The sequence below is a fragment of the Oncorhynchus mykiss genome, chromosome 7 (genome assembly GCF_057628025.1).
Source record: "Oncorhynchus mykiss isolate SJ-2025 chromosome 7, ASM5762802v1, whole genome shotgun sequence".
Taxonomy (NCBI): Eukaryota; Metazoa; Chordata; class Actinopteri; order Salmoniformes; family Salmonidae; genus Oncorhynchus; species Oncorhynchus mykiss.
Window position 1 is genome coordinate 29,572,306 of NC_143028.1, and position 576,716 is coordinate 30,149,021.

The window sequence follows — 576,716 nt, forward strand, 5'->3', positions numbered from 1 at the left end:
AAGCATATTTTGAAAATCTGAGATGACAGTGTTGTTTACAAAAGGCTAAGCTTGAGAGATGGCATATTTATTTCATTTCATTTGCGATTTTCATGAATAGTTAACGTTGCGTTATGGTAATGAGCTTGAGTCTGTATTCCTGATACCGGATCCGGGATGGGGAGATCAGAGAGGTTAAGTTAAGAATTGACTGATCTACACAGGGTTGAATGCAGTGATTTTCATAATGACATTTTATGCGTTTCAAAACACTTTCAGGGTGAATTTAACCACTTCCTGTTGGTCCAGGAAGCTTAGAATCGACACAGGTAGACCTCATAGTGGCCTGATGGACTGTCATCGATGACAGGTTCATACGGCATTCATAACCCACATAGGCTTCAGGTTGAATTTCGGGGTGCAGGCAATGTATTCCTATGGGGAGAGAAGTCATTGTAATCTGTGAGATCAAAAAACCCTGTTTTACTGTTAAGGGTTAATGCAACACGGTCAAGGTTAGGCTTACACGGATCAGGAGGACCTTAGGAACGTACCTGAGGTCGAATTGTGCTTCTCACCCTAACGGTTCTCTCACTGTCACCCAAAAGCAAATGACGTTGTGGGGCAGGCTTCATTTTGGGCCTACTTTTCTAATGGTCGCTGCGCTTAGACCGAGCGAGCTACGGTCAAGCGGGATATCTCGATGAACTCTGCACGGCCTAGGGATTATGGTAATGCCATTGCCTGCTCTCTGTGTCTTTAAGCACCACACTTTTTCACTCCATCCTTGCTGTGTGTGTGTGAGAGAGCTTTTCTTTGACATCTGTTGGGAGAAATGACTGATTTACAGTTCAGGAGGGTTACCTAGTCACACATATGAAGTTTTGGAGAGATGTGACTTTTTAACCCTTCAAAACAGACAGTGTGACCCAATTAAAGGCACTTCCGGTTGGCACAGGAAGCTATAAGTAAACACATGTCTTGACTGAGGTAGCCTCTTACAGAATCCTGAGTTTTAAGTCTTTAAGTTAAGAATTGACTGATCTACACAGGGTTGAATGCAGTGATTTTCATAATGACAGGTTATGTGTTTCAAAACACTTTTAGGGTGAATTTAACCACTTCCGGTTGGTCCAGGAAGCTTAGAATCGACACAGGTAGACCTCATAGTGGCCTGATGGACTGTCATCGATGACAGGTTCATACAGCATTCATAACCCACATAGGCTTCCGGTTGAATTTAGGGGTGCAGGCAATGTATTCCTATGGGGAGAGAAGTCAATGCAAACTGTTTAGGGTTAATTTTAAAAAATGACGTTGCGTTTTGGAACGGAGCTTTTCCTGAACCAGACAGGCTATACAAATGGATATTTTGGGCATACATGGACGGATTTAATCGGGAAAAAGACCCAATTGTGATGTTTATGGAACATATAGGAGTGCCAACAAAGAATATCATCAAAGGTAATTAATGTTTTATAGTTTATTTCTGCGTTTTGTGTAGCGCCGGCTACGCTAATTCTTTTGTTTACGTCCCCTTCAGGTATTTTGGGGTGTTGCATGCTATCAGATAATAGCTTCTCATGCTTTCGCCGAAAATCATTTTTAAAATCTGACTTGTTGGCTAGATTCACAACGAGTGTAGCTTTAATTCAATACCCTGCATGTGTGTTTTAATGAACGTTTGAGTTTTAACGAGTACATTTAGCATTTAGCGTAGCGCATTTGCATTTCCAGGTGTCTAGATGAGACATCTGCGTCTCAGGTAGGAGCAAGAAGTTTAAGCACCGCACTTTTTCACTCCATCCTTGCTGTGTGTGTGTGAGAGAGCTTTTCTTTGACATCTGTTGGGAGAAATGACTGATTTACAGTTCAGGAGGGTTACCTAGTCACACATATGAAGTTTTGGAGAGATGTGACTTTTTTAACCCTACAAAACAGACAGTGTGACCCAATTAAAGGCACTTCCGGTTGGCACAGGAAGCTATAAGTAAACACATGTCTTGACTGAGGTAGCCTCTTACAGAATCCTGAGTTTTAAGTCTTTAAGTTAAGAATTGACTGATCTACACAGGGTTGAATGCAGTGATTTTCATAATGACAGGTTATGTGTTTCAAAACACTTTTAGGGTGAATTTAACCACTTCCGGTTGGTCCAGGAAGCTTAGAATCGACACAGGTAGACCTCATAGTGGCCTGATGGACTGTCATCGATGACAGGTTCATACAGCATTCATAACCCACATAGGCTTCCGGTTGAATTTAGGGGTGCAGGCAATGTATTCCTATGGGGAGAGAAGTCAATGCAAACTGTTTAGGGTTAATTTTAAAAAATGACGTTGCGTTTTGGAACGGAGCTTTTCCTGAACCAGACAGGCTATACAAATGGATATTTTGGGCATACATGGACGGATTTAATCGGGAAAAAGACCCAATTGTGATGTTTATGGAACATATAGGAGTGCCAACAAAGAATATCATCAAAGGTAATTAATGTTTTATAGTTTATTTCTGCGTTTTGTGTAGCGCCGGCTACGCTAATTCTTTTGTTTACGTCCCCTTCAGGTATTTTGGGGTGTTGCATGCTATCAGATAATAGCTTCTCATGCTTTCGCCGAAAATCATTTTTAAAATCTGACTTGTTGGCTAGATTCACAACGAGTGTAGCTTTAATTCAATACCCTGCATGTGTGTTTTAATGAACGTTTGAGTTTTAACGAGTACATTTAGCATTTAGCGTAGCGCATTTGCATTTCCAGGTGTCTAGATGAGACATCTGCGTCTCAGGTAGGAGCAAGAAGTTTAAGCACCGCACTTTTTCACTCCATCCTTGCTGTGTGTGTGTGAGAGAGCTTTTCTTTGACATCTGTTGGGAGAAATGACTGATTTACAGTTCAGGAGGGTTACCTAGTCACACATATGAAGTTTTGGAGAGATGTGACTTTTTTAACCCTACAAAACAGACAGTGTGACCCAATTAAAGGCACTTCCGGTTGGCACAGGAAGCTATAAGTAAACACATGTCTTGACTGAGGTAGCCTCTTACAGAATCCTGAGTTTTAAGTCTTTAAGTTAAGAATTGACTGATCTACACAGGGTTGAATGCAGTGATTTTCATAATGACAGGTTATGTGTTTCAAAACACTTTTAGGGTGAATTTAACCACTTCCGGTTGGTCCAGGAAGCTTAGAATCGACACAGGTAGACCTCATAGTGGCCTGATGGACTGTCATCGATGACAGGTTCATACAGCATTCATAACCCACATAGGCTTCCGGTTGAATTTAGGGGTGCAGGCAATGTATTCCTATGGGGAGAGAAGTCAATGCAAACTGAATTTTCGTTTTTTTTTGGTAGCCGAATGTGATGTATAAAACGGAGCTATTTCTAATACACAAAGAATCTTTTTGGAAAAACTGAGCATCTGCTATCTAACTGAGAGTATCCTCATTGAAAACATCAGAAGTTCTTCAAAGGTAAATGATTTTATTTGAAGGCTTTTATATTTTTGTTGAAATGTTGCGTGCTGGATGCTAACGCTAATGCTAACGCTAAATGCTACGCTAGCTAGCTTCTTTTACACAAATTATTGTTTTCCTATGGTTGAGAAGCATATTTTGAAAATCTGAGATGACAGTGTTGTTTACAAAAGGCTAAGCTTGAGAGATGGCATATTTATTTCATTTCATTTGCGATTTTCATGAATAGTTAACGTTGCGTTATGGTAATGAGCTTGAGTCTGTATTCCTGATACCGGATCCGGGATGGGGAGATCAGAGAGGTTAAGTTAAGAATTGACTGATCTACACAGGGTTGAATGCAGTGATTTTCATAATGACATTTTATGCGTTTCAAAACACTTTCAGGGTGAATTTAACCACTTCCTGTTGGTCCAGGAAGCTTAGAATCGACACAGGTAGACCTCATAGTGGCCTGATGGACTGTCATCGATGACAGGTTCATACGGCATTCATAACCCACATAGGCTTCAGGTTGAATTTCGGGGTGCAGGCAATGTATTCCTATGGGGAGAGAAGTCATTGTAATCTGTGAGATCAAAAAACCCTGTTTTACTGTTAAGGGTTAATGCAACACGGTCAAGGTTAGGCTTACACGGATCAGGAGGACCTTAGGAACGTACCTGAGGTCGAATTGTGCTTCTCACCCTAACGGTTCTCTCACTGTCACCCAAAAGCAAATGACGTTGTGGGGCAGGCTTCATTTTGGGCCTACTTTTCTAATGGTCGCTGCGCTTAGACCGAGCGAGCTACGGTCAAGCGGGATATCTCGATGAACTCTGCACGGCCTAGGGATTATGGTAATGCCATTGCCTGCTCTCTGTGTCTTTAAGCACCACACTTTTTCACTCCATCCTTGCTGTGTGTGTGTGAGAGAGCTTTTCTTTGACATCTGTTGGGAGAAATGACTGATTTACAGTTCAGGAGGGTTACCTAGTCACACATATGAAGTTTTGGAGAGATGTGACTTTTTTAACCCTACAAAACAGACAGTGTGACCCAATTAAAGGCACTTCCGGTTGGCACAGGAAGCTATAAGTAAACACATGTCTTGACTGAGGTAGCCTCTTACAGAATCCTGAGTTTTAAGTCTTTAAGTTAAGAATTGACTGATCTACACAGGGTTGAATGCAGTGATTTTCATAATGACAGGTTATGTGTTTCAAAACACTTTTAGGGTGAATTTAACCACTTCCGGTTGGTCCAGGAAGCTTAGAATCGACACAGGTAGACCTCATAGTGGCCTGATGGACTGTCATCGATGACAGGTTCATACAGCATTCATAACCCACATAGGCTTCCGGTTGAATTTAGGGGTGCAGGCAATGTATTCCTATGGGGAGAGAAGTCAATGCAAACTGAATTTTCGGTTTTTTTTGGTAGCCGAATGTGATGTATAAAACGGAGCTATTTCTAATACACAAAGAATCTTTTTGGAAAAACTGAGCATCTGCTATCTAACTGAGAGTATCCTCATTGAAAACATCAGAAGTTCTTCAAAGGTAAATGATTTTATTTGAAGGCTTTTATATTTTTGTTGAAATGTTGCGTGCTGGATGCTAACGCTAATGCTAACGCTAAATGCTACGCTAGCTAGCTTCTTTTACACAAATTATTGTTTTCCTATGGTTGAGAAGCATATTTTGAAAATCTGAGATGACAGTGTTGTTTACAAAAGGCTAAGCTTGAGAGATGGCATATTTATTTCATTTCATTTGCGATTTTCATGAATAGTTAACGTTGCGTTATGGTAATGAGCTTGAGTCTGTATTCCTGATACCGGATCCGGGATGGGGAGATCAGAGAGGTTAAGTTAAGAATTGACTGATCTACACAGGGTTGAATGCAGTGATTTTCATAATGACATTTTATGCGTTTCAAAACACTTTCAGGGTGAATTTAACCACTTCCTGTTGGTCCAGGAAGCTTAGAATCGACACAGGTAGACCTCATAGTGGCCTGATGGACTGTCATCGATGACAGGTTCATACGGCATTCATAACCCACATAGGCTTCAGGTTGAATTTCGGGGTGCAGGCAATGTATTCCTATGGGGAGAGAAGTCATTGTAATCTGTGAGATCAAAAAACCCTGTTTTACTGTTAAGGGTTAATGCAACACGGTCAAGGTTAGGCTTACACGGATCAGGAGGACCTTAGGAACGTACCTGAGGTCGAATTGTGCTTCTCACCCTAACGGTTCTCTCACTGTCACCCAAAAGCAAATGACGTTGTGGGGCAGGCTTCATTTTGGGCCTACTTTTCTAATGGTCGCTGCGCTTAGACCGAGCGAGCTACGGTCAAGCGGGATATCTCGATGAACTCTGCACGGCCTAGGGATTATGGTAATGCCATTGCCTGCTCTCTGTGTCTTTAAGCACCACACTTTTTCACTCCATCCTTGCTGTGTGTGTGTGAGAGAGCTTTTCTTTGACATCTGTTGGGAGAAATGACTGATTTACAGTTCAGGAGGGTTACCTAGTCACACATATGAAGTTTTGGAGAGATGTGACTTTTTAACCCTTCAAAACAGACAGTGTGACCCAATTAAAGGCACTTCCGGTTGGCACAGGAAGCTATAAGTAAACACATGTCTTGACTGAGGTAGCCTCTTACAGAATCCTGAGTTTTAAGTCTTTAAGTTAAGAATTGACTGATCTACACAGGGTTGAATGCAGTGATTTTCATAATGACAGGTTATGTGTTTCAAAACACTTTTAGGGTGAATTTAACCACTTCCGGTTGGTCCAGGAAGCTTAGAATCGACACAGGTAGACCTCATAGTGGCCTGATGGACTGTCATCGATGACAGGTTCATACAGCATTCATAACCCACATAGGCTTCCGGTTGAATTTAGGGGTGCAGGCAATGTATTCCTATGGGGAGAGAAGTCAATGCAAACTGTTTGAAGTAAACACCTACTTTTAACTGTTAAGGGTTAATGCCACACGGTCAAGGTTAGGCTTACACGGATCAGGAGGACCTTAGGAACGTACCTGAGGTCAAATTGTGCTTCTCACCCTAACGGTTCTCTCACTGTCACCCAAAAGCAAATGACGTTGTGGGGCAGGCTTCATTTTGGGCCTACTTTTCTAATGGTCGCTGCGCTTAGACCGAGCGAGCTACGGTCAAGCGGGATAGCTCGGTGAACTCTGCACGGCCTAGGGATTATGGTAATGCCATTGCCTGCTCTCTGTGTCTTTAAGCACCGCACTTTTTCACTCCATCCTTGCTGTGTGTGTGTGAGAGAGCTTTTCTTTGACATCTGTTGGGAGAAATGACTGATTTACAGTTCAGAAGGGTTACCTAGTCACACATATGAAGTTTTGGAGAGATGTGACTTTTTTAACCCTACAAAACAGACAGTATGACCCAATTAAAGGCACTTCCGGTTGGCACAGGAAGCTATAAGTAAACACATGTCTTGACTGAGGTAGCCTCTTACAGAATCCTGAGTTTTAAGTCTTTAAGTTAAGAATTGACTGATCTACACAGGGTTGAATGCAGTGATTTTCATAATGACAGGTTATGTGTTTCAAAACACTTTTAGGGTGAATTTAACCACTTCCGGTTGGTCCAGGAAGCTTAGAATCGACACAGGTAGACCTCATAGTGGCCTGATGGACTGTCATCGATGACAGGTTCATACAGCATTCATAACCCACATAGGCTTCCGGTTGAATTTAGGGGTGCAGGCAATGTATTCCTATGGGGAGAGAAGTCAATGCAAACTGAATTTTCGGTTTTTTTTGGTAGCCGAATGTGATGTATAAAACGGAGCTATTTCTAATACACAAAGAATCTTTTTGGAAAAACTGAGCATCTGCTATCTAACTGAGAGTATCCTCATTGAAAACATCAGAAGTTCTTCAAAGGTAAATGATTTTATTTGAAGGCTTTTATATTTTTGTTGAAATGTTGCGTGCTGGATGCTAACGCTAATGCTAACGCTAAATGCTACGCTAGCTAGCTTCTTTTACACAAATTATTGTTTTCCTATGGTTGAGAAGCATATTTTGAAAATCTGAGATGACAGTGTTGTTTACAAAAGGCTAAGCTTGAGAGATGGCATATTTATTTCATTTCATTTGCGATTTTCATGAATAGTTAACGTTGCGTTATGGTAATGAGCTTGAGTCTGTATTCCTGATACCGGATCCGGGATGGGGAGATCAGAGAGGTTAAGTTAAGAATTGACTGATCTACACAGGGTTGAATGCAGTGATTTTCATAATGACATTTTATGCGTTTCAAAACACTTTCAGGGTGAATTGAACCACTTCCTGTTGGTCCAGGAAGCTTAGAATCGACACAGGTAGACCTCATAGTGGCCTGATGGACTGTCATCGATGACAGGTTCATACAGCATTCATAACCCACATAGGCTTCCGGTTGAATTTAGGGGTGCAGGCAATGTATTCCTATGGGGAGAGAAGTCAATGCAAACTGAATTTTCGGTTTTTTTTGGTAGATGAATGTGATGTATAAAACGGAGCTATTTCTAATACACAAAGAATCTTTTTGGAAAAACTGAGCATCTGCTATCTAACTGAGAGTATCCTCATTGAAAACATCAGAAGTTCTTCAAAGGTAAATGATTTTATTTGAAGGCTTTTATATTTTTGTTGAAATGTTGCGTGCTGGATGCTAACGCTAATGCTAACGCTAAATGCTACGCTAGCTAGCTTCTTTTACACAAATTATTGTTTTCCTATGGTTGAGAAGCATATTTTGAAAATCTGAGATGACAGTGTTGTTTACAAAAGGCTAAGCTTGAGAGATGGCATATTTATTTCATTTCATTTGCGATTTTCATGAATAGTTAACGTTGCGTTATGGTAATGAGCTTGAGTCTGTATTCCTGATACCGGATCCGGGATGGGGAGATCAGAGAGGTTAAGTTAAGAATTGACTGATCTACACAGGGTTGAATGCAGTGATTTTCATAATGACATTTTATGCGTTTCAAAACAATTTCAGGGTGAATTGAACCACTTCCTGTTGGTCCAGGAAGCTTAGAATCGACACAGGTAGACCTCATAGTGGCCTGATGGACTGTCATCGATGACAGGTTCATACGGCATTCATAACCCACATAGGCTTCAGGTTGAATTTCGGGGTGCAGGCAATGTATTCCTATGGGGAGAGAAGTCATTGTAATCTGTGAGATCAAAAAACCCTGTTTTACTGTTAAGGGTTAATGCAACACGGTCAAGGTTAGGCTTACACGGATCAGGAGGACCTTAGGAACGTACCTGAGGTCGAATTGTGCTTCTCACCCTAACGGTTCTCTCACTGTCACCCAAAAGCAAATGACGTTGTGGGGCAGGCTTCATTTTGGGCCTACTTTTCTAATGGTCGCTGCGCTTAGACCGAGCGAGCTACGGTCAAGCGGGATATCTCGATGAACTCTGCACGGCCTAGGGATTATGGTAATGCCATTGCCTGCTCTCTGTGTCTTTAAGCACCACACTTTTTCACTCCATCCTTGCTGTGTGTGTGTGAGAGAGCTTTTCTTTGACATCTGTTGGGAGAAATGACTGATTTACAGTTCAGGAGGGTTACCTAGTCACACATATGAAGTTTTGGAGAGATGTGACTTTTTAACCCTTCAAAACAGACAGTGTGACCCAATTAAAGGCACTTCCGGTTGGCACAGGAAGCTATAAGTAAACACATGTCTTGACTGAGGTAGCCTCTTACAGAATCCTGAGTTTTAAGTCTTTAAGTTAAGAATTGACTGATCTACACAGGGTTGAATGCAGTGATTTTCATAATGACAGGTTATGTGTTTCAAAACACTTTTAGGGTGAATTTAACCACTTCCGGTTGGTCCAGGAAGCTTAGAATCGACACAGGTAGACCTCATAGTGGCCTGATGGACTGTCATCGATGACAGGTTCATACAGCATTCATAACCCACATAGGCTTCCGGTTGAATTTAGGGGTGCAGGCAATGTATTCCTATGGGGAGAGAAGTCAATGCAAACTGTTTGAAGTAAACACCTACTTTTAACTGTTAAGGGTTAATGCCACACGGTCAAGGTTAGGCTTACACGGATCAGGAGGACCTTAGGAACGTACCTGAGGTCAAATTGTGCTTCTCACCCTAACGGTTCTCTCACTGTCACCCAAAAGCAAATGACGTTGTGGGGCAGGCTTCATTTTGGGCCTACTTTTCTAATGGTTGCTGCGCTTAGACCGAGCGAGCTACGGTCAAGCGGGATAGCTCGGTGAACTCTGCACGGCCTAGGGATTATGGTAATGCCATTGCCTGCTCTCTGTGTCTTTAAGCACCGCACTTTTTCACTCCATCCTTGCTGTGTGTGTGTGAGAGAGCTTTTCTTTGACATCTGTTGGGAGAAATGACTGATTTACAGTTCAGAAGGGTTACCTAGTCACACATATGAAGTTTTGGAGAGATGTGACTTTTTTAACCCTACAAAACAGACAGTATGACCCAATTAAAGGCACTTCCGGTTGGCACAGGAAGCTATAAGTAAACACATGTCTTGACTGAGGTAGCCTCTTACAGAATCCTGAGTTTTAAGTCTTTAACCTCTTTGATCTCTAGGGGCGCTATTTCATTTTTGGATAAAAAACGTTCCCGTTTTAAGCGCAATATTTTGTCACGAAAAGATGCTCGACTATGCATATTCTTGACAGTTTTTGAAAGAAAACACTCTGAAGTTTCAGAATCTGCAAAGATATTGTCTGTAAGTGCCCCAGAACTCATTCTACAGGCGAAACCAAGATGATGCGTCAACCAGGAAATGAGCAGATTTCTGAAGCTCTGTTTTCCATTGTCTCCTTATATGGCTGTGATTGCGCAAGGAATGAGCCTACACTTTCTGTCGTTCCCCCAAAGTGTTAGCAGCATTGTGACGTATTTGTAGGCATATCATTGGAAGATTGACCATAAGAGACTACATTTTCCAAGTGTCCGCCTGGTGTCCTGCGTGGAATTCGGTGCGCAATTGCCAACTGCTTGTACTTTTCCATTTGATTGAGGGGAGAAACCATGCTTCCAAGAACGATATATCAATGAAGAGATATGTGAAAAACACCTTGAGGATTGATTCTAAACAACGTTTGCCATGTTTTCAGTCGATATTATGGAGTTAATTTGGAAAAAAGTTTGCGTTTTGAGGACTGAATTTTCGTTTTTTTTTGGTAGCCGAATGTGATGTATAAAACGGAGCTATTTCTAATACACAAAGAATCTTTTTGGAAAAACGGAGCATCTGCTATCTAACTGAGAGTATCCTCATTGAAAACATCAGAAGTTCTTCAAAGGTAAATGATTTTATTTGAAGGCTTGTATGTTTTTGTTGAAATGTTGCGTGCTAATGCTAACGCAAAATGCTACGCTAGCTAGCTACTTTTACACAAATTATTGTTTTCCTATGGTTGAGAAGCATATTTTGAAAATCTGAGATGACAGTGTTGTTTACAAAAGGCTAAGCTTGAGAGATGGCATATTTATTTCATTTCATTTGCGATTTTCATGAATAGTTAACGTTGCGTTATGGTTATGAGCTTGAGTCTGTATTCCTGATACCGGATCCGGGATGGGGAGATCAGAGAGGTTAAGTTAAGAATTGACTGATCTACACAGGGTTGAATGCAGTGATTTTCATAATGACATTTTATGCGTTTCAAAACACTTTTAGGGTGAATTTAACCACTTCCGGTTGGTCCAGGAAGCTTAGAATCGACACAGGTAGACCTCATAGTGGCCTGATGGACTGTCATCGATGACAGGTTCATACGGCATTCATAACCCACATAGGCTTCAGGTTGAATTTCGGGTGCAGGCAATGTATTCCTATGGGGAGAGAAGTCATTGTAATCTGTGAGATCAAAAAACCCTGTTTTACTGTTAAGGGTTAATGCAACACGGTCAAGGTTAGGCTTACACGGATCAGGAGGACCTTGGGAACGTACCTGAGGTCGAATTGTGCTTCTCACCCTAACGGTTCTCTCACTGTCACCCAAAAGCAAATGACGTTGTGGGGCAGGCTTCATTTTGGGCCTACTTTTCTAATGGTCGCTGCGCTTAGACCGAGCGAGCTACGGTCAAGCGGGATATCTCGATGAACTCTGCACGGCCTAGGGATTATGGTAATGCCATTGCCTGCTCTCTGTGTATTTAAGTACCGCACTTTTTCACTCCATCCTTGCTATGTGTGTGTGAGAGAGCTTTTCTTTGACATCTGTTGGGAGAAATTACTGATTTACAGTTAAGGAGGGTTACCTAGTCACACATATGAAGTTTTGGAGAGATGTGACGTTTTTAACCCTTCAAAACAGACAGTGTGACCCAATTAAAGGCACTTCCGGTTGGCACAGGAAGCTTAGAATCGACACAGGTAGACCTCATAGTGGCCTGATGGACTGTCATCGATGACAGGTTCATACAGCATTCATAACCCACATAGGCTTCCGGTTGAATTTAGGGGTGCAGGCAATGTATTCCTATGGGGAGAGAAGTCAATGCAAACTGTTTGAAGTAAACACCTACTTTTAACTGTTAAGGGTTAATGCCACACGGTCGAGGTTAGGCTTGCACGGATCGGGAGGACCTTAGGAACGTACCTGAGGTCGAATTGTGCTTCTCACCCTAACGGTTCTCTCACTGTCACCCAAAAGCAGAAGGTGAACAGCAAGCGAAATCCCAAGAAAAACCTGGTCACAAAAACCACAGAAAAGTATTAATCCGCCAGTCTCTGAGTTGTTTATTGCAAGCAAAAATATATAGCAGGGAGCTTGCAGTTCCTACCACTTCCACACGATGTCGCCAAAAACGTCATTTTCATTGACAAAAAATCCTTTGTGTAATGACAAATAGATCCTTCATTTCGTCCAGCATACATTAATCGATTTTTGAAGAGACAAAGGAGAGAGCTTTTCTTTGACATCTGTTGGGATGAGAAATGACTGATTTACAGTTCAGGAGGGTTACCTAGTCACACATATGAAGTTTTGGAGAGATGTGACTTTTTTAACCCTACAAAACAGACAGTGTGACCCAATTAAAGGCACTTCCGGTTGGCACAGGAAGCTATAAGTAAACACATGTCTTGACTGAGGTAGCCTCTTACAGAATCCTGAGTTTTAAGTCTTTAAGTTAAGAATTGACTGATCTACACAGGGTTGAATGCAGTGATTTTCATAATGACAGGTTATGTGTTTCAAAACACTTTTAGGGTGAATTTAACCACTTCCGGTTGGTCCAGGAAGCTTAGAATCGACACAGGTAGACCTCATAGTGGCCTGATGGACTGTCATCGATGACAGGTTCATACAGCATTCATAACTCACATAGGCTTCCGGTTGAATTTCGGGGTGCAGGCAATGTATTCCTATGGGGAGAGAAGTCAATGCAAACTGTTTAGGGTTAATTTTAAAAAATGACGTTGCGTTTTGGAACGGAGCTTTTCCTGAACCAGACAGGCTATACAAATGGATATTTTGGGCATACATGGACGGATTTAATCGGGAAAAAGACCCAATTGTGATGTTTATGGAACATATAGGAGTGCCAACAAAGAATATCATCAAAGGTAATGAATGTTTTTATAGTTTATTTCTGCGTTTTGTGTAGCGCCGGCTACGCTAATTATTTTGTTTACGTCCCCTTCAGGTATTTTGGGGTGTTGCATGCTATCAGATAATAGCTTCTCATGCTTTCGCCGAAAATCATTTTTAAAATCTGACTTGTTGGCTAGATTCACAACGAGTGTAGCTTTAATTCAATACCCTGCATGTGTGTTTTAATGAACGTTTGAGTTTTAACGAGTACATTTAGCATTTAGCGTAGCGCATTTGCATTTCCAGGTGTCTAGATGAGACATCTGCGTCTCAGGTAGGAGCAAGAAGTTTAAGCACCGCACTTTTTCACTCCATCCTTGCTGTGTGTGTGAGAGAGCTTTTCTTTGACATCTGTTGGGAGAAATGACTGATTTACAGTTCAGGAGGGTTACCTAGTCACACATATGAAGTTTTGGAGAGATGTGACTTTTTTAACCCTACAAAACAGACAGTGTGACCCAATTAAAGGCACTTCCGGTTGGCACAGGAAGCTATAAGTAAACACATGTTTTGACTGAGGTAGCCTCTTACAGAATCCTGAGTTTTAAGTCTTTAAGTTAAGAATTGACTGATCTACACAGGGTTGAATGCAGTGATTTTCATAATGACAGGTTATGTGTTTCAAAACACTTTTAGGGTGAATTGAACCACTTCCGGTTGGTCCAGGAAGCTTAGAATCGACACAGGTAGACCTCATAGTGGCCTGATGGACTGTCATCGATGACAGGTTCATACAGCATTCATAACCCACATAGGCTTCCGGTTGAATTTAGGGGTGCAGGCAATGTATTCCTATGGGGAGAGAAGTCAATGCAAACTGTTTAGGGTTAATTTTAAAAAATGACGTTGCGTTTTGGAACGGAGCTTTTCCTGAACCAGACAGGCTATACAAATGGATATTTTGGGCATACATGGACGGATTTAATCGGGAAAAAGACCCAATTGTGATGTTTATGGAACATATAGGAGTGCCAACAAAGAATATCATCAAAGGTAATTAATGTTTTATAGTTTATTTCTGCGTTTTGTGTAGCGCCGGCTACGCTAATTCTTTTGTTTACGTCCCCTTCAGGTATTTTGGGGTGTTGCATGCTATCAGATAATAGCTTCTCATGCTTTCGCCGAAAATCATTTTTAAAATCTGACTTGTTGGCTAGATTCACAACGAGTGTAGCTTTAATTCAATACCCTGCATGTGTGTTTTAATGAACGTTTGAGTTTTAACGAGTACATTTAGCATTTAGCGTAGCGCATTTGCATTTCCAGGTGTCTAGATGAGACATCTGCGTCTCAGGTAGGAGCAAGAAGTTTAAGCACCGCACTTTTTCACTCCATCCTTGCTGTGTGTGTGTGAGAGAGCTTTTCTTTGACATCTGTTGGGAGAAATGACTGATTTACAGTTCAGGAGGGTTACCTAGTCACACATATGAAGTTTTGGAGAGATGTGACTTTTTTAACCCTACAAAACAGACAGTGTGACCCAATTAAAGGCACTTCCGGTTGGCACAGGAAGCTATAAGTAAACACATGTCTTGACTGAGGTAGCCTCTTACAGAATCCTGAGTTTTAAGTCTTTAAGTTAAGAATTGACTGATCTACACAGGGTTGAATGCAGTGATTTTCATAATGACAGGTTATGTGTTTCAAAACACTTTTAGGGTGAATTGAACCACTTCCGGTTGGTCCAGGAAGCTTAGAATCGACACAGGTAGACCTCATAGTGGCCTGATGGACTGTCATCGATGACAGGTTCATACAGCATTCATAACCCACATAGGCTTCCGGTTGAATTTAGGGGTGCAGGCAATGTATTCCTATGGGGAGAGAAGTCAATGCAAACTGTTTAGGGTTAATTTTTAAAAATGACGTTGCGTTTTGGAACGGAGCTTTTCCTGAACCAGACAGGCTATACAAATGGATATTTTGGGCATACATGGACGGATTTAATCGGGAAAAAGACCCAATTGTGATGTTTATGGAACATATAGGAGTGCCAACAAAGAATATCATCAAAGGTAATTAATGTTTTATAGTTTATTTCTGCATTTTGTGTAGCGCCGGCTACGCTAATTCTTTTGTTTACGTCCCCTTCAGGTATTTTGGGGTGTTGCATGCTATCAGATAATAGCTTCTCATGCTTTCGCCGAAAATCATTTTTAAAATCTGACTTGTTGGCTAGATTCACAACGAGTGTAGCTTTAATTCAATACCCTGCATGTGTGTTTTAATGAACGTTTGAGTTTTAACGAGTACATTTAGCATTTAGCGTAGCGCATTTGCATTTCCAGGTGTCTAGATGAGACATCTGCGTCTCAGGTAGGAGCAAGAATTTTAAGCACCGCACTTTTTCACTCCATCCTTGCTGTGTGTGTGTGTGAGAGAGCTTTTCTTTGCCATCTGTTGGGAGAAATGACTGATTTACAGTTCAGGAGGGTTACCTAGTCACACATATGAAGTTTTGGAGAGATGTGACTTTTTTAACCCTACAAAACAGACAGTGTGACCCAATTAAAGGCACTTCCGGTTGGCACAGGAAGCTATAAGTAAACACATGTCTTGACTGAGGTAGCCTCTTACAGAATCCTGAGTTTTAAGTCTTTAAGTTAAGAATTGACTGATCTACACAGGGTTGAATGCAGTGATTTTCATAATGACAGGTTATGTGTTTCAAAACACTTTTAGGGTGAATTTAACCACTTCCGGTTGGTCCAGGAAGCTTAGAATCGACACAGGTAGACCTCATAGTGGCCTGATGGACTGTCATTGATGACAGGTTCATACAGCATTCATAACCCACATAGGCTTCCGGTTGAATTTAGGGGTGCAGGCAATGTATTCCTATGGGGAGAGAAGTCAATGCAAACTGTTTAGGGTTAGTTTTAAAAAATGACGTTGCGTTTTGGAACGGAGCTTTTCCTCAACCAGACAGGCTATACAAATGGATATTTTGGGCATACATGGACGGATTTAATCGGGAAAAAGACCCAATTGTGATGTTTATGGAACATATAGGAGTGCCAACAAAGAATATCATCAAAGGTAATTAATGTTTTATAGTTTATTTCTGCGTTTTGTGTAGCGCCGGCTACGCTAATTATTTTGTTTACGTCCCCTTCAGGTATTTTGGGGTGTTGCATGCTATCAGATAATAGCTTCTCATGCTTTCGCCGAAAATCATTTTTAAAATCTGACTTGTTGGCTAGATTCACAACGAGTGTAGCTTTAATTCAATACCCTGCATGTGTGTTTTAATGAACGTTTGAGTTTTAACGAGTACATTTAGCATTTAGCGTAGCGCATTTGCATTTCCAGTTGTCTAGATGAGACAACTGCGTCTCAGGTAGGAGCAAGAAGTTTAAGCACCGCACTTTTTCACTCCATCCTTGCTGTGTGTGTGTGAGAGAGCTTTTCTTTGACATCTGTTGGGAGAAATGACTGATTTACAGTTCAGGAGGGTTACCTAGTCAACTAGCAAGTCAGTGTCCATCAGTCAATTAGATGTCATTCTGACACCAAACTGATATCAATTGACACCAAACCCACTTTTTCCAACTCATTTAGAAGCCAACTATCACATATGTCAGAGCAGGCCCATAATTCACAGCGCCTTCAGTTTAAAACATAATAAAAACGTAAAACACATAGTTACGTTCTAGCTGCGGGTCCAGTTCGAACATTATGTGTAGGCCTATGTGAGGCGACCCCGAATCCCGAGGTTTGGCTCGATAGGTCCTTCGGTGCCCGAGCAAAACCCTAATTGGTGCTGAAAATCCACTTTTTTCCATGCCTTGCTATGGGGTCCTTGAATGAGCTATCGGACAGAAAGGTTGGTGCCGAGCCGGTTTCAATGCACCTAGTCTTGCGTCTCTGAGACTTTTCTAAATGTCGTCATTTTCGTAATGGTCAAAATGAATTGAAGTCATTGCAAATGTACGAGGCTGTTTCTCGGTCCGAGAACCTTCTAGAGCCACGTAACTCACCACGCACTATCGACCTGAGGTCTAGAACAGGTTTCTAACGTTTCAGAACTCTAGGTCGGACGGTTCTTTTTTAGCTCGAACAAAGCTAACTATTGCAGGCACTGTCTGTCTCTACGCACCCCAATACGTCCCTCCTTCCAAGTTGTGTGTCTGTGTGATTTAGTTTTCCTTTGAAATTTTATGGGAAAAAATGACTGATTTACAGTTCATGGGGGTTGCCTAATCACACATATGAAGTTTTGGAAAGATGTGACTTTTTTAACCCTTCGAAACAGCCCCTGTGACACCAATTATGGCACTTCCGGTTGGCACAGGAAGCTATAAGTCAACACATATCCTCATTGGGGTATGCTTTTACAGAATCCTGAGTTTTAAGTCCTTACGTTAAGAACTGACTGATTTACACAGGGTTGAATGCACTATGTCTATCAAACTGCAGGCATTGTATGGATATACACTTTTAGGGTGATTTTAACCACTTCCGGTTGGTCCAGGAAGCTTAGAATCGACACAGGTAGACCTCATAGTGGCCTGATGGACTGTCATCGATGACAGGTTCATACGGCATTCATAACCCACATAGGCCTCAGGTTGAATTTCGGGGTGCAGGCAATGTATTCCTATGGGGAGAGAAGTCATTGTAATCTGTGAGATCAAAAAACCCTGTTTTACTGTTAAGGGTTAATGCAACACGGTCAAGGTTAGGCTTACACGGATCAGGAGGACCTTGGGAACGTACCTGAGGTCGAATTGTGCTTCTCACCCTAACGGTTCTCTCACTGTCACCCAAAAGCAAATGACGTTGTGGGGCAGGCTTCATTTTGGGCCTACTTTTCTAATGGTCGCTGCGCTTAGACCGAGCGAGCTACGGTCAAGCGGGATATCTCGATGAACTCTGCACGGCCTAGGGATTATGGTAATGCCATTGCCTGCTCTCTGTGTCTTTAAGCACCGCACTTTTTCACTCCATCCTTGCTGTGTGTGTGTGAGAGAGCTTTTCTTTGACATCTGTTGGGAGAAATGACTGATTTACAGTTCAGGAGGGTTACCTAGTCACACATATGAAGTTTTGGAGAGATGTGACTTTTTTAACCCTACAAAACAGACAGTGTGACCCAATTAAAGGCACTTCCGGTTGGCACAGGAAGCTATAAGTAAACACATGTCTTGACTGAGGTAGCCTCTTACAGAATCCTGAGTTTTAAGTCTTTAAGTTAAGAATTGACTGATCTACACAGGGTTGAATGCAGTGATTTTCATAATGACAGGTTATGTGTTTCAAAACACTTTTAGGGTGAATTTAACCACTTCCGGTTGGTCCGGAAGTAACCTCTTTGATCTCTAGGGGCGCTATTTCATTTTTGGATAAAAAACGTTCCCGTTTTAAGCGCGATATTTTGTCACGAAAAGATGCTCGACTATGCATATTCTTGACAGTTTTTGAAAGAAAACACTCTGAAGTTTCAGAATCTGCAAAGATATTGTCTGTAAGTGCCCCAGAACTCATTCTACAGGCGAAACCAAGATGATGCGTCAACCAGGAAATGAGCAGATTTCTGAAGCTCTGTTTTCCATTGTCTCCTTATATGGCTGTGATTGCGCAAGGAATGAGCCTACACTTTCTGTCGTTCCCCAAAGTGTTAGCAGCATTGTGACGTATTTGTAGGCATATCATTGGAAGATTGACCATAAGAGACTACATTTTCCAAGTGTCCGCCTGGTGTCCTGCGTGGAATTCGGTGCGCAATTGCCAGCTGCTTGTACTTTTCCATTTGATTGAGGGGAGAAACCATGCTTCCAAGAACGATATATCAATGAAGAGATATGTGAAAAACACCTTGAGGATTGATTCTAAACAACGTTTGCCATGTTTTCAGTCGATATTATGGAGTTAATTTGGAAAAAAGTTTGCGTTTTGAGGACTGAATTTTCGTTTTTTTTTGGTAGCCAAATGTGATGTATAAAACGAAGCTATTTCTAATACACAAAGAATCTTTTTGGAAAAACTGAGCATCTGCTATCTAACTGAGAGTATCCTCATTGAAAACATCAGAAGTTCTTCAAAGGTAAATGATTTTATTTGAAGGCTTTTATGTTTTTGTTGAAATGTTGCGTGCTGGATGCTAACACTAATGCTAACGCTAAATGCTACGCTAGCTATTTACTTTTACACAAATTATTGTTTTCCTATGGTTGAGAAGCATATTTTGAAAATCTGAGATGACAGTGTTGTTTACAAAAGGCTAAGCTTGAGAGATGGCATATTTATTTCATTTCATTTGCGATTTTCATGAATAGTTAACGTTGCGTTATGGTAATGAGCTTGAGTCTGTATTCCTGATACCGGATCCGGGATGGGGAGATCAGAGAGGTTAAGTTAAGAATTGACTGATCTACACAGGGTTGAATGCAGTGATTTTCATAATGACATTTTATGCGTTTCAAAACACTTTTAGGGTGAATTTAACCACTTCCGGTTGGTCCAGGAGGCTTAGAATCGACACAGGTAGACCGTCATCGATGACAGGTTCATACGGCATTCATAACCCACATAGGCTTCAGGTTGAATTTCGGGGTGCAGGCAATGTATTCCTATGGGGAGAGAAGTCATTGTAATCTGTGAGATCAAAAAACCCTGTTTTACTGTTAAGGGTTAATGCAACACGGTCAAGGTTAGGCTTACACGGATCAGGAGGACCTTAGGAACGTACCTGAGGTCGAATTGTGCTTCTCACCCTAACGGTTCTCTCACTGTCACCCAAAAGCAAATGACGTTGTGGGGCAGGCTTCATTTTGGGCCTACTTTTCTAATGGTCGCTGCGCTTAGACCGAGCGAGCTACGGTCAAGCGGGATATCTCGATGAACTCTGCACGGCCTAGGGATTATGGTAATGCCATTGCCTGCTCTCTGTGTCTTTAAGCACCGCACTTTTTCACTCCATCCTTGCTGTGTGTGTGTGAGAGAGCTTTTCTTTGACATCTGTTGGGAGAAATGACTGATTTACAGTTCAGGAGGGTTACCTAGTCACACATATGAAGTTTTGGAGAGATGTGACTTTTTTAACCCTACAAAACAGACAGTATGACCCAATTAAAGGCACTTCCGGTTGGCACAGGAAGCTATAAGTAAACACATGTCTTGACTGAGGTAGCCTCTTACAGAATCCTGAGTTTTAAGTCTTTAAGTTAAGAATTGACTGATCTACACAGGGTTGAAGGCAGTGATTTTCATAATGACATTTCATGCGTTTCAAAACACTTTTAGGGTGAATTTAACCACTTCCGGTTGGTCCAGGAAGCTTAGAATCGACACAGGTAGACCTCATAGTGGCCTGATGGACTGTCATCGATGACAGGTTCATACGGCATTCATAACCCACATAGGCTTCAGGTTGAATTTCGGGGTGCAGGCAATGTATTCCTATGGTGAGAGAAGTCATTGTAATCTGTGAGATCAAAAAACCCTGTTTTACTGTTAAGGGTTAATGCCACACGGTCGAGGTTAGGCTTGCACGGATCGGGAGGACCTTAGGAACGTACCTGAGGTCGAATTGTGCTTCTCACCCTAACGGTTCTCTCACTGTCACCCAAAAGCAGAAGGTGAACAGCAAGCGAAATCCCAAGAAAAACCTGGTCACAAAAACCACAGAAAAGTATTAATCCGCCAGTCTCTGAGTTGTTTATTGCAAGCAAAAATATATAGCAGGGAGCTTGCAGTTCCTACAACTTCCACACGATGTCGCCAAAACCGTCATTTTCATTGACAAAAATCCTTTGTGTAATGACAAATAGATCCTTCATTTCGTCCAGCATACATGAATCGATTTTTGAAGAGACAAAGGACAACGTTTTCTTGAGTAGCTGCTATTGAATACAGATCGCCCAGTGATCAATTTGATCGATTATTAACGTTTACAAATACCTAAAGTTGGGTTACAAAAGTAGGTTGAAGTGTTTTGTCAAAGAATATAGGCAACTTATATAATTTTAAAAAATGACGTTGCGTTTTGGAACGGAGCTTTTCCTGAACCAGACAGGCTATACAAATGGATATTTTGGGCATACATGGACGGATTTAATCGGGAAAAAGACCCAATTGTGATGTTTATGGAACATATAGGAGTGCCAACAAAGAATATCATCAAAGGTAATGAATGTTTTATATTTTATTTCTGCGTTTTGTGTAGCGCCGGCTACGCTTATTCTTTTGTTTACGTCCCCTTCAGGTATTTTGGGGTGTTGCATGCTATCAGATAATAGCTTCTCATGCTTTCGCCGAAAATCATTTTTAAAATCTGACTTGTTGGCTAGATTCACAACGAGTGTAGCTTTAATTCAATACCCTGCATGTGTGTTTTAATGAACGTTTGAGTTTTAACGAGTACATTTAGCATTTAGCGTAGCGCATTTGCATTTCCAGGTGTCTAGATGAGACATCTGCGTCTCAGGTAGGAGCAAGAAGTTTAAGCACCGCACTTTTTCACTCCATCCTTGCTGTGTGTGTGTGAGAGAGCTTTTCTTTGACATCTGTTGGGAGAAATGACTGATTTACAGTTCAGGAGGGTTACCTAGTCAACTAGCAAGTCAGTGTCCAACAGTCAATTAGATGTCATTCAGACACCAAACTGATATCAATTGACACCAAACCCACTTTTTCCAACTCATTTAGAAGCCAACTATCACATATGTCAGAGCAGGCCCATAATTCACAGCGCCTTCAGTTTAAAACATAATAAAAACGTAAAACACATAGTTACGTTCTAGCTGCGGGTCCAGTTCGAACATTATGTGTAGGCCTATGTGAGGCGACCCCGAATCCCGAGTTTTGGCTCGATAGGTCCTTCGGTGCCCGAGCAAAACCCTAATTGGTGCTGAAAATCCACTTTTTTCCATGCCTTGCTATGGGGTCCTTGAATGAGCTATCGGACAGAAACGTTGGGGTTCGTCTCTATGGGCCGAGCCGGTTTCAATGCACCTAGTCTTGCGTCTCTGAGACTTTTCTAAATGTCGTAATTTTCGTAATGGTCAAAATGAATTGAAGTCATTGCAAATGTACAAGGCTGTTTCTCGGTCCGAGAACCTTCTAGAGCCACGTAACTCACCACGCACTATCGACCTGAGGTCTAGAACAGGTTTCTAACGTTTCAGAACTCCAGGTCGGACGGTTCTTTTTTAGCTCGAACAAAGCTAACTATTGCAGGCACTGTCTGTCTCTACGCACCCCAATACGTCCCTCCTTCCAAGTTGTGTGTCTGTGTGATTTAGTGTTCCTTAGAAATTTTATGGGAAAAATGACTGATTTACAGTTCATGGGGGTTGCCTAATCACACATATGAAGTTTTGGAAAGATGTGACTTTTTTAACCCTTCGAAACAGCCCCTGTGACACCAATTATGGCACTTCCGGTTGGCACAGGAAGCTATAAGTCAACACATATCCTCATTGGGGTATGCTTTTACAGAATCCTGAGTTTTAAGTCCTTATGTTAAGAACTGACTGATTTACACAGGGTTGAATGCACTATGTCTATCAAACTGCAGGCATTGTATGGATATACACTTTTAGGGTGATTTTAACCACTTCCGGTTGGTCCAGGAAGCTTAGAATCGACACAGGTAGACCGTCATCGATGACAGGTTCATACGGCATTCATAACCCACATAGGCTTCAGGTTGAATTTCGGGGTGCAGGCAATGTATTCCTATGGGGAGAGAAGTCATTGTAATCTGTGAGATCAAAAAACCCTGTTTTACTGTTAAGGGTTAATGCAACACGGTCAAGGTTAGGCTTACACGGATCAGGAGGACCTTGGGAACGTACCTGAGGTCGAATTGTGCTTCTCACCCTAACGGTTCTCTCACTGTCACCCAAAAGCAAATGACGTTGTGGGGCAGGCTTCATTTTGGGCCTACTTTTCTAATGGTCGCTGCGCTTAGACCGAGCGAGCTACGGTCAAGCGGGATATCTCGATGAACTCTGCACGGCCTAGGGATTATGGTAATGCCATTGCCTGCTCTCTGTGTCTTTAAGCACCGCACTTTTTCACTCCATCCTTGCTGTGTGTGTGTGAGAGAGCTTTTCTTTGACATCTGTTGGGAGAAATGACTGATTTACAGTTCAGGAGGGTTACCTAGTCACACATATGAAGTTTTGGAGAGATGTGACTTTTTAACCCTACAAAACAGACAGTGTGACCCAATTAAAGGCACTTCCGGTTGGCACAGGAAGCTATAAGTAAACACATGTCTTGACTGAGGTAGCCTCTTACAGAATCCTGAGTTTTAAGTCTTTAAGTTAAGAATTGACTGATCTACACAGGGTTGAATGCAGTGATTTTCATAATGACAGGTTATGTGTTTCAAAACACTTTTAGGGTGAATTTAACCACTTCCGGTTGGTCCAGGAAGCTTAGAATCGACACAGGTAGACCTCATAGTGGCCTGATGGACTGTCATCGATGACAGGTTCATACAGCATTCATAACCCACATAGGCTTCCGGTTGAATTTAGGGGTGCAGGCAATGTATTCCTATGGGGAGAGAAGTCAATGCAAACTGTTTAGGGTTAATTTTAAAAAATGACGTTGCGTTTTGGAACGGAGCTTTTCCTCAACCAGACAGGCTATACAAATGGATATTTTGGGCATACATGGACGGATTTAATCGGGAAAAAGACCCAATTGTGATGTTTATGGAACATATAGGAGTGCCAACAAAGAATATCATCAAAGGTAATTCATGTTTTCTAGTTTATTTCTGCGTTTTGTGTAGCGCCGGCTACGCTAATTCTTTTGTTTACGTCCCCTTCAGGTATTTTGGGGTGTTGCATGCTATCAGATAATAGCTTCTCATGCTTTCGCCGAAAATCATTTTTAAAATCTGACTTGTTGGCTAGATTCACAACGAGTGTAGCTTTAATTCAATACCCTGCATGTGTGTTTTAATGAACGTTTGAGTTTTAACGAGTACATTTAGCATTTAGCGTAGCGCATTTGCTTTTCCAGGTGTCTAGATGAGACAACTGCGTCTCAGGTAGGAGCAAGAAGTTTAAGCACCGCACTTTTTCACTCCATCATTGCTGTGTGTGTGTGAGAGAGCTTTTCTTTGACATCTGTTGGGAGAAATGACTGATTTACAGTTCAGGAGGGTTACCTAGTCACACATATGAAGTTTTGGAGAGATGTGACTTATATTTAACCCTACAAAACAGACAGTATGACCCAATTAAAGGCACTTCCGGTTGGCACAGGAAGCTATAAGTAAACACATGTCTTGACTGAGGTAGCCTCTTACAGAATCCTGAGTTTTAAGTCTTTAAGTTAAGAATTGACTGATCTACACAGGGTTGAATGCAGTGATTTTCATAATGACAGGTTATGTGTTTCAAAACACTTTTAGGGTGAATTTAACCACTTCCGGTTGGTCCAGGAAGCTTAGAATCGACACAGGTAGACCTCATAGTGGCCTGATGGACTGTCATCGATGACAGGTTCATACAGCATTCATAACCCACATAGGCTTCCGGTTGAATTTAGGGGTGCAGGCAATGTATTCCTATGGGGAGAGAAGTCAATGCAAACTGTTTAGGGTTAATTTTAAAAAGTGACGTTGCGTTTTGGAACGGAGCTTTTCCTGAACCAGACAGGCTATACAAATGGATATTTTGGGCATACATGGACGGATTTAATCGGGAAAAAGACCCAATTGTGATGTTTATGGAACATATAGGAGTGCCAACAAAGAATATCATCAAAGGTAATTAATGTTTTATAGTTTATTTCTGCGTTTTGTGTAGCGCCGGCTACGCTAATTCTTTTGTTTACGTCCCCTTCAGGTATTTTGGGGTGTTGCATGCTATCAGATAATAGCTTCTCATGCTTTCGCCGAAAATCATTTTTAAAATCTGACTTGTTGGCTAGATTCACAACGAGTGTAGCTTTAATTCAATACCCTGCATGTGTGTTTTAATGAACGTTTGAGTTTTAACGAGTACATTTAGCATTTAGCGTAGCGCATTTGCATTTCCAGGTGTCTAGATGAGACATCTGCGTCTCAGGTAGGAGCAAGAAGTTTAAGCACCGCACTTTTTCACTCCATCCTTGCTGTGTGTGTGTGAGAGAGCTTTTCTTTGACATCTGTTGGGAGAAATGACTGATTTACAGTTCAGGAGGGTTACCTAGTCACACATATGAAGTTTTGGAGAGATGTGACTTTTTTAACCCTACAAAACAGACAGTGTGACCCAATTAAAGGCACTTCCGGTTGGCACAGGAAGCTATAAGTAAACACATGTCTTGACTGAGGTAGCCTCTTACAGAATCCTGAGTTTTAAGTCTTTAAGTTAAGAATTGACTGATCTACACAGGGTTGAATGCAGTGATTTTCATAATGACAGGTTATGTGTTTCAAAACACTTTTAGGGTGAATTTAACCACTTCCGGTTGGTCCAGGAAGCTTAGAATCGACACAGGTAGACCTCATAGTGGCCTGATGGACTGTCATCGATGACAGGTTCATACAGCATTCATAACCCACATAGGCTTCCGGTTGAATTTAGGGGTGCAGGCAATGTATTCCTATGGGGAGAGAAGTCAATGCAAACTGAATTTTCGGTTTTTTTTGGTAGCCGAATGTGATGTATAAAACGGAGCTATTTCTAATACACAAAGAATCTTTTTGGAAAAACTGAGCATCTGCTATCTAACTGAGAGTATCCTCATTGAAAACATCAGAAGTTCTTCAAAGGTAAATGATTTTATTTGAAGGCTTTTATATTTTTGTTGAAATGTTGCGTGCTGGATGCTAACGCTAATGCTAACGCTAAATGCTACGCTAGCTAGCTTCTTTTACACAAATTATTGTTTTCCTATGGTTGAGAAGCATATTTTGAAAATCTGAGATGACAGTGTTGTTTACAAAAGGCTAAGCTTGAGAGATGGCATATTTATTTCATTTCATTTGCGATTTTCATGAATAGTTAACGTTGCGTTATGGTAATGAGCTTGAGTCTGTATTCCTGATACCGGATCCGGGATGGGGAGATCAGAGAGGTTAAGTTAAGAATTGACTGATCTACACAGGGTTGAATGCAGTGATTTTCATAATGACATTTTATGCGTTTCAAAACACTTTCAGGGTGAATTGAACCACTTCCTGTTGGTCCAGGAAGCTTAGAATCGACACAGGTAGACCTCATAGTGGCCTGATGGACTGTCATCGATGACAGGTTCATACGGCATTCATAACCCACATAGGCTTCAGGTTGAATTTCGGGGTGCAGGCAATGTATTCCTATGGGGAGAGAAGTCATTGTAATCTGTGAGATCAAAAAACCCTGTTTTACTGTTAAGGGTTAATGCAACACGGTCAAGGTTAGGCTTACACGGATCAGGAGGACCTTAGGAACGTACCTGAGGTCGAATTGTGCTTCTCACCCTAACGGTTCTCTCACTGTCACCCAAAAGCAAATGACGTTGTGGGGCAGGCTTCATTTTGGGCCTACTTTTCTAATGGTCGCTGCGCTTAGACCGAGCGAGCTACGGTCAAGCGGGATATCTCGATGAACTCTGCACGGCCTAGGGATTATGGTAATGCCATTGCCTGCTCTCTGTGTCTTTAAGCACCACACTTTTTCACTCCATCCTTGCTGTGTGTGTGTGAGAGAGCTTTTCTTTGACATCTGTTGGGAGAAATGACTGATTTACAGTTCAGGAGGGTTACCTAGTCACACATATGAAGTTTTGGAGAGATGTGACTTTTTAACCCTTCAAAACAGACAGTGTGACCCAATTAAAGGCACTTCCGGTTGGCACAGGAAGCTATAAGTAAACACATGTCTTGACTGAGGTAGCCTCTTACAGAATCCTGAGTTTTAAGTCTTTAAGTTAAGAATTGACTGATCTACACAGGGTTGAATGCAGTGATTTTCATAATGACAGGTTATGTGTTTCAAAACACTTTTAGGGTGAATTTAACCACTTCCGGTTGGTCCAGGAAGCTTAGAATCGACACAGGTAGACCTCATAGTGGCCTGATGGACTGTCATCGATGACAGGTTCATACAGCATTCATAACCCACATAGGCTTCCGGTTGAATTTAGGGGTGCAGGCAATGTATTCCTATGGGGAGAGAAGTCAATGCAAACTGTTTAGGGTTAATTTTAAAAAATGACGTTGCGTTTTGGAACGGAGCTTTTCCTCAACCAGACAGGCTATACAAATGGATATTTTGGGCATACATGGACGGATTTAATCGGGAAAAAGACCCAATTGTGATGTTTATGGAACATATAGGAGTGCCAACAAAGAATATCATCAAAGGTAATTAATGTTTTATAGTTTATTTCTGCGTTTTGTGTAGCGCCGGCTACGCTAATTCTTTTGTTTACGTCCCCTTCAGGTATTTTGGGGTGTTGCATGCTATCAGATAATAGCTTCTCATGCTTTCGCCGAAAATAATTTTTAAAATCTGACTTGTTGGCTAGATTCACAACGAGTGTAGCTTTAATTCAATACCCTGCATGTGTGTTTTAATGAACGTTTGAGTTTTAACGAGTACATTTAGCATTTAGCGTAGCGCATTTGCATTTCCAGGTGTCTAGATGAGACATCTGCGTCTCAGGTAGGAGCAAGAAGTTTAAGCACCGCACTTTTTCACTCCATCCTTGCTGTGTGTGTGTGAGAGAGCTTTTCTTTGACATCTGTTGGGAGAAATGACTGATTTACAGTTCAGGAGGGTTACCTAGTCACACATATGAAGTTTTGGAGAGATGTGACTTTTTTAACCCTACAAAACAGACAGTGTGACCCAATTAAAGGCACTTCCGGTTGGCACAGGAAGCTATAAGTAAACACATGTCTTGACTGAGGTAGCCTCTTACAGAATCCTGAGTTTTAAGTCTTTAAGTTAAGAATTGACTGATCTACACAGGGTTGAATGCAGTGATTTTCATAATGACAGGTTATGTGTTTCAAAACACTTTTAGGGTGAATTTAACCACTTCCGGTTGGTCCAGGAAGCTTAGAATCGACACAGGTAGACCTCATAGTGGCCTGATGGACTGTCATCGATGACAGGTTCATACAGCATTCATAACCCACATAGGCTTCCGGTTGAATTTAGGGGTGCAGGCAATGTATTCCTATGGGGAGAGAAGTCAATGCAAACTGAATTTTCGGTTTTTTTTGGTAGCCGAATGTGATGTATAAAACGGAGCTATTTCTAATACACAAAGAATCTTTTTGGAAAAACTGAGCATCTGCTATCTAACTGAGAGTATCCTCATTGAAAACATCAGAAGTTCTTCAAAGGTAAATGATTTTATTTGAAGGCTTTTATATTTTTGTTGAAATGTTGCGTGCTGGATGCTAACGCTAATGCTAACGCTAAATGCTACGCTAGCTAGCTTCTTTTACACAAATTATTGTTTTCCTATGGTTGAGAAGCATATTTTGAAAATCTGAGATGACAGTGTTGTTTACAAAAGGCTAAGCTTGAGAGATGGCATATTTATTTCATTTCATTTGCGATTTTCATGAATAGTTAACGTTGCGTTATGGTAATGAGCTTGAGTCTGTATTCCTGATACCGGATCCGGGATGGGGAGATCAGAGAGGTTAAGTTAAGAATTGACTGATCTACACAGGGTTGAATGCAGTGATTTTCATAATGACATTTTATGCGTTTCAAAACACTTTCAGGGTGAATTTAACCACTTCCTGTTGGTCCAGGAAGCTTAGAATCGACACAGGTAGACCTCATAGTGGCCTGATGGACTGTCATCGATGACAGGTTCATACGGCATTCATAACCCACATAGGCTTCAGGTTGAATTTCGGGGTGCAGGCAATGTATTCCTATGGGGAGAGAAGTCATTGTAATCTGTGAGATCAAAAAACCCTGTTTTACTGTTAAGGGTTAATGCAACACGGTCAAGGTTAGGCTTACACGGATCAGGAGGACCTTAGGAACGTACCTGAGGTCGAATTGTGCTTCTCACCCTAACGGTTCTCTCACTGTCACCCAAAAGCAAATGACGTTGTGGGGCAGGCTTCATTTTGGGCCTACTTTTCTAATGGTCGCTGCGCTTAGACCGAGCGAGCTACGGTCAAGCGGGATATCTCGATGAACTCTGCACGGCCTAGGGATTATGGTAATGCCATTGCCTGCTCTCTGTGTCTTTAAGCACCACACTTTTTCACTCCATCCTTGCTGTGTGTGTGTGAGAGAGCTTTTCTTTGACATCTGTTGGGAGAAATGACTGATTTACAGTTCAGGAGGGTTACCTAGTCACACATATGAAGTTTTGGAGAGATGTGACTTTTTTAACCCTACAAAACAGACAGTGTGACCCAATTAAAGGCACTTCCGGTTGGCACAGGAAGCTATAAGTAAACACATGTCTTGACTGAGGTAGCCTCTTACAGAATCCTGAGTTTTAAGTCTTTAAGTTAAGAATTGACTGATCTACACAGGGTTGAATGCAGTGATTTTCATAATGACAGGTTATGTGTTTCAAAACACTTTTAGGGTGAATTGAACCACTTCCGGTTGGTCCAGGAAGCTTAGAATCGACACAGGTAGACCTCATAGTGGCCTGATGGACTGTCATCGATGACAGGTTCATACAGCATTCATAACCCACATAGGCTTCCTGTTGAATTTAGGGGTGCAGGCAATGTATTCCTATGGGGAGAGAAGTCAATGCAAACTGAATTTTCGGTTTTTTTTGGTAGCCGAATGTGATGTATAAAACGGAGCTATTTCTAATACACAAAGAATCTTTTTGGAAAAACTGAGCATCTGCTATCTAACTGAGAGTATCCTCATTGAAAACATCAGAAGTTCTTCAAAGGTAAATGATTTTATTTGAAGGCTTTTATATTTTTGTTGAAATGTTGCGTGCTGGATGCTAACGCTAATGCTAACGCTAAATGCTACGCTAGCTAGCTTCTTTTACACAAATTATTGTTTTCCTATGGTTGAGAAGCATATTTTGAAAATCTGAGATGACAGTGTTGTTTACAAAAGGCTAAGCTTGAGAGATGGCATATTTATTTCATTTCATTTGCGATTTTCATGAATAGTTAACGTTGCGTTATGGTAATGAGCTTGAGTCTGTATTCCTGATACCGGATCCGGGATGGGGAGATCAGAGAGGTTAAGTTAAGAATTGACTGATCTACACAGGGTTGAATGCAGTGATTTTCATAATGACATTTTATGCGTTTCAAAACACTTTCAGGGTGAATTTAACCACTTCCTGTTGGTCCAGGAAGCTTAGAATCGACACAGGTAGACCTCATAGTGGCCTGATGGACTGTCATCGATGACAGGTTCATACGGCATTCATAACCCACATAGGCTTCAGGTTGAATTTCGGGGTGCAGGCAATGTATTCCTATGGGGAGAGAAGTCATTGTAATCTGTGAGATCAAAAAACCCTGTTTTACTGTTAAGGGTTAATGCAACACGGTCAAGGTTAGGCTTACACGGATCAGGAGGACCTTAGGAACGTACCTGAGGTCGAATTGTGCTTCTCACCCTAACGGTTCTCTCACTGTCACCCAAAAGCAAATGACGTTGTGGGGCAGGCTTCATTTTGGGCCTACTTTTCTAATGGTCGCTGCGCTTAGACCGAGCGAGCTACGGTCAAGCGGGATATCTCGATGAACTCTGCACGGCCTAGGGATTATGGTAATGCCATTGCCTGCTCTCTGTGTCTTTAAGCACCACACTTTTTCACTCCATCCTTGCTGTGTGTGTGTGAGAGAGCTTTTCTTTGACATCTGTTGGGAGAAATGACTGATTTACAGTTCAGGAGGGTTACCTAGTCACACATATGAAGTTTTGGAGAGATGTGACTTTTTAACCCTTCAAAACAGACAGTGTGACCCAATTAAAGGCACTTCCGGTTGGCACAGGAAGCTATAAGTAAACACATGTCTTGACTGAGGTAGCCTCTTACAGAATCCTGAGTTTTAAGTCTTTAAGTTAAGAATTGACTGATCTACACAGGGTTGAATGCAGTGATTTTCATAATGACAGGTTATGTGTTTCAAAACACTTTTAGGGTGAATTTAACCACTTCCGGTTGGTCCAGGAAGCTTAGAATCGACACAGGTAGACCTCATAGTGGCCTGATGGACTGTCATCGATGACAGGTTCATACAGCATTCATAACCCACATAGGCTTCCGGTTGAATTTAGGGGTGCAGGCAATGTATTCCTATGGGGAGAGAAGTCAATGCAAACTGTTTAGGGTTAATTTTAAAAAATGACGTTGCGTTTTGGAACGGAGCTTTTCCTGAACCAGACAGGCTATACAAATGGATATTTTGGGCATACATGGACGGATTTAATCGGGAAAAAGACCCAATTGTGATGTTTATGGAACATATAGGAGTGCCAACAAAGAATATCATCAAAGGTAATTAATGTTTTATAGTTTATTTCTGCGTTTTGTGTAGCGCCGGCTACGCTAATTCTTTTGTTTACGTCCCCTTCAGGTATTTTGGGGTGTTGCATGCTATCAGATAATAGCTTCTCATGCTTTCGCCGAAAATCATTTTTAAAATCTGACTTGTTGGCTAGATTCACAACGAGTGTAGCTTTAATTCAATACCCTGCATGTGTGTTTTAATGAACGTTTGAGTTTTAACGAGTACATTTAGCATTTAGCGTAGCGCATTTGCATTTCCAGGTGTCTAGATGAGACATCTGCGTCTCAGGTAGGAGCAAGAAGTTTAAGCACCGCACTTTTTCACTCCATCCTTGCTGTGTGTGTGTGAGAGAGCTTTTCTTTGACATCTGTTGGGAGAAATGACTGATTTACAGTTCAGGAGGGTTACCTAGTCACACATATGAAGTTTTGGAGAGATGTGACTTTTTTAACCCTACAAAACAGACAGTGTGACCCAATTAAAGGCACTTCCGGTTGGCACAGGAAGCTATAAGTAAACACATGTCTTGACTGAGGTAGCCTCTTACAGAATCCTGAGTTTTAAGTCTTTAAGTTAAGAATTGACTGATCTACACAGGGTTGAATGCAGTGATTTTCATAATGACAGGTTATGTGTTTTAAAACACTTTTAGGGTGAATTTAACCACTTCCGGTTGGTCCAGGAAGCTTAGAATCGACACAGGTAGACCTCATAGTGGCCTGATGGACTGTCATCGATGACAGGTTCATACAGCATTCATAACCCACATAGGCTTCCGGTTGAATTTAGGGGTGCAGGCAATGTATTCCTATGGGGAGAGAAGTCAATGCAAACTGAATTTTCGGTTTTTTTTGGTAGCCGAATGTGATGTATAAAACTGAGCTATTTCTAATACACAAAGAATCTTTTTGGAAAAACTGAGCATCTGCTATCTAACTGAGAGTATCCTCATTGAAAACATCAGAAGTTCTTCAAAGGTAAATGATTTTATTTGAAGGCTTTTATATTTTTGTTGAAATGTTGCGTGCTGGATGCTAACGCTAATGCTAACGCTAAATGCTACGCTAGCTAGCTTCTTTTACACAAATTATTGTTTTCCTATGGTTGAGAAGCATATTTTGAAAATCTGAGATGACAGTGTTGTTTACAAAAGGCTAAGCTTGAGAGATGGCATATTTATTTCATTTCATTTGCGATTTTCATGAATAGTTAACGTTGCGTTATGGTAATGAGCTTGAGTCTGTATTCCTGATACCGGATCTGGGATGGGGAGATCAGAGAGGTTAAGTTAAGAATTGACTGATCTACACAGGGTTGAATGCAGTGATTTTCATAATGACATTTTATGCGTTTCAAAACACTTTCAGGGTGAATTTAACCACTTCCTGTTGGTCCAGGAAGCTTAGAATCGACACAGGTAGACCTCATAGTGGCCTGATGGACTGTCATCGATGACAGGTTCATACGGCATTCATAACCCACATAGGCTTCAGGTTGAATTTCGGGGTGCAGGCAATGTATTCCTATGGGGAGAGAAGTCATTGTAATCTGTGAGATCAAAAAAAACTGTTTTACTGTTAAGGGTTAATGCAACACGGTCAAGGTTAGGCTTACACGGATCAGGAGGACCTTAGGAACGTACCTGAGGTCGAATTGTGCTTCTCACCCTAACGGTTCTCTCACTGTCACCCAAAAGCAAATGACGTTGTGGGGCAGGCTTCATTTTGGGCCTACTTTTCTAATGGTCGCTGCGCTTAGACCGAGCGAGCTACGGTCAAGCGGGATATCTCGATGAACTCTGCACGGCCTAGGGATTATGGTAATGCCATTGCCTGCTCTCTGTGTCTTTAAGCACCACACTTTTTCACTCCATCCTTGCTGTGTGTGTGTGAGAGAGCTTTTCTTTGACATCTGTTGGGAGAAATGACTGATTTACAGTTCAGGAGGGTTACCTAGTCACACATATGAAGTTTTGGAGAGATGTGACTTTTTAACCCTTCAAAACAGACAGTGTGACCCAATTAAAGGCACTTCCGGTTGGCACAGGAAGCTATAAGTAAACACATGTCTTGACTGAGGTAGCCTCTTACAGAATCCTGAGTTTTAAGTCTTTAAGTTAAGAATTGACTGATCTACACAGGGTTGAATGCAGTGATTTTCATAATGACAGGTTATGTGTTTCAAAACACTTTTAGGGTGAATTTAACCACTTCCGGTTGGTCCAGGAAGCTTAGAATCGACACAGGTAGACCTCATAGTGGCCTGATGGACTGTCATCGATGACAGGTTCATACAGCATTCATAACCCACATAGGCTTCCGGTTGAATTTAGGGGTGCAGGCAATGTATTCCTATGGGGAGAGAAGTCAATGCAAACTGTTTAGGGTTAATTTTAAAAAATGACGTTGCGTTTTGGAACGGAGCTTTTCCTGAACCAGACAGGCTATACAAATGGATATTTTGGGCATACATGGACGGATTTAATCGGGAAAAAGACCCAATTGTGATGTTTATGGAACATATATAGGAGTGCCAAGAAAGAATATCATCAAAGGTAATTAATGTTTTATAGTTTATTTCTGCGTTTTGTGTAGCGCCGGCTACGCTAATTCTTTTGTTTACGTCCCCTTCAGGTATTTTGGGGTGTTGCATGCTATCAGATAATAGCTTCTCATGCTTTCGCCGAAAATCATTTTTAAAATCTGACTTGTTGGCTAGATTCACAACGAGTGTAGCTTTAATTCAATACCCTGCATGTGTGTTTTAATGAACGTTTGAGTTTTAACGAGTACATTTAGCATTTAGCGTAGCGCATTTGCATTTCCAGGTGTCTAGATGAGACATCTGCGTCTCAGGTAGGAGCAAGAAGTTTAAGCACCGCACTTTTTCACTCCATCCTTGCTGTGTGTGTGTGAGAGAGCTTTTCTTTGACATCTGTTGGGAGAAATGACTGATTTACAGTTCAGGAGGGTTACCTAGTCACACATATGAAGTTTTGGAGAGATGTGACTTTTTTAACCCTACAAAACAGACAGTGTGACCCAATTAAAGGCACTTCCGGTTGGCACAGGAAGCTATAAGTAAACACATGTCTTGACTGAGGTAGCCTCTTACAGAATCCTGAGTTTTAAGTCTTTAAGTTAAGAATTGACTGATCTACACAGGGTTGAATGCAGTGATTTTCATAATGACAGGTTATGTGTTTCAAAACACTTTTAGGGTGAATTTAACCACTTCCGGTTGGTCCAGGAAGCTTAGAATCGACACAGGTAGACCTCATAGTGGCCTGATGGACTGTCATCGATGACAGGTTCATACAGCATTCATAACCCACATAGGCTTCCGGTTGAATTTAGGGGTGCAGGCAATGTATTCCTATGGGGAGAGAAGTCAATGCAAACTGAATTTTCGGTTTTTTTTGGTAGCCGAATGTGATGTATAAAACGGAGCTATTTCTAATACACAAAGAATCTTTTTGGAAAAACTGAGCATCTGCTATCTAACTGAGAGTATCCTCATTGAAAACATCAGAAGTTCTTCAAAGGTAAATGATTTTATTTGAAGGCTTTTATATTTTTGTTGAAATGTTGCGTGCTGGATGCTAACGCTAATGCTAACGCTAAATGCTACGCTAGCTAGCTTCTTTTACACAAATTATTGTTTTCCTATGGTTGAGAAGCATATTTTGAAAATCTGAGATGACAGTGTTGTTTACAAAAGGCTAAGCTTGAGAGATGGCATATTTATTTCATTTCATTTGCGATTTTCATGAATAGTTAACGTTGCGTTATGGTAATGAGCTTGAGTCTGTATTCCTGATACCGGATCTGGGATGGGGAGATCAGAGAGGTTAAGTTAAGAATTGACTGATCTACACAGGGTTGAATGCAGTGATTTTCATAATGACATTTTATGCGTTTCAAAACACTTTCAGGGTGAATTTAACCACTTCCTGTTGGTCCAGGAAGCTTAGAATCGACACAGGTAGACCTCATAGTGGCCTGATGGACTGTCATCGATGACAGGTTCATACGGCATTCATAACCCACATAGGCTTCAGGTTGAATTTCGGGGTGCAGGCAATGTATTCCTATGGGGAGAGAAGTCATTGTAATCTGTGAGATCAAAAAAAACTGTTTTACTGTTAAGGGTTAATGCAACACGGTCAAGGTTAGGCTTACACGGATCAGGAGGACCTTAGGAACGTACCTGAGGTCGAATTGTGCTTCTCACCCTAACGGTTCTCTCACTGTCACCCAAAAGCAAATGACGTTGTGGGGCAGGCTTCATTTTGGGCCTACTTTTCTAATGGTCGCTGCGCTTAGACCGAGCGAGCTACGGTCAAGCGGGATATCTCGATGAACTCTGCACGGCCTAGGGATTATGGTAATGCCATTGCCTGCTCTCTGTGTCTTTAAGCACCACACTTTTTCACTCCATCCTTGCTGTGTGTGTGTGAGAGAGCTTTTCTTTGACATCTGTTGGGAGAAATGACTGATTTACAGTTCAGGAGGGTTACCTAGTCACACATATGAAGTTTTGGAGAGATGTGACTTTTTTAACCCTACAAAACAGACAGTGTGACCCAATTAAAGGCACTTCCGGTTGGCACAGGAAGCTATAAGTAAACACATGTCTTGACTGAGGTAGCCTCTTACAGAATCCTGAGTTTTAAGTCTTTAAGTTAAGAATTGACTGATCTACACAGGGTTGAATGCAGTGATTTTCATAATGACAGGTTATGTGTTTCAAAACACTTTTAGGGTGAATTTAACCACTTCCGGTTGGTCCAGGAAGCTTAGAATCGACACAGGTAGACCTCATAGTGGCCTGATGGACTGTCATCGATGACAGGTTCATACAGCATTCATAACCCACATAGGCTTCCGGTTGAATTTAGGGGTGCAGGCAATGTATTCCTATGGGGAGAGAAGTCAATGCAAACTGAATTTTCGGTTTTTTTTGGTAGCCGAATGTGATGTATAAAACGGAGCTATTTCTAATACACAAAGAATCTTTTTGGAAAAACTGAGCATCTGCTATCTAACTGAGAGTATCCTCATTGAAAACATCAGAAGTTCTTCAAAGGTAAATGATTTTATTTGAAGGCTTTTATATTTTTGTTGAAATGTTGCGTGCTGGATGCTAACGCTAATGCTAACGCTAAATGCTACGCTAGCTAGCTTCTTTTACACAAATTATTGTTTTCCTATGGTTGAGAAGCATATTTTGAAAATCTGAGATGACAGTGTTGTTTACAAAAGGCTAAGCTTGAGAGATGGCATATTTATTTCATTTCATTTGCGATTTTCATGAATAGTTAACGTTGCGTTATGGTAATGAGCTTGAGTCTGTATTCCTGATACCGGATCTGGGATGGGGAGATCAGAGAGGTTAAGTTAAGAATTGACTGATCTACACAGGGTTGAATGCAGTGATTTTCATAATGACATTTTATGCGTTTCAAAACACTTTCAGGGTGAATTTAACCACTTCCTGTTGGTCCAGGAAGCTTAGAATCGACACAGGTAGACCTCATAGTGGCCTGATGGACTGTCATCGATGACAGGTTCATACGGCATTCATAACCCACATAGGCTTCAGGTTGAATTTCGGGGTGCAGGCAATGTATTCCTATGGGGAGAGAAGTCATTGTAATCTGTGAGATCAAAAAAAACTGTTTTACTGTTAAGGGTTAATGCAACACGGTCAAGGTTAGGCTTACACGGATCAGGAGGACCTTAGGAACGTACCTGAGGTCGAATTGTGCTTCTCACCCTAACGGTTCTCTCACTGTCACCCAAAAGCAAATGACGTTGTGGGGCAGGCTTCATTTTGGGCCTACTTTTCTAATGGTCGCTGCGCTTAGACCGAGCGAGCTACGGTCAAGCGGGATATCTCGATGAACTCTGCACGGCCTAGGGATTATGGTAATGCCATTGCCTGCTCTCTGTGTCTTTAAGCACCACACTTTTTCACTCCATCCTTGCTGTGTGTGTGTGAGAGAGCTTTTCTTTGACATCTGTTGGGAGAAATGACTGATTTACAGTTCAGGAGGGTTACCTAGTCACACATATGAAGTTTTGGAGAGATGTGACTTTTTTAACCCTACAAAACAGACAGTGTGACCCAATTAAAGGCACTTCCGGTTGGCACAGGAAGCTATAAGTAAACACATGTCTTGACTGAGGTAGCCTCTTACAGAATCCTGAGTTTTAAGTCTTTAAGTTAAGAATTGACTGATCTACACAGGGTTGAATGCAGTGATTTTCATAATGACAGGTTATGTGTTTCAAAACACTTTTAGGGTGAATTGAACCACTTCCGGTTGGTCCAGGAAGCTTAGAACCACCTCATAGTGGCCTGATGGACTGTCATCGATGACAGGTTCATACAGCATTCATAACCCACATAGGCTTCCGGTTGAATTTAGGGGTGCAGGCAATGTATTCCTATGGGGAGAGAAGTCAATGCAAACTGTTTAGGGTTAATTTAAAAAAATGACGTTGCGTTTTGGAACGGAGCTTTTCCTCAACCAGACAGGCTATACAAATGGATATTTTGGGCATACATGGACGGATTTAATCGGGAAAAAGACCCAATTGTGATGTTTATGGAACATATAGGAGTGCCAAGAAAGAATATCATCAAAGGTAATTAATGTTTTATAGTTTATTTCTGCGTTTTGTGTAGCGCCGGCTACGCTAATTCTTTTGTTTACGTCCCCTTCAGGTATTTTGGGGTGTTGCATGCTATCAGATAATAGCTTCTCATGCTTTCGCCGAAAATCATTTTAAAAATCTGACTTGTTGGCTAGATTCACAACGAGTGTAGCTTTAATTCAATACCCTGCATGTGTGTTTTAATGAACGTTTGAGTTTTAACGAGTACATTTAGCATTTAGCGTAGCGCATTTGCATTTCCAGGTGTCTAGATGAGACATCTGCGTCTCAGGTAGGAGCAAGAAGTTTAAGCACCGCACTTTTTCACTCCATCCTTGCTGTGTGTGTGTGAGAGAGCTTTTCTTTGACATCTGTTGGGAGAAATGACTGATTTACAGTTCAGGAGGGTTACCTAGTCACACATATGAAGTTTTGGAGAGATGTGACTTTTTTAACCCTACAAAACAGACAGTGTGACCCAATTAAAGGCACTTCCGGTTGGCACAGGAAGCTATAAGTAAACACATGTCTTGACTGAGGTAGCCTCTTACAGAATCCTGAGTTTTAAGTCTTTAAGTTAAGAATTGACTGATCTACACAGGGTTGAATGCAGTGATTTTCATAATGACAGGTTATGTGTTTCAAAACACTTTTAGGGTGAATTTAACCACTTCCGGTTGGTCCAGGAAGCTTAGAATCGACACAGGTAGACCTCATAGTGGCCTGATGGACTGTCATCGATGACAGGTTCATACAGCATTCATAACCCACATAGGCTTCCGGTTGAATTTAGGGGTGCAGGCAATGTATTCCTATGGGGAGAGAAGTCAATGCAAACTGAATTTTCGTTTTTTTTTGGTAGCCGAATGTGATGTATAAAACGGAGCTATTTCTAATACACAAAGAATCTTTTTGGAAAAACTGAGCATCTGCTATCTAACTGAGAGTATCCTCATTGAAAACATCAGAAGTTCTTCAAAGGTAAATGATTTTATTTGAAGGCTTTTATATTTTTGTTGAAATGTTGCGTGCTGGATGCTAACGCTAATGCTAACGCTAAATGCTACGCTAGCTAGCTTCTTTTACACAAATTATTGTTTTCCTATGGTTGAGAAGCATATTTTGAAAATCTGAGATGACAGTGTTGTTTACAAAAGGCTAAGCTTGAGAGATGGCATATTTATTTCATTTCATTTGCGATTTTCATGAATAGTTAACGTTGCGTTATGGTAATGAGCTTGAGTCTGTATTCCTGATACCGGATCTGGGATGGGGAGATCAGAGAGGTTAAGTTAAGAATTGACTGATCTACACAGGGTTGAATGCAGTGATTTTCATAATGACATTTTATGCGTTTCAAAACACTTTCAGGGTGAATTTAACCACTTCCTGTTGGTCCAGGAAGCTTAGAATCGACACAGGTAGACCTCATAGTGGCCTGATGGACTGTCATCGATGACAGGTTCATACGGCATTCATAACCCACATAGGCTTCAGGTTGAATTTCGGGGTGCAGGCAATGTATTCCTATGGGGAGAGAAGTCATTGTAATCTGTGAGATCAAAAAACCCTGTTTTACTGTTAAGGGTTAATGCAACACGGTCAAGGTTAGGCTTACACGGATCAGGAGGACCTTAGGAACGTACCTGAGGTCGAATTGTGCTTCTCACCCTAACGGTTCTCTCACTGTCACCCAAAAGCAAATGACGTTGTGGGGCAGGCTTCATTTTGGGCCTACTTTTCTAATGGTCGCTGCGCTTAGACCGAGCGAGCTACGGTCAAGCGGGATATCTCGATGAACTCTGCACGGCCTAGGGATTATGGTAATGCCATTGCCTGCTCTCTGTGTCTTTAAGCACCACACTTTTTCACTCCATCCTTGCTGTGTGTGTGTGAGAGAGCTTTTCTTTGACATCTGTTGGGAGAAATGACTGATTTACAGTTCAGGAGGGTTACCTAGTCACACATATGAAGTTTTGGAGAGATGTGACTTTTTTAACCCTACAAAACAGACAGTGTGACCCAATTAAAGGCACTTCCGGTTGGCACAGGAAGCTATAAGTAAACACATGTCTTGACTGAGGTAGCCTCTTACAGAATCCTGAGTTTTAAGTCTTTAAGTTAAGAATTGACTGATCTACACAGGGTTGAATGCAGTGATTTTCATAATGACAGGTTATGTGTTTCAAAACACTTTTAGGGTGAATTTAACCACTTCCGGTTGGTCCAGGAAGCTTAGAATCGACACAGGTAGACCTCATAGTGGCCTGATGGACTGTCATCGATGACAGGTTCATACAGCATTCATAACCCACATAGGCTTCCGGTTGAATTTAGGGGTGCAGGCAATGTATTCCTATGGGGAGAGAAGTCAATGCAAACTGTTTAGGGTTAATTTTAAAAAATGACGTTGCGTTTTGGAACGGAGCTTTTCCTCAACCAGACAGGCTATACAAATGGATATTTTGGGCATACATGGACGGATTTAATCGGGAAAAAGACCCAATTGTGATGTTTATGGAACATATAGGAGTGCCAAGAAAGAATATCATCAAAGGTAATTAATGTTTTATAGTTTATTTCTGCGTTTTGTGTAGCGCCGGCTACGCTAATTCTTTTGTTTACGTCCCCTTCAGGTATTTTGGGGTGTTGCATGCTATCAGATAATAGCTTCTCATGCTTTCGCCGAAAATCATTTTTAAAATCTGACTTGTTGGCTAGATTCACAACGAGTGTAGCTTTAATTCAATACCCTGCATGTGTGTTTTAATGAACGTTTGAGTTTTAACGAGTACATTTAGCATTTAGCGTAGCGCATTTGCATTTCCAGGTGTCTAGATGAGACATCTGCGTCTCAGGTAGGAGCAAGAAGTTTAAGCACCGCACTTTTTCACTCCATCCTTGCTGTGTGTGTGTGAGAGAGCTTTTCTTTGACATCTGTTGGGAGAAATGACTGATTTACAGTTCAGGAGGGTTACCTAGTCACACATATGAAGTTTTGGAGAGATGTGACTTTTTTAACCCTACAAAACAGACAGTGTGACCCAATTAAAGGCACTTCCGGTTGGCACAGGAAGCTATAAGTAAACACATGTCTTGACTGAGGTAGCCTCTTACAGAATCCTGAGTTTTAAGTCTTTAAGTTAAGAATTGACTGATCTACACAGGGTTGAATGCAGTGATTTTCATAATGACAGGTTATGTGTTTCAAAACACTTTTAGGGTGAATTTAACCACTTCCGGTTGGTCCAGGAAGCTTAGAATCGACACAGGTAGACCTCATAGTGGCCTGATGGACTGTCATCGATGACAGGTTCATACAGCATTCATAACCCACATAGGCTTCCGGTTGAATTTAGGGGTGCAGGCAATGTATTCCTATGGGGAGAGAAGTCAATGCAAACTGAATTTTCGGTTTTTTTTGGTAGCCGAATGTGATGTATAAAACGGAGCTATTTCTAATACACAAAGAATCTTTTTGGAAAAACTGAGCATCTGCTATCTAACTGAGAGTATCCTCATTGAAAACATCAGAAGTTCTTCAAAGGTAAATGATTTTATTTGAAGGCTTTTATATTTTTGTTGAAATGTTGCGTGCTGGATGCTAACGCTAATGCTAACGCTAAATGCTACGCTAGCTAGCTTCTTTTACACAAATTATTGTTTTCCTATGGTTGAGAAGCATATTTTGAAAATCTGAGATGACAGTGTTGTTTACAAAAGGCTAAGCTTGAGAGATGGCATATTTATTTCATTTCATTTGCGATTTTCATGAATAGTTAACGTTGCGTTATGGTAATGAGCTTGAGTCTGTATTCCTGATACCGGATCTGGGATGGGGAGATCAGAGAGGTTAAGTTAAGAATTGACTGATCTACACAGGGTTGAATGCAGTGATTTTCATAATGACATTTTATGCGTTTCAAAACACTTTCAGGGTGAATTTAACCACTTCCTGTTGGTCCAGGAAGCTTAGAATCGACACAGGTAGACCTCATAGTGGCCTGATGGACTGTCATCGATGACAGGTTCATACGGCATTCATAACCCACATAGGCTTCAGGTTGAATTTCGGGGTGCAGGCAATGTATTCCTATGGGGAGAGAAGTCATTGTAATCTGTGAGATCAAAAAACCCTGTTTTACTGTTAAGGGTTAATGCAACACGGTCAAGGTTAGGCTTACACGGATCAGGAGGACCTTAGGAACGTACCTGAGGTCGAATTGTGCTTCTCACCCTAACGGTTCTCTCACTGTCACCCAAAAGCAAATGACGTTGTGGGGCAGGCTTCATTTTGGGCCTACTTTTCTAATGGTCGCTGCGCTTAGACCGAGCGAGCTACGGTCAAGCGGGATATCTCGATGAACTCTGCACGGCCTAGGGATTATGGTAATGCCATTGCCTGCTCTCTGTGTCTTTAAGCACCACACTTTTTCACTCCATCCTTGCTGTGTGTGTGTGAGAGAGCTTTTCTTTGACATCTGTTGGGAGAAATGACTGATTTACAGTTCAGGAGGGTTACCTAGTCACACATATGAAGTTTTGGAGAGATGTGACTTTTTAACCCTTCAAAACAGACAGTGTGACCCAATTAAAGGCACTTCCGGTTGGCACAGGAAGCTATAAGTAAACACATGTCTTGACTGAGGTAGCCTCTTACAGAATCCTGAGTTTTAAGTCTTTAAGTTAAGAATTGACTGATCTACACAGGGTTGAATGCAGTGATTTTCATAATGACAGGTTATGTGTTTCAAAACACTTTTAGGGTGAATTTAACCACTTCCGGTTGGTCCAGGAAGCTTAGAATCGACACAGGTAGACCTCATAGTGGCCTGATGGACTGTCATCGATGACAGGTTCATACAGCATTCATAACCCACATAGGCTTCCGGTTGAATTTAGGGGTGCAGGCAATGTATTCCTATGGGGAGAGAAGTCAATGCAAACTGTTTAGGGTTAATTTTAAAAAATGACGTTGCGTTTTGGAACGGAGCTTTTCCTCAACCAGACAGGCTATACAAATGGATATTTTGGGCATACATGGACGGATTTAATCGGGAAAAAGACCCAATTGTGATGTTTATGGAACATATAGGAGTGCCAACAAAGAATATCATCAAAGGTAATTAATGTTTTATAGTTTATTTCTGCGTTTTGTGTAGCGCCGGCTACGCTAATTCTTTTGTTTACGTCCCCTTCAGGTATTTTGGGGTGTTGCATGCTATCAGATAATAGCTTCTCATGCTTTCGCCGAAAATCATTTTTAAAATCTGACTTGTTGGCTAGATTCACAACGAGTGTAGCTTTAATTCAATACCCTGCATGTGTGTTTTAATGAACGTTTGAGTTTTAACGAGTACATTTAGCATTTAGCGTAGCGCATTTGCATTTCCAGGTGTCTAGATGAGACATCTGCGTCTCAGGTAGGAGCAAGAAGTTTAAGCACCGCACTTTTTCACTCCATCCTTGCTGTGTGTGTGTGAGAGAGCTTTTCTTTGACATCTGTTGGGAGAAATGACTGATTTACAGTTCAGGAGGGTTACCTAGTCACACATATGAAGTTTTGGAGAGATGTGACTTTTTTAACCCTACAAAACAGACAGTGTGACCCAATTAAAGGCACTTCCGGTTGGCACAGGAAGCTATAAGTAAACACATGTCTTGACTGAGGTAGCCTCTTACAGAATCCTGAGTTTTAAGTCTTTAAGTTAAGAATTGACTGATCTACACAGGGTTGAATGCAGTGATTTTCATAATGACAGGTTATGTGTTTCAAAACACTTTTAGGGTGAATTTAACCACTTCCGGTTGGTCCAGGAAGCTTAGAATCGACACAGGTAGACCTCATAGTGGCCTGATGGACTGTCATCGATGACAGGTTCATACAGCATTCATAACCCACATAGGCTTCCGGTTGAATTTAGGGGTGCAGGCAATGTATTCCTATGGGGAGAGAAGTCAATGCAAACTGAATTTTCGGTTTTTTTTGGTAGCCGAATGTGATGTATAAAACGGAGCTATTTCTAATACACAAAGAATCTTTTTGGAAAAACTGAGCATCTGCTATCTAACTGAGAGTATCCTCATTGAAAACATCAGAAGTTCTTCAAAGGTAAATGATTTTATTTGAAGGCTTTTATATTTTTGTTGAAATGTTGCGTGCTGGATGCTAACGCTAATGCTAACGCTAAATGCTACGCTAGCTAGCTTCTTTTACACAAATTATTGTTTTCCTATGGTTGAGAAGCATATTTTGAAAATCTGAGATGACAGTGTTGTTTACAAAAGGCTAAGCTTGAGAGATGGCATATTTATTTCATTTCATTTGCGATTTTCATGAATAGTTAATGTTGCGTTATGGTAATGAGCTTGAGTCTGTATTCCTGATACCGGATCTGGGATGGGGAGATCAGAGAGGTTAAGTTAAGAATTGACTGATCTACACAGGGTTGAATGCAGTGATTTTCATAATGACATTTTATGCGTTTCAAAACACTTTCAGGGTGAATTTAACCACTTCCTGTTGGTCCAGGAAGCTTAGAATCGACACAGGTAGACCTCATAGTGGCCTGATGGACTGTCATCGATGACAGGTTCATACGGCATTCATAACCCACATAGGCTTCAGGTTGAATTTCGGGGTGCAGGCAATGTATTCCTATGGGGAGAGAAGTCATTGTAATCTGTGAGATCAAAAAACCCTGTTTTACTGTTAAGGGTTAATGCAACACGGTCAAGGTTAGGCTTACACGGATCAGGAGGACCTTAGGAACGTACCTGAGGTCGAATTGTGCTTCTCACCCTAACGGTTCTCTCACTGTCACCCAAAAGCAAATGACGTTGTGGGGCAGGCTTCATTTTGGGCCTACTTTTCTAATGGTCGCTGCGCTTAGACCGAGCGAGCTACGGTCAAGCGGGATATCTCGATGAACTCTGCACGGCCTAGGGATTATGGTAATGCCATTGCCTGCTCTCTGTGTCTTTAAGCACCACACTTTTTCACTCCATCCTTGCTGTGTGTGTGTGAGAGAGCTTTTCTTTGACATCTGTTGGGAGAAATGACTGATTTACAGTTCAGGAGGGTTACCTAGTCACACATATGAAGTTTTGGAGAGATGTGACTTTTTTAACCCTACAAAACAGACAGTGTGACCCAATTAAAGGCACTTCCGGTTGGCACAGGAAGCTATAAGTAAACACATGTCTTGACTGAGGTAGCCTCTTACAGAATCCTGAGTTTTAAGTCTTTAAGTTAAGAATTGACTGATCTACACAGGGTTGAATGCAGTGATTTTCATAATGACAGGTTATGTGTTTCAAAACACTTTTAGGGTGAATTTAACCACTTCCGGTTGGTCCAGGAAGCTTAGAATCGACACAGGTAGACCTCATAGTGGCCTGATGGACTGTCATCGATGACAGGTTCATACAGCATTCATAACCCACATAGGCTTCCGGTTGAATTTAGGGGTGCAGGCAATGTATTCCTATGGGGAGAGAAGTCAATGCAAACTGTTTAGGGTTAATTTTAAAAAATGACGTTGCGTTTTGGAACGGAGCTTTTCCTCAACCAGACAGGCTATACAAATGGATATTTTGGGCATACATGGACGGATTTAATCGGGAAAAAGACCCAATTGTGATGTTTATGGAACATATAGGAGTGCCAACAAAGAATATCATCAAAGGTAATTAATGTTTTATAGTTTATTTCTGCGTTTTGTGTAGCGCCGGCTACGCTAATTCTTTTGTTTACGTCCCCTTCAGGTATTTTGGGGTGTTGCATGCTATCAGATAATAGCTTCTCATGCTTTCGCCGAAAATCATTTTTAAAATCTGACTTGTTGGCTAGATTCACAACGAGTGTAGCTTTAATTCAATACCCTGCATGTGTGTTTTAATGAACGTTTGAGTTTTAACGAGTACATTTAGCATTTAGCGTAGCGCATTTGCATTTCCAGGTGTCTAGATGAGACATCTGCGTCTCAGGTAGGAGCAAGAAGTTTAAGCACCGCACTTTTTCACTCCATCCTTGCTGTGTGTGTGTGAGAGAGCTTTTCTTTGACATCTGTTGGGAGAAATGACTGATTTACAGTTCAGGAGGGTTACCTAGTCACACATATGAAGTTTTGGAGAGATGTGACTTTTTTAACCCTACAAAACAGACAGTGTGACCCAATTAAAGGCACTTCCGGTTGGCACAGGAAGCTATAAGTAAACACATGTCTTGACTGAGGTAGCCTCTTACAGAATCCTGAGTTTTAAGTCTTTAAGTTAAGAATTGACTGATCTACACAGGGTTGAATGCAGTGATTTTCATAATGACAGGTTATGTGTTTCAAAACACTTTTAGGGTGAATTTAACCACTTCCGGTTGGTCCAGGAAGCTTAGAATCGACACAGGTAGACCTCATAGTGGCCTGATGGACTGTCATCGATGACAGGTTCATACAGCATTCATAACCCACATAGGCTTCCGGTTGAATTTAGGGGTGCAGGCAATGTATTCCTATGGGGAGAGAAGTCAATGCAAACTGTTTAGGGTTAATTTTAAAAAATGACGTTGCGTTTTGGAACGGAGCTTTTCCTCAACCAGACAGGCTATACAAATGGATATTTTGGGCATACATGGACGGATTTAATCGGGAAAAAGACCCAATTGTGATGTTTATGGAACATATAGGAGTGCCAACAAAGAATATCATCAAAGGTAATTAATGTTTTATAGTTTATTTCTGCGTTTTGTGTAGCGCCGGCTACGCTAATTCTTTTGTTTACGTCCCCTTCAGGTATTTTGGGGTGTTGCATGCTATCAGATAATAGCTTCTCATGCTTTCGCCGAAAATAATTTTTAAAATCTGACTTGTTGGCTAGATTCACAACGAGTGTAGCTTTAATTCAATACCCTGCATGTGTGTTTTAATGAACGTTTGAGTTTTAACGAGTACATTTAGCATTTAGCGTAGCGCATTTGCATTTCCAGGTGTCTAGATGAGACATCTGCGTCTCAGGTAGGAGCAAGAAGTTTAAGCACCGCACTTTTTCACTCCATCCTTGCTGTGTGTGTGTGAGAGAGCTTTTCTTTGACATCTGTTGGGAGAAATGACTGATTTACAGTTCAGGAGGGTTACCTAGTCACACATATGAAGTTTTGGAGAGATGTGACTTTTTTAACCCTACAAAACAGACAGTGTGACCCAATTAAAGGCACTTCCGGTTGGCACAGGAAGCTATAAGTAAACACATGTCTTGACTGAGGTAGCCTCTTACAGAATCCTGAGTTTTAAGTCTTTAAGTTAAGAATTGACTGATCTACACAGGGTTGAATGCAGTGATTTTCATAATGACAGGTTATGTGTTTCAAAACACTTTTAGGGTGAATTGAACCACTTCCGGTTGGTCCAGGAAGCTTAGAATCGACACAGGTAGACCTCATAGTGGCCTGATGGACTGTCATCGATGACAGGTTCATACAGCATTCATAACCCACATAGGCTTCCGGTTGAATTTAGGGGTGCAGGCAATGTATTCCTATGGGGAGAGAAGTCAATGCAAACTGAATTTTCAGTTTTTTTTGGTAGCCGAATGTGATGTATAAAACTGAGCTATTTCTAATACACAAAGAATCTTTTTGGAAAAACTGAGCATCTGCTATCTAACTGAGAGTATCCTCATTGAAAACATCAGAAGTTCTTCAAAGGTAAATGATTTTATTTGAAGGCTTTTATATTTTTGTTGAAATGTTGCGTGCTGGATGCTAACGCTAATGCTAACGCTAAATGCTACGCTAGCTAGCTTCTTTTACACAAATTATTGTTTTCCTATGGTTGAGAAGCATATTTTGAAAATCTGAGATGACAGTGTTGTTTACAAAAGGCTAAGCTTGAGAGATGGCATATTTATTTCATTTCATTTGCGATTTTCATGAATAGTTAACGTTGCGTTATGGTAATGAGCTTGAGTCTGTATTCCTGATACCGGATCCGGGATGGGGAGATCAGAGAGGTTAAGTTAAGAATTGACTGATCTACACAGGGTTGAATGCAGTGATTTTCATAATGACATTTTATGCGTTTCAAAACACTTTCAGGGTGAATTTAACCACTTCCTGTTGGTCCAGGAAGCTTAGAATCGACACAGGTAGACCTCATAGTGGCCTGATGGACTGTCATCGATGACAGGTTCATACGGCATTCATAACCCACATAGGCTTCAGGTTGAATTTCGGGGTGCAGGCAATGTATTCCTATGGGGAGAGAAGTCATTGTAATCTGTGAGATCAAAAAACCCTGTTTTACTGTTAAGGGTTAATGCAACACGGTCAAGGTTAGGCTTACACGGATCAGGAGGACCTTAGGAACGTACCTGAGGTCGAATTGTGCTTCTCACCCTAACGGTTCTCTCACTGTCACCCAAAAGCAAATGACGTTGTGGGGCAGGCTTCATTTTGGGCCTACTTTTCTAATGGTCGCTGCGCTTAGACCGAGCGAGCTACGGTCAAGCGGGATATCTCGATGAACTCTGCACGGCCTAGGGATTATGGTAATGCCATTGCCTGCTCTCTGTGTCTTTAAGCACCACACTTTTTCACTCCATCCTTGCTGTGTGTGTGTGAGAGAGCTTTTCTTTGACATCTGTTGGGAGAAATGACTGATTTACAGTTCAGGAGGGTTACCTAGTCACACATATGAAGTTTTGGAGAGATGTGACTTTTTTAACCCTACAAAACAGACAGTGTGACCCAATTAAAGGCACTTCCGGTTGGCACAGGAAGCTATAAGTAAACACATGTCTTGACTGAGGTAGCCTCTTACAGAATCCTGAGTTTTAAGTCTTTAAGTTAAGAATTGACTGATCTACACAGGGTTGAATGCAGTGATTTTCATAATGACAGGTTATGTGTTTCAAAACACTTTTAGGGTGAATTTAACCACTTCCGGTTGGTCCAGGAAGCTTAGAATCGACACAGGTAGACCTCATAGTGGCCTGATGGACTGTCATCGATGACAGGTTCATACAGCATTCATAACCCACATAGGCTTCCGGTTGAATTTAGGGGTGCAGGCAATGTATTCCTATGGGGAGAGAAGTCAATGCAAACTGTTTAGGGTTAATTTTAAAAAATGACGTTGCGTTTTGGAACGGAGCTTTTCCTCAACCAGACAGGCTATACAAATGGATATTTTGGGCATACATGGACGGATTTAATCGGGAAAAAGACCCAATTGTGATGTTTATGGAACATATAGGAGTGCCAACAAAGAATATCATCAAAGGTAATTAATGTTTTATAGTTTATTTCTGCGTTTTGTGTAGCGCCGGCTACGCTAATTCTTTTGTTTACGTCCCCTTCAGGTATTTTGGGGTGTTGCATGCTATCAGATAATAGCTTCTCATGCTTTCGCCGAAAATAATTTTTAAAATCTGACTTGTTGGCTAGATTCACAACGAGTGTAGCTTTAATTCAATACCCTGCATGTGTGTTTTAATGAACGTTTGAGTTTTAACGAGTACATTTAGCATTTAGCGTAGCGCATTTGCATTTCCAGGTGTCTAGATGAGACATCTGCGTCTCAGGTAGGAGCAAGAAGTTTAAGCACCGCACTTTTTCACTCCATCCTTGCTGTGTGTGTGTGAGAGAGCTTTTCTTTGACATCTGTTGGGAGAAATGACTGATTTACAGTTCAGGAGGGTTACCTAGTCACACATATGAAGTTTTGGAGAGATGTGACTTTTTTAACCCTACAAAACAGACAGTGTGACCCAATTAAAGGCACTTCCGGTTGGCACAGGAAGCTATAAGTAAACACATGTCTTGACTGAGGTAGCCTCTTACAGAATCCTGAGTTTTAAGTCTTTAAGTTAAGAATTGACTGATCTACACAGGGTTGAATGCAGTGATTTTCATAATGACAGGTTATGTGTTTCAAAACACTTTTAGGGTGAATTTAACCACTTCCGGTTGGTCCAGGAAGCTTAGAATCGACACAGGTAGACCTCATAGTGGCCTGATGGACTGTCATCGATGACAGGTTCATACAGCATTCATAACCCACATAGGCTTCCGGTTGAATTTAGGGGTGCAGGCAATGTATTCCTATGGGGAGAGAAGTCAATGCAAACTGTTTAGGGTTAATTTTAAAAAATGACGTTGCGTTTTGGAACGGAGCTTTTCCTCAACCAGACAGGCTATACAAATGGATATTTTGGGCATACATGGACGGATTTAATCGGGAAAAAGACCCAATTGTGATGTTTATGGAACATATAGGAGTGCCAACAAAGAATATCATCAAAGGTAATTAATGTTTTATAGTTTATTTCTGCGTTTTGTGTAGCGCCGGCTACGCTAATTCTTTTGTTTACGTCCCCTTCAGGTATTTTGGGGTGTTGCATGCTATCAGATAATAGCTTCTCATGCTTTCGCCGAAAATAATTTTTAAAATCTGACTTGTTGGCTAGATTCACAACGAGTGTAGCTTTAATTCAATACCCTGCATGTGTGTTTTAATGAACGTTTGAGTTTTAACGAGTACATTTAGCATTTAGCGTAGCGCATTTGCATTTCCAGGTGTCTAGATGAGACATCTGCGTCTCAGGTAGGAGCAAGAAGTTTAAGCACCGCACTTTTTCACTCCATCCTTGCTGTGTGTGTGTGAGAGAGCTTTTCTTTGACATCTGTTGGGAGAAATGACTGATTTACAGTTCAGGAGGGTTACCTAGTCACACATATGAAGTTTTGGAGAGATGTGACTTTTTTAACCCTACAAAACAGACAGTGTGACCCAATTAAAGGCACTTCCGGTTGGCACAGGAAGCTATAAGTAAACACATGTCTTGACTGAGGTAGCCTCTTACAGAATCCTGAGTTTTAAGTCTTTAAGTTAAGAATTGACTGATCTACACAGGGTTGAATGCAGTGATTTTCATAATGACAGGTTATGTGTTTCAAAACACTTTTAGGGTGAATTTAACCACTTCCGGTTGGTCCAGGAAGCTTAGAATCGACACAGGTAGACCTCATAGTGGCCTGATGGACTGTCATCGATGACAGGTTCATACAGCATTCATAACCCACATAGGCTTCCGGTTGAATTTAGGGGTGCAGGCAATGTATTCCTATGGGGAGAGAAGTCAATGCAAACTGTTTAGGGTTAATTTTAAAAAATGACGTTGCGTTTTGGAACGGAGCTTTTCCTCAACCAGACAGGCTATACAAATGGATATTTTGGGCATACATGGACGGATTTAATCGGGAAAAAGACCCAATTGTGATGTTTATGGAACATATAGGAGTGCCAACAAAGAATATCATCAAAGGTAATTAATGTTTTATAGTTTATTTCTGCGTTTTGTGTAGCGCCGGCTACGCTAATTATTTTGTTTACGTCCCCTTCAGGTATTTTGGGGTGTTGCATGCTATCAGATAATAGCTTCTCATGCTTTCGCCAAAAATAATTTTTAAAATCTGACTTGTTGGCTAGATTCACAACGAGTGTAGCTTTAATTCAATACCCTGCATGTGTGTTTTAATGAACGTTTGAGTTTTAACGAGTACATTTAGCATTTAGCGTAGCGCATTTGCATTTCCAGGTGTCTAGATGAGACATCTGCGTCTCAGGTAGGAGCAAGAAGTTTAAGCACCGCACTTTTTCACTCCATCCTTGCTGTGTGTGTGTGAGAGAGCTTTTCTTTGACATCTGTTGGGAGAAATGACTGATTTACAGTTCAGGAGGGTTACCTAGTCACACATATGAAGTTTTGGAGAGATGTGACTTTTTTAACCCTACAAAACAGACAGTGTGACCCAATTAAAGGCACTTCCGGTTGGCACAGGAAGCTATAAGTAAACACATGTCTTGACTGAGGTAGCCTCTTACAGAATCCTGAGTTTTAAGTCTTTAAGTTAAGAATTGACTGATCTACACAGGGTTGAATGCAGTGATTTTCATAATGACAGGTTATGTGTTTCAAAACACTTTTAGGGTGAATTTAACCACTTCCGGTTGGTCCAGGAAGCTTAGAATCGACACAGGTAGACCTCATAGTGGCCTGATGGACTGTCATCGATGACAGGTTCATACAGCATTCATAACCCACATAGGCTTCCGGTTGAATTTAGGGGTGCAGGCAATGTATTCCTATGGGGAGAGAAGTCAATGCAAACTGTTTAGGGTTAATTTTAAAAAATGACGTTGCGTTTTGGAACGGAGCTTTTCCTCAACCAGACAGGCTATACAAATGGATATTTTGGGCATACATGGACGGATTTAATCGGGAAAAAGACCCAATTGTGATGTTTATGGAACATATAGGAGTGCCAACAAAGAATATCATCAAAGGTAATTAATGTTTTATAGTTTATTTCTGCGTTTTGTGTAGCGCCGGCTACGCTAATTATTTTGTTTACGTCCCCTTCAGGTATTTTGGGGTGTTGCATGCTATCAGATAATAGCTTCTCATGCTTTCGGCAAAAATAATTTTTAAAATCTGACTTGTTGGCTAGATTCACAACGAGTGTAGCTTTAATTCAATACCCTGCATGTGTGTTTTAATGAACGTTTGAGTTTTAACGAGTACATTTAGCATTTAGCGTAGCGCATTTGCATTTCCAGGTGTCTAGATGAGACATCTGCGTCTCAGGTAGGAGCAAGAAGTTTAAGCACCGCACTTTTTCACTCCATCCTTGCTGTGTGTGTGTGAGAGAGCTTTTCTTTGACATCTGTTGGGAGAAATGACTGATTTACAGTTCAGGAGGGTTACCTAGTCACACATATGAAGTTTTGGAGAGATGTGACTTTTTTAACCCTACAAAACAGACAGTGTGACCCAATTAAAGGCACTTCCGGTTGGCACAGGAAGCTATAAGTAAACACATGTCTTGACTGAGGTAGCCTCTTACAGAATCCTGAGTTTTAAGTCTTTAAGTTAAGAATTGACTGATCTACACAGGGTTGAATGCAGTGATTTTCATAATGACAGGTTATGTGTTTCAAAACACTTTTAGGGTGAATTTAACCACTTCCGGTTGGTCCAGGAAGCTTAGAATCGACACAGGTAGACCTCATAGTGGCCTGATGGACTGTCATCGATGACAGGTTCATACAGCATTCATAACCCACATAGGCTTCCGGTTGAATTTAGGGGTGCAGGCAATGTATTCCTATGGGGAGAGAAGTCAATGCAAACTGTTTAGGGTTAATTTTAAAAAATGACGTTGCGTTTTGGAACGGAGCTTTTCCTCAACCAGACAGGCTATACAAATGGATATTTTGGGCATACATGGACGGATTTAATCGGGAAAAAGACCCAATTGTGATGTTTATGGAACATATAGGAGTGCCAACAAAGAATATCATCAAAGGTAATTAATGTTTTATAGTTTATTTCTGCGTTTTGTGTAGCGCCGGCTACGCTAATTCTTTTGTTTACGTCCCCTTCAGGTATTTTGGGGTGTTGCATGCTATCAGATAATAGCTTCTCATGCTTTCGCCGAAAATCATTTTTAAAATCTGACTTGTTGGCTAGATTCACAACGAGTGTAGCTTTAATTCAATACCCTGCATGTGTGTTTTAATGAACGTTTGAGTTTTAACGAGTACATTTAGCATTTAGCGTAGCGCATTTGCATTTCCAGGTGTCTAGATGAGACATCTGCGTCTCAGGTAGGAGCAAGAAGTTTAAGCACCGCACTTTTTCACTCCATCCTTGCTGTGTGTGTGTGAGAGAGCTTTTCTTTGACATCTGTTGGGAGAAATGACTGATTTACAGTTCAGGAGGGTTACCTAGTCACACATATGAAGTTTTGGAGAGATGTGACTTTTTTAACCCTACAAAACAGACAGTGTGACCCAATTAAAGGCACTTCCGGTTGGCACAGGAAGCTATAAGTAAACACATGTCTTGACTGAGGTAGCCTCTTACAGAATCCTGAGTTTTAAGTCTTTAAGTTAAGAATTGACTGATCTACACAGGGTTGAATGCAGTGATTTTCATAATGACAGGTTATGTGTTTCAAAACACTTTTAGGGTGAATTTAACCACTTCCGGTTGGTCCAGGAAGCTTAGAATCGACACAGGTAGACCTCATAGTGGCCTGATGGACTGTCATCGATGACAGGTTCATACAGCATTCATAACCCACATAGGCTTCCGGTTGAATTTAGGGGTGCAGGCAATGTATTCCTATGGGGAGAGAAGTCAATGCAAACTGTTTAGGGTTAATTTAAAAAAATGACGTTGCGTTTTGGAACGGAGCTTTTCCTGAACCAGACAGGCTATACAAATGGATATTTTGGGCATACATGGACGGATTTAATCGGGAAAAAGACCCAATTGTGATGTTTATGGAACATATAGGAGTGCCAACAAAGAATATCATCAAAGGTAATTAATGTTTTATAGTTTATTTCTGCGTTTTGTGTAGCGCCGGCTACGCTAATTCTTTTGTTTACGTCCCCTTCAGGTATTTTGGGGTGTTGCATGCTATCAGATAATAGCTTCTCATGCTTTCGCCGAAAATCATTTTTAAAATCTGACTTGTTGGCTAGATTCACAACGAGTGTAGCTTTAATTCAATACCCTGCATGTGTGTTTTAATGAACGTTTGAGTTTTAACGAGTACATTTAGCATTTAGCGTAGCGCATTTGCATTTCCAGGTGTCTAGATGAGACATCTGCGTCTCAGGTAGGAGCAAGAAGTTTAAGCACCGCACTTTTTCACTCCATCCTTGCTGTGTGTGTGTGAGAGAGCTTTTCTTTGACATCTGTTGGGAGAAATGACTGATTTACAGTTCAGGAGGGTTACCTAGTCACACATATGAAGTTTTGGAGAGATGTGACTTTTTTAACCCTACAAAACAGACAGTGTGACCCAATTAAAGGCACTTCCGGTTGGCACAGGAAGCTATAAGTAAACACATGTCTTGACTGAGGTAGCCTCTTACAGAATCCTGAGTTTTAAGTCTTTAAGTTAAGAATTGACTGATCTACACAGGGTTGAATGCAGTGATTTTCATAATGACAGGTTATGTGTTTCAAAACACTTTTAGGGTGAATTTAACCACTTCCGGTTGGTCCAGGAAGCTTAGAATCGACACAGGTAGACCTCATAGTGGCCTGATGGACTGTCATCGATGACAGGTTCATACAGCATTCATAACCCACATAGGCTTCCGGTTGAATTTAGGGGTGCAGGCAATGTATTCCTATGGGGAGAGAAGTCAATGCAAACTGTTTAGGGTTAATTTTAAAAAATGACGTTGCGTTTTGGAACGGAGCTTTTCCTCAACCAGACAGGCTATACAAATGGATATTTTGGGCATACATGGACGGATTTAATCGGGAAAAAGACCCAATTGTGATGTTTATGGAACATATAGGAGTGCCAACAAAGAATATCATCAAAGGTAATTAATGTTTTATAGTTTATTTCTGCGTTTTGTGTAGCGCCGGCTACGCTAATTATTTTGTTTACGTCCCCTTCAGGTATTTTGGGGTGTTGCATGCTATCAGATAATAGCTTCTCATGCTTTTGCCGAAAATCATTTTTAAAATCTGACTCGTTGGCTAGATTCACAACGAGTGTAGCTTAAATTCAATACCCTGCATGTGTGTTTTAATGAACGTTTGAGTTTTAACGAGTACATTTAGCATTTAGCGTAGCGCATTTGCATTTCCAGGTGTCTAGATGAGACATCTGCGTCTCAGGTAGGAGCAAGAAGTTTAAGCACCGCACTTTTTCACTCCATCCTTGCTGTGTGTGTGTGAGAGAGCTTTTCTTTGACATCTGTTGGGAGAAATGACTGATTTACAGTTCAGGAGGGTTACCTAGTCACACATATGAAGTTTTGGAGAGATGTGACTTTTTTAACCCTACAAAACAGACAGTGTGACCCAATTAAAGGCACTTCCGGTTGGCACAGGAAGCTATAAGTAAACACATGTCTTGACTGAGGTAGCCTCTTACAGAATCCTGAGTTTTAAGTCTTTAAGTTAAGAATTGACTGATCTACACAGGGTTGAATGCAGTGATTTTCATAATGACAGGTTATGTGTTTCAAAACACTTTTAGGGTGAATTTAACCACTTCCGGTTGGTCCAGGAAGCTTAGAATCGACACAGGTAGACCTCATAGTGGCCTGATGGACTGTCATCGATGACAGGTTCATACAGCATTCATAACCCACATAGGCTTCCGGTTGAATTTAGGGGTGCAGGCAATGTATTCCTATGGGGAGAGAAGTCAATGCAAACTGTTTAGGGTTAATTTTAAAAAATGACGTTGCGTTTTGGAACGGAGCTTTTCCTCAACCAGACAGGCTATACAAATGGATATTTTGGGCATACATGGATGGATTTAATCGGGAAAAAGACCCAATTGTGATGTTTATGGAACATATAGGAGTGCCAACAAAGAATATCATCAAAGGTAATTAATGTTTTATAGTTTATTTCTGCGTTTTGTGTAGCGCCGGCTACGCTAATTATTTTGTTTACGTCCCCTTCAGGTATTTTGGGGTGTTGCATGCTATCAGATAATAGCTTCTCATGCTTTTGCCGAAAATCATTTTTAAAATCTGACTCGTTGGCTAGATTCACAACGAGTGTAGCTTTAATTCAATACCCTGCATGTGTGTTTTAATGAACGTTTGAGTTTTAACTAGTACATTTAGCATTTAGCGTAGCGCATTTGCATTTCCAGGTGTCTAGATGAGACATCTGCGTCTCAGGTAGGAGCAAGAAGTTTAAGCACCGCACTTTTTCACTCCATCCTTGCTGTGTGTGTGTGAGAGAGCTTTTCTTTGACATCTGTTGGGAGAAATGACTGATTTACAGTTCAGGAGGGTTACCTAGTCACACATATGAAGTTTTGGAGAGATGTGACTTTTTTAACCCTACAAAACAGACAGTGTGACCCAATTAAAGGCACTTCCGGTTGGCACAGGAAGCTATAAGTAAACACATGTCTTGACTGAGGTAGCCTCTTACAGAATCCTGAGTTTTAAGTCTTTAAGTTAAGAATTGACTGATCTACACAGGGTTGAATGCAGTGATTTTCATAATGACAGGTTATGTGTTTCAAAACACTTTTAGGGTGAATTTAACCACTTCCGGTTGGTCCAGGAAGCTTAGAATCGACACAGGTAGACCTCATAGTGGCCTGATGGACTGTCATCGATGACAGGTTCATACAGCATTCATAACCCACATAGGCTTCCGGTTGAATTTAGGGGTGCAGGCAATGTATTCCTATGGGGAGAGAAGTCAATGCAAACTGTTTAGGGTTAATTTTAAAAAATGACGTTGCGTTTTGGAACGGAGCTTTTCCTCAACCAGACAGGCTATACAAATGGATATTTTGGGCATACATGGACGGATTTAATCGGGAAAAAGACCCAATTGTGATGTTTATGGAACATATAGGAGTGCCAACAAAGAATATCATCAAAGGTAATTAATGTTTTATAGTTTATTTCTGCGTTTTGTGTAGCGCCGGCTACGCTAATTCTTTTGTTTACGTCCCCTTCAGGTATTTTGGGGTGTTGCATGCTATCAGATAATAGCTTCTCATGCTTTCGCCGAAAATAATTTTTAAAATCTGACTTGTTGGCTAGATTCACAACGAGTGTAGCTTTAATTCAATACCCTGCATGTGTGTTTTAATGAACGTTTGAGTTTTAACGAGTACATTTAGCATTTAGCGTAGCGCATTTGCATTTCCAGGTGTCTAGATGAGACATCTGCGTCTCAGGTAGGAGCAAGAAGTTTAAGCACCGCACTTTTTCACTCCATCCTTGCTGTGTGTGTGTGAGAGAGCTTTTCTTTGACATCTGTTGGGAGAAATGACTGATTTACAGTTCAGGAGGGTTACCTAGTCACACATATGAAGTTTTGGAGAGATGTGACTTTTTTAACCCTACAAAACAGACAGTGTGACCCAATTAAAGGCACTTCCGGTTGGCACAGGAAGCTATAAGTAAACACATGTCTTGACTGAGGTAGCCTCTTACAGAATCCTGAGTTTTAAGTCTTTAAGTTAAGAATTGACTGATCTACACAGGGTTGAATGCAGTGATTTTCATAATGACAGGTTATGTGTTTCAAAACACTTTTAGGGTGAATTTAACCACTTCCGGTTGGTCCAGGAAGCTTAGAATCGACACAGGTAGACCTCATAGTGGCCTGATGGACTGTCATCGATGACAGGTTCATACAGCATTCATAACCCACATAGGCTTCCGGTTGAATTTAGGGGTGCAGGCAATGTATTCCTATGGGGAGAGAAGTCAATGCAAACTGTTTAGGGTTAATTTAAAAAAATGACGTTGCGTTTTGGAACGGAGCTTTTCCTGAACCAGACAGGCTATACAAATGGATATTTTGGGCATACATGGACGGATTTAATCGGGAAAAAGACCCAATTGTGATGTTTATGGAACATATAGGAGTGCCAACAAAGAATATCATCAAAGGTAATTAATGTTTTATAGTTTATTTCTGCGTTTTGTGTAGCGCCGGCTACGCTAATTCTTTTGTTTACGTCCCCTTCAGGTATTTTGGGGTGTTGCATGCTATCAGATAATAGCTTCTCATGCTTTCGCCGAAAATAATTTTTAAAATCTGACTTGTTGGCTAGATTCACAACGAGTGTAGCTTTAATTCAATACCCTGCATGTGTGTTTTAATGAACGTTTGAGTTTTAACGAGTACATTTAGCATTTAGCGTAGCGCATTTGCATTTCCAGGTGTCTAGATGAGACATCTGCGTCTCAGGTAGGAGCAAGAAGTTTAAGCACCGCACTTTTTCACTCCATCCTTGCTGTGTGTGTGTGAGAGAGCTTTTCTTTGACATCTGTTGGGAGAAATGACTGATTTACAGTTCAGGAGGGTTACCTAGTCACACATATGAAGTTTTGGAGAGATGTGACTTTTTTAACCCTACAAAACAGACAGTGTGACCCAATTAAAGGCACTTCCGGTTGGCACAGGAAGCTATAAGTAAACACATGTCTTGACTGAGGTAGCCTCTTACAGAATCCTGAGTTTTAAGTCTTTAAGTTAAGAATTGACTGATCTACACAGGGTTGAATGCAGTGATTTTCATAATGACAGGTTATGTGTTTCAAAACACTTTTAGGGTGAATTTAACCACTTCCGGTTGGTCCAGGAAGCTTAGAATCGACACAGGTAGACCTCATAGTGGCCTGATGGACTGTCATCGATGACAGGTTCATACAGCATTCATAACCCACATAGGCTTCCGGTTGAATTTAGGGGTGCAGGCAATGTATTCCTATGGGGAGAGAAGTCAATGCAAACTGAATTTTCAGTTTTTTTTGGTAGCCGAATGTGATGTATAAAACTGAGCTATTTCTAATACACAAAGAATCTTTTTGGAAAAACTGAGCATCTGCTATCTAACTGAGAGTATCCTCATTGAAAACATCAGAAGTTCTTCAAAGGTAAATGATTTTATTTGAAGGCTTTTATATTTTTGTTGAAATGTTGCGTGCTGGATGCTAACGCTAATGCTAACGCTAAATGCTACGCTAGCTAGCTTCTTTTACACAAATTATTGTTTTCCTATGGTTGAGAAGCATATTTTGAAAATCTGAGATGACAGTGTTGTTTACAAAAGGCTAAGCTTGAGAGATGGCATATTTATTTCATTTCATTTGCGATTTTCATGAATAGTTAACGTTGCGTTATGGTAATGAGCTTGAGTCTGTATTCCTGATACCGGATCCGGGATGGGGAGATCAGAGAGGTTAAGTTAAGAATTGACTGATCTACACAGGGTTGAATGCAGTGATTTTCATAATGACATTTTATGCGTTTCAAAACACTTTCAGGGTGAATTTAACCACTTCCTGTTGGTCCAGGAAGCTTAGAATCGACACAGGTAGACCTCATAGTGGCCTGATGGACTGTCATCGATGACAGGTTCATACGGCATTCATAACCCACATAGGCTTCAGGTTGAATTTCGGGGTGCAGGCAATGTATTCCTATGGGGAGAGAAGTCATTGTAATCTGTGAGATCAAAAAACCCTGTTTTACTGTTAAGGGTTAATGCAACACGGTCAAGGTTAGGCTTACACGGATCAGGAGGACCTTAGGAACGTACCTGAGGTCGAATTGTGCTTCTCACCCTAACGGTTCTCTCACTGTCACCCAAAAGCAAATGACGTTGTGGGGCAGGCTTCATTTTGGGCCTACTTTTCTAATGGTCGCTGCGCTTAGACCGAGCGAGCTACGGTCAAGCGGGATATCTCGATGAACTCTGCACGGCCTAGGGATTATGGTAATGCCATTGCCTGCTCTCTGTGTCTTTAAGCACCACACTTTTTCACTCCATCCTTGCTGTGTGTGTGTGAGAGAGCTTTTCTTTGACATCTGTTGGGAGAAATGACTGATTTACAGTTCAGGAGGGTTACCTAGTCACACATATGAAGTTTTGGAGAGATGTGACTTTTTAACCCTTCAAAACAGACAGTGTGACCCAATTAAAGGCACTTCCGGTTGGCACAGGAAGCTATAAGTAAACACATGTCTTGACTGAGGTAGCCTCTTACAGAATCCTGAGTTTTAAGTCTTTAAGTTAAGAATTGACTGATCTACACAGGGTTGAATGCAGTGATTTTCATAATGACAGGTTATGTGTTTCAAAACACTTTTAGGGTGAATTTAACCACTTCCGGTTGGTCCAGGAAGCTTAGAATCGACACAGGTAGACCTCATAGTGGCCTGATGGACTGTCATCGATGACAGGTTCATACAGCATTCATAACCCACATAGGCTTCCGGTTGAATTTAGGGGTGCAGGCAATGTATTCCTATGGGGAGAGAAGTCACTGCAAACTGTTTAGGGTTAATTTTAAAAAATGACGTTGCGTTTTGGAACGGAGCTTTTCCTGAACCAGACAGGCTATACAAATGGATATTTTGGGCATACATGGACGGATTTAATCGGGAAAAAGACCCAATTGTGATGTTTATGGAACATATAGGAGTGCCAACAAAGAATATCATCAAAGGTAATTAATGTTTTATAGTTTATTTCTGCGTTTTGTGTAGCGCCGGCTACGCTAATTCTTTTGTTTACGTCCCCTTCAGGTATTTTGGGGTGTTGCATGCTATCAGATAATAGCTTCTCATGCTTTCGCCAAAAATAATTTTTAAAATCTGACTTGTTGGCTAGATTCACAACGAGTGTAGCTTTAATTCAATACCCTGCATGTGTGTTTTAATGAACGTTTGAGTTTTAACGAGTACATTTAGCATTTAGCGTAGCGCATTTGCATTTCCAGGTGTCTAGATGAGACATCTGCGTCTCAGGTAGGAGCAAGAAGTTTAAGCACCGCACTTTTTCACTCCATCCTTGCTGTGTGTGTGTGAGAGAGCTTTTCTTTGACATCTGTTGGGAGAAATGACTGATTTACAGTTCAGGAGGGTTACCTAGTCACACATATGAAGTTTTGGAGAGATGTGACTTTTTTAACCCTACAAAACAGACAGTGTGACCCAATTAAAGGCACTTCCGGTTGGCACAGGAAGCTATAAGTAAACACATGTCTTGACTGAGGTAGCCTCTTACAGAATCCTGAGTTTTAAGTCTTTAAGTTAAGAATTGACTGATCTACACAGGGTTGAATGCAGTGATTTTCATAATGACAGGTTATGTGTTTCAAAACACTTTTAGGGTGAATTTAACCACTTCCGGTTGGTCCAGGAAGCTTAGAATCGACACAGGTAGACCTCATAGTGGCCTGATGGACTGTCATCGATGACAGGTTCATACAGCATTCATAACCCACATAGGCTTCCGGTTGAATTTAGGGGTGCAGGCAATGTATTCCTATGGGGAGAGAAGTCAATGCAAACTGAATTTTCAGTTTTTTTTGGTAGCCGAATGTGATGTATAAAACTGAGCTATTTCTAATACACAAAGAATCTTTTTGGAAAAACTGAGCATCTGCTATCTAACTGAGAGTATCCTCATTGAAAACATCAGAAGTTCTTCAAAGGTAAATGATTTTATTTGAAGGCTTTTATATTTTTGTTGAAATGTTGCGTGCTGGATGCTAACGCTAATGCTAACGCTAAATGCTACGCTAGCTAGCTTCTTTTACACAAATTATTGTTTTCCTATGGTTGAGAAGCATATTTTGAAAATCTGAGATGACAGTGTTGTTTACAAAAGGCTAAGCTTGAGAGATGGCATATTTATTTCATTTCATTTGCGATTTTCATGAATAGTTAACGTTGCGTTATGGTAATGAGCTTGAGTCTGTATTCCTGATACCGGATCCGGGATGGGGAGATCAGAGAGGTTAAGTTAAGAATTGACTGATCTACACAGGGTTGAATGCAGTGATTTTCATAATGACATTTTATGCGTTTCAAAACACTTTCAGGGTGAATTTAACCACTTCCTGTTGGTCCAGGAAGCTTAGAATCGACACAGGTAGACCTCATAGTGGCCTGATGGACTGTCATCGATGACAGGTTCATACGGCATTCATAACCCACATAGGCTTCAGGTTGAATTTCGGGGTGCAGGCAATGTATTCCTATGGGGAGAGAAGTCATTGTAATCTGTGAGATCAAAAAACCCTGTTTTACTGTTAAGGGTTAATGCAACACGGTCAAGGTTAGGCTTACACGGATCAGGAGGACCTTAGGAACGTACCTGAGGTCGAATTGTGCTTCTCACCCTAACGGTTCTCTCACTGTCACCCAAAAGCAAATGACGTTGTGGGGCAGGCTTCATTTTGGGCCTACTTTTCTAATGGTCGCTGCGCTTAGACCGAGCGAGCTACGGTCAAGCGGGATATCTCGATGAACTCTGCACGGCCTAGGGATTATGGTAATGCCATTGCCTGCTCTCTGTGTCTTTAAGCACCACACTTTTTCACTCCATCCTTGCTGTGTGTGTGTGAGAGAGCTTTTCTTTGACATCTGTTGGGAGAAATGACTGATTTACAGTTCAGGAGGGTTACCTAGTCACACATATGAAGTTTTGGAGAGATGTGACTTTTTAACCCTTCAAAACAGACAGTGTGACCCAATTAAAGGCACTTCCGGTTGGCACAGGAAGCTATAAGTAAACACATGTCTTGACTGAGGTAGCCTCTTACAGAATCCTGAGTTTTATGTCTTTAAGTTAAGAATTGACTGATCTACACAGGGTTGAATGCAGTGATTTTCATAATGACAGGTTATGTGTTTCAAAACACTTTTAGGGTGAATTTAACCACTTCCGGTTGGTCCAGGAAGCTTAGAATCGACACAGGTAGACCTCATAGTGGCCTGATGGACTGTCATCGATGACAGGTTCATACAGCATTCATAACCCACATAGGCTTCCGGTTGAATTTAGGGGTGCAGGCAATGTATTCCTATGGGGAGAGAAGTCAATGCAAACTGTTTAGGGTTAATTTTAAAAAATGACGTTGCGTTTTGGAACGGAGCTTTTCCTCAACCAGACAGGCTATACAAATGGATATTTTGGGCATACATGGACGGATTTAATCGGGAAAAAGACCCAATTGTGATGTTTATGGAACATATAGGAGTGCCAACAAAGAATATCATCAAAGGTAATTAATGTTTTATAGTTTATTTCTGCGTTTTGTGTAGCGCCGGCTACGCTAATTCTTTTGTTTACGTCCCCTTCAGGTATTTTGGGGTGTTGCATGCTATCAGATAATAGCTTCTCATGCTTTCGCCAAAAATAATTTTTAAAATCTGACTTGTTGGCTAGATTCACAACGAGTGTAGCTTTAATTCAATACCCTGCATGTGTGTTTTAATGAACGTTTGAGTTTTAACGAGTACATTTAGCATTTAGCGTAGCGCATTTGCATTTCCAGGTGTCTAGATGAGACATCTGCGTCTCAGGTAGGAGCAAGACGTTTAAGCACCGCACTTTTTCACTCCATCCTTGCTGTGTGTGTGTGAGAGAGCTTTTCTTTGACATCTGTTGGGAGAAATGACTGATTTACAGTTCAGGAGGGTTACCTAGTCACACATATGAAGTTTTGGAGAGATGTGACTTTTTTAACCCTACAAAACAGACAGTGTGACCCAATTAAAGGCACTTCCGGTTGGCACAGGAAGCTATAAGTAAACACATGTCTTGACTGAGGTAGCCTCTTACAGAATCCTGAGTTTTAAGTCTTTAAGTTAAGAATTGACTGATCTACACAGGGTTGAATGCAGTGATTTTCATAATGACAGGTTATGTGTTTCAAAACACTTTTAGGGTGAATTTAACCACTTCCGGTTGGTCCAGGAAGCTTAGAATCGACACAGGTAGACCTCATAGTGGCCTGATGGACTGTCATCGATGACAGGTTCATACAGCATTCATAACCCACATAGGCTTCCGGTTGAATTTAGGGGTGCAGGCAATGTATTCCTATGGGGAGAGAAGTCAATGCAAACTGAATTTTCAGTTTTTTTTGGTAGCCGAATGTGATGTATAAAACTGAGCTATTTCTAATACACAAAGAATCTTTTTGGAAAAACTGAGCATCTGCTATCTAACTGAGAGTATCCTCATTGAAAACATCAGAAGTTCTTCAAAGGTAAATGATTTTATTTGAAGGCTTTTATATTTTTGTTGAAATGTTGCGTGCTGGATGCTAACGCTAATGCTAACGCTAAATGCTACGCTAGCTAGCTTCTTTTACACAAATTATTGTTTTCCTATGGTTGAGAAGCATATTTTGAAAATCTGAGATGACAGTGTTGTTTACAAAAGGCTAAGCTTGAGAGATGGCATATTTATTTCATTTCATTTGCGATTTTCATGAATAGTTAACGTTGCGTTATGGTAATGAGCTTGAGTCTGTATTCCTGATACCGGATCCGGGATGGGGAGATCAGAGAGGTTAAGTTAAGAATTGACTGATCTACACAGGGTTGAATGCAGTGATTTTCATAATGACATTTTATGCGTTTCAAAACACTTTCAGGGTGAATTTAACCACTTCCTGTTGGTCCAGGAAGCTTAGAATCGACACAGGTAGACCTCATAGTGGCCTGATGGACTGTCATCGATGACAGGTTCATACGGCATTCATAACCCACATAGGCTTCAGGTTGAATTTCGGGGTGCAGGCAATGTATTCCTATGGGGAGAGAAGTCATTGTAATCTGTGAGATCAAAAAACCCTGTTTTACTGTTAAGGGTTAATGCAACACGGTCAAGGTTAGGCTTACACGGATCAGGAGGACCTTAGGAACGTACCTGAGGTCGAATTGTGCTTCTCACCCTAACGGTTCTCTCACTGTCACCCAAAAGCAAATGACGTTGTGGGGCAGGCTTCATTTTGGGCCTACTTTTCTAATGGTCGCTGCGCTTAGACCGAGCGAGCTACGGTCAAGCGGGATATCTCGATGAACTCTGCACGGCCTAGGGATTATGGTAATGCCATTGCCTGCTCTCTGTGTCTTTAAGCACCACACTTTTTCACTCCATCCTTGCTGTGTGTGTGTGAGAGAGCTTTTCTTTGACATCTGTTGGGAGAAATGACTGATTTACAGTTCAGGAGGGTTACCTAGTCACACATATGAAGTTTTGGAGAGATGTGACTTTTTAACCCTTCAAAACAGACAGTGTGACCCAATTAAAGGCACTTCCGGTTGGCACAGGAAGCTATAAGTAAACACATGTCTTGACTGAGGTAGCCTCTTACAGAATCCTGAGTTTTAAGTCTTTAAGTTAAGAATTGACTGATCTACACAGGGTTGAATGCAGTGATTTTCATAATGACAGGTTATGTGTTTCAAAACACTTTTAGGGTGAATTTAACCACTTCCGGTTGGTCCAGGAAGCTTAGAATCGACACAGGTAGACCTCATAGTGGCCTGATGGACTGTCATCGATGACAGGTTCATACAGCATTCATAACCCACATAGGCTTCCGGTTGAATTTAGGGGTGCAGGCAATGTATTCCTATGGGGAGAGAAGTCAATGCAAACTGTTTAGGGTTAATTTTAAAAAATGACGTTGCGTTTTGGAACGGAGCTTTTCCTGAACCAGACAGGCTATACAAATGGATATTTTGGGCATACATGGACGGATTTAATCGGGAAAAAGACCCAATTGTGATGTTTATGGAACATATAGGAGTGCCAACAAAGAATATCATCAAAGGTAATTAATGTTTTATAGTTTATTTCTGCGTTTTGTGTAGCGCCGGCTACGCTAATTCTTTTGTTTACGTCCCCTTCAGGTATTTTGGGGTGTTGCATGCTATCAGATAATAGCTTCTCATGCTTTCGCCAAAAATAATTTTTAAAATCTGACTTGTTGGCTAGATTCACAACGAGTGTAGCTTTAATTCAATACCCTGCATGTGTGTTTTAATGAACGTTTGAGTTTTAACGAGTACATTTAGCATTTAGCGTAGCGCATTTGCATTTCCAGGTGTCTAGATGAGACATCTGCGTCTCAGGTAGGAGCAAGAAGTTTAAGCACCGCACTTTTTCACTCCATCCTTGCTGTGTGTGTGTGAGAGAGCTTTTCTTTGACATCTGTTGGGAGAAATGACTGATTTACAGTTCAGGAGGGTTACCTAGTCACACATATGAAGTTTTGGAGAGATGTGACTTTTTTAACCCTACAAAACAGACAGTGTGACCCAATTAAAGGCACTTCCGGTTGGCACAGGAAGCTATAAGTAAACACATGTCTTGACTGAGGTAGCCTCTTACAGAATCCTGAGTTTTAAGTCTTTAAGTTAAGAATTGACTGATCTACACAGGGTTGAATGCAGTGATTTTCATAATGACAGGTTATGTGTTTCAAAACACTTTTAGGGTGAATTTAACCACTTCCGGTTGGTCCAGGAAGCTTAGAATCGACACAGGTAGACCTCATAGTGGCCTGATGGACTGTCATCGATGACAGGTTCATACAGCATTCATAACCCACATAGGCTTCCGGTTGAATTTAGGGGTGCAGGCAATGTATTCCTATGGGGAGAGAAGTCAATGCAAACTGAATTTTCAGTTTTTTTTGGTAGCCGAATGTGATGTATAAAACTGAGCTATTTCTAATACACAAAGAATCTTTTTGGAAAAACTGAGCATCTGCTATCTAACTGAGAGTATCCTCATTGAAAACATCAGAAGTTCTTCAAAGGTAAATGATTTTATTTGAAGGCTTTTATATTTTTGTTGAAATGTTGCGTGCTGGATGCTAACGCTAATGCTAACGCTAAATGCTACGCTAGCTAGCTTCTTTTACACAAATTATTGTTTTCCTATGGTTGAGAAGCATATTTTGAAAATCTGAGATGACAGTGTTGTTTACAAAAGGCTAAGCTTGAGAGATGGCATATTTATTTCATTTCATTTGCGATTTTCATGAATAGTTAACGTTGCGTTATGGTAATGAGCTTGAGTCTGTATTCCTGATACCGGATCCGGGATGGGGAGATCAGAGAGGTTAAGTTAAGAATTGACTGATCTACACAGGGTTGAATGCAGTGATTTTCATAATGACATTTTATGCGTTTCAAAACACTTTCAGGGTGAATTTAACCACTTCCTGTTGGTCCAGGAAGCTTAGAATCGACACAGGTAGACCTCATAGTGGCCTGATGGACTGTCATCGATGACAGGTTCATACGGCATTCATAACCCACATAGGCTTCAGGTTGAATTTCGGGGTGCAGGCAATGTATTCCTATGGGGAGAGAAGTCATTGTAATCTGTGAGATCAAAAAACCCTGTTTTACTGTTAAGGGTTAATGCAACACGGTCAAGGTTAGGCTTACACGGATCAGGAGGACCTTAGGAACGTACCTGAGGTCGAATTGTGCTTCTCACCCTAACGGTTCTCTCACTGTCACCCAAAAGCAAATGACGTTGTGGGGCAGGCTTCATTTTGGGCCTACTTTTCTAATGGTCGCTGCGCTTAGACCGAGCGAGCTACGGTCAAGCGGGATATCTCGATGAACTCTGCACGGCCTAGGGATTATGGTAATGCCATTGCCTGCTCTCTGTGTCTTTAAGCACCACACTTTTTCACTCCATCCTTGCTGTGTGTGTGTGAGAGAGCTTTTCTTTGACATCTGTTGGGAGAAATGACTGATTTACAGTTCAGGAGGGTTACCTAGTCACACATATGAAGTTTTGGAGAGATGTGACTTTTTAACCCTTCAAAACAGACAGTGTGACCCAATTAAAGGCACTTCCGGTTGGCACAGGAAGCTATAAGTAAACACATGTCTTGACTGAGGTAGCCTCTTACAGAATCCTGAGTTTTAAGTCTTTAAGTTAAGAATTGACTGATCTACACAGGGTTGAATGCAGTGATTTTCATAATGACAGGTTATGTGTTTCAAAACACTTTTAGGGTGAATTTAACCACTTCCGGTTGGTCCAGGAAGCTTAGAATCGACACAGGTAGACCTCATAGTGGCCTGATGGACTGTCATCGATGACAGGTTCATACAGCATTCATAACCCACATAGGCTTCCGGTTGAATTTAGGGGTGCAGGCAATGTATTCCTATGGGGAGAGAAGTCAATGCAAACTGTTTAGGGTTAATTTTTAAAAATGACGTTGCGTTTTGGAACGGAGCTTTTCCTGAACCAGACAGGCTATACAAATGGATATTTTGGGCATACATGGACGGATTTAATCGGGAAAAAGACCCAATTGTGATGTTTATGGAACATATAGGAGTGCCAACAAAGAATATCATCAAAGGTAATTAATGTTTTATAGTTTATTTCTGCGTTTTGTGTAGCGCCGGCTACGCTAATTCTTTTGTTTACGTCCCCTTCAGGTATTTTGGGGTGTTGCATGCTATCAGATAATAGCTTCTCATGCTTTCGCCAAAAATAATTTTTAAAATCTGACTTGTTGGCTAGATTCACAACGAGTGTAGCTTTAATTCAATACCCTGCATGTGTGTTTTAATGAACGTTTGAGTTTTAACGAGTACATTTAGCATTTAGCGTAGCGCATTTGCATTTCCAGGTGTCTAGATGAGACATCTGCGTCTCAGGTAGGAGCAAGAAGTTTAAGCACCGCACTTTTTCACTCCATCCTTGCTGTGTGTGTGTGAGAGAGCTTTTCTTTGACATCTGTTGGGAGAAATGACTGATTTACAGTTCAGGAGGGTTACCTAGTCACACATATGAAGTTTTGGAGAGATGTGACTTTTTTAACCCTACAAAACAGACAGTGTGACCCAATTAAAGGCACTTCCGGTTGGCACAGGAAGCTATAAGTAAACACATGTCTTGACTGAGGTAGCCTCTTACAGAATCCTGAGTTTTAAGTCTTTAAGTTAAGAATTGACTGATCTACACAGGGTTGAATGCAGTGATTTTCATAATGACAGGTTATGTGTTTCAAAACACTTTTAGGGTGAATTTAACCACTTCCGGTTGGTCCAGGAAGCTTAGAATCGACACAGGTAGACCTCATAGTGGCCTGATGGACTGTCATCGATGACAGGTTCATACAGCATTCATAACCCACATAGGCTTCCGGTTGAATTTAGGGGTGCAGGCAATGTATTCCTATGGGGAGAGAAGTCAATGCAAACTGAATTTTCAGTTTTTTTTGGTAGCCGAATGTGATGTATAAAACTGAGCTATTTCTAATACACAAAGAATCTTTTTGGAAAAACTGAGCATCTGCTATCTAACTGAGAGTATCCTCATTGAAAACATCAGAAGTTCTTCAAAGGTAAATGATTTTATTTGAAGGCTTTTATATTTTTGTTGAAATGTTGCGTGCTGGATGCTAACGCTAATGCTAACGCTAAATGCTACGCTAGCTAGCTTCTTTTACACAAATTATTGTTTTCCTATGGTTGAGAAGCATATTTTGAAAATCTGAGATGACAGTGTTGTTTACAAAAGGCTAAGCTTGAGAGATGGCATATTTATTTCATTTCATTTGCGATTTTCATGAATAGTTAACGTTGCGTTATGGTAATGAGCTTGAGTCTGTATTCCTGATACCGGATCCGGGATGGGGAGATCAGAGAGGTTAAGTTAAGAATTGACTGATCTACACAGGGTTGAATGCAGTGATTTTCATAATGACATTTTATGCGTTTCAAAACACTTTCAGGGTGAATTTAACCACTTCCTGTTGGTCCAGGAAGCTTAGAATCGACACAGGTAGACCTCATAGTGGCCTGATGGACTGTCATCGATGACAGGTTCATACGGCATTCATAACCCACATAGGCTTCAGGTTGAATTTCGGGGTGCAGGCAATGTATTCCTATGGGGAGAGAAGTCATTGTAATCTGTGAGATCAAAAAACCCTGTTTTACTGTTAAGGGTTAATGCAACACGGTCAAGGTTAGGCTTACACGGATCAGGAGGACCTTAGGAACGTACCTGAGGTCGAATTGTGCTTCTCACCCTAACGGTTCTCTCACTGTCACCCAAAAGCAAATGACGTTGTGGGGCAGGCTTCATTTTGGGCCTACTTTTCTAATGGTCGCTGCGCTTAGACCGAGCGAGCTACGGTCAAGCGGGATATCTCGATGAACTCTGCACGGCCTAGGGATTATGGTAATGCCATTGCCTGCTCTCTGTGTCTTTAAGCACCACACTTTTTCACTCCATCCTTGCTGTGTGTGTGTGAGAGAGCTTTTCTTTGACATCTGTTGGGAGAAATGACTGATTTACAGTTCAGGAGGGTTACCTAGTCACACATATGAAGTTTTGGAGAGATGTGACTTTTTAACCCTTCAAAACAGACAGTGTGACCCAATTAAAGGCACTTCCGGTTGGCACAGGAAGCTATAAGTAAACACATGTCTTGACTGAGGTAGCCTCTTACAGAATCCTGAGTTTTAAGTCTTTAAGTTAAGAATTGACTGATCTACACAGGGTTGAATGCAGTGATTTTCATAATGACAGGTTATGTGTTTCAAAACACTTTTAGGGTGAATTTAACCACTTCCGGTTGGTCCAGGAAGCTTAGAATCGACACAGGTAGACCTCATAGTGGCCTGATGGACTGTCATCGATGACAGGTTCATACAGCATTCATAACCCACATAGGCTTCCGGTTGAATTTAGGGGTGCAGGCAATGTATTCCTATGGGGAGAGAAGTCAATGCAAACTGTTTAGGGTTAATTTTAAAAAATGACGTTGCGTTTTGGAACGGAGCTTTTCCTGAACCAGACAGGCTATACAAATGGATATTTTGGGCATACATGGACGGATTTAATCGGGAAAAAGACCCAATTGTGATGTTTATGGAACATATAGGAGTGCCAACAAAGAATATCATCAAAGGTAATTAATGTTTTATAGTTTATTTCTGCGTTTTGTGTAGCGCCGGCTACGCTAATTCTTTTGTTTACGTCCCCTTCAGGTATTTTGGGGTGTTGCATGCTATCAGATAATAGCTTCTCATGCTTTCGCCAAAAATAATTTTTAAAATCTGACTTGTTGGCTAGATTCACAACGAGTGTAGCTTTAATTCAATACCCTGCATGTGTGTTTTAATGAACGTTTGAGTTTTAACGAGTACATTTAGCATTTAGCATAGCGCATTTGCATTTCCAGGTGTCTAGATGAGACATCTGCGTCTCAGGTAGGAGCAAGAAGTTTAAGCACCGCACTTTTTCACTCCATCCTTGCTGTGTGTGTGTGAGAGAGCTTTTCTTTGACATCTGTTGGGAGAAATGACTGATTTACAGTTCAGGAGGGTTACCTAGTCACACATATGAAGTTTTGGAGAGATGTTACTTTTTTAACCCTACAAAACAGACAGTGTGACCCAATTAAAGGCACTTCCGGTTGGCACAGGAAGCTATAAGTAAACACATGTCTTGACTGAGGTAGCCTCTTACAGAATCCTGAGTTTTAAGTCTTTAAGTTAAGAATTGACTGATCTACACAGGGTTGAATGCAGTGATTTTCATAATGACAGGTTATGTGTTTCAAAACACTTTTAGGGTGAATTTAACCACTTCCGGTTGGTCCAGGAAGCTTAGAATCGACACAGGTAGACCTCATAGTGGCCTGATGGACTGTCATCGATGACAGGTTCATACAGCATTCATAACCCACATAGGCTTCCGGTTGAATTTAGGGGTGCAGGCAATGTATTCCTATGGGGAGAGAAGTCAATGCAAACTGAATTTTCGGTTTTTTTTGGTAGCCGAATGTGATCTATAAAACGGAGCTATTTCTAATACACAAAGAATCTTTTTGGAAAAACTGAGCATCTGCTATCTAACTGAGAGTATCCTCATTGAAAACATCAGAAGTTCTTCAAAGGTAAATGATTTTATTTGAAGGCTTTTATATTTTTGTTGAAATGTTGCGTGCTGGATGCTAACGCTAATGCTAACGCTAAATGCTACGCTAGCTAGCTTCTTTTACACAAATTATTGTTTTCCTATGGTTGAGAAGCATATTTTGAAAATCTGAGATGACAGTGTTGTTTACAAAAGGCTAAGCTTGAGAGATGGCATATTTATTTCATTTCATTTGCGATTTTCATGAATAGTTAACGTTGCGTTATGGTAATGAGCTTGAGTCTGTATTCCTGATACCGGATCCGGGATGGGGAGATCAGAGAGGTTAAGTTAAGAATTGACTGATCTACACAGGGTTGAATGCAGTGATTTTCATAATGACATTTTATGCGTTTCAAAACACTTTCAGGGTGAATTTAACCACTTCCTGTTGGTCCAGGAAGCTTAGAATCGACACAGGTAGACCTCATAGTGGCCTGATGGACTGTCATCGATGACAGGTTCATACGGCATTCATAACCCACATAGGCTTCAGGTTGAATTTCGGGGTGCAGGCAATGTATTCCTATGGGGAGAGAAGTCATTGTAATCTGTGAGATCAAAAAACCCTGTTTTACTGTTAAGGGTTAATGCAACACGGTCAAGGTTAGGCTTACACGGATCAGGAGGACCTTGGGAACGTACCTGAGGTCGAATTGTGCTTCTCACCCTAACGGTTCTCTCACTGTCACCCAAAAGCAAATGACGTTGTGGGGCAGGCTTCAATTTGGGCCTACTTTTCTAATGGTCGCTGCGCTTAGACCGAGCGAGCTACGGTCAAGCGGGATATCTCGATGAACTCTGCACGGCCTAGGGATTATGGTAATGCCATTGCCTGCTCTCTGTGTCTTTAAGCACCACACTTTTTCACTCCATCCTTGCTGTGTGTGTGTGAGAGAGCTTTTCTTTGACATCTGTTGGGAGAAATGACTGATTTACAGTTCAGGAGGGTTACCTAGTCACACATATGAAGTTTTGGAGAGATGTGACTTTTTAACCCTTCAAAACAGACAGTGTGACCCAATTAAAGGCACTTCCGGTTGGCACAGGAAGCTATAAGTAAACACATGTCTTGACTGAGGTAGCCTCTTACAGAATCCTGAGTTTTAAGTCTTTAAGTTAAGAATTGACTGATCTACACAGGGTTGAATGCAGTGATTTTCATAATGACAGGTTATGTGTTTCAAAACACTTTTAGGGTGAATTTAACCACTTCCGGTTGGTCCAGGAAGCTTAGAATCGACACAGGTAGACCTCATAGTGGCCTGATGGACTGTCATCGATGACAGGTTCATACAGCATTCATAACCCACATAGGCTTCCGGTTGAATTTAGGGGTGCAGGCAATGTATTCCTATGGGGAGAGAAGTCAATGCAAACTGTTTAGGGTTAATTTTAAAAAATGACGTTGCGTTTTGGAACGGAGCTTTTCCTCAACCAGACAGGCTATACAAATGGATATTTTGGGCATACATGGACGGATTTAATCGGGAAAAAGACCCAATTGTGATGTTTATGGAACATATAGGAGTGCCAACAAAGAATATCATCAAAGGTAATTAATGTTTTATAGTTTATTTCTGCGTTTTGTGTAGCGCCGGCTACGCTAATTCTTTTGTTTACGTCCCCTTCAGGTATTTTGGGGTGTTGCATGCTATCAGATAATAGCTTCTCATGCTTTCGCCGAAAATCATTTTTAAAATCTGACTTGTTGGCTAGATTCACAACGAGTGTAGCTTTAATTCAATACCCTGCATGTGTGTTTTAATGAACGTTTGAGTTTTAACGAGTACATTTAGCATTTAGCGTAGCGCATTTGCATTTCCAGGTGTCTAGATGAGACATCTGCGTCTCAGGTAGGAGCAAGAAGTTTAAGCACCGCACTTTTTCACTCCATCCTTGCTGTGTGTGTGTGAGAGAGCTTTTCTTTGACATCTGTTGGGAGAAATGACTGATTTACAGTTCAGGAGGGTTACCTAGTCACACATATGAATTTTTGGAGAGATGTGACTTTTTTAACCCTACAAAACAGACAGTGTGACCCAATTAAAGGCACTTCCGGTTGGCACAGGAAGCTATAAGTAAACACATGTCTTGACTGAGGTAGCCTCTTACAGAATCCTGAGTTTTAAGTCTTTAAGTTAAGAATTGACTGATCTACACAGGGTTGAATGCAGTGATTTTCATAATGACAGGTTATGTGTTTCAAAACACTTTTAGGGTGAATTTAACCACTTCCGGTTGGTCCAGGAAGCTTAGAATCGACACAGGTAGACCTCATAGTGGCCTGATGGACTGTCATCGATGACAGGTTCATACAGCATTCATAACCCACATAGGCTTCCGGTTGAATTTAGGGGTGCAGGCAATGTATTCCTATGGGGAGAGAAGTCAATGCAAACTGTTTAGGGTTAATTTTAAAAAATGACGTTGCGTTTTGGAACGGAGCTTTTCCTCAACCAGACAGGCTATACAAATGGATATTTTGGGCATACATGGACGGATTTAATCGGGAAAAAGACCCAATTGTGATGTTTATGGAACATATAGGAGTGCCAACAAAGAATATCATCAAAGGTAATTAATGTTTTATAGTTTATTTCTGCGTTTTGTGTAGCGCCGGCTACGCTAATTATTTTGTTTACGTCCCCTTCAGGTATTTTGGGGTGTTGCATGCTATCAGATAATAGCTTCTCATGCTTTTGCCGAAAATCATTTTTAAAATCGGACTCGTTGGCTAGATTCACAACGAGTGTAGCTTTAATTCAATACCCTGCATGTGTGTTTTAATGAACGTTTGAGTTTTAACGAGTACATTTAGCATTTAGCGTAGCGCATTTGCATTTCCAGGTGTCTAGATGAGACATCTGCGTCTCAGGTAGGAGCAAGAAGTTTAAGCACCGCACTTTTTCACTCCATCCTTGCTGTGTGTGTGTGAGAGAGCTTTTCTTTGACATCTGTTGGGAGAAATGACTGATTTACAGTTCAGGAGGGTTACCTAGTCACACATATGAAGTTTTGGAGAGATGTGACTTTTTTAACCCTACAAAACAGACAGTGTGACCCAATTAAAGGCACTTCCGGTTGGCACAGGAAGCTATAAGTAAACACATGTCTTGACTGAGGTAGCCTCTTACAGAATCCTGAGTTTTAAGTCTTTAAGTTAAGAATTGACTGATCTACACAGGGTTGAATGCAGTGATTTTCATAATGACAGGTTATGTGTTTCAAAACACTTTTAGGGTGAATTTAACCACTTCCGGTTGGTCCAGGAAGCTTAGAATCGACACAGGTAGACCTCATAGTGGCCTGATGGACTGTCATCGATGACAGGTTCATACAGCATTCATAACCCACATAGGCTTCCGGTTGAATTTAGGGGTGCAGGCAATGTATTCCTATGGGGAGAGAAGTCAATGCAAACTGTTTAGGGTTAATTTTAAAAAATGACGTTGCGTTTTGGAACGGAGCTTTTCCTCAACCAGACAGGCTATACAAATGGATATTTTGGGCATACATGGACGGATTTAATCGGGAAAAAGACCCAATTGTGATGTTTATGGAACATATAGGAGTGCCAACAAAGAATATCATCAAAGGTAATTAATGTTTTATAGTTTATTTCTGCGTTTTGTGTAGCGCCGGCTACGCTAATTATTTTGTTTACGTCCCCTTCAGGTATTTTGGGGTGTTGCATGCTATCAGATAATAGCTTCTCATGCTTTTGCCGAAAATCATTTTTAAAATCTGACTCGTTGGCTAGATTCACAACGAGTGTAGCTTTAATTCAATACCCTGCATGTGTGTTTTAATGAACGTTTGAGTTTTAACGAGTACATTTAGCATTTAGCGTAGCGCATTTGCATTTCCAGGTGTCTAGATGAGACATCTGCGTCTCAGGTAGGAGCAAGAAGTTTAAGCACCGCACTTTTTCACTCCATCCTTGCTGTGTGTGTGTGAGAGAGCTTTTCTTTGACATCTGTTGGGAGAAATGACTGATTTACAGTTCAGGAGGGTTACCTAGTCACACATATGAAGTTTTGGAGAGATGTGACTTTTTTAACCCTACAAAACAGACAGTGTGACCCAATTAAAGGCACTTCCGGTTGGCACAGGAAGCTATAAGTAAACACATGTCTTGACTGAGGTAGCCTCTTACAGAATCCTGAGTTTTAAGTCTTTAAGTTAAGAATTGACTGATCTACACAGGGTTGAATGCAGTGATTTTCATAATGACAGGTTATGTGTTTCAAAACACTTTTAGGGTGAATTTAACCACTTCCGGTTGGTCCAGGAAGCTTAGAATCGACACAGGTAGACCTCATAGTGGCCTGATGGACTGTCATCGATGACAGGTTCATACAGCATTCATAACCCACATAGGCTTCCGGTTGAATTTAGGGGTGCAGGCAATGTATTCCTATGGGGAGAGAAGTCAATGCAAACTGTTTGAAGTAAACACCTACTTTTAACTGTTAAGGGTTAATGCCACACGGTCAAGGTTAGGCTTACACGGATCAGGAGGACCTTAGGAACGTACCTGAGGTCAAATTGTGCTTCTCACCCTAACGGTTCTCTCACTGTCACCCAAAAGCAAATGACGTTGTGGGGCAGGCTTCATTTTGGGCCTACTTTTCTAATGGTCGCTGCGCTTAGACCGAGCGAGCTACGGTCAAGCGGGATAGCTCGGTGAACTCTGCACGGCCTAGGGATTATGGTAATGCCATTGCCTGCTCTCTGTGTCTTTAAGCACCGCACTTTTTCACTCCATCCTTGCTGTGTGTGTGTGAGAGAGCTTTTCTTTGACATCTGTTGGGAGAAATGACTGATTTACAGTTCAGAAGGGTTACCTAGTCACACATATGAAGTTTTGGAGAGATGTGACTTTTTTAACCCTACAAAACAGACAGTATGACCCAATTAAAGGCACTTCCGGTTGGCACAGGAAGCTATAAGTAAACACATGTCTTGACTGAGGTAGCCTCTTACAGAATCCTGAGTTTTAAGTCTTTAAGTTAAGAATTGACTGATCTACACAGGGTTGAATGCAGTGATTTTCATAATGACATTTTATGCGTTTCAAAACACTTTTAGGGTGAATTTAACCACTTCCGGTTGGTCCAGGAAGCTTAGAATCGACACAGGTAGACCTCATAGTGGCCTGATGGACTGTCATCGATGACAGGTTCATACGGCATTCATAACCCACATAGGCTTCAGGTTGAATTTCGGGGTGCAGGCAATGTATTCCTATGGGGAGAGAAGTCATTGTAATCTGTGAGATCAAAAAACCCTGTTTTACTGTTAAGGGTTAATGCCACACGGTCAAGGTTAGGCTTGCACGGATCAGGAGGACCTTAGGAACGTACCTGAGGTCGAATTGTGCTTCTCACCCTAACGGTTCTCTCACTGTCACCCAAAAGCAAATGACGTTGTGGGGCAGGCTTCATTTTGGGCCTACTTTTCTAATGGTCGCTGCGCTTAGACCGAGCGAGCTACGGTCAAGCGGGATATCTCGATGAACTCTGCACGGCCTAGGGATTATGGTAATGCCATTGCCTGCTCTCTGTGTCTTTAAGCACCGCACTTTTTCACTCCATCCTTGCTGTGTGTGTGTGAGAGAGCTTTTCTTTGACATCTGTTGGGAGAAATGACTGATTTACAGTTCAGGAGGGTTACCTAGTCACACATATGAAGTTTTGGAGAGATGTGACGTTTTTAACCCTTCAAAACAGACAGTGTGACCCAATTAAAGGCACTTCCGGTTGGCACAGGAAGCTTAGAATCGACACAGGTAGACCTCATAGTGGCCTGATGGACTGTCATCGATGACAGGTTCATACAGCATTCATAACCCACATAGGCTTCCGGTTGAATTTAGGGGTGCAGGCAATGTATTCCTATGGGCAGAGAAGTCAATGCAAACTGTTTGAAGTAAACACCTACTTTTAACTGTTAAGGGTTAATGCCACACGGTCGAGGTTAGGCTTGCACGGATCGGGAGGACCTTAGGAACGTACCTGAGGTCGACTTGTGCTTCTCACCCTAACGGTTCTCTCACTGTTACCCCAAAAGCAGAAGGTGAACAGCAAGCGAAATCCCAAGAAAAACCTGGTCACAAAAACCACAGAAAAGTATTAATCCGCCAGTCTCTGAGTTGTTTATTGCAAGCAAAAATATATAGCAGGGAGCTTGCAGTTCCTACAACTTCCACACGATGTCGCCAAAAACGTCATTTTCATTGACAAAAATCCTTTGTGTAATGACAAATAGATCCTTCATTTCGTCCAGCATACAGGAATCGATTTTTGAAGAGACAAAGGACAACGTTTTCTTGAGTAGCTGCTATTGAATACAGATCGACCAGTGATCAATTTGCTCGATTATTAACGTTTACAAATACCTAAAGTTGGGTTACAAAAGTAGGTTGAAGTGTTTTGTCAAAGAATATAGGCAACTTATATAATTTTAAAAAATGACGTTGCGTTTTGGAACGGAGCTTTTCCTGAACCAGACAGGCTATACAAATGGATATTTTGGGCATACATGGACGGATTTAATCGGGAAAAAGACCCAATTGTGATGTTTATGGAACATATAGGAGTGCCAACAAAGAATATCATCAAAGGTAATTAATGTTTTATAGTTTATTTCTGCGTTTTGTGTAGCGCCGGCTACGCTAATTCTTTTGTTTACGTCCCTTCAGGTATTTTGGGGTGTTGCATGCTATCAGATAATAGCTTCTCATGCTTTCGCCGAAAATCATTTTTAAAATCTGACTTGTTGGCTAGATTCACAACGAGTGTAGCTTTAATTCAATACCCTGCATGTGTGTTTTAATGAACGTTTGAGTTTTAACGAGTACATTTAGCATTTAGCGTAGCGCATTTGCATTTCCAGGTGTCTAGATGAGACATCTGCGTCTCAGGTAGGAGCAAGAAGTTTAAGCACCGCACTTTTTCACTCCATCCTTGCTGTGTGTGTGTGAGAGAGCTTTTCTTTGACATCTGTTGGGAGAAATGACTGATTTACAGTTCAGGAGGGTTACCTAGTCACACATATGAAGTTTTGGAGAGATGTGACTTTTTTAACCGTACAAAACAGACAGTGTGACCCAATTAAAGGCACTTCCGGTTGGCACAGGAAGCTATAAGTAAACACATGTATTGACTGAGGTAGCCTCTTACAGAATCCTGAGTTTTAAGTCTTTAAGTTAAGAATTGACTGATCTACACAGGGTTGAATGCAGTGATTTTCATAATGACAGGTTATGTGTTTCAAAACACTTTTAGGGTGAATTTAACCACTTCCGGTTGGTCCAGGAAGCTTAGAATCGACACAGGTAGACCTCATAGTGGCCTGATGGACTGTCATCGATGACAGGTTCATACAGCATTCATAACCCACATAGGCTTCCGGTTGAATTTAGGGGTGCAGGCAATGTATTCCTATGGGGAGAGAAGTCAATGCAAACTGTTTAGGGTTAATTTTAAAAAATGACGTTGCGTTTTGGAACGGAGCTTTTCCTCAACCAGACAGGCTATACAAATGGATATTTTGGGCATACATGGACGGATTTAATCGGGAAAAAGACCCAATTGTGATGTTTATGGAACATATAGGAGTGCCAACAAAGAATATCATCAAAGGTAATTAATGTTTTATATTTTATTTCTGCGTTTTGTGTAGCGCCGGCTACGCTAATTCTTTTGTTTACGTCCCCTTCAGGTATTTTGGGGTGTTGCATGCTATCAGATAATAGCTTCTCATGCTTTCACCGAAAATCGTTTTTAAAATCTGACTTGTTGGCTAGATTCACAACGAGTGTAGCTTTAATTCAATACCCTGCATGTGTGTTTTAATGAACGCTTGAGTTTTAACGAGTACATTTAGCATTTAGCGTAGCGCATTTGCATTTCCAGGTGTCTAGATGAGACATCTGCGTCTCAGGTAGGAGCAAGAAGTTTAAGCACCGCACTTTTTCACTCCATCCTTGCTGTGTGTGTGTGAGAGAGCTTTTCTTTGACATCTGTTGGGAGGAATGACTGATTTACAGTTCAGGAGGGTTACCTAGTCACACATATGAAGTTTTGGAGAGATGTGACGTTTTTAACCCTTCAAAACAGAGAGTGTGACCCAATTAAAGGCACTTCCGGTTGGCACAGGAAGCTATAAGTAAACACATGTCTTGACTGAGGTAGCCTCTTACAGAATCCTGAGTTTTAAGTCTTTAAGTTAAGAATTGACTGATCTACACAGGGTTGAATGCAGTGATTTTCATAATGACAGGTTATGTGTTTCAAAACACTTTTAGGGTGAATTTAACCACTTCCGGTTGGTCCAGGAAGCTTAGAATCGACACAGGTAGACCTCATAGTGGCCTGATGGACTGTCATCGATGACAGGTTCATACAGCATTCATAACCCACATAGTCTTCCGTTTGAATTTAGGGGTGCAGGCAATGTATTCCTATGGGGAGAGAAGTCAATGCAAACTGTTTAGGGTTAATTTTAAAAAATGACGTTGCGTTTTGGAACGGAGCTTTTCCTCAACCAGACAGGCTATACAAATGGATATTTTGGGCATACATGGACGGATTTAATCGGGAAAAAGACCCAATTGTGATGTTTATGGAACATATAGGAGTGCCAACAAAGAATATCATCAAAGGTAATTAATGTTTTATATTTTATTTCTGCGTTTTGTGTAGCGCCGGCTACGCTAATTCTTTTGTTTTACGTCCCCTTCAGGTATTTTGGGGTGTTGCATGCTATCAGATAATAGCTTCTCATGCTTTCACCGAAAATCGTTTTTAAAATCTGACTTGTTGGCTAGATTCACAACGAGTGTAGCTTTAATTCAATACCCTGCATGTGTGTTTTAATGAACGTTTGAGTTTTAACGAGTACATTTAGCATTTAGCGTAGCGCATTTGCATTTCCAGGTGTCTAGATGAGACATCTGCGTCTCAGGTAGGAGCAAGAAGTTTAAGCACCGCACTTTTTCACTCCATCCTTGCTGTGTGTGTGTGAGAGAGCTTTTCTTTGACATCTGTTGGGAGGAATGACTGATTTACAGTTCAGGAGGGTTACCTAGTCACACATATGAAGTTTTGGAGAGATGTGACGTTTTTAACCCTTCAAAACAGAGAGTGTGACCCAATTAAAGGCACTTCCGGTTGGCACAGGAAGCTATAAGTAAACACATGTCTTGACTGAGGTAGCCTCTTACAGAATCCTGAGTTTTAAGTCTTTAAGTTAAGAATTGACTGATCTACACAGGGTTGAATGCAGTGATTTTCATAATGACAGGTTATGTGTTTCAAAACACTTTTAGGGTGAATTTAACCACTTCCGGTTGGTCCAGGAAGCTTAGAATCGACACAGGTAGACCTCATAGTGGCCTGATGGACTGTCATCGATGACAGGTTCATACAGCATTCATAACCCACATAGTCTTCCGTTTGAATTTAGGGGTGCAGGCAATGTATTCCTATGGGGAGAGAAGTCAATGCAAACTGTTTAGGGTTAATTTTAAAAAATGACGTTGCGTTTTGGAACGGAGCTTTTCCTCAACCAGACAGGCTATACAAATGGATATTTTGGGCATACATGGACGGATTTAATCGGGAAAAAGACCCAATTGTGATGTTTATGGAACATATAGGAGTGCCAACAAAGAATATCATCAAAGGTAATTAATGTTTTATATTTTATTTCTGCGTTTTGTGTAGCGCCGGCTACGCTAATTCTTTTGTTTACGTCCCCTTCAGGTATTTTGGGGTGTTGCATGCTATCAGATAATAGCTTCTCATGCTTTCACCGAAAATCGTTTTTAAAATCTGACTTGTTGGCTAGATTCACAACGAGTGTAGCTTTAATTCAATACCCTGCATGTGTGTTTTAATGAACGTTTGAGTTTTAACGAGTACATTTAGCATTTAGCGTAGCGCATTTGCATTTCCAGGTGTCTAGATGAGACATCTGCGTCTCAGGTAGGAGCAAGAAGTTTAAGCACCGCACTTTTTCACTCCATCCTTGCTGTGTGTGTGTGAGAGAGCTTTTCTTTGACATCTGTTGGGAGGAATGACTGATTTACAGTTCAGGAGGGTTACCTAGTCACACATATGAAGTTTTGGAGAGATGTGACGTTTTTAACCCTTCAAAACAGAGAGTGTGACCCAATTAAAGGCACTTCCGGTTGGCACAGGAAGCTATAAGTAAACACATGTCTTGACTGAGGTAGCCTCTTACAGAATCCTGAGTTTTAAGTCTTTAAGTTAAGAATTGACTGATCTACACAGGGTTGAATGCAGTGATTTTCATAATGACAGGTTATGTGTTTCAAAACACTTTTAGGGTGAATTTAACCACTTCCGGTTGGTCCAGGAAGCTTAGAATCGACACAGGTAGACCTCATAGTGGCCTGATGGACTGTCATCGATGACAGGTTCATACAGCATTCATAACCCACATAGTCTTCCGTTTGAATTTAGGGGTGCAGGCAATGTATTCCTATGGGGAGAGAAGTCAATGCAAACTGTTTAGGGTTAATTTTAAAAAATGACGTTGCGTTTTGGAACGGAGCTTTTCCTCAACCAGACAGGCTATACAAATGGATATTTTGGGCATACATGGACGGATTTAATCGGGAAAAAGACCCAATTGTGATGTTTATGGAACATATAGGAGTGCCAACAAAGAATATCATCAAAGGTAATTAATGTTTTATATTTTATTTCTGCGTTTTGTGTAGCGCCGGCTACGCTAATTCTTTTGTTTACGTCCCCTTCAGGTATTTTGGGGTGTTGCATGCTATCAGATAATAGCTTCTCATGCTTTCACCGAAAATCGTTTTTAAAATCTGACTTGTTGGCTAGATTCACAACGAGTGTAGCTTTAATTCAATACCCTGCATGTGTGTTTTAATGAACGTTTGAGTTTTAACGAGTACATTTAGCATTTAGCGTAGCTTATTTGCATTTCCAGGTGTCTAGATGAGACATCTGCGTCTCAGGTAGGAGCAAGAAGTTTAAGCACCGCACTTTTTCACTCCATCCTTGCTGTGTGTGTGTGAGAGAGCTTTTCTTTGACATCTGTTGGGAGAAATGACTGATTTACAGTTCAGGAGGGTTACCTAGTCACACATATGAAGTTTTGGAGAGATGTGACTTTTTTAACCCTACAAAACAGACAGTGTGACCCAATTAAAGGCACTTCCGGTTGGCACAGGAAGCTATAAGTAAACACATGTCTTGACTGAGGTAGCCTCTTACAGAATCCTGAGTTTTAAGTCTTTAAGTTAAGAATTGACTGATCTACACAGGGTTGAATGCAGTGATTTTCATAATGACAGGTTATGTGTTTCAAAACACTTTTAGGGTGAATTTAACCACTTCCGGTTGGTCCAGGAAGCTTAGAATCGACACAGGTAGACCTCATAGTGGCCTGATGGACTGTCATCGATGACAGGTTCATACAGCATTCATAACCCACATAGGCTTCCGGTTGAATTTAGGGGTGCAGGCAATGTATTCCTATGGGGAGAGAAGTCAATGCAAACTGTTTAGGGTTAATTTTAAAAAATGACGTTGCGTTTTGGAACGGAGCTTTTCCTCAACCAGACAGGCTATACAAATGGATATTTTGGGCATACATGGACGGATTTAATCGGGAAAAAGACCCAATTGTGATGTTTATGGAACATATAGGAGTGCCAACAAAGAATATCATCAAAGGTAATTAATGTTTTATATTTTATTTCTGCGTTTTGTGTAGCGCCGGCTACGCTAATTCTTTTGTTTACGTCCCCTTCAGGTATTTTGGGGTGTTGCATGCTATCAGATAATAGCTTCTCATGCTTTCACCGAAAATCGTTTTTAAAATCTGACTTGTTGGCTAGATTCACAACGAGTGTAGCTTTAATTCAATACCCTGCATGTGTGTTTTAATGAACGTTTGAGTTTTAACGAGTACATTTAGCATTTAGCGTAGCGCATTTGCATTTCCAGGTGTCTAGATGAGACATCTGCGTCTCAGGTAGGAGCAAGAAGTTTAAGCACCGCACTTTTTCACTCCATCCTTGCTGTGTGTGTGTGAGAGAGCTTTTCTTTGACATCTGTTGGGAGGAATGACTGATTTACAGTTCAGGAGGGTTACCTAGTCACACATATGAAGTTTTGGAGAGATGTGACGTTTTTAACCCTTCAAAACAGAGAGTGTGACCCAATTAAAGGCACTTCCGGTTGGCACAGGAAGCTATAAGTAAACACATGTCTTGACTGAGGTAGCCTCTTACAGAATCCTGAGTTTTAAGTCTTTAAGTTAAGAATTGACTGATCTACACAGGGTTGAATGCAGTGATTTTCATAATGACAGGTTATGTGTTTCAAAACACTTTTAGGGTGAATTTAACCACTTCCGGTTGGTCCAGGAAGCTTAGAATCGACACAGGTAGACCTCATAGTGGCCTGATGGACTGTCATCGATGACAGGTTCATACAGCATTCATAATCCACATAGGCTTCCGGTTGAATTTAGGGGTGCAGGCAATGTATTCCTATGGGGAGAGAAGTCAATGCAAACTGTTTAGGGTTAATTTTAAAAAATGACGTTGCGTTTTGGAACGGAGCTTTTCCTGAACCAGACAGGCTATACAAATGGATATTTTGGGCATACATGGACGGATTTAATCGGGAAAAAGACCCAATTGTGATGTTTATGGAACATATAGGAGTGCCAACAAAGAATATCATCAAAGGTAATTAATGTTTTATAGTTTATTTCTGCGTTTTGTGTAGCGCCGGCTACGCTAATTATTTTGTTTACGTCCCCTTCAGGTATTTTGGGGTGTTGCATGCTATCAGATAATAGCTTCTCATGCTTTCGCCGAAAATCATTTTTAAAATCTGACTTGTTGGCTAGATTCACAACGAGTGTAGCTTTAATTCAATACCCTGCATGTGTGTTTTAATGAACGTTTGAGTTTTAACGAGTACATTTAGCATTTAGCGTAGCGCATTTGCATTTCCAGGTGTCTAGATGAGACATCTGCGTCTCAGGTAGGAGCAAGAAGTTTAAGCACCGCACTTTTTCACTCCATCCTTGCTGTGTGTGTGTGAGAGAGCTTTTCTTTGACATCTGTTGGGAGAAATGACTGATTTACAGTTCAGGAGGGTTACCTAGTCACACATATGAAGTTTTGGAGAGATGTGACTTTTTTAACCCTACAAAACAGACAGTGTGACCCAATTAAAGGCACTTCCGGTTGGCACAGGAAGCTATAAGTAAACACATGTCTTGACTGAGGTAGCCTCTTACAGAATCCTGAGTTTTAAGTCTTTAAGTTAAGAATTGACTGATCTACACAGGGTTGAATGCAGTGATTTTCATAATGACAGGTTATGTGTTTCAAAACACTTTTAGGGTGAATTTAACCACTTCCGGTTGGTCCAGGAAGCTTAGAATCGACACAGGTAGACCTCATAGTGGCCTGATGGACTGTCATCGATGACAGGTTCATACAGCATTCATAACCCACATAGGCTTCCGGTTGAATTTAGGGGTGCAGGCAATGTATTCCTATGGGGAGAGAAGTCAATGCAAACTGTTCAGGGTTAATTTTAAAAAATGACGTTGCGTTTTGGAACGGAGCTTTTCCTCAACCAGACAGGCTATACAAATGGATATTTTGGGCATACATGGACAGATTTAATCGGGAAAAAGACCCAATTGTGATGTTTATGGAACATATAGGAGTGCCAACAAAGAATATCATCAAAGGTAATTAATGTTTTATAGTTTATTTCTGCGTTTTGTGTAGCGCCGGCTACGCTAATTATTTTGTTTACGTCCCCTTCAGGTATTTTGGGGTGTTGCATGCTATCAGATAATAGCTTCTCATGCTTTCGCCGAAAATCATTTTTAAAATCTGACTTGTTGGCTAGATTCACAACGAGTGTAGCTTTAATTCAATACCCTGCATGTGTGTTTTAATGAACGTTTGAGTTTTAACGAGTACATTTAGCATTTAGCGTAGCGCATTTGCATTTCCAGGTGTCTAGATGAGACATCTGCGTCTCAGGTAGGAGCAAGAAGTTTAAGCACCACACTTTTTCACTCCATCCTTGCTGTGTGTGTGTGAGAGAGCTTTTCTTTGACATCTGTTGGGAGAAATGACTGATTTACAGTTCAGGAGGGTTACCTAGTCACACATATGAAGTTTTGGAGAGATGTGACTTTTTTAACCCTACAAAACAGACAGTGTGACCCAATTAAAGGCACTTCCGGTTGGCACAGGAAGCTATAAGTAAACACATGTCTTGACTGAGGTAGCCTCTTACAGAATCCTGAGTTTTAAGTCTTTAAGTTAAGAATTGACTGATCTACACAGGGTTGAATGCAGTGATTTTCATAATGACAGGTTATGTGTTTCAAAACACTTTTAGGGTGAATTTAACCACTTCCGGTTGGTCCAGGAAGCTTAGAATCGACACAGGTAGACCTCATAGTGGCCTGATGGACTGTCATCGATGACAGGTTCATACAGCATTCATAACCCACATAGGCTTCCGGTTGAATTTAGGGGTGCAGGCAATGTATTCCTATGGGGAGAGAAGTCAATGCAAACTGAATTTTCGTTTTTTTTTGGTAGCCGAATGTGATGTATAAAACGGAGCTATTTCTAATACACAAAGAATCTTTTTGGAAAAACTGAGCATCTGCTATCTAACTGAGAGTATCCTCATTGAAAACATCAGAAGTTCTTCAAAGGTAAATGATTTTATTTGAAGGCTTTTATATTTTTGTTGAAATGTTGCGTGCTGGATGCTAACGCTAATGCTAACGCTAAATGCTACGCTAGCTAGCTTCTTTTACACAAATTATTGTTTTCCTATGGTTGAGAAGCATATTTTGAAAATCTGAGATGACAGTGTTGTTTACAAAAGGCTAAGCTTGAGAGATGGCATATTTATTTCATTTCATTTGCGATTTTCATGAATAGTTAACGTTGCGTTATGGTAATGAGCTTGAGTCTGTATTCCTGATACCGGATCCGGGATGGGGAGATCAGAGAGGTTAAGTTAAGAATTGACTGATCTACACAGGGTTGAATGCAGTGATTTTCATAATGACATTTTATGCGTTTCAAAACACTTTCAGGGTGAATTTAACCACTTCCTGTTGGTCCAGGAAGCTTAGAATCGACACAGGTAGACCTCATAGTGGCCTGATGGACTGTCATCGATGACAGGTTCATACGGCATTCATAACCCACATAGGCTTCAGGTTGAATTTCGGGGTGCAGGCAATGTATTCCTATGGGGAGAGAAGTCATTGTAATCTGTGAGATCAAAAAACCCTGTTTTACTGTTAAGGGTTAATGCAACACGGTCAAGGTTTACACGGATCAGGAGGACCTTAGGAACGTACCTGAGGTCGAATTGTGCTTCTCACCCTAACGGTTCTCTCACTGTCACCCAAAAGCAAATGACGTTGTGGGGCAGGCTTCATTTTGGGCCTACTTTTCTAATGGTCGCTGCGCTTAGACCGAGCGAGCTACGGTCAAGCGGGATATCTCGATGAACTCTGCACGGCCTAGGGATTATGGTAATGCCATTGCCTGCTCTCTGTGTCTTTAAGCACCACACTTTTTCACTCCATCCTTGCTGTGTGTGTGTGAGAGAGCTTTTCTTTGACATCTGTTGGGAGAAATGACTGATTTACAGTTCAGGAGGGTTACCTAGTCACACATATGAAGTTTTGGAGAGATGTGACTTTTTAACCCTTCAAAACAGACAGTGTGACCCAATTAAAGGCACTTCCGGTTGGCACAGGAAGCTATAAGTAAACACATGTCTTGACTGAGGTAGCCTCTTACAGAATCCTGAGTTTTAAGTCTTTAAGTTAAGAATTGACTGATCTACACAGGGTTGAATGCAGTGATTTTCATAATGACAGGTTATGTGTTTCAAAACACTTTTAGGGTGAATTTAACCACTTCCGGTTGGTCCAGGAAGCTTAGAATCGACACAGGTAGACCTCATAGTGGCCTGATGGACTGTCATCGATGACAGGTTCATACAGCATTCATAACCCACATAGGCTTCCGGTTGAATTTAGGGGTGCAGGCAATGTATTCCTATGGGGAGAGAAGTCAATGCAAACTGTTTAGGGTTAATTTTAAAAAATGACGTTGCGTTTTGGAACGGAGCTTTTCCTGAACCAGACAGGCTATACAAATGGATATTTTGGGCATACATGGACGGATTTAATCGGGAAAAAGACCCAATTGTGATGTTTATGGAACATATAGGAGTGCCAACAAAGAATATCATCAAAGGTAATTAATGTTTTATAGTTTATTTCTGCGTTTTGTGTAGCGCCGGCTACGCTAATTCTTTTGTTTACGTCCCCTTCAGGTATTTTGGGGTGTTGCATGCTATCAGATAATAGCTTCTCATGCTTTCGCCGAAAATCATTTTTAAAATCTGACTTGTTGGCTAGATTCACAACGAGTGTAGCTTTAATTCAATACCCTGCATGTGTGTTTTAATGAACGTTTGAGTTTTAACGAGTACATTTAGCATTTAGCGTAGCGCATTTGCATTTCCAGGTGTCTAGATGAGACATCTGCGTCTCAGGTAGGAGCAAGAAGTTTAAGCACCGCACTTTTTCACTCCATCCTTGCTGTGTGTGTGTGAGAGAGCTTTTCTTTGACATCTGTTGGGAGAAATGACTGATTTACAGTTCAGGAGGGTTACCTAGTCACACATATGAAGTTTTGGAGAGATGTGACTTTTTTAACCCTACAAAACAGACAGTGTGACCCAATTAAAGGCACTTCCGGTTGGCACAGGAAGCTATAAGTAAACACATGTCTTGACTGAGGTAGCCTCTTACAGAATCCTGAGTTTTAAGTCTTTAAGTTAAGAATTGACTGATCTACACAGGGTTGAATGCAGTGATTTTCATAATGACAGGTTATGTGTTTCAAAACACTTTTAGGGTGAATTTAACCACTTCCGGTTGGTCCAGGAAGCTTAGAATCGACACAGGTAGACCTCATAGTGGCCTGATGGACTGTCATCGATGACAGGTTCATACAGCATTCATAACCCACATAGGCTTCCGGTTGAATTTAGGGGTGCAGGCAATGTATTCCTATGGGGAGAGAAGTCAATGCAAACTGTTTAGGGTTAATTTTAAAAAATGACGTTGCGTTTTGGAACGGAGCTTTTCCTCAACCAGACAGGCTATACAAATGGATATTTTGGGCATACATGGACGGATTTAATCGGGAAAAAGACCCAATTGTGATGTTTATGGAACATATAGGAGTGCCAACAAAGAATATCATCAAAGGTAATTAATGTTTTATAGTTTATTTCTGCGTTTTGTGTAGCGCCGGCTACGCTAATTCTTTTGTTTACGTCCCCTTCAGGTATTTTGGGGTGTTGCATGCTATCAGATAATAGCTTCTCATGCTTTCGCCGAAAATAATTTTTAAAATCTGACTTGTTGGCTAGATTCACAACGAGTGTAGCTTTAATTCAATACCCTGCATGTGTGTTTTAATGAACGTTTGAGTTTTAACGAGTACATTTAGCATTTAGCGTAGCGCATTTGCATTTCCAGGTGTCTAGATGAGACATCTGCGTCTCAGGTAGGAGCAAGAAGTTTAAGCACCACACTTTTTCACTCCATCCTTGCTGTGTGTGTGTGAGAGAGCTTTTCTTTGACATCTGTTGGGAGAAATGACTGATTTACAGTTCAGGAGGGTTACCTAGTCACACATATGAAGTTTTGGAGAGATGTGACTTTTTTAACCCTACAAAACAGACAGTGTGACCCAATTAAAGGCACTTCCGGTTGGCACAGGAAGCTATAAGTAAACACATGTCTTGACTGAGGTAGCCTCTTACAGAATCCTGAGTTTTAAGTCTTTAAGTTAAGAATTGACTGATCTACACAGGGTTGAATGCAGTGATTTTCATAATGACAGGTTATGTGTTTCAAAACACTTTTAGGGTGAATTTAACCACTTCCGGTTGGTCCAGGAAGCTTAGAATCGACACAGGTAGACCTCATAGTGGCCTGATGGACTGTCATCGATGACAGGTTCATACAGCATTCATAACCCACATAGGCTTCCGGTTGAATTTAGGGGTGCAGGCAATGTATTCCTATGGGGAGAGAAGTCAATGCAAACTGTTTAGGGTTAATTTTAAAAAATGACGTTGCGTTTTGGAACGGAGCTTTTCCTCAACCAGACAGGCTATACAAATGGATATTTTGGGCATACATGGACGGATTTAATCGGGAAAAAGACCCAATTGTGATGTTTATGGAACATATAGGAGTGCCAACAAAGAATATCATCAAAGGTAATTAATGTTTTATAGTTTATTTCTGCGTTTTGTGTAGCGCCGGCTACGCTAATTCTTTTGTTTACGTCCCCTTCAGGTATTTTGGGGTGTTGCATGCTATCAGATAATAGCTTCTCATGCTTTCGCCGAAAATAATTTTTAAAATCTGACTTGTTGGCTAGATTCACAACGAGTGTAGCTTTAATTCAATACCCTGCATGTGTGTTTTAATGAACGTTTGAGTTTTAACGAGTACATTTAGCATTTAGCGTAGCGCATTTGCATTTCCAGGTGTCTAGATGAGACATCTGCGTCTCAGGTAGGAGCAAGAAGTTTAAGCACCGCACTTTTTCACTCCATCCTTGCTGTGTGTGTGTGAGAGAGCTTTTCTTTGACATCTGTTGGGAGAAATGACTGATTTACAGTTCAGGAGGGTTACCTAGTCACACATATGAAGTTTTGGAGAGATGTGACTTTTTTAACCCTACAAAACAGACAGTGTGACCCAATTAAAGGCACTTCCGGTTGGCACAGGAAGCTATAAGTAAACACATGTCTTGACTGAGGTAGCCTCTTACAGAATCCTGAGTTTTAAGTCTTTAAGTTAAGAATTGACTGATCTACACAGGGTTGAATGCAGTGATTTTCATAATGACAGGTTATGTGTTTCAAAACACTTTTAGGGTGAATTTAACCACTTCCGGTTGGTCCAGGAAGCTTAGAATCGACACAGGTAGACCTCATAGTGGCCTGATGGACTGTCATCGATGACAGGTTCATACAGCATTCATAACCCACATAGGCTTCCGGTTGAATTTAGGGGTGCAGGCAATGTATTCCTATGGGGAGAGAAGTCAATGCAAACTGTTTAGGGTTAATTTTAAAAAATGACGTTGCGTTTTGGAACGGAGCTTTTCCTCAACCAGACAGGCTATACAAATGGATATTTTGGGCATACATGGACGGATTTAATCGGGAAAAAGACCCAATTGTGATGTTTATGGAACATATAGGAGTGCCAACAAAGAATATCATCAAAGGTAATTAATGTTTTATAGTTTATTTCTGCGTTTTGTGTAGCGCCGGCTACGCTAATTCTTTTGTTTACGTCCCCTTCAGGTATTTTGGGGTGTTGCATGCTATCAGATAATAGCTTCTCATGCTTTCGCCGAAAATCATTTTTAAAATCTGACTTGTTGGCTAGATTCACAACGAGTGTAGCTTTAATTCAATACCCTGCATGTGTGTTTTAATGAACGTTTGAGTTTTAACGAGTACATTTAGCATTTAGCATAGCGCATTTGCATTTCCAGGTGTCTAGATGAGACATCTGCGTCTCAGGTAGGAGCAAGAAGTTTAAGCACCGCACTTTTTCACTCCATCCTTGCTGTGTGTGTGTGAGAGAGCTTTTCTTTGACATCTGTTGGGAGAAATGACTGATTTACAGTTCAGGAGGGTTACCTAGTCACACATATGAATTTTTGGAGAGATGTGACTTTTTTAACCCTACAAAACAGACAGTGTGACCCAATTAAAGGCACTTCCGGTTGGCACAGGAAGCTATAAGTAAACACATGTCTTGACTGAGGTAGCCTCTTACAGAATCCTGAGTTTTAAGTCTTTAAGTTAAGAATTGACTGATCTACACAGGGTTGAATGCAGTGATTTTCATAATGACAGGTTATGTGTTTCAAAACACTTTTAGGGTGAATTTAACCACTTCCGGTTGGTCCAGGAAGCTTAGAATCGACACAGGTAGACCTCATAGTGGCCTGATGGACTGTCATCGATGACAGGTTCATACAGCATTCATAACCCACATAGGCTTCCGGTTGAATTTAGGGGTGCAGGCAATGTATTCCTATGGGGAGAGAAGTCAATGCAAACTGTTTAGGGTTAATTTTAAAAAATGACGTTGCGTTTTGGAACGGAGCTTTTCCTCAACCAGACAGGCTATACAAATGGATATTTTGGGCATACATGGACGGATTTAATCGGGAAAAAGACCCAATTGTGATGTTTATGGAACATATAGGAGTGCCAAGAAAGAATATCATCAAAGGTAATTAATGTTTTATAGTTTATTTCTGCGTTTTGTGTAGCGCCGGCTACGCTAATTCTTTTGTTTACGTCCCCTTCAGGTATTTTGGGGTGTTGCATGCTATCAGATAATAGCTTCTCATGCTTTCGCCGAAAATCATTTTTAAAATCTGACTTGTTGGCTAGATTCACAACGAGTGTAGCTTTAATTCAATACCCTGCATGTGTGTTTTAATGAACGTTTGAGTTTTAACGAGTACATTTAGCATTTAGCGTAGCGCATTTGCATTTCCAGGTGTCTAGATGAGACATCTGCGTCTCAGGTAGGAGCAAGAAGTTTAAGCACCGCACTTTTTCACTCCATCCTTGCTGTGTGTGTGTGAGAGAGCTTTTCTTTGACATCTGTTGGGAGGAATGACTGATTTACAGTTCAGGAGGGTTACCTAGTCACACATATGAAGTTTTGGAGAGATGTGACGTTTTTAACCCTTCAAAACAGAGAGTGTGACCCAATTAAAGGCACTTCCGGTTGGCACAGGAAGCTATAAGTAAACACATGTCTTGACTGAGGTAGCCTCTTACAGAATCCTGAGTTTTAAGTCTTTAAGTTAAGAATTGACTGATCTACACAGGGTTGAATGCAGTGATTTTCATAATGACAGGTTATGTGTTTCAAAACACTTTTAGGGTGAATTTAACCACTTCCGGTTGGTCCAGGAAGCTTAGAATCGACACAGGTAGACCTCATAGTGGCCTGATGGACTGTCATCGATGACAGGTTCATACAGCATTCATAATCCACATAGGCTTCCGGTTGAATTTAGGGGTGCAGGCAATGTATTCCTATGGGGAGAGAAGTCAATGCAAACTGTTTAGGGTTAATTTAAAAAAATGACGTTGCGTTTTGGAACGGAGCTTTTCCTGAACCAGACAGGCTATACAAATGGATATTTTGGGCATACATGGACGGATTTAATCGGGAAAAAGACCCAATTGTGATGTTTATGGAACATATAGGAGTGCCAACAAAGAATATCATCAAAGGTAATTAATGTTTTATAGTTTATTTCTGCGTTTTGTGTAGCGCCGGCTACGCTAATTCTTTTGTTTACGTCCCCTTCAGGTATTTTGGGGTGTTGCATGCTATCAGATAATAGCTTCTCATGCTTTCGCCGAAAATCATTTTTAAAATCTGACTTGTTGGCTAGATTCACAACGAGTGTAGCTTTAATTCAATACCCTGCATGTGTGTTTTAATGAACGTTTGAGTTTTAACGAGTACATTTAGCATTTAGCGTAGCTTATTTGCATTTCCAGGTGTCTAGATGAGACATCTGCGTCTCAGGTAGGAGCAAGAAGTTTAAGCACCGCACTTTTTCACTCCATCCTTGCTGTGTGTGTGTGAGAGAGCTTTTCTTTGACATCTGTTGGGAGAAATGACTGATTTACAGTTCAGGAGGGTTACCTAGTCACACATATGAAGTTTTGGAGAGATGTGACTTTTTTAACCCTACAAAACAGACAGTGTGACCCAATTAAAGGCACTTCCGGTTGGCACAGGAAGCTATAAGTAAACACATGTCTTGACTGAGGTAGCCTCTTACAGAATCCTGAGTTTTAAGTCTTTAAGTTAAGAATTGACTGATCTACACAGGGTTGAATGCAGTGATTTTCATAATGACAGGTTATGTGTTTCAAAACACTTTTAGGGTGAATTTAACCACTTCCGGTTGGTCCAGGAAGCTTAGAATCGACACAGGTAGACCTCATAGTGGCCTGATGGACTGTCATCGATGACAGGTTCATACAGCATTCATAACCCACATAGGCTTCCGGTTGAATTTAGGGGTGCAGGCAATGTATTCCTATGGGGAGAGAAGTCAATGCAAACTGTTCAGGGTTAATTTTAAAAAATGACGTTGCGTTTTGGAACGGAGCTTTTCCTCAACCAGACAGGCTATACAAATGGATATTTTGGGCATACATGGACGGATTTAATCGGGAAAAAGACCCAATTGTGATGTTTATGGAACATATAGGAGTGCCAACAAAGAATATCATCAAAGGTAATTAATGTTTTATAGTTTATTTCTGCGTTTTGTGTAGCGCCGGCTACGCTAATTATTTTGTTTACGTCCCCTTCAGGTATTTTGGGGTGTTGCATGCTATCAGATAATAGCTTCTCATGCTTTCGCCGAAAATCATTTTTAAAATCTGACTTGTTGGCTAGATTCACAACGAGTGTAGCTTTAATTCAATACCCTGCATGTGTGTTTTAATGAACGTTTGAGTTTTAACGAGTACATTTAGCATTTAGCGTAGCGCATTTGCATTTCCAGGTGTCTAGATGAGACATCTGCGTCTCAAGTAGGAGCAAGAAGTTTAAGCACCACACTTTTTCACTCCATCCTTGCTGTGTGTGTGTGAGAGAGCTTTTCTTTGACATCTGTTGGGAGAAATGACTGATTTACAGTTCAGGAGGGTTACCTAGTCACACATATGAAGTTTTGGAGAGATGTGACTTTTTTAACCCTACAAAACAGACAGTGTGACCCAATTAAAGGCACTTCCGGTTGGCACAGGAAGCTATAAGTAAACACATGTCTTGACTGAGGTAGCCTCTTACAGAATCCTGAGTTTTAAGTCTTTAAGTTAAGAATTGACTGATCTACACAGGGTTGAATGCAGTGATTTTCATAATGACAGGTTATGTGTTTCAAAACACTTTTAGGGTGAATTTAACCACTTCCGGTTGGTCCAGGAAGCTTAGAATCGACACAGGTAGACCTCATAGTGGCCTGATGGACTGTCATCGATGACAGGTTCATACAGCATTCATAACCCACATAGGCTTCCGGTTGAATTTAGGGGTGCAGGCAATGTATTCCTATGGGGAGAGAAGTCAATGCAAACTGAATTTTCGGTTTTTTTTGGTAGCCGAATGTGATGTATAAAACGGAGCTATTTCTAATACACAAAGAATCTTTTTGGAAAAACTGAGCATCTGCTATCTAACTGAGAGTATCCTCATTGAAAACATCAGAAGTTCTTCAAAGGTAAATGATTTTATTTGAAGGCTTTTATATTTTTGTTGAAATGTTGCGTGCTGGATGCTAACGCTAATGCTAACGCTAAATGCTACGCTAGCTAGCTTCTTTTACACAAATTATTGTTTTCCTATGGTTGAGAAGCATATTTTGAAAATCTGAGATGACAGTGTTGTTTACAAAAGGCTAAGCTTGAGAGATGGCATATTTATTTCATTTCATTTGCGATTTTCATGAATAGTTAACGTTGCGTTATGGTAATGAGCTTGAGTCTGTATTCCTGATACCGGATCCGGGATGGGGAGATCAGAGAGGTTAAGTTAAGAATTGACTGATCTACACAGGGTTGAATGCAGTGATTTTCATAATGACATTTTATGCGTTTCAAAACACTTTCAGGGTGAATTTAACCACTTCCTGTTGGTCCAGGAAGCTTAGAATCGACACAGGTAGACCTCATAGTGGCCTGATGGACTGTCATCGATGACAGGTTCATACGGCATTCATAACCCACATAGGCTTCAGGTTGAATTTCGGGGTGCAGGCAATGTATTCCTATGGGGAGAGAAGTCATTGTAATCTGTGAGATCAAAAAACCCTGTTTTACTGTTAAGGGTTAATGCAACACGGTCAAGGTTAGGCTTACACGGATCAGGAGGACCTTAGGAACGTACCTGAGGTCGAATTGTGCTTCGCACCCTAACGGTTCTCTCACTGTCACCCAAAAGCAAATGACGTTGTGGGGCAGGCTTCATTTTGGGCCTACTTTTCTAATGGTCGCTGCGCTTAGACCGAGCGAGCTACGGTCAAGCGGGATATCTCGATGAACTCTGCACGGCCTAGGGATTATGGTAATGCCATTGCCTGCTCTCTGTGTCTTTAAGCACCACACTTTTTCACTCCATCCTTGCTGTGTGTGTGTGAGAGAGCTTTTCTTTGACATCTGTTGGGAGAAATGACTGATTTACAGTTCAGGAGGGTTACCTAGTCACACATATGAAGTTTTGGAGAGATGTGACTTTTTAACCCTTCAAAACAGACAGTGTGACCCAATTAAAGGCACTTCCGGTTGGCACAGGAAGCTATAAGTAAACACATGTCTTGACTGAGGTAGCCTCTTACAGAATCCTGAGTTTTAAGTCTTTAAGTTAAGAATTGACTGATCTACACAGGGTTGAATGCAGTGATTTTCATAATGACAGGTTATGTGTTTCAAAACACTTTTAGGGTGAATTTAACCACTTCCGGTTGGTCCAGGAAGCTTAGAATCGACACAGGTAGACCTCATAGTGGCCTGATGGACTGTCATCGATGACAGGTTCATACAGCATGCATAACCCACATAGGCTTCCGGTTGAATTTAGGGGTGCAGGCAATGTATTCCTATGGGGAGAGAAGTCAATGCAAACTGTTTGAAGTAAACACCTACTTTTAACTGTTAAGGGTTAATGCCACACGGTCAAGGTTAGGCTTACACGGATCAGGAGGACCTTAGGAACGTACCTGAGGTCAAATTGTGCTTCTCACCCTAACGGTTCTCTCACTGTCACCCAAAAGCAAATGACGTTGTGGGGCAGGCTTCATTTTGGGCCTACTTTTCTAATGGTCGCTGCGCTTAGACCGAGCGAGCTACGGTCAAGCGGGATATCTCGATGAACTCTGCACGGCCTAGGGATTATGGTAATGCCATTGCCTGCTCTCTGTGTCTTTAAGCACCGCACTTTTTCACTCCATCCTTGCTGTGTGTGTGTGAGAGAGCTTTTCTTTGACATCTGTTGGGAGAAATGACTGATTTACAGTTCAGAAGGGTTACCTAGTCACACATATGAAGTTTTGGAGAGATGTGACTTTTTTAACCCTACAAAACAGACAGTATGACCCAATTAAAGGCACTTCCGGTTGTCACAGGAAGCTATAAGTAAACACATGTCTTGACTGAGGTAGCCTCTTACAGAATCCTGAGTTTTAAGTCTTTAAGTTAAGAATTGACTGATCTACACAGGGTTGAATGCAGTGATTTTCATAATGACATTTTATGCGTTTCAAAACACTTTTAGGGTGAATTTAACCACTTCCGGTTGGTCCAGGAAGCTTAGAATCGACACAGGTAGACCTCATAGTGGCCTGATGGACTGTCATCGATGACAGGTTCATACGGCATTCATAACCCACATAGGCTTCAGGTTGAATTTCGGGGTGCAGGCAATGTATTCCTATGGGGAGAGAAGTCATTGTAATCTGTGAGATCAAAAAACCCTGTTTTACTGTTAAGGGTTAATGCCACACGGTCAAGGTTAGGCTTGCACGGATCAGGAGGACCTTAGGAACGTACCTGAGGTCGAATTGTGCTTCTCACCCTAACGGTTCTCTCACTGTCACCCAAAAGCAAATGACGTTGTGGGGCAGGCTTCATTTTGGGCCTACTTTTCTAATGGTCGCTGCGCTTAGACCGAGCGAGCTACGGTCAAGCGGGATATCTCGATGAACTCTGCACGGCCTAGGGATTATGGTAATGCCATTGCCTGCTCTCTGTGTCTTTAAGCACCGCACTTTTTCACTCCATCCTTGCTGTGTGTGTGTGAGAGAGCTTTTCTTTGACATCTGTTGGGAGAAATGACTGATTTACAGTTCAGGAGGGTTACCTAGTCACACATATGAAGTTTTGGAGAGATGTGACGTTTTTAACCCTTCAAAACAGACAGTGTGACCCAATTAAAGGCACTTCCGGTTGGCACAGGAAGCTTAGAATCGACACAGGTAGACCTCATAGTGGCCTGATGGACTGTCATCGATGACAGGTTCATACAGCATTCATAACCCACATAGGCTTCCGGTTGAATTTAGGGGTGCAGGCAATGTATTCCTATGGGCAGAGAAGTCAATGCAAACTGTTTGAAGTAAACACCTACTTTTAACTGTTAAGGGTTAATGCCACACGGTCGAGGTTAGGCTTGCACGGATCGGGAGGACCTTAGGAACGTACCTGAGGTCGACTTGTGCTTCTCACCCTAACGGTTCTCTCACTGTCACCCCAAAAGCAGAAGGTGAACAGCAAGCGAAATCCCAAGAAAAACCTGGTCACAAAAACCACAGAAAAGTATTAATCCGCCAGTCTCTGAGTTGTTTATTGCAAGCAAAAATATATAGCAGGGAGCTTGCAGTTCCTACAACTTCCACACGATGTCGCCAAAAACGTCATTTTCATTGACAAAAATCCTTTGTGTAATGACAAATAGATCCTTCATTTCGTCCAGCATACAGGAATCGATTTTTGAAGAGACAAAGGACAACGTTTTCTTGAGTAGCTGCTATTGAATACAGATCGCCCAGTGATCAATTTGCTCGATTATTAACGTTTACAAATACCTAAAGTTGGGTTACAAAAGTAGGTTGAAGTGTTTTGTCAAAGAATATAGGCAACTTATATAATTTTAAAAAATGACGTTGCGTTTTGGAACGGAGCTTTTCCTGAACCAGACAGGCTATACAAATGGATATTTTGGGCATACATGGACGGATTTAATCGGGAAAAAGACCCAATTGTGATGTTTATGGAACATATAGGAGTGCCAACAAAGAATATCATCAAAGGTAATTAATGTTTTATAGTTTATTTCTGCGTTTTGTGTAGCGCCGGCTACGCTAATTCTTTTGTTTACGTCCCTTCAGGTATTTTGGGGTGTTGCATGCTATCAGATAATAGCTTCTCATGCTTTCGCCGAAAATAATTTTTAAAATCTGACTTGTTGGCTAGATTCACAACGAGTGTAGCTTTAATTCAATACCCTGCATGTGTGTTTTAATGAACGTTTGAGTTTTAACGAGTACATTTAGCGTAGCGCATTTGCATTTCCAGGTGTCTAGATGAGACATCTGCGTCTCAGGTAGGAGCAAGAAGTTTAAGCACCGCACTTTTTCACTCCATCCTTGCTGTGTGTGTGTGAGAGAGCTTTTCTTTGACATCTGTTGGGAGAAATGACTGATTTACAGTTCAGGAGGGTTACCTAGTCACACATATGAAGTTTTGGAGAGATGTGACTTTTTTAACCCTACAAAACAGACAGTGTGACCCAATTAAAGGCACTTCCGGTTGGCACAGGAAGCTATAAGTAAACACATGTCTTGACTGAGGTAGCCTCTTACAGAATCCTGAGTTTTAAGTCTTTAAGTTAAGAATTGACTGATCTACACAGGGTTGAATGCAGTGATTTTCATAATGACAGGTTATGTGTTTCAAAACACTTTTAGGGTGAATTTAACCACTTCCGGTTGGTCCAGGAAGCTTAGAATCGACACAGGTAGACCTCATAGTGGCTTGATGGACTGTCATCGATGACAGGTTCATACAGCATTCATAACCCACATAGGCTTCCGGTTCTGGTCTTGGTTCTGGTTCTGGGTCTGGGTCTGGGTCTTGGTTCTGGGTCTGGGTCTTGGTTCTGGTTCTGGGTCTTGGTTCTGGTTCTGGTTTTGGTCTTGGTTCTGGTTCTGGGTCTGGGTCTTGGTTCTGGTTCTGGTTCTGGTCTTGGTTCTGGTTCTGGGTCTATTTTTGGTCCTGGTTCCTGTACTGGTCTTGATTCTGGGTCTGGTTCTGGTACTGGTTCTGGTCTTGGTTCTGGTTCTGGGTCTGGTTCTGGGTCTTCTTCTGGTCTTGGTTCTGGTCTTGGTTCTGGTTCTGGTTCTGGTCTTGGTTCTGGTTCTGGTTCTGGTTCTGGTCTTGGTTCTGGTCTTGGTTCTGGGTCTTGGTTCTGGTTCTGGTCTTGGTTCTGGGTCTGGTTCTGGTTCTTGGTCTGGGTCTTGGTTCTGGTTTTGGTCTTGATTCTGGTTCTGGGTCTGGTTCTGGTCTTGGTTCTGGTTCTGGTCTTGGTTCTGGTTCTGGTCTTGGTTCTGGTTCTGGGTCTTGGTTCTGGTTCTGGTCTTGGTTCTGGGTCTGGTCTTGGTTCTGGTTCTGGTCTTGGTTCTGGCTCTGGTTCTGGTTCTGGGTCTTGGTTCTGGTTCTGGTTCTGGCACTGGTTCTGGTTCTGGTCTGGTTCTGGTCTTGGTTCTGGTTCTGGCCTTTTTTCTGGGTCTTGTTCTGGTTCTGGTCTTGGTTCTGGTTCTGGGTCTGGGTCTTGGTTCTGGTTCTGGTCTTGGTTCTGGTTCTGGTTGTGGTCTTGGTTCTGGGTCTGGTCTTGGTTCTGGTTCTGGTTCTGGTCTTGGTTCTGGGTCTGCTTCTGGTTCTGGTTCTTGGTCTGGGTCTTGGTTCTGGTTTTGGTCTTGATTTTGGTTCTGGGTCTGGTTCTGGTTCTGGGTCTTGGTTCTGGTCTGGTCTGGTTCTGGGTCTTGGTTCTGGTTCTGGTTCTGGTCTTGGTTCTGGTTCTGGTCTTGGTTCTGGTTCTGGTTCTGGTCTTGGTTCTGGTTCTTGGTTCTGGTTCTGAGTCTTGGTTCTGGTTCTGGTCTTGGTTCTGGGTCTGGTCTTGGTTCTGGTTCTGGTCTTGGTTCTGGTTCTGGCTCTGGTTCTGGTTCTGGGTCTTGGTTCTGGGTCTGGTTCTGGCTCTGGTTCTGGTTCTGGTCTTTTTTCTGGGTCTGGTTCTGGTTCTGGTCTTGGTTCTGGTTGTGGTTCTGGTTCTGGTTCTGGGTCTTGGTTCTGGGTCTAGTTCTGGTTCTGGGTCTTGGTTCTGGTTCTGGTCTTGATTCTTGTTCTGGTTCTGGCACTGGTTCTGGTTCTGGTTCTGATTTTGGTCTTGTTTCTGGTCTTGGTTCTGGTTCTGGTCTTGGTTCTGGTTCTGAGTCTTGGTTCTGGTTCTGGTCTTGGTTCTGGGTCTGGTCTTGGTTCTGGTTCTGGTTCTGGTTCTGGTCTTGTTTCTGGTTCTGGGTCTTGGTTTTGGTTCTGGTTCTGGGTCTGGTTCTGGGTCTGGTTCTGGTTCTGGTCTTGGTTCTGGTTCTGGGTCTGGGTCTTGGTTCTGGTTCTGGGTCTTGGTTCTGGTTTTGGTCTTGGTTCTGGTTCTGGGTCTGGGTCTTGGTTCTGGTTCTGGTTCTGGGTCTATTTTTGGTTCTGGTTCTGGTACTGGTCTTGATTCTGGTTCTGGGTCTTGGTTTTGGTTCTGGCTCTGGGTCTGGTTCTGGGTCTGGTTCTGGGTCTGCTTCTGGTCTTGGTTCTGGGTCTGGTTCTGGTTCTGGTTCTGGTCTTGGTTCTGGTTCTGGTCTGGTTCTGGTTCTGGGTCTGGTCTTGGTTCTGGTTCTGGTTCTTGGTTCTGGTTCTTGTTCTGGGTCTTGGTTCTGGTTCTGGTTCTGGTCTTGGTTCTGGGTCTTGGTTCTGGTTCTGGTTCTGGTTCTTGGTCTGGGTCTTGGTTCTGGTTTTGGTCTTGATTCTGGTTCTGGGTCTGGTTCTGGTTCTGGTTCTGGGTCTTGGTTCTGGTCTGGTTCTGGTTCTGGTTCTTGGTCTGGGTCTTGGTTCTGGTTTTGGTCTTGATTCTGGTTCTGGGTCTGGTTCTGGTTCTGGTTCTGGGTCTTGGTTCTGGTCTGGTTCTGGTTCTTGGTCTTGGTTCTGAGTTCTGGTTCTGGTTTTGGTCTTGATTCTGGGTCTGGTTCTGGTTCTGGTCTTGGTTCTGGGTCTTGGTTCTGGTTCTGGTCTTGGTTCTGGGTCTGGTTCTGGTTCTGGTTCTTGGTCTGGGTCTTGGTTCTGGTCTTGGTTCTGGGTCTGGTCTTGGTTCTGGTTCTGGTCTTGGTTCTGGTTCTGGCTCTGGTTCTGGTTCTGGGTCTTGGTTCTGTTTTTGGGTCTGGTTCTGGTCTTGGTTCTGATTCTGGGTCTTGGTTCTGGGTCTTAGTTCTGGTTCTGGCTCTCGTTCTGGTTCTGGTCTTTTTTCTGGGTCTGGTTCTGGTTCTGGTTCTGGTTCTGGTCTTGGTTCTGGCTCTGGTTCTGGTTTTGGTTTTGGTCTTGGTTCTGGTTCTGGGTCTGGTTCTGGTCTTGGTTCTGGTTCTGGGTCTGGGTCTTGGTTCTGGGTTTTGGTTCTGGTTCTGGTTTTGGTTCTGGGTCTTGGTTCTGGTTCTTGTTCTGGTCTGGTTCTGGTTCTAGTCTCTGTTCTGGTTCTGGGTCTGGGTCTGGTTCTGGTCTTGGTTCTGGCTCTGGGTCTGGTTCTGGTTCTGGTCTTGGTTCTGGTTCTGGTCTGGTTCTGGGTCTGGTCTTGGTTCTGGTTCTGGTTCTTGGTTCTGGTTCTAGGTCTTGGTTCTGGTTCTGGTCTTGGTTCTGGGTCTGGTTCTGGTTCTGGTTCTTGGTCTGGGTCTTGGTTCTGGTTTTGGTCTTGATTCTGGTTCTGGGTCTGGTTCTGGTTCTGGTTCTGGGTCTTGGTTCTGGTCTGGTTCTGGGTCTTGGTTCTGGTTCTGGTTCTGGTCTTGGTTCTGGTCTTGGTTCTGGTTCTGAGTCTTGGTTCTGGTTTTGGTTCTGGTTCTGAGTCTTGGTTCTGGTTCTGGTCTTGGTTCTGGGTCTGGTCTTGGTTCTGGTTCTGGTTCTGGTCTTGGTTCTGGTTCTGGCTCTGGTTCTGGTTCTGGGTCTTGGTTCTGGTTCTGGTCTTGGGTCTGGGTCTGGGTCTTGGTTCTGGTTCTGGTCTTGGTTCTGGTTGTGGTTCTGGTCTTGGTTCTGGTTCTGGGTCTTGGTTCTGGTTCTGGTTCTGGTTCATGTCTTGGTTCTGGTTCTGGTCTTGGTTCTGGTTCTGGTCTTGGTTCTGGGTCTGGTCTTGGTTCTGGTTCTGGTTCTGGTCTTGGTTCTGGTTTTGGTTTTGGTCTTGGTTCTGGTTCTGGGTCTGGTTCTGGTTCTGGTCTTGGTTCTGGTTCTGGGTCTGGGTCTTGGTTCTGGTTCTGGTTCTGGGTCTATTTTTGGTTCTGGTTCTGGTACTGGTCTTGATTCTGGTTCTGGTTCTGGTACTGGTCTTGATTCTGGTTCTGGTTCTGGTCTGGTTCTGGTTCTAGTATTGGTTCTGGTTCTGGGTCTGGTTCTGGTCTTGGTTCTGGCCCTGGGTCTGGTTCTGGGTCTGGTTCTGGGTCTGCTTCTGGTCTTGGTTCTGGTTCTGGTTCTGGTCTTGGTTCTGGTTCTGGTTCTTGGTCTGGGTCTTGGTTCCTGTTTTGGTCTTGATTCTGGGTCTGGTTCTGGTTCTGGGTCTTGGTTCTGGTCTGGTTCTGGTTCTGGGTCTTGGTTCTGGTTCTGGTTCTGGTCTTGGTTCTGGTTTTGGTTCTGGTCTTGGTTCTGGTTCTGGTTCTGAGTTCTGGTTCTGGTTTTGGTCTTGATTCTGGTTCTGGGTCTGGTTCTGGTTCTGGTCTTGGTTCTGGGTCTTGGTTCCGGTTCTGGTCTTGGTTCTGGGTCTGGTTCTGGTTCTTGGTCTGGGTCTTGGTTCTGGTCTTGGTTCTGGTCTTGGTTCTGGGTCTGGTTCTGGTCTTGGTTCTGGTTCTGGGTCTGGTTCTGGGTCTTGGTTCTGGTTCTGGTTCTGGCACTGGCACTGGTTCTGGTTCTGGTCTGGTTCTGGTCTTGGTTCTGGTTCTGGTTCTGGGTCTGGTCTTGGTTCTGGTGCTTGTTCTGGCTCTGCTTGGTCTGGATCTGGTCTTGGTTCTGGCTCTGGTTCTGGTTCTGGTCTGGTTCTGGTTCTGGTCTTGGATCTGATTCTGGATCTGGTTCTGGTCTTGGTTCTGGTTCTGGTCTTGGTTCTGTGTCTGGGTCTGGGTCTTGGTTCTGGTTCTGGTCTTGGTTCTGGTTCTGGCTCTTGTTCTGGTTCTGGGTCTTGGTTCTGGTCTTGGTTCTGATTCTGGGTCTGGGTCTTGGTTCTGGGTCTTGGTTCTGGTTCTGGTTCTGGTTCTGGTCTTTTTTCTGGGTCTGGTTCTGGTTCTGGGTCTTGGTTCTGGTTCTGGTTCTGGCACTGGCACTGGTTCTGGTTCTGGTCTGGTTCTGGTTTTGGTTCTGGTTCTGGTTCTGGGTCTGGTCTTGGTTCTGGTTCTGGGTCTGGTTCTGGGTCTGGTCTTGGTTCTGGTTCTGGGTCTATTTCTGGTTCTGGGTCTTGGTTCTGGTTCTGGTCTTGATTCTGGTTCTGGTTCTGGCACTGGTTCTGGTTCTGGTTCTGGTCTGGTTCTGGTCTTGGTTCTGGGTCTGGTTCTGGTCTTGGTTCTGGTTCTGGGTCTGGTTCTGGTTCTGGGTCTTGGTTCTGGTTCTGGTTCTGGCACTGGCACTGGTTCTGGTTCTGGTCTGGTTCTGGTCTTGGTTCTGGTTCTGGTCTTGGTTCTGGTTCTGGGTCTGGTTCTGTGTCTGGGTCTGGGTCTTGGTTCTGGTCTTGGTTCTGGTTCTGGTTCTTGTCTTGGTTCTGGTTCTGGTTCTGGATCTTGGTTCTGGTTCTGGGTCTTGGTTCTGGTTCTGGGTCTGGTTCTGGGTCTGGTCTTGGTTCTGGTTCTGGGTCTATTTCTGGTTCTGGGTCTTGGTTCTGGTTCTGGTCTTGATTCTGGTTCTGGTTCTGGCACTGGTTCTGGTTCTGGTCTTGGTTCTGGGTCTGGTTCTGGTCTTGGTTCTGGTTCTGGGTCTGGGTCTTGGTTCTGGTTCTGGTTCTGGCACTGGCACTGGTTCTGGTTCTGGTTCTGGTCTGGTTCTGGTCTTGGTTCTGGTACTGGTTCTGGTTCTGGGTCTGGTCTTGGTTCTGGTGCTTGTTCTGGCTCTGCTTGGTCTGGAGCTGGTCTTGGTTCTGGCTCTGGTTCTGGTTCTGGTCTGGTTCTGGTTCTGGTCTTGGATCTGATTCTGGTTCTGGGTCTGGATCTGGTTCTGGTCTTGGTTCTGGTTCTGGGTCTGGTTCTGGGTCTTGGTTCTGGTTCTGGTTCTGGTCTTGGTTCTGGTTCTGGTCTTGGTTCTGGTTCTGGTTCTGGTCTTGGTTCTGGTTCTGGTTCTGGTCTTGGGTCTGGTCTTGGTTCTGGTTCTTGGTTCTGGTTCTGGTCTTGGTTCTGGTCTGGTTCTGGTTCTGGGTCTTGGTTCTGGTTCTGGGTCTGGTTCTGGTCTTGGTTCTGGGTCTGGTTCTGGTTCTGGTTCTGGTTCTGGGTCTTGGTTCTGGTTCTGGTTCTGGTCTTGGATCTGATTCTGGTTCTGGGTCTGGTTCTGGTTCTGGTCTTGGTTCTGGTTCTGGGTCTGGATCTGGTTCTGGTTCTGGGTCTGGGTCTGGTTTTGGTCTTTGTTCTGGTTCTGGTTCTGGGTCTGGTTCTGGGTCTGGTCTGGTTCTGGTTCTAGTATTGGTTCTGGCTCTGGGTCTGGTTCTGGGTCTGGTTCTGGGTCTGCTTCTGGTCTTGGTTCTGGGTCTGGTACTGGTTCTGGTTCTGGGTCTGGTTCTGGTTCTGGTTCTGGGTCTTGGTTCTGGTCTGGTTCTGGTTCTGGTTCTTGGTCTGGGTCTTGGTTCTGGTTTTGGTCTTGATTCTGGTTCTGGTTCTGGTTCTGGGTCTTGGTTCTGGTCTGGTTCTGGTTCTTGGTCTTGGTTCTGAGTTCTGGTTCTGAGTTCTGGTTCTGGTTTTGGTCTTGATTCTGGGTCTGGTTCTGGTTCTGGTCTTGGTTCTGGGTCTTGGTTCTGGTTCTGGTCTTGGTTCTGGGTCTGGTTCTGGTTCTGGTTCTTGGTCTGGGTCTTGGTTCTGGTCTTGGTTCTGGGTCTGGTCTTGGTTCTGGTTCTGGTCTTGGTTCTGGTTCTGGCTCTGGTTCTGGTTCTGGGTCTTGGTTCTGTTTTTGGGTCTGGTTCTGGTCTTGGTTCTGATTCTGGGTCTTGGTTCTGGGTCTTAGTTCTGGTTCTGGCTCTCGTTCTGGTTCTGGTCTTTTTTCTGGGTCTGGTTCTGGTTCTGGTTCTGGTTCTGGTCTTGGTTCTGGCTCTGGTTCTGGTTTTGGTTTTGGTCTTGGTTCTGGTTCTGGGTCTGGTTCTGGTCTTGGTTCTGGTTCTGGGTCTGGGTCTTGGTTCTGGGTTTTGGTTCTGGTTCTGGTTTTGGTTCTGGGTCTTGGTTCTGGTTCTTGTTCTGGTCTTGGTTCTGGTTCTGGGTCTATTTTTGGTCCTGGTTCTGGTACTGGTCTTGATTCTGGTTCTGGTTCTGGTCTGGTTCTGGTTCTAGTCTCTGTTCTGGTTCTGGGTCTGGGTCTGGTTCTGGTCTTGGTTCTGGCTCTGGGTCTGGTTCTGGTTCTGGTCTTGGTTCTGGTTCTGGTCTGGTTCTGGGTCTGGTCTTGGTTCTGGTTCTGGTTCTTGGTTCTGGTTCTAGGTCTTGGTTCTGGTTCTGGTCTTGGTTCTGGGTCTGGTTCTGGTTCTGGTTCTTGGTCTGGGTCTTGGTTCTGGTTTTGGTCTTGATTCTGGTTCTGGGTCTGGTTCTGGTTCTGGTTCTGGGTCTTGGTTCTGGTCTGGTTCTGGGTCTTGGTTCTGGTTCTGGTTCTGGTCTTGGTTCTGGTTCTGGTCTTGGTTCTGGTTCTGAGTCTTGGTTCTGGTTTTGGTTCTGGTTCTGAGTCTTGGTTCTGGTTCTGGTCTTGGTTCTGGGTCTGGTCTTGGTTCTGGTTCTTGTCTTGGTTCTGGTTCTGGCTCTGGTTCTGGTTCTGGGTCTTGGTTCTGGTTCTGGTCTTGGTTCTGGGTCTGGGTCTGGGTCTTGGTTCTGGTTCTGGTCTTGGTTCTGGTTGTGGTTCTGGTCTTGGTTCTGGTTCTGGGTCTTGGTTCTGGTTCTGGGTCTGGTTCTGGGTCTGGTCTTGGTTCTGGTTCAGGGTCTATTTCTGGTTCTGGGTCTTGGTTCTGGTTCTGGTCTTGATTCTGGTTCTGGCACTGGTTCTGGTTCTGGTTCATGTCTTGGTTCTGGTTCTGGTCTTGGTTCTGGTTCTGAGTCTTGGTTCTGGTTCTGGTCTTGGTTCTGGGTCTGGTCTTGGTTCTGGTTCTGGTTCTGGTCTTGGTTCTGGTTTTGGTTTTGGTCTTGGTTCTGGTTCTGGGTCTGGTTCTGGTTCTGGTCTTGGTTCTGGTTCTGGGTCTGGGTCTTGGTTCTGGTTCTGGGTCTTGGTTCTGGTTTTGGTCTTGGTTCTGGTTCTGGGTCTGGGTCTTGGTTCTGGTTCTGGTTCTGGGTCTATTTTTGGTTCTGGTTCTGGTACTGGTCTTGATTCTGGTTCTGGTTCTGGTACTGGTCTTGATTCTGGTTCTGGTTCTGGTCTGGTTCTGGTTCTAGTATTGGTTCTGGTTCTGGGTCTGGTTCTGGTCTTGGTTCTGGCTCTGGGTCTGGTTCTGGGTCTGGTTCTGGGTCTGCTTCTGGTCTTGGTTCTGGTTCTGGTTCTGGTCTTGGTTCTGGTTCTGGTTCTTGGTCTGGGTCTTGGTTCCTGTTTTGGTCTTGATTCTGGGTCTGGTTCTGGTTCTGGTTCTGGGTCTTGGTTCTGGTCTGGTTCTGGTTCTGGGTCTTGGTTCTGGTTCTGGTTCTGGTCTTGGTTCTGGTTTTGGTTCTGGTCTTGGTTCTGGTTCTGGGTCTGGTTCTGGTTCTGGTCTTGGTTCTGGGTCTTGGTTCCGGTTCTGGTCTTGGTTCTGGGTCTGGTTCTGGTTCTGGTTCTTGGTCTGGGTCTTGGTTCTGGTCTTGGTTCTGGTCTTGGTTCTGGGTCTGGTTCTGGTCTTGGTTCTGGTTCTGGGTCTGGTTCTGGGTCTTGGTTCTGGTTCTGGTTCTGGCACTGGCACTGGTTCTGGTTCTGGTCTGGTTCTGGTCTTGGTTCTGGTTCTGGTTCTGGTTCTGGGTCTGGTCTTGGTTCTGGTGCTTGTTCTGGCTCTGCTTGGTCTGGATCTGGTCTTGGTTCTGGCTCTGGTTCTGGTTCTGGTCTGGTTCTGGTTCTGGTCTTGGATCTGATTCTGGGTCTGGATCTGGTTCTGGTCTTGGTTCTGGTTCTGGTCTTGGTTCTGTGTCTGGGTCTGGGTCTTGGTTCTGGTTCTGGCTCTTGTTCTGGTTCTGGGTCTTGTTCTGGTTCTGGGTCTTGGTTCTGGTTCTGGTCTTGGTTCTGATTCTGGGTCTGGGTCTTGGTTCTGGGTCTTGGTTCTGGTTCTGGTTCTGGTTCTGGTCTTTTTTCTGGGTCTGGTTCTGGTTCTGGGTCTTGCTTCTGGTTCTGGTTCTGGCACTGGCACTGGTTCTGGTTCTGGTCTGGTTCTGGTTTTGGTTCTGGTTCTGGTTCTGGGTCTTGTCTTGGTTCTGGTTCTGGGTCTGGTTCTGGGTCTGGTCTTGGTTCTGGTTCTGGGTCTATTTCTGGTTCTGGGTCTTGGTTCTGGTTCTGGTCTTGATTCTGGTTCTGGTTCTGGCACTGGTTCTGGTTCTGGTTCTGGTCTGGTTCTGGTCTTGGTTCTGGTTCTGGTCTTGGTTCTGGTTCTGGGTCTGGTTCTGTGTCTGGGTCTGGGTCTTGGTTCTGGTCTTGGTTCTGGTTCTGGTTCTTGTCTTGGTTCTGGTTCTGGTTCTGGATCTTGGTTCTGGTTCTGGTTCTGGGTCTTGGTTCTGGGTCTGGTCTTGGTTCTGGTTCTGGGTCTATTTCTGGTTCTGGGTCTTGGTTCTGGTTCTGGTCTTGATTCTGGTTCTGGTTCTGGCACTGGTTCTGGTTCTGGTCTGGTTCTGGTCTTGGTTCTGGGTCTGGTTCTGGTCTTGGTTCTGGTTCTGGGTCTGGGTCTTGGTTCTGGTTCTGGTTCTGGCACTGGCACTGGTTCTGGTTCTGGTTCTGGTTCTGGTCTTGGTTCTGGTACTGGTTCTGGTTCTGGGTCTGGTCTTGGTTCTGGTGCTTGTTCTGGCTCTGCTTGGTCTGGATCTGGTCTTGGTTCTGGCTCTGGTTCTGGTTCTGGTCTGGTTCTGGTTCTGGTCTTGGATCTGATTCTGGTTCTGGGTCTGGATCTGGTTCTGGTCTTGGTTCTGGTTCTGGGTCTGGTTCTGGGTCTTGGTTCTGGTTCTGGTTCTGGTCTTGGTTCTGGTTCTGGTCTTGGTTCTGGTTCTGGTCTTGGTTCTGGTTCTGGTTCTGGTCTTGGGTCTGGTCTTGGTTCTGGTTCTTGGTTCTGGTTCTGGTCTTGGTTCTGGTCTGGTTCTGGTTCTGGGTCTTGGTTCTGGTTCTGGGTCTGGTTCTGGTCTTGGTTCTGGGTCTGGTTCTGGTTCTGGTTCTGGTCTGGTTCTGGGTCTTGGTTCTGGTTCTGGTTCTGGTCTTGGATCTGATTCTGGTTCTGGGTCTGGTTCTGGTTCTGGTCTTGGTTCTGGGTCTGGATCTGGTTCTGGTTCTGGGTCTGGGTCTGGTTCTGGTCTTTGTTCTGGTTCTGGTTCTGGGTCTGGTTCTGGGTCTGTGTCTGGGTCTTGGTTCTGGTTCTGGTCTTGGTTCTGGTTCTGGTTCTGTGTCTGGGTCTTGGTTCTGGTCTTGGTTCTGGTTCTGGTTCTGGTCTTGGTTCTGGCTCTGGTTCTGGTTCTGGGTCTTGGTTCTGGTTCTTTGTCTGGTTCTGGGTCTGGTCTTGGTTCTGGTTCTGGGTCTATTTCTGGTTCTGGGTCTTGGTTCTGGTTCTGGTCTTGATTCTGGTTCTGGTTCTGGCACTGGTTCTGGTTCTGGTTCTGGTCTGGTTCTGGTCTTGGTTCTGGGTCTGGTTCTGGTCTTGGTTCTGGTTCTGGGTCTGGTTCTGGGTCTTGGTTCTGGTTCTGGTTCTGGCACTGGTTCTGGTTCTGGTTCTGGTCTGGTTCTGGTCTTGGTTCTGGTTCTGGTTCTGGTTCTGGGTCTGGCCTTGGTTCTGGTGCTTGTTCTGGCTCTGCTTGGTCTTGGTTCTGGTCTTGGTTCTGGCTCTGGTTCTGGTTCTGGTCTGGTTCTGGTTCTGGTTCTGGTCTTGGTTCTGGTTCTGGGTCTGGTTCTGGTCTTGGTTCTGGTTCTGGGTCTGGTTCTGGTTCTGCTTCTGGTCTTGGTTCTGGTTCTGGTTCTTGTTCTAGTTCTGGTCTTGGTTCTGGTTCTGGTTTGGTTCTGGTTTTGGTTCTGGTTCTGGTTCTGGTTCTGGGTCTGGTCTTGGTTCAGGTGCTTGTTCTGGCTCTGCTTGGTCTTGGTTCTGGTCTTGGTTCTGGCTCTGGTTCTGGTTCTGTTCTGGTCTTGGTTCTGGTTCTGGGTCTGGTTCTGGTCTTGGGTCTGGTTCTGTGTCTGGGTCTGGGTCTTGGTTCTGGTTCTGGTCTTGGTTCTGGTTCTGGTTCTGGTCTTGGTTCTGGTTCTGGTTCTGGTTCTGGGTCTTGGTTCTGGTTCTGGGTCTTGGTTCTGGTTCTGGGTCTAGTTCTGGGTCTTGGTTCTGGTTCTGGTCTTGGTTCTGGTTCTGGGTCTGGTTCTGGTTCTGTGTCTGGGTCTGGGTCTTGGTTCTGGTCTTGGTTTTGGTTCTGGTTCTGGTCTTGGTTCTGGTTCTGGTTCTGGTTCTGGGTCTTGGTTCTGGTTCTGGGTCTGGTTCTGGGTCTGGTCTTGGTTCTGGTTCTGGGTCTATTTCTGGTTCTGGGTCTTGGTTCTGGTTCTGGCTCTTGTTCTGGTTCTGGGTCTTGGTTCTGGTCTTGGTTCTGATTCTGGGTCTGGGTCTTGGTTCTGGGTCTTGGTTCTGGTTCTGGTTCTGGTTCTGGTCTTTTTTCTGGGTCTGGTTCTGGTTCTGGGTCTTGGTTCTGGTTCTGGTTCTGGCACTGGCACTGGTTCTGGTCTGGTTCTGGTTTTGGTTCTGGTTCTGGTTCTGGTTCTGGGTCTGGTCTTGGTTCTGGTTCTGGACTTGATGCTGGTTCTGGTTCTGGCACTGGTTCTGGTTCTGGTTCTGGTCTTGGTTCTGGGTCTGGTTCTGGTCTTGGTTCTGGTTCTGGGTCTGGTTCTGGTTCTGGGTCTTGGTTCTGGTTCTGGCACTGGCACTGGTTCTGGTTCTGTTCTGGTCTGGGTCTGGTCTTGGTTCTGGTCTTGGTTCTGGCTCTGGTTCTGGTTCTGATCTGGTTCTGGTTCTGGGTCTGGTTCTGGTCTTGGTTCTGGTTCTGGGTCTGGTCTTGGTTCTGGTTCTGGGTCTATTTCTGGTTCTGGGTCTTGGTTCTGGTTCTGATCTTGGTTCTGGTTCTGGTTCTGAGTCTTGGTTCTGGTCTTGGTTCTGGGTCTGGTCTTGGTTCTGGTTCTGGTTCTGGTTCTGGTCTTGGTTCTGGTTCTGGCTCTGGTTCTGGGTCTTGGTTCTGGTTTTGGTCTTGGTTCTGGTTCTGGGTCTGGGTCTTGGTTCTGGTCTTGGTTCTGGTTCTGGGTCTATTTTTGGTTCTGGTTCTGGTACTGGTCTTGATTCTGGTTCTGGTTCTGGTCTGATTCTGGTTCTAGTATTGGTTCTGGTTCTGGGTCTGGATCTGGTTCTGGTCTTGGTTCTGGCTCTGGGTCTGGTTCTGGGTCTGGTTCTGGGTCTGCTTCTGGTCTTGGTTCTGGGTCTGGTTCTGGTTCTGGTCTTGGTTCTTGCTCTGGGTCTGGTTCTAGGTCTGGTTCTGGGTCTGCTTCTGGTCTTGGTTCTGGGTCTGGTTCTGGTTCTGGTCTTGGTTCTGGTTCTGGTTCTTGGTTCTGGTTCTGGTTCTGGGTCTTGGTTCTGGTTCTGGTTCTGGTCTTGGTTCTGGGTCTTGGTACTGGTTCTGGTCTTGGTTCTGGGTCTGGTTCTGGTTCTGAACCAGTCTTGGTTCTGGTGCTTGTTCTGGCTCTGCTTGGTCTTGGTTCTGGTCTTGGTTCTGGCTCTGGTTCTGGTCTGGTTCTGGTCTTGGTTCTGGTTCTGGGTCTGGTTCTGGTCTTGGTTCTGGTTCTGGGTCTGGTTCTGGTTCTGCTTCTGGTCTTGGTTCTGGTTCTGGTTCTGGGTCTTGGTTCTGGTTCTTGTTCTAGTTCTGGTCTTGGTTCTGGGTCTGGTTATGGTTCTGGATCTGGTTCTGGTCTTGGTTCTGGGTCTGGTTCTGGTCTTGGTTCTGGTTCTTGTTCTGTTCTTGGTTCTGGGTCTGGTCTTGGTTCTGGTTCTGGTCTTGGTTCTGGTCTTGGTTCTGGTTCTTGTTCTGGTCTTGGTTCTGGTTCTGGTCTGGTTTTGGTCTTGGTTCTGGATCTGGTTCTGGTCTTGGTTCTGGTTCTGGTTCTGGGTCTTGGTTCTGGTTCTGGTTCTGGCACTGGTTCTGGTTCTGTTTCTGGGTCTGGTCTTGGTTCTGGTTCTGGTTCTGGGTCTGGTCTTGGTTCTGGTGCTTGTTCTGGCTCTGCTTGGTCTTGGTTCTGGTCTTGGTTCTGGCTCTGGTTCTGGTTCTGGTCTTGGTTCTGGTTCTTGGTCTGGTTCTGGTCATTTTTCTGGGTCTGGTTCTGGTTCTGTGTCTGGGTCTTGGTTCTGGTCTTGGTTCTGGTTCTGGTTCTGTGTCTGGGTCTTGGTTCTGGTTCTGGTCTTGGTTCTGGTTCTGGTTCTGGTCTTGGTTCTGGTTCTGGTTCTGGTTCTGGGTCTTGGTTCTGGTTCTTTGTCTGGTTCTGGGTCTGGTCTTGGTTCTGGTTCTGGGTCTATTTCTGGTTCTGGGTCTTGGTTCTGGTTCTGGTCTTGATTCTGGTTCTGGTTCTGGCACTGGTTCTGGTTCTGGTCTTGGTTCTGGGTCTGGTTCTGGTCTTGGTTCTGGTTCTGGGTCTGGTTCTGGTTCTGGTCATTTTTCTGGTTCTGGTTCTGGTTCTGTGTCTGGGTCTTGGTTCTGGTTCTGGTCTTGGTTCTGGTTCTGGTTCTGGGTCTTGGTTCTGGTCTTGGTTCTGGTTCTGGTTCTGGTCTTGGTTCTGGCTCTGGTTCTGGTTCTGGGTCTTGGTTCTGGTTCTCTGTCTGGTTCTGGGTCTGGTCTTGGTTCTGGTTCTGGGTCTATTTCTGGTTCTGGGTCTTGGTTCTGGTTCTGGTCTTGATTCTGGTTCTGGTTCTGGCACTGGTTCTGGTTCTGGTTCTGGTCTGGTTCTGGTCTTGGTTCTGGGTCTGGTTCTGGGTCTTGGTTCTGGTTCTGGTTCTGGTTCTGGTCTTTTTTTCTGGGTCTGGTTCTGGTTCTGGGTCTTGGTTCTGGTTCTGGTTCTGGCACTGGCACTGGTTCTGGTCTGGTTCTGGTTTTGGTTCTGGTTCTGGTTCTGGGTCTGGTCTTGGTTCTGGTTCTGGACTTGATGCTGGTTCTGGTTCTGGCACTGGTTCTGGTTCTGGTTCTGGTCTTGGTTCTGGGTCTGGTTCTGGTCTTGGTTCTGGTTCTGGGTCTGGTTCTGGTTCTGGGTCTTGGTTCTGGTTCTGGCACTGGCACTGGTTCTGGTTCTGTTCTGGTCTGGGTCTGGTCTTGGTTCTGGTCTTGGTTCTGGCTCTGGTTCTGGTTCTGATCTGGTTCTGGTTCTGGGTCTGGTTCTGGTCTTGGTTCTGGTTCTGGGTCTGGTCTTGGTTCTGGTTCTGGGTCTATTTCTGGTTCTGGGTCTTGGTTCTGGTTCTGATCTTGGTTCTGGTTCTGGTTCTGAGTCTTGGTTCTGGTCTTGGTTCTGGGTCTGGTCTTGGTTCTGGTTCTGGTTCTGGTCTTGGTTCTGGTTCTGGCTCTGGTTCTGGGTCTTGGTTCTGGTTTTGGTCTTGGTTCTGGTTCTGGGTCTGGGTCTTGGTTCTGGTCTTGGTTCTGGTTCTGGGTCTATTTTTGGTTCTGGTTCTGGTACTGGTCTTGATTCTGGTTCTGGTTCTGGTCTGATTCTGGTTCTAGTATTGGTTCTGGTTCTGGGTCTGGATCTGGTTCTGGTCTTGGTTCTGGCTCTGGGTCTGGTTCTGGGTCTGGTTCTGGGTCTGCTTCTGGTCTTGGTTCTGGGTCTGGTTCTGGTTCTGGTCTTGGTTCTGGCTCTGGGTCTGGTTCTAGGTCTGGTTCTGGGTCTGCTTCTGGTCTTGGTTCTGGGTCTGGTTCTGGTTCTGGTCTTGGTTCTGGTTCTGGTTCTTGGTTCTGGTTCTGGTTCTGGGTCTTGGTTCTGGTTCTGGTTCTGGTCTTGGTTCTGGGTCTTGGTACTGGTTCTGGTCTTGGTTCTGGGTCTGGTTCTGGTTCTGAACCAGTCTTGGTTCTGGTGCTTGTTCTGGCTCTGCTTGGTCTTGGTTCTGGTCTTGGTTCTGGCTCTGGTTCTGGTTCTGGTCTGGTTCTGGTCTTGGTTCTGGTTCTGGGTCTGGTTCTGGTCTTGGTTCTGGTTCTGGGTCTGGTTCTGGTTCTGCTTCTGGTCTTGGTTCTGGTTCTGGTTCTGGGTCTTGGTTCTGGTTCTTGTTCTAGTTCTGGTCTTGGTTCTGGGTCTGGTTATGGTTCTGGATCTGGTTCTGGTCTTGGTTCTGGGTCTGGTTCTGGTCTTGGTTCTGGTTCTTGTTCTGTTCTTGGTTCTGGGTCTGGTCTTGGTTCTGGTTCTGGTTCTGGTCTTGGTTCTGGTCTTGGTTCTGGTTCTTGTTCTGGTCTTGGTTCTGGTTCTGTTCTGGTTTTGGTCTTGGTTCTGGATCTGGTTCTGGTCTTGGTTCTGGTTCTGGTTCTGGGTCTTGGTTCTGGTTCTGGTTCTGGCACTGGTTCTGGTTCTGTTTCTGGGTCTGGTCTTGGTTCTGGTTCTGGTTCTGGGTCTGGTCTTGGTTCTGGTGCTTGTTCTGGCTCTGCTTGGTCTTGGTTCTGGTCTTGGTTCTGGCTCTGGTTCTGGTTCTGGTCTTGGTTCTGGTTCTGGGTCTGGTTCTGGTCTTGGTTCTGGTTCTGGGTCTGGTTCTGGTTCTGGTCTTGGTTCTGGCTCTGGGTCTGGTTCTAGGTCTGGTTCTGGGTCTGCTTCTGGTCTTGGTTCTGGGTCTGGTTCTGGTTCTGGTCTTGGTTCTGGTTCTGGTTCTTGGTTCTGGTTCTGGTTCTGGGTCTTGGTTCTGGTTCTGGTTCTGGTCTTGGTTCTGGGTCTTGGTACTGGTTCTGGTCTTGGTTCTGGGTCTGGTTCTGGTTCTGAACCAGTCTTGGTTCTGGTGCTTGTTCTGGCTCTGCTTGGTCTTGGTTCTGGTCTTGGTTCTGGCTCTGGTTCTGGTTCTGGTCTGGTTCTGGTCTTGGTTCTGGTTCTGGGTCTGGTTCTGGTCTTGGTTCTGGTTCTGGGTCTGGTTCTGGTTCTGCTTCTGGTCTTGGTTCTGGTTCTGGTTCTGGGTCTTGGTTCTGGTTCTTGTTCTAGTTCTGGTCTTGGTTCTGGGTCTGGTTATGGTTCTGGATCTGGTTCTGGTCTTGGTTCTGGGTCTGGTTCTGGTCTTGGTTCTGGTTCTTGTTCTGTTCTTGGTTCTGGGTCTGGTCTTGGTTCTGGTTCTGGTTCTGGTCTTGGTTCTGGTCTTGGTTCTGGTTCTTGTTCTGGTCTTGGTTCTGGTTCTGTTCTGGTTTTGGTCTTGGTTCTGGATCTGGTTCTGGTCTTGGTTCTGGTTCTGGTTCTGGGTCTTGGTTCTGGTTCTGGTTCTGGCACTGGTTCTGGTTCTGTTTCTGGGTCTGGTCTTGGTTCTGGTTCTGGTTCTGGGTCTGGTCTTGGTTCTGGTGCTTGTTCTGGCTCTGCTTGGTCTTGGTTCTGGTCTTGGTTCTGGCTCTGGTTCTGGTTCTGGTCTTGGTTCTGGTTCTGGGTCTGGTTCTGGTCTTGGTTCTGGTTCTGGGTCTGGTTCTGGTCATTTTTCTGGGTCTGGTTCTGGTTCTGTGTCTGGGTCTTGGTTCTGGTCTTGGTTCTGGTTCTGGTTCTGTGTCTGGGTCTTGGTTCTGGTTCTGGTCTTGGTTCTGGTTCTGGTTCTGGTCTTGGTTCTGGTTCTGGTTCTGGGTCTTGGTTCTGGTTCTTTGTCTGGTTCTGGGTCTGGTCTTGGTTCTGGTTCTGGGTCTATTTCTGGTTCTGGGTCTTGGTTCTGGTTCTGGTCTTGATTCTGGTTCTGGTTCTGGCACTGGTTCTGGTTCTGGTCTTGGTTCTGGGTCTTGGTTCTGGTTCTGGGTCTGGTTCTGGTTCTGGTCATTTTTCTGGTTCTGGTTCTGGTTCTGTGTCTGGGTCTTGGTTCTGGTTCTGGTCTTGGTTCTGGTTCTGGTTCTGGGTCTTGGTTCTGGTCTTGGTTCTGGTTCTGGTTCTGGTCTTGGTTCTGGCTCTGGTTCTGGTTCTGGGTCTTGGTTCTGGTTCTTTGTCTGGTTCTGGGTCTGGTCTTGGTTCTGGTTCTGGGTCTATTTCTGGTTCTGGGTCTTGGTTCTGGTTCTGGTCTTGATTCTGGTTCTGGTTCTGGCACTGGTTCTGGTTCTGGTCTTGGTTCTGGGTCTGGTTCTGGTCTTGGTTCTGGTTCTGGGTCTGGTTCTGGTTCTGGGTCTTGGTTCTGGTTCTGGTTCTGGCACTGGTTCTGGTTCTGGTTCTGGTTCTGGTCTGGTTCTGGTCTTGGTTCTGGTTCTGGTTCTGGTTCTGGGTCTGGTCTTGGTTCTGGTGCTTGTTCTGGCTCTGCTTGGTCTTGGTTCTGGTTCTGGTTCTGGTCTGGTTCTGGTTCTGGTTCTGGTCTTGGTTCTGGTTCTGGGTCTGGTTCTGGTCTTGGTTCTGGTTCTGGGTCTGGTTCTGGTTCTGCTTCTGGTCTTGGTTTTGGTTCTGGTTCTGGGTCTTGGTTCTGGTTCTTGTTCTAGTTCTGGTCTTGGTTCTGGGTCTGGTTCTGGTTCTGGTCTTGGTTCTGGTTCTGGTTCTGAGTCTTGGTTCTGGTTCTGGTCTTGGTTCTGGGTCTGGTCTTGGTTCTGGTTCTGGTTCTGGTCTTGGTTCTGGTTCTGGCTCTTGTTCTGGTTCTGGGTCTTGGTTCTGGTTCTGGGTCTGGTTCTGGTCTTGGTTCTGATTCTGGGTCTGGGTCTTGGTTCTGGGTCTTGGTTCTGGTTCTGGTCTTTTTTCTGGGTCTTGGTTCTGCTTCTGGTTCTGGCACTGGCACTGGTTCTGGTTCTGGTCTGGTTCTGGTTTTGGTTCTGGTTCTGGTTCTGGTTCTGGGTCTGGTCTTGGTTCAGGTGCTTGTTCTGGCTCTGCTTGGTCTTGGTTCTGGTCTTGGTTCTGGTTCTGGTTCTGGTCTTGGTTCTGGTTCTGGTTCTGGTTCTGGGTCTTGGTTCTGGTTCTGGGTCTAGTTCTGGGTCTTGGTTCTGGTTCTGGTCTTGGTTCTGGTTCTGGGTCTGGTTCTGGTTCTGTGTCTGGGTCTGGGTCTTGGTTCTGGTCTTGGTTCTGGTTCTGGTCTTGGTTCTGGTTCTGGTTCTGGGTCTTGGTTCTGGTTCTGGGTCTGGTTCTGGGTCTGGTCTTGGTTCTGGTTCTGGGTCTATTTCTGGTTCTGGGTCTTGGTTCTGGTTCTGGCTCTTGTTCTGGTTCTGGGTCTTGGTTCTGGTTCTGGTCTTGGTTCTGATTCTGGGTCTGGGTCTTGGTTCTGGGTCTTGGTTCTGGTTCTGGTTCTGGTCTTTTTTCTGGGTCTGGTTCTGGTTCTGGGTCTTGGTTCTGGTTCTGGTTCTGGCACTGGCACTGGTTCTGGTCTGGTTCTGGTTTTGGTTCTGGTTCTGGTTCTGGTTCTGGGTCTGGTCTTGGTTCAGGTGCTTGTTCTGGCTCTGCTTGGTCTTGGTTCTGGTCTTGGTTCTGGCTCTGGTTCTGGTTCTGGTCTGGTTCTGGTTCTGGTCTTGGTTCTGGGTCTGGTTCTGGTCTTGGTTCTGGTTCTGTGTCTGGGTCTGGGTCTTGGTTCTGGTTCTGGTCTTGGTTCTGGTTCTGGTTCTGGTCTTGGTTCTGGTTCTGGTTCTGGTTCTGGGTCTTGGTTCTGGTTCTGGGTCTGGTTCTGGGTCTGGTCTTGGTTCTGGTTCTGGGTCTATTTCTGGTTCTGGGTCTTGGTTCTGGTTCTGGTCTTGATTCTGGTTCTGGTTCTGGCACTGGTTCTGGTTCTGGTTCTGGTCTGGTTCTGGTTCTGGTTCTGGCACTGGCACTGGTTCTGGTTCTGGTTCTGGTCTGGTTCTGGTCTTGGTTCTGGTTCTGGTCTTGGTTCTGGTTCTGGGTCTGGTTCTGTGTCTGGGTCTGGGTCTTGGTTCTGGTCTTGGTTCTGGTTCTGGTCTTGGTTCTGGTTCTGGTTCTGGGTCTTGGTTCTGGTTCTGGTTCTGGGTCTTGGTTCTGGTTCTGGGTCTGGTTCTGGGTCTGGTCCTGGTTCTGGGTCTATTTCTGGTTTTGGGTCTTGGTTCTGGTTCTGGTCTTGATTCTGGTTCTGGCACTGGTTCTGGTTCTGGTTCTGGTCTGGTTCTGGTCTTGGTTCTGGGTCTGGTTCTGGTCTTGGTTCTGGTTCTGGGTCTGGTTCTGGTTCTGGCACTGGCACTGGTTCTGGTTCTGGTCTGGTTCTGGTCTTGGTTCTGGTTCTGGTTCTGGGTCTGGTCTTGGTTCTGGTGCTTGTTCTGGCTCTGCTTGGTCTGGATCTGGTCTTGGTTCTGGCTCTGGTTCTGGTTCTGGTCTGGTTCTGGTTCTGGTCTTGGATCTGATTCTGGTTCTGGGTCTGGATCTGGTTCTGGTCTTGGTTCTGGTTCTGGTCTTGGTTCTGTGTCTGGGTCTGGGTCTTGGTTCTGGTTCTGGTCTTGGTTCTGGTTCTGGCTCTTGTTCTGGTTCTGGGTCTTGGTTCTGGTTCTGGTCTTGGTTCTGATTCTGGGTCTGGGTCTTGGTTCTGGGTCTTGGTTCTGGTTCTGGTCTTTTTTCTGGGTCTGGTTCTGGTTCTGGGTCTTGGTTCTGGTTCTGGTTCTGGCACTGGCACTGGTTCTGGTTCTGGTCTGGTTCTGGTTTTGGTTCTGGTTCTGGTTCTGGTTCTGGGTCTGGTCTTGGTTCTGGGTCTGGTTCTGGGTCTGGTCTTGGTTCTGGTTCTGGGTCTATTTCTGGTTCTGGGTCTTGGTTCTGGTTCTGGCACTGGTTCTGGTTCTGGTTCTGGTCTGGTTCTGGTCTTGGTTCTGGTCTTGGTTCTGGGTCTGGTTCTGGTTCTGTGTCTTGGTTCTGGTTCTGGTTCTGGCACTGGCACTGGTTCTGGTTCTGGTTCTGGTTCTGGTCTTGGTTCTGGTTCTGGTCTTGGTTCTGGTTCTGGGTCTGGTTCTGGTTCTGTGTCTGGGTCTGGGTCTTGGTTCTGGTCTTGGTTCTGGTTCTGGTTCTTGTCTTGGTTCTGGTTCTGGTTCTGGGTCTTGGTTCTGGTTCTGGTTCTGGTTCTGGGTCTGGTCTTGGTTCTGGTTCTGGGTCTATTTCTGGTTCTGGGTCTTGGTTCTGGTTCTGGTCTTGATTCTGGTTCTGGTTCTGGCACTGGTTCTGGTTCTGGTCTGGTTCTGGTCTTGGTTCTGGTTCTGGGTCTGGTTCTGGTTCTGGTTCTGGTTCTGGCACTGGCACTGGTTCTGGTTCTGGTTCTGGTCTGGTTCTGGTCTTGGTTCTGGTACTGGTTCTGGTTCTGGGTCTGGTCTTGGTTCTGGTGCTTGTTCTGGCTCTGCTTGGTCTGGATCTGGTCTTGGTTCTGGCTCTGGTTCTGGTTCTGGTCTGGTTCTGGTTCTGGTCTTGGATCTGATTCTGGTTCTGGGTCTGGATCTGGTTCTGGTCTTGGTTCTGGTTCTGGGTCTGGTTCTGGGTCTTGGTTCTGGTTCTGGTCTTGGTTCTGGTTCTGGTCTTGGTTCTGGTTCTGGTTCTGGTTCTGGTCTTGGTTCTGGTTCTGGTTCTGGTCTTGGGTCTGGTCTTGGTTCTGGTTCTTGGTTCTGGTTCTGGTCTTGGTTCTGGTCTGGTTCTGGTTCTGGGTCTTGGTTCTGGTTCTGGGTCTGGTTCTGGTCTTGGTTCTGGGTCTGGTTCTGGTTCTGGTTCTGGTCTGGTTCTGGGTCTTGGTTCTGGTTCTGGTTCTGGTCTTGGATCTGATTCTGGTTCTGGGTCTGGTTCTGGTTCTGGTCTTGGTTCTGGTTCTGGGTCTGGATCTGGTTCTGGTTCTGGTTCTGGGTCTGGGTCTGGTTCTGGTCTTGGTTCTGGTTCTGGTTCTGGGTCTGGTTCTGGGTCTGGTTCTGGGTCTGGTCTTGGTTTTGGTTCTGGTTCTGGTCTTGGTTCTGGCTCTGGTTCTGGTTCTGGGTCTTGGTTCTGGTTCTGGTCTTGGTTCTGGTTCTGGTTCTGGTCTTGGATCTGATTCTGGTTCTGGGTCTGGTTCTGGTTCTGGTCTTGGTTCTGGGTCTGGTTCTGGGTCTTGGTTCTGGTTCTGGTTCTGGTCTTGGTTCTGGTTCTGGTCTTGGTTCTGGTTCTGGTTCTGGTCTTGGTTCTGGTTCTGGGTCTGGATCTGGTTCTGGTTCTGGGTCTGGTTCTGGTCTTGGTTCTGGTTCTGGTTCTGGGTCTGGTTCTGGGTCTGGTTCTGGGTCTGGTCTTGGTTTTGGTTCTGGTTCTGGTCTTGGTTCTGGTTCTGGTCTTGGTTCTGGTTCTGGGTCTGGTTCTGGTTCTGGTCTTGGTTCTGGTTCTGGTTCTGGTCTTGGTTCTGGTTCTGGTTCTGGGTCTTGGTTCTGGTTCTGGGTCTGGATCTGGTTCTGGTTCTGGTTCTGGTTCTGGGTCTGGTTCTGGTCTTGGTTCTGGTTCTGGTTCTGGTTCTGGGTCTTGGTTCTGGTTCTGGTTCTGGTCTTGGATCTGATTCTGGTTCTGGGTCTGGTTCTGGTTCTGGTCTTGGTTCTGGGTCTGGTTCTGGGTCTTGGTTCTGGTTCTGGTTCTGGTCTTGGTTCTGGTTCTGGTCTTGGTTCTGGTTCTTGTTCTGGTCTTGGTTCTGGTTCTGGTTCTGGTTCTGGTCTTGGGTCTGATCTTGGTTCTTGGTTCTGGTCTTGGTTCTGGGTCTGGTTCTGGTTCTGGCTCTGGTTCTGGGTTTGGTTCTGGTTCTGGTCTTGGTTTTGGTTCTGGTCTTGGTTCTGGTTCTGGTTCTGGTTCTGGGTCTTGGTTCTGGGTCTGGATCTGGTCTTGGTTCTGGTTCTGGTCTTGGGTCTGGTTCTGGGTCTGGTTCTGGTCCTGGTCTTGGTTCTGGTTCTGGCTCTGGTTCTGGTTCTGGGTCTTGGTTCTGGTTTTGGTTCTGGTCTTGGTTCTGGTTCTGGCTCTTGTTCTGGTTCTGGGTCTTGGTTCTGGTTCAAGACCCAGAACCAGACCCAGAACCAGAACCAAGACCAGAACCAGAACCAGACCCAGAACCAGAATCAGATCCAAGACCAGAACCAGAACCAAGACCAGAACCAGAACCAAGACCCAGAACCAGACCCAGAACCAGAATCAGATCCAAGACCAGAACCAGAACCAAGACCAGAACCAGAACCAAGACCCAGAACCAGACCCAGAACCAGAACCAGGACCAGAACCAGAACCAGAATCAGATCCAAGACCAGAACCAGAACCAGAACCAAGACCAGAACCAGAACCAAGACCCAGAACCAGAACCAGACCCAGAACCAGAACCAAGACCAGAACCAGACCAGAACCAGACCCAGAACCAAGACCAGAACCAGAACCAGACCCAGAACCAGAACCAGAACCAAGACCTAGAACCAGAACCAGAACCAAAACCAAGACCAGACCCAGAACCAGTCCCAGAACCAGACCCAGAACCAGAACCAGAACCAAGACCAGAACCAGAACAAGACCAGAACCAGAACCAGAACCAGACCCAGAACCAGAACCAGAACCAAGACCAGAACCAGAACCAAGACCAGAACCAGACCCAGAACCAGAACCAAGACCAGAACCAGAACCAAGACCAGAACCAGAACCAGACCCAGAACCAAGACCAGAACCAGACCCAGAACCAGAACCAAGACCAGAACCAGAACCAAGACCAGACCCAGAACCAGACCCAGAACCAGAACCAAGACCAGAACCAGAACCAGAATCAGATCCAAGACCAGAACCAGAACCAAGACCAGAACCAGAACCAGAACAAGAACCAAGACCCAGAACCAGACCCAGAACCAGAACCAAGACCAGAACCAGAACCAGACCCAGAACCAGAATCAGATCCAAGACCAGAACCAGAACCAAGACCAGAACCAGAACCAAGACCCAGAACCAGACCCAGAACCAGAACCAGAACCAAGACCAGAACCAGAACCAGACCCAGAACCAGAATCAGATCCAAGACCAGAACCAGAACCAGAACCAAGACCAGAACCAGAACCAAGACCCAGAACCAGAACCAGACCCAGAACCAGAACCAAGACCAGAACCAGACCAGAACCAGACCCAGAACCAAGACCAGAACCAGAACCAAGACCTAGAACCAGAACCAGAACCAAAACCAAGACCAGACCCAGAACCAGTCCCAGAACCAGACCCAGAACCAGAACCAAGACCAAAACCAGAACCAAGACCAGAACCAGAACCAGAACCAGACCCAGAACCAGAACCAGAACCAAGACCAGAACCAAGACCAGAACCAGAACCAAGACCAGAACCAGACCCAGAACCAGAACCAAGACCAGAACCAGAACCAAGACCAGAACCAGAACCAGAACCAGACCCAGAACCAGAACCAGAACCAAGACCAGAACCAGAACCAAGAACCAGAACCAAGACCAGTCCCAAGACCAGAACCAGACCCAGAACCAGAACCAAGACCAGAACCAGAACCAGAACCAGACCCAGAACCAGAACCAGGACCAGAACCAGAACCAGACCCAGAACCAGAATCAGATCCAAGACCAGAACCAGAACCAGAACCAAGACCAGAACCAGAACCAAGACCCAGAACCAGAACCAGACCCAGAACCAGAACCAAGACCAGAACCAGACCAGAACCAGACCCAGAACCAAGACCAGAACCAGAACCAGACCCAGAACCAGAACCAGAACCAAGACCTAGAACCAGAACCAGAACCAAAACCAAGACCAGACCCAGAACCAGTCCCAGAACCAGACCCAGAACCAGAACCAGAACCAAGACCAGAACCAGAACAAGACCAGAACCAGAACCAGAACCAGACCCAGAACCAGAACCAGAACCAAGACCAGAACCAGAACCAAGACCAGAACCAGACCCAGAACTAGAACCAAGACCAGAACCAGAACCAAGACCAGAACCAGAACCAGACCCAGAACCAAGACCAGAACCAGACCCAGAACCAGAACCAAGACCAGAACCAGAACCAAGACCAGACCCAGAACCAGACCCAGAACCAGAACCAAGACCAGAACCAGAACCAGAATCAGATCCAAGACCAGAACCAGAACCAAGACCAGAACCAGAACCAGAACAAGAACCAAGACCCAGAACCAGACCCAGAACCAGAACCAAGACCAGAACCAGAACCAGACCCAGAACCAGAATCAGATCCAAGACCAGAACCAGAACCAAGACCAGAACCAGAACCAAGACCCAGAACCAGACCCAGAACCAGAACCAGAACCAAGACCAGAACCAGAACCAGACCCAGAACCAGAATCAGATCCAAGACCAGAACCAGAACCAGAACCAAGACCAGAACCAGAACCAAGACCCAGAACCAGAACCAGACCCAGAACCAGAACCAAGACCAGAACCAGAACCAAGACCTAGAACCAGAACCAGAACCAAAACCAAGACCAGACCCAGAACCAGTCCCAGAACCAGACCCAGAACCAGAACCAAGACCAAAACCAGAACCAAGACCAGAACCAGAACCAGAACCAGACCCAGAACCAGAACCAGAACCAAGACCAGAACCAAGACCAGAACCAGAACCAAGACCAGAACCAGACCCAGAACCAGAACCAAGACCAGAACCAGAACCAAGACCAGAACCAGAACCAGAACCAGACCCAGAACCAGAACCAGAACCAAGACCAGAACCAGAACCAAGAACCAGAACCAAGACCAGTCCCAAGACCAGAACCAGACCCAGAACCAGAACCAAGACCAGAACCAGAACCAGAACCAGACCCAGAACCAGAACCAGAACCAGAATCAGATCCAAGACCAGACCCAAGACCAGAACCAGAACCAGAACCAAGACCAGAACCAGAACCAAGACCAGAACCAGAACCAGAACCAAGACCAGAACCAGAACTAGAACCAAGACCCAGAACCAGACCCAGAACCAGAATCAGATCCAAGACCAGAACCAGAACCAAGACCAGAACCAGAGCCAGAACCAAGACCAGAACCAGAACCAAAACCAAGACCAGACCCAGAACCAGACCCAGAACCAGACCCAGAACCAGACCCAGAACCAGAACCAGAACCAAGACCAGAACCAGAACCAGATCCAGACCCAGAACCAGAACCAAGACTCAGATCCAGAACCAGAACCAGAACCAAGACCAGAACCAGAACCAGAACCAGAACCAAGACCAGAACCAGAACCAGACCCAGAACCAGAACCAAGACCAGAACCAGAACCAAGACCAGAACCAGACCCAGAACCAGTCCCAGAACCAGACCTAGAACCAGAACCAAGACCAGAACCAGAACCAAGACCAGAACCAGAACCAGAACCAAGACCAGAACCAGAACCAAGACCAGAACCAGAACCAGACCCAGAACCAGAACCAAGACCAGAACCAGAACCAAGAACCAGAACCAAGACCAGACCCAAGACCAGAACCAGACCCAGAACCAGAACCAAGACCAGAACCAGAACCAAGACCAGAACCAGAACCAGAACCAAGACCAGAACCAGAACTAAGACCCAGAACCAGAACCAGACCCAGAACCAGAACCAAGACCAGAACCAGACCAGAACCAGACCCATAACCAGGACCAGAACCAGACCCAGAACCAGAACCAAGACCAGAACCAGAACCAAGACCAGAACCACAACCAGACCCAGAACCAGAACCAGAACCAAGACCAGAACCAGAACCAAGACAAGAACCAGAACCAAGACCAGAACCAGAACCAGAACCAGACCCAGAACCAGACCCAGAACCAGAACCAAGACCAGAACCAGAACCAAGACCAGAACCAGAACCAGAACCAGACCCAGAACCAGAACCAGAACCAAGACCAGAACCAGAACCAAGAACCAGAACCAAGACCAGACCCAAGACCAGAACCAGACCCAGAACCAGAACCAAGACCAGAACCAGAACCAAGACCAGAACCAGAACCAGAACCAGAACCAGACCCAGAACCAGAACCAGAACCAAGACCAGAACCAGAACCAAGAACCAGAACCAGAACCAAGACCTAGAACCAGAACCAGAACCAAAACCAAGACCAGAACCAGAACCAAGACCAGAACCAGAACCAGAACCAGACCCAGAACCAGACCCAGAACCAGAACCAAGACCAGAACCAGAACCAAGACCAGAACCAGAACCAGAACCAGACCCAGACCCAGAACCAGAACCAAGACTAGAACCAGAACCAGACCAGAACCAGAACCAGATCCAGACCCAGAACCAGAACCAAGACCTGAACCAGAACCAGACCCAGACCCAGAACCAGAACCAAGACTAGAACCAGAACCAGACCAGAACCAGAACCAGAACAAGAATCAAGACCAGAACCAGAACCAGAACCAAGGCACAGACCCAGAACCAGAACCAAGACCAAAACCAGAACCAGAACCAAGACCAGAACCAGACCAGAACCAGACCCAGAACCAAGACCAGAACCAGAACCAAGACCAGAACCAGAACCAGAACCAGAACCAAGACTAGAACCAGAACCAGACCAGAACCAGAACCAGATCCAGACCCAGAACCAAGACCCGAACCAGAACCAGAACCAGACCCAGACCCAGAACCAGAACCAAGACTAGAACCAGAACCAGACCAGAACCAGAACCAGAACCAAGGCACAGACCCAGAACCAGAACCAAGACCAAAACCAGAACCAAGACCCAGAACCAGAACCAAGACCCAGATCCAGAACCAGAACCAAGACCAGAACCAGAACCAAGTCCAGAACCAAGACCCAGAACCAGAACCAAGACCAAAACCAGAACCAAGACCCAGAACTAGAACCAAGACCCAGATCCAGAACCAGAACCAAGTCCAGAACCAAGACCCAGAACCAGAACCAGACCAGAACCAGAACCAGAACCAAAACCAGAACAAGAACCAAGACCAGAACCAGACCAGAACCAGACCCAGAACCAAGACCAGAACCAGAACCAAGACCTAGAACCAGAACCAGAACCGATCCAGAACCAGAGCCAATACCCAGAACCAGAACAAGAACCAGAACCAGAACCAGAACCAAGACCCAGAACCAGACCCAGAACCAGAACCAAGACCAGAACCAGAACCAGACCCAGAACCAGAATCAGATCCAAGACCAGAACCAGAACCAGAACCAAGACCAGAACCAGAACCAGACCCAGAAAAATGACCAGAACCAGAACCAGACCCAGAACCAGAACCAAGACCAGAACCAGACCCAGAACCAGAACCAGACCCAGAACCAGAACCAAGACCAGAAGCAGAACCAGAACCAGACCCAGAACCAGAACCAGAACCAAGACCAGAACCAGAACCAAGACCAGAACCAGACCCAGAACCAGAACCAAGACCAGAACCAGAACCAAGACCAGAACCAGAACCAGACCCAGAACCAAGACCAGAACCAGACCCAGAACCAGAACCAAGACCAGAACCAGAACCAAGACCAGAACCAGAACCAGACCCAGAACCAGAACCAGAACCAAGACCAGAACCAGAACCAAGAACCAGAACCAAGACCAGACCCAAGACCAGAACCAGAACCAGAACCAAGACCAGAACCAGAACCAAGACCAGAACCAGAACCAAGACCAGAACCAGAACCAGAACCAAGACCCAGAACCAGACCCAGAACCAGAACCAAGACCAGAACCAGAACCAGACCCAGAACCAGAATCAGATCCAAGACCAGAACCAGAACCAGAACCAAGACCAGAACCAGAACCAGAACCAAGACCCAGAACCAGAGCCAGAACCAAGACCAGAACCAGAACCAAAACCAAGACCAGACCCAGAACCAGACCCAGATCCAGACCCAGAACCAGAACCAGAACCAAGACCAGAACCAGACCCAGAACCAGACCCAGAACCAGACCCAGAACCAGAACCAAGACCAGAACCAGACCCAGAACCAGAACCAAGACCAAAACCAGAGCCAGAACCAAGACCAGAACCAGAACCAGACCCAGAACCAGAACCAAGACCAGAACCAGACCCAGAACCAGAACCAGAACCAGATCCAGACCCAGAACCAGAACCAAGACCCAGAACCAGAACCAAGACCAGAACCAGAACCAAGACCAGAACCAGAACCAGAACCAAGACCCAGAACCAGACCCAGAACCAGAACCAGAACTAAGACCAGAACCAGAACCAGAACCAAGACCAGAACCAGAACCAAGACCAGAACCAGAACCAAGACCCAGAACCAGACCCAGAACCAAGACCAGAACCAGAACCAGAATCAGATCCAAGACCAGAACCAGAACCAAGACCAGAACCAGAACCAGAACAAGAACCAAGACCCATAACCAGACCCAGAACCAGAACCAAGACCAGAACCAGAACCAGACCCAGAACCAGAATCAGATCCAAGACCAGAACCAGAACCAAGACCAGAACCAGAACCAAGACCCAGAACCAGACCCAGAACCAGAACCAGAACCAAGACCAGAACCAGAACCAGACCCAGAACCAGAATCAGATCCAAGACCAGAACCAGAACCAGAACCAGAACCAAGACCAGAACCAGAACCAAGACCCAGAACCAGAACCAGACCCAGAACCAGAACCAAGACCAGAACCAGACCAGAACCAGACCCAGAACCAAGACCAGAACCAGAACCAAGACCTAGAACCAGAACCAGAACCAAAACCAAGACCAGACCCAGAACCAGTCCCAGAACCAGACCCAGAACCAGAACCAAGACCAGAACCAGAACCAAGACCAGAACCAGAACCAGAACCAGACCCAGAACCAGAACCAGAACCAAGACCAGAACCAAGACCAGAACCAGAACCAAGACCAGAACCAGAACCAGACCCAGAACCAGAACCAGAACCAAGACCAGAACCAGAACCAAGAACCAGAACCAAGACCAGTCCCAAGACCAGAACCAGACCCAGAACCAGAACCAAGACCAGAACCAGAACCAGAACCAGACCCAGAACCAGAACCAGAACCAAGACCAGAACCAGAACCAAGAACCAGAACCAAGACCAGACCCAAGACCAGAACCAGAACCAGAACCAAGACCAGAACCAGAACCAAGACCAGAACCAGAACCAAGACCAGAACCAGAACCAAGACCAGAACCAGAACCAGAACCAAGACCCAGAACCAGACCCAGAACCAGAATCAGATCCAAGACCAGAACCAGAACCAAGACCAGAACCAGAGCCAGAACCAAGACCAGAACCAGAACCAAAACCAAGACCAGACCCAGAACCAGACCCAGAACCAGACCCAGAACCAGACCCAGAACCAGAACCAGAACCAAGACCAGAACCAGAACCAGATCCAGACCCAGAACCAGAACCAAGACTCAGATCCAGAACCAGAACCAGAACCAGAACCAAGACCAGAACCAGAACCAGAACCAGAACCAAGACCAGAACCAGACCCAGAACCAGAACCAAGACCAGAACCAGAACCAAGACCAGAACCAGACCCAGAACCAGTCCCAGAACCAGACCCAGAACCAGAACCAAGACCAGAACCAGAACCAAGACCAGAACCAGAACCAGAACCAAGACCAGAACCAGAACCAGAACCAGAACCAGACCCAGAACCAGAACCAAGACCAGAACCAGAACCAAGACCAGAACCAGAACCAGAACCAGACCCAGAACCAGAACCAAGACCAGAACCAGAACCAAGAACCAGAACCAAGACCAGACCCAAGACCAGAACCAGAACCAAGACCAGAACCAGAACCAAGACCAGAACCAGAACCAAGACCAGAACCAGAACCAAGACCCAGAACCAGAACCAGACCCAGAACCAGAACCAAGACCAGAACCAGACCAGAACCAGACCCATAACCAGGACCAGAACCAGAACCAAGACCTAGAACCAGAACCAGAACCAAAACCAAGACCAGACCCAGAACCAGTCCCAGAACCAGACCCAGAACCAGAACCAAGACCAGAACCAGAACCAAGACCAGAACCACAACCAGACCCAGAACCAGAACCAGAACCAAGACCAGAACCAGAACCAAGACAAGAACCAGAACCAAGACCAGAACCAGAACCAGACCCAGAACCAGAACCAAGACCAGAACCAGAACCAAGACCAGAACCAGAACCAGAACCAGACCCAGAACCAGAACCAGAACCAAGACCAGAACCAGAACCAAGAACCAGAACCAAGACCAGACCCAAGACCAGAACCAGACCCAGAACCAGAACCAAGACCAGAACCAGAACCAAGACCAGAACCAGAACCAGAACCAGACCCAGAACCAGAACCAGAACCAAGACCAGAACCAGAACCAAGAACCAGAACCAGAACCAAGACCTAGAACCAGAACCAGAACCAAAACCAAGACCAGAACCAGAACCAAGACCAGAACCAGAACCAAGACCAGAACCAGAACCAGAACCAGACCCAGAACCAGACCCAGAACCAGAACCAAGACCAGAACCAGAACCAAGACCAGAACCAGAACCAGAACCAGAACCAAGACTAGAACCAGAACCAGACCAGAACCAGAACCAGATCCAGACCCAGAACCAAGACCCGAACCAGAACCAGAACCAGACCCAGACCCAGAACCAGAACCAAGACTAGAACCAGAACCAGACCAGAACCAGAACCAGAACAAGAATCAAGACCAGAACCAGAACCAGAACCAAGGCACAGACCCAGAACCAGAACCAAGACCAAAACCAGAACCAAGACCCAGAACCAGAACCAAGACCCAGATCCAGAACCAGAACCAAGACCAGAACCAGAACCAAGTCCAGAACCAAGACCCAGAACCAGAACCAAGACCAAAACCAGAACCAAGACCCAGAACTAGAACCAAGACCCAGATCCAGAACCAGAACCAAGTCCAGAACCAAGACCCAGAACCAGAACCAGACCAGAACCAAGACCAGAACCAGAACCAGAACCAAAACCAGAACAAGAACCAAGACCAGAACCAGAACCAAGACCCAGAACCAGAACCAGACCCAGAACCAGAACCAAGACCAGAACCAGACCAGAACCAGACCCATAACCAGGACCAGAACCAGAACCAAGACCTAGAACCAGAACCAGAACCAAAACCAAGACCAGACCCAGAACCAGTCCCAGAACCAGACCCAGAACCAGAACCAAGACCAGAACCAGAACCAAGACCAGAACCACAACCAGACCCAGAACCAGAACCAGAACCAAGACCAGAACCAGAACCAAGACAAGAACCAGAACCAAGACCAGAACCAGAACCAGACCCAGAACCAGACCCAGAACCAGAACCAAGACCAGAACCAGAACCAAGACCAGAACCAGAACCAGAACCAGACCCAGAACCAGAACCAGAACCAAGACCAGAACCAGAACCAAGAACCAGAACCAAGACCAGACCCAAGACCAGAACCAGACCCAGAACCAGAACCAAGACCAGAACCAGAACCAAGACCAGAACCAGAACCAGAACCAGACCCAGAACCAGAACCAGAAACAAGACCAGAACCAGAACCAAGAACCAGAACCAGAACCAAGACCTAGAACCAGAACCAGAACCAAAACCAAGACCAGAACCAGAACCAAGACCAGAACCAGAACCAAGACCAGAACCAGAACCAGAACCAGACCCAGAACCAGACCCAGAACCAGAACCAAGACCAGAACCAGAACCAAGACCAGAACCAGAACCAGAACCAGACCCAGACCCAGAACCAGAACCAAGACTAGAACCAGAACCAGACCAGAACCAGAACCAGATCCAGACCCAGAACCAAGACCCGAACCAGAACCAGAACCAGACCCAGACCCAGAACCAGAACCAAGACTAGAACCAGAACCAGACCAGAACCAGAACCAGAACAAGAATCAAGACCAGAACCAGAACCAGAACCAAGGCACAGACCCAGAACCAGAACCAAGACCAAAACCAGAACCAAGACCCAGAACCAGAACCAAGACCCAGATCCAGAACCAGAACCAAGACCAGAACCAGAACCAAGTCCAGAACCAAGACCCAGACCCAGAACCAAGACCAGAACCAGAACCAAGACCAGAACCAGAACCAGAACCAGACCCAGAACCAGACCCAGAACCAGAACCAAGACCAGAACCAGAACCAAGACCAGAACCAGAACCAGAACCAGACCCAGACCCAGAACCAGAACCAAGACTAGAACCAGAACCAGACCAGAACCAGAACCAGATCCAGACCCAGAACCAAGACCCGAACCAGAACCAGAACCAGACCCAGACCCAGAACCAGAACCAAGACTAGAACCAGAACCAGACCAGAACCAGAACCAGAACAAGAATCAAGACCAGAACCAGAACCAGAACCAAGGCACAGACCCAGAACCAGAACCAAGACCAAAACCAGAACCAAGACCCAGAACCAGAACCAAGACCCAGATCCAGAACCAGAACCAAGACCAGAACCAGAACCAAGTCCAGAACCAAGACCCAGAACCAGAACCAAGACCAAAACCAGAACCAAGACCCAGAACTAGAACCAAGACCCAGATCCAGAACCAGAACCAAGTCCAGAACCAAGACCCAGAACCAGAACCAGACCAGAACCAAGACCAGAACCAGAACCAGAACCAAAACCAGAACAAGAACCAAGACCAGAACCAGACCAGAACCAGACCCAGAACCAAGACCAGAACCAGAACCAAGACCTAGAACCAGAACCAGAACCGATCCAGAACCAGAGCCAATACCCAGAACCAGAACCAGAACCAAGACCCAGAACCAGACCCAGAACCAGAACCAAGACCAGAACCAGAACCAGACCCAGAACCAGAATCAGATCCAAGACCAGAACCAGAACCAAGACCAGAACCAGAACCAGAACCAAGACCAGAAGCAGAACCAGAACCAGACCCAGAACCAGAACCAAGACCAGAACCAGACCCAGAACCAAGACCAGAACCAGAACCAGAACCAAGACCAGAACCAGAACCAAGACACAGAACCAGAACCAAGACCAGAACCAGAACCAGACCCAGAAAAATGACCAGAACCAGAACCAGACCCAGAACCAGAACCAAGACCAGAACCAGACCCAGAACCAGAACCAAGACCAGAACCAGAACCAGACCAGAACCAGAACCAGAGCCAGAACAAGACCCAGAACCAGAACCAGACCCAGAACCAGAACCAAGACCAGAAGCAGACCCAGAACCAGACCCAGAACCAGAACCAAGACCAGAACCAGACCCAGACCCAGAACCAGAACCAAGACTAGAACCAGAACCAGACCAGAACCAGAACCAGAACAAGAATCAAGACCAGAACCAGAACCAGAACCAAGGCACAGACCCAGAACCAGAACCAAGACCAAAACCAGAACCAAGACCAGAACCAGAACCAAGACCAGAACCACAACCAGACCCAGAACCAGAACCAGAACCAAGACCAGAACCAGAACCAAGACAAGAACCAGAACCAAGACCAGAACCAGAACCAGAACCAGACCCAGAACCAGACCCAGAACCAGAACCAAGACCAGAACCAGAACCAAGACCAGAACCAGAACCAAGAACCAGAACCAAGACCAGACCCAAGACCAGAACCAGACCCAGAACCAGAACCAAGACCAGAACCAGAACCAAGACCAGAACCAGAACCAGAACCAAGACCAGAACCAGAACCAAGACCCAGAACCAGAACCAGACCCAGAACCAGAACCAAGACCAGAACCAGACCAGAACCAGACCCAAGACCTAGAACCAGAACCAGAACCAAAACCAAGACCAGACCCAGAACCAGTCCCAGAACCAGACCCAGAACCAGAACCAAGACCAGAACCAGAACCAAGACCAGAACCACAACCAGACCCAGAACCAGAACCAGAACCAAGACCAGAACCAGAACCAAGACAAGAACCAGAACCAAGACCAGAACCAGAACCAGAACCAGACCCAGAACCAGACCCAGAACCAGAACCAAGACCAGAACCAGAACCAAGACCAGAACCAGAACCAGAACCAGACCCAGAACCAGAACCAGAACCAAGACCAGAACCAGAACCAAGAACCAGAACCAAGACCAGACCCAAGACCAGAACCAGACCCAGAACCAGAACCAAGACCAGAACCAGAACCAAGACCAGAACCAGAACCAGAACCAGACCCAGAACCAGAACCAGAACCAAGACCAGAACCAGAACCAAGAACCAGAACCAGAACCAAGACCTAGAACCAGAACCAGAACCAAAACCAAGACCAGAACCAGAACCAAGACCAGAACCAGACCAGAACCAGACCCAGAACCAAGACCAGAACCAGAACCAAGACCTAGAACCAGAACCAGAACCAAAACCAAGACCAGAACCAGAACCAAGACCAGAACCAGAACCAGAACCAGACCCAGAACCAGACCCAGAACCAGAACCAAGACCAGAACCAGAACCAAGACCAGAACCAGAACCAGAACCAGAACCAAGACTAGAACCAGAACCAGACCAGAACCAGAACCAGATCCAGACCCAGAACCAAGACCCGAACCAGAACCAGAACCAGACCCAGACCCAGAACCAGAACCAAGACTAGAACCAGAACCAGACCAGAACCAGAACCAGAACAAGAATCAAGACCAGAACCAGAACCAGAACCAAGGCACAGACCCAGAACCAGAACCAAGACCAAAACCAGAACCAAGACCCAGAACCAGAACCAAGACCCAGATCCAGAACCAGAACCAAGACCAGAACCAGAACCAAGTCCAGAACCAAGACCCAGAACCAGAACCAAGACCAAAACCAGAACCAAGACCCAGAACTAGAACCGAGACCCAGATCCAGAACCAGAACCAAGTCCAGAACCAAGACCCAGAACCAGAACCAGACCAGAACCAAGACCAGAACCAGAACCAAAACCAGAACAAGAACCAAGACCAGAACCAGACCAGAACCAGACCCAGAACCAAGACCAGAACCAGAACCAAGACCTAGAACCAGAACCAGAACCGATCCAGAACCAGAGCCAATACCCAGAACCAGAACAAGAACCAGAACCAGAACCAGAACCAAGACCCAGAACCAGACCCAGAACCAGAACCAAGACCAGAACCAGAACCAGACCCAGAACCAGAATCAGATCCAAGACCAGAACCAGAACCAGAACCAAGACCAGAACCAGAACCAGAACCAAGACCAGAACCAGAACCAGAACCAAGACCAGAACCAGAACCAAGACACAGAACCAGAACCAAGACCAGAACCAGAACCAGACCCAGAAAAATGACCAGAACCAGAACCAGACCCAGAACCAGAACCAAGACCAGAACCAGAACCAGAACCAAGACCAGAACCAGAACCAGACCAGAACCAGAACCAGAGCCAGAACAAGACCCAGAACCAGAACCAGACCCAGAACCAGAACCAAGACCAGAAGCAGACCCAGAACCAGACCCAGAACCAGAACCAAGACCAGAACCAGACCCAGACCCAGAACCAGAACCAAGACTAGAACCAGAACCAGACCAGAACCAGAACCAGAACAAGAATCAAGACCAGAACCAGAACCAGAACCAAGGCACAGACCCAGAACCAGAACCAAGACCAAAACCAGAACCAAGACCAGAACCAGAACCAAGACCAGAACCACAACCAGACCCAGAACCAGAACCAGAACCAAGACCAGAACCAGAACCAAGACAAGAACCAGAACCAAGACCAGAACCAGAACCAGAACCAGACCCAGAACCAGACCCAGAACCAAGACCAGAACCAGAACCAAGACCAGAACCAGAACCAGACCCAGAACCAGAACCAGAACCAAGACCAGAACCAGAACCAAGAACCAGAACCAAGACCAGACCCAAGACCAGAACCAGACCCAGAACCAGAACCAAGACCAGAACCAGAACCAAGACCAGAACCAGAACCAGAACCAGACCCAGAACCAGAACCAGAACCAAGACCAGAACCAGAACCAAGAACCAGAACCAGAACCAAGACCTAGAACCAGAACCAGAACCAAAACCAAGACCAGAACCAGAACCAAGACCAGAACCAGAACCAAGACCAGAACCAGAACCAGAACCAGACCCAGAACCAGACCCAGAACCAGAACCAAGACCAGAACCAGAACCAAGACCAGAACCAGAACCAGAACCAGACCCAGACCCAGAACCAGAACCAAGACTAGAACCAGAACCAGACCAGAACCAGAACCAGATCCAGACCCAGAACCAGAACCAAGACCTGAACCAGAACCAGACCCAGACCCAGAACCAGAACCAAGACTAGAACCAGAACCAGACCAGAACCAGAACCAGAACAAGAATCAAGACCAGAACCAGAACCAGAACCAAGGCACAGACCCAGAACCAGAACCAAGACCAAAACCAGAACCAGAACCAAGACCAGAACCAGACCAGAACCAGACCCAGAACCAAGACCAGAACCAGAACCAAGACCTAGAACCAGAACCAGAACCAAAACCAAGACCAGAACCAGAACCAAGACCAGAACCAGAACCAGAACCAGACCCAGAACCAGACCCAGAACCAGAACCAAGACCAGAACCAGAACCAAGACCAGAACCAGAACCAGAACCAGAACCAAGACTAGAACCAGAACCAGACCAGAACCAGAACCAGATCCAGACCCAGAACCAAGACCCGAACCAGAACCAGAACCAGACCCAGACCCAGAACCAGAACCAAGACTAGAACCAGAACCAGACCAGAACCAGAACCAGAACAAGAATCAAGACCAGAACCAGAACCAGAACCAAGGCACAGACCCAGAACCAGAACCAAGACCAAAACCAGAACCAAGACCCAGAACCAGAACCAAGACCCAGATCCAGAACCAGAACCAAGACCAGAACCAGAACCAAGTCCAGAACCAAGACCCAGAACCAGAACCAAGACCAAAACCAGAACCAAGACCCAGAACTAGAACCAAGACCCAGATCCAGAACCAGAACCAAGTCCAGAACCAAGACCCAGAACCAGAACCAGACCAGAACCAAGACCAGAACCAGAACCAGAACCAAAACCAGAACAAGAACCAAGACCAGAACCAGACCAGAACCAGACCCAGAACCAAGACCAGAACCAGAACCAAGACCTAGAACCAGAACCAGAACCGATCCAGAACCAGAGCCAATACCCAGAACCAGAACAAGAACCAGAACCAGAACCAGAACCAAGACCCAGAACCAGACCCAGAACCAGAACCAAGACCAGAACCAGAACCAGACCCAGAACCAGAATCAGATCCAAGACCAGAACCAGAACCAGAACCAAGACCAGAACCAGAACCAGAACCAAGACCAGAAGCAGAACCAGAACCAGACCCAGAACCAGAACCAAGACCAGAACCAGACCCAGAACCAAGACCAGAACCAGAACCAGAACCAAGACCAGAACCAGAACCAAGACACAGAACCAGAACCAAGACCAGAACCAGAACCAGACCCAGAAAAATGACCAGAACCAGAACCAGACCCAGAACCAGAACCAAGACCAGAACCAGACCCAGAACCAGAACCAAGACCAGAACCAGAACCAGACCAGAACCAGAACCAGAGCCAGAACAAGACCCAGAACCAGAACCAGACCCAGAACCAGAACCAAGACCAGAAGCAGACCCAGAACCAGACCCAGAACCAGAACCAAGACCAGAACCAGACCCAGACCCAGAACCAGAACCAAGACTAGAACCAGAACCAGACCAGAACCAGAACCAGAACAAGAATCAAGACCAGAACCAGAACCAGAACCAAGGCACAGACCCAGAACCAGAACCAAGACCAAAACCAGAACCAAGACCCAGAACCAGAACCAAGACCCAGATCCAGAACCAGAACCAAGACCAGAACCAGAACCAAGTCCAGAACCAAGACCCAGAACCAGAACCAAGACCAAAACCAGAACCAAGACCCAGAACCAAGACCCAGATCCAGAACCAGAACCAAGACCAGAACCAGAACCATGTCCAGAACCAAGACCCAGAACCAGAACCAGACCAGAACCAAGACCAGAACCAGAACCAGAACCAAAACCAGAACAAGAACCAAGACCAGAACCAGACCAGAACCAGACCCAGAACCAAGACCAGAACCAGAACCAAGACCCAGAACCAGAACCAGAACCAGAACCAGAACCAAGACCCAGAACCAGACCCAGAACCAGAACCAAGACCAGAACCAGAACCAGACCCAGAACCAGAATCAGATCCAAGACCAGAACCAGAACCAGAACCAAGACCAGAACCAGAACCAGAACCAAGACACAGAACCAGAACCAGAACCAGAACAAAGACCAGAACTAGAACCAGAACCAAGACCCAGAACCAGACCAGAACCAGAACCAGAACCAGACCCAGAACCAGAACCAAGACCAGAACCAGACCCAGAACCAGAACCAAGACCCAGAACCAGAACCAGACCAGAACCAGAACCAAGACCAGAACCAGAACCAGACCCAGAACCAGAACCAAGACCAGAACCAAGAACCAGAACCAAGACCAGACCCAAGACCAGAACCAGAACCAGAACCAAGACCAGAACCAGAACCAAGACCAGAACCAGAACCAAGACCCAGAACCAGACCCAGAACCAGAACCAAGACCAGAAACAGAACCAGACCCAGAACCAGAATCAGATCCAAGACCAGAACCAGAACCAAGACCAGAACCAGAACCAAGTCCAGAACCAAGACCCAGAACCAGACCAGAACCAAGACCAGAACCAGAACCAAAACCAGAACAAGAACCAAGACCAGAACCAGACCAGAACCAGACCCAGAACCAAGACCAGAACCAGAACCAAGACCTAGAACCAGAAACAGAACCGATCCAGAACCAGAGCCAATACCCAGAACCAGAACCAGAACCAAGACCCAGAACCAGACCCAGAACCAGAATCAGATCCAAGACCAGAACCAGAACCAGAACCAAGACCAGAACCAGAACCAAGACACAGAACCAGAACCAGAACAAAGACCAGAACTAGAACCAGAACCAAGACCCAGAACCAGACCAGAACCAGAACCAGAACCAGAACCAGAACCAAGACCAGAACCAGACCCAGAACCAAGACCCAGAACCAGACCAGAACCAGAACCAAGACCAGAACCAGAACCAGACCCAGAACCAGAACCAAGACCAGAACCAAGAACCAGAACCAAGACCAGACCCAAGACCAGAACCAGAACCAGAACCAGAACCAGAACCAAGACCCAGAACCAGACCCAGAACCAGAACCAAGACCAGAACCAGAACCAGACCCAGAACCAGAATCAGATCCAAGACCAGAACCAGAACCAGAACCAAGACCAGAATCAGAACCAGAACCAAGACCCAGAACTAGAACCAGAGCCAGAACCAAGACCAGAACCAAAACCAAGACCAGACCCAGAACCAGACCCAGAACCAGAACCAGAACCAGATCCAGACCCAGAACCAGATCCAGACCCAGAACCAAGACCCAGAACCAGAACCAAGACCAGAACCAGAACCAAGACCAGAACCAAGACCAGAACCAGAACCAAGACCAGAACCAGAACCAAGACCCAGAACCAGACCCAGAACCAGAACCAGAACCAGAACCAAGACCAGAACCAGAACCAGAACCAAGACCAGAACCAGAACCAAGACCAGAACCAGAACCAGAACCAGAACAAAGACCCAGAACCAGACCCAGAACCAGAACCAAGACCAGAACCAGAACCAGACCCAGAACCAGAATCAGATCCAAGACCAGAACCAGAACCAAGATCAGAACCAGAACCAGAACAAGAACCAAGACCCAGAACCAGACCCAGAACCAGAACCAAGACCAGAACCAGAACCAGACCCAGAACCAGAATCATATCCAAGACCAGAACCAGAACCAAGACCAGAACCAGAACCAAGACCCAGAACCAGACCCAGAACCAGAACCAGAACCAAGACCAGAACCAGAACCAAACCCAGAACCAGAATCAGATCCAAGACCAGAACCAGAACCAGAACCAAGACCAGAACCAGAACCAAGACCCAGAACCAGACCCAGAACCAGAACCAAAACCAAGACCAGACCCAGAACCAGTCCCAGAACCAGACCCAGAACCAGAACCAAGACCAGAACCAGAACCAAGACCAGAACCAGAACCAGAACCAGAACCAAGACCAGAACCAGAACCAGAACCAGACCCAGAACCAGAACCAAGACCCAGAACCAGACCCAGAACCAGAACCAGACCCAGAACCAGAACCAAGAACCAGACCCAAGACCAAACCCAAGACCAGAACCAGACCCAGAACCAGAACCAAGACCAGAACCAGAACCAAGACCAGAACCAGAACCAGACCCAGAACCAGAACCAGAACCAGAACCAGAACCAAGACCAGAACCAGAACCAAAAACCAGAACCAAGACCAGACCCAAGACCAGAACGAGAACCAGAACCAAGACCAGAACCAGAACCAAGACCAGAACCAGAACCAAGACCTAGAACCAGAACCAGAACCGATCCAGAACCAGAGCCAATACCCAGAACCAGAACAAGAACCAGAACCAGAACCAGAACCAAGACCCAGAACCAGACCCAGAACCAGAACCAAGACCAGAACCAGAACCAGACCCAGAACCAGAATCAGATCCAAGACCAGAACCAGAACCAGAACCAAGACCAGAACCAGAACCAGACCCAGAACCAGAACCAAGACCAGAACCAGACCCAGAACCAAGACCAGAACCAGAACCAGAACCAAGACCAGAACCAGAACCAGACCCAGAAAAATGACCAGAACCAGAACCAGACCCAGAACCAGAACCAAGACCAGAACCAGAACCAAGACCAGAACCAGAACCAGACCCAGAAAAATGACCAGAACCAGAACCAGACCCAGAACCAGAACCAAGACCAGAACCAGAACCAGACCAGAACCAGAACCAGAGCCAGAACAAGACCCAGAACCAGAACCAGACCCAGAACCAGAACCAAGACCAGAACCAGACCCAGACCCAGAACCAGAACCAAGACTAGAACCAGAACCAGACCAGAACCAGAACCAGAACAAGAATCAAGACCAGAACCAGAACCAAGACCCAGAACCAGAACCAAGACCCAGATCCAGAACCAGACCAGAACCAGACCCAGAACCAAGACCAGAACCAGAACCAAGACCAGAACCAGAACCAGAACCAAGACCAGAACCAGAACCAGAACCAAGACACAGAACCAGAACCAGAACCAGAACAAAGACCAGAACTAGAACCAGAACCAAGACCCAGAACCAGACCAGAACCAGAACCAGAACCAGACCCAGAACCAGAACCAAGACCAGAACCAGACCCAGAACCAGAACCAAGACCCAGAACCAGAACCAGACCAGAACCAGAACCAAGACCAGAACCAGAACCAGACCCAGAACCAGAACCAAGACCAGAACCAAGAACCAGAACCAAGACCAGACCCAAGACCAGAAACAGAACCAGACCCAGAACCAGAATCAGATCCAAGACCAGAACCAGAACCAAGACCAGAACCAGAACCAGAACCAAGACCCAGAACTAGAACCAGAGCCAGAACCAAGACCAGAACCAAAACCAAGACCAGACCCAGAACCAGAACCAGAACCAGAACCAAGACCAGAACCAGAACCAGAACCAAGACCAGAACCAGAACCAGACCCAGAACCAGAATCAGATCCAAGACCAGAACCAGAACCAAGACCAGAACCAGAACCAGAACCAGAACCAAGACCCAGAACCAGACCCAGAACCAGAACCAAGACCAGAACCAGAACCAGACCCAGAACCAGAATCAGATCCAAGACCAGAACCAGAACCAGAACCAAGACCAGAACCAGACCCAGAACCAAGACCAGAACCAGAACCAGAACCAAGACCAGAACCAGAACCAGACCCAGAAAAATGACCAGAACCAGAACCAGACCCAGAACCAGAACCAAGACCAGAACCAGAACCAAGACCAGAACCAGAACCAGACCCAGAAAAATGACCAGAACCAGAACCAGACCCAGAACCAGAACCAAGACCAGAACCAGAACCAAGACCAGAACCAGACCCAGACCCAGAACCAGAACCAAGACTAGAACCAGAACCAGACCAGAACCAGAACCAGAACAAGAATCAAGACCAGAACCAGAACCAGAACCAAGGCACAGACCCAGAACCAGAACCAAGACCCAGATCCAGAACCAGAACCAAGACCAGAACCAGAACCAAGTCCAGAACCAAGACCCAGAACCAGAACCAGACCAGAACCAAGACCAGAACCAGAACCAGAACCAAAACCAGAACAAGAACCAAGACCAGAACCAGACCAGAACCAGACCCAGAACCAAGACCAGAACCAGAACCAAGACCAGAACCAGAACCAGAACCAAGACCAGAACCAGAACCAGAACCAAGACACAGAACCAGAACCAGAACCAGAACAAAGACCAGAACTAGAACCAGAACCAAGACCCAGAACCAGACCAGAACCAGAACCAGAACCAGAACCAGACCCAGAACCAGAACCAAGACCAGAACCAGACCCAGAACCAGAACCAAGACCCAGAACCAGAACCAGACCAGAACCAGAACCAAGACCAGAACCAGAACCAGACCCAGAACCAGAACCAAGACCAGAACCAAGAACCAGAACCAAGACCAGACCCAAGACCAGAATCAGAACCAGACCCAGAACCAGAATCAGATCCAAGACCAGAACCAGAACCAAGACCAGAACCAGAACCAAGACCCAGAACTAGAACCAGAGCCAGAACCAAGACCAGAACCAAAACCAAGACCAGACCCAGAACCAGAACCAGACCCAGAACCAGAACCAAGACCAGAACCAGAACCAGACCAGAACCAGAACCAGAGCCAGAACAAGACCCAGAACCAGAACCAGACCCAGAACCAGAACCAAGACCAGAACCAGACCCAGACCCAGAACCAGAACCAAGACTAGAACCAGAACCAGACCAGAACCAGAACCAGAACAAGAATCAAGACCAGAACCAGAACCAGAACCAAGGCACAGACCCAGAACCAGAACCAAGACCAAAACCAGAACCAAGACCCAGAACCAGAACCAAGACCCAGATCCAGAACCAGACCAGAACCAGACCCAGAACCAAGACCAGAACCAGAACCAAGACCAGAACCAGAACCAGAACCAAGACCAGAACCAGAACCAGAACCAAGACACAGAACCAGAACCAGAACCAGAACAAAGACCAGAACTAGAACCAGAACCAAGACCCAGAACCAGACCAGAACCAGAACCAGAACCAGACCCAGAACCAGAACCAAGACCAGAACCAGACCCAGAACCAGAACCAAGACCCAGAACCAGAACCAGACCAGAACCAGAACCAAGACCAGAACCAGAACCAGACCCAGAACCAGAACCAAGACCAGAACCAAGAACCAGAACCAAGACCAGACCCAAGACCAGAAACAGAACCAGACCCAGAACCAGAATCAGATCCAAGACCAGAACCAGAACCAGAACCAAGACCCAGAACTAGAACCAGAGCCAGAACCAAGACCAGAACCAAAACCAAGACCAGACCCAGAACCAGAACCAGAACCAGAACCAAGGCCAGAACCAGAACCAGAACCAAGACCAGAACCAGAACCAGACCCAGAACCAGAATCAGATCCAAGACCAGAACCAGAACCAAGACCAGAACCAGAACCAGAACCAGAACCAAGACCCAGAACCAGACCCAGAACCAGAACCAAGACCAGAACCAGAACCAGACCCAGAACCAGAATCAGATCCAAGACCAGAACCAGAACCAAGACCAGAACCAGACCCAGAACCAAGACCAGAACCAGAACCAGAACCAAGACCAGAACCAGAACCAGACCCAGAAAAATGACCAGAACCAGAACCAGACCCAGAACCAGAACCAAGACCAGAACCAGAACCAGACCAGAACCAGAACCAGAGCCAGAACAAGACCCAGAACCAGAACCAGACCCAGAACCAGAACCAAGACCAGAACCAGACCCAGACCCAGAACCAGAACCAAGACTAGAACCAGAACCAGACCAGAACCAGAACCAGAACAAGAATCAAGACCAGAACCAGAACCAGAACCAAGGCACAGACCCAGAACCAGAACCAAGACCAAAACCAGAACCAAGACCCAGAACCAGAACCAAGACCCAGATCCAGAACCAGAACCAAGACCAGAACCAGAACCAAGTCCAGAACCAAGACCCAGAACCAGAACCAGACCAGAACCAAGACCAGAACCAGAACCAGAACCAAAACCAGAACAAGAACCAAGACCAGAACCAGACCAGAACCAGACCCAGAACCAAGACCAGAACCAGAACCAAGACCAGAACCAGAACCAGAACCAAGACACAGAACCAGAACCAGAACCAGAACAAAGACCAGAACTAGAACCAGAACCAAGACCCAGAACCAGTCCAGAACCAGAACCAGAACCAGAACCAGACCCAGAACCAGAACCAAGACCAGAACCAGACCCAGAACCAGAACCAAGACCCAGAACCAGAACCAGACCAGAACCAGAACCAAGACCAGAACCAGAACCAGACCCAGAACCAGAACCAAGACCAGAACCAAGAACCAGAACCAGAATCAGATCCAAGACCAGAACCAGAACCAAGACCCAGAACTAGAACCAGAGCCAGAACCAAGACCAGAACCAAAACCAAGACCAGACCCAGAACCAGAACCAGAACCAGAACCAAGACCAGAACCAGAACCAGAACCAAGACCAGAACCAGAACCAGACCCAGAACCAGAATCAGATCCAAGACCAGAACCAGAACCAAGACCAGAACCAGAACCAGAACAAGAACCAAGACCCAGAACCAGACCCAGAACCAGAACCAAGACCAGAACCAGAACCAGACCCAGAACCAGAATCAGATCCAAGACCAGAACCAGAACCAAGACCAGAACCAGAACCAAGACCCAGAACCAGACCCAGAACCAGAATCAGATCCAAGACCAGAACCAGAACCAAGACCAGAACCAGAACCAAGACCCAGAACCAGACCCAGAACCAGAACCAGGACCAGAACCAGAACCAGAATCAGATCCAAGACCAGAACCAGAACCAGAACCAAGACCAGAACCAGAACCAAGACCCAGAACCAGAACCAGACCCAGAACCAGAACCAAGACCAGAACCAGACCAGAACCAGACCCAGAACCAAGACCAGAACCAGAACCAGACCCAGAACCAGAACCAGAACCAAGACCTAGAACCAGAACCAGAACCAAAACCAAGACCAGACCCAGAACCAGTCCCAGAACCAGACCCAGAACCAGAACCAGAACCAAGACCAGAACCAGAACAAGACCAGAACCAGAACCAGAACCAGACCCAGAACCAGAACCAGAACCAAGACCAGAACCAGAACCAAGACCAGAACCAGACCCAGAACCAGAACCAAGACCAGAACCAGAACCAAGACCAGAACCAGAACCAGACCCAGAACCAAGACCAGAACCAGACCCAGAACCAGAACCAAGACCAGAACCAGAACCAAGACCAGACCCAGAACCAGACCCAGAACCAGAACCAAGACCAGAACCAGAACCAGAATCAGATCCAAGACCAGAACCAGAACCAAGACCAGAACCAGAACCAGAACAAGAACCAAGACCCAGAACCAGACCCAGAACCAGAACCAAGACCAGAACCAGAACCAGACCCAGAACCAGAATCAGATCCAAGACCAGAACCAGAACCAAGACCAGAACCAGAACCAAGACCCAGAACCAGACCCAGAACCAGAACCAGAACCAAGACCAGAACCAGAACCAGACCCAGAACCAGAATCAGATCCAAGACCAGAACCAGAACCAGAACCAAGACCAGAACCAGAACCAAGACCCAGAACCAGAACCAGACCCAGAACCAGAACCAAGACCAGAACCAGACCAGAACCAGACCCAGAACCAAGACCAGAACCAGAACCAAGACCTAGAACCAGAACCAGAACCAAAACCAAGACCAGACCCAGAACCAGTCCCAGAACCAGACCCAGAACCAGAACCAAGACCAAAACCAGAACCAAGACCAGAACCAGAACCAGAACCAGACCCAGAACCAGAACCAGAACCAAGACCAGAACCAAGACCAGAACCAGAACCAAGACCAGAACCAGACCCAGAACCAGAACCAAGACCAGAACCAGAACCAAGACCAGAACCAGAACCAGAACCAGACCCAGAACCAGAACCAGAACCAAGACCAGAACCAGAACCAAGAACCAGAACCAAGACCAGTCCCAAGACCAGAACCAGACCCAGAACCAGAACCAAGACCAGAACCAGAACCAGAACCAGACCCAGAACCAGAACCAGGACCAGAACCAGAACCAGACCCAGAACCAGAATCAGATCCAAGACCAGAACCAGAACCAGAACCAAGACCAGAACCAGAACCAAGACCCAGAACCAGAACCAGACCCAGAACCAGAACCAAGACCAGAACCAGACCAGAACCAGACCCAGAACCAAGACCAGAACCAGAACCAGACCCAGAACCAGAACCAGAACCAAGACCTAGAACCAGAACCAGAACCAAAACCAAGACCAGACCCAGAACCAGTCCCAGAACCAGACCCAGAACCAGAACCAGAACCAAGACCAGAACCAGAACAAGACCAGAACCAGAACCAGAACCAGACCCAGAACCAGAACCAGAACCAAGACCAGAACCAGAACCAAGACCAGAACCAGACCCAGAACCAGAACCAAGACCAGAACCAGAACCAAGACCAGAACCAGAACCAGACCCAGAACCAAGACCAGAACCAGACCCAGAACCAGAACCAAGACCAGAACCAGAACCAAGACCAGACCCAGAACCAGACCCAGAACCAGAACCAAGACCAGAACCAGAACCAGAATCAGATCCAAGACCAGAACCAGAACCAAGACCAGAACCAGAACCAGAACAAGAACCAAGACCCAGAACCAGACCCAGAACCAGAACCAAGACCAGAACCAGAACCAGACCCAGAACCAGAATCAGATCCAAGACCAGAACCAGAACCAAGACCAGAACCAGAACCAAGACCCAGAACCAGACCCAGAACCAGAACCAGAACCAAGACCAGAACCAGAACCAGACCCAGAACCAGAATCAGATCCAAGACCAGAACCAGAACCAGAACCAAGACCAGAACCAGAACCAAGACCCAGAACCAGAACCAGACCCAGAACCAGAACCAAGACCAGAACCAGAACCAAGACCTAGAACCAGAACCAGAACCAAAACCAAGACCAGACCCAGAACCAGTCCCAGAACCAGACCCAGAACCAGAACCAAGACCAAAACCAGAACCAAGACCAGAACCAGAACCAGAACCAGACCCAGAACCAGAACCAGAACCAAGACCAGAACCAAGACCAGAACCAGAACCAAGACCAGAACCAGACCCAGAACCAGAACCAAGACCAGAACCAGAACCAAGACCAGAACCAGAACCAGAACCAGACCCAGAACCAGAACCAGAACCAAGACCAGAACCAGAACCAAGAACCAGAACCAAGACCAGTCCCAAGACCAGAACCAGACCCAGAACCAGAACCAAGACCAGAACCAGAACCAGAACCAGACCCAGAACCAGAACCAGAACCAGAATCAGATCCAAGACCAGACCCAAGACCAGAACCAGAACCAGAACCAAGACCAGAACCAGAACCAAGACCAGAACCAGAACCAGAACCAAGACCAGAACCAGAACTAGAACCAAGACCCAGAACCAGACCCAGAACCAGAATCAGATCCAAGACCAGAACCAGAACCAAGACCAGAACCAGAGCCAGAACCAAGACCAGAACCAGAACCAAAACCAAGACCAGACCCAGAACCAGACCCAGAACCAGACCCAGAACCAGACCCAGAACCAGAACCAGAACCAAGACCAGAACCAGAACCAGAACCAGATCCAGACCCAGAACCAGAACCAAGACTCAGATCCAGAACCAGAACCAGAACCAAGACCAGAACCAGAACCAGAACCAGAACCAAGACCAGAACCAGAACCAGACCCAGAACCAGAACCAAGACCAGAACCAGAACCAAGACCAGAACCAGACCCAGAACCAGTCCCAGAACCAGACCTAGAACCAGAACCAAGACCAGAACCAGAACCAAGACCAGAACCAGAACCAGAACCAAGACCAGAACCAGAACCAAGACCAGAACCAGAACCAGAACCAGACCCAGAACCAGAACCAAGACCAGAACCAGAACCAAGAACCAGAACCAAGACCAGACCCAAGACCAGAACCAGACCCAGAACCAGAACCAAGACCAGAACCAGAACCAAGACCAGAACCAGAACCAGAACCAAGACCAGAACCAGAACTAAGACCCAGAACCAGAACCAGACCCAGAACCAGAACCAAGACCAGAACCAGACCAGAACCAGACCCATAACCAGGACCAGAACCAGACCCAGAACCAGAACCAAGACCAGAACCAGAACCAAGACCAGAACCACAACCAGACCCAGAACCAGAACCAGAACCAAGACCAGAACCAGAACCAAGACAAGAACCAGAACCAAGACCAGAACCAGAACCAGAACCAGACCCAGAACCAGACCCAGAACCAGAACCAAGACCAGAACCAGAACCAAGACCAGAACCAGAACCAGAACCAGACCCAGAACCAGAACCAGAACCAAGACCAGAACCAGAACCAAGAACCAGAACCAAGACCAGACCCAAGACCAGAACCAGACCCAGAACCAGAACCAAGACCAGAACCAGAACCAAGACCAGAACCAGAACCAGAACCAGACCCAGAACCAGAACCAGAACCAAGACCAGAACCAGAACCAAGAACCAGAACCAGAACCAAGACCTAGAACCAGAACCAGAACCAAAACCAAGACCAGAACCAGAACCAAGACCAGAACCAGAACCAGAACCAGACCCAGAACCAGACCCAGAACCAGAACCAAGACCAGAACCAGAACCAAGACCAGAACCAGAACCAGAACCAGACCCAGACCCAGAACCAGAACCAAGACTAGAACCAGAACCAGACCAGAACCAGAACCAGATCCAGACCCAGAACCAGAACCAAGACCTGAACCAGAACCAGACCCAGACCCAGAACCAGAACCAAGACTAGAACCAGAACCAGACCAGAACCAGAACCAGAACAAGAATCAAGACCAGAACCAGAACCAGAACCAAGGCACAGACCCAGAACCAGAACCAAGACCAAAACCAGAACCAGAACCAAGACCAGAACCAGACCAGAACCAGACCCAGAACCAAGACCAGAACCAGAACCAAGACCAGAACCAGAACCAGAACCAGAACCAAGACTAGAACCAGAACCAGACCAGAACCAGAACCAGATCCAGACCCAGAACCAAGACCCGAACCAGAACCAGAACCAGACCCAGACCCAGAACCAGAACCAAGACTAGAACCAGAACCAGACCAGAACCAGAACCAGAACCAAGGCACAGACCCAGAACCAGAACCAAGACCAAAACCAGAACCAAGACCCAGAACCAGAACCAAGACCCAGATCCAGAACCAGAACCAAGACCAGAACCAGAACCAAGTCCAGAACCAAGACCCAGAACCAGAACCAAGACCAAAACCAGAACCAAGACCCAGAACTAGAACCAAGACCCAGATCCAGAACCAGAACCAAGTCCAGAACCAAGACCCAGAACCAGAACCAGACCAGAACCAGAACCAGAACCAAAACCAGAACAAGAACCAAGACCAGAACCAGACCAGAACCAGACCCAGAACCAAGACCAGAACCAGAACCAAGACCTAGAACCAGAACCAGAACCGATCCAGAACCAGAGCCAATACCCAGAACCAGAACAAGAACCAGAACCAGAACCAGAACCAAGACCCAGAACCAGACCCAGAACCAGAACCAAGACCAGAACCAGAACCAGACCCAGAACCAGAATCAGATCCAAGACCAGAACCAGAACCAGAACCAAGACCAGAACCAGAACCAGACCCAGAAAAATGACCAGAACCAGAACCAGACCCAGAACCAGAACCAAGACCAGAACCAGACCCAGAACCAGAGCCAGAACAAGACCCAGAACCAGAACCAGACCCAGAACCAGAACCAAGACCAGAAGCAGAACCAGAACCAGACCCAGAACCAGAACCAGAACCAAGACCAGAACCAGAACCAAGACCAGAACCAGACCCAGAACCAGAACCAAGACCAGAACCAGAACCAAGACCAGAACCAGAACCAGACCCAGAACCAAGACCAGAACCAGACCCAGAACCAGAACCAAGACCAGAACCAGAACCAAGACCAGAACCAGAACCAGACCCAGAACCAGAACCAGAACCAAGACCAGAACCAGAACCAAGAACCAGAACCAAGACCAGACCCAAGACCAGAACCAGAACCAGAACCAAGACCAGAACCAGAACCAAGACCAGAACCAGAACCAAGACCAGAACCAGAACCAGAACCAAGACCCAGAACCAGACCCAGAACCAGAACCAAGACCAGAACCAGAACCAGACCCAGAACCAGAATCAGATCCAAGACCAGAACCAGAACCAGAACCAAGACCAGAACCAGAACCAGAACCAAGACCCAGAACCAGAGCCAGAACCAAGACCAGAACCAGAACCAAAACCAAGACCAGACCCAGAACCAGACCCAGATCCAGACCCAGAACCAGAACCAGAACCAAGACCAGAACCAGACCCAGAACCAGAACCAGATCCAGACCCAGAACCAGAACCAAGACCCAGAACTAGAACCAGAGCCAGAACCAAGACCAGAACCAGAACCAAAACCAAGACCAGACCCAGAACCAGACCCAGAACCAGAACCAAGACCAGAACCAGACCCAGAACCAGAACCAGAACCAGATCCAGACCCAGAACCAGAACCAAGACCCAGAACCAGAACCAAGACCAGAACCAGAACCAAGACCAGAACCAGAACCAGAACCAAGACCCAGAACCAGACCCAGAACCAGAACCAGAACTAAGACCAGAACCAGAACCAGAACCAAGACCAGAACCAGAACCAAGACCAGAACCAGAACCAAGACCCAGAACCAGACCCAGAACCAAGACCAGAACCAGAACCAGAATCAGATCCAAGACCAGAACCAGAACCAAGACCAGAACCAGAACCAGAACAAGAACCAAGACCCATAACCAGACCCAGAACCAGAACCAAGACCAGAACCAGAACCAGACCCAGAACCAGAATCAGATCCAAGACCAGAACCAGAACCAAGACCAGAACCAGAACCAAGACCCAGAACCAGACCCAGAACCAGAACCAGAACCAAGACCAGAACCAGAACCAGACCCAGAACCAGAATCAGATCCAAGACCAGAACCAGAACCAGAACCAGAACCAAGACCAGAACCAGAACCAAGACCCAGAACCAGAACCAGACCCAGAACCAGAACCAAGACCAGAACCAGACCAGAACCAGACCCAGAACCAAGACCAGAACCAGAACCAAGACCTAGAACCAGAACCAGAACCAAAACCAAGACCAGACCCAGAACCAGTCCCAGAACCAGACCCAGAACCAGAACCAAGACCAGAACCAGAACCAAGACCAGAACCAGAACCAGAACCAGACCCAGAACCAGAACCAGAACCAAGACCAGAACCAAGACCAGAACCAGAACCAAGACCAGAACCAGACCCAGAACCAGAACCAAGACCAGAACCAGAACCAAGACCAGAACCAGAACCAGACCCAGAACCAGAACCAGAACCAAGACCAGAACCAGAACCAAGAACCAGAACCAAGACCAGTCCCAAGACCAGAACCAGACCCAGAACCAGAACCAAGACCAGAACCAGAACCAGAACCAGACCCAGAACCAGAACCAGAACCAAGACCAGAACCAGAACCAAGAACCAGAACCAAGACCAGACCCAAGACCAGAACCAGAACCAGAACCAAGACCAGAACCAGAACCAAGACCAGAACCAGAACCAAGACCAGAACCAGAACCAAGACCAGAACCAGAACCAGAACCAAGACCCAGAACCAGACCCAGAACCAGAATCAGATCCAAGACCAGAACCAGAACCAAGACCAGAACCAGAGCCAGAACCAAGACCAGAACCAGAACCAAAACCAAGACCAGACCCAGAACCAGACCCAGAACCAGACCCAGAACCAGACCCAGAACCAGAACCAGAACCAAGACCAGAACCAGAACCAGATCCAGACCCAGAACCAGAACCAAGACTCAGATCCAGAACCAGAACCAGAACCAGAACCAAGACCAGAACCAGAACCAGAACCAAGACCAGAACCAGAACCAGACCCAGAACCAGAACCAAGACCAGAACCAGAACCAAGACCAGAACCAGACCCAGAACCAGTCCCAGAACCAGACCCAGAACCAGAACCAAGACCAGAACCAGAACCAAGACCAGAACCAGAACCAGAACCAAGACCAGAACCAGAACCAGAACCAGAACCAGACCCAGAACCAGAACCAAGACCAGAACCAGAACCAAGACCAGAACCAGAACCAGAACCAGACCCAGAACCAGAACCAAGACCAGAACCAGAACCAAGAACCAGAACCAAGACCAGACCCAAGACCAGAACCAGAACCAAGACCAGAACCAGAACCAAGACCAGAACCAGAACCAAGACCAGAACCAGAACCAAGACCCAGAACCAGAACCAGACCCAGAACCAGAACCAAGACCAGAACCAGACCAGAACCAGACCCATAACCAGGACCAGAACCAGAACCAAGACCTAGAACCAGAACCAGAACCAAAACCAAGACCAGACCCAGAACCAGTCCCAGAACCAGACCCAGAACCAGAACCAAGACCAGAACCAGAACCAAGACCAGAACCACAACCAGACCCAGAACCAGAACCAGAACCAAGACCAGAACCAGAACCAAGACAAGAACCAGAACCAAGACCAGAACCAGAACCAGACCCAGAACCAGAACCAAGACCAGAACCAGAACCAAGACCAGAACCAGAACCAGAACCAGACCCAGAACCAGAACCAGAACCAAGACCAGAACCAGAACCAAGAACCAGAACCAAGACCAGACCCAAGACCAGAACCAGACCCAGAACCAGAACCAAGACCAGAACCAGAACCAAGACCAGAACCAGAACCAGAACCAGACCCAGAACCAGAACCAGAACCAAGACCAGAACCAGAACCAAGAACCAGAACCAGAACCAAGACCTAGAACCAGAACCAGAACCAAAACCAAGACCAGAACCAGAACCAAGACCAGAACCAGAACCAAGACCAGAACCAGAACCAGAACCAGACCCAGAACCAGACCCAGAACCAGAACCAAGACCAGAACCAGAACCAAGACCAGAACCAGAACCAGAACCAGAACCAAGACTAGAACCAGAACCAGACCAGAACCAGAACCAGATCCAGACCCAGAACCAAGACCCGAACCAGAACCAGAACCAGACCCAGACCCAGAACCAGAACCAAGACTAGAACCAGAACCAGACCAGAACCAGAACCAGAACAAGAATCAAGACCAGAACCAGAACCAGAACCAAGGCACAGACCCAGAACCAGAACCAAGACCAAAACCAGAACCAAGACCCAGAACCAGAACCAAGACCCAGATCCAGAACCAGAACCAAGACCAGAACCAGAACCAAGTCCAGAACCAAGACCCAGAACCAGAACCAAGACCAAAACCAGAACCAAGACCCAGAACTAGAACCAAGACCCAGATCCAGAACCAGAACCAAGTCCAGAACCAAGACCCAGAACCAGAACCAGACCAGAACCAAGACCAGAACCAGAACCAGAACCAAAACCAGAACAAGAACCAAGACCAGAACCAGAACCAAGACCCAGAACCAGAACCAGACCCAGAACCAGAACCAAGACCAGAACCAGACCAGAACCAGACCCATAACCAGGACCAGAACCAGAACCAAGACCTAGAACCAGAACCAGAACCAAAACCAAGACCAGACCCAGAACCAGTCCCAGAACCAGACCCAGAACCAGAACCAAGACCAGAACCAGAACCAAGACCAGAACCACAACCAGACCCAGAACCAGAACCAGAACCAAGACCAGAACCAGAACCAAGACAAGAACCAGAACCAAGACCAGAACCAGAACCAGACCCAGAACCAGACCCAGAACCAGAACCAAGACCAGAACCAGAACCAAGACCAGAACCAGAACCAGAACCAGACCCAGAACCAGAACCAGAACCAAGACCAGAACCAGAACCAAGAACCAGAACCAAGACCAGACCCAAGACCAGAACCAGACCCAGAACCAGAACCAAGACCAGAACCAGAACCAAGACCAGAACCAGAACCAGAACCAGACCCAGAACCAGAACCAGAACCAAGACCAGAACCAGAACCAAGAACCAGAACCAGAACCAAGACCTAGAACCAGAACCAGAACCAAAACCAAGACCAGAACCAGAACCAAGACCAGAACCAGAACCAAGACCAGAACCAGAACCAGAACCAGACCCAGAACCAGACCCAGAACCAGAACCAAGACCAGAACCAGAACCAAGACCAGAACCAGAACCAGAACCAGACCCAGACCCAGAACCAGAACCAAGACTAGAACCAGAACCAGACCAGAACCAGAACCAGATCCAGACCCAGAACCAAGACCCGAACCAGAACCAGAACCAGACCCAGACCCAGAACCAGAACCAAGACTAGAACCAGAACCAGACCAGAACCAGAACCAGAACAAGAATCAAGACCAGAACCAGAACCAGAACCAAGGCACAGACCCAGAACCAGAACCAAGACCAAAACCAGAACCAAGACCCAGAACCAGAACCAAGACCCAGATCCAGAACCAGAACCAAGACCAGAACCAGAACCAAGTCCAGAACCAAGACCCAGACCCAGAACCAAGACCAGAACCAGAACCAAGACCAGAACCAGAACCAGAACCAGACCCAGAACCAGACCCAGAACCAGAACCAAGACCAGAACCAGAACCAAGACCAGAACCAGAACCAGAACCAGACCCAGACCCAGAACCAGAACCAAGACTAGAACCAGAACCAGACCAGAACCAGAACCAGATCCAGACCCAGAACCAAGACCCGAACCAGAACCAGAACCAGACCCAGACCCAGAACCAGAACCAAGACTAGAACCAGAACCAGACCAGAACCAGAACCAGAACAAGAATCAAGACCAGAACCAGAACCAGAACCAAGGCACAGACCCAGAACCAGAACCAAGACCAAAACCAGAACCAAGACCCAGAACCAGAACCAAGACCCAGATCCAGAACCAGAACCAAGACCAGAACCAGAACCAAGTCCAGAACCAAGACCCAGAACCAGAACCAAGACCAAAACCAGAACCAAGACCCAGAACTAGAACCAAGACCCAGATCCAGAACCAGAACCAAGTCCAGAACCAAGACCCAGAACCAGAACCAGACCAGAACCAAGACCAGAACCAGAACCAGAACCAAAACCAGAACAAGAACCAAGACCAGAACCAGACCAGAACCAGACCCAGAACCAAGACCAGAACCAGAACCAAGACCTAGAACCAGAACCAGAACCGATCCAGAACCAGAGCCAATACCCAGAACCAGAACCAGAACCAAGACCCAGAACCAGACCCAGAACCAGAACCAAGACCAGAACCAGAACCAGACCCAGAACCAGAATCAGATCCAAGACCAGAACCAGAACCAGAACCAAGACCAGAACCAGAACCAGAACCAAGACCAGAAGCAGAACCAGAACCAGACCCAGAACCAGAACCAAGACCAGAACCAGACCCAGAACCAAGACCAGAACCAGAACCAGAACCAAGACCAGAACCAGAACCAAGACACAGAACCAGAACCAAGACCAGAACCAGAACCAGACCCAGAAAAATGACCAGAACCAGAACCAGACCCAGAACCAGAACCAAGACCAGAACCAGACCCAGAACCAGAACCAAGACCAGAACCAGAACCAGACCAGAACCAGAACCAGAGCCAGAACAAGACCCAGAACCAGAACCAGACCCAGAACCAGAACCAAGACCAGAAGCAGACCCAGAACCAGACCCAGAACCAGAACCAAGACCAGAACCAGACCCAGACCCAGAACCAGAACCAAGACTAGAACCAGAACCAGACCAGAACCAGAACCAGAACAAGAATCAAGACCAGAACCAGAACCAGAACCAAGGCACAGACCCAGAACCAGAACCAAGACCAAAACCAGAACCAAGACCAGAACCAGAACCAAGACCAGAACCACAACCAGACCCAGAACCAGAACCAGAACCAAGACCAGAACCAGAACCAAGACAAGAACCAGAACCAAGACCAGAACCAGAACCAGAACCAGACCCAGAACCAGACCCAGAACCAGAACCAAGACCAGAACCAGAACCAAGACCAGAACCAGAACCAAGAACCAGAACCAAGACCAGACCCAAGACCAGAACCAGACCCAGAACCAGAACCAAGACCAGAACCAGAACCAAGACCAGAACCAGAACCAGAACCAAGACCAGAACCAGAACCAAGACCCAGAACCAGAACCAGACCCAGAACCAGAACCAAGACCAGAACCAGACCAGAACCAGACCCAAGACCTAGAACCAGAACCAGAACCAAAACCAAGACCAGACCCAGAACCAGTCCCAGAACCAGACCCAGAACCAGAACCAAGACCAGAACCAGAACCAAGACCAGAACCACAACCAGACCCAGAACCAGAACCAGAACCAAGACCAGAACCAGAACCAAGACAAGAACCAGAACCAAGACCAGAACCAGAACCAGAACCAGACCCAGAACCAGACCCAGAACCAGAACCAAGACCAGAACCAGAACCAAGACCAGAACCAGAACCAGAACCAGACCCAGAACCAGAACCAGAACCAAGACCAGAACCAGAACCAAGAACCAGAACCAAGACCAGACCCAAGACCAGAACCAGACCCAGAACCAGAACCAAGACCAGAACCAGAACCAAGACCAGAACCAGAACCAGAACCAGACCCAGAACCAGAACCAGAACCAAGACCAGAACCAGAACCAAGAACCAGAACCAGAACCAAGACCTAGAACCAGAACCAGAACCAAAACCAAGACCAGAACCAGAACCAAGACCAGAACCAGACCAGAACCAGACCCAGAACCAAGACCAGAACCAGAACCAAGACCTAGAACCAGAACCAGAACCAAAACCAAGACCAGAACCAGAACCAAGACCAGAACCAGAACCAGAACCAGACCCAGAACCAGACCCAGAACCAGAACCAAGACCAGAACCAGAACCAAGACCAGAACCAGAACCAGAACCAGAACCAAGACTAGAACCAGAACCAGACCAGAACCAGAACCAGATCCAGACCCAGAACCAAGACCCGAACCAGAACCAGAACCAGACCCAGACCCAGAACCAGAACCAAGACTAGAACCAGAACCAGACCAGAACCAGAACCAGAACAAGAATCAAGACCAGAACCAGAACCAGAACCAAGGCACAGACCCAGAACCAGAACCAAGACCAAAACCAGAACCAAGACCCAGAACCAGAACCAAGACCCAGATCCAGAACCAGAACCAAGACCAGAACCAGAACCAAGTCCAGAACCAAGACCCAGAACCAGAACCAAGACCAAAACCAGAACCAAGACCCAGAACTAGAACCGAGACCCAGATCCAGAACCAGAACCAAGTCCAGAACCAAGACCCAGAACCAGAACCAGACCAGAACCAAGACCAGAACCAGAACCAAAACCAGAACAAGAACCAAGACCAGAACCAGACCAGAACCAGACCCAGAACCAAGACCAGAACCAGAACCAAGACCTAGAACCAGAACCAGAACCGATCCAGAACCAGAGCCAATACCCAGAACCAGAACAAGAACCAGAACCAGAACCAGAACCAAGACCCAGAACCAGACCCAGAACCAGAACCAAGACCAGAACCAGAACCAGACCCAGAACCAGAATCAGATCCAAGACCAGAACCAGAACCAGAACCAAGACCAGAACCAGAACCAGAACCAAGACCAGAACCAGAACCAGAACCAAGACCAGAACCAGAACCAAGACACAGAACCAGAACCAAGACCAGAACCAGAACCAGACCCAGAAAAATGACCAGAACCAGAACCAGACCCAGAACCAGAACCAAGACCAGAACCAGAACCAGAACCAAGACCAGAACCAGAACCAGACCAGAACCAGAACCAGAGCCAGAACAAGACCCAGAACCAGAACCAGACCCAGAACCAGAACCAAGACCAGAAGCAGACCCAGAACCAGACCCAGAACCAGAACCAAGACCAGAACCAGACCCAGACCCAGAACCAGAACCAAGACTAGAACCAGAACCAGACCAGAACCAGAACCAGAACAAGAATCAAGACCAGAACCAGAACCAGAACCAAGGCACAGACCCAGAACCAGAACCAAGACCAAAACCAGAACCAAGACCAGAACCAGAACCAAGACCAGAACCACAACCAGACCCAGAACCAGAACCAGAACCAAGACCAGAACCAGAACCAAGACAAGAACCAGAACCAAGACCAGAACCAGAACCAGAACCAGACCCAGAACCAGACCCAGAACCAAGACCAGAACCAGAACCAAGACCAGAACCAGAACCAGACCCAGAACCAGAACCAGAACCAAGACCAGAACCAGAACCAAGAACCAGAACCAAGACCAGACCCAAGACCAGAACCAGACCCAGAACCAGAACCAAGACCAGAACCAGAACCAAGACCAGAACCAGAACCAGAACCAGACCCAGAACCAGAACCAGAACCAAGACCAGAACCAGAACCAAGAACCAGAACCAGAACCAAGACCTAGAACCAGAACCAGAACCAAAACCAAGACCAGAACCAGAACCAAGACCAGAACCAGAACCAAGACCAGAACCAGAACCAGAACCAGACCCAGAACCAGACCCAGAACCAGAACCAAGACCAGAACCAGAACCAAGACCAGAACCAGAACCAGAACCAGACCCAGACCCAGAACCAGAACCAAGACTAGAACCAGAACCAGACCAGAACCAGAACCAGATCCAGACCCAGAACCAGAACCAAGACCTGAACCAGAACCAGACCCAGACCCAGAACCAGAACCAAGACTAGAACCAGAACCAGACCAGAACCAGAACCAGAACAAGAATCAAGACCAGAACCAGAACCAGAACCAAGGCACAGACCCAGAACCAGAACCAAGACCAAAACCAGAACCAGAACCAAGACCAGAACCAGACCAGAACCAGACCCAGAACCAAGACCAGAACCAGAACCAAGACCTAGAACCAGAACCAGAACCAAAACCAAGACCAGAACCAGAACCAAGACCAGAACCAGAACCAGAACCAGACCCAGAACCAGACCCAGAACCAGAACCAAGACCAGAACCAGAACCAAGACCAGAACCAGAACCAGAACCAGAACCAAGACTAGAACCAGAACCAGACCAGAACCAGAACCAGATCCAGACCCAGAACCAAGACCCGAACCAGAACCAGAACCAGACCCAGACCCAGAACCAGAACCAAGACTAGAACCAGAACCAGACCAGAACCAGAACCAGAACAAGAATCAAGACCAGAACCAGAACCAGAACCAAGGCACAGACCCAGAACCAGAACCAAGACCAAAACCAGAACCAAGACCCAGAACCAGAACCAAGACCCAGATCCAGAACCAGAACCAAGACCAGAACCAGAACCAAGTCCAGAACCAAGACCCAGAACCAGAACCAAGACCAAAACCAGAACCAAGACCCAGAACTAGAACCAAGACCCAGATCCAGAACCAGAACCAAGTCCAGAACCAAGACCCAGAACCAGAACCAGACCAGAACCAAGACCAGAACCAGAACCAGAACCAAAACCAGAACAAGAACCAAGACCAGAACCAGACCAGAACCAGACCCAGAACCAAGACCAGAACCAGAACCAAGACCTAGAACCAGAACCAGAACCGATCCAGAACCAGAGCCAATACCCAGAACCAGAACAAGAACCAGAACCAGAACCAGAACCAAGACCCAGAACCAGACCCAGAACCAGAACCAAGACCAGAACCAGAACCAGACCCAGAACCAGAATCAGATCCAAGACCAGAACCAGAACCAGAACCAAGACCAGAACCAGAACCAGAACCAAGACCAGAAGCAGAACCAGAACCAGACCCAGAACCAGAACCAAGACCAGAACCAGACCCAGAACCAAGACCAGAACCAGAACCAGAACCAAGACCAGAACCAGAACCAAGACACAGAACCAGAACCAAGACCAGAACCAGAACCAGACCCAGAAAAATGACCAGAACCAGAACCAGACCCAGAACCAGAACCAAGACCAGAACCAGACCCAGAACCAGAACCAAGACCAGAACCAGAACCAGACCAGAACCAGAACCAGAGCCAGAACAAGACCCAGAACCAGAACCAGACCCAGAACCAGAACCAAGACCAGAAGCAGACCCAGAACCAGACCCAGAACCAGAACCAAGACCAGAACCAGACCCAGACCCAGAACCAGAACCAAGACTAGAACCAGAACCAGACCAGAACCAGAACCAGAACAAGAATCAAGACCAGAACCAGAACCAGAACCAAGGCACAGACCCAGAACCAGAACCAAGACCAAAACCAGAACCAAGACCCAGAACCAGAACCAAGACCCAGATCCAGAACCAGAACCAAGACCAGAACCAGAACCAAGTCCAGAACCAAGACCCAGAACCAGAACCAAGACCAAAACCAGAACCAAGACCCAGAACCAAGACCCAGATCCAGAACCAGAACCAAGACCAGAACCAGAACCATGTCCAGAACCAAGACCCAGAACCAGAACCAGACCAGAACCAAGACCAGAACCAGAACCAGAACCAAAACCAGAACAAGAACCAAGACCAGAACCAGACCAGAACCAGACCCAGAACCAAGACCAGAACCAGAACCAAGACCCAGAACCAGAACCAGAACCAGAACCAGAACCAAGACCCAGAACCAGACCCAGAACCAGAACCAAGACCAGAACCAGAACCAGACCCAGAACCAGAATCAGATCCAAGACCAGAACCAGAACCAGAACCAAGACCAGAACCAGAACCAGAACCAAGACACAGAACCAGAACCAGAACCAGAACAAAGACCAGAACTAGAACCAGAACCAAGACCCAGAACCAGACCAGAACCAGAACCAGAACCAGACCCAGAACCAGAACCAAGACCAGAACCAGACCCAGAACCAGAACCAAGACCCAGAACCAGAACCAGACCAGAACCAGAACCAAGACCAGAACCAGAACCAGACCCAGAACCAGAACCAAGACCAGAACCAAGAACCAGAACCAAGACCAGACCCAAGACCAGAACCAGAACCAGAACCAAGACCAGAACCAGAACCAAGACCAGAACCAGAACCAAGACCCAGAACCAGACCCAGAACCAGAACCAAGACCAGAAACAGAACCAGACCCAGAACCAGAATCAGATCCAAGACCAGAACCAGAACCAAGACCAGAACCAGAACCAGAACCAAGACCCAGAACTAGAACCAGAGCCAGAACCAAGACCAGAACCAAAACCAAGACCAGACCCAGAACCAGACCCAGAACCAGAACCAAGACCAGAACCAGACCCAGAACCAGAACCAGAACCAGAACCAGATCCAGACCCAGAACCAGAACCAAGACCCAGAACCAGAACCAAGACCAGAACCAGAACCAAGACCAGAACCAGAACCAAGACCAGAACCAGAACCAAGACCAGAACCAGAACCAGAACCAAGACCCAGAACCAGACCCAGAACCAGAACCAGAACCAGAACCAAGACCAGAACCAGAACCAGAACTAAGACCAGAACCAGAACCAAGACCAGAACCAGAACCAAGACCAGAACCAGAACCAGAACCAGAACCAAGACCCAGAACCAGACCCAGAACCAGAACCAAGACCAGAACCAGAACCAGACCCAGAACCAGAATCAGATCCAAGACCAGAACCAGAACCAAGACCAGAACCAGAACCAGAACAAGAACCAAGACCCAGAACCAGACCCAGAACCAGAACCAAGACCAGAACCAGACCCAGAACCAGAATCAGATCCAAGACCAGAACCAGAACCAAGACCAGAACCAGAACCAAGACCCAGAACCAGACCCAGAACCAGAACCAGAACCAAGACCAGAACCAGAACCAGACCCAGAACCAGAATCAGATCCAAGACCAGAACCAGAACCAGAACCAAGACCAGAACCAGAACCAAGACCCAGAACCAGAACCAGACCCAGAACCAGAACCAAGACCAGAACCAGACCAGAACCAGACCCAGAACCAAGACCAGAACCAGAACCAAGACCTAGAACCAGAACCAGAACCAAAACCAAGACCAGACCCAGAACCAGTCCCAGAACCAGACCCAGAACCAGAACCAAGACCAGAACCAGAACCAAGACCAGAACCAGAACCAGAACCAGAACCAGACCCAGAACCAGACCCAGAACCAGAACCAAGACCAGAACCAGAACCAAGACCAGAACCAGAACCAGACCCAGAACCAAGACCAGAACCAGAACCAAGAACCAGAACCAAGACCAGACCCAAGACCAGAACCAGACCCAGAACCAGAACCAAGACCAGAACCAGAACCAAGACCAGAACCAGAACCAGACCCAGAACCAGAACCAGAACCAAGACCAGAACCAGAACCAAGAACCAGAACCAAGACCAGACCCAAGACCAGAACCAGAACCAAGACCAGAACCAGAACCAGAACCAAGACCCAGAACCAGACCCAGAACCAGAACCAAGACCAGAACCAGAACCAGACCCAGAACCAGAATCAGATCCAAGACCAGAACCAGAACCAAGAACCAGAACCAAGACCAGACCCAAGACCAGAACCAGAACCAAGACCAGAACCAGAACCAAAACCAAGACCAGAACCAGAACCAAGACCAGAACCAGAACCAAGACCAGAACCAGAACCAGAACCAGACCCAGAACCAGACCCAGAACCAGAACCAAGACCAGAACCAGAACCAAGACCAGAACCAGAACCAGAACCAGACCCAGACCCAGAACCAGAACCAAGACTAGAACCAGAACCAGACCAGAACCAGAACCAGATCCAGACCCAGAACCAGAACCAAGACCTGAACCAGAACCAGACCCAGACCCAGAACCAGAACCAAGACTAGAACCAGAACCAGACCAGAACCAGAACCAGAACAAGAATCAAGACCAGAACCAGAACCAGAACCAAGGCACAGACCCAGAACCAGAACCAAGACCAAAACCAGAACCAGAACCAAGACCAGAACCAGACCAGAACCAGACCCAGAACCAAGACCAGAACCAGAACCAAGACCTAGAACCAGAACCAGAACCAAAACCAAGACCAGAACCAGAACCAAGACCAGAACCAGAACCAGAACCAGACCCAGAACCAGACCCAGAACCAGAACCAAGACCAGAACCAGAACCAAGACCAGAACCAGAACCAGAACCAGAACCAAGACTAGAACCAGAACCAGACCAGAACCAGAACCAGATCCAGACCCAGAACCAAGACCCGAACCAGAACCAGAACCAGACCCAGACCCAGAACCAGAACCAAGACTAGAACCAGAACCAGACCAGAACCAGAACCAGAACAAGAATCAAGACCAGAACCAGAACCAGAACCAAGGCACAGACCCAGAACCAGAACCAAGACCAAAACCAGAACCAAGACCCAGAACCAGAACCAAGACCCAGATCCAGAACCAGAACCAAGACCAGAACCAGAACCAAGTCCAGAACCAAGACCCAGAACCAGAACCAAGACCAAAACCAGAACCAAGACCCAGAACTAGAACCAAGACCCAGATCCAGAACCAGAACCAAGTCCAGAACCAAGACCCAGAACCAGAACCAGACCAGAACCAAGACCAGAACCAGAACCAGAACCAAAACCAGAACAAGAACCAAGACCAGAACCAGACCAGAACCAGACCCAGAACCAAGACCAGAACCAGAACCAAGACCTAGAACCAGAACCAGAACCGATCCAGAACCAGAGCCAATACCCAGAACCAGAACAAGAACCAGAACCAGAACCAGAACCAAGACCCAGAACCAGACCCAGAACCAGAACCAAGACCAGAACCAGAACCAGACCCAGAACCAGAATCAGATCCAAGACCAGAACCAGAACCAGAACCAAGACCAGAACCAGAACCAGAACCAAGACCAGAAGCAGAACCAGAACCAGACCCAGAACCAGAACCAAGACCAGAACCAGACCCAGAACCAAGACCAGAACCAGAACCAGAACCAAGACCAGAACCAGAACCAAGACACAGAACCAGAACCAAGACCAGAACCAGAACCAGACCCAGAAAAATGACCAGAACCAGAACCAGACCCAGAACCAGAACCAAGACCAGAACCAGACCCAGAACCAGAACCAAGACCAGAACCAGAACCAGACCAGAACCAGAACCAGAGCCAGAACAAGACCCAGAACCAGAACCAGACCCAGAACCAGAACCAAGACCAGAAGCAGACCCAGAACCAGACCCAGAACCAGAACCAAGACCAGAACCAGACCCAGACCCAGAACCAGAACCAAGACTAGAACCAGAACCAGACCAGAACCAGAACCAGAACAAGAATCAAGACCAGAACCAGAACCAGAACCAAGGCACAGACCCAGAACCAGAACCAAGACCAAAACCAGAACCAAGACCCAGAACCAGAACCAAGACCCAGATCCAGAACCAGAACCAAGACCAGAACCAGAACCAAGTCCAGAACCAAGACCCAGAACCAGAACCAAGACCAAAACCAGAACCAAGACCCAGAACCAAGACCCAGATCCAGAACCAGAACCAAGACCAGAACCAGAACCATGTCCAGAACCAAGACCCAGAACCAGAACCAGACCAGAACCAAGACCAGAACCAGAACCAGAACCAAAACCAGAACAAGAACCAAGACCAGAACCAGACCAGAACCAGACCCAGAACCAAGACCAGAACCAGAACCAAGACCCAGAACCAGAACCAGAACCAGAACCAGAACCAAGACCCAGAACCAGACCCAGAACCAGAACCAAGACCAGAACCAGAACCAGACCCAGAACCAGAATCAGATCCAAGACCAGAACCAGAACCAGAACCAAGACCAGAACCAGAACCAGAACCAAGACACAGAACCAGAACCAGAACCAGAACAAAGACCAGAACTAGAACCAGAACCAAGACCCAGAACCAGACCAGAACCAGAACCAGAACCAGACCCAGAACCAGAACCAAGACCAGAACCAGACCCAGAACCAGAACCAAGACCCAGAACCAGAACCAGACCAGAACCAGAACCAAGACCAGAACCAGAACCAGACCCAGAACCAGAACCAAGACCAGAACCAAGAACCAGAACCAAGACCAGACCCAAGACCAGAACCAGAACCAGAACCAAGACCAGAACCAGAACCAAGACCAGAACCAGAACCAAGACCCAGAACCAGACCCAGAACCAGAACCAAGACCAGAAACAGAACCAGACCCAGAACCAGAATCAGATCCAAGACCAGAACCAGAACCAAGACCAGAACCAGAACCAGAACCAAGACCCAGAACTAGAACCAGAGCCAGAACCAAGACCAGAACCAAAACCAAGACCAGACCCAGAACCAGACCCAGAACCAAGACCAGAACCAGACCCAGAACCAGAACCAGAACCAGAACCAGATCCAGACCCAGAACCAGAACCAAGACCCAGAACCAGAACCAAGACCAGAACCAGAACCAAGACCAGAACCAGAACCAAGACCAGAACCAGAACCAAGACCAGAACCAGAACCAGAACCAAGACCCAGAACCAGACCCAGAACCAGAACCAGAACCAGAACCAAGACCAGAACCAGAACCAGAACTAAGACCAGAACCAGAACCAAGACCAGAACCAGAACCAAGACCAGAACCAGAACCAGAACCAGAACCAAGACCCAGAACCAGACCCAGAACCAGAACCAAGACCAGAACCAGAACCAGACCCAGAACCAGAATCAGATCCAAGACCAGAACCAGAACCAAGACCAGAACCAGAACCAGAACAAGAACCAAGACCCAGAACCAGAACCAGAACCAGAACCAAGACCAGAACCAGACCCAGAACCAGAATCAGATCCAAGACCAGAACCAGAACCAAGACCAGAACCAGAACCAAGACCCAGAACCAGACCCAGAACCAGAACCAGAACCAAGACCAGAACCAGAACCAGACCCAGAACCAGAATCAGATCCAAGACCAGAACCAGAACCAGAACCAAGACCAGAACCAGAACCAAGACCCAGAACCAGAACCAGACCCAGAACCAGAACCAAGACCAGAACCAGACCAGACCCAGAACCAAGACCAGAACCAGAACCAAGACCTAGAACCAGAACCAGAACCAAAACCAAGACCAGACCCAGAACCAGTCCCAGAACCAGACCCAGAACCAGAACCAAGACCAGAACCAGAACCAAGACCAGAACCAGAACCAGAACCAGACCCAGAACCAGAACCAAGACCAGAACCAGAACCAAGACCAGAACCAGAACCAGAACCAGAACCAGACCCAGAACCAGACCCAGAACCAGAACCAAGACCAGAACCAGAACCAAGACCAGAACCAGAACCAGACCCAGAACCAAGACCAGAACCAGAACCAAGAACCAGAACCAAGACCAGACCCAAGACCAGAACCAGACCCAGAACCAGAACCAAGACCAGAACCAGAACCAAGACCAGAACCAGAACCAGACCCAGAACCAGAACCAGAACCAAGACCAGAACCAGAACCAAGAACCAGAACCAAGACCAGACCCAAGACCAGAACCAGAACCAAGACCAGAACCAGAACCAGAACCAAGACCCAGAACCAGACCCAGAACCAGAACCAAGACCAGAACCAGAACCAGACCCAGAACCAGAATCAGATCCAAGACCAGAACCAGAACCAAGAACCAGAACCAAGACCAGACCCAAGACCAGAACCAGAACCAAGACCAGAACCAGAACCAAGACCAGAACCAGAACCAAGACCAGAACCAGAACCAGAACCAAGACCCAGAACCAGACCCAGAACCAGAACCAAGACCAGAACCAGAACCAGACCCAGAACCAGAATCAGATCCAAGACCAGAACCAGAACCAGAACCAAGACCAGAACCAGAACCAGAACCAAGACCCAGAACCAGAGCCAGAACCAAGACCAGAACCAGAACCAAAACCAAGACCAGACCCAGAACCAGACCCAGATCCAGACCCAGAACCAGAACCAGAACCAGATCCAGACCCAGAACCAGAACCAAGACCCAGAACTAGAACCAGAGCCAGAACCAAGACCAGAACCAGAACCAAAACCAAGACCAGACCCAGAACCAGACCCAGAACCAGAACCAAGACCAGAACCAGACCCAGAACCAGAACCAGATCCAGACCCAGAACCAGAACCAAGACCCAGAACCAGAACCAAGACCAGAACCAGAACCAAGACCAGAACCAGAACCAAGACCAGAACCAGAACCAAGACCAGAACCAGAACCAGAACCAAGACCCAGAACCAGACCCAGAACCAGAACCAGAACTAAGACCAGAACCAGAACCAGAACCAAGACCAGAACAGGAACCAATACCAGAACCAGAACCAAGACCCAGAACCAGACCCAGAACCAGAACCAAGACCAGAACCAGAACCAGAACCAGAATCAGATCCAAGACCAGAACCAGAACCAAGACCAGAACCAGAACCAGAACAAGAACCAAGACCCAGAACCAGACCCAGAACCAGAACCAAGACCAGAACCAGAACCAGACCCAGAACCAGAATCAGATCCAAGACCACCAGAACCAGAACCAAGACCAGAACCAGAACCAAGACCCAGAACCAGACCCAGAACCAGAACCAGAACCAAGACCAGAACCAGAACCAGACCCAGAACCAGAATCAGATCCAAGACCAGAACCAGAACCAAGACCAGAACCAGACCAGAACCAGACCCAGAACCAAGACCAGAACCAGAACCAAGACCTAGAACCAGAACCAGAACCAAAACCAAGACCAGACCCAGAACCAGTCCCAGAACCAGACCCAGAACCAGAACCAAGACCAGAACCAGAACCAAGACCAGAACCAGAACCAGAACCAGACCCAGAACCAGAACCAGAACCAAGACCAGAACCAAGACCAGAACCAGAACCAAGACCAGAACCAGACCCAGAACCAGAACCAAGACCAGAACCAGAACCAAGACCAGAACCAGAACCAGAACCAGACCCAGAACCAGAACCAGAACCAAGACCAGAACCAGAACCAAGAACCAGAACCAAGACCAGACCCAAGACCAGAACCAGACCCAGAACCAGAACCAAGACCAGAACCAGAACATGAACCAGACCCAGAACCAGAACCAGAACCAAGACCAGAACCAGAACCAAGAACCAGAACCAAGACCAGACCCAAGACCAGAACCAGAACCAGAACCAAGACCAGAACCAGAACCAGAACCAAGACCAGAACCAGAACCAAGACCAGAACCAGAACCAAGACCAGAACCAGAACCAGAACCAAGACCCAGAACCAGACCCAGAATCAGAATCAGATCCAAGACCAGAACCAGAACCAGAACCAAGACCAGAACCAGAGCCAGAACCAAGACCAGAACCAGAACCAAAACCAAGACCAGACCCAGAACCAGACCCAGAACCAGACCCAGAACCAGACCCAGAACCAGAACCAGAACCAAGACCAGAACCAGAACCAGAACCAGAACCAGATCCAGACCCAGAACCAGAACCAAGACTCAGATCCAGAACCAGAACCAGAACCAGAACCAAGACCAGAACCAGAACCAGAACCAAGACCAGAATCAGAACCAGAACCAAGACCAGAACCAAGACCAGAACCAGAACCAGAACCAGAACCAAGACCCAGAACCAGAACCAGAACCAGACCCAGAACCAGAACCAGAACCAAGACCAGAACCAGAACCAAGACCAGAACCAGAACCAAGACCAGAACCAGAACCAGAACCAAGACCAGAACCAGAACCAAGACCAGAACCAGAACCAAGACCAGAACCAGAACCAGAACCAGACCCAGAACCAGACCCAGAACCAGAACCAAGACCAGAACCAGAACCAAGACCAGAACCAGAACCAGAACCAGACCCAGAACCAGAACCAAGACCAGAACCAGAACCAAGAACCAGAACCAAGACCAGACCCAAGACCAGAACCAGACCCAGAACCAGAACCAAGACCAGAACCAGAACCAAGACCAGAACCAGAACCAGAACCAAGACCAGAACCAGAACCAAGACCCAGAACCAGAACCAGACCCAGAACCAGAACCAAGACCAGAACCAGACCAGAACCAGACCCATAACCAAGACCAGAACCAGAACCAAGACCTAGAACCAGAACCAGAACCAAAACCAAGACCAGACCCAGAACCAGTCCCAGAACCAGACCCAGAACCAGAACCAAGACCAGAACCAGAACCAAGACCAGAACCACAACCAGACCCAGAACCAGAACCAGAACCAAGACCAGAACCAGAACCGAGACAAGAACCAGAACCAAGACCAGAACCAGAACCAGAACCAGACCCAGAACCAGACCCAGAACCAGAACCAAGACCAGAACCAGAACCAAGACCAGAACCAGAACCAGAACCAGACCCAGAACCAGAACCAGAACCAAGACCAGAACCAGAACCAAGAACCAGAACCAAGACCAGACCCAAGACCAGAACCAGACCCAGAACCAGAACCAAGACCAGAACCAGAACCAAGACCAGAACCAGAACCAGAACCAGACCCAGAACCAGAACCAAGACCAGAACCAGAACCAAGAACCAGAACCAGAACCAAGACCTAGAACCAGAACCAGAACCAAAACCAAGACCAGAACCAGAACCAAGACCAGAACCAGAACCAAGACCAGAACCAGAACCAGAACCAGACCCAGAACCAGACCCAGAACCAGAACCAAGACCAGAACCAGAACCAAGACCAGAACCAGAACCAGAACCAGACCCAGACCCAGAACCAGAACCAAGACTAGAACCAGAACCAGACCAGAACCAGAACCAGATCCAGACCCAGAACCAGAACCAAGACCTGAACCAGAACCAGAACCAGACCCAGACCCAGAACCAGAACCAAGACTAGAACCAGAACCAGACCAGAACCAGAACCAGAACAAGAATCAAGACCAGAACCAGAACCAGAACCAAGGCACAGACCCAGAACCAGAACCAAGACCAAAACCAGAACCAAGACCCAGAACCAGAACCAAGACCCAGATCCAGAACCAGAACCAAGACCAGAACCAGAACCAAGTCCAGAACCAAGACCCAGAACCAGAACCAAGACCAAAACCAGAACCAAGACCCAGAACTAGAACCAAGACCCAGATCCAGAACCAGAACCAAGTCCAGAACCAAGACCCAGAACCAGAACCAGACCAGAACCAAGACCAGAACCAGAACCAGAACCAAAACCAGAACAAGAACCAAGACCAGAACCAGACCAGAACCAGACCCAGAACCAAGACCAGAACCAGAACCAAGACCTAGAACCAGAACCAGAACCGATCCAGAACCAGAGCCAATACCCAGAACCAGAACAAGAACCAGAACCAGAACCAGAACCAAGACCCAGAACCAGACCCATAACCAGAACCAAGACCAGAACCAGAACCAGACCCAGAACCAGAATCAGATCCAAGACCAGAACCAGAACCAGAACCAAGACCAGAACCAGAACCAGAACCAAGACCAGAAGCAGAACCAGAACCAGACCCAGAACCAGAACCAGAACCAAGACCAGAACCAGAACCAAGAACCAGAACCAAGACCAGAACCAGAACCAGAACCAGAACCAGACCCAGAACCAGAACCAGAACCAAGACCAGAACCAGAACCAAGAACCAGAACCAAGACCAGAACCAGAACCAGACCCAGAACCAGAATCAGATCCAAGACCAGAACCAGAACCAGAACCAAGACCAGAACCAGAACCAGAACCAAGACCCAGAACCAGAACCAGAGCCAGAACCAAGACCAGAACCAGAACCAAAACCAAGACCAGACCCAGAACCAGACCCAGAACCAGACCCAGAACCAGAACCAGAACCAAGACCAGAACCAGACCCAGAACCAGAACCAGATCCAGACCCAGAACCAGAACCAAGACCCAGAACTAGAACCAGAGCCAGAACCAAGACCAGAACCAGAACCAAAACCAAGACCAGACCCAGAACCAGACCCAGAACCAGAACCAAGACCAGAACCAGACCCAGAACCAGAACCAGAACCAGATCCTGACCCAGAACCAGAACCAAGACCCAGAACCAGAACCAAGACCAGAACCAGAACCAAGACCAGAACCAGAACCAAGACCAGAACCAGAACCAAGACCAGAACCAGAACCAGAACCAAGACCCAGAACCAGACCCAGAACCAGAACCAGAACTAAGACCAGAACCAGAACCAGAACCAAGACCAGAACCAGAACCAAGACCAGAACCAGAACCAGAACCAGAACCAAGACCCAGAACCAGACCCAGAACCAGAACCAAGACCAGAACCAGAACCAGAACCAGAATCAGATCCAAGACCAGAACCAGAACCAAGACCAGAACCAGAACCAGAACAAGACCAGAACCAGAACCAAGACCAGAACCAGAATCAGATCCAAGACCAGAACCAGAACCAGAACCAAGACCAGAACCAGAACCAAGACCCAGAACCAGAACCAGACCCAGAACCAGAACCAAGACCAGAACCAGACCAGAACCAGACCCAGAACCAAGACCAGAACCAGAACCAAGACCTAGAACCAGAACCAGAACCAAAACCAAGACCAGACCCAGAACCAGTCCCAGAACCAGACCCAGAACCAGAACCAAGACCAGAACCAGAACCAAGACCAGAACCAGAACCAGACCCAGAACCAGAACCAAGACCAGAACCAGAACCAAGACCAGAACCAGAACCAAGACCAGAACCAGAACCAGAACCAGACCCAGAACCAGACCCAGAACCAAGACCAGAACCAGAACCAAGACCAGAACCAGAACCAGAACCAGAACCAAGACCAGAACCAGAACCAAGAACCAGAACCAAGACCAGACCCAAGACCAGAACCAGACCCAGAACCAGAACCAAGACCAGAACCAGAACCAAGACCAGAACCAGAACCAGAACCAAGACCAGAACCAGAACCAAGACCCAGAACCAGAACCAGACCCAGAACCAGAACCAAGACCAGAACCAGACCAGAACCAGACCCAGAACCAAGACCAGAACCAGAACCAAGACCTAGAACCAGAACCAGAACCAAAACCAAGACCAGACCCAGAACCAGTCCCAGAACCAGACCCAGAACCAGAACCAAGACCAGAACCAGAACCAAGACCAGAACCAGAACCAGAACCAGAACCAGAACCAAGACCAGAACCAGAACCAAGACCAGAACCAGAACCAAGACCAGAACCAGAACCAGAACCAGACCCAGAACCAGAACCAGAACCAAGACCAGAACCAGAACCAAGAACCAGAACCAAGACCAGACCCAAGACCAGAACCAGAACCAAGACCAGAACCAGAACCAGAACCAGAACCAGACCCAGAACCAGAACAAGAACCAAGACCAGAACCAGAACCAAGACCAGAACCAGAACCAGAACCAGACCCAGACCCAGAACCAGAACCAGAACCAAGACCAGAACCAGAACCAAGAACCAGAACCAAGACCAGACCCAAGACCAGAACCAGAACCAGAACCAAGACCAGAACCAGAACCAGAACCAAGACCAGAAGCAGAACCAAGACCAGAACCAGAACCAGAACCAAGACCCAGAACCAGACCCAGAACCAGAATCAGATTCAAGACCAGAACCAGAACCAGAACCAAGACCAGAACCAGAACCAGAACCAAGACCCAGAACCAGAACCAGAGCCAGAACCAAGACCAGAACCAGAACCAAAACCAAGACCAGACCCAGAACCAGACCCAGAACCAGACCCAGAACCAGACCCAGAACCAGAAACAGAACCAAGACCAGAACCAGAACCAGAACCAGAACCAGACCCAGAACCAGAACCAAGACTCAGAACCAGAACCAGAACCAGAACCAAGACCAGAACCAGAACCAGAACCAAGACCAGAACCAGAACCAGAACCAAGACCAGAACCAAGACCAGAACCAGAACCAGAACCAGAACCAAGACCCAGAACCAGACCCAGAACCAGAACCAAGACCAGACCCAGAACCAGAACCAGAACCAAGACCAGAACCAGACCCAGAACCAGAACCAGATCCAGACCCAGAACCAGAACCAAGACCAAGAACCAGAACCAGAACCAGAACCAAGACCAGAACCAGAACCAGAACCAGAACCAAGACCAGAACCAGAACCAGACCCAGAACCAGAATCAGATCCAAGACCAGAACCAGAACCAAGACCAGAACCAGAACCAAAACCAAGACCAGACCCAGAACCAGTCCCAGAACCAGACCCAGAACCAGAACCAGAACCAAGACCAGAACCAGACCCAGAACCAGAACCAGATCCAGACCCAGAACCAGAACCAAGACCAAGAACCAGAACCAGAACCAGAACCAAGACCAGAACCAGAACCAGAACCAGAACCAAGACCAGAACCAGAACTAGAACCGAGACCAGAACCAGAACCAAGACCAGAAACAGAACCAGAACCAGAACCAAGACCCAGAACCAGACCCAGAACCAGAACCAAGACCAGAACCAGAACCAGAATCAGATCCAAGACCAGAACCAGAACCAAGACCAGAACCAGAACCAGAACCAGAACCAAGACCCAGAACCAGAACCAGAACCAAGACCGGAACCAGAACCAGAACCAAGACCCAGAACCAGAACCAGAGCCAGAACCAAGACCAGAACCAGAACCAGAACCAAGACCAGAACCAGACCCAGAACCAGAACCATGACCAGAACCAGACCCAGAACCAGAACCAAGACCAGAACCAGAACCAGAACCAAGACCAGAACCAAGAGCCAGAACCAAGACCAGAACCAGAACTAGACCAGAACCAGAACCAGAACCAAGACCCAGAACCAGAACCAGAACCAGAACCAGAACCAAGACCAGAACCAGAACCAGAACCAAGACCAGAACCAGAACCAGAACCAAGACCAGAACCAGAACCAAGACCAGAACCAGAACCATAACCAGAACCAAGACCCAGAACCAGACCCAGAACCAGAACCAGACCCAGAACCAGAATCAGATCCAAGACCAGAACCAGAACCAAAACCAGAACCAGAACCAAAACCAAGACCAGAACCAGACCCAGAACCAGAACCAGAACCAGAACCAGAACCAAGACCCAGAACCAGACCCAGAACCAGAACCAAGACCAGAACCAGAACCAGAACCAGAACCAAAACCAAGACCCAGAACCAGACCCAGAACCAGAACCAAGACCAGAACCAGAACCAGACCCAGAACCAGAATCAGATCCAAGACCAGAACCAGAACCAGAACCAAGACCCAGAACCAGACCAGAACCAGAACCAGAACCAGACCCAGAACCAGAACCAAGACCAGAACCAGACCCAGAACCTGAACCAAGACCAGAACCAGAACCAGAACCAAGTCCAGAACCAGAACCAAGACCAGAACCAGAACCAGAACCAGAACCAGAACCAAGACCAGAACCAGAACCAAGAACCAGAACCAAGACCAGACCCAAGACCAGAACCAGAACCAGAACCAAGACCAGAACAAGAACCAGAACCAAGACCAGAACCAGAACCAAGACCAGAACCAGAACCAGAACCAAGACCCAGAACCAGACCCAGAAACAGAACCAAGACCAGAACCAGAACCAGACCCAGAACCAGAATCAGATCCAAGACCAGAACCAGAACCAGAACCAAGACCAGAACCAGAACCAGAACCAAGACCCAGAACCAGAACCAGAGCCAGAACCAAGACCAGAACCAGAACCAAAACCAAGACCAGACCCAGAACCAGACCCAGAACCAGACCCAGAACCAGACCCAGAACCAGAACCAAGACCAGAACCAGACCCAGAACCAGAACCAGAACCAGATCCAGACCCAGAACCAGAACCAAGACCCAGAACCAGAACCAGAACCAGAACCAGAACCAAGACCAGAACCAGAACCAGAACCAAGACCAGAACCAGAACCAAGACCAGAACCAGAACCAAGACCAGAACCAGAAACAGAACCAAGACCCAGAACCAGACCCAGAACCAGAACCAGAACCAGAACCAGAACCAAGACCAGAACCAGAACCAGAACCAGAACCAAGACCAGAACCAGAACCAGAACCAAGACCAGAACCAGAACCAAGACCAGAACCAGAACCAGAACCAGAACCAAGACCCAGAACCAGACCCAGAACCAGAACCAAGACCAGAACCAGAACCAGACCCAGAACCAGAATCAGATCCAAGACCAGAACCAGAACCAAGACCAGAACCAGAACCAGAACAAGAACCAAGACCCAGAACCAGACCCAGAACCAGAACCAAGACCAGAACCAGAACCAGACCCAGAACCAGAATCAGATCCAAGACCAGAACCAGAACCAAGACCCAGAACCAGAACCAGAGCCAGAACCAAGACCAGAACCAGAACCAAAACCAAGACCAGACCCAGAACCAGACCCAGAACCAGACCCAGAACCAGACCCAGAACCAGAACCAGAACCAAGACCAGAACCAGACCCAGAACCAGAACCAGATCCAGACCCAGAACAAGAACCAAGACCCAGAACCAGACCCAGAACCAGAACCAAGACCAGAACCAGAACCAGACCCAGAACCAGAATCAGATCCAAGACCAGAACCAGAACCAAGACCAGAACCAGAACCAGAACCAGAACCAAGAACCAGAACCAGACCCAGAACCAGAACCAGAACCAAGACCAGAACCAGAACCAGACCCAGAACCAGAATCAGATCCAAGACCAGAACCAGAACCAGAACCAAGACCAGAACCAGAACCAAGACCCAGAACCAGAACCAGAACCAGACCCAGAACCAGAACCAAGACCAGAACCAGACCCAGAACCAGAACCAAGACCCAGAACCAGAACCAGACCAGAACCAGAACCAAGACCAGAACCAGAACCAGAACCAGACCCAGAACCAGAACCAGAACCAAGACCAGAACCAAGACCAGACCCAGAACCAGACCCAGAACCAGACCCAGAACCAGAACCAGAACCAAGACCAGAACCAGACCCAGAACCAGAACCAGAACCAGATCCAGACCCAGAACCAAGACCCAGAACCAAGACCAGAACCAGACCCAGAACCAGAACCAGAATCAGATCCAAGACCAGAACCAGAACCAAGACCAGAACCAGACCCAAAACCAAGACCAGACCCAGAACCAGTCCCAGAACCAGACCCAGAACCAGAACCAGAACCAAGACCAGAACCAGACCCAGAACCAGAACCAGAACCAGATCCAGACCCAGAACCAGAACCAAGACCCAGAACCAGAACCAGAATCAGAACCAAGACCAGAACCAGAACCAGAACCAAGACCAGAACCAGAACCAGAACCAAGACCAGAACCAGAACCAAGACCAGAACCAGAACCAGAACCAGAACTAGAACCAAGACCCAGAACCAGACCCAGAACCAGAACCAGAATCAGATCCAAGACCAGAACCAGAACCAGAACCAAGACCAGAACCAGAACCAAGACCCAGAACCAGAACCAGAACCAGACCCAGAACCAGACCCAGAACCAGAACCAAGACCAGAACCAGACCCAGAACCAGAACCAAGACCCAGAACCAGAACCAGACCAGAACCAGAACCAGAACCAGAACCAGACCCAGAACCAGAACCAGAACCAAGACCAGAACCAGAACCAAGAACCAGAACCAAGATCAGACCCAAGACCAGAACCAGAACCAGAACCAAGACCAGAACCAGAACCAGAACCAGAACCAAGACCAGAACAAGAACCAGAACCAAGACCAGAACCAGAACCAAGACCAGAACCAGAACCAGAACCAGACCCAGAACCAGAATCAGATCCAAGACCAGAACCAGAACCAGAACCAAGACCAGAACCTGAACCAGAACCAAGACCAGACCCAGAACCAGACCCAGAACCAGAACCAGAACCAGAACCAAGACCAGAACCAGACCCAGAACCAGAACCAGAACCAGATCCAGACCCAGAACCAGAACCAAGACCCAGAACCAGAACCAGAACCAGAACCAGAACCAAGACCAGAACCAGAACCAGAACCAGAACCAAGACCAGAACCAGAACCAATACCAGAACCAGAACCAGAACCAGAACCAAGACCCAGAACCAGACCCAGAACCAGAACCAAGACCAGAACCAGAACCAAGACCAGAACCAGAACCAGAACCAAAACCAAGACCAGAACCAGAACCAGAACCAAGACCAGAACCAGAACCAGAACCAAGACCAGAACCAGAACCAAGACCAGAACCAGAACCAGAACCAGAACCAAGACCCAGAACCAGACCCAGAACCAGAACCAGAATCAGATCCAAGACCAGAACCAGAACCAGAACCAAGACCAGAACCAGAACCAAGACCCAGAACCAGAACCAGACCCAGAACCAGACCCAGAACCCTAACCAAGACCAGAACCTGAACCAAGACCAGAACCAGAACCAGAACCAGAACCAAGACCCAGAACCAGACCCAGAACCAGAACCAAGACCAGAACCAGAACCAGACCCAGAACCCGAATCAGATCCAAGACCAGAACCAGAACCAAGACCAGAACCAGAACCAGAACCAAGACCCAGAACCAGAACCATGACCCAGACCCAGAACCAGAACCAAGACCAGAACCAGAACCAAGACCAGAACCAGAACCAGAACCAGAACCAGAACCAAGACCAGAACCAGAACCAGAACCAAGACCAGAACCAGAACCAGAACCAAGACCAGAACCAGAACCAGAACCAAGACCCAGAACCAGACCCAGAACCAGAACCAAGTCCAGAACCAGAACCAGACCCAGAACCAGAATCAGATCCAAGACCAAAACCAGAACCAAGACCAGAACCAGAACCAAAACCAAGACCAGACCAAGAACCAGTCCCAGAACCAGACCCAGAACCAGAACCAGAACCAAGACCAGAACCAGACCCAGAACCAGAACCAGAACCAGATCCAGACCCAGAACCAGAACCAAGACCCAGAACCAGAACCAGAACCAGAACCAAGACCAGAACCAGAACCAGAACCAGAACCAAGACCAGAACCAGAACCAGAACCAGAACCAAGACCAGAACCTGAACCAAGACCAGAACCAGAACCAGAACCAGAACCAAGACCCAGAACCAGACCCAGAACCAGAACCAAGACCAGAACCAGAACCAGACCCAGAACCAGAATCAGATCCAAGACCAGAACCAGAACCAAGACCAGAACCAGAACCAGAACCAGAACCAGAACCAAGACCAGAACCAGAACCAGAACCAGAACCAGAACCAAGACCAGAACCAGAACCAGAACCAAGACCAGAACCAGAACCAAGACCAGAACCAGAACCAGAACCAAGACCCAGAACCAGACCCAGAACCAGAACCAGAACCAGATCCAGACCCAGAACCAGAACCAAGACCCAGAACCAGAACCAGAACCAGAACCAAGACCAGAACCAGAACCAGAACCAAGACCAGAACCAGAACCAGAACCAAGACCAGAACCTGAACCAAGACCAGAACCAGAACCAGAAGCAGAACCAAGACCCAGAACCAGACCCAGAACCAGAACCAAGACCAGAACCAGAACCAGACCCAGAACCAGAATCAGATCCAAGACCAGAACCAGAACCAAGACCAGAACCAGAACCAGAACCAAGACCAGAACCAGAACCAGACCCAGACCCAGAACCAGAACCAAGACCAGAACCAGAACCAAGACCAGAACCAGAACCAGAACCAAGACCCAGAACCAGACCCAGAACCAGAACCAAGACCAGAACCAGAACCAGACCCAGAACCAGAATCAGATCCAAGACCAAAACCAGAACCAAGACCAGAACCAGAACCAAAACCAAGACCAGACCCAGAACCAGTCCCAGAACCAGACCTAGAACCAGAACCAGAACCAAGACCAGAACCAGACCCAGAACCAGAACCAGAACCAGATCCAGACCAGAACCAGAACCAAGACCAGAACCAGAACCAGAACCAGAACCAAGACCAGAACCAGAACCAGAACCAAGACCAGAACCAGAACCAGAACCAAGACCAGAACCTGAACCAAGACCAGAACCAGAACCAGAACCAAGACCCAGAACCAGACCCAGAACCAGAACCAAGACCAGAACCAGAACCAGACCCAGAACCAGAATCAGATCCAAGACCAGAACCAGAACCAAGACAAGAACCAGAACCAGAACCAAGACCCAGAACCAGAACCAAGACCCAGACCCAGAACCAGAACCAAGACCAGAACCAGAACCAAGACTCAGAACCAGAACCAGAACCAGAACCAGAACCAGAACCAAGACCAGAACCAGAACCAGTACCAGAACCAGAACCAAGACCAGAACCAGAACCAGAACCAAGACCAGAACCAGAACCAAGACCAGAACCAGAACCAGAACCAAGACCCAGAACCAGACCCAGAACCAGAACCAAGACCAGAACCAGAACCAGACCCAGAACCAGAATCAGATCCAAGACCAAAACCAGAACCAAGACCAGAACCAGAACCAAAACCAAGACCAGACCCAGAACCAGTCCCAGAACCAGACCCAGAACCAGAACCAGAACCAAGACCAGAACCAGACCCATAACCAGAACCAGAACAAGATCCAGACCCAGAACCAGAACCAAGACCCAGAACCAGAACCAGAACCAAGACCAGAACCAGAACCAGAACCAGAACCAAGACCAGAACCAGAACCAGAACCAAGACCAGAACCTGAACCAAGACCAGAACCAGAACCAGAACCAGAACCAAGACCCAGAACCAGACCCAGAACCAGAACCAAGACCAGAACCAGAACCAGACCCAGAACCAGAATCAGATCCAAGACCAGAACCAGAACCAAGACCAGAACCAGAACCAGAACCAAGACCCAGAACCAGAACCAAGACCCAGACCCAGAACCAGAACCAAGACCAGAACCAGAACCAGAACCAGAACCAGACCCAGAACCAGACCCAGAACCAGAACCAAGACCAGAACCAGAACCAGAACCAGACCCAGAACCAGAATAGGATCCAAGACCAGAACCAGAACCAGAACCAAGACCAGAACCAGAACCAAGACCCAGAACCAGAACCAGAACCAGACCCAGAACCAGACCCAGAACCAGAACCAAGACCAGAACCAGACCCAGAACCAGAACCAAGACCCAGAACCAGAACCAGACCAGAACCAGAACCAAGACCAGAACCAGAACCAGAACCAGACCCAGAACCAGAACCAAGACCAGAACCAGAACCAGAACCAAGACCAGAACCAGAACCAGAACCAAGACCAGAACCAGAACCAAGACCAGAACCAGAACCAGAACCAAGACCCAGAACCAGACCCAGAACCAGAACCAAGACCAGAACCAGAACCAGACCCAGAACCAGAATCAGATCCAAGACCAGAACCAGAACCAAGACCAGAACCAGAACCAGAACCAAGACCCAGAACCAAACCCAGAACCAGAACCAAGACCAGAACCAGAACCAGACCCAGACCCAGAACCAGAACCAAGACCAGAACCAGAACCAAGACTCAGAACCAGAACCAGAACCAGAACCAGAACCAGAACCAAGACCAGAACCAGAACCAGAACCAGAACCAGAACCAAGACCAGAACCAGAACCAGAACCAAGACCAGAACCAGAACCAAGACCAGAACCAGAACCAGAACCAAGACCCAGAACCAGACCCAGAACCAGAACCAAGACCAGAACCAGAACCAGACCCAGAACCAGAATCAGATCTAAGACCAAAACCAGAACCAAGACCAGAACCAGAACCAAAACCAAGACCAGACCCAGAACCAGTCCCAGAACCAGACCCAGAACCAGAACCAGAACCAAGACCAGAACCAGACCCAGAACCAGAACCAGAACCAGATCCAGACCCAGAACCAGAACCAAGACCCAGAACCAGAACCAGAACCAGAACCAAGACCAGAACCAGAACCAGAACCAGAACCAAGACCAGAACCAGAACCAGAACCAAGACCAGAACCTGAACCAAGACCAGAACCAGAACCAGAACCAGAACCAAGACCCAGAACCAGACCCAGAACCAGAACCAAGACCAGAACCAGAACCAGACCCAGAACCAGAATCAGATCCAAGACCAGAACCAGAACCAAGACCAGAACCAGAACCAGAACCAAGACCCAGAACCAGAACCAAGACCCAGACCCAGAACCAGAACCAAGACCAGAACCAGAACCAGAACCAGACCCAGAACCAGACCCAGAACCAGAACCAAGACCAGAACCAGAACCAGAACCAGACCCAGAACCAGAATCAGATCCAAGACCAGAACCAGAACCAGAACCAAGACCAGAACCAGAACCAAGACCCAGAACCAGAACCAGAACCAGACCCAGAACCAGACCCAGAACCAGAACCAAGACCAGAACCAGACCCAGAACCAGAACCAAGACCCAGAACCAGAACCAGACCAGAACCAGAACCAAGACCAGAACCAGAACCAGAACCAGACCCAGAACCAGAACCAGAACCAAGACCAGAACCAGAACCAGAACCAAGACCAGAACCAGAACCAGAACCAAGACCAGAACCAGAACCAAGACCAGAACCAGAACCAGAACCAGAACCAAGACCCAGAACCAGATCCAGAACCAGAACCAAGACCAGAACCAGAACCAGACCCAGAACCAGAATCAGATCCAAGACCAGAACCAGAACCAAGACCAGAACCAGAACCAGAACCAAGACCCAGAACCAAACCCAGAACCAGAACCAAGACCAGAACCAGAACCAGACCCAGACCCAGAACCAGAACCAAGACCAAAACCAGAACCAAGACCAGAACCAGAACCAGAACCAAGACCCAGAACCAAGACCCAGAACCAGAAATAGACCCAGAACCAGAACCAAGACCAGACCCAGAACCAGACCCAGAACCAGAACCAAGACCCAGAACCAGAACCAGAACCAGAACCAAGACCAGAACCAGAACCAGAACCAGACCAGAACCAGAACCAAGACCAAAACCAGAACCAAGACCCAGAACCAGAACCAGAACCAGAACCAGAGCCAGAACCAGAACCAGACCAGAACCAGAACCAAGACCAGAACCAGAACCAAGACCAAGCAGAGCCAGAACAAGAACCAGAACCAAGACCAGACCCAGAACCAGAACCAGACCCAGAACCAGTGCCAGTGCCAGAACCAGAACCAGAACCAGGACCCAGAACCAGAACCAGACCCAGACCCAGACCCAGAACCAGAACCAAGACCAGAACCAGAGCCAGAACCAGAACCAAGACCAGAACCAGACCCAGACCCAGAACCAGAACCAAGACCAGAACCAGACCCAGAAAAAAGACCAGAACCAGAAACAAGACCAGAACCAGAACCAAGACCCAGACCCAGACCCAGAACCAGAGCCAAGACCAGAACCAGAACCAGAACCAGACCCAGAACCAGGACCCAGAACCAGAACCAGACCCAGAACCAGAACCAAGACCGGAACCAAGACCAGAACCAGAACAAGAACCAAGACCAGAACCAGAACCAGACCCAGAACCAGGACCCAGAACCAGACCCAGAACCAGAACCAAGACCAGAACCAAGACCAGAACCAGAACCAGAACCAGACCAGAACCAGAACCAAGACCAAAACCAGAACCAAGACCCAGAACCAGAACCAGAACCAGAGCCAGAACCAGAACCAGACCAGAACCAGAACCAAGACCAGAAGCAGAACCAGAGCCAGACAGAACCAGAACCAAGACCAGAACCAGAACCATACCCAGAACAAAGACCAGAACCAGAGCCAGAACCAGAACCAGAACCAATACCAGAACCAGACCCAGAACCAGAACCAAGACCAGAACCAGAACCAGAACCAGAGCCAGAACCAGAACCAGAATCAAGACCAGAACCAGAACCAAGACCCAGAACCAGAAATAGACCCAGAACCAGACCCAAGACCAGACCCAGAACCAGACCCAGAACCAAAACCAAGACCCAGAACCAGAACCAGAACCAGAACCAAGACCAGAACCAGAACCAGAACCAAGACCAGAACCAGAACCAGAACCAGTGCCAGAACCAGAACCAGAATCAAGACCAGAACCGGAACCAAGACCCAGAACCAGAAATAGACCCAGACCCAGAACCAGAACCAAGACCAGAACCAGAGCCAGAACCAGAACCAAGACCAGAACCAGACCCAGACCCAGAACCAGAACCAAGACCAGAACCAGACCCAGAAAAAAGACCAGAACCAGAAACAAGACCAGAACCAGAACCAAGACCCAGACCCAGACCCAGAACCAGAGCCAAGACCAGAACCAGAACCAGAACCAGACCCAGAACCAGGACCCAGAACCAGAACCAGACCCAGAACCAGAACCAAGACCGGAACCAAGACCAGAACCAGAACAAGAACCAAGACAAGAACCAGAACCAGACCCAGAACCAGGACCCAGAACCAGACCCAGAACCAGAACCAAGACCAGAACCAAGACCAGAACCAGAACCAGACCAGAACCAGAACCAAGACCAAAACCAGAACCAAGACCCAGAACCAGAACCAGAACCAGAGCCAGAACCAGAACCAGACCAGAACCAGAACCAAGACCAGAAGCAGAACCAGAGCCAGACAGAACCAGAACCAAGACCAGAACCAGAACCATACCCAGAACAAAGACCAGAACCAGAGCCAGAACCAGAACCAGAACCAATACCAGAACCAGACCCAGAACCAGAACCAAGACCAGAACCAGAACCAGAACCAGAGCCAGAACCAGAACCAGAATCAAGACCAGAACCAGAACCAAGACCCAGAACCAGAAATAGACCCAGAACCAGACCCAAGACCAGACCCAGAACCAGACCCAGAACCAAAACCAAGACCCAGAACCAGAACCAGAACCAGAACCAAGACCAGAACCAGAACCAGAACCAAGACCAGAACCAGAACCAGAACCAGTGCCAGAACCAGAACCAGAATCAAGACCAGAACCGGAACCAAGACCCAGAACCAGAAATAGACCCAGAACCAGAACCAAGACCAGACCCAGAACCAGACCCAGAACCAGAACCAAGACCCAGAACCAGAACCAGAACCAAGACCAGAACCAGAACCAGAACCAGACCAGAACCAGAACCAAGACCAAAACCAGAACCAAGACCCAGAACCAGAACCAGAACCAGAGCCAGAACCAGAACCAGACCAGAACCAGAACCAAGACCAGAACCAGAACCAAGACCAAGCAGAGCCAGAACAAGAACCAGAACCAAGACCAGACCCAGAACCAGAACCAGACCCAGAACCAGTGCCAGTGCCAGAACCAGAACCAGAACCAGGACCCAGAACCAGAACCAGACCCAGACCCAGACCCAGAACCAGAACCAAGACCAGAACCAGAGCCAGAGCCAGAACCAGAACCAAGACCAGAACCAGACCCAGACCCAGAACCAAGACCAGAACCAGACCCAGAAAAAAGACCAGAACCAGAACCAAGACCAGAACCAGAACCAAGACCCAGACCCAGACCCAGAACCAGAGCCAAGACCAGAACCAGAACCAGAACCAGACCCAGAACCAGAACCAGAACCAAGACCCAGAACCAGACCCAGAACCAAGACCAGAACCAGAACCAGACCCAGAACCAGAATCAGATCCAAGACCAGAACCAGAACCAGAACCAAGACCAGAACCTGAACCAAAACCAAGACCAGACCCAGAACCAGACCCAGAACCAGAACCAGAACCAAGACCAGAACCAGACCCAGAACCAGAACCAGAACCAGAGCCAGATCCAGACCCAGAACCAGAACCAAGACCCAGAACCAGAACCAGAACCAGAACCAGAACCAGAACCAGAACCAAGACCAGAACCAGAACCAGAACCAGAACCAAGACCAGAACCAGAACCAGAACCAGAACCAAGACCAGAACCAGAACCAAGACCAGAACCAGAACCAGAACCAGAACCAAGACCCAGAACCAGACCCAGAACCAGAACCAAGACCAGAACCAGAACCAGACCCAGAACCAGAATCAGATCCAAGACCAGAACCAGAACCAAGACCAGAACCAACACCAAGACCAGACCCAGAACCAGACCCAGAACCAGACCCAGAACCAGAACCAGAACCAAGACCAGAACCAGACCCAGACCCAGAACCAGAACCAGAACCAGATCCAGACTCAGAACCAGAACCAAGACCCAGAACCAGAACCAGAACCAGAACCAAGACCCAGAACCAGAACCAGAACCAAGACCAGAACCAGAACCAAGACCAGAACCAGAACCAGAACCAGAACCAGAACCAAGACCCAGAACCAGACCCAGAACCAGAACCAAGACCAGAACCAGAACCAGACCCAGAACCAGAACCAGAACCAAGACCAGAACCAGAACCAGACCCAGAACCAGAATCAGATCCAAGACCAGAACCAGAACCAAGACCCAGAACCAAAACCAAGACCAGACCCAGAACCAGACCCAGAACCAGACCCAGAACCAGAACCAGAACCAAGACCAGAACCAGACCCAGACCCAGAACCAGAACCAGAACCAGATCCAGACCCAGAACCAGAACCAAGACCCAGAACCAGAACCAGAACCAGAACCAAGACCCAGAACCAGAACCAGAACCAAGACCAGAACCAGAACCAAGACCAGAACCAGAACCAGAACCAGAATCAGATCCAAGACCAAAAGCAGAACCAAGACCAGAACCAGAACCAAAACCAAGACCAGACCCAGAACCAGTCCCAGAACCAGACCCAGAACCAGAACCAGAACCAAGACCAGAACCAGACCCAGAACCAGAACCAGAACCAGATCCAGACCCAGAACCAGAACTGGGACCCAGAACCAGAACCAGAACCAGAACCAAGACCAGAACCAGAACCAGAACCAGAACCAAGACCAGAACCAGAACCAGAACCAAGACCAGAACCTGAACCAAGACCAGAACCAGAACCAGAACCAAGACCCAGAACCAAACCAGATCCAGACCCAGAACCAGAACCAAGAACCAGAACCAGAACCAGAACCAAGACCAGAACCAGAACCAGAACCAGAACCAAGACCAGAACCAGAACCAAGACCAGAACCAGAACCAGAACCAAGACCCAGAACCAGACCCAGAACCAGAACCAAGACCAGAACCAGAACCAGACCCAGAACCAGAATCAGATCCAAGACCAGAACCAGAACCAAGACCAGAACCAGAACCAGAACCAAGACCAGAACCAGAACCAGAACCAGAACCAAGACCAGAACCAGAACCAAGACCAGAACCAGAACCAGAACCAAGACCCAGAACCAGACCCAGAACCAGAACCAGAACCAGAACCAGAACCAGACCCAGAACCAGAATCAGATCCAAGACCAGAACCAGAACCAAGACCAGAACCAGAACCAAAACCAAGACCAGACCCAGAACCAGACCCAGAACCAGACCCAGAACCAGAACCAAGACCAGAACCAGACCCAGAACCAGAACCAGAACCAGATCCAGACCCAGAACCAAGACCCAGAACCAGAACCAGAACCAAGACCAGAACCAGAACCAGAACCAAGACCAGAACCAGAACCAGAACCAAGACCAGAACCAGAACCAAGACCAGAACCAGAACCAGAACCAGAACCAAGACCCAGAACCAGACCCAGAACCAGAACCAAGACCAGAACCAGAACCAGACCCTAGACCAGAATCAGATCCAAGACCAGAACCAGAACCAAGACCAGAACCAGAACCAGAACCAAGACCAGAACCAGAACCAAGACCAGAACCAGAACCAGAACCAAGACCCAGAACCAAACCCAGAACCAGAACCAAGACCAGAACCAGAACCAGACCCAGACCCAGAACCAGAACCAAGACCAAAACCAGAACCAGAACCAGAACCAAGACCAGAACCAGACCCAGACCCAGAACCAGAACCAGAACCAGATCCAGACTCAGAACCAGAACCAAGACCCAGAACCAGAACCAGAACCAGAACCAAGACCCAGAACCAGAACCAGAACCAAGACCAGAACCAGAACCAAGACCAGAACCAGAACCAGAACCAGAACCAGAACCAAGACCCAGAACCAGACCCAGAACCAGAACCAAGACCAGAACCAGAACCAGACCCAGAACCAGAACCAGAACCAAGACCAGAACCAGAACCAGACCCAGAACCAGAATCAGATCCAAGACCAGAACCAGAACCAAGACCCAGAACCAAAACCAAGACCAGACCCAGAACCAGACCCAGAACCAGACCCAGAACCAGAACCAAGACCAGAACCAGACCCAGACCCAGAACCAGAACCAGAACCAGATCCAGACCCAGAACCAGAACCAAGACCCAGAACCAGAACCAGAACCAGAACCAAGACCCAGAACCAGAACCAGAACCAAGACCAGAACCAGAACCAAGACCAGAACCAGAACCAGAACCAGAATCAGATCCAAGACCAAAAGCAGAACCAAGACCAGAACCAGAACCAAAACCAAGACCAGACCCAGAACCAGTCCCAGAACCAGACCCAGAACCAGAACCAGAACCAAGACCAGAACCAGACCCAGAACCAGAACCAGAACCAGATCCAGACCCAGAACCAGAACCAAGACCCAGAACCAGAACCAGAACCAGAACCAAGACCAGAACCAGAACCAGAACCAGAACCAAGACCAGAACCAGAACCAGAACCAAGACCAGAACCTGAACCAAGACCAGAACCAGAACCAAGACCCAGAACCAAACCAGATCCAGACCCAGAACCAGAACCAAGAACCAGAACCAGAACCAGAACCAAGACCAGAACCAGAACCAGAACCAGAACCAAGACCAGAACCAGAACCAAGACCAGAACCAGAACCAGAACCAAGACCCAGAACCAGACCCAGAACCAGAACCAAGACCAGAACCAGAACCAGACCCAGAACCAGAATCAGATCCAAGACCAGAACCAGAACCAAGACCAGAACCAGAACCAGAACCAAGACCAGAACCAGAACCAGAACCAGAACCAGAACCAAGACCAGAACCAGAACCAAGACCAGAACCAGAACCAGAACCAGAACCAAGACCCAGAACCAGACCCAGAACCAGAACCAGAACCAGAACCAGAACCAGACCCAGAACCAGAATCAGATCCAAGACCAGAACCAGAACCAAGACCAGAACCAGAACCAAAACCAAGACCAGACCCAGAACCAGACCCAGAACCAGACCCAGAACCAGAACCAAGACCAGAACCAGACCCAGAACCAGAACCAGAACCAGATCCAGACCCAGAACCAAGACCCAGAACCAGAACCAGAACCAAGACCAGAACCAGAACCAGAACCAAGACCAGAACCAGAACCAGAACCAAGACCAGAACCAGAACCAAGACCAGAACCAGAACCAGAACCAGAACCAAGACCCAGAACCAGACCCAGAACCAGAACCAAGACCAGAACCAGAACCAGACCCTAGACCAGAATCAGATCCAAGACCAGAACCAGAACCAAGACCAGAACCAGAACCAGAACCAAGACCAGAACCAGAACCAAGACCAGAACCAGAACCAGAACCAAGACCCAGAACCAAACCCAGAACCAGAACCAAGACCAGAACCAGAACCAGACCCAGACCCAGAACCAGAACCAAGACCAAAACCAGAACCAAGACCAGAACCAGAACCAGACCCAGAACCAGAATCAGATCCAAGACCAGAACCAGAACCAGAACCAAGACCAGAACCAGAACCAGAACCAAGACCCAGAACCAGAACCAGAGCCAGAACCAAGACCAGAACCAGAACCAAAACCAAGACCAGACCCAGAACCAGACCCAGAACCAGACCCAGAACCAGAACCAGAACCAAGACCAGAACCAGACCCAGAACCAGAACCAGAACCAGATCCAGACCCAGAACCAGAACCAAGACCCAGAACCAGAACCAGAACCAAGACCAGAACCAGAACCAAGACCAGAACCAGAACCAGAACCAGAATCAGATCCAAGACCAAAAGCAGAACCAAGACCAGAACCAGAACCAAAACCAGAACCAGACCCAGAACCAGAATCAGATCCAAGACCAGAACCAGAACCAAGACCAGAACCAGAACCAGAACCAAGACCAGAACCAGAACCAGAACCAGAACCAGAACCAGAACCAAGACCAGAACCAGAACCAGACCCAGAACCAGAATCAGATCCAAGACCAGAACCAGAACCAAGACCAGAACCAGAACCAAAACCAAGACCAGACCCAGAACCAGACCCAGAACCAGACCCAGAACCAGAACCAGAACCAAGACCAGAACCAGACCCAGAACCAGAACCAGATCCAGACCCAGAACCAGAACCAAGACCCAGAACCAGAACCAGAACCAAGACCAGAACCAGAACCAGAACCAAGACCAGAACCAGAACCAGAACCAAGACCAGAACCAGAACCAAGACCAGAACCAGAACCAGAACCAGAACCAGAACCAAGACCAGAACCAGAACCAGACCCAGAACCAGAATCAGATCCAAGACCAGAACCAGAACCAAGACCAGAACCAGAACCAAAACCAAGACCAGACCCAGAACCAGACCCAGAACCAGAACCAGACCCAGAACCAGAATCAGATCCAAGACCAGAACCAGAACCAGAACCAGAACCAAGACCAGAACCAGAACCAAGACCAGAACCAGAACCAGAACCAAGACCCAGAACCAAACCCAGAACCAGAACCAAGACCAGAACCAGAACCAGACCCAGACCCAGAACCAGAACCAAGACCAAAACCAGAACCAAGACCAGAACCAGAACCAGACCCAGAACCAGAATCAGATCCAAGACCAGAACCAGAACCAGAACCAAGACCAGAACCAGAACCAGAACCAAGACCCAGAGCCAGAACCAGAACCAGAACCAAGACCCAGAACCAGACCCAGAACCAGAACCAAGACCAGAACCAGAACCAGACCCTAGACCAGAATCAGATCCAAGACCAGAACCAGAACCAAGACCAGAACCAGAACCAGAACCAAGACCAGAACCAGAACCAAGACCAGAACCAGAACCAGAACCAAGACCCAGAACCAAACCCAGAACCAGAACCAAGACCAGAACCAGAACCAGACCCAGACCCAGAACCAGAACCAAGACCAAAACCAGAACCAAGACCAGAACCAGAACCAGACACAGAACCAGAATCAGATCCAAGACCAGAACCAGAACCAGAACCAAGACCAGAACCAGAACCAGAACCAAGACCCAGAACCAGAACCAGAGCCAGAACCAAGACCAGAACCAGAACCAAAACCAAGACCAGACCCAGAACCAGACCCAGAACCAGACCCAGAACCAGAACCAGAACCAAGACCAGAACCAGACCCAGAACCAGAACCAGAACCAGATCCAGACCCAGAACCAGAACCAAGACCCAGAACCAGAACCAAGACCAGAACCAGAACCAAGACCAGAACCAGAACCAGAACCAGAATCAGATCCAAGACCAAAAGAAGAACCAAGACCAGAACCAGAACCAAAACCAAGACCAGACCCAGAACCAGTCCCAGAACCAGACCCAGAACCAGAACCAGAACCAAGACCAGAACCAGACCCAGAACCAGAACCAGAACCAGATCCAGACCCAGAACCAGAACCAAGACCCAGAACCAGAACCAGAACCAGAACCAAGACCAGAACCAGAACCAGAAACAGAACCAAGACCAGAACCAGAACCAGAACCAAGACCAGAACCAGAACCAGAACCAAGACCAGAACCAGAACCAAGACCAGAACCAGAACCAGAACCAAGACCCAGAACCAGACCCAGAACCAGAACCAAGACCAGAACCAGAACCAGACCCAGAACCAGAATCAGATCCAAGACCAGAACCAGAACCAAGACCAGAACCAGAACCAGAACCAAGACCAGAACCAGAACCAGAACCAGAACCAAGACCAGAACCAGAACCAAGACCAGAACCAGAACCAGAACCAGAACCAAGACCCAGAACCAGACCCAGAACCAGAACCAGAACCAAGACCAGAACCAGAACCAGACCCAGAACCAGAATCAGATCCAAGACCAGAACCAGAACCAAGACCAGAACCAGAACCAAAACCAAGACCAGACCCAGAACCAGACCCAGAACCAGACCCAGAACCAGAACCAGAACCAAGACCAGAACCAGACCCAGAACCAGAACCAGATCCAGACCCAGAACCAGAACCAAGACCCAGAACCAGAACCAGAACCAAGACCAGAACCAGAACAAAGACCAGAACCAGAACCAGAACCAGAACCAGAACCAAGACCCAGAACCAGACCCAGAACCAGAACCAAGACCAGAACCAGAACCAGACCCAGAACCAGAATCAGATCCAAGACCAGAACCAGAACCAAGACCAGAACCAGAACCAGAACCAAGACCAGAACCAGAACCAAGACCAGAACCAGAACCAGAACCAAGACCCAGAACCAAACCCAGAACCAGAACCAAGACCAGAACCAGAACCAGACCCAGACCCAGAACCAGAACCAAGACCCAGAACCAGAACCAGAACCAAGACCAGAACCAGAACAAAGACCAGAACCAGAACCAGAACCAGAACCAGAACCAAGACCCAGAACCAGACCCAGAACCAGAACCAAGACCAGAACCAGAACCAGACCCAGAACCAGAATCAGATCCAAGACCAGAACCAGAACCAAGACCAGAACCAGAACCAGAACCAAGACCAGAACCAGAACCAAGACCAGAACCAGAACCAGAACCAAGACCCAGAACCAAACCCAGAACCAGAACCAAGACCAGAACCAGAACCAGACCCAGACCCAGAACCAGAACCAAGACCAAAACCAGAACCAAGACCAGAACCAGAACCAGAACCAAGACCAGAACCAGAACCAAGACCAGAACCAGAACCAGAACCAGAACCAAGACCCAGAACCAGACCCAGAACCAGAACCAAGACCAAAACCAGAACCAGACCCAGAACCAGAATCAGATCCAAGACCAAAACCAGAACCAAGACCAGAACCAGAACCAAAACCAAGACCAGACCCAGAACCAGTCCCAGAACCAGAACCAGAACCAGAACCAAGACCAGAACCAGACCCAGAACCAGAACCAGAACCAGATCCAGACCCAGAACCAGAACCAAGACCCAGAACCAGAACCAGAACCAGAACCAAGACCAGAACCAGAACCAGAACCAGAACCAAGACAAGAACCAGAACCAGAACCAAGACCAGAACCTGAACCAAGACCAGAACCAGAACCAGAACCAAGACCCAGAACCAGACCCAGAACCAGAACCAAGACCAGAACCAGAACCAGACCCAGAACCAGAATCAGATCCAAGACCAGAACCAGAACCAAGACCAGAACCAGAACCAGAACCAAGACCCAGAACCAGAACCAAGACCCAGACCCAGAACCAGAACCAAGACCAGAACCAGAACCAGAACCAGAACCAGACCCAGAACCAGACCCAGAACCAAAACCAAGACCAGAACCAGAACCAGAACCAGACCCAGAACCAGAATCAGATCCAAGACCAGAACCAGAACCAGAACCAAGACCAGAACTAGAACCAAGACCAGAACCAGAACCAAGACCAGAACCAGAACCAGAACCAGAACCAAGACCCAGAACCAGACCCAGAACCAGAACAGTAACCAAGACCAGAACCAGAACCAGACCCAGAACCAGAATCAGATCCAAGACCAGAACCAGAACCAAGACCAGAACCAGAACCAAAACCAAGACCAGACCCAGAACCAGACCCAGAACCAGACCCAGAACCAGAACCAGAACCAAGACCAGAACCAGACCCAGAACCCCAGACCCAGAGTCCCAGAACCAGACCCAGAACCAGAACCAGAACCAAGACCAGAACCAGACCCAGAACCAGAACCAGATCCAGACCCAGAACCAGAACCAAGACCCAGAACCAGAACCAGAACCAGAACCAAGACCAAGACCAGAACCAGAACCAGAACCAGAACCAAGACCAGAACCAGAACCAGAACCAAGACCAGAACCTGAACCAAGACCAGAACCAGAACCAGAACCAAGACCCAGAACCAAACCAGATCCAGACCCAGAACCAGAACCAAGACCCAGAACCAGAACCAGAACCAGAACCAAGACCAGAACCAGAACTAGAACCAGAACCAAGACCAGAACCAGAACCAGAACCAAGACCAGAACCAGAACCAAGACCAGACCCAGAACCAGACCCAGAACCAGACCCAGAACCAGAACCAAGACCAGAACCAGACCCAGACCCAGAACCAGAACCAGAACCAGATCCAGACCCAGAACCAGAACCAAGACCCAGAACCAGAACCAGAACCAGAACCAAGACCCAGAACCGGAACCAGAACCAAGACCAGAACCAGAACCAAGACCAGAACCAGAACCAGAACCAGAACCAAGACCCAGAACCAGACCCAGAACCAGAACCAAGACCAGAACCAGAACCAGACCCAGAACCAGAATCAGATCCAAGACCAAAAGCAGAACCAAGACCAGAACCAGAACCAAAACCAAGACCAGACCCAGAACCAGTCCCAGAACCAGACCCAGAACCAGAACCAGAACCAAGACCAGAACCAGACCCAGAACCAGAACCAGAACCAGATCCAGACCCAGAACCAGAACCAAGACCTAGAACCAGAACCAGAACCAAGACCAGAACCAGAACCAGAACCAGAACCAAGACCAGAACCAGAACCAAGACCAGAACCTGAACCAAGACCAGAACCAGAACCAGAACCAAGACCCAGAACCAAACCAGATCCAGACCCAGAACCAGAACCAAGACCCAGAACCAGAACCAGAACCAGAACCAAGACCCAGAACCAGAACCAGAACCAAGACCAGAACCAGAACCAAGACCAGAACCAGAACCAGAACCAGAACCAAGACCCAGAACCAGACCCAGAACCAGAACCAAGACCAGAACCAGAACCAGACCCAGAACCAGAATCAGATCCAAGACCAAAAGCAGAACCAAGACCAGAACCAGAACCAAAACCAAGACCAGACCCAGAACCAGTCCCAGAACCAGACCCAGAACCAGAACCAGAACCAAGACCAGAACCAGACCCAGAACCAGAACCAGAACCAGATCCAGACCCAGAACCAGAACCAAGACCCAGAACCAGAACCAGAACCAGAACCAAGACCAGAACCAGAACCAGAACCAAGACCAGAACCAGAACCAGAACCAAGACCAGAACCTGAACCAAGACCAGAACCAGAACCAGAACCAAGACCCAGAACCAAACCAGATCCAGACCCAGAACCAGAACCAAGACCCAGAACCAGAACCAAGACCAGAACCAGATCCAGAACCAAGACCAGAACCAGAACCAGAACCAAGACCAGAACCAGAACCAAGACCAGACCCAGAACCAGACCCAGAACCAGACCCAGAACCAGAACCAGAACCAAGACCAGAACCAGACCCAGACCCAGAACCAGAACCAGAACCAAGACCAGAACCTGAACCAAGACCAGAACCAGAACCAGAACCAAGACCCAGAACCAAACCAGATCCAGACCCAGAACCAGAACCAAGACCCAGAACCAGAACCAAGACCAGAACCAGAACCAGAACCAAGACCAGAACCAGAACCAGAACCAAGACCAGAACCAGAACCAAGACCAGACCCAGAACCAGACCCAGAACCAGACCCAGAACCAGAACCAGAACCAAGACCAGAACCAGACCCAGACCCAGAACCAGAACCAGAACCAGATCCAGACCCTGAACCAGAACCAAGACCCAGAACCAGAACCAGAACCAAGACCCAGAACCGGAACCAGAACCAAGACCAGAACCAGAACCAAGACCAGAACCAGAACCAGAACCAGAACCAAGACCCAGAACCAGACCCAGAACCAGAACCAAGACCAGAACCAGAACCAGACCCAGAACCAGAATCAGATCCGAGACCAAAAGCAGAACCAAGACCAGAACCAGAACCAAAACCAAGACCAGACCCAGAACCAGTCCCAGAACCAGACCCAGAACCAGAACCAGAACCAGATCCAGACCCAGAACCAGAACCAAGACCCAGAACCAGAACCAGAACCAAGACCAGAACCAGAACCAGAACCAGAACCAAGACCAGAACCAGAACCAGAACCAAGACCAGAACCTGAACCAAGACCAGAACCAGAACCAGAACCAAGACCCAGAACCAAACCAGATCCAGACCCAGAACCAGAACCAAGACCCAGAACCAGAACCAGAACCAGAACCAAGACCAGAACCAGAACCAGAACCAAGACCAGAACCAGAACCAGAACCAAGACCAGAACCAGAACCAAGACCAGAACCAGAACCAGAACCAGAACCAAGACCCAGAACCAGACCCAGAACCAGAACCAAGACCAGAACCAGAACCAGACCCAGAACCAGAACCAGAATCAGATCCAAGACCAGAACCAGAACCAAGACCAGAACCAGAACCAGAACCAGAACCAGAACCAAGACCAGAACCAGAACCAAGACCAGAACCAGAACCAGAACCAGAACCAAGACCCAGAACCAGACCCAGAACCAGAACCATAACCAAGACCAGAACCAGAACCAGACCCAGAACCAGAATCAGATCAAGACCAGAACCAGAACCAAGACCAGAACCAGAACCAAAACCAAGACCAGACCCAGAACCAGACCCAGAACCAGACCCAGAACCAGAACCAGAACCAAGACCAGAACCAGACCCAGAACCAGAACCAGAACCAGATCCAGACCCAGAACCAGAACCAAGACCCAGAACCAGAACCAGAACCAGAACCAAGACCAGAACCAGAACCAGAACCAAGACCAGAACCAGAACCAAAACCAGAACCAAGACCCAGAACCAGACCCAGAACCAGAACCAGAACCAAGACCAGAACCAGAACCAGACCCAGAACCAGAATCAGATCCAAGACCAGAACCAGAACCAAGACCAGAACCAGAACCAAAACCAAGACCAGACCCAGAACCAGACCCAGAACCAGACCCAGAACCAGAACCAGAACCAAGACCAGAACCAGACCCAGAACCAGAACCAGAACCAGATCCAGACCCAGAACCAGAACCAAGACCCAGAACCAGAACCAGAACCAGAACCAAGACCAGAACCAGAACCAAGACCAGAACCAGAACCAGAACCAGAACCAGAACCAGAACCAAGACCCAGAACCAGAACCAAGACCAGAACCAGAACCAGACCCAGAACCAGAATCAGATCCAAGACCAGAACCAGAACCAAGACCAGAACCAGAACCAGAACCAGAACCAAGACCAGAACCAGAACCAAGACCAGAACCAGAACCAGAACCAAGACCAGAACCTGAACCAGACCCAGAACCAGAATCAGATCCAAGACCAGAACCAGAACCAAGACCAGAACCAGAACCAAAACCAAGACCAGACCCAGAACCAGACCCAGAACCAGACCCAGAACCAGAACCAGAACCAAGACCAGAACCAGACCCAGAACCAGAACCAGATCCAGACCCAGAACCAGAACCAAGACCCAGAACCAGAACCAGAACCAAGACCAGAACCAGAACCAAGACCAGAACCAGAACCAAAACCAGAACCAAGACCCAGAACCAGACCCAGAACCAGAACCAGAACCAAGACCAGAACCAGAACCAGACCCAGAACCAGAATCAGATCCAAGACCAGAACCAGAACCAAGACCAGAACCAGAACCAAAACCAAGACCAGACCCAGAACCAGACCCAGAACCAGACCCAGAACCAGAACCAGAACCAGAACCAGACCCAGAACCAGACCCAGAACCAGAACCAAGACCAGAACCAGACCCAGAACCAGAACCAAGACCCAGAACCAGAACCAGACCAGAACCAGAACCAAGACCAGAACCAGAACCAGAACCAGAACCAGAACCAAGACCAGAACCAGAACCAAGAACCAGAACCAAGATCAGACCCAAGACCAGAACCAGAACCAGAACCAAGACCAGAACCAGAACCAGAACCAGAACCAAGACCAGAACAAGAACCAGAACCAAGACCAGAACCAGAACCAAGACCAGAACCAGAACCAAGACCAGAACCAGAACCAGAACCAGAACCAAGACCCAGAACCAGACCCAGAACCAAGACCAGAACCAGAACCAGACCCAGAACCAGAATCAGATCCAAGACCAGAACCAGAACCAGAACCAAGACCAGAACCTGAACCAGAACCAAGACCCAGAACCAGAACCAGAGCCAGAACCAAGACCAGAACCAAAACCAAGACCAGACCCAGAACCAGACCCAGAACCAGAACCAGAACCAGAACCAAGACCAGAACCAGACCCAGAACCAGAACCAGAACCAGAACCAGATCCAGACCCAGAACCAGAACCAAGACCCAGAACCAGAACCAGAACCAGAACCAGAACCAAGACCAGAACCAGAACCAGAACCAGAACCAAGACCAGAACCAGACCCAGAACCAGAACCAGAACCAGATCCAGACCCAGAACCAGAACCAAGACCCAGAACCAGAACCAGAACCAGAACCAAGACCAGAACCAGAACCAGAACCAAGACCAGAACCAGAACCAGAACCAAGACCAGAACCTGAACCAAGACCAGAACCAGAACCAGAACCAAGACCCAGAACCAAACCAGATCCAGACCCAGAACCAGAACCAAGACCCAGAACCAGAACCAAGACCAGAACCAGAACCAGAACCAAGACCAGAACCAGAACCAGAACCAAGACCAGAACCAGAACCAAGACCAGACCCAGAACCAGACCCAGAACCAGACCCAGAACCAGAACCAGAACCAAGACCAGAACCAGACCCAGACCCAGAACCAGAACCAGAACCAGATCCAGAACCAGAACCAAGACCAGAACCAGACCCAGAACCAGAACCAGAACCAGATCCAGACCCAGAACCAGTCCCAGAACCAGACCCAGAACCAGAACCAGAACCAAGACCAGAACCAGACCCAGAACCAGAACCAGAACCAGATCCAGACCCAGAACCAGAACCAAGACCCAGAACCAGAACCAGAACCAAGACCAGAACCAGAACCAGAACCAGAACCAAGACCAGAACCAGAACCAGAACCAAGACCAGAACCTGAACCAAGACCAGAACCAGAACCAGAACCAAGACCCAGAACCAAACCAGATCCAGACCCAGAACCAGAACCAAGACCCAGAACCAGAACCAGAACCAGAACCAAGACCAGAACCAGAACCAGAACCAAGACCAGAACCAGGACCAGAACCAAGACCAGAACCAGAACCAAGACCAGAACCAGAACCAGAACCAGAACCAAGACCCAGAACCAGACCCAGAACCAGAACCAAGACCAGAACCAGAACCAGACCCAGAACCAGAACCAGAATCAGATCCAAGACCAGAACCAGAACCAAGACCAGAACCAGAACCAGAACCAGAACCAGAACCAAGACCAGAACCAGAACCAAGACCAGAACCAGAACCAGAACCAGAACCAAGACCCAGAACCAGACCCAGAACCAGAACCATAACCAAGACCAGAACCAGAACCAGACCCAGAACCAGAATCAGATCAAGACCAGAACCAGAACCAAGACCAGAACCAGAACCAAAACCAAGACCAGACCCAGAACCAGACCCAGAACCAGACCCAGAACCAGAACCAGAACCAAGACCAGAACCAGACCCAGAACCAGAACCAGAACCAGATCCAGACCCAGAACCAGAACCAAGACCCAGAACCAGAACCAGAACCAGAACCAAGACCAGAACCAGAACCAGAACCAAGACCAGAACCAGAACCAAAACCAGAACCAAGACCCAGAACCAGACCCAGAACCAGAACCAGAACCAAGACCAGAACCAGAACCAGACCCAGAACCAGAATCAGATCCAAGACCAGAACCAGAACCAAGACCAGAACCAGAACCAAAACCAAGACCAGACCCAGAACCAGACCCAGAACCAGACCCAGAACCAGAACCAGAACCAAGACCAGAACCAGACCCAGAACCAGAACCAGAACCAGATCCAGACCCAGAACCAGAACCAAGACCCAGAACCAGAACCAGAACCAGAACCAAGACCAGAACCAGAACCAAGACCAGAACCAGAACCAGAACCAGAACCAGAACCAAGACCCAGAACCAGAACCAAGACCAGAACCAGAACCAGACCCAGAACCAGAATCAGATCCAAGACCAGAACCAGAACCAAGACCAGAACCAGAACCAGAACCAGAACCAAGACCAGAACCAGAACCAAGACCAGAACCAGAACCAGAACCAAGACCAGAACCTGAACCAGACCCAGAACCAGAATCAGATCCAAGACCAGAACCAGAACCAAGACCAGAACCAGAACCAGAACCAGAACCAAGACCAGAACCAGAACCAAGACCAGAACCAGAACCAGAACCAAGACCAGAACCAGAACCAGAACCAGAACCAAGACCCAGAACCAGACCCAGAACCAAGACCAGAACCAGAACCAGACCCAGAACCAGAATCAGATCCAAGACCAGAACCAGAACCAGAACCAAGACCAGAACCTTAACCAGAACCAAGACCCAGAACCAGAACCAGAGCCAGAACCAAGACCAGAACCAAAACCAAGACCAGACCCAGAACCAGACCCAGAACCAGAACCAGAACCAGAACCAAGACCAGAACCAGACCCAGAACCAGAACCAGAACCAGAACCAGATCCAGACCCAGAACCAGAACCAAGACCCAGAACCAGAACCAGAACCAGAACCAGAACCAAGACCAGAACCAGAACCAGAACCAGAACCAAGACCAGAACCAGACCCAGAACCAGAACCAGAACCAGATCCAGACCCAGAACCAGAACCAAGACCCAGAACCAGAACCAGAACCAGAACCAAGACCAGAACCAGAACCAGAACCAAGACCAGAACCAGAACCAGAACCAAGACCAGAACCTGAACCAAGACCAGAACCAGAACCAGAACCAAGACCCAGAACCAAACCAGATCCAGACCCAGAACCAGAACCAAGACCCAGAACCAGAACCAAGACCAGAACCAGAACCAGAACCAAGACCAGAACCAGAACCAGAACCAAGACCAGAACCAGAACCAAGACCAGACCCAGAACCAGACCCAGAACCAGACCCAGAACCAGAACCAGAACCAAGACCAGAACCAGACCCAGACCCAGAACCAGAACCAGAACCAGATCCAGAACCAGAACCAAGACCAGAACCAGACCCAGAACCAGAACCAGAACCAGATCCAGACCCAGAACCAGTCCCAGAACCAGACCCAGAACCAGAACCAGAACCAAGACCAGAACCAGACCCAGAACCAGAACCAGAACCAGATCCAGACCCAGAACCAGAACCAAGACCCAGAACCAGAACCAGAACCAGAACCAAGACCAGAACCAGAACCAAAACCAAGACCAGACCCAGAACCAGACCCAGAACCAGACCCAGAACCAGAACCAGAACCAAGACCAGAACCAGACCCAGAACCAGAACCAGAACCAGATCCAGACCCAGAACCAGAACCAAGACCCAGAACCAGAACCAGAACCAGAACCAAGACCAGAACCAGAACCAGAACCAAGACCAGAACCAGAACCAAAACCAGAACCAAGACCCAGAACCAGACCCAGAACCAGAACCAGAACCAAGACCAGAACCAGAACCAGACCCAGAACCAGAATCAGATCCAAGACCAGAACCAGAACCAAGACCAGAACCAGAACCAAAACCAAGACCAGACCCAGAACCAGACCCAGAACCAGACCCAGAACCAGAACCAGAACCAAGACCAGAACCAGACCCAGAACCAGAACCAGAACCAGATCCAGACCCAGAACCAGAACCAAGACCCAGAACCAGAACCAGAACCAGAACCAAGACCAGAACCAGAACCAAGACCAGAACCAGAACCAGAACCAGAACCAGAACCAAGACCCAGAACCAGAACCAAGACCAGAACCAGAACCAGACCCAGAACCAGAATCAGATCCAAGACCAGAACCAGAACCAAGACCAGAACCAGAACCAGAACCAGAACCAAGACCAGAACCAGAACCAAGACCAGAACCAGAACCAGAACCAAGACCAGAACCTGAACCAGACCCAGAACCAGAATCAGATCCAAGACCAGAACCAGAACCAAGACCAGAACCAGAACCAGAACCAGAACCAAGACCAGAACCAGAACCAAGACCAGAACCAGAACCAGAACCAAGACCAGAACCAGAACCAGAACCAGAACCAAGACCCAGAACCAGACCCAGAACCAAGACCAGAACCAGAACCAGACCCAGAACCAGAATCAGATCCAAGACCAGAACCAGAACCAGAACCAAGACCAGAACCTGAACCAGAACCAAGACCCAGAACCAGAACCAGAGCCAGAACCAAGACCAGAACCAAAACCAAGACCAGACCCAGAACCAGACCCAGAACCAGAACCAGAACCAGAACCAAGACCAGAACCAGACCCAGAACCAGAACCAGAACCAGAACCAGATCCAGACCCAGAACCAGAACCAAGACCCAGAACCAGAACCAGAACCAGAACCAGAACCAAGACCAGAACCAGAACCAGAACCAGAACCAAGACCAGAACCAGACCCAGAACCAGAACCAGAACCAGATCCAGACCCAGAACCAGAACCAAGACCCAGAACCAGAACCAGAACCAGAACCAAGACCAGAACCAGAACCAGAACCAAGACCAGAACCAGAACCAGAACCAAGACCAGAACCTGAACCAAGACCAGAACCAGAACCAGAACCAAGACCCAGAACCAAACCAGATCCAGACCCAGAACCAGAACCAAGACCCAGAACCAGAACCAAGACCAGAACCAGAACCAGAACCAAGACCAGAACCAGAACCAGAACCAAGACCAGAACCAGAACCAAGACCAGACCCAGAACCAGACCCAGAACCAGACCCAGAACCAGAACCAGAACCAAGACCAGAACCAGACCCAGACCCAGAACCAGAACCAGAACCAGATCCAGAACCAGAACCAAGACCAGAACCAGACCCAGAACCAGAACCAGAACCAGATCCAGACCCAGAACCAGTCCCAGAACCAGACCCAGAACCAGAACCAGAACCAAGACCAGAACCAGACCCAGAACCAGAACCAGAACCAGATCCAGACCCAGAACCAGAACCAAGACCCAGAACCAGAACCAGAACCAGAACCAAGACCAGAACCAGACCCAGAACCAGAACCAGAACCAGAACCAGATCCAGACCCAGAACCAGAACCAAGACCCAGAACCAGAACCAGAACCAGAACCAGAACCAAGACCAGAACCAGAACCAGAACCAGAACCAAGACCAGAACCAGACCCAGAACCAGAACCAGAACCAGATCCAGACCCAGAACCAGAACCAAGACCCAGAACCAGAACCAGAACCAGAACCAAGACCAGAACCAGAACCAGAACCAAGACCAGAACCAGAACCAGAACCAAGACCAGAACCTGAACCAAGACCAGAACCAGAACCAGAACCAAGACCCAGAACCAAACCAGATCCAGACCCAGAACCAGAACCAAGACCCAGAACCAGAACCAAGACCAGAACCAGAACCAGAACCAAGACCAGAACCAGAACCAGAACCAAGACCAGAACCAGAACCAAGACCAGACCCAGAACCAGACCCAGAACCAGACCCAGAACCAGAACCAGAACCAAGACCAGAACCAGACCCAGACCCAGAACCAGAACCAGAACCAGATCCAGAACCAGAACCAAGACCAGAACCAGACCCAGAACCAGAACCAGAACCAGATCCAGACCCAGAACCAGTCCCAGAACCAGACCCAGAACCAGAACCAGAACCAAGACCAGAACCAGACCCAGAACCAGAACCAGAACCAGATCCAGACCCAGAACCAGAACCAAGACCCAGAACCAGAACCAGAACCAAGACCAGAACCAGAACCAGAACCAGAACCAAGACCAGAACCAGAACCAGAACCAAGACCAGAACCTGAACCAAGACCAGAACCAGAACCAGAACCAAGACCCAGAACCAAACCAGATCCAGACCCAGAACCAGAACCAAGACCCAGAACCAGAACCAGAACCAGAACCAAGACCAGAACCAGAACCAGAACCAAGACCAGAACCAGGACCAGAACCAAGACCAGAACCAGAACCAAGACCAGAACCAGAACCAGAACCAGAACCAAGACCCAGAACCAGACCCAGAACCAGAACCAAGACCAGAACCAGAACCAGACCCAGAACCAGAACCAGAATCAGATCCAAGACCAGAACCAGAACCAAGACCAGAACCAGAACCAGAACCAGAACCAGAACCAAGACCAGAACCAGAACCAAGACCAGAACCAGAACCAGAACCAGAACCAAGACCCAGAACCAGACCCAGAACCAGAACCATAACCAAGACCAGAACCAGAACCAGACCCAGAACCAGAATCAGATCAAGACCAGAACCAGAACCAAGACCAGAACCAGAACCAAAACCAAGACCAGACCCAGAACCAGACCCAGAACCAGACCCAGAACCAGAACCAGAACCAAGACCAGAACCAGACCCAGAACCAGAACCAGAACCAGATCCAGACCCAGAACCAGAACCAAGACCCAGAACCAGAACCAGAACCAGAACCAAGACCAGAACCAGAACCAGAACCAAGACCAGAACCAGAACCAAAACCAGAACCAAGACCCAGAACCAGACCCAGAACCAGAACCAGAACCAAGACCAGAACCAGAACCAGACCCAGAACCAGAATCAGATCCAAGACCAGAACCAGAACCAAGACCAGAACCAGAACCAAAACCAAGACCAGACCCAGAACCAGACCCAGAACCAGACCCAGAACCAGAACCAGAACCAAGACCAGAACCAGACCCAGAACCAGAACCAGAACCAGATCCAGACCCAGAACCAGAACCAAGACCCAGAACCAGAACCAGAACCAGAACCAAGACCAGAACCAGAACCAAGACCAGAACCAGAACCAGAACCAGAACCAGAACCAAGACCCAGAACCAGAACCAAGACCAGAACCAGAACCAGACCCAGAACCAGAATCAGATCCAAGACCAGAACCAGAACCAAGACCAGAACCAGAACCAGAACCAGAACCAAGACCAGAACCAGAACCAAGACCAGAACCAGAACCAGAACCAAGACCAGAACCTGAACCAGACCCAGAACCAGAATCAGATCCAAGACCAGAACCAGAACCAAGACCAGAACCAGAACCAGAACCAGAACCAAGACCAGAACCAGAACCAAGACCAGAACCAGAACCAGAACCAAGACCAGAACCAGAACCAGAACCAGAACCAAGACCCAGAACCAGACCCAGAACCAAGACCAGAACCAGAACCAGACCCAGAACCAGAATCAGATCCAAGACCAGAACCAGAACCAGAACCAAGACCAGAACCTGAACCAGAACCAAGACCCAGAACCAGAACCAGAGCCAGAACCAAGACCAGAACCAAAACCAAGACCAGACCCAGAACCAGACCCAGAACCAGAACCAGAACCAGAACCAAGACCAGAACCAGACCCAGAACCAGAACCAGAACCAGAACCAGATCCAGACCCAGAACCAGAACCAAGACCCAGAACCAGAACCAGAACCAGAACCAGAACCAAGACCAGAACCAGAACCAGAACCAGAACCAAGACCAGAACCAGACCCAGAACCAGAACCAGAACCAGATCCAGACCCAGAACCAGAACCAAGACCCAGAACCAGAACCAGAACCAGAACCAAGACCAGAACCAGAACCAGAACCAAGACCAGAACCAGAACCAGAACCAAGACCAGAACCTGAACCAAGACCAGAACCAGAACCAGAACCAAGACCCAGAACCAAACCAGATCCAGACCCAGAACCAGAACCAAGACCCAGAACCAGAACCAAGACCAGAACCAGAACCAGAACCAAGACCAGAACCAGAACCAGAACCAAGACCAGAACCAGAACCAAGACCAGACCCAGAACCAGACCCAGAACCAGACCCAGAACCAGAACCAGAACCAAGACCAGAACCAGACCCAGACCCAGAACCAGAACCAGAACCAGATCCAGAACCAGAACCAAGACCAGAACCAGACCCAGAACCAGAACCAGAACCAGATCCAGACCCAGAACCAGTCCCAGAACCAGACCCAGAACCAGAACCAGAACCAAGACCAGAACCAGACCCAGAACCAGAACCAGAACCAGATCCAGACCCAGAACCAGAACCAAGACCCAGAACCAGAACCAGAACCAAGACCAGAACCAGAACCAGAACCAGAACCAAGACCAGAACCAGAACCAGAACCAAGACCAGAACCTGAACCAAGACCAGAACCAGAACCAGAACCAAGACCCAGAACCAAACCAGATCCAGACCCAGAACCAGAACCAAGACCCAGAACCAGAACCAGAACCAGAACCAAGACCAGAACCAGAACCAGAACCAAGACCAGAACCAGGACCAGAACCAAGACCAGAACCAGAACCAAGACCAGAACCAGAACCAGAACCAGAACCAAGACCCAGAACCAGACCCAGAACCAGAACCAAGACCAGAACCAGAACCAGACCCAGAACCAGAACCAGAATCAGATCCAAGACCAGAACCAGAACCAAGACCAGAACCAGAACCAGAACCAGAACCAGAACCAAGACCAGAACCAGAACCAAGACCAGAACCAGAACCAGAACCAGAACCAAGACCCAGAACCAGACCCAGAACCAGAACCATAACCAAGACCAGAACCAGAACCAGACCCAGAACCAGAATCAGATCAAGACCAGAACCAGAACCAAGACCAGAACCAGAACCAAAACCAAGACCAGACCCAGAACCAGACCCAGAACCAGACCCAGAACCAGAACCAGAACCAAGACCAGAACCAGACCCAGAACCAGAACCAGAACCAGATCCAGACCCAGAACCAGAACCAAGACCCAGAACCAGAACCAGAACCAGAACCAAGACCAGAACCAGAACCAGAACCAAGACCAGAACCAGAACCAAAACCAGAACCAAGACCCAGAACCAGACCCAGAACCAGAACCAGAACCAAGACCAGAACCAGAACCAGACCCAGAACCAGAATCAGATCCAAGACCAGAACCAGAACCAAGACCAGAACCAGAACCAAAACCAAGACCAGACCCAGAACCAGACCCAGAACCAGACCCAGAACCAGAACCAGAACCAAGACCAGAACCAGACCCAGAACCAGAACCAGAACCAGATCCAGACCCAGAACCAGAACCAAGACCCAGAACCAGAACCAGAACCAGAACCAAGACCAGAACCAGAACCAAGACCAGAACCAGAACCAGAACCAGAACCAGAACCAAGACCCAGAACCAGAACCAAGACCAGAACCAGAACCAGACCCAGAACCAGAATCAGATCCAAGACCAGAACCAGAACCAAGACCAGAACCAGAACCAGAACCAGAACCAAGACCAGAACCAGAACCAAGACCAGAACCAGAACCAGAACCAAGACCAGAACCTGAACCAGACCCAGAACCAGAATCAGATCCAAGACCAGAACCAGAACCAAGACCAGAACCAGAACCAAAACCAAGACCAGACCCAGAACCAGACCCAGAACCAGACCCAGAACCAGAACCAGAACCAAGACCAGAACCAGACCCAGAACCAGAACCAGAACCAGATCCAGACCCAGAACCAGAACCAAGACCCAGAACCAGAACCAGAACCAAGACCAGAACCAGAACCAAGACCAGAACCAGAACCAAAACCAGAACCAAGACCCAGAACCAGACCCAGAACCAGAACCAGAACCAGAACCAAGACCAGAACCAGAACCAGACCCAGAACCAGAATCAGATCCAAGACCAGAACCAGAACCAAGACCAGAACCAGAACCAAAACCAAGACCAGACCCTGAACCAGACCCAGAACCAGACCCAGAACCAGAACCAGAACCAGAACCAGACCCAGAACCAGACCCAGAACCAGAACCAAGACCAGAACCAGACCCAGAACCAGAACCAAGACCCAGAACCAGAACCAGACCAGAACCAGAACCAAGACCAGAACCAGAACCAGAACCAGAACCAGAACCAGAACCAAGACCAGAACCAGAACCAAGAACCAGAACCAAGATCAGACCCAAGACCAGAACCAGAACCAGAACCAAGACCAGAACCAGAACCAGAACCAGAACCAAGACCAGAACAAGAACCAGAACCAAGACCAGAACCAGAACCAAGACCAGAACCAGAACCAAGACCAGAACCAGAACCAGAACCAGAACCAAGACCCAGAACCAGACCCAGAACCAAGACCAGAACCAGAACCAGACCCAGAACCAGAATCAGATCCAAGACCAGAACCAGAACCAGAACCAAGACCAGAACCTGAACCAGAACCAAGACCCAGAACCAGAACCAGAGCCAGAACCAAGACCAGAACCAAAACCAAGACCAGACCCAGAACCAGACCCAGAACCAGAACCAGAACCAGAACCAAGACCAGAACCAGACCCAGAACCAGAACCAGAACCAGAACCAGATCCAGACCCAGAACCAGAACCAAGACCCAGAACCAGAACCAGAACCAGAACCAGAACCAAGACCAGAACCAGAACCAGAACCAGAACCAAGACCAGAACCAGAACCAGAACCAGAACCAAGACCAGAACCAGAACCAAGACCAGAACCAGAACCAGAACCAGAACCAAGACCCAGAACCAGACCCAGAACCAGAACCAGAACCAAGACCAGAACCAGAACCAGACCCAGAACCAGAATCAGATCCAAGACCAGAACCAGAACCAAGACCAGAACCAAAACCAAGACCAGACCCAGAACCAGACCCAGAACCAGACCCAGAACCAGAACCAGAACCAAGACCAGAACCAGACCCAGACCCAGAACCAGAACCAGAACCAGATCCAGACCCAGAACCAGAACCAAGACCCAGAACCAGAACCAGAACCAGAACCAAGACCCAGAACCAGAACCAGAACCAAGACCAGAACCAGAACCAAGACCAGAACCAAAACCAGAACCAGAACCAAGACCCAGAACCAGACCCAGAACCAGAACCAAGACCAGAACCAGAACCAGACCCAGAACCAGAACCAGAACCAAGACCAGAACCAGAACCAGACCCAGAACCAGAATCAGATCCAAGACCAGAACCAGAACCAAGACCAGAACCAAAACCAAGACCAGACCCAGAACCAGACCCAGAACCAGACCCAGAACCAGAACCAGAACCAAGACCAGAACCAGACCCAGACCCAGAACCAGAACCAGATCCAGACCCAGAACCAGAACCAGGACCCAGAACCAGAACCAGAACCAAGACCCAGAACCAGAACCAAGACCAGAACCAGAACCAAGACCAGAACCAGAACCAGAACCAGAACCAGAACCAAGACCCAGAACCAGACCCAGAACCAGAACCAAGACCAGAACCAGAACCAGACCCAGAACCAGAATCAGATCCAAGACCAAAAGCAGAACCAAGACCAGAACCAGAACCAAAACCAAGACCAGACCCAGAACCAGTCCCAGAACCAGACCCAGAACCAGAACCAGAACCAAGACCAGAACCAGACCCAGAACCAGAACCAGAACCAGAACCAGATCCAGACCCAGAACCAGAACCAAGACCCAGAACCAGAACCAGAACCAAGACCAGAACCAGAACCAGAACCAGAACCAAGACCAGAACCAGAACCAGAACCAAGACCAGAACCTGAACCAAGACCAGAACCAGAACCAGAACCAAGACCCAGAACCAAACCAGATCCAGACCCAGAACCAGAACCAAGACCCAGAACCAGAACCAAGACCAGAACCAGAACCAGAACCAAGACCAGAACCAGAACCAGAACCAAGACCAGAACCAGAACCAAGACCAGACCCAGAACCAGACCCAGAACCAGACCCAGAACCAGAACCAGAACCAAGACCAGAACCAGAACCAAGACCAGAACCAGAACCAAGACCCAGAACCAGAACCAAGACGAGAACCAGAACCAAGACCAGAACCAGACCCAGAACCAGAACCAGAACCAAGACCCAGAACCAGAACCAGAACCAAGACCAGAACCAGAACCAAGACCAGAACCAGAACCAGAACCAAGACCCAGAACCAGACCCAGAACCAGAACCAAGACCAGAACCAGAACCAGACCCAGACCCAGAACCAGAATCAGATCCAAGACCAAAAGCAGAACCAAGACCATAACCAGAACCAAAACCAAGACCAGACACAGAACCAGTCCCAGAACCAGACCCAGAACCAGAACCAGAACCAAGACCAGAACCAGAACCAGAACCAGAACCAGAACCAGATCCAGACCCAGAACCAGAACCAAGACCCAGAACCAGAACCAGAACCAGAACCAAGACCAGAACCAGAACCAGAACCAGAACCAAGACCAGAACCAGAACCAGAACCAAGACCAGAACCTGAACCAAGACCAGAACCAGAACCAGAACCAAGACCCAGAACCAAACCAGATCCAGACCCAGAACCAGAACCAAGACCCATAACCAGAACCAGAACCAAGACCAGAACCAGAACCAGAACCAGAACCAAGACCAGAACCAGAACCAAGACCAGAACCAGAACCAAGACCAGAACCAGAACCAGAACCAAGACCCAGAACCAGACCCAGAACCAGAACCAAGACCAGAACCAGAACCAGACCCAGAACCAGAATCAGATCCAAGACCAGAACCAGAACCAAGACCAGAACCAGAACCAAGACCAGAACCAGAACCAGAACCAGAACCAAGACCAGAACCGTGTCAGTGGCACTGTATTGTCCTCAAAGCGGGCAAAAAAGTTATTTAGTCTGCCTGGGAAATAAAATTTGATTTGATTTGATTTGAACCAGAACCAAGACCAGAACCAGAACCAGAACCAGAACCAAGACCCAGAACCAGACCCAGAACCAGAACCAGAACCAAGACCAGAACCAGAACCAAGAACCAGAACCAAGATCAGACCCAAGACCAGAACCAGAACCAGAACCAAGACCAGAACCAGAACCAGAACCAGAACCAAGACCAGAACAAGAACCAGAACCAAGACCAGAACCAGAACCAAGACCAGAACCAGAACCAAGACCAGAACCAGAACCAGAACCAGAACCAAGACCCAGAACCAGACCCAGAACCAAGACCAGAACCAGAACCAGACCCAGAACCAGAATCAGATCCAAGACCAGAACCAGAACCAGAACCAAGACCAGAACCTGAACCAGAACCAAGACCCAGAACCAGAACCAGAGCCAGAACCAAGACCAGAACCAAAACCAAGACCAGACCCAGAACCAGACCCAGAACCAGAACCAGAACCAGAACCAAGACCAGAACCAGACCCAGAACCAGAACCAGAACCAGAACCAGATCCAGACCCAGAACCAGAACCAAGACCCAGAACCAGAACCAGAACCAGAACCAGAACCAAGACCAGAACCAGAACCAGAACCAGAACCAAGACCAGAACCAGAACCAGAACCAGAACCAAGACCAGAACCAGAACCAAGACCAGAACCAGAACCAGAACCAGAACCAAGACCCAGAACCAGACCCAGAACCAGAACCAGAACCAAGACCAGAACCAGAACCAGACCCAGAACCAGAATCAGATCCAAGACCAGAACCAGAACCAAGACCAGAACCAAAACCAAGACCAGACCCAGAACCAGACCCAGAACCAGACCCAGAACCAGAACCAGAACCAAGACCAGAACCAGACCCAGACCCAGAACCAGAACCAGAACCAGATCCAGACCCAGAACCAGAACCAAGACCCAGAACCAGAACCAGAACCAGAACCAAGACCCAGAACCAGAACCAGAACCAAGACCAGAACCAGAACCAAGACCAGAACCAAAACCAGAACCAGAACCAAGACCCAGAACCAGACCCAGAACCAGAACCAAGACCAGAACCAGAACCAGACCCAGAACCAGAACCAGAACCAAGACCAGAACCAGAACCAGACCCAGAACCAGAATCAGATCCAAGACCAGAACCAGAACCAAGACCAGAACCAAAACCAAGACCAGACCCAGAACCAGACCCAGAACCAGACCCAGAACCAGAACCAGAACCAAGACCAGAACCAGACCCAGACCCAGAACCAGAACCAGATCCAGACCCAGAACCAGAACCAGGACCCAGAACCAGAACCAGAACCAGAACCAAGACCCAGAACCAGAACCAAGACCAGAACCAGAACCAAGACCAGAACCAGAACCAGAACCAGAACCAGAACCAAGACCCAGAACCAGACCCAGAACCAGAACCAAGACCAGAACCAGAACCAGACCCAGAACCAGAATCAGATCCAAGACCAAAAGCAGAACCAAGACCAGAACCAGAACCAAAACCAAGACCAGACCCAGAACCAGTCCCAGAACCAGACCCAGAACCAGAACCAGAACCAAGACCAGAACCAGACCCAGAACCAGAACCAGAACCAGAACCAGATCCAGACCCAGAACCAGAACCAAGACCCAGAACCAGAACCAGAACCAAGACCAGAACCAGAACCAGAACCAGAACCAAGACCAGAACCAGAACCAGAACCAAGACCAGAACCTGAACCAAGACCAGAACCAGAACCAGAACCAAGACCCAGAACCAAACCAGATCCAGACCCAGAACCAGAACCAAGACCCAGAACCAGAACCAAGACCAGAACCAGAACCAGAACCAAGACCAGAACCAGAACCAGAACCAAGACCAGAACCAGAACCAAGACCAGACCCAGAACCAGACCCAGAACCAGACCCAGAACCAGAACCAGAACCAAGACCAGAACCAGAACCAAGACCAGAACCAGAACCAAGACCCAGAACCAGAACCAAGACGAGAACCAGAACCAAGACCAGAACCAGACCCAGAACCAGAACCAGAACCAAGACCCAGAACCAGAACCAGAACCAAGACCAGAACCAGAACCAAGACCAGAACCAGAACCAGAACCAAGACCCAGAACCAGACCCAGAACCAGAACCAAGACCAGAACCAGAACCAGACCCAGACCCAGAACCAGAATCAGATCCAAGACCAAAAGCAGAACCAAGACCATAACCAGAACCAAAACCAAGACCAGACACAGAACCAGTCCCAGAACCAGACCCAGAACCAGAACCAGAACCAAGACCAGAACCAGAACCAGAACCAGAACCAGAACCAGATCCAGACCCAGAACCAGAACCAAGACCCAGAACCAGAACCAGAACCAGAACCAAGACCAGAACCAGAACCAGAACCAGAACCAAGACCAGAACCAGAACCAGAACCAAGACCAGAACCTGAACCAAGACCAGAACCAGAACCAGAACCAAGACCCAGAACCAAACCAGATCCAGACCCAGAACCAGAACCAAGACCCATAACCAGAACCAGAACCAAGACCAGAACCAGAACCAGAACCAGAACCAAGACCAGAACCAGAACCAAGACCAGAACCAGAACCAAGACCAGAACCAGAACCAGAACCAAGACCCAGAACCAGACCCAGAACCAGAACCAAGACCAGAACCAGAACCAGACCCAGAACCAGAATCAGATCCAAGACCAGAACCAGAACCAAGACCAGAACCAGAACCAAGACCAGAACCAGAACCAGAACCAGAACCAAGACCAGAACCGTGTCAGTGGCACTGTATTGTCCTCAAAGCGGGCAAAAAAGTTATTTAGTCTGCCTGGGAAATAAAATTTGATTTGATTTGATTTGAACCAGAACCAAGACCAGAACCAGAACCAGAACCAGAACCAAGACCCAGAACCAGACCCAGAACCAGAACCAGAACCAAGACCAGAACCAGAACCAGACCCAGAACCAGAATCAGATCCAAGACCAGAACCAGAACCAAGACCAGAACCAGAACCAAAACCAAGACCAGACCCAGAACCAGACCCAGAACCAGACCCAGAACCAGAACCAGAACCAAGACCAGAACCAGACCCAGAACCAGAACCAGAACCAGATCCAGACCCAGAACCAGAACCAAGACCCAGAACCAGAACCAGAACCAAGACCAGAACCAGAACCAGAACCAAGACCAGAACCAGAACCAGAACCAAGACCAGAACCAGAACCAAGACCAGAACCAGAACCAGAACCAGAACCAAGACCCAGAACCAGACCCAGAACCAGAACCAAGACCAGAACCAGAACCAGAACCAGAACCAAGACAAGAACCAGAACCAGAACCAAGACCAGAACCTGAACCATGACCAGAACCAAGACCAGAACCAGAACCAGAACCAAGACCAGAACCAGAACCAGAACCAAGACCAGAACCTGAACCATGACCAGAACCAGAACCAGAACCAGAACCAAGACCCAGAACCAGACCCAGAACCAGAACCAAGACCAGAACCAGAACCAGACCCAGAACCAGAATCAGATCCAAGACCAGAACCAGAACCAAGACCAGAACCAGAACCAGAACCAAGACCCAGAACCAGAACCAAGACCCAGACCCAGAACCTGAACCAAGACCAGAACCAGAACCAGAACCAGAACCAGACCCAGAACCAGACCCAGAACCAGAACCAAGACCAGAACCAGAACCAGAACCAGACCCAGAACCAGAATCAGATCCAAGACCAGAACCAGAACCAGAACCAAGACCAGAACCAGAACCAAGACCCAGAACCAGAACCAGAACCAGACCCAGAACCAGACCCAGAACCAGAACCAAGACCAGAACCAGACCCAGAACCAGAACCAAGACCCAGAACCAGAACCAGACCAGAACCAGAACCAAGACCAGAACCAGAACCAGAACCAGAACCAGAACCAAGACCAGAACCAGAACCAAGAACCAGAACCAAGATCAGACCCAAGACCAGAACCAGAACCAGAACCAAGACCAGAACCAGAACCAGAACCAGAACCAAGACCAGAACAAGAACCAGAACCAGAACCAAGACCAGAACCAGAACCAAGACCAGAACCAGAACCAGAACCAGAACCAAGACCCAGAACCAGACCCAGAACCAAGACCAGAACCAGAACCAGACCCAGAACCAGAATCAGATCCAAGACCAGAACCAGAACCAGAACCAAGACCAGAACCTGAACCAGAACCAAGACCCAGAACCAGAACCAGAGCCAGAACCAAGACCAGAACCAGAACCAAAACCAAGACCAGACCCAGACCCAGAACCAGAACCAGAACCAGAACCAGAACCAAGACCAGAACCAGACCCAGAACCAGAACCAGAACCAGAACCAGAACCAGAACCAGAACCAAGACCAGAACCAGAACCAGAACCAGAACCAGAACCAGAACCAAGACCAGAACCAGAACCAGAACCAAGACCAGAACCAGAACCAGAACCAAGACCAGAACCAGAACCAAGACCAGAACCAGAACCAGAACCAGAACCAAGACCCAGAACCAGACCCAGAACCAGAACCAAGACCAGAACCAGAACCAGACCCAGAACCAGAATCAGATCCAAGACCAAAACCAGAACCAAGACCAGAACCAGAACCAGACCCAGAACCAGAATCAGATCCAAGACCAGAACCAGAACCAAGACCAGAACCAGAACCAGAACCAAGACCCAGAACCAGAACTAAGACCCAGACCCAGAACCAGAACCAAGACCAGAACCAGAACCAGAACCAGAACCAGACCCAGAACCAGACCCAGAACCAGAACCAAGACCAGAACCAGAACCAGAACCAGACCCAGAACCAGAATCAGATCCAAGACCAGAACCAGAACCAGAACCAAGACCAGAACCAGAACCAAGACCCAGAACCAGAACCAGAACCAGACCCAGAACCAGACCCAGAACCAGAACCAAGACCAGAACCAGACCCAGAACCAGAACCAAGACCCAGAACCAGAACCAGACCAGAACCAGAACCAAGACCAGAACCAGAACCAGAACCAGAACCAAGACCAGAACCAGAACCAAGAACCAGAACCAAGATCAGACCCAAGACCAGAACCAGAACCAGAACCAGAACCAGACCCAGAACCAGAACCAGAAACAGACCCAAGACCCAGAACCAGAACCAAGACCAGAAGCAGACCCAGAACCAGACCCAGAACCAGACCCAGAACCAGAACCAAGACCAGAACCAGACCCAGAACCAGAACCAAGACTAGAACCAGAACCAGACCAGAACCAGAACCAGAACCAGAACCAGAATCAAGACCAGAACCAGAACCAGAACCAAGACCCAGACCCAGAACCAAAACCAAGACCAAAACCAGAACCAAGACCCAGAACCAGACCCAGAACCAGAACCAAGACCAGAACCAGACCCAGAACCAGAACCAAGACTAGAACCAGAACCAGACCCAGAACCAGAACCAGAACCAGAATCAAGACCAGAACCAGAACCAGAACCAAGACCCAGACCCAGAACCAAAACCAAGACCAAAACCAGAACCAAGACCAGAACCATAACCAGAACCAGACCCAGAACCAGACCCAGAACCAGAACCAAGACCAAAACCAAAACCAGAACCAAGACCCAGAACCAGAACCAGAGCCAGAACCAAGACCAGAACCAGAACCAAGACAAGACCCAGAACCAAGACCAGAACCAGAGCCAGAACCAAGACCCAGAACCAGAACCAGAACCAAGACCCAGAACCAGAACCAGAACCAAGACCAGAACCAGAACCAGAACCAGAACCAGAACCAGAACCAAGACCAGAACCAGAACCAGAACAAGAACCAAGACCAGAATCAAGACCAGAACCAGAACCAGAACAAGAAATAGACCCAGAACCAGAACCAATACCAGAACCAGACCCAGAACCAGAACCAGAACCAGACCCAAGACCAAAACCAAAACCAGAACCAAGACCCAGAACCAGAACCAGAACCAGAACCAAGACCAGACCCAGAACCAAGACCAAAACCAGAACCAAGACTCAGAACCAGAACCAGAACCAAGACCAGAACCAGAACCAAGACCAGAACCAAGACCAGAACCAGAACCAGAACCAAGACCCAGAACCAGAACCAAGAACCAGAACCAGAACCAAGTCCCAGAACCAGAACCAGAACCAAGACCAGAACCAGAACCAGAATCAGAACCAGAACCAGAACCAGACCCAGAACCAGAACCAGAAACAGACCCAAGACCCAGAACCAGAACCAAGACCAGAAGCAGACCCAGAACCAGACCCAGAACCAGACCCAGAACCAAGACCAGAACCAGACCCAGAACCAGAACCAAGACTAGAACCAGAACCAGACCAGAACCAGAACCAAAACCAGAACCAGAACCAGAATCAAGACCAGAACCAGAACCAAGACCCAGACCCAGAACCAGAACCAAGACCAAAACCAGAACCAAGACCCAGAACCAGAACCAAGACCCAGAACCAGAACCAGAACCAAGACCAGAACCAGAACCAGAACCAGACCCAGACCCAGAACCAGAACCAAGACCAAAACCAAAACCAGAACCAAGACCCAGAACCAGAACCAGAACCAAGACCCAGAACCAGAACCAGACCAGAACCAGAACCAAGACCAGAACCAGAACCAGAACCAGAACCAAGACCAGAACCAGAACCAAGAACCAGAACCAAGATCAGACCCAAGACCAGAACCAGAACCAGAACCAGAACCAGACCCAGAACCAGAACCAGAAACAGACCCAAGACCCAGAACCAGAACCAAGACCAGAAGCAGACCCAGAACCAGACCCAGAACCAGACCCAGAACCAGAACCAAGACCAGAACCAGACCCAGAACCAGAACCAAGACTAGAACCAGAACCAGACCAGAACCAGAACCAGAACCAGAACCAGAATCAAGACCAGAACCAGAACCAGAACCAAGACCCAGACCCAGAACCAAAACCAAGACCAAAACCAGAACCAAGACCCAGAACCAGAACCAAGACCAGACCCAGAACCAGACCCAGAACCAGAACCAAGACCAAAACCAAAACCAGAACCAAGACCCAGAACCAGAACCAGAGCCAGAACCAAGACCAGAACCAGAACCAAGACAAGACCCAGAACCAAGACCAGAACCAGAGCCAGAACCAAGACCCAGAACCAGAACCAGACCCAGAACCAGACCCAGAACCAGAACCAAGACCAGAACCAGACCCAGAACCAGAACCAAGACTAGAACCAGAACCAGACCAGAACCAGAACCAGAACCAGAACCAGAATCAAGACCAGAACCAGAACCAGAACCAAGACCCAGACCCAGAACCAAAACCAAGACCAAAACCAGAACCAAGACCAGAACCATAACCAGAACCAGACCCAGAACCAGACCCAGAACCAGAACCAAGACCAAAACCAAAACCAGAACCAAGACCCAGAACCAGAACCAGAGCCAGAACCAAGACCAGAACCAGAACCAAGACAAGACCCAGAACCAAGACCAGAACCAGAGCCAGAACCAAGACCCAGAACCAGAACCAGAACCAAGACCCAGAACCAGAACCAGAACCAAGACCAGAACCAGAACCAGAACCAGAACCAGAACCAGAACCAAGACCAGAACCAGAACCAGAACAAGAACCAAGACCAGAATCAAGACCAGAACCAGAACCAGAACAAGAAATAGACCCAGAACCAGAACCAATACCAGAACCAGACCCAGAACCAGAACCAGAACCAGAACCAAGACCAAAACCAAAACCAGAACCAAGACCCAGAACCAGAACCAGAACCAGAACCAAGACCAGACCCAGAACCAAGACCAAAACCAGAACCAAGACTCAGAACCAGAACCAGAACCAAGACCAGAACCAGAACCAAGACCAGAACCAAGACCAGAACCAGAACCAGAACCAAGACCCAGAACCAGAACCAAGAACCAGAACCAGAACCAAGTCCCAGAACCAGAACCAGAACCAAGACCAGAACCAGAACCAGAATCAGAACCAGAACCAGAACCAGACCCAGAACCAGAACCAGAAACAGACCCAAGACCCAGAACCAGAACCAAGACCAGAAGCAGACCCAGAACCAGACCCAGAACCAGACCCAGAACCAAGACCAGAACCAGACCCAGAACCAGAACCAAGACTAGAACCAGAACCAGACCAGAACCAGAACCAAAACCAGAACCAGAACCAGAATCAAGACCAGAACCAGAACCAAGACCCAGACCCAGAACCAGAACCAAGACCAAAACCAGAACCAAGACCCAGAACCAGAACCAAGACCCAGAACCAGAACCAGAACCAAGACCAGAACCAGAACCAGAACCAGAACCAGACCCAGACCCAGAACCAGAACCAAGACCAAAACCAAAACCAGAACCAAGACCCAGAACCAGAACCAGAGCCAGAACCAGAGCCAAGACCAGAACCAGAACCAGAACCAAGACCAGACCCAGAACCAAGACCAGAACCAAGACTCTGAACCAGAACCAGAACCAAGACCAGAACCAGAACCAAGACCAGAACCAAGACCAGAACCAGAACCAGAACCAAGACCCAGAACCAGAACCAAGAACCAGAACCAGAACCAAGACCCGACCCAGAACCAGATCCAGAACCAGACCAGAACCAGAACCAAGACCAGAACCAGAACCAGAACCAGACCCAGAACCAGAACCAGAAACAGACCCAAGACCCAGAACCAGAACCAGACCAGAACCAAGACCCAGAACCAGAACCAGAACCAGAACCAGACCCAGAACCAGAATCAAGACCAAAACCAGAACCAAGACCCAGACAAAGAACCAGAACCAGAACCAGAGTCAGAACCAAGACCAGAACCAGACCCAGACCCAGAACCAGAACCAGAACCAAGACCCAGAACCAGAACCAAGAACCAGAACCAGAACCAAGACCAGACCCAGAACAAGAACCAAGACCAGAACCAGAACCGGAACCAGAACCAGACCCAGAACCAAGACCAGAAGCAGACCCAGAATCAAGAACAGAACCAGAACCAGAACCAGAAATAGACCCAGAACCAGAACCAAGACCAGAACCAGAACCAGAACCAAGACCCAGACACAGAACCAGAACCAAGACCAAAACCAGAACCAAGACCAGAACCAGAACCAACACCAGAACCAGAACCAGAACCAAGACCCAGAACCAGAACCAGACCAGAGCCAAGACCCAGAACCAGAACCAGAACCAGACCCAGAACCAGAACCAAGACCAGACCCAGAACAAGAACCAGACCCAGAACCAAGACCAGAACCAGAACCAAGACCCAGAACCAAGACCAGAACCAGAACCAGAACCAGAACCAAGACCCAGAACCAGAACCAAGAACCAGAACCAGAACCAAGACCAGACCCAGAACCAGAACCAGACCAGAACCAGAACCAAGACCAGAACCAGAACCAGAACCAGACCCAGAACCAAGACCAGAAGCAGACCCAGAACCAGACCCAGAACCAGACCCAGAGCCAGAACCAAGACCATAACCAGACCCAGACCCAGAACCAAGACTAGAACCAGAACAAGACCAGAACCAGAACCAGAACCAAGACCAGATCCGGAACCAGAACCAAGACCCAGACCCAGAACCAGAACCAAGACCAAAACCAGAACCAAGACCCAGAACCAGAACCAAGACCCAGAACCAGAACCAGAACCAAGACCAGAACCAGAACCAGAACCAGACCCAGAACCAGAACCAAGACCAAAACCAAAACCAGAACCAAGACCCAGAACCAGAACCAGAGCCAGAACCAGAACCAAGAACAGAACCAGAACCAGAACCAGAACCAAGACCAGACCCAGAACCAAGACCAGAACCAAGACTCAGAACCAGAACCAAGACCAGAACCAGAACCAAGACCATAACCAAGACCAGAACCAGAACCAGAACCAGAACCAGAACCAAGACCCAGAACCAGAACCAAGAACCAGAACCAGAACCAAGACCCGACCCAGAACCAGAACCAGAACCAGAACCAAGACCAGAACCAGAACCAAGACCATAACCAAGACCAGAACCAGAACCAGAACCAAGACCCAGAACCAGAACCAAGAACCAGAACCAGAACCAAGACCCGACCCAGAACCAGAACCAGAACCAGACCAGAACCAGAACCAAGACCAGAACCAGAACCAGACCTAGAACCAGAACCAGAAACAGACCCAAGACCCAGAACCAGACCAGAACCAAGACCCAGAACCAGAACCAGAACCAGAACCAGAACCAGACCCAGAACCAGAATCAAGACCAAAACCAGAACCAAGACCCAGACCAAGAACCAGAACCAGAACCAGAACCAGAGCCAAGACCAGAACCAGAACCAAGAACCAGAACCAGAACCAAGACCAGACCTAGAACCAGAACCAGACCAGAACCAGAACCAAGACCAGAACCAGAACCAGACCCAGAACCAAGACAAGAATGAGACCCAGAACCAGACCCAGAACCAGACCCAGAGTCAGAACCAAGACCAGAACCAGACCCAGACCCAGAACCAAGACCAGAACCAAGACCCAGAACCAAGACCAGAACCAGAACCAGAACCAAGACCCAGAACCAGAACCAAGAACCAGAACCAGAACCAAGACCAGACCCAGAACCAGAACCAGACCAGAACCAGACCCAGACCCAGACCCAGAACCAAGACCAGAAGCAGACCCAGAACCAGACGCAGAACCAGACCCAGAGCCAGAACCAAGACCAGAACCAGACCCAGACCCAGAACCAGAACCAAGACTAGAACCAGAACCAGACCAGAAACAGAACCAGAACCAGAATCAAGACCAGAACCAGAAAAAGAACCAGAAATAGACCCAGAACCAGAACCAAGACCAGAACCAGAACCAGAACCAGAACCAAGACCCAGAACCAGAACCAGAACCAAGACCAAAACCAGAACCAAGACCCCGAACCAGAACCAAGTCCCAGAACCAGAACCAGAACCAAGACCAGAACCAGAACCAGAACCAGACCCAGAACCAGAACCAAGAACAAAACCAAAACCAGAACCAAGATCCAGAATCAGAACCAGAGCCAGAACCAGAACCAAGACCAGAACCAGAACCAGAACCAGAACCAGAACCAAGACCAGACCCAGAACCAAGACCAGAACCAAGACCAGAACCAGAACCAAGACCCAGAACCAGAACCAAGAACCAGAAGCAGAACCAAGTCCCAGAACCAGAACCAGAACCAAGACCAGAACCAGAACCAGAATCAGAACCAGAACCAGAACCAGAACCAGACCCAGAACCAGAACCAGAACCAGACCAGAACCAGAACCAGAACCAGAACCAGAATCAAGACCAGAACCAGAACCAGAACCAAGACCCAGACCCAGAACCAAAACCAAGACCAAAACCAGAACCAAGACCAGAACCAGAACCAGAACCAGACCCAGAACCAGACCCAGAACCAGAACCAAGACCAAAACCAAAACCAGAACCAAGACCCAGAACCAGAACCAGAGCCAGAACCAAGACCAGAACCAGAACCAAGACAAGACCCAGAACCAAGACCAGAACCAGAGCCAGAACCAAGACCCAGAACCAGAACCAGAACCAAGACCCAGAACCAGAACCAGAACCAAGACCAGAACCAGAACCAGAACCAAGACCAGAATCAAGACCAGAACCAGAACCAGAACCAGAACCAGAAATAGAAGCAGAACCAAGACCAGAACCAGAGCCAGAACCAAGACCCAGAACCAGAACCAGAACCAAGACCAGAACCAGAACCAGAACAAGAACCAAGACCAGAATCAAGACCAGAACCAGAACCAGAAGCAGAAATAGACCCAGAACCAGAACCAATACCAGAACCAGACCCAGAACCAGAACCAGAACCAGAACCAAGACCAAAACCAAAACCAGAACCAAGACCCAGAACCAGAACCAGAACCAGAACCAGAACCAAGACCAGACCCAGAACCAAGACCAGAACCAGAACCAAGACTCAGAACCAGAACCAGAACCAAGACCAGAACCAGCACCAAGACCAGAACCAAGACCAGAACCAGAACCAGAACCAGAACCAGAACCAGAACAAGAACCAAGACCCAGAACCAGAACCAAGAACCAGAACCAGAACCAAGACCAGAACCAGAACCAGAACCAAGACCAAAACCAGAACCAAGACCCAGAACCAGAACCAAGACCCAGACCCAGAACCAAGACCAGAACCAGAACCAGAACCAGAACCAGAACCAGACCCAGAACCAGACCCAGAACCAGAACCAGAGCCAGAACCAGAACCAGAACCAAGACCAGAACCAGAACCAGAACCAAGACCAGAACCAGAACCAGAACCAGAACCAGAACCAGAACCAGAACAAGAACCAAGACCCAGAACCAGAACCAAGAACCAGAACCAGAACCAAGACCAGACCCAGAACCAGAACCAGAACCAAGACCAAAACCAGAACCAAGACCCAGAACCAGAACCAAGATCCAGACCCAGAACCAAGACCAGAACCAGAACCAGAACCAGACCCAGAACCAGACCCAGAACCAGAACCAGAGCCAGAACCAGAACCAGAACCAAGACCAGAACCAGAACCAGAACCAAGACAAGACCCAGAACCAAGACCAGAACCAGAGCCAGAACCAAGACCCAGAACCAGAACCAGAACCAAGACTCAGAACCAGAACCAGAACCAAGACCAGAACCAGAACCAAGACCAGAACCAAGACCAGACCCAGAACCAGAGCCAGACCCAGAACCAGAACCAGAACCAGAACCAGATCCAGACCCAGAACCAGAACCAAGACCCAGAACCAGAACCAGAACCAGAACCAAGACCCAGAACCAGAACCAGAACCAAGACCAGAACCAGAACCAAGACCAGAACCAGAACCAGAACCAGAACCAAGACCCAGAACCAGACCCAGAACCAGAACCAAGACCAGAACCAGAACCAGACCCAGAACCAGAATCAGATCCAAGACCAAAAGCAGAACCAAGACCAGAACCAGAACCAAAACCAAGACCAGACCCAGAACCAGTCCCAGAACCAGACCCAGAACCAGAACCAGAACCAAGACCAGAACCAGACCCAGAACCAGAACCAGAACCAGATCCAGACCCAGAACCAGAACCAAGACCCAGAACCAGAACCAGAACCAGAACCAAGACCAGAACCAGAACCAGAACCAGAACCAAGACCAGAACCAGAACCAGAACCAAGACCAGAACCTGAACCAAGACCAGAACCAGAACCAGAACCAAGACCCAGAACCAAACCAGATCCAGACCCAGAACCAGAACCAAGACCCAGAACCAGAACCAGAACCAGAACCAAGACCAGAACCAGAACCAGAACCAGAACCAAGACCAGAACCAGAACCAGAACCAAGACCCGAACCAGAACCAAGACCAGACCCAGAACCAGACCCAGAACCAGACCCAGAACCAGAACCAGAACCAAGACCAGAACCAGACACAGACCCAGAACCAGAACCAGAACCAGAACCAGATCCAGACCCAGAACCAGAACCAAGACCCAGAACCAGAACCAGAACCAGAACCAAGACCCAGAACCAGAACCAGAACCAAGACCAGAACCAGAACCAAGACCAGAACCAGAACCAGAACCAGAACCAAGACCCAGAACCAGACCCAGAACCAGAACCAAGACCAGAACCAGAACCAGACCCAGAATCAGATCCAAGACCAAAAGCAGAACCAAGACCAGAACCAGAACCAAAACCAAGACCAGACCCAGAACCAGTCCCAGAACCAGACCCAGAACCAGAACCAGAACCAAGACCAGAACCAGACCCAGAACCAGAACCAGAACCAGATCCAGACCCAGAACCAGAACCAAGACCCAGAACCAGAACCAGAACCAGAACCAGAACCAGAACCAAGACCAGAACCAGAACCAGAACCAGAACCAAGACCAGAACCAGAACCAGAACCAAGATCAAAACCTGAACCAAGACCAGAACCAGAACCAGAACCAAGATCCAGAACCAAACCAGATCCAGACCCAGAACCAGAACCAAGACCCAGAACCAGAACCAGAACCAGAACCAAGACCAGAACCAGAACCAGAACCAGAACCAGAACCAAGACCAGAACCAGAACCAGAACCAAGACCAGAACCAGAACCAAGACCAGAACCAGAACCAGAACCAGAACCAAGACCCAGAACCAGACCCAGAACCAGAACCAAGACCAGAACCAGAACCAGACCCAGAACCAGAACCAGAATCAGATCCAAGACCAGAACCAGAACCAAGACCAGAACCAGAACCAGAAACAAGACCAGAACCAGAACCAGAACCAGAACCAGAACCAAGACCAGAACCAGAACCAAGACCAGAACCAGAACCAGAACCAGAACCAGAACCAAGACCCAGAACCAGACCCAGAACCAGAACCAGAACCAAGACCAGAACCAGAACCAGACCCAGAACCAGAACCAAGACCAGAACCAGAACCAGACCCAGAACCAGAATCAGATCCAAGACCAGAACCAGAACCAAGACCAGAACCAGAACCAAAACCAAGAACAGACCCAGAACCAGACCCAGAACCAGACCCAGAACCAGAACCAGAACCAAGACCAGAACCAGACCCAGAACCAGAACCAGAACCAGATCCAGACCCAGAACCAGAACCAAGACCCAGAACCAGAACCAGAACCAAGACCAGAACCAGAACCAAGACCAGAACCAGAACCAGAACCAGAACCAAGACCCAGAACCAGACCCAGAACCAGAACCAGAACCAAGACCAGAACCAGAACCAGACCCAGAACCAGAATCAGATCGAAGACCAGAACCAGAACCAAGACCAGAACCAGAACCAAAACCAAGACGAGACCCAGAACCAGACCCAGAACCAGACCCAGAACCAGAACCAGAACCAAGACCAGAACCAGACCCAGAACCAGAACCAGAACCAGATCCAGACCCAGAACCAGAACCAAGACCCAGAACCAGAACCAGAACCAGAACCAAGACCAGAACCAGAACCAAGACCAGAACCAGAACCAGAACCAGAACCAGAACCAAGACCCAGAACCAGACCCAGAACCAAGACCAGAACCAGAACCAGAATCAGATCCAAGACCAGAACCAGAACCAAGACCAGAACCAGAACCAGAACCAAGACCAGAACCAGAACCAAGACCAGAACCAGAACCAGAACCAAGACCAGAACCTGAACCAGAACCAGAACCAAGACCAGAACCAGAACCAAGACCAGAACCAGAACCAAGACCCAGAACCAGAACCAGACCCAGAACCAGACCCAGAACCAGAACCAAGACCAGAACCAGACCCAGAACCAGAACCAAGACCCAGAACCAGAACCAGACCAGAACCAGAACCAAGACCAGAACCAGAACCAGAACCAGAACCAGAACCAAGACCAGAACCAGAACCAAGAACCAGAACCAAGATCAGACCCAAGACCAGAACCAGAACCAAGACCAGAACCAGAACCAGAACCAGAACCAAGACCAGAACAAGAACCAGAACCAAGACCAGAACCAGAACCAAGACCAGAACCAGAACCAGAACCAGAACCAAGACCCAGAACCAGACACAGAACCAAGAACAGAACCAGAACCAGACCCAGAACCAGAATCAGATCCAAGACCAGAACCAGAACCAGAACCAAGACCAGAACCTGAACCAGAACCAAGACCCAGAACCAGAACCAGAACCAGAACCAAGACCAGAACCAGAACCAAGACCAGAACCAGAACCAGAACCAGAACCAGAACCAAGACCCAGACCCAGAACCAGAACCAGAACCAGAATCAGATCCAAGACCAGAACCAGAACCAAGACCAGAACCAGAACCAAAACCAAGACCAGACCCAGAACCAGACCCAGAACCAGACCCAGAACCAGAACCAGAACCAAGACCAGAACCAGACCCAGAACCAGAACCAGAACCAGATCCAGACCCAGAACCAGAACCAAGACCCAGAACCAGAACCAGAACCAGAACCAAGACCAGAACCAGAACCAAGACCAGAACCAGAACCAGAACCAGAACCAGAACCAAGACCCAGAACCAGACCCAGAACCAGAACCAAGACCAGAACCAGAACCAGACCCAGAACCAGAATCAGATCCAAGACCAGAACCAGAACCAAGACCAGAACCAGAACCAGAACCAAGACCAGAACCAGAACCAAGACCAGAACCAGAACCAGAACCAAGACCAGAACCTGAACCAGAACCAGAACCAAGACCAGAACCAGAACCAAGACCAGAACCAGAACCAAGACCCAGAACCAGAACCAGACCCAGAACCAGACCCAGAACCAGAACCAAGACCAGAACCAGACCCAGAACCAGAACCAAGACCCAGAACCAGAACCAGACCAGAACCAGAACCAAGACCAGAACCAGAACCAGAACCAGAACCAGAACCAAGACCAGAACCAGAACCAAGAACCAGAACCAAGATCAGACCCAAGACCAGAACCAGAACCAGAACCAAGACCAGAACCAGAACCAGAACCAGAACCAAGACCAGAACAAGAACCAGAACCAAGACCAGAACCAGAACCAAGACCAGAACCAGAACCAGAACCAAGACCCAGAACCAGACACAGAACCAAGACCAGAACCAGAACCAGACCCAGAACCAGAATCAGATCCAAGACCAGAACCAGAACCAGAACCAAGACCAGAACCTGAACCAGAACCAAGACCCAGAACCAGAACCAGAGCCAGAACCAAGACCAGAACCAGAACCAAAACCAAGACCAGACCCAGAACCAGACCCAGAACCAGAACCAGAACCAGAACCAAGACCAGAACCAGACCCAGAACCAGAAACAGAACCAGAACCAGATCCAGACCCAGAACCAGAACCAAGACCCAGAACCAGAACCAGAACCAAGACCAGAACCAGAACCAGAACCAGAACCAGAACCAAGACCAGAACCAGAACCAGAACCAGAACCAAGACCAGAACCAGAACCAGAACCAAGACCAGAACCAGAACCAAGACCAGAACCAGAACCAGAACCAGAACCAAGACCCAGAACCAGACCCAGAACCAGAACCAAGACCAGAACCAGAACCAGACCCAGAACCAGAATCAGATCCAAGACCAAAACCAGAACCAAGACCAGAACCAGAACCAAAACCAAGACCAGACCCAGAACCAGTCCCAGAACCAGACCCAGAACCAGAACCAGAACCAAGACCAGAACCAGACCCAGAACCAGAACCAGAACCAGATCCAGACCCAGAACCAGAACCAAGACCCAGAACCAGAACCAGAACCAGAACCAAGACCAGAACCAGAACCAGAACCAGAACCAAGACCAGAACCAGAACCAGAATCAAGACCAGAACCTGAACCAAGACCAGAACCAGAACCAGAACCAGAACCAAGACCCAGAACCAGACCCAGAACCAGAACCAAGACCAGACCCAGAACCAAGACCAGAACCAGAACCAAGACTCAGAACCAGAACCAGAACCAAGACCAGAACCAGCACCAAGACCAGAACCAAGACCAGAACCAGAACCAGAACCAGAACCAGAACCAGAACAAGAACCAAGACCCAGAACCAGAACCAAGAACCAGAACCAGAACCAAGACCAGAACCAGAACCAGAACCAAGACCAAAACCAGAACCAAGACCCAGAACCAGAACCAAGACCCAGACCCAGAACCAAGACCAGAACCAGAACCAGAACCAGAACCAGAACCAGACCCAGAACCAGACCCAGAACCAGAACCAGAGCCAGAACCAGAACCAGAACCAAGACCAGAACCAGAACCAGAACCAAGACCAGAACCAGAACCAGAACCAGAACCAGAACCAGAACCAGAACCAGAACAAGAACCAAGACCCAGAACCAGAACCAAGAACCAGAACCAGAACCAAGACCAGACCCAGAACCAGAACCAGAACCAAGACCAAAACCAGAACCAAGACCCAGAACCAGAACCAAGATCCAGACCCAGAACCAAGACCAGAACCAGAACCAGAACCAGACCCAGAACCAGACCCAGAACCAGAACCAGAGCCAGAACCAGAACCAGAACCAAGACCAGAACCAGAACCAGAACCAAGACAAGACCCAGAACCAAGACCAGAACCAGAGCCAGAACCAAGACCCAGAACCAGAACCAGAACCAAGACCAGAACCAGAACCAAGACCAGAACCAAGACCAGACCCAGAACCAGAGCCAGACCCAGAACCAGAACCAGAACCAGATCCAGACCCAGAACCAGAACCAAGACCCAGAACCAGAACCAGAACCAGAACCAAGACCCAGAACCAGAACCAGAACCAAGACCAGAACCAGAACCAAGACCAGAACCAGAACCAGAACCAAGACCCAGAACCAGACCCAGAACCAGAACCAAGACCAGAACCAGAACCAGACCCAGAACCAGAATCAGATCCAAGACCAAAAGCAGAACCAAGACCAGAACCAGAACCAAAACCAAGACCAGACCCAGAACCAGACCCAGAACCAGAACCAAGACCAGAACCAGACCCAGAACCAGAACCAGAACCAGATCCAGACCCAGAACCAGAACCAAGACCCAGAACCAGAACCAGAACCAAGACCAGAACCAGAACCAGAACCAGAACCAAGACCAGAACCAGAACCAGAACCAAGACCAGAACCTGAACCAAGACCAGAACCAGAACCAGAACCAAGACCCAGAACCAAACCAGATCCAGACCCAGAACCAGAACCAAGACCCAGAACCAGAACCAGAACCAGAACCAAGACCAGAACCAGAACCAGAACAAGAACCAGAACCAAGACCAGAACCAGAACCAGAACCAAGACCAGAACCAGAACCAAGACCAGACCCAGAACCAGACCCAGAACCAGACCCAGAACCAGAACCAGAACCAAGACCAGAACCAGACACAGACCCAGAACCAGAACCAGAACCAGAACCAGATCCAGACCCAGAACCAGAACCAAGACCCAGAACCAGAACCAGAACCAGAACCAAGACCCAGAACCAGAACCAGAACCAAGACCAGAACCAGAACCAAGACCAGAACCAGAACCAGAACCAGAACCAAGACCCAGAACCAGACCCAGAACCAGAACCAAGACCAGAACCAGAACCAGACCCAGAATCAGATCCAAGACCAAAAGCAGAACCAAGACCAGAACCAGAACCAAAACCAAGACCAGACCAAGAACCAGTCCCAGAACCAGACCCAGAACCAGAACCAGAACCAAGACCAGAACCAGACCCAGAACCAGAACCAGAACCAGATCCAGACCCAGAACCAGAACCCAGAACCAGAACCAGAACCAGAACCAAGACCAGAACCAGAACCAGAACCAGAACCAAGACCAGAACCAGAACCAGAACCAAGATCAAAACCTGAACCAAGACCAGAACCAGAACCAGAACCAAGACCCAGAACCAAACCAGATCCAGACCCAGAACCAGAACCAAGACCCAGAACCAGAACCAGAACCAGAACCAAGACCAGAACCAGAACCAGAACCAGAACCAAGACCAGAACCAGAACCAGAACCAAGACCAGAACCAGAACCAAGACCAGAACCAGAACCAGAACCAGAACCAAGACCCAGAACCAGACCCAGAACCAGAACCAAGACCAGAACCAGAACCAGACCCAGAACCAGAACCAGAATCAGATCCAAGACCAGAACCAGAACCAAGACCAGAACCAGAACCAGAAACAAGACCAGAACCAGAACCAGAACCAGAACCAAGACCAGAACCAGAACCAAGACCAGAACCAGAACCAGAACCAGAACCAGAACCAAGACCCAGAACCAGACCCAGAACCAGAACCAGAACCAAGACCAGAACCAGAACCAGACCCAGAACCAGAATCAGATCCAAGACCAGAACCAGAACCAAGACCAGAACCATAACCAAAACCAAGAACAGACCCAGAACCAGACCCAGAACCAGACCCAGAACCAGAACCAGAACCAAGACCAGAACCAGACCCAGAACCAGAACCAGAACCAGATCCAGACCCAGAACCAGAACCAAGACCCAGAACCAGAACCAGAACCAGAACCAAGACCAGAACCAGAACCAAGACCAGAACCAGAACCAGAACCAGAACCAAGACCCAGAACCAGACCCAGAACCAGAACCAGAACCAAGACCAGAACCAGAACCAGACCCAGAACCAGAATCAGATCGAAGACCAGAACCAGAACCAAGACCAGAACCAGAACCAAAACCAAGACGAGACCCAGAACCAGACCCAGAACCAGACCCAGAACCAGAACCAGAACCAAGACCAGAACCAGACCCAGAACCAGAACCAGAACCAGATCCAGACCCAGAACCAGAACCAAGACCCAGAACCAGAACCAGAACCAGAACCAAGACCAGAACCAGAACCAAGACCAGAACCAGAACCAGAACCAGAACCAGAACCAAGACCCAGAACCAGACCCAGAACCAAGACCAGAACCAGAACCAGACCCAGAACCAGAATCAGATCCAAGACCAGAACCAGAACCAAGACCAGAACCAGAACCAGAACCAAGACCAGAACCAGAACCAAGACCAGAACCAGAACCAGAACCAAGACCAGAACCTGAACCAGAACCAGAACCAAGACCAGAACCAGAACCAAGACCAGAACCAGAACCAAGACCCAGAACCAGAACCAGACCCAGAACCAGACCCAGAACCAGAACCAAGACCAGAACCAGACCCAGAACCAGAACCAAGACCCAGAACCAGAACCAGACCAGAACCAGAACCAAGACCAGAACCAGAACCAGAACCAGAACCAGAACCAGAACCAAGACCAGAACCAGAACCAAGAACCAGAACCAAGATCAGACCCAAGACCAGAACCAGAACCAGAACCAAGACCAGAACCAGAACCAGAACCAGAACCAAGACCAGAACAAGAACCAGAACCAAGACCAGAACCAGAACCAAGACCAGAACCAGAACCAGAACCAGAACCAAGACCCAGAACCAGACACAGAACCAAGACCAGAACCAGAACCAGACCCAGAACCAGAATCAGATCCAAGACCAGAACCAGAACCAGAACCAAGACCAGAACCTGAACCAGAACCAAGACCCAGAACCAGAACCAGAACCAGAACCAAGACCAGAACCAGAACCAAGACCAGAACCAGAACCAGAACCAGAACCAGAACCAAGACCCAGACCCAGAACCAGAACCAGAACCAAGACCAGAACCAGAACCAGACCCAGAACCAGAATCAGATCCAAGACCAGAACCAGAACCAAGACCAGAACCAGAACCAAAACCAAGACCAGACCCAGAACCAGACCCAGAACCAGAACCAGACCCAGAACCAGAACCAGAACCAAGACCAGAACCAGACCCAGAACCAGAACCAGAACCAGATCCAGACCCAGAACCAGAACCAAGACCCAGAACCAGAACCAGAACCAGAACCAAGACCAGAACCAGAACCAAGACACGAACCAGAACCAGAACCAGAACCAGAACCAAGACCCAGAACCAGACCCAGAACCAGAACCAAGACCAGAACCAGAACCAGACCCAGAACCAGAATCAGATCCAAGACCAAAACCAGAACCAAGACCAGAACCAGAACCAGAACCAAGACCAGAACCAGAACCAAGACCAGAACCAGAACCAGAACCAAGACCAGAACCTGAACCAGAACCAGAACCAAGACCAGAACCAGAACCAAGACCAGAACCAGAACCAAGACCCAGAACCAGAACCAGACCCAGAACCAGACCCAGAACCAGAACCAAGACCAGAACCAGACCCAGAACCAGAACCAAGACCCAGAACCAGAACCAGACCAGAACCAGAACCAAGACCAGAACCAGATCCAGAACCAGAACCAGAACCAAGACCAGAACCAGAACCAAGAACCAGAACCAAGATCAGACCCAAGACCAGAACCAGAACCAGAACCAAGACCAGAACCAGAACCAGAACCAGAACCAAGACCAGAACAAGAACCAGAACCAAGACCAGAACCAGAACCAAGACCAGAACCAGAACCAGAACCAAGACCCAGAACCAGACACAGAACCAAGACCAGAACCAGAACCAGACCCAGAACCAGAATCAGATCCAAGACCAGAACCAGAACCAGAACCAAGACCAGAACCTGAACCAGAACCAAGACCCAGAACCAGAACCAGAGCCAGAACCAAGACCAGAACCAGAACCAAAACCAAGACCAGACCCAGAACCAGACCCAGAACCAGAACCAGAACCAGAACCAAGACCAGAACCAGACCCAGAACCAGAAACAGAACCAGAACCAGATCCAGACCCAGAACCAGAACCAAGACCCAGAACCAGAACCAGAACCAAGACCAGAACCAGAACCAGAACCAGAACCAGAACCAGAACCAAGACCAGAACCAGAACCAGAACCAGAACCAAGACCAGAACCAGAACCAGAACCAAGACCAGAACCAGAACCAAGACCAGAACCAGAACCAGAACCAGAACCAGAACCAAGACCCAGAACCAGACCCAGAACCAGAACCAAGACCAGAACCAGAACCAGACCCAGAACCAGAATCAGATCCAAGACCAAAACCAGAACCAAGACCAGAACCAGAACCAAAACCAAGACCAGACCCAGAACCAGTCCCAGAACCAGACCCAGAACCAGAACCAGAACCAAGACCAGAACCAGACCCAGAACCAGAACCAGAACCAGATCCAGACCCAGAACCAGAACCAAGACCCAGAACCAGAACCAGAACCAAGACCAGAACCAGAACCAGAACCAGAACCAAGACCAGAACCAGAACCAGAATCAAGACCAGAACCTGAACCAAGACCAGAACCAGAACCAGAACCAGAACCAAGACCCAGAACCAGACCCAGAACCAGAACCAAGACCAGAACCAGAACCAGACCCAGAACCAGAATCAGATCCAAGACCAGAACCAGAACCAAGACCAGAACCAGAACCAGAACCAAGACCCAGAACCAGAACCAAGACCCAGACCCAGAACCAGAACCAAGACCAGAACCAGAACCAGAACCAGAACCAGACCCAGAACCAGACCCAGAACCAGAACCAAGACCAGAACCAGAACCAGAACCAGAACCAGAATCAGATCCAAGACCAGAACCAGAACCAGAACCAAGACCAGAACCAGAACCAAGACCCAGAACCAGAACCAGAAGCAGACGCAGAACCAGACCCAGAACCAGAACCAAGACCAGAACCAGACCCAGAACCAGAACCAAGACCCAGAACCAGAACCAGACCAGAACCAGAACCAAGACCAGAACCAGAACCAGAACCAAGACCAGAACCAGAACCAAGAACCAGAACCAAGATCAGACCCAAGACCAGAACCAGAACCAGAACCAAGACCAGAACCAGAACCAGAACCAGAACCAAGACCAGAACAAGAACCAGAACCAAGACCAGAACCAGAACCAAGACCAGAACCAGAACCAGAACCAGAACCAAGACCCAGAACCAGACCCAGAACCAAGACCAGAACCAGACCCAGAACCAGAATCAGATCCAAGACCAGAACCAGAACCAGAACCAAGACCAGAACCTGAACCAGAACCAAGACCCAGAACCAGAACCAGAGCCAGAACTAAGACCAGAACCAAAACCAAGACCAGACCCAGAACCAGACCCAGAACCAGAACCAGAACCAGAACCAAGACCAGAACCAGACCCAGAACCAGAACCAGAACCAGATCCAGACCCAGAACCAGAACCAAGACCCAGAACCAGAACCAGAACCAGAACCAGAACCAAGACCAGAACCAGAACCAGAACCAGAACCAAGACCAGAACCAGAACCAGAACCAGAACCAAGACCAGAACCAGAACCAAGACCAGAACCAGAACCAGAACCAGAACCAAGACCCAGAACCAGACCCAGAACCAGAACCAGAACCAAGACCAGAACCAGAACCAGACCCAGAACCAGAATCAGATCCAAGACCAGAACCAGAACCAAGACCAGAACCAAAACCAAGACCAGACCCAGAACCAGACCCAGAACCAGACCCAGAACCAGAACCAGAACCAAGACCAGAACCAGACCCAGACCCAGAACCAGAACCAGAACCAGATCCAGACCCAGAACCAGAACCAAGACCCAGAACCAGAACCAGAACCAGAACCAAGACCCAGAACCAGAAACAGAACCTAGACCAGAACCAGACCCAGAACCAGAAACAGAACCAGAACCAGATCCAGACCCAGAACCAGAACCAAGACCCAGAACCAGAACCAGAACCAAGACCAGAACCAGAACCAGAACCAGAACCAGAACCAGAACCAGAACCAAGACCAGAACCAGAACCAGAACCAGAACCAAGACCAGAACCAGAACCAGAACCAAGACCAGAACCAGAACCAAGACCAGAACCAGAACCAGAACCAGAACCAGAACCAAGACCCAGAACCAGACCCAGAACCAGAACCAAGACCAGAACCAGAACCAGACCCAGAACCAGAATCAGATCCAAGACCAAAACCAGAACCAAGACCAGAACCAGAACCAAAACCAAGACCAGACCCAGAACCAGTCCCAGAACCAGACCCAGAACCAGAACCAGAACCAAGACCAGAACCAGACCCAGAACCAGAACCAGAACCAGATCCAGACCCAGAACCAGAACCAAGACCCAGAACCAGAACCAGAACCAAGACCAGAACCAGAACCAGACCCAGAACCAGAATCAGATCCAAGACCAGAACCAGAACCAAGACCAGAACCAGAACCAGAACCAAGACCCAGAACCAGAACCAAGACCCAGACCCAGAACCAGAACCAAGACCAGAACCAGAACCAGAACCAGAACCAGACCCAGAACCAGACCCAGAACCAGAACCAATACCAGAACCAGAACCAGAACCAGAACCAGAATCAGATCCAAGACCAGAACCAGAACCAGAACCAAGACCAGAACCAGAACCAAGACCCAGAACCAGAACCAGAAGCAGACGCAGAACCAGACCCAGAACCAGAACCAAGACCAGAACCAGACCCAGAACCAGAACCAAGACCCAGAACCAGAACCAGACCAGAACCAGAACCAAGACCAGAACCAGAACCAGAACCAGAACCAGAACCAAGACCAGAACCAGAACCAAGAACCAGAACCAAGATCAGACCCAAGACCAGAACCAGAACCAGAACCAAGACAAGAACCAGAACCAGAACCAGAACCAAGACCAGAACAAGAACCAGAACCAAGACCAGAACCAGAACCAAGACCAGAACCAGAACCAGAACCAGAACCAAGACCCAGAACCAGACCCAGAACCAAGACCAGAACCAGACCCAGAACCAGAATCAGATCCAAGACCAGAACCAGAACCAGAACCAAGACCAGAACCTGAACCAGAACCAAGACCCAGAACCAGAGCCAGAACTAAGACCAGAACCAAAACCAAGACCAGACCCAGAACCAGACCCAGAACCAGAACCAGAACCAGAACCAAGACCAGAACCAGACCCAGAACCAGAACCAGAACCAGATCCAGACCCAGAACCAGAACCAAGACCCAGAACCAGAACCAGAACCAGAACCAGAACCAAGACCAGAACCAGAACCAGAACCAGAACCAAGACCAGAACCAGAACCAGAACCAGAACCAAGACCAGAACCAGAACCAAGACCAGAACCAGAACCAGAACCAGAACCAAGACCCAGAACCAGACCCAGAACCAGAACCAGAACCAAGACCAGAACCAGACCCAGACCCAGAACCAGAACCAGAACCAGATCCAGACCCAGAACCAGAACCAAGACCCAGAACCAGAACCAGAACCAGAACCAAGACCCAGAACCAGAACCAGAACCAAGACCAGAACCAGACCCAGAACCAGAAACAGAACCAGAACCAGATCCAGACCCAGAACCAGAACCAAGACCAGAACCAGACCCAGACCCAGAACCAGAACCAGAACCAGATCCAGACCCAGAACCAGAACCAAGACCCAGAACCAGAACCAGAACCAGAACCAAGACCCAGAACCAGAACCAGAACCAAGACCAGAACCAGAACCAAGACCAGAACCAGAACCAGAACCAGAACCAAGACCCAGAACCAGACCCAGAACCAGAACCAAGACCAGAACGAGAACCAGACCCAGAACCAGAACCAAGACCAGAACCAGAACCAGACCCAGAACCAGAATCAGATCCAAGACCAGAACCAGAACCAAGACCAGAACCAAAACCAAGACCAGACCCAGAACCAGACCCAGAACCAGACCCAGAACCAGAACCAGAACCAAGACCAGAACCAGACCCAGACCCAGAACCAGAACCAGAACCAGATCCAGACCCAGAACCAGAACCAAGACCCAGAACCAGAACCAGAACCAGAACCAAGACCCAGAACCAGAACCAGAACCAAGACCAGAACCAGAACCAAGACCAGAACCAGAACCAGAACCAGAACCAAGACCCAGAACCAGACCCAGAACCAGAACCAAGACCAGAACCAGAACCAGAACCAGATCCAGACCCAGAACCAGAACCAAGACCCAGAACCAGAACCAGAACCAGAACCAAGACCAGAACCAGAACCAGAACCAGAACCAAGACCAGAACCAGAACCAGAACCAAGACCAGAACCTGAACCAAGACCAGAACCAGAACCAGAACCAAGACCCAGAACCAAACCAGATCCAGACCCAGAACCAGAACCAAGACCCAGAACCAGAACCAGAACCAGAACCAAGACCAGAACCAGAACCAGAACCAAGACCAGAACCAGAACCAAGACCAGACCCAGAACCAGACCCAGAACCAGACCCAGAACCAGAACCAGAACCAAGACCAGAACCAGACCCAGACCCAGAACCAGAACCAGAACCAGATCCAGACCCAGAACCAGAACCAAGACCCAGAACCAGAACCAGAACCAGAACCAAGACCCAGAACCGGAACCAGAACCAAGACCAGAACCAGAACCAAGACCAGAACCAGAACCAAGACCCAGAACCAGACCCAGAACCAGAACCAAGACCAGAACCAGAACCAGACCCAGAACCAGAATCAGATCCAAGACCAAAAGCAGAACCAAGACCAGAACCAGAACCAAAACCAAGACCAGACCCAGAACCAGTCCCAGAACCAGACCCAGAACCAGAACCAAGACCAGAACCAGAACCAAGACCAGAACCAGAACCAGAACCAGAACCAAGACCAGAACAAGAACCAGAACCAAGACCAGAACCAGAACCAAGACCAGAACCAGAACCAGAACCAGAACCAAGACCCAGAACCAGACCCAGAACCAAGACCAGAACCAGACCCAGAACCAGAATCAGATCCAAGACCAGAACCAGAACCAGAACCAAGACCAGAACCTGAACCAGAACCAAGACCCAGAACCAGAACCAGAGCCAGAACTAAGACCAGAACCAAAACCAAGACCAGACCCAGAACCAGACCCAGAACCAGAACCAGAACCAGAACCAAGACCAGAACCAGACCCAGAACCAGAACCAGATCCAGACCCAGAACCAGAACCAAGACCCAGAACCAGAACCAGAACCAGAACCAGAACCAAGACCAGAACCAGAACCAGAACCAAGACCAGAACCAGAACCAGAACCAGAACCAAGACCAGAACCAGAACCAAGACCAGAACCAGAACCAGAACCAGAACCAAGACCCAGAACCAGACCCAGAACCAGAACCAGAACCAAGACCAGAACCAGAACCAGACCCAGAACCAGAATCAGATCCAAGACCAGAACCAGAACCAAGACCAGAACCAAAACCAAGACCAGACCCAGAACCAGACCCAGAACCAGACCCAGAACCAGAACCAAGACCAGAACCAGACCCAGACCCAGAACCAGAACCAGAACCAGATCCAGACCCAGAACCAGAACCAAGACCCAGAACCAGAACCAGAACCAGAACCAAGACCCAGAACCAGAACCAGAACCAAGACCAGAACCAGAACCAAGACCAGAACCAGAACCAGAACCAGAACCAAGACCCAGAACCAGACCCAGAACCAGAACCAAGACCAGAACGAGAACCAGACCCAGAACCAGAACCAAGACCAGAACCAGAACCAGACCCAGAACCAGAATCAGATCCAAGACCAGAACCAGAACCAAGACCAGAACCAAAACCAAGACCAGACCCAGAACCAGACCCAGAACCAGACCCAGAACCAGAACCAGAACCAAGACCAGAACCAGACCCAGACCCAGAACCAGAACCAGAACCAGATCCAGACCCAGAACCAGAACCAAGACCCAGAACCAGAACCAGAACCAGAACCAAGACCCAGAACCAGAACCAGAACCAAGACCAGAACCAGAACCAAGACCAGAACCAGAACCAGAACCAAGACCCAGAACCAGACCCAGAACCAGAACCAAGACCAGAACCAGAACCAGAACCAGATCCAGACCCAGAACCAGAACCAAGACCCAGAACCAGAACCAGAACCAGAACCAAGACCAGAACCAGAACCAGAACCAAGACCAGAACCAGAACCAGAACCAAGACCAGAACCTGAACCAAGACCAGAACCAGAACCAGAACCAAGACCCAGAACCAAACCAGATCCAGACCCAGAACCAGAACCAAGACCCAGAACCAGAACCAGAACCAGAACCAAGACCAGAACCAGAACCAGAACCAAGACCAGAACCAGAACCAGAACCAAGACCAGAACCAGAACCAAGACCAGACCCAGAACCAGACCCAGAACCAGACCCAGAACCAGAACCAGAACCAAGACCAGATCCAGACCCAGAACCAGAACCAAGACCCAGAACCAGAACCAGAACCAGAACCAAGACCCAGAACCGGAACCAGAACCAAGACCAGAACCAGAACCAAGACCAGAACCAGAACCAGAACCAGAACCAAGACCCAGAACCAGACCCAGAACCAGAACCAAGACCAGAACCAGAACCAGACCCAGAACCAGAATCAGATCCAAGACCAAAAGCAGAACCAAGACCAGAACCAGAACCAAAACCAAGACCAGACCCAGAACCAGTCCCAGAACCAGACCCAGAACCAGAACCAGAACCAAGACCAGAACCAGACCCAGAACCAGAACCAGATCCAGACCCAGAACCAGAACCAAGACCCAGAACCAGAACCAGAACCAAGACCAGAACCAGAACCAGAACCAGAACCAGAACCAAGACCAGAACCAGAACCAGATCCAAGACCAGAACCTGAACCAAGACCAGAACCAGAACCAGAACCAAGACCCAGAACCAAACCAGATCCAGACCCAGAACCAGAACCAAGACCCAGAACCAGAACCAGAACCAGAACCAAGACCCAGAACCAGAACCAGAACCAAGACCAGAACCAGAACCAAGACCAGAACCAGAACCAGAACCAGAACCAAGACCCAGAACCAGACCCAGAACCAGAACCAAGACCAGAACCAGAACCAGACCCAGAACCAGAATCAGATCCAAGACCAAAAGCAGAACCAAGACCAGAACCAGAACCAAAACCAAGACCAGACCGAGAACCAGTCCCAGAACCAGACCCAGAACCAGAACCAGAACCAAGACCAGAACCAGACCCAGACCCAGAACCAGATCCAGACCCAGAACCAGAACCAAGACCCAGAACCAGAACCAGAACCAGAACCAAGACCAGAACCAGAACCAGAACCAGAACCAAGACCAGAACCAGAACCAAGACCAGAACCTGAACCAAGACCAGAACCAGAACCAGAACCAAGACCCAGAACCAAACCAGATCCAGACCCAGAACCAGAACCAAGACCCAGAACCAGAACCAGAACCAGAACCAGAACCAAGACCAGAACCAGAACCAGAACCAGAACCAAGACCAGAACCAGAACCAGAACCAGAACCAAGACCAGAACCAGAACCAAGACCAGAACCAGAACCAGAACCAGAACCAAGACCCAGAACCAGACCCAGAACCAGAACCAGAACCAAGACCAGAACCAGAACCAGACCCAGAACCAGAATCAGATCCAAGACCAGAACCAGAACCAAGACCAGAACCAGAACCAAGACCAGACCCAGAACCAGACCCAGAACCAGACCCAGAACCAGAACCAGAACCAAGACCAGAACCAGACCCAGACCCAGAACCAGAACCAGAACCAGATCCAGACCCAGAACCAGAACCAAGACCCAGAACCAGAACCAGAACCAGAACCAAGACCCAGAACCAGAACCAGAACCAAGACCAGAACCAGAACCAAGACCAGAACCAGAACCAGAACCAAGACCCAGAACCAGACCCAGAACCAGAACCAAGACCAGAACCAGAACCAGACCCAGAACCAGAACCAAGACCAGAACCAGAACCAGACCCAGAACCAGAATCAGATCCAAGACCAGAACCAGAACCAAGACCAGAACCAAAACCAAGACCAGACCCAGAACCAGACCCAGAACCAGACCCAGAACCAGAACCAGAACCAAGACCAGAACCAGACCCAGAACCAGAACCAGAACCAGATCCAGACCCAGAACCAGAACCAAGAACCAGAACCAGAACCAAGACCAGAACCAGAACCAGAACCAGAACCAGAACAGAGACCAGAACCAGAACCAAGACCAGAACCAGAACCAGAACCAGAACCAAGACCCAGAACCAGACCCAGAACCAGAACCAAGACCAGAACCAGAACCAGACCCAGAACCAGAATCAGATCCAAGACCAAAAGCAGAACCAAGACCAGAACCAGAACCAAAACCAAGACCAGACCCAGAACCAGTCCCAGAACCAGACCCAGAACCAGAACCAGAACCAAGACCAGAACCAGACCCAGAACCAGAACCAGATCCAGACCCAGAACCAGAAACAAGACCCAGAACCAGAACCAGAACCAGAACCAAGACCAGAACCAGAACCAGAACCAAGACCAGAACCAGAACCAGAACCAAGACCAGAACCTGAACCAAGACCAGAACCAGAACCAGAACCAAGACCCAGAACCAAACCAGATCCAGACCCAGAACCAGAACCAAGACCCAGAACCAGAACCAGAACCAGAACCAAGACCAGAACCAGAACCAGAACCAGAACCAAGACCAGAACCAGAACCAGAACCAAGACCAGAACCAGAACCAAGACCAGACCCAGAACCAGACCCAGAACCAGACCCAGAACCAGAACCAGAACCAAGACCAGAACCAGACCCAGACCCAGAACCAGAACCAGAACCAGATCCAGACCCAGAACCAGAACCAAGACCCAGAACCAGAACCAGAACCAGAACCAAGACCCAGAACCGGAACCAGAACCAAGACCAGAACCAGAACCAAGACCAGAACCAGAACCAGAACCAGAACCAAGACCCAGAACCAGACCCAGAACCAGAACCAAGACCAGAACCAGAACCAGACCCAGAACCAGAATCAGATCCAAGACCAAAAGCAGAACCAAGACCAGAACCAGAACCAAAACCAAGACCAGACCCAGAACCAGTCCCAGAACCAGACCCAGAACCAGAACCAGAACCAAGACCAGAACCAGACCCAGAACCAGAACCAGAACCAGATCCAGACCCAGAACCAGAACCAAGACCTAGAACCAGAACCAGAACCAAGACCAGAACCAGAACCAGAACCAAGACCAGAACCAGAACCAAGACCAGAACCTGAACCAAGACCAGAACCAGAACCAGAACCAAGACCCAGAACCAAACCAGATCCAGACCCAGAACCAGAACCAAGACCCAGAACCAGAACCAGAACCAGAACCAAGACCCAGAACCAGAACCAGAACCAAGACCAGAACCAGAACCAAGACCAGAACCAGAACCAGAACCAAGACCCAGAACCAGACCCAGAACCTGAACCAAGACCAGAACCAGAACCAGACCCAGAACCAGAATCAGATCCAAGACCAAAAGCAGAACCAAGACCAGAACCAGAACCAAAACCAAGACCAGACCCAGAACCAGTCCCAGAACCAGACCCAGAACCAGAACCAGAACCAAGACCAGAACCAGACCCAGAACCAGAACCAGATCCAGACCCAGAACCAGAACCAAGACCCAGAACCAGAACCAGAACCAAGACCAGAACCAGAACCAGAACCAAGACCAGAACCAGAACCAGAACCAAGACCAGAACCTGAACCAAGACCAGAACCAGAACCAGAACCAAGACCCAGAACCAAACCAGATACAGACCCAGAACCAGAACCAAGACCCAGAACCAGAACCAGAACCAGAACCAAGACCAGAACCAGAACCAGAACCAAGACCAGAACCAGAACCAGAACCAAGACCAGAACCAGAACCAAGACCAGACCCAGAACCAGACCCAGAACCAGACCCAGAACCAGAACCAGAACCAAGACCAGAACCAGACCCAGACCCAGAACCAGAACCAGAACAGGATCCAGACCCAGAACCAGAACCAAGACCCAGAACCAGAACCAGAACCAGAACCAAGACCCAGAACCAGAACCAGAACCAAGACCAGAACCAGAACCAAGACCAGAACCAGAACCAGAACCAGAACCAGAACCAAGACCCAGAACCAGACCCAGAACCAGAACCAAGACCAGAACCAGAACCAGACCCAGAACCAGAATCAGATCCAAGACCAAAAGCAGAACCAAGACCAGAACCAGAACCAAAACCAAGACCAGACCCAGAACCAGTCCCAGAACCAGACCCAGAACCAGAACCAGAACCAAGACCAGAACCAGACCCAGAACCAGAACCAGAACCAGATCCAGACCCAGAACCAGAACCAAGACCCAGAACCAGAACCAGAACCAAGACCAGAACCAGAACCAGAACCAGAACCAGAACCAAGACCAGAACCAGAACCAGAACCAAGACCAGAACCTGAACCAAGACCAGAACCAGAACCAGAACCAAGACCCAGAACCAAACCAGATCCAGACCCAGAACCAGAACCAAGACCCAGAACCAGACCCAGAACCAGAACCAAGACCCAGAACCAGAACCAGAACCAGAACCAAGACCAGAACCAGAACCAGAACCAGAACCAAGACCAGAACCAGAACCAGAACCAAGACCAGAACCTGAACCAAGACCAGAACCAGAACCAGAACCAAGACCCAGAACCAAACCAGATCCAGACCCAGAACCAGAACCAAGACCCAGAACCAGAACCAGAACCAGAACCAAGACCAGAACCAGAACCAGAACCAAGACCAGAACCAGAACCAGAACCAAGACCAGAACCAGAACCAAGACCAGACCCAGAACCAGACCCAGAACCAGACCCAGAACCAGAACCAGAACCAAGACCAGAACCAGAACCAGACCCAGAACCAGAACCAGAACCAGATCCAGACCCAGAACCAGAACCAAGACCCAGAACCAGAACCAGAACCAGAACCAAGACCCAGAACCGGAACCAGAACCAAGACCAGAACCAGAACCAAGACCAGAACCAGAACCAGAACCAGAACCAAGACCCAGAACCAGACCCAGAACCAAGACTAGAACCAGAACCAGAACCAGAACCAAGACCAGAACCAGAACCAAAACCAAGACCAGACCCAGAACCAGTCCCAGAACCAGACCCAGAACCAGAACCAGAACCAAGACCAGAACCAGACCCAGAACCAGAACCAGAACCAGATCCAGACCCAGAACCAGAACCAAGACCCAGAACCAGAACCAGAACCAAGACCAGAACCAGAACCAGAACCAGAACCAAGACCAGAACCAGAACCAGAACCAAGACCAGAACCTGAACCAAGACCAGAACCAGAACCAGAACCAAGACCCAGAACCAAACCAGATCCAGACCCAGAACCAGAACCAAGACCCAGAACCAGAACCAGAACCAGAACCAAGACCAGAACCAGAACCAGAACCAAGACCAGAACCAGAACCAGAACCAAGACCAGAACCAGAACCAAGACCAGAACCAGAACCAGAACCAGAACCAAGACCCAGAACCAGACCCAGAACCAGAACCAAGACCAGAACCAGAACCAGACCCAGAACCAGAACCAGAATCAGATCCAAGACCAGAACCAGAACCAAGACCAGAACCAGAACCAGAACCAGAACCAGAACCAAGACCAGAACCAGAACCAAGACCAGAACCAGAACCAGAACCAGAACCAAGACCCAGAACCAGACCCAGAACCAGAACCAGAACCAAGACCAGAACCAGAACCAGACCCAGAACCAGAATCAGATCAAGACCAGAACCAGAACCAAGACCAGAACCAGAACCAAAACCAAGACCAGACCCAGAACCAGACCCAGAACCAGAACCAGAACCAAGACCAGAACCAGACCCAGAACCAGAACCAGAACCAGATCCAGACCCAGAACCAGAACCAAGACCCAGAACCAGAACCAGAACCAGAACCAAGACCAGAACCAGAACCAGAACCAAGACCAGAACCAGAACCAAAACCAGAACCAAGACCCAGAACCAGACCCAGAACCAGAACCAGAACCAAGACCAGAACCAGAACCAGACCCAGAACCAGAATCAGATCCAAGACCAGAACCAGAACCAAGACCAGAACCAGAACCAAAACCAAGACCAGACCCAGAACCAGACCCAGAACCAGAACCAGAACCAAGACCAGAACCAGACCCAGAACCAGAACCAGAACCAGATCCAGAACCAGAACCAAGACCCAGAACCAGAACCAGAACCAGAACCAAGACCAGAACCAGAACCAAGACCAGAACCAGAACCAGAACCAGAACCAGAACCAAGACCCAGAACCAGAACCAAGACCAGAACCAGAACCAGACCCAGAACCAGAATCAGATCCAAGACCAGAACCAGAACCAAGACCAGAACCAGAACCAGAACCAGAACCAAGACCAGAACCAGAACCAAGACCAGAACCAGAACCAGAACCAAGACCAGAACCTGAACCAGACCCAGAACCAGAATCAGATCCAAGACCAGAACCAGAACCAAGACCAGAACCAGAACCAAAACCAAGACCAGACCCAGAACCAGACCCAGAACCAGACCCAGAACCAGAACCAGAACCAAGACCAGAACCAGACCCAGAACCAGAACCAGAACCAGATCCAGACCCAGAACCAGAACCAAGACCCAGAACCAGAACCAGAACCAAGACCAGAACCAGAACCAAGACCAGAACCAGAACCAAAACCAGAACCAAGACCCAGAACCAGACCCAGAACCAGAACCAGAACCAAGACCAGAACCAGAACCAGACCCAGAACCAGAATCAGATCCAAGACCAGAACCAGAACCAAGACCAGAACCAGAACCAAAACCAAGACCAGACCCAGAACCAGACCCAGACCCAGAACCAGAACCAGAACCAGAACCAGACCCAGAACCAGACCCAGAACCAGAACCAAGACCAGAACCAGACCCAGAACCAGAACCAAGACCCAGAACCAGAACCAGACCAGAACCAGAACCAAGACCAGAACCAGAACCAGAACCAGAACCAGAACCAGAACCAAGACCAGAACCAGAACCAAGAACCAGAACCAAGATCAGACCCAAGACCAGAACCAGAACCAGAACCAAGACCAGAACCAGAACCAGAACCAGAACCAAGACCAGAACAAGAACCAGAACCAAGACCAGAACCACAACCAGAACCAAGACCAGAACCAGAACCAAGACCAGAACCAGAACCAGAACCAGAACCAAGACCCAGAACCAGACCCAGAACCAAGACCAGAACCAGAACCAGACCCAGAACCAGAATCAGATCCAAGACCAGAACCAGAACCAGAACCAAGACCAGAACCTGAACCAGAACCAAGACCCAGAACCAGAACCAGAACCAGAACCAAGACCCAGAACCAGACCCAGAACCAGAACCAAGACCAGAACCAGAACCAGACCCAGAACCAGAACCAGAATCAGATCCAAGACCAGAACCAGAACCAAGACCAGAACCAGAACCAGAACCAGACCCAGAACCAGAATCAGATCAAGACCAGAACCAGAACCAAGACCAGAACCAGAACCAAAACCAAGACCAGACCCAGAACCAGACCCAGAACCAGACCCAGAACCAGAACCAGAACCAAGACCAGAACCAGACCCAGAACCAGAATCAGATCCAAGACCAGAACCAGAACCAAGACCAGAACCAGAACCAGAACCAGAACCAAGACCAGAACCAGAACCAAGACCAGAACCAGAACCAGAACCAAGACCAGAACCTGAACCAGACCCAGAACCAGAATCAGATCCAAGACCAGAACCAGAACCAAGACCAGAACCAGAACCAAAACCAAGACCAGACCCAGAACCAGACCCAGAACCAGACCCAGAACCAGAACCAGAACCAAGACCAGAACCAGACCCAGAACCAGAACCAGAACCAGATCCAGACCCAGAACCAGAACCAAGACCCAGAACCAGAACCAGAACCAAGACCAGAACCAGAACCAAGACCAGAACCAGAACCAAAACCAGAACCAAGACCCAGAACCAGACCCAGAACCAGAACCAGAACCAAGACCAGAACCAGAACCAGACCCAGAACCAGAATCAGATCCAAGACCAGAACCAGAACCAAGACCAGAACCAGAACCAAAACCAAGACCAGACCCAGAACCAGACCCAGAACCAGACCCAGAACCAGAACCAGAACCAGAACCAGACCCAGAACCAGACCCAGAACCAGAACCAAGACCAGAACCAGACCCAGAACCAGAACCAAGACCCAGAACCAGAACCAGACCAGAACCAGAACCAAGACCAGAACCAGAACCAGAACCAGAACCAGAACCAAGACCAGAACCAGAACCAAGAACCAGAACCAAGATCAGACCCAAGACCAGAACCAGAACCAGAACCAAGACCAGAACCAGAACCAGAACCAGAACCAAGACCAGAACAAGAACCAGAACCAAGACCAGAACCAGAACCAAGACCAGAACCAGAACCAAGACCAGAACCAGAACCAGAACCAGAACCAAGACCCAGAACCAGACCCAGAACCAAGACCAGAACCAGAACCAGACCCAGAACCAGAATCAGATCCAAGACCAGAACCAGAACCAGAACCAAGACCAGAACCTGAACCAGAACCAAGACCCAGAACCAGAACCAGAACCAGAACCAAGACCCAGAACCAGACCCAGAACCAGAACCAAGACCAGAACCAGAACCAGACCCAGAACCAGAACCAGAATCAGATCCAAGACCAGAACCAGAACCAAGACCAGAACCAGAACCAGAACCAGACCCAGAACCAGAATCAGATCAAGACCAGAACCAGAACCAAGACCAGAACCAGAACCAAAACCAAGACCAGACCCAGAACCAGACCCAGAACCAGACCCAGAACCAGAACCAGAACCAAGACCAGAACCAGAACCAGAACCAAGACCAGAACCAGAACCAAAACCAGAACCAAGACCCAGAACCAGACCCAGAACCAGAACCAGAACCAAGACCAGAACCAGAACCAGACCCAGAACCAGAATCAGATCCAAGACCAGAACCAGAACCAAGACCAGAACCAGAACCAAAACCAAGACCAGACCCAGAACCAGACCCAGAACCAGACCCAGAACCAGAACCAGAACCAAGACCAGAACCAGACCCAGAACCAGAACCAGAACCAGATCCAGACCCAGAACCAGAACCAAGACCCAGAACCAGAACCAGAACCAAGACCAGAACCAGAACCAAGACCAGAACCAGAACCAGAACCAGAACCAGAACCAAGACCCAGAACCAGAACCAAGACCAGAACCAGAACCAGACCCAGAACCAGAATCAGATCCAAGACCAGAACCAGAACCAAGACCAGAACCAGAACCAGAACCAGAACCAAGACCAGAACCAGAACCAAGACCAGAACCAGAACCAGAACCAAGACCAGAACCTGAACCAGACCCAGAACCAGAATCAGATCCAAGACCAGAACCAGAACCAAGACCAGAACCAGAACCAAAACCAAGACCAGACCCAGAACCAGACCCAGAACCAGACCCAGAACCAGAACCAGAACCAAGACCAGAACCAGACCCAGAACCAGAACCAGAACCAGATCCAGACCCAGAACCAGAACCAAGACCCAGAACCAGAACCAGAACCAGAACCAAGACCAGAACCAGAACCAAGACCAGAACCAGAACCAAAACCAGAACCAAGACCCAGAACCAGACCCAGAACCAGAACCAGAACCAAGACCAGAACCAGAACCAGACCCAGAACCAGAATCAGATCCAAGACCAGAACCAGAACCAAGACCAGAACCAGAACCAAAACCAAGACCAGACCCAGAACCAGACCCAGAACCAGACCCAGAACCAGAACCAGAACCAGAACCAGACCCAGAACCAGACCCAGAACCAGAACCAAGACCAGAACCAGACCCAGAACCAGAACCAAGACCCAGAACCAGAACCAGACCAGAACCAGAACCAAGACCAGAACCAGAACCAGAACCAGAACCAGAACCAGAACCAAGACCAGAACCAGAACCAAGAACCAGAACCAAGATCAGACCCAAGACCAGAACCAGAACCAGAACCAAGACCAGAACCAGAACCAGAACCAGAACCAAGACCAGAACAAGAACCAGAACCAAGACCAGAACCAGAACCAAGACCAGAACCAGAACCAAGACCAGAACCAGAACCAGAACCAGAACCAAGACCCAGAACCAGACCCAGAACCAAAACCAGAACCAGAACCAGACCCAGAACCAGAATCAGATCCAAGACCAGAACCAGAACCAGAACCAAGACCAGAACCTGAACCAGAACCAAGACCCAGAACCAGAACCAGAGCCAGAACCAAGACCAGAACCAAAACCAAGACCAGACCCAGAACCAGACCCAGAACCAGAACCAGAACCAAGACCAGAACCAGAACCAGACCCAGAACCAGAATCAGATCCAAGACCAGAACCAGAACCAAGACCAGAACCAGAACCAAAACCAAGACCAGATCCAGAACCAGACCCAGAACCAGAACCAGAACCAAGACCAGAACCAGACCCAGAACCAGAACCAGAACCAGATCCAGACCCAGAACCAGAACCAAGACCCAGAACCAGAACCAGAACCAGAACCAAGACCAGAACCAGAACCAGAACCAAGACCAGAACCAGAACCAGAACCAAGACCAGAACCAGAACCAAGACCAGAACCAGAACCAGAACCAGAACCAAGACCCAGAACCAGACCCAGAACCAGAACCAAGACCAGAACCAGAACCAGAACCAGAACCAGAACCAAGACCAGAACCAGAACCAGAACCAAGACCAGAACCTGAACCATGACCAGAACCAAGACCAGAACCAGAACCAGAACCAAGACCAGAACCAGAACCAGAACCAAGACCAGAACCTGAACCATGACCAGAACCAGAACCAGAACCAGAACCAAGTCCCAGAACCAGACCCAGAACCAGAACCAAGACCAGAACCAGAACCAGACCCAGAACCAGAATCAGATCCAAGACCAGAACCAGAACCAAGACCAGAACCAGAACCAGAACCAAGACCCAGAACCAGAACCAAGACCCAGACCCAGAACCTGAACCAAGACCAGAACCAGAACCAGAACCAGAACCAGACCCAGAACCAGACCCAGAACCAGAACCAAGACCAGAACCAGAACCAGAACCAGACCCAGAACCAGAATCAGATCCAAGACCAGAACCAGAACCAGAACCAAGACCAGAACCAGAACCAAGACCCAGAACCAGAACCAGAACCAGACCCAGAACCAGACCCAGAACCAGAACCAAGACCAGAACCAGACCCAGAACCAGAACCAAGACCCAGAACCAGAACCAGACCAGAACCAGAACCAAGACCAGAACCAGAACCAGAACCAGAACCAGAACCAAGACCAGAACCAGAACCAAGAACCAGAACCAAGATCAGACCCAAGACCAGAACCAGAACCAGAACCAAGACCAGAACCAGAACCAGAACCAGAACCAAGACCAGAACAAGAACCAGAACCAGAACCAAGACCAGAACCAGAACCAAGACCAGAACCAGAACCAGAACCAGAACCAAGACCCAGAACCAGACCCAGAACCAAGACCAGAACCAGAACCAGACCCAGAACCAGAATCAGATCCAAGACCAGAACCAGAACCAGAACCAAGACCAGAACCTGAACCAGAACCAAGACCCAGAACCAGAACCAGAGCCAGAACCAAGACCAGAAACAGAACCAAAACCAAGACCAGACCCAGAACCAGACCCAGAACCAGAACCAGAACCAGAACCAAGACCAGAACCAGACCCAGAACCAGAATCAGAACCAGAACCAGAACCAGATCCAGACCCAGAACCAGAACCAAGACCCAGAACCAGAACCAGAACCAGAACCAGAACCACAACCAAGATCAGAACCAGAACCAGAACCAGAACCAGAACCAGAACCAAGACCAGAACCAGAACCAGAACCAAGACCAGAACCAGAACCAGAACCAAGACCAGAACCAGAACCAAGACCAGAACCAGAACCAGAACCAGAACCAAGACCCAGAACCAGACCCAGAACCAGAACCAAGACCAGAACCAGAAGCAGACCCAGAACCAGAATCAGATCCAAGACCAAAACCAGAACCAAGACCAGAACCAGAACCAAAACCAAGACCAGACCCAGAACCAGTCCCAGAACCAGACCCAGAACCAGAACCAGAACCAAGACCAGAACCAGACCCAGAACCAGAACCAGAACCAGATCCAGACCCAGAACCAGAACCAAGACCCAGAACCAGAACCAGAACCAAGACCAGAACCAGAACCAGAACCAGAACCAAGACCAGAACCAGAACCAGAACCAAGACCAGAACCTGAACCAAGACCAGAACCAGAACCAGAACCAAGACCCAGAACCAGACCCAGAACCAGAACCAAGACCAGAACCAGAACCAGACCCAGAACCAGAATCAGATCCAAGACCAGAACCAGAACCAAGACCAGAACCAGAACCAGAACCAAGACCCAGAACCAGAACCAAGACCCAGACCCAGAACCAGAACCAAGACCAGAACCAGAACCAGAACCAGAACCAGACCCAGAACCAGACCCAGAACCAGAACCAAGACCAGAACCAGAACCAGAACCAGACCCAGAACCAGAACCAGAACCAAGACCAGACCCAGAACAAGAACCAAGACCAGAACCAGAACCGGAACCAGAACCAGACCCAGAACCAAGACCAGAAGCAGACCCAGAATCAAGAACAGAACCAGAACCAGACCCAGAACCAGAACCAAGACCAGAACCAGAACCAGAACCAAGACCCAGACACAGAACCAGAACCAAGACCAAAACCAGAACCAAGACCAGAACCAAGACCAGAACCAGAACCAACACCAGAACCAGAACCAGAACCAAGACCCAGAACCAGAACCAGACCAGAACCAAGACCCAGAACCAGAACCAGAACCAGACCCAGAACCAGAATCAAGACCAAAACCAGAACCAAGACCCAGACCAAGAACCAGAACCAGAACCAGAACCAGAACCAAGACCAGACCCAGAACAAGAACCAGACCCAGAACCAAGACCAGAACCAGAACCAAGACCCAGAACCAAGACCAGAACCAGAACCAGAACCAAGACCCAGAACCAGAACCAAGAACCAGAACCAGAACCAAGACCAGACCCAGAACCAGAACCAGACCAGAACCAGAACCAAGACCAGAACCAGAACCAGAACCAGACCCAGAACCAAGACCAGAAGCAGACCCAGAACCAGACCCAGAACCAGACCCAGAGCCAGAACCAAGACCATAACCAGACCCAGACCCAGAACCAAGACTAGAACCAGAACAAGAACAGAACCAGAACCAGAACCAAGACCAGATCCGGAACCAGAACCAAGACCCAGACCCAGAACCAGAACCAAGACCAAAACCAGAACCAAGACCCAGAACCAGAACCAAGACCCAGAACCAGAACCAGAACCAAGACCAGAACCAGAACCAGAACCAGACCCAGAACCAGAACCAAGACCAAAACCAAAACCAGAACCAAGACCCAGAACCAGAACCAGAGCCAGAACCAGAACCAAGAACAGAACCAGAACCAGAACCAGAACCAAGACCAGACCCAGAACCAAGACCAGAACCAAGACTCAGAACCAGAACCAAGACCAGAACCAGAACCAAGACCATAACCAAGACCAGAACCAGAACCAGAACCAAACCAGATCCAGACCCAGAACCAGAACCAAGACCCAGAACCAGAACCAGAACCAGAACCAAGACCAGAACCAGAACCAGAACCAAGACCAGAACCAGAACCAAGACCCAGAACCAGAACCAGAACCAGACCCAGAACCAGACCCAGAACCAGAACCAAGACCAGAACCAGACCCAGAACCAGAACCAAGACCCAGAACCAGAACCAGACCAGAACCAGAACCAAGACCAGAACCAGAACCAGAACCAGAACCAGAACCAAGACCAGAACCAGAACCAAGAACCAGAACCAAGATCAGACCCAAGACCAGAACCAGAACCAGAACCAAGACCAGAACCAGAACCAGAACCAGAACCAAGACCAGAACAAGAACCAGAACCAGAACCAAGACCAGAACCAGAACCAAGACCAGAACCAGAACCAGAACCAGAACCAAGACCCAGAACCAGACCCAGAACCAAGACCAGAACCAGAACCAGACCCAGAACCAGAATCAGATCCAAGACCAGAACCAGAACCAGAACCAAGACCAGAACCTGAACCAGAACCAAGACCCAGAACCAGAACCAGAGCCAGAACCAAGACCAGAACCAGAACCAAAACCAAGACCAGACCCAGAACCAGACCCAGAACCAGAACCAGAACCAGAACCAAGACCAGAACCAGACCCAGAACCAGAACCAGAACCAGAACCAGAACCAGATCCAGACCCAGAACCAGAACCAAGACCCAGAACCAGAACCAGAACCAGAACCAGAACCAAGATCAGAACCAGAACCAGAACCAGAACCAGAACCAGAACCAAGACCAGAACCAGAACCAGAACCAAGACCAGAACCAGAACCAGAACCAAGACCAGAACCAGAACCAAGACCAGAACCAGAACCAGAACCAGAACCAAGACCCAGAACCAGACCCAGAACCAGAACCAAGACCAGAACCAGAAGCAGACCCAGAACCAGAATCAGATCCAAGACCAAAACCAGAACCAAGACCAGAACCAGAACCAAAACCAAGACCAGACCCAGAACCAGTCCCAGAACCAGACCCAGAACCAGAACCAGAACCAAGACCAGAACCAGACCCAGAACCAGAACCAGAACCAGATCCAGACCCAGAACCAGAACCAAGACCCAGAACCAGAACCAGAACCAAGACCAGAACCAGAACCAGAACCAGAACCAAGACCAGAACCAGAACCAGAACCAAGACCAGAACCTGAACCAAGACCAGAACCAGAACCAGAACCAAGACCCAGAACCAGACCCAGAACCAGAACCAAGACCAGAACCAGAACCAGACCCAGAACCAGAATCAGATCCAAGACCAGAACCAGAACCAAGACCAGAACCAGAACCAGAACCAAGACCCAGAACCAGAACCAAGACCCAGACCCAGAACCAGAACCAAGACCAGAACCAGAACCAGAACCAGAACCAGACCCAGAACCAGACCCAGAACCAGAACCAAGACCAGAACCAGAACCAGAACCAGACCCAGAACCAGAACCAGAACCAAGACCAGACCCAGAACAAGAACCAAGACCAGAACCAGAACCGGAACCAGAACCAGACCCAGAACCAAGACCAGAAGCAGACCCAGAATCAAGAAAAGAACCAGAACCAGAACCAGAAATAGACCCAGAACCAGAACCAAGACCAGAACCAGAACCAGAACCAAGACCCAGACACAGAACCAAGACCAAAACCAGAACCAAGACCAGAACCAGAACCAACACCAGAACCAGAACCAGAACCAAGACCCAGAACCAGAACCAGACCAGAACCAAGACCCAGAACCAGAACCAGAACCAGACCCAGAACCAGAATCAAGACCAAAACCAGAACCAAGACCCAGACCAAGAACCAGAACCAGAACCAGAACCAGAACCAAGACCAGACCCAGAACAAGAACCAGACCCAGAACCAAGACCAGAACCAGAACCAAGACCCAGAACCAAGACCAGAACCAGAACCAGAACCAAGACCCAGAACCAGAACCAAGAACCAGAACCAGAACCAAGACCAGACCCAGAACCAGAACCAGACCAGAACCAGAACCAAGACCAGAACCAGAACCAGAACCAGACCCAGAACCAAGACCAGAAGCAGACCCAGAACCAGACCCAGAACCAGACCCAGAGCCAGAACCAAGACCATAACCAGACCCAGACCCAGAACCAAGACTAGAACCAGAACAAGAACAGAACCAGAACCAGAACCAAGACCAGATCCGGAACCAGAACCAAGACCCAGACCCAGAACCAGAACCAAGACCAAAACCAGAACCAAGACCCAGAACCAGAACCAAGACCCAGAACCAGAACCAGAACCAAGACCAGAACCAGAACCAGAACCAGACCCAGAACCAGAACCAAGACCAAAACCAAAACCAGAACCAAGACCCAGAACCAGAACCAGAGCCAGAACCAGAACCAAGAACAGAACCAGAACCAGAACCAGAACCAAGACCAGACCCAGAACCAAGACCAGAACCAAGACTCAGAACCAGAACCAAGACCAGAACCAGAACCAAGACCATAACCAAGACCAGAACCAGAACCAGAACCAGAACCAAACCAGATCCAGACCCAGAACCAGAACCAAGACCCAGAACCAGAACCAGAACCAGAACCAAGACCAGAACCAGAACCAGAACCAAGACCAGAACCAGAACCAGAACCAAGACCAGAACCAGAACCAAGACCAGAACCAGAACCAGAACCAGAACCAAGACCCAGAACCAGACCCAGAACCAGAACCAAGACCAGAACCAGAACCAGACCCAGAACCAGAACCAGAATCAGATCCAAGACCAGAACCAGAACCAAGACCAGAACCAGAACCAGAACCAAAACCAGAACCAAGACCAGAACCAGAACCAAGACCAGAACCAGAACCAGAACCAGAACCAAGACCCAGAACCAGACCCAGAACCAGAACCAGAACCAAGACCAGAACCAGAACCAGACCCAGAACCAGAATCAGATCAAGACCAGAACCAGAACCAAGACCAGAACCAGAACCAAAACCAAGACCAGACCCAGAACCAGACCCAGAACCAGACCCAGAACCAGAACCAGAACCAAGACCAGAACCAGACCCAGAACCAGAACCAGAACCAGATCCAGACCCAGAACCAGAACCAAGACCCAGAACCAGAACCAGAACCAGAACCAAGACCAGAACCAGAACCAGAACCAAGACCAGAACCAGAACCAAAACCAGAACCAAGACCCAGAACCAGACCCAGAACCAGAACCAGAACCAAGACCAGAACCAGAACCAGACCCAGAACCAGAATCAGATCCAAGACCAGAACCAGAACCAAGACCAGAACCAGAACCAAAACCAAGACCAGACCCAGAACCAGACCCAGAACCAGACCCAGAACCAGAACCAGAACCAAGACCAGAACCAGACCCAGAACCAGAACCAGAACCAGATCCAGACCCAGAACCAGAACCAAGACCCAGAACCAGAACCAGAACCAGAACCAAGACCAGAACCAGAACCAAGACCAGAACCAGAACCAGAACCAGAACCAGAACCAGAACCAAGACCCAGAACCAGAACCAAGACCAGAACCAGAACCAGACCCAGAACCAGAATCAGATCCAAGACCAGAACCAGAACCAAGACCAGAACCAGAACCAGAACCAGAACCAAGACCAGAACCAGAACCAAGACCAGAACCAGAACCAGAACCAAGACCAGAACCTGAACCAGACCCAGAACCAGAATCAGATCCAAGACCAGAACCAGAACCAAGACCAGAACCAGAACCAAAACCAAGACCAGACCCAGAACCAGACCCAGAACCAGACCCAGAACCAGAACCAGAACCAAGACCAGAACCAGACCCAGAACCAGAACCAGAACCAGATCCAGACCCAGAACCAGAACCAAGACCCAGAACCAGAACCAGAACCAGAACCAAGACCAGAACCAGAACCAAGACCAGAACCAGAACCAAAACCAGAACCAAGACCCAGAACCAGACCCAGAACCAGAACCAGAACCAGAACCAAGACCAGAACCAGAACCAGACCCAGAACCAGAATCAGATCCAAGACCAGAACCAGAACCAAGACCAGAACCAGAACCAAAACCAAGACCAGACCCAGAACCAGACCCAGAACCAGACCCAGACCCAGAACCAGAACCAGATCCAGACCCAGAACCAGAACCAAGACCCAGAACCAGAACCAGAACCAGAACCAAGACCCAGAACCAGAACCAAGACCAGAACCAGAACCAAGACCAGAACCAGAACCAGAACCAGAACCAAGACCCAGAACCAGACCCAGTACCAGAACCAAGACCAGAACCAGAACCAGACCCAGAACCAGAATCAGATCCAAGACCAAAAGCAGAACCAAGACCAGAACCAGAACCAAAACCAAGACCAGACCCAGAACCAGTCCCAGAACCAGACCCAGAACCAGAACCAGAACCAAGACCAGAACCAGACCCAGAACCAGAACCAGAACCAGATCCAGACCCAGAACCAGAACCAAGACCCAGAACCAGAAACAGAACCAAGACCAGAACCAGAACCAGAACCAGAACCAAGACCAGAACCAGAACCAGAACCAAGACCAGAACCTGAACCAAGACCAGAACCAGAACCAGAACCAAGACCCAGAACCAAACCAGATCCAGACCCAGAACCAGAACCAAGACCCAGAACCAGAACCAAGACCAGAACCAGAACCAGAACCAAGACCAGAACCAGAACCAGAACCAAGACCAGAACCAGACCCAGAACCAGAACCAGAACCAGAACCAGATCCAGACCCAGAACCAGAACCAAGACCCAGAACCAGAACCAGAACCAGAACCAGAACCAGAACCAAGACCAGAACCAGAACCAGAACCAGAACCAAGACCAGAACCAGAACCAGAACCAGAACCAAGACCAGAACCAGAACCAAGACCAGAACCAGAACCAGAACCAGAACCAAGACCCAGAACCAGACCCAGAACCAGAACCAGAACCAAGACCAGAACCAGAACCAGACCCAGAACCAGAATCAGATCCAAGACCAGAACCAGAACCAAGACCAGAACCAAAACCAAGACCAGACCCAGAACCAGACCCAGAACCAGACCCAGAACCAGAACCAGAACCAAGACCAGAACCAGACCCAGACCCAGAATCAGAACCAGAACCAGATCCAGACCCAGAACCAGAACCAAGACCCAGAACCAGAACCAGAACCAAGACCCAGAACCAGAACCAGAACCAAGACCAGAACCAGAACCAAGACCAGAACCAGAACCAGAACCAAGACCCAGAACCAGACCCAGAACCAGAACCAAGACCAGAACCAGAACCAGACCCAGAACCAGAACCAAGACCAGAACCAGAACCAGACCCAGAACCAGAATCAGATCCAAGACCAGAACCAGATCCAAGACCAGAACCAAAACCAAGACCAGACCCAGAACCAGACCCAGAACCAGACCCAGAACCAGAACCAGAACCAAGACCAGAACCAGACCCAGACCCAGAACCAGAACCAGATCCAGACCCAGAACCAGAACCAAGACCCAGAACCAGAACCAGAACCAGAACCAAGACCCAGAACCAGAACCAAGACCAGAACCAGAACCAGAACCAAGACCAGAACCAGAACCAGAACCAGAACCAAGACCCAGAACCAGACCCAGAACCAGAACCAAGACCAGAACCAGAACCAGACCCAGAACCAGAATCAGATCCAAGACCAAAAGCAGAACCAAGACCAGAACCAGAACCAAAACCAAGACCAGACCCAGAACCAGTCCCAGAACCAGACCCAGAACCAGAACCAGAACCAAGACCAGAACCAGACCCAGAACCAGAACCAGAACCAGATCCAGACCCAGAACCAGAACCAAGACCCAGAACCAGAACCAGAACCAAGACCAGAACCAGAACCAGAACCAGAACCAGAACCAAGACCAGAACCAGAACCAGAACCAAGACCAGAACCTGAACCAAGACCAGAACCAGAACCAGAACCAAGACCCAGAACCAAACCAGATCCAGACCCAGAACCAGAACCAAGACCCAGAACCAGAACCAAGACCAGAACCAGAACCAGAACCAAGACCAGAACCAGAACCAGAACCAAGACCAGAACCAGAACCAAGACCAGACCCAGAACCAGACCCAGAACCAGACCCAGAACCAGAACCAGAACCAAGACCAGAACCAGACCCAGACCCAGAACCAGAACCAGAACCAGATCCAGACCCAGAACCAGAACCAAGACCCAGAACCAGAACCAGAACCAGAACCAAGACCCAGAACCAGAACCAGAACCAAGACCAGAACCAGAACCAAGACCAGAACCAGAACCAAGACCCAGAACCAGACCCAGAACCAGAACCAAGACCAGAACCAGAACCAGACCCAGAACCAGAATCAGATCCAAGACCAAAAGCAGAACCAAGACCATAACCAGAACCAAAACCAAGACCAGACACAGAACCAGTCCCAGAACCAGACCCAGAACCAGAACCAGAACCAAGACCAGAACCAGAACCAGACCCAGAACCAGAACCAGAACCAGATCCAGACCCAGAACCAGAACCAAGACCCAGAACCAGAACCAGAACCAAGACCAGAACCAGAACCAGAACCAGAACCAAGACCAGAACCAGAACCAGAACCAAGACCAGAACCTGAACCAAGACCAGAACCAGAACCAGAACCAAGACCCAGAACCAAACCAGATCCAGACCCAGAACCAGAACAAAGACCCAGAACCAGAACCAGAACCAAGACCAGAACCAGAACCAGAACCAGAACCAAGACCAGAACCAGAACCAAGACCAGAACCAGAACCAAGACCAGAACCAGAACCAGAACCAAGACCCAGAACCAGACCCAGAACCAGAACCAAGACCAGAACCAGAACCAGACCCAGAACCAGAATCAGATCCAAGACCAGAACCAGAACCAAGACCAGAACCAGAACCAGAACCAAGACCAGAACCAGAACCAGAACCAGAACCAAGACCAGAACCAGAACCAAGACCAGAACCAGAACCAGAACCAGAACCAAGACCCAGAACCAGACCCAGAACCAGAACCAGAACCAAGACCAGAACCAGAACCAGACCCAGAACCAGAATCAGATCCAAGACCAGAACCAGAACCAAGACCAGAACCAGAACCAAAACCAAGACCAGACCCAGACCCAGAACCAGACCCAGAACCAGAACCAGAACCAAGACCAGAACCAGACCCAGAACCAGAACCAGAACCAGATCCAGACCCAGAACCAGAACCAAGACCCAGAACCAGAACCAGAACCAGAACCAAGACCAGAACCAGAACCAGAACCAAGACCAGAACCAGAACCAGAACCAAGACCAGAACCAGAACCAAGACCAGAACCAGAACCAGAACCAGAACCAAGACCCAGAACCAGACCCAGAACCAGAACCAAGACCAGAACCAGAACCAGAACCAGAACCAAGACCAGAACCAGAACCAGAACCAAGACCAGAACCTGAACCATGACCAGAACCAAGACCAGAACCAGAACCAGAACCAGAACCAGAACCAAGACCAGAACCAGAACCAGAACCAAGACCAGAACCTGAACCATGACCAGAACCAGAACCAGAACCAGAACCAAGACCCAGAACCAGACCCAGAACCAGAACCAAGACCAGAACCAGAACCAGACCCAGAACCAGAATCAGATCCAAGACCAGAACCAGAACCAAGACCAGAACCAGAACCAGAACCAAGACCCAGAACCAGAACCAAGACCCAGACCCAGAACCTGAACCAAGACCAGAACCAGAACCAGAACCAGAACCAGACCCAGAACCAGACCCAGAACCAGAACCAAGACCAGAACCAGAACCAGAACCAGACCCAGAACCAGAATCAGATCCAAGACCAGAACCAGAACCAGAACCAAGACCAGAACCTGAACCATGACCAGAACCAGAACCAGAACCAGAACCAAGACCCAGAACCAGACCCAGAACCAAGACCAGAACCAGACCCAGAACCAGAATCAGATCCAAGACCAGAACCAGAACCAAGACCAGAACCAGAACCAGAACCAAGACCCAGAACCAGAACCAAGACCCAGACCCAGAACCTGAACCAAGACCAGAACCAGAACCAGAACCAGAACCAGACCCAGAACCAGACCCAGAACCAGAACCAAGACCAGAACCAGAACCAGAACCAGACCCAGAACCAGAATCAGATCCAAGACCAGAACCAGAACCAGAACCAAGACCAGAACCAGAACCAAGACCCAGAACCAGAACCAGAACCAGACCCAGAACCAGACCCAGAACCAGAACCAAGACCAGAACCAGACCCAGAACCAGAACCAAGACCCAGAACCAGAACCAGACCAGAACCAGAACCAGAACCAAGACCAGAACAAGAACCAGAACCAAGACCAGAACCAGAACCAAGACCAGAACCAGAACCAAGACCAGAACCAGAACCAGAACCAGAACCAAGACCCAGAACCAGACCCAGAACCAAGACCAGAACCAGAACCAGACCCAGAACCAGAATCAGATCCAAGACCAGAACCAGAACCAGAACCAAGACCAGAACCTGAACCAGAACCAAGACCCAGAACCAGAACCAGAGCCAGAACCAAGACCAGAACCAAAACCAAGACCAGACCCAGAACCAGACCCAGAACCAGAACCAGAACCAGAACCAAGACCAGAACCAGACCCAGAACCAGAACCAGAACCAGAACCAGATCCAGACCCAGAACCAGAACCAAGACCCAGAACCAGAACCAGAACCAGAACCAGAACCAAGACCAGAACCAGAACCAGAACCAGAACCAAGACCAGAACCAGAACCAGAACCAGAACCAAGACCAGAACCAGAACCAAGACCAGAACCAGAACCAGAACCAGAACCAAGACCCAGAACCAGACCCAGAACCAGAACCAGAACCAAGACCAGAACCAGAACCAGACCCAGAACCAGAATCAGATCCAAGACCAGAACCAGAACCAAGACCAGAACCAAAACCAAGACCAGACCCAGAACCAGACCCAGAACCAGACCCAGAACCAGAACCAGAACCAAGACCAGAACCAGACCCAGACCCAGAACCAGAACCAGAACCAGATCCAGACCCAGAACCAGAACCAAGACCCAGAACCAGAACCAGAACCAAGACCCAGAACCAGAACCAGAACCAAGACCAGAACCAGAACCAAGACCAGAACCAGAACCAGAACCAGAACCAAGACCCAGAACCAGACCCAGAACCAGAACCAAGACCAGAACCAGAACCAGACCCAGAACCAGAACCAGAACCAAGACCAGAACCAGAACCAGACCCAGAACCAGAATCAGATCCAAGACCAGAACCAGAACCAAGACCAGAACCAAAACCAAGACCAGACCCAGAACCAGACCCAGAACCAGACCCAGAACCAGAACCAGAACCAAGACCAGAACCAGACCCAGACCCAGAACCAGAACCAGATCCAGACCCAGAACCAGAACCAAGACCCAGAACCAGAACCAGAACCAGAACCAAGACCCAGAACCAGAACCAAGACCAGAACCAGAACCAAGACCAGAACCAGAACCAGAACCAGAACCAAGACCCAGAACCAGACCCAGTACCAGAACCAAGACCAGAACCAGAACCAGACCCAGAACCAGAATCAGATCCAAGACCAAAAGCAGAACCAAGACCAGAACCAGAACCAAAACCAAGACCAGACCCAGAACCAGTCCCAGAACCAGACCCAGAACCAGAACCAGAACCAAGACCAGAACCAGACCCAGAACCAGAACCAGAACCAGATCCAGACCCAGAACCAGAACCAAGACCCAGAACCAGAACCAGAACCAAGACCAGAACCAGAACCAGAACCAGAACCAAGACCAGAACCAGAACCAGAACCAAGACCAGAACCTGAACCAAGACCAGAACCAGAACCAGAACCAAGACCCAGAACCAAACCAGATCCAGACCCAGAACCAGAACCAAGACCCAGAACCAGAACCAAGACCAGAACCAGAACCAGAACCAAGACCAGAACCAGAACCAGAACCAAGACCAGAACCAGACCCAGACCCAGAACCAGAACCAGAACCAGAACCAGATCCAGACCCAGAACCAGAACCAAGACCCAGAACCAGAACCAGAACCAGAACCAGAACCAAGACCAGAACCAGAACCAGAACCAGAACCAAGACCAGAACCAGAACCAGAACCAGAACCAAGACCAGAACCAGAACCAAGACCAGAACCAGAACCAGAACCAGAACCAAGACCCAGAACCAGACCCAGAACCAGAACCAGAACCAAGACCAGAACCAGAACCAGACCCAGAACCAGAATCAGATCCAAGACCAGAACCAGAACCAAGACCAGAACCAAAACCAAGACCAGACCCAGAACCAGACCCAGAACCAGACCCAGAACCAGAACCAGAACCAAGACCAGAACCAGACCCAGACCCAGAATCAGAACCAGAACCAGATCCAGACCCAGAACCAGAACCAAGACCCAGAACCAGAACCAGAACCAAGACCCAGAACCAGAACCAGAACCAAGACCAGAACCAGAACCAAGACCAGAACCAGAACCAGAACCAGAACCAAGACCCAGAACCAGACCCAGAACCAGAACCAAGACCAGAACCAGAACCAGACCCAGAACCAGAACCAGAACCAAGACCAGAACCAGAACCAGACCCAGAACCAGAATCAGATCCAAGACCAGAACCAGATCCAAGACCAGAACCAAAACCAAGACCAGACCCAGAACCAGACCCAGAACCAGACCCAGAACCAGAACCAGAACCAAGACCAGAACCAGACCCAGACCCAGAACCAGAACCAGATCCAGACCCAGAACCAGAACCAAGACCCAGAACCAGAACCAGAACCAGAACCAAGACCCAGAACCAGAACCAAGACCAGAACCAGAACCAAGACCAGAACCAGAACCAGAACCAGAACCAAGACCCAGAACCAGACCCAGAACCAGAACCAAGACCAGAACCAGAACCAGACCCAGAACCAGAATCAGATCCAAGACCAAAAGCAGAACCAAGACCAGAACCAGAACCAAAACCAAGACAAGACCCAGAACCAGTCCCAGAACCAGACCCAGAACCAGAACCAGAACCAAGACCAGAACCAGACCCAGAACCAGAACCAGAACCAGATCCAGACCCAGAACCAGAACCAAGACCCAGAACCAGAACCAGAACCAAGACCAGAACCAGAACCAGAACCAGAACCAGAACCAAGACCAGAACCAGAACCAGAACCAAGACCAGAACCTGAACCAAGACCAGAACCAGAACCAGAACCAAGACCCAGAACCAAACCAGATCCAGACCCAGAACCAGAACCAAGACCCAGAACCAGAACCAAGACCAGAACCAGAACCAGAACCAAGACCAGAACCAGAACCAGAACCAAGACCAGAACCAGAACCAAGACCAGACCCAGAACCAGACCCAGAACCAGACCCAGAACCAGAACCAGAACCAAGACCAGAACCAGACCCAGACCCAGAACCAGAACCAGAACCAGATCCAGACCCAGAACCAGAACCAAGACCCAGAACCAGAACCAGAACCAGAACCAAGACCCAGAACCAGAACCAGAACCAAGACCAGAACCAGAACCAAGACCAGAACCAGAACCAAGACCCAGAACCAGACCCAGAACCAGAACCAAGACCAGAACCAGAACCAGACCCAGAACCAGAATCAGATCCAAGACCAAAAGCAGAACCAAGACCATAACCAGAACCAAAACCAAGACCAGACACAGAACCAGTCCCAGAACCAGACCCAGAACCAGAACCAGAACCAAGACCAGAACCAGAACCAGACCCAGAACCAGAACCAGAACCAGATCCAGACCCAGAACCAGAACCAAGACCCAGAACCAGAACCAGAACCAGAACCAAGACCAGAACCAGAACCAGAACCAGAACCAAGACCAGAACCAGAACCAGAACCAAGACCAGAACCTGAACCAAGACCAGAACCAGAACCAGAACCAAGACCCAGAACCAAACCAGATCCAGACCCAGAACCAGAACCAAGACCCAGAACCAGAACCAGAACCAAGACCAGAACCAGAACCAGAACCAGAACCAAGACCAGAACCAGAACCAAGACCAGAACCAGAACCAAGACCAGAACCAGAACCAGAACCAAGACCCAGAACCAGACCCAGAACCAGAACCAAGACCAGAACCAGAACCAGACCCAGAACCAGAATCAGATCCAAGACCAGAACCAGAACCAAGACCAGAACCAGAACCAGAACCAAGACCAGAACCAGAACCAGAACCAGAACCAAGACCAGAACCAGAACCAAGACCAAAACCAGAACCAGAACCAGAACCAAGACCCAGAACCAGACCCTGAACCAGAACCAGAACCAAGACCAGAACCAGAACCAGACCCAGAACCAGAATCAGATCCAAGACCAGAACCAGAACCAAGACCAGAACCAGAACCAAAACCAAGACCAGACCCAGAACCAGACCCAGAACCAGACCCAGAACCAGAACCAGAACCAAGACCAGAACCAGACCCAGAACCAGAACCAGATCCAGACCCAGAACCAGAACCAAGACCCAGAACCAGAACCAGAACCAAGACCAGAACCAGAACCAGAACCAAGACCAGAACCAGAACCAGAACCAAGACCAGAACCAGAACCAAGACCAGAACCAGAACCAGAACCAGAACCAAGACCCAGAACCAGACCCAGAACCAGAACCAAGACCAGAACCAGAACCAGAACCAGAACCAAGACCAGAACCAGAACCAGAACCAAGACCAGAACCTGAACCATGACCAGAACCAAGACCAGAACAGGAACCAGAACCAGAACCAGAACCAAGACCAGAACCAGAACCAGAACCAAGACCAGAACCTGAACCATGACCAGAACCAGAACCAGAACCAGAACCAAGACCCAGAACCAGACCCAGAACCAGAACCAAGACCAGAACCAGAACCAGACCCAGAACCAGAATCAGATCCAAGACCAGAACCAGAACCAAGACCAGAACCAGAACCAGAACCAAGACCCAGAACCAGAACCAAGACCCAGACCCAGAACCTGAACCAAGACCAGAACCAGAACCAGAACCAGAACCAGACCCAGAACCAGACCCAGAACCAGAACCAAGACCAGAACCAGAACCAGAACCAGACCCAGAACCAGAATCAGATCCAAGACCAGAACCAGAACCAGAACCAAGACCAGAACCTGAACCATGACCAGAACCAGAACCAGAACCAGAACCAAGACCCAGAACCAGACCCAGAACCAGAACCAAGACCAGAACCAGACCCAGAACCAGAATCAGATCCAAGACCAGAACCAGAACCAAGACCAGAACCAGAACCAGAACCAAGACCCAGAACCAGAACCAAGACCCAGACCCAGAACCTGAACCAAGACCAGAACCAGAACCAGAACCAGAACCAGACCCAGAACCAGACCCAGAACCAGAACCAAGACCAGAACCAGAACCAGAACCAGACCCAGAACCAGAATCAGATCCAAGACCAGAACCAGAACCAGAACCAAGACCAGAACCAGAACCAAGACCCAGAACCAGAACCAGAACCAGACCCAGAACCAGACCCAGAACCAGAACCAAGACCAGAACCAGACCCAGAACCAGAACCAAGACCCAGAACCAGAACCAGACCAGAACCAGAACCAAGACCAGAACCAGAACCAGAACCAGAACCAAGACCAGAACAAGAACCAGAACCAAGACCAGAACCAGAACCAAGACCAGAACCAGAACCAAGACCAGAACCAGAACCAGAACCTGAACCAAGACCCAGAACCAGACCCAGAACCAAGAACAGAACCAGAACCAGACCCAGAACCAGAATCAGATCCAAGACCAGAACCAGAACCAGAACCAAGACCAGAACCTGAACCAGAACCAAGACCCAGAACCAGAACCAGAGCCAGAACCAAGACCAGAACCAAAACCAAGACCAGACCCAGAACCAGACCCAGAACCAGAACCAGAACCAGAACCAAGACCAGAACCAGACCCAGAACCAGAACCAGAACCAGAACCAGATCCAGACCCAGAACCAGAACCAAGACCCAGAACCAGAACCAGAACCAGAACCAGAACCAAGACCAGAACCAGAACCAGAACCAGAACCAAGACCAGAACCAGAACCAGAACCAGAACCAAGACCAGAACCAGAACCAAGACCAGAACCAGAACCAGAACCAGAACCAAGACCCAGAACCAGACCCAGAACAAGAACCAGAACCAAGACCAGAACCAGAACCAGACCCAGAACCAGAATCAGATCCAAGACCAGAACCAGAACCAAGACCAGAACCAAAACCAAGACCAGACCCAGAACCAGACCCAGAACCAGACCCAGAACCAGAACCAGAACCAAGACCAGAACCAGACCCAGACCCAGAACCAGAACCAGAACCAGATCCAGACCCAGAACCAGAACCAAGACCCAGAACCAGAACCAGAACCAAGACCCAGAACCAGAACCAGAACCAAGACCAGAACCAGAACCAAGACCAGACCCAGAACCTGAACCAGAACCAAGACCCAGAACCAGACCCAGAACCAGAACCAAGACCAGAACCAGAACCAGACCCAGAACCAGAACCAGAACCAAGACCAGAACCAGAACCAGACCCAGAACCAGAATCAGATCCAAGACCAGAACCAGAACCAAGACCAGAACCAAAACCAAGACCAGACCCAGAACCAGACCCAGAACCAGACCCAGAACCAGAACCAGAACCAAGACCAGAACCAGACCCAGACCCAGAACCAGAACCAGATCCAGACCCAGAACCAGAACCAAGACCCAGAACCAGAACCAGAACCAGAACCAAGACCCAGAACCAGAACCAAGACCAGAACCAGAACCAAGACCAGAACCAGAACCAGAACCAGAACCAAGACCCAGAACCAGACCCAGTACCAGAACCAAGACCAGAACCAGAACCAGACCCAGAACCAGAATCAGATCCAAGACCAAAAGCAGAACCAAGACCAGAACCAGAACCAAAACCAAGACCAGACCCAGAACCAGTCCCAGAACCAGACCCAGAACCAGAACCAGAACCAAGACCAGAACCAGACCCAGAACCAGAACCAGAACCAGATCCAGACCCAGAACCAGAACCAAGACCCAGAACCAGAACCAGAACCAAGACCAGAACCAGAACCAGAACCAGAACCAAGACCAGAACCAGAACCAGAACCAAGACCAGAACCTGAACCAAGACCAGAACCAGAACCAGAACCAAGACCCAGAACCAAACCAGATCCAGACCCAGAACCAGAACCAAGACCCAGAACCAGAACCAAGACCAGAACCAGAACCAGAACCAAGACCAGAACCAGAACCAGAACCAAGACCAGAACCAGACCCAGAACCAGAACCAGAACCAGAACCAGATCCAGACCCAGAACCAGAACCAAGACCCAGAACCAGAACCAGAACCAGAACCAGAACCAAGACCAGAACCAGAACCAGAACCAGAACCAAGACCAGAACCAGAACCAGAACCAGAACCAAGACCAGAACCAGAACCAAGACCAGAACCAGAACCAGAACCAGAACCAAGACCCAGAACCAGACCCAGAACCAGAACCAAGACCAGAACCAGAACCAGACCCAGAACCAGAATCAGATCCAAGACCAGAACCAGAACCAAGACCAGAACCAAAACCAAGACCAGACCCAGAACCAGACCCAGAACCAGACCCAGAACCAGAACCAGAACCAAGACCAGAACCAGACCCAGACCCAGAATCAGAACCAGAACCAGATCCAGACCCAGAACCAGAACCAAGACCCAGAACCAGAACCAGAACCAAGACCCAGAACCAGAACCAGAACCAAGACCAGAACCAGAACCAAGACCAGAACCAGAACCAGAACCAGAACCAAGACCCAGAACCAGACCCAGAACCAGAACCAAGACCAGAACCAGAACCAGACCCAGAACCAGAACCAGAACCAAGACCAGAACCAGAACCAGACCCAGAACCAGAATCAGATCCAAGACCAGAACCAGATCCAAGACCAGAACCAAAACCAAGACCAGACCCAGAACCAGACCCAGAACCAGACCCAGAACCAGAACCAGAACCAAGACCAGAACCAGACCCAGACCCAGAACCAGAACCAGATCCAGACCCAGAACCAGAACCAAGACCCAGAACCAGAACCAGAACCAAGACCCAGAACAAGAACCAAGACCAGAACCAGAACCAAGACCAGAACCAGAACCAGAACCAGAACCAAGACCCAGAACCAGACCCAGAACCAGAACCAAGACCAGAACCAGAACCAGACCCAGAACCAGAATCAGATCCAAGACCAAAAGCAGAACCAAGACCAGAACCAGAACCAAAACCAAGACAAGACCCAGAACCAGTCCCAGAACCAGACCCAGAACCAGAACCAGAACCAAGACCAGAACCAGACCCAGAACCAGAACCAGAACCAGATCCAGACCCAGAACCAGAACCAAGACCCAGAACCAGAACCAAGACCAGAACCAGAACCAGAACCAGAACCAAGACCAGAACCAGAACCAGAACCAAGACCAGAACCTGAACCAAGACCAGAACCAGAACCAGAACCAAGACCCAGAACCAAACCAGATCCAGACCCAGAACCAGAACCAAGACCCAGAACCAGAACCAAGACCAGAACCAGAACCAGAACCAAGACCAGAACCAGAACCAGAACCAAGACCAGAACCAGAACCAAGACCAGACCCAGAACCAGACCCAGAACCAGACCCAGAACCAGAACCAGAACCAAGACCAGAACCAGACCCAGACCCAGAACCAGAACCAGAACCAGATCCAGACCCAGAACCAGAACCAAGACCCAGAACCAGAACCAGAACCAGTACCAAGACCCAGAACCAGAACCAGAACCAAGACCAGAACCAGAACCAAGACCAGAACCAGAACCAAGACCCAGAACCAGACCCAGAACCAGAACCAAGACCAGAACCAGAACCAGACCCAGAACCAGAATCAGATCCAAGACCAAAAGCAGAACCAAGACCATAACCAGAACCAAAACCAAGACCAGACACAGAACCAGTCCCAGAACCAGACCCAGAACCAGAACCAGAACCAAGACCAGAACCAGAACCAGACCCAGAACCAGAACCAGAACCAGATCCAGACCCAGAACCAGAACCAAGACCCAGAACCAGAACCAGAACCAGAACCAAGACCAGAACCAGAACCAGAACCAGAACCAAGACCAGAACCAGAACCAGAACCAAGACCAGAACCTGAACCAAGACCAGAACCAGAACCAGAACCAAGACCCAGAACCAAACCAGATCCAGACCCAGAACCAGAACCAAGACCCAGAACCAGAACCAGAACCAAGACCAGAACCAGAACCAGAACCAGAACCAAGACCAGAACCAGAACCAAGACCAGAACCAGAACCAAGACCAGAACCAGAACCAGAACCAAGACCCAGAACCAGACCCAGAACCAGAACCAAGACCAGAACCAGAACCAGACCCAGAACCAGAATCAGATCCAAGACCAGAACCAGAACCAAGACCAGAACCAGAACCAGAACCAAGACCAGAACCAGAACCAGAACCAGAACCAAGACCAGAACCAGAACCAAGACCAGAACCAGAACCAGAACCAGAACCAAGACCCAGAACCAGACCCAGAACCAGAACCAGAACCAAGACCAGAACCAGAACCAGACCCAGAACCAGAATCAGATCCAAGACCAGAACCAGAACCAAGACCAGAACCAGAACCAAAACCAAGACCAGACCCAGAACCAGACCCAGAACCAGACCCAGAACCAGAACCAGAACCAAGACCAGAACCAGACCCAGAACCAGAACCAGATCCAGACCCAGAACCAGAACCAAGACCCAGAACCAGAACCAGAACCAGAACCAAGACCAGAACCAGAACCAGAACCAAGACCAGAACCAGAACCAGAACCAAGACCAGAACCAGAACCAAGACCAGAACCAGAACCAGAACCAGAACCAAGACCCAGAACCAGACCCAGAACCAGAACCAAGACCAGAACCAGAACCAGAACAAGAACCAAGACCAGAACCAGAACCAGAACCAAGACCAGAACCTGAACCATGACCAGAACCAAGACCAGAACAGGAACCAGAACCAGAACCAGAACCAAGACCAGAACCAGAACCAGAACCAAGACCAGAACCTGAACCATGACCAGAACCAGAACCAGAACCAGAACCAAGACCCAGAACCAGACCCAGAACCAGAACCAAGACCAGAACCAGAACCAGACCCAGAACCAGAATCAGATCCAAGACCAGAACCAGAACCAAGACCAGAACCAGAACCAGAACCAAGACCCAGAACCAGAACCAAGACCCAGACCCAGAACCTGAACCAAGACCAGAACCAGAACCAGAACCAGAACCAGACCCAGAACCAGACCCAGAACCAGAACCAAGACCAGAACCAGAACCAGAACCAGACCCAGAACCAGAATCAGATCCAAGACCAGAACCAGAACCAGAACCAAGACCAGAACCTGAACCATGACCAGAACCAGAACCAGAACCAGAACCAAGACCCAGAACCAGACCCAGAACCAGAACCAAGACCAGAACCAGACCCAGAACCAGAATCAGATCCAAGACCAGAACCAGAACCAAGACCAGAACCAGAACCAGAACCAAGACCCAGAACCAGAACCAAGACCCAGACCCAGAACCTGAACCAAGACCAGAACCAGAACCAGAACCAGAACCAGACCCAGAACCAGACCCAGAACCAGAACCAAGACCAGAACCAGAACCAGAACCAGACCCAGAACCAGAATCAGATCCAAGACCAGAACCAGAACCAGAACCAAGACCAGAACCAGAACCAAGACCCAGAACCAGAACCAGAACCAGACCCAGAACCAGACCCAGAACCAGAACCAAGACCAGAACCAGACCCAGAACCAGAACCAAGACCCAGAACCAGAACCAGACCAGAACCAGAACCAAGACCAGAACCAGAACCAGAACCAGAACCAGAACCAAGACCAGAACCAGAACCAAGAACCAGAACCAAGATCAGACCCAAGACCAGAACCAGAACCAGAACCAAGACCAGAACCAGAACCAGAACCAGATCCAAGACCAGAACAAGAACCAGAACCAGAACCAAGACCAGAACCAGAACCAAGACCAGAACCAGAACCAGAACCAGAACCAAGACCCAGAACCAGACCCAGAACCAAGACCAGAACCAGAACCAGACCCAGAACCAGAATCAGATCCAAGACCAGAACCAGAACCAGAACCAAGACCAGAACCTGAACCAGAACCAAGACCCAGAACCAGAACCAGAGCCAGAACCAAGACCAGAACCAGAACCAAAACCAAGACCAGACCCAGAACCAGACCCAGAACCAGAACCAGAACCAGAACCAAGACCAGAACCAGACCCAGAACCAGAACCAGAACCAGAACCAGATCCAGACCCAGAACCAGAACCAAGACCCAGAACCAGAACCAGAACCAGAACCAGAACCAAGACCAGAACCAGAACCAGAACCAGAACCAGAACCAAGACCAGAACCAGAACCAGAACCAAGACCAGAACCAGAACCAGAACCAAGACCAGAACCAGAACCAAGACCAGAACCAGAACCAGAACCAGAACCAAGACCCAGAACCAGACCCAGAACCAGAACCAAGACCAGAACCAGAACCAGACCCAGAACCAGAATCAGATCCAAGACCAAAACCAGAACCAAGACCAGAACCAGAACCAAAACCAAGACCAGACCCAGAACCAGTCCCAGAACCAGACCCAGAACCAGAACCAGAACCAAGACCAGAACCAGACCCAGAACCAGAACCAGAACCAGATCCAGACCCAGAACCAGAACCAAGACCCAGAACCAGAACCAGAACCAGAACCAAGACCAGAACCAGAACCAGAACCAAGACCAGAACCAGAACCAGAACCAAGACCAGAACCTGAACCAAGACCAGAACCAGAATCAGAACCAAGACCCAGAACCAGACCCAGAACCAGAACCAAGACCAGAACCAGAACCAGACCCAGAACCAGAATCAGATCCAAGACCAGAACCAGAACCAAGACCAGAACCAGAACCAGAACCAAGACCCAGAACCAGAACCAAGACCCAGACCCAGAACCAGAACCAAGACCAGAACCAGAACCAGAACCAGACCCAGAACCAGACCCAGAACCAGAACCAAGACCAGAACCAGAACCAGAACCAGACCCAGAACCAGAATCAGATCCAAGACCAGAACCAGAACCAGAACCAAGACCAGAACCAGAACCAAGACCCAGAACCAGAACCAGAACCAGACCCAGAACCAGACCCAGAACCAGAACCAAGACCAGAACCAGACCCAGAACCAGAACCAAGACCCAGAACCAGAACCAGACCAGAACCAGAACCAAGACCAGAACCAGAACCAGAACCAGAACCAAGACCAGAACCAGAACCAAGAACCAGAACCAAGATCAGACCCAAGACCAGAACCAGAACCAGAACCAGAACCAGACCCAGAACCAGAACCAGAAACAGACCCAAGACCCAGAACCAGAACCAAGACCAGAAGCAGACCCAGAACCAGACCCAGAACCAGACCCAGAACCAGAACCAAGACCAGAACCAGACCCAGAACCAGAACCAAGACTAGAACCAGAACCAGACCAGAACCAGAACCAGAACCAGAACCAGAATCAAGACCAGAACCAGAACCAAGACCCAGACCCAGAACCAAAACCAAGACCAAAACCAGAACCAAGACCCAGAACCAGAACCAAGACCAGACCCAGAACCAGACCCAGAACCAGAACCAAGACCAAAACCAAAACCAGAACCAAGACCCAGAACCAGAACCAGAGCCAGAACCAAGACCAGAACCAGAACCAAGACAAGACCCAGAACCAAGACCAGAACCAGAGCCAGAACCAAGACCCAGAACCAGAACCAGACCCAGAACCAGACCCAGAACCAAGACCAGAACCAGACCCAGAACCAGAACCAAGACTAGAACCAGAACCAGACCAGAACCAGAACCAGAACCAGAACCAGAATCAAGACCAGAACCAGAACCAGAACCAAGACCCAGACCCAGAACCAAAACCAAGACCAAAACCAGAACCAAGACCAGAACCAGAACCAGAACCAGACCCAGAACCAGACCCAGAACCAGAACCAAGACCAAAACCAAAACCAGAACCAAGACCCAGAACCAGAACCAGAGCCAGAACCAAGACCAGAACCAGAACCAAGACAAGACCCAGAACCAAGACCAGAACCAGAGCCAGAACCAAGACCCAGAACCAGAACCAGAACCAAGACCCAGAACCAGAACCAGAACCAAGACCAGAACCAGAACCAGAACCAGAACCAGAACCAGAACCAGAACCAAGACCAGAACCAGAACCAGAACAAGAACCAAGACCAGAATCAAGACCAGAACCAGAACCAGAACCAGAAATAGACCCAGAACCAGAACCAATACCAGAACCAGACCCAGAACCAGAACCAGAACCAGAACCAAGACCAAAACCAAAACCAGAACCAAGACCCAGAACCAGAACCAGAACCAGAACCAAGACCAGACCCAGAACCAAGACCAGAACCAGAACCAAGACTCAGAACCAGAACCAGAACCAAGACCAGAACCAGAACCAAGACCAGAACCAAGACCAGAACCAGAACCAGAACCAAGACCCAGAACCAGAACCAAGAACCAGAACCAGAACCAAGTCCCAGAACCAGAACCAAGACCAGAACCAGAACCAGAATCAGAACCAGAACCAGAACCAGAACCAGAACCAGAACCAGAAACAGACCCAAGACCCAGAACCAGAACCAAGACCAGAAGCAGACCCAGAACCAGACCCAGAACCAGACCCAGAACCAAGACCAGAACCAGACCCAGAACCAGAACCAAGACTAGAACCAGAACCAGACCAGAACCAGAACCAGAACCAGAACCAGAATCAAGACCAGAACCAGAACCAGAACCAGAACCAAGACCCAGACCCAGAACCAGAACCAAGACCAAAACCAGAACCAAGACCCAGAACCAGAACCAAGACCCAGAACCAGAACCAGAACCAAGACCAGAACCAGAACCAGATCCAGACCCAGACCCAGAACCAGAACCAAGACCAAAACCAAAACCAGAACCAAGACCCAGAACCAGAACCAGAGCCAGAACCAGAGCCAAGACCAGAACCAGAACCAGAACCAAGACCAGACCCAGAACCAAGACCAGAACCAAGACTCAGAACCAGAACCAGAACCAAGACCAGAACCAGAACCAAGACCAGAACCAGAACCAGAACCAAGACCCAGAACCAGAACCAAGAACCAGAACCAGAACCAGAACCAGAACCAGAACCAGAACCAAGACCAGAACCAGAACCAGAACAAGAACCACGACCAGAATCAAGACCAGAACCAGAACCAGAACCAGAAATAGACCCAGAACCAGAACCAATACCAGAACCAGACCCAGAACCAGAACCAGAACCAGAACCAAGACCAAAACCAAAACCAGAACCAAGACCCAGAACCAGAACCAGAACCAGAACCAAGACCAGACCCAGAACCAAGACCAGAACCAGAACCAAGACTCAGAACCAGAACCAGAACCAAGACCAGAACCAGAACCAAGACCAGAACCAAGACCAGAACCAGAACCAGAACCAAGACCCAGAACCAGAACCAAGAACCAGAACCAGAACCAAGTCCCAGAACCAGAACCAAGACCAGAACCAGAACCAGAACCAGAATCAGAACCAGAACCAGAACCAGACCCAGAACCAGAACCAGAAACAGACCCAAGACCCAGAACCAGAACCAAGACCAGAAGCAGACCCAGAACCAGACCCAGAACCAGACCCAGAACCAAGACCAGAACCAGACCCAGAACCAGAACCAAGACTAGAACCAGAACCAGACCAGAACCAGAACCAGAACCAGAACCAGAATCAAGACCAGAACCAGAACCAGAACCAAGACCCAGACCCAGAACCAGAACCAAGACCAAAACCAGAACCAAGACCCAGAACCAGAACCAAGACCCAGAACCAGAACCAGAACCAAGACCCGACCCAGAACCAGATCCAGAACCAGATCAGAACCAGAACCAAGACCAGAACCAGAACCAGAACCAGACCCAGAACCAGAACCAGAACCAGACCCGACCCAGAACCAGATCCAGAACCAGATCAGAACCAGAACCAAGACCAGAACCAGAACCAGAACCAGACCCAGAACCAGAACCAGAAACAGACCCAAGACCCAGAACCAGAACCAGACCAGAACCAAGACCCAGAACCAGAACCAGAACCAGAACCAGACCCAGAACCAGAATCAAGACCAAAACCAGAACCAAGACCCAGACAAAGAACCAGAACCAGAACCAGAGTCAGAACCAAGACCAGAACCAGACCCAGACCCAGAACCAGAACCAAGACCCAGAACCAGAACCAAGAACCAGAACCAGAACCAAGACCAGACCCAGAACAAGAACCAAGACCAGAACCAGAACCGGAACCAGAACCAGACCCAGAACCAAGACCAGAAGCAGACCCAGAATCAAGAACAGAACCAGAACCAGAACCAGAAATAGACCCAGAACCAGAACCAAGACCAGAACCAGAACCAGAACCAAGACCCAGACACAGAACCAGAACCAAGACCAAAACCAGAACCAAGACCAGAACCAGAACCAACACCAGAACCAGAACCAGAACCAAGACCCAGAACCAGAACCAGAACCAGACCAGAACCAAGACCCAGAACCAGAACCAGAACCAGACCCAGAACCAGAATCAAGACCAAAACCAGAACCAAGACCCAGACCAAGAACCAGAACCAGAACCAGAACCAGAACCAAGACCAGACCCAGAACAAGAGCCAGACCCAGAACCAAGACCAGAACCAGAACCAAGACCCAGAACCAAGACCAGAACCAGAACCAGAACCAAGACCCAGAACCAGAACCAAGAACCAGAACCAGAACCAAGACCAGACCCAGAACCAGAACCAGACCAGAACCAGAACCAAGACCAGAACCAGAACCAGAACCAGACCCAGAACCAAGACCAGAAGCAGACCCAGAACCAGACCCAGAACCAGACCCAGAGCCAGAACCAAGACCATAACCAGACCCAGACCCAGAACCAAGACTAGAACCAGAACAAGACCAGAACCAGAACCAGAACCAAGACCAGATCCGGAACCAGAACCAAGAACCAGACCCAGAACCAGAACCAAGACCAAAACCAGAACCAAGACCCAGAACCAGAACCAAGACCCAGAACCAGAACCAGAACCAAGACCAGAACCAGAACCAGAACCAGACCCAGAACCAGAACCAAGACCAAAACCAAAACCAGAACCAAGACCCAGAACCAGAACCAGAGCCAGAACCAGAACCAAGAACAGAACCAGAACCAGAACCAGAACCAAGACCAGACCCAGAACCAAGACCAGAACCAAGACTCAGAACCAGAACCAAGACCAGAACCAGAACCAAGACCATAACCAAGACCAGAACCAGAACCAGAACCAAGACCCAGAACCAGAACCAAGAACCAGAACCAGAACCAAGACCCGACCCAGAACCAGAACCAGAACCAGAACCAAGACCAGAACCAGAACCAAGACCATAACCAAGACCAGAACCAGAACCAGAACCAAGACCCAGAACCAGAACCAAGAACCAGAACCAGAACCAAGACCCGACCCAGAACCAGAACCAGAACCAGACCAGAACCAGAACCAAGACCAGAACCAGAACCAGACCTAGAACCAGAACCAGAAACAGACCCAAGACCCAGAACCAGAACCAGACCAGAACCAAGACCCAGAACCAGAACCAGAACCAGAACCAGAACCAGAACCAGAACCAGAACCAGAACCAGACCCAGAACCAGAATCAAGACCAAAACCAGAACCAAGACCCAGACCAAGAACCAGAACCAGAACCAGAACCAGAGCCAAGACCAGAACCAGAACCAAGAACCAGAACCAGAACCAAGACCAGACCTAGAACCAGAACCAGACCAGAACCAGAACCAAGACCAGAACCAGAACCAGACCCAGAACCAAGACAAGAATGAGACCCAGAACCAGACCCAGAACCAGACCCAGAGTCAGAACCAAGACCAGAACCAGACCCAGACCCAGAACCAAGACCAGAACCAAGACCCAGAACCAAGACCAGAACCAGAACCAGAACCAAGACCCAGAACCAGAACCAAGAACCAGAACCAGAACCAAGACCAGATCCGGAACCAGAACCAAGACCCAGACCCAGAACCAGAACCAAGACCAAAACCAGAACCAAGACCCAGAACCAGAACCAAGACCCAGAACCAGAACCAGAACCAAGACCAGAACCAGAACCAGAACCAGACCCAGACCCAGAACCAGAACCAAGACCAAAACCAAAACCAGAACCAAGACCCAGAACCAGAACCAGAGCCAGAACCAGAACCAAGAACAGAACCAGAACCAGAACCAGAACCAAGACCAGACCCAGAACCAAGACCAGAACCAAGACTCAGAACCAGAACCAAGACCAGAACCAGAACCAAGACCATAACCAAGACCAGAACCAGAACCAGAACCAGAACCAAGACCCAGAACCAGAACCAAGAACCAGAACCAGAACCAAGACCCGACCCAGAACCAGAACCAGAACCAGAACCAAGACCAGAACCAGAACCAAGACCATAACCAAGACCAGAACCAGAACCAGAACCAAGACCCAGAACCAGAACCAAGAACCAGAACCAGAACCAAGACCCGACCCAGAACCAGAACCAGAACCAGACCAGAACCAGAACCAAGACCAGAACCAGAACCAGACCTAGAACCAGAACCAGAAACAGACCCAAGACCCAGAACCAGAACCAGACCAGAACCAAGACCCAGAACCAGAACCAGAACCAGAACCAGAACCAGAACCAGAACCAGACCCAGAACCAGAATCAAGACCAAAACCAGAACCAAGACCCAGACCAAGAACCAGAACCAGAACCAGAACCAGAGCCAAGACCAGAACCAGAACCAAGAACCAGAACCAGAACCAAGACCAGACCTAGAACCAGAACCAGACCAGAACCAGAACCAAGACCAGAACCAGAACCAGACCCAGAACCAAGACAAGAATGAGACCCAGAACCAGACCCAGAACCAGACCCAGAGTCAGAACCAAGACCAGAACCAGACCCAGACCCAGAACCAAGACCAGTACCAAGACCCAGAACCAAGACCAGAACCAGAACCAGAACCAAGACCCAGAACCAGAACCAAGAACCAGAACCAGAACCAAGACCAGACCCAGAACCAGAACCAGACCAGAACCAGACCCAGACCCAGACCCAGAACCAAGACCAGAAGCAGACCCAGAACCAGACGCAGAACCAGACCCAGAGCCAGAACCAAGACCAGAACCAGACCCAGACCCAGAACCAGAACCAAGACTAGAACCAGAACCAGACCAGAAACAGAACCAGAACCAGAATCAAGACCAGAACCAGAAAAAGAACCTGAAATAGACCCAGAACCAGAACCAAGACCAGAACCAGAACCAGAACCAGAACCAAGACCCAGAACCAGAACCAGAACCAAGACCAAAACCAGAACCAAGACCCCGAACCAGAACCAAGTCCCAGAACCAGAACCAGAACCAAGACCAGAACCAGAACCAGAACCAGACCCAGAACCAGAACCAAGACCAAAACCAAAACCAGAACCAAGATCCAGAATCAGAACCAGAGCCAGAACCAGAACCAAGACCAGAACCAGAACCAGAACCAGAACCAAGACCAGACCCAGAACCAAGACCAGAACCAAGACCAGAACCAGAACCAAGACCCAGAACCAGAACCAAGATCCAGAACCAGAACCAAGTCCCAGAACCAGAACCAGAACCAAGACCAGAACCAGAACCAGAATCAGAACCAGAACCAGAACCAGAACCAGACCCAGAACCAGAACCAGAACCAGACCAGAACCAGAACCAGAACCAGAACCAGAATCAAGACCAGAACCAAGATCCAGAACCAGAACCAGAGCCAGAACCAAGACCAGAACCAGAACCAAGACAAGACCCAGAACCAAGACCAGAACCAGAACCAGAACCAGAACCAGACCCAGAACCAGAACCAGACCCAGAACCAGAACCAGAACCAGACCAGAACCAGAACCAGAACCAGAACCAGAATCAAGACCAGAACCAGAACCAGAACCAAGACCCAGACCCAGAACCAAAACCAAGACCAAGACCAGAACCAGAACCAGAACCAGACCCAGAACCAGACCCAGAACCAGAACCAAGACCAAAACCAAAACCAGAACCAAGACCCAGAACCAGAACCAGAGCCAGAACCAAGACCAGAACCAGAACCAAGACAAGACCCAGAACCAAGACCAGAACCAGAGCCAGAACCAAGACCCAGAACCAGAACCAGAACCAAGACCCAGAACCAGAACCAGAACCAAGACCAGAACCAGAACCAGAACCAAGACCAGAATCAAGACCAGAACCAGAACAAGAACCAGAACCAGAAATAGAAGCAGAACCAAGACCAGAACCAGAGCCAGAACCAAGACCCAGAACCAGAACCAGAACCAAGACCAGAACCAGAACCAGAACAAGAACCAAGACCAGAATCAAGACCAGAACCAGAACCAGAACCAGAAATAGACCCAGAACCAGAACCAATACCAGAACCAGACCCAGAACCAGAACCAGAACCAAGACCAAAACCAAAACCAGAACCAAGACCCAGAACCAGAACCAGAACCAGAACCAAGACCAGACCCAGAACCAAGACCAGAACCAGAACCAAGACTCAGAACCAGAACCAGAACCAAGACCAGAACCAGCACCAAGACCAGAACCAAGACCAGAACCAGAACCAGAACCAGAACCAGAACCAGAACAAGAACCAAGACCCAGAACCAGAACCAAGAACCAGAACCAGAACCAGAACCAGAACCAAGACCAAAACCAGAACCAAGACCCAGAACCAGAACCAAGACCCAGACCCAGAACCAAGACCAGAACCAGAACCAGAACCAGAACCAGAACCAGAACCAGACCCAGAACCAGACCCAGAACCAGAACCAGAGCCAGAACCAGAACCAAGACCAGAACCAGAACCAAGACCAGAACCAGAACCAGAACCAGAACCAGAACCAGAACAAGAACCAAGACCCAGAACCAGAACCAAGAACCAGAACCAGAACCAAGACCAGACCCAGAACCAGAACCAGAACCAAGACCAAAACCAGAACCAAGACCCAGAACCAGAACCAAGATCCAGACCCAGAACCAAGACCAGAACCAGAACCAGAACCAGACCCAGAACCAGACCCAGAACCAGAACCAGAGCCAGAACCAGAACCAGAACCAGAACCAAGACCAGAACCAGAACCAGAACCAAGACAAGACCCAGAACCAAGACCAGAACCAGAGCCAGAACCAAGACCAGAACCAGAACCAGAACCAGACCCAGAACCAAGACCAGAAGCAGACCCAGAACCAGACCCAGAACCAGACCCAGAGCCAGAACCAAGACCATAACCAGACCCAGACCCAGAACCAAGACTAGAACCAGAACAAGACCAGAACCAGAACCAGAACCAAGACCAGATCCGGAACCAGAACCAAGACCCAGACCCAGAACCAGAACCAAGACCAAGACCAAAACCAGAACCAAGACCCAGAACCAGAACCAAGACCCAGAACCAGAACCAGAACCAAGACCAGAACCAGAACCAGAACCAGACCCAGAACCAGAACCAAGACCAAAACCAAAACCAGAACCAAGACCCAGAACCAGAACCAGAGCCAGAACCAGAACCAAGAACAGAACCAGAACCAGAACCAGAACCAAGACCAGACCCAGAACCAAGACCAGAACCAAGACTCAGAACCAGAACCAAGACCAGAACCAGAACCAAGACCATAACCAAGACCAGAACCAGAACCAGAACCAAGACCCAGAACCAGAACCAAGAACCAGAACCAGAACCAAGACCCGACCCAGAACCAGAACCAGAACCAGAACCAAGACCAGAACCAGAACCAAGACCAGAACCAAGACCAGAACCAGAACCAGAACCAAGACCCAGAACCAGAACCAAGAACCAGAACCAGAACCAAGACCCGACCCAGAACCAGAACCAGAACCAGACCAGAACCAGAACCAAGACCAGAACCAGAACCAGACCTAGAACCAGAACCAGAAACAGACCCAAGACCCAGAACCAGAACCAGACCAGAACCAAGACCCAGAACCAGAACCAGAACCAGAACCAGAACCAGAACCAGAACCAGACCCAGAACCAGAATCAAGACCAAAACCAGAACCAAGACCCAGACCAAGAACCAGAACCAGAACCAGAGCCAAGACCAGAACCAGAACCAAGAACCAGAACCAGAACCAAGACCAGACCTAGAACCAGAACCAGACCAGAACCAGAACCAAGACCAGAACCAGAACCAGACCCAGAACCAAGACAAGAATGAGACCCAGAACCAGAACCAAGACCAAAACCAAAACCAGAACCAAGACCCAGAACCAGAACCAGAGCCAGAACCAGAACCAAGAACAGAACCAGAACCAGAACCAGAACCAAGACCAGACCCAGAACCAAGACCAGAACCAAGACTCAGAACCAGAACCAAGACCAGAACCAGAACCAAGACCATAACCAAGACCAGAACCAGAACCAGAACCAAGACCCAGAACCAGAACCAAGAACCAGAACCAGAACCAAGACCCGACCCAGAACCAGAACCAGAACCAGAACCAAGACCAGAACCAGAACCAAGACCAGAACCAAGACCAGAACCAGAACCAGAACCAAGACCCAGAACCAGAACCAAGAACCAGAACCAGAACCAAGACCCGACCCAGAACCAGAACCAGAACCAGACCAGAACCAGAACCAAGACCAGAACCAGAACCAGAGCCAGAACCAGAACCAAGAACAGAACCAGAACCAGAACCAGAACCAAGACCAGACCCAGAACCAAGACCAGAACCAAGACTCAGAACCAGAACCAAGACCAGAACCAGAACCAAGACCATAACCAAGACCAGAACCAGAACCAGAACCAAGACCCAGAACCAGAACCAAGAACCAGAACCAGAACCAAGACCCGACCCAGAACCAGAACCAGAACCAGAACCAAGACCAGAACCAGAACCAAGACCAGAACCAAGACCAGAACCAGAACCAGAACCAAGACCCAGAACCAGAACCAAGAACCAGAACCAGAACCAAGACCCGACCCAGAACCAGACCCAGAACCAGAACCAAGAACCAGAACCAGAACCAAGACCCGACCCAGAACCAGAACCAGAACCAGACCAGAACCAGAACCAAGACCAGAACCAGAACCAGACCTAGAACCAGAACCAGAAACAGACCCAAGACCCAGAACCAGAACCAGACCAGAACCAAGACCCAGAACCAGAACCAGAACCAGAACCAGAACCAGAACCAGAACCAGACCCAGAACCAGAATCAAGACCAAAACCAGAACCAAGACCCAGACCAAGAACCAGAACCAGAACCAGAGCCAAGACCAGAACCAGAACCAAGAACCAGAACCAGAACCAAGACCAGACCTAGAACCAGAACCAGACCAGAACCAGAACCAAGACCAGAACCAGAACCAGACCCAGAACCAAGACAAGAATGAGACCCAGAACCAGACCCAGAACCAGACCCAGAGTCAGAACCAAGACCAGAACCAGACCCAGACCCAGAACCAAGACCAGAACCAAGACCCAGAACCAAGACCAGAACCAGAACCAGAACCAAGACCCAGAACCAGAACCAAGAACCAGAACCAGAACCAAGACCAGACCCAGAACCAGAACCAGACCAGAACCAGACCCAGACCCAGACCCAGAACCAAGACCAGAAGCAGACCCAGAACCAGACGCAGAACCAGACCCAGAGCCAGAACCAAGACCAGAACCAGACCCAGACCCAGAACCAGAACCAAGACTAGAACCAGAACCAGACCAGAAACAGAACCAGAACCAGAATCAAGACCAGAACCAGAAAAATAACCTGAAATAGACCCAGAACCAGAACCAAGACCAGAACCAGAACCAGAACCAGAACCAAGACCCAGAACCAGAACCAGAACCAAGACCAAAACCAGAACCAAGACCCCGAACCAGAACCAAGTCCCAGAACCAGAACCAGAACCAAGACCAGAACCAGAACCAGAACCAGACCCAGAACCAGAACCAAGACCAAAACCAAAACCAGAACCAAGATCCAGAATCAGAACCAGAGCCAGAACCAGAACCAAGACCAGAACCAGAACCAGAACCAGAACCAAGACCAGACCCAGAACCAAGACCAGAACCAAGACCAGAACCAGAACCAAGACCCAGAACCAGAACCAAGAACCAGAACCAGAACCAAGTCCCAGAACCAGAACCAGAACCAAGACCAGAACCAGAACCAGAACCAGAACCAGACCCAGAACCAGAACCAGAACCAGACCAGAACCAGAACCAGAACCAGAACCAGAATCAAGACCAGAACCAGAACCAGAACCAAGACCCAGACCCAGAACCAAAACCAAGACCAAGACCAGAACCAGAACCAGAACCAGACCCAGAACCAAACCCAGAACCAGAACCAAGACCAAAACCAAAACCAGAACCAAGACCCAGAACCAGAACCAGAACCAGAGCCAGAACCAAGACCAGAACCAGAACCAAGACAAGACCCAGAACCAAGACCAGAACCAGAGCCAGAACCAAGACCCAGAACCAGAACCAGAACCAAGACCCAGAACCAGAACCAGAACCAAGACCAGAACCAGAACCAGAACCAAGACCAGAATCAAGACCAGAACCAGAACAAGAACCAGAACCAGAAATAGAAGCAGAACCAAGACCAGAACCAGAGCCAGAACCAAGACCCAGAACCAGAACCAGAACCAAGACCAGAACCAGAACCAGAACAAGAACCAAGACCAGAATCAAGACCAGAACCAGAACCAGAACCAGAAATAGACCCAGAACCAGAACCAATACCAGAACCAGACCCAGAACCAGAACCAGAACCAAGATCAAAACCAGAACCAAGACCCAGAACCAGAACCAGAACCAAAACCAAGACCAGACCCAGAACCAAGACCAGAACCAGAATCAAGACTCGAACCAGAACCAGAACCAGACCCAGAACCAGAACCAAGACCAAAACCAAAACCAGAACCAGACCCAGAACCAGAACCAAGACCAAAACCAAAACCAGAACCAAGATCCAGAATCAGAACCAGAGCCAGAACCAGAACCAAGACCAGAACCAGAACCAGAACCAGAACCAAGACCAGACCCAGAACCAAGACCAGAACCAAGACCAGAACCAGAACCAAGACCCAGAACCAGAACCAAGAACCAGAACCAGAACCAAGTCCCAGAACCAGAACCAGAACCAAGACCAGAACCAGAACCAGAACCAGAACCAGACCCAGAACCAGAACCAGAACCAGACCAGAACCAGAACCAGAACCAGAACCAGAATCAAGACCAGAACCAGAACCAGTACCAAGACCCAGACCCAGAACCAAAACCAAGACCAAGACCAGAACCAGAACCAGAACCAGACCCAGAACCAAACCCAGAACCAGAACCAAGACCAAAACCAAAACCAGAACCAAGACCCAGAACCAGAACCAGAACCAGAGCCAGAACCAAGACCAGAACCAGAACCAAGACAAGACCCAGAACCAAGACCAGAACCAGAGCCAGAACCAAGACCCAGAACCAGAACCAGAACCAAGACCCAGAACCAGAACCAGAACCAAGACCAGAACCAGAACCAGAACCAAGACCAGAATCAAGACCAGAACCAGAACAAGAACCAGAACCAGAAATAGAAGCAGAACCAAGACCAGAACCAGAGCCAGAACCAAGACCCAGAACCAGAACCAGAACCAAGACCAGAACCAGAACCAGAACAAGAACCAAGACCAGAATCAAGACCAGAACCAGAACCAGAACCAGAAATAGACCCAGAACCAGAACCAATACCAGAACCAGACCCAGAACCAGAACCAGAACCAAGATCAAAACCAGAACCAAGACCCAGAACCAGAACCAGAACCAAAACCAAGACCAGACCCAGAACCAAGACCAGAACCAGAACCAAGACTCAGAACCAGAACCAGAACCAAGACCAGAACCAGCACCAAGACCAGAACCAAGACCAGAACCAGAACCAGAACCAGAACCAGAACCAGAACAAGAACCAAGACCCAGAACCAGAACCAAGAACCAGAACCAGAACCAGAACCAAGACCAAAACCAGAACCAAGACCCAGAACCAGAACCAAGACCCAGACCCAGAACCAAGACCAGAACCAGAACCAGAACCAGAACCAGAACCAGACCCAGAACCAGACCCAGAACCAGAACCAGAGCCAGAACCAGAACCAAGACCAGAACCAGAACCAGAACCAAGACCAGAACCAGAACCAGAACCAGAACCAGAACCAGAACCAGAACCAGAACCAGAACAAGAACCAAGACCCAGAACCAGAACCAGAACCAAGACCAGACCCAGAACCAGAACCAAGACCAAAACCAGAACCAAGACCCAGAACCAGAACCAAGATCCAGACCCAGAACCAAGACCAGAACCAGAACCAGAACCAGACCCAGAACCAGACCCAGAACCAGAACCAGAACCAAGACTCAGAACCAGAACCAGAACCAAGACCAGAACCAGAACCAAGACCAGAACCAAGACCAGACCCAGAACCAGAGCCAGAACCAGAACCAAGACCAGAACCAGACCCAGACCCAGAATCAGAAACAAGACCAGAACCAGGCCCAGAAAAGTGGTTATTTCTGTTGTTCAATTGCTGCAACTTGCTGCAATTGGCCCTACCATCTAGTTTGAACAGTTATATGTTTAAAACATTGTAACCAGAGTGCATCAAACATGATTTTAGAACGTGTTTATGAAAGAAAAGTGGTTATTTCTGTAGATCAATTGCTGCAACTGGCTATCATCTAGTTTGAACAGTTATATGTTTAAACCGTATCCAGAGTGCATCAAACATGATTTTAGAACGTGTTTATGAAAGAAAAGTGGTTATTTCTGTAGTTCAATTGCTGCAACTGGCTATCATCTAGTTTGAACAGTTATATGTTTAAAACATTGTATCCAGAGTGCATCAAACATGATTTTAGACCGTGTTTATGGAAAGAAAGTGGTTATTTCTGTAGTTCAATTACTGCAACTTGATGCAAATTGGCTTTATCATCTAGTTTGAACAGTTATATATATTTAAAACATTGTATCCAGAGTGCATCAAACATGATTTTAGACCGTGTTTATGGAAAGAAAAGTGGTTGTCTGTAGTTCAATTGCTGCAACTGGCAATCATCTAGTTTGAACAGTTGTATGTTTAAAACATTGTATCCGGAGTGCATCAAACATGATATTAGACCGTGTTTATGGAAAGAAAGTGGTTATTTCTGTAGTTCAATTACTGCAACTTGATGCAAATTGGCCTTATCATCTAGTTTGAACAGTTATATGTTTTTAAAACATTGTATCCAGAGTGCATCAAACATGATTTTAGACCGTGTTTATGGAAAGAAAAGTGGTTATGTCTGTAGTTTAATTGCTGCAACTGGCTATCATCTAGTTTGAACAGTTATATGTTCAAAACATTGTATCCAGAGTGCATCAAACATGATTTTAGACCGTGTTTATGGAAAGAAAAGTGGTTGTCTGTAGTTCAATTGCTGCAACTGGCAATCATCTAGTTTGAACAGTTGTATGTTTAAAACATTGTATCCGGAGTGCATCAAACATGATATTAGACCGTGTTTATGGAAAGAAAGTGGTTATTTCTGTAGTTCAATTACTGCAACTTGATGCAAATTGGCCTTATCATCTAGTTTGAACAGTTATATGTTTTTAAAACATTGTATCCAGAGTGCATCAAACATGATTTTAGACCGTGTTTATGGAAAGAAAAGTGGTTATGTTTGTAGTTTAATTGCTGCAACTGGCTATCATCTAGTTTGAACAGTTATATGTTCAAAACATTGTATCCAGAGTGCATCAAACATGATTTTAGACCGTGTTTATGGAAAGAAAAGTGGTTGTCTGTAGTTCAATTGCTGCAACTGGCAATCATCTAGTTTGAACAGTTGTATGTTTAAAACATTGTATCCGGAGTGCATCAAACATGATATTAGACCGTGTTTATGGAAAGAAAGTGGTTATTTCTGTAGTTCAATTACTGCAACTTGATGCAAATTGGCCTTATCATCTAGTTTGAACAGTTATATGTTTTTAAAACATTGTATCCAGAGTGCATCAAACATGATTTTAGACCGTGTTTATGGAAAGAAAAGTGGTTATGTCTGTAGTTTAATTGCTGCAACTGGCTATCATCTAGTTTGAACAGTTGTATGTTTAAAACATTGTATCCGGAGTGCATCAAACATGATATTAGACCGTGTTTATGGAAAGAAAGTGGTTAATTCTGTAGTTCAATTACTGCAACTTGATGCAAATTGGCCTTATCATCTAGTTTGAACAGTTATATGTTTTTAAAACATTGTATCCAGAGTGCATCAAACATGATTTTAGACCGTGTTTATGGAAAGAAAAGTGGTTATGTCTGTAGTTTAATTGCTGCAACTGGCTATCATCTAGTTTGAACAGTTATATGTTCAAAACATTGTATCCAGAGTGCATCAAACACGATTTTAGACCGTGTTTATGGAAAGAAAAGGGGTTATTTCTGTAGTTCAATTGCTGCAACTTGCTGCAATTGGCCTTATCATCTAGTTTGAACAGATTTATGTTTAAAACATTGTATCGAGAATGGCTCAAACATGATATTAGACCGTGTTTATGGAAAGAAAGTGGTTATTTCTGTAGTTCAATTGCTGCAACTTGCTGCAATTGGCCTTATCATCTAGTTTGAACAGTTTAAAACATTGTATCCAGAGTGCATCAAACATGATATTAGACCGTGTTTATGGAAAGAAAAGTGGTTGTCTGTAGTTCAATTACTGCAACTTGCTGCAATTGGCCTTGTCATCTAGTTTGAACAGTTTAAAACATTGTATCCAGAGTGCATTGAACATGATTTTAGACCGTGTTTATGAAAGAAAAGGGGTTATTTCTGTAGTTCAATTGCTGCAACTTGCTGAAATTGGCCTTATCATCTAGTTTGAACAGTTATATGTTTTTAAAACATTGTATCCAGAGTGCATCAAACATGATTTTAGACCGTGTTTATGGAAAGAACAGTGGTTATTTCTGTAGTTCAATTGCTGCAACTTGCTGCAACTGGCAATCATCTAGTTTGAACAGTGGTATGTTTAAAACATTGTAATCCAGAGTGCATCAAACATGATATTAGACCGTGTTTATGGAAAGAAAGTGGTTATTTCTGTAGTTCAATTGCTGCAACTGGCTATCATCTAGTTTGAACAGTTATATGTTCAAAACATTGTATCCAGAGTGCATCAAACATGATTTTAGACCGTGTTTATGGAAAGAAAGTGGTTATTTCTGTAGTTCAATTGCTGCAACTGGCTATCATCTAGTTTGAACAGTTATATGTTCAAAACATTGTATCCAGAGTGCATCAAACATGATTTTAGACCGTGTTTATGGAAAGAAAAGTGGTTGTCTGTAGTTTAATTGATGCAATTGGCCCTACCATCTAGTTTGAACAGTTATATGTTTAAAACATTGTGTCCAGAGTGCATCAAACATGATTTTAGACCGTGTTTATGGAAAGAAAAGTGGTTGTCTGTAGTTCAATTGCTGCAACTTGCTGCAATTGGCCCTATTATCTAGTTTGAACAGTTTAAAACATTGTATCCAGAGTGCATTGAACATGATTTTAGACCGTCTTTATGAAAGAAAAGTGGTTATTTCTGTAGTTCAATTGCTGCAACTTGCTGCAATTGGCCTTATCATCTAGTTTGAACAGTTTAAAACATTGTATCCAGAGTGCATCAAACATGATTTTAGTCCGTGTTTATGGAAAGAAAAGTGGTTATGTCTGTAGTTTAATTGATGCAATTGGCCCTACCATCTAGTTTGAACAGTTATATGTTTAAAACATTGTGTCCAGAGTGCATCAAACATGATTTTAGACCGTGTTTATGGAAAGAAAAGTGGTTGTCTGTAGTTCAATTGCTGCAACTTGCTGCAATTGGCCCTATTATCTAGTTTGAACAGTTTAAAACATTGTATCAAGAGGGCATTGTACATGATTTTAGACCGTCTTTATGAAAGAAAAGTGGTTATTTCTGTAGTTCAATTGCTGCAACTTGCTGCAATTGGCCCTACCATCTAGTTTGAACAGTTATATGTTTAAAACCTTGTATCCAGAGTGCATCAAACATGATTTTAGACCGTGTTTATGGAAAGAAAAGTGGTTATTTCTGTAGGTCAATTGCTGCAACTGGCAATCATCTAGTTTGAACAGTTATATGTTTAAAACATTGTATCCAGAGTGCATCAAACATGATTTTAGACCGTGTTTATGGAAAGAAAAGTGGTTATTTCTGTAGTTCAATTGCTGCAACTGGCTATCATCTAGTTTGAACAGTTATATGTTCAAAACATTGTATCCAGAGTGCATCAAACATGATTTTAGACCGTGTTTATGGAAAGAAAAGTGGTTGTCTGTAGTTCAATTGCTGCAACTTGCTGCAATTGGCTTTATCATCTAGTTTGAACAGTTTAAAACATTGTATCCAGAGTGCATCAAACATGATTTTAGACCGTGTTTATGGAAAGAAAAGTGGTTATGTCTATAGTTTAATTGCTGCAACTGGCTATCATCTAGTTTGAACAGTTATGTGTTTAAAACATTGTATCCAGAGTGCATCAAACATGATTTTAGTCCGTGTTTATGGAAAGAAAAGTGGTTATGTCTGTAGTTTAATTGCTGCAATTGGCCCTACCATCTAGTTTGAACAGTTATATGTTTAAAACATTGTGTCCAGAGTGCATCAAACATGATTTTAGACCGTGTTTATGGAAAGAAAAGTGGTTGTCTGTAGTTCAATTGCTGCAACTTGCTGCAATTGGCCTTATTATCTAGTTTGAACAGTTTAAAACATTGTATCAAGAGTGCATTGTACATGATTTTAGACCGTCTTTATGAAAGAAAAGTGGTTATTTCTGTAGTTCAATTGCTGCAACTGGCAATCATCTAGTTTGAACAGTTATATGTTTAAAACATTGTATCCAGAGTGCATCAAACATGATTTTAGAACGTGTTTATGAAAGAAAAGTGGTTATTTCTGTAGTTCAATTGCTGCAACTGGCTATCATCTAGTTTGAACAGTTATATGTTTAAAACATTGTATCCAGAGTGCATCAAACATGATTTTAGACCGTGTTTATGGAAAGAAAGTAGTTATTTCTGTAGTTCAATTACTGCAACTTGATGCAAATTGGCCTTATCATCTAGTTTGAACAGTTATATGTTTAAAACATTGTATCCAGAGTGCATCAAACATGATTTTAGACCGTTTATGGAAAGAAAGTAGTTATTTCTGTAGTTCAATTACTGCAACTTGATGCAAATTGGCCTTATCATCTAGTTTGAACAGTGATATGTTTTTAAAACATTGTATCCAGAGTGCATCAAACATGATTTTAGACCGTGTTTATGGAAAGAAAAGTGGTTATGTCTATAGTTTAATTGCTGCAACTGGCTATCATCTAGTTTGAACAGTTATGTGTTTAAAACATTGTATCCAGAGTGCATCAAACATGATTTTAGTCCGTGTTTATGGAAAGAAAAGTGGTTATGTCTGTAGTTTAATTGCTGCAATTGGCCCTACCATCTAGTTTGAACAGTTATATGTTTAAAACATTGTGTCCAGAGTGCATCAAACATGATTTTAGACCGTGTTTATGGAAAGAAAAGTGGTTGTCTGTAGTTCAATTGCTGCAACTTGCTGCAATTGGCCTTATTATCTAGTTTGAACAGTTTAAAACATTGTATCAAGAGTGCATTGTACATGATTTTAGACCGTCTTTATGAAAGAAAAGTGGTTATTTCTGTAGTTCAATTGCTGCAACTTGCTGCAATTGGCCCTACCATCTAGTTTGAACAGTTATATGTTTAAAACCTTGTATCCAGAGTGCATCAAACATGATTTTAGACCGTGTTTATGGAAAGAAAAGTGGTTATTTCTGTAGGTCAATTGCTGCAACTGGCAATCATCTAGTTTGAACAGTTATATGTTTAAAACATTGTATCCAGAGTGCATCAAACATGATTTTAGACCGTGTTTATGGAAAGAAAAGTGGTTATTTCTGTAGTTCAATTGCTGCAACTGGCTATCATCTAGTTTGAACAGTTATATGTTCAAAACATTGTATCCAGAGTGCATCAAACATGATTTTAGACCGTGTTTATGGAAAGAAAAGTGGTTGTCTGTAGTTCAATTGCTGCAATTGGCCTTATCATCTAGTTTGAACAGTTTCAAACATTGTATCCAGAGTGCATTGAACATGATTTTAGACCGTCTTTATGAAAGAAAAGTGGTTATTTCTGTAGTTCAATTGCTGCAACTTGCTGCAATTGGCCTTATCATCTGTTTGAACAGTTTAAAACATTGTATCCAGAGTGCATCAAACATGATTTTAGTCCGTGTTTATGGAAAGAAAAGTGGTTATGTCTGTAGTTTAATTGCTGCAATTGGCCCTACCATCTAGTTTGAACAGTTATATGTTTAAAACATTGTGTCCAGAGTGCATCAAACATGATTTTAGACCGTGTTTATGGAAAGAAAAGTGGTTGTCTGTAGTTCAATTGCTGCAACTTGCTGCAATTGGCCTTATTATCTAGTTTGAACAGTTTAAAACATTGTATCAAGAGTGCATTGTACATGATTTTAGACCGTCTTTAGAAAGAAAAGTGGTTATTTCTGTAGTTCAATTGCTGCAACTGGCAATCATCTAGTTTGAACAGTTATATGTTTAAAACATTGTATCCAGAGTGCATCAAACATGATTTTAGAACCTGTTTATGAAAGAAAAGTGGTTATTTCTGTAGTTCAATTGCTGCAACTGGCTATCATCTAGTTTGAACAGTTATATGTTTAAAACATTGTATCCAGAGTGCATCAAACATGATTTTAGACCGTGTTTATGGAAAGAAAAGTGGTTATTTCTGTAGGTCAATTGCTGCAACTGGCAATCATCTAGTTTGAACAGTTATATGTTTAAAACATTGTATCCAGAGTGCATCAAACATGATTTTAGACCGTGTTTATGGAAAGAAAAGTGGTTGTCTGTAGTTCAATTGCTGCAACTTGCTGCAATTGGCCTTATTATCTAGTTTGAACAGTTTAAAACATTGTATCAAGAGTGCATTGTACATGATTTTAGACCGTCTTTATGAAAGAAAAGTGGTTATTTCTGTAGTTCAATTGCTGCAACTGGCAATCATCTAGTTTGAACAGTTATATGTTTAAAACATTGTATCCAGAGTGCATCAAACATGATTTTAGAACCTGTTTATGAAAGAAAAGTGGTTATTTCTGTAGTTCAATTGCTGCAACTGGCTATCATCTAGTTTGAACAGTTATATGTTTAAAACATTGTATCCAGAGTGCATCAAACATGATTTTAGACCGTGTTTATGGAAAGAAAAGTGGTTATTTCTGTAGGTCAATTGCTGCAACTGGCAATCATCTAGTTTGAACAGTTATATGTTTAAAACATTGTATCCAGAGTGCATCAAACATGATTTTAGACCGTGTTTATGAAAAGAAAAGTGGTTATTTCTGTAGTTCAATCGCTGCAACTTGCTGCAATTGGCCTTATCAACTAGTTTGAACAGTTATATGTTTAAAACATTGTATCCAGAGTGCATCAAACATGATTTTAGAACGTGTTTATGAAAGAAAAGTGGTTATTTCTGTAGTTCAATTGCTGCAACTGGCTATCATCTTGTTTGAACAGTTATATGTTTAAAACATTGTATCCAGAGTGCATCAAACATGATTTTAGACCGTGTTTATGGAAAGAAAGTAGTTATTTCTGTAGTTCAATTACTGCAACTTGATGCAAATTGGCCTTATCATCTAGTTTGAACAGTTATATGTTTAAAACATTGTATCCAGAGTGCATCAAACATGATTTTAGACCGTTTATGGAAAGAAAGTAGTTATTTCTGTAGTTCAATTACTGCAACTTGATGCAAATTGGCCTTATCATCTAGTTTGAACAGTGATATGTTTTTAAAACATTGTATCCAGAGTGCATCAAACATGATTTTAGACCGTGTTTATGGAAAGAAAAGTGGTTATGTCTATAGTTTAATTGCTGCAACTGGCTATCATCTAGTTTGAACAGTTATGTGTTTAAAACATTGTATCCAGAGTGCATCAAACATGATTTTAGTCCGTGTTTATGGAAAGAAAAGTGGTTATGTCTGTAGTTTAATTGCTGCAATTGGCCCTACCATCTAGTTTGAACAGTTATATGTTTAAAACATTGTGTCCAGAGTGCATCAAACATGATTTTAGACCGTGTTTATGGAAAGAAAAGTGGTTGTCTGTAGTTCAATTGCTGCAACTTGCTGCAATTGGCCTTATTATCTAGTTTGAACAGTTTAAAACATTGTATCAAGAGTGCATTGTACATGATTTTAGACCGTCTTTATGAAAGAAAAGTGGTTATTTCTGTAGTTCAATTGCTGCAACTGGCAATCATCTAGTTTGAACAGTTATATGTTTAAAACATTGTATCCAGAGTGCATCAAACATGATTTTAGAACCTGTTTATGAAAGAAAAGTGGTTATTTCTGTAGTTCAATTGCTGCAACTGGCTATCATCTAGTTTGAACAGTTATATGTTTAAAACATTGTATCCAGAGTGCATCAAACATGATTTTAGAACGTGTTTATGAAAGAAAAGTGGTTATTTCTGTAGTTCAATTGCTGCAACTGGCTATCATCTTGTTTGAACAGTTATATGTTTAAAACATTGTATCCAGAGTGCATCAAACATGATTTTAGACCGTGTTTATGGAAAGAAAGTAGTTATTTCTGTAGTTCAATTACTGCAACTTGATGCAAATTGGCCTTATCATCTAGTTTGAACAGTTATATGTTTAAAACATTGTATCCAGAGTGCATCAAACATGATTTTAGACCGTTTATGGAAAGAAAGTAGTTATTTCTGTAGTTCAATTACTGCAACTTGATGCAAATTGGCCTTATCATCTAGTTTGAACAGTGATATGTTTTTAAAACATTGTATCCAGAGTGCATCAAACATGATTTTAGACCGTGTTTATGGAAAGAAAAGTGGTTATGTCTATAGTTTAATTGCTGCAACTGGCTATCATCTAGTTTGAACAGTTATGTGTTTAAAACATTGTATCCAGAGTGCATCAAACATGGTTTTAGACCGTGTTTATGGAAAGAAAAGTGGTTATTTCTGTAGTTCAATTGCTGCAACTGGCAATCATCTAGTTTGAACAGTTGTATGTTTAAAACGTTGTATCCAGAGTGCCTCAAACATGATATTAGACCGTGTTTATTTAAAGAAAAGTGGTTATTTCTGTAGTTCAATTGCTGCAACTTGCTGCAATTGGCCTTATCATCTAGTTTGAACAGTTATATGTCCAAAACATTGTATCCAGAGTGGATCAAACATGATTTTAGACCGTGTTTATGGAAAGAAAGTAGTTATTTCTGTAGTTCAATCGCTGCAACTTGCTGCAATTGGCCTTATCAACTAGTTTGAACAGTTATATGTTTAAAACATTGTATCCAGAGTGCATCAAACATGATTTTAGACCGTGTTTATGGAAAGAAAAGTGGTTATTTCTGTAGTTCAATTGCTGCAACTTGCTGCAATGCGAACAGTTATATGTTTAAAACATCGTATCCAGAGTGCATCAAACATGATTTTAGATCGTCTCTATGGAAAGAAAAGTAGTTATTTCTCTAGTTTGAACAGTTTTATATGTTCTGTTCTGGTCTTGGTTCTGGTTCTGGTTCTGGTCTTGGTCTTGGTTCTGGTTCTGGTTCTGGTCTTGGTTCTGGTTCTTGTTCTGGTCTTGGTTCTGGTTCTGGTTCTGGGTCTTGGTTCTGGTTCTGGGTCTGGTTCTGGTTCTGGTTCTGGTTCTGGTTCTGGTCTTGGATCTGATTCTGGTTCTGGGTCTGGTTCTGGTTCTGGTCTTGGTTCTGGTTCTGGTTCTGGTTCTGGTTCTGGGTCTTGGTTCTGGTTCTGGGTCTGGATCTGGTTCTGGTTCTGGTTCTGGTTCTGGGTCTGGTTCTGGTCTTGTTTCTGGTTCTTGGTCTGGATCTGGTTCTGGTTCTGGTCTTGGTTCAGGTTCTGGTCTTGGTTCTGGTTCTGGTTCTGGTCTTGGTTCTGGTTCTGGTTCTGGTTCTGGTTCTGGTCTTGGTTCTGGTTCTGGGTCTGGTTCTGGGTCTTGGTTCTGGTTCTGGTTCTGGTTCTGGTCTTGGTTCTGGTTCTGGTCTTGGTTCTGGTTCCGGTTCTGGGTCTTGGTTCTGGTTCTGGTTCTGGTTCTGAGTCTTGGTTCTGGTTCTGGGTCTGGATCTGGGTCTGGTTCTGGTCTTGGTTCTGGTTCTGGTTCTGGGTCTGGTTCTGGGTCTGGTTCTGGGTCTGGTTCTGGGTCTGGTCTTGGTTCTGGTTCTGGTCTTGGTTCTGGTTCTGGTTCTGGTCTTGGTTCTGGTTCTGGTTCTGGTCTTGGTTCTGGTTCTGGTTCTGGGTCTTGGTTCTGGTTCTGGGTCTGGATCTGGTTTGGTTCTGGGTCTTGGTTCTGGTTCTGGTTCTGGTCTTGGTTCAGGTTCTGGTCTTGGTTCTGGTTCTGGTTCTGGTCTTGGTTCTGGTTCTGGTTCTGGTCTTGGTTCTGGTTCTGGTTCTGGTTCTGGTTCTGGTTCTGGGTCTGGTTCTGGTTCTGGTTCTGGTCTTGGTTCAGGTTCTGGTCTTGGTTCTGGTTCTGGTTCTGGTCTTGGTTCTGGTTCTGGTTCTGGTTCTGGTCTTGGTTCTGGTTCTGGTTCTGGTTCTGGTTCTGGTCTTGGATCTGATTCTGGTTCTGGTTCTGGTTCTGGTCTTGGTTCTGGTTCTGGGTCTGGTTCTGGTTCTGGGTCTGGTTCTGGTTCTGGTTCTGGTCTTGGATCTGATTCTGGTTCTGGGTCTGGTTCTGGTTCTGGTCTTGGTTCTGGTTCTGGGTCTGGATCTGGGTCTTGGTTCTGGTTCTGGTTCTGGTTCTGAGTCTTGGTTCTGGTTCTGGGTCTGGGTCTGGTTCTGGGTCTGGTTCTGGGTCTGGGTCTGGTTCTGGTCTTGGTTCTGGTTCTGGTTCTGGGTCTGGTTCTGGGTCTGGTTCTGGGTCTGGTCTTGGTTCTGGTTCTGGTCTTGGTTCTGGTTCTGGTTCTGGTCTTGGTTCTGGTTCTGGTTCTGGTTCTGGTCTTGGTTCTGGTTCTGGTTCTGGTTCTGGGTCTTGGTTCTGGTTCTGGGTCTGGATCTGGTTTGGTTCTGGGTCTTGGTTCTGGTTCTGGTTCTGGTCTTGGTTCAGGTTCTGGTCTTGGTTCTGGTTCTGGTTCTGGTCTTGGTTCTGGTTCTGGTTCTGGTTCTGGTCTTGGTTCTGGTTCTGGTTCTGGATCTGGTTTGGTTCTGGGTCTTGGTTCTGGATCTGGTTCTGTTCTTGGTTCAGGTTCTGGTCTTGGTTCTGGTTCTGGTTCTGGTCTTGGTTCTGGTTCTGGTTCTGGTTCTGGTTCTGGTCTTGGTTCTGGTTCTGGTTCTGGTTCTGGTTCTGGTCTTGGATCTGATTCTGGTTCTGGGTCTGGTTCTGGTTCTGGTCTTGGTTCTGGTTCTGGGTCTGGTTCTGGTTCTGGGTCTGGTTCTGGTTCTGGTTCTGGTCTTGGATCTGATTCTGGTTCTGGGTCTGGTTCTGGTTCTGGTCTTGGTTCTGGTTCTGGTTCTGGTTCTGGTTCTGGGTCTTGGTTCTGGTTCTGGGTCTGGATCTGGTTCTGGTTCTGGTTCTGGGTCTGGTTCTGGTCTTGGTTCTGGTTCTGGTTCTGGGTCTGGTTCTGGGTCTGGTTCTGGGTCTGGTCTTGGTTTTGGTTCTGGTTCTGGTCTTGGTTCTGGTTCTGGTCTTGGATCTGATTCTGGTTCTGGGTCTGGTTCTGGTTCTGGTCTTGGTTCTGGTTCTGGTTCTGGGTCTGGTTCTGGTTCTGGGTCTTGGTTCTGGTTCTGGTTCTGGTCTTGGTTCTGGTTCTGGTTCTGGTCTTGGTTCTGGTTCTGGTTCTGGTTCTGGGTCTTGGTTCTGGTTCTGGGTCTGGATCTGGTTCTGGTTCTGGTTCTGGTTCTGGGTCTTGGTTCTGGTTCTGGGTCTGGATCTGGTTTGGTTCTGGGTCTTGGTTCTGGTTCTGGTTCTGGTCTTGGTTCAGGTTCTGGTCTTGGTTCTGGTTCTGGTTCTGGTCTTGGTTCTGGTTCTGGTTCTGGTTCTGGTCTTGGTTCTGGTTCTGGTTCTGGATCTGGTTTGGTTCTGGGTCTTGGTTCTGGTTCTGGTTCTGGTCTTGGTTCAGGTTCTGGTCTTGGTTCTGGTTCTGGTTCTGGTCTTGGTTCTGGTTCTGGTTCTGGTTCTGGTCTTGGTTCTGGTTCTGGTTCTGGTTCTGGTTCTGGTCTTGGATCTGATTCTGGTTCTGGGTCTGGTTCTGGTTCTGGTCTTGGTTCTGGTTCTGGGTCTGGTTCTGGTTCTGGGTCTGGTTCTGGTTCTGGTTCTGGTCTTGGATCTGATTCTGGTTCTGGGTCTGGTTCTGGTTCTGGTCTTGGTTCTGGTTCTGGTTCTGGTTCTGGTTCTGGGTCTTGGTTCTGGTTCTGGGTCTGGATCTGGTTCTGGTTCTGGTTCTGGGTCTGGTTCTGGTCTTGGTTCTGGTTCTGGTTCTGGGTCTGGTTCTGGGTCTGGTTCTGGGTCTGGTCTTGGTTTTGGTTCTGGTTCTGGTCTTGGTTCTGGTTCTGGTCTTGGATCTGATTCTGGTTCTGGGTCTGGTTCTGGTTCTGGTCTTGGTTCTGGTTCTGGTTCTGGGTCTGGTTCTGGTTCTGGGTCTTGGTTCTGGTTCTGGTTCTGGTCTTGGTTCTGGTTCTGGTTCTGGTCTTGGTTCTGGTTCTGGTTCTGGTTCTGGGTCTTGGTTCTGGTTCTGGGTCTGGATCTTGTTCTGGTTCTGGTTCTGGGTCTGGTTCTGGTCTTGGTTCTGGTTCTGGTTCTGGGTCTGGTTCTGGGTCTGGTTCTGGGTCTGGTCTTGGTTTTGGTTCTGGTTCTGGTCTTGGTTCTGGTTCTGGGTCTGGATCTGGTTCTGGTTCTGGTCTTGGTTCAGGTTCTGGTCTTCGTTCTGGTTCTGGTTCTGGTCTTGGTTCTGGTTCTGGTTCTGGTTCTGGTCTTGGTTCTGGTTCTGGGTCTGGTTCTGGGTCTTGGTTCTGGTTCTGGTTCTGGTTCTGGTTCTGGTTCTGGTTCTGGGTCTGGGTCTGGTTCTGGTCTTGGTTCTGGTTCTGGTTCTGGGTCTGGTTCTGGGTCTGGTTCTGGGTCTGGTCTTGGTTCTGGTTCTGGTCTTGGTTCTGGTTCTGGTTCTGGTCTTGGTTCTGGTTCTGGTTCTGGTTCTGGTCTTGGTTCTGGTTCTGGTTCTGGTTCTGGGTCTTGGTTCTGGTTCTGGGTCTGGATCTGGTTTGGTTCTGGGTCTTGGTTCTGGTTCTGGTTCTGGTCTTGGTTCAGGTTCTGGTCTTGGTTCTGGTTCTGGTTCTGGTCTTGGTTCTGGTTCTGGTTCTGGTTCTGGTCTTGGTTCTGGTTCTGGTTCTGGATCTGGTTTGGTTCTGGGTCTTGGTTCTGGTTCTGGTTCTGGTCTTGGTTCAGGTTCTGGTCTTGGTTCTGGTTCTGGTTCTGGTCTTGGTTCTGGTTCTGGTTCTGGTTCTGGTCTTGGTTCTGGTTCTGGTTCTGGTTCTGGTTCTGGTTCTGGTTCTGGTTCTGGTTCTGGTTCTGGTCTTGGATCTGATTCTGGTTCTGGGTCTGGTTCTGGTTCTGGTCTTGGTTCTGGTTCTGGGTCTGGTTCTGGTTCTGGGTCTGGTTCTGGTTCTGGTTCTGGTCTTGGATCTGATTCTGGTTCTGGGTCTGGTTCTGGTTCTGGTCTTGGTTCTGGTTCTGGTTCTGGTTCTGGTTCTGGATCTTGGTTCTGGTTCTGGGTCTGGATCTGGTTCTGGTTCTGGTTCTGGGTCTGGTTCTGGTCTTGGTTCTGGTTCTGGTTCTGGGTCTGGTTCTGGGTCTGGTTCTGGGTCTGGTCTTGGTTTTGGTTCTGGTTCTGGTCTTGGTTCTGGTTCTGGTCTTGGATCTGATTCTGGTTCTGGGTCTGGATCTGGTTTGGTTCTGGGTCTTGGTTCTGGTTCTGGTTCTGGTCTTGGTTCAGGTTCTGGTCTTGGTTCTGGTTCTGGTTCTGGTCTTGGTTCTGGTTCTGGTTCTGGTTCTGGTCTTGGTTCTGGTTCTGGTTCTGGATCTGGTTTGGTTCTGGGTCTTGGTTCTGGTTCTGGTTCTGGTCTTGGTTCAGGTTCTGGTCTTGGTTCTGGTTCTGGTTCTGGTCTTGGTTCTGGTTCTGGTTCTGGTTCTGGTCTTGGTTCTGGTTCTGGTTCTGGTTCTGGTTCTGGTTCTGGTCTTGGATCTGATTCTGGTTCTGGTTCTGGTTCTGGTCTTGGTTCTGGTTCTGGGTCTGGTTCTGGTTCTGGGTCTGGTTCTGGTTCTGGTTCTGGTCTTGGATCTGATTCTGGTTCTGGGTCTGGTTCTGGTTCTGGTCTTGGTTCTGGTTCTGGGTCTGGATCTGGTTCTGGTTCTGGTTCTGGGTCTGGTTCTGGTCTTGGTTCTGGTTCTGGTTCTGGGTCTGGTTCTGGGTCTGGTTCTGGGTCTGGTCTTGGTTTTGGTTCTGGTTCTGGTCTTGGTTCTGGTTCTGGTCTTGGATCTGATTCTGGTTCTGGGTCTGGTTCTGGTTCTGGTCTTGGTTCTGGTTCTGGTTCTGGGTCTGGTTCTGGTTCTGGGTCTTGGTTCTGGTTCTGGTCTTGGTTCTGGTTCTGGTTCTGGTCTTGGTTCTGGTTCTGGTTCTGGTTCTGGGTCTTGGTTCTGGTTCTGGGTCTGGATCTGGTTCTGGTTCTGGTTCTGGGTCTGGTTCTGGTCTTGGTTCTGGTTCTGGTTCTGGGTCTGGTTCTGGGTCTGGTTCTGGGTCTGGTCTTGGTTTTGGTTCTGGTTCTGGTCTTGGTTCTGGTTCTGGGTCTGGATCTGGTTCTGGTTCTGGTCTTGGTTCAGGTTCTGGTCTTGGTTCTGGTTCTGGTTCTGGTCTTGGTTCTGGTTCTGGTTCTGGTTCTGGTCTTGGTTCTGGTTCTGGGTCTGGTTCTGGGTCTTGGTTCTGGTTCTGGTTCTGGTTCTGGTCTTGGTTCTGGTTCTGGTCTTGGTTCTGGTTCCGGTTCTGGGTCTTGGTTCTGGTTCTGGTTCTGGTTCTGAGTCTTGGTTCTGGTTCTGGGTCTGGATCTGGTTCTGGTTCTGGTTCTGGGTCTGGGTCTGGTTCTGGTCTTGGTTCTGGTTCTGGTTCTGGGTCTGGTTCTGGGTCTGGTTCTGGGTCTGGTCTTGGTTCTGGTTCTGGTCTTGGTTCTGGTTCTGGTTCTGGTCTTGGTTCTGGTTCTGGTTCTGGTCTTGGTTCTGGTTCTGGTTCTGGTTCTGGGTCTTGGTTCTGGTTCTGGGTCTGGATCTGGTTTGGTTCTGGGTCTTGGTTCTGGTTCTGGTTCTGGTCTTGGTTCAGGTTCTGGTCTTGGTTCTGGTTCTGGTTCTGGTCTTGGTTCTGGTTCTGGTTCTGGTTCTGGTCTTGGTTCTGGTTCTGGTTCTGGATCTGGTTTGGTTCTGGGTCTTGGTTCTGGTTCTGGTTCTGGTCTTGGTTCAGGTTCTGGTCTTGGTTCTGGTTCTGGTTCTGGTCTTGGTTCTGGTTCTGGTTCTGGTTCTGGTCTTGGTTCTGGTTCTGGTTCTGGTTCTGGTTCTGGTTCTGGTTCTGGTCTTGGATCTGATTCTGGTTCTGGGTCTGGTTCTGGTTCTGGTCTTGGTTCTGGTTCTGGGTCTGGTTCTGGTTCTGGGTCTGGTTCTGGTTCTGGTTCTGGTCTTGGATCTGATTCTGGTTCTGGGTCTGGTTCTGGTCTTGGTTCTGGTTCTGGTTCTGGTTCTGGTTCTGGGTCTTGGTTCTGGTTCTGGGTCTGGATCTGGTTCTGGTTCTGGTTCTGGGTCTGGTTCTGGTCTTGGTTCTGGTTCTGGTTCTGGGTCTGGTTCTGGGTCTGGTTCTGGGTCTGGTCTTGGTTTTGGTTCTGGTTCTGGTCTTGGTTCTGGTTCTGGTCTTGGATCTGATTCTGGTTCTGGGTCTGGTTCTGGTTCTGGTCTTGGTTCTGGTTCTGGTTCTGGGTCTGGTTCTGGTTCTGGGTCTTGGTTCTGGTTCTGGTTCTGGTCTTGGTTCTGGTTCTGGTTCTGGTCTTGGTTCTGGTTCTGGTTCTGGTTCTGGGTCTTGGTTCTGGTTCTGGGTCTGGATCTGGTTCTGGTTCTGGTTCTGGGTCTGGTTCTGGTCTTGGTTCTGGTTCTGGTTCTGGGTCTGGTTCTGGGTCTGGTTCTGGGTCTGGTCTTGGTTTTGGTTCTGGTTCTGGTCTTGGTTCTGGTTCTGGGTCTGGATCTGGTTCTGGTTCTGGTCTTGGTTCAGGTTCTGGTCTTGGTTCTGGTTCTGGTTCTGGTCTTGGTTCTGGTTCTGGTTCTGGTTCTGGTTCTGGTCTTGGTTCTGGTTCTGGGTCTGGTTCTGGGTCTTGGTTCTGGTTCTGGTTCTGGTTCTGGTTCTGGTTCTGGTTCTGGGTCTGGTTCTGGTCTTGGTTCTGGTTCTGGTTCTGGGTCTGGTTCTGGGTCTGGTTCTGGGTCTGGTCTTGGTTCTGGTTCTGGTCTTGGTTCTGGTTCTGGTTCTGGTCTTGGTTCTGGTTCTGGTTCTGGTTCTGGTCTTGGTTCTGGTTCTGGTTCTGGGTCTTGGTTCTGGTTCTGGGTCTGGATCTGGTTTGGTTCTGGGTCTTGGTTCTGGTTCTGGTTCTGGTCTTGGTTCAGGTTCTGGTCTTGGTTCTGGTTCTGGTTCTGGTCTTGGTTCTGGTTCTGGTTCTGGTTCTGGTCTTGGTTCTGGTTCTGGTTCTGGATCTGGTTTGGTTCTGGGTCTTGGTTCTGGTTCTGGTTCTGGTCTTGGTTCAGGTTCTGGTCTTGGTTCTGGTTCTGGTTCTGGTCTTGGTTCTGGTTCTGGTTCTGGTTCTGGTCTAGGTTCTGGTTCTGGTTCTGGTTCTGGTTCTGGTTCTGGTTCTGGTCTTGGATCTGATTCTGGTTCTGGGTCTGGTTCTGGTTCTGGTCTTGGTTCTGGTTCTGGTTCTGGTTCTGGGTCTTGGTTCTGGTTCTGGGTCTGGATCTGGTTCTGGTTCTGGTTCTGGTTCTGGGTCTGGTTCTGGTCTTGGTTCTGGTTCTGGTTCTGGGTCTGGTTCTGGGTCTGGTTCTGGGTCTGGTCTTGGTTTTGGTTCTGGTTCTGGTCTTGGTTCTGGTTCTGGTCTTGGATCTGATTCTGGTTCTGGGTCTGGTTCTGGTTCTGGTCTTGGTTCTGGTTCTGGTTCTGGGTCTGGTTCTGGTTCTGGGTCTTGGTTCTGGTTTTGGTTCTGGTTCTGGTCTTGGTTCTGGTTCTGGTTCTGGTCTTGGTTCTGGTTCTGGTTCTGGGTCTTGGTTCTGGTTCTGGGTCTGGATCTGGTTCTGGTTCTGGTTCTGGGTCTGGTTCTGGTCTTGGTTCTGGTTCTGGTTCTGGGTCTGGTTCTGGGTCTGGTTCTGGGTCTGGTCTTGGTTTTGGTTCTGGTTCTGGTCTTGTTTCTGGTTCTTGGTCTGGATCTGGTTCTGGTTCTGGTCTTGGTTCAGGTTCTGGTCTTGGTTCTGGTTCTGGTTCTGGTCTTGGTTCTGGTTCTGGTTCTGGTTCTGGTTCTGGTCTTGGTTCTGGTTCTGGGTCTGGTTCTGGGTCTTGGTTCTGGTTCTGGTTCTGGTTCTGGTCTTGGTTCTGGTTCTGGTCTTGGTTCTGGTTCCGGTTCTGGGTCTTGGTTCTGGTTCTGGTTCTGGTTCTGAGTCTTGGTTCTGGTTCTGGGTCTGGATCTGGTTCTGGTTCTGGTTCTGGTTCTGGGTCTGGGTCTGGTTCTGGTCTTGGTTCTGGTTCTGGTTCTGGGTCTGGTTCTGGGTCTGGTTCTGGGTCTGGTCTTGGTTCTGGTTCTGGTCTTGGTTCTGGTTCTGGTTCTGGTCTTGGTTCTGGTTCTGGTTCTGGTCTTGGTTCTGGTTCTGGTTCTGGGTCTTGGTTCTGGTTCTGGGTCTGGATCTGGTTTGGTTCTGGGTCTTGGTTCTGGTTCTGGTTCTGGTCTTGGTTCAGGTTCTGGTCTTGGTTCTGGTTCTGGTTCTGGTCTTGGTTCTGGTTCTGGTTCTGGTTCTGGTCTTGGTTCTGGTTCTGGTTCTGGTTCTGGTTCTGGTTCTGGGTCTGGTTCTGGTTCTGGTTCTGGTCTTGGTTCAGGTTCTGGTCTTGGTTCTGGTTCTGGTTCTGGTCTTGGTTCTGGTTCTGGTTCTGGTTCTGGTCTTGGTTCTGGTTCTGGTTCTGGTTCTGGTTCTGGTTCTGGTTCTGGTCTTGGATCTGATTCTGGTTCTGGTTCTGGTTCTGGTCTTGGTTCTGGTTCTGGGTCTGGTTCTGGTTCTGGGTCTGGTTCTGGTTCTGGTTCTGGTCTTGGATCTGATTCTGGTTCTGGGTCTGGTTCTGGTTCTGGTCTTGGTTCTGGTTCTGGGTCTGGATCTGGGTCTTGGTTCTGGTTCTGGTTCTGGTTCTGAGTCTTGGTTCTGGTTCTGGGTCTGGGTCTGGTTCTGGGTCTGGTTCTGGGTCTGGGTCTGGTTCTGGTCTTGGTTCTGGTTCTGGTTCTGGGTCTGGTTCTGGGTCTGGTTCTGGGTCTGGTCTTGGTTCTGGTTCTGGTCTTGGTTCTGGTTCTGGTTCTGGTCTTGGTTCTGGTTCTGGTTCTGGTTCTGGTCTTGGTTCTGGTTCTGGTTCTGGTTCTGGTTCTGGGTCTTGGTTCTGGTTCTGGGTCTGGATCTGGTTTGGTTCTGGGTCTTGGTTCTGGTTCTGGTTCTGGTCTTGGTTCAGGTTCTGGTCTTGGTTCTGGTTCTGGTTCTGGTCTTGGTTCTGGTTCTGGTTCTGGTTCTGGTCTTGGTTCTGGTTCTGGTTCTGGATCTGGTTTGGTTCTGGGTCTTGGTTCTGGTTCTGGTTCTGGTCTTGGTTCAGGTTCTGGTCTTGGTTCTGGTTCTGGTTCTGGTCTTGGTTCTGGTTCTGGTTCTGGTTCTGGTCTTGGTTCTGGTTCTGGTTCTGGTTCTGGTTCTGGTCTTGGATCTGATTCTGGTTCTGGGTCTGGTTCTGGTTCTGGTCTTGGTTCTGGTTCTGGGTCTGGTTCTGGTTCTGGGTCTGGTTCTGGTTCTGGTTCTGGTCTTGGATCTGATTCTGGTTCTGGGTCTGGTTCTGGTTCTGGTCTTGGTTCTGGTTCTGGTTCTGGTTCTGGTTCTGGGTCTTGGTTCTGGTTCTGGGTCTGGATCTGGTTCTGGTTCTGGTTCTGGGTCTGGTTCTGGTCTTGGTTCTGGTTCTGGTTCTGGGTCTGGTTCTGGGTCTGGTTCTGGGTCTGGTCTTGGTTTTGGTTCTGGTTCTGGTCTTGGTTCTGGTTCTGGTCTTGGATCTGATTCTGGTTCTGGGTCTGGTTCTGGTTCTGGTCTTGGTTCTGGTTCTGGTTCTGGGTCTGGTTCTGGTTCTGGGTCTTGGTTCTGGTTCTGGTTCTGGTCTTGGTTCTGGTTCTGGTTCTGGTCTTGGTTCTGGTTCTGGTTCTGGTTCTGGGTCTTGGTTCTGTTTCTGGGTCTGGATCTGGTTCTGGTTCTGGTTCTGGTTCTGGGTCTTGGTTCTGGTTCTGGGTCTGGATCTGGTTTGGTTCTGGGTCTTGGTTCTGGTTCTGGTTCTGGTCTTGGTTCAGGTTCTGGTCTTGGTTCTGGTTCTGGTTCTGGTCTTGGTTCTGGTTCTGGTTCTGGTTCTGGTCTTGGTTCTGGTTCTGGTTCTGGATCTGGTTTGGTTCTGGGTCTTGGTTCTGGTTCTGGTTCTGGTCTTGGTTCAGGTTCTGGTCTTGGTTCTGGTTCTGGTTCTGGTCTTGGTTCTGGTTCTGGTTCTGGTTCTGGTCTTGGTTCTGGTTCTGGTTCTGGTTCTGGTTCTGGTCTTGGATCTGATTCTGGTTCTGGGTCTGGTTCTGGTTCTGGTCTTGGTTCTGGTTCTGGGTCTGGTTCTGGTTCTGGGTCTGGTTCTGGTTCTGGTTCTGGTCTTGGATCTGATTCTGGTTCTGGGTCTGGTTCTGGTTCTGGTCTTGGTTCTGGTTCTGGTTCTGGTTCTGGTTCTGGGTCTTGGTTCTGGTTCTGGGTCTGGATCTGGTTCTGGTTCTGGTTCTGGGTCTGGTTCTGGTCTTGGTTCTGGTTCTGGTTCTGGGTCTGGTTCTGGGTCTGGTTCTGGGTCTGGTCTTGGTTTTGGTTCTGGTTCTGGTCTTGGTTCTGGTTCTGGTCTTGGATCTGATTCTGGTTCTGGGTCTGGTTCTGGTTCTGGTCTTGGTTCTGGTTCTGGTTCTGGGTCTGGTTCTGGTTCTGGGTCTTGGTTCTGGTTCTGGTTCTGGTCTTGGTTCTGGTTCTGGTTCTGGTCTTGGTTCTGGTTCTGGTTCTGGTTCTGGGTCTTGGTTCTGGTTCTGGGTCTGGATCTGGTTCTGGTTCTGGTTCTGGGTCTGGTTCTGGTCTTGGTTCTGGTTCTGGTTCTGGGTCTGGTTCTGGGTCTGGTTCTGGGTCTGGTCTTGGTTTTGGTTCTGGTTCTGGTCTTGGTTCTGGTTCTGGGTCTGGATCTGGTTCTGGTTCTGGTCTTGGTTCAGGTTCTGGTCTTGGTTCTGGTTCTGGTTCTGGTCTTGGTTCTGGTTCTGGTTCTGGTTCTGGTTCTGGTCTTGGTTCTGGTTCTGGGTCTGGTTCTGGGTCTTGGTTCTGGTTCTGGTTCTGGTTCTGGTTCTGGTTCTGGTTCTGGGTCTGGGTCTGGTTCTGGTCTTGGTTCTGGTTCTGGTTCTGGGTCTGGTTCTGGGTCTGGTTCTGGGTCTGGTCTTGGTTCTGGTTCTGGTCTTGGTTCTGGTTCTGGTTCTGGTCTTGGTTCTGGTTCTGGTTCTGGTTCTGGTCTTGGTTCTGGTTCTGGTTCTGGGTCTTGGTTCTGGTTCTGGGTCTGGATCTGGTTTGGTTCTGGGTCTTGGTTCTGGTTCTGGTTCTGGTCTTGGTTCAGGTTCTGGTCTTGGTTCTGGTTCTGGTTCTGGTCTTGGTTCTGGTTCTGGTTCTGGTTCTGGTCTTGGTTCTGGTTCTGGTTCTGGATCTGGTTTGGTTCTGGGTCTTGGTTCTGGTTCTGGTTCTGGTCTTGGTTCAGGTTCTGGTCTTGGTTCTGGTTCTGGTTCTGGTCTTGGTTCTGGTTCTGGTTCTGGTTCTGGTCTTGGTTCTGGTTCTGGTTCTGGTTCTGGTTCTGGTTCTGGTTCTGGTTCTGGTTCTGGTCTTGGATCTGATTCTGGTTCTGGGTCTGGTTCTGGTTCTGGTCTTGGTTCTGGTTCTGGGTCTGGTTCTGGTTCTGGGTCTGGTTCTGGTTCTGGTCTTGGATCTGATTCTGGTTCTGGGTCTGGTTCTGGTTCTGGTCTTGGTTCTGGTTCTGGTTCTGGTTCTGGTTCTGGATCTTGGTTCTGGTTCTGGGTCTGGATCGGGTTCTGGTTCTGGTTCTGGGTCTGGTTCTGGTCTTGGTTCTGGTTCTGGTTCTGGGTCTGGTTCTGGGTCTGGTTCTGGGTCTGGTCTTGGTTTTGGTTCTGGTTCTGGTCTTGGTTCTGGTTCTGGTCTTGGATCTGATTCTGGTTCTGGGTCTGGATCTGGTTTGGTTCTGGGTCTTGGTTCTGGTTCTGGTTCTGGTCTTGGTTCAGGTTCTGGTCTTGGTTCTGGTTCTGGTTCTGGTCTTGGTTCTGGTTCTGGTTCTGGTTCTGGTCTTGGTTCTGGTTCTGGTTCTGGATCTGGTTTGGTTCTGGGTCTTGGTTCTGGTTCTGGTTCTGGTCTTGGTTCAGGTTCTGGTCTTGGTTCTGGTTCTGGTTCTGGTCTTGGTTCTGGTTCTGGTTCTGGTTCTGGTCTTGGTTCTGGTTCTGGTTCTGGTTCTGGTTCTGGTTCTGGTTCTGGTCTTGGATCTGATTCTGGTTCTGGTTCTGGTTCTGGTCTTGGTTCTGGTTCTGGGTCTGGTTCTGGTTCTGGGTCTGGTTCTGGTTCTGGTTCTGGTCTTGGATCTGATTCTGGTTCTGGGTCTGGTTCTGGTTCTGGTCTTGGTTCTGGTTCTGGGTCTGGATCTGGTTCTGGTTCTGGTTCTGGGTCTGGTTCTGGTCTTGGTTCTGGTTCTGGTTCTGGGTCTGGTTCTGGGTCTGGTTCTGGGTCTGGTCTTGGTTTTGGTTCTGGTTCTGGTCTTGGTTCTGGTTCTGGTCTTGGATCTGATTCTGGTTCTGGGTCTGGTTCTGGTTCTGGTCTTGGTTCTGGTTCTGGTTCTGGGTCTGGTTCTGGTTCTGGGTCTTGGTTCTGGTTCTGGTCTTGGTTCTGGTTCTGGTTCTGGTCTTGGTTCTGGTTCTGGTTCTGGTTCTGGGTCTTGGTTCTGGTTCTGGGTCTGGATCTGGTTCTGGTTCTGGTTCTGGGTCTGGTTCTGGTCTTGGTTCTGGTTCTGGTTCTGGGTCTGGTTCTGGGTCTGGTTCTGGGTCTGGTCTTGGTTTTGGTTCTGGTTCTGGTCTTGGTTCTGGTTCTGGGTCTGGATCTGGTTCTGGTTCTGGTCTTGGTTCAGGTTCTGGTCTTGGTTCTGGTTCTGGTTCTGGTCTTGGTTCTGGTTCTGGTTCTGGTTCTGGTTCTGGTCTTGGTTCTGGTTCTGGGTCTGGTTCTGGGTCTTGGTTCTGGTTCTGGTTCTGGTTCTGGTCTTGGTTCTGGTTCTGGTCTTGGTTCTGGTTCCGGTTCTGGGTCTTGGTTCTGGTTCTGGGTCTGGATCTGGTTCTGGTTCTGGTTCTGGGTCTGGGTCTGGTTCTGGTCTTGGTTCTGGTTCTGGTTCTGGGTCTGGTTCTGGGTCTGGTTCTGGGTCTGGTCTTGGTTCTGGTTCTGGTCTTGGTTCTGGTTCTGGTTCTGGTCTTGGTTCTGGTTCTGGTTCTGGTTCTGGTCTTGGTTCTGGTTCTGGTTCTGGTTCTGGGTCTTGGTTCTGGTTCTGGGTCTGGATCTGGTTTGGTTCTGGGTCTTGGTTCTGGTTCTGGTTCTGGTCTTGGTTCAGGTTCTGGTCTTGGTTCTGGTTCTGGTTCTGGTCTTGGTTCTGGTTCTGGTTCTGGATCTGGTCTTGGTTCTGGTTCTGGTTCTGGATCTGGTTTGGTTCTGGGTCTTGGTTCTGGTTCTGGTTCTGGTCTTGGTTCAGGTTCTGGTCTTGGTTCTGGTTCTGGTTCTGGTCTTGGTTCTGGTTCTGGTTCTGGTTCTGGTCTTGGTTCTGGTTCTGGTTCTGGTTCTGGTTCTGGTCTTGGATCTGATTCTGGTTCTGGGTCTGGTTCTGGTTCTGGTCTTGGTTCTGGTTCTGGGTCTGGTTCTGGTTCTGGGTCTGGTTCTGGTTCTGGTTCTGGTCTTGGATCTGATTCTGGTTCTGGGTCTGGTTCTGGTTCTGGTCTTGGTTCTGGTTCTGGTTCTGGTTCTGGTTCTGGGTCTTGGTTCTGGTTCTGGGTCTGGATCTGGTTCTGGTTCTGGTTCTGGGTCTGGTTCTGGTCTTGGTTCTGGTTCTGGTTCTGGGTCTGGTTCTGGGTCTGGTTCTGGGTCTGGTCTTGGTTTTGGTTCTGGTTCTGGTCTTGGTTCTGGTTCTGGTCTTGGATCTGATTCTGGTTCTGGGTCTGGTTCTGGTTCTGGTCTTGGTTCTGGTTCTGGTTCTGGGTCTGGTTCTGGTTCTGGGTCTTGGTTCTGGTTCTGGTTCTGGTCTTGGTTCTGGTTCTGGTTCTGGTCTTGGTTCTGGTTCTGGTTCTGGTTCTGGGTCTTGGTTCTGGTTCTGGGTCTGGATCTGGTTCTGGTTCTGGTTCTGGTTCTGGGTCTGGTTCTGGTCTTGGTTCTGGTTCTGGTTCTGGGTCTGGTTCTGGGTCTGGTTCTGGGTCTGGTCTTGGTTTTGGTTCTGGTTCTGGTCTTGGTTCTGGTTCTGGGTCTGGATCTGGTTCTGGTTCTGGTCTTGGTTCAGGTTCTGGTCTTGGTTCTGGTTCTGGTTCTGGTCTTGGTTCTGGTTCTGGTTCTGGTTCTGGTTCTGGTCTTGGTTCTGGTTCTGGGTCTGGTTCTGGGTCTTGGTTCTGGTTCTGGTTCTGGTTCTGGTTCTGGTTCTGGTTCTGGTTCTGGGTCTGGGTCTGGTTCTGGTCTTGGTTCTGGTTCTGGTTCTGGGTCTGGTTCTGGGTCTGGTTCTGGGTCTGGTCTTGGTTCTGGTTCTGGTCTTGGTTCTGGTTCTGGTTCTGGTCTTGGTTCTGGTTCTGGTTCTGGTTCTGGTCTTGGTTCTGGTTCTGGTTCTGGTTCTGGGTCTTGGTTCTGGTTCTGGGTCTGGATCTGGTTTGGTTCTGGGTCTTGGTTCTGGTTCTGGTTCTGGTCTTGGTTCAGGTTCTGGTCTTGGTTCTGGTTCTGGTTCTGGTCTTGGTTCTGGTTCTGGTTCTGGTTCTGGTCTTGGTTCTGGTTCTGGTTCTGGATCTGGTTTGGTTCTGGGTCTTGGTTCTGGTTCTGGTTCTGGTCTTGGTTCAGGTTCTGGTCTTGGTTCTGGTTCTGGTTCTGGTCTTGGTTCTGGTTCTGGTTCTGGTTCTGGTCTAGGTTCTGGTTCTGGTTCTGGTTCTGGTTCTGGTTCTGGTCTTGGATCTGATTCTGGTTCTGGGTCTGGTTCTGGTTCTGGTCTTGGTTCTGGTTCTGGGTCTGGTTCTGGTTCTGGGTCTGGTTCTGGTTCTGGTTCTGGTCTTGGATCTGATTCTGGTTCTGGGTCTGGTTCTGGTTCTGGTCTTGGTTCTGGTTCTGGTTCTGGTTCTGGTTCTGGATCTTGGTTCTGGTTCTGGGTCTGGATCTGGTTCTGGTTCTGGTTCTGGGTCTGGTTCTGGTCTTGGTTCTGGTTCTGGTTCTGGGTCTGGTTCTGGGTCTGGTTCTGGGTCTGGTCTTGGTTTTGGTTCTGGTTCTGGTCTTGGTTCTGGTTCTGGTCTTGGATCTGATTCTGGTTCTGGGTCTGGTTCTGGTTCTGGTCTTGGTTCTGGTTCTGGTTCTGGGTCTGGTTCTGGTTCTGGGTCTTGGTTCTGGTTCTGGTCTTGGTTCTGGTTCTGGTTCTGGTCTTGGTTCTGGTTCTGGTTCTGGTTCTGGGTCTTGGTTCTGGTTCTGGGTCTGGATCTGGTTCTGGTTCTGGTTCTGGGTCTGGTTCTGGTCTTGGTTCTGGTTCTGGTTCTGGGTCTGGTTCTGGGTCTGGTTCTGGGTCTGGTCTTGGTTTTGGTTCTGGTTCTGGTCTTGGTTCTGGTTCTGGGTCTGGATCTGGTTCTGGTTCTGGTCTTGGTTCAGGTTCTGGTCTTGGTTCTGGTTCTGGTTCTGGTCTTGGTTCTGGTTCTGGTTCTGGTTCTGGTTCTGGTCTTGGTTCTGGTTCTGGGTCTGGTTCTGGGTCTTGGTTCTGGTTCTGGTTCTGGTTCTGGTCTTGGTTCTGGTTCTGGTCTTGGTTCTGGTTCCGGTTCTGGGTCTTGGTTCTGGTTCTGGTTCTGGGTCTGGTTCTGGGTCTGGTTCTGGGTCTGGTCTTGGTTTTGGTTCTGGTTCTGGTCTTGGTTCTGGTTCTGGTCTTGGATCTGATTCTGGTTCTGGGTCTGGTTCTGGTTCTGGTCTTGGTTCTGGTTCTGGTTCTGGGTCTGGTTCTGGTTCTGGGTCTTGGTTCTGGTTCTGGTCTTGGTTCTGGTTCTGGTTCTGGTCTTGGTTCTGGTTCTGGTTCTGGTTCTGGGTCTTGGTTCTGGTTCTGGGTCTGGATCTGGTTCTGGTTCTGGTTCTGGGTCTGGTTCTGGTCTTGGTTCTGGTTCTGGTTCTGGGTCTGGTTCTGGGTCTGGTTCTGGGTCTGGTCTTGGTTTTGGTTCTGGTTCTGGTCTTGGTTCTGGTTCTGGGTCTGGATCTGGTTCTGGTTCTGGTCTTGGTTCAGGTTCTGGTCTTGGTTCTGGTTCTGGTTCTGGTCTTGGTTCTGGTTCTGGTTCTGGTTCTGGTTCTGGTCTTGGTTCTGGTTCTGGGTCTGGTTCTGGGTCTTGGTTCTGGTTCTGGTTCTGGTTCTGGTCTTGGTTCTGGTCTTGGTTCTGGTTCCGGTTCTGGGTCTTGGTTCTGGTTCTGGTTCTGGTTCTGAGTCTTGGTTCTGGTTCTGGGTCTGGATCTGGTTCTGGTTCTGGTTCTGGGTCTGGGTCTGGTTCTGGTCTTGGTTCTGGTTCTGGTTCTGGGTCTGGTTCTGGGTCTGGTTCTGGGTCTGGTCTTGGTTCTGGTTCTGGTCTTGGTTCTGGTTCTGGTTCTGGTCTTGGTTCTGGTTCTGGTTCTGGTTCTGGTCTTGGTTCTGGTTCTGGTTCTGGTTCTGGGTCTTGGTTCTGGTTCTGGGTCTGGATCTGGTTTGGTTCTGGGTCTTGGTTCTGGTTCTGGTTCTGGTCTTGGTTCAGGTTCTGGTCTTGGTTCTGGTTCTGGTTCTGGTCTTGGTTCTGGTTCTGGTTCTGGTTCTGGTCTTGGTTCTGGTTCTGGTTCTGGATCTGGTTTGGTTCTGGGTCTTGGTTCTGGTTCTGGTTCTGGTCTTGGTTCAGGTTCTGGTCTTGGTTCTGGTTCTGGTTCTGGTCTTGGTTCTGGTTCTGGTTCTGGTTCTGGTCTTGGTTCTGGTTCTGGTTCTGGTTCTGGTTCTGGTTCTGGTCTTGGATCTGATTCTGGTTCTGGGTCTGGTTCTGGTTCTGGTCTTGGTTCTGGTTCTGGGTCTGGTTCTGGTTCTGGGTCTGGTTCTGGTTCTGGTTCTGGTCTTGGATCTGATTCTGGTTCTGGGTCTGGTTCTGGTTCTGGTCTTGGTTCTGGTTCTGGTTCTGGTTCTGGTTCTGGGTCTTGGTTCTGGTTCTGGGTCTGGATCTGGTTCTGGTTCTGGTTCTGGGTCTGGTTCTGGTCTTGGTTCTGGTTCTGGTTCTGGGTCTGGTTCTGGGTCTGGTTCTGGGTCTGGTCTTGGTTTTGGTTCTGGTTCTGGTCTTGGTTCTGGTTCTGGTCTTGGATCTGATTCTGGTTCTGGGTCTGGTTCTGGTTCTGGTCTTGGTTCTGGTTCTGGTTCTGGGTCTGGTTCTGGTTCTGGGTCTTGGTTCTGGTTCTGGTTCTGGTCTTGGTTCTGGTTCTGGTTCTGGTCTTGGTTCTGGTTCTGGTTCTGGTTCTGGGTCTTGGTTCTGGTTCTGGGTCTGGATCTGGTTCTGGTTCTGGTTCTGGGTCTGGTTCTGGTCTTGGTTCTGGTTCTGGTTCTGGGTCTGGTTCTGGGTCTGGTTCTGGGTCTGGTCTTGGTTTTGGTTCTGGTTCTGGTCTTGGTTCTGGTTCTGGGTCTGGATCTGGTTCTGGTTCTGGTCTTGGTTCAGGTTCTGGTCTTGGTTCTGGTTCTGGTTCTGGTCTTGGTTCTGGTTCTGGTTCTGGTTCTGGTTCTGGTCTTGGTTCTGGTTCTGGGTCTGGTTCTGGGTCTTGGTTCTGGTTCTGGTTCTGGTTCTGGTTCTGGTTCTGGTTCTGGGTCTGGGTCTGGTTCTGGTCTTGGTTCTGGTTCTGGTTCTGGGTCTGGTTCTGGGTCTGGTTCTGGGTCTGGTCTTGGTTCTGGTTCTGGTCTTGGTTCTGGTTCTGGTTCTGGTCTTGGTTCTGGTTCTGGTTCTGGTTCTGGTCTTGGTTCTGGTTCTGGTTCTGGTTCTGGGTCTTGGTTCTGGTTCTGGGTCTGGATCTGGTTTGGTTCTGGGTCTTGGTTCTGGTTCTGGTTCTGGTCTTGGTTCAGGTTCTGGTCTTGGTTCTGGTTCTGGTTCTGGTCTTGGTTCTGGTTCTGGTTCTGGTTCTGGTCTTGGTTCTGGTTCTGGTTCTGGATCTGGTTTGGTTCTGGGTCTTGGTTCTGGTTCTGGTTCTGGTCTTGGTTCAGGTTCTGGTCTTGGTTCTGGTTCTGGTTCTGGTCTTGGTTCTGGTTCTGGTTCTGGTTCTGGTCTTGGTTCTGGTTCTGGTTCTGGTTCTGGTTCTGGTCTTGGATCTGATTCTGGTTCTGGGTCTGGTTCTGGTTCTGGTCTTGGTTCTGGTTCTGGGTCTGGTTCTGGTTCTGGGTCTGGTTCTGGTTCTGGTTCTGGTCTTGGATCTGATTCTGGTTCTGGGTCTGGTTCTGGTTCTGGTCTTGGTTCTGGTTCTGGTTCTGGTTCTGGTTCTGGATCTTGGTTCTGGTTCTGGGTCTGGATCTGGTTCTGGTTCTGGTTCTGGGTCTGGTTCTGGTCTTGGTTCTGGTTCTGGTTCTGGGTCTGGTTCTGGGTCTGGTTCTGGGTCTGGTCTTGGTTTTGGTTCTGGTTCTGGTCTTGGTTCTGGTTCTGGTCTTGGATCTGATTCTGGTTCTGGGTCTGGTTCTGGTTCTGGTCTTGGTTCTGGTTCTGGTTCTGGGTCTGGTTCTGGTTCTGGGTCTTGGTTCTGGTTCTGGTCTTGGTTCTGGTTCTGGTTCTGGTCTTGGTTCTGGTTCTGGTTCTGGTTCTGGGTCTTGGTTCTGGTTCTGGGTCTGGATCTGGTTCTGGTTCTGGTTCTGGGTCTGGTTCTGGTCTTGGTTCTGGTTCTGGTTCTGGGTCTGGTTCTGGGTCTGGTTCTGGGTCTGGTCTTGGTTTTGGTTCTGGTTCTGGTCTTGGTTCTGGTTCTGGGTCTGGATCTGGTTCTGGTTCTGGTCTTGGTTCAGGTTCTGGTCTTGGTTCTGGTTCTGGTTCTGGTCTTGGTTCTGGTTCTGGTTCTGGTTCTGGTTCTGGTCTTGGTTCTGGTTCTGGGTCTGGTTCTGGGTCTTGGTTCTGGTTCTGGTTCTGGTTCTGGTCTTGGTTCTGGTTCTGGTCTTGGTTCTGGTTCCGGTTCTGGGTCTTGGTTCTGGTTCTGGTTCTGGTTCTGAGTCTTGGTTCTGGTTCTGGGTCTGGATCTGGTTCTGGTTCTGGTTCTGGTTCTGGGTCTGGTTCTGGTCTTGGTTCTGGTTCTGGTTCTGGGTCTGGTTCTGGGTCTGGTTCTGGGTCTGGTCTTGGTTCTGGTTCTGGTCTTGGTTCTGGTTCTGGTTCTGGTCTTGGTTCTGGTTCTGGTTCTGGTTCTGGTCTTGGTTCTGGTTCTGGTTCTAGTTCTGGGTCTTGGTTCTGGTTCTGGGTCTGGATCTGGTTTGGTTCTGGGTCTTGGTTCTGGTTCTGGTTCTGGTCTTGGTTCAGGTTCTGGTCTTGGTTCTGGTTCTGGTCTTGGTTCTGGTTCTGGTTCTGGTTCTGGTCTTGGTTCTGGTTCTGGTTCTGGATCTGGTTTGGTTCTGGGTCTTGGTTCTGGTTCTGGTTCTGGTCTTGGTTCTGGTTCTGGTCTTGGTTCTGGTTCTGGTTCTGGTCTTGGTTCTGGTTCTGGTTCTGGTTCTGGTCTTGGTTCTGGTTCTGGTTCTAGTTCTGGGTCTTGGTTCTGGTTCTGGGTCTGGATCTGGTTTGGTTCTGGGTCTTGGTTCTGGTTCTGGTTCTGGTCTTGGTTCAGGTTCTGGTCTTGGTTCTGGTTCTGGTTCTGGTCTTGGTTCTGGTTCTGGTTCTGGTTCTGGTCTTGGTTCTGGTTCTGGTTCTGGATCTGGTTTGGTTCTGGGTCTTGGTTCTGGTTCTGGTTCTGGTCTTGGTTCAGGTTCTGGTCTTGGTTCTGGTTCTGGTTCTGGTCTTGGTTCTGGTTCTGGTTCTGGTTCTGGTCTTGGTTCTGGTTCTGGTTCTGGTTCTGGTTCTGGTTCTGGTTCTGGTCTTGGATCTGATTCTGGTTCTGGGTCTGGTTCTGGTTCTGGTCTTGGTTCTGGTTCTGGGTCTGGTTCTGGTTCTGGGTCTGGTTCTGGTTCTGGTTCTGGTCTTGGATCTGATTCTGGTTCTGGGTCTGGTTCTGGTTCTGGTCTTGGTTCTGGTTCTGGTTCTGGTTCTGGTTCTGGGTCTTGGTTCTGGTTCTGGGTCTGGATCTGGTTCTGGTTCTGGTTCTGGGTCTGGTTCTGGTCTTGGTTCTGGTTCTGGTTCTGGGTCTGGTTCTGGGTCTGGTTCTGGGTCTGGTCTTGGTTTTGGTTCTGGTTCTGGTCTTGGTTCTGGTTCTGGTCTTGGATCTGATTCTGGTTCTGGGTCTGGTTCTGGTTCTGGTCTTGGTTCTGGTTCTGGTTCTGGGTCTGGTTCTGGTTCTGGGTCTTGGTTCTGGTTCTGGTCTTGGTTCTGGTTCTGGTTCTGGTCTTGGTTCTGGTTCTGGTTCTGGTTCTGGGTCTTGGTTCTGGTTCTGGGTCTGGATCTGGTTCTGGTTCTGGTTCTGGGTCTGGTTCTGGTCTTGGTTCTGGTTCTGGTTCTGGGTCTGGTTCTGGGTCTGGTTCTGGGTCTGGTCTTGGTTTTGGTTCTGGTTCTGGTCTTGGTTCTGGTTCTGGGTCTGGATCTGGTTCTGGTTCTGGTCTTGGTTCAGGTTCTGGTCTTGGTTCTGGTTCTGGTTCTGGTCTTGGTTCTGGTTCTGGTTCTGGTTCTGGTTCTGGTCTTGGTTCTGGTTCTGGGTCTGGTTCTGGGTCTTGGTTCTGGTTCTGGTTCTGGTTCTGGTCTTGGTTCTGGTTCTGGTCTTGGTTCTGGTTCCGGTTCTGGGTCTTGGTTCTGGTTCTGGTTCTGGTTCTGAGTCTTGGTTCTGGTTCTGGGTCTGGATCTGGTTCTGGTTCTGGTTCTGGTTCTGGGTCTGGGTCTGGTTCTGGTCTTGGTTCTGGTTCTGGTTCTGGGTCTGGTTCTGGGTCTGGTTCTGGGTCTGGTCTTGGTTCTGGTTCTGGTCTTGGTTCTGGTTCTGGTTCTGGTCTTGGTTCTGGTTCTGGTTCTGGTTCTGGTCTTGGTTCTGGTTCTGGTTCTGGTTCTGGGTCTTGGTTCTGGTTCTGGGTCTGGATCTGGTTTGGTTCTGGGTCTTGGTTCTGGTTCTGGTTCTGGTCTTGGTTCAGGTTCTGGTCTTGGTTCTGGTTCTGGTTCTGGTCTTGGTTCTGGTTCTGGTTCTGGTCTTGGTTCTGGTTCTGGTTCTGGATCTGGTTTGGTTCTGGGTCTTGGTTCTGGTTCTGGTTCTGGTCTTGGTTCAGGTTCTGGTCTTGGTTCTGGTTCTGGTTCTGGTCTTGGTTCTGGTTCTGGTTCTGGTTCTGGTCTTGGTTCTGGTTCTGGTTCTGGGTATTTGTTCTGGTTCTGGGTCTGGATCTGGTTCTGGTTCTGGTTCTGGGTCTGGTTCTGGTCTTGGTTCTGGTTCTGGTTCTGGGTCTGGTTCTGGGACTGGTTCTGGGTCTGGTCTTGGTTTTGGTTCTGGTTCTGGTCTTGGTTCTGCTTTTGGTCTTGGATCTGATTCTGGTTCTGGGTCTGGTTCTGGTTCTGGTCTTGGTTCTGGTTCTGGGTCTGGTTCTGGGTCTTGGTTCTGGTTCTGGTTCTGGTATTTGTTCTGGTTCTGGTCTTGGTTCTGGTTCTGGTTCTGGGTCTTGGTTCTGGTTCTGGTTCTGGTTCTGGGTCTTGGTTCTGGTTCTGGGTCTGGATCTGGTTTGGTTCTGGGTCTTGGTTCTGGTTCTGGTCTTGGTTCAGGTTCTGGTCTTGGTTCTGGTTCTGGTTCTGGTCTTGGTTCTGGTTCTGGTCTTGGTTCTGGTTCTGGTTCTGGGTCTTGGTTCTGGTTCTGGGTCTGGATCTGGTTCTGGTTCTGGTTCTGGGTCTGGTTCTGGTCTTGGTTCTGGTTCTGGTTCTGGGTCTGGTTCTGGGACTGGTTCTGGGTCTGGTCTTGGTTTTGGTTCTGGTTCTGGTCTTGGTTCTGCTTTTGGTCTTGGATCTGATTCTGGTTCTGGGTCTGGTTCTGGTTCTGGTCTTGGTTCTGGTTCTGGGTCTGGTTCTGGGTCTTGGTTCTGGTTCTGGTTCTGGTTCTGGTCTTGGTTCTGGTTCTGGTCTTGGTTCTGGTTCCGGTTCTGGGTCTTGGTTCTGGTTCTGGTTCTGGTTCTGGGTCTTGGTTCTGGTTCTGGGTCTGGATCTGGTTCTGGTTCTGGTTCTGGGTCTGGGTCTGGTTCTGGTCTTGGTTCTGGTTCTGGTTCTGGGTCTGGTTCTGGGTCTTGTTCTGGGTCTGGTCTTGGTTCTGGTTCTGGTCTTGGTTCTGGTTCTGGTCTTGGTTCTGGTTCTGGTTCTGGTTCTGGTCTTGGTTCTGGTTCTGGTTCTGGTTCTGGGTCTTGGTTCTGGTTCTGGGTCTGGATCTGGTTTGGTTCTGGGTCTTGGTTCTGGTTCTGGTTCTGGTCTTGGTTCAGGTTCTGGTCTTGGTTCTGGTTCTGGTTCTGGTCTTGGTTCTGGTTCTGGTTCTGGGTCTGGTTCTGGGTCTGGTTCTGGGTCTGGTCTTGGTTTTGGTTCTGGTTCTGGTCTTGGTTCTGGTTCTGGTCTTGGATCTGATTCTGGTTCTGGGTCTGGTTCTGGTTCTGGTCTTGGTTCTGGTTCTGGTTCTGGTTCTGGTTCTGGGTCTTGGTTCTGGTTCTGGGTCTGGATCTGGTTCTGGTTCTGGTTCAGGGTCTGGTTCTGGTCTTGGTTCTGGTTCTGGGTCTGGTTCTGGGTCTGGTTCTGGGTCTGGTCTTGGTTTTGGTTCTGGTTCTGGTCTTGGTTCTGGTTCTGGTCTTGGATCTGATTCTGGTTCTGGGTCTGGTTCTGGTTCTGGTCTTGGTTCTGGTTCTGGGTCTGGATCTGGTTCTGGTTCTGGTTCTGGGTCTGGGTCTGGTTCTGGTCTTGGTTCTGGTTCTGGTTCTGGGTCTGGTTCTGGGTCTGGTTCTGGGTCTGGTCTTGGTTCTGGTTCTGGTCTTGGTTCTGGTTCTGGTTCTGGTCTTGGTTCTGGTTCTGGTTCTGGTTCTGGTCTTGGTTCTGGTTCTGGTTCTGGTTCTGGGTCTTGGTTCTGGTTCTGGGTCTGGATCTGGTTTGGTTCTGGGTCTTGGTTCTGGTTCTGGTTCTGGTCTTGGTTCAGGTTCTGGTCTTGGTTCTGGTTCTGGTTCTGGTCTTGGTTCTGGTTCTGGTTCTGGTTCTGGTCTTGGTTCTGGTTCTGGTTCTGGATCTGGTTTGGTTCTGGGTCTTGGTTCTGGTTCTGGTTCTGGTCTTGGTTCAGGTTCTGGTCTTGGTTCTGGTTCTGGTTCTGGTCTTGGTTCTGGTTCTGGTTCTGGTTCTGGTCTTGGTTCTGGTTCTGGTTCTGGTTCTGGGTCTTGGTTCTGGTTCTGGGTCTGGATCTGGTTCTGGTTCTGGTTCTGGGTCTGGTTCTGGTCTTGGTTCTGGTTCTGGTTCTGGGTCTGGTTCTGGGACTGGTTCTGGGTCTGGTCTTGGTTTTGGTTCTGGTTCTGGTCTTGGTTCTGCTTTTGGTCTTGGATCTGATTCTGGTTCTGGTTCTGGTTCTGGTTCTGGTCTTGGTTCTGGTTCTGGGTCTGGTTCTGGGTCTTGGTTCTGGTTCTGGTTCTGGTTCTGGTCTTGGTTCTGGTTCTGGTCTTGGTTCTGGTTCCGGTTCTGGGTCTTGGTTCTGGTTCTGGTTCTGGTTCTGAGTCTTGGTTCTGGTTCTGGGTCTGGATCTGGTTCTGGTTCTGGTTCTGGTTCTGGGTCTGGGTCTGGTTCTGGTCTTGGTTCTGGTTCTGGTTCTGGGTCTGGTTCTGGGTCTGGTTCTGGGTCTGGTCTTGGTTCTGGTTCTGGTCTTGGTTCTGGTTCTGGTTCTGGTCTTGGTTCTGGTTCTGGTTCTGGTTCTGGTCTTGGTTCTGGTTCTGGTTCTGGTTCTGGGTCTTGGTTCTGGTTCTGGGTCTGGATCTGGTTTGGTTCTGGGTCTTGGTTCTGGTTCTGGTTCTGGTCTTGGTTCAGGTTCTGGTCTTGGTTCTGGTTCTGGTTCTGGTCTTGTTTCTGGTTCTGGTTCTGGTTCTGGTCTTGGTTCTGGTTCTGGTTCTGGATCTGGTTTGGTTCTGGGTCTTGGTTCTGGTTCTGGTTCTGGTCTTGGTTCAGGTTCTGGTCTTGGTTCTGGTTCTGGTTCTGGTCTTGGTTCTGGTTCTGGTTCTGGTTCTGGTCTTGGTTCTGGTTCTGGTTCTGGTTCTGGTTCTGGTTCTGGTCTTGGATCTGATTCTGGTTCTGGGTCTGGTTCTGGTTCTGGTCTTGGTTCTGGTTCTGGGTCTGGTTCTGGTTCTGGGTCTGGTTCTGGTTCTGGTTCTGGTCTTGGATCTGATTCTGGTTCTGGGTCTGGTTCTGGTTCTGGTCTTGGTTCTGGTTCTGGTTCTGGTTCTGGTTCTGGGTCTTGGTTCTGGTTCTGGGTCTGGATCTGGTTCTGGTTCTGGTTCTGGGTCTGGTTCTGGTCTTGGTTCTGGTTCTGGTTCTGGGTCTGGTTCTGGGTCTGGTTCTGGGTCTGGTCTTGGTTTTGGTTCTGGTTCTGGTATTGGTTCTGGTTCTGGTCTTGGATCTGATTCTGGTTCTGGGTCTGGTTCTGGTTCTGGTCTTGGTTCTGGTTCTGGTTCTGGGTCTGGTTCTGGTTCTGGGTCTTGGTTCTGGTTCTGGTCTTGGTTCTGGTTCTGGTTCTGGTCTTGGTTCTGGTTCTGGTTCTGGTTCTGGGTCTTGGTTCTGGTTCTGGGTCTGGATCTGGTTCTGGTTCTGGTTCTGGGTCTGGTTCTGGTCTTGGTTCTGGTTCTGGTTCTGGGTCTGGTTCTGGGTCTGGTTCTGGGTCTGGTCTTGGTTTTGGTTCTGGTTCTGGTCTTGGTTCTGGTTCTGGGTCTGGATCTGGTTCTGGTTCTGGTCTTGGTTCAGGTTCTGGTCTTGGTTCTGGTTCTGGTTCTGGTCTTGGTTCTGGTTCTGGTTCTGGTTCTGGTTCTGGTCTTGGTTCTGGTTCTGGGTCTGGTTCTGGGTCTTGGTTCTGGTTCTGGTTCTGGTTCTGGTCTTGGTTCTGGTTCTGGTCTTGGTTCTGGTTCCGGTTCTGGGTCTTGGTTCTGGTTCTGGTTCTGGTTCTGAGTCTTGGTTCTGGTTCTGGGTCTGGATCTGGTTCTGGTTCTGGTTCTGGTTCTGGGTCTGGGTCTGGTTCTGGTCTTGGTTCTGGTTCTGGTTCTGGGTCTGGTTCTGGGTCTGGTTCTGGGTCTGGTCTTGGTTCTGGTTCTGGTCTTGGTTCTGGTTCTGGTTCTGGTCTTGGTTCTGGTTCTGGTTCTGGTTCTGGTCTTGGTTCTGGTTCTGGTTCTGGTTCTGGGTCTTGGTTCTGGTTCTGGGTCTGGATCTGGTTTGGTTCTGGGTCTTGGTTCTGGTTCTGGTTCTGGTCTTGGTTCAGGTTCTGGTCTTGGTTCTGGTTTTGGTTCTGGTCTTGGTTCTGGTTCTGGTTCTGGTCTTGGTTCTGGTTCTGGTTCTGGATCTGGTTTGGTTCTGGGTCTTGGTTCTGGTTCTGGTTCTGGTCTTGGTTCAGGTTCTGGTCTTGGTTCTGGTTCTGGTTCTGGTCTTGGTTCTGGTTCTGGTTCTGGTTCTGGTCTTGGTTCTGGTTCTGGTTCTGGTTCTGGGTATTTGTTCTGGTTCTGGGTCTGGATCTGGTTCTGGTTCTGGTTCTGGGTCTGGTTCTGGTCTTGGTTCTGGTTCTGGTTCTGGGTCTGGTTCTGGGACTGGTTCTGGGTCTGGTCTTGGTTTTGGTTCTGGTTCTGGTCTTGGTTCTGCTTTTGGTCTTGGATCTGATTCTGGTTCTGGGTCTGGTTCTGGTTCTGGTCTTGGTTCTGGTTCTGGGTCTGGTTCTGGGTCTTGGTTCTGGTTCTGGTTCTGGTATTTGTTCTGGTTCTGGTCTTGGTTCTGGTTCTGGTTCTGGGTCTTGGTTCTGGTTCTGGTTCTGGTTCTGGGTCTTGATTCTGGTTCTGGGTCTGGATCTGGTTTGGTTCTGGGTCTTGGTTCTGGTTCTGGTCTTGGTTCAGGTTCTGGTCTTGGTTCTGGTTCTGGTTCTGGTCTTGGTTCTGGTTCTGGTCTTGGTTCTGGTTCTGGTTCTGGGTCTTGGTTCTGGTTCTGGGTCTGGATCTGGTTCTGGTTCTGGTTCTGGGTCTGGTTCTGGACTTGGTTCTGGTTCTGGTTCTGGGTCTGGTTCTGGGACTGGTTCTGGGTCTGGTCTTGGTTTTGGTTCTGGTTCTGGTCTTGGTTCTGCTTTTGGTCTTGGATCTGATTCTGGTTCTGGGTCTGGTTCTGGTTCTGGTCTTGGTTCTGGTTCTGGGTCTGGTTCTGGGTCTTGGTTCTGGTTCTGGTTCTGGTTCTGGTCTTGGTTCTGGTTCTGGTCTTGGTTCTGGTTCCGGTTCTGGGTCTTGGTTCTGGTTCTGGTTCTGGTTCTGGGTCTTGGTTCTGGTTCTGGGTCTGGATCTGGTTCTGGTTCTGGTTCTGGGTCTGGGTCTGGTTCTGGTCTTGGTTCTGGTTCTGGTTCTGGGTCTGGTTCTGGGTCTTGTTCTGGGTCTGGTCTTGGTTCTGGTTCTGGTCTTGGTTCTGGTTCTGGTCTTGGTTCTGGTTCTGGTTCTGGTTCTGGTTCTGGTCTTGGTTCTGGTTCTGGTTCTGGTTCTGGGTCTTGGTTCTGGTTCTGGGTCTGGATCTGGTTTGGTTCTGGGTCTTGGTTCTGGTTCTGGTTCTGGTCTTGGTTCAGGTTCTGGTCTTGGTTCTGGTTCTGGTTCTGGTCTTGGTTCTGGTTCTGGTTCTGGGTCTGGTTCTGGGTCTGGTTCTGGGTCTGGTCTTGGTTTTGGTTCTGGTTCTGGTCTTGGTTCTGGTTCTGGTCTTGGATCTGATTCTGGTTCTGGGTCTGGTTCTGGTTCTGGTCTTGGTTCTGGTTCTGGTTCTGGTTCTGGTTCTGGGTCTTGGTTCTGGTTCTGGGTCTGGATCTGGTTCTGGTTCTGGTTCAGGGTCTGGTTCTGGTCTTGGTTCTGGTTCTGGTTCTGGGTCTGGTTCTGGGTCTGGTTCTGGGTCTGGTCTTGGTTTTGGTTCTGGTTCTGGTCTTGGTTCTGGTTCTGGTCTTGGATCTGATTCTGGTTCTGGGTCTGGTTCTGGTTCTGGTCTTGGTTCTGGTTCTGGGTCTGGATCTGGTTCTGGTTCTGGTTCTGGTTCTGGGTCTGGGTCTGGTTCTGGTCTTGGTTCTGGTTCTGGTTCTGGGTCTGGTTCTGGGTCTGGTTCTGGGTCTGGTCTTGGTTCTGGTTCTGGTCTTGGTTCTGGTTCTGGTTCTGGTCTTGGTTCTGGTTCTGGTTCTGGTTCTGGTCTTGGTTCTGGTTCTGGTTCTGGTTCTGGGTCTTGGTTCTGGTTCTGGGTCTGGATCTGGTTTGGTTCTGGGTCTTGGTTCTGGTTCTGGTTCTGGTCTTGGTTCAGGTTCTGGTCTTGGTTCTGGTTCTGGTTCTGGTCTTGGTTCTGGTTCTGGTTCTGGTTCTGGTCTTGGTTCTGGTTCTGGTTCTGGATCTGGTTTGGTTCTGGGTCTTGGTTCTGGTTCTGGTTCTGGTCTTGGTTCAGGTTCTGGTCTTGGTTCTGGTTCTGGTTCTGGTCTTGGTTCTGGTTCTGGTTCTGGTTCTGGTCTTGGTTCTGGTTCTGGTTCTGGTTCTGGGTCTTGGTTCTGGTTCTGGGTCTGGATCTGGTTCTGGTTCTGGTTCTGGGTCTGGTTCTGGTCTTGGTTCTGGTTCTGGTTCTGGGTCTGGTTCTGGGACTGGTTCTGGGTCTGGTCTTGGTTTTGGTTCTGGTTCTGGTCTTGGTTCTGCTTTTGGTCTTGGATCTGATTCTGGTTCTGGGTCTGGTTCTGGTCTTGGTTCTGGTTCTGGGTCTGGTTCTGGGTCTTGGTTCTGGTTCTGGTTCTGGTCTTGGTTCTGGTTCTGGTCTTGGTTCTGGTTCTGGTTCTGGGTCTTGGTTCTGGTTCTGGTTCTGGTTCTGGGTCTTGGTTCTGGTTCTGGGTCTGGATCTGGTTTGGTTCTGGGTCTTGGTTCTGGTTCTGGTCTTGGTTCAGGTTCTGGTCTTGGTTCTGGTTCTGGTTCTGGTCTTGGTTCTGGTTCTGGTCTTGGTTCTGGTTCTGGTTCTGGGTCTTGGTTCTGGTTCTGGGTCTGGATCTGGTTCTGGTTCTGGTTCTGGGTCTGGTTCTGGTCTTGGTTCTGGTTCTGGTTCTGGGTCTGGTTCTGGGACTGGTTCTGGGTCTGGTCTTGGTTTTGGTTCTGGTTCTGGTCTTGGTTCTGCTTTTGGTCTTGGATCTGATTCTGGTTCTGGGTCTGGTTCTGGTTCTGGTCTTGGTTCTGGTTCTGGGTCTGGTTCTGGGTCTTGGTTCTGGTTCTGGTTCTGGTTCTGGTCTTGGTTCTGGTTCTGGTCTTGGTTCTGGTTCCGGTTCTGGGTCTTGGTTCTGGTTCTGGTTCTGGGTCTTGGTTCTGGTTCTGGGTCTGGATCTGGTTCTGGTTCTGGTTCTGGGTCTGGGTCTGGTTCTGGTCTTGGTTCTGGTTCTGGTTCTGGGTCTGGTTCTGGGTCTTGTTCTGGGTCTGGTCTTGGTTCTGGTTCTGGTCTTGGTTCTGGTTCTGGTCTTGGTTCTGGTTCTGGTTCTGGTTCTGGTCTTGGTTCTGGTTCTGGTTCTGGTTCTGGGTCTTGGTTCTGGTTCTGGGTCTGGATCTAGTTTGGTTCTGGGTCTTGGTTCTGGTTCTGGTTCTGGTCTTGGTTCAGGTTCTGGTCTTGGTTCTGGTTCTGGTTCTGGTCTTGGTTCTGGTTCTGGTTCTGGGTCTGGTTCTGGGTCTGGTTCTGGGTCTGGTCTTGGTTTTGGTTCTGGTTCTGGTCTTGGTTCTGGTTCTGGTCTTGGATCTGATTCTGGTTCTGGGTCTGGTTCTGGTTCTGGTCTTGGTTCTGGTTCTGGGTCTGGTTCTGGGTCTTGGTTCTGGTTCTGGTTCTGGTTCTGGTCTTGGTTCTGGTTCTGGTCTTGGTTCTGGTTCTGGTTCTGGTTCTGGTTCTGGTCTTGGTTCTGGTTCTGGTTCTGGTCTTGGTTCTGGTTCTGGTCTTGGATCTGATTCTGGTTCTGGTTCTGGGTCTGGTTCTGGTTCTGGTCTTGGTTCTGGTTTTGGGTCTGGTTCTGGGTCTTGGTTCTGGTTCTGGTTCTGGTTCTGGTCTTGGTTCTGGTTCTGGTCTTGGTTCTGGTTCTGGTTCTGGTCTTGGTTCTGGTTCTGGTTCTGGTCTTGGTTCTGGTTCTGGTTCTGGGTCTTGGTTCTGGTTCTGGGTCTGGATCTGGTTTGGTTCTGGGTCTTGGTTCTGGTTCTGGTTCTGGTCTTGGTTCAGGTTCTGGTCTTGGTTCTGGTTCTGGTTCTGGTCTTGGTTCTGGTTCTGGTTCTGGTTCTGGTTCTGGTTCTGGTCTTGGTTCTGGTTCTGGTTCTGGGTCTTGGTTCTGGTTCTGGGTCTGGATCTGGTTCTGGTTCTGGTTCTGGGTCTGGTTCTGGTCTTGGTTCTGGTTCTGGTTCTGGTTCTGGGTCTGGTTCTGGGACTGGTTCTGGGTCTGGTCTTGGTTCTGGTTCTGGTTCTGGTTCTGGTTCTGGTCTTGGTTCTGGTTCTGGTTCTGGTTCTGGTCTTGGTTCAGGTTCTGGTCTTGGTTCTGGTTCTGGTTCTGGTCTTGGTTCTGGTTCTGGTTCTGGGTCTGGTTCTGGGTCTGGTCTTGGTTTTGGTTCTGGTTCTGGTCTTGGTTCTGGTTCTGGTCTTGGATCTGATTCTGGTTCTGGGTCTGGTTCTGGTTCTGGTCTTGGTTCTGGTTCTGGTTCTGGGTCTGGTTCTGGGTCTTGGTTCTGGTTCTGGTTCTGGTTCTGGTCTTGGTTCTGGTTCTGGTCTTGGTTCTGGTTCTGGTTCTGGTTCTGGTTCTGGTCTTGGTTCTGGTTCTGGTCTTGGTTCTGGTTCTGGTCTTGGATCTGATTCTGGTTCTGGTTCTGGGTCTGGTTCTGGTTCTGGTCTTGGTTCTGGTTTTGGGTCTGGTTCTGGGTCTTGGTTCTGGTTCTGGTTCTGGTTCTGGTCTTGGTTCTGGTTCTGGTCTTGGTTCTGGTTCTGGTTCTGGTCTTGGTTCTGGTTCTGGTTCTGGTCTTGGTTCTGGTTCTGGTTCTGGGTCTTGGTTCTGGTTCTGGTTCTGGATCTGGTTTGGTTCTGGGTCTTGGTTCTGGTTCTGGTTTTGGTCTTGGTTCAGGTTCTGGTCTTGGTTCTGGTTCTGGTTCTGGTCTTGGTTCTGGTTCTGGTTCTGGTTCTGGTTCTGGTCTTGGTTCTGGTTCTGGTTCTGGGTCTTGGTTCTGGTTCTGGGCCTGGATCTGGTTCTGGTTCTGGTTCTGGGTCTGGTTCTGGTCTTGGTTCTGGTTCTGGTTCTGGGTCTGGTTCTGGGACTGGTTCTGGGTCTGGTCTTGGTTTTGGTTCTGGTTCTGGTCTTGGTTCTGCTTTTGGTCTTGGATCTGATTCTGGTTCTGGGTCTGGTTCTGGTTCTGGTCTTGGTTCTGGTTCTGGGTCTGGTTCTGGGTCTTGGTTCTGGTTCTGGTTCTGGTTCTGGTCTTGGTTCTGGTTCTGGTCTTGGTTCTGGTTCCGGTTCTGGGTCTTGGTTCTGGTTCTGGTTCTGGTTCTGGGTCTTGGTTCTGGTTCTGGGTCTGGATCTGGTTCTGGTTCTGGTTCTGGTTCTGGGTCTGGGTCTGGTTCTGGTCTTGGTTCTGGTTCTGGTTCTGGGTCTGGTTCTGGGTCTGGTTCTGGGTCTGGTCTTGGTTCTGGTTCTGGTCTTGGTTCTGGTTCTGGTTCTGGTCTTGGTTCTGGTTCTGGTTCTGGTTCTGGTCTTGGTTCTGGTTCTGGTTCTGGTTCTGGGTCTTGGTTCTGGTTCTGGGTCTGGATCTGGTTTGGTTCTGGGTCTTGGTTCTGGTTCTGGTTCTGGTCTTGGTTCAGGTTCTGGTCTTGGTTCTGGTTCTGGTCTTGGTTCTGGTTCTGGTTCTGGTTCTGGTCTTGGTTCTGGTTCTGGTTCTGGATCTGGTTTGGTTCTGGGTCTTGGTTCTGGTTCTGGTTCTGGTCTTGGTTCAGGTTCTGGTCTTGGTTCTGGTTCTGGTTCTGGTCTTGGTTCTGGTTCTGGTTCTGGTCTTGGTTCTGGTTCTGGTTCTGGGTCTTGGTTCTGGTTCTGGGTCTGGATCTGGTTCTGGTTCTGGTTCTGGGTCTGGTTCTGGTCTTGGTTCTGGTTCTGGTTCTGGGTCTGGTTCTGGGACTGGTTCTGGGTCTGGTCTTGGTTTTGGTTCTGGTTCTGGTCTTGGTTCTGGTTCTGGTTCTGGGTCTTGGTTCTGGTTCTGGGTCTGGATCTGGTTCTGGTTCTGGTTCTGGGTCTGGTTCTGGTCTTGGTTCTGGTTCTGGTTCTGGGTCTGGTTCTGGGACTGGTTCTGGGTCTGGTCTTGGTTTTGGTTCTGGTTCTGGTCTTGGTTCTGCTTTTGGTCTTGGATCTGATTCTGGTTCTGGGTCTGGTTCTGGTTCTGGTCTTGGTTCTGGTTCTGGGTCTGGTTCTGGGTCTTGGTTCTGGTTCTGGTTCTGGTTCTGGTCTTGGTTCTGGTTCTGGTCTTGGTTCTGGTTCCGGTTCTGGGTCTTGGTTCTGGTTCTGGTTCTGGGTCTTGGTTCTGGTTCTGGGTCTGGATCTGGTTCTGGTTCTGGTTCTGGGTCTGGGTCTGGTTCTGGTCTTGGTTCTGGTTCTGGTTCTGGGTCTGGTTCTGGGTCTTGTTCTGGGTCTGGTCTTGGTTCTGGTTCTGGTCTTGGTTCTGGTTCTGGTCTTGGTTCTGGTTCTGGTTCTGGTTCTGGTCTTGGTTCTGGTTCTGGTTCTGGTTCTGGGTCTTGGTTCTGGTTCTGGGTCTGGATCTGGTTTGGTTCTGGGTCTTGGTTCTGGTTCTGGTTCTGGTCTTGGTTCAGGTTCTGGTCTTGGTTCTGGTTCTGGTTCTGGTCTTGGTTCTGGTTCTGGTTCTGGGTCTGGTTCTGGGTCTGGTTCTGGGTCTGGTCTTGGTTTTGGTTCTGGTTCTGGTCTTGGTTCTGGTTCTGGTCTTGGATCTGATTCTGGTTCTGGGTCTGGTTCTGGTTCTGGTCTTGGTTCTGGTTCTGGGTCTGGTTCTGGGTCTTGGTTCTGGTTCTGGTTCTGGTTCTGGTCTTGGTTCTGGTTCTGGTCTTGGTTCTGGTTCTGGTTCTGGTTCTGGTTCTGGTCTTGGTTCTGGTTCTGGTTCTGGTCTTGGTTCTGGTTCTGGTCTTGGATCTGATTCTGGTTCTGGTTCTGGGTCTGGTTCTGGTTCTGGTCTTGGTTCTGGTTTTGGGTCTGGTTCTGGGTCTTGGTTCTGGTTCTGGTTCTGGTTCTGGTCTTGGTTCTGGTTCTGGTCTTGGTTCTGGTTCTGGTTCTGGTCTTGGTTCTGGTTCTGGTTCTGGTCTTGGTTCTGGTTCTGGTTCTGGGTCTTGGTTCTGGTTCTGGGTCTGGATCTGGTTTGGTTCTGGGTCTTGGTTCTGGTTCTGGTTCTGGTCTTGGTTCAGGTTCTGGTCTTGGTTCTGGTTCTGGTTCTGGTCTTGGTTCTGGTTCTGGTTCTGGTTCTGGTTCTGGTTCTGGTTCTGGTTCTGGTCTTGGTTCTGGTTCTGGTTCTGGGTCTTGGTTCTGGTTCTGGGTCTGGATCTGGTTCTGGTTCTGGTTCTGGGTCTGGTTCTGGTCTTGGTTCTGGTTCTGGTTCTGGTTCTGGGTCTGGTTCTGGGACTGGTTCTGGGTCTGGTCTTGGTTCTGGTTCTGGTTCTGGTTCTGGTTCTGGTCTTGGTTCTGGTTCTGGTTCTGGTTCTGGTCTTGGTTCAGGTTCAGGTTCTGGTCTTGGTTCTGGTTCTGGTTCTGGTCTTGGTTCTGGTTCTGGTTCTGGGTCTGGTTCTGGGTCTGGTCTTGGTTTTGGTTCTGGTTCTGGTCTTGGTTCTGGTTCTGGTCTTGGATCTGATTCTGGTTCTGGGTCTGGTTCTGGTTCTGGTCTTGGTTCTGGTTCTGGTTCTGGGTCTGGTTCTGGGTCTTGGTTCTGGTTCTGGTTCTGGTTCTGGTCTTGGTTCTGGTTCTGGTCTTGGTTCTGGTTCTGGTTCTGGTTCTGGTTCTGGTTCTGGTTCTGGTCTTGGTTCTGGTTCTGGTTCTGGGTCTTGGTTCTGGTTCTGGTTCTGGATCTGGTTTGGTTCTGGGTCTTGGTTCTGGTTCTGGTTTTGGTCTTGGTTCAGGTTCTGGTCTTGGTTCTGGTTCTGGTTCTGGTCTTGGTTCTGGTTCTGGTTCTGGTTCTGGTTCTGGTCTTGGTTCTGGTTCTGGTTCTGGGTCTTGGTTCTGGTTCTGGGCCTGGATCTGGTTCTGGTTCTGGTTCTGGGTCTGGTTCTGGTCTTGGTTCTGGTTCTGGTTCTGGGTCTGGTTCTGGGACTGGTTCTGGGTCTGGTCTTGGTTTTGGTTCTGGTTCTGGTCTTGGTTCTGCTTTTGGTCTTGGATCTGATTCTGGTTCTGGGTCTGGTTCTGGTTCTGGTCTTGGTTCTGGTTCTGGGTCTGGTTCTGGGTCTTGGTTCTGGTTCTGGTTCTGGTTCTGGTCTTGGTTCTGGTTCTGGTCTTGGTTCTGGTTCCGGTTCTGGGTCTTGGTTCTGGTTCTGGTTCTGGTTCTGGGTCTTGGTTCTGGTTCTGGGTCTGGATCTGGTTCTGGTTCTGGTTCTGGTTCTGGGTCTGGGTCTGGTTCTGGTCTTGGTTCTGGTTCTGGTTCTGGGTCTGGTTCTGGGTCTGGTTCTGGGTCTGGTCTTGGTTCTGGTTCTGGTCTTGGTTCTGGTTCTGGTTCTGGTCTTGGTTCTGGTTCTGGTTCTGGTTCTGGTCTTGGTTCTGGTTCTGGTTCTGGTTCTGGGTCTTGGTTCTGGTTCTGGGTCTGGATCTGGTTTGGTTCTGGGTCTTGGTTCTGGTTCTGGTTCTGGTCTTGGTTCAGGTTCTGGTCTTGGTTCTGGTTCTGGTTCTGGTCTTGGTTCTGGTTCTGGTTCTGGTTCTGGTCTTGGTTCTGGTTCTGGTTCTGGATCTGGTTTGGTTCTGGGTCTTGGTTCTGGTTCTGGTTCTGGTCTTGGTTCAGGTTCTGGTCTTGGTTCTGGTTCTGGTTCTGGTCTTGGTTCTGGTTCTGGTTCTGGTCTTGGTTCTGGTTCTGGTTCTGGGTCTTGGTTCTGGTTCTGGGTCTGGATCTGGTTCTGGTTCTGGTTCTGGGTCTGGTTCTGGTCTTGGTTCTGGTTCTGGTTCTGGGTCTGGTTCTGGGACTGGTTCTGGGTCTGGTCTTGGTTTTGGTTCTGGTTCTGGTCTTGGTTCTGGTTCTGGTTCTGGGTCTTGGTTCTGGTTCTGGGTCTGGATCTGGTTCTGGTTCTGGTTCTGGGTCTGGTTCTGGTCTTGGTTCTGGTTCTGGTTCTGGGTCTGGTTCTGGGACTGGTTCTGGGTCTGGTCTTGGTTTTGGTTCTGGTTCTGGTCTTGGTTCTGCTTTTGGTCTTGGATCTGATTCTGGTTCTGGGTCTGGTTCTGGTTCTGGTCTTGGTTCTGGTTCTGGGTCTGGTTCTGGGTCTTGGTTCTGGTTCTGGTTCTGGTTCTGGTCTTGGTTCTGGTTCTGGTCTTGGTTCTGGTTCCGGTTCTGGGTCTTGGTTCTGGTTCTGGTTCTGGGTCTTGGTTCTGGTTCTGGGTCTGGATCTGGTTCTGGTTCTGGTTCTGGGTCTGGGTCTGGTTCTGGTCTTGGTTCTGGTTCTGGTTCTGGGTCTGGTTCTGGGTCTTGTTCTGGGTCTGGTCTTGGTTCTGGTTCTGGTCTTGGTTCTGGTTCTGGTCTTGGTTCTGGTTCTGGTTCTGGTTCTGGTCTTGGTTCTGGTTCTGGTTCTGGTTCTGGGTCTTGGTTCTGGTTCTGGGTCTGGATCTGGTTTGGTTCTGGGTCTTGGTTCTGGTTCTGGTTCTGGTCTTGGTTCAGGTTCTGGTCTTGGTTCTGGTTCTGGTTCTGGTCTTGGTTCTGGTTCTGGTTCTGGGTCTGGTTCTGGGTCTGGTTCTGGGTCTGGTCTTGGTTTTGGTTCTGGTTCTGGTCTTGGTTCTGGTTCTGGTCTTGGATCTGATTCTGGTTCTGGGTCTGGTTCTGGTTCTGGTCTTGGTTCTGGTTCTGGGTCTGGTTCTGGGTCTTGGTTCTGGTTCTGGTTCTGGTTCTGGTCTTGGTTCTGGTTCTGGTCTTGGTTCTGGTTCTGGTTCTGGTTCTGGTTCTGGTCTTGGTTCTGGTTCTGGTTCTGGTCTTGGTTCTGGTTCTGGTCTTGGATCTGATTCTGGTTCTGGTTCTGGGTCTGGTTCTGGTTCTGGTCTTGGTTCTGGTTTTGGGTCTGGTTCTGGGTCTTGGTTCTGGTTCTGGTTCTGGTTCTGGTCTTGGTTCTGGTTCTGGTCTTGGTTCTGGTTCTGGTTCTGGTCTTGGTTCTGGTTCTGGTTCTGGTCTTGGTTCTGGTTCTGGTTCTGGGTCTTGGTTCTGGTTCTGGGTCTGGATCTGGTTTGGTTCTGGGTCTTGGTTCTGGTTCTGGTTCTGGTCTTGGTTCAGGTTCTGGTCTTGGTTCTGGTTCTGGTTCTGGTCTTGGTTCTGGTTCTGGTTCTGGTTCTGGTTCTGGTTCTGGTTCTGGTCTTGGTTCTGGTTCTGGTTCTGGGTCTTGGTTCTGGTTCTGGGTCTGGATCTGGTTCTGGTTCTGGTTCTGGGTCTGGTTCTGGTCTTGGTTCTGGTTCTGGTTCTGGTTCTGGGTCTGGTTCTGGGACTGGTTCTGGGTCTGGTCTTGGTTCTGGTTCTGGTTCTGGTTCTGGTTCTGGTCTTGGTTCTGGTTCTGGTTCTGGTTCTGGTCTTGGTTCAGGTTCAGGTTCTGGTCTTGGTTCTGGTTCTGGTTCTGGTCTTGGTTCTGGTTCTGGTTCTGGGTCTGGTTCTGGGTCTGGTCTTGGTTTTGGTTCTGGTTCTGGTCTTGGTTCTGGTTCTGGTCTTGGATCTGATTCTGGTTCTGGGTCTGGTTCTGGTTCTGGTCTTGGTTCTGGTTCTGGTTCTGGGTCTGGTTCTGGGTCTTGGTTCTGGTTCTGGTTCTGGTTCTGGTCTTGGTTCTGGTTCTGGTCTTGGTTCTGGTTCTGGTTCTGGTTCTGGTTCTGGTCTTGGTTCTGGTTCTGGTCTTGGTTCTGGTTCTGGTCTTGGATCTGATTCTGGTTCTGGTTCTGGGTCTGGTTCTGGTTCTGGTCTTGGTTCTGGTTTTGGGTCTGGTTCTGGGTCTTGGTTCTGGTTCTGGTTCTGGTTCTGGTCTTGGTTCTGGTTCTGGTCTTGGTTCTGGTTCTGGTTCTGGTCTTGGTTCTGGTTCTGGTTCTGGTCTTGGTTCTGGTTCTGGTTCTGGGTCTTGGTTCTGGTTCTGGTTCTGGATCTGGTTTGGTTCTGGGTCTTGGTTCTGGTTCTGGTTCTGGTCTTGGTTCAGGTTCTGGTCTTGGTTCTGGTTCTGGTTCTGGTCTTGGTTCTGGTTCTGGTTCTGGTTCTGGTTCTGGTCTTGGTTCTGGTTCTGGTTCTGGGTCTTGGTTCTGGTTCTGGGTCTGGATCTGGTTCTGGTTCTGGTTCTGGGTCTGGTTCTGGTCTTGGTTCTGGTTCTGGTTCTGGGTCTGGTTCTGGGACTGGTTCTGGGTCTGGTCTTGGTTTTGGTTCTGGTTCTGGTCTTGGTTCTGCTTTTGGTCTTGGATCTGATTCTGGTTCTGGGTCTGGTTCTGGTTCTGGTCTTGGTTCTGGTTCTGGGTCTGGTTCTGGGTCTTGGTTCTGGTTCTGGTTCTGGTTCTGGTCTTGGTTCTGGTTCTGGTCTTGGTTCTGGTTCCGGTTCTGGGTCTTGGTTCTGGTTCTGGTTCTGGTTCTGGTCTTGGTTCTGGTTCTGGGTCTGGATCTGGTTCTGGTTCTGGTTCTGGTTCTGGTTCTGGGTCTGGGTCTGGTTCTGGTCTTGGTTCTGGTTCTGGTTCTGGGTCTGGTTCTGGGTCTGGTTCTGGGTCTGGTCTTGGTTCTGGTTCTGGTCTTGGTTCTGGTTCTGGTTCTGGTCTTGGTTCTGGTTCTGGTTCTGGTTCTGGTCTTGGTTCTGGTTCTGGTTCTGGTTCTGGGTCTTGGTTCTGGTTCTGGGTCTGGATCTGGTTTGGTTCTGGGTCTTGGTTCTGGTTCTGGTTCTGGTCTTGGTTCAGGTTCTGGTCTTGGTTCTGGTTCTGGTTCTGGTCTTGGTTCTGGTTCTGGTTCTGGTTCTGGTCTTGGTTCTGGTTCTGGTTCTGGATCTGGTTTGGTTCTGGGTCTTGGTTCTGGTTCTGGTTCTGGTCTTGGTTCAGGTTCTGGTCTTGGTTCTGGTTCTGGTTCTGGTCTTGGTTCTGGTTCTGGTTCTGGTTCTGGTCTTGGTTCTGGTTCTGGTTCTGGGTCTTGGTTCTGGTTCTGGGTCTGGATCTGGTTCTGGTTCTGGTTCTGGGTCTGGTTCTGGTCTTGGTTCTGGTTCTGGTTCTGGGTCTGGTTCTGGGACTGGTTCTGGGTCTGGTCTTGGTTTTGGTTCTGGTTCTGGTCTTGGTTCTGCTTTTGGTCTTGGATCTGATTCTGGTTCTGGGTCTGGTTCTGGTTCTGGTCTTGGTTCTGGTTCTGGGTCTGGTTCTGGGTCTTGGTTCTGGTTCTGGTTCTGGTCTTGGTTCTGGTTCTGGTCTTGGTTCTGGTTCTGGTTCTGGGTCTTGGTTCTGGTTCTGGTTCTGGTTCTGGGTCTTGGTTCTGGTTCTGGGTCTGGATCTGGTTTGGTTCTGGGTCTTGGTTCTGGTTCTGGTCTTGGTTCAGGTTCTGGTCTTGGTTCTGGTTCTGGTTCTGGTCTTGGTTCTGGTTCTGGTCTTGGTTCTGGTTCTGGTTCTGGGTCTTGGTTCTGGTTCTGGGTCTGGATCTGGTTCTGGTTCTGGTTCTGGGTCTGGTTCTGGTCTTGGTTCTGGTTCTGGTTCTGGGTCTGGTTCTGGGACTGGTTCTGGGTCTGGTCTTGGTTTTGGTTCTGGTTCTGGTCTTGGTTCTGCTTTTGGTCTTGGATCTGATTCTGGTTCTGGGTCTGGTTCTGGTTCTGGTCTTGGTTCTGGTTCTGGGTCTGGTTCTGGGTCTTGGTTCTGGTTCTGGTTCTGGTTCTGGTCTTGGTTCTGGTTCTGGTCTTGGTTCTGGTTCCGGTTCTGGGTCTTGGTTCTGGTTCTGGTTCTGGTTCTGGGTCTTGGTTCTGGTTCTGGTTCTGGTTCTGGTCTTGGTTCTGGTTCTGGTCTTGGTTCTGGTTCCGGTTCTGGGTCTTGGTTCTGGTTCTGGTTCTGGTTCTGGTCTTGGTTCTGGTTCTGGGTCTGGATCTGGTTCTGGTTCTGGTTCTGGTTCTGGTTCTGGGTCTGGGTCTGGTTCTGGTCTTGGTTCTGGTTCTGGTTCTGGGTCTGGTTCTGGGTCTGGTTCTGGGTCTGGTCTTGGTTCTGGTTCTGGTCTTGGTTCTGGTTCTGGTTCTGGTCTTGGTTCTGGTTCTGGTTCTGGTTCTGGTCTTGGTTCTGGTTCTGGTTCTGGTTCTGGGTCTTGGTTCTGGTTCTGGGTCTGGATCTGGTTTGGTTCTGGGTCTTGGTTCTGGTTCTGGTTCTGGTCTTGGTTCAGGTTCTGGTCTTGGTTCTGGTTCTGGTTCTGGTCTTGGTTCTGGTTCTGGTTCTGGTTCTGGTCTTGGTTCTGGTTCTGGTTCTGGATCTGGTTTGGTTCTGGGTCTTGGTTCTGGTTCTGGTTCTGGTCTTGGTTCAGGTTCTGGTCTTGGTTCTGGTTCTGGTTCTGGTCTTGGTTCTGGTTCTGGTTCTGGTTCTGGTCTTGGTTCTGGTTCTGGTTCTGGGTCTTGGTTCTGGTTCTGGGTCTGGATCTGGTTCTGGTTCTGGTTCTGGGTCTGGTTCTGGTCTTGGTTCTGGTTCTGGTTCTGGGTCTGGTTCTGGGACTGGTTCTGGGTCTGGTCTTGGTTTTGGTTCTGGTTCTGGTCTTGGTTCTGCTTTTGGTCTTGGATCTGATTCTGGTTCTGGGTCTGGTTCTGGTTCTGGTCTTGGTTCTGGTTCTGGGTCTGGTTCTGGGTCTTGGTTCTGGTTCTGGTTCTGGTCTTGGTTCTGGTTCTGGTCTTGGTTCTGGTTCTGGTTCTGGGTCTTGGTTCTGGTTCTGGTTCTGGTTCTGGGTCTTGGTTCTGGTTCTGGGTCTGGATCTGGTTTGGTTCTGGGTCTTGGTTCTGGTTCTGGTCTTGGTTCAGGTTCTGGTCTTGGTTCTGGTTCTGGTTCTGGTCTTGGTTCTGGTTCTGGTCTTGGTTCTGGTTCTGGTTCTGGGTCTTGGTTCTGGTTCTGGGTCTGGATCTGGTTCTGGTTCTGGTTCTGGGTCTGGTTCTGGTCTTGGTTCTGGTTCTGGTTCTGGGTCTGGTTCTGGGACTGGTTCTGGGTCTGGTCTTGGTTTTGGTTCTGGTTCTGGTCTTGGTTCTGCTTTTGGTCTTGGATCTGATTCTGGTTCTGGGTCTGGTTCTGGTTCTGGTCTTGGTTCTGGTTCTGGGTCTGGTTCTGGGTCTTGGTTCTGGTTCTGGTTCTGGTTCTGGTCTTGGTTCTGGTTCTGGTCTTGGTTCTGGTTCCGGTTCTGGGTCTTGGTTCTGGTTCTGGTTCTGGTTCTGGGTCTTGGTTCTGGTTCTGGGTCTGGATCTGGTTCTGGTTCTGGTTCTGGGTCTGGGTCTGGTTCTGGTCTTGGTTCTGGTTCTGGTTCTGGGTCTGGTTCTGGGTCTTGTTCTGGGTCTGGTCTTGGTTCTGGTTCTGGTCTTGGTTCTGGTTCTGGTTCTGGTCTTGGTTCTGGTTCTGGTTCTGGTTCTGGTCTTGGTTCTGGTTCTGGTTCTGGTTCTGGGTCTTGGTTCTGGTTCTGGGTCTGGATCTGGTTTGGTTCTGGGTCTTGGTTCTGGTTCTGGTTCTGGTCTTGGTTCAGGTTCTGGTCTTGGTTCTGGTTCTGGTTCTGGTCTTGGTTCTGGTTCTGGTTCTGGGTCTGGTTCTGGGTCTGGTTCTGGGTCTGGTCTTGGTTTTGGTTCTGGTTCTGGTCTTGGTTCTGGTTCTGGTCTTGGATCTGATTCTGGTTCTGGGTCTGGTTCTGGTTCTGGTCTTGGTTCTGGTTCTGGTTCTGGGTCTGGTTCTGGGTCTTGGTTCTGGTTCTGGTTCTGGTTCTGGTCTTGGTTCTGGTTCTGGTCTTGGTTCTGGTTCTGGTTCTGGTTCTGGTTCTGGTCTTGGTTCTGGTTCTGGTTCTGGTCTTGGTTCTGGTTCTGGTCTTGGATCTGATTCTGGTTCTGGTTCTGGGTCTGGTTCTGGTTCTGGTCTTGGTTCTGGTTTTGGGTCTGGTTCTGGGTCTTGGTTCTGGTTCTGGTTCTGGTTCTGGTCTTGGTTCTGGTTCTGGTCTTGGTTCTGGTTCTGGTTCTGGTCTTGGTTCTGGTTCTGGTTCTGGTCTTGGTTCTGGTTCTGGTTCTGGGTCTTGGTTCTGGTTCTGGGTCTGGATCTGGTTTGGTTCTGGGTCTTGGTTCTGGTTCTGGTTCTGGTCTTGGTTCAGGTTCTGGTCTTGGTTCTGGTTCTGGTTCTGGTCTTGGTTCTGGTTCTGGTTCTGGTTCTGGTTCTGGTCTTGGTTCTGGTTCTGGGTCTTGGTTCTGGTTCTGGGTCTGGATCTGGTTCTGGTTCTGGTTCTGGGTCTGGTTCTGGTCTTGGTTCTGGTTCTGGTTCTGGGTCTGGTTCTGGGACTGGTTCTGGGTCTGGTCTTGGTTTTGGTTCTGGTTCTGGTCTTGGTTCTGCTTTTGGTCTTGGATCTGATTCTGGTTCTGGGTCTGGTTCTGGTTCTGGTCTTGGTTCTGGTTCTGGGTCTGGTTCTGGGTCTTGGTTCTGGTTCTGGTTCTGGTTCTGGTCTTGGTTCTGGTTCTGGTCTTGGTTCTGGTTCCGGTTCTGGGTCTTGGTTCTGGTTCTGGTTCTGGTTCTGGGTCTTGGTTCTGGTTCTGGGTCTGGATCTGGTTCTGGTTCTGGTTCTGGGTCTGGGTCTGGTTCTGGTCTTGGTTCTGGTTCTGGTTCTGGGTCTGGTTCTGGGTCTGGTTCTGGGTCTGGTCTTGGTTCTGGTTCTGGTCTTGGTTCTGGTTCTGGTTCTGGTCTTGGTTCTGGTTCTGGTTCTGGTTCTGGTCTTGGTTCTGGTTCTGGTTCTGGTTCTGGGTCTTGGTTCTGGTTCTGGGTCTGGATCTGGTTTGGTTCTGGGTCTTGGTTCTGGTTCTGGTTCTGGTCTTGGTTCAGGTTCTGGTCTTGGTTCTGGTTCTGGTTCTGGTCTTGGTTCTGGTTCTGGTTCTGGTTCTGGTCTTGGTTCTGGTTCTGGATCTGGTTTGGTTCTGGGTCTTGGTTCTGGTTCTGGTTCTGGTCTTGGTTCAGGTTCTGGTCTTGGTTCTGGTTCTGGTTCTGGTCTTGGTTCTGGTTCTGGTTCTGGTTCTGGTCTTGGTTCTGGTTCTGGTTCTGGGTCTTGGTTCTGGTTCTGGGTCTGGATCTGGTTCTGGTTCTGGTTCTGGGTCTGGTTCTGGTCTTGGTTCTGGTTCTGGTTCTGGGTCTGGTTCTGGGACTGGTTCTGGGTCTGGTCTTGGTTTTGGTTCTGGTTCTGGTCTTGGTTCTGCTTTTGGTCTTGGATCTGATTCTGGTTCTGGGTCTGGTTCTGGTTCTGGTCTTGGTTCTGGTTCTGGGTCTGGTTCTGGGTCTTGGTTCTGGTTCTGGTTCTGGTCTTGGTTCTGGTCCTGGTCTTGGTTCTGGTTCTGGTTCTGGGTCTTGGTTCTGGTTCTGGTTCTGGTTCTGGGTCTTGGTTCTGGTTCTGGGTCTGGATCTGGTTTGGTTCTGGGTCTTGGTTCTGGTTCTGGTCTTGGTTCAGGTTCTGGTCTTGGTTCTGGTTCTGGTTCTGGTCTTGGTTCTGGCTCTGGTCTTGGTTCTGGTTCTGGTTCTGGGTCTTGGTTCTGGTTCTGGGTCTGGATCTGGTTCTGGTTCTGGTTCTGGTTCTGGGTCTGGTTCTGGTCTTGGTTCTGGTTCTGGTTCTGGGTCTGGTTCTGGGACTGGTTCTGGGTCTGGTCTTGGTTTTGGTTCTGGTTCTGGTCTTGGTTCTGCTTTTGGTCTTGGATCTGATTCTGGTTCTGGGTCTGGTTCTGGTTCTGGTCTTGGTTCTGGTTCTGGGTCTGGTTCTGGGTCTTGGTTCTGGTTCTGGTTCTGGTTCTGGTCTTGGTTCTGGTTCTGGTCTTGGTTCTGGTTCCGGTTCTGGGTCTTGGTTCTGGTTCTGGTTCTGGGTCTTGGTTCTGGTTCTGGGTCTGGATCTGGTTCTGGTTCTGGTTCTGGGTCTGGGTCTGGTTCTGGTCTTGGTTCTGGTTCTGGGTCTGGTTCTGGGTCTTGTTCTGGGTCTGGTCTTGGTTCTGGTTCTGGTCTTGGTTCTGGTTCTGGTTCTGGTCTTGGTTCTGGTTCTGGTTCTGGTTCTGGTCTTGGTTCTGGTTCTGGTTCTGGTTCTGGGTCTTGGTTCTGGTTCTGGGTCTGGATCTGGTTTGGTTCTGGGTCTTGGTTCTGGTTCTGGTTTTGGTCTTGGTTCAGGTTCTGGTCTTGGTTCTGGTTCTGGTTCTGGTCTTGGTTCTGGTTCTGGTTCTGGGTCTGGTTCTGGGTCTGGTCTTGGTTTTGGTTCTGGTTCTGGTCTTGGTTCTGGTTCTGGTCTTGGATCTGATTCTGGTTCTGGGTCTGGTTCTGGTTCTGGTTCTGGTCTTGGTTCTGGTTCTGGTTCTGGGTCTGGTTCTGGGTCTTGGTTCTGGTTCTGGTTCTGGTTCTGGTCTTGGTTCTGGTTCTGGTCTTGGTTCTGGTTCTGGTTCTGGTTCTGGTTCTGGTCTTGGTTCTGGTTCTGGTTCTGGTCTTGGTTCTGGTTCTGGTCTTGGATCTGATTCTGGTTCTGGTTCTGGGTCTGGTTCTGGTTCTGGTCTTGGTTCTGGTTTTGGGTCTGGTTCTGGGTCTTGGTTCTGGTTCTGGTTCTGGTTCTGGTCTTGGTTCTGGTTCTGGTCTTGGTTCTGGTTCTGGTTCTGGTCTTGGTTCTGGTTCTGGTTCTGGTCTTGGTTCTGGTTCTGGTTCTGGGTCTTGGTTCTGGTTCTGGGTCTGGATCTGGTTTGGTTCTGGGTCTTGGTTCTGGTTCTGGTTCTGGTCTTGGTTCAGGTTCTGGTCTTGGTTCTGGTTCTGGTTCTGGTCTTGGTTCTGGTTCTGGTTCTGGTTCTGGTTCTGGTCTTGGTTCTGGTTCTGGTTCTGGGTCTTGGTTCTGGTTCTGGGTCTGGATCTGGTTCTGGTTCTGGTTCTGGGTCTGGTTCTGGTCTTGGTTCTGGTTCTGGTTCTGGGTCTGGTTCTGGGACTGGTTCTGGGTCTGGTCTTGGTTTTGGTTCTGGTTCTGGTCTTGGTTCTGCTTTTGGTCTTGGATCTGATTCTGGTTCTGGGTCTGGTTCTGGTTCTGGTCTTGGTTCTGGTTCTGGGTCTGGTTCTGGGTCTTGGTTCTGGTTCTGGTTCTGGTTCTGGTCTTGGTTCTGGTTCTGGTTCTGGTCTTGGTTCTGGTTCTGGTCTTGGATCTGATTCTGGTTCTGGTTCTGGGTCTGGTTCTGGTTCTGGTCTTGGTTCTGGTTTTGGGTCTGGTTCTGGGTCTTGGTTCTGGTTCTGGTTCTGGTCTTGGTTCTGGTTCTGGTCTTGGTTCTGGTTCTGGTTCTGGTCTTGGTTCTGGTTCTGGTTCTGGTCTTGGTTCTGGTTCTGGTTCTGGGTCTTGGTTCTGGTTCTGGGTCTGGATCTGGTTTGGTTCTGGGTCTTGGTTCTGGTTCTGGTTCTGGTCTTGGTTCAGGTTCTGGTCTTGGTTCTGGTTCTGGTTCTGGTCTTGGTTCTGGTTCTGGTTCTGGTTCTGGTTAAGGTCTTGGTTCTGGTTCTGGTTCTGGGTCTTGGTTCTGGTTCTGGGTCTGGATCTGGTTCTGGTTCTGGTTCTGGGTCTGGTTCTGGTCTTGGTTCTGGTTCTGGTTCTGGGTCTGGTTCTGGGACTGGTTCTGGGTCTGGTCTTGGTTTTGGTTCTGGTTCTGGTCTTGGTTCTGCTTTTGGTCTTGGATCTGATTCTGGTTCTGGGTCTGGTTCTGGTTCTGGTCTTGGTTCTGGTTCTGGGTCTGGTTCTGGGTCTTGGTTCTGGTTCTGGTTCTGGTTCTGGTCTTGGTTCTGGTTCTGGTCTTGGTTCTGGTTCCGGTTCTGGGTCTTGGTTCTGGTTCTGGTTCTGGTTCTGGGTCTTGGTTCTGGTTCTGGGTCTGGATCTGGTTCTGGTTCTGGTTCTGGGTCTGGGTCTGGTTCTGGTCTTGTTTCTGGTTCTGGTTCTGGGTCTGGTTCTGGGTCTGGTTCTGGGTCTGGTCTTGGTTCTGGTTCTGGTCTTGGTTCTGGTTCTGGTTCTGGTCTTGGTTCTGGTTCTGGTTCTGGTTCTGGTCTTGGTTCTGGTTCTGGTTCTGGGTCTTGGTTCTGGTTCTGGGTCTGGATCTGGTTTGGTTCTGGGTCTTGGTTCTGGTTCTGGTTCTGGTCTTGGTTCAGGTTCTGGTCTTGGTTCTGGTTCTGGTTCTGGTCTTGGTTCTGGTTCTGGTTCTGGTTCTGGTCTTGGTTCTGGTTCTGGTTCTGGATCTGGTTTGGTTCTGGGTCTTGGTTCTGGTTCTGGTTCTGGTCTTGGTTCAGGTTCTGGTCTTGGTTCTGGTTCTGGTTCTGGTCTTGGTTCTGGTTCTGGTTCTGGTTCTGGTCTTGGTTCTGGTTCTGGGTCTTGGTTCTGGTTCTGGGTCTGGATCTGGTTCTGGTTCTGGTTCTGGTCTTGGTTCTGGTTCTGGTCTTGGTTCTGGTTCTGGTTCTGGTCTTGGTTCTGGTTCTGGTTCTGGTCTTGGTTCTGGTTCTGGTTCTGGGTCTTGGTTCTGGTTCTGGGTCTGGATCTGGTTTGGTTCTGGGTCTTGGTTCTGGTTCTGGTTCTGGTCTTGGTTCAGGTTCTGGTCTTGGTTCTGGTTCTGGTTCTGGTCTTGGTTCTGGTTCTGGTTCTGGTTCTGGTTCTGGTTCTGGTTCTGGTCTTGGTTCTGGTTCTGGTTCTGGGTCTTGGTTCTGGTTCTGGGTCTGGATCTGGTTCTGGTTCTGGTTCTGGGTCTGGTTCTGGTCTTGGTTCTGGTTCTGGTTCTGGTTCTGGGTCTGGTTCTGGGACTGGTTCTGGGTCTGGTCTTGGTTCTGGTTCTGGTTCTGGTTCTGGTTCTGGTCTTGGTTCTGGTTCTGGTTCTGGTTCTGGTCTTGGTTCAGGTTCAGGTTCTGGTCTTGGTTCTGGTTCTGGTTCTGGTCTTGGTTCTGGTTCTGGTTCTGGGTCTGGTTCTGGGTCTGGTCTTGGTTTTGGTTCTGGTTCTGGTCTTGGTTCTGGTTCTGGTCTTGGATCTGATTCTGGTTCTGGGTCTGGTTCTGGTTCTGGTCTTGGTTCTGGTTCTGGTTCTGGGTCTGGTTCTGGGTCTTGGTTCTGGTTCTGGTTCTGGTTCTGGTCTTGGTTCTGGTTCTGGTCTTGGTTCTGGTTCTGGTTCTGGTTCTGGTTCTGGTCTTGGTTCTGGTTCTGGTCTTGGTTCTGGTTCTGGTCTTGGATCTGATTCTGGTTCTGGTTCTGGGTCTGGTTCTGGTTCTGGTCTTGGTTCTGGTTTTGGGTCTGGTTCTGGGTCTTGGTTCTGGTTCTGGTTCTGGTTCTGGTCTTGGTTCTGGTTCTGGTCTTGGTTCTGGTTCTGGTTCTGGTCTTGGTTCTGGTTCTGGTTCTGGTCTTGGTTCTGGTTCTGGTTCTGGGTCTTGGTTCTGGTTCTGGTTCTGGATCTGGTTTGGTTCTGGGTCTTGGTTCTGGTTCTGGTTCTGGTCTTGGTTCAGGTTCTGGTCTTGGTTCTGGTTCTGGTTCTGGTCTTGGTTCTGGTTCTGGTTCTGGTTCTGGTTCTGGTCTTGGTTCTGGTTCTGGTTCTGGGTCTTGGTTCTGGTTCTGGGTCTGGATCTGGTTCTGGTTCTGGTTCTGGGTCTGGTTCTGGTCTTGGTTCTGGTTCTGGTTCTGGGTCTGGTTCTGGGACTGGTTCTGGGTCTGGTCTTGGTTTTGGTTCTGGTTCTGGTCTTGGTTCTGCTTTTGGTCTTGGATCTGATTCTGGTTCTGGGTCTGGTTCTGGTTCTGGTCTTGGTTCTGGTTCTGGGTCTGGTTCTGGGTCTTGGTTCTGGTTCTGGTTCTGGTTCTGGTCTTGGTTCTGGTTCTGGTCTTGGTTCTGGTTCCGGTTCTGGGTCTTGGTTCTGGTTCTGGTTCTGGTTCTGGTCTTGGTTCTGGTTCTGGGTCTGGATCTGGTTCTGGTTCTGGTTCTGGTTCTGGTTCTGGGTCTGGGTCTGGTTCTGGTCTTGGTTCTGGTTCTGGTTCTGGGTCTGGTTCTGGGTCTGGTTCTGGGTCTGGTCTTGGTTCTGGTTCTGGTCTTGGTTCTGGTTCTGGTTCTGGTCTTGGTTCTGGTTCTGGTTCTGGTTCTGGTCTTGGTTCTGGTTCTGGTTCTGGTTCTGGGTCTTGGTTCTGGTTCTGGGTCTGGATCTGGTTTGGTTCTGGGTCTTGGTTCTGGTTCTGGTTCTGGTCTTGGTTCAGGTTCTGGTCTTGGTTCTGGTTCTGGTTCTGGTCTTGGTTCTGGTTCTGGTTCTGGTTCTGGTCTTGGTTCTGGTTCTGGTTCTGGATCTGGTTTGGTTCTGGGTCTTGGTTCTGGTTCTGGTTCTGGTCTTGGTTCAGGTTCTGGTCTTGGTTCTGGTTCTGGTTCTGGTCTTGGTTCTGGTTCTGGTTCTGGTTCTGGTCTTGGTTCTGGTTCTGGTTCTGGGTCTTGGTTCTGGTTCTGGGTCTGGATCTGGTTCTGGTTCTGGTTCTGGGTCTGGTTCTGGTCTTGGTTCTGGTTCTGGTTCTGGGTCTGGTTCTGGGACTGGTTCTGGGTCTGGTCTTGGTTTTGGTTCTGGTTCTGGTCTTGGTTCTGCTTTTGGTCTTGGATCTGATTCTGGTTCTGGGTCTGGTTCTGGTTCTGGTCTTGGTTCTGGTTCTGGGTCTGGTTCTGGGTCTTGGTTCTGGTTCTGGTTCTGGTCTTGGTTCTGGTTCTGGTCTTGGTTCTGGTTCTGGTTCTGGGTCTTGGTTCTGGTTCTGGTTCTGGTTCTGGGTCTTGGTTCTGGTTCTGGGTCTGGATCTGGTTTGGTTCTGGGTCTTGGTTCTGGTTCTGGTCTTGGTTCAGGTTCTGGTCTTGGTTCTGGTTCTGGTTCTGGTCTTGGTTCTGGTTCTGGTCTTGGTTCTGGTTCTGGTTCTGGGTCTTGGTTCTGGTTCTGGGTCTGGATCTGGTTCTGGTTCTGGTTCTGGGTCTGGTTCTGGTCTTGGTTCTGGTTCTGGTTCTGGGTCTGGTTCTGGGACTGGTTCTGGGTCTGGTCTTGGTTTTGGTTCTGGTTCTGGTCTTGGTTCTGCTTTTGGTCTTGGATCTGATTCTGGTTCTGGGTCTGGTTCTGGTTCTGGTCTTGGTTCTGGTTCTGGGTCTGGTTCTGGGTCTTGGTTCTGGTTCTGGTTCTGGTTCTGGTCTTGGTTCTGGTTCTGGTCTTGGTTCTGGTTCCGGTTCTGGGTCTTGGTTCTGGTTCTGGTTCTGGTTCTGGGTCTTGGTTCTGGTTCTGGGTCTGGATCTGGTTCTGGTTCTGGTTCTGGGTCTGGGTCTGGTTCTGGTCTTGGTTCTGGTTCTGGTTCTGGGTCTGGTTCTGGGTCTTGTTCTGGGTCTGGTCTTGGTTCTGGTTCTGGTCTTGGTTCTGGTTCTGGTTCTGGTCTTGGTTCTGGTTCTGGTTCTGGTTCTGGTCTTGGTTCTGGTTCTGGTTCTGGTTCTGGGTCTTGGTTCTGGTTCTGGGTCTGGATCTGGTTTGGTTCTGGGTCTTGGTTCTGGTTCTGGTTCTGGTCTTGGTTCAGGTTCTGGTCTTGGTTCTGGTTCTGGTTCTGGTCTTGGTTCTGGTTCTGGTTCTGGGTCTGGTTCTGGGTCTGGTTCTGGGTCTGGTCTTGGTTTTGGTTCTGGTTCTGGTCTTGGTTCTGGTTCTGGTCTTGGATCTGATTCTGGTTCTGGGTCTGGTTCTGGTTCTGGTCTTGGTTCTGGTTCTGGTTCTGGGTCTGGTTCTGGGTCTTGGTTCTGGTTCTGGTTCTGGTTCTGGTCTTGGTTCTGGTTCTGGTCTTGGTTCTGGTTCTGGTTCTGGTTCTGGTTCTGGTCTTGGTTCTGGTTCTGGTTCTGGTCTTGGTTCTGGTTCTGGTCTTGGATCTGATTCTGGTTCTGGTTCTGGGTCTGGTTCTGGTTCTGGTCTTGGTTCTGGTTTTGGGTCTGGTTCTGGGTCTTGGTTCTGGTTCTGGTTCTGGTTCTGGTCTTGGTTCTGGTTCTGGTCTTGGTTCTGGTTCTGGTTCTGGTCTTGGTTCTGGTTCTGGTTCTGGTCTTGGTTCTGGTTCTGGTTCTGGGTCTTGGTTCTGGTTCTGGGTCTGGATCTGGTTTGGTTCTGGGTCTTGGTTCTGGTTCTGGTTCTGGTCTTGGTTCAGGTTCTGGTCTTGGTTCTGGTTCTGGTTCTGGTCTTGGTTCTGGTTCTGGTTCTGGTTCTGGTTCTGGTCTTGGTTCTGGTTCTGGGTCTTGGTTCTGGTTCTGGGTCTGGATCTGGTTCTGGTTCTGGTTCTGGGTCTGGTTCTGGTCTTGGTTCTGGTTCTGGTTCTGGGTCTGGTTCTGGGACTGGTTCTGGGTCTGGTCTTGGTTTTGGTTCTGGTTCTGGTCTTGGTTCTGCTTTTGGTCTTGGATCTGATTCTGGTTCTGGGTCTGGTTCTGGTTCTGGTCTTGGTTCTGGTTCTGGGTCTGGTTCTGGGTCTTGGTTCTGGTTCTGGTTCTGGTTCTGGTCTTGGTTCTGGTTCTGGTCTTGGTTCTGGTTCCGGTTCTGGGTCTTGGTTCTGGTTCTGGTTCTGGTTCTGGGTCTTGGTTCTGGTTCTGGGTCTGGATCTGGTTCTGGTTCTGGTTCTGGGTCTGGGTCTGGTTCTGGTCTTGGTTCTGGTTCTGGTTCTGGGTCTGGTTCTGGGTCTGGTTCTGGGTCTGGTCTTGGTTCTGGTTCTGGTCTTGGTTCTGGTTCTGGTTCTGGTCTTGGTTCTGGTTCTGGTTCTGGTTCTGGTCTTGGTTCTGGTTCTGGTTCTGGTTCTGGGTCTTGGTTCTGGTTCTGGGTCTGGATCTGGTTTGGTTCTGGGTCTTGGTTCTGGTTCTGGTTCTGGTCTTGGTTCAGGTTCTGGTCTTGGTTCTGGTTCTGGTTCTGGTCTTGGTTCTGGTTCTGGTTCTGGTTCTGGTCTTGGTTCTGGTTCTGGATCTGGTTTGGTTCTGGGTCTTGGTTCTGGTTCTGGTTCTGGTCTTGGTTCAGGTTCTGGTCTTGGTTCTGGTTCTGGTTCTGGTCTTGGTTCTGGTTCTGGTTCTGGTTCTGGTCTTGGTTCTGGTTCTGGTTCTGGGTCTTGGTTCTGGTTCTGGGTCTGGATCTGGTTCTGGTTCTGGTTCTGGGTCTGGTTCTGGTCTTGGTTCTGGTTCTGGTTCTGGGTCTGGTTCTGGGACTGGTTCTGGGTCTGGTCTTGGTTTTGGTTCTGGTTCTGGTCTTGGTTCTGCTTTTGGTCTTGGATCTGATTCTGGTTCTGGGTCTGGTTCTGGTTCTGGTCTTGGTTCTGGTTCTGGGTCTGGTTCTGGGTCTTGGTTCTGGTTCTGGTTCTGGTCTTGGTTCTGGTCCTGGTCTTGGTTCTGGTTCTGGTTCTGGGTCTTGGTTCTGGTTCTGGTTCTGGTTCTGGGTCTTGGTTCTGGTTCTGGGTCTGGATCTGGTTTGGTTCTGGGTCTTGGTTCTGGTTCTGGTCTTGGTTCAGGTTCTGGTCTTGGTTCTGGTTCTGGTTCTGGTCTTGGTTCTGGCTCTGGTCTTGGTTCTGGTTCTGGTTCTGGGTCTTGGTTCTGGTTCTGGGTCTGGATCTGGTTCTGGTTCTGGTTCTGGTTCTGGGTCTGGTTCTGGTCTTGGTTCTGGTTCTGGTTCTGGGTCTGGTTCTGGGACTGGTTCTGGGTCTGGTCTTGGTTTTGGTTCTGGTTCTGGTCTTGGTTCTGCTTTTGGTCTTGGATCTGATTCTGGTTCTGGGTCTGGTTCTGGTTCTGGTCTTGGTTCTGGTTCTGGGTCTGGTTCTGGGTCTTGGTTCTGGTTCTGGTTCTGGTTCTGGTCTTGGTTCTGGTTCTGGTCTTGGTTCTGGTTCCGGTTCTGGGTCTTGGTTCTGGTTCTGGTTCTGGGTCTTGGTTCTGGTTCTGGGTCTGGATCTGGTTCTGGTTCTGGTTCTGGGTCTGGGTCTGGTTCTGGTCTTGGTTCTGGTTCTGGGTCTGGTTCTGGGTCTTGTTCTGGGTCTGGTCTTGGTTCTGGTTCTGGTCTTGGTTCTGGTTCTGGTTCTGGTCTTGGTTCTGGTTCTGGTTCTGGTTCTGGTCTTGGTTCTGGTTCTGGTTCTGGTTCTGGGTCTTGGTTCTGGTTCTGGGTCTGGATCTGGTTTGGTTCTGGGTCTTGGTTCTGGTTCTGGTTTTGGTCTTGGTTCAGGTTCTGGTCTTGGTTCTGGTTCTGGTTCTGGTCTTGGTTCTGGTTCTGGTTCTGGGTCTGGTTCTGGGTCTGGTCTTGGTTTTGGTTCTGGTTCTGGTCTTGGTTCTGGTTCTGGTCTTGGATCTGATTCTGGTTCTGGGTCTGGTTCTGGTTCTGGTTCTGGTCTTGGTTCTGGTTCTGGTTCTGGGTCTGGTTCTGGGTCTTGGTTCTGGTTCTGGTTCTGGTTCTGGTCTTGGTTCTGGTTCTGGTCTTGGTTCTGGTTCTGGTTCTGGTTCTGGTTCTGGTCTTGGTTCTGGTTCTGGTTCTGGTCTTGGTTCTGGTTCTGGTCTTGGATCTGATTCTGGTTCTGGTTCTGGGTCTGGTTCTGGTTCTGGTCTTGGTTCTGGTTTTGGGTCTGGTTCTGGGTCTTGGTTCTGGTTCTGGTTCTGGTTCTGGTCTTGGTTCTGGTTCTGGTCTTGGTTCTGGTTCTGGTTCTGGTCTTGGTTCTGGTTCTGGTTCTGGTCTTGGTTCTGGTTCTGGTTCTGGGTCTTGGTTCTGGTTCTGGGTCTGGATCTGGTTTGGTTCTGGGTCTTGGTTCTGGTTCTGGTTCTGGTCTTGGTTCAGGTTCTGGTCTTGGTTCTGGTTCTGGTTCTGGTCTTGGTTCTGGTTCTGGTTCTGGTTCTGGTTCTGGTCTTGGTTCTGGTTCTGGTTCTGGGTCTTGGTTCTGGTTCTGGGTCTGGATCTGGTTCTGGTTCTGGTTCTGGGTCTGGTTCTGGTCTTGGTTCTGGTTCTGGTTCTGGGTCTGGTTCTGGGACTGGTTCTGGGTCTGGTCTTGGTTTTGGTTCTGGTTCTGGTCTTGGTTCTGCTTTTGGTCTTGGATCTGATTCTGGTTCTGGGTCTGGTTCTGGTTCTGGTCTTGGTTCTGGTTCTGGGTCTGGTTCTGGGTCTTGGTTCTGGTTCTGGTTCTGGTTCTGGTCTTGGTTCTGGTTCTGGTTCTGGTCTTGGTTCTGGTTCTGGTCTTGGATCTGATTCTGGTTCTGGTTCTGGGTCTGGTTCTGGTTCTGGTCTTGGTTCTGGTTTTGGGTCTGGTTCTGGGTCTTGGTTCTGGTTCTGGTTCTGGTCTTGGTTCTGGTTCTGGTCTTGGTTCTGGTTCTGGTTCTGGTCTTGGTTCTGGTTCTGGTTCTGGTCTTGGTTCTGGTTCTGGTTCTGGGTCTTGGTTCTGGTTCTGGGTCTGGATCTGGTTTGGTTCTGGGTCTTGGTTCTGGTTCTGGTTCTGGTCTTGGTTCAGGTTCTGGTCTTGGTTCTGGTTCTGGTTCTGGTCTTGGTTCTGGTTCTGGTTCTGGTTCTGGTTAAGGTCTTGGTTCTGGTTCTGGTTCTGGGTCTTGGTTCTGGTTCTGGGTCTGGATCTGGTTCTGGTTCTGGTTCTGGGTCTGGTTCTGGTCTTGGTTCTGGTTCTGGTTCTGGGTCTGGTTCTGGGACTGGTTCTGGGTCTGGTCTTGGTTTTGGTTCTGGTTCTGGTCTTGGTTCTGCTTTTGGTCTTGGATCTGATTCTGGTTCTGGGTCTGGTTCTGGTTCTGGTCTTGGTTCTGGTTCTGGGTCTGGTTCTGGGTCTTGGTTCTGGTTCTGGTTCTGGTTCTGGTCTTGGTTCTGGTTCTGGTCTTGGTTCTGGTTCCGGTTCTGGGTCTTGGTTCTGGTTCTGGTTCTGGTTCTGGGTCTTGGTTCTGGTTCTGGGTCTGGATCTGGTTCTGGTTCTGGTTCTGGGTCTGGGTCTGGTTCTGGTCTTGGTTCTGGTTCTGGTTCTGGGTCTGGTTCTGGGTCTGGTTCTGGGTCTGGTCTTGGTTCTGGTTCTGGTCTTGGTTCTGGTTCTGGTTCTGGTCTTGGTTCTGGTTCTGGTTCTGGTTCTGGTCTTGGTTCTGGTTCTGGTTCTGGGTCTTGGTTCTGGTTCTGGGTCTGGATCTGGTTTGGTTCTGGGTCTTGGTTCTGGTTCTGGTTCTGGTCTTGGTTCAGGTTCTGGTCTTGGTTCTGGTTCTGGTTCTGGTCTTGGTTCTGGTTCTGGTTCTGGTTCTGGTCTTGGTTCTGGTTCTGGTTCTGGATCTGGTTTGGTTCTGGGTCTTGGTTCTGGTTCTGGTTCTGGTCTTGGTTCAGGTTCTGGTCTTGGTTCTGGTTCTGGTTCTGGTCTTGGTTCTGGTTCTGGTTCTGGTTCTGGTCTTGGTTCTGGTTCTGGGTCTTGGTTCTGGTTCTGGGTCTGGATCTGGTTCTGGTTCTGGTTCTGGGTCTGGTTCTGGTCTTGGTTCTGGTTCTGGTTCTGGGTCTGGTTCTGGGACTGGTTCTGGGTCTGGTCTTGGTTTTGGTTCTGGTTCTGGTCTTGGTTCTGCTTTTGGTCTTGGATCTGATTCTGGTTCTGGGTCTGGTTCTGGTTCTGGTCTTGGTTCTGGTTCTGGGTCTGGTTCTGGGTCTTGGTTCTGGTTCTGGTTCTGGTCTTGGTTCTGGTTCTGGTCTTGGTTCTGGTTCTGGGTCTTGGTTCTGGTTCTGGTTCTGGTTCTGGGTCTTGGTTCTGGCTCTGGGTCTGGATCTGGTTTGGTTCTGGGTCTTGGTTCTGGTTCTGGTTCTGGTCTTGGTTCAGGTTCTGGTCTTGGTTCTGGTTCTGGTTCTGGTTCTGGTCTTGGTTCTGGTTCTGGTTCTGGTTCTGGGTCTTGGTTCTGGTTCTGGGTCTGGATCTGGTTCTGGTTCTGGTTCTGGGTCTGGTTCTGGTCTTGGTTCAGGTTCTGGTTCTGGGTCTGGTTCTGGGACTGGTTCTGGGTCTGGTCTTGGTTTTGGTTCTGGTTCTGGTCTTGGTTCTGCTTTTGGTCTTGGATCTGATTCTGGTTCTGGGTCTGGTTCTGGTTCTGGTCTTGGTTCTGGTTCTGGGTCTGGTTCTGGGTCTTGGTTCTGGTTCTGGTTCTGGTCTTGGTTCTGGTTCTGGTCTTGGTTCTGGTTCTGGTTCTGGGTCTTGGTTCTGGTTCTGGTTCTGGTTCTTGGTTCTGGTTCTGGGTCTGGATCTGGTTTGGTTCTGGGTCTTGGTTCTGGTTCTGGTCTTGGTTCAGGTTCTGGTCTTGGTTCTGGTTCTGGTTCTGGTCTTGGTTCTGGTTCTGGTCTTGGTTCTGGTTCTGGTTCTGGGTCTTGGTTCTGGTTCTGGGTCTGGATCTGGTTCTGGTTCTGGTTCTGGGTCTGGTTCTGGTCTTGGTTCTGGTTCTGGTTCTGGGTCTGGTTCTGGGACTGGTTCTGGGTCTGGTCTTGGTTTTGGTTCTGGTTCTGGTCTTGGTTCTGCTTTTGGTCTTGGATCTGATTCTGGTTCTGGGTCTGGTTCTGGTTCTGGTCTTTTTCTGGTTCTGGGTCTGGTTCTGGGTCTTGGTTCTGGTTCTGGTTCTGGTTCTGGTCTTGGTTCTGGTTCTGGTCTTGGTTCTGGTTCCGGTTCTGGGTCTTGGTTCTGGTTCTGGTTCTGGGTCTTGGTTCTGGTTCTGGGTCTGGATCTGGTTCTGGTTCTGGTTCTGGGTCTGGGTCTGGTTCTGGTCTTGGTTCTGGTTCTGGTTCTGGGTCTGGTTCTGGGTCTTGTTCTGGGTCTGGTCTTGGTTCTGGTTCTGGTCTTGGTTCTGGTTCTGGTTCTGGTCTTGGTTCTGGTTCTGGTTCTGGTTCTGGTCTTGGTTCTGGTTCTGGTTCTGGTTCTGGGTCTTGGTTCTGGTTCTGGGTCTGGATCTGGTTTGGTTCTGGGTCTTGGTTCTGGTTCTGGTTCTGGTCTTGGTTCAGGTTCTGGTCTTGGTTCTGGTTCTGGTTCTGGTCTTGGTTCTGGTTCTGGTTCTGGGTCTGGTTCTGGGTCTGGTTCTGGGTCTGGTCTTGGTTTTGGTTCTGGTTCTGGTCTTGGTTCTGGTTCTGGTCTTGGATCTGATTCTGGTTCTGGGTCTGGTTCTGGTTCTGGTCTTGGTTCTGGTTCTGGTTCTGGGTCTGGTTCTGGGTCTTGGTTCTGGTTCTGGTTCTGGTTCTGGTCTTGGTTCTGGTTCTGGTCTTGGTTCTGGTTCTGGTTCTGGTCTTGGTTCTGGTTCTGGTTCTGGTCTTGGTTCTGGTTCTGGTTCTGGGTCTTGGTTCTGGTTCTGGGTCTGGATCTGGTTTGGTTCTGGGTCTTGGTTCTGGTTCTGGTTCTGGTCTTGGTTCAGGTTCTGGTCTTGGTTCTGGTTCTGGTTCTGGTCTTGGTTCTGGTTCTGGTTCTGGTTCTGGTTCTGGTCTTGGTTCTGGTTCTGGTTCTGGGTCTTGGTTCTGGTTCTGGGTCTGGATCTGGTTCTGGTTCTGGGTCTGGTTCTGGTCTTGGTTCTGGTTCTGGTTCTGGGTCTGGTTCTGGGACTGGTTCTGGGTCTGGTCTTGGTTTTGGTTCTGGTTCTGGTCTTGGTTCTGCTTTTGGTCTTGGATCTGATTCTGGTTCTGGGTCTGGTTCTGGTTCTGGTCTTGGTTCTGGTTCTGGGTCTGGTTCTGGGTCTTGGTTCTGGTTCTGGTTCTGGTTCTGGTCTTGGTTCTGGTTCTGGTCTTGGTTCTGGTTCCGGTTCTGGGTCTTGGTTCTGGTTCTGGTTCTGGTTCTGGGTCTTGGTTCTGGTTCTGGGTCTGGATCTGGTTCTGGTTCTGGTTCTGGTTCTGGGTCTGGTTCTGGTCTTGGTTCTGGTTCTGGTTCTGGGTCTGGTTCTGGGTCTGGTTCTGGGTCTGGTCTTGGTTCTGGTTCTGGTCTTGGTTCTGGTTCTGGTTCTGGTCTTGGTTCTGGTTCTGGTTCTGGTTCTGGTCTTGGTTCTGGTTCTGGTTCTGGTTCTGGGTCTTGGTTCTGGTTCTGGGTCTGGATCTGGTTTGGTTCTGGGTCTTGGTTCTGGTTCTGGTTCTGGTCTTGGTTCAGGTTCTGGTCTTGGTTCTGGTTCTGGTTCTGGTCTTGGTTCTGGTTCTGGTTCTGGTCTTGGTTCTGGTTCTGGTCTTGGATCTGATTCTGGTTCTGGTTCTGGGTCTGGTTCTGGTTCTGGTCTTGGTTCTGGTTTTGGGTCTGGTTCTGGGTCTTGGTTCTGGTTCTGGTTCTGGTTCTGGTCTTGGTTCTGGTTCTGGTCTTGGTTCTGGTTCTGGTTCTGGTCTTGGTTCTGGTTCTGGTTCTGGTCTTGGTTCTGGTTCTGGTTCTGGGTCTTGGTTCTGGTTCTGGGTCTGGATCTGGTTTGGTTCTGGGTCTTGGTTCTGGTTCTGGTTCTGGTCTTGGTTCAGGTTCTGGTCTTGGTTCTGGTTCTGGTTCTGGTCTTGGTTCTGGTTCTGGTTCTGGTTCTGGTTCTGGTCTTGGTTCTGGTTCTGGTTCTGGGTCTTGGTTCTGGTTCTGGGTCTGGATCTGGTTCTGGTTCTGGGTCTGGTTCTGGTCTTGGTTCTGGTTCTGGTTCTGGGTCTGGTTCTGGGACTGGTTCTGGGTCTGGTCTTGGTTTTGGTTCTGGTTCTGGTCTTGGTTCTGCTTTTGGTCTTGGATCTGATTCTGGTTCTGGGTCTGGTTCTGGTCTTGGTTCTGGTTCTGGGTCTGGTTCTGGGTCTTGGTTCTGGTTCTGGTTCTGGTTCTGGTCTTGGTTCTGGTTCTGGTCTTGGTTCTGGTTCCGGTTCTGGGTCTTGGTTCTGGTTCTGGTTCTGGTTCTGGGTCTTGGTTCTGGTTCTGGGTCTGGATCTGGTTCTGGTTCTGGTTCTGGTTCTGGGTCTGGTTCTGGTCTTGGTTCTGGTTCTGGTTCTGGGTCTGGTTCTGGGTCTGGTTCTGGGTCTGGTCTTGGTTCTGGTTCTGGTCTTGGTTCTGGTTCTGGTTCTGGTCTTGGTTCTGGTTCTGGTTCTGGTTCTGGTCTTGGTTCTGGTTCTGGTTCTGGTTCTGGGTCTTGGTTCTGGTTCTGGGTCTGGATCTGGTTTGGTTCTGGGTCTTGGTTCTGGTTCTGGTTCTGGTCTTGGTTCAGGTTCTGGTCTTGGTTCTGGTTCTGGTTCTGGTCTTGGTTCTGGTTCTGGTTCTGGTCTTGGTTCTGGTTCTGGTTCTGGATCTGGTTTGGTTCTGGGTCTTGGTTCTGGTTCTGGTTCTGGTCTTGGTTCAGGTTCTGGTCTTGTTTCTGGTTCTGGTTCTGGTCTTGGTTCTGGTTCTGGTTCTGGTTCTGGTCTTGGTTCTGGTTCTGGTTCTGGGTCTTGGTTCTGGTTCTGGGTCTGGATCTGGTTCTGGTTCTGGTTCTGGGTCTGGTTCTGGTCTTGGTTCTGGTTCTGGTTCTGGGTCTGGTTCTGGGACTGGTTCTGGGTCTGGTCTTGGTTTTGGTTCTGGTTCTGGTCTTGGTTCTGCTTTTGGTCTTGGATCTGATTCTGGTTCTGGGTCTGGTTCTGGTTCTGGTCTTGGTTCTGGTTCTGGGTCTGGTTCTGGGTCTTGGTTCTGGTTCTGGTTCTGGTCTTGGTTCTGGTTCTGGTCTTGGTTCTGGTTCTGGTTCTGGGTCTTGGTTCTGGTTCTGGTTCTGGGTCTTGGTTCTGGTTCTGGGTCTGGATCTGGTTTGGTTCTGGGTCTTGGTTCTGGTTCTGGTCTTGGTTCAGGTTCTGGTCTTGGTTCTGGTTCTGGTTCTGGTCTTGGTTCTGGTGCTGGTCTTGGTTCTGGTTCTGGTTCTGGGTCTTGGTTCTGGTTCTGGGTCTGGATCTGGTTCTGGTTCTGGTTCTGGGTCTGGTTCTGGTCTTGGTTCTGGTTCTGGTTCTGGGTCTGGTTCTGGGACTGGTTCTGGGTCTGGTCTTGGTTTTGGTTCTGGTTCTGGTCTTGGTTCTGCTTTTGTTCTTGGATCTGATTCTGGTTCTGGGTCTGGTTCTGGTTCTGGTCTTGGTTCTGGTTCTGGGTCTGGTTCTGGGTCTTGGTTCTGGTTCTGGTTCTGGTTCTGGTCTTGGTTCTGGTTCTGGTCTTGGTTCTGGTTCCGGTTCTGGGTCTTGGTTCTGGTTCTGGTTCTGGTTCTGGGTCTTGGTTCTGGTTCTGGGTCTGGATCTGGTTCTGGTTCTGGTTCTGGGTCTGGGTCTGGTTCTGGTCTTGGTTCTGGTTCTGGTTCTGGGTCTGGTTCTGGGTCTTGTTCTGGGTCTGGTCTTGGTTCTGGTTCTGGTCTTGGTTCTGGTTCTGGTTCTGGTCTTGGTTCTGGTTCTGGTTCTGGTTCTGGTCTTGGTTCTGGTTCTGGTTCTGGTTCTGGGTCTTGGTTCTGGTTCTGGGTCTGGATCTGGTTTGGTTCTGGGTCTTGGTTCTGGTTCTGGTTCTGGTCTTGGTTCAGGTTCTGGTCTTGGTTCTGGTTCTGGTTCTGGTCTTGGTTCTGGTTCTGGTTCTGGGTCTGGTTCTGGGTCTGGTTCTGGGTCTGGTCTTGGTTTTGGTTCTGGTTCTGGTCTTGGTTCTGGTTCTGGTCTTGGATCTGATTCTGGTTCTGGGTCTGGTTCTGGTTCTGGTCTTGGTTCTGGTTCTGGTTCTGGGTCTGGTTCTGGGTCTTGGTTCTGGTTCTGGTTCTGGTTCTGGTCTTGGTTCTGGTTCTGGTCTTGGTTCTGGTTCTGGTTCTGGTTCTGGTTCTGGTCTTGGTTCTGGTTCTGGTTCTGGTCTTGGTTCTGGTTCTGGTCTTGGATCTGATTCTGGTTCTGGTTCTGGGTCTGGTTCTGGTTCTGGTCTTGGTTCTGGTTTTGGGTCTGGTTCTGGGTCTTGGTTCTGGTTCTGGTTCTGGTTCTGGTCTTGGTTCTGGTTCTGGTCTTGGTTCTGGTTCTGGTTCTGGTCTTGGTTCTGGTTCTGGTTCTGGTCTTGGTTCTGGTTCTGGTTCTGGGTCTTGGTTCTGGTTCTGGGTCTGGATCTGGTTTGGTTCTGGGTCTTGGTTCTGGTTCTGGTTCTGGTCTTGGTTCAGGTTCTGGTCTTGGTTCTGGTTCTGGTTCTGGTCTTGGTTCTGGTTCTGGTTCTGGTTCTGGTTCTGGTCTTGGTTCTGGTTCTGGTTCTGGGTCTTGGTTCTGGTTCTGGGTCTGGATCTGGTTCTGGTTCTGGTTCTGGGTCTGGTTCTGGTCTTGGTTCTGGTTCTGGTTCTGGGTCTGGTTCTGGGACTGGTTCTGGGTCTGGTCTTGGTTTTGGTTCTGGTTCTGGTCTTGGTTCTGCTTTTGGTCTTGGATCTGATTCTGGTTCTGGGTCTGGTTCTGGTTCTGGTCTTGGTTCTGGTTCTGGGTCTGGTTCTGGGTCTTGGTTCTGGTTCTGGTTCTGGTTCTGGTCTTGGTTCTGGTTCTGGTCTTGGTTCTGGTTCCGGTTCTGGGTCTTGGTTCTGGTTCTGGTTCTGGTTCTGGGTCTTGGTTCTGGTTCTGGGTCTGGATCTGGTTCTGGTTCTGGTTCTGGGTCTGGGTCTGGTTCTGGTCTTGGTTCTGGTTCTGGTTCTGGGTCTGGTTCTGGGTCTGGTTCTGGGTCTGGTCTTGGTTCTGGTTCTGGTCTTGGTTCTGGTTCTGGTTCTGGTCTTGGTTCTGGTTCTGGTTCTGGTTCTGGTCTTAGTTCTGGTTCTGGTTCTGGGTCTTGGTTCTGGTTCTGGGTCTGGATCTGGTTTGGTTCTGGGTCTTGGTTCTGGTTCTGGTTCTGGTCTTGGTTCAGGTTCTGGTCTTGGTTCTGGTTCTGGTTCTGGTCTTGGTTCTGGTTCTGGTTCTGGTTCTGGTCTTGGTTCTGGTTCTGGTTCTGGATCTGGTTTGGTTCTGGGTCTTGGTTCTGGTTCTGGTTCTGGTCTTGGTTCAGGTTCTGGTCTTGGTTCTGGTTCTGGTTCTGGTCTTGGTTCTGGTTCTGGTTCTGGTTATGGTCTTGGTTCTGGTTCTGGTTCTGGTTCTGGGTCTTGGTTCTGGTTCTGGGTCTGGATCTGGTTCTGGTTCTGGTTCTGGGTCTGGTTCTGGTCTTGGTTCTGGTTCTGGTTCTGGGTCTGGTTCTGGGACTGGTTCTGGGTCTGGTCTTGGTTTTGGTTCTGGTTCTGGTCTTGGTTCTGCTTTTGGTCTTGGATCTGATTCTGGTTCTGGGTCTGGTTCTGGTTCTGGTCTTGGTTCTGGTTCTGGGTCTGGTTCTGGGTCTGGTTCTGGTCTTGGTTCTGGTTCTGGTTCTGGTTCTGGTCTTGGTTCTGGTTCTGGTTCTGGATCTGGTTTGGTTCTGGGTCTTGGTTCTGGTTCTGGTTCTGGTCTTGGTTCAGGTTCTGGTCTTGGTTCTGGTTCTGGTTCTGGTCTTGGTTCTGGTTCTGGTTCTGGTTCTGGTCTTGGTTCTGGTTCTGGTTCTGGGTCTTGGTTCTGGTTCTGGGTCTGGATCTGGTTCTGGTTCTGGTTCTGGGTCTGGTTCTGGTCTTGGTTCTGGTTCTGGTTCTGGGTCTGGTTCTGGGACTGGTTCTGGGTCTGGTCTTGGTTTTGGTTCTGGTTCTGGTCTTGGTTCTGCTTTTGGTCTTGGATCTGATTCTGGTTCTGGGTCTGGTTCTGGTTCTGGTCTTGGTTCTGGTTCTGGGTCTGGTTCTGGGTCTTGGTTCTGGTTCTGGTTCTGGTCTTGGTTCTGGTTCTGGTCTTGGTTCTGGTTCTGGTTCTGGGTCTTGGTTCTGGTTCTGGTTCTGGTTCTGGGTCTTGGTTCTGGTTCTGGGTCTGGATCTGGTTTGGTTCTGGGTCTTGGTTCTGGTTCTGGTCTTGGTTCAGGTTCTGGTCTTGGTTCTGGTTCTGGTTCTGGTCTTGGTTCTGGTGCTGGTCTTGGTTCTGGTTCTGGTTCTGGGTCTTGGTTCTGGTTCTGGGTCTGGATCTGGTTCTGGTTCTGGGTCTGGGTCTGGTTCTGGTCTTGGTTCTGGTTCTGGTTCTGGGTCTGGTTCTGGGACTGGTTCTGGGTCTGGTCTTGGTTTTGGTTCTGGTTCTGGTCTTGGTTCTGCTTTTGTTCTTGGATCTGATTCTGGTTCTGGGTCTGGTTCTGGTTCTGGTCTTGGTTCTGGTTCTGGGTCTGGTTCTGGGTCTTGGTTCTGGTTCTGGTTCTGGTTCTGGTCTTGGTTCTGGTTCTGGTCTTGGTTCTGGTTCCGGTTCTGGGTCTTGGTTCTGGTTCTGGTTCTGGTTCTGGGTCTTGGTTCTGGTTCTGGGTCTGGATCTGGTTCTGGTTCTGGTTCTGGGTCTGGGTCTGGTTCTGGTCTTGGTTCTGGTTCTGGTTCTGGGTCTGGTTCTGGGTCTTGTTCTGGGTCTGGTCTTGGTTCTGGTTCTGGTCTTGGTTCTGGTTCTGGTTCTGGTCTTGGTTCTGGTTCTGGTTCTGGTTCTGGTCTTGGTTCTGGTTCTGGTTCTGGTTCTGGGTCTTGGTTCTGGTTCTGGGTCTGGATCTGGTTTGGTTCTGGGTCTTGGTTCTGGTTCTGGTTCTGGTCTTGGTTCAGGTTCTGGTCTTGGTTCTGGTTCTGGTTCTGGTCTTGGTTCTGGTTCTGGTTCTGGGTCTGGTTCTGGGTCTGGTTCTGGGTCTGGTCTTGGTTTTGGTTCTGGTTCTGGTCTTGGTTCTGGTTCTGGTCTTGGATCTGATTCTGGTTCTGGGTCTGGTTCTGGTTCTGGTCTTGGTTCTGGTTCTGGTTCTGGGTCTGGTTCTGGGTCTTGGTTCTGGTTCTGGTTCTGGTCTTGGTTCTGGTTCTGGTCTTGGTTCTGGTTCTGGTTCTGGTTCTGGTTCTGGTCTTGGTTCTGGTTCTGGTTCTGGTCTTGGTTCTGGTTCTGGTCTTGGATCTGATTCTGGTTCTGGTTCTGGGTCTGGTTCTGGTTCTGGTCTTGGTTCTGGTTTTGGGTCTGGTTCTGGGTCTTGGTTCTGGTTCTGGTTCTGGTTCTGGTCTTGGTTCTGGTTCTGGTCTTGGTTCTGGTTCTGGTTCTGGTCTTGGTTCTGGTTCTGGTTCTGGTCTTGGTTCTGGTTCTGGTTCTGGGTCTTGGTTCTGGTTCTGGGTCTGGATCTGGTTTGGTTCTGGGTCTTGGTTCTGGTTCTGGTTCTGGTCTTGGTTCAGGTTCTGGTCTTGGTTCTGGTTCTGGTTCTGGTCTTGGTTCTGGTTCTGGTTCTGGTTCTGGTTCTGGTCTTGGTTCTGGTTCTGGTTCTGGGTCTTGGTTCTGGTTCTGGGTCTGGATCTGGTTCTGGTTCTGGTTCTGGGTCTGGTTCTGGTCTTGGTTCTGGTTCTGGTTCTGGGTCTGGTTCTGGGACTGGTTCTGGGTCTGGTCTTGGTTTTGGTTCTGGTTCTGGTCTTGGTTCTGCTTTTGGTCTTGGATCTGATTCTGGTTCTGGGTCTGGTTCTGGTTCTGGTCTTGGTTCTGGTTCTGGGTCTGGTTCTGGGTCTTGGTTCTGGTTCTGGTTCTGGTTCTGGTCTTGGTTCTGGTTCTGGTCTTGGTTCTGGTTCCGGTTCTGGGTCTTGGTTCTGGTTCTGGTTCTGGTTCTGGGTCTTGGTTCTGGTTCTGGGTCTGGATCTGGTTCTGGTTCTGGTTCTGGGTCTGGGTCTGGTTCTGGTCTTGGTTCTGGTTCTGGTTCTGGGTCTGGTTCTGGGTCTGGTTCTGGGTCTGGTCTTGGTTCTGGTTCTGGTCTTGGTTCTGGTTCTGGTTCTGGTCTTGGTTCTGGTTCTGGTTCTGGTTCTGGTCTTAGTTCTGGTTCTGGTTCTGGGTCTTGGTTCTGGTTCTGGGTCTGGATCTGGTTTGGTTCTGGGTCTTGGTTCTGGTTCTGGTTCTGGTCTTGGTTCAGGTTCTGGTCTTGGTTCTGGTTCTGGTTCTGGTCTTGGTTCTGGTTCTGGTTCTGGTCTTGGTTCTGGTTCTGGTTCTGGATCTGGTTTGGTTCTGGGTCTTGGTTCTGGTTCTGGTTCTGGTCTTGGTTCAGGTTCTGGTCTTGGTTCTGGTTCTGGTTCTGGTCTTGGTTCTGGTTCTGGTTCTGGTTCTGGTCTTGGTTCTGGTTCTGGTTCTGGTTCTGGGTCTTGGTTCTGGTTCTGGGTCTGGATCTGGTTCTGGTTCTGGTTCTGGGTCTGGTTCTGGTCTTGGTTCTGGTTCTGGTTCTGGGTCTGGTTCTGGGACTGGTTCTGGGTCTGGTCTTGGTTTTGGTTCTGGTTCTGGTCTTGGTTCTGCTTTTGGTCTTGGATCTGATTCTGGTTCTGGGTCTGGTTCTGGTTCTGGTCTTGGTTCTGGTTCTGGGTCTGGTTCTGGGTCTTGGTTCTGGTTCTGGTTCTGGTCTTGGTTCTGGTTCTGGTCTTGGTTCTGGTTCTGGTTCTGGGTCTTGGTTCTGGTTCTGGTTCTGGTTCTGGGTCTTGGTTCTGGTTCTGGGTCTGGATCTGGTTTGGTTCTGGGTCTTGGTTCTGGTTCTGGTTCTGGTCTTGGTTCAGGTTCTGGTCTTGGTTCTGGTTCTGGTTCTGGTCTTGGTTCTGGTTCTGGTTCTGGTCTTGGTTCTGGTTCTGGTTCTGGGTCTTGGTTCTGGTTCTGGGTCTGGATCTGGTTCTGGTTCTGGTTCTGGGTCTGGTTCTGGTCTTGGTTCTGGTTCTGGTTCTGGGTCTGGTTCTGGGACTGGTTCTGGGTCTGGTCTTGGTTTTGGTTCTGGTTCTGGTCTTGGTTCTGCTTTTGGTCTTGGATCTGATTCTGGTTCTGGGTCTGGTTCTGGTTCTGGTCTTGGTTCTGGTTCTGGGTCTGGTTCTGGGTCTTGGTTCTGGTTCTGGTTCTGGTTCTGGTCTTGGTTCTGGTTCTGGTCTTGGTTCTGGTTCCGGTTCTGGGTCTTGGTTCTGGTTCTGGTTCTGGTTCTGGGTCTTGGTTCTGGTTCTGGGTCTGGATCTGGTTCTGGTTCTGGTTCTGGGTCTGGGTCTGGTTCTGGTCTTGGTTCTTGTTCTGGTTCTGGGTCTGGTTCTGGGTCTTGTTCTGGGTCTGGTCTTGGTTCTGGTTCTGGTCTTGGTTCTGGTTCTGGTTCTGGTCTTGGTTCTGGTTCTGGTTCTGGTTCTGGTCTTGGTTCTGGTTCTGGTTCTGGTTCTGGGTCTTGGTTCTGGTTCTGGGTCTGGATCTGGTTTGGTTCTGGGTCTTGGTTCTGGTTCTGGTTCTGGTCTTGGTTCAGGTTCTGGTCTTGGTTCTGGTTCTGGTTCTGGTCTTGGTTCTGGTTCTGGGTCTGGTTCTGGGTCTGGTTCTGGGTCTGGTCTTGGTTTTGGTTCTGGTTCTGGTCTTGGTTCTGGTTCTGGTCTTGGATCTGATTCTGGTTCTGGGTCTGGTTCTGGTTCTGGTCTTGGTTCTGGTTCTGGTTCTGGGTCTGGTTCTGGGTCTTGGTTCTGGTTCTGGTTCTGGTCTTGGTTCTGGTTCTGGTCTTGGTTCTGGTTCTGGTTCTGGTTCTGGTTCTGGTCTTGGTTCTGGTTCTGGTTCTGGTCTTGGTTCTGGTTCTGGTCTTGGATCTGATTCTGGTTCTGTTTCTGGGTCTGGTTCTGGTTCTGGTCTCTGTTCTGGTTTTGGGTCTGGTTCTGGGTCTTGGTTCTGGTTCTGGTTCTGGTTCTGGTCTTGGTTCTGGTTCTGGTCTTGGTTCTGGTTCTGGTCTTGGTTCTGGTTCTGGTTCTGGTCTTGGTTCTGGTTCTGGTTCTGGGTCTTGGTTCTGGTTCTGGGTCTGGATCTGGTTTGGTTCTGGGTCTTGGTTCTGGTTCTGGTTCTGGTCTTGGTTCAGGTTCTGGTCTTGGTTCTGGTTCTGGTTCTGGTCTTGGTTCTGGTTCTGGTTCTGGTTCTGGTTCTGGTCTTGGTTCTGGTTCTGGTTCTGGGTCTTGGTTCTGGTTCTGGGTCTGGATCTGGTTCTGGTTCTGGTTCTGGGTCTGGTTCTGGTCTTGGTTCTGGTTCTGGGTCTGGTTCTGGGACTGGTTCTGGGTCTGGTCTTGGTTTTGGTTCTGGTTCTGGTCTTGGTTCTGCTTTTGGTCTTGGATCTGATTCTGGTTCTGGGTCTGGTTCTGGTTCTGGTCTTGGTTCTGGTTCTGGGTCTGGTTCTGGGTCTTGGTTCTGGTTCTGGTTCTGGTTCTGGTCTTGGTTCTGGTTCTGGTCTTGGTTCTGGTTCCGGTTCTGGGTCTTGGTTCTGGTTCTGGTTCTGGTTCTGGGTCTTGGTTCTGGTTCTGGGTCTGGATCTGGTTCTGGTTCTGGTTCTGGTTCTGGGTCTGGGTCTGGTTCTGGTCTTGGTTCTGGTTCTGGTTCTGGGTCTGGTTCTGGGTCTGGTTCTGGGTCTGGTCTTGGTTCTGGTTCTGGTCTTGGTTCTGGTTCTGGTTCTGGTCTTGGTTCTGGTTCTGGTTCTGGTTCTGGTCTTGGTTCTGGTTCTGGTTCTGGTTCTGGGTCTTGGTTCTGGTTCTGGGTCTGGATCTGGTTTGGTTCTGGGTCTTGGTTCTGGTTCTGGTTCTGGTTCTGGTCTTGGTTCAGGTTCTGGTCTTGGTTCTGGTTCTGGTTCTGGTCTTGGTTCTGGTTCTGGTTCTGGTCTTGGTTCTGGTTCTGGTTCTGGATCTGGTTTGGTTCTGGGTCTTGGTTCTGGTTCTGGTTCTGGTCTTGGTTCAGGTTCTGGTCTTGGTTCTGGTTCTGGTTCTGGTCTTGGTTCTGGTTCTGGTTCTGGTTCTGGTCTTGGTTCTGGTTCTGGTTCTGGTTCTGGGTCTTGGTTCTGGTTCTGGGTCTGGATCTGGTTCTGGTTCTGGTTCTGGGTCTGGTTCTGGTCTTGGTTCTGGTTCTGGTTCTGGGTCTGGTTCTGGGACTGGTTCTGGGTCTGGTCTTGGTTTTGGTTCTGGTTCTGGTCTTGGTTCTGCTTTTGGTCTTGGATCTGATTCTGGTTCTGGGTCTGGTTCTGGTTCTGGTCTTGGTTCTGGTTCTGGGTCTGGTTCTGGGTCTTGGTTCTGGTTCTGGTTCTGGTCTTGGTTCTGGTTCTGGTCTTGGTTCTGGTTCTGGTTCTGGGTCTTGGTTCTGGTTCTGGTTCTGGTTCTGGGTCTTGGTTCTGGTTCTGGGTCTGGATCTGGTTTGGTTCTGGGTCTTGGTTCTGGTTCTGGTTCTGGTCTTGGTTCAGGTTCTGGTCTTGGTTCTGGTTCTGGTTCTGGTATTGGTTCTGGTTCTGGTCTTGGTTCTGGTTCTGGTTCTGGGTCTTGGTTCTGGTTCTGGGTCTGGATCTGGTTCTGGTTCTGGTTCTGGGTCTGGTTCTGGTCTTGGTTCTGGTTCTGGTTCTGGGTCTGGTTCTGGGACTGGTTCTGGGTCTGGTCTTGGTTTTGGTTCTGGTTCTGGTCTTGGTTCTGCTTTTGGTCTTGGATCTGATTCTGGTTCTGGGTCTGGTTCTGGTTCTGGTCTTGGTTCTGGTTCTGGGTCTGGTTCTGGGTCTTGGTTCTGGTTCTGGTTCTGGTTCTGGTTCTGGTCTTGGTTCTGGTTCTGGTCTTGGTTCTGGTTCCGGTTCTGGGTCTTGGTTCTGGTTCTGGTTCTGGTTCTGGGTCTTGGTTCTGGTTCTGGGTCTGGATCTGGTTCTGGTTCTGGTTCTGGGTCTGGGTCTGGTTCTGGTCTTGGTTCTGGTTCTGGTTCTGGGTCTGGTTCTGGGTCTTGTTCTGGGTCTGGTCTTGGTTCTGGTTCTGGTCTTGGTTCTGGTTCTGGTTCTGGTCTTGGTTCTGGTTCTGGTTCTGGTTCTGGTCTTGGTTCTGGTTCTGGTTCTGGTTCTGGGTCTTGGTTCTGGTTCTGGGTCTGGATCTGGTTTGGTTCTGGGTCTTGGTTCTGGTTCTGGTTCTGGTCTTGGTTCAGGTTCTGGTCTTGGTTCTGGTTCTGGTTCTGGTTCTGGTCTTGGTTCTGGTTCTGGTTCTGGTTCTGGTCTTGGTTCTGGTTCTGGTTCTGGTTCTGGGTCTTGGTTCTGGTTCTGGGTCTGGATCTGGTTCTGGTTCTGGGTCTGGTTCTGGTCTTGGTTCTGGTTCTGGTTCTGGGTCTGGTTCTGGGACTGGTTCTGGGTCTGGTCTTGGTTTTGGTTCTGGTTCTGGTCTTGGTTTTGCTTTTGGTCTTGGATCTGATTCTGGTTCTGGGTCTGGTTCTGGTTCTGGTTCTGGTTCTGGTCTTGGTTCTGGTTCTGGTTCTTGGTTCTGGTTCTGGGTCTGGATCTGGTTCTGGTTCTGGTTCTGGGTCTGGGTCTGGTTCTGGTCTTGGTTCTGGTTCTGGTTCTGGGTCTGGTTCTGGGTCTGGTTCTGGGTCTGGTCTTGGTTTTGGTTCTGGTCTTGGTTCTGGTTCTGGTCTTGGATCTGATTCTGGTTCTGGGTCTGGTTCTGGTTCTGGTCTTGGTTCTGGTTCTGGGTCTGGTTCTGGTTCTGGTCTTGGTTCTGGTTCTGGGTCTGGTTCTGGGTCTTGGTTCTGGTTCTGGTTCTGGTTCTGGTCTTGGTTCTGGTTCTGGTCTTGGTTCTGGTTCTGGTTCTGGTTCTGGTCTTGGTTCTGGTTCTGGTTCTTGGTTCTGGTTCTGGGTCTGGATCTGGTTCTGGTTCTGGTTCTGGGTCTGGGTCTGGTTCTGGTCTTGGTTCTGGTTCTGGTTCTGGGTCTGGTTCTGGGTCTGGTTCTGGGTCTGGTCTTGGTTTTGGTTCTGGTCTTGGTTCTGGTTCTGGTCTTGGATCTGATTCTGGTTCTGGGTCTGGTTCTGGTTCTGGTCTTGGTTCTGGTTCTGGGTCTGGTTCTGGTTCTGGTCTTGGTTCTGGTTCTGGGTCTGGTTCTGGGTCTTTGTTCTGGTTCTGGTTCTGGTCTTGGTTCTGGTTCTGGTCTTGGTTCTGGTTCTGGTTCTGGTTCTGGTCTTGGTTCTGGTTCTGGTTCTGGGTCTTGGTTCTGGTTCTGGGTCTGGATCTGGTTCTGGTTCTGGTTCTGGGTCTGGTTCTGGTCTTGGTTCTGGTTCTGGTTCTGGGTCTGGTTCTGGGACTGGTTCTGGGTCTGGTCTTGGTTTTGGTTCTGGTTCTGGTCTTGGTTCTGCTTTTGGTCTTGGATCTGATTCTGGTTCTGGGTCTGGTTCTGGTTCTGGTCTTGGTTCTGGTTCTGGGTCTGGTTCTGGGTCTTGGTTCTGGTTCTGGTTCTGGTCTTGGTTCTGGTTCTGGTCTTGGTTCTGGTTCCGGTTCTGGTCTTGGTTCTGGTTCTGGTTCTGGTTCTGGTCTTGGTTCTGGTTCTGGTTCTGGGTCTTGGTTCTGGTTCTGGGTCTGGATCTGGTTCTGGTTCTGGTTCTGGGTCTGGTTCTGGTCTTGGTTCTGGTTCTGGTTCTGGGTCTGGTTCTGGGACTGGTTCTGGGTCTGGTCTTGGTTTTGGTTCTGGTTCTGGTCTTGGTTCTGCTTTTGGTCTTGGATCTGATTCTGGTTCTGGGTCTGGTTCTGGTTCTGGTCTTGGTTCTGGTTCTGGGTCTGGTTCTGGGTCTTGGTTCTGGTTCTGGTTCTGGTTCTGGTCTTGGTTCTGGTTCTGGTCTTGGTTCTGGTTCCGGTTCTGGTCTTGGTTCTGGTTCTGGTTCTGGTCTTGGTTCTGGTTCTGGTTCTGGGTCTTGGTTCTGGTTCTGGGTCTGGATCTGGTTCTGGTTCTGGTTCTGGTTCTGGTTCTGGGTCTGGTTCTGGTCTTGGTTCTGGTTCTGGTTCTGGGTCTGGTTCTGGGACTGGTTCTGGGTCTGGTCTTGGTTTTGGTTCTGGTTCTGGTCTTGGTTCTGCTTTTGGTCTTGGATCTGATTCTGGTTCTGGGTCTGGTTCTGGTTCTGGTCTTGGGTCTGGTTCTGGGACTGGTTCTGGGTCTGGTCTTGGTTTTGGTTCTGGTTCTGGTCTTGGTTCTGCTTTTGGTCTTGGATCTGATTCTGGTTCTGGGTCTGGTTCTGGTTCTGGTCTTGGTTCTGGTTCTGGGTCTGGTTCTGGGTCTTGGTTCTGGTTCTGGTTCTGGTTCTGGTCTTGGTTCTGGTTCTGGTCTTGGTTCTGGTTCTGGTTCTGGGTCTTGGTTCTGGTTCTGGTCTTGGATCTGATTCTGGTTCTGGGTCTGGTTCTGGTTCTGGTCTTGGTTCTGGTTCTGGGTCTGGTTCTGGTTCTGGTCTTGGTTCTGGTTCTGGGTCTGGTTCTGGGTCTTGGTTCTGGTTCTGGTTCTGGTTCTGGTCTTGGTTCTGGTTCTGGTCTTGGTTCTGGTTCTGGTTCTGGTTCTGGTCTTGGTTCTGGTTCTGGTTCTTGGTTCTGGTTCTGGGTCTGGATCTGGTTCTGGTTCTGGTTCTGGGTCTGGGTCTGGTTCTGGTCTTGGTTCTGGTTCTGGTTCTGGGTCTGGTTCTGGGTCTGGTTCTGGGTCTGGTCTTGGTTTTGGTTCTGGTCTTGGTTCTGGTTCTGGTCTTGGATCTGATTCTGGTTCTGGGTCTGGTTCTGGTTCTGGTCTTGGTTCTGGTTCTGGGTCTGGTTCTGGTTCTGGTCTTGGTTCTGGTTCTGGGTCTGGTTCTGGGTCTTGGTTCTGGTTCTGGTTCTGGTTCTGGTCTTGGTTCTGGTTCTGGTCTTGGTTCTGGTTCTGGTTCTGGTTCTGGTCTTGGTTCTGGTTCTGGTTCTGGGTCTTGGTTCTGGTTCTGGGTCTGGATCTGGTTCTGGTTCTGGTTCTGGGTCTGGTTCTGGTCTTGGTTCTGGTTCTGGTTCTGGGTCTGGTTCTGGGACTGGTTCTGGGTCTGGTCTTGGTTTTGGTTCTGGTTCTGGTCTTGGTTCTGCTTTTGGTCTTGGATCTGATTCTGGTTCTGGGTCTGGTTCTGGTTCTGGTCTTGGTTCTGGTTCTGGGTCTGGTTCTGGGTCTTGGTTCTGGTTCTGGTTCTGGTCTTGGTTCTGGTTCTGGTCTTGGTTCTGGTTCCGGTTCTGGTCTTGGTTCTGGTTCTGGTTCTGGTTCTGGTCTTGGTTCTGGTTCTGGTTCTGGGTCTTGGTTCTGGTTCTGGGTCTGGATCTGGTTCTGGTTCTGGTTCTGGGTCTGGTTCTGGTCTTGGTTCTGGTTCTGGTTCTGGGTCTGGTTCTGGGACTGGTTCTGGGTCTGGTCTTGGTTTTGGTTCTGGTTCTGGTCTTGGTTCTGCTTTTGGTCTTGGATCTGATTCTGGTTCTGGGTCTGGTTCTGGTTCTGGTCTTGGTTCTGGTTCTGGGTCTGGTTCTGGGTCTTGGTTCTGGTTCTGGTTCTGGTTCTGGTCTTGGTTCTGGTTCTGGTCTTGTTTCTGGTTCCGGTTCTGGTCTTGGTTCTGGTTCTGGTTCTGGTTCTGGTCTTGGTTCTGGTTCTGGTTCTGGGTCTTGGTTCTGGTTCTGGGTCTGGATCTGGTTCTGGTTCTGGTTCTGGTTCTGGTTCTGGGTCTGGTTCTGGTCTTGGTTCTGGTTCTGGTTCTGGGTCTGGTTCTGGGACTGGTTCTGGGTCTGGTCTTGGTTTTGGTTCTGGTTCTGGTCTTGGTTCTGCTTTTGGTCTTGGATCTGATTCTGGTTCTGGGTCTGGTTCTGGTTCTGGTCTTGGTTCTGGTTCTGGGTCTGGTTCTGGGTCTTGGTTCTGGTTCTGGTTCTGGTTCTGGTCTTGGTTCTGGTTCTGGTCTTGGTTCTGGTTCCGGTTCTGGGTCTTGGTTCTGGTTCTGGTTCTGGTTCTGGGTCTTGGTTCTGGTTCTGGGTCTGGATCTGGTTCTGGTTCTGGTTCTGGGTCTGGGTCTGGTTCTGGTCTTGGTTCTGGTTCTGGTTCTGGGTCTGGTTCTGGGTCTGGTTCTGGGTCTGGTCTTGGTTCTGGTTCTGGTCTTGGTTCTGGTTCTGGTTCTGGTCTTGGTTCTGGTTCTGGTTCTGGTTCTGGTCTTGGTTCTGGTTCTGGGTCTGGGTCTGGTTCTGGTCTTGGTTCTGGTTCTGGTTCTGGGTCTGGTTCTGGGTCTGGTTCTGGGTCTGGTCTTGGTTCTGGTTCTGGTCTTGGTTCTGGTTCTGGTTCTGGTCTTGGTTCTGGTTCTGGTTCTGGTTCTGGTCTTGGTTCTGGTTCTGGTTCTGGTTCTGGGTCTTGGTTCTGGTTCTGGGTCTGGATCTGGTTTGGTTCTGGGTCTTGGTTCTGGTTCTGGTCTTGGTTCTGGTTCTGGGTCTGGATCTGGTTCTGGTTCTGGTTCTGGGTCTGGTTCTGGTCTTGGTTCTGGTTCTGGTTCTGGGTCTGGTTCTGGGACTGGTTCTGGGTCTGGTCTTGGTTTTGGTTCTGGTTCTGGTCTTGGTTCTGCTTTTGGTCTTGGATCTGATTCTGGTTCTGGGTCTGGTTCTGGTTCTGGTCTTGGTTCTGGTTCTGGGTCTGGTTCTGGGTCTTGGTTCTGGTTCTGGTTCTGGTTCTGGTCTTGGTTCTGGTTCTGGTCTTGGTTCTGGTTCTGGTTCTGGGTCTTGGTTCTGGTTCTGGTTCTGGTTCTGGGTCTTGGTTCTGGTTCTGGGTCTGGATCTGGTTCTGGTTCTGGTTCTGGGTCTGGGTCTGGTTCTGGTCTTGGTTCTGGTTCTGGTTCTGGGTCTGGTTCTGGGTCTGGTTCTGGGTCTGGTCTTGGTTTTGGTTCTGGTCTTGGTTCTGGTTCTGGTCTTGGATCTGATTCTGGTTCTGGGTCTGGTTCTGGTTCTGGTCTTGGTTCTGGTTCTGGGTCTGGTTCTGGTTCTGGTCTTGGTTCTGGTTCTGGGTCTGGTTCTGGGTCTTGGTTCTGGTTCTGGTTCTGGTTCTGGTCTTGGTTCTGGTTCTGGTCTTGGTTCTGGTTCTGGTTCTGGGTCTTGGTTCTGGTTCTGGTTCTGGTTCTGGGTCTTGGTTCTGGTTCTGGGTCTGGATCTGGTTCTGGTTCTGGTTCTGGGTCTGGGTCTGGTTCTGGTCTTGGTTCTGGTTCTGGTTCTGGGTCTGGTTCTGGGACTGGTTCTGGGTCTGGTCTTGGTTTTGGTTCTGGTTCTGGTCTTGGTTCTGCTTTTGGTCTTGGATCTGATTCTGGTTCTGGGTCTGGTTCTGGTTCTGGTCTTGGTTCTGGTTCTGGGTCTGGTTCTGGGTCTTGGTTCTGGTTCTGGTTCTGGTTCTGGTCTTGGTTCTGGTTCTGGTCTTGTTTCTGGTTCCGGTTCTGGTCTTGGTTCTGGTTCTGGTTCTGGTTCTGGTCTTGGTTCTGGTTCTGGTTCTGGGTCTTGGTTCTGGTTCTGGGTCTGGATCTGGTTCTGGTTCTGGTTCTGGTTCTGGTTCTGGGTCTGGTTCTGGTCTTGGTTCTGGTTCTGGTTCTGGTCTTGGTTCTGGTTCTGGTTCTGGTTCTGGTTCTGGTCTTGGTTCTGGTTCTGGTCTTGGTTCTGGTTCTGGTTCTGGTTCTGGTCTTGGTTCTGGTTCTGGTTCTGGTCTTGGTTCTGGTTCTGGTTCTGGTTCTGGGTCTTGGTTCTGGTTCTGGGTCTGGATCTGGTTCTGGTTCTGGTTCTGGGTCTGGTTCTGGTCTTGGTTCTGGTTCTGGTTCTGGTTCTGGGTCTGGTTCTGGGTCTGGTCTTGGTTTTGGTTCTGGTCTTGGTTCTGGCTCTGGTTCTGGTTCTGGGTCTTGGTTCTGGTTCAGGTTCTGGTCTTGGTTCTGGTTCTGGTTCTGGTTCTGGTCTTGGATCTGATTCTGGTTCGGGGTCTGGTTCTGGTCTTGGTTCTGGGTCTGGTTCTGGGTCTTGGTTCTGGTTCTGGTTCTGGTTCTGGTTCTGGTCTTGGTTCTGGTTCTGGTCTTGGTTCTGGATCTTGTTCTGGTCTTGGTTCTGGTTCTGGTTCTGGTTCTGGTCTTGGTTCTGGTTCTGGTTCTGGTCTTGGGTCTGATCTTGGTTCTGGTTCTTGGTTCTGGTTCTGGTCTTGGTTCTGGTTCTGGTTCTGGTTCTGGTTCTGGTCTTGGTTCTGGTTCTGGTCTGGTTCTGGTTCTGGGTCTTGGTTCTGGTTCTGGGTCTGGTTCTGGTCTTGGTTCTGGTTCTGGGTCTGGTTCTGGGTCTGGTTCTGGTTCTGGTTCTGGGTCTTGGTTCTGGTTCTGGTCTTGGTTCTGGTTCTGGTTCTGGTCTTGGATCTGATTCTGGTTCTGGGTCTGGTTCTGGTTCTGGTTCTGGTCTTGGTTCTGGTTCTGGGTCTGGTTCTGGGTCTGGTTCTGGTTCTGGTTCTGGTTCTGGTTCTGGTCTTGGTTCTGGTTCTGGGTCTGGGTCTTGGTTCTGGTTCTGGGTCTTGGTTCTGGTTCTGGTTCTGGTCTTGGTTCTGGTTCTGGTCTTGGATCTGATTCTGGTTCTGGGTCTGGTTCTGGTTCTGGTCTTGGTTCTGGTTCTGGGTCTGGTTCTGGGTCTTGGTTCTGGTTCTGGTTCTGGTTCTGCTCTTGGTTCAGGTTCTGGTCTTGGTTCTGGTTCTGGTTCTGGTCTTGGTTCTGGTTCTGGTTCTGGTCTTGGTTCTGGTTCTGGTTCTGGTTCTGGGTCTTGGTTCTGGTTCTGGGTCTGGATCTGGTTCTGGTTCTGGTTCTGGGTCTGGTTCTGGTCTTGGTTCTGTTTCTGGTTCTGGGTCTGGTTCTGGGACTGGTTCTGGGTCTGGTCTTGGTTTTGGTTCTGGTTCTGGTCTTGGTTCTGGTTTTGGTCTTGGATCTGATTCTGGTTCTGGGTCTGGTTCTGGTTCTGGTCTTGGTTCTGGTTCTGGGTCTGGTTCTGGGTCTTGGTTCTGGTTCTGGTTCTGGTTCTGGTCTTGGTTCTGGTTCTGGTTCTTGGTTCTGGTTCTGGTTCTGGTCTTGGTTCTGGTTCTGGTTCTGGTTCTGGTCTTGGTTCTGGTTCTGGTTCTGGTTCTGGTTCTGGTTCTGGTCTTGGTTCTGGTTCTGGTTCTGGGTCTTGGTTCTGGTTCTGGGTCTGGATCTGGTTCTGGTTCTGGTTCTGGGTCTGGTTCTGGTCTTGGTTCTGGTTCTGGTTCTGGTTCTGGGTCTGGTTCTGGGTCTGGTCTTGGTTTTGGTTCTGGTTCTGGTCTTGGTTCTGGCTCTGGTTCTGGTTCTGGGTCTTGGTTCTGGTTCAGGTTCTGGTCTTGGTTCTGGTTCTGGTTCTGGTCTTGGATCTGATTCTGGTTCTGGGTCTGGTTCTGGTTCTGGTCTTGGGTCTGATCTTGGTTCTGGTTCTTGGTTCTGGTTCTGGTCTTGGTTCTGGTTCTGGTTCTGGTTCTGGTTCTGGTTCTGGTCTTGGTTCTGGTTCTGGTCTGGTTCTGGTTCTGGTTCTGGGTCTTGGTTCTGGTTCTGGGTCTGGTTCTGGTCTTGGTTCTGGTTCTGGGTCTGGTTCTGGGTCTGGTTCTGGTTCTGGTTCTGGGTCTTGGTTCTGGTTCTGGTCTTGGTTCTGGTTCTGGTTCTGGTCTTGGATCTGATTCTGGTTCTGGGTCTGGTTCTGGTTCTGGTTCTGGTCTTGGTTCTGGTTCTGGGTCTGGTTCTGGGTCTGGTTCTGGTTCTGGTTCTGGTTCTGGTTCTGGTCTTGGTTCTGGTTCTGGGTCTGGGTCTTGGTTCTGGTTCTGGGTCTTGGTTCTGGTTCTGGTTCTGGTCTTGGTTCTGGTTCTGGTCTTGGATCTGATTCTGGTTCTGGGTCTGGTTCTGGTTCTGGTCTTGGTTCTGGTTCTGGGTCTGGTTCTGGGTCTTGGTTCTGGTTCTGGTTCTGGTTCTGGTCTTGGTTCAGGTTCTGGTCTTGGTTCTGGTTCTGGTTCTGGTCTTGGTTCTGGTTCTGGTTCTGGTTCTGGTCTTGGTTCTGGTTCTGGTTCTGGGTCTTGGTTCTGGTTCTGGGTCTGGATCTGGTTCTGGTTCTGGTTCTGGGTCTGGTTCTGGTCTTGGTTCTGGTTCTGGTTCTGGGTCTGGTTCTGGGACTGGTTCTGGGTCTGGTCTTGGTTTTGGTTCTGGTTCTGGTCTTGGTTCTGGTTTTGGTCTTGGATCTGATTATGGTTCTGGGTCTGGTTCTGGTTCTGGTCTTGGTTCTGGTTCTGGGTCTGGTTCTGGGTCTTGGTTCTGGTTCTGGTTCTGGTTCTGGTCTTGGTTCTGGTTCTGGTTCTTGGTTCTGGTTCTGGTTCTGGTCTTGGTTCTGGTTCTGGTTCTGGTTCTGGTCTTGGTTCTGGTTCTGGTTCTGGTTCTGGTTCTGGTTCTGGTTCTGGTCTTGGTTCTGGTTCTGGTTCTGGTTCTGGGTCTTGGTTCTGGTTCTGGGTCTGGATCTGGTTCTGGTTCTGGTTCTGGTTCTGGGTCTGGTTCTGGTCTTGGTTCTGGTTCTGGTTCTGGTTCTGGGTCTGGTTCTGGGTCTGGTCTTGGTTTTGGTTCTGGTTCTGGTCTTGGTTCTGGCTCTGGTTCTGGTTCTGGGTCTTGGTTCTGGTTCAGGTTCTGGTCTTGGTTCTGGTTCTGGTTCTGGTCTTGGATCTGATTCTGGTTCTGGGTCTGGTTCTGGTTCTGGTCTTGGTTCTGTGTCTGGTTCTGGGTCTTGGTTCTGGTTCTGGTTCTGGTTCTGGTCTTGGTTCTGGTTCTGGTCTTGGTTCTGGTTCTTGTTCTGGTCTTGGTTCTGGTTCTGGTTCTGGTTCTGGTCTTGGTTCTGGTTCTGGTTCTGGTCTTGGGTCTGATCTTGGTTCTGGTTCTTGGTTCTGGTTCTGGTCTTGGTTCTGGTTCTGGTTCTGGTTCTGGTTCTGGTTCTGGTCTTGGTTCTGGTTCTGGTCTGGTTCTGGTTCTGGGTCTTGGTTCTGGTTCTGGGTCTGGTTCTGGTCTTGGTTCTGGTTCTGGGTCTGGTTCTGGGTCTGGTTCTGGTTCTGGGTCTTGGTTCTGGTTCTGGTCTTGGTTCTGGTTCTGGTCTTGGTTCTGGTTCTGGTTCAGGTTCTGGTCTTGGTTCTGGTTCTGGTTCTGGTCTTGGTTCTGGTTCTGGTCTTGGTTCTGGTTCTGGTTCTGGTCTTGGTTCTGGTTCTGGTCTTGGATCTGATTCTGGTTCTGGGTCTGGGTCTGGTTCTGGTCTTGGTTCTGGTTCTGGGTCTGGTTCTGGGTCTGGTCTTGGTTCTGGTTCTGGTCTTGGTTCTGGTTCTGGTTCTGGTTCTGGGTCTTGGTTCTGGTTCTGGGTCTGGATCTGGTTCTGGTTCTGGTTCTGGGTCTGGTTCTGGTCTTGGTTCTGGTTCTGGTTCTGGGTCTGGTTCTGGGTCTGGTTCTGGGTCTGGTCTTGGTTTTGGTTCTGGTTCTGGTCTTGGTTCTGGTTCTGGTCTTGGATCTGATTCTGGTTCTGGGTCAGGTTCTGGTTCTGGTCTTGGTTCTGGTTCTGGGTCTGGTTCTGGGTCTTGGTTCTGGTTCTGGTTCTGGTTCTGGTCTTGGTTCTGGTTCTGGTCTTGGTTCTGGTTCTGGTTCTGGTTCTGGGTCTTGGTTCTGGTTCTGGGTCTGGATCTGGTTCTGGTTCTGGTTCTGGTTCTGGGTCTGGTTCTGGTCTTGGTTCTGGTTCTGGTTCTGGGTCTGGTTCTGGGTCTGGTTCTGGGTCTGGTCTTGGTTTTGGCTCTGGTTCTGGTCTTGGTTCTGGTTCTGGTCTTGGATCTGATTCTGGTTCTGGGTCAGGTTCTGGTTCTGGTCTTGGTTCTGGTTCTGGGTCTGGTTCTGGGTCTTGGTTCTGGTTCTGGTTCTGGTCTTGGTTCTGGTTTTGGTCTTGGTTCTGGTTCTGGTTCTGGTTCTGGGTCTTGGTTCTGGTTCTGGGTCTGGATCTGGTTCTGGTTCTGGTTCTGGGTCTGGTTCTGGTCTTGGTTCTGGTTCTGGTTCTGGGTCTGGTTCTGGGTCTGGTTCTGGGTCTGGTCTTGGTTTTGGTTCTGGTCTTGGTTCTGGTTCTGGTCTTGGATCTGATTCTGGTTCTGGGTCTGGTTCTGGTTCTGGTCTTGGTTCTGGTTCTGGTTCTGGGTCTGGTTCTGGGTCTTGGTTCTGGTTCTGGTTCTGGTCTTGGTTCTGGTTCTGGTCTTGGTTCTGGTTCTGGTTCTGGTTCTGGTCTTGGTTCTGGTTCTGGTTCTGGTCTTGGTTCTGGTTCTGGTCTTGGATCTGATTCTGGTTCTGGTTCTGGGTCTGGTTCTGGTTCTGGTCTTGGTTCTGGTTCTGGGTCTGGTTCTGGGTCTTGGTTCTGGTTCTGGTTCTGGTTCTGGTCTTGGTTCTGGTTCTGGTCTTGGTTCTGGTTCTGGTCTTGGTTCTGGTTCTGGTTCTGGTCTTGGTTCTGGTTCTGGTTCTGGGTCTGGATCTGGTTCTGGTTCTGGTTCTGGTTCTGGGTCTGGTTCTGGTCTTGGTTCTGGTTCTGGTTCTGGGTCTGGTTCTGGGTCTGGTTCTGGGTCTGGTCTTGGTTTTGGTTCTGGTTCTGGTCTTGGTTCTGGTTCTGGTTCTGGTTCTGGGTCTTGGTTCTGGTTCTGGGTCTGGATCTGGTTCTGGTTCTGGTTCTGGGTCTGGTTCTGGTCTTGGTTCTGGTTCTGGTTCTGGGTCTGGTTCTGGGTCTGGTTCTGGGTCTGGTCTTGGTTTTGGTTCTGGTTCTGGTCTTGGTTCTGGTTCTGGTCTTGGATCTGATTCTGGTTCTGGGTCAGGTTCTGGTTCTGGTCTTGGTTCTGGTTCTGGGTCTGGTTCTGGGTCTTGGTTCTGGTTCTGGTTCTGGTTCTGGTCTTGGTTCTGGTTCTGGTCTTGGTTCTGGTTCTGGTTCTGGTTCTGGGTCTTGGTTCTGGTTCTGGGTCTGGATCTGGTTCTGGCTCTGGTTCTGGTTCTGGGTCTGGTTCTGGTCTTGGTTCTGGTTCTGGTTCTGGGTCTGGTTCTGGGTCTGGTTCTGGGTCTGGTCTTGGTTTTGGCTCTGGTTCTGGTCTTGGTTCTGGTTCTGGTCTTGGATCTGATTCTGGTTCTGGGTCAGGTTCTGGTTCTGGTCTTGGTTCTGGTTCTGGGTCTGGTTCTGGGTCTTGGTTCTGGTTCTGGTTCTGGTCTTGGTTCTGGTTTTGGTCTTGGTTCTGGTTCTGGTTCTGGTTCTGGGTCTTGGTTCTGGTTCTGGGTCTGGATCTGGTTCTGGTTCTGGTTCTGGGTCTGGTTCTGGTCTTGGTTCTGGTTCTGGTTCTGGGTCTGGTTCTGGGTCTGGTTCTGGGTCTGGTCTTGGTTTTGGTTCTGGTCTTGGTTCTGGTTCTGGTCTTGGATCTGATTCTGGTTCTGGGTCTGGTTCTGGTTCTGGTCTTGGTTCTGGTTCTGGTTCTGGGTCTGGTTCTGGGTCTTGGTTCTGGTTCTGGTTCTGGTCTTGGTTCTGGTTCTGGTCTTGGTTCTGGTTCTGGTTCTGGTTCTGGTCTTGGTTCTGGTTCTGGTTCTGGTCTTGGTTCTGGTTCTGGTCTTGGATCTGATTCTGGTTCTGGTTCTGGGTCTGGTTCTGGTTCTGGTCTTGGTTCTGGTTCTGGGTCTGGTTCTGGGTCTTGGTTCTGGTTCTGGTTCTGGTTCTGGTCTTGGTTCTGGTTCTGGTCTTGGTTCTGGTTCTGGTCTTGGTTCTGGTTCTGGTTCTGGTCTTGGTTCTGGTTCTGGTTCTGGGTCTTGATTCTGGTTCTGGGTCTGGATCTGGTTTGGTTCTGGGTCTTGGTTCTGGTTCTGGTTCTGGTCTTGGTTCAGGTTCTGGTCTTGGTTCTGGTTCTGGTTCTGGTCTTGGTTCTGGTTCTGGTTCTGGTTCTGGTCTTGGTTCTGGTTCTGGTTCTGGTTCTGGGTCTTGGTTCTGGTTCTGGGTCTGGATCTGGATCTGGTTCTGGTTCTGGGTCTGGTTCTGGTCTTGGTTCTGGTTCTGGTTCTGGGTCTGGTTCTGGGACTGGTTCTGGGTCTGGTCTTGGTTTTGGTTCTGGTTCTGGTCTTGGTTCTGCTTTTGGTCTTTGATCTGATTCTGGTTCTGGGTCTGGTTCTGGTTCAGGTCTTGGTTCTGGTTCTGGGTCTGGTTCTGGGTCTTGGTTCTGGTTCTGGTTCTGGTTCTGGTCTTGGTTCTGGTTCTGGTCTTGGTTCTGGTTCTGGTTCTGGGTCTTGGTTCTGGTTCTGGTTCTGGTTCTGGGTCTTGGTTCTGGTTCTGGGTCTGGATCTGGTTTGGTTCTGGGTCTTGGTTCTGGTTCTGGTTCTGGTCTTGGTTCAGGTTCTGGTCTTGGTTCTGGTTCTGGTTCTGGTCTTGGTTCTGGTTCTGGTTCTGGTTCTGGTCTTGGTTCTGGTTCTGGTTCTGGGTCTTGGTTCTGGTTCTGGGTCTGGATCTGGTTCTGGTTCTGGTTCTGGTTCTGGGTCTGGTTCTGGTCTTGGTTCTGGTTCTGGTTCTGGGTCTGGTTCTGGGACTGGTTCTGGGTCTGGTCTTTGTTTTGGTTCTGGTTCTGGTCTTGGTTCTGCTTTTGGTCTTGGATCTGATTCTGGTTCTGGGTCTGGTTCTGGTTCTGGTCTTGGTTCTGGTTCTGGGTCTGGTTCTGGGTCTTGGTTCTGGTTCTGGTTCTGGTTCTGGTCTTGGTTCTGGTTCTGGTCTTGGTTCTGGTTCCGGTTCTGGGTCTTGGTTCTGGTTCTGGTTCTGGTTCTGGGTCTTGGTTCTGGTTCTGGGTCTGGATCTGGTTCTGGTTCTGGTTCTGGGTCTGGGTCTGGTTCTGGTCTTGGTTCTGGTTCTGGTTCTGGGTCTGGTTCTGGGTCTGGTTCTGGGTCTGGTCTTGGTTCTGGTTCTGGTCTTGGTTCTGGTTCTGGTTCTGGTCTTGGTTCTGGTTCTGGTTCTGGTTCTGGTCTTGGTTCTGGTTCTGGTTCTGGTTCTGGGTCTTGGTTCTGGTTCTGGGTCTGGATCTGGTTTGGTTCTGGGTCTTGGTTCTGGTTCTGGTTCTGGTCTTGGTTCAGGTTCTGGTCTTGGTTCTGGTTCTGGTTCTGGTCTTGGTTCTGGTTCTGGTTCTGGTTCTGGTCTTGGTTCTGGTTCTGGTTCTGGTTCTGGGTCTTGGTTCTGGTTCTGGGTCTGGATCTGGTTCTGGTTCTGGTTCTGGGTCTGGTTCTGGTCTTGGTTCTGGTTCTGGTTCTGGGTCTGGTTCTGGGACTGGTTCTGGGTCTGGTCTTGGTTTTGGTTCTGGTTCTGGTCTTGGTTCTGCTTTTGGTCTTGGATCTGATTCTGGTTCTGGGTCTGGTTCTGGTTCTGGTCTTGGTTCTGGTTCTGGGTCTGGTTCTGGGTCTTGGTTCTGGTTCTGGTTCTGGTTCTGGTCTTGGTTCTGGTTCTGGTTCTGGGTCTTGGTTCTGGTTCTGGTTCTGGTTCTGGGTCTTGGTTCTGGTTCTGGGTCTGGATCTGGTTCTGGTTCTGGTTCTGGGTCTGGGTCTGGTTCTGGTCTTGGTTCTGGTACTGGTTCTGGGTCTGGTTCTGGGTCTGGTTCTGGGTCTGGTCTTGGTTTTGGTTCTGGTCTTGGTTCTGGTTCTGGTCTTGGATCTGATTCTGGTTCTGGGTCTGGTTCTGGTTCTGGTCTTGGTTCTGGTTCTGGGTCTGGTTCTGGTTCTGGTCTTGGTTCTGGTTCTGGGTCTGGTTCTGGGTCTTGGTTCTGGTTCTGGTTCTGGTTCTGGTCTTGGTTCTGGTTCTGGTCTTGGTTCTGGTTCTGGTTCTGGGTCTTGGTTCTGGTTCTGGTTCTGGTTCTGGGTCTTGGTTCTGGTTCTGGGTCTGGATCTGGTTCTGGTTCTGGTTCTGGGTCTGGGTCTGGTTCTGGTCTTGGTTCTGGTTCTGGTTCTGGGTCTGGTTCTGGGTCTGGTTCTGGGTCTGGTCTTGGTTTTGGTTCTGGTCTTGGTTCTGGTTCTGGTCTTGGATCTGATTCTGGTTCTGGGTCTGGTTCTGGTTCTGGTCTTGGTTCTGGTTCTGGTTCTGGGTCTGGTTCTGGGTCTTGGTTCTGGTTCTGGTTCTGGTTCTGGTCTTGGTTCTGGTTCTGGTCTTGGTTCTGGTTCTGGTTCTGGTTCTGGTCTTGGTTCTGGTTCTGGTTCTGGTTCTGGTCTTGGTTCTGGTTCTGGTTCTGGTTCTGGTTCTGGGTCTTGGTTCTGGTTCTGGTTCTGGTTCTGGTTCTGGTTCTGGGTCTTGGTTCTGGTTCTGGTCTGGGTCTGGATCTGGTTCTGGTTCTGGTTCTGGTTCTGGGTCTGGTTCTGGTCTTGGTTCTGGTTCTGGTTCTGGTTCTGGGTCTGGTTCTGGGTCTGGTCTTGGTTTTGGTTCTGGTCTTGGTTCTGGCTCTGGTTCTGGTTCTGGGTCTTGGTTCTGGTTCAGGTTCTGGTCTTGGTTCTGGTTCTGGTCTTGGATCTGATTCTGGTTCTGGGTCTGGTTCTGGTCTTGGTTCTGGGTCTGGTTCTGGGTCTTGGTTCTGGTTCTGGTTCTGGTTCTGGTTCTGGTCTTGGTTCTGGTTCTGGTCTTGGTTCTGGTTCTTGTTCTGGTCTTGGTTCTGGTTCTGGTCTGGTTCTGGTTCTGGTCTTGGTTCTGGTTCTGGTTCTGGTTCTGGTTCTGGTCTTGGTTCTGGTTCTGGTCTGGTTCTGGTTCTGGGTCTTGGTTCTGGTTCTGGGTCTGGTTCTGGTCTTGGTTCTGGTTCTGGGTCTGGTTCTGGGTCTGGTTCTGGTTCTGGGTCTTGGTTCTGGTTCTGGTCTTGGTTCTGGTTCTGGTCTTGGTTCTGGTTCTGGTTCAGGTTCTGGTCTTGGTTCTGGTTCTGGTTCTGGTCTTGGTTCTGGTTCTGGTCTTGGTTCTGGTTCTGGTTCTGGTCTTGGTTCTGGTTCTGGTCTTGGATCTGATTCTGGTTCTGGGTCTGGTTCTGGTTCTAGTCTTGGTTCTGGTTCTGGGTCTGGTTCTGGGTCTTGGTTCTGGTTCTGGTTCTGGTTCTGGTTCTGGTTCTGGTCTTGGTTCTGGTTCTGGTCTTGGTTCTGGTTCTGGTTCTGGTTCTGGGTCTTGGTTCTGGTTCTGGGTCTGGATCTGGTTCTGGTTCTGGTTCTGGGTCTGGTTCTGGTCTTGGTTCTGGTTCTGGTTCTGGGTCTGGTTCTGGGTCTGGTTCTGGGTCTGGTCTTGGTTTTGGTTCTGGTTCTGGTCTTGGTTCTGGTTCTGGTCTTGGATCTGATTCTGGTTCTGGGTCTGGTTCTGGTTCTGGTCTTGGATCTGGTTCTGGTTCTGGTTCTGGGTCTTGGTTCTGGTTCTGGTTCTGGTTCTGGTCTTGGTTCTGGTTCTGGTCTTGGTTCTGGTTCTGGTTCTGGTTCTGGGTCTTGGTTCTGGTTCTGGGTCTGGATCTGGTTCTGGTTCTGGTTCTGGGTCTGGTTCTGGTCTTGGTTCTGGTTCTGGTTCTGGGTCTGGTTCTGGGTCTGGTTCTGGGTCTGGTCTTGGTTTTGGTTCTGGTCTTGGTTCTGGTTCTGGTCTTGGATCTGATTCTGGTTCTGGGTCTGGTTCTGGTTCTGGTCTTGGTTCTGGTTCTGGTTCTGGGTCTGGTTCTGGGTCTTGGTTCTGGTTCTGGTTCTGGTTCTGGTCTTGGTTCTGGTTCTGGTCTTGGTTCTGGTTCTGGTTCTGGTTCTGGTCTTGGTTCTGGTTCTGGTTCTGGTCTTGGTTCTGGTTCTGGTCTTGGATCTGATTCTGGTTCTGGTTCTGGGTCTGGTTCTGGTTCTGGTCTTGGTTCTGGTTCTGGGTCTGGTTCTGGGTCTTGGTTCTGGTTCTGGTTCTGGTTCTGGTCTTGGTTCTGGTTCTGCTCTTGGTTCTGGTTCTGGTTCTGGTCTTGGTTCTGGTTCTGGTTCTGGTTCTGGTCTTGGTTCTGGTTCTGGTTCTGGTTCTGGGTCTTGGTTCTGGTTCTGGGTCTGGATGTGGTTTGGTTCTGGGTCTTGGTTCTGGTTCTGGTTCTGGTCTTGGTTCAGGTTCTGGTCTTGGTTCTGGTTCTGGTTCTGGTCTTGGTTCTGGTTCTGGTTCTGGTTCTGGTCTTGGTTCTGGTTCTGGTTCTGGTTCTGGTTCTGGTTCTGGGTCTTGGTTCTGGTTCTGGGTCTGGATCTGGTTCTGGTTCTGGTTCTGGGTCTGGTTCTGGTCTTGGTTCTGGTTCTGGTTCTGGGTCTGGTTCTGGGACTGGTTCTGGGTCTGGTCTTGGTTTTGGTTCTGGTTCTGGTCTTGGTTCTGCTTTTGGTCTTGGATCTGATTCTGGTTCTGGGTCTGGTTCTGGTTCTGGTCTTGGTTCTGGTTCTGGGTCTGGTTCTGGGTCTTGGTTCTGGTTCTGGTTCTGGTCTTGGTTCTGGTTCTGGTCTTGGTTCTGGTTCCGGTTCTGGGTCTTGGTTCTGGTTCTGGTTCTGGTTCTGGGTCTTGGTTCTGGTTCTGGGTCTGGATCTGGTTCTGGTTCTGGTTCTGGGTCTGGTTCTGGTCTTGGTTCTGGTTCTGGTTCTGGGTCTGGTTCTGGGTCTGGTTCTGGGTCTGGTCTTGGTTCTGGTTCTGGTCTTGGTTCTGGTTCTGGTTCTGGTCTTGGTTCTGGGTCTGGTTCTGGTTCTGGTCTTGGTTCTGGTTCTGGTTCTGGGTCTTGGTTCTGGTTCTGGGTCTGGATCTGGTTTGGTTCTGGGTCTTGGTTCTGGTTCTGGTTCTGGTCTTGGTTCAGGTTCTGGTCTTGGTTCTGGTTCTGGTTCTGGTCTTGGTTCTGGTTCTGGTTCTGGTTCTGGTCTTGGTTCTGGTTCTGGTTCTGGTTCTGGTTCTGGGTCTTGGTTCTGGTTCTGGGTCTGGATCTGGTTCTGGTTCTGGTTCTGGGTCTGGTTCTGGTCTTGGTTCTGGTTCTGGTTCTGGGTCTGGTTCTGGGACTGGTTCTGGGTCTGGTCTTGGTTTTGGTTCTGGTTCTGGTCTTGGTTCTGCTTTTGGTCTTGGATCTGATTCTGGTTCTGGGTCTGGTTCTGGTTCTGGTCTTGGTTCTGGTTCTGGGTCTGGTTCTGGGTCTTGGTTCTGGTTCTGGTTCTGGTTCTGGTCTTGGTTCTGGTTCTGGTCTTGGTTCTGGTTCTGGTTCTGGGTCTTGGTTCTGGTTCTGGTTCTGGTTCTGGGTCTTGGTTCTGGTTCTGGGTCTGGATCTGGTTCTGGTTCTGGTTCTGGTTCTGGGTCTGGGTCTGGTTCTGGTCTTGGTTCTGGTTCTGGTTCTGGGTCTGGTTCTGGGTCTGGTTCTGGGTCTGGTCTTGGTTTTGGTTCTGGCCTTGGTTCTGGTTCTGGTCTTGGATCTGATTCTGGTTCTGGGTCTGGTTCTGGTTCTGGTCTTGGTTCTGGTTCTGGGTCTGGTTCTGGTTCTGGTCTTGGTTCTGGTTCTGGGTCTGGTTCTGGGTCTTGGTTCTGGTTCTGGTTCTGGTTCTGGTCTTGGTTCTGGTTCTGGTCTTGGTTCTGGTTCTGGTTCTGGGTCTTGGTTCTGGTTCTGGTTCTGGTTCTGGGTCTTGGTTCTGGTTCTGGGTCTGGATCTGGTTCTGGTTCTGGTTCTGGGTCTGGGTCTGGTTCTGGTCTTGGTTCTGGTTCTGGTTCTGGGTCTGGTTCTGGGTCTGGTTCTGGGTCTGGTCTTGGTTTTGGTTCTGGTCTTGGTTCTGGTTCTGGTCTTGGATCTGATTCTGGTTCTGGGTCTGGTTCTGGTTCTGGTCTTGGTTCTGGTTCTGGTTCTGGGTCTGGTTCTGGGTCTTGGTTCTGGTTCTGGTTCTGGTTCTGGTCTTGGTTCTGGTTCTGGTCTTGGTTCTGGTTCTGGTTCTGGTTCTGGTCTTGGTTCTGGTTCTGGTTCTGGTTCTGGTTCTGGGTCTTGGTTCTGGTTCTGTGTCTGGATCTGGTTCTGGTTCTGGTTCTGGTTCTGGTTCTGGGTCTGGTTCTGGTCTTGGTTCTGGTTCTGGTTCTGGTTCTGGTTCTGGGTCTGGTTCTGGGTCTGGTCTTGGTTTTGGTTCTGGTCTTGGTTCTGGCTCTGGTTCTGGTTCCGGGTCTTGGTTCTGGTTCAGGTTCTGGTCTTGGTTCTGGTTCTGGTCTTGGATCTGATTCTGGTTCTGGGTCTGTTTCTGGTCTTGGTTCTGGGTCTGGTTCTGGGTCTTGGTTCTGGTTCTGGTTCTGGTTCTGGTTCTGGTCTTGGTTCTGGTTCTGGTCTTGGTTCTGGTTCTTGTTCTGGTCTTGGTTCTGGTTCTGGTTCTGGTTCTGGTCTTGGTTCTGGTTCTGGTTCTGGTCTTGGGTCTGATCTTGGTTCTGGTTCTTGGTTCTGGTTCTGGTCTTGGTTCTGGTTCTGGTTCTGGTTCTGGTCTTGGTTCTGGTTCTGGTCTGGTTCTGGTTCTGGGTCTTGGTTCTGGTTCTGGGTCTGGTTCTGGTCTTGGTTCTGGTTCTGGGTCTGGTTCTGGGTCTGGTTCTGGTTCTGGTTCTGGGTCTTGGTTCTGGTTCTGGTCTTGGTTCTGGTTCTGGTTCTGGTCTTGAATCTGATTCTGGTTCTGGGTCTGGTTCTGGTTCTGGTTCTGGTCTTGGTTCTGGTTCTGGGTCTGGTTCTGGGTCTGGTTCTGGTTCTGGTTCTGGTTCTGGTTCTGGTCTTGGTTCTGGTTCTGGGTCTGGGTCTTGGTTCTGGTTCTGGGTCTTGGTTCTGGTTCTGGTTCTGGGTCTTGGTTCTGGTTCTGGTTCTGGTTCTGGTCTTGGTTCTGGTTCTGGTCTTGGTTCTGGTTCTGGTTCTGGTCTTGGTTCTGGTTCTGGTTCTGGTCTTGGGTCTGATCTTGGTCTGGTTCTGGGACTGGTTCTGGGTCTGGTCTTGGTTTTGGTTCTGGTTCTGGTCTTGGTTCTGGTTTTGGTTCTGGTTCTGGTCTTGGTTCTGGGTATGGTTATGGTTCTGGTTCTAGTCTTGGTTCTGGTTCTGGGTCTGGTTCTGGTTCTGGTTCTGGTCTTGGTTCTGGTTCAGGGTCTGGGTCTTGGTTCTGGTTCTGGGTCTTGGTTCTGGGTCTGGTTCTGGTCTTGGTTCTGGTTCTGGTTCTGGTTCTGGGTCCTGGTTCTGGTTCTAGTTCTTGTTCTGGCTCTGCTTGGTCTTGGTTCTGGTTCTGGTCTTGGTTCTGGCTCTGGTTCTGGTTCAGGTCTGGTTCTGGTTCTGGTTCTGGTCTTGGTTCTGGTTCTGGGTCTGGTTCTGGTCTTGGTTCTGGTTCTGGGTCTGGTTCTGGGTCTTGGTTCTGGTTTTGGTCTTGGTTCTGGTTCTGGTCTGGTTCTGGTTCTGGGTCTGGTTCTGGTCTTGGGTCTGGGTCTGGTTCTGGTTCTGGTCTTGGTTCTGGTTCTGGTTCTGGCTCTGGTTCTGGTCTTGGTTCTGGTCTTTGTTCTGGTTCTGGGTCTGGTTCTGGTTCTGGTTCTGGTCTTGGTTCTGGTTCTGGGTCTGAGTCTTGGTTCTGGTTCTGGGTCTGGCTCTGGTTCTGCTTCTGGTCCTGGTTCTAGTTCTGGTTCAGGGTCTTGGTTCTGCTTCTGGTTCTGGTTCTGGTTCTGGTCTTGGTTCTGGGTCTGGTTCTGGTTCTGGGTCTGGTCTTGGTTCTGGTTCTGGGTCTATTTCTGGTTCTGGGTCTTGGTTCTGGTTCTGGTCTTGATTCTGGTTCTGGTTCTGGCACTGGTTCTGGTTCTGGTCTGGTTCTGGTCTTGGTTCTGGGTCTGGTCTTGGTTCTGGTTCTGGGTCTGGTTCTGGTTCTGGGTCCTGGTTCTGGTTCTGGTTCTGGCACTGGCACTGGTTCTGGGTCTGGTTCTGGTTCTGGGTCTGGTCTTGGTTCTGGTTCTTGTTCTGGCTCTGCTTGGTCTTGGTTCTGGTTCTGGTCTTGGTTCTGGCTCTGGTTGTGGTTCTGGTCTGGTTCTGGTTCTGGTTCTGGTCTTGGTTCTGGTTCTGGGTCTGGTTCTGGTCTTGGTTCTGGTTCTGGGTCTGGTTCTGGTTCTTGGACTGGGTCTTGGTTCTGGTTTTGGTCCTGATTCTCGTTCTGGGTCTTGGTTCTGGTTCTGGTCTTGGTTCTGGGCCTGGTTCTGGTCTTGGTTCTGGTTATGGGTCTGGTTCTGGTCTTGGTTCTGATTCTGGGTCTGGGTCTTGGTTCTGGTTCTGGTTCTGGTCTTGGTTCTGGGTCTTGGTTCTGGTTCTGGTCTTGGTTCTGGGTCTGGTTCTGGTTCTGGGTCTGGTCTTGGTTCTGATTCTGGTTCTGGTTCTGGTCTTGGCTCTGGTTCTGGTTCTGGTTCTTGGTCTAGCCAGAACCAGAAACAGACCCAAGACCCAGAACCAGAACCAGACCAGAACCAAGACCCAGAACCAGAACCAGAACCAGACCCAGAACCAGAATCAAGACCAAAACCAGAACCAAGACCCAGACAAAGAACCAGAACCAGAACCAGAGTCAGAACCAAGACCAGACCAGACCCAGACCCAGAACCAGAACCAGAACCAGAACCAAGACCCAGAACCAGAACCAAGAACCAGAACCAGAACCAAGACCAGACCCAGAACCAGAACCAAGACCAGAACCAGAACCGGAACCAGAACCAGACCCAGAACCAAGACCAGAAGCAGACCCAGAACCAGACCCAGAACCAGACCCAGAGCCAGAACCAAGACCAGAACCAGACCCAGACCCAGAACCAGAACCAAGACTAGAACCAGAACCAGACCAGAACCAGAACCAGAACCAGAATCAAGAACAGAACCTGGACCAGAACCAGAAATAGACCCAGAACCAGAACCAAGACCAGAACCAGAACCAGAACCAAGACCAGAACCAGAACCAAGACCAGAACCAAGACCAGAACCAAAACCAGAACCAAGACCCAGAACCAGAACCAAGAACCAAGACCAGAACCAGACCCAGACCCAGAACCAGAACCAAAACCAGACCAGAACCAGAACCAAGACCAGAACCAGAACCAGACCCAGAACCAGAACCAGAAACAGACCCAAGACCCAGAACCAGAACCAGACCAGAACCAAGACCCAGAACCAGAACCAGAACCAGACCCAGAACCCGAATCAAGACCAAAACCAGAACCAAGACCCAGACAAAGAACCAGAACCAGAACCAGAGTCAGAACCAAGACCAGACCAGACCCAGACCCAGAACCAGAACCAGAACCAGAACCAAGACCCAGAACCAGAACCAAGAACCAGAACCAGAACCAAGACCAGACCCAGAACCAGAACCAAGACCAGAACCAGAACCGGAACCAGAACCAGACCCAGAACCAAGACCAGAAGCAGACCCAGAACCAGACCCAGAACCAGACCCAGAGCCAGAACCAAGACCAGAACCAGACCCAGACCCAGAACCAGAACCAAGACTAGAACCAGAACCAGACCAGAACCAGAACCAGAACCAGAATCAAGAACAGAACCAGGACCAGAACCAGAAATAGACCCAGAACCAGAACCAAGACCAGAACCAGAACCAGAACCAAGACCCAGACACAGAACCAGAACCAAGACCAAAACCAGAACCAAGACCAGAACCAGAACCAAGACTCAGAACCAGAACCAGAACCAAGACCAGACCAGACAAGAACCAGACCAGACCAGAACCAGACCAGACCAGACAAGAACCAGACCAGACAGAACCAAGACCCAGAACCAGACCAGAACCAGAACCAAGACCAGAACCAGAACCAGAACCAGAACCAAGACCAGAACCAGAACCAGAACCAGAACCAAGACCAGAACCAGAACCAGAACCAGAACCAAGACCAGACCCAGAACCAAGACCAGAACCAGAACCAAGACTCAGAACCAGAACCAGAACCAAGACCAGAACCAGAACCAAGACCAGACCAGACAAGAACCAGACCAGACCAGAACCAGACCAGACCAGACAAGAACCAGACCAGACAGAACCAAGACCCAGAACCAGACCAGAACCAGAACCAAGACCAGAACCAGAACCAGAACCAGAACCAAGACCAGAACCAGAACCAGAACCAGAACCAAGACCAGAACCAGAACCAGAACCAGAACCAAGACCAGACCCAGAACCAAGACCAGAACCAGAACCAAGACTCAGAACCAGAACCAGAACCAAGACCAGAACCAGAACCAAGACCAGAACCAGAACAAGAACCAAGACCCAGAACCAGAACCAGACCAGAACCAAGACCCAGAACCAGAACCAGACCCAGAACCAGAATCAAGACCAAAACCAGAACCAAGACCCAGACCAAGAACCAGAACCAGAACCAGAGCCAAGACCAGAACCAGAACCAGACCCAGAACCAAGACCAGAACCAGAACCAAGACCCAGAACCAAGACCAGAACCAGAACCAGAACCAAGACCAGAACCAGAACCAAGACCAGAACCAAGACCAGAACCAGAACCAGAACCAAGACCCAGAACCAGAACCAAGAACCAAGACCAGAACCAGACCCAGACCCAGAACCAGAACCAGAACCAGAACCAGACCAGAACCAGAACCAAGACCAGAACCAGAACCAGACCCAGAACCAGAACCAGAAACAGACCCAAGACCCAGAACCAGAACCAGACCAGAACCAAGACCCAGAACCAGAACCAGAACAAGACCCAGAACCAGAATCAAGACCAAAACCAGAACCAAGACCCAGACAAAGAACCAGAACCAGAACCAGAGTCAGAACCAAGACCAGACCAGACCCAGACCCAGAACCAGAACCAGAACCAGAACCAAGACCCAGAACCAGAACCAAGAACCAGAACCAGAACCAAGACCAGACCCAGAACCAGAACCAAGACCAGAACCAGAACCGGAACCAGAACCAGACCCAGAACCAAGACCAGAAGCAGACCCAGAACCAGACCCAGAACCAGACCCAGAGCCAGAACCAAGACCAGAACCAGACCCAGACCCAGAACCAGAACCAAGACTAGAACCAGAACCAGACCAGAACCAGAACCAGAACCAGAATCAAGAACAGAACCTGGACCAGAACCAGAAATAGACCCAGAACCAGAACCAAGACCAGAACCAGAACCAGAACCAAGACCAGAACCAGAACCAAGACCAGAACCAAGACCAGAACCAAAACCAGAACCAAGACCCAGAACCAGAACCAAGAACCAAGACCAGAACCAGACCCAGACCCAGAACCAGAACCAGAACCAGACCAGAACCAGAACCAAGACCAGAACCAGAACCAGACCCAGAACCAGAACCAGAAACAGACCCAAGACCCAGAACCAGAACCAGACCAGAACCAAGACCCAGAACCAGAACCAGAACCAGACCCAGAACCCGAATCAAGACCAAAACCAGAACCAAGACCCAGACAAAGAACCAGAACCAGAACCAGAGTCAGAACCAAGACCAGACCAGACCCAGACCCAGAACCAGAACCAGAACCAGAACCAAGACCCAGAACCAGAACCAAGAACCAGAACCAGAACCAAGACCAGACCCAGAACCAGAACCAAGACCAGAACCAGAACCGGAACCAGAACCAGACCCAGAACCAAGACCAGAAGCAGACCCAGAACCAGACCCAGAACCAGACCCAGAGCCAGAACCAAGACCAGAACCAGACCCAGACCCAGAACCAGAACCAAGACTAGAACCAGAACCAGACCAGAACCAGAACCAGAATCAAGAACAGAACCAGGACCAGAACCAGAAATAGACCCAGAACCAGAACCAAGACCAGAACCAGAACCAGAACCAAGACCCAGACACAGAACCAGAACCAAGACCAAAACCAGAACCAAGACCAGAACCAGAACCAAGACCAGACCAGACAAGAACCAGACCAGACCAGAACCAGACCAGACCAGACAAGAACCAGACCAGACAGAACCAAGACCCAGAACCAGACCAGAACCAGAACCAAGACCAGAACCAGAACCAGAACCAGAACCAAGACCAGAACCAGAACCAGAACCAGAACCAAGACCAGAACCAGAACCAGAACCAGAACCAAGACCAGACCCAGAACCAAGACCAGAACCAGAACCAAGACTCAGAACCAGAACCAGAACCAAGACCAGAACCAGAACCAAGACCAGAACCAGAACAAGAACCAAGACCCAGAACCAGAACCAGACCAGAACCAAGACCCAGAACCAGAACCAGACCCAGAACCAGAATCAAGACCAAAACCAGAACCAAGACCCAGACCAAGAACCAGAACCAGAACCAGAACCAGAGCCAAGACCAGAACCAGAACCAGACCCAGAACCAAGACCAGAACCAGAACCAAGACCCAGAACCAAGACCAGAACCAGAACCAGAACCCAGACCCAGAACCAGAATCAAGACCAAAACCAGAACCAAGACCAGACCCAGAACCAGAACCAGACCAGAACCAGAACCAAGACCAGAACAAGACCAGAACCAGATCCAGAATAAAGACCAGAACCAGAACCAGAAATAGACCCAGAACCAAGACCGGAACCAGAACCAGAACCAGAACCAAGACCCAGACCCAGAACCAGAACCAAGACCAAAACCAGAACCAAGACCCAGAACCAGAACCAAGACCCAGAACCAGAACCAGAACCAAGACCAGAACCAGAACCAGAACCAGACCCAGACCCAGAACCAGAACCAAGACCAAAACCAAAACCAGAACCAAGACCCAGAACCAGAAACAGAGCCAGAACCAGAACCAGAACCAAGACCAGAACCAGAACCAGAACCAAGACCAGACCCAGAACCAAGACCAGAACCAAGACTCAGAACCAGAACCAGAACCAAGACCAGAACCAGAACCAAGACCAGAACCAGAACCAGAACCAAGACCCAGAACCAGAACCAAGAACCAGAACCAGAACCAAGACCCGACCCAGAACCAGAACCAGAACCAGACCAGAACCAGAACCAAGACCAGAACCAGAACCAGACCCAGAACCAGAACCAGAAACAGACCCAAGACCCAGAACCAGAACCAGACCAGAACCAAGACCCAGAACCAGAACCAGAACCAGACCCAGAACCAGAATCAAGACCAAAACCAGAACCAAGACCCAGACAAAGAACCAGAACCAGAGTCAGAACCAAGACCAGACCAGACCCAGACCCAGAACCAGAACCAGAACCAAGACCAGAACCAGAACCAGAACCAAGACCAGACCCAGAACCAAGACCAGAACCAAGACTCAGAACCAGAACCAGAACCAAGACCAGAACCAGAACCAAGACCAGAACCAAGACCAGAACCAGAACCAGAACCAAGACCCAGAACCAGAACCAAGAACCAAGACCAGAACCAGACCCAGACCCAGAACCAGAACCAGAACCAGACCAGAACCAGAACCAAGACCAGAACCAGACCCAGAACCAGAACCAGAAACAGACCCAAGACCCAGAACCAGAACCAGACCAGAACCAAGACCCAGAACCAGAACCAGAACCAGACCCAGAACCAGAATCAAGACCAAAACCAGAACCAAGACCCAGACAAAGAACCAGAACCAGAGTCAGAACCAAGACCAGACCAGACCCAGACCCAGAACCAGAACCAGAACCAGAACCAAGACCCAGAACCAGAACCAAGAACCAGAACCAGAACCAAGACCAGACCCAGAACCAGAACCAAGACCAGAACCAGAACCGGAACCAGAACCAGACCCAGAACCAAGACCAGAAGCAGACCCAGAACCAGACCCAGAACCAGACCCAGAGCCAGAACCAAGACCAGAACCAGACCCAGACCCAGAACCAGAACCAAGACTAGAACCAGAACCAGACCAGAACCAGAACCAGAACCAGAATCAAGACCCAGAACCAGAACCAAGAACCAAGACCAGAACCAGACCCAGACCCAGAACCAGAACCAGAACCAGACCAGAACCAGAACCAAGACCAGAACCAGAACCAGACCCAGAACCAGAACCAGAAACAGACCCAAGACCCAGAACCAGAACCAGACCAGAACCAAGACCCAGAACCAGAACCAGAACCAGACCCAGAACCCGAATCAAGACCAAAACCAGAACCAAGACCCAGACAAAGAACCAGAACCAGAACCAGAGTCAGAACCAAGACCAGACCAGACCCAGACCCAGAACCAGAACCAGAACCAGAACCAAGACCCAGAACCAGAACCAAGAACCAGAACCAGAACCAAGACCAGACCCAGAACCAGAACCAAGACCAGAACCAGAACCGGAACCAGAACCAGACCCAGAACCAAGACCAGAAGCAGACCCAGAACCAGACCCAGAACCAGACCCAGAGCCAGAACCAAGACCAGAACCAGACCCAGACCCAGAACCAGAACCAAGACTAGAACCAGAACCAGACCAGAACCAGAACCAGAATCAAGAACAGAACCAGGACCAGAACCAGAAATAGACCCAGAACCAGAACCAAGACCAGAACCAGAACCAGAACCAAGACCCAGACACAGAACCAGAACCAAGACCAAAACCAGAACCAAGACCAGAACCAGAACCAAGACCAGACCAGACAAGAACCAGACCAGACCAGAACCAGACCAGACCAGACAAGAACCAGACCAGACAGAACCAAGACCCAGAACCAGACCAGAACCAGAACCAAGACCAGAACCAGAACCAGAACCAGAACCAAGACCAGAACCAGAACCAGAACCAGAACCAAGACCAGAACCAGAACCAGAACCAGAACCAAGACCAGACCCAGAACCAAGACCAGAACCAGAACCAAGACTCAGAACCAGAACCAGAACCAAGACCAGAACCAGAACCAAGACCAGAACCAGAACAAGAACCAAGACCCAGAACCAGAACCAGACCAGAACCAAGACCCAGAACCAGAACCAGACCCAGAACCAGAATCAAGACCAAAACCAGAACCAAGACCCAGACCAAGAACCAGAACCAGAACCAGAACCAGAGCCAAGACCAGAACCAGAACCAGACCCAGAACCAAGACCAGAACCAGAACCAAGACCCAGAACCAAGACCAGAACCAGAACCAGAACCCAGACCCAGAACCAGAATCAAGACCAAAACCAGAACCAAGACCAGACCCAGAACCAGAACCAGACCAGAACCAGAACCAAGACCAGAACAAGACCAGAACCAGATCCAGAATAAAGACCAGAACCAGAACCAGAAATAGACCCAGAACCAAGACCGGAACCAGAACCAGAACCAGAACCAAGACCCAGACCCAGAACCAGAACCAAGACCAAAACCAGAACCAAGACCCAGAACCAGAACCAAGACCCAGAACCAGAACCAGAACCAAGACCAGAACCAGAACCAGAACCAGACCCAGACCCAGAACCAGAACCAAGACCAAAACCAAAACCAGAACCAAGACCCAGAACCAGAAACAGAGCCAGAACCAGAACCAGAACCAAGACCAGAACCAGAACCAGAACCAAGACCAGACCCAGAACCAAGACCAGAACCAAGACTCAGAACCAGAACCAGAACCAAGACCAGAACCAGAACCAAGACCAGAACCAGAACCAGAACCAAGACCCAGAACCAGAACCAAGAACCAGAACCAGAACCAAGACCCGACCCAGAACCAGAACCAGAACCAGACCAGAACCAGAACCAAGACCAGAACCAGAACCAGACCCAGAACCAGAACCAGAAACAGACCCAAGACCCAGAACCAGAACCAGACCAGAACCAAGACCCAGAACCAGAACCAGAACCAGACCCAGAACCAGAATCAAGACCAAAACCAGAACCAAGACCCAGACAAAGAACCAGAACCAGAGTCAGAACCAAGACCAGACCAGACCCAGACCCAGAACCAGAACCAGAACCAAGACCAGAACCAGAACCAGAACCAAGACCAGACCCAGAACCAAGACCAGAACCAAGACTCAGAACCAGAACCAGAACCAAGACCAGAACCAGAACCAAGACTAGAACCAAGACCAGAACCAGAACCAGAACCAAGACCCAGAACCAGAACCAAGAACCAAGACCAGAACCAGACCCAGACCCAGAACCAGAACCAGAACCAGACCAAAACCAGAACCAAGACCAGAACCAGACCCAGAACCAGAACCAGAAACAGACCCAAGACCCAGAACCAGAACCAGACCAGAACCAAGACCCAGAACCAGAACCAGAACCAGACCCAGAACCAGAATCAAGACCAAAACCAGAACCAAGACCCAGACAAAGAACCAGAACCAGAGTCAGAACCAAGACCAGACCAGACCCAGACCCAGAACCAGAACCAGAACCAGAACCAAGACCCAGAACCAGAACCAAGAACCAGAACCAGAACCAAGACCAGACCCAGAACCAGAACCAAGACCAGAACCAGAACCGGAACCAGAACCAGACCCAGAACCAAGACCAGAAGCAGACCCAGAACCAGACCCAGAACCAGACCCAGAGCCAGAACCAAGACCAGAACCAGACCCAGACCCAGAACCAGAACCAAGACTAGAACCAGAACCAGACCAGAACCAGAACCAGAACCAGAATCAAGACCCAGAACCAGAACCAAGAACCAAGACCAGAACCAGACCCAGACCCAGAACCAGAACCAGAACCAGACCAGAACCAGAACCAAGACCAGAACCAGAACCAGACCCAGAACCAGAACCAGAAACAGACCCAAGACCCAGAACCAGAACCAGACCAGAACCAAGACCCAGAACCAGAACCAGAACCAGACCCAGAACCAGAATCAAGACCAAAACCAGAACCAAGACCCAGACAAAGAACCAGAACCAGAACCAGAGTCAGAACCAAGACCAGACCAGACCCAGACCCAGAACCAGAACCAGAACCAGAACCAAGACCCAGAACCAGAACCAAGAACCAGAACCAGAACCAAGACCAGACCCAGAACCAGAACCAAGACCAGAACCAGAACCGGAACCAGAACCAGACCCAGAACCAAGACCAGAAGCAGACCCAGAACCAGACCCAGAACCAGACCCAGAGCCAGAACCAAGACCAGAACCAGACCCAGACCCAGAACCAGAACCAAGACTAGAACCAGAACCAGACCAGAACCAGAACCAGAACCAGAATCAAGAACAGAACCAGGACCAGAACCAGAAATAGACCCAGAACCAGAACCAAGACCAGAACCAGAACCAGAACCAAGACCCAGACACAGAACCAGAACCAAGACCAAAACCAGAACCAAGACCAGAACCAGAACCAAGACTCAGAACCAGAACCAGAACCAAGACCAGAACCAGAACCAAGACCAGAACCAGAACCAGACTAGAACCAGAACCAAGACCAGAACCAGAACAAGAACCAAGACCCAGAACCAGAACCAGACCAGAACCAAGACCCAGAACCAGAACCAGACCCAGAACCAGAATCAAGACCAAAACCAGAACCAAGACCCAGACCAAGAACCAGAACCAGAACCAGAGCCAAGACCAGAACCAGAACCAGACCCAGAACCAAGACCAGAACCAAGACCCAGAACCAGAATCAAGACCAAAACCAGAACCAAGACCAGACCCAGAACCAGAACCAGACCAGAACCAGAACCAAGACCAGAACAAGACCAGAACCAGATCCAGAATCAAGACCAGAACCAGAACCAAGACCCAGAACCAGAATCAAGACCAAAACCAGAACCAAGACCAGACCCAGAACCAGAACCAGACCAGAACCAGAACCAAGACCAGAACAAGACCAGAACCAGATCCAGAATCAAGACCAGAACCAGAACCAGAACCAGAAATAGACCCAGAACCAGAACCAAGACCGGAACCAGAACCAGAACCAGAACCAAGACCCAGACCCAGAACCAGAACCAAGACCAAAACCAGAACCAAGACCCAGAACCAGAACCAAGACCCAGAACCAGAACCAGAACCAGAACCAAGACCAGAACCAGAACCAGAACCAGACCCAGAACCAGAACCAAGACCAAGACCAAAACCAAAACCAGAACCAAGACCCAGAACCAGAACCAGAGCCAGAACCAGAACCAGAACCAAGACCAGAACCAGAACCAGAACCAAGACCAGACCCAGAACCAAGACCAGAACCAAGACTCAGAACCAGAACCAGAACCAAGACCAGAACCAGAACCAAGACCAGAACCAAGAACAGAACCAGAACCAGAACCAAGACCCAGAACCAGAACCAAGAACCAGAACCAGAACCAAGACCCGACCCAGAACCAGAACCAGAACCAGACCAGAACAGAGACCAGAACCAGAACCAGAACCAGAACCAGACCAGAACCAAGACCCAGAACCAGAACCAGAACCAGAACCAGAATCAAGACCAAAACCAGAACCAAGACCCAGACAAAGAACCAGAACCAGAACCAGAGTCAGAACCAAGACCAGAACCAGACCCAGACCCAGAACCAGAACCAGAACCAAGACCCAGAACCAGAACCAAGAACCAGAACCAGAACCAAGACCAGACCCAGAACCAGAACCAAGACCAGAACCAGAACCGGAACCAGAACCAGACCCAGAACCAAGACCAGAAGCAGACCCAGAACCAGACCCAGAACCAGACCCAGAGCCAGAACCAAGACCAGAACCAGACCCAGACCCAGAACCAGAACCAAGACTAGAACCAGAACCAGACCAGAACCAGAACCAGAATCAAGAACAGAACCAGAACCAGAACCAGAAATAGACCCAGAACCAGAACCAAGACCAGAACCAGAACCAGAACCAAGACCCAGACACAGAACCAGAACCAAGACCAAAACCAGAACCAGAACCAGAACCAGAACCAGAACCAAGACCAGAACCAGAACCAGAACCAAGACCAGACCCAGAACCAAGACCAGAACCAGAACCAAGACTCAGAACCAGAACCAGAACCAAGACCAGAACCAGAACCAAGACCAGAACCAGAACAAGAACCAAGACCCAGAACCAGAACCAGACCAGAACCAAGACCCAGAACCAGAACCAGACCCAGAACCAGAATCAAGACCAAAACCAGAACCAAGACCCAGACCAAGAACCAGAACCAGAACCAGAACCAGAGCCAAGACCAGAACCAGAACCAGACCCAGAACCAAGACCAGAACCAGAACCAAGACCCAGAACCAAGACCAGAACCAGAACCAGAACCAGAACCAAGACCAGAACCAGAACCAAGACCAGAACCAAGACCAGAACCAGAACCAGAACCAAGACCCAGAACCAGAACCAAGAACCAAGACCAGAACCAGACCCAGACCCAGAACCAGAACCAGAACCAGACCAGAACCAGAACCAAGACCAGAACCAGAACCAGACCCAGAACCAGAACCAGAAACAGACCCAAGACCCAGAACCAGAACCAGACCAGAACCAAGACCCAGAACCAGAACCAGAACCAGACCCAGAACCAGAATCAAGACCAAAACAAGAACCAAGACCCAGACAAAGAACCAGAACCAGAACCAGAGTCAGAACCAAGACCAGACCAGACCCAGACCCAGAACCAGAACCAGAACCAGAACCAGAACCAAGACCCAGAACCAGAACCAAGAACCAGAACCAGAACCAAGACCAGACCCAGAACCAGAACCAAGACCAGAACCAGAACCGGAACCAGAACCAGACCCAGAACCAAGACCAGAAGCAGACCCAGAACCAGACCCAGAACCAGACCCAGAGCCAGAACCAAGACCAGAACCAGACCCAGACCCAGAACCAGAACCAAGACTAGAACCAGAACCAGACCAGAACCAGAACCAGAACCAGAATCAAGAACAGAACCTGGACCAGAACCAGAAATAGACCCAGAACCAGAACCAAGACCAGAACCAGAACCAGAACCAAGACCAGAACCAGAACCAAGACCAGAACCAAGACCAGAACCAGAACCAGAACCAAGACCCAGAACCAGAACCAAGAACCAAGACCAGAACCAGACCCAGACCCAGAACCAGAACCAGAACCAGACCAGAACCAGAACCAAGACCAGAACCAGAACCAGACCCAGAACCAGAACCAGAAACAGACCCAAGACCCAGAACCAGAACCAGACCAGAACCAAGACCCAGAACCAGAACCAGAACCAGACCCAGAACCAGAATCAAGACCAAAACCAGAACCAAGACCCAGACAAAGAACCAGAACCAGAACCAGAGTCAGAACCAAGACCAGACCAGACCCAGACCCAGAACCAGAACCAGAACCAGAACCAAGACCCAGAACCAGAACCAAGAACCAGAACCAGAACCAAGACCAGACCCAGAACCAGAACCAAGACCAGAACCAGAACCGGAACCAGAACCAGACCCAGAACCAAGACCAGAAGCAGACCCAGAACCAGACCCAGAACCAGACCCAGAGCCAGAACCAAGACCAGAACCAGACCCAGACCCAGAACCAGAACCAAGACTAGAACCAGAACCAGACCAGAACCAGAACCAGAACCAGAATCAAGAACAGAACCAGGACCAGAACCAGAAATAGACCCAGAACCAGAACCAAGACCAGAACCAGAACCAGAACCAAGACCCAGACACAGAACCAGAACCAAGACCAAAACCAGAACCAAGACCAGAACCAGAACCAAGACTCAGAACCAGAACCAGAACCAAGACCAGACCAGACAAGAACCAGACCAGACCAGAACCAGACCAGACCAGACAAGAACCAGACCAGACAGAACCAAGACCCAGAACCAGACCAGAACCAGAACCAAGACCAGAACCAGAACCAGAACCAAGACCAGAACCAGAACCAGAACCAGAACCAAGACCAGAACCAGAACCAGAACCAAGACCAGAACCAGAACCAAGACCAGAACCAGAACAAGAACCAAGACCCAGAACCAGAACCAGACCAGAACCAAGACCCAGAACCAGAACCAGACCCAGAACCAGAATCAAGACCAAAACCAGAACCAAGACCCAGACCAAGAACCAGAACCAGAACCAGAACCAGAGCCAAGACCAGAACCAGAACCAGACCCAGAACCAAGACCAGAACCAGAACCAAGACCCAGAACCAAGACCAGAACCAGAACCAGAACCCAGACCCAGAACCAGAATCAAGACCAAAACCAGAACCAAGACCAGACCCAGAACCAGACCAGAACCAGAACCAAGACCAGAACAAGACCAGAACCAGATCCAGAATAAAGACCAGAACCAGAACCAGAAATAGACCCAGAACCAAGACCGGAACCAGAACCAGAACCAAGACCCAGACCCAGAACCAGAACCAAGACCAAAACCAGAACCAAGACCCAGAACCAGAACCAAGACCCAGAACCAGAACCAGAACCAGAACCAAGACCAGAACCAGAACCAGAACCAGACCCAGACCCAGAACCAGAACCAAGACCAAAACCAAAACCAGAACCAAGACCCAGAACCAGAAACAGAGCCAGAACCAGAACCAGAACCAAGACCAGAACCAGAACCAGAACCAAGACCAGACCCAGAACCAAGACCAGAACCAAGACTCAGAACCAGAACCAGAACCAAGACCAGAACCAGAACCAAGACCAGAACCAAGACCAGAACCAGAACCAGAACCAAGACCCAGAACCAGAACCAAGAACCAGAACCAGAACCAAGACCCGACCCAGAACCAGAACCAGAACCAGACCAGAACCAGAACCAAGACCAGAACCAGAACCAGACCCAGAACCAGAACCAGAAACAGACCCAAGACCCAGAACCAGAACCAGACCAGAACCAAGACGCAGAACCAGAACCAGAACCAGACCCAGAACCAGAATCAAGACCTAAACCAGAACCAAGACCCAGACAAAGAACCAGAACCAGAACCAGAGTCAGAACCAAGACCAGACCAGACCCAGACCCAGAACCAGAACCAAGACCAGAACCAGAACCAGAACCAAGACCAGACCCAGAACCAAGACCAGAACCAAGACTCAGAACCAGAACCAGAACCAAGACCAGAACCAGAACCAAGACCAGAACCAAGACCAGAACCAGAACCAGAACCAAGACCCAGAACCAGAACCAAGAACCAAGACCAGAACCAGACCCAGACCCAGAACCAGAACCAGAACCAGACCAGAACCAGAACCAAGACCAGAACCAGACCCAGAACCAGAACCAGAAACAGACCCAAGACCCAGAACCAGAACCAGACCAGAACCAAGACCCAGAACCAGAACCAGAACCAGACCCAGAACCAGAATCAAGACCAAAACCAGAACCAAGACCCAGACAAAGAACCAGAACCAGAACCAGAGTCAGAACCAAGACCAGACCAGACCCAGACCCAGAACCAGAACCAGAACCAGAACCAAGACCCAGAACCAGAACCAAGAACCAGAACCAGAACCAAGACCAGACCCAGAACCAGAACCAAGACCAGAACCGGAACCAGAACCAGACCCAGAACCAAGACCAGAAGCAGACCCAGAACCAGACCCAGAACCAGACCCAGAGCCAGAACCAAGACCAGAACCAGACCCAGACCCAGAACCAGAACCAAGACTAGAACCAGAACCAGACCAGAACCAGAACCAGAACCAGAATCAAGAACAGAACCTGGACCAGAACCAGAAATAGACCCAGAACCAGAACCAAGACCAGAACCAGAACCAGAACCAAGACCAGAACCAGAACCAAGACCAGAACCAAGACCAGAACCAGAACCAGAACCAAGACCCAGAACCAGAACCAAGAACCAAGACCAGAACCAGACCCAGACCCAGAACCAGAACCAGAACCAGACCAGAACCAGAACCAAGACCAGAACCAGAACCAGACCCAGAACCAGAACCAGAAACAGACCCAAGACCCAGAACCAGAACCAGACCAGAACCAAGACCCAGAACCAGAACCAGAACCAGACCCAGAACCAGAATCAAGACCAAAACCAGAACCAAGACCCAGACAAAGAACCAGAACCAGAACCAGAGTCAGAACCAAGACCAGACCAGACCCAGACCCAGAACCAGAACCAGAACCAGAACCAAGACCCAGAACCAGAACCAAGAACCAGAACCAGAACCAAGACCAGACCCAGAACCAGAACCAAGACCAGAACCAGAACCGGAACCAGAACCAGACCCAGAACCAAGACCAGAAGCAGACCCAGAACCAGACCCAGAACCAGACCCAGAGCCAGAACCAAGACCAGAACCAGACCCAGACCCAGAACCAGAACCAAGACTAGAACCAGAACCAGACCAGAACCAGAACCAGAACCAGAATCAAGAACAGAACCAGGACCAGAACCAGAAATAGACCCAGAACCAGAACCAAGACCAGAACCAGAACCAGAACCAAGACCCAGACACAGAACCAGAACCAAGACCAAAACCAGAACCAAGACCAGAACCAGAACCAAGACTCAGAACCAGAACCAGAACCAAGACCAGAACCAGAACCAAGACCAGAACCAGAACCAGACTAGAACCAGAACCAAGACCAGAACCAGAACAAGAACCAAGACCCAGAACCAGAACCAGACCAGAACCAAGACCCAGAACCAGAACCAGACCCAGAACCAGAATCAAGACCAAAACCAGAACCAAGACCCAGACCAAGAACCAGAACCAGAACCAGAGCCAAGACCAGAACCAGAACCAGACCCAGAACCAAGACCAGAACCAAGACCCAGAACCAGAATCAAGACCAAAACCAGAACCAAGACCAGACCCAGAACCAGAACCAGACCAGAACCAGAACCAAGACCAGAACAAGACCAGAACCAGATCCAGAATCAAGACCAGAACCAGAACCTAGACCCAGAACCAGAATCAAGACCAAAACCAGAACCAAGACCAGACCCAGAACCAGAACCAGACCAGAACCAGAACCAAGACCAGAACAAGACCAGAACCAGATCCAGAATCAAGACCAGAACCAGAACCAGAACCAGAAATAGACCCAGAACCAGAACCAAGACCGGAACCAGAACCAGAACCAGAACCAAGACCCAGACCCAGAACCAGAACCAAGACCAAAACCAGAACCAAGACCCAGAACCAGAACCAAGACCCAGAACCAGAACCAGAACCAGAACCAAGACCAGAACCAGAACCAGAACCAGACCCAGAACCAGAACCAAGACCAAAACCAAAACCAGAACCAAGACCCAGAACCAGAACCAGAGCCAGAACCAGAACCAGAACCAAGACCAGAACCAGAACCAGAACCAAGACCAGACCCAGAACCAAGACCAGAACCAAGACTCAGAACCAGAACCAGAACCAAGACCAGAACCAGAACCAAGACCAGAACCAGAACCAGAACCAAGACCCAGAACCAGAACCAAGAACCAGAACCAGAACCAAGACCCGACCCAGAACCAGAACCAGAACCAGACCAGAACAGAGACCAGAACCAGAACCAGAACCAGACCCAGAACCAGAACCAGAAACAGACCCAAGACCCAGAACCAGAACCAGACCAGAACCAAGACCCAGAACCAGAACCAGAACCAGAACCAGAATCAAGACCAAAACCAGAACCAAGACCCAGACAAAGAACCAGAACCAGAACCAGAGTCAGAACCAAGACCAGAACCAGACCCAGACCCAGAACCAGAACCAGAACCAAGACCCAGAACCAGAACCAAGAACCAGAACCAGAACCAAGACCAGACCCAGAACCAGAACCAAGACCAGAACCAGAACCGGAACCAGAACCAGACCCAGAACCAAGACCAGAAGCAGACCCAGAACCAGACCCAGAACCAGACCCAGAGCCAGAACCAAGACCAGAACCAGACCCAGACCCAGAACCAGAACCAAGACTAGAACCAGAACCAGACCAGAACCAGAACCAGAATCAAGAACAGAACCAGAACCAGAACCAGAAATAGACCCAGAACCAGAACCAAGACCAGAACCAGAACCAGAACCAAGACCCAGACACAGAACCAGAACCAAGACCAAAACCAGAACCAGAACCAGAACCAGAACCAAGACCAGAACCAGAACCAGAACCAGAACCAGAACCAAGACCAGACCCAGAACCAAGACCAGAACCAGAACCAAGACTCAGAACCAGAACCAGAACCAAGACCAGAACCAGAACCAAGACCAGAACCAGAACAAGAACCAAGACCCAGAACCAGAACCAGACCAGAACCAAGACCCAGAACCAGAACCAGACCCAGAACCAGAATCAAGACCAAAACCAGAACCAAGACCCAGACCAAGAACCAGAACCAGAACCAGAACCAAAGCCAAGACCAGAACCAGAACCAGACCCAGAACCAAGACCAGAACCAGAACCAAGACCCAGAACCAAGACCAGAACCAGAACCAGAACCAGAACCAAGACCAGAACCAGAACCAAGACCAGAACCAAGACCAGAACCAGAACCAGAACCAAGACCCAGAACCAGAACCAAGAACCAAGACCAGAACCAGACCCAGACCCAGAACCAGAACCAGAACCAGACCAGAACCAGAACCAAGACCAGAACCAGAACCAGACCCAGAACCAGAACCAGAAACAGACCCAAGACCCAGAACCAGAACCAGACCAGAACCAAGACCCAGAACCAGAACCAGAACCAGACCCAGAACCAGAATCAAGACCAAAACCAGAACCAAGACCCAGACAAAGAACCAGAACCAGAACCAGAGTCAGAACCAAGACCAGACCAGACCCAGACCCAGAACCAGAACCAGAACCAGAACCAAGACCCAGAACCAGAACCAAGAACCAGAACCAGAACCAAGACCAGACCCAGAACCAGAACCAAGACCAGAACCAGAACCGGAACCAGAACCAGACCCAGAACCAAGACCAGAAGCAGACCCAGAACCAGACCCAGAACCAGACCCAGAGCCAGAACCAAGACCAGAACCAGACCCAGACCCAGAACCAGAACCAAGACTAGAACCAGAACCAGACCAGAACCAGAACCAGAACCAGAATCAAGAACAGAACCTGGACCAGAACCAGAAATAGACCAAGAACCAGAACCAAGACCAGAACCAGAACCAGAACCAAGACCAGAACCAGAACCAAGACCAGAACCAAGACCAGAACCAGAACCAGAACCAAGACCCAGAACCAGAACCAAGAACCAAGACCAGAACCAGACCCAGACCCAGAACCAGAACCAGAACCAGAACCAGACCAGAACCAGAACCAAGACCAGAACCAGAACCAGACCCAGAACCAGAACCAGAAACAGACCCAAGACCCAGAACCAGAACCAGACCAGAACCAAGACCCAGAACCAGAACCAGAACCAGACCCAGAACCAGAATCAAGACCAAAACCAGAACCAAGACCCAGACAAAGAACCAGAACCAGAACCAGAGTCAGAACCAAGACCAGACCAGACCCAGACCCAGAACCAGAACCAGAACCAGAACCAAGACCCAGAACCAGAACCAAGAACCAGAACCAGAACCAAGACCAGACCCAGAACCAGAACCAAGACCAGAACCAGAACCGGAACCAGAACCAGACCCAGAACCAAGACCAGAAGCAGACCCAGAACCAGACCCAGAACCAGACCCAGAGCCAGAACCAAGACCAGAACCAGACCCAGACCCAGAACCAGAACCAAGACTAGAACCAGAACCAGACCAGAACCAGAACCAGAACCAGAATCAAGAACAGAACCAGGACCAGAACCAGAAATAGACCCAGAACCAGAACCAAGACCAGAACCAGAACCAGAACCAAGACCCAGACACAGAACCAGAACCAAGACCAAAACCAGAATCAAGACCAGAACCAGAACCAAGACTCAGAACCAGAACCAGAACCAAGACCAGGCCAGACAAGAACCAGACCAGACCAGAACCAGACCAGACCAGACAAGAACCAGACCAGACAGAACCAAGACCCAGAACCAGACCAGAACCAGAACCAAGACCAGAACCAGAACCAGAACCAGAACCAAGACCAGAACCAGAACCAGAACCAGAACCAAGACCAGAACCAGAACCAGAACCAGAACCAAGACCAGACCCAGAACCAAGACCAGAACCAGAACCAAGACCAGACCCAGAACCAGAACCAAGACCAGAACCAGAACCGGAACCAGAACCAGACCCAGAACCAAGACCAGAAGCAGACCCAGAACCAGACCCAGAACCAGACCCAGAGCCAGAACCAAGACCAGAACCAGACCCAGACCCAGAACCAGAACCAAGACTAGAACCAGAACCAGACCAGAACCAGAACCAGAACCAGAATCAAGAACAGAACCAGGACCAGAACCAGAAATAGACCCAGAACCAGAACCAAGACCAGAACCAGAACCAGAACCAAGACCCAGACACAGAACCAGAACCAAGACCAAAACCAGAACCAAGACCAGAACCAGAACCAAGACTCAGAACCAGAACCAGAACCAAGACCAGAACCAGAACCAAGACCAGAACCAGAACCAGACTAGAACCAGAACCAAGACCAGAACCAGAACAAGAACCAAGACCCAGAACCAGAACCAGACCAGAACCAAGACCCAGAACCAGAACCAGACCCAGAACCAGAATCAAGACCAAAACCAGAACCAAGACCCAGACCAAGAACCAGAACCAGAACCAGAGCCAAGACCAGAACCAGAACCAGACCCAGAACCAAGACCAGAACCAAGACCCAGAACCAGAATCAAGACCAAAACCAGAACCAAGACCAGACCCAGAACCAGAACCAGACCAGAACCAGAACCAAGACCAGAACAAGACCAGAACCAGATCCAGAATCAAGACCAGAACCAGAACCTAGACCCAGAACCAGAATCAAGACCAAAACCAGAACCAAGACCAGACCCAGAACCAGAACCAGACCAGAACCAGAACCAAGACCAGAACAAGACCAGAACCAGATCCAGAATCAAGACCAGAACCAGAACCAGAACCAGAAATAGACCCAGAACCAGAACCAAGACCGGAACCAGAACCAGAACCAGAACCAAGACCCAGACCCAGAACCAGAACCAAGACCAAAACCAGAACCAAGACCCAGAACCAGAACCAAGACCCAGAACCAGAACCAGAACCAGAACCAAGACCAGAACCAGAACCAGAACCAGACCCAGAACCAGAACCAAGACCAAAACCAAAACCAGAACCAAGACCCAGAACCAGAACCAGAGCCAGAACCAGAACCAGAACCAAGACCAGAACCAGAACCAGAACCAAGACCAGACCCAGAACCAAGACCAGAACCAAAACTCAGAACCAGAACCAGAACCAAGACCAGAACCAGAACCAAGACCAGAACCAGAACCAGAACCAAGACCCAGAACCAGAACCAAGAACCAGAACCAGAACCAAGACCCGACCCAGAACCAGAACCAGAACCAGACCAGAACAGAGACCAGAACCAGAACCAGAACCAGACCCAGAACCAGAACCAGAAACAGACCCAAGACCCAGAACCAGAACCAGACCAGAACCAAGACCCAGAACCAGAACCAGAACCAGAACCAGAATCAAGACCAAAACCAGAACCAAGACCCAGACAAAGAACCAGAACCAGAACCAGAGTCAGAACCAAGACCAGAACCAGACCCAGACCCAGAACCAGAACCAGAACCAAGACCCAGAACCAGAACCAAGAACCAGAACCAGAACCAAGACCAGACCCAGAACCAGAACCAAGACCAGAACCAGAACCGGAACCAGAACCAGACCCAGAACCAAGACCAGAAGCAGACCCAGAACCAGACCCAGAACCAGACCCAGAGCCAGAACCAAGACCAGAACCAGACCCAGACCCAGAACCAGAACCAAGACTAGAACCAGAACCAGACCAGAACCAGAACCAGAATCAAGAACAGAACCAGAACCAGAACCAGAAATAGACCCAGAACCAGAACCAAGACCAGAACCAGAACCAGAACCAAGACCCAGACACAGAACCAGAACCAAGACCAAAACCAGAACCAGAACCAGAACCAGAACCAGAACCAAGACCAGAACCAGAACCAGAACCAGAACCAGAACCAAGACCAGACCCAGAACCAAGACCAGAACCAGAACCAAGACTCAGAACCAGAACCAGAACCAAGACCAGAACCAGAACCAAGACCAGAACCAGAACAAGAACCAAGACCCAGAACCAGAACCAGACCAGAACCAAGACCCAGAACCAGAACCAGACCCAGAACCAGAATCAAGACCAAAACCAGAACCAAGACCCAGACCAAGAACCAGAACCAGAACCAGAACCAGAGCCAAGACCAGAACCAGAACCAGACCCAGAACCAAGACCAGAACCAGAACCAAGACCCAGAACCAAGACCAGAACCAGAACCAGAACCAGAACCAAGACCAGAACCAGAACCAAGACCAGAACCAAGACCAGAACCAGAACCAGAACCAAGACCCAGAACCAGAACCAAGAACCAAGACCAGAACCAGACCCAGACCCAGAACCAGAACCAGAACCAGACCAGAACCAGAACCAAGACCAGAACCAGAACCAGACCCAGAACCAGAACCAGAAACAGACCCAAGACCCAGAACCAGAACCAGACCAGAACCAAGACCCAGAACCAGAACCAGAACCAGACCCAGAACCAGAATCAAGACCAAAACCAGAACCAAGACCCAGACAAAGAACCAGAACCAGAACCAGAGTCAGAACCAAGACCAGACCAGACCCAGACCCAGAACCAGAACCAGAACCAGAACCAAGACCCAGAACCAGAACCAAGAACCAGAACCAGAACCAAGACCAGACCCAGAACCAGAACCAAGACCAGAACCAGAACCGGAACCAGAACCAGACCCAGAACCAAGACCAGAAGCAGACCCAGAACCAGACCCAGAACCAGACCCAGAGCCAGAACCAAGACCAGAACCAGACCCAGACCCAGAACCAGAACCAAGACTAGAACCAGAACCAGACCAGAACCAGAACCAGAACCAGAATCAAGAACAGAACCTGGACCAGAACCAGAAATAGACCAAGAACCAGAACCAAGACCAGAACCAGAACCAGAACCAAGACCAGAACCAGAACCAAGACCAGAACCAAGACCAGAACCAGAACCAGAACCAAGACCCAGAACCAGAACCAAGAACCAAGACCAGAACCAGACCCAGACCCAGAACCAGAACCAGAACCAGAACCAGACCAGAACCAGAACCAAGACCAGAACCAGAACCAGACCCAGAACCAGAACCAGAAACAGACCCAAGACCCAGAACCAGAACCAGACCAGAACCAAGACCCAGAACCAGAACCAGAACCAGACCCAGAACCAGAATCAAGACCAAAACCAGAACCAAGACCCAGACAAAGAACCAGAACCAGAACCAGAGTCAGAACCAAGACCAGACCAGACCCAGACCCAGAACCAGAACCAGAACCAGAACCAAGACCCAGAACCAGAACCAAGAACCAGAACCAGAACCAAGACCAGACCCAGAACCAGAACCAAGACCAGAACCAGAACCGGAACCAGAACCAGACCCAGAACCAAGACCAGAAGCAGACCCAGAACCAGACCCAGAACCAGACCCAGAGCCAGAACCAAGACCAGAACCAGACCCAGACCCAGAACCAGAACCAAGACTAGAACCAGAACCAGACCAGAACCAGAACCAGAACCAGAATCAAGAACAGAACCAGGACCAGAACCAGAAATAGACCCAGAACCAGAACCAAGACCAGAACCAGAACCAGAACCAAGACCCAGACACAGAACCAGAACCAAGACCAAAACCAGAATCAAGACCAGAACCAGAACCAAGACTCAGAACCAGAACCAGAACCAAGACCAGGCCAGACAAGAACCAGACCAGACCAGAACCAGACCAGACCAGACAAGAACCAGACCAGACAGAACCAAGACCCAGAACAGACCAGAACCAGAACCAAGACCAGAACCAGAACCAGAACCAGAACCAAGACCAGAACCAGAACCAGAACCAGAACCAAGACCAGAACCAGAACCAGAACCAGAACCAAGACCAGACCCAGAACCAAGACCAGAACCAGAACCAAGACTCAGAACCAGAACCAGAACCAAGACCAGAACCAGAACCAAGACCAGAACCAGAACAAGAACCAAGACCCAGAACCAGAACCAGACCAGAACCAAGACCCAGAACCAGAACCAGACCCAGAACCAGAATCAAGACCAAAACCAGAACCAAGACCCAGACCAAGAACCAGAACCAGAACCAGAACCAGAGCCAAGACCAGAACCAGAACCAGACCCAGAACCAAGACCAGAACCAGAACCAAGACCCAGAACCAAGACCAGAACCAGAACCAGAACCCAGACCCAGAACCAGAATCAAGACCAAAACCAGAACCAAGACCAGACCCAGAACCAGACCAGAACCAGAACCAAGACCAGAACAAGACCAGAACCAGATCCAGAATAAAGACCAGAACCAGAACCAGAAATAGACCCAGAACCAAGACCGGAACCAGAACCAGAACCAGAACCAAGACCCAGACCCAGAACCAGAACCAAGACCAAAACCAGAACCAAGACCCAGAACCAGAACCAAGACCCAGAACCAGAACCAGAACCAGAACCAAGACCAGAACCAGAACCAGAACCAGACCCAGACCCAGAACCAGAACCAAGACCAAAACCAAAACCAGAACCAAGACCCAGAACCAGAAACAGAGCCAGAACCAGAACCAGAACCAAGACCAGAACCAGAACCAGAACCAAGACCAGACCCAGAACCAAGACCAGAACCAAGACTCAGAACCAGAACCAGAACCAAGACCAGAACCAGAACCAAGACCAGAACCAAGACCAGAACCAGAACCAGAACCAAGACCCAGAACCAGAACCAAGAACCAGAACCAGAACCAAGACCCGACCCAGAACCAGAACCAGAACCAGACCAGAACCAGAACCAAGACCAGAACCAGAACCAGACCCAGAACCAGAACCAGAAACAGACCCAAGACCCAGAACCAGAACCAGACCAGAACCAAGACCCAGAACCAGAACCAGAACCAGACCCAGAACCAGAATCAAGACCAAAACCAGAACCAAGACCCAGACAAAGAACCAGAACCAGAACCAGAGTCAGAACCAAGACCAGACCAGACCCAGACCCAGAACCAGAACCAGAACCAAGACCAGAACCAGAACCAGAACCAGAACCAGAACCAAGACCAGAACCAGAACCAGAACCAGACCCAGACCCAGAACCAGAACCAAGACCAAAACCAAAACCAGAACCAAGACCCAGAACCAGAAACAGAGCCAGAACCAGAACCAGAACCAAGACCAGAACCAGAACCAGAACCAAGACCAGACCCAGAACCAAGACCAGAACCAAGACTCAGAACCAGAACCAGAACCAAGACCAGAACCAGAACCAAGACCAGAACCAAGACCAGAACCAGAACCAGAACCAAGACCCAGAACCAGAACCAAGAACCAGAACCAGAACCAAGACCCGACCCAGAACCAGAACCAGAACCAGACCAGAACCAGAACCAAGACCAGAACCAGAACCAGACCCAGAACCAGAACCAGAAACAGACCCAAGACCCAGAACCAGAACCAGACCAGAACCAAGACCCAGAACCAGAACCAGAACCAGACCCAGAACCAGAATCAAGACCAAAACCAGAACCAAGACCCAGACAAAGAACCAGAACCAGAACCAGAGTCAGAACCAAGACCAGACCAGACCCAGACCCAGAACCAGAACCAGAACCAAGACCAGAACCAGAACCAGAACCAAGACCAGACCCAGAACCAAGACCAGAACCAAGACTCAGAACCAGAACCAGAACCAAGACCAGAACCAGAACCAAGACCAGAACCAAGACCAGAATCAGAACCAGAACCAAGACCCAGAACCAGAACCAAGAACCAAGACCAGAACCAGACCCAGACCCAGAACCAGAACCAGAACCAGACCAGATCCAGAACCAAGACCAGAACCAGACCCAGAACCAGAACCAGAAACAGACCCAAGACCCAGAACCAGAACCAGACCAGAACCAAGACCCAGAACCAGAACCAGAACCAGACCCAGAACCAGAATCAAGACCAAAACCAGAACCAAGACCCAGACAAAGAACCAGAACCAGAACCAGAGTCAGAACCAAGACCAGACCAGACCCAGACCCAGAACCAGAACCAGAACCAGAACCAAGACCCAGAACCAGAACCAAGAACCAGAACCAGAACCAAGACCAGACCCAGAACCAGAACCAAGACCAGAACCGGAACCAGAACCAGACCCAGAACCAAGACCAGAAGCAGACCCAGAACCAGAACCAGAACCAGACCCAGAGCCAGAACCAAGACCAGAACCAGACCCAGACCCAGAACCAGAACCAAGACTAGAACCAGAACCAGACCAGAACCAGAACCAGAACCAGAATCAAGAACAGAACCTGGACCAGAACCAGAAATAGACCCAGAACCAGAACCAAGACCAGAACCAGAACCAGAACCAAGACCAGAACCAGAACCAAGACCAGAACCAAGACCAGAACCAGAACCAGAACCAAGACCCAGAACCAGAACCAAGAACCAAGACCAGAACCAGACCCAGACCCAGAACCAGAACCAGAACCAGACCAGAACCAGAACCAAGACCAGAACCAGAACCAGACCCAGAACCAGAACCAGAAACAGACCCAAGACCCAGAACCAGAACCAGACCAGAACCAAGACCCAGAACCAGAACCAGAACCAGACCCAGAACCAGAATCAAGACCAAAACCAGAACCAAGACCCAGACAAAGAACCAGAACCAGAACCAGAGTCAGAACCAAGACCAGACCAGACCCAGACCCAGAACCAGAACCAGAACCAGAACCAAGACCCAGAACCAGAACCAAGAACCAGAACCAGAACCAAGACCAGACCCAGAACCAGAACCAAGACCAGAACCAGAACCGGAACCAGAACCAGACCCAGAACCAAGACCAGAAGCAGACCCAGAACCAGACCCAGAACCAGACCCAGAGCCAGAACCAAGACCAGAACCAGACCCAGACCCAGAACCAGAACCAAGACTAGAACCAGAACCAGACCAGAACCAGAACCAGAACCAGAATCAAGAACAGAACCAGGACCAGAACCAGAAATAGACCCAGAACCAGAACCAAGACCAGAACCAGAACCAGAACCAAGACCCAGACACAGAACCAGAACCAAGACCAAAACCAGAACCAAGACCAGAACCAGAACCAAGACTCAGAACCAGAACCAGAACCAAGACCAGAACCAGAACCAAGACCAGAACCAGAACCAGACTAGAACCAGAACCAAGACCAGAACCAGAACAAGAACCAAGACCCAGAACCAGAACCAGACCAGAACCAAGACCCAGAACCAGAACCAGACCCAGAACCAGAATCAAGACCAAAACCAGAACCAAGACCCAGACCAAGAACCAGAACCAGAACCAGAGCCAAGACCAGAACCAGAACCAGACCAAGAACCAAGACCAGAACCAAGACCCAGAACCAGAATCAAGACCAAAACCAGAACCAAGACCAGACCCAGAACCAGAACCAGACCAGAACCAGAACCAAGACCAGAACAAGACCAGAACCAGATCCAGAATCAAGACCAGAACCAGAACCTAGACCCAGAACCAGAATCAAGACCAAAACCAGAACCAAGACCAGACCCAGAACCAGAACCAGACCAGAACCAGAACCAAGACCAGAACAAGACCAGAACCAGATCCAGAATCAAGACCAGAACCAGAACCAGAACCAGAAATAGACCCAGAACCAGAACCAAGACCGGAACCAGAACCAGAACCAGAACCAAGACCCAGACCCAGAACCAGAACCAAGACCAAAACCAGAACCAAGACCCAGAACCAGAACCAAGACCCAGAACCAGAACCAGAACCAGAACCAAGACCAGAACCAGAACCAGAACCAGACCCAGAACCAGAACCAAGACCAAAACCAAAACCAGAACCAAGACCCAGAACCAGAACCAGAGCCAGAACCAGAACCAGAACCAAGACCAGAACCAGAACCAGAACCAAGACCAGACCCAGAACCAAGACCAGAACCAAGACTCAGAACCAGAACCAGAACCAAGACCAGAACCAGAACCAAGACCAGAACCAAGACCAGAACCAGAACCAGAACCAAGACCCAGAACCAGAACCAAGAACCAGAACCAGAACCAAGACCCGACCCAGAACCAGAACCAGAACCAGACCAGAACAGAGACCAGAACCAGAACCAGAACCAGACCCAGAACCAGAACCAGAAACAGACCCAAGACCCAGAACCAGAACCAGACCAGAACCAAGACCCAGAACCAGAACCAGAACCAGAACCAGAATCAAGACCAAAACCAGAACCAAGACCCAGACAAAGAACCAGAACCAGAACCAGAGTCAGAACCAAGACCAGAACCAGACCCAGACCCAGAACCAGAACCAGAACCAGAACCAAGACCCAGAACCAGAACCAAGAACCAGAACCAGAACCAAGACCAGACCCAGAACCAGACCCAGAACCAGAACCAGAACCAGAACCAGAACCAAGACCCAGAACCAGAACCAAGAACCAGAACCAGAACCAAGACCAGACCCAGAACCAGAACCAAGACCAGAACCGGAACCAGAACCAGACCCAGAACCAAGACCAGAAGCAGACCCAGAACCAGACCCAGAACCAGACCCAGAGCCAGAACCAAGACCAGAACCAGACCCAGACCCAGAACCAGAACCAAGACTAGAACCAGAACCAGACCAGAACCAGAACCAGAACCAGAATCAAGAACAGAACCTGGACCAGAACCAGAAATAGACCCAGAACCAGAACCAAGACCAGAACCAGAACCAGAACCAAGACCAGAACCAGAACCAAGACCAGAACCAAGACCAGAACCAGAACCAGAACCAAGACCCAGAACCAGAACCAAGAACCAAGACCAGAACCAGACCCAGACCCAGAACCAGAACCAGAACCAGACCAGAACCAGAACCAAGACCAGAACCAGAACCAGACCCAGAACCAGAACCAGAAACAGACCCAAGACCCAGAACCAGAACCAGACCAGAACCAAGACCCAGAACCAGAACCAGAACCAGACCCAGAACCAGAATCAAGACCAAAACCAGAACCAAGACCCAGACAAAGAACCAGAACCAGAACCAGAGTCAGAACCAAGACCAGACCAGACCCAGACCCAGAACCAGAACCAGAACCAGAACCAAGACCCAGAACCAGAACCAAGAACCAGAACCAGAACCAAGACCAGACCCAGAACCAGAACCAAGACCAGAACCAGAACCGGAACCAGAACCAGACCCAGAACCAAGACCAGAAGCAGACCCAGAACCAGACCCAGAACCAGACCCAGAGCCAGAACCAAGACCAGAACCAGACCCAGACCCAGAACCAGAACCAAGACTAGAACCAGAACCAGACCAGAACCAGAACCAGAACCAGAATCAAGAACAGAACCAGGACCAGAACCAGAAATAGACCCAGAACCAGAACCAAGACCAGAACCAGAACCAGAACCAAGACCCAGACACAGAACCAGAACCAAGACCAAAACCAGAACCAAGACCAGAACCAGAACCAAGACTCAGAACCAGAACCAGAACCAAGACCAGAACCAGAACCAAGACCAGAACCAGAACCAGACTAGAACCAGAACCAAGACCAGAACCAGAACAAGAACCAAGACCCAGAACCAGAACCAGACCAGAACCAAGACCCAGAACCAGAACCAGACCCAGAACCAGAATCAAGACCAAAACCAGAACCAAGACCCAGACCAAGAACCAGAACCAGAACCAGAGCCAAGACCAGAACCAGAACCAGACCCAGAACCAAGACCAGAACCAAGACCCAGAACCAGAATCAAGACCAAAACCAGAACCAAGACCAGACCCAGAACCAGAACCAGACCAGAACCAGAACCAAGACCAGAACAAGACCAGAACCAGATCCAGAATCAAGACCAGAACCAGAACCTAGACCCAGAACCAGAATCAAGACCAAAACCAGAACCAAGACCAGACCCAGAACCAGAACCAGACCAGAACCAGAACCAAGACCAGAACAAGACCAGAACCAGATCCAGAATCAAGACCAGAACCAGAACCAGAACCAGAAATAGACCCAGAACCAGAACCAAGACCGGAACCAGAACCAGAACCAGAACCAAGACCCAGACCCAGAACCAGAACCAAGACCAAAACCAGAACCAAGACCCAGAACCAGAACCAAGACCCAGAACCAGAACCAGAACCAGAACCAAGACCAGAACCAGAACCAGACCCAGAACCAGAACCAAGACCAAAACCAAAACCAGAACCAAGACCCAGAACCAGAACCAGAGCCAGAACCAGAACCAGAACCAAGACCAGAACCAGAACCAGAACCAAGACCAGACCCAGAACCAAGACCAGAACCAAGACTCAGAACCAGAACCAGAACCAAGACCAGAACCAGAACCAAGACCAGAACCAAGACCAGAACCAGAACCAGAACCAAGACCCAGAACCAGAACCAAGAACCAGAACCAGAACCAAGACCCGACCCAGAACCAGAACCAGAACCAGACCAGAACAGAGACCAGAACCAGAACCAGAACCAGACCCAGAACCAGAACCAGAAACAGACCCAAGACCCAGAACCAGAACCAGACCAGAACCAAGACCCAGAACCAGAACCAGAACCAGAACCAGAATCAAGACCAAAACCAGAACCAAGACCCAGACAAAGAACCAGAACCAGAACCAGAGTCAGAACCAAGACCAGAACCAGACCCAGACCCAGAACCAGAACCAGAACCAGAACCAAGACCCAGAACCAGAACCAAGAACCAGAACCAGAACCAAGACCAGACCCAGAACCAGAACCAAGACTAGAACCAGAACCGGAACCAGAACCAGACCCAGAACCAAGACCAGAAGCAGACCCAGAACCAGACCCAGAACCAGACCCAGAGCCAGAACCAAGACCAGAACCAGACCCAGACCCAGAACCAGAACCAAGACTAGAACCAGAACCAGACCAGAACCAGAACCAGAATCAAGAACAGAACCAGAACCAGAACCAGAAATAGACCCAGAACCAGAACCAAGACCAGAACCAGAACCAGAACCAAGACCCAGACACAGAACCAGAACCAAGACCAAAACCAGAACCAAGACCAGAACCAGAACCAAGACCAGAACCAGAACCAGAACCAAGACCCAGAACCAGAACCAGACCAGAACCAAGACCCAGAACCAGAACCAGAACCAGACCCAGAACCAGAATCAAGACCAAAACCAGAACCAAGACCCAGACCAAGAACCAGAACCAGAACCAGAACCAGAACCAAGACCAGACCCAGAACAAGAACCAGACCCAGAACCAAGACCAGAACCAGAACCAAGACCCAGAACCAAGACCAGAACCAGAACCAGAACCAAGACCCAGAACCAGAACCAAGAACCAGAACCAGAACCAAGACCAGACCCAGAACCAGAACCAGACCAGAACCAGAACCAAGACCAGAACCAGAACCAGAACCAGACCCAGAACCAAGACCAGAAGCAGACCCAGAACCAGACCCAGAACCAAACCCAGAGCCAGAACCAAGACCATAACCAGACCCAGACCCAGAACCAAGACTAGAACCAGAACAAGACCAGAACCAGAACCAGAACCAAGACCATAACCAGACCCAGACCCAGAACCAAGACTAGAACCAGAACAAGACCAGAACCAGAACCAGAACCAAGACCAGATCCAGAACCAGAACCAAGACCCAGACCCAGAACCAGAACCAAGACCAAAACCAGAACCAAGACCAGAACCAAGACCAGAACCAGAACCAGAACCAAGACCCAGAACCAGAACCAAGAACCAGAACCAGAACCAAGACCCGACCCAGAACCAGAACCAGAACCAGACCCAGACCAGAACCAGAACCAAGACCAGAACCAGAACCAGACCAAGAACCAGAACCAGAAACAGACCCAAGACCCAGAACCAGAACCAGACCAGAACCAAGACCCAGAACCAGAACCAGAACCAGACCCAGAATCAAGACCAAAACCAGAACCAAGACCCAGACAAAGAACCAGAACCAGAACCAGAGTCAGAACCAAGACCAGACCAGACCCAGACCCAGAACCAGAACCAGAACCAGAACCAAGACCCAGAACCAGAACCAAGAACCAGAACCAGAACCAAGACCAGACCCAGAACCAGAACCAAGACCAGAACCAGAACCGGAACCAGAACCAGACCCAGAACCAAGACCAGAAGCAGACCCAGAACCAGACCCAGAACCAGACCCAGAGCCAGAACCAAGACCAGAACCAGACCCAGACCCAGAACCAGAACCAAGACTAGAACCAGAACCAGACCAGAACCAGAACCAGAACCAGAATCAAGAACAGAACCAGAACCAGAACCAGAAATAGACCCAGAACCAGAACCAAGACCAGAACCAGAACCAGAACCAAGACCCAGACACAGAACCAGAACCAAGACCAAAACCAGAACCAAGACCAGAACCAGAACCAAGACCAGAACCAGAACCAAGACCAGAACCAGAACCAGACTAGAACCAGAACCAAGACCAGAACCAGAACAAGAACCAAGACCCAGAACCAGAACCAGACCAGAACCAAGACCCAGAACCAGAACCAGACCCAGAACCAGAATCAAGACCAAAACCAGAACCAAGACCCAGACCAAGAACCAGAACCAGAACCAGAGCCAAGACCAGAACCAGAACCAGACCCAGAACCAAGACCAGAACCAGAACCAAGACCCAGAACCAAGACCAGAACCAGAACCAGAACCCAGACCCAGAACCAGAATCAAGACCAAAACCAGAACCAAGACCAGACCCAGAACCAGAACCAGACCAGAACCAGAACCAAGACCAGAACAAGACCAGAACCAGATCCAGAATCAAGACCTGAACCAGAACCAGAACCAGAAATAGACCCAGAACCAGAACCAAGACTTGAACCAGAACCAGAACCAGAACCAAGACCCAGACCCAGAACCAGAACCAAGACCAAAACCAGAACCAAGACCCAGAACCAGAACCAAGACCCAGAACCAGAACCAGAACCAAGACCAGAACCAGAACCAGAACCAGACCCAGACCCAGAACCAGAACCAAGACCAAAACCAAAACCAGAACCAAGACCCAGAACCAGAACCAGAGCCAGAACCAGAACCAGAACCAAGACCAGAACCAGAACCAGAACCAAGACCAGACCCAGAACCAAGACCAGAAAAAAGACTCAGAACCAGAACCAGAACCAAGACCAGAACCAGAACCAAGACCAGAACTAAGACCAGAACCAGAACCAGAACCAAGACCCAGAACCAGAACCAAGAACCAGAACCAGAACCAAGACCCGACCCAGAACCAGAACCAGAACCAGACCAGAACCAGAACCAAGACCAGAACCAGAACCAGAACCAGACCCAGAACCAGAAACAGACCCAAGACCCAGAACCAGAACCAGACCAGAACCAAGACCCAGAACCAGAACCAGAACCAGACCCAGAACCAGAACCAAGACCAAAACCATAACCAAGACCCAGACAAATAACCAGAACCAGAACCAGAGTCAGAACCAAGACCAGAACCAGACCCAGAACCAGAACCAGAACCATAACCAAGACCCAGAACCAGAACCAAGAACCAGAACCAGAACCAAGACCAGACCCAGAACCAGAACCAAGACCAGAACCAGAACCGGAACCAGAACCAGACCCAGAACCAAGACCAGAAGCAGACCCAGAACCAGACCCAGAACCAGACCCAGAGCCAGAACCAAGACCAGAACCAGACCCAGACCCAGAACCAGAACCAAGACTAGAACCAGAACCAGACCAGAACCAGAACCAGAACCAGAATCAAGAACAGAACCAGAACCAGAACCAGAAATAGACCCAGAACCAGAACCAAGACCAGAACCAGAACCAGAACCAAGACCCAGACACAGAACCAGAACCAATACCAAAACCAGAACCAAGACCAGAACCATAACCAAGACTCAGAACCAGAACCAGAACCAAGACCAGAACCAGAACCAAGACCAGAACCAGAACCAGAACCAAGACCCAGAACCAATACCCAGAACCAGAACCAGAACCAGACCCAGAATCAAGACCAAAACCAGAACCAAGACCCAGACCAAGAACCAGAACCAGAAACAGAAACAGAACCAGAACCAAGACCAGACCCAGAACAAGAACCAGACCCAGAACCAAGACCAGAACCAGAACCAAGACCCAGAACCAAGACCAGAACCAGAACCAGAACCAAGACCCAGAACCAGAACCAAGAACCAGAACCAGAACCAAGACCAGACCCAGAACCAGACCAGAACCAGAACCAAGACCAGAACCAGAACCAGAACCAGACCCAGAACCAAGACCAGAAGCAGACCCAGAACCAGACCCAGAACCAGACCCAGAGCCAGAACCAAGACCATAAACAGACCCAGACCCAGAACCAAGACTAGAACCAGAACAAGACCAGAACCAGAACCAGAACCAAGACCAGATCCAGAACCAGAACCAAGACCCAGACCCAGAACCAGAACCAAGACCAAAACCAGAACCAAGACCCAGAACCAGAACCAAGACCCAGAACCAGAACCAGAACCAAGACCAGAACAAGAACGAGAACCAGACCCAGAACCAGAACCAAGACCAAAACCAAAACCAGAACCAAGACCCAGAACCAGAACCAGAGCCAGAACCAGAACCAGAACCAAGAACAGAACCAGAACCAGAACCAGAACCAAGACCAGACCCAGAACCAAGACCAGAACCAAGACTCAGAACCAGAACCAAGACCAGAACCAGAACCAAGACCAGAACCAAGATCAGAACCAGAACCAGAACCAAGACCCAGAACCAGAACCAAGAACCAGAACCAGAACCAAGACCCGACCCAGAACCAGAGCCAGAACCAGACCAGAACCAGAACCAAGACCAGAACCAGAACCAGACCCAGAACCAGAACCAGAACCAGACCAGAACCAAGACCCAGAACCAGAACCAGAACCAGACCCAGAACCAGAATCAAGACCAAAACCAGAACCAAGACCCAGACAAAGAACCAGAAGCAGAACCAGAGTCAGAACCAAGACCAGACCAGACCCAGACCCAGAACCAGAACCAGAACCAGAACCAAGACCCAGAACCAGAACCAAGAACCAGAACCAGAACCAAGACCAGACCCAGAACCAGAACCAAGACCAGAACCAGAACCGGAACCAGAACCAGACCCAGAACCAAGACCAGAAGCAGACCCAGAACCAGACCCAGAACCAGACCCAGAGCCAGAACCAAGACCAGAACCAGACCCAGACCCAGAACCAGAACCAAGACTAGAACCAGAACCAGACCAGAACCAGAACCAGAACCAGAATCAAGAACAGAACCAGAACCAGAACCAGAAATAGACCCAGAACCAGAACCAAGACCAGAACCAGAACCAGAACCAAGACCCAGACACAGAACCAGAACCAAGACCAAAACCAGAACCAAGACCAGAACCAGAACCAAGACTCAGAACCAGAACCAGAACCAAGACCAGAACCAGAACCAAGACTAGAACCAGAACCAGACTAGAACCAGAACCAAGACCAGAACCAGAACAAGAACCAAGACCCAGAACCAGAACCAGACCAGAACCAAGACCCAGAACAAGACCCAGAACCAGAATCAAGACCAAAACCAGAACCAAGACCCAGACCAAGAACCAGAACCAGAACCAGAGCCAAGACCAGAACCAGAACCAGACCCAGAACCAAGACCAGAACCAGAACCAAGACCCAGAACCAAGACCAGAACCAGAACCAGAACCCTGACCCAGAACCAGAATCAAGACCAAAACCAGAACCAAGACCAGACCCAGAACCAGAACCAGACCAGAACCAGAACCAAGACCAGAACAAGACCAGAACCAGATCCAGAATCAAGACCAGAACCAGAACCAGAACCAGAAATAGACCCAGAACCCAGACCCAGAACCAGAATCAAGACCAAAACCAGAACCAAGACCAGACCCAGAACCAGAACCAGACCAGAACCAGAACCAAGACCAGAACAAAACCAGAACCAGATCCAGAATCAAGACCAGAACCAGAACCAGAAATAGACCCAGAACCAGAACCAAGACCGGAACCAGAACCAGAACCAGAACCAAGACCCAGACCCAGAACCAGAACCAAGACCCAGAACCAGAACCAGAACCAAGACCAGAACCAGAACCAGAACCAGACCCAGACCCAGAACCAGAACCAAGACCAAAACCAAAACCAGAACCAAGACCCAGAACCAGAACCAGAGCCAGAACCAGAACCAGAACCAAGACCAGAACCAGAACCAGAACCAAGACCAGACCCAGAACCAAGACCAGAACCAAGACTCAGAACCAGAACCAGAACCAAGACCAGAACCAGAACCAAGACCAGAACCAAGACCAGAGCCAAGACCAGAACCAGAACCAGACCCAGAACCAAGACCAGAACCAGAACCAAGACCCAGAGCCAAGACCAGAACCAGAACCAGACCCAGAACCAAGACCAGAACCAGAACCAAGACCCAGAACCAAGACCAGAACCAGAACCAGAACCCAGACCCAGAACCAGAATCAAGACCAAAACCAGAACCAAGACCAGACCCAGAACCAGAACCAGACCCAGAGTCAGAACCAAGACCAGAACCAGACCCAGACCCAGAACCAGAACCAGAACCAAGACCCAGAACCAGAACCAAGAACCAGAACCAGAACCAAGACCAGAACCAGAACCAAGACCAGAACCAGAACCAGACTAGAACCAGAACCAAGACCAGAACCAGAACAAGAACCAAGACCCAGAACCAGAACCAGACCAGAACCAAGACCCAGAACCAGAACAAGACCCAGAACCAGAATCAAGACCAAAACCAGAACCAAGACCCAGACCAAGAACCAGAACCAGAACCAGAGCCAAGACCAGAACCAGAACCAGACCCAGAACCAAGACCAGAACCAGAACCAAGACCCAGAACCAAGACCAGAACCAGAACCCAGACCCAGAACCAGAATCAAGACCAAAACCAGAACCAAGACCAGACCCAGAACCAGAACCAGACCAGAACCAGAACAAGACCAGAACCAGATCCAGAATCAAGACCAGAACCAGAACCAGAACCAGAAATAGACCCAGAACCCAGACCCAGAACCAGAATCAAGACCAAAACCAGAACCAAGACCAGACCCAGAACCAGAACCAGACCAGAACCAGAACCAAGACCAGAACAAGACCAGAACCAGATCCAGAATCAAGACCAGAACCAGAACCAGAACCAGAAATAGACCCAGAACCAGAACCAAGACCGGAACCAGAACCAGAACCAGAACCAAGACCCAGACCCAGAACCAGAACCAAGACCCAGAACCAGAACCAGAACCAAGACCAGAACCAGAACCAGAACCAGACCCAGACCCAGAACCAGAACCAAGACCAAAACCAAAACCAGAACCAAGACCCAGAACCAGAACCAGAGCCAGAACCAGAACCAGAACCAAGACCATAACCATAACCAGAACCAAGACCAGACCCAGAACCAAGACCAGAACCAAGACTCAGAACCAGAACCAGAACCAAGACCAGAACCAGAACCAAGACCAGAACCAAGACCAGAGCCAAGACCAGAACCAGAACCAGACCCAGAACCAAGACCAGAACCAGAACCAAGACCCAGAACCAAGACCAGAACCAGAACCAGAACCCAGACCCAGAACCAGAATCAAGACCAAAACCAGAACCAAGACCAGACCCAGAACCAGAACCAGACCAGAACCAGAACCAAGACCAGAACCAGATCCAGAATCAAGACCAGAACGAGAACCAGAACCAGAAATAGACCCAGAACCCAGACCCAGAACCAGAATCAAGACCAAAACCAGAACCAAGACCAGACCCAGAACCAGAACCAGACCAGAACCAGAACCAAGACCAGAACAAGACCAGAACCAGATCCAGAATCAAGACCAGAACCAGAACCAGAACCAGAAATAGACCCAGAACCAGAACCAAGACCGGAACCAGAACCAGAACCAAGACCCAGACCCAGAACCAGAACCAAGACCCAGAACCAGAACCAGAACCAAGACCAGAACCAGAACCAGAACCAGACCCAGACCCAGAACCAAGACCAAAACCAAAACCAGAACCAAGACCCAGAACCAGAACCAGAGCCAGAACCAGAACCAGAACCAAGACCAGAACCAGAACCAGAACCAAGACCAGACCCAGAACCAAGACCAGAACCAAGACTCAGAACCAGAACCAGAACCAAGACCAGAACCAGAACCAAGACCAGAACCAAGACCAGAACCAGAACCAGAACCAGAACCAAGACCCAGAACCAGAACCAAGAACCAGAACCAGAACCAAGACCCGACCCAGAACCAGAACCAGAACCAGACCAGAACCAGAACCAAGACCAGAACCAGAACCAGAACCAGACCCAGAACCAGAACCAGAAACAGACCCAAGACCCAGAACCAGAACCAGACCAGAACCAAGACCCAGAACCAGAACCAGAACCAGACCCAGAACCAGAATCAAGACCAAAACCAGAACCAAGACCCAGACAAAGAACCAGAACCAGAACCAGAGTCAGAACCAAGACCAGAATCAGACCCAGACCCAGAACCAGAACCAGAACCAGAACCAAGACCCAGAACCAGAACCAAGAACCAGAACCAGAACCAAGACCAGAACCAGAACCAAGACCAGAACCAGAACCAGACTAGAACCAGAACCAAGACCAGAACCAGAACAAGAACCAAGACCCAGAACCAGAACCAGACCAGAACCAAGACCCAGAACCAGAACAAGACCCAGAACCAGAATCAAGACCAAAACCAGAACCAAGACCCAGACCAAGAACCAGAACCAGAACCAGAGCCAAGACCAGAACCAGAACCAGACCCAGAACCAAGACCAGAACCAGAACCAAGACCCAGAACCAAGACCAGAACCAGAACCCAGACCCAGAACCAGAATCAAGACCAAAACCAGAACCAAGACCAGACCCAGAACCAGAACCAGACCAGAACCAGAACCAAGACCAGAACAAGACCAGAACCAGATCCAGAATCAAGACCAGAACCAGAACCAGAACCAGAAATAGACCCAGAACCCAGACCCAGAACCAGAATCAAGACCAAAACCAGAACCAAGACCAGACCCAGAACCAGAACCAGACCAGAACCAGAACCAAGACCAGAACAAGACCAGAACCAGATCCAGAATCAAGACCAGAACCAGAACCAGAACCAGAAATAGACCCAGAACCAGAACCAAGACCGGAACCAGAACCAGAACCAGAACCAAGACCCAGACCCAGAACCAGAACCAAGACCCAGAACCAGAACCAGAACCAAGACCAGAACCAGAACCAGAACCAGACCCAGACCCAGAACCAGAACCAAGACCAAAACCAAAACCAGAACCAGAACCAAGACCAGAACCAAGACCAGAACCAGAACCAGAACCAGAACCAAGACCCAGAACCAGAACCAAGAACCAGAACCAGAACCAAGACCCGACCCAGAACCAGAACCAGAACCAGACCAGAACCAGAACCAAGACCAGAACCAGAACCAAGACCAGAACCAGAACCAAGACCCAGAACCAAGACCAGAACCAGAACCCAGACCCAGAACCAGAATCAAGACCAAAACCAGAACCAAGACCAGACCCAGAACCAGAACCAGACCAGAACCAGAACAAGACCAGAACCAGATCCAGAATCAAGACCAGAACCAGAACCAGAACCAGAAATAGACCCAGAACCCAGACCCAGAACCAGAATCAAGACCAAAACCAGAACCAAGACCAGACCCAGAACCAGAACCAGACCAGAACCAGAACCAAGACCAGAACAAGACCAGAACCAGATCCAGAATCAAGACCAGAACCAGAACCAGAACCAGAAATAGACCCAGAACCAGAACCAAGACCGGAACCAGAACCAGAACCAGAACCAGAACCAAGACCCAGACCCAGAACCAGAACCAAGACCCAGAACCAGAACCAGAACCAAGACCAGAACCAGAACCAGAACCAGACCCAGACCCAGAACCAGAACCAAGACCAAAACCAAAACCAGAACCAAGACCCAGAACCAGAACCAGAGCCAGAACCAGAACCAGAACCAAGACCATAACCATAACCAGAACCAAGACCAGACCCAGAACCAAGACCAGAACCAAGACTCAGAACCAGAACCAGAACCAAGACCAGAACCAGAACCAAGACCAGAACCAAGACCAGAGCCAAGACCAGAACCAGAACCAGACCCAGAACCAAGACCAGAACCAGAACCAAGACCCAGAACCAAGACCAGAACCAGAACCAGAACCCAGACCCAGAACCAGAATCAAGACCAAAACCAGAACCAAGACCAGACCCAGAACCAGAACCAGACCAGAACCAGAACCAAGACCAGAACCAGATCCAGAATCAAGACCAGAACGAGAACCAGAACCAGAAATAGACCCAGAACCCAGACCCAGAACCAGAATCAAGACCAAAACCAGAACCAAGACCAGACCCAGAACCAGAACCAGACCAGAACCAGAACCAAGACCAGAACAAGACCAGAACCAGATCCAGAATCAAGACCAGAACCAGAACCAGAACCAGAAATAGACCCAGAACCAGAACCAAGACCGGAACCAGAACCAGAACCAAGACCCAGACCCAGAACCAGAACCAAGACCCAGAACCAGAACCAGAACCAAGACCAGAACCAGAACCAGAACCAGACCCAGACCCAGAACCAAGACCAAAACCAAAACCAGAACCAAGACCCAGAACCAGAACCAGAGCCAGAACCAGAACCAGAACCAAGACCAGAACCAGAACCAGAACCAAGACCAGACCCAGAACCAAGACCAGAACCAAGACTCAGAACCAGAACCAGAACCAAGACCAGAACCAGAACCAAGACCAGAACCAAGACCAGAACCAGAACCAGAACCAGAACCAAGACCCAGAACAAGAACCAAGAACCAGAACCAGAACCAAGACCCGACCCAGAACCAGAACCAGAACCAGACCAGAACCAGAACCAAGACCAGGACCAGAACCAGAACCAGAACCAGACCCAGAACCAGAACCAGAAACAGACCCAAGACCCAGAACCAGAACCAGACCAGAACCAAGACCCAGAACCAGAACCAGAACCAGACCCAGAACCAGAATCAAGACCAAAACCAGAACCAAGACCCAGACAAAGAACCAGAACCAGAACCAGAGTCAGAACCAAGACCAGAATCAGACCCAGACCCAGAACCAGAACCAGAACCAGAACCAAGACCCAGAACCAGAACCAAGAACCAGAACCAGAACCAAGACCAGAACCAGAACCAAGACCAGAACCAGAACCAGACTAGAACCAGAACCAAGACCAGAACCAGAACAAGAACCAAGACCCAGAACCAGAACCAGACCAGAACCAAGACCCAGAACCAGAACAAGACCCAGAACCAGAATCAAGACCAAAACCAGAACCAAGACCCAGACCAAGAACCAGAACCAGAACCAGAGCCAAGACCAGAACCAGAACCAGACCCAGAACCAAGACCAGAACCAGAACCAAGACCCAGAACCAAGACCAGAACCAGAACCCAGACCCAGAACCAGAATCAAGACCAAAACCAGAACCAAGACCAGACCCAGAACCAGAACCAGACCAGAACCAGAACCAAGACCAGAACAAGACCAGAACCAGATCCAGAATCAAGACCAGAACCAGAACCAGAACCAGAAATAGACCCAGAACCCAGACCCAGAACCAGAATCAAGACCAAAACCAGAACCAAGACCAGACCCAGAACCAGAACCAGACCAGAACCAGAACCAAGACCAGAACAAGACCAGAACCAGATCCAGAATCAAGACCAGAACCAGAACCAGAACCAGAAATAGACCCAGAACCAGAACCAAGACCGGAACCAGAACCAGAACCAGAACCAAGACCCAGACCCAGAACCAGAACCAAGACCCAGAACCAGAACCAGAACCAAGACCAGAACCAGAACCAGAACCAGACCCAGACCCAGAACCAGAACCAAGACCAAAACCAAAACCAGAACCAGAACCAAGACCAGAACCAAGACCAGAACCAGAACCAGAACCAGAACCAAGACCCAGAACCAGAACCAAGAACCAGAACCAGAACCAAGACCCGACCCAGAACCAGAACCAGAACCAGACCAGAACCAGAACCAAGACCAGAACCAGAACCAGAACCAGACCCAGAACCAGAACCAGAAACAGACCCAAGACCCAGAACCAGAACCAGACCAGAACCAAGACCCAGAACCAGAACCAGAACCAGACCCAGAACCAGAATCAAGACCAAAACCAGAACCAAGACCCAGACAAAGAACCAGAACCAGAACCAGAGTCAGAACCAAGACCAGAATCAGACCCAGACCCAGAACCAGAACCAGAACCAGAACCAAGACCCAGAACCAGAACCAAGAACCAGAACCAGAACCAAGACCAGAACCAGAACCAAGACCAGAACCAGAACCAGACTAGAACCAGAACCAAGACCAGAACCAGAACAAGAACCAAGACCCAGAACCAGAACCAGACCAGAACCAAGACCCAGAACCAGAACAAGACCCAGAACCAGAATCAAGACCAAAACCAGAACCAAGACCCAGACCAAGAACCAGAACCAGAACCAGAGCCAAGACCAGAACCAGAACCAGACCCAGAACCAAGACCAGAACCAGAACCAAGACCCAGAACCAAGACCAGAACCAGAACCCAGACCCAGAACCAGAATCAAGACCAAAACCAGAACCAAGACCAGACCCAGAACCAGAACCAGACCAGAACCAGAACCAAGACCAGAACAAGACCAGAACCAGATCCAGAATCAAGACCAGAACCAGAACCAGAACCAGAAATAGACCCAGAACCCAGACCCAGAACCAGAATCAAGACCAAAACCAGAACCAAGACCAGACCCAGAACCAGAACCAGACCAGAACCAGAACCAAGACCAGAACAAGACCAGAACCAGATCCAGAATCAAGACCAGAACCAGAACCAGAACCAGAAATAGACCCAGAACCAGAACCAAGACCGGAACCAGAACCAGAACCAGAACCAAGACCCAGACCCAGAACCAGAACCAAGACCCAGAACCAGAACCAGAACCAAGACCAGAACCAGAACCAGAACCAGACCCAGACCCAGAACCAGAACCAAGACCAAAACCAAAACCAGAACCAAGACCCAGAACCAGAACCAGAGCCAGAACCAGAACCAGAACCAGAACCAAGACCATAACCAGAACCAGAACCAAGACCAGACCCAGAACCAAGACCAGAACCAAGACCAGAACCAGAACCAGAACCCAGAACCAAGACCAGAACCAGAACCAGAACCCAGACCCAGAACCAGAATCAAGACCAAAACCAGAACCAAGACCAGACCCAGAACCAGAACCAGACCAGAACCAGAACCAAGACCAGAACAAGACCAGAACCAGATCCAGAATCAAGACCAGAACCAGAACCAGAACCAGAAATAGACCCAGAACCCAGACCCAGAACCAGAATCAAGACCAAAACCAGAAACAAGACCAGACCCAGAACCAGAACCAGACCAGAACCAGAACCAAGACCAGAACAAGACCAGAACCAGATCCAGAATCAAGACCAGAACCAGAACCAGAACCAGAAATAGACCCAGAACCAGAACCAAGACCGGAACCAGAACCAGAACCAGAACCAAGACCCAGACCCAGAACCAGAACCAAGACCCAGAACCAGAACCAGAACCAAGACCAGAACCAGAACCAGAACCAGACCCAGACCCAGAACCAGAACCAAGACCAAAACCAAAACCAGAACCAAGACCCAGAACCAGAACCAGAGCCAGAACCAGAACCAAGACCAGAACCAGAACCAGAACCAAGACCAGACCCAGAACCAAGACCAGAACCAAGACTCAGAACCAGAACCAGAACCAAGACCAGAACCAGAACCAAGACCAGAACCAAGACCAGAACCAGAACCAGAACCAAGACCCAGAACCAGAACCAAGAACCAGAACCAGAACCAAGACCCGACCCAGAACCAGAACCAGAACCAGACCAGAACCAGAACCAAGACCAGAACCAGAACCAGAACCAGACCCAGAACCAGAACCAGAAACAGACCCAAGACCCAGAACCAGAACCAGACCAGAACCAAGACCCAGAACCAGAACCAGAACCAGACCCAGAACCAGAATCAAGACCAAAACCAGAACCAAGACCCAGACAAAGAACCAGAACCAGAACCAGAGTCAGAACCAAGACCAGAACCAGACCCAGACCCAGAACCAGAACCAGAACCAAGACCCAGAACCAGAACCAAGACCAGAACCAGAACCAGAACCAGACCCAGAACCAGAACCAGAAACAGACCCAAGACCCAGAACCAGAACCAGACCAGAACCAAGACCCAGAACCAGAACCAGAACCAGTTCCAGAACCAGAATCAAGACCAAAACCAGAACCAAGACCCAGACAAAGAACCAGAACCAGAACCAGAGTCAGAACCAAGACCAGAATCAGACCCAGACCCAGAACCAGAACCAGAACCAGAACCAAGACCCAGAACCAGAACCAAGAACCAGAACCAGAACCAAGACCAGAACCAGAACCAAGACCAGAACCAGAACCAGACTAGAACCAGAACCAAGACCAGAACCAGAACAAGAACCAAGACCCAGAACCAGAACCAGACCAGAACCAAGACCCAGAACCAGAACAAGACCCAGAACCAGAATCAAGACCAAAACCAGAACCAAGACCCAGACCAAGAACCAGAACCAGAACCAGAGCCAAGACCAGAACCAGAACCAGACCCAGAACCAAGACCAGAACCAGAACCAAGACCCAGAACCAAGACCAGAACCAGAACCCAGACCCAGAACCAGAATCAAGACCAAAACCAGAACCAAGACCAGACCCAGAACCAGAACCAGACCAGAACCAGAACCAAGACCAGAACAAGACCAGAACCAGATCCAGAATCAAGACCAGAACCAGAACCAGAACCAGAAATAGACCCAGAACCCAGACCCATAACCAGAATCAAGACCAAAACCAGAACCAAGACCAGACCCAGAACCAGAACCAGACCAGAACCAGAACCAAGACCAGAACAAGACCAGAACCAGATCCAGAATCAAGACCAGAACCAGAACCAGAACCAGAAATAGACCCAGAACCAGAACCAAGACCGGAACCAGAACCAGAACCAGAACCAAGACCCAGACCCAGAACCAGAACCAAGACCCAGAACCAGAACCAGAACCAAGACCAGAACCAGAACCAGAACCAGACCCAGACCCAGAACCAGAACCAAGACCAAAACCAAAACCAGAACCAAGACCCAGAACCAGAACCAGAGCCAGAACCAGAACCAGAACAAGAACCAAGACCATAACCAGAACCAGAACCAAGACCAGACCCAGAACCAAGACCAGAACCAAGACTCAGAACCAGAACCAGAACCAAGACCAGAGCCAAGACCAGAACCAGAACCAGACCCAGAACCAAGACCAGAACCAGAACCAAGACCCAGAACCAAGACCAGAACCAGAACCAGAACCCAGAACCAAGACCAGAACCAGAACCAGAACCCAGACCCAGAACCAGAATCAAGACCAAAACCAGAACCAAGACCAGACCCAGAACCAGAACCAGACCAGAACCAGAACCAAGACCAGAACAAGACCAGAACCAGATCCAGAATCAAGACCAGAACCAGAACCAGAACCAGAAATAGACCCAGAACCCAGACCCAGAACCAGAATCAAGACCAAAACCAGAACCAAGACCAGACCCAGAACCAGAACCAGACCAGAACCAGAACCAAGACCAGAACAAGACCAGAACCAGATCCAGAATCAAGACCAGAACCAGAACCAGAACCAGAAATAGACCCAGAACCAGAACCAAGACCGGAACCAGAACCAGAACCAGAACCAAGACCCAGACCCAGAACCAGAACCAAGACCCAGAACCTGAACCAGAACCAAGACCAGAACCAGAACCAGAACCAGACCCAGACCCAGAACCAGAACCAAGACCAAAACCAAAACCAGAACCAAGACCCAGAACCAGAACCAGAGCCAGAACCAGAACCAAGACCAGAACCAGAACCAGAACCAAGACCAGACCCAGAACCAAGACCAGAACCAAGACTCAGAACCAGAACCAGAACCAAGACCAGAACCAGAACCAAGATCAGAACCAAGACCAGAACCAGAACCAGAACCAAGACCCAGAACCAGAACCAAGAACCAGAACCAGAACCAAGACCCGACCCAGAACCAGAACCAGAACCAGACCAGAACCAGAACCAAGACCAGAACCAGAACCAGAACCAGACCCAGAACCAGAACCAGAAACAGACCCAAGACCCAGAACCAGAACCAGACCAGAACCAAGACCCAGAACCAGAACCAGAACCAGACCCAGAACCAGAATCAAGACCAAAACCAGAACCAAGACCCAGACAAAGAACCAGAACCAGAACCAGAGTCAGAACCAAGACCAGAACCAGACCCAGACCCAGAACCAGAACCAGAACCAAGACCCAGAACCAGAACCAAGACCAGAACCAGAACCAGAACCAGACCCAGAACCAGAACCAGAAACAGACCCAAGACCCAGAACCAGAACCAGACCAGAACCAAGACCCAGAACCAGAACCAGAACCAGTTCCAGAACCAGAATCAAGACCAAAACCAGAACCAAGACCCAGACAAAGAACCAGAACCAGAACCAGAGTCAGAACCAAGACCAGAATCAGACCCAGACCCAGAACCAGAACCAGAACCAGAACCAAGACCCAGAACCAGAACCAAGAACCAGAACCAGAACCAAGACCAGAACCAGAACCAAGACCAGAACCAGAACCAGACTAGAACCAGAACCAAGACCAGAACCAGAACAAGAACCAAGACCCAGAACCAGAACCAGACCAGAACCAAGACCCAGAACCAGAACAAGACCCAGAACCAGAATCAAGACCAAAACCAGAACCAAGACCCAGACCAAGAACCAGAACCAGAACCAGAGCCAAGACCAGAACCAGAACCAGACCCAGAACCAAGACCAGAACCAGAACCAAGACCCAGAACCAAGACCAGAACCAGAACCCAGACCCAGAACCAGAATCAAGACCAAAACCAGAACCAAGACCAGACCCAGAACCAGAACCAGACCAGAACCAGAACCAAGACCAGAACAAGACCAGAACCAGATCCAGAATCAAGACCAGAACCAGAACCAGAACCAGAAATAGACCCAGAACCCAGACCCATAACCAGAATCAAGACCAAAACCAGAACCAAGACCAGACCCAGAACCAGAACCAGACCAGAACCAGAACCAAGACCAGAACAAGACCAGAACCAGATCCAGAATCAAGACCAGAACCAGAACCAGAACCAGAAATAGACCCAGAACCAGAACCAAGACCGGAACCAGAACCAGAACCAGAACCAAGACCCAGACCCAGAACCAGAACCAAGACCCAGAACCAGAACCAGAACCAAGACCAGAACCAGAACCAGAACCAGACCCAGACCCAGAACCAGAACCAAGACCAAAACCAAAACCAGAACCAAGACCCAGAACCAGAACCAGAGCCAGAACCAGAACCAGAACAAGAACCAAGACCATAACCAGAACCAGAACCAAGACCAGACCCAGAACCAAGACCAGAACCAAGACTCAGAACCAGAACCAGAACCAAGACCAGAGCCAAGACCAGAACCAGAACCAGACCCAGAACCAAGACCAGAACCAGAACCAAGACCCAGAACCAAGACCAGAACCAGAACCAGAACCCAGAACCAAGACCAGAACCAGAACCAGAACCCAGACCCAGAACCAGAATCAAGACCAAAACCAGAACCAAGACCAGACCCAGAACCAGAACCAGACCAGAACCAGAACCAAGACCAGAACAAGACCAGAACCAGATCCAGAATCAAGACCAGAACCAGAACCAGAACCAGAAATAGACCCAGAACCCAGACCCAGAACCAGAATCAAGACCAAAACCAGAACCAAGACCAGACCCAGAACCAGAACCAGACCAGAACCAGAACCAAGACCAGAACAAGACCAGAACCAGATCCAGAATCAAGACCAGAACCAGAACCAGAACCAGAAATAGACCCAGAACCAGAACCAAGACCGGAACCAGAACCAGAACCAGAACCAAGACCCAGACCCAGAACCAGAACCAAGACCCAGAACCTGAACCAGAACCAAGACCAGAACCAGAACCAGAACCAGACCCAGACCCAGAACCAGAACCAAGACCAAAACCAAAACCAGAACCAAGACCCAGAACCAGAACCAGAGCCAGAACCAGAACCAAGACCAGAACCAGAACCAGAACCAAGACCAGACCCAGAACCAAGACCAGAACCAAGACTCAGAACCAGAACCAGAACCAAGACCAGAACCAGAACCAAGATCAGAACCAAGACCAGAACCAGAACCAGAACCAAGACCCAGAACCAGAACCAAGAACCAGAACCAGAACCAAGACCCGACCCAGAACCAGAACCAGAACCAGACCAGAACCAGAACCAAGACCAGAACCAGAACCAGAACCAGACCCAGAACCAGAACCAGAAACAGACCCAAGACCCAGAACCAGAACCAGACCAGAACCAAGACCCAGAACCAGAACCAGAACCAGACCCAGAACCAGAATCAAGACCAAAACCAGAACCAAGACCCAGACAAAGAACCAGAACCAGAACCAGAGTCAGAACCAAGACCAGAACCAGACCCAGACCCAGAACCAGAACCAGAACCAAGACCCAGAACCAGAACCAAGACCAGAACCAGAACCAGAACCAGACCCAGAACCAGAACCAGAAACAGACCCAAGACCCAGAACCAGAACCAGACCAGAACCAAGACCCAGAACCAGAACCAGAACCAGATCCAGAACCAGAATCAAGACCAAAACCAGAACCAAGACCCAGACAAAGAACCAGAACCAGAACCAGAGTCAGAACCAAGACCAGAATCAGACCCAGACCCAGAACCAGAACCAGAACCAGAACCAAGACCCAGAACCAGAACCAAGAACCAGAACCAGAACCAAGACCAGAACCAGAACCAAGACCAGAACCAGAACCAGACTAGAACCAGAACCAAGACCAGAACCAGAACAAGAACCAAGACCCAGAACCAGAACCAGACCAGAACCAAGACCCAGAACCAGAACAAGACCCAGAACCAGAATCAAGACCAAAACCAGAACCAAGACCCAGACCAAGAACCAGAACCAGAACCAGAGCCAAGACCAGAACCAGAACCAGACCCAGAACCAAGACCAGAACCAGAACCAAGACCCAGAACCAAGACCAGAACCAGAATCCAGACCCAGAACCAGAATCAAGACCAAAACCAGAACCAAGACCAGACCCAGAACCAGAACCAGACCAGAACCAGAACCAAGACCAGAACAAGACCAGAACCAGATCCAGAATCAAGACCAGAACCAGAACCAGAACCAGAAATAGACCCAGAACCCAGACCCAGAACCAGAATCAAGACCAAAACCAGAACCAAGACCAGACCCAGAACCAGAACCAGACCAGAACCAGAACCAAGACCAGAACAAGACCAGAACCAGATCCAGAATCAAGACCAGAACCAGAACCAGAACCAGAAATAGACCCAGAACCAGAACCAAGACCGGAACCAGAACCAGAACCAGAACCAAGACCCAGACCCAGAACCAGAACCAAGACCCAGAACCAGAACCAGAACCAAGACCAGAACCAGAACCAGAACCAGACCCAGACCCAGAACCAGAACCAAGACCAAAACCAAAACCAGAACCAAAACCCAGAACCAGAACCAGAGCCAGAACCAGAACCAGAACCAGAACCAAGACCATAACCAGAACCAGAACCAAGACCAGACCCAGAACCAAGACCAGAACCAAGACTCAGAACCAGAACCAGAACCAAGACCAGAGCCAAGACCAGAACCAGAACCAGACCCAGAACCAAGACCAGAACCAGAACCAAGACCCAGAACCAAGACCAGAACCAGAACCAGAACCCAGAACCAAGACCAGAACCAGAACCAGAACCCAGACCCAGAACCAGAATCAAGACCAAAACCAGAACCAAGACCAGACCCAGAACCAGAACCAGACCAGAACCAGAACCAAGACCAGAACAAGACCAGAACCAGATCCAGAATCAAGACCAGAACCAGAACCAGAACCAGAAATAGACCCAGAACCCAGACCCAGAACCAGAATCAAGACCAAAACCAGAACCAAGACCAGACCCAGAACCAGAACCAGACCAGAACCAGAACCAAGACCAGAACAAGACCAGAACCAGATCCAGAATCAAGACCAGAACCAGAACCAGAACCAGAAATAGACCCAGAACCAGAACCAAGACCGGAACCAGAACCAGAACCAGAACCAAGACCCAGACCCAGAACCAGAACCAAGACCCAGAACCAGAACCAGAACCAAGACCAGAACCAGAACCAGAACCAGACCCAGACCCAGAACCAGAACCAAGACCAAAACCAAAACCAGAACCAAAACCCAGAACCAGAACCAGAACCAGAACCAGAACCAGAACCAAGACCATAACCAGAACCAGAACCAAGACCAGACCCAGAACCAAGACCAGAACCAAGACTCAGAACCAGAACCAGAACCAAGACCAGAGCCAAGACCAGAACCAGAACCAGACCCAGAACCAAGACCAGAACCAGAACCAAGACCCAGAACCAAGACCAGAACCAGAACCAGAACCCAGAACCAAGACCAGAACCAGAACCAGAACCCAGACCCAGAACCAGAATCAAGACCAAAACCAGAACCAAGACCAGACCCAGAACCAGAACCAGACCAGAACCAGAACCAAGACCAGAACAAGACCAGAACCAGATCCAGAATCAAGACCAGAACCAGAACCAGAACCAGAAATAGACCCAGAACCCAGACCCAGAACCAGAATCAAGACCAAAACCAGAACCAAGACCAGACCCAGAACCAGAACCAGACCAGAACCAGAACCAAGACCAGAACAAGACCAGAACCAGATCCAGAATCAAGACCAGAACCAGAACCAGAACCAGAAATAGACCCAGAACCAGAACCAAGACCGGAACCAGAACCAGAACCAGAACCAAGACCCAGACCCAGAACCAGAACCAAGACCCAGAACCAGAACCAGAACCAAGACCAGAACCAGAACCAGAACCAGACCCAGACCCAGAACCAGAACCAAGACCAAAACCAAAACCAGAACCAAGACCCAGAACCAGAACCAGAGCCAGAACCAGAACCAAGACCAGAACCAGAACCAGAACCAAGACCAGACCCAGAACCAAGACCAGAACCAAGACTCAGAACCAGAACCAGAACCAAGACCAGAACCAGAACCAAGATCAGAACCAAGACCAGAACCAGAACCAGAACCAAGACCCAGAACCAGAACCAAGAACCAGAACCAGAACCAAGACCCGACCCAGAACCAGAACCAGACCCAGAACCAGAACCAGAAACAGACCCAAGACCCAGAACCAGAACCAGACCAGAACCAAGACCCAGAACCAGAACCAGACCCAGAACCAGAATCAAGACCAAAACCAGAACCAAGACCCAGACAAAGAACCAGAACCAGAACCAGAGTCAGAACCAAGACCAGAACCAGACCCAGACCCAGAACCAGAACCAGAACCAAGACCCAGAACCAGAACCAAGAACCAGAACCAGAACCAAGACCAGACCCAGAACCAGAACCAAGACCAGAACCAGAACCGGAACCAGAACCAGACCCAGAACCAAGACCAGAAGCAGACCCAGAATCAGACCCAGAACCAGACCCAGAGCCAGAACCAAGACCAGAACCAGACCCAGACCCAGAACCAGAACCAAGACTAGAACCAGAACCAGACCAGAACCAGAACCAGAACCAGAATCAAGAACAGAACCAGGACCAGAACCAGAAATAGACCCAGAACCAGAACCAAGACCAGAACCAGAACCAGAACCAAGACCCAGACACAGAACCAGAACCAAGACCAAAACCAGAACCAAGACCAGAACCAGAACCAAGACTCAGAACCAGAACCAGAACCAAGACCAGAACCAGAACCAAGACCAGAACCAGAACCAGACTAGAACCAGAACCAAGACCAGAACCAGAACAAGAACCAAGACCCAGAACCAGAACCAGACCAGAACCAAGACCCAGAACCAGAACCAGACCCAGAACCAGAATCAAGACCAAAACCAGAACCAAGACCCAGACCAAGAACCAGAACCAGAACCAGAGCCAAGACCAGAACCAGAACCAGACCCAGAACCAAGACCGGAACCAAGACCCAGAACCAGAATCAAGACCAAAACCAGAACCAAGACCAGACCCAGAACCAGAACCAGACCAGAACCAGAACCAAGACCAGAACAAGACCAGAACCAGATCCAGAATCAAGACCAGAACCAGAACCAAGACCCAGAACCAGAATCAAGACCAAAACCAGAACCAAGACCAGACCCAGAACCAGAACCAGACCAGAACCAGAACCAAGACCAGAACAAGACCAGAACCAGATCCAGAATCAAGACCAGAACCAGAACCAGAACCAGAAATAGACCCAGAACCAGAACCAAGACCGGAACCAGAACCAGAACCAAGACCCAGACCCAGAACCAGAACCAAGACCAAAACCAGAACCAAGACCCAGAACCAGAACCAAGACCCAGAACCAGAACCAGAACCAGAACCAGAACCAAGACCAGAACCAGAACCAGAACCAGACCCAGACCCAGAACCAGAACCAAGACCAAAACCAAAACCAGAACCAAGACCCAGAACCAGAACCAGAGCCAGAACCAGAACCAGAACCAAGACCAGAACCAGAACCAGAACCAAGACCAGAACCAGAACCAAGACCAGAACCAAGACCAGAACCAGAACCAGAACCAAGACCCAGAACCAGAACCAAGAACCAGAACCAAGACCCGACCCAGAACCAGAACCAAGACCAGAACCAGAACCAGAACCCAGACCCAGAACCAGAATCAAGACCAAAACCAGAACCAAGACCAGACCCAGAACCAGAACCAGACCAGAACCAGAACCAAGACCAGAACAAGACCAGAACCAGAACCAGACCCAGAACCAGAACCAGACCAGAACCAGAACCAAGACCAGAACAAGACCAGAACCAGATCCAGAATCAAGACCAGAACCAGAACCAGAACCAGAAATAGACCCAGAACCAGAACCAAGACCGGAACCAGAACCAGAACCAGAACCAAGACCCAGACCCAGAACCAGAACCAAGACCCAGAACCAGAACCAGAACCAAGACCAGAACCAGAACCAGAACCAGACCCAGACCCAGAACCAGAACCAAGACCAAAACCAAAACCAGAACCAAGACCCAGAACCAGAACCAGAGCCAGAACCAGAACCAAGACCAGAACCAGAACCAGAACCAAGACCAGACCCAGAACCAAGACCAGAACCAAGACTCAGAACCAGAACCAGAACCAAGACCAGAACCAGAACCAAGACCAGAACCAAGACCAGAACCAGAACCAGAACCAAGACCCAGAACCAGAACCAAGAACCAGAACCAGAACCAAGACCCGACCCAGAACCAGAACCAGAACCAGACCAGAACCAGAACCAAGACCAGAACCAGAACCAGAACCAGACCCAGAACCAGAACCAGAAACAGACCCAAGACCCAGAACCAGAACCAGACCAGAACCAAGACCCAGAACCAGAACCAGAACCAGACCCAGAACCAGAATCAAGACCAAAACCAGAACCAAGACCCAGACAAAGAACCAGAACCAGAACCAGAGTCAGAACCAAGACCAGAACCAGACCCAGACCCAGAACCAGAACCAGAACCAAGACCCAGAACCAGAACCAAGACCAGAACCAGAACCAGAACCAGACCCAGAACCAGAACCAGAAACAGACCCAAGACCCAGAACCAGAACCAGACCAGAACCAAGACCCAGAACCAGAACCAGAACCAGTTCCAGAACCAGAATCAAGACCAAAACCAGAACCAAGACCCAGACAAAGAACCAGAACCAGAACCAGAGTCAGAACCAAGACCAGAATCAGACCCAGACCCAGAACCAGAACCAGAACCAGAACCAAGACCCAGAACCAGAACCAAGAACCAGAACCAGAACCAAGACCAGAACCAGAACCAAGACCAGAACCAGAACCAGACTAGAACCAGAACCAAGACCAGAACCAGAACAAGAACCAAGACCCAGAACCAGAACCAGACCAGAACCAAGACCCAGAACCAGAACAAGACCCAGAACCAGAATCAAGACCAAAACCAGAACCAAGACCCAGACCAAGAACCAGAACCAGAACCAGAGCCAAGACCAGAACCAGAACCAGACCCAGAACCAAGACCAGAACCAGAACCAAGACCCAGAACCAAGACCAGAACCAGAACCCAGACCCAGAACCAGAATCAAGACCAAAACCAGAACCAAGACCAGACCCAGAACCAGAACCAGACCAGAACCAGAACCAAGACCAGAACAAGACCAGAACCAGATCCAGAATCAAGACCAGAACCAGAACCAGAACCAGAAATAGACCCAGAACCCAGACCCATAACCAGAATCAAGACCAAAACCAGAACCAAGACCAGACCCAGAACCAGAACCAGACCAGAACCAGAACCAAGACCAGAACAAGACCAGAACCAGATCCAGAATCAAGACCAGAACCAGAACCAGAACCAGAAATAGACCCAGAACCAGAACCAAGACCGGAACCAGAACCAGAACCAGAACCAAGACCCAGACCCAGAACCAGAACCAAGACCCAGAACCAGAACCAGAACCAAGACCAGAACCAGAACCAGAACCAGACCCAGACCCAGAACCAGAACCAAGACCAAAACCAAAACCAGAACCAAGACCCAGAACCAGAACCAGAGCCAGAACCAGAACCAGAACCAGAACCAAGACCAGAACCAGAACCAGAACCAAGACCAGACCCAGAACCAAGACCAGAACCAAGACTCAGAACCAGAACCAGAACCAAGACCAGAGCCAAGACCAGAACCAGAACCAGACCCAGAACCAAGACCAGAACCAGAACCAAGACCCAGAACCAAGACCAGAACCAGAACCAGAACCCAGAACCAAGACCAGAACCAGAACCAGAACCCAGACCCAGAACCAGAATCAAGACCAAAACCAGAACCAAGACCAGACCCAGAACCAGAACCAGACCAGAACCAGAACCAAGACCAGAACAAGACCAGAACCAGATCCAGAATCAAGACCAGAACCAGAACCAGAACCAGAAATAGACCCAGAACCCAGACCCAGAACCAGAATCAAGACCAAAACCAGAACCAAGACCAGACCCAGAACCAGAACCAGACCAGAACCAGAACCAAGACCAGAACAAGACCAGAACCAGATCCAGAATCAAGACCAGAACCAGAACCAGAACCAGAAATAGACCCAGAACCAGAACCAAGACCGGAACCAGAACCAGAACCAGAACCAAGACCCAGACCCAGAACCAGAACCAAGACCCAGAACCAGAACCAGAACCAAGACCAGAACCAGAACCAGAACCAGACCCAGACCCAGAACCAGAACCAAGACCAAAACCAAAACCAGAACCAAGACCCAGAACCAGAACCAGAGCCAGAACCAGAACCAAGACCAGAACCAGAACCAGAACCAAGACCAGACCCAGAACCAAGACCAGAACCAAGACTCAGAACCAGAACCAGAACCAAGACCAGAACCAGAACCAAGATCAGAACCAAGACCAGAACCAGAACCAGAACCAAGACCCAGAACCAGAACCAAGAACCAGAACCAGAACCAAGACCCGACCCAGAACCAGAACCAGAACCAGACCAGAACCAGAACCAAGACCAGAACCAGAACCAGAACCAGACCCAGAACCAGAACCAGAAACAGACCCAAGACCCAGAACCAGAACCAGACCAGAACCAAGACCCAGAACCAGAACCAGAACCAGACCCAGAACCAGAATCAAGACCAAAACCAGAACCAAGACCCAGACAAAGAACCAGAACCAGAACCAGAGTCAGAACCAAGACCAGAACCAGACCCAGACCCAGAACCAGAACCAGAACCAAGACCCAGAACCAGAACCAAGACCAGAACCAGAACCAGAACCAGACCCAGAACCAGAACCAGAAACAGACCCAAGACCCAGAACCAGAACCAGACCAGAACCAAGACCCAGAACCAGAACCAGAACCAGATCCAGAACCAGAATCAAGACCAAAACCAGAACCAAGACCCAGACAAAGAACCAGAACCAGAACCAGAGTCAGAACCAAGACCAGAATCAGACCCAGACCCAGAACCAGAACCAGAACCAGAACCAAGACCCAGAACCAGAACCAAGAACCAGAACCAGAACCAAGACCAGAACCAGAACCAAGACCAGAACCAGAACCAGACTAGAACCAGAACCAAGACCAGAACCAGAACAAGAACCAAGACCCAGAACCAGAACCAGACCAGAACCAAGACCCAGAACCAGAACAAGACCCAGAACCAGAATCAAGACCAAAACCAGAACCAAGACCCAGACCAAGAACCAGAACCAGAACCAGAGCCAAGACCAGAACCAGAACCAGACCCAGAACCAAGACCAGAACCAGAACCAAGACCCAGAACCAAGACCAGAACCAGAATCCAGACCCAGAACCAGAATCAAGACCAAAACCAGAACCAAGACCAGACCCAGAACCAGAACCAGACCAGAACCAGAACCAAGACCAGAACAAGACCAGAACCAGATCCAGAATCAAGACCAGAACCAGAACCAGAACCAGAAATAGACCCAGAACCCAGACCCAGAACCAGAATCAAGACCAAAACCAGAACCAAGACCAGACCCAGAACCAGAACCAGACCAGAACCAGAACCAAGACCAGAACAAGACCAGAACCAGATCCAGAATCAAGACCAGAACCAGAACCAGAACCAGAAATAGACCCAGAACCAGAACCAAGACCGGAACCAGAACCAGAACCAGAACCAAGACCCAGACCCAGAACCAGAACCAAGACCCAGAACCAGAACCAGAACCAAGACCAGAACCAGAACCAGAACCAGACCCAGACCCAGAACCAGAACCAAGACCAAAACCAAAACCAGAACCAAAACCCAGAACCAGAACCAGAGCCAGAACCAGAACCAGAACCAGAACCAAGACCATAACCAGAACCAGAACCAAGACCAGACCCAGAACCAAGACCAGAACCAAGACTCAGAACCAGAACCAGAACCAAGACCAGAGCCAAGACCAGAACCAGAACCAGACCCAGAACCAAGACCAGAACCAGAACCAAGACCCAGAACCAAGACCAGAACCAGAACCAGAACCCAGAACCAAGACCAGAACCAGAACCAGAACCCAGACCCAGAACCAGAATCAAGACCAAAACCAGAACCAAGACCAGACCCAGAACCAGAACCAGACCAGAACCAGAACCAAGACCAGAACAAGACCAGAACCAGATCCAGAATCAAGACCAGAACCAGAACCAGAACCAGAAATAGACCCAGAACCCAGACCCAGAACCAGAATCAAGACCAAAACCAGAACCAAGACCAGACCCAGAACCAGAACCAGACCAGAACCAGAACCAAGACCAGAACAAGACCAGAACCAGATCCAGAATCAAGACCAGAACCAGAACCAGAACCAGAAATAGACCCAGAACCAGAACCAAGACCGGAACCAGAACCAGAACCAGAACCAAGACCCAGACCCAGAACCAGAACCAAGACCCAGAACCAGAACCAGAACCAAGACCAGAACCAGAACCAGAACCAGACCCAGACCCAGAACCAGAACCAAGACCAAAACCAAAACCAGAACCAAGACCCAGAACCAGAACCAGAGCCAGAACCAGAACCAAGACCAGAACCAGAACCAGAACCAAGACCAGACCCAGAACCAAGACCAGAACCAAGACTCAGAACCAGAACCAGAACCAAGACCAGAACCAGAACCAAGATCAGAACCAAGACCAGAACCAGAACCAGAACCAAGACCCAGAACCAGAACCAAGAACCAGAACCAGAACCAAGACCCGACCCAGAACCAGAACCAGACCCAGAACCAGAACCAGAAACAGACCCAAGACCCAGAACCAGAACCAGACCAGAACCAAGACCCAGAACCAGAACCAGAACCAGACCCAGAACCAGAATCAAGACCAAAACCAGAACCAAGACCCAGACAAAGAACCAGAACCAGAACCAGAGTCAGAACCAAGACCAGAACCAGACCCAGACCCAGAACCAGAACCAGAACCAAGACCCAGAACCAGAACCAAGAACCAGAACCAGAACCAAGACCAGACCCAGAACCAGAACCAAGACCAGAACCAGAACCGGAACCAGAACCAGACCCAGAACCAAGACCAGAAGCAGACCCAGAATCAGACCCAGAACCAGACCCAGAGCCAGAACCAAGACCAGAACCAGACCCAGACCCAGAACCAGAACCAAGACTAGAACCAGAACCAGACCAGAACCAGAACCAGAACCAGAATCAAGAACAGAACCAGGACCAGAACCAGAAATAGACCCAGAACCAGAACCAAGACCAGAACCAGAACCAGAACCAAGACCCAGACACAGAACCAGAACCAAGACCAAAACCAGAACCAAGACCAGAACCAGAACCAAGACTCAGAACCAGAACCAGAACCAAGACCAGAACCAGAACCAAGACCAGAACCAGAACCAGACTAGAACCAGAACCAAGACCAGAACCAGAACAAGAACCAAGACCCAGAACCAGAACCAGACCAGAACCAAGACCCAGAACCAGAACCAGACCAAGAACCAGAATCAAGACCAAAACCAGAACCAAGACCCAGACCAAGAACCAGAACCAGAACCAGAGCCAAGACCAGAACCAGAACCAGACCCAGAACCAAGACCAGAACCAAGACCCAGAACCAGAATCAAGACCAAAACCAGAACCAAGACCAGACCCAGAACCAGAACCAGACCAGAACCAGAACCAAGACCAGAACAAGACCAGAACCAGATCCAGAATCAAGACCAGAACCAGAACCAGAACCAGAAATAGACCCAGAACCAGAACCAAGACCGGAACCAGAACCAGAACCAGAACCAAGACCCAGACCCAGAACCAGAACCAAGACCAAAACCAGAACCAAGACCCAGAACCAGAACCAAGACCCAGAACCAGAACCAGAACCAGAACCAAGACCAGAACCAGAACCAGAACCAGACCCAGACCCAGAACCAGAACCAAGACCAAAACCAAAACCAGAACCAAGACCCAGAACCAGAACCAGAGCCAGAACCAGAACCAGAACCAAGACCAGAACCAGAACCAGAACCAAGACCAGACCCAGAACCAAGACCAGAACCAAGACTCAGAACCAGAACCAGAACCAAGACCAGAACCAGAACCAAGACCAGAACCAAGACCAGAACCAGAACCAGAACCAAGACCCAGAACCAGAACCAAGAACCAGAACCAAGACCCGACCCAGAACCAGAACCAAGACCAGAACCAGAACCAGAACCCAGACCCAGAACCAGAATCAAGACCAAAACCAGAACCAAGACCAGACCCAGAACCAGAACCAGACCAGAACCAGAACCAAGACCAGAACAAGACCAGAACCAGAACCAGAACCAGACCCAGAACCAAGACCAGAACCAGAACCAGAACCAGAAATAGACCCAGAACCAGAACCAAGACCGGAACCAGAACCAGAACCAGAACCAAGACCCAGACCCAGAACCAGAACCAAGACCCAGAACCAGAACCAGAACCAAGACCAGAACCAGAACCAGAACCAGACCCAGACCCAGAACCAGAACCAAGACCAAAACCAAAACCAGAACCAAAACCCAGAACCAGAACCAGAGCCAGAACCAGAACCAGAACCAGAACCAAGACCATAACCAGAACCAGAACCAAGACCAGACCCAGAACCAAGACCAGAACCAAGACTCAGAACCAGAACCAGAACCAAGACCAGAGCCAAGACCAGAACCAGAACCAGACCCAGAACCAAGACCAGAACCAGAACCAAGACCCAGAACCAAGACCAGAACCAGAACCAGAACCCAGAACCAAGACCAGAACCAGAACCAGAACCCAGACCCAGAACCAGAATCAAGACCAAAACCAGAACCAAGACCAGACCCAGAACCAGAACCAGACCAGAACCAGAACCAAGACCAGAACAAGACCAGAACCAGATCCAGAATCAAGACCAGAACCAGAACCAGAACCAGAAATAGACCCAGAACCCAGACCCAGAACCAGAATCAAGACCAAAACCAGAACCAAGACCAGACCCAGAACCAGAACCAGACCAGAACCAGAACCAAGACCAGAACAAGACCAGAACCAGATCCAGAATCAAGACCAGAACCAGAACCAGAACCAGAAATAGACCCAGAACCAGAACCAAGACCGGAACCAGAACCAGAACCAGAACCAAGACCCAGACCCAGAACCAGAACCAAGACCCAGAACCAGAACCAGAACCAAGACCAGAACCAGAACCAGAACCAGACCCAGACCCAGAACCAGAACCAAGACCAAAACCAAAACCAGAACCAAGACCCAGAACCAGAACCAGAGCCAGAACCAGAACCAAGACCAGAACCAGAACCAGAACCAAGACCAGACCCAGAACCAAGACCAGAACCAAGACTCAGAACCAGAACCAGAACCAAGACCAGAACCAGAACCAAGATCAGAACCAAGACCAGAACCAGAACCAGAACCAAGACCCAGAACCAGAACCAAGAACCAGAACCAGAACCAAGACCCGACCCAGAACCAGAACCAGACCCAGAACCAGAACCAGAAACAGACCCAAGACCCAGAACCAGAACCAGACCAGAACCAAGACCCAGAACCAGAACCAGAACCAGACCCAGAACCAGAATCAAGACCAAAACCAGAACCAAGACCCAGACAAAGAACCAGAACCAGAACCAGAGTCAGAACCAAGACCAGAACCAGACCCAGACCCAGAACCAGAACCAGAACCAAGACCCAGAACCAGAACCAAGAACCAGAACCAGAACCAAGACCAGACCCAGAACCAGAACCAAGACCAGAACCAGAACCGGAACCAGAACCAGACCCAGAACCAAGACCAGAAGCAGACCCAGAATCAGACCCAGAACCAGACCCAGAGCCAGAACCAAGACCAGAACCAGACCCAGACCCAGAACCAGAACCAAGACTAGAACCAGAACCAGACCAGAACCAGAACCAGAACCAGAATCAAGAACAGAACCAGGACCAGAACCAGAAATAGACCCAGAACCAGAACCAAGACCAGAACCAGAACCAGAACCAAGACCCAGACACAGAACCAGAACCAAGACCAAAACCAGAACCAAGACCAGAACCAGAACCAAGACTCAGAACCAGAACCAGAACCAAGACCAGAACCAGAACCAAGACCAGAACCAGAACCAGACTAGAACCAGAACCAAGACCAGAACCAGAACAAGAACCAAGACCCAGAACCAGAACCAGACCAGAACCAAGACCCAGAACCAGAACCAGACCCAGAACCAGAATCAAGACCAAAACCAGAACCAAGACCCAGACCAAGAACCAGAACCAGAACCAGAGCCAAGACCAGAACCAGAACCAGACCCAGAACCAAGACCAGAACCAAGACCCAGAACCAGAATCAAGACCAAAACCAGAACCAAGACCAGACCCAGAACCAGAACCAGACCAGAACCAGAACCAAGACCAGAACAAGACCAGAACCAGATCCAGAATCAAGACCAGAACCAGAACCAAGACCCAGAACCAGAATCAAGACCAAAACCAGAACCAAGACCAGACCCAGAACCAGAACCAGACCAGAACCAGAACCAAGACCAGAACAAGACCAGAACCAGATCCAGAATCAAGACCAGAACCAGAACCAGAACCAGAAATAGACCCAGAACCAGAACCAAGACCGGAACCAGAACCAGAACCAGAACCAAGACCCAGACCCAGAACCAGAACCAAGACCAAAACCAGAACCAAGACCCAGAACCAGAACCAAGACCCAGAACCAGAACCAGAACCAGAACCAAGACCAGAACCAGAACCAGAACCAGACCCAGACCCAGAACCAGAACCAAGACCAAAACCAAAACCAGAACCAAGACCCAGAACCAGAACCAGAGCCAGAACCAGAACCAGAACCAAGACCAGAACCAGAACCAGAACCAAGACCAGACCCAGAACCAAGACCAGAACCAAGACTCAGAACCAGAACCAGAACCAAGACCAGAACCAGAACCAAGACCAGAACCAAGACCAGAACCAGAACCAGAACCAAGACCCAGAACCAGAACCAAGAACCAGAACCAAGACCCGACCCAGAACCAGAACCAAGACCAGAACCAGAACCAGAACCCAGACCCAGAACCAGAATCAAGACCAAAACCAGAACCAAGACCAGACCCAGAACCAGAACCAGACCAGAACCAGAACCAAGACCAGAACAAGACCAGAACCAGAACCAGAACCAGACCCAGAACCAAGACCAGAACCAGAACCAAGACCCAGAACCAAGACCAGAACCAGAACCAGAACCCAGAACCAAGACCAGAACCAGAACCAGAACCCAGACCCAGAACCAGAATCAAGACCAAAACCAGAACCAAGACCAGACCCAGAACCAGAACCAGACCAGAACCAGAACCAAGACCAGAACAAGACCAGAACCAGATCCAGAATCAAGACCAGAACCAGAACCAGAACCAGAAATAGACCCAGAACCCAGACCCAGAACCAGAATCAAGACCAAAACCAGAACCAAGACCAGACCCAGAACCAGAACCAGACCAGAACCAGAACCAAGACCAGAACAAGACCAGAACCAGATCCAGAATCAAGACCAGAACCAGAACCAGAACCAGAAATAGACCCAGAACCAGAACCAAGACCGGAACCAAAACCAGAACCAGAACCAAGACCCAGACCCAGAACCAGAACCAAGACCCAGAACCAGAACCAGAACCAAGACCAGAACCAGAACCAGAACCAGACCCAGACCCAGAACCAGAACCAAGACCAAAACCAAAACCAGAACCAAGACCCAGAACCAGAACCAGAGCCAGAACCAGAACCAAGACCAGAACCAGAACCAGAACCAAGACCAGACCCAGAACCAAGACCAGAACCAAGACTCAGAACCAGAACCAGAGCCAGAACCAGAACCAAGACCAGAGCCAGAACCAGAACCAAGACCAGAACCAGAACCAGAACCAAGACCAGAACCAGAACCAAGACCAGAACCAGAACCAAGACCAGAACCAAGACCAGAACCAGAACCAGAACCAAGACCCAGAACCAGAACCAAGAACCAGAACCAGAACCAAGACCCGACCCAGAACCAGAACCAGAACCAGAACCAGACCAGAACCAGAACCAAGACCAGAACCACAACCAGAACCAGACCCAGAACCAGAACCAGAAACAGACCCAAGACCCAGAACCAGAACCAGACCAGAACCAAGACCCAGAACCAGAACCAGAACCAGACCCAGAACCAGAATCAAGACCAAAACCAGAACCAAGACCCAGACAAAGAACCAGAACCAGAACCAGAGTCAGAACCAAGACCAGAACCAGACCCAGACCCAGAACCAGAACCAGAACCAAGACCCAGAACCAGAACCAAGAACCAGAACCAGAACCAAGACCAGACCCAGAACCAGAACCAAGACCAGAACCAGAACCGGAACCAGAACCAGACACAGAACCAGAACCAAGACCAAAACCAGAACCAAGACCAGAACCAGAACCAAGACTCAGAACCAGAACCAGAACCAAGACCAGAACCAGAACCAGAACCAAGACCCAGACCCAGAACCAGAATCAAGACCAAAACCAGAACCAAGACCCAGACCAAGAACCAGAACCAGAACCAGAACCAGAACCAAGACCAGACCCAGAACAAGAACCAGACCCAGAACCAAGACCAGAACCAGAACCAAGACCCAGAACCAAGACCAGAACCAGAACCATAACCAAGACCCAGAACCAGAACCAAGAACAGGTTCTTGGTTCTGGTTCTGGGTCTTGGTTCTGGTTCTGGTTCTGGTCTTGGTTCTGGGTCTTGGTTCTGGTCTTGGTTCTGGGTCTGGTTCTTGTTCTGGGTCTGGTCTTGGTTCTGGTTCTGGTTCTGGTTCTGGTTCTGGTTCTTGGTCTGGGTCTTGGTTCTGGTTTTGGTCTTGATTCTGGTTCTGGGTCTGGTTCTGGTTCTAGTTCTGGGTCTTGGTTCTGGTCTGGTTCTGGTTCTGGTCTTGGTTCTGGTTCTGGTCTTGGTTCTGGTTTTGGTCTTGGTTCTGGTTCTGTGTCTGGGTCTTGGTTCTGGTTCTGGTTCTGGTCTTGGTTCTGGTTCTGGGTCTATTTCTGGTTCTGGTTCTGGTTCTGTTCTTGATTCTGGTTCTGGTTCTGGTTCTGGTCTGGTTCTGGTTCTAGTCTTGGTTCTGGTTCTGGGTCTGGGTCTGGTTCTGGTCTTGGTTCTGGCTCTGGGTCTGGTTCTGGGTCTGGTTCTGGGTCTGCTTCTGGTCTTGGTTCTGGGTCTGGTTCTGGTTCCGGTTCTGGTTCTGGTCTTGGTTCTGGTTCTGGGTCTGGTCTTGGTTCTGGTTCTGGTTCTTGGTTCTGGTTCTGGGTCTTGGTTCTGGTTCTGGTTCTGGGTCTGGGTCTGGTTCTGGTCTTGGTTCTGACTCTGGTTCTGGTTCTGGTTCTTTGTCTGGGTCTTGGTTCTGGTTTTGGTCTTGATTCTGGTTCTGGGTCTGGTTCTGGTTCTGGTTCTGGGTCTTGGTTCTGGTCTGGTTCTGGTTCTGGGTCTTGCGTCTGTATCTGGTTCTGGTTCTGGGTCTGGTTCTGGTTCTGGTTCTGGTCTTGGTTCTGGTTCTGGTCTGGTTCTGGTTCTGGTTCTGGGTCGGGTCTTGGTTCTGGTTCTGGTTCTTGGTTCTGGTTCTGGGTCTTGGTTCTGGTTCTGGTTCTGGTCTTGGTTCTGGTCTTGGTTCTGGTTCTGGTCTTGGTTCTGGTTCTGGTTCTGAGTCTTGGTTCTGGTCTTGGTTCTGGGTCTGGTCTTGGTTCTGGTTCTGGTTCTGGTCTTGGTTCTGGTTCTGGTTCTGGCTCTGGTTCTGGTTCTGGGTCTTGGTTCTGGTTTTGGTTTTGGTCTTGGTTCTGGTTCTGGGTCTGGGTCTGGTTCTGGTTCTGGTTCTGGTCTTGGTTCTGGTTCTGGTTCTGGGTCTTGGTTCTGGTTCTGGGTCTTGGTTCTGGTTTTGGTCTTGGTTCTGGTTCTGGGTCTGGGTCTTGGTTCTGGTTCTGGTTCTGGTTCCGGTCTTGGTTCTGGTTCTGGGTCTATTTCTGGTTCTGGTTCTGGTCTTGATTCTGGATCTGGTTCTGGTCTTGTTCTGGTCTTGGTTCTGGTTCTGGTCTGGTTCTGGTTCTGGGTCTGGTCTTGGTTCTGGTTTTGGTCTTGATTCTGGTTCTGGGTCTGGGTTCTGGTTCTGGTTCTGGTCTTGGTTCTGGGTCTTGGTTCTGGTTCTGGTCTTGGTTCTGGGTCTGGTTCTGTTTCTGGTCTTGGCTCTGGTTCTGGTTCTTGTTCTGGTTCTTGGTCTGGGTCTTGGTTCTGGTTTTGGTCTTGATTCTGGTTCTGGGTCTAGTTCTGGTTCTGGGTCTTGGTTCTGGTCTGGTTCTGGTTCTGGGTCTTGGTTCTTGTTCTGGTTCTGGTCTTGGTTCTGGTTCTAGTCTGGTTCTGGTTCTGGTCTTGGTTCTGGTTCTGGTCTTGGTTCTGGTTCTGGTTCTGAGTCTTGGTTCTGGTTCTGGTCTTGGTTCTGGGTCTGGTCTTGGTTCTGGTTCTGGTTCTGGTTCTGGGTCTTGGTTCTGGTTTTGGTTTTGATCTTGGTTCTGGTTCTGGTTCTGGGTCTGGTTCTGGTATTGGTTCTGGTTCTGGGTCTATTTCTGGTTCTGGTTCTGGTTCTGGTCTTGATTCTGGTCTTGGTTCTGTTTCTGGTTCTGGTTCTGGTCTTGGTTCTGGTTCTGGTTCTGGGTCTTGGTTCTGGCTCTGGTTCTGGTCTTGGTTCTGCTTCTATTTCTGGTTCTGGTTCTGGTTCTGGTTCTGGTCTTGATTCTGGTCTTGCTTCTGGTTCTGGTTCTGGTTCTGGTTCTGGTCTTGGTTCTGGTTCTTGTTCTGGGTCTTGGTTCTGGTTCTGGTTCTGGGTCTTAGTTCTGGCTCTGGTTCTGGTCTTGGTTCTGGTTCTGGTTCTGGTCTTGGTTCTGGTTCTGGCTCTGGTTCTGGTTCTGGGTCTTGGTTCTGGTTTTGGTTTTGGTCTTGGTTCTGGTTCTGGGTCTGGTTCTGGGTCTGGTTCTGGTTCTGGTTCTGGTCTTGGTTCTAGGTCTGGGTCTTGGTTCTGGTTCTGGGTCTTGGTTCTGGTTTTGGTCTTGGTTCTGGTTCTGGGTGTGGGTCTTGGTTCTGGTTCTGGGTCTTGGTTCTGGTTTTGGTTCTGTTCTGGTTCTGGTTCTGGTCTGGTTCTGGTTCTAGTCTTAGTTCTGGTTCTGGGTCTGGTTCTGGTCTTGGTTCTGGTTCTGGGTCTGGTTCTGGGTCTGGTTCTGGGTCTGGTTCTGGTCTTGGTTCTGGTTCTGGGTCTTGGGTCTGTTTCTGGTTCTGGTTCTGGTTCTGGGTCTGGTTCTGGTTCTGGTTCTGATTCTGGTTCTGGTTCTGGTCTTGGTTCTAGGTCTGGGTCTTGGTTCTGGTTCTGGGTCTTGGTTCTGGTTTTGGTCTTGGTTCTGGTTCTGGGTCTGGGTCTTGGTTCTGGTTCTGGTTCTGGTCTTGATTCTGGTTCTGGTTTTGGTTCTGGTTCTGGTCTGGTTCTGGTTCTAGTCTTGGTTCTGGTTCTGGGTCTGGTTCTGGTCTTGGTTCTGGTTCTGGGTCTGGTTCTGGGTCTGGTTCTGGGTCTGGTTCTGGTCTTGGTTCTGGTTCTGGGTCTTGGGTCTGTTTCTGGTTCTGGTTCTGGGTCTGGTTCTGGTTCTGGTTCTGGTTCTGATTCTGGTTCTGGTTCTGGTCTTGGTTCTGGTCTTGGTTCTGGTTCTGGTCTTGGTTCTGGTTCTGGTTCTGAGTCTTGGTTCTGGTCTTGGTTCTGGGTCTGGTCTTGGTTCTGGTTCTGGTTCTGGTTCTGGTTCTGGTCTTGGTTCTGGTTCTGGCTCTGGTTCTGATTCTGGATCTTGGTTCTGGTTTTGGTTTTGGTCTTGGTTCTGGTTCTGGGTCTGGTTCTGGTTCTGGTTCTGGTTCTGGTCTTGGTTCTGGTTCTGGTTCTGGGACTTGGTTCTGGTTCGGGGTCTTGGTTCTGGTTTTGGTCTTGGTTCTGGTTCTGGTTCTGGGTCTTGGTTCTGGTTCTGGTTCTGGTTCTGGTCTTGGTTCTGGTTCTGGGTCTATTTCTGGTTCTGGTTCTGGTTCTGGTCTTGATTCTGGTTCTGGTTCTGGTTCTGGTCTGGTTCTGGTTCTGGTTCTGGTCTTGGTTCTGGTTCTGGTTCTTGGTTCTGGTTCTGGGTCTGGTTCTGGTTCTGGTTCTGGTTCTGGTCTTGGTTCTGGTTCTGGTTCTGGGACTTGGTTCTGGTTCGGGGTCTTGGTTCTGGTTTTGGTCTTGGTTCTGGTTCTGGGTCTTGGTTCTGGTTCTGGTTCTGGTTCTGGTCTTGGTTCTGGTTCTGGGTCTGGTTCTGGGTCTGGTTCTGGTTCTGGTTCTGGTCTTGGTTCTGGTTCTGGTCTGGTTCTGGTTCTGGGTCTTGGTTCTGGTTCTGGTTCTGGGTCTGGTTCTGGTCTTGGTTCTGGCTCTGGGTCTGGTTCTGGTTCTGGTTCTGGTCTGGTTCTGGGTCTTGGTTCTGGTTCTGGTTCTGGTCTTGGATCTGATTCTGGTTCTGGGTCTGGTTCTGGTTCTGGTCTTGGTTCTGGTTCTGGGTCTGGATCTGGTTCTGGTTCTGGTTCTGGGTCTGGTTCTGGTCTTGGTTCTGGTTCTGGTTCTGGGTCTGGTTCTGGGTCTGGTTCTGGGTCTGGTCTTGGTTTTGGTTCTGGTTCTGGTCTTGGTTCTGGCTCTGGTTCTGGTTCTGGGTCTTGGTTCTGGTTCTGGTTCTGGTCTTGGTTCTGGTTCTGGTTCTGGTCTTGGATCTGATTCTGGTTCTGGGTCTGGTTCTGGTTCTGGTCTTGGTTCTGGTTCTGGTTCTGGTCTTGGATCTGATTCTGGTTCTGGGTCTGGTTCTGGTTCTGGTCTTGGTTCTGGTTCTGGGTCTGGTTCTGGGTCTTGGTTCTGGTTCTGGTTCTGGTTCTGGTCTTGGTTCTGGTTCTGGTCTTGGTTCTGGTTCTTGTTCTGGTCTTGGTTCTGGTTCTGGTTCTGGTTCTGGTCTTGGTTCTGGTTCTGGTTCTGGGTCTGGTTCTGGTTCTGGTCTTGGTTCTGGTTCTGGGTCTGGTTCTGGGTCTGGTTCTGGTTCTGGTTCTGGTTCTGGTTCTGGTCTTGGTTCTGGTTCTGGGTCTGGGTCTTGGTTCTGGTTCTGGGTCTTGGTTCTGGTTCTGGTTCTGGTTCTGGTCTTGGTTCTGGTTCTGGTCTTGGATCTGATTCTGGGTCTGGGTCTGGTTCTGGTTCTGGTCTTGGTTCTGGTTCTGGGTCTGGTTCTGGGTCTTGGTTCTGGTTCTGGTTCTGGTCTTGGTTCTGGTTCTGGTCTTGGTTCTGGTTCTGGTTCTGGGTCTGGTTCTGGTTCTGGTCTTGGTTCTGGTACTGGTCTGGTTCTGGTTCTGGGTCTTGGTTCTGGTTCTGGGTCTGGTTCTGGTCTTGGTTCTGGTTCTGGGTCTGGTTCTGGGTCTGGTTCTGGTTCTGGTTCTGGGTCTTGGTTCTGGTTCTGGTCTTGGTTCTGGTTCTGGTTCTGGTCTTGGATCTGATTCTGGTTCTGGGTCTGGTTCTGGTTCTGGTCTTGGTTCTGGTTCTGGGTCTGGTTCTGGGTCTGGTTCTGGTTCTGGTTCTGGTTCTGGTCTTGGTTCTGGTTCTGGGTCTGGGTCTTGGTTCTGGTTCTGGGTCTTGGTTCTGGTTCTGGTTCTGGTTCTGGTCTTGGTTCTGGTTCTGGTCTTGGATCTGACCAGAACCAGACCCAGACCCAGAACCAGAACCAAGACTAGAACCAGAACCAGACCAGAACCAGAACCAGAACAAGAATCAAGACCAGAACCAGAACCAGAACCAAGGCACAGACCCAGAACCAGAACCAAGACCAAAACCAGAACCAAGACCCAGGACCAGAACCAAGACCCAGACCCAGAACCAGAACCAAGACCAGAACCAGAACCAGAACCAAGTCCAGAACCAAGACCCAGAACCAGAACCAGACCAGAACCAAGACCAGAACCAGAACCAGAACCAAAACCAGAACAAGAACCAAGACCAGAACCAGACCAGAACCAGACCCAGAACCAAGACCAGAACCAGAACCAAGACCTAGAACCAGAACCAGAACCGATCCAGAACCAGAGCCAATACCCAGAACCAGAACAAGAACCAGAACCAGAACCAGAACCAAGACCCAGAACCAGACCCAGAACAAGAACCAAGACCAGAACCAGAACCAGACCCAGAACCAGAATCAGATCCAAGACCAGAACCAGAACCAGAACCAAGACCAGAACCAGAACCAGAACCAAGACCCAGAACCAGAACCAGAACAAAGACCAGAACTAGAACCAGAACCAAGACCCAGAACCAGACCAGAACCAGAACCAGACCCAGAACCAGAACCAAGACCAGAACCAGACCCAGAACCAGAACCAAGACCCAGAACCAGAACCAGACCAGAACCAGAACCAAGACCAGAACCAGAACCAGAACCAGACCCAAAACCAGAACCAGAACCAAGACCAGAACCAGAACCAAGAACCAGAACCAAGACCAGACCCAAGACCAGAACCAGAACCAAGACCAGAACTAGAACCAGAACCAGAACAAGACCAGAACAAGAACCAGAACCAAGACCAGAACCAGAACCAAGACCAGAACCAGAACCAGAACCAGAACCAAGACCCAGAACCAGACCCAGAACCAGAAACAAGACCAGAACCAGAACCAGACCCAGAACCAGAATCAGATCCAAGACCAGAACCAGAACCAGAACCAAGACCAGAACCAGAACCAGAACCAGAACCAGAACCAGAACCAGACCCAGAACCAGAACCAGAGCCAGAACCAAGACCAGAACCAGAACCAAAACCAAGACCAGACCCAGAACCAGACCCAGAACCAGACCCAGAACCAGAACCAGAACCAAGACCAGAACCAGACCCAGAACCAGAACCAGAACCAGATCCAGACCCAGAACCAGAACCAAGACCCAGAACCAGAACCAGAACCAGAACCAAGACCAGAACCAGAACCAGAACCAGAACCAAGACCAGAACCAGAACCAAGACCAGAACCAGAACCAGAACCAGAACCAAGACCCAGAACCAGACCCAGAACCAGAACCAGACCCAGAACCAGAATCAGATCCAAGACCAGAACCAGAACCAAGACCAGAACCAGAACCAAAACCAAGACCAGACCCAGAACCAGACCCAGAACCAGAACCAGAACCAGAACCAAGACCCAGAACCAGACCCAGAACCAGAACCAAGACCAGAACCAGAACCAGACCCAGAACCAGAATCAGATCCAAGACCAGAACCAGAACCAGAACCAAGACCCAGAACCAGACCAGAACCAGAACCAGAACCAGACCCAGAACCAGAACCAAGACCAGAACCAGACCCAGAACCAGAACCAAGACCCAGAACCAGAACCAGACCAGAACCAGAACCAAGACCAGACCCAAGACCAGAACCAGAACCAGAACCAAGACCAGAACCAGAACCAGAACCAGAACCAAGACCAGAACAAGAACCAGAACCAAGACCAGAACCAGAACCAAGACCAGAACCAGAACCAGAACCAAGACCCAGAACCAGACCCAGAACCAGAACCAAGACCAGAACCAGAACCAGACCCAGAACCAGAATCAGATCCAAGACCAGAACCAGAACCAGAACCAAGACCCAGAACCAGACCAGAACCAGAACCAGAACCAGAACCAGAACCAAGACCAGAACCAGAACCAGAACCAGAACCAAGACCCAGAACCAGACCCAGAACCATAACCAAGAACCAGAATCAGATCCAAGACCAGAACCAGAACCAGAACCAAGACCAGAACCTGAACCAGAACCAAGACCCAGAACCAGAACCAGAGCCAGAACCAAGACCAGAACCAGAACCAAAACCAAGACCAGACCCAGAACCAGAACCAGAACCAGAACCAAGACCAGAACCAGACCCAGAACCAGAACCAGAACCAGATCCAGACCCAGAACCAGAACCAAGACCCAGAACCAGAACCAGAACCAGAACCAGAACCAGAATCAGAACCAAGACCAGAACCAGAACCAGAACCAGAACCAAGACCAGAACCAGAACCAGAACCAGAACCAAGACCAGAACCAGAACCAAGACCAGAACCAGAACCAGAACCAGAACCAAGACCCAGAACCAGACCCAGAACCAGAACCAAGACCAGAACCAGAACCAAGACCAGAACCAGAACCAAAACCAAGACCAGACCCAGAACCAGACCCAGAACCAGACCCAGAACCAGAACCAGAACCAAGACCAGAACCAGACCCAGAACCAGAACCAGAACCAGAACCAGACCCAGAACAAGAACCAAGACCCAGAACCAGAACCAGAACCAGAACCAGAACCAAGACCAGAACCAGAACCAGAACCAGAACCAAGACCAGAACCAGAACCAAGACCAGAACCAGAACCAAGACCAGAACCAGAACCAGAACCAGAACCAAGACCCAGAACCAGACCCAGAACCAGAACCAAGACAAGAACCAAGACCAGAACCAGACCCAGAACCAGAATCAGATCCAAAACCAGAACCAGAACCAGAACCAAGACCCAGAACCAGACCAGAACCAGAACCAGAACCAGACCCAGAACCAGAACCAAGACCAGAACCAGACCCAGAACCAGAACCAAGACCCAGAACCAGAACCAGACCAGAACCAGAACCAAGACCAGAACCAGAACCAGAACCAGACCCAGAACCAGAACCAGAACCAAGACCAGAACCAGAACCAAGAACCAGAACCAAGACCAGACCCAAGACCAGAACCAGAACCAGAACCAAGACCAGAACCAGAACCAGAACCAGAACCAAGACCAGAACCAGAACCAGAACCAGAACCAAGACCCAGAACCAGACCTAGAACCAGAACCAAGACCAGAACCAGAACCAGACCCAGAACCAGAATCAGATCCAAGACCAGAACCAGAACCAGAACCAAGACCCAGAACCAGACCAGAACCAGAACCAGAACCAGACCCAGAACCAGAACCAAGACCAGAACCAGAACCAGAACCAGAACCAAGACCCAGAACCAGACCCAGAACCAAGACCAGAACCAGAACCAGACCCAGAACCAGAATCAGATCCAAGACCAGAACCAGAACCAGAACCAAGACCCAGAACCAGACCAGAACCAGAACCAGAACCAGACCCAGAACCAGAACCAAGACCAGAACCAGACCCAGAACCAGAACCAAGACCCAGAACCAGAACCAGACCAGAACCAGAACCAAGACCAGAACCAGAACCAGAACCAGACCCAGAACCAGAACCAGAACCAAGACCAGAACCAGAACCAAGAACCAGAACCAAGACCAGACCCAAGACCAGAACCAGAACCAGAACCAAGACCAGAACCAGAACCAGAACCAGAACCAAGACAAGAACAAGAACCAGAACCAAGACCAGAACCAGAACCAAGACCAGAACCAGAACCAGAACCAGAACCAAGACCCAGAACCAGACCCAGAACCAGAACCAAGACCAGAACCAGAACCAGAACCAGACCCAGAACCAGAATCAGATCCAAGACCAGAACCAGAACCAGAACCAAGACCCAGAACCAGACCAGAACCAGAACCAGAACCAGACCCAGAACCAGAACCAAGACCAGAACCAGAACCAGAACCAGAACCAAGACCCAGAACCAGACCCAGAACCAAGACCAGAACCAGAACCAGACCCAGAACCAGAATCAGATCCAAGACCAGAACCAGAACCAGAACCAAGACCCAGAACCAGACCAGAACCAGAACCAGAACCAGAACCAGACCCAGAACCAGAACCAAGACCAGAACCAGACCCAGAACCAGAACCAAGACCCAGAACCAGAACCAGACCAGAACCAGAACCAAGACCAGAACCAGAACCAGAACCAGACCCAGAACCAGAACCAGAACCAAGACCAGAACCAGAACCAAGAACCAGAACCAAGACCAGACCCAAGACCAGAACCAGAACCAGAACCAAGACCAGAACCAAAACCAGAACCAGAACCAAGACCAGAACAAGAACCAGAACCAAGACCAGAACCAGAACCAAGACCAGAACCAGAACCAGAACCAGAACCAAGACCCAGAACCAGACCCAGAACCAGAACCAAGACCAGAACCAGAACCAGACCCAGAACCAGAATCAGATCCAAGACCAGAACCAGAACCAGAACCAAGACCAGAACCAGAACCAGAACCAAGACCCAGAACCAGAGCCAGAACCAAGACCAGAACCAGAACCAAAACCAAGACCAGACCCAGAACCAGACCCAGAACCAGACCCAGAACCAGAACAGGAACCAAGACCAGAACCAGACCCAGACCCAGAACCAGAACCAGAACCAGCTTCTGGTCTTGGTTCTGGGTCTGGTTCTGGGTCTGGGTCTGGTTCTGGTCTGGTTATGGTTCTGGGTCTAGTCTTGGTTCTGGTTCTGGTTCTTGGTTCTGGTTCTGGGTCTTGGTTCTGGTTCTGGTTCTGGTCTTGGTTCTGGGTCTTGGTTCTGGTCTTGGTTCTGGGTCTGGGTCTGGTTCTGGTCTTGGTTCTGACTCTGGGTCTGGTTCTGGGTCTGGTTCTGGGTCTCATTCTTGTCTTGGTTCTGGGTCTGGTTCCGGTTCTGGTTCTGGTCTTGGTTCTGGTTCTGGTCTGGTTCTGGTTCTGGGTCTGGTCGTGGTTCTGGTTCTGGTTCTTTGTTCTGGTTCTGGTTCTGGTCTTGGCTCTGGTTCTGGTTCTGGTTCTTGGTCTGGGTCTTGGTTCTGGTTTTGGTCTTGATTCTGGTTCTGGGTCTGGTTCTGGTTCTGGTTCTAGGTCTGGTTCTGGTTCTGGTCTTGGTTCTGGTTCTGGTCTGGTTCTGGTTCTGGTTCTGGGTCGGGTCTTGGTTCTGGTTCTGGTTCTTGGTTCTGGTTCTGGGTCTTGGTTCTGGTTCTGGTTCTGGTCTAGTTCTGGTTCTGGTTCTGGGTCGGGTCTTGGTTCTGGTTCTGGTTCTTGGTTCTGGTTCTGGGTCTTGGTTCTGGTTCTGGTTCTGGTTCTGGTCTTGGTTCTGGTCTTGGTTCTGGTTCTGGTCTTGGTTCTGGTTCTGGTTCTGAGTCTTGGTTCTGGTCTTGGTTCTGGGTCTGGTCTTGGTTCTGGTTCTGGTTCTGGTTCTGTTCTTGGTTCTGGTTCTGGTTCTGGCTCTGGTTCTGGTTCTGGGTCTTGGTTCTGGTTTTGGTTTTGGTCTTGGTTCTGGTTCTGGGTCTGGTTCTGGTTCTGGTTCTGGTCTTGGTTCTGGTTCTGGTTCTGGGTCTTGGTTCTGGTTCTGGGTCTTGGTTCTGGTTTTGGTCTTGGTTCTGGTTCTGGGTCTGGGTCTTGGTTCTGGTTCTGGATCTGGTCTTGGTTCTGGTTCTGGTTCTGGTCTTGTTCTGGTTCTAGTCTTGGTTCTGGGTCTGGGTCTGGTTATGGTCTTGGTTCTGGCTCTGGGTCTGGTTCTGGGTCTGGTTCTGGGTCTGCTTCTGGTCTTGGTTCTAGGTCTGGGTCTTGGTTCTGGTTCTGGGTCTTGGTTCTGGTTTTGGTCTTGGTTCTGGTTCTGGGTCTGGGTCTTGGTTCTGGTTCTGGTTCTGGTCTTGATTCTGGTTCTGGTTCTGGGTCTGGTTCTGGTTCTGGTTCTGGTCTTGGTTCTGGTTCTGGTCTGGTTCTGGTTCTGGGTCTGGTCTTGGTTCTGGTTCTGGTTCTTGGTTCTGGTTCTGGGTCTTGGTTCTGGTTCTGGTTCTGGTCTTGGTTCTGGGTCTTGGTTCTGGTTCTGGTCTTGGTTCTGGGTCTGGTTCTTGTTCTGGGTCTGGTCTTGGTTCTGGTTCTGGTTCTGGTTCTGGTTCTGGTTCTTGGGCTGGGTCTTGGTTCTGGTTTTGGTCTTGATTCTGGTTCTGGGTCTGGTTCTGGTTCTGGTTCTGGGTCTTGGTTCTGGTCTGGTTCTGGTTCTGGGTCTTGGTTCTGGTTCTGGTTCTGGTCTTGGTTCTGGTTCTGGTCTTGGTTCTGGTTTTGGTCTTGGTTCTGGTTCTGTGTCTGGGTCTTGGTTCTGGTTCTGGTTCTGGTCTTGGTTCTGGTTCTGGGTCTATTTCTGGTTCTGGTTCTGGTTCTGTTCTTGATTCTGGTTCTGGTTCTGGTTCTGGTCTGGTTCTGGTTCTAGTCTTGGTTCTGGTTCTGGGTCTGGGTCTGGTTCTGGTCTTGGTTCTGGCTCTGGGTCTGGTTCTGGGTCTGGTTCTGGGTCTGCTTCTGGTCTTGGTTCTGGGTCTGGTTCTGGTTCCGGTTCTGGTTCTGGTCTTGGTTCTGGTTCTGGGTCTGGTCTTGGTTCTGGTTCTGGTTCTTGGTTCTGGTTCTGGGTCTTGGTTCTGGTTCTGGTTCTGGGTCTGGGTCTGGTTCTGGTCTTGGTTCTGGTTCTGGTTCTTGGTTCTGGTTCTGGGTCTTGGTTCTGGTTCTGGTTCTGGTCTTGGTTCTGGGTCTTGGTTCTGGTTCTGGTCTTGGTTCTGGGTCTGGTTCTTGTTCTGGGTCTGGTCTTGGTTCTGGTTCTGGTTCTGGTTCTGGTTCTGGTTCTTGGTCTGGGTCTTGGTTCTGGTTTTGGTCTTGATTCTGGTTCTGGGTCTGGTTCTGGTTCTGGTTCTGGGTCTTGGTTCTGGTCTGGTTCTGGTTCTGGGTCTTGGTTCTGGTTCTGGTCTTGGTTCTGGTTCTGGTCTTGGTTCTGGTTTTGGTCTTGGTTCTGGTTCTGTGTCTGGGTCTTGGTTCTGGTTCTGGTTCTGGTCTTGGTTCTGGTTCTGGGTCTATTTCTGGTTCTGGTTCTGGTTCTGTTCTTGATTCTGGTTCTGGTTCTGGTTCTGGTCTGGTTCTGGTTCTAGTCTTGGTTCTGGTTCTGGGTCTGGGTCTGGTTCTGGTCTTGGTTCTGGCTCTGGGTCTGGTTCTGGGTCTGGTTCTGGGTCTGCTTCTGGTCTTGGTTCTGGGTCTGGTTCTGGTTCCGGTTCTGGTTCTGGTCTTGGTTCTGGTTCTGGGTCTGGTCTTGGTTCTGGTTCTGGTTCTTGGTTCTGGTTCTGGGTCTTGGTTCTGGTTCTGGTTCTGGGTCTGGGTCTGGTTCTGGTCTTGGTTCTGACTCTGGTTCTGGTTCTGGTTCTTTGTCTGGGTCTTGGTTCTGGTTTTGGTCTTGATTCTGGTTCTGGGTCTGGTTCTGGTTCTGGTTCTGGTTCTGGGTCTTGGTTCTGGTCTGGTTCTGGTTCTGGGTCTTGGGTCTGTATCTGGTTCTGGTTCTGGGTCTGGTTCTGGTTCTGGTTCTGGTCTTGGTTCTGGTTCTGGTCTGGTTCTGGTTCTGGTTCTGGGTCGGGTCTTGGTTCTGGTTCTGGTTCTTGGTTCTGGTTCTGGGTCTTGGTTCTGGTTCTGGTTCTGGTCTTGGTTCTGGTCTTGGTTCTGGTTCTGGTCTTGGTTCTGGTTCTGGTTCTGAGTCTTGGTTCTGGTCTTGGTTCTGGGTCTGGTCTTGGTTCTGGTTCTGGTTCTGGTCTTGGTTCTGGTTCTGGTTCTGGCTCTGGTTCTGGTTCTGGGTCTTGGTTCTGGTTTTGGTTTTGGTCTTGGTTCTGGTTCTGGGTCTGGGTCTGGTTCTGGTTCTGGTTCTGGTCTTGGTTCTGGTTCTGGTTCTGGGTCTTGGTTCTGGTTCTAGGTCTTGGTTCTGGTTTTGGTCTTGGTTCTGGTTCTGGGTCTGGGTCTTGGTTCTGGTTCTGGTTCTGGTTCCGGTCTTGGTTCTGGTTCTGGGTCTATTTCTGGTTCTGGTTCTGGTCTTGATTCTGGATCTGGTTCTGGTCTTGTTCTGGTCTTGGTTCTGGTTCTGGTCTGGTTCTGGTTCTGGGTCTGGTCTTGGTTCTGGTTTTGGTCTTGATTCTGGTTCTGGGTCTGGGTTCTGGTTCTGGTTCTGGTCTTGGTTCTGGGTCTTGGTTCTGGTTCTGGTCTTGGTTCTGGGTCTGGTTCTGTTTCTGGTCTTGGCTCTGGTTCTGGTTCTTGTTCTGGTTCTTGGTCTGGGTCTTGGTTCTGGTTTTGGTCTTGATTCTGGTTCTGGGTCTGGTTCTGGTTCTGGGTCTTGGTTCTGGTCTGGTTCTGGTTCTGGGTCTTGGTTCTTGTTCTGGTTCTGGTCTTGGTTCTGGTTCTAGTCTGGTTCTGGTTCTGGTCTTGGTTCTGGTTCTGGTCTTGGTTCTGGTTCTGGTCTTGGTTCTGGTTCTGGGTCGGGTCTTGGTTCTGGTTCTGGTTCTTGGTTCTGGTTCTGGGTCTTGGTTCTGGTTCTGGTTCTGGTCTTGGTTCTGGTCTTGGTTCTGGTTCTGGTCTTGGTTCTGGTTCTGGTTCTGAGTCTTGGTTCTGGTCTTGGTTCTGGGTCTGGTCTTGGTTCTGGTTCTGGTTCTGGTCTTGGTTCTGGTTCTGGTTCTGGCTCTGGTTCTGGTTCTGGGTCTTGGTTCTGGTTTTGGTTTTGGTCTTGGTTCTGGTTCTGGGTCTGGTTCTGGTTCTGGTTCTGGTCTTGGTTCTGGTTCTGGTTCTGGGTCTTGGTTCTGGTTCTGGGTCTTGGTTCTGGTTTTGGTCTTGGTTCTGGTTCTGGGTCTGGGTCTTGGTTCTGGTTCTGGTTCTGGTTCCGGTCTTGGTTCTGGTTCTGGGTCTATTTCTGGTTCTGGTTCTGGTCTTGATTCTGGATCTGGTTCTGGTCTTGTTCTGGTCTTGGTTCTGGTTCTGGTCTGGTTCTGGTTCTGGGTCTGGTCTTGGTTCTGGTTTTGGTCTTGATTCTGGTTCTGGGTCTTGGTTCTGGTTTTGGTCTTGATTCTGGTTCTGGGTCTGGTTCTGGTTCTGGGTCTTGGTTCTGGTCTGGTTCTGGTTCTGGGTCTTGGTTCTTGTTCTGGGTCTGGTCTTGGTTCTGGTTCTAGTCTGGTTCTGGTTCTGGTCTTGGTTCTGGTTCTGGTCTTGGTTCTGGTTCTGGTCTTGGTTCTGGTTCTGGGTCGGGTCTTGGTTCTGGTTCTGGTTCTTGGTTCTGGTTCTGGGTCTTGGTTCTGGTTCTGGTTCTGGTCTTGGTTCTGGTCTTGGTTCTGGTTCTGGTCTTGGTTCTGGTTCTGGTTCTGAGTCTTGGTTCTGGTCTTGGTTCTGGGTCTGGTCTTGGTTCTGGTTCTGGTTCTGGTCTTGGTTCTGGTTCTGGTTCTGGCTCTGGTTCTGGTTCTGGGTCTTGGTTCTGGTTTTGGTTTTGGTCTTGGTTCTGGTTCTGGGTCTGGTTCTGGTTCTGGTTCTGGTCTTGGTTCTGGTTCTGGTTCTGGGTCTTGGTTCTGGTTCTGGGTCTTGGTTCTGGTTTTGGTCTTGGTTCTGGTTCTGGGTCTGGGTCTTGGTTCTGGTTCTGGTTCTGGTTCCGGTCTTGGTTCTGGTTCTGGGTCTATTTCTGGTTCTGGTTCTGGTCTTGATTCTGGATCTGGTTCTGGTCTTGTTCTGGTCTTGGTTCTGGTTCTGGTCTGGTTCTGGTTCTGGGTCTGGTCTTGGTTCTGGTTTTGGTCTTGATTCTGGTTCTGGGTCTGGGTTCTGGTTCTGGTTCTGGTCTTGGTTCTGGGTCTTGGTTCTGGTTCTGGTCTTGGTTCTGGGTCTGGTTCTGTTTCTGGTCTTGGCTCTGGTTCTGGTTCTTGGTCTGGGTCTTGGTTCTGGTTTTGGTCTTGATTCTGGTTCTGGGTCTGGTTCTGGTTCTGGGTCTTGGTTCTGGTCTGGTTCTGGTTCTGGGTCTTGGTTCTTGTTCTGGTTCTGGTCTTGGTTCTGGTTCTAGTCTGGTTCTGGTTCTGGTCTTGGTTCTGGTTCTGGTCTTGGTTCTGGTTCTGGTTCTGAGTCTTGGTTCTGGTTCTGGTCTTGGTTCTGGGTCTGGTCTTGGTTCTGGTTCTGGTTCTGGTTCTGGGTCTTGGTTCTGGTTTTGGTTTTGATCTTGGTTCTGGTTCTGGTTCTGGGTCTGGTTCTGGTATTGGTTCTGGTTCTGGGTCTATTTCTGGTTCTGGTTCTGGTTCTGGTCTTGATTCTGGTCTTGGTTCTGTTTCTGGTTCTGGTTCTGGTCTTGGTTCTGGTTCTGGTTCTGGGTCTTGGTTCTGGCTCTGGTTCTGGTCTTGGTTCTGCTTCTATTTCTGGTTCTGGTTCTGGTTCTGGTTCTGGTCTTGATTCTGGTCTTGCTTCTGGTTCTGGTTCTGGTTCTGGTTCTGGTCTTGGTTCTGGTTCTTGTTCTGGGTCTTGGTTCTGGTTCTGGTTCTGGGTCTTAGTTCTGGCTCTGGTTCTGGTCTTGGTTCTGGTTCTGGTTCTGGTCTTGGTTCTGGTTCTGGCTCTGGTTCTGGTTCTGGGTCTTGGTTCTGGTTTTGGTTTTGGTCTTGGTTCTGGTTCTGGGTCTGGTTCTGGGTCTGGTTCTGGTTCTGGTCTTGGTTCTAGGTCTGGGTCTTGGTTCTGGTTCTGGGTCTTGGTTCTGGTTTTGGTCTTGGTTCTGGTTCTGGGTCTGGGTCTTGGTTCTGGTTCTGGGTCTTGGTTCTGGTTTTGGTTCTGTTCTGGTTCTGGTTCTGGTTCTGGTCTGGTTCTGGTTCTAGTCTTGGTTCTGGTTCTGGGTCTGGTTCTGGTCTTGGTTCTGGTTCTGGGTCTGGTTCTGGGTCTGGTTCTGGGTCTGGTTCTGGTCTTGGTTCTGGTTCTGGGTCTTGGGTCTGTTTCTGCTTCTGGTTCTGGTTCTGGGTCTTGGTTCTGGTTCTGGGTCTTGGTTCTGGTTTTGGTCTTGGTTCTGGTTCTGGGTCTGGGTCTTGGTTCTGGTTCTGGTTCTGGTTCCGGTCTTGGTTCTGGTTCTGGGTCTATTTCTGGTTCTGGTTCTGGTCTTGATTCTGGATCTGGTTCTGGTCTTGTTCTGGTCTTGGTTCTGGTTCTGGTCTGGTTCTGGTTCTGGGTCTGGTCTTGGTTCTGGTTTTGGTCTTGATTCTGGTTCTGGGTCTGGGTTCTGGTTCTGGTTCTGGTCTTGGTTCTGGGTCTTGGTTCTGGTTCTGGTCTTGGTTCTGGGTCTGGTTCTGTTTCTGGTCTTGGCTCTGGTTCTGGTTCTTGTTCTGGTTCTTGGTCTGGGTCTTGGTTCTGGTTTTGGTCTTGATTCTGGTTCTGGGTCTGGTTCTGGTTCTGGGTCTTGGTTCTGGTCTGGTTCTGGTTCTGGGTCTTGGTTCTTGTTCTGGTTCTGGTCTTGGTTCTGGTTCTAGTCTGGTTCTGGTTCTGGTCTTGGTTCTGGTTCTGGTCTTGGTTCTGGTTCTGGTCTGGTTCTGGTTCTGGGTCGGGTCTTGGTTCTGGTTCTGGTTCTTGGTTCTGGTTCTGGGTCTTGGTTCTGGTTCTGGTTCTGGTCTTGGTTCTGGTCTTGGTTCTGGTTCTGGTCTTGGTTCTGGTTCTGGTTCTGAGTCTTGGTTCTGGTCTTGGTTCTGGGTCTGGTCTTGGTTCTGGTTCTGGTTCTGGTCTTGGTTCTGGTTCTGGTTCTGGCTCTGGTTCTGGTTCTGGGTCTTGGTTCTGGTTTTGGTTTTGGTCTTGGTTCTGGTTCTGGGTCTGGGTCTGGTTCTGGTTCTGGTTCTGGTCTTGGTTCTGGTTCTGGTTCTGGGTCTTGGTTCTGGTTCTGGGTCTTGGTTCTGGTTTTGGTCTTGGTTCTGGTTCTGGGTCTGGGTCTTGGTTCTGGTTCTGGTTCTGGTTCCGGTCTTGGTTCTGGTTCTGGGTCTATTTCTGGTTCTGGTTCTGGTCTTGATTCTGGATCTGGTTCTGGTCTTGTTCTGGTCTTGGTTCTGGTTCTGGTCTGGTTCTGGTTCTGGGTCTGGTCTTGGTTCTGGTTTTGGTCTTGATTCTGGTTCTGGGTCTGGGTTCTGGTTCTGGTTCTGGTCTTGGTTCTGGGTCTTGGTTCTGGTTCTGGTCTTGGTTCTGGGTCTGGTTCTGTTTCTGGTCTTGGCTCTGGTTCTGGTTCTTGTTCTGGTTCTTGGTCTGGGTCTTGGTTCTGGTTTTGGTCTTGATTCTGGTTCTGGGTCTGGTTCTGGTTCTGGGTCTTGGTTCTGGTCTGGTTCTGGTTCTGGGTCTTGGTTCTTGTTCTGGTTCTGGTCTTGGTTCTGGTTCTAGTCTGGTTCTGGTTCTGGTCTTGGTTCTGGTTCTGGTCTTGGTTCTGGTTCTGGTTCTGAGTCTTGGTTCTGGTTCTGGTCTTGGTTCTGGGTCTGGTCTTGGTTCTGGTTCTGGTTCTGGTTCTGGGTCTTGGTTCTGGTTTTGGTTTTGATCTTGGTTCTGGTTCTGGTTCTGGGTCTGGTTCTGGTATTGGTTCTGGTTCTGGGTCTATTTCTGGTTCTGGTTCTGGTTCTGGTCTTGATTCTGGTCTTGGTTCTGTTTCTGGTTCTGGTTCTGGTCTTGGTTCTGGTTCTGGTTCTGGGTCTTGGTTCTGGCTCTGGTTCTGGTCTTGGTTCTGCTTCTATTTCTGGTTCTGGTTCTGGTCTTTATTCTGGTCTTGCTTCTGGTTCTGGTTCTGGTTCTGGTTCTGGTCTTGGTTCTGGTTCTTGTTCTGGGTCTTGGTTCTGGTTCTGGTTCTGGGTCTTAGTTCTGGCTCTGGTTCTGGTCTTGGTTCTGGTTCTGGTTCTGGTCTTGGTTCTGGTTCTGGCTCTGGTTCTGGTTCTGGGTCTTGGTTCTGGTTTTGGTTTTGGTCTTGGTTCTGGTTCTGGGTCTGGTTCTGGTTCTGGTTCTGGTCTTGGTTCTAGGTCTGGGTCTTGGTTCTGGTTCTGGGTCTTGGTTCTGGTTTTGGTCTTGGTTGGTTCTGGTTCTGGGTCTGGTTCTGGTTCTGGTTCTGGTTCTGATTCTGGTTCTGGTTCTGGTCTTGGTTCTGGTTCTGGTTCTGGGACTTGGTTCTGGTTCTGGTTCTTGGTTCTGGTTCTGGTTCTGGGTCTTGGTTCTGGTTCTGGTTCTGGTCTTGGTTCTGGTCTTGGTTCTGGTTCTGGTCTTGGTTCTGGTTCTGAGTCTTGGTTCTGGTTCTGGTCTTGGTTCTGGGTCTGGTCTTGGTTCTGGTTCTGGTTCTGGTTCTGGGTCTTGGTTCTGGTTTTGGTTTTGGTCTTGGTTCTGGTTCTGGTTCTGGTTCTGGGTCTGGTTCTGGTATTGGTTCTGGTTCTGGGTCTATTTCTGGTTCTGGTTCCGGTTCTGGTCTTGATTCTGGTCTTGGTTCTTGTTCTGGTTCTGGTTCTGGTCTTGGTTCTGGTTCTGGTTCTGGGTATTGGTTCTGGCTCTGGTTCTGGTCTTGGTTCTGCTTCTATTTCTGGTTCTGGTTCTGGTTCTGGTTCTGGTCTTGATTCTGGTCTTGGTTCTGGTTCTGGTTCTGGTCTTGGTTCTGGTTCTGGTTCTGGGTCTTGGTTCTGGTTCTGGTTCTGGGTCTTGGTTCTGGCTCTGGTTCTGGTCTTGGTTCTGGGTCTTGTCTTGGTTCTGGTTCTGGTCTTGGTTCTGGCTCTGGTTCTGGTTCTGGGTCTTGGTTCTGGTTTTGGTTTTGGTCTTGGTTCTGGTTCTGGGTCTGGTTCTGGGTCTGGTTCTGGTTCTGGTTCTGGTCTTGGTTCTGGTTTTGGTCTTGGTTTTGGTTCTGGGTCTGGTCTTGATTCTGGTTCTGGTTCTGGTTCTGGTTCTGGTCTGGTTCTAGTCTTGGTTCTGGTTCTGGGTCTGGTTCTGGTCTTGGTTCTGGTTCTGGGTCTGGTTCTGGGTCTGGTTCTGGTTCTGGGTCTTGGTTCTGGCTCTGGTTCTGGTCTTGGTTCTGGGTCTTGTCTTGGTTCTGGTTCTGGTCTTGGTTCTGGCTCTGGTTCTGGTTCTGGGTCTTGGTTCTGGTTTTGGTTTTGGTCTTGGTTCTGGTTCTGGGTCTGGTTCTGGGTCTGGTCTTGGTTCTGGTTCTGGGTCTTGGTTCTGGTTTTGGTCTTGGTTTTGGTTCTGGGTCTGGGTCTTGGTTCTGGTTCTGGTTCTGGTCTTGATTCTGGTTCTGGTTCTGGTTCTGGTCTGGTTCTGGTTCTAGTCTTGGTTCTGGTTCTGGGTCTGGTTCTGGTCTTGGTTCTGGTTCTGGGTCTGGTTCTGGGTCTGGTTCTGGGTCTGCTTCTGGTCTTGGTTCTGGTTCTGGGTCTTGGGTCTGTTTCTGGTTCTGGTTCTGGGTCTGGTTCTGGTTCTGGTTCTGGTTCTGATTCTGGTTCTGGTTCTGGTCTTGGTTCTGGTTCTGGTTCTGGGACTTGGTTCTGGTTCTGGTTCTTGGTTCTGGTTCTGGTCTTGGTTCTGGTCTTGGTTCTGGTTCTGGTCTTGGTTCTGGTTCTGGTTCTGAGTCTTGGTTCTGGTCTTGGTTCTGGGTCTGGTCTTGGTTCTGGTTCTGGTTCTGGTTCTGGTTCTGGTCTTGGTTCTGGTTCTGGCTCTGGTTCTGATTCTGGATCTTGGTTCTGGTTTTGGTTTTGGTCTTGGTTCTGGTTCTGGGTCTGGTTCTGGTTCTGGTTCTGGTCTTGGTTCTGGTTCTGGTTCTGGGACTTGGTTCTGGTTCGGGGTCTTGGTTCTGGTTTTGGTCTTGGTTCTGGTTCTGGGTCTTGGTTCTGGTTCTGGTTCTGGTTCTGGTCTTGGTTCTGGTTCTGGGTCTGTTTCTGGTTCTTTTTCTGGTTCTGGTCTTGATTCTGGTTCTGGTTCCGGTTCTGGTCTGGTTCTGGTTCTAGTCTTGGTTCTGGTTCTGGGTCTGGGTCTGGTTCTGGTTTTGGTTCTGGCTCTGGGTCTGGTTCTGCGTCTGGTTCTGGGTCTGCTTCTGGTCTTGGTTCTGGGTCTGGGTCTGGGTCTGGTTCTGGTCTGGTTCTGGTTCTGGGTCTGGTCTTGGTTCTGGTTCTGGTTCTTGGTTCTGGTTCTGGGTCTTGGTTCTGGTTCTGGTTCTGGTCTTGGTTCTGGGTCTTGGTTCTGGTCTTGGTTCTGGGTCTGGGTCTGGTTCTGGTCTTGGTTCTGACTCTGGGTCTGGTTCTGGGTCTGGTTCTGGGTCTCATTCTTGTCTTGGTTCTGGGTCTGGTTCTGGTTCCTGTTCTGGTCTTGGTTCTGGTTCTGGTCTGGTTCTGGTTCTAGGTCTGGTCTTGGTTCTGGTTCTGGTTCTTGGTTCTGGTTCTGGTCTTGGCTCTGGTTCTGGTTCTGGTTCTGGTTCTTGGTCTGGGTCTTGGTTCTGGTTTTGGTCTTGATTCTGGTTCTGGGTCTGGTTCTGGTTCTGGTTCTGGTTCTGGTTCTGGTTCTGGGTCTTGGTTCTGGTCTGGTTCTGGTTCTGGGTCTTGGGTCTGTTTCTGGTTCTGGTTCTAGGTCTGGTTCTGGTTCTGGTCTTGGTTCTGGCTCTGGTCTGGTTCTGGTTCTGGTTCTGGGTCGGGTCTTGGTTCTGGTTCTGGTTCTTGGTTCTGGTTCTGGGTCTTGGTTCTGGTTCTGGTTCTGGTCTTGGTTATGGTCTTGGTTCTGGTTCTGGTCTTGGTTCTGGTTCTGGTTCTGCTTCTGGGTCGGGTCTTGGTTCTGGTTCTGGTTCTTGGTTCTGGTTCTGGGTCTTGGTTCTGGTTCTGGTTCTGGTCTTGGTTATGGTCTTGGTTCTGGTTCTGGTCTTGGTTCTGGTTCTGAGTCTTGGTTCTGGTCTTGGTTCTGGGTCTGGTCTTGGTTCTGGTTCTGGTTCTGGTTCTGTTCTTGGTTCTGGTTCTGGTTCTGGCTCTGGTTCTGGTTCTGGGTCTTGGTTCTGGTTTTGGTTTTGGTCTTGGTTCTGGTTCTGGGTCTGGTTCTGGTTATGGTTCTGGTCTTGGTTCTGGTTCTGGTTCTGGGTCTTGGTTCTGGTTCTGGGTCTTGGTTCTGGTTTTGGTCTTGGTTCTGGTTCTGGGTCTGGGTCTTGGTTCTGGTTCCGGATCTGGTCTTGGTTCTGGTTCTGGTTCTGGTCTTGTTCTGGTTCTAGTCTTGGTTCTGGGTCTGGGTCTGGTTATGGTCTTGGTTCTGGCTCTGGGTCTGGTTCTGGGTCTGGTTCTGGGTCTGCTTCTGGTCTTGGTTCTGGGTCTGGTTCTGGTTCTGGTTCTGGTCTTGGTTCTGGTTCTGGTCTGGTTCTGGTTCTGGGTCTGGTCTTGGTTCTGGTTCTGGTTCTTGGTTCTGGTTCTGGGTCTTGGTTCTGGTTCTGGTTCTGGTTCTGGTCTTGGTTCTGGGTCTTGGTTCTGGTTCTGGTCTTGGTTCTGGGTCTGGTTCTTGTTCTGGGTCTGGTCTTGGTTCTGGTTCTGGTCTTGGTTCTGGGTCTGGTTCTTGTTCTGGGTCTGGTCTTGGTTCTGGTTCTGGTTCTGGTCTTGGTTCTTGTTCTGGGTCTGGTCTTGGTTCTGGTTCTGGTTCTTGGTTCTGGTTCTGGGTCTTGGTTCTGGTTCTGGTTCTGGGTCTGGGTCTGGTTCTGGTCTTGGTTCTGACTCTGGTTCTGGTTCTGGTTCTTTGTCTGGGTCTTGGTTCTGGTTTTGGTCTTGATTCTGGTTCTGGGTCTGGTTCTGGTTCTGGTTCTGGGTCTTGGTTCTGGTCTGGTTCTGGTTCTGGGTCTTGGGTCTGTTTCTGGTTCTGGTTCTGGGTCTGGTTCTGGTTCTGGTTCTGGTCTTGGTTCTGGTTCTGGTCTGGTTCTGGATCTGGTTCTGGGTCGGTCTTGGTTCTGGTTCTGGTTCTTGGTTCTGGTTCTGGGTCTTGGTTCTGGTTCTGGTTCTGGTCTTGGTTCTGGTCTTGGTTCTGGTTCTGGTCTTGGTTCAGGTTCTGGTTCTGAGTCTTGGTTCTGGTCTTGGTTCTGGGTCTGGTCTTGGTTCTGGTTCTGGTTCTGGTCTTGGCTCTGGTTCTGGCTCTGGTTCTGGTTCTGGGTCTTGGTTCTGGTTTTGGTTTTGGTCTTGGTTCTGGTTCTGGGTCTGGGTCTGGTTCTGGTTCTGGTTCTGGTCTTGGTTCTGGTTCTGGGTCTTGGTTCTGGTTCTGGGTCTTGGTTCTGGTTTTGGTCTTGGTTCTGGTTCTGGGTCTGGGTCTTGGTTCTGGTTCTGGTTCTGGTCTTGATTCTGGTTCTGGTTCTGGTTCTGGTTCTGGTCTGGTTCTGGTTCTAGTCTTGGTTCTGGTTCTGGGTCTGGTTCTGGTCTTGGTTCTGGGTCTGGTTCTGGGTCTGGTTCTGGGTCTGCTTCTGGTCTTGGTTCTGGTTCTGGGTCTTGGGTCTGTTTCTGGTTCTGGTTCTGGTTCTGGTTCTGGTTCTGGTTCTGATTCTGGTTCTGGTTCTGGTCTTGGTTCTGGTTCTGGTTCTGGGACTTGGTTCTGGTTCTTGGTTCTGGTTCTGGGTCTTGGTTCTGGTTCTGGTTCTGGTCTAGGTTCTGGTCTTGGTTCTGGTTCTGGTCTTGGTTCTGGTTCTGGTTCTGAGTCTTGGTTCTGGTCTTGGTTCTGGGTCTGGTCTTGGTTCTGGTTCTGGTCTTGGTTCTGGCTCTGGTTCTGGTTCTGGGTCTTGGTTCTGGTTTTGGTTTTGGTCTTGGTTCTGGTTCTGGGTCTGGTTCTGGGTCTGGTTCTGGTTCTGGTTCTGGTCTTGGTTCTAGGTCTGGGTCTTGGTTCTGGTTCTGGGTCTTGATTCTGGTTCTGGTTCTGGTTCTGGTTCTGGTCTGGTTCTGGTTCTAGTCTTGGTTCTGGTTCTGGGTCTGGTTCTGGTCTTGGTTCTGGTTCTGGGTCTGGTTCTGGGTCTGGTTCTGGGTCTGCTTCTGGTCTTGGTTCTGGTTCTGGGTCTTGGGTCTGTTTCTGGTTCTGGTTCTGGGTCTGGTTCTGGTTCTGGTTCTGATTCTGGTTCTGGTCTTGGTTCTGGTTCTGGGACTTGGTTCTGGTTCTTGTTCTTGGTTCTGGTTCTGGGTCTTGGTTCTGGTTCTGGTTCTGGTCTTGGTTCTGGTCTTGGTTCTGGTTCTGGTCTTGGTTCTGGTTCTGGGTCTGGTTCTGGGTCTGGTTCTGGTTCTGGTTCTGGTTCTGGTCTTGGTTCTAGGTCTGGGTCTTGGTTCTGGTTCTGGGTCTTGGTTCTGGTTTTGGTCTTGGTTTTGGTTCTGGGTCTGGGTCTTGGTTCTGGTTCTGGTTCTGGTCTTGATTCTGGTTCTGGTTCTGGTTCTGGTCTGGTTCTGGTTCTAGTCTTGGTTCTGGTTCTGGGTCTGGTTCTGGTCTTGGTTCTGGTTCTGGGTCTGGTTCTGGGTCTGGTTCTGGGTCTGCTTCTGGTCTTGGTTCTGGTTCTGGGTCTTGGGTCTGTTTCTGGTTCTGGTTCTGGGTCTGGTTCTGGTTCTGGTTCTGATTCTGGTTCTTGTTCTGGTCTTGGTTCTGGTTCTGGTTCTGGGACTTGGTTCTGGTTCTGGTTCTTGGTTCTGGTTCTGGGTCTTGGTTCTGGTTCTGGTTCTGGTCTTGGTTCTGGTCTTGGTTCTGGTTCTGGTCTTGGTTCTGGTTCTGGTTCTGAGTCTTGGTTCTGGTCTTGGTTCTGGGTCTGGTCTTGGTTCTGGTTCTGGTTCTGGTTCTGGTTCTGGTCTTGGTTCTGGTTCTGGCTCTGGTTCTGATTCTGGATCTTGGTTCTGGTTTTGGTTTTGGTCTTGGTTCTGGTTCTGGGTCTGGTTCTGGTTCTGGTTCTGGTCTTGGTTCTGGTTCTGGTTCTGGGACTTGGTTCTGGTTCGGGGTCTTGGTTCTGGTTTTGGTCTTGGTTCTGGTTCTGGTTCTGGGTCTTGGTTCTGGTTCTGGTTCTGGTTCTGGTCTTGGTTCTGGTTCTGGGTCTATTTCTGGTTCTTTTTCTGGTTCTGGTCTTGATTCTGGTTCTGGTTCTGGTTCTGGTCTGGTTCTGGTTCTAGTCTTGGTTCTGGTTCTGGGTCTGGGTCTGGTTCTGGTCTTGGTTCTGGCTCTGGGTCTGGTTCTGCGTCTGGTTCTGGGTCTGCTTCTGGTCTTGGTTCTGGGTCTGGGTCTGGGTCTGGTTCTGGTCTGGTTCTGGTTCTGGGTCTGGTCTTGGTTCTGGTTCTGGTTCTTGGTTCTGGTTCTGGGTCTTGGTTCTGGTTCTGGTTCTGGTCTTGGTTCTGGGTCTTGGTTCTGGTCTTGGTTCTGGGTCTGGGTCTGGTTCTGGTCTTGGTTCTGACTCTGGGTCTGGTTCTGGGTCTGGTTCTGGGTCTCATTCTTGTCTTGGTTCTGGGTCTGGTTCTGGTTCTGGTCTTGGTTCTGGTTCTGGTCTGGTTCTGGTTCTAGGTCTGGTCTTGGTTCTGGTTCTGGTTCTTGGTTCTGGTTCTGGTCTTGGCTCTGGTTCTGGTTCTGGTTCTGGTTCTTGGTCTGGGTCTTGGTTCTGGTTTTGGTCTTGATTCTGGTTCTGGGTCTGGTTCTGGTTCTGGTTCTGGTTCTGGTTCTGGGTCTTGGTTCTGGTCTGGTTCTGGTTCTGGGTCTTGGGTCTGTTTATGGTTCTGGTTCTAGGTCTGGTTCTGGTTCTGGTCTTGGTTCTGGTTCTGGTCTGGTTCTGGTTCTGGTTCTGGGTCGGGTCTTGGTTCTGGTTCTGGTTCTTGGTTATGGTTCTGGGTCTTGGTTCTGGTTCTGGTTCTGGTCTTGGTTATGGTCTTGGTTCTGGTTCTGGTCTTGGTTCTGGTTCTGGTTCTGGTTCTGGGTCGGGTCTTGGTTCTGGTTCTGGTTCTTGGTTCTGGTTCTGGGTCTTGGTTCTGGTTCTGGTTCTGGTTCTGGTCTTGGTTATGGTCTTGGTTCTGGTTCTGGTCTTGGTTCTGGTTCTGAGTCTTGGTTCTGGTCTTGGTTCTGGGTCTGGTCTTGGTTCTGGTTCTGGTTCTGGTTCTGGGTCTGGTCTTGGTTCTGGTTCTGGTTCTTGGTTCTGGTTCTGGGTCTTGGTTCTGGTCTTGGTTCTGGGTCTTGGTTCTGGTTCTGGTCTTGGTTCTGGGTCTGGTTCTTGTTCTGGGTCTGGTCTTGGTTCTGGTTCTGGTTCTGGTTCTGGTTCTGGTTCTTGGTCTGGGTCTTGGTTCTGGTTTTGGTCTTGATTCTGGTTCTGGGTCTGGTTCTGGTTCTGGTTCTGGGTCTTGGTTCTGGTCTGGTTCTGGTTCTGGGTCTTGGTTCTGGTTCTGGTTCTGGTCTGGTTTTGGTTTTGGTCTTGGTTCTGGTTCTGGGTCTGGTTCTGGTTCTGGTTCTGGTCTTGGTTCTGGTTCTGGTTCTGGGTCTTGGTTCTGGTTCTGGGTCTTGGTTCTGGTTTTGGTCTTGGTTCTGGTTCTGGGTCTGGGTCTTGGTTCTGGTTCTGGTTCTGGTTCCGGTCTTGGTTCTGGTTCTGGGTCTATTTCTGGTTCTGGTTCTGGTTCTGGTCTTGATTCTGGATCTGGTTCTGGTCTTGTTCTGGTCTTGGTTCTGGTTCTGGTCTGGTTCTGGTTCTGGGTCTGGTCTTGGTTCTGGTTTTGGTCTTGATTCTGGTTCTGGGTCTGGGTTCTGGTTCTGGTTCTGGTCTTGGTTCTGGGTCTTGGTTCTGGTTCTGGTCTTGGTTCTGGGTCTGGTTCTGTTTCTGGTCTTGGCTCTGGTTCTGGTTCTTGTTCTGGTTCTTGGTCTGGGTCTTGGTTCTGGTTTAGGTCTTGATTCTGGTTCTGGGTCTGGTTCTGGTTCTGGGTCTTGGTTCTGGTCTGGTTCTGGTTCTGGGTCTTGGTTCTTGTTCTGGTTCTGGTCTTGGTTCTGGTTCTAGTCTGGTTCTGGTTCTGGTCTTGGTTCTGGTTCTGGTCTTGGTTCTGGTTCTGGTTCTGAGTCTTGGTTCTGGTTCTGGTCTTGGTTCTGGGTCTGGTCTTGGGTCTGGTTCTGGTTCTGGTTCTGGGTCTTGGTTCTGGTTTTGGTTTTGATCTTGGTTCTGGTTCTGGTTCTGGGTCTGGTTCTGGTATTGGTTCTGGTTCTGGGTCTATTTCTGGTTCTGGTTCTGGTTCTGGTCTTGATTCTGGTCTTGGTTCTGTTTCTGGTTCTGGTTCTGGTCTTGGTTCTGGTTCTGGTTCTGGGTCTTGGTTCTGGCTCTGGTTCTGGACTTGGTTCTGCTTCTATTTCTGGTTCTGGTTCTGGTTCTGGTCTTGATTCTGGTCTTGCTTCTGGTTCTGGTTCTGGTTCTGGTTCTGGTCTTGGTTCTGGTTCTTGTTCTGGGTCTTGGTTCTGGTTCTGGTTCTGGGTCTTAGTTCTGGCTCTGGTTCTGGTCTTGGTTCTGGGTCTTGTCTTGGTTCTGGTTCTGGTTCTGGTCTTGGTTCTGGTTCTGGCTCTGGTTCTGGTTCTGGGTCTTGGTTCTGGTTTTGGTTTTGGTCTTGGTTCTGGTTCTGGGTCTGGTTCTGGGTCTGGTTCTGGTTCTGGTTCTGGTCTTGGTTCTAGGTCTGGGTCTTGGTTCTGGTTTTGGTCTTGGTTCTGGTTCTGGGTCTGGGTCTTGGTTCTGGTTCTGGTTCTGGTCTTGATTCTGGTTCTGGTTCTGGTTCTGGTTCTGGTCTGGTTCTGGTTCTAGTCTTGGTTCTGGTTCTGGGTCTGGTTCTGGTCTTGGTTCTGGTTCTGGGTCTGGTTCTGGGTCTGGTTCTGGGTCTGGTTCTGGTCTTGGTTCTGGTTCTGGGTCTTGGGTCTGTTTCTGGTTCTGGTTCTGGTTCTGGGTCTGGTTCTGGTTCTGGTTCTGGTTCTGATTCTGGTTCTGGTCTTGGTTCTGGTTCTGGTTCTGGGACTTGGTTCTGGTTCTGGTTCTTGGTTCTGGTTCTGGGTCTTGGTTCTGGTTCTGGTTCTGGTCTTGGTTCTAGGTCTGGGTCTTGGTTCTGGTTCTGGGTCTTGGTTCTGGTTTTGGTCTTGGTTCTGGTTCTGGGTCTGGGTCTGGGTCTTGGTTCTGGTTCTGGTTCTGGTCTTGATTCTGGTTCTGGTTCTGGTTCTGGTTCTGGTCTGGTTCTGGTTCTAGTCTTGGTTCTGGTTCTGGGTCTGGTTCTGGTCTTGGTTCTGGTTCTGGTTCTGGTCTTGGTTCTGGTTCTGGTTCTGGGTCTTGGTTCTGGTTCTGGGTCTTGGTTCTGGTTTTGGTAGAACCAGAACCAGACCCAGAACCAGAACCAAGACCAAAACCAAAACCAGAACCAAGACCCAGAACCAGAACCAGAGCCAGAACCAGAACCAGAACCAAGAACAGAACCAGAACCAGAACCAGAACCAAGACCAGACCCAGAACCAAGACCAGAACCAAGACTCAGAACCAGAACCAGAACCAAGACCAGAACCAGAACCAAGACCATAACCAAGACCAGAACCAGAACCAGAACCAGAACCAAGACCCAGAACCAGAACCAAGAACCAGAACCAGAACCAAGACCCGACCCAGAACCAGAACCAGAACCAAGACCAGAACCAGAACCAAGACCATAACCAAGACCAGAACCAGAACCAGAACCAAGACCCAGAACCAGAACCAAGAACCAGAACCAGAACCAGACCAGAACCAGAACCAAGACCAGAACCAGAACCAGACCTAGAACCAGAACCAGAAACAGACCCAAGACCCAGAACCAGAACCAGACCAGAACCAAGACCCAGAACCAGAACCAGAACCAGAACCAGAACCAGACCCAGAACCAGAATCAAGACCAAAACCAGAACCAAGACCCAGACCAAGAACCAGAACCAGAACCAGAGCCAAGACCAGAACCAGAACCAAGAACCAGAACCAGAACCAAGACCAGACCCAGAACCAGAACCAGACCAGAACCAGAACCAAGACCAGAACCAGAACCAGAACCAGACCCAGAACCAAGACAAGAATGAGACCCAGAACCAGACCCAGAACCAGACCCAGAGTCAGAACCAAGACCAGAACCAGACCCAGACCCAGAACCAAGACCAGAACCAAGACCCAGAACCAAGACCAGAACCAGAACAAGAACCAAGACCCAGAACCAGAACCAAGAACCAGAACCAGAACCAAGACGAGACCCAGAACCAGAACCAGACCAGAACCAGACCCAGACCCAGAACCAGACCCAGAACCAAGACCAGAAGCAGACCCAGAACCAGACACAGAACCAGACCCAGAGCCAGAACCAAGACCAGAACCAGACCCAGACCCAGAACCAGAACCAAGACTAGAACCAGAACCAGACCAGAACCAGAACCAGAACCAGAATCAAGACCAGAACCAGAACCACAACCAGAAATAGACCCAGAACCAGAACCAAGACCAGAACCAGAACCAGAACCAGAACAAAGACCCAGAACCAGAACCAGAACCAAGACCAAAACCAGAACCAAGACCCCGAACCAGAACCAAGTCCCAGAACCAGAACCAGAACCAAGACCAGAACCAGAACCAGAACCAGACCCAGAACCAGAACCAAGACCAAAACCAAAACCAGAACCAAGATCCAGAATCAGAACCAGAGCCAGAACCAGATCCAAGACCAGAACCAGAACCAGAATCAGAACCAGAACCAGAACCAGAACCAGACCCAGAACCAGAACCAAAAACAGACCAAAGACCCAGAACCAGAACCAAGACCAGAACCAGACCCAGAACCAGACCCAGAACCAGACCCAGAACCAGAACCAAGACCAGAACCAGACCCAAAACCAGAAACAAGACTAGAACCAGAACCAGACCAGAACCAGAACCAGAACCAGAATCAAGACCAGAACCAGAACCAGAACCAAGACCCAGACCCAGAACCAGAACCAAGACCAAAACCAGAACCAAGACCCAGAACCAGAACCAAGACCCAGACCTAGAACCAAGACCAGAACCAGAACCAGAACCAAGACCCAGAACCAGAACCAAGAACCAGAACCAGAACCAGAACCAGAAATAGACCCAGAACCAGAACCAATACCAGAACCAGACCCAGAACCAGAACCAGAACCAAGATCAAAACCAAAACCAGAACCAAGACCCAGAACCAGAACCAGAACCAGAACCAAGACCAGACCCAGAACCAAGACCAGAACCAGAACCAAGACTCAGAACCAGAACCAGAACCAAGACCAGAACCAGAACCAAGACCAGAACCAGAACCAGACTAGAACCAGAACCAAGACCAGAACCAGAACAAGAACCAAGAACCAGAACCAGAACCAGACCAGAACCAAGACCCAGAACCAGAACCAGACCCAGAACCAGAATCAAGACCAAAACCAGAACCAAGACCCAGACCAAGAACCAGAACCAGAACCAGAACCAAGACCCAGAACCAAGACCAGAACCAGAACCAGAACCCAGACCCAGAACCAGAACCAGAACCAGAACCAGACCCAGAACCAGAATCAAGACCAAAACCAGAACCAAGACCCAGACCAAGAACCAGAACCAGAACCAGAGCCAAGACCAGAACCAGAACCAAGAACCAGAACCAGAACCAAGACCAGACCCAGAACCAGAACCAGACCAGAACCAGAACCAAGACCAGAACCAGAACCAGACCAGAACCAAGACAAGAATGAGACCCAGAACCAGACCCAGAACCAGACCCAGAGTCAGAACCAAGACCAGAACCAGACCCAGACCCAGAACCAAGACCAGAACCAAGACCCAGAACCAAGACCAGAACCAGAACCAGAACCAAGACCAGAACCAGAACCAGAACCAGAACCAGAACCAAGACCCAGAACCAGAACCAGAACCAAGACCAAAACCAGAACCAAGACCCCGAACCAGAACCAAGTCCCAGAACCAGAACCAGAACCAAGACCAGAACCAGAACCAGAACCAGACCCAGAACCAGAACCAAGACCAAAACCAAAACCAGAACCAAGATCCAGAATCAGAACCAGAGCCAGAACCAGAACCAAGACCAGAACCAGAACCAGAACCAGAACCAGAACCAAGACCAGACCCAGAACCAAGACCAGAACCAAGACTCAGAACCAGAACCAGAACCAAGACCAGAACCAAGACCAGAACCAAGACCAGAACCAGAACCAGAACCAAGACCCAGAACCAAGAACCAGAACCAGAACCAAGTCCCAGAACCAGAACCAGAACCAAGACCAGAACCAGAACCAGAATCAGAACCAGAACCAGAACCAGAACCAGACCCAGAACCAGAACCAGAAACAGACCCAAGACCCAGAACCAGAACCAAGACCAGAACCAGACCCAGAACCAGACCCAGAACCAGACCCAGAACCAGAACCAAGACCAGAACCAGACCCAAAAACAGAAACAAGACTAGAACCAGAACCAGACCAGAACCAGAACCAGAACCAGAACCAGAATCAAGACCAGAACCAGAACCAGAACCAAGACCCAGACCCAGAACCAGAACCAAGACCAAAACCAGAACCAAGACCCAGAACCAGAACCAAGACCCAGACCTAGAACCAAGACCAGAACCAGAACCAGAACCAAGACCCAGAACCAGAACCAAGAACCAGAACCAGAACCAGAACCAGAAATAGACCCAGAACCAGAACCAATACCAGAACCAGACCCAGAACCAGAACCAGAACCAAGATCAAAACCAAAACCAGAACCAAGACCCAGAACCAGAACCAGAACCAGAACCAAGACCAGACCCAGAACCAAGACCAGAACCAGAACCAAGACTCAGAACCAGAACCAGAACCAAGACCAGAACCAGAACCAAGACCAGAACCAGAACCAGACTAGAACCAGAACCAAGACCAGAACCAGAACAAGAACCAAGAACCAGAACCAGAACCAGACCAGAACCAAGACCCAGAACCAGAACCAGACCCAGAACCAGAATCAAGACCAAAACCAGAACCAAGACCCAGACCAAGAACCAGAACCAGAACCAGAACCAGAGCCAAGACCAGAACCAGACCCAGAACCAAGACCAGAACCAGAACCAAGACCCAGAACCAAGACCAGAACCAGAACCCAGACCCAGAACCAGAACCAGAACCAGAACCAGACCCAGAACCAGAATCAAGACCAAAACCAGAACCAAGACCCAGACCAAGAACCAGAACCAGAACCAGAACCAGAGCCAAGACCAGAACCAGAACCAGAACCAAGACCAGAACCAGAACCAAGACCATAACCAAGACCAGAACCAGAACCAGAACCAAGACCCAGAACCAGAACCAAGAACCAGAACCAGAACCAAGACCCGACCCAGAACCAGAACCAGAACCAAGACCAGAACCAGAACCAAGACCATAACCAAGACCAGAACCAGAACCAGAACCAAGACCCAGAACCAGAACCAAGAACCAGAACCAGAACCAGACCAGAACCAGAACCAAGACCAGAACCAGAACCAGACCTAGAACCAGAACCAGAAACAGACCCAAGACCCAGAACCAGAACCAGACCAGAACCAAGACCCAGAACCAGAACCAGAACCAGAACCAGAACCAGACCCAGAACCAGAATCAAGACCAAAACCAGAACCAAGACCCAGACCAAGAACCAGAACCAGAGCCAAGACCAGAACCAGAACCAAGACCAGAACCAGAACCAGACCCAGAACCAAGACAAGAATGAGACCCAGAACCAGACCCAGAACCAGACCCAGAGTCAGAACCAAGACCAGAACCAGACCCAGACCCAGAACCAAGACCAGAACCAAGACCCAGAACCAAGACCAGAACCAGAACAAGAACCAAGACCCAGAACCACAACCAAGAACCAGAACCAGAACCAAGACGAGACCCAGAACCAGAACCAGACCAGAACCAGACCCAGAACCAGACCCAGAACCAAGACCAGAAGCAGACCCAGAACCAGACACAGAACCAGACCCAGAGCCAGAACCAAGACCAGAACCAGACCCAGACCCAGAACCAGAACCAAGACTAGAACCAGAACCAGACCAGAACCAGAACCAGAACCAGAATCAAGACCAGAACCAGAACCACAACCAGAAATAGACCCAGAACCAGAACCAAGACCAGAACCAGAACCAGAACCAGAACAAAGACCCAGAACCAGAACCAGAACCAAGACCAAAACCAGAACCAAGACCCCGAACCAGAACCAAGTCCCAGAACCAGAACCAGAACCAAGACCAGAACCAGAACCAGAACCAGACCCAGAACCAGACCCAGAACCAGAACCAAGACCAGAACCAGACCCAAAACCAGAAACAAGACTAGAACCAGAACCAGACCAGAACCAGAACCAGAACCAGAACCAGAATCAAGACCAGAACCAGAACCAGAACCAAGACCCAGAACCAGAACCAAGACCAAAACCAGAACCAAGACCCAGAACCAGAACCAAGACCCAGACCTAGAACCAAGACCAGAACCAGAACCAGAACCAAGACCCAGAACCAGAACCAAGAACCAGAACCAGAACCAGAACCAGAAATAGACCCAGAACCAGAACCAATACCAGAACCAGACCCAGAACCAGAACCAGAACCAAGATCAAAACCAAAACCAGAACCAAGACCCAGAACCAGAACCAGAACCAGAACCAAGACCAGACCCAGAACCAAGACCAGAACCAGAACCAAGACTCAGAACCAGAACCAGAACCAAGACCAGAACCAGAACCAAGACCAGAACCAGAACCAGACTAGAACCAGAACCAAGACCAGAACCAGAACAAGAACCAAGAACCAGAACCAGAACCAGACCAGAACCAAGACCCAGAACCAGAACCAGACCCAGAACCAGAATCAAGACCAAAACCAGAACCAAGACCCAGACCAAGAACCAGAACCAGAACCAGAACCAGAACCAAGACCCAGAACCAAGACCAGAACCAGAACCAGAACCCAGACCCAGAACCAGAACCAGAACCAGAACCAGACCCAGAACCAGAATCAAGACCAAAACCAGAACCAAGACCCAGACCAAGAACCAGAACCAGAACCAGAACCAGAGCCAAGACCAGAACCAGAACCAAGAACCAGAACCAGAACCAAGACCAGACCCAGAACCAGAACCAGACCAGAACCAGAACCAAGACCAGAACCAGAACCAGAACCAGACCCAGAACCAAGACAAGAATGAGACCCAGAACCAGACCCAGAACCAGACCCAGAGTCAGAACCAAGACCAGAACCAGACCCAGACCCAGAACCAAGACCAGAACCAAGACCCAGAACCAAGACCAGAACCAGAACCAGAACCAAGACCAGAACCAGAACCAGAACCAGAACCAGAACCAAGACCCAGAACCAGAACCAGAACCAAGACCAAAACCAGAACCAAGACCCCGAACCAGAACCAAGTCCCAAAACCAGAACCAGAACCAAGACCAGAACCAGAACCAGAACCAGACCCAGACCCAGAACCAGAACCAAGACCAAAACCAAAACCAGAACCAAGATCCAGAATCAGAACCAGAGCCAGAACCAGAACCAAGACCAGAACCAGAACCAGAACCAGAACCAGAACCAAGACCAGACCCAGAACCAAGACCAGAACCAAGACTCAGAACCAGAACCAGAACCAAGACCAGAACCAAGACCAGAACCAAGACCAGAACCAGAACCAGAACCAAGACCCAGAACCAAGAACCAGAACCAGAACCAAGTCCCAGAACCAGAACCAGAACCAAGACCAGAACCAGAACCAGAATCAGAACCAGAACCAGAACCAGAACCAGACCCAGAACCAGAACCAGAACCAGACCCAGAACCAGAACCAAAAACAGACCCAAGACCCAGAACCAGAACCAAGACCAGAACCAGACCCAGAACCAGACCCAGAACCAGACCCAGAACCAGAACCAAGACCAGAACCAGACCCAGAACCAGAACCAAGACCAAAACCAAAACCAGAACCAAGATCCAGAATCAGAACCAGAGCCAGAACCAGAACCAAGACCAGAACCAGAACCAGACCCAGAACCAGAACCAGACCAGAACCAGACCCAGACCCAGAACCAGACCCAGAACCAAGACCAGAAGCAGACCCAGAACCAGACACAGAACCAGACCCAGAGCCAGAACCAAGACCAGAACCAGACCCAGACCCAGAACCAGAACCAAGACTAGAACCAGAACCAGACCAGAACCAGAACCAGAACCAGAATCAAGACCAGAACCAGAACCACAACCAGAAATAGACCCAGAACCAGAACCAAGACCAGAACCAGAACCAGAACCAGAACAAAGACCCAGAACCAGAACCAGAACCAAGACCAAAACCAGAACCAAGACCCCGAACCAGAACCAAGTCCCAGAACCAGAACCAGAACCAAGACCAGAACCAGAACCAGACCCAGAACCAGAACCAAGACCAAAACCAAAACCAGAACCAAGATCCAGAATCAGAACCAGAGCCAGAACCAAGACCAGAACCAGAACCAGAATCAGAACCAGAACCAGAACCAGAACCAGACCCAGAACCAGAACCAAAAACAGACCCAAGACCCAGAACCAGAACCAAGACCAGAACCAGACCCAGAACCAGACCCAGAACCAGAACCAAGACCAGAACCAGACCCAAAACCAGAAACAAGACTAGAACCAGAACCAGACCAGAACCAGAACCAGAACCATAACCAGAATCAAGACCAGAACCAGAACCAAGAACCAGAACCAGAACCAGAACCAGAAATAGACCCAGAACCAGAACCAATACCAGAACCAGACCCAGAACCAGAACCAGAACCAAGATCAAAACCAAAACCAGAACCAAGACCCAGAACCAGAACCAGAACCAGAACCAAGACCAGACCCAGAACCAAGACCAGAACCAGAACCAAGACTCAGAACCAGAACCAGAACCAAGACCAGAACCAGAACCAGACCCAGAACCAGAATCAAGACCAAAACCAGAACCAAGACCCAGACCAAGAACCAGAACCAGAACCAGAACCAAGACCCAGAACCAAGACCAGAACCAGAACCAGAACCCAGACCCAGAACCAGAACCAGAACCAGACCCAGAACCAGAATCAAGACCAAAACCAGAACCAAGACCCAGACCAAGAACCAGAACCAGAACCAGAACCAGAGCCAAGACCAGAACCAGAACCAAGAACCAGAACCAGAACCAAGACCAGACCCAGAACCAGAACCAGACCAAAACCAGAACCAAGACCAGAACCAGAACCAGAACCAGACCCAGAACCAAGACAAGAATGAGACCCAGAACCAGACCCAGAACCAGAATCAAGACCAAAACCAGAACCAAGACCCAGACCAAGAACCAGAACCAGAACCAGAACCAGAGCCAAGACCAGAACCAGAACCAAGAACCAGAACCAGAACCAAGACCAGACCCAGAACCAGAACCAGACCAGAACCAGAACCAAGACCAAAACCAAAACCAGAACCAAGATCCAGAATCAGAACCAGAGCCAGAACCAGAACCAAGACCAGAACCAGAACCAGAACCAGAACCAGAACCAAGACCAGACCCAGAACCAAGACCAGAACCAAGACTCAGAACCAGAACCAGAACCAAGACCAGAACCAGAACCAAGACCAGAACCAAGACCAGAACCAGAACCAGAACCAAGACCCAGAACCAAGAACCAGAACCAGGTCCCAGAACCAGAACCAGAACCAAGACCAGAACCAGAACCAGAATCAGAACCAGAACCAGAACCAGAACCAGACCCAGAACCAGAACCAGAAACAGACCCAAGACCCAGAACCAGAACCAAGACCAGAACCAGACCCAGAACCAGACCCAGAACCAGACCCAGAACCAGAACCAAGACCAGAACCAAACCCAAAAACAGAAACAAGACTAGAACCAGAACCAGACCAGAACCAGAACCAGAACCAGAACCAGAACCAGAATCAAGACCAGAACCAGAACCAGAACCAAGACCCAGACCCAGAACCAGAACCAAGACCAAAACCAGAACCAAGACCCAGAACCAGAACCAAGACCCAGACCTAGAAACAAGACCAGAACCAGAACCAGAACCAAGACCCAGAACCAGAACCAAGAACCAGAACCAGAACCAAGTCCCAGAACCAGAACCAGAACCAAGACCAGAACCAGAACCAGAATCAGAACCAGAACCAGAACCAGAACCAGAACCAGACCCAGAACCAGAACCAGAACCAGAAACAGACCCAAGACCCAGAACCAGAACCAAGACCAGAACCAGACCCAGAACCAGACCCAGAACCAGACCCAGAACCAGAACCAAGACCAGAACCAGACCCAGAACCAGAACCAAGACTAGAACCAGAACCAGACCAGAACCAGAACCAGAACCAGAACCAGAATCAAGACCAGAACCAGAGCCAGAACCAAGACCCAGACCCAGAACCAGAACCAAGACCAAAACCAGAACCAAGACCCAGAACCAGAACCAAGACCCAGACCTAGAAACAAGACCAGAACCAGAACCAGAACCAGACCCAGAACCAGACCCAGAACCAGAACCAAGACCAAAACCAAAACCAGAACCAAGACCCAGAACCAGAACCAGAGCCAGAACCAGAACCAAGACCAGAACCAGAACCAGAACCAAGACAAGACCCAGAACCAAGACCAGAACCAGAGCCAGAACTAAGACCCAGAACCAGAACCAGAACCAAGACCCAGAACCAGAACCAGAACCAAGACCAGAACCAGAACCAGAACCAGAACCAGAAGCAAGACCAGAATCAAGACCAGAACCAGAACCAGAACCAGAACCAGAAATAGAAGCAGAACCAAGACCAGAACCAGAGCCAGAACCAAGACCCAGAACCAGAACCAGAACCAAGACCAGAACCAGAACCAGAACCAGAACCAAGACCAGAATCAAGACCAGAACCAGAACCAGAACCAGAAATAGACCCAGAACCAGAACCAATACCAGAACCAGACCCAGAACCAGAACCAGAACCAAGATCAAAACCAAAACCAGAACCAAGACCCAGAACCAGAACCAGAACCAAGACCAGACCCAGAACCAAGACCAGAACCAGAACCAAGACTCAGAACCAGAACCAGAACCAAGACCAGAACCAGAACCAAGACCAGAACCAGAACCAGACTAGAACCAGAACCAAGACCAGAACCAGAACAAGAACCAAGACCCAGAACCAGAACCAGACCAGAACCAAGACCCAGAACCAGAACCAGACCCAGAACCAGAATCAAGACCAAAACCAGAACCAAGACCCAGACCAAGAACCAGAACCAGAACCAGAACCAGAGCCAAGACCAGAACCAGAACCAGACCCAGAACCAAGACCAGAACCAGAACCAAGACCCAGAACCAAGACCAGAACCAGAACCAGAACCCAGACCCAGAACCAGAATCAAGACCAAAACCAGAACCAAGACCAGAACCAGAACCAGAACCAGACCAGAACCAGAACCAAGACCAGAACAAGACCTGAACCAGATCCAGAATCAAGACCAGAACCAGAACCAGAACCAGAAATAGACCCAGAACCAGAACCAAGACCGGAACCAGAACCAGAACCAGAACCAAGACCCAGACCCATAACCAGAACCAAGACCAAAACCAGAACCAAGACCCAGACCCAGAACCAGAACCAAGACCAAAACCAAAACCAGAACCAAGACCCAGAACCAGAACCAGAGCCAGAACCAGAACCAAGACCAGAACCAGAACCAGAACCAAGACCAGACCCAGAACCAAGACCAGAACCAAGACTCAGAACCAGAACCAGAACCAAGACCAGAACCAGAACCAAGACCAGAACCAAGACCAGAACCAGAACCAGAACCAAGACCCAGAACCAGAACCAAGAACCAGAACCAGAACCAAGACCCAGAACCAGAACCAGACCAGAACCAAGACCCAGAACCAGAACCAGACCCAGAACCAGAATCAAGACCAAAACCAGAACCAAGACCCAGACCAAGAACCAGAACCAGAACCAGAACCAGAACCAAGACCAGACCCAGAACAAGAACCAGACCCAGAACCAAGACCAGAACCAGAACCAAGACCCAGAACCAAGACCAGAACCAGAACCAGAACCAAGACCCAGAACCAGAACCAAGAACCAGAACCAGAACCAAGACCAGACCCAGAACCAGAACCAGACCAGAACCAGAACCAAGACCAGAACCAGAACCAGAACCAGACCCAGAACCAAGACCAGAAGCAGACCCAGAACCAGACCCAGAACCAGACCCAGAGCCAGAACCAAGACCATAACCAGACCCAGACCCAGAACCAAGACTAGAAACAGAACAAGACCAGAACCAGAACCAGAACCAAGACCAGATCCAGAACCAGAACCAAGACCCAGACCCAGAACCAGAACCTAGACCAAAACCAGAACCAAGACCCAGAACCAGAACCAAGACCCAGAACCAGAACCAGAACCAAGACCAGAACCAGAACCAGAACCAGAACCAGAACCAAGACCAAAACCAAAACCAGAACCAAGACCCAGAACCAGAACCAGAGCCAGAACCAGAACCAGAACCAAGAACAGAACCAGAACCAGAACCAGAACCAAGACCAGACCCAGAACCAAGACCAGAACCAAGACTCAGAACCAGAACCAGAACCAAGACCAGAACCAGAACCAAGACCATAACCAAGACCAGAACCAGAACCAGAACCAAGACCCAGAACCAGAACCAAGAACCAGAACCAGAACCAAGACCCGACCCAGAACCAGAACCAGAACCAAGACCAGAACCAGAACCAGAACCAAGACCCAGAACCAGAACCAAGAACCAGAACCAGAACCAAGACCCGACCCAGAACCAGAACCAGAACCAGACCAGAACCAAGACCAGAACCAGAACCAGACCCAGAACCAGAAACAGACCCAAGACCCAGAACCAGAACCAGACCAGAACCAAGACCCAGAACAAGAACCAGAACCAGACCCAGAACCAAGATCAAAACCAAAACCAGAACCAAGACCCAGAACCAGAACCAGAACCAGAACCAAGACCAGACCCAGAACCAAGACCAGAACCAGAACCAAGACTCAGAACCAGAACCAGAACCAAGACCAGAACCAGAACCAAGACCAGAACCAGAACCAGACTAGAACCAGAACCAAGACCAGAACCAGAACAAGAACCAAGAACCAGAACCAGAACCAGACCAGAACCAAGACCCAGAACCAGAACCAGACCCAGAACCAGAATCAAGACCAAAACCAGAACCAAGACCCAGACCAAGAACCAGAACCAGAACCAGAACCAGAGCTAAGACCAGAACCAGACCCAGAACCAAGACCAGAACCAGAACCAAGACCCAGAACCAAGACCAGAACCAGAACCCAGACCCAGAACCAGAACCAGAACCAGACCCAGAACCAGAATCAAGACCAAAACCAGAACCAAGACCCAGACCAAGAACCAGAACCAGAACCAGAACCAGAGCCAAGACCAGAACCAGAACCAAGAACCAGAACCAGAACCAAGACCAGACCCAGAACCAGAACCAGACCAGAACCAGAACCAAGACCAGAACCAGAACCAGAACCAGACCCAGAACCAAGACAAGAATGAGACCCAGAACCAGACCCAGAACCAGACCCAGAGTCAGAACCAAGACCAGAACCAGACCCAGACCCAGAACCAAGACCAGAACCAAGACCCAGAACCAAGACCAGAACCAGAACCAGAACCAAGACCAGAACCAGAACCAGAACCAGAACCAGAACCAAGACCCAGAACCAGAACCAGAACCAAGACCAAAACCAGAACCAAGACCCCAAACCAGAACCAAGTCCCAGAACCAGAACCAGAACCAGACCCAGAACCAGAACCAAGACCAAAACCAAAACCAGAACCAAGATCCAGAATCAGAACCAGAGCCAGAACCAGAACCAAGACCAGAACCAGAACCAGAACCAGAACCAGAACCAAGACCAGACCCAGAACCAAGACCAGAACCAAGACTCAGAACCAGAACCAGAACCAAGACCAGAACCAAGACCAGAACCAAGACCAGAACCAGAACCAGAACCAAGACCCAGAACCAAGAACCAGAACCAGGTCCCAGAACCAGAACCAGAACCAAGACCAGAACCAGAACCAGAATCAGAACCAGAACCAGAACCAGAACCAGACCCAGAACCAGAACCAGAAACAGACCCAAGACCCAGAACCAGAACCAAGACCAGAACCAGACCCAGAACCAGACCCAGAACCAGACCCAGAACCAGAACCAAGACCAGAACCAAACCCAAAAACAGAAACAAGACTAGAACCAGAACCAGACCAGAACCAGAACCAGAACCAGAACCAGAACCAGAATCAAGACCAGAACCAGAACCAGAACCAAGACCCAGACCCAGAACCAGAACCAAGACCAAAACCAGAACCAAGACCCAGAACCAGAACCAAGACCCAGACCTAGAACCAAGACCAGAACCAGAACCAGAACCAAGACCCAGAACCAGAACCAAGAACCAGAACCAGAACCAAGTCCCAGAACCAGAACCAGAACCAAGACCAGAACCAGAACCAGAATCAGAACCAGAACCAGAACCAGAACCAGACCCAGAACCAGAACCAGAACCAGAAACAGACCCAAGACCCAGAACCAGAACCAAGACCAGAACCAGACCCAGAACCAGACCCAGAACCAGACCCAGAACCAGACCCAGAACCAGAACCAAGACCAGAACCAGACCCAGAACCAGAACCAAGACTAGAACCAGAACCAGAACCAGAACCAGAACCAGAATCAAGACCAGAACCAGAGCCAGAACCAAGACCCAGACCCAGAACCAGAACCAAGACCAAAACCAGAACCAAGACCCAGAACCAGAACCAAGACCCAGACCTAGATCCAAGACCAGAACCAGAACCAGAACCAGACCCAGAACCAGACCCAGAACCAGAACCAAGACCAAAACCAAAACCAGAACCAAGACCCAGAACCAGAACCAGAGCCAGAACCAGAACCAAGACCAGAACCAGAACCAGAACCAAGACAAGACCCAGAACCAAGACCAGAACCAGAGCCAGAACTAAGACCCAGAACCAGAACCAGAACCAAGACCCAGAACCAGAACCAGAACCAAGACCAGAACCAGAACCAGAACCAGAACCAGAAGCAAGACCAGAATCAAGACCAGAACCAGAACCAGAACCAGAACCAGAAATAGAAGCAGAACCAAGACCAGAACCAGAGCCAGAACCAAGACCCAGAACCAGAACCAGAACCAGAACCAAGACCAGAACCAGAACCAGAACCAGAACCAAGACCAGAATCAAGACCAGAACCAGAACCAGAACCAGAAATAGACCCAGAACCAGAACCAATACCAGAACCAGACCCAGAACCAGAACCAGAACCAAGATCAAAACCAAAACCAGAACCAAGACCCAGAACCAGAACCAGAACCAAGACCAGACCCAGAACCAAGACCAGAACCAGAACCAAGACTCAGAACCAGAACCAGAACCAAGACCAGAACCAGAACCAAGACCAGAACCAGAACCAGACTAGAACCAGAACCAAGACCAGAACCAGAACAAGAACCAAGACCCAGAACCAGAACCAGACCAGAACCAAGACCCAGAACCAGAACCAGACCCAGAACCAGAATCAAGACCAAAACCAGAACCAAGACCCAGACCAAGAACCAGAACCAGAACCAGAACCAGAGCCAAGACCAGAACCAGAACCAGACCCAGAACCAAGACCAGAACCAGAACCAAGACCCAGAACCAAGACCAGAACCAGAACCAGAACCCAGACCCAGAACCAGAATCAAGACCAAAACCAGAACCAAGACCAGAACCAGAACCAGAACCAGACCAGAACCAGAACCAAGACCAGAACAAGACCTGAACCAGATCCAGAATCAAGACCAGAACCAGAACCAGAACCAGAAATAGACCCAGAACCAGAACCAAGACCGGAACCAGAACCAGAACCAGAACCAAGACCCAGACCCAGAACCAGAACCAAGACCAAAACCAGAACCAAGACCCAGACCCAGAACCAGAACCAAGACCAAAACCAAAACCAGAACCAAGACCCAGAACCAGAACCAGAGCCAGAACCAGAACCAAGACCAGAACCAGAACCAGAACCAAGACCAGAACCAGAACCAAGACCAGAACCAAGACTCAGAACCAGAACCAGAACCAAGACCAGAACCAGAACCAAGACCAGAACCAAGACCAGAACCAGAATCAGAACCAAGACCCAGAACCAGAACCAAGAACCAGAACCAGAACCAGACCCAGAACCAGAACCAGACCAGAACCAAGACCCAGAACCAGAACCAGAACCAGACCCAGAACCAGAATCAAGACCAAAACCAGAACCAAGACCCAGACCAAGAACCAGAACCAGAACCAGAACCAGAACCAAGACCAGACCCAGAACAAGAACCAGACCCAGAACCAAGACCAGAACCAGAACCAAGACCCAGAACCAAGACCAGAACCAGAACCAGAACCAAGACCCAGAACCAGAACCAAGAACCAGAACCAGAACCAAGACCAGACCCAGAACCAGAACCAGACCAGAACCAGAACCAAGACCAGAACCAGAACCAGAACCAGACCCAGAACCAGACCCAGAACCAGACCCAGAGCCAGAACCAAGACCATAACCAGACCCAGACCCAGAACCAAGACTAGAAACAGAACAAGACCAGAACCAGAACCAGAACCAAGACCAGATCCAGAACCAGAACCAAGACCCAGACCCAGAACCAGAACCTAGACCAAAACCAGAACCAAGACCCAGAACCAGAACCAAGACCCAGAACCAGAACCAGAACCAAGACCAGAACCAGAACCAGAACCAGAACCAAGACCAAAACCAAAACCAGAACCAAGACCCAGAACCAGAACCAGAGCCAGAACCAGAACCAGAACCAAGAACAGAACCAGAACCAGAACCAGAACCAAGACCAGACCCAGAACCAAGACCAGAACCAAGACTCAGAACCAGAACCAGAACCAAGACCAGAACCAGAACCAAGACCATAACCAAGACCAGAACCAGAACCAGAACCAAGACCCAGAACCAGAACCAAGAACCAGAACCAGAACCAAGACCCGACCCAGAACCAGAACCAGAACCAAGACCAGAACCAGAACCAGAACCAAGACCCAGAACCAGAACCAAGAACCAGAACCAGAACCAAGACCCGACCCAGAACCAGAACCAGAACCAGACCAGAACCAAGACCAGAACCAGAACCAGACCCAGAACCAGAGACAGAAACAGACCCAAGACCCAGAACCAGAACCAGACCAGAACCAAGACCCAGAACAAGAACCAGAACCAGACCCAGAACCAGAATCAAGACCAAAACCAGAACCAAGACCCAGACAAAGAACCAGAACCAGAACCAGAGTCAGAACCAAGACCAGAACCAGACCCAGACCCAGAACCAGAACCAAGACCCAGAACCAGAACCAAGAACCAGAACCAGAACCTAGACAAGACCCAGAACCAGAACCAAGACCAGAACCAGAACCGGAACCAGAACCAGACCCAGAACCAAGACCAGAAGCAGACCCAGAACCAGACCCAGAACCAGACCCAGAGCCAGAACCAAGACCAGAACCAGACCCAGACCCAGAACCAGAACCAAGACCAGAACCAGAACCGGAACCAGAACCAGACCCAGAACCAAGACCAGAAGCAGACCCAGAACCAGACCCAGAACCAGACCCAGAGCCAGAACCAAGACCAGAACCAGACCCAGACCCAGAACCAGAACCAAGACTAGAACCAGACCAGAACCAGAACCAGAACCAGAACCAGACCCAGAACCAGAATCAAGACCAAAACCAGAACCAAGACCCAGACCAAGAACCAGAACCAGAACCAGAACCAGAACCAAGACCAGACCCAGAACAAGAACCAAGACCCAGAACCAGAACCAAGAACCAGAACCAGAACCTAGACAAGACCCAGAACCAGAACCAAGACCAGAACCAGAACCGGAACCAGAACCAGACCCAGAACCAAGACCAGAAGCAGACCCAGAACCAGACCCAGAACCAGACCCAGAGCCAGAACCAAGACCAGAACCAGACCCAGACCCAGAACCAGAACCAAGACTAGAACCAGACCAGAACCAGAACCAGAACCAGAACCAGACCCAGAACCAGAATCAAGACCAAAACCAGAACCAAGACCCAGACCAAGAACCAGAACCAGAACCAGAACCAGAACCAGAACCAAGACCAGACCCAGAACAAGAACCAAGACCCAGAACCAGAACCAAGAACCAGAACCAGAACCTAGACAAGACCCAGAACCAGAACCAAGACCAGAACCAGAACCGGAACCAGAACCAGACCCAGAACCAAGACCAGAAGCAGACCCAGAACCAGACCCAGAACCAGACCCAGAGCCAGAACCAAGACCAGAACCAGACCCAGACCCAGAACCAGAACCAAGACCAGAACCAGAACCGGAACCAGAACCAGACCCAGAACCAAGACCAGAAGCAGACCCAGAACCAGACCCAGAACCAGACCCAGAGCCAGAACCAAGACCAGAACCAGACCCAGAACCAGAACCAAGACTAGAACCAGACCAGAACCAGAACCAGAACCAGAACCAGACCCAGAACCAGAATCAAGACCAAAACCAGAACCAAGACCCAGACCAAGAACCAGAACCAGAACCAGAACCAGAACCAGAACCAGAACCAAGACCAGACCCAGAACAAGAACCAGACCCAGAACTAAGACCAGAACCAGAACCAAGACCCAGAACCAAGACCAGAACCAGAACCAGAACCAAGACCCAGAACCAGAACCAAGAACCAGAACCAGAACCAAGACCAGACCCAGAACCAGAACCAGACCAGAACCAGAACCAAGACCAGAACCAGAACCAGAACCAGACCCAGAACCAAGACCAGAAGCAGACCCAGAACCAGACCCAGAACCAGACCCAGAGCCAGAACCAAGACCATAACCAGACCCAGACCCAGAACCAAGACTAGAACCAGAACAAGAACAGAACCAGAACCAGAACCAAGACCAGATCCAGAACCAGAACCAAGACCCAGACCCAGAACCAGAACCTAGACCAAAACTAGAACCAAGACCCAGAACCAGAACCAAGACCCAGAACCAGAACCAGAACCAAGACCTGAACCAGAACCAGAACCAAGACCAAAACCAAAACCAGAACCAAGACCCAGAACCAGAACCAGAGCCAGAACCAGAACCAGAACCAAGAACAGAACCAGAACCAGAACCAGAACCAAGACCAGACCCAGAACCAAGACCAGAACCAAGACTCAGAACCAGAACCAGAACCAAGACCAGAACCAGAACCAAGACCATAACCAAGACCAGAACCAGAACCAGAACCAGAACCAAGACCCAGAACCAGAACCAAGAACCAGAACCAGAACCAAGACCCGACCCAGAACCAGAACCAGAACCAAGACCAGAACCAGAACCAGAACCAAGACCCAGAACCAGAACCAAGACCAGAACCAGAACCTGACCCAGAACCAGAACCAGAAACAGACCCAAGACCCAGAACCAGAACCAGAACCAGACCAGAACCAGAACCAAGACCAGAACCAGAACCAGACCCAGAACCAGAACCAGAAACAGACCCAAGACCCAGAACCAGAACCAGACCAGAACCAAGACCCAGAACCAGAACCAGAACCAGACCCAGAACCAGAATCAAGACCAAAACCAGAACCAAGACCCAGACAAAGAACCAGAACCAGAACCAGAGTCAGAACCAAGACCAGAACCAGACCCAGACCCAGAACCAGAACCAGAACCAAGACCCAGAACCAGAACCAAGAACCAGAACCAGAACCAAGACCAGACCCAGAACCAGAACCAGAACCAGAACCAAGACCAGAACCAGAACCAAGACCATAACCAAGACCAGAACCAGAACCAGAACCAAGACCCAGAACCAGAACCAAGAACCAGAACCAGAACCAAGACCCGACCCAGAACCAGAACCAGAACCAAGACCAGAACCAGAACCAGAACCAAGACCCAGAACCAGAACCAAGAACCAGAACCAGAACCAAGACCCGACCCAGAACCAGAACCAGAACCAGACCAGAACCAAGACCAGAACCAGAACCAGAACCAGAAACAGAAACAGAAGCAGACCCAGAACCAGACCCAGAACCAGACCCAGAGCCAGAACCAAGACCATAACCAGACCCAGACCCTGAACCAAGACTAGAACCAGAACAAGACCAGAACCAGAACCAGAACCAAGACCAGATCCAGAACCAGAACCAAGACCCAGACCCAGAACCAGAACCTAGACCAAAACCAGAACCAAGACCCAGAACCAGAACCAAGACCCAGAACCAGAACCAAGACCAGAACCAGAACCAGAACCAGAACCAAGACCAAAACCAAAACCAGAACCAAGACCCAGAACCAGAACCAGAACCAGAGCCAGAACCAGAACCAGAACCAAGAACAGAACCAGAACCAGAACCAGAACCAGAACCAAGACCAGACCCAGAACCAAGACCAGAACCAAGACTCAGAACCAGAACCAGAACCAAGACCAGAACCAGAACCAAGACCATAACCAAGACCAGAACCAGAACCAGAACCAGAACCAAGACCCAGAACCAGAACCAAGAACCAGAGCCAGAACCAGAACCAAGACCAGAACCAGAACCAAGACCATAACCAAGACCAGAACCAGAACCAGAACCAAGACCCAGACCCAGAACCAGAACCAGAGCCAGAACCAGAACCAAGAACAGAACCAGAACCAGAACCAGAACCAAGACCAGACCCAGAACCAAGACCAGAACCAAGACTCAGAACCAGAACCAGAACCAAGACCAGAACCAGAACCAAGACCATAACCAAGACCAGAACCAGAACCAGAACCAGAACCAAGACCCAGAACCAGAACCAAGAACCAGAACCAGAACCAAGACCCGACCCAGAACCAGAACCAGAACCAAGACCAGAACCAGAACCAGAACCAAGAACCAGAACCAGAACCAAGACCCGACCCAGAACCAGAACCAGAACCAGACCAGAACCAAGACCAGAACCAGAACCAGACCCAGAACCAGAAACAGAAACAGACCCAAGACCCAGAACCAGAACCAGACCAGAACCAAGACCCAGAACAAGAACCAGAACCAGACCCAGAACCAGAATCAAGACCAAAACCAGAACCAAGACCCAGACAAAGAACCAGAACCAGAACCAGAGTCAGAACCAAGACCAGAACCAGACCCAGACCCAGAACCAGAACCAAGACCCAGAACCAGAACCAAGAACCAGAACCAGAACCTAGACAAGACCCAGAACCAGAACCAAGACCAGAACCAGAACCGGAACCAGAACCAGACCCAGAACCAAGACCAGAAGCAGACCCAGAACCAGACCCAGAACCAGACCCAGAGCCAGAACCAAGACCAGAACCAGACCCAGACCCAGACCCAGAACCAGAACCAAGACCAGAACCAGAACCGGAACCAGAACCAGACCCAGAACCAAGACCAGAAGCAGACCCAGAACCAGACCCAGAACCAGACCCAGAGCCAGAACCAAGACCAGAACCAGACCCAGACCCAGAACCAGAACCAAGACTAGAACCAGAACCAGAACCAGAACCAAGACCAGAACCAGAACCAGAACCAAGACCCAGAACCAGAACCAAGACCAGAACCAGAACCAGACCCAGAACCAGAACCAGAAACAGAACCAAGACCAGAACCAGAACCAGAACCAAGACCCAGAACCAGAACCAAGACCAGAACCAGAACCAGACCCAGAACCAGAACCAGAAACAGACCCAAGACCCAGAACCAGAACCAGAACCAGACCAGAACCAGAACCAAGACCAGAACCAGAACCAGACCCAGAACCAGAACCAGAAACAGACCCAAGACCCAGAACCAGAACCAGACCAGAACCAAGACCCAGAACCAGAACCAGAACCAGACCCAGAACCAGAATCAAGACCAAAACCAGAACCAAGACCCAGACAAAGAACCAGAACCAGAACCAGAGTCAGAACCAAGACCAGAACCAGACCCAGAACCAGAATCAAGAACAGAACCAGAACCAGAACCAGAAATAGACCCAGAACCAGAACCAAGACCAGAACCAGAACCAGAACCAAGACCCAGACACAGAACCAGAACCAAGACCAAAACCAGAACCAAGACCAGAACCAGAACCAAGACCAGAACCAGAACCAGAACCAAGACCCAGAACCAGAACCAGACCAGAACCAAGACCCAGAACCAGAACCAGAACCAGACCCAGAACCAGAATCAAGACCAAAACCAGAACCAAGACCCAGACCAAGAACCAGAACCAGAACCAGAACCAGAACCAGAACCAAGACCAGACCCAGAACAAGAACCAGACCCAGAACCAAGACCAGAACCAGAACCAAGACCCAGAACCAAGACCAGAACCAGAACCAAGACCCAGAACCAGAACCAAGAACCAGAACCAGAACCAAGACCAGACCCAGAACCAGAACCAGACCAGAACCAGAACCAAGACCAGAACCAGAACCAGAACCAGACCCAGAACCAAGACCAGAAGCAGACCCAGAACCAGACCCAGAACCAGACCCAGAGCCAGAACCAAGACCATAACCAGACCCAGACCCAGAACCAAGACTAGAACCAGAACAAGACCAGAACCAGAACCAGAACCAAGACCAGATCCAGAACCAGAACCAAGACCCAGACCCAGAACCAGAACCTAGACCAAAACCAGAACCAAGACCCAGAACCAGAACCAAGACCCAGAACCAGAACCAGAACCAAGACCAGAACCAGAACCAGAACCAGAACCAAGACCAAAACCAAAACCAGAACCAAGACCCAGAACCAGAGCCAGAACCAGAACCAGAACCAAGAACAGAACCAGAACCAGAACCAGAACCAAGACCAGAACCAGAACCAAGACCATAACCAAGACCAGAACCAGAACCAGAACCAGAACCAAGACCCAGAACCAGAACCAAGAACCAGAACCAGAACCAAGACCCGACCCAGAACCAGAACCAGAACCAAGACCAGAACCAGAACCAGAACCAAGACCCAGAACCAGAACCAAGACCAGAACCAGAACCAGACCCAGAACCAGAACCAGAAACAGACCCAAGACCCAGAACCAGAACCAGAACCAGACCAGAACCAGAACCAAGACCAGAACCAGAACCAGACCCAGAACCAGAACCAGAAACAGACCCAAGACCCAGAACCAGAACCAGACCAGAACCAAGACCCAGACCCAGAACCAGAACCAGACCCAGAACCAGAATCAAGACCAAAACCAGAACCAAGACCCAGACAAAGAACCAGAACCAGAACCAGAGTCAGAACCAAGACCAGAACCAGACCCAGACCCAGAACCAGAACCAAGACCCAGAACCAGAACCAAGAACCAGAACCAGAACCAAGACCAGACCCAGAACCAGAACCAAGACCAGAACCAGAACCGGAACCAGAACCAGACCCAGAACCAAGACCAGAAGCAGACCCAGAACCAGACCCAGAACCAGACCCAGAGCCAGAACCAAGACCAGAACCAGACCCAGACCCAGAACCAGAACCAAGACTAGAACCAGAACCAGACCAGAACCAGAACCAGAATCAAGAACAGAACCAGAACCAGAACCAGAAATAGACCCAGAACCAGAACCAAGACCAGAACCAGAACCAGAACCAAGACCCAGACACAGAACCAGAACCAAGACCAAAACCAGAACCAAGACCAGAACCAGAACCAAGACCAGAACCAGAACCAGAACCAAGACCAGAACCAGAACCAAGACCCAGAACCAGAACCAGAACCAGACCCAGAACCAGAATCAAGACCAAAACCAGAACCAAGACCCAGACCAAGAACCAGAACCAGAACCAGAACCAAGACCAGACCCAGAACAAGAACCAGACCCAGAACCAAGACCAGAACCAGAACCAAGACCCAGAACCAAGACCAGAACCAGAACCAGAACCAAGACCCAGAACCAGAACCAAGAACCAGAACCAGAACCAAGACCAGACCCAGAACCAGAACCAGACCAGAACCAGAACCAAGACCAGAACCAGAACCAGAACCAGACCCAGAACCAAGACCAGAAGCAGAGACCAATCAAGACCAAAACCAGAACCAAGACCCAGACCAAGAACCAGAACCAGAACCAGAACCAGAACCAAGACCAGACCCAGAACAAGAACCAGACCCAGAACCAAGACCAGAACCAGAACCAAGACCCAGAACCAAGACCAGAACCAGAACCAGAACCAAGACCCAGAACCAGAACCAAGAACCAGAACCAGAACCAAGACCAGACCCAGAACCAGAACCAGACCAGAACCAGAACCAAGACCAGAACCAGAACCAGAACCAGACCCAGAACCAAGACCAGAAGCAGACCCAGAACCAGACCCAGAACCAGACCCAGAGCCAGAACCAAGACCATAACCAGACCCAGACCCAGAACCAAGACTAGAACCAGAACAAGACCAGAACCAGAACCAGAACCAAGACCAGATCCAGAACCAGAACCAAGACCCAGACCCAGAACCAGAACCAAGACCAAAACCAGAACCAAGACCCAGAACCAGAACCAAGACCCAGAACCAGAACCAGAACCAAGACCAGAACCAGAACCAGAACCAGACCCAGAACCAGAACCAAGACCAAAACCAAAACCAGAACCAAGACCCAGAACCAGAACCAGAGCCAGAACCAGAACCAGAACCAAGAACAGAACCAGAACCAGAACCAGAACCAAGACCAGACCCAGAACCAAGACCAGAACCAAGACTCAGAACCAGAACCAGAACCAAGACCAGAACCAGAACCAAGACCATAACCAAGACCAGAACCAGAACCAGAACCAAGACCCAGAACCAGAACCAAGAACCAGAACCAGAACCAAGACCCGACCCAGAACCAGAACCAGAAACAAGACCAGAACCAGAACCAGAACCAAGACCCAGAACCAGAACCAAGAACCAGAACCAGAACCAAGACCCGACCCAGAACCAGAACCAGAACCAGACCAGAACCAGAACCAAGACCAGAACCAGAACCAGACCTAGAACCAGAACCAGAAACAGACCCAAGACCCAGAACCAGAACCAGACCAGAACCAAGACCCAGAACCAGAACCAGAACCAGAACCAGACCCAGAACCAGAATCAAGACCAAAACCAGAACCAAGACCCAGACCAAGAACCAGAACCAGAACCAGAACCAGAGCCAAGACCAGAACCAGAACCAAGAACCAGAACCAGAACCAAGACCAGACCCAGAACCAGAACCAGACCAGAACCAGAACCAAGACCAGAACCAGAACCAGAACCAGACCCAGAACCAAGACAAGAATGAGACCCAGAACCAGACCCAGAACCAGACCCAGAGTCAGAACCAAGACCAGAACCAGACCCAGACCCAGAACCAAGACCAGAACCAAGACCCAGAACCAAGACCAGAACCAGAACCAGAACCAAGACCCAGAACCAAGAACCAGAACCAGAACCAAGACCAGACCCAGAACCAGAACCAGACCAGAACCAGACCCAGACCCAGAACCAGACCCAGAACCAAGACCAGAAGCAGACCCAGAACCAGACCCAGAACCAGACCCAGAGCCAGAACCAAGACCAGAACCAGACCCAGAACCAGAACCAGAACCAAGACTAGAACCAGAACCAGACCAGAACCAGAACCAGAACCAGAATCAAGACCAGAACCAGAACCAGAAATAGACCCAGAACCAGAACCAAGACCAGAACCAGAACCAGAACCAAGACCCAGAACCAGAACCAGAACCAAGACCAAAACCAGAACCAAGACCCCGAACCAGAACCAAGTCCCAGAACCAGAACCAGAACCAAGACCAGAACCAGAACCAGAACCAGACCCAGAACCAGAACCAAGACCAAAACCAAAACCAGAACCAAGATCCAGAATCAGAACCAGAGCCAGAACCAGAACCAAGACCAGAACCAGAACCAGAACCAGAACCAAGACCAGACCCAGAACCAAGACCAGAACCAAGACTCAGAACCAGAACCAGAACCAAGACCAGAACCAGAACCAAGACCAGAACCAAGACCAGAACCAGAACCAGAACCAAGACCCAGAACCAGAACCAAGAACCAGAACCAGAACCAAGTCCCAGAACCAGAACCAGAACCAAGACCAGAACCAGAATCAGAATCAGAACCAGAACCAGAACCAGACCCAGAACCAGAACCAGAAACAGACCCAAGACCCAGAACCAGAACCAAGACCAGAACCAGACCCAGAACCAGACCCAGAACCAGAACCAGAACCAAGACCAGAACCAGACCCAGAACCAGAACCAAGACTAGAACCAGAACCAGATCAGAACCAGAACCAGAACCAGAATCAAGACCAGAACCAGAACCAGAACCAAGACCCAGACCCAGAACCAGAACCAAGACCAAAACCAGAACCAAGACCCAGAACCAGAACCAAGACCCAGACCTAGAACCAAGACCAGAACCAGAACCAGAACCAGACCCAGAACCAGACCCAGAACCAGAACCAAGACCAAAACCAAAACCAGAACCAAGACCCAGAACCAGAACCAGAGCCAGAACCAGAACCAAGACCAGAACCAGAACCAAGACAAGACCCAGAACCAAGACCAGAACCAGAGCCAGAACCAAGACCCAGAACCAGAACCAGAACCAATACCCAGAACCAGAACCAGAACCAAGACCAGAACCAGAACCAGAACCAGAAGCAAGACCAGAATCAAGACCAGAACCAGAACCAGAACCAGAAGCAGAAATAGAAGCAGAACCAAGACCAGAACCAGAGCCAGAACCAAGACCCAGAACCAGAACCAGAACCAAGACCAGAACCAGAACCAGAACCAAGACCAGAATCAAGACCAGAACCAGAACCAGAAATAGACCCAGAACCAGAACCAATACCAGAACCAGACCCAGAACCAGAACCAGAACCAAGATCAAAACCAAAACCAGAACCAAGACCCAGAACCAGAACCAGAACCAAGACCAGACCCAGAACCAAGACCAGAACCAGAACCAAGACCAGAACCAGAACGAAGACCAGAACCAGAACCAGACTAGAACCAGAACCAAGACCAGAACCAGAACAAGAACCAAGACCCAGAACCAGAACCAGACCAGAACCAAGACCCAGAACCAGAACCAGACCCAGAACCAGAATCAAGACCAAAACCAGAACCAAGACCCAGACCAAGAACCAGAACCAGAACCAGAACCAGAGCCAAGACCAGAACCAGAACCAGACCCAGAACCAAGACCAGAACCAGAACCAAGACCCAGAACCAAGACCAGAACCAGAACCAGAACCCAGACCCAGAACCAGAATCAAGACCAAAACCAGAACCAAGACCAGACCCAGAACCAGAACCAGACCAGAACCAGAACCAAGACCAGAACAAGACCAGAACCAGATCCAGAATCAAGACCAGAACCAGAACCAGAACCAGAAATAGACCCAGAACCAGAACCAAGACCGGAACCAGAACCAGAACCAGAACCAAGACCCAGACCCAGAACCAGAACCAAGACCAAAACCAGAACCAAGACCCAGAACCAGAACCAAGACCCAGAACCAGAACCAAGACCAGAACCAGAACCAGAACCAGACCCAGACCCAGAACCAGAACCAAGACCAAAACCAAAACCAGAACCAAGACCCAGAACCAGAACCAGAGCCAGAACCAGAACCAGAACCAAGACCAGAACCAGAACCAAGACCAGAACCAAGACCAGAACCAGAACCAGAACCAAGACCCAGAACCAGAACCAAGAACCAGAACCAAGACCCGACCCAGAACCAGAACCAGAACCAGACCAGAACCAGAACCAAGACCAGAACCAGAACCAAGACCGGAACCAGAACCAGAACCAGAACCAGAACCAAGACCCAGACCCAGAACCAGAACCAAGACCAAAACCAGAACCAAGACCCAGAACCAGAACCAAGACCCAGAACCAGAACCAAGACCAGAACCAGAACCAGAACCAGAACCAGAACCAGACCCAGACCCAGAACCAGAACCAAGACCAAAACCAAAACCAGAACCAAGACCCAGAACCAGAACCAGAACCAGAACCAAGACCAGAACCAGAACCAGAACCAAGACCAGAACCAGAACCAAGACCAGAACCAAGACCAGAACCAGAACCAGAACCAAGACCCAGAACCAGAACCAAGAACCAGAACCAGAACCAAGACCCGACCCAGAACCAGAACCAGAACCAGAACCAGACCAGAACCAGAACCAAGACCAGAACCAGAACCAGAACCAGAACCAGACCCAGAACCAGAACCAGAAACAGACCCAAGACCCAGAACCAGAACCAGACCAGAACCAAGACCCAGAACCAGAACCAGACCCAGAACCAGAATCAAGACCAAAACCAGAACCAAGACCCAGACAAAGAACCAGAACCAGAACCAGAGTCAGAACCAAGACCAGAACCAGACCCAGACCCAGAACCAGAACCAGAACCAAGACCCAGAACCAGAACCAAGAACCAGAACCAGAACCAAGACCAGACCCAGAACCAGAACCAAGACCAGAACCAGAACCGGAACCAGAACCAGACCCAGAACCAAGACCAGAAGCAGACCCAGAATCAAGAACAGAACCAGAACCAGAACCAGAAATAGACCCAGAACCAGAACCAAGACCAGAACCAGAACCAGAACCAAGACCCAGACACAGAACCAGAACCAAGACCAAAACCAGAACCAAGACCAGAACCAGAACCAACACCAGAACCAGAACCAGAACCAAGACCCAGAACCAGAACCAGACCAGAACCAAGACCCAGAACCAGAACCAGAACCAGACCCAGAACCAGAATCAAGACCAAAACCAGAACCAAGACCCAGACCAAGAACCAGAACCAGAACCAGAACCAAGACCAGACCCAGAACAAGAACCAGACCCAGAACCAAGACCAGAACCAGAAACAAGACCCAGAACCAAGACCAGAACCAGAACCAGAACCAGAACCAAGACCCAGAACCAGAACCAAGAACCAGAACCAGAACCAAGACCAGACCCAGAACCAGAACCAGACCAGAACCAGAACCAAGACCAGAACCAGAACCAGAACCAGACCCAGAACCAAGACCAGAAGCAGACCCAGAACCAGACCCAGAACCAGACCCAGAGCCAGAACCAAGACCATAACCAGACCCAGACCCAGAACCAAGACTAGAACCAGAACAAGACCAGAACCAGAACCAGAACCAAGACCAGATCCGGAACCAGAACCAAGACCCAGACCCAGAACCAGAACCAAGACCAAAACCAGAACCAAGACCCAGAACCAGAACCAAGACCCAGAACCAGAACCAGAACCAAGACCAGAACCAGAACCAGAACCAGACCCAGAACCAGAACCAAGACCAAAACCAAAACCAGAACCAAGACCCAGAACCAGAACCAGAGCCAGAACCAGAACCAGAACCAAGAACAGAACCAGAACCAGAACCAGAACCAAGACCAGACCCAGAACCAAGACCAGAACCAAGACTCAGAACCAGAACCAGAACCAAGACCAGAACCAGAACCAAGACCATAACCAAGACCAGAACCAGAACCAGAACCAGAACCAGAACCAAGACCCAGAACCAAGAACCAGAACCAGAACCAAGACCCGACCCAGAACCAGAACCAGAACCAAGACCAGAACCAGAACCGGAACCAGAACCAGACCCAGAACCAAGACCAGAAGCAGACCCAGAACCAGACCCAGAACCAGACCCAGAGCCAGAACCAAGACCAGAACCAGACCCAGACCCAGAACCAGAACCAAGACTAGAACCAGAACCAGACCAGAACCAGAACCAGAACCAGAATCAAGAACAGACCCAGACCCAGAACCAGAACCAAGACCAGAACCAGTGCCAGTGCCAGAACCAGAACCAGAACCAGGACCCAGAACCAGAACCAGACCCAGAACCAGAACCAAGACCAGAACCAGACCCAGAACCAAGACCAGAACCAGAACCAGAATCAAGACCAGAACCAGAACCAAGACCCAAAACCAGAAATAGACCCAGAACCAGGACCAGACACAGAAAAAAGACCAGAACCAGAACCAAGACCCAGAACCAGAACCAGAACCAAGACCAGAACCAGAACCAGAACCAAGACCAGAACCAGAACCAAGACCCAGACCCAGACCCAGAACCAGAACCAAGACCAGAACCAGACCCAGAAAAAAGACCAGAACCAGAACCAGAGCCAGAATCAGAACCAAGACCAGAACCAGACCCAGACCCAAGACCAGAACCAGACCCAGAACCAGAACCAGAACCAAGACCAAAACCAGAACCAAGACCCAGAACCAGAACCAGAGCCAGAACCAGAACCAGAGCCAGAACCAAGACCCAGAACCAGAACCAGAACCAAGACCAGAACCAGAACCAGAACCAAGACCCAGAACCAGAACCAGACCAGAACCAGAACCAAGACCCAGAACCAGATTCAGAACCAAGACCAGACCCAGAACAAGAACCAAGACCCAGAACCAGACCAGAACCAAGACCAAGACCAGAACCAGAACCAGAACCAGAACCAGAACCAAGACCCAGAACCAGAACCAGAACCAAGACCAGAACCAGAACCAAGACCCAGACCCAGACCCAGCCCCAGAACCAGAACCAGAACCAAGACCAGAACCAGACCCAGAAAAAAGACCAGAACCAGAACCAGAGCCAGAACCAGAACAAAGACCCAGAACCAGAACCAGACCCAGAACCAGAATCAATACCAAAACCAGAACCAAGACCCAGACCAAGAACCAGAACCAGATCCAGAGCCAAGACCAGAACCAGAACCAGAATCAGAACCAAGACCAGACCCAGACCCAGAACCAGAACCAGAACCAGACCCAGAACCAAGACCAGAACCAGAACCAAGACCCAGAACCAGAATCAGAACCAAGACCAGAACCAGAAGCAGAACCAGAACCAAGACCAGAACCAGGCCCAGAACCAACACCCAGAACCAGAACCAGACCAGAACCAGAAACAAGACCCAGAACCAGATTCAGAACCAAGACCAGACCCAGAACCAGAACCAAGACCCAGAACCAGACCAGAACCAAGACCAGAACCAGAACCAGACCCAGAACCAAGACCAGAACCAGAACCAGAACCAGAACCAAGACCCAGAACCAGAACCAGAACCAAGACCAGAAGCAGAACCAGAGCCAGACCCAGACCCAGAACCAAGACCAGAACCAGACACAGAACCAGAACCAAGACCAGAACCAGAACCAGACCAGAACCAGAACCAGAGCCAGAACCAAGACCAGAACCAAGACCAGAACCAGAACCAGAACCAGAACCAGAACCAGACCAGAACCAGAACCAGAGCCAGAACCAAGACCGGAACCAAGACCAGAACCAGAACCAGGACCAAGCAGAGCCAGAACAAGAACCAGAACCAAGACCAGACCCAGAACCAGAACCAGAACCAGACCCAGAACCAGTGCCAGTGCCAGAACCAGAACCAGAACCAGGACCCAGAACCAGAACCAGAACCAAGACCAGAACCAGACCCAGAACCAAGACCAGAACCAGACCAGAACAAGAACCAGAATCAAGACCAGAACCAGAACCAGAACCAGAACCAGAACCAAGACCCAGAACCAGAACCAGAACCAAGACCAGAAGCAGAACCAGAGCCAGACCCAGACCCAGAACCAAGACCAGAACCAGACACAGAACCAGAACCAAGACCAGAACCAGAACCAGACCAGAACCAGAACCAGAGCCAGAACCAAGACCAGAACCAAGACCAGAACCAGAACCAGAACCAGACCAGAACCAGAGCCAGAACCAAGACCGGAACCAAGACCAGAACCAGAACCAGGACCAAGCAGAGCCAGAACAAGAACCAGAACCAAGACCAGACCCAGAACCAGAACCAGACCCAGAACCAGTGCCAGTGCCAGAACCAGAACCAGGACCCAGAACCAGAACCAGACCCAGAACCAAGACCAGAACCAGACCCAGAACCAAGACCAGAACCAGACCAGAACCAGAACCAGAATCAAGACCAGAACCAGAACCAAGACCCAGAACCAGAAATTGACCCAGAACCAGGACCAAGACCAGACCCAGAAAAAAGACCAGAACCAGAACCAAGACCCAGAACCAGAACCAGAACCAAGACCAGAACCAGAACCAGAACCAAGACCAGAACCAGAACCAAGACCCAGACCCAGACCCAGAACCAGAACCAAGACCAGAACCAGACCCAGAAAAAAGACCAGAACCAGAACCAGAGCCAGAATCAGAACCAAGACAAGAACCAGACCCAGAACCAGAACCAAGACCAGAACCAGAACCAAGACCAGACCCAGAACCAAGACCAGAACCAGAACCAAGACCCAGAACCAGAACCAGACCAGAACCAAGACCAGAACCAGAACCAAGACCCAGACCCAGACCCAGACCCAGAACCAGAACCAAGACCAGAACCAGAGCCAGAACCAGAACCGAGACCAGAACCAGAACCAGACCCAGACCCAGAATCAGAACCAAGACCAGAACCAGACCCAGAACCAGAACCAAGACCAGAACCAGGTCCAGAACCAAGACCAGAACCAGAACCAAGACACAGAACCAGAAATAGACCCAGAACCAGAACCAAGACCAGACCCAGAACCAGACCCAGAACCAGAACCAAGACCCAGAACCAGAACCAGAACCAAGACCAGAACCAGAACCAGAACCAAGACCCAGACCCAGACCCAGAACCAAGACCCAGAACCAGAGCCAGAATCAGAACCAAGACCAGAACCAGACCCAGAACCAGAACCAAGACCAGAACCAGAACCAAGACCAGACCCAGAACCAAGACCAGAACCAGAACCAAGACCCAGAACCAGAACCAGACCAGAACCAAGACCAGAACCAGAAACAAGACCCAGACCCAGAACCAGAACCAAGACCAGAACCAGAGCCAGAACCAGAACCAAGACCAGAACCAGAGCCAGAACCAGAACCAAGACCAGAACCAGAACCAAGACCAGAACCAGAACCAAGACCAGACCCAGAACCAAGACCAGAACCAGAACCAAGACCCAGAACCAGAACCAGACCAGAACCAAGACCAGAACCAGAACCAAGACCCAGACCCAGAACCAGAACCAAGACCAGAACCAGACCCAGAACCAGAAGCAAGACCAGAACCAGGCCCAGAACCAAGACCAGAACCAGAACCAAGACCCAGAACCAGAACCAGACCCAGAACCAGAACCAGAACCAAGACCCAGAACCAGACCCAGAACCAGAGCCAAGACCAGAACCAGAGCCAGAACCAGAACCAGAACCAAGACCAGAACCAGAACCAGACCCAGACCCAAGACCAGAACCAGACCCAGAACCAGAACCAGACCAGAACCAGAACCAAGACCAAAACCAGAACCAAGACCCAGAACCAGAACCAGAACCAGAGCCAGAACCAGAACCAAGACCAGAACCAGAACCAAGACAAGACCCAGAACCAAGACCAGAACCAGAGCCAGAACCAAGACCCAGAACCAGAACCAGAACCAAGACCAGAACCAGAACCAAGACCCAGAACCAGAACCAGACCAGAACCAGAACCAAGACCCAGAACCAGATTCAGAACCAAGACCAGACCCAGAACAAGAACCAAGACCCAGAACCAGACCAGAACCAAGACCAAGACCAGAACCAGAACCAGAACCAGAACCAAGACCCAGAACCAGACCCAGAACCAAGACCAGAACCAGAACCAGAACCAGAACCAGACCTGAACCAGAACCAGAGCCAGAACCAAGACCAGAACCAGAACCAAGACCAAGCAGAGCCAGAACAAGAACCAGAACCAAGACCAGACCCAGAACCAGAACCAGACCCAGAACCAGTGCCAGTGCCAGAACCAGAACCAGGACCCAGAACCAGAACCAGACCCAGAACCAGAACCAAGACCCAGAACCAGATTCAGAACCAAGACCAGACCCAGAACAAGAACCAAAACCCAGAACCAGACCAGAACCAAGACCAAGACCAGAACCAGAACCAGAACCAGAACAAAGACCCAGAACCAGACCCAGAACCAGAACCAAGACCAGAACCAGAACCAGAACCAGAACCAAGACCCAGAACCAGAACCAGGACCAAGACCAGAAGCAGAACCAGAGCCAGACCCAGAACCAGAACCAAGACCAGAACCAGACCCAGAACCAGAACCAAGACCAGAACCAGAACCAGAACCAGAACCAGACCTGAACCAGAACCAGAGCCAGAACCAAGACCAGAACCAGAACCAAGACCAAGCAGAGCCAGAACAAGAACCAGAACCAAGACCAGACCCAGAACCAGACCCAGAACCAGTGCCAGTGCCAGAACCAGAACCAGGACCCAGAACCAGAACCAGACCCAGAACCAGAACCAAGACCAGAACCAGACCCAGAACCAAGACCAGAACCAGACCAGAACCAGAACCAGTGCCAGAACCAGAACCAGAATCAAGACCAGAACCAGAACCAAGACCCAGAACCAGAAATAGACCCAGAACCAGAACAAAGACCAGACCCAGAACCAGACCCAGAACCAGAACCAAGACACAGAACCAGAACCAGAAGCAGAACCAAGACCAGAACCAGAACCAGAACCAGAACCAAGACCAGAACCAGAACCAAGACCCAGACCCAGACCCAGCCCCAGAACCAGAACCAAGACCAGAACCAGACCCAGAAAAAAGACCAGAACCAGAACCAGAGCCAGAACCAGAACAAAGACCCAGAACCAGAACCAGAATCAATACCAAAACCAGAACCAAGACCCAGACCAAGAACCAGAACCAGATCCAGAGCCAAGACCAGAACCAGAATCAGAATCAGAACCAAGACCAGACCCAGAACCAGAACCAGACCCAGAACCAAGACCAGAACCAGAACCAAGACCCAGAACCAGAATCAGAACCAAGACCAGAACCAGAAGCAGAACCAGAACCAAGACCAGAACCAGGCCCAGAACCAACACCCAGAACCAGAACCAGACCAGAACCAGAACCAAGACCCAGAACCAGATTCAGAACCAAGACCAGACCCAGAACCAGAACCAAGACCCAGAACCAGACCAGAACCAAGACCAGAACCAGAACCAGACCCAGAACCAAGACCAGAACCAGAACCAGAACCAGAACCAAGACCCAGAACCAGAACCAGAACCAAGACCAGAAGCAGAACCAGAGCCAGACCCAGACCCAGAACCAAGACCAGAACCAGACACAGAACCAGAACCAAGACCAGAACCAGAACCAGACCAGAACCAGAACCAGAGCCAGAACCAAGACCAGAACCAGAACCAGGACCAAGCAGAGCCAGAACAAGAACCAGAACCAAGACCAGACCCAGAACCAGAACCAGACCCAGAACCAGTGCCAGTGCCAGAACCAGAACCAGAACCAGGACCCAGAACCAGAACCAGACCCAGAACCAGAACCAAGACCAGAACCAGACCCAGAACTAAGACCAGAACCAGACCAGAACCAGAACCAGAATCAAGACCAGAACCAGAACCAAGACCCAAAACCAGAAATAGACCCAGAACCAGGACCAAGACCAGACCCAGAAAAAAGACCAGAACCAGAACCAAGACCCAGAACCAGAACCAAGACCAGAACCAGAACCAGAACCAAGACCAGAACCAGAACCAAGACACAGACCCAGACCCAGAACCAGAACCAAGACCAGAACCAGACCCAGAAAAAAGACCAGAACCAGAACCAGAGCCAGAATCAGAACCAAGACCAGAACCAGACCCAGACCCAAGACCAGAACCAGACCCAGAACCAGAACCAAGACCAAAACCAGAACCAAGACCCAGAACCAGAACCAGAGCCAGAACCAGAACCAGAGCCAGAACCAAGACCCAGAACCAGAACCAGAACCAAGACCAGAACCAGAACCAGAACCAAGACCCAGAACCAGAACCAGACCAGAACCAGAACCAAGACCCAGAACCAGATTCAGAACCAAGACCAGACCCAGAACAAGAACCAAGACCCAGAACCAGACCAGAACCAAGACCAAGACCAGAACCAGAACCAGAACCAGAACTAGAACCAAGACCCAGAACCAGAACCAGAACCAGAACCAAGACCAGAACCAAGACCCAGACCCAGACCCAGCCCCAGAACCAGAACCAGAACCAAGACCAGAACCAGACCCAGAAAAAAGACCAGAACCAGAACCAGAGCCAGAACCAGAACACAGACCCAGAACCAGAACCAGACCCAGAACCAGAATCAATACCAAAACCAGAACCAAGACCCAGACCAAGAACCAGAACCAGATCCAGAGCCAAGACCAGAACCAGAACCAGAATCAGAACCAAGACCAGACCCAGACCCAGAACCAGAACCAGACCCAGAACCAAGACCAGAAACAGAACCAAGACCCAGAACCAGAATCAGAACCAAGACCAGAACCAGAAGCAGAACCAGAACCAAGACCAGAACCAGGCCCAGAACCAACACCCAGAACCAGAACCAGACCAGAACCAGAACCAAGACCCAGAACCAGATTCAGAACCAAGACCAGACCCAGAACCAGAACCAAGACCCAGAACCAGACCAGAACCAAGACCAGAACCAGAACCAGACCCAGAACCAGAACCAGAACCAGAACCAGAACCAAGACCCAGAACCAGAACCAGAACCAAGACCAGAAGCAGAACCAGAGCCAGACCCAGACCCAGAACCAAGACCAGAACCAGACACAGAACCAGAACTAAGACCAGAACCAGAACCAGACCAGAACCAGAACCAGAGCCAGAACCAAGACCAGAACCAAGACCAGAACCAGAACCAGAACCAGAACCAGACCAGAACCAGAACCATAGCCAGAACCAAGACCGGAACCAAGACCAGAACCAGAACCAGGACCAAGCAGAGCCAGAACAAGAACCAGAACCAAGACCAGACCCAGAACCAGAACCAGACCCAGAACCAGTGCCAGTGCCAGAACCAGAACCAGAACCAGGACCCAGAACCAGAACCAGACCCAGAACCAGAACCAAGACCAGAACCAGACCCAGAACTAAGACCAGAACCAGACCAGAACCAGAACCAGAATCAAGACCAGAACCAGAACCAAGACCCAAAACAGACCCAGAACCAGAACCAAGACCAGAACCAGACCCAGAACCAAGACCAGAACCAGACCAGAACCACAACCAAGACCAGAACCAGAATCAAGACCATAACCAGAACCAAGACCCAGAACCAGAACCAAGACCCAGAACCAGAACCAGAACCAAGACCAGAACCAGAACCAGAACCAGAACCAAGACCAGAACCAAGACCCAGACCCAGACCCAGAACCAAGACCAGAACCAGACCCAGAAAAAAGACCAGAACCAGAACCAGAGCCAGAACCAAGACCCAGACCCAGACCCAGAACCAGAACCAAGACCAGAACCAGACCCAGAAAAAAGACCAGAACCAAGACCCAGAACCAGAACCAGACCCAGAACCAGAATCAATACCAAAACCAGAACCAAGACCCAGACCAAGAACCAGAACCAGATCCAGAGCCAAGACCAGAACCAGAACCAGAATCAGAACCAAGACCAGACCCAGAACCAAAACAAGACCCAGAACCAAGACCAGAACCAGAACCAGACCCAGAACCAGAACCAAGACCAGAACCAGACCCAGAACCAAGACCAGAACCAGACCAGAACCAGACCAGAACCAGAACCAGAACCAGTGCCAGAACCAGAATCAAGACCAGAACCAGAACCAAGACCCAGAACCATAAATAGACCCAGAACCAGAACTAAGACCAGACCCAGAACCAGAACCAGAACCAAGACCAGAACCAGAACAAAGACCAGAACCAGAACCAGAACCAAGACCCAGACCCAGAACCAGAACCAAGACCAGAACCAGACCCAGAAAAAAGACCAGAACCAGAACCAGAGCCGAGACCAAAACCAGAGCCAAGACCCAGAACCAGAACCAAGACCCAGACCCAGAACCAGAACCAAGACCAGAACCAGAACCAGAACCAGACCCAGAACCAGAACCAAGACCAGAACCAAGACGAGAACCAGAACCAGACCCAGACCCAAGACCAGAACCAGACCCAGAACCAGAACCAGACCAGAACCAGAACCAAGACCAAAACCAGAACCAAGACCCAGAACCAGAACCAGAACCAGAGCCAGAACCAGAACCAAGACCAGAACCAGAACCAGAACCAAGACAAGACCCAGAACCAAGACCAGAACCAGAGCCAGAACCAAGACCCAGAACCAGAACCAGAACCAAGAACAGAACCAGAACCAGAACCAAGACCCAGAACCAGAACCATTCCAGAATCAGAACCAAGACCCAGAACCAGATTCAGAACCAAGACCAGACCCAGAACCAGAACCAAGACCCAGAACCAGACCAGAACCAAGACCAGAACCAGAACCAGAACCAGACCCAGAACCAAGACCAGAACCAGAACCAGAACCAGAACCAAGACCCAGAACCAGAACCAGAACCAAGACCAGAAGCAGAACCAGAGCCAAGACCAGAACCAGAACCAGAACCAGACCAGAACCAGAACCAGAGCCAGAACCAAGACCAGAACCAGATCCAAGACCAAGCAGAGCCATAACAAGAACCAGAACCAAGACCAGACCCAAAACCAGACCCAGGACCAGTGCCAGTGCCAGAACCAGAACCAGGACCCAGAACCAGAACCAGACCCAGAACCAGAACCAAGACCAGAACCAGACTCAGAACCATGACCAGAACCAGACCAGAACCAGAACCAGTGCCAGAACCAGAACCAGAATCAAGACCAGAACCAGAACCAAGACCCAGAACCAGATATAGACCCAGAACCAAGACCAGAACCAGAACCAAGACCAGAACCAGAACCAGAACCAGACCCAGAACCAAGACTAGAACCAGAACCAGAACCAGAACCAAGACCCAGAACCAGAACCAGAACCAAGACCAGAAGCAGAACCAGAGCCAGACCCAGAACCAGAACCAAGACCAGAACCAGACACAGAACCAGAACCAAGACCAGAACCAGAACCAGAACCAGACCAGAACCAAGACCAGAACCAGAACCAGAACCAGGACCAAGCAGAGCCAGAACAAGAACCAGAACCAAGACCAGACCCAGAACCAGAACCAGACCCAGAACCAGTGCCAGTGCCAGAACCAGAACCAGAACCAGGACCCAGAACCAGAACCAGACCCAGAACCAGAACCAAGACCAGAACCAGACCCAGAACCAAGACCAGAACCAGACCAGAACCAGAACCAGAATCAAGACCAGAACCAGAACCAAGACCCAGAACCAGAAATAGACCCAGAACCAGGACCAAGACCAGACCCAGAACCAGACCCAGAACCAGAACCAAGACCCAGAACCAGAACCAAGACCAGAACCAGAACCAGAACCAAGACCAGAACCAGAACCAAGACCCAGACCCAGAACCAGAACCAAGACCAGAACCAGACCCAGAAAAAAGACCAGAACCAGAACAAGAACCAGAATCAAGACCAGAACCAGACCCAGAACCAGAACCAAGACCAGAACCAGAACCAAGACCAGACCCAGAACCAAGACCAGAACCAGAACCAGAACCAAGACCAGAACCAGAACCAGAAGCAAGACCAGAACCAGAACCAAGACCCAGACCCAGACCCAGAACCAAGACCAGAACCAGACCCAGAAAAAAGACCAGAACCAGAACCAGACCAGAACCAGAGCCAGAACCAAGACCAGAACCAGAACCAAGACCAAGCAGAGCCAGAACCAGAACCAGAACCAGACCCAGAACCAAGACTAGAACCAGAACCAGAACCGGAACCAAGACCCAGAACCAGAACCAGAACCAAGACCAGAAGCAGAACCAGAGCCAGACCCAGAACCAGAACCAAGACCAGAACCAGACACAGAACAAGAACCAAGACCAGAACCAGAACCAGAACCAGACCAGAACCAAGACCAGAACCAGAACCAGAACCAGGACCAAGCAGAGCCAGAACAAGAACCAGAACCAAGACCAGACCCAGAACCAGAACCAGACCCAGAACCAGTGCCAGTGCCAGAACCAGAACCAGAACCAGGACCCAGAACCAGAACCAGACCCAGAACCAGAACCAAGACCAGAACCAGACCCAGAACCAAGACCAGAACCAGACCAGAACCAGAACCAGAATCAAGACCAGAACCAGAACCAAGACCCAGAACCAGAAATAGACCCAGAACCAGGACCAAGACCAGACCCATAACCAGACCCAGAACCAGAACCAAGACCCAGAACCAGAACCAAGACCAGAACCAGAACCAGAACCAAGACCAGAACCAGAACCAAGACCCAGACCCAGAACGAGAACCAAGACCAGAACCAGACCCAGAAAAAAGACCAGAACCAGAACAAGAACCAGAATCAAGACCAGAACCAGACCCAGAACCAGAACCAAGACCAGAACCAGAACCAAGACCAGACCCAGAACCAAGACCAGAACCAGAACCAGAACCAAGACCAGAACCAGAACCAAGACCAGAACCAGAACCAAGACCCAGACCCAGAACCAAGACCAGAACCAGACCCAGAAAAAAGACCAGAACCAGAACCAGACCAGAACCAGAGCCAGAACCAAGACCAGAACCAGAACCAAGACCAAGCAGAGCCAGAACAAGAACCAGAACCAAGACCAGACCCAGAACCAAGACCAGACCCAGAACCAGTGCCAGTGCCAGAACCAGAACCAGGACCCAGAACCAGAACCAGACCCAGAACCAAGACCAGAACCAGACCCAGAACCAAGACCAGAACCAGACCAGAACCAGAACCAAGACCAGAACCAGAATCAAGACCATAACCAGAACCAAGACCCAGAACCAGAACCAAGACCCAGAACCAGAACCAGAACCAAGACCAGAACCAGAACCAGAACCAAAACCAAGACCAGAACCAAGACCAAGACCAGACCCAGAACCAGACCCAGAACCAGAACCAAGACCCAGAACCAGAACCAAGACCAGAACCAGAACCAGAACCAAGACCAGAACCAGAACCAAGACCCAGACCCAGAACCAGAACCAAGACCAGAACCAGACCCAGAAAAAAGACCAGAACCAGAACAAGAACCAGAATCAAGACCAGAACCAGACCCAGAACCAGAACCAAGACCAGAACCAGAACCAAGACCAGACCCAGAACCAAGACCAGAACCAGAACCAGAACCAAGACCAGAACCAGAACCAGAAGCAAGACCAGAACCAGAACCAAGACCCAGACCCAGACCCAGAACCAAGACCAGAACCAGACCCAGAAAAAAGACCAGAACCAGAACCAGACCAGAACCAGAGCCAGAACCAAGACCAGAACCAGAACCAAGACCAAGCAGAGCCAGAACCAGAACCAGAACCAGACCCAGAACCAAGACTAGAACCAGAACCAGAACCGGAACCAAGACCCAGAACCAGAACCAGAACCAAGACCAGAAGCAGAACCAGAGCCAGACCCAGAACCAAGACCAGAACCAGACACAGAACAAGAACCAAGACCAGAACCAGAACCAGAACCAGACCAGAACCAAGACCAGAACCAGAACCAGAACCAGGACCAAGCAGAGCCAGAACAAGAACCAGAACCAAGACCAGACCCAGAACCAGAACCAGACCCAGAACCAGTGCCAGTGCCAGAACCAGAACCAGAACCAGGACCCAGAACCAGAACCAGACCCAGAACCAGAACCAAGACCAGAACCAGACCCAGAACCAAGACCAGAACCAGACCAGAACCAGAACCAGAATCAAGACCAGAACCAGAACCAAGACCCAGAACCAGAAATAGACCCAGAACCAGGACCAAGACCAGACCCATAACCAGACCCAGAACCAGAACCAAGACCCAGAACCAGAACCAAGACCAGAACCAGAACCAGAACCAAGACCAGAACCAGAACCAAGACCCAGACCCAGAACGAGAACCAAGACCAGAACCAGACCCAGAAAAAAGACCAGAACCAGAACAAGAACCAGAATCAAGACCAGAACCAGACCCAGAACCAGAACCAAGACCAGAACCAGAACCAAGACCAGACCCAGAACCAAGACCAGAACCAGAACCAGAACCAAGACCAGAACCAGAACCAAGACCAGAACCAGAACCAAGACCCAGACCCAGAACCAAGACCAGAACCAGACCCAGAAAAAAGACCAGAACCAGAACCAGACCAGAACCAGAGCCAGAACCAAGACCAGAACCAGAACCAAGACCAAGCAGAGCCAGAACAAGAACCAGAACCAAGACCAGACCCAGAACCAAGACCAGACCCAGAACCAGTGCCAGTGCCAGAACCAGAACCAGGACCCAGAACCAGAACCAGACCCAGAACCAAGACCAGAACCAGACCCAGAACCAAGACCAGAACCAGACCAGAACCAGAACCAAGACCAGAACCAGAATCAAGACCATAACCAGAACCAAGACCCAGAACCAGAACCAAGACCCAGAACCAGAACCAGAACCAAGACCAGAACCAGAACCAGAACCAAAACCAAGACCAGAACCAAGACCCAGACCCAGACCCAGAACCAAGACCAGAACCAGACCAAGAAAAAAGACCAGAACCAGAACCAGAGCCAGAACCAAGACCCAGACCCAGACCCAGAACCAGAACCAAGACCAGAACCAGACCCAGAAAAAAGACCAGAACCAAGACCCAGAACCAGAACCAGACCCAGAACCAGAATCAATACCAAAACCAGAACCAAGACCCAAACCAAGAACCAGAACCAGATCCAGAGCCAAGACCAGAACCAGAACCAGAATCAGAACCAAGACCAGACCCAGAACCAGAACCAGACCCAGAACCAAGACCAGAACCAGAACCAGACCCAGAACCAGAACCAAGACCAGAACCAGACCCAGAACCAAGACCAGAACCAGACCAGAACCAGACCAGAACCAGACCAGAACCAGAACCAGAACCAGTGCCAGAACCAGAATCAAGACCAGAACCAGAACCAAGACCCAGAACCATAAATAGACCCAGAACCAGAACTAAGACCAGACCCAGAACCAGAACCAGAACCAAGACCAGAACCAGAACAAAGACCAGAACCAGAACCAGAACCAAGACCCAGACCCAGAACCAGAACCAAGACCAGAACCAGACCCAGAAAAAAGACCAGAACCAGAACCAGAGCCGAGACCAAAACCAGAGCCAAGACCCAGAACCAGAACCAAGACCCAGACCCAGAACCAGAACCAAGACCAGAACCAGAACCAGAACCAGACCCAGAACCAGAACCAAGACCAGAACCAAGACGAGAACCAGAACCAGACCCAGACCCAAGACCAGAACCAGACCCAGAACCAGAACAAGACCAGAACCAGAACCAAGACCAAAACCAGAACCAAGACCCAGAACCAGAACCAGAACCAGAGCCAGAACCAGAACCAAGACCAGAACCAGAACCAGAACCAAGACAAGACCCAGAACCAAGACCAGAACCAGAGCCAGAACCAAGACCCAGAACCAGAACCAGAACCAAGAACAGAACCAGAACCAGAACCAAGACCCAGAACCAGAACCAGACCAGAATCAGAACCAAGACCCAGAACCAGATTCAGAACCAAGACCAGACCCAGAACCAGAACCAAGACCCAGAACCAGACCAGAACCAAGACCAGAACCAGAACCAGACCCAGAACCAAGACCAGAACCAGAACCAGAACCAGAACCAAGACCCAGAACCAGAACCAAGACCAGAAGCAGAACCAGAGCCAAGACCAGAACCAGAACCAGAACCAGACCAGAACCAGAGCCAGAACCAAGACCAGAACCAGATCCAAGACCAAGCAGAGCCATAACAAGAACCAGAACCAAGACCAGACCCAAAACCAGACCCAGAACCAGTGCCAGTGCCAGAACCAGAACCAGAACCAGGACCCAGAACCAGACCCAGAACCAGAACCAAGACCAGAACCAGACCCAGAACCAAGACCAGAACCAGACCAGAACCAGAACCAGTGCCAGAACCAGAACCAGAATCAAGACCAGAACCAGAACCAAGACCCAGAACCAGATATAGACCCAGAACCAAGACCAGACCCAGAACCAGACCCAGAACCAGAACCAAGACCCAGAACCAGACCCAGAACCAGAACCAAGACCAGAACCAGACCCAGAAAAAAGACCAGAACCAGAACCAGAGCCAGAACCAGAATCAAGACCAAAACCAGAACCAAGACCCAGACCAAGAACCAGAACCAGAGCCAAGACCAGATCCAGTACCAGAATCAGAACCAAGACCAGACCCAGAACCAGAACCAGACCCAGAACCAAGACCAGAACCAGAGCCAGAACCAAGACCCAGAACCAGAACCAGAACCAAGAACAGAACCAGAACCAGAACCAAGACCCAGAACCAGAACCAGACCAGAATCAGAACCAAGACCCAGAACCAGATTCAGAACCAAGACCAGACCCAGAACCAGAACCAAGACCCAGAACCAGACCAGAACCAAGACCAGAACCAGAACCAGACCCAGAACCAAGACCAGAACCAGAACCAGAACCAGAACCAAGACCCAGAACCAGAACCAAGACCAGAAGCAGAACCAGAGCCAAGACCAGAACCAGAACCAGAACCAGACCAGAACCAGAGCCAGAACCAAGACCAGAACCAGATCCAAGACCAAGCAGAGCCATAACAAGAACCAGAACCAAGACCAGACCCAAAACCAGACCCAGAACCAGTGCCAGTGCCAGAACCAGAACCAGAACCAGGACCCAGAACCAGACCCAGAACCAGAACCAAGACCAGAACCAGACCCAGAACCAAGACCAGAACCAGACCAGAACCAGAACCAGTGCCAGAACCAGAACCAGAATCAAGACCAGAACCAGAACCAAGACCCAGAACCAGATATAGACCCAGAACCAAGACCAGACCCAGAACCAGACCCAGAACCAGAACCAAGACCCAGAACCAGACCCAGAACCAGAACCAAGACCAGAACCAGACCCAGAAAAAAGACCAGAACCAGAACCAGAGCCAGAACCAGAATCAAGACCAAAACCAGAACCAAGACCCAGACCAAGAACCAGAACCAGAGCCAAGACCAGATCCAGTACCAGAATCAGAACCAAGACCAGACCCAGAACCAGAACCAGACCCAGAACCAAGACCAGAACCAGAACCAAGACCCAGAACCAAGACCAGAACCAGAACCAGAACCAAGACCAGAACCAGAACCAGAACCAAGACCAGAACCAGACCCAGAAACAAGACCAGAACCAGACCAGAACCAGAACCAGTGCCAGAACCAGAACCAGAATCAAGACCAGAACCAGAACCAAGAACCAGAACCAGAAATAGACCCAGAACCAAAACCAAGACCAGACCCAGGACCAGAACCAAGACCCAGAACCAGAACCAGAACCAAGACCAGAACCAGAACCAGAACCAGAACCAGAACCAAGACCAGAACCAAGACCCAGACCCAGACCCAGAACCAGAACCAAGACCAGAACCAGACCCAGAAAAAAGACCAGAACCAGAACCAGAACCAGAGCCAGAACCAGAACCAAGACCCAGAACCAGAACCAGACCCAGAACCAGAATCAAGACCAAAACCAGAACCAAGACCCAGACCAAGAACCAGAACCAGAACCAGAACCAGAGCCAAGACCAGAACCAGAACCAGAATCAGAACCAAGCCCAGACCCAGAACCAGAACCAGACCCAGAACCAAGACCACAACCAGACCCAGAACCAGAACCAAGACCAGAACCAGAACCAAGACCAGAACCAGACCCAGACCCAGACCCAGAATCAGAACCAAGACCAGAACCAGAACCAAGACCCAGAACCAAGACCAGAACCAGAACCAAGAACCAGAACCAAGACCCAGAACCAGACCAGAACCAAGACCCAGAACCAGAACCAGATCCAGAGCCAGAACCAGAACCAAGACCAGAACCAGAACCAGAACCAGACCCAGAACCAGAACCAAGACCCAGAACCAGAACCAAGACCCAGAACCAGAAACAAGACCAGAACCAGAACCAGAACCAGACCCAAGACCAGAACCAAGACCAAACCCAGAACCAGAACCAGACCAGAACCAGAACCAAGACCAAAACCAGAACCGAGACCCAGAACCAAAACCAGAACCAGAGCCAGAACCAGAACCAAGACCAGAACCAGAACCATAACCAAGACAAGACCCAGAACCAAGACCAGAACTAGAGCCAGAACCAAGACCCAGAACCAGAACCAGAACCAAGACCAGAACCAGAACCAGAACCAAGACCCAGAACCAGAACCAGACCAGAACCAGAACCAAGACCCAGAACCAGATTCAGAACCAAGACCAGACCCAGAACCAGAACCAAGACCCAGAACCAGACCAGAACCAAGACCAGAACCAGAACCAAGACCCAGAACCAGAACCAAGACCAGAAGCAGAACCAGAGCCAGACCCAGAACCAGAACCAAGACCAGAACCAGACCCAGAACCAGAACCAAGACCAGAACCAGAACCAGAACCAGACAAGAACCAGAACCAGAGCCAGAACCAAGACCAGAACCAGAACCAAGACCAAAGCAGAGCCAGAAAAAGAACCAGAACCAAGACCAGACCCAGAACCAGAACCAGACCCAGAACCAGTGCCAGTGCCAGAACCAGAACCAGAACCAGAACCAGGACCCAGAACCAGAACCAGAACCAGACCCAGAACCAAGACCAGAACCAGACCCAGAACCAAGACCAGAACCAGACCAGAACCAAGACCAGAACCAGACCAGAACCAGAACCAGAATCAAGACCAGAACCAGAAATAGACCCAGAACCAGAACCAAGACCAGACCCAGAACCAGAACCAGAAACAGAACCAAGACCAGAACCAGACCCAGAAAAAAGACCAGAACCAGAACCAGAGCCAAGACCCAGAACCAGAACCAAGACCCAGACCCAAAACCAAGACCAGAACCAGAACCAGACCCAGAACCAGAACCAAGACCAGAACCAGAACCAGAACCATACCCAGAACCAAGACCAGAACCAGAGCCAGAACCAGAACCAGAACCAAGACCAGAACCAGAACCAGACCCAGACCCAAGACCAGAACTAGACCCAGAACCAGAACCAGACCAGGACCAGAACCAAGACCAAAACCAGAACCAAGACCCAGAACCAGAACCAGAACCAGAGCCAGAACCAGAACCAAGACAAGACCCAGAACCAAGACCAGAATCAGAACCAGAACCAGACCCAGACCCAAGACCAGAACTAGACCCAGAACCAGAACCAGACCAGGACCAGAACCAAGACCAAAACCAGAACCAAGACCCAGAACCAGAACCAGAACCAGAGCCAGAACCAGAACCAAGACAAGACCCAGAACCAGAACCAGAACCAAGACCAGAATCTGAACCAGAACCAAGACCCAGAACCAGAACCAGACCAGAACCAAAACCCAGAACCAGATTCAGAACCAAGACCAGACCCAGAACCAGAACCAAGACCCAGAACCAGACCAGAACCAATACCAGAACCAGAACCAGACCCAGAACCAAGACCAGAACCAGAACCAAGACCAAGAACCAGAACCAGAACCAAGACCAGAAGCAGAACCAGAGCCAGACCCAGAACCAGAACCAGGACCAGAACCAGAACCAAGACCCAGAACCAGAAATAGACCCAGAACCAGAACCAAGACCAGACCCAGAACCAGACCCAGAACCAGAACCAAGACCCAGAACCAGAACCAAGACCAGAACCAGACCCAGAAAAAAGGCCAGAACCAGAACCAGAGCCAAGACCAAAACCAGAGCCAAGACCCAGAACCAGAACCAAGACCCAGACCCAAAACCAAGACCAGAACCAGAACCAGACCCAGAACCAGAACCAAGACCAGAACCAGAACCAGAACCATACCCAAGACCAGAACCAGAACCAAGACGAGAACCAGAACCAGACCCAGACCCAAGACCAGAACCAGACCCAGAACCAGAACCAGACCAGAACCAGAACCAAGACCAAAACCAGAACCAAGACCAGAACCAGAACCAAGACCCAGAACCAAGACCAGAACCAGAACCAGAACCAAGACCCAGAGCCAGAATCAGAACCAAGACCAGAACCAGACCCAGAACCAGAACCAAGACCAGAACCAGGCCCAGAACCAACACCCAGAACCAGAACCAGACCAGAACCAGAACCAAGACCCAGAACCAGATTCAGAACCAAGACCAGACCCAGAACCAGAACCAAGACCCAGAACCAGACCAGAACCAAGACCAGAACCAGAACCAGAACCAGACCCAGAACCAAGACTAGAACCAGAACCAGAACCAGAACCAAGACCCAGAACCAGAACCAGAACCAAGACCAGAAGCAGAACCAGAGCCAGAACCAGAACCAAGACCAGAACCAGACACAGAACCAGAACCAAGACCAGAACCAGAACCAGACCAGAACCAGAACCAGAGCCAGAACCAAGACCAGAACCAAAACCAGAACCAGAACCAGAACCAGGACCAAGCAGAGCCAGAACAAGAACCAGAACCAAGACCAGACCCAGAACCAGAACCTGACCCAGAACCAGTGCCAGTGCCAGAACCAGAACCAGAACCAGGACCCAGAACCAGAACCAGACCCAGAACCAGAACCAAGACCAGAACCAGACCCAGAACCAAGACCAGAACCAGACCAGAACCAGAATCAAGACCAGAACCAGAACCAAGACCCAGAACCAGAAATAGACCCAGAACCAGGACCAAGACCAGACCCAGAACCAGACCCAGAACCAGAACCAAGACCCAGAACCAGAACCAGAACCAGAACCAAGACCAGAACCAGAACCAGAACCAAGACCAGAACCAGAACCAGAACCAAGACCAGAACCAGACCCAGAAAAAAGACCAGAACCAGAACAAGAACCAGAATCAAGACCAGAACCAGACCCAGAACCAGAACCAAGACCAGAACCAGAACCAAGACCAGACCCAGAACCAAGACCAGAACCAGAACCAGAACCAAGACCAGAACCAGACCAGAACCAGAACCAGTGCCAGAACCAGAACCAGAATCAAGACCAGAACCAGAACCAAGACCCAGAACCAGAAATAGACCCAGAACCAGAACCAAGACCAGACCCAGAACCAGACCCAGAACCAGAACCAAGACCCAGAACCAGAACCAAGACCAGAACCAGACCCAGAACAAGAACCAAGACCAGAACCAGAACCAAGACCAGAACCAGAGCCAGAACCAAGACCAGAACCAGAACCAGACCCAGAACCAGAACCCAGAACCCAGAACCAGAAATAGACCCAGAACCAGAACCAAGACAAGACCCAGAACCAAGACCAGAACCAGAGCCAGAACCAAGACCCAGAACCAGAACCAGAACCAAGACCAGAACCAGAACCAGAACCAAGACCCAGAACCAGACCAGAACCAGAACCAAGACCCAGAACCAGATTCAGAACCAAGACAAGACCCAGAACCAGAACCAAGACCCAGAACCATACCAGAACCAAGACCAGAACCAGAACCAGAACCAAGACCAGAAGCAGAACCAGAGCCAGACCCAGAACCAGAACCAAGACCAGAACCAGACCCAGAACCAGAACCAAGACCAGAACCAGAACCAGAACCAGACCAGAACCAGAGCCAGAACCAAGACCAGAACCAGAACCAAGACCAAGCAGAGCCAGAACAAGAACCAGAAGCAAGACCAGACCCAGAACCAGAACCAGACCCAGAACCAGTGCCAGAACCAGAACCAGAACCAGAACCAAGACCAGAACCAGACCCAGAAAAAAGACCAGAACCAGAACCAGAGCCAAGACCAAAACCAGAGCCAAGACCCAAAACCAGAACCAAGACCCAGACCCAAAACCAATACCAGAACCAGACCCAGAAAAAAGACCAGAACCAGAACCAGAGCCAAGACCAAAACCAGAGCCAAGACCCAGAACCAGAACCAAGACCCAGACCCAAAACCAAGACCAGAACCAGAACCAGACCCAGAACCAAGACCAGAACCAGAACCAGAACCACACCCAAGACCAGAACCATAGCCAGAACCAAGACGAGAACCAGAACCAGACCCAGACCCAAGACCAGAACCAGACCCAGAACCAGACCAGAACCAGAACCAAGACCAAAACCAGAACCAAGACCCAGAACCAGAACCAGAACCAGAGCCAGAACCAGAACCAGAACCAAGACAAGACCCAGAACCAAGACCAGAACCAGAGCCAGAACCAAGACCCAGAACCAGAACCAGAACCAAGACCAGAACCAGAACCAGAACCAAGACCCAGAACCAGACCAGAACCAGAACCAAGACCCAGAACCAGATTCAGAACCAAGACCAGACCCAGAACCAGAACCAAGACCCAGAACCATACCAGAACCAAGACCAGAACCAGAACCAGAACCAAGACCAGAAGCAGAACCAGAGCCAGACCCAGAACCAGAACCAGAACCAAGACCAGAACCAGAACCAGAACCAGAAACAGACCAGAACCAGAACCAAGACCAGAACCAGAACCAAGACCAAGCAGAGCCAGAACAAGAACCAGAAGCAAGACCAGACCCAGAACCAGAACCAGACCCAGAACCAGTGCCAGTGCCAGAACCAGAACCAGGACCCAGAACCAGAACCAGACCCAGAACCAAGACCAGAACCAGACCCAGAACCAAGACCAGAACCAGAATCAAGACCAGAACCAGAACCAAGACCCAGAACCAGAACCAAGACCCAGAACCAGAACCAAGACCAGAACCAGAACCAGAACCAAGACCAGAACCAAGACCCAGACCCAGAACCAGAACCAAGACCAGAACCAGACCCAGAAAAAAGACCAGAACCAGAACCAGAGCCAAGACCAAAACCAGAGCCAAGACCCAGAACCAGAACCAAGACCCAGACCCAAAACCAAGACCAGAACCAGAACCAGACCCAGAACCAGAACCAAGACCAGAACCAGAACCAGAACCATACCCAAGACCAGAACCAGAACCAAGACGAGAACCAGAACCAGACCCAGACCCAAGACCAGAACCAGACCCAGAACCAGAACCAGACCAGAACCAGAACCAAGACCAAAACCAGAACCAAGACCAGAACCAGAACCAAGACCCAGAACCAAGACCAGAACCAGAACCAGAACCAAGACCCAGAGCCAGAATCAGAACCAAGACCAGAACCAGACCCAGAACCAGAACCAAGACCAGAACCAGGCCCAGAACCAACACCCAGAACCAGAACCAGACCAGAACCAGAACCAAGACCCAGAACCAGATTCAGAACCAAGACCAGACCCAGAACCAGAACCAAGACCCAGAACCAGACCAGAACCAAGACCAGAACCAGAACCAGAACCAGACCCAGAACCAAGACTAGAACCAGAACCAGAACCAGAACCAAGACCCAGAACCAGAACCAGAACCAAGACCAGAAGCAGAACCAGAGCCAGAACCAGAACCAAGACCAGAACCAGACACAGAACCAGAACTAAGACCAGAACCAGAACCAGACCAGAACCAGAACCAGAGCCAGAACCAAGACCAGAACCAAAACCAGAACCAGAACCAGAACCAGGACCAAGCAGAGCCAGAACAAGAACCAGAACCAAGACCAGACCCAGAACCAGAACCAGACCCAGAACCAGTGCCAGTGCCAGAACCAGAACCAGAACCAGGACCCAGAACCAGAACCAGACCCAGAACCAGAACCAAGACCAGAACCAGACCCAGAACCAAGACCAGAACCAGACCAGAACCAGAACCAGAATCAAGACCAGAACCAGAACCAAGACCCAGAACCAGAAATAGACCCAGAACCAGGACCAAGACCAGACCCAGAACCAGACCCAGAACCAGAACCAAGACCCAGAACCAGAACCAGAACCAGAACCAAGACCAGAACCAGAACCAGAACCAAGACCAGAACCAAGACCCAGACCCAGAACCAGAACCAAGACCAGAACCAGACCCAGAAAAAAGACCAGAACCAGAACAAGAACCAGAATCAAGACCAGAACCAGACCCAGAACCAGAACCAAGACCAGAACCAGAACCAAGACCAGACCCAGAACCAAGACCAGAACCAGAACCAGAACCAAGACCCAGACCCAGACGCAGAACCAGAACCAAGACCAGAACCAGAACCAAGACCAGAACCAGACCCAGAACCAAGACCAGAACCAGACCAGAACCAGAACCAGTGCCAGAACCAGAACCAGAATCAAGACCAGAACCAGAACCAAGACCCAGAACCAGAAATAGACCCAGAACCAGAACCAAGACCAGACCCAGAACCAGACCCAGAACCAGAACCAAGACCCAGAACCAGAACCAGAACCAAGACCAGAACCAGACCCAGAACAAGAACCAAGACCAGAACCAGAACCAAGACCAGAACCAGAGCCAGAACCAGAACCAAGACCAGAACCAGAACCAGACCCAGAACCAGAACCCAGAACCCAGAACCAGAAATAGACCCAGAACCAGAACCAAGACAAGACCCAGAACCAAGACCAGAACCAGAGCCAGAACCAAGACCCAGAACCAGAACCAGAACCAAGACCAGAACCAGAACCAGAACCAAGACCCAGAACCAGACCAGAACCAGAACCAAGACCCAGAACCAGATTCAGAACCAAGACAAGACCCAGAACCAGAACCAAGACCCAGAACCATACCAGAACCAAGACCAGAACCAGAACCAGAACCAAGACCAGAAGCAGAACCAGAGCCAGACCCAGAACCAGAACCAAGACCAGAACCAGACCCAGAACCAGAACCAAGACCAGAACCAGAACCAGAACCAGACCAGAACCAGAGCCAGAACCAAGACCAGAACCAGAACCAAGACCAAGCAGAGCCAGAACAAGAACCAGAAGCAAGACCAGACCCAGAACCAGACCCAGAACCAGTGCCAGAACCAGAACCAGAACCAGAACCAAGACCAGAACCAGACCCAGAAAAAAGACCAGAACCAGAACCAGAGCCAAGACCAAAACCAGAGCCAAGACCCAAAACCAGAACCAAGACCCAGACCCAAAACCAAGACCAGAACCAGACCCAGAAAAAAGACCAGAACCAGAACCAGAGCCAAGACCAAAACCAGAGCCAAGACCCAGAACCAGAACCAAGACCCAGACCCAAAACCAAGACCAGAACCAGAACCAGACCCAGAACCAAGACCAGAACCAGAACCAGAACCATACCCAAGACCAGAACCAGAGCCAGAACCAAGACGAGAACCAGAACCAGACCCAGACCCAAGACCAGAACCAGACCCAGAACCAGACCAGAACCAGAACCAAGACCAAAACCAGAACCAAGACCCAGAACCAGAACCAGAGCCAGAACCAGAACCAGAACCAAGACAAGACCCAGAACCAAGACCAGAACCAGAGCCAGAACCAAGACCCAGAACCAGAACCAGAACCAAGACCAGAACCAGAACCAGAACCAAGACCCAGAACCAGAACCAGACCAGAACCAGAACCAAGACCCAGAACCAGATTCAGAACCAAGACCAGACCCAGAACCAGAACCAAGACCCAGAACCATACCAGAACCAAGACCAGAACCAGAACCAGAACCAAGACCAGAAGCAGAACCAGAGCCAGACCCAGAACCAGAACCAAGACCAGAACCAGAACCAGAACCAGAAACAGACCAGAACCAGAACCAAGACCAGAACCAGAACCAAGACCAAGCAGAGCCAGAACAAGAACCAGAAGCAAGACCAGACCCAGAACCAGAACCAGACCCAGAACCAGTGCCAGTGCCAGAACCAGAACCAGGACCCAGAACCAGACCCAGAACCAAGACCAGAACCAGACCCAGAACCTAGACCAGAACCAGAATCAAGACCAGAACCAGAACCAGAACCAGACCAGAACCAGAGCCAGAACCAAGACCAGAACCAGAACCAAGACCAAGCAGAGCCAGAACAAGAACCAGAAGCAAGACCAGACCCAGAACCAGTGCCAGAACCAGAACCAGAACCAGAACCAAGACCAGAACCAGACCCAGAAAAAAGACCAGAACCAGAACCAGAGCCAAGACCAAAACCAGAGCCAAGACCCAAAACCAGAACCAAGACCCAGACCCAAAACCAAGACCAGAACCAGACCCAGAAAAAAGACCAGAACCAGAACCAGAGCCAAGACCAAAACCAGAGCCAAGACCCAGAACCAGAACCAAGACCCAGACCCAAAACCAAGACCAGAACCAGAACCAGACCCAGAACCAAGACCAGAACCAGAACCAGAACCATACCCAAGACCAGAACCAGAGCCAGAACCAAGACGAGAACCAGAACCAGACCCAGACCCAAGACCAGAACCAGACCCAGAACCAGACCAGAACCAGAACCAAGACCAAAACCAGAACCAAGACCCAGAACCAGAACCAGAGCCAGAACCAGAACCAGAACCAAGACAAGACCCAGAACCAAGACCAGAACCAGAGCCAGAACCAAGACCCAGAACCAGAACCAGAACCAAGACCAGAACCAGAACCAGAACCAAGACCCAGAACCAGAACCAGACCAGAACCAGAACCAAGACCCAGAACCAGATTCAGAACCAAGACCAGACCCAGAACCAGAACCAAGACCCAGAACCATACCAGAACCAAGACCAGAACCAGAACCAGAACCAAGACCAGAAGCAGAACCAGAGCCAGACCCAGAACCAGAACCAAGACCAGAACCAGAACCAGAACCAGAAACAGACCAGAACCAGAACCAAGACCAGAACCAGAACCAAGACCAAGCAGAGCCAGAACAAGAACCAGAAGCAAGACCAGACCCAGAACCAGAACCAGACCCAGAACCAGTGCCAGTGCCAGAACCAGAACCAGGACCCAGAACCAGACCCAGAACCAAGACCAGAACCAGACCCAGAACCAAGACCAGAACCAGAATCAAGACCAGAACCAGAACCAAGACCCAGAACCAGAACCAAGACCCAGAACCAGAACCAGAACCAAGACCAGAACCAGAACCAAGACCAGAACCAAGACCCAGACCAAGACCCAGAACCAGAACCAAGACCAGAACCAGACCCAGAAAAAAGACCAGAACCAGAACCAGAGCCAGAACCAGAACCAAGACCCAGAACCAGAACCAGAACCAGAATCAATACCAAAACCAGAACGAAGACCCAGACCCAGAACCAGAACCAGATCCAGAGCCAAGACCAGAACCAGAACCAGAATCAGAACCAAGACCAGAACCAGAACCAAGACCCAGAACCAAGACCAGAACCAGAACCAGAACCAAGACCCAGACCCAGAATCAGAATCAGAACCAAGACCAGAACCAGACCCAGAACCAGAACCAGACCAGAACCAGAACCAAGACCCAGAACCAGATTCAGAACCAAGACCAGACCCAGAACCAGAACCAAGAACCAGAACCAGACCAGAACCAAGACCAGAACCAGACCCAGAACCAAGACTAGAACCAGAACCAGAACCAGAACCAGAACCAAGACCCAGAACCAGAACCAGAACCAAGACCAGAAGCAGAACCAGAGCCAGACCCAGAACCAGAACCAAGACCAGAACCAGACACAGAACCAGAACCAAGACCAGAACCAGAACCAGAGCCAGAACCAAGACCAGAACCAAGACCAGAACCAGAACCAGGACCAAGCAGAGCCAGAACAAGAACCAGAACCAAGACCAGACCCAGAACCAGAACCAGGACCCGGAACCAGAACCAGACCCAGAACCAGAACCAAGACCAGAACCAGACCCAGAACCAAGACCAGAACCAGACCAGAACCAGAACCAGAATCAAGACCAGAACCAGAACCAAGACCCAGAACCAGAAATAGACCCAGAACCAGGACCAAGACCAGACCCAGAACCAGACCCAGAACCAGAACCAAGACCCAGAACCAGAACCAGAACCAAGACCAGAACCAGAACCAGAACCAAGACCAGAACCAGAACCAAGACCAGAACCAGACCCAGAAAAAAGACCAGAACCAGAACAAGAACCAGAATCATAACCAAGACCAGAACCAGACCCAGAACCAGAACCAAGACCAGAACCAGAACCAAGACCAGACCCAGAACCAAGACCAGAACCAGAACCAAGACCCAGAACCAGACCAGAACCAAGACCAGAACCAGAACCAAGACCCAGACCCAGACGCAGAACCAGAACCAAGACCAGAACCAGAACCAAGACCAGAACCAGACCCAGAACCAAGACCAGAACCAGACCAGAACCAGAACCAGTGCCAGAACCAGAACCAGAATCAAGACCAGAACCAGAACCAAGACCCAGAACCAGAAATAGACCCAGAACCAGAACCAAGACCAGACCCAGAACCAGACCCAGAACCAGAACCAAGACCCAGAACCAGAACCAAGACCAGAACCAGAACAAGAACCAAGAGAACCAGAACCAAGACCAAAACCAGAACCAAGACCCAGAACCAAGACCAGAACCAGACCCAGAAAAAAGACCAGAACCATACCCAGAACCAAGACCAGAACCAGAGCCAGAACCAGAACCAGAACCAAGACCAGAACCAGAACCAGACCCAAGACCAGAAACAGACCCAGAACCAGAACCAGACCAGAACCAGAACCAATACCAAAACCAGAACCAAGACCCAGAACCAGAACCAGAGCCAGAACCAAGACCAGAACCAGAACCAAGACCAGAGCCAGAACCAAGACCCAGAACCAGAACCAGAACCAAGACCAGAACCAGAACCAAGACCCAGAACCAGAACCAAGACCAGACCCAGAACCAAGACCAAGCAGAGCCAGAACAAGAACCAGAACCAAGATCAGACCCAGAAGCAGAACCAGACCCAGAACCAGTGCCAGTGCCAGAACCAGAACCAGAACCCAGAACCAGAACCAGACCCAGAACCAAGACCAGAACCAGACCCAGAACCAAGACCAGAACCAGACCCAGAACCAGTGCCAGAACCAGAACCAGAATCAAGACCAGAACCAAGACCCAGAACCAGAACCAAGACCAGACCCAGAACCAGACCCAGAACCAGAACCAAGACCAGAACCAGAACCAGAACCAAGACCAGAACCAAGACCCAGACCCAGAACCAAGACCAGAACCAAGACCCAGAAAAAAGACCAGAACCAGAGCTAGAACCAGAACCAAGACCCAGAACCAAGACCCAGACCCAGAATCAGAACCAAGACCAGAACCAGACCCAGAACCAAGACCAGAACCAGAACCAAGACCAGACCAAGAACCAAGACCAGAACCAGAACCAAGACTCAGAACCAGAACCAGAACCAAGACCAGAACCAGAACCAAGACCAGAACCAGAACCAAGACCCAGAACCAGAACCAGAACCAAGACCCAGAACCAGAACCAGAACCAAGAACAGAACCAGAACCAAGACCCAGAACCAGAACCAGACCAGAATCAGAACCAAGACACAGAACCAGATTCAGAACCAAGACCAGACCCAGAACCAGAACCAAGACCCAGAACCAGACCAGAACCAAGACCAGAACCAGAACCAGAACCAAGACCAGAACCAGAACCAAGACCAGACCCAGAACCAGACCCAGAACCAGAACCAAGACCCAGAACCAGAACCAGAACCAAGAACAGAACCAGAACCAAGACCCAGAACCAGAACCAGACCAGAATCAGAACCAAGACACAGAACCAGATTCAGAACCAAGACCAGACCCAGAACCAGAACCAAGACCCAGAACCAGAACCAGAACCAGACCCAGAACCAAGACCAGAACCAGAACCAGAACCAGAACCAAGACCCAGAACCAGAACCAAGACCAGAAGCAGAACCAGAGCCAGACCCAGAACCAGAACCAAGACCAGAACCAGACCCAGAACCAGAACCAAGACCAGAACCAGAACCAGAACCAGACCAGAACCAGAACCAGAGCCAGAACCAAGACCAGAACCAGATCCAAGACCAAGCAGAGCCATAACAAGAACCAGAACCAAGACCAGACCCAAAACCAGACCCAGAACCAGTGCCAGTGCCAGAACCAGAACCAGAACCAGGACCCAGAACCAGAACCAGACCCAGAACCAGAACCAAGACCAGAACCAGACCCAGAACCAAGACCAGAACCAGACCAGAACCAGAACCAGTGCCAGAACCAGAACCAGAATCAAGACCAGAACCAGAACCAAGACCCAGAACCAGATATAGACCCAGAACCAAGACCAGACCCAGAACCAGACCCAGAACCAGAACCAAGACCCAGAACCAGAACCAGAACCAAGACCAGAACCAGAACCAAGACCCAGACCCAGACCCAGACCCAGAACCAGAACCAAGACCAGAACCAGACCCAGAAAAAAGACCAGAACCAGAACCAGAGCCAGAACCAGAATCAAGACCAAAACCAGAACCAAGACCCAGACCAAGAACCAGAACCAGAGCCAGGACCAAGACCAGAACCAGAACCAAGACCCAGAACCAAGACCAGAACCAGAACCAGAACCAAGACCAGAACCAGAACCAGAACAAAGACCAGAACCAGACCCAGAAACAAGACCAGAACCAGACCAGAACCAGAACCAGTGCCAGAACCAGAACCAGAATCAAGACCAGAACCAGAACCAAGAACCAGAAATAGACCCAGAACCAAAACCAAGACCAGACCCAGGACCAGAACCAAGACCCAGAACCAGAACCAAGACCAGAACCAGAACCAGAACCAGAACCAAGACCAGAACCAGAACCAAGACCCAGACCCAGAACCAGAACCAAGACCAGAACCAGACCCAGAAAAAAGACCAGAACCAGAACCAGAACCAAGACCCAGAACCAGAACCAGACCCAGAACCAGAATCAAGACCAAAACCAGAACCAAGACCCAGACCAAGAACCAGAACCAGAACCAGAACCAGAGCCAAGACCAGAACCAGAACCAGAATCAGAACCAAGCCCAGACCCAGAACCAGAACCAGACCCAGAACCAAGACCACAACCAGACCCAGAACCAGAACCAAGACCAGAACCAGAACCAAGACCAGAACCAGACCCAGACCCAGAATCAGAACCAAGACCAGAACCAGAACCAAGACCCAGAACCAAGACCCAGAACCAGACCAGAACCAAGACCCAGAACCAGAACCAGAACCAGATCCAGAACCAGAACCAAGACCAGAACCAGAACCAGAACCAGACCCAGAACCAGAACCAAGACCCAGAACCAGAACCAAGACCCAGAACCAGAACCAAGACCAGAACCAGAACCAGACCCAGACCCAAGACCAGAACCAAGACCAAACCCAGAACCAGAACCAGACCAGAACCAGAACCAAGACCAAAACCAGAACCGAGACCCAGAACCAAAACCAGAACCAGAGCCAGAACCAGAACCAAGACCAGAACCATAACCAAGACAAGACCCAGAACCAAGACCAGAACTAGAGCCAGAACCAAGACCCAGAACCAGAACCAGAACCAAGACCAGAACCAGAACCAGAACCAAGACACAGAACCAGAACCAGACCAGAACCAGAACCAAGACCCAGAACCAGATTCAGAACCAAGACCAGACCCAGAACCAGAACCAAGACCCAGAACCAGACCAGAACCAAGACAAGAACCAGAACCAGACCCAGAACCAGAACTAGAACCAGAACCAGAACCAAGACCCAGAACCAGAACTAAGACCAGAAGCAGAACCAGAGCCAGACCCAGAACCAGAACCAAGACCAGAACCAGACCCAGAACCAGAACCAAGACCAGAACCAGAACCAGACAAGAACCAGAAACAGAGCCAGAACCAAGACCAGAACCAGAACCAAGACCAAAGCAGAGCCAGAAAAATAACCAGAACCAAGACCAGACCCCGAACCAGAACCAGACCCAGAACCAGTGCCAGTGCCAGAACCAGAACCAGAACCAGAACCAGGACCCAGAACCAGAACCAGAACCAGACCCAGAACCAAGACCAGAACTAGAGCCAGAACCAAGACCAGAACCAGAACCAGAACCAAGACCCAGAACCAGAACCAGACCAGAACCAGAACCAAGACCCAGAACCAGAACCAAGACCCAGAACCAGATTCAGAACCAAGACCAGACCCAGAACCAGAACCAAGACCCAGAACCAGACCAGAACCAGAACCAGACCCAGAACCAGAACTAGAACCAGAACCAGAACCAAGACCCAGAACCAGAACCAAGACCAGAAGCAGAACCAGAGCCAGACCCAGAACCAGAACCAAGACCAGAACCAGACCCAGAACCAGAACCAAGACCAGACAAGAACCAGAACCAGAGCCAGAACCAAGACCAGAACCAGAACCAAGACCAAAGCAGAGCCAGAAAAAGAACCAGAACCAAGACCAGACCCAGAACCAGAACCAGACCCAGAACCAGTGCCAGTGCCAGAACCAGAAGCAGAACCAGGACCCAGAACCAGAACCAGAACCAGACCCAGAACCAAGACCAGAACCAGACCCAGAACCAAGACCAGAACCAGACCAGAACCAGAACCAGTGCCAGAACCAGAACCAGAATCAAGACCAGAACCAGAAATAGACCCAGAACCAGAACCAAGACCAGACCCAGAACCAAGACCCAGAACCAGAACCAGAACCAGCACCAAGACCAGAACCAGACCCAGAAAAAAGACCAGAACCAGAACCAGAGCCAAGACCCAGAACCAGAACCAAGACCCAGACCCAAAACCAAGACCAGAACCAGAACCAGACCCAGAACCAGAACCAAGACCAGAACCAGAACCAGAACCATACCCAGAACCAAGACCAGAACCAGAGCCAGAACCAGAACCAGAACCAAGACCAGAACCAGAACCAGACCCAAGACCAGAACTAGACCCAGAACCAGAACCAGACCAGGACCAGAACCAAGACCAAAACCAGAACCAAGACCCAGAACCAGAACCAGAACCAGAGCCAGAACCAGAACCAGAACCAAGACAAGACCCAGAACCAAGACCAGAATCAGAGCCAGAACCAAGACCCAGAACCAGAACCAAGACCAGAATCTGAACCAGAACCAAGACCCAGAACCAGAACCAGACCAGAACCAGAACCAAAACCCAGAACCAGATTCAGAACCAAGACCAGACCCAGAACCAGAACCAAGACCCAGAACCAGACCAGAACCAATACCAGAACCAGAACCAAGACCAGAACCAGAACCAAGACCAAGAACCAGAACCAGAACCAAGACCAGAAGCAGAACCAGAGCCAGACCCAGAACCAGAACCAGGACCAGAACCAGAACCAAGACCCAGAACCAGAAATAGACCCAGAACCAGAACCAAGACCAGACCCAGAACCAGACCCAGAACCAGAACCAAGACCCAGAACCAGAACCAAGACCAGAACCAGACCCAGAAAAAAGACCAGAACCAGAACCAGAGCCAAGACCAAAACCAGAGCCAAGACCCAGAACCAGAACCAAGACCCAGACCCAAAACCAAGACCAGAACCAGAACCAGACCCAGAACCAGAACCAAGACCAGAACCAGAACCAGAACCATACCCAAGACCAGAACCAGAACCAAGACGAGAACCAGAACCAGACCAAAGACCAGAACCAGACCCAGAACCAGAACCAGACCAGAACCAGAACCAAGACCAAAACCAGAACCAAGACCCAGAACCAGAACCAGAGCCAGAACCAGAACCAAGACAAGACCCAGAACCAAGACCAGAACCAGAGCCAGAACCAAGACCCAGAACCAGAACCAGAACCAAGACCAGAACCAGAACCAGAACCAAGACCCAGAACCAGAACCAGACCAGAACCAGAACCAAGACCCAGAACCAGATTCAGAACCAAGACCAGACCCAGAACCAGAACCAAGACCCAGAACCATACCAGAACCAAGACCAGAACCAGAACCAGAACCAAGACCAGAAGCAGAAACAGAGCCAGACCCAGAACCAGAACCAAGACCAGAACCAGACCCAGAACCAGAACCAAGACCAGAACCAGAACCAGAACCAGAAACAGACCAGAACCAGAGCCAGAACCAAGACCAGAACCAAGACCAAGCAGAGCCAGAACAAGAACCAGAAGCAAGACCAGACCCGGAACCAGAACCAGACCCAGAACCAGTGCCAGTGCCAGAACCAGAACCAGGACCCAGAACCAGAACCAGACCCAGAACCAGAACCAAGACCAGAACCAGACCCAGAACCAAGACCAGAACCAGACCAGAACCAGAACCAAGACCAGAACCAGACCCAGAACCAGAACCAAGACCAGAACCAGAACCAGAACCAGAAACAGACCAGAACCAGAACCAAGACCCAGAACCAGAACCAAGACCCAGAACCAGAACCAGAACCAAGACCAGAACCAGAACCAGAACCAAGACCAGAACCAAGACCCAGACCCAGACCCAAGACCAGAACCAGACCCAGAAAAAAGACCAGAACCAGAACCAGAGCCAGAACAAGAACCAAGACCCAGAACCAGAACCAGAACCAGTACCAAAACCAGAACCAATACCCAGACCAAGAACCAGAACCAGAATCAGAACCAAGACCAGACCCAGAACCAGAACCAGACCCAGAACCAAGACCAGAACCAGAACCAAGACCCAGAACCAAGACCAGAACCAGAACCAAGACCCAGACCCAGAATCAGAACCAAGACCAGAACCAGACCCAGAACCAGAACCAAGACCAGAACCAGGCCCAGAACCAACTCCCAGAACCAGAACCAGAACCAGACCAGAACCAGAACCAAGACCCAGAACCAGATTCAGAACCAAGACCAGACCCAGAACCAGAACCAAGACCCAGAACCAGACCAGAACCAAGACCAGAACCAGAACCAGAACCAGACCCAGAACCAAGACTAGAACCAGAACCAGACCCAGAACCAAGACCAGAACCAGAACCAGAACCAGACCCAGAACCAAGACTAGAACCAGAACCAGAACCAGAACCAAGACCCAGAACCAGAACCAGAACCAAGACCAGAAGCAGAACCAGAGCCAGACCCAGAACCAGAACCAAGACCAGAACCAGACACAGAACCAGAACCAAGACCAGAACCAAGACCAGAACCAGAACCAGAACCAGGACCAAGCAGAGCCAGAACAAGAACCAGAACCAAGACCAGACCCAGAACCAGAACCAGACCCAGAACCAGAACCAAGACCAGAACCAGACCCAGAACCAGACCAGAACCAGAACCAGAATCAAGACCAGAACCAGAACCAAGACCCAGAACCAGAAATAGACCCAGAACCAGGACCAAGACCAGACCCAGAACCAGACCCAGAACCAAGACCCAGAACCAGAACCAGAACCAAGACCAGAACCAGAACCAAGACCAGAACCAGAACCAAGACCCAGAACCAGAACCAAGACCAGAACCAGACCCAGAAAAAAGACCAGAACCAGAACAAGAACCAGAATCAAGACCAGAACCAGACCCAGAACCAGAACCAAGACCAGAACCAGAACCAAGACCAGACCCAGAACCAAGACCCGAACCAGAACCAAGACCAGAACCAGAACCAGAACCAAGACCAGAACCAGAACCAAGACCCAGACCCAGACCCAGAACCAAGACCAGAACCAGACCCAGAAAAAAGACCAGAACCAGAACCAGACCAGAACCAGAGCCAGAACCAAGACCAGAACCAGAACCAAGACCAAGCAGAGCCAGAACAAGAACCAGAACCAAGACCAGACCCAGAACCAAGACCAGACCCAGAACCAGTGCCAGTGCCAGAACCAGAACCAGGACCCAGAACCAGAACCAGACCCAGAACCAAGACCAGAACCAGACCAGAACCAGAACCAAGACCAGAACCAGAATCAAGACCATAACCAGAACCAAGACCCAGAACCAGAACCAAGACCCAGAACCAGAACCAGAACCAAGACCAGAACCAGAACCAGAACCAAGACCAGAACCAAGACCCAGACCCAGACCCAGAACCAAGACCAGAACCAGACCCAGAAAAAAGACCAGAACCAGAACCAGAGCCAGAACCAAGACCCAGACCCAGACCCAGAACCAGAACCAAGACCAGAACCAGACCCAGAAAAAAGACCAGAACCAAGACCCAGAACCAGAACCAGACCCAGAACCAGAATCAATACCAAAACCAGAACCAAGACCCAGACCAAGAACCAGAACCAGATCCAGAGCCAAGACCAGAACCAGAACCAGAATCAGAACCAAGACCAGACCCAGAACCAGAACCAGACCCAGAACCAAGACCAGAACCAGAACCAGACCCAGAACCAGAACCAAGACCAGAACCAGACCCAGAACCAAGACCAGAACCAGACCAGAACCAGACCAGAACCAGAACCAGAACCAGTGCCAGAACCAGAATCAAGACCAGAACCAGAACCAAGACCCAGAACCATAAATAGACCCAGAACCAGAACTAAGACCAGACCCAGAACCAGAACCAAGACCAGAACCAGAACAAAGACCAGAACCAGAACCAGAACCAAGACCCAGACCCAGAACCAGAACCAAGACCAGAACCAGACCCAGAAAAAAGACCAGAACCAGAACCAGAGCCGAGACCAAAACCAGAGCCAAGACCCAGAACCAGAACCAAGACCCAGACCCAGAACCAGAACCAAGACCAGAACCAGAACCAGAACCAGACCCAGAACCAGAACCAAGACCAGAACCAAGACGAGAACCAGAACCAGACCCAGACCCAAGACCAGAACCAGACCCAGAACCAGAACAAGACCAGAACCAGAACCAAGACCAAAACCAGAACCAAGACCAAGAACCAGAACCAGAACCAGAGCCAGAACCAGAACCAAGACCAGAACCAGAACCAGAACCAAGACAAGACCCAGAACCAAGACCAGAACCAGAGCCAGAACCAAGACCCAGAACCAGAACCAGAACCAAGAACAGAACCAGAACCAGAACCAAGACCCAGAACCAGAACCAGACCAGAATCAGAACCAAGACCCAGAACCAGATTCAGAACCAAGACCAGACCCAGAACCAGAACCAAGACCCAGAACCAGACCAGAACCAAGACCAGAACCAGAACCAGACCCAGAACCAAGACCAGAACCAGAACCAGAACCAGAACCAAGACCCAGAACCAGAACCAAGACCAGAAGCAGAACCAGAGCCAAGACCAGAACCAGAACCAGAACCAGACCAGAACCAGAACCAGAGCCAGAACCAAGACCAGAACCAGATCCAAGACCAAGCAGAGCCATAACAAGAACCAGAACCAAGACCAGACCCAAAACCAGACCCAGAACCAGTGCCAGTGCCAGAACCAGAACCAGAACCAGGACCCAGAACCAGAACCAGACCCAGAACCAGAACCAAGACCAGAACCAGACCCAGAACCAAGACCAGAACCAGACCAGAACCAGAACCAGTGCCAGAACCAGAACCAGAATCAAGACCAGAACCAGAACCAAGACCCAGAACCAGATATAGACCCAGAACCAAGACCAGACCCAGAACCAGACCCAGAACCAGAACCAAGACCCAGAACCAGAACCAGAACCAAGACCAGAACCAGAACCAAGACCCAGACCCAGACCCAGAACCAGAACCAAGACCAGAACCAGACCCAGAAAAAAGACCAGAACCAGAACCAGAAACAGAACCAGAATCAAGACCAAAACCAGAACCAAGACCCAGACCAAGAACCAGAACCAGAGCCAAGACCAGATCCAGTACCAGAATCAGAACCAAGACCAGACCCAGAACCAGAACCAGACCCAGAACCAAGACCAGAACCAGAACCAAGACCAGAACCAGAACCAGAACCAAGACCAGAACCAAGACCAGAACCAGACCCAGAAACAAGACCAGAACCAGACCAGAACCAGAACCAGTGCCAGAACCAGAACCAGAATCAAGACCAGAACCAGAACCAAGAACCAGAACCAGAAATAGACCCAGAACCAAAACCAAGACCAGACCCAGGACCAGAACCAAGACCCAGAACCAGAACCAGAACCAAGACCAGAACCAGAACCAGAACCAGAACCAAGACCAGAACCAGACCCAGAAAAAAGACCAGAACCAGAACCAGAACCAGAGCCAGAACCAGAACCAAGACCCAGAACCAGAACCAGACCCAGAACCAGAATCAAGACCAAAACCAGAACCAAGACCCAGACCAAGAACCAGAACCAGAACCAGAACCAGAGCCAAGACCAGAACCAGAACCAGAATCAGAACCAAGCCCAGACCCAGAACCAGAACCAGACCCAGAACCAAGACCACAACCAGACCCAGAACCAGAACCAAGACCAGAACCAGAACCAAGACCAGAACCAGACCCAGACCCAGACCCAGAATCAGAACCAAGACCAGAACCAGAACCAAGACCCAGAACCAAGACCAGAACCAGAACCAAGAACCAGAACCAAGACCCAGAACCAGACCAGAACCAAGACCCAGAACCAGAACCAGATCCAGAGCCAGAACCAGAACCAAGACCAGAACCAGAACCAGAACCAGACCCAAGACCAGAACCAAGACCAAACCCAGAACCAGAACCAGACCAGAACCAGAACCAAGACCAAAACCAGAACCGAGACCCAGAACCAAAACCAGAACCAGAGCCAGAACCAGAACCAAGACCAGAACCAGAACCATAACCAAGACAAGACCCAGAACCAAGACCAGAACTAGAGCCAGAACCAAGACCCAGAACCAGAACCAGAACCAAGACCAGAACCAGAACCAGAACCAAGACCCGGAACCAGAACCAGACCAGAACCAGAACCAAGACCCAGAACCAGATTCAGAACCAAGACCAGACCCAGAACCAGAACCAAGACCCAGAACCAGACCAGAACCAAGACCAGAACCAGAACCAAGACCCAGAACCAGAACCAAGACCAGAAGCAGAACCAAAGCCAGACCCAGAACCAGAACCAAGACCAGAACCAGACCCAGAACCAGAACCAAGACCAGAACCAGAACCAGAACCAAGACCAGAACCAGAACCAAGACCAAAGCAGAGCCAGAAAAAGAACCAGAACCAAGACCAGACCCAGAACCAGAACCAGACCCAGAACCAGTGCCAGTGCCAGAACCAGAACCAGAACCAGAACCAGGACCCAGAACCAGAACCAGAACCAGACCCAGAACCAAGACCAGAACCAGACCCAGAACCAAGACCAGAACCAGACCAGAACCAAGACCAGAACCAGACCAGAACCAGAATCAAGTCCAGAACCAGAAATAGACCCAGAACCAGAACCAAGACCAGACCCAGAACCAAGACCCAGAACCAGAACCAGAACCAAGACCAGAACCAGACCCAGAAAAAAGACCAGAACCAGAACCAGAGCCAAGACCCAGAACCAGAACCAAGACCCAGACCCAAAACCAAGACCAGAACCAGAACCAGAACCAGAACCAAGACCAGAACCAGAACCAGAACCATACCCAGAACCAAGACCAGAACCAGAGCCAGAACCAGAACCAGAACCAAGACCAGAACCAGAACCAGACCCAGACCCAAGACCAGAACTAGACCCAGAACCAGAACCAGACCAGGACCAGAACCAAGACCAAAACCAGAACCAAGACCCAGAACCAGAACCAGAACCAGAGCCAGAACCAGAACCAGAACCAAGACAAGACCCAGAACCAAGACCAGAATCAGAGCCAGAACCAAGACCCAGAACCAGAACCAGAACCAAGACCAGAATCTGAACCAGAACCAAGACCCAGAACCAGAACCAGACCAGAACCAGAACCAAAACCCAGAACCAGATTCAGAACCAAGACCAGACCCAGAACCAGAACCAAGACCCAGAACCAGACCAGAACCAATACCAGAACCAGAACCAGACCCAGAACCAAGACCAGAACCAGAACCAAGACCAAGAACCAGAACCAGAACCAAGACCAGAAGCAGAACCAGAGCCAGACCCAGACCCAGAACCAGACCCAGAACCAGAACCAAGACCCAGAACCAGAACCAAGACCAGAACCAGACCCAGAAAAAAGACCAGAACCAGAACCAGAGCCAAGACCAAAACCAGAGCCAAGACCCAGAACCAGAACCAAGACCCAGACCCAAAACCAAGACCAGAACCAGAACCAGAACCAGAACCAAGACCAGAACCAGAACCAGAACCATACCCAAGACCAGAACCAGAACCAAGACGAGAACCAGAACCAGACCCAGACCCAAGACCAGAACCAGACCCAGAACCAGAACCAGACCAGAACCAGAACCAAGACCAAAACCAGAACCAAGACCAGAACCAGAACCAAGACCCAGAACCAAGACCAGAACCAGAACCAGAACCAAGACCCAGAGCCAGAATCAGAACCAAGACCAGAACCAGACCCAGAACCAGAACCAAGACCAGAACCAGGCCGAGAACCAACACCCAGAACCAGAACCAGACCAGAACCAGAACCAAGACCCAGAACCAGATTCAGAACCAAGACCAGACCCAGAACCAGAACCAAGACCCAGAACCAGACCAGAACCAAGACTAGAACCAGAACCAGAACCAGAACCAAGACCCAGAACCAGAACCAGAACCAAGACCAGAAGCAGAACCAGAGCCAGAACCAGAACCAAGACCAGAACCAGACACAGAACCAGAACCAAGACCAGAACCAGAACCAGACCAGAACCAGAACCAGAGCCAGAACCAAGACCAGAACCAAAACCAGAACCAGAACCAGAACCAGGACCAAGCAGAGCCAGAACAAGAACCAGAACCAAGACCAGACCCAGAACCAGAACCAGACCCAGAACCAGTGCCAGTGCCAGAACCAGAACCAGAACCAGGACCCAGAACCAGAACCAGACCCAGAACCAGAACCAAGACCAGAACCAGACCCAGAACCAAGACCAGAACCAGACCAGAACCAGAACCAGAATCAAGACCAGAACCAGAACCAAGACCCAGAACCAGAAATAGACCCAGAACCAGGACCAAGACCAGACCCAGAACCAGACCCAGAACCAGAACCAAGACCCAGAACCAGAACCAGAACCAAGACCAGAACCAGAACCAAGACCAGAACCAGAACCAAGACCCAGACCCAGAACCAGAACCAAGACCAGAACCAGACCCAGAAAAAAGACCAGAACCAGAACAAGAACCAGAATCAAGACCAGAACCAGACCCAGAACCAGAACCAAGACCAGAACCAGAACCAAGACCAGACCCAGAACCAAGACCAGAACCAGAACCAGAACCAAGACCCAGACCCAGACGCAGAACCAAGACCAGAACCAGAACCAACACCAGAACCAGACCCAGAACCAAGACCAGAACCAGACCAGAACCAGAACCAGTGCCAGAACCAGAACCAGAATCAAGACCAGAACCAGAACCAAGACCCAGAACCAGAAATAGACCCAGAACCAGAACCAAGACCAGACCCAGAACCAGACCCAGAACCAGAACCAGAACCAAGACCAGAACCAGACCCAGAACAAGAACCAAGACCAGAACCAGAACCAAGACCAGAACCAGAGCCAGAACCAGAACCAAGACCAGAACCAGAAGACCCAGACCCAAGACCAGAACCAAGACCAAACCCAGAACCGGAACCAGACCAGAACCAGAACCAAGACCAAAACCAGAACCAAGACCCAGAACCAAAACCAGAGCCAGAACCAGAACCAGAACCAGACCCAGAACCAGAACCCAGAACCAGAAATAGACCCAGAACCAGAACCAAGACAAGACCCAGAACCAAGACCAGAACCAGAGCCAGAACCAAGACCCAGAACCAGAACCAGAACCAAGACCAGAACCAGAACCAGAACCAAGACCCAGAACCAGACCAGAACCAGAACCAAGACCCAGAACCAGATTCAGAACCAAGACAAGACCCAGAACCAGAACCAAGACCCAGAACCATACCAGAACCAAGACCAGAACCAGAACCAGAACCAAGACCAGAAGCAGAACCAGAGCCAGACCCAGAACCAGAACCAAGACCAGAACCAGACCCAGAACCAGAACCAGAACCAGAACCAGACCAGAACCAGAGCCAGAACCAAGACCAGAACCAGAACCAAGACCAAGCAGAGCCAGAACAAGAACCAGAAGCAAGACCAGACCCAGAACCAGAACCAGACCCAGAACCAGTGCCAGAACCAGAACCAAGACCAGAACCAGACCCAGAAAAAAGACCAGAACCAGAACCAGAGCCAAGACCAAAACCAGAGCCAAGACCCAGAACCAGAACCAAGACCCAGACCCAAAACCAAGACCAGAACCAGACCCAGAAAAAAGACCAGAACCAGAGCCAAGACCAAAACCAGAGCCAAGACCCAGAACCAGAACCAAGACCCAGACCCAAAACCAAGACCAGAACCAGAACCAGACCCAGAACCAAGACCAGAACCAGAACCATACCCAAGACCAGAACCAGAGCCAGAACCAAGACGAGAACCAGAACCAGACCCAGACCCAAGACCAGAACCAGACCCAGAACCAGACCAGAACCAGAACCAAGACCAAAACCAGAACCAAGACCTAGAACCAGAACCAGAACCAGAGCCAGAACCAGAACCAGAGCCAGAACCAAGACCCAGAACCAGAACCAAGACCAGAACCAGAACCAGAACCAAGACCCAGAACCAGAACCAGACCAGAACCAGAACCAAGACCCAGAACCAGATTCAGAACCAAGACCAGACCCAGAACCAGAACCAAGACCCAGAACCATACCAGAACCAAGACCAGAACCAGAACCAGAACCAAGACCAGAAGCAGAACCAGAGCCAGACCCAGAACCAGAACCAGAACCAAGACCAGAACCAGAACCAGAACCAGAAACAGACCAGAACCAGAACCAAGACCAGAACCAGAACCAAGACCAAGCAGAGCCAGAACAAGAACCAGAAGCAAGACCAGACCCAGAACCAGAACCAGACCCAGAACCAGTGCCAGTGCCAGAACCAGAACCAGGACCCAGAACCAGAACCAGACCCAGACCCAAGACCAGAACTAGACCCAGAACCAGAACCAGACCAGGACCAGAACCAAGACCAAAACCAGAACCAAGACCCAGAACCAGAACCAGAACCAGAGCCAGAACCAGAACCAGAACCAAGACAAGACCCAGAACCAAGACCAGAATCAGAGCCAGAACCAAGACCCAGAACCAGAACCAGAACCAAGACCAGAATCTGAACCAGAACCAAGACCCAGAACCAGAACCAGACCAGAACCAGAACCAAAACCCAGAACCAGATTCAGAACCAAGACCAGACCCAGAACCAGAACCAAGACCCAGAACCAGACCAGAACCAATACCAGAACCAGAACCAGACCCAGAACCAAGACCAGAACCAGAACCAAGACCAAGAACCAGAACCAGAACCAAGACCAGAAGCAGAACCAGAGCCAGACCCAGACCCAGAACCAGACCCAGAACCAGAACCAAGACCCAGAACCAGAACCAAGACCAGAACCAGACCCAGAAAAAAGACCAGAACCAGAACCAGAGCCAAGACCAAAACCAGAGCCAAGACCCAGAACCAGAACCAAGACCCAGACCCAAAACCAAGACCAGAACCAGAACCAGAACCAGAACCAAGACCAGAACCAGAACCAGAACCATACCCAAGACCAGAACCAGAACCAAGACGAGAACCAGAACCAGACCCAGACCCAAGACCAGAACCAGACCCAGAACCAGAACCAGACCAGAACCAGAACCAAGACCAAAACCAGAACCAAGACCAGAACCAGAACCAAGACCCAGAACCAAGACCAGAACCAGAACCAGAACCAAGACCCAGAGCCAGAATCAGAACCAAGACCAGAACCAGACCCAGAACCAGAACCAAGACCAGAACCAGGCCGAGAACCAACACCCAGAACCAGAACCAGACCAGAACCAGAACCAAGACCCAGAACCAGATTCAGAACCAAGACCAGACCCAGAACCAGAACCAAGACCCAGAACCAGACCAGAACCAAGACTAGAACCAGAACCAGAACCAGAACCAAGACCAGAAGCAGAACCAGAGCCAGAACCAGAACCAAGACCAGAACCAGACACAGAACCAGAACCAAGACCAGAACCAGAACCAGACCAGAACCAGAACCAGAGCCAGAACCAAGACCAGAACCAAAACCAGAACCAGAACCAGAACCAGGACCAAGCAGAGCCAGAACAAGAACCAGAACCAAGACCAGACCCAGAACCAGAACCAGACCCAGAACCAGTGCCAGTGCCAGAACCAGAACCAGAACCAGGACCCAGAACCAGAACCAGACCCAGAACCAGAACCAAGACCAGAACCAGACCCAGAACCAAGACCAGAACCAGACCAGAACCAGAACCAGAATCAAGACCAGAACCAGAACCAAGACCCAGAACCAGAAATAGACCCAGAACCAGGACCAAGACCAGACCCAGAACCAGACCCAGAACCAGAACCAAGACCCAGAACCAGAACCAGAACCAAGACCAGAACCAGAACCAGAACCAAGACCAGAACCAGAACCAAGACCCAGACCCAGAACCAGAACCAAGACCAGAACCAGACCCAGAAAAAAGACCAGAACCAGAACAAGAACCAGAATCAAGACCAGAACCAGACCCAGAACCAGAACCAAGACCAGAACCAGAACCAAGACCAGACCCAGAACCAAGACCAGAACCAGAACCAGAACCAAGACCCAGACCCAGACGCAGAACCAGAACCAAGACCAGAACCAGAACCAACACCAGAACCAGACCCAGAACCAAGACCAGAACCAGACCAGAACCAGAACCAGTGCCAGAACCAGAACCAGAATCAAGACCAGAACCAGAACCAAGACCCAGAACCAGAAATAGACCCAGAACCAGAACCAAGACCAGACCCAGAACCAGACCCAGAACCAGAACCAGAACCAAGACCAGAACCAGACCCAGAACAAGAACCAAGACCAGAACCAGAACCAAGACCAGAACCAGAGCCAGAACCAGAACCAAGACCAGAACCAGAAGACCCAGACCCAAGACCAGAACCAAGACCAAACCCAGAACCGGAACCAGACCAGAACCAGAACCAAGACCAAAACCAGAACCAAGACCCAGAACCAAAACCAGAGCCAGAACCAGAACCAGAACCAGACCCAGAACCAGAACCCAGAACCAGAAATAGACCCAGAACCAGAACCAAGACAAGACCCAGAACCAAGACCAGAACCAGAGCCAGAACCAAGACCCAGAACCAGAACCAGAACCAAGACCAGAACCAGAACCAGAACCAAGACCCAGAACCAGCCCAGAACCAGAACCAAGACCCAGAACCAGATTCAGAACCAAGACAAGACCCAGAACCAGAACCAAGACCCAGAACCATACCAGAACCAAGACCAGAACCAGAACCAGAACCAAGACCAGAAGCAGAACCAGAGCCAGACCCAGAACCAGAACCAAGACCAGAACCAGACCCAGAACCAGAACCAGAACCAGAACCAGAACCAGAACCAGACCAGAACCAGAGCCAGAACCAAGACCAGAACCAGAACCAAGACCAAGCAGAGCCAGAACAAGAACCAGAAGCAAGACCAGACCCAGAACCAGAACCAGACCCAGAACCAGTGCCAGAACCAGAACCAAGACCAGAACCAGACCCAGAAAAAAGACCAGAACCAGAACCAGAGCCAAGACCAAAACCAGAGCCAAGACCCAGAACCAGAACCAAGACCCAGACCCAAAACCAAGACCAGAACCAGACCCAGAAAAAAGACCAGAACCAGAGCCAAGACCAAAACCAGAGCCAAGACCCAGAACCAGAACCAAGACCCAGACCCAAAACCAAGACCAGAACCAGAACCAGACCCAGAACCAAGACCAGAACCAGAACCATACCCAAGACCAGAACCAGAGCCAGAACCAAGACGAGAACCAGAACCAGACCCAGACCCAAGACCAGAACCAGACCCAGAACCAGACCAGAACCAGAACCAAGACCAAAACCAGAACCAAGACCTAGAACCAGAACCAGAACCAGAGCCAGAACCAGAACCAGAGCCAGAACCAAGACCCAGAACCAGAACCAAGACCAGAACCAGAACCAGAACCAAGACCCAGAACCAGAACCAGACCAGAACCAGAACCAAGACCCAGAACCAGATTCAGAACCAAGACCAGACCCAGAACCAGAACCAAGACCCAGAACCATACCAGAACCAAGACCAGAACCAGAACCAGAACCAAGACCAGAAGCAGAACCAGAGCCAGACCCAGAACCAGAACCAGAACCAAGACCAGAACCAGAAACAGACCAGAACCAGAACCAAGACCAGAACCAGAACCAAGACCAAGCAGAGCCAGAACAAGAACCAGAAGCAAGACCAGACCCAGAACCAGACCCAGAACCAGTGCCAGTGCCAGAACCAGAACCAGGACCCAGAACCAGAACCAGACCCAGAACCAAGACCAGAACCAGACCCAGAACCAAGACTAGAACCAGAACCAGAACCAAGACCCAGAACCAGAACCAAGACCAGACCCAGAACCAGAACCAGACCCAGAACCAAGACCAGAACCAGAACCAAGACCCAGAACCAAGACCAGAACCAGAACCAAGACCGAGACCCAGAATCAGAACCAAGACCAGAACCAGACCCAGAACCAGAACCAAGACCAGAACCAGGCCCAGAACCAACACCCAGAACCAGAACCAGACCAGAACCAGAACCAAGACCCAGAACCAGATTCAGAACCAAGACCAGACCCAGAACCAGAACCAAGAACCAGAACCAGACCAGAACCAAGACCAGAACCAGACCCAGAACCAAGACTAGAACCAGAACCAGAACCAAGACTAGAACCAGAACCAAGACCCAGAACCAGAACCAAGACCAGAAGCAAAACCAGAGCCAGACCCAGAACCAGAACCAGACACAGAACCAGAACCAAGACCAGAACCAGAACCAGACCAGAACCAGAACCAGAGCCAGAACCAAGACCAGAACCAAGACCAGAACCAGAACCAGGACCAAGCAGAGCCAGAACAAGAACCAGAACCAAGACCAGACCCAGAACCAGAACCAGGACCCGGAACCAGAACCAGACCCAGAACCAGAACCAAGACCAGAACCAGACCCAGAACCAAGACCAGAACCAGACCAGAACCAGAACCAGAATCAAGACCAGAACCAGAACCAAGACCCAGAACCAGAACCAGACCCAGAACCAGAACCAGACCCAGAACCAGAACCAAGACCCAGAACCAGAACCAGAACCAAGACCAGAACCAGAACCAAGACCCAGACCCAGACCCAGAACCAGAACCAAGACCAGAACCAGACCCAGAAAAAAGACCAGAACCAGAACCAGAAACAGAACCAGAATCAAGACCAAAAACAGAACCAAGACCCAGACCAAGAACCAGAACCAGAGCCAAGACCAGATCCAGTACCAGAATCAGAACCAAGACCAGACCCAGAACCAGAACCAGACCCAGAACCAAGACCAGAACCAGAACCAAGACCAGAACCAGAACCAGAACCAAGACCAGAACCAAGACCAGAACCAGACCCAGAAACAAGACCAGAACCAGACCAGAACCAGAACCAGTGCCAGAACCAGAACCAGAATCAAGACCAGAACCAGAACCAAGAACCAGAACCAGAAATAGACCCAGAACCAAAACCAAGACCAGACCCAGGACCAGAACCAAGACCCAGAACCAGAACCAGAACCAAGACCAGAACCAGAACCAGAACCAGAACCAAGACCAGAACCAGACCCAGAAAAAAGACCAGAACCAGAACCAGAACCAGAGCCAGAACCAGAACCAAGACCCAGAACCAGAACCAGACCCAGAACCAGAATCAAGACCAAAACCAGAACCAAGACCCAGACCAAGAACCAGAACCAGAACCAGAACCAGAGCCAAGACCAGAACCAGAACCAGAATCAGAACCAAGCCCAGACCCAGAACCAGAACCAGACCCAGAACCAAGACCACAACCAGACCCAGAACCAGAACCAAGACCAGAACCAGAACCAAGACCAGAACCAGACCCAGACCCAGACCCAGAATCAGAACCAAGACCAGAACCAGAACCAAGACCCAGAACCAAGACCAGAACCAGAACCAAGACCCAGAACCAAGACCCAGAACCAGACCAGAACCAAGACCCAGAACCAGAACCAGATCCAGAGCCAGAACCAGAACCAAGACCAGAACCAGAACCAGAACCAGACCCAAGACCAGAACCAAGACCAAACCCAGAACCAGAACCAGACCAGAACCAGAACCAAGACCAAAACCAGAACCGAGACCCAGAACCAAAACCAGAACCAGAGCCAGAACCAGAACCAAGACCAGAACCAGAACCATAACCAAGACAAGACCCAGAACCAAGACCAGAACTAGAGCCAGAACCAAGACCCAGAACCAGAACCAGAACCAAGACCAGAACCAGAACCAGAACCAAGACCCGGAACCAGAACCAGACCAGAACCAGAACCAAGACCCAGAACCAGATTCAGAACCAAGACCAGACCCAGAACCAGAACCAAGACCCAGAACCAGACCAGAACCAAGACCAGAACCAGAACCAAGACCCAGAACCAGAACCAAGACCAGAAGCAGAACCAAAGCCAGACCCAGAACCAGAACCAAGACCAGAACCAGACCCAGAACCAGAACCAAGACCAGAACCAGAACCAGAACCAAGACCAGAACCAGAACCAAGACCAAAGCAGAGCCAGAAAAAGAACCAGAACCAAGACCAGACCCAGAACCAGAACCAGACCCAGAACCAGTGCCAGAACCAGAACCAGAACCAGGACCCAGAACCAGAACCAGAACCAGACCCAGAACCAAGACCAGAACCAGACCCAGAACCAAGACCAGAACCAGACCAGAACCAAGACCAGAACCAGACCAGAACCAGAATCAAGTCCAGAACCAGAAATAGACCCAGAACCAGAACCAAGACCAGACCCAGAACCAAGACCCAGAACCAGAACCAGAACCAAGACCAGAACCAGACCCAGAAAAAAGACCAGAACCAGAACCAGAGCCAAGACCCAGAACCAGAACCAAGACCCAGACCCAAAACCAAGACCAGAACCAGAACCAGAACCAGAACCAGAACCAAGAACAGAACCAGAACCAGAACCATACCCAGAACCAAGACCAGAACCAGAGCCAGAACCAGAACCAGAACCAAGACCAGAACCAGAACCAGACCCAGACCCAAGACCAGAACTAGACCCAGAACCAGAACCAGACCAGGACCAGAACCAAGACCAAAACCAGAACCAAGACCCAGAACCAGAACCAGAACCAGAGCCAGAACCAGAACCAGAACCAAGACAAGACCCAGAACCAAGACCAGAATCAGAGCCAGAACCAAGACCCAGAACCAGAACCAGAACCAAGACCAGAATCTGAACCAGAACCAAGACCCAGAACCAGAACCAGACCAGAACCAGAACCAAAACCCAGAACCAGATTCAGAACCAAGACCAGACCCAGAACCAGAACCAAGACCCAGAACCAGACCAGAACCAATACCAGAACCAGAACCAGACCCAGAACCAAGACCAGAACCAGAACCAAGACCAAGAACCAGAACCAGAACCAAGACCAGAAGCAGAACCAGAGCCAGACCCAGACCCAGAACCAGACCCAGAACCAGAACCAAGACCCAGAACCAGAACCAAGACCAGAACCAGACCCAGAAAAAAGACCAGAACCAGAACCAGAGCCAAGACCAAAACCAGAGCCAAGACCCAGAACCAGAACCAAGACCCAGACCCAAAACCAAGACCAGAACCAGAACCAGAACCAGAACCAAGACCAGAACCAGAACCAGAACCATACCCAAGACCAGAACCAGAACCAAGACGAGAACCAGAACCAGACCCAGACCCAAGACCAGAACCAGACCCAGAACCAGAACCAGACCAGAACCAGAACCAAGACCAAAACCAGAACCAAGACCAGAACCAGAACAAAGACCCAGAACCAAGACCAGAACCAGAACCAGAACCAAGACCCAGAGCCAGAATCAGAACCAAGACCAGAACCAGACCCAGAACCAGAACCAAGACCAGAACCAGGCCGAGAACCAACACCCAGAACCAGAACCAGACCAGAACCAGAACCAAGACCCAGAACCAGATTCAGAACCAAGACCAGACCCAGAACCAGAACCAAGACCCAGAACCAGACCAGAACCAAGACTAGAACCAGAACCAGAACCAGAACCAAGACCCAGAACCAGAACCAGAACCAAGACCAGAAGCAGAACCAGAGCCAGAACCAGAACCAAGACCAGAACCAGACACAGAACCAGAACCAAGACCAGAACCAGAACCAGACCAGAACCAGAACCAGAGCCAGAACCAAGACCAGAACCAAAACCAGAACCAGAACCAGAACCAGGACCAAGCAGAGCCAGAACAAGAACCAGAACCAAGACCAGACCCAGAACCAGAACCAGACCCAGAACCAGTGCCAGTGCCAGAACCAGAACCAGAACCAGGACCCAGAACCAGAACCAGACCCAGAACCAGAACCAAGACCAGAACCAGACCCAGAACCAAGACCAGAACCAGACCAGAACCAGAACCAGAATCAAGACCAGAACCAGAACCAAGACCCAGAACCAGAAATAGACCCAGAACCAGGACCAAGACCAGACCCAGAACCAGACCCAGAACCAGAACCAAGACCCAGAACCAGAACCAGAACCAAGACCAGAACCAGAACCAAGACCAGAACCAGAACCAAGACCCAGACCCAGAACCAGAACCAAGACCAGAACCAGACCCAGAAAAAAGACCAGAACCAGAACAAGAACCAGAATCAAGACCAGAACCAGACCCAGAACCAGAACCAAGACCAGAACCAGAACCAAGACCAGACCCAGAACCAAGACCAGAACCAGAACCAGAACCAAGACCCAGACCCAGACGCAGAACCAAGACCAGAACCAGAACCAACACCAGAACCAGACCCAGAACCAGAACCAGAATCAAGACCAGAACCAGAACCAAGACCCAGAACCAGAAATAGACCCAGAACCAGAACCAAGACCAGACCCAGAACCAGACCCAGAACCAGAACCAGAACCAAGACCAGAACCAGACCCAGAACAAGAACCAAGACCAGAACCAGAACCAAGACCAGAACCAGAGCCAGAACCAGAACCAAGACCAGAACCAGAAGACCCAGACCCAAGACCAGAACCAAGACCAAACCCAGAACCGGAACCAGACCAGAACCAGAACCAAGACCAAAACCAGAACCAAGACCCAGAACCAAAACCAGAGCCAGAACCAGAACCAGAACCAGACCCAGAACCAGAACCCAGAACCAGAAATAGACCCAGAACCAGAACCAAGACAAGACCCAGAACCAAGACCAGAACCAGAGCCAGAACCAAGACCCAGAACCAGAACCAGAACCAAGACCAGAACCAGAACCAGAACCAAGACCCAGAACCAGACCAGAACCAGAACCAAGACCCAGAACCAGATTCAGAACCAAGACAAGACCCAGAACCAGAACCAAGACCCAGAACCATACCAGAACCAAGACCAGAACCAGAACCAGAACCAAGACCAGAAGCAGAACCAGAGCCAGACCCAGAACCAGAACCAAGACCAGAACCAGACCCAGAACCAGAACCAGAACCAGAACCAGACCAGAACAAGAGCCAGAACCAAGACCAGAACCAGAACCAAGACCAAGCAGAGCCAGAACAAGAACCAGAAGCAAGACCAGACCCAGAACCAGAACCAGACCCAGAACCAGTGCCAGAACCAGAACCAAGACCAGAACCAGACCCAGAAAAAAGACCAGAACCAGAACCAGAGCCAAGACCAAAACCAGAGCCAAGACCCAGAACCAGAACCAAGACCCAGACCCAAAACCAAGACCAGAACCAGACCCAGAAAAAAGACCAGAACCAGAGCCAAGACCAAAACCAGAGCCAAGACCCAGAACCAGAACCAAGACCCAGACCCAAAACCAAGACCAGAACCAGAACCAGACCCAGAACCAAGACCAGAACCAGAACCATACCCAAGACCAGAACCAGAGCCAGAACCAAGACGAGAACCAGAACCAGACCCAGACCCAAGACCAGAACCAGACCCAGAACCAGACCAGAACCAGAACCAAGACCAAAACCAGAACCAAGACCTAGAACCAGAACCAGAACCAGAGCCAGAACCAGAACCAGAGCCAGAACCAAGACCCAGAACCAGAACCAAGACCAGAACCAGAACCAGAACCAAGACCCAGAACCAGAACCAGACCAGAACCAGAACCAAGACCCAGAACCAGATTCAGAACCAAGACCAGACCCAGAACCAGAACCAAGACCCAGAACCATACCAGAACCAAGACCAGAACCAGAACCAGAACCAAGACCAGAAGCAGAACCAGAGCCAGACCCAGAACCAGAACCAGAACCAAGACCAGAACCAGAACCAGAACCAGAAACAGACCAGAACCAGAACCAAGACCAGAACCAGAACCAAGACCAAGCAGAGCCAGAACAAGAACCAGAAGCAAGACCAGACCCAGAACCAGAACCAGACCCAGAACCAGTGCCAGTGCCAGAACCAGAACCAGGACCCAGAACCAGAACCAGACCCAGACCCAAGACCAGAACTAGACCCAGAACCAGAACCAGACCAGGACCAGAACCAAGACCAAAACCAGAACCAAGACCCAGAACCAGAACCAGAACCAGAGCCAGAACCAGAACCAGAACCAAGACAAGACCCAGAACCAAGACCAGAATCAGAGCCAGAACCAAGACCCAGAACCAGAACCAGAACCAAGACCAGAATCTGAACCAGAACCAAGACCCAGAACCAGAACCAGACCAGAACCAGAACCAAAACCCAGAACCAGATTCAGAACCAAGACCAGACCCAGAACCAGAACCAAGACCCAGAACCAGACCAGAACCAAGACCAGAACCAGAACCAAGACCAAGAACCAGAACCAGAACCAAGACCAGAAGCAGAACCAGAGCCAGACCCAGACCCAGAACCAGACCCAGAACCAGAACCAAGACCCAGAACCAGAACCAAGACCAGAACCAGACCCAGAAAAAAGACCAGAACCAGAACCAGAGCCAAGACCAAAACCAGAGCCAAGACCCAGAACCAGAACCAAGACCCAGACCCAAAACCAAGACCAGAACCAGAACCAGAACCAGAACCAAGACCAGAACCAGAACCAGAACCATACCCAAGACCAGAACCAGAACCAAGACGAGAACCAGAACCAGACCCAGACCCAAGACCAGAACCAGACCCAGAACCAGAACCAGACCAGAACCAGAACCAAGACCAAAACCAGAACCAAGACCAGAACCAGAACCAAGACCCAGAACCAAGACCAGAACCAGAACCAGAACCAAGACCCAGAGCCAGAATCAGAACCAAGACCAGAACCAGACCCAGAACCAGAACCAAGACCAGAACCAGGCCGAGAACCAACACCCAGAACCAGAACCAGACCAGAACCAGAACCAAGACCCAGAACCAGATTCAGAACCAAGACCAGACCCAGAACCAGAACCAAGACCCAGAACCAGACCAGAACCAAGACTAGAACCAGAACCAGAACCAGAACCAAGACCAGAAGCAGAACCAGAGCCAGAACCAGAACCAAGACCAGAACCAGACACAGAACCAGAACCAAGACCAGAACCAGAACCAGACCAGAACCAGAACCAGAGCCAGAACCAAGACCAGAACCAAAACCAGAACCAGAACCAGAACCAGGACCAAGCAGAGCCAGAACAAGAACCAGAACCAAGACCAGACCCAGAACCAGAACCAGACCCAGAACCAGAACCAAGACCAGAACCAGACCCAGAACCAAGACCAGAACCAGACCAGAACCAGAACCAGAATCAAGACCAGAACCAGAACCAAGACCCAGAACCAGAAATAGACCCAGAACCAGGACCAAGACCAGACCCAGAACCAGACCCAGAACCAGAACCAAGACCCAGAACCAGAACCAGAACCAAGACCAGAACCAGAACCAGAACCAAGACCAGAACCAGAACCAAGACCCAGACCCAGAACCAGAACCAAGACCAGAACCAGACCCAGAAAAAAGACCAGAACCAGAACAAGAACCAGAATCAAGACCAGAACCAGACCCAGAACCAGAACCAAGACCAGAACCAGAACCAAGACCAGACCCAGAACCAAGACCAGAACCAGAACCAGAACCAAGACCCAGACCCAGACGCAGAACCAGAACCAAGACCAGAACCAGAACCAACACCAGAACCAGACCCAGAACCAAGACCAGAACCAGACCAGAACCAGAACCAGTGCCAGAACCAGAACCAGAATCAAGACCAGAACCAGAACCAAGACCCAGAACCAGAAATAGACCCAGAACCAGAACCAAGACCAGACCCAGAACCAGACCCAGAACCAGAACCAGAACCAAGACCAGAACCAGACCCAGAACAAGAACCAAGACCAGAACCAGAACCAAGACCAGAACCAGAGCCAGAACCAGAACCAAGACCAGAACCAGAAGACCCAGACCCAAGACCAGAACCAAGACCAAACCCAGAACCGGAACCAGACCAGAACCAGAACCAAGACCAAAACCAGAACCAAGACCCAGAACCAAAACCAGAGCCAGAACCAGAACCAGAACCAGACCCAGAACCAGAACCCAGAACCAGAAATAGACCCAGAACCAGAACCAAGACAAGACCCAGAACCAAGACCAGAACCAGAGCCAGAACCAAGACCCAGAACCAGAACCAGAACCAAGACCAGAACCAGAACCAGAACCAAGACCCAGAACCAGCCCAGAACCAGAACCAAGACCCAGAACCAGATTCAGAACCAAGACAAGACCCAGAACCAGAACCAAGACCCAGAACCATACCAGAACCAAGACCAGAACCAGAACCAGAACCAAGACCAGAAGCAGAACCAGAGCCAGACCCAGAACCAGAACCAAGACCAGAACCAGACCCAGAACCAGAACCAGAACCAGAACCAGAACCAGACCAGAACCAGAGCCAGAACCAAGACCAGAACCAGAACCAAGACCAAGCAGAGCCAGAACAAGAACCAGAAGCAAGACCAGACCCAGAACCAGAACCAGACCCAGAACCAGTGCCAGAACCAGAACCAAGACCAGAACCAGACCCAGAAAAAAGACCAGAACCAGAACCAGAGCCAAGACCAAAACCAGAGCCAAGACCCAGAACCAGAACCAAGACCCAGACCCAAAACCAAGACCAGAACCAGACCCAGAAAAAAGACCAGAACCAGAGCCAAGACCAAAACCAGAGCCAAGACCCAGAACCAGAACCAAGACCCAGACCCAAAACCAAGACCAGAACCAGAACCAGACCCAGAACCAAGACCAGAACCAGAACCATACCCAAGACCAGAACCAGAGCCAGAACCAAGACGAGAACCAGAACCAGACCCAGACCCAAGACCAGAACCAGACCCAGAACCAGACCAGAACCAGAACCAAGACCAAAACCAGAACCAAGACCTAGAACCAGAACCAGAACCAGAGCCAGAACCAGAACCAGAGCCAGAACCAAGACCCAGAACCAGAACCAAGACCAGAACCAGAACCAGAACCAAGACCCAGAACCAGAACCAGACCAGAACCAGAACCAAGACCCAGAACCAGATTCAGAACCAAGACCAGACCCAGAACCAGAACCAAGACCCAGAACCATACCAGAACCAAGACCAGAACCAGAACCAGAACCAAGACCAGAAGCAGAACCAGAGCCAGACCCAGAACCAGAACCAGAACCAAGACCAGAACCAGAAACAGACCAGAACCAGAACCAAGACCAGAACCAGAACCAAGACCAAGCAGAGCCAGAACAAGAACCAGAAGCAAGACCAGACCCAGAACCAGACCCAGAACCAGTGCCAGTGCCAGAACCAGAACCAGGACCCAGAACCAGAACCAGACCCAGAACCAAGACCAGAACCAGACCCAGAACCAAGACCAGAACCAGAATCAAGACCAGAACCAGAACCAAGACCCAGAACCAGAACCAAGACCCAGAACCAGAACCAGAACCAAGACCAGAACCAGAACCAGAACCAAGACCAGAACCAAAACCCAGACCCAGACCCAGAACCAGAACCAAGACCAGAACCAGACCCAGAAAAAAGACCAGAACCAGAACCAGAGCCAGAACCAGAACCAAGACCCAGAACCAGAACCAGAACCAGAATCAATACCAAAACCAGAACCAAGACCCAGACCCAGAACCAGAACCAGATCCAGAGCCAAGACCAGAACCAGAACCAGAATCAGAACCAAGACCAGACCCAGAACCAGAACCAGACCCAGAACCAAGACCAGAACCAGAACCAAGACCCAGAACCAAGACCAGAACCAGAACCAAGACCGAGACCCAGAATCAGAACCAAGACCAGAACCAGACCCAGAACCAGAACCAAGACCAGAACCAGGCCCAGAACCAACACCCAGAACCAGAACCAGACCAGAACCAGAACCAAGACCCAGAACCAGATTCAGAACCAAGACCAGACCCAGAACCAGAACCAAGAACCAGAACCAGACCAGAACCAAGACCAGAACCAGACCCAGAACCAAGACTAGAACCAGAACCAGAACCAAGACTAGAACCAGAACCAAGACCCAGAACCAGAACCAGAACCAAGACCAGAAGCAGAACCAGAGCCAGACCCAGAACCAGAACCAGACACAGAACCAGAACCAAGACCAGAACCAGAACCAGACCAGAACCAGAACCAGAGCCAGAACCAAGACCAGAACCAAGACCAGAACCAGAACCAGGACCAAGCAGAGCCAGAACAAGAACCAGAACCAAGACCAGACCCAGAACCAGAACCAGGACCCGGAACCAGAACCAGACCCAGAACCAGAACCAAGACCAGAACCAGACCCAGAACCAAGACCAGAACCAGACCAGAACCAGAACCAGAATCAAGACCAGAACCAGAACCAAGACCCAGAACCAGAAATAGACCCAGAACCAGGACCAAGACCAGACCCAGAACCAGACCCAGAACCAGAACCAAGACCCAGAACCAGAACCAAGACCAGAACCAGAACCAGAACCAAGACCAGAACCAGAACCAAGACCCAGACACAGACCCAGAACCAGAACCAAGACCAGAACCAGACCCAGAAAAAAGACCAGAACCAGAACAAGAACCAGAATCATAACCAAGACCAGAACCAGACCCAGAACCAGAACCAAGACCAGACCCAGAACCAAGACCAGAACCAGAACCAAGACCCAGAACCAGACCAGAACCAAGACCAGAACCAGAACCAAGACCCAGACCCAGACGCAGAACCAGAACCAAGACCAGAACCAGAACCAAGACCAGAACCAGACCCAGAACCAAGACCAGAACCAGACCAGAACCAGAACCAGTGCCAGAACCAGAACCAGAATCAAGACCAGAACCAGAACCAAGACCCAGAACCAGAAATAGACCCAGAACCAGAACCAAGACCAGACCCAGAACCAGACCCAGAACCAGAACCAAGACCCAGAACCAGAACCAAGACCAGAACCAGACCCAGAACAAGAACCAAGAGAACCAGAACCAAGACCAAAACCAGAACCAAGACCCAGAACCAAGACCAGAACCAGACCCAGAAAAAAGACCAGAACCAGAACCAGAACCATACCCAGAACCAAGACCAGAACCAGAGCCAGAACCAAGACCAGAACCAGAACCAGACCCAGACCCAAGACCAGAAACAGACCCAGAACCAGAACCAGACCAGAACCAGAACCAATACCAAGAAGAGCCAGAACAAGAACCAGAACCAAGATCAGACCCAGAAGCAGAACCAAGACTAGAACCAGAACCAAGACCAGAGCCAGAACCAAGACCCAGAACCAAGACCAGAACCAGAACCAAGACCCAGAACCAGAACCAAGACCAGACCCAGAACCAAGACCCAGAACCAAGACCAGAACCAGAACCAAGACCCAGAACCAGAACCAAGACCAGACCCAGAACCAAGACCAAGAAGAGCCAGAACAAGAACCAGAACCAAGATCAGACCCAGAAGCAGAACCAAGACTAGAACCAGAACCAGACCAGAACCAGACCCAGAACCAAGACCAGAACCAGAACCAGGACCAGAACCAGAAATATACCCAGAACCAAGACCAGAACCAGAACCAAGACCAGACCCAGAACCAGAACCAGACCCAGAACCAAGACCAGAACCAGAACCAAGACCCAGAACCAAGACCAGAACCAGAACCAAGACCGAGACCCAGAATCAGAACCAAGACCAGAACCAGACCCAGAACCAGAACCAAGACCAGAACCAGGCCCAGAACCAACACCCAGAACCAGAACCAGACCAGAACCAGAACCAAGACCCAGAACCAGATTCAGAACCAAGACCAGACCCAGAACCAGAACCAAGAACCAGAACCAGACCAGAACCAAGACCAGAACCAGACCCAGAACCAAGACTAGAACCAGAACCAGAACCAAGACTAGAACCAGAACCAAGACCCAGAACCAGAACCAGAACCAAGACCAGAAGCAGAACCAGAGCCAGACCCAGAACCAGAACCAGACACAGAACCAGAACCAAGACCAGAACCAGAACCAGACCAGAACCAGAGCCAGAACCAAGACCAGAACCAAGACCAGAACCAGAACCAGGACCAAGCAGAGCCAGAACAAGAACCAGAACCAAGACCAGACCCAGAACCAGAACCAGGACCCGGAACCAGAACCAGACCCAGAACCAGAACCAAGACCAGAACCAGACCCAGAACCAAGACCAGAACCAGACCAGAACCAGAACCAGAATCAAGACCAGAACCAGAACCAAGACCCAGAACCAGAAATAGACCCAGAACCAGGACCAAGACCAGACCCAGAACCAGACCCAGAACCAGAACCAAGACCCAGAACCAGAACCAAGACCAGAACCAGAACCAGAACCAAGACCAGAACCAGAACCAAGACCCAGACCCAGACCCAGAACCAGAACCAAGACCAGAACCAGACCCAGAAAAAAGACCAGAACCAGAACAAGAACCAGAATCATAACCAAGACCAGAACCAGACCCAGAACCAGAACCAAGACCAGACCCAGAACCAAGACCAGAACCAGAACCAAGACCCAGAACCAGACCAGAACCAAGACCAGAACCAGAACCAAGACCCAGACCCAGACGCAGAACCAGAACCAAGACCAGAACCAGAACCAAGACCAGAACCAGACCCAGAACCAAGACCAGAACCAGACCAGAACCAGAACCAGTGCCAGAACCAGAACCAGAATCAAGACCAGAACCAGAACCAAGACCCAGAACCAGAAATAGACCCAGAACCAGAACCAAGACCAGACCCAGAACCAGACCCAGAACCAGAACCAAGACCCTGAACCAGAACCAAGACCAGAACCAGACCCAGAACAAGAACCAAGAGAACCAGAACCAAGACCAAAACCAGAACCAAGACCCAGAACCAAGACCAGAACCAGACCCAGAAAAAAGACCAGAACCAGAACCAGAACCATACCCAGAACCAAGACCAGAACCAGAGCCAGAACCAAGACCAGAACCAGAACCAGACCCAGACCCAAGACCAGAAACAGACCCAGAACCAGAACCAGACCAGAACCAGAACCAATACCAAAACCAGAACCAAGACCCAGAACCAGAACCAGAGCCAGAACCAAGATCAGAACCAGAACCAAGACCAGAGCCAGAACCAAGACCCAGAACCAAGACCAGAACCAGAACCAAGACCCAGAACCAGAACCAAGACCAGACCCAGAACCAAGACCAAGCAGAGCCAGAACAAGAACCAGAACCAAGATCAGACCCAGAAGCAGAACCAGACCCAGAACCAGTGCCAGTGCCAGAACCAGAACCAGAACCCAGAACCAGAACCAGACCCAGAACCAAGACCAGAACCAGACCCAGAACCAAGACCAGAACCAGACCCAGAACCAGAACCAGAATCAAGACCAGAACCAAGACCCAGAACCAGAACCAAGACCAGACCCAGAACCAGACCCAGAACCAGAACCAAGACCAGAACCAGAACCAGAACCAAGACCAGAACCAAGACCCAGACCCAGAACCAAGACCAGAACCAAGACCCAGAAAAAAGACCAGAACCAGAGCTAGAACCAGAACCAAGACCCAGAACCAAGACCCAGACCCAGAATCAGAACCAAGACCAGAACCAGACCCAGAACCAGAACCAAGACCAGAACCAGAACCAAGACCAGAACCAGAACCAAGACCCAGAACCAGACCAGAACCAAGACCCAGAACCAAAACCAGAACCAGAACCAGAACAGAACCAAGACCAAAACCAGAACCAAGACCCAGAACCAGAACCAAGACCCAGACCCAGAACCAGAACCAAGACCAGAACCAGAACCAAGACCCAGAACCAAGACCAGAACCAGAACCAGAACCAGGACCAGACCCAGAACCAGACCAGAACCAGACCCAGAACCAAGACCCAGAACCAGAACCAAGACCAGAACCAGAACCAAGACCCAGAATCAGAACCAAGAACCAGAACCAGAACCAAGACCAGACCCAGAACCAGACCAGAACCAAGACCAGAACCAGAACCAGAACCAGAAACAGACCCAAGACCCAGAACCAGAACCAAGACCAAAAGCAGACCCAGAACCAGAACCAAGACCAGAACCAGACCCAGAACCAAGACTAGAACCAGAACCAGACCAGAACCAGACCCAGAACCAAGACCAGAACCAGAACCAGGACCAGAACCAGAAATATACCCAGAACCAAGACCAGAACCAGAACCAAGACCCAGAACCAGAACCAGAACCAAGACCAGAACCAGAACCAGAACCAGGACCAGAACCAAGACCCAGAACCAAGACCCAGAATCAGAACCAAGAGCCAGAACCAAAACCAAAACCAGAACCAAGACCCAGAACCAGAACCAGAGCCAGAACCAGAACCAAGACCAGAACCAGAACCAAGACCAGAACCAGAACCAAGACCCAGAACCAAGACCCAGAAACAGAACCAGAATCAAGACCAGACCCAGACCCAAAATAGACCCAGAACCAAAACCAGAACCAGAACCAGAATCAAGACCAGACCCAGACCCAGAACCAAGACTAGAACCAGAACCAGACCAGAACCAGAACCAGAACCAGATTCAAGACCAGAACCAGAACCAGAACCAAGACCCAGACCCAGAACCAAGACCAAAACCAGAACCAAGACCCAGAACCAGAACCAAGACCCAGAACCAGGACCAGAACCAGAACCAAGACCAAAACCAAAACCAGAACCAAGACCCAGAACCAGAACCAAGACCCAGAACCAGAACCAGACCCAGAACCAGACCCAGACCCAGAACCAGAGCCAGAACCAGAAACAAAACCAGAACCAAGACCAGACCCAGAACCAAGACCAGAACCAGAACCAAGACCAGAACCAGAACCAAGACCCAGAAAAAAGACCAGAATCAGAACCAGAGCTAGAACCAAGACCCAGACCCAGAATCAGAACCAAGACCAGAACCAGAACCAGACCCAGAACCAAGACCAGAACCAGAACCATACCCAAGACCAGAACCAGAGCCAGAACCAAGACGAGAACCAGAACCAGACCCAGACCCAAGACCAGAACCAGACCCAGAACCAGACCAGAACCAGAACCAAGACCAAAACCAGAACCAAGACCTAGAACCAGAACCAGAACCAGAGCCAGAACCAGAACCAGAGCCAGAACCAAGACCCAGAACCAGAACCAAGACCAGAACCAGAACCAGAACCAAGACCCAGAACCAGAACCAGACCAGAACCAGAACCAAGACCCAGAACCAGATTCAGAACCAAGACCAGACCCAGAACCAGAACCAAGACCCAGAACCATACCAGAACCAAGACCAGAACCAGAACCAGAACCAAGACCAGAAGCAGAACCAGAGCCAGAACCAGAACCAAGACCAGAACCAGAAACAGACCAGAACCAGAACCAAGACCAGAACCAGAACCAAGACCAAGCAGAGCCAGAACAAGAACCAGAAGCAAGACCAGACCCAGAACCAGACCCAGAACCAGTGCCAGTGCCAGAACCAGAACCAGGACCCAGAACCAGAACCAGACCCAGAACCAAGACCAGAACCAGACCCAGAACCAAGACCAGAACCAGAATCAAGACCAGAACCAGAACCAAGACCCAGAACCAGAACCAAGACCCAGAACCAGAACCAGAACCAAGACCAGAACCAGAACCAGAACCAAGACCAGAACCAAAACCCAGACCCAGACCCAGAACCAGAACCAAGACCAGAACCAGACCCAGAAAAAAGACCAGAACCAGAACCAGAGCCAGAACCAGAACCAAGACCCAGAACCAGAACCAGAATCAATACCAAAACCAGAACCAAGACCCAGACCCAGAACCAGAACCAGATCCAGAGCCAAGACCAGAACCAGAACCAGAATCAGAACCAAGACCAGACCCAGAACCAGAACCAGACCCAGAACCAAGACCAGAACCAGAACCAAGACCCAGAACCAAGACCAGAACCAGAACCAAGACCGAGACCCAGAATCAGAACCAAGACCAGAACCAGACCCAGAACCAGAACCAAGACCAGAACCAGGCCCAGAACCAACACCCAGAACCAGAACCAGACCAGAACCAGAACCAAGACCCAGAACCAGATTCAGAACCAAGACCAGACCCAGAACCAGAACCAAGAACCAGAACCAGACCAGAACCAAGACCAGAACCAGACCCAGAACCAAGACTAGAACCAGAACCAGAACCAAGACTAGAACCAGAACCAAGACCCAGAACCAGAACCAGAACCAAGACCAGAAGCAGAACCAGAGCCAGACCCAGAACCAGAACCAGACACAGAACCAGAACCAAGACCAGAACCAGAACCAGACCAGAACCAGAACCAGAGCCAGAACCAAGACCAGAACCAAGACCAGAACCAGAACCAGGACCAAGCAGAGCCAGAACAAGAACCAGAACCAAGACCAGACCCAGAACCAGAACCAGGACCCGGAACCAGAACCAGACCCAGAACCAGAACCAAGACCAGAACCAGACCCAGAACCAAGACCAGAACCAGACCAGAACCAGAATCAAGACCAGAACCAGAACCAAGACCCAGAACCAGAAATAGACCCAGAACCAGGACCAAGACCAGACCCAGAACCAGACCCAGAACCAGAACCAAGACCCAGAACCAGAACCAAGACCAGAACCAGAACCAGAACCAAGACCAGAACCAGAACCAAGACCCAGACCCAGACCCAGAACCAGAACCAAGACCAGAACCAGACCCAGAAAAAAGACCAGAACCAGAACAAGAACCAGAATCATAACCAAGACCAGAACCAGACCCAGAACCAGAACCAAGACCAGACCCAGAACCAAGACCAGAACCAGAACCAAGACCCAGAACCAGACCAGAACCAAGACCAGAACCAGAACCAAGACCCAGACCCAGACGCAGAACCAGAACCAAGACCAGAACCAGAACCAAGACCAGAACCAGACCCAGAACCAAGACCAGAACCAGACCAGAACCAGAACCAGTGCCAGAACCAGAACCAGAATCAAGACCAGAACCAGAACCAAGACCCAGAACCAGAAATAGACCCAGAACCAGAACCAAGACCAGACCCAGAACCAGACCCAGAACCAGAACCAAGACCCAGAACCAGAACCAAGACCAGAACCAGACCCAGAACAAGAACCAAGAGAACCAGAACCAAGACCAAAACCAGAACCAAGACCCAGAACCAAGACCAGAACCAGACCCAGAAAAAAGACCAGAACCAGAACCAGAACCATACCCAGAACCAAGACCAGAACCAGAGCCAGAACCAAGACCAGAACCAGAACCAGACCCAGACCCAAGACCAGAAACAGACCCAGAACCAGAACCAGACCAGAACCAGAACCAATACCAAAACCAGAACCAAGACCCAGAACCAGAACCAGAGCCAGAACCAAGATCAGAACCAGAACCAAGACCAGAGCCAGAACCAAGACCCAGAACCAAGACCAGAACCAGAACCAAGACCCAGAACCAGAACCAAGACCAGACCCAGAACCAAGACCAAGCAGAGCCAGAACAAGAACCAGAACCAAGATCAGACCCAGAAGCAGAACCAAGACTAGAACCAGAACCAGACCAGAACCAGACCCAGAACCAAGACCAGAACCAGAACCAGGACCAGAACCAGAAATATACCCAGAACCAAGACCAGAACCAGAACCAAGACCAGACCCAGAACCAGAACCAGACCCAGAACCAAGACCAGAACCAGAACCAAGACCCAGAACCAAGACCAGAACCAGAACCAAGACCGAGACCCAGAATCAGAACCAAGACCAGAACCAGACCCAGAACCAGAACCAAGACCAGAACCAGGCCCAGAACCAACACCCAGAACCAGAACCAGACCAGAACCAGAACCAAGACCCAGAACCAGATTCAGAACCAAGACCAGACCCAGAACCAGAACCAAGAACCAGAACCAGACCAGAACCAAGACCAGAACCAGACCCAGAACCAAGACTAGAACCAGAACCAGAACCAAGACTAGAACCAGAACCAAGACCCAGAACCAGAACCAGAACCAAGACCAGAAGCAGAACCAGAGCCAGACCCAGAACCAGAACCAGACACAGAACCAGAACCAAGACCAGAACCAGAACCAGACCAGAACCAGAACCAGAGCCAGAACCAAGACCAGAACCAAGACCAGAACCAGAACCAGGACCAAGCAGAGCCAGAACAAGAACCAGAACCAAGACCAGACCCAGAACCAGAACCAGGACCCGGAACCAGAACCAGACCCAGAACCAGAACCAAGACCAGAACCAGACCCAGAACCAAGACCAGAACCAGACCAGAACCAGAACCAGAATCAAGACCAGAACCAGAACCAAGACCCAGAACCAGAAATAGACCCAGAACCAGGACCAAGACCAGACCCAGAACCAGACCCAGAACCAGAACCAAGACCCAGAACCAGAACCAAGACCAGAACCAGAACCAGAACCAAGACCAGAACCAGAACCAAGACCCAGACCCAGACCCAGAACCAGAACCAAGACCAGAACCAGACCCAGAAAAAAGACCAGAACCAGAACAAGAACCAGAATCATAACCAAGACCAGAACCAGACCCAGAACCAGAACCAAGACCAGACCCAGAACCAAGACCAGAACCAGAACCAAGACCCAGAACCAGACCAGAACCAAGACCAGAACCAGAACCAAGACCCAGACCCAGACGCAGAACCAGAACCAAGACCAGAACCAGAACCAAGACCAGAACCAGACCCAGAACCAAGACCAGAACCAGACCAGAACCAGAACCAGTGCCAGAACCAGAACCAGAATCAAGACCAGAACCAGAACCAAGACCCAGAACCAGAAATAGACCCAGAACCAGAACCAAGACCAGACCCAGAAGCAGACCCAGAACCAGAACCAAGACCCAGAACCAGAACCAAGACCAGAACCAGACCCAGAACAAGAACCAAGAGAACCAGAACCAAGACCAAAACCAAGACCCAGAACCAAGACCAGAACCAGACCCAGAAAAAAGACCAGAACCAGAACCAGAACCATACCCAGAACCAAGACCAGAACCAGAGCCAGAACCAAGACCAGAACCAGAACCAGACCCAGACACAAGACCAGAAACAGACCCAGAACCAGAACCAGACCAGAACCAGAACCAATACCAAAACCAGAACCAAGACCCAGAACCAGAACCAGAGCCAGAACCAAGATCAGAACCAGAACCAAGACCAGAGCCAGAACCAAGACCCAGAACCAAGACCAGAACCAGAACCAAGACCCAGAACCAGAACCAAGACCAGACCCAGAACCAAGACCAAGCAGAGCCAGAACAAGAACCAGAACCAAGATCAGACCCAGAAGCAGAACCAGACCCAGAACCAGTGCCAGTGCCAGAACCAGAACCAGAACCCAGAACCAGAACCAGACCCAGAACCAAGACCAGAACCAGACCCAGAACCAAGACCAGAACCAGACCCAGAACCAGAACCAGAATCAAGACCAGAACCAAGACCCAGAACCAGAACCAAGACCAGACCCAGAACCAGACCCAGAACCAGAACCAAGACCAGAACCAGAACCAGAACCAAGACCAGAACCAAGACCCAGACCCAGAACCAAGACCAGAACCAAGACCCAGAAAAAAGACCAGAACCAGAGCTAGAACCAGAACCAAGACCCAGAACCAAGACCCAGACCCAGAATCAGAACCAAGACCAGAACCAGACCCAGAACCAAGACCAGAACCAAGACCAGACCAAGAACCAAGACCAGAACCAGAACCAAGACTCAGAACCAGAACCAGAACCAAGACCAGAACCAGAACCAAGACCAGAACCAGAACCAAGACCCAGAACCAGACCAGAACCAAGACCCAGAACCAAAACCAGAACCAGAACCAGAACAGAACCAAGACCAAAACCAGAACCAAGACCCAGAACCAGAACCAAGACCCAGACCCAGAACCAGAACCAAGACCAGAACCAGAACCAAGACCCAGAACCAAGACCAGAACCAGAACCAGAACCAAGACCCAGAATCAGAACCAAGAACCAGAACCAGAACCAAGACCAGACCCAGAACCAGACCAGAACCAAGACCAGAACCAGAACCAGAACCAGAAACAGACCCAAGACCCAGAACCAGAACCAAGACCAAAAGCAGACCCAGAACCAGACCCAGAACCAAGACCAGAACCAGACCCAGAACCAAGACTAGAACCAGAACCAGACCAGAACCAGACCCTGAACCAAGACCAGAACCAGAACCAGGACCAGAACCAGAAATATACCCAGAACCAAGACCAGAACCAGAACCAAGACCCAGAACCAGAACCAGAACCAAGACCAGAACCAGAACCAGAACCAGGACCAGAACCAAGACCCAGAACCAAGACCCAGAATCAGAACCAAGAGCCAGAACCAAAACCAAAACCAGAACCAAGACCCAGAACCAGAACCAGAGCCAGAACCAGAACCAAGACCAGAACCAGAACCAAGACCAGAACCAGAACCAAGACCCAGAACCAGAACCAGACCAGAACCAAGACCCAGAAACAGAACCAGAATCAAGACCAGACCCAGACCCAAAATAGACCCAGAACCAAAACCAGAACCAGAACCAGAATCAAGACCAGACCCAGACCCAGAACCAAGACTAGAACCAGAACCAGACCAGAACCAGAACCAGAACCAGATTCAAGACCAGAACCAGAACCAGAACCAAGACCCAGACCCAGAACCAAGACCAAAACCAGAACCAAGACCCAGAACCAGAACCAAGACCCAGAACCAGGACCAGAACCAGAACCAGAACCAGACCCAGAACCAGAACCAAGACCAAAACCAAAACCAGAACCAAGACCCAGAACCAGAACCAGAACCAAGACCCAGAACCAGAACCAGACCCAGAACCAGACCCAGAACCAGACCCAGAACCAGAGCCAGAACCAGAAACAAAACCAGAACCAAGACCAGACCCAGAACCAAGACCAGAACCAGAACCAAGACCAGAACCAGAACCAAGACCCAGAAAAAAGACCAGAATCAGAACCAGAGCTAGAACCAAGACCCAGACCCAGAATCAGAACCAAGACCAGAACCAGACCCAGAACCAAGACCAGAACCAGAACCAAGACCAGACCCAGAACCAAGACCAGAACCAGAACCAAGACTCAGAACCAGAACCAGAACCAAGACCAGAACGAGAACCAAGACCAGAACCAGAACCAGAACCAAGACCCAGAACCAGAACCAGACCAGAACCAAGACCCAGAACCAGAACCAGAACCAGAGCCAGAACCAAGACCAGTACCAGAACCAGACCCAGAACCAGAACCAAGACCAGAACCAGAACAAAGACCCAGAACCAGACTAGAACCAAGACCAAAACCAGAACCAAGACCCAGAACCAGAACCAAGACCAGACCCAGAACCAAGACCAGAACCAGAACCAAGACCAGAACCAGAACCAAAACCAGAACCAGACCAGAACCAAGACCAAAACCAGAACCAAGACCCAGAACCAGAACCAGAAGCAAGACCCAGAACCAGAACCAAGACCCAGAATCAGAACCAAGACCAGAACCAGACCCAGAACCAAGACCAGAACCAAGACCAGACCCAGAACCAAGACCAGAACCAGAACCAAGACCAGAACCAGAACCAAGACCCAGAACCAGAACCAAGACCAAGACCCAGAACCAGAACCAAGACCCAGAACCAGAACAGAACCAGACCAGAACCAGAACCAAGACCAGAACCAGAACCAGACCCAGACCCAGAACCAAGACTAGAACCAGAACCAGAACCAGAACCAAGAACCAAGACACATAACCTGTCATTATGAAAATCACTGCATTCAACCCTGTGTAGATCAGTCAATTCTTAACTTTAAGACTTAAAACTCAGGATTCTGTGAGAGGCTACCTCAGTCAAGACATGTGTTTACTTATAGCTTCCTGTGCCAACCGGAAGTGCCTTTAATTGGGTCATACTGTCTGTTTTGTAGGGTTAAAAAAGTCACATCTCTCCAAAACTTCATATGTGTGACTAGGTAACCCTCCTGAACTGTAAATCAGTCATTTCTCCCAACAGATGTCAAAGAAAAGCTCTCTCACACACACACAGCAAGGATGGAGTGAAAAAGTGCGGTGCTTAAAGACACAGAGAGCAGGCAATGGCATTACCATAATCCCTAGGCCGTGCAGAGTTCATCGAGATATCCCGCTTGACCGTAGCTCGCTCGGTCTAAGCGCAGCGACCATTAGAAAAGTAGGCCCAAAATGAAGCCTGCCCCACAACGTCATTTGCTTTTGGGTGACAGTGAGAGAACCGTTAGGGTGAGAAGCACAATTCGACCTCAGGTACGTTCCTAAGGTCCTCCTGATCCGTGCAAGCCTAACCTCGACCGTGTGGCATTAACCCGTAACAGTTAAAAGTAGGTGTTTACTTCAAACAGTTTGCATTGACTTCTCTCCCCATAGGAATACATTGCCTGCACCCCGAAATTCAACCTGAAGCCTATGTGGGTTATGAATGCCGTATGAACCTGTCATCGATGACAGTCCATCAGGCCACTATGAGGTCTACCTGTGTCGATTCTAAGCTTCCTGGACCAACCGGAAGTGCTTAAATTCACCCTAAAAGTGTTTTGAAACGCATAAAATGTCATTATGAAAATCACTGCATTCAACCCTGTGTAGATCAGTCAATTCTTAACTTAAAGACTTAAAACTCAGGATTCTGTAAGAGGCTACCTCAGTCAAGACATGTGTTTACTTATAGCTTCCTGTGCCAACCGGAAGTGCCTTTAATTGGGTCATACTGTCTGTTTTGTAGGGTTAAAAAAGTCACATCTCTCCAAAACTTCATATGTGTGACTAGGTAACCCTCCTGAACTGTAAATCAGTCATTTCTCCCAACAGATGTCAAAGAAAAGCTCTCTCACACACACACAGCAAGGATGGAGTGAAAAAGTGCGGTGCTTAAAGACACAGAGAGCAGGCAATGGCATTACCATAATCCCTAGGCGTGCAGAGTTCATCGAGATATCCCGCTTGACCGAACCAGGACCAGAACCAGAACCAGACCCAGAACCAGACCCAGAACCAGAGCCAGAACCAGAAACAAAACCAGAACCAAGACCAGACCCAGAACCAAGACCAGAACCAGAACCAGAACCAGAACCAAGACCCAGAAAAAAGACCAGAACCAGAACCAGAGCTAGAACCAGAACCAAGACCCAGAACCAAGACCCAGACCCAGAATCAGAACCAAGACCAGAACCAGACCCAGAACCAAGACCAGAACCAGAACCAAGACCAGACCGAGAACCAAGACCAGAACCAGAACCAAGACTCAGAACCAGAACCAGAACCAGAACCAAGACCAGAACCAGAACCAAGACCCAGAACCAGAACCAGAACCAGAGCCAGAACCAAGACCAGTACCAGAACCAGACCCAGAACCAGAACCAAGACCAGAACCAGAACCAAGACCCAGAACCAGACTAGAACCAAGACCAAAACCAGAACCAAGACCCAGAACCAGAACCAGAACCAAGACCAGACCCAGAACCAAGACCAGAACCAGAACCAAAACCAAGACCAGAACCAGAACCAGAACCAAGACCCAGAACCAGACCAGAACCAAGACCAAAACCAGAACCAAGACCCAGAACCAGAACCAGAGCCAGAGCCAGAACCAGAACCAAGACCAGAACCAGACCCAGAACCAAGACCAGAACCAAGACCAGACCGATAACCAAGACTCAGAACCAGAACCAGAGCCAGAGCCAGAACCAGAACCAAGACCAGAACCAGAGCCAGAACCAAGACCCAGAACCAAGACCCAGAATCAGAACCAAGACCAGAACCAGACCCAGAACCAAGACCAGAACCAAGACCAGACCCAGAACCAAGACCAGAACCAGAACCAAGACCAGAACCAGAACCAAGACCCAGAACCAGAACCAAGACCCAGAACCAGAACAGAACCAAGACCCAGAACCAGAACCAGAACCAAAACCAGAACCAGACCCAGAACAGAACCAGACCCAGGACCAAGACCAGAACCAGAACCAAGACTAGACCCAAAACCAGAACCAGACCCAGAACCAAGACCATAACCAGAACCAAGACCCAGACCCAGAACCAGAACCAAGACCCAGAATCAGAACCAAGAACCAGAACCAGAACCAAGACCAGACCCAGAACCAGAACCAACACCAGAACCAGACCCAGACCCAGAACCAAGACTAGAACCAGAACCAGACCAGAACCAGAACCAGAACCAGAACCAAGACCCAGACCCAGACCCAGAACCAGAACCAAGACCAAAAGCAGACCCAGAACCAGACCCAGAACCAGAACCAAGACCAGAACCAGAACCAGACCCAGACCCAGAACCAAGACTAGAACCAGAACCAGAACCAGAACCAAGAACCAAGACACATAACCTGTCATTATGAAAATCACTGCATTCAACCCTGTGTAGATCAGTCAATTCTTAACTTTAAGACTTAAAACTCAGGATTCTGTGAGAGGCTACCTCAGTCAAGACATGTGTTTACTTATAGCTTCCTGTGCCAACCGGAAGTGCCTTTAATTGGGTCATACTGTCTGTTTTGTAGGGTTAAAAAAGTCACATCTCTCCAAAACTTCATATGTGTGACTAGGTAACCCTCCTGAACTGTAAATCAGTCATTTCTCCCAACAGATGTCAAAGAAAAGCTCTCTCACACACACACAGCAAGGATGGAGTGAAAAAGTGCGGTGCTTAAAGACACAGAGAGCAGGCAATGGCATTACCATAATCCCTAGGCCGTGCAGAGTTCATCGAGATATCCCGCTTGACCGTAGCTCGCTCGGTCTAAGCCCAGCGACCATTAGAAAAGTAGGCCCAAAATGAAGCCTGCCCCACAACGTCATTTGCTTTTGGGTGACAGTGAGAGAACCGTTAGGGTGAGAAGCACAATTCGACCTCAGGTACGTTCCTAAGGTCCTCCTGATCCGTGCAAGCCTAACCTCGACCGTGTGGCATTAACCCGTAACAGTTAAAAGTAGGTGTTTACTTCAAACAGTTTGCATTGACTTCTCTCCCCATAGGAATACATTGCCTGCACCCCGAAATTCAACCTGAAGCCTATGTGGGTTATGAATGCCGTATGAACCTGTCATCGATGACAGTCCATCAGGCCACTATGAGGTCTACCTGAGTCGATTCTAAGCTTCCTGGACCAACCGGAAGTGCTTAAATTCACCCTAAAAGTGTTTTGAAACGCATAAAATGTCATTATGAAAATCACTGCATTCAACCCTGTGTAGATCAGTCAATTCTTAACTTAAAGACTTAAAACTCAGGATTCTGTAAGAGGCTACCTCAGTCAAGACATGTGTTTACTTATAGCTTCCTGTGCCAACCGGAAGTGCCTTTAATTGGGTCACACTGTCTGTTTTGTAGGGTTAAAAAAGTCACATCTCTCCAAAACTTCATATGTGTGACTAGGTAACCCTCCTGAACTGTAAATCAGTCATTTCTCCCAACAGATGTCAAAGAAAAGCTCTCTCACACACACACAGCAAGGATGGAGTGAAAAAGTGCGGTGCTTAAAGACACAGAGAGCAGGCAATGGCATTACCATAATCCCTAGGCGTGCAGAGTTCATCGAGATATCCCGCTTGACCGAACCAGGACCAGAACCAGAACCAGACCCAGAACCAGACCCAGAACCAGAGCCAGAACCAGAAACAAAACCAGAACCAAGACCAGACCCAGAACCAAGACCAGAACCAGAACCAGAACCAGAACCAAGACCCAGAAAAAAGACCAGAACCAGAACCAGAGCTAGAACCAGAACCAAGACCCAGAACCAAGACCCAGACCCAGAATCAGAACCAAGACCAGAACCAGACCCAGAACCAAGACCAGAACCAGAACCAAGACCAGACCCAGAACCAAGACCAGAACCAGAACCAAGACTCAGAACCAGAACCAGAACCAGAACCAAGACCAGAACCAGAACCAAGACCCAGAACCAGAACCAGAACCAGAGCCAGAACCAAGACCAGTACCAGAACCAGACCCAGAACCAGAACCAAGACCAGAACCAGAACCAAGACCCAGAACCAGACTAGAACCAAGACCAAAACCAGAACCAAGACCCAGAACCAGAACCAGAACCAAGACCAGACCCAGAACCAAGACCAGAACCAGAACCAAAACCAAGACCAGAACCAGAACCAAGACCCAGAACCAGACCAGAACCAAGACCAAAACCAGAACCAAGACCCAGAACCAGAACCAGAGCCAGAGCCAGAACCAGAACCAAGACCAGAACCAGACCCAGAACCAAGACCAGAACCAAGACCAGACCGATAACCAAGACTCAGAACCAGAACCAGAGCCAGAGCCAGAACCAGAACCAAGACCAGAACCAGAGCCAGAACCAAGACCCAGAACCAAGACCCAGAATCAGAACCAAGACCAGAACCAGACCCAGAACCAAGACCAGAACCAAGACCAGACCCAGAACCAAGACCAGAACCAGAACCAAGACCAGAACCAGAACCAAGACCCAGAACCAGAACCAAGACCAAGACCCAGAACCAGAACCAAGACCCAGAACCAGAACAGAACCAAGACCCAGAACCAGAACCAGAACCAAAACCAGAACCAGACCCAGAACAGAACCAGACCCAGGACCAAGACCAGAACCAGAACCAAGACTAGACCCAAAACCAGAACCAGACCCAGAACCAAGACCATAACCAGAACCAAGACCAGAACCAGAACCAAGACCCAGAATCAGAACCAAGAACCAGAACCAGAACCAAGACCAGACCCAGAACCAGAACCAAGACCAGAACCAGACCCAGACCCAGAACCAAGACTAGAACCAGAACCAGACCAGAACCAGAACCAGGACCAGAACCAGAACCAAGACCCAGACCCAGAACCAGAACCAAGACCAAAAGCAGACCCAGAACCAGACCCAGAACCAGAACCAAGACCAGAACCAGAACCAGACCCAGACCCAGAACCAAGACTAGAACCAGAACCAGAACCAGAACCAAGAACCAAGACACATAACCTGTCATTATGAAAATCACTGCATTCAACCCTGTGTAGATCAGTCAATTCTTAACTTTAAGACTTAAAACTCAGGATTCTGTGAGAGGCTACCTCAGTCAAGACATGTGTTTACTTATAGCTTCCTGTGCCAACCGGAAGTGCCTTTAATTGGGTCATACTGTCTGTTTTGTAGGGTTAAAAAAGTCACATCTCTCCAAAACTTCATATGTGTGACTAGGTAACCCTCCTGAACTGTAAATCAGTCATTTCTCCCAACAGATGTCAAAGAAAAGCTCTCTCACACACACACAGCAAGGATGGAGTGAAAAAGTGCGGTGCTTAAAGACACAGAGAGCAGGCAATGGCATTACCATAATCCCTAGGCCGTGCAGAGTTCATCGAGATATCCCGCTTGACCGTAGCTCGCTCGGTCTAAGCCCAGCGACCATTAGAAAAGTAGGCCCAAAATGAAGCCTGCCCCACAACGTCATTTGCTTTTGGGTGACAGTGAGAGAACCGTTAGGGTGAGAAGCACAATTCGACCTCAGGTACGTTCCTAAGGTCCTCCTGATCCGTGCAAGCCTAACCTCGACCGTGTGGCATTAACCCGTAACAGTTAAAAGTAGGTGTTTACTTCAAACAGTTTGCATTGACTTCTCTCCCCATAGGAATACATTGCCTGCACCCCGAAATTCAACCTGAAGCCTATGTGGGTTATGAATGCCGTATGAACCTGTCATCGATGACAGTCCATCAGGCCACTATGAGGTCTACCTGAGTCGATTCTAAGCTTCCTGGACCAACCGGAAGTGCTTAAATTCACCCTAAAAGTGTTTTGAAACGCATAAAATGTCATTATGAAAATCACTGCATTCAACCCTGTGTAGATCAGTCAATTCTTAACTTAAAGACTTAAAACTCAGGATTCTGTAAGAGGCTACCTCAGTCAAGACATGTGTTTACTTATAGCTTCCTGTGCCAACCGGAAGTGCCTTTAATTGGGTCACACTGTCTGTTTTGTAGGGTTAAAAAAGTCACATCTCTCCAAAACTTCATATGTGTGACTAGGTAACCCTCCTGAACTGTAAATCAGTCATTTCTCCCAACAGATGTCAAAGAAAAGCTCTCTCACACACACACAGCAAGGATGGAGTGAAAAAGTGCGGTGCTTAAAGACACAGAGAGCAGGCAATGGCATTACCATAATCCCTAGGCGTGCAGAGTTCATCGAGATATCCCGCTTGACCGAACCAGGACCAGAACCAGAACCAGACCCAGAACCAGACCCAGAACCAGAGCCAGAACCAGAAACAAAACCAGAACCAAGACCAGACCCAGAACCAAGACCAGAACCAGAACCAGAACCAGAACCAAGACCCAGAAAAAAGACCAGAACCAGAACCAGAGCTAGAACCAGAACCAAGACCCAGAACCAAGACCCAGACCCAGAATCAGAACCAAGACCAGAACCAGACCCAGAACCAAGACCAGAACCAGAACCAAGACCAGACCCAGAACCAAGACCAGAACCAGAACCAAGACTCAGAACCAGAACCAGAACCAGAACCAAGACCAGAACCAGAACCAAGACCCAGAACCAGAACCAGAACCAGAGCCAGAACCAAGACCAGTACCAGAACCAGACCCAGAACCAGAACCAAGACCAGAACCAGAACCAAGACCCAGAACCAGACTAGAACCAAGACCAAAACCAGAACCAAGACCCAGAACCAGAACCAGAACCAAGACCAGACCCAGAACCAAGACCAGAACCAGAACCAAAACCAAGACCAGAACCAGAACCAGAACCAAGACCCAGAACCAGACCAGAACCAAGACCAAAACCAGAACCAAGACCCAGAACCAGAACCAGAGCCAGAGCCAGAACCAGAACCAAGACCAGAACCAGACCCAGAACCAAGACCAGAACCAAGACCAGACCGATAACCAAGACTCAGAACCAGAACCAGAGCCAGAGCCAGAACCAGAACCAAGACCAGAACCAGAGCCAGAACCAAGACCCAGAACCAAGACCCAGAATCAGAACCAAGACCAGAACCAGACCCAGAACCAAGACCAGAACCAAGACCAGACCCAGAACCAAGACCAGAACCAGAACCAAGACCAGAACCAGAACCAAGACCCAGAACCAGAACCAAGACCAAGACCCAGAACCAGAACCAAGACCCAGAACCAGAACAGAACCAAGACCCAGAACCAGAACCAGAACCAAAACCAGAACCAGACCCAGAACAGAACCAGACCCAGGACCAAGACCAGAACCAGAACCAAGACTAGACCCAAAACCAGAACCAGACCCAGAACCAAGACCATAACCAGAACCAAGACCAGAACCAGAACCAAGACCCAGAATCAGAACCAAGAACCAGAACCAGAACCAAGACCAGACCCAGAACCAGAACCAAGACCAGAACCAGACCCAGACCCAGAACCAAGACTAGAACCAGAACCAGACCAGAACCAGAACCAGGACCAGAACCAGAACCAAGACCCAGACCCAGAACCAGAACCAAGACCAAAAGCAGACCCAGAACCAGACCCAGAACCAGAACCAAGACCAGAACCAGAACCAGACCCAGACCCAGAACCAAGACTAGAACCAGAACCAGAACCAGAACCAAGAACCAAGACACATAACCTGTCATTATGAAAATCACTGCATTCAACCCTGTGTAGATCAGTCAATTCTTAACTTTAAGACTTAAAACTCAGGATTCTGTGAGAGGCTACCTCAGTCAAGACATGTGTTTACTTATAGCTTCCTGTGCCAACCGGAAGTGCCTTTAATTGGGTCATACTGTCTGTTTTGTAGGGTTAAAAAAGTCACATCTCTCCAAAACTTCATATGTGTGACTAGGTAACCCTCCTGAACTGTAAATCAGTCATTTCTCCCAACAGATGTCAAAGAAAAGCTCTCTCACACACACACAGCAAGGATGGAGTGAAAAAGTGCGGTGCTTAAAGACACAGAGAGCAGGCAATGGCATTACCATAATCCCTAGGCCGTGCAGAGTTCATCGAGATATCCCGCTTGACCGTAGCTCGCTCGGTCTAAGCGCAGCGACCATTAGAAAAGTAGGCCCAAAATGAAGCCTGCCCCACAACGTCATTTGCTTTTGGGTGACAGTGAGAGAACCGTTAGGGTGAGAAGCACAATTCGACCTCAGGTACGTTCCTAAGGTCCTCCTGATCCGTGCAAGCCTAACCTCGACCGTGTGGCATTAACCCGTAACAGTTAAAAGTAGGTGTTTACTTCAAACAGTTTGCATTGACTTCTCTCCCCATAGGAATACATTGCCTGCACCCCGAAATTCAACCTGAAGCCTATGTGGGTTATGAATGCCGTATGAACCTGTCATCGATGACAGTCCATCAGGCCACTATGAGGTCTACCTGTGTCGATTCTAAGCTTCCTGGACCAACCGGAAGTGCTTAAATTCACCCTAAAAGTGTTTTGAAACGCATAAAATGTCATTATGAAAATCACTGCATTCAACCCTGTGTAGATCAGTCAATTCTTAACTTAAAGACTTAAAACTCAGGATTCTGTAAGAGGCTACCTCAGTCAAGACATGTGTTTACTTATAGCTTCCTGTGCCAACCGGAAGTGCCTTTAATTGGGTCATACTGTCTGTTTTGTAGGGTTAAAAAAGTCACATCTCTCCAAAACTTCATATGTGTGACTAGGTAACCCTCCTGAACTGTAAATCAGTCATTTCTCCCAACAGATGTCAAAGAAAAGCTCTCTCACACACACACAGCAAGGATGGAGTGAAAAAGTGCGGTGCTTAAAGACACAGAGAGCAGGCAATGGCATTACCATAATCCCTAGGCGTGCAGAGTTCATCGAGATATCCCGCTTGACCGAACCAGGACCAGAACCAGAACCAGACCCAGAACCAGACCCAGAACCAGAGCCAGAACCAGAAACAAAACCAGAACCAAGACCAGACCCAGAACCAAGACCAGAACCAGAACCAGAACCAAGACCCAGAAAAAAGACCAGAACCAGAACCAGAGCTAGAA